At 42.1% G+C, this 576,716-nt stretch overlaps 2 protein-coding genes across 5 annotated transcripts in view; one reads left to right on the top strand and one right to left on the bottom strand.

Annotated features, from left to right (window-relative positions):
• LOC139386623 (adenylate cyclase 8 (brain)) overlaps window positions 1-90,983 on the bottom strand; it is a 265,143-nt gene extending 174,160 nt beyond the window's left edge. The window contains exons 1-2 of one of the 3 annotated variants that reach the window (XM_071132352.1): window positions 90,114-90,983; window positions 7,728-7,877 (exon numbers count right to left, since the gene is read on the bottom strand). In XM_071132352.1, the coding sequence (XP_070988453.1) occupies window positions 7,728-7,877; window positions 90,114-90,983 (1,020 nt within the window). Of the gene's footprint in view, window positions 1-7,727; window positions 7,878-23,525; window positions 23,872-90,113 lie in introns of those variants that run through there. The other 2 variants (XM_071132353.1, XM_071132354.1) reach the window with 2 other exon arrangements.
• Window positions 90,984-272,819: 181,836 nt separating this feature from the next.
• LOC139387615 (EFR3 homolog A (S. cerevisiae)) lies at window positions 272,820-538,000 on the top strand. Of its 2 annotated transcripts, none has more exons than XM_071133989.1 (24): window positions 272,820-272,887; window positions 273,198-273,315; window positions 328,026-328,102; window positions 337,913-338,040; window positions 351,824-351,974; window positions 387,268-387,389; window positions 392,794-392,943; window positions 411,816-411,956; window positions 444,972-445,050; window positions 446,644-446,779; window positions 452,716-452,886; window positions 467,857-467,971; window positions 472,340-472,391; window positions 493,407-493,579; window positions 496,641-496,716; window positions 503,449-503,610; window positions 506,525-506,656; window positions 506,799-506,866; window positions 517,057-517,184; window positions 523,480-523,565; window positions 524,000-524,048; window positions 526,945-527,048; window positions 532,319-532,368; window positions 532,787-538,000. In XM_071133989.1, exons 2-24 carry the CDS (start codon window positions 273,306-273,308, stop codon window positions 532,890-532,892), a joined length of 2,466 nt encoding a protein of 821 aa, XP_070990090.1. In that variant the 5' UTR covers window positions 272,820-272,887; window positions 273,198-273,305; the 3' UTR covers window positions 532,893-538,000. The 2 variants fall into 2 exon arrangements, with proteins under 2 accessions (XP_070990090.1, XP_070990089.1); XM_071133988.1 differs by having other exon boundaries at window positions 273,157-273,315.
• The last annotated feature ends 38,716 nt before the right edge of the window (window positions 538,001-576,716 follow it).

The raw sequence follows: 576,716 nt of genomic DNA, 5'->3' as shown, positions 1-576,716 counted from the left end.
ACACTGACCTCTTTTTGGTTCGAGTTGATCCAGATCCAATACTAATGATGATGCTTGTTCAGTAGAACCTTTCTGAAAACATTGTCCCTGCTACGACTAGCTAGCAGCTGACTACTCTGTTGTTTACATTCAAGCTCTCTCCCTCATGCCCAAGCGCTCTCTCTCGCATCTATGCACTCTCCCACAACCATAGACTGTTTATAAATAAACAACACAAGAAGCGGAGGGAAGCCTGGGGTCATGAACGACTCACTGATTACCACTTTAAATATGTTATTGCGTTTATTTGTCCATGGATAGTTATGTGTTTTATATCCCAGTCGAAAACACTTCTGGAATATCGGTACCCTAACCTAATAATTTCATGCCTTTGTCTTATTTCACATTTCACTGGACACCCCCATGTCTCCTTGAATAGCAAGGCTTGGAGTTAACTGTTGTTTCGAGGGTGACATTTCAACAGCAGAATTATGTCAACGGTAACCAATTTTCGACATAGACAAACCTTGTCTAAAAGTGTTCCTTAAGAAACTTTATCTCCGGAAAAAAACATATGCAAACAAATGAATGTGAAATATGTATTTATTCAAGCACACTCATATATATATAAAGAATACACTCTGACGTTTCCAAATCTGCAAAGATATTGCCTGTGAGTGCCCAGAACTGATGCTACAGGCGAAACCAAGATGAAATTTCAAACAGGAAATGACCCAGATTTTGAATGCGCTTTGTTCCAATGTCTCCTTATATGGCTGTGAATGCGCAAGGAATGAGCCTACACTTTCTGTCGTTTCCCCAAGGTGTTTGCAGCATTGTGACGTATTTGTAGGCATATCATTGGAAGATTGACCATAAGAGACTACATTTACCAGGTGTCCGCTGGGTGTCCTCCGTCGAAACTATTGCGTAATCTCCAGGTGCGTGCATTTTATCATTTGGTTCAGAGGAGAAACCAAACAGCCACGCGTGATTTATCATCGAATAGATATGTGAAAAACACCTTGAGGATTGATTCTAAACAACGTTTGCCATGTTTCTGTCAATATTATGGAGTTAATTTGGAAAAAAGTTTGCAGTTGTAATGACTGAATTTTCGTTTTTTTTTCTCAGCCAAACGTGATGAACAAAACGGAGCGATTTCTCCTACACAAATAATATTTTTGGAAAAACTGAACATTTGCTATCTAACTGAGAGTCTCCTCATTGAAAACATCCGAAGTTCTTCAAAGGTAAATTATTTTATTTGAATGCTTGTCTTGTTTTTGTGAAAATGTTGCCTGCTGAATGCTAGGCTTAATGCTATGCTAGGCTATCAATATGCTCAATGCTATTGAGCCCACACTACTACACTGTCTGAGCCAAGGACTACATGCTTTCAGTTAAGTTTTGATTACAATACTGGTGGGGTGAATATATTTTAATCGGACATTACATGATTTTCTGTTAACTAGTAAATAGTAGCCTACAACAAAGTGTGTTTAAATCATTTCTAACTTGTTAACAATTTCTGCTAGTTCGTTTTTGCTAACTGAGGAGCGTTAACTCACCTGTTTCCATACATGTTTTATTTTTAAAAGTTTCATACAATGAAGTTGATTATTCTAACTGCTTAACTATTTATCTGTACATGGAATTGTATTTGTTTATTTTTTACAGATTTTTTTCTAATCTTTACAGGAAAATGCCATGGGCAGTATCTGATGTGTGGAGACATTTCACTGCAGCTAATGTATAAGGAAAAGCTGTGTACATTTGCAAATACTGTGCCAAATGATATGTGAAGAATGCAACAAAGATGCAGAATCATCTGGCCAAGTGCATAAAGTTCCCTCAGCGCTCACAACAAGCAACCTCTGACAAAAGTCCCTCTACTTCTATTTGAGGTGAAAATGAAGAATCAGACACTTTATTGATAGCAACAGCCCATGGTCCTCCTGGAATCAGACGATTTATGACTCAATGGAGGAACGGATTCAGAGAAATGCTGATGAATGTCATGCTCGATCTGTGTATGAAACTGGTTCACATCTGATGCTCACAGGCAATGTGTGTTGGAAAATATTTCTGAATGTTCTTCGCCCAGCATACAGCCCTCCAACCAGACATGCCTTATCTACACATTTGCTGAGTGCAGAGTTTAACAGAGTTCAAGTGAAGGTCAAGAAAATCATAGAGAAAGCAGACTGTATTGCAATCATCTCTGATGGGTGATCGAATGTTTGTCAGAAAGGAATAATTAACTACATCATCTCCATCCCTCAACCAGTATTCTACAGGAGCACAGACACAAGGGACAACAGACACACCAGTCTCTACATTGCAGATGAGCTGAAGGCAGTCAATGACCTTGGACCACAGAAGGTATTTGCACTGGTGACAATGCTGCGAACATGAAGGCTGCTTGGTCTAAAGTGGAGGAGTCCTACCCTCACATCACACCCATTGGCTGTGCTTCTCTTGCATTTAATCTGCTCCTCAAGGACATCATGGCACTGAAAACAATGCATACACTCTACATGAAAGCCAAGGGTAATCAAGTTATAGCAGCAGTCTACCTTACCAAGCAAAGTGAGAAGAATAAGAGCACCAAATTGAAGCTGTCCATCAACACCCATTGGGGTGGTGTTGTCATCATGTTTGACATTCTCCTGGAGGGGAAGGTGTCTCTGGCCATATCACATTCTGCCGATATGGACAGCCCCATCAAGAGGATCCTCCTGCATGATGTATTTGGTGAGAGATTGGTAAGCAGCCTGAAACCTATAGCAGTAGCCATTGCACGGATTGAGGGAGACAATGCCATCCTGTCTGATGTTCAGACTCTGCTTGCAGATGTAAAATAAGAAATCCGTACTGCCCTGCCCACTTCACTGTTGCTCCAAGCAGATGAAACTGCAGTACTGAAATACATCAAAAAGCATGACGACTTCTGCCTGAAGCCCATATGTTGGACCCCAAGTATGCTGGCAAGAGCATCCTGTCTGTGGCAGAGATCAACAAGGCCTATGGTGTCATCACTATCATGTCTCGCCACCTTAACCTGGATGAGGGCAAGGTTCTTGGCAGTCTGGCGAAAAACACTTCCAAGCAAGGGCTTTGGGATGGAGATGCAATATGGAAGTTGTGCCAACATAGCTCATCAGCCACCTGGTGGAAGGGACTTTGTGGATCTGAGGCTCTTTCCCCTGTTGCCTCCAAATCCCACCAACATCAGCCACCTCAGAGTGCAACTGGTCCTTGTTTGGGAACACACACACCAAAGCACGCAACAGGCTGACCAATACAAGGGTTGAAAAATGGGTAGCCATTCAGGCAAATTTGAGGCTTTTTGAGCCTGACAACAAGCCATCCTCAACAAGGCTGGAAAGTGACATTGAAGATGAGGCTTCAGAGTCTGATGTTCAAGAGGTGGACATTGAGGAGGTCTAGGGAGAAGACATGAAAGGCTGAGAGGAAGACAACCAAAGCTTTAGTATCATTTTACAGATGTATGTTGAAAACATTTTTGGGGGATGCGATGGATCATTGGGGATCATTCATTATCCCTTTCTTTTGTTGTTCAATGAAATCATCACATGTGAAGAGTCAACTCATTTAATTAAACTTCAATTCGTAACTAAAATCTTAATTTTTTTCTATTGGAAGGATTTAATCTTTGAAATGATGTCGACTTATGATAAGGTAAAAGGTTTATGTTTCTTTCTCCATTTGATATATATATCCAATATATTGCATATATTTCCGTTAATTCCCACATAAAGTTTCCACCTCTGAATAGTCCCCAAAATGTGCAATCCTATTGTGATCACTGCTTAAAAGCACATTTCTGCAACATCAGTAAAGATGTGATCAATACATGTTGATTTAATTCCTCCAACTACCCTGGTAGGTTGACTGATAACCTGAAACAGGTTGCAGGCACTGGTTACAGTTTGAATTTTTTTCTTGAGTGAGCAGCTTTATGAAAGCCAGTCAATATTTAAAATCACCCAGAAAATATACTTCTCTGTTGATATCACATACTGTACATTATCAAGCATTTCACAGATACTGACTGTTAGCACTTGGTAGTCTATAGCAGTATCCCACAAGAATGAGCTTGAACCTGTAGCCATATTACTTCAACAGTATTTAACATGAGATCCTCTCTCAGCTTTACAGGAATGTGGTTCTGAATATAGACTGCAACACCGCCCTTGTTGGCATTTATGTCTTTTCGTTAGATGTTATAACCATGTATTGCTACCACTGTATCATCGAAAGTATTATCTGAGTGAGTTTAAGAGATAGTCAGAATATGAATGTCTGCTGCAAGCAAGTTATTGACCTCATGAACCTTATTTCTTAGGCTACATATGGGCTATTTTTAGCACTTTTCTGGGTTGCTTGATTGTTTTTAATGCTTTACTGGGAAGCTTATGTCGTTGTAATTATTCTAATCAAAGGAGAGACTTTGACATTTCTTCAAAACAATGTAACTTTATTCATTCCTGCAGTAATGGAGTGTTAACGGTCACCCAATGGTGTGGAGTTAAAGCCCAAATAAAACAGAACTCTTTATAGTATTCCTGGGTCCTTGTGATGAACAACAGATACGTGAAATTATACAAAGGTACATTGTGTTCTCATGCAACAGACATCAACATTTACATGGCGCCAAATATATGTCTCTAGTTCAATTACTTCTTGTTTATACAAAAATACTAATGCAACATAGGATACTAAGCCCTTCCCTCAGAATGATGGAGTCCAGTATTCATCTGCCATATAGGATAAATAAACTGTAGATTTGGTCTCCCTTGCACTGACAGACAGGCACTAATCATGGAATGGAATGTTGTCTTATCACCAAGCCATCGTAAATCGACTGTCAGCGTTAAATCTCAGTCACATGAGAGTTCTAAGACTCCTATTCTGTTGCCTCTAAGAAAAACAGACAGTGTGTGAATGTACTGATATATGCGTCACTGATACTTCCTGTTTAAGTTTTTGCTTGTAAGCAGGCATCAGGAGGATAGAGTAATGGTCAGATTTGCCAAATGGAGGCGAGCTTTGTATGCATCTCTGTGTGGAGTAAAGGTTATCTAGAGATTTTTTGTCTCTAGTTGCACAAGTGACATGCTGGTAGAAATGAGGTAAAACAGTTTTCCTGCATTAAAGTCACTAGAAGTCTCTGGGTGAGCATTTTCTTGTTTGCTTATGGCCCTATACAGCTCGTTGAGCATGGTTGTAGTGCAAGCATCGGTTTGTGGTGGTAAATAGACAGCTACGAAACTCTCTTGGTAAATAGCGTGTTCTACATCTTATCATGAGGTATTCCAACTCAGGCGATCAGAACCTCAAGATTTCCTTAATATTAGAGATTGTGCACCAGTTGTTGTTAATAAAAAAGACACACCCCCTCCTCTGAACTTCCACGACGCAGCCGTTCTGTCATGCAGATGTATAGAAAAACCAGCTAGATTTATATGTACCATGTCCTTGTTTAGCCACGACTCGGAGAAACATAAGATATAACAGTTCTTCAGATCACATTGATAGAAAAGTCTTGAACGGAGCTCATCCATTTTATTCTCCAGTGATTGCACGTTTGTCAATAGAATGGAGGGTAAAGGCGATTTATCCACTCTCCGACGTAGTCTCATCAGGTATCCCGCAAGCCAGGCTCTATAGTTTCAGTGATTTGGGCCTGGTCCGGGATAATCAATTTGGGCCTGGTCTGGATGCTAGTCTTTTGCCTCCGACTCATTGAAGTTGAAATTCTCATCCAAATGGAAGTCAGTGATAGCTGTTCCGTTGTTCAGAAGCTCTTTTCAGTCATAGGAAACGATGGCGGAAACATTACGTACAAGAAAAGTTAAGATCACCGCCCAAAAATACACAAAATAGCACAAATGATCAGGAGCCCGTAAAATGGACTGCTTTCCTTCTGGCGCCATTATATAAGAACAGGTGCCCTTCTTTCCAAAGCATTGGAAAACCTCCTTGGTCACTGCTCGATGAGGGACCCAATAGATAATTGTATGTGTGGGGTTACAAAGATGAGGTAGTCAGTCATTCAGAAGATGTTAAACACAGTCCATGTGACTTGTTAAGCACATTTTTACCCCTGAACTTATTTAGGCTTGCCATAACAAAAGGGGTTGAATACTTAAGACATTTCAGCTTTTCATTAACATTACAAAAAACATAATTCCACTTTGATATGAGGTATTGTGTGTAGGCCAGTGACAAAAATATTAAATACAACATTTGCAAATTAACCCATTTAAAATTCAGGCTGTTACACAACAAAATGTGAAAAAAGTCAAAGGTATGAATACTTTTTGAAGGCAGTGTAGATGCCAAAGCTACAAAAGAGCAAAATGAGATCATCTGAAAATAACTAGGTAAGATACTCAAGTGAGAGACTGGAGTGGAGCCTTCCTCTCTTTCCTTCCTCAAACAACTCCACAGAACCGTCTTTGTTTTGGCGACGGTTTTAGTTTTGCGACGAGACTGCCGCTGAGAAAACAGGGGAGACAGAAGAACTAACACTAATTGCTAATTGTCTTGCAGAGGTGAAGAGCACACCTCCCAGTACTAATTGCTGATTGCCTAAGAGAGGATAAACCACTCCCCCTCCAATACAGCCACTGATTACGAAGACAACAACAGTCATACATTGAAAAGAAAAGTGTGATAAATAAAAACATATACCAATTTAATTTAAGGACCAAAAAACTGACAGCTGTGCCATATAAATTGCTAAATAGTTGGGAAGAGATTTTCGATGTACCCATTCCATGGCACATGGTTTATGAATTAATACGCAAAACAACGCCGGACGCAAAACTTCACATTTTTCAATTTAAATTACTATACAAAATTCTTGCAACTAATATAATGTTATATACATGGGGGATACAATCTTCCAAGCTCTGCAGATTCTGCTGTGAGGAGGCAGAGTCATTAGATCATTTATTTTGGTATTGTTCATATGTAGCTCGTTTTTGGTCACAGGTCCAGGAATGGCTGAAGAATTGCAACATTTGCCTAGAACTAACGCTGCAGACAGCAATACTGGGTGATTTGAAAAGCTATAGTCAATCAATCAATAATATAATAATTGTTTCAGCAAAAAAAGTATTTTTTATTTACAATCTGTAATAGCTATGAGAATAGAACGATTCAATTTGTTTGTGAAGCATCACAGCACAGTTGAAAGATATATGGCAAATACAAATCCAAAATGGATGATGTTGAGAGATAGATGGGAGAGGTTGAATGGAGCTCAAGGGTGGGACTAATAGCAAGATAAACCATGTAAAACATATGGGGTCTGTAAAATGAATATATGTTCAGAACTTAAATTGCCCTGCCCCTTAATCCTGGTTAATGTGTCAACAATCATCTGCAAATTATGAGCAGTCAGCAGTTCACCCACCAAGTAGGCTACTTGGAAGGCAGGCAGCACGTAAAGTAGATTTCCCTAGCTAGCAGAAAGACAGTACTAGACGACAACAGATAGACAAAAGAAGTATACTTCTCACTCCTGGAGATAGGTTAACCCAAAAGGTTTCTTCAAAAGGTTCTCCTATGGGGACAGCCGAAGAACCTTTTAAGGTTCTAGGTAGCGCCTTTTCTTCTAAGACTGTATGGTTGTATGTCTTACAGTGACTGTTTTCTTTCAGTCATTTGTTACATACATAATCCTTTCGGTGGACCAAGACCAATGGTTTTACCTGTCTCTGGTTCTCTGTCTCCAGACGGAGCCTGGCCTCGATGCACCTCCTGGTCTCCAGGAAGGCCTGGCGCTGGGCACGGTCCGACAAGTAGCTGATAAAGATCCCAGCCGTGTTCATACACATGAACAACACTGCCTGGGCCACCACCTGAGGGAGACATAGAGAAGAACATTGAACATGGCTCAACAGGCTTATTAGTTGTAACACACATCACTTTTCATGGGTTATAAAAATCCATGTAATGATGAAGTACACACTCATTGTTGGTCGACAATACAGGCTTCTGATGTTGATCTACGTGCGATCAAAATGTTTTTAACCAATAAAGGTATTTGTTGGAGCATATGAGCATTTACTTCCAACACTGAAGAAGGCACCATTGCTGCAGCATATGTGCGTACGGGCTCCCGACTGGCGCAGCAGTCTTAGGCATTGCATTTAAATGCTAGAGGCATCACTACAGACCCTGGTTTGATCCTGAGCAGTATCACAACCGGTTGTGATCGGGAGTCATAGGTTAGGGGAAGGTTTGGCTGGGGTAGTAAAATAAGAATTTGTTCTTAACTACCTTGCCTAGTTAAACAAAGGTTAAAATTACACTGGTCACAATAAGAAAAAAAAGTATTTGATTAGGTACTGCAAAAATACTTTACTAATGACTACTAAATTGTTTATTAATGTGGGAGTACCACACCAGTTGGTGTTACCTCTGACCATAGGCCCTTGGACAGGAAGAGCCATCATGGACACCGGGTCATCAATGACAAGCTATGGAAGGAGGTGAGAACGGTCCACAAGACAACATGAAGCCTTGGACAGAAGGTCCATTGTATCTGGCTGATGATGAGGCTAAATGACCACACGGATGGAGTGAAGTTGAGTGCCGCCTGTTTAACCACTCCTATAGGATTCCTTCTGTTATTCTGCCTTCCAAGACCCTTGCTTTTCCTGTCATGTTGGGAATAGATTTAATGTACTTCAGTGGTGTCCAGATTGACAGAGCTCACCCAAAACTGCCTTCCCCATCTCTGATGAGGCCATGTGGAAGGCCCAAAAGGATGATCCAGAAGTACAGGCTCTGTACCAGATCATCCTGGAAGATGTAGAACATGCTGCAACATTTCCATGAAGACCCGTTAGCTGGTCATTCCGGCAAGTTCAAAACCTACAAGTGGTTGCAAACACTACTGTACTGTCCAAATCAGAACCTGGATGTAAAGTCACACACCCGAAACTGTCAGGTTTGTCAAATGTACAAAACAGAAGTCTGCCGGCAAGTTGCAGCAAACAGTGTTTACCCTACCTTTGTAAATGTTAAGGAGTATATTTGATGGGTCCAATTCCTAGAAGCTCGAATCAGAATGTTTACATGCTTGTTTTTGTTTTTGTTGTGGAGCTATTTGTCCTTCGCCGCGCCACAGCGAGGACAATCTCTAACATCCTCACGAAAGAGATCCTGACACACTAGGGAGTGCCTAATTACATCCTGTCTGACCAATTCCTGAAACAGAAGTTGACCACGGACTATCACTCACAGACCAACCTCAAAGAGAGGGTACATCGAACCTTGAAGACGATGGTTGTAGGGACCCAGCACAAACACTGGGACAAGCACCTTCACGAGTTCTGAGTTCTTGCTGTGCAAGAGTCCACTGGAGAGCTCAAACTGAGTCGTCCCCTCCGAGGACCCTTGTACATGATGCTACAGCCCCAAAAAGTTACTCAGGACTTGGCATGATATGACCGGATCCAATAACAATTCATAGGATTACCATTAAAAGCCAAGTCTCCGTTGTTCTCTGCTGTTTTTCTCAACTGGAGTTTTAGTGACAGACTAAACTGACTGACAACTTTTACCATAGGGTATTTCATTTGTTTTCCTTGTGATTTACACTGTATCGTGTGGGGTTTTATCAATTTGATGTTACTGTAGGCCTATTGTGAATCCAAATAATGTACAGTGCCTTGCGAAAGTATTCGCCCCCCTTGAACTATGCGACCTTTTGCCACATTTCAGGCTTCAAACATAAAGATATAAAACTGTATTTTTTTGTGAAGAATCAACAACAAGTGGGACTCAATCATGAAGTGGAACGACATTTATTGGATATTTCAAACTTTTTTAACAAATCTAAAACTGAAAAATTGGGCGTGCAAAATTATTCAGCCCCTTTAGTTTCAGTGCAGCAAACTCTCCCCCAGAAGCTCAGTGAGGATCTCTGAATGATCCAATATTGACCTAAAATGACTAATGATGATAAGTACAATCCACCTGTGTGTAATCAAGTCTCCGTATAAATGCACCTGCACTGTGATAGTCTCAGAGGTCCGTTAAAAGCGCAGAGAGCATCATGAAGAACAAGGAACACACCAGGCAGGTCCGAGATACTGTTGTGAAGAAGTTTAAAGCCGGATTTGGATACAAAAAGATTTCCCAAGCTTTAAACATCCCAAGGAGCACTGTGCAAGCAATAATATTGAAATGGAAGGAGTATCAGACCACTGCAAATCTACCAAGATTTGGCCGTCCCTCTAAACTTTCAGCTCATACAAGGAGAAGACTGATCAGAGATGCAGCCAAGAGGCCCATGATCACTCTGGATGAACTGCAGAGATCTACAGCTGAGGTGGGAGACTCTGTCCATAGGACAACAATCAGTCGTATATTGCACAAATCTGGCCTTTATGGAAGAGTGGCAAGAAGAAAGCCATTTCTTAAAGATATCCATAAAAAGTGTTGTTTAAAGTTTGCCACAAGCCACCTGGGAGACACACCAAACATGTGGAAGAAGGTGCTCTGGTCAGATGAAACCAAAATTGACCTTTTTGGCAACAATGCAAAACGTTATGTTTGGCGTAAAAGCAACACAGCTCATCACCCTGAACACACCATCCCCACTGTCAAACATGGTGGTGGCAGCATCATGGTTTGGGCCTGCTTTTCTTCAGCAGGGACAGGGAAGATGGATGGAGCCAAATACAGGACCATTCTGGAAGAAAACCTGATGGAGTCTGCAAAAGACCTGAGACTGGGACCGAGATTTGTCTTCCAACAAGACAATGATCCAAAACATAAAGCAAAATCTACAATGGAATGGTTCAAAAATAAACATATCCAGGTGTTAGAATGGCCAAGTCAAAGTCCAGACCTGAATCCAATCGAGAATCTGTGGAAAGAACTGAAAACTGCTGTTCACAAATGCTCTCCATCCAACCTCACTGAGCTCGAGCTGTTTTGCAAGGAGGAATGGGAAATGTGCAAAACTGATAGAGACATACCCCAAGCGACTTACAGCTGTAATCGCAGCAAAAGGTGGCGCTACAAAGTATTAACTTAAGGGGGCTGAATAATTTTGCACGCCCAATTTTTCAGTTTTTGATTTGTTAAAAAAGTTTTCAATATCCAATAAATGTCGTTCCACTTCATGATTGTGTCCCACTTGTTGTTGATTCTTCACAAAAAAATACAGTTTTATATCTTTATGTTTGAAGCCTGAAATGTGGCAAAAGGTCGCAAAGTTCAAGGGGGCCGAATACTTTCGCAAGGCACTGTATTGTAGTGTGGCCAGGAGTGTTATGGTGCTGAGTTTGGTATGGTACTTGTTTTACACACTGTTAATTGAGGACAATTGTGTGACTGAGGTCACCTGGGGTACACTCAACCATTTACCAGGCTGGGACATTTACAAGTGAACCTATTCCTCAAATTTGCTAAATGCTAATTATGACAAAAAAATAAATCAAAGTGCTTTAAAATAGGCAAAATTGATAATTAACTGTAATGAAAAAACAGACTGACCAATAAAGACTCAACTTAAAAAAAGACCTGTGGTCTAAAGTGCACGAAGAGAACGTACATAAACCACAAATCAGCTGACAGGAACGGACGTCACAGCGAGACTATAAGGGGAGTGGCCAGTTCAATTCTCTGTTCTAAGAGAATGCCAAACATCAATTTGAAATACAAACAATAATAATATAAAGTTTCGATATACTGATCCGGTTTTTAAATTCAAAGCATTACTTTAGCATTAACAGCACACAACATTATTGTATACCATTTACTTGGCTATTTTAAACTCGGCAAGGGAAAAATATTTTCCCTGGCGGTGAACATTTTAAAACCCCCCTCCAGAACCATATTTTAACATTGGGAATCAGGTCGGACCTCCTTTACTAGAACACAGCGGCATCCATGCTGCAGACATGGTTCGGGAAACTCTCCAGAGTTTAATGAACACGAGGGGAGAGAGAGAGCTGGTTTCAAGCGCAGGGTACAGCAGGTGTTTCTTGGTAAAGGACCACAGGGGGAAGCAGGTAGCTGGGTCCAGGGGAAGGCAGAAGGTCATATACACAGGGGGTCCAGAAAAACAACAGTACAGACAGAGAAAAGGCTAGTAACGTCATCCGGGAGATCAGGCAATAGGTTGATAACAGGAAGTCCAATAGGCTAAAGTACAGGCAGGGAATAGGCTGTTAGTGAGGCAGGCCAAAACAATCATACAAGGGAGGATTACATTTTTTAAAATGTTACCTTTATTTATACAGGTTTTTCTCATTGAGATAATATCTCTTTACCAAGACCGACCTGGTCCAATAGCAGCAGGGGGAACAACGTTTCAGACAAAACAACTTACATACACTAACACAACATTAAACAAAACTATAAACACACATACAGTACAAAAAAAACATTTGACATTAAAAACATTACGGGACAACCACCGCTCCGACTAGAAGTGTGTCACATAACAAACAATACCTCACAGTGATGGGGTGCAAAGAACTGAACTAAATAGTGTGTGATGATGACATATAGGTGTGTGAACAGGTGATCAGAAAACAGGTGATTGGGATCTGGAGAGTGAGCTGCGTTCAGGGGATCTATGTTTTTGAGAGTGTAAGCTGGAAAGTGGGCTGGATAGTGAACTGTGTTCAGGGGATCTACATGTTTGAGTGTGAGTTGGAAGCAGACGTTACACTGAGACACAGAGGTGAATTATACCAGTCACTGTTACTACATATACAACGGGTGGTTCTAATCTTGAATGCTGATTTCATTAAAACCGCATTCCAGCCGGTGTCTATTCCACAAGTTACCACCGGTTAAATCTATGATGATAAAATTCCTATTTACTCTGTTCCATCAGATTGCGCAATCTACTGTCAGCCAGGCAATTTATAAACTTGATCCCCACTATAAAAAGCATCTAAACATTACCTCACATTTCTTTTAAAATAACATTTAGTTTTCAACAGCAGAGATGTGTTGAACCTTGTCAGGCTTTCCAACTTCAGTTTAAAGTGATTGTGCTAGCTGTGTTGTTGGCTAGCTCCTCTGAACAACAGTGTCCTGATGAGAGAACACATTTTCTATGCCAGGTGAAATCGCGCCTCATTAGCTCATTGTTATGTATGTTTCAAATAAATGTCACTGGAAAACAGCTTAAACAAATGCAAATGCAGCTACTGTTGTGTGACGTGACTGTAACTTAGCTGTAGTTGGCTAGCTACTGTGGTTCCTCCTTTAAAATTTGCAAGCTTACACCACGGGACTTAGATGTCATTTGTGGTTTAGTACGGTACCCTACGTCACCATTTCATTGCTCCAGACCAGCGCAAGGGGGAGTTAGAGCACTGATTATGCTTTTGGGTCCTACTGTGTCTCTAACTGACAATGAATGGGCGACATAAACCTACATATAAACTGATAATTGTGCACAACTTCAGTATTACTTACTAAAACTGTTGTTACACTGAGGTTTTTACTATTTTATTTTGATAGGGTTATTTTGCTCTTACTGTAGTAGTGTAGCCCACTCCCGACCGGTCACATTATACAGCGCCTGAGTGGTGCAATGGTCTTAGACACTGCATATCAGTACAAGCTGTATTGCTACAGATGCTAGTTCAATACCTGTGCTGACCTCGACTGGGAGACCCACTGTAGGTTTTTGGTTTCTCTTCCTCTAAAAACAGAAATAAATAATTCTAAAAAACAAACTGGCTTTATTTACAAATTACTAACAATGTCTCACCCCATGTTCAAGAATGGTCTTTTTCTTGCTCATTTTACGTTATTAGTCCACGTGTGACAAAACTAGAGCCTGTAGGTCCTGCCTTGTTGATAGTGTTGTATTCTGAATATAGCCTAATGTTCTATTCTGTACGTAAAACCAAGACACTCCATTTAGTATATTTTACGTTTGGTGTGGTTAGGTAACACAGATTTCTATTTCAATTTATTATGGATCTCCATTAGTTCCTGCCAAGGCAGCAGCTATTCTTCCTGGGATCCAGCTAAATAAAAGCAGTTATACAATTTTAAAAACAATAAAATACATTCACAACACATTAAGTGTGTGCCCCCAGGCCCCTACTCTACTACCACATGTCTACAACACAAAATCCATGTGTGTGTGCATGTGTCTGTGCCAATGTTCGTGTTGCTTCACAGTCCCCGCTGTTCCATAAGGTGTATTATTATGTTTTTATCTCATTTTACTGCTTAAAATAGTTTTAAAAAAATGAAAAAAGGTTGGTTGGCCAGGGTGGTTTGGTGGTCGTTTAACACAAATGTATAGCAACCCAAAGGTCATCAAGGACAACTTTTGCAACTTTTCAACTGCTTACTTTTTTTAGCTACTTTGTAACTACTTAGCATGTTAGCTAACCCTAACCTTAAACCTTTTAGCTAATCCTTCCCCTAACCTTAATGCTTTAACCTAATTCCTAAACTTAACCCCTAACCCTCGCTAACGTTAGCGAGCTAGCTAATGTTAGCCACCTAGCTAGAATTCGTATCATACTCTTTGCAAATTCGTAACATATTGTACATTTAGAAAATCCATTAAATCTGTGTACGTTTTGCAAATTTGTAAAATATTGTATGTTTGCTAATTCCTAACATGTAATTCGTAACATCATATGGAATGGTTGCTGGCCATCCACATATTAATACGAAATGCACTGAGACCAGGTTGTACAGGCAGGTATGATGACTGACATGTTTGGCAAGGTAGTTCCAGCACCACTCAACAAAATGCTGATAAGGATATATGTAACGGCTGTGTAACGGCTGTATATGTAACGGCTGTGAATGACAAAAGAAGATTAAAGTGTACACATTGTTATCCAGGGCCTGTGTGTCAGATGTCTCTACTTCTCTCTGTGGCTGTATCATCAATGCTCCCACCTCTCATGATACTACCTAGCATCTAAAGCTGTGGAAGACCTTCGCCCAAGAACTGCCAGATACCTACGTTTGTTTTGTTAAATCATTTTATGTTTATTTTGTTTTTAAAAGGGACTTTGAGGTCCTACTTGTAATGAAAATGGTGATATAAAAGACATGTATTATTATTTTATTATTAGCACAATGTAAAGAATGGTTTATTCTACATGGAATTGTTACATTTGAAAGTTATCAAAACACTTTGTTCAAATTGCACTAGTATTAGATTACTCTGTAGGCTACTCACCAATGCAAAGCTTCCTCCTGGAGGAAGCTTTGAATTGGTCATACTGCAGTGTGGTATGAGAATAGTGCCATCCTCATGCATCTCACATCTGCCTGTAGTTACACATCTGCCTGCTGGACCCATGGGTTGAGGCAAACTCTGTCATATCCAGGATGGATTGTCATGCACTCCACCCCTCCTGCCACCTGACTTCACGTGTCCATAACCTGTAATACATTACATAGATGGAAGGGACTTCAACAACCACTGGAGACTTGAAGTCAGAACCTCACCCAGAAAGCTGTGAATGTCAGTGTCTGGTTAGACAGCCAAATCCTTAGAAATTTGTAAATAGACAAATAGAATGCCATGCTACACTGAAGAAAAATATAAACATTTTAAAAGATTTTACAGAGTTACAGTTCAAATCAGTCAAATTAAATACATTCATTAGGCACATATACCTTTAAAGCCAGGTAAGGGCATGGTTCAGAAAACCAGTCAGTAACTGATGTGGCCACCATTTGGCTAATGCAGTGCGACACATTCCCTTCACATAGTTGATCAGGCTGTTGATTGTGGCCTGTGGAGCGCTGTCCCACTCTTCAATGGCTGCGCAAAGTTGCTTGATATTGCCGGAAACTGGAACACGCCGTTGTATACATCGATCCAGAGCACTCCAAACATGCTCATTGAGGGACATTTCTGGTGATTATGCAGGCCATGGAAGAACTGGGGCATTTTCAGCTTCCAGGAATTGTGTACAGATCCTTGAGACATGGGGCCGTGCATTATCAAGCTGAAACATGAGGCAATGGCGGCGGATGAATGGCACGTCATTGGGCCTCAGGATCTCGTCACAGTATCTCTGTGCACTCTATTTGCCATTTATAAAATATAATTGTGTTTGTTGCCCGTAGCTTATGCCTGCAGTGGTCTAAGGCACTGCATCTCAGTGCAAGAGGTGTCACTACAGTTCCTGGTTTGATTCCAGGCTGTATCACATCCAGACGTGATTGGGAGTCCCATAAGGCGGCACACAATTGGCACAGCAATGTCCGGGTTTGGCCGGGGTAGGCCGTCATTGTAAATAAGAATTTGTTCTTAACTGACTTGCCTAGTTAAATAAAAGTTAAAATAAAACATACCATAATCCCCCACCACCAACGTCTGCCATCTGCCCGGTACAGTTGAAATCGGGATATATCCATAAAGAGCACACTTCTCCAGTGTGCCAGTGGCCATCAAAGGTGAGCTTTTGTCCACTGAAGTCAGTTACGATGCCAAACTGCAGTTAGGTAAAGACCCTGGTGAGGACGAGCATGCAGATGAGCTTCACTGAGACGGTCTATGCAGAAATTATTAGGTAGTGCAAAACCCACAGTTTCATCAGCTGTCCGGGTGGCTGGTCTCAGATGAGCCCACAGGTGAAGAAGCCAGATGTGGAGGTCGTGGGCTGGTGTGGTCTGTGGTTATGAGGCCGGTTTTAGGTACTGCCAAAAACGACATTGGAGGCGGCTTATGGTACAAAAGAGAACATGAAATTCTCCGGGAAGAGCTCTGGAGGATATTCCTGCAGTCAGCATGCCAATTGCACACTCCCTCAAAACTTGAGACATCTGTGGCATTATGTTCTGTGACAAAACTGCACATTTTAGAGTGGCCTTTTACTGTCTCTAACACAAGTTGCACCTGTGTAATGATCATGCTGTTTAATCAGCTTCTTGATATGCCAAGACTGCCAGGTGGATGGATTAGCTTGACAAGGGAGAAACACTCACTAACAGGAATGTAAACTAATTTGTGCCGAAAATTTGAGAGAAATAAGCTCTTGGGAACATTTCTGGGATCTTTCATCCCCCTTTTTGCAAGGGTCTGAATACTTATGTAAAAAAGATATTGGATTGTTTTACTCTTTTATTTTTTGCTAACATTTCTGAAAAGTTGTTTTTGCTTTGTCATTATGGGATATTGTGTGTAGACTGAGGAAACAAAATCATTTAATGCATTTTTAAATAAGGCTGTAGTGTAACAAAATGTGGAAAAAGTTTATTGGTCTGAATACTTTCCGAATGCACTGTAAGCCAGATAGGCCTACCACATACATGCCCTTCAGACAGACATGGCAGCTCTGCTTCTAGATCTTAAGCAACCTTGAAGAATTGTGTTTTTCTGTCGTATTTCTTATATTATTAGCCCAGAATATTTTGCCGTTGTTACATACAGACAGAAATAACTTTTGGATACAAATTGGCGGTAACTCAACCAGAAATACCAATGTCCTGAATTGGATCCGGAGAACAGGTATTCGGAGTGGACTTCTAGTCCAACTCAGGAGGCGTGCACACCATCCACCGCTTCCGAGTATATTACTCACTAATGTTTGGTTACTGGACAATAAAGTAGACGAGCTCAGGGCGAGGATCGCCTTCCAGAGACATCAGGGACTGTAACATACTCTGCTTCACGGAATCATGGCTCTCTCCGGATATACTGTCCCCATCCACACAGCCAGCTGGGTTCTCATTTAGGGATAAAGAACTACCCGGGAAGAAGAAAGGCAGTGGTGTATGTTTCATGATTAATTACTCATGGTTTGATTGTGATAACTTACAGGAACTCAAGTCCTTTTGTTCACCCAACCTAGAATGCCTCACAATCCAATGCCAACCTTTTTAACTCTCAAGAGAATGCTGGTGAGCAGCAACATATGAAGACGCGTTTTCTCGGTGCTCCGATCCAGGGCGAACAATTTACTATTAATACTTGACCAACACCTCCCCCACCGTGTTCATTTTGTAACATTTCATATGAAATCGAACCCAATTTACTAATCTGACATTTTTGGCCTTTTAATCGTAAAATGTCGAGACGACAACGTCCGCGAGCCACAAAGGAGCAGGCCTCTGCTGAAGCCTTGGGCTCACCTGACACGGACTCTGATCCTCCCCGACCTAGACACGGTAATGGCGGCTATCATTAAATCTGAACAGACTGTGCTGGCTAAGGTGGAGTCACTATCCAACGACCTATCTGCACAAATAGTTATTCTCGCCACCGAGGTCAACATAAAGATTGACTCCATTAACGAAGACTTGGCGAGACATGACACCCGTCTGACTAGCCTGGAAGATGGGGCAAGTATTACTCTGACAAAGTGGTGACACTGGAAGAGCAAGTCACCTGGCTGTCATCAGATGTCGTCAAACTCACTACCAAGGTTGAGGACCTCGAGAACAGAGAGCCGGAACGGTCAAATTTTTGACGTGAGAGAGGGACTCGAGACCGTAGGCGGAATCCGGCCAACCCTGTCCATAGCCAAACTGCCACAGGAAATTCTAGGCCTCGATCATGCCCCCACCCTTGATCGTGCGCAAAGAAGCATACAGTCCACACCGAAGAATGGGGAGCTGCCCAGACCCATAGTGGTTAAATTATACTACCTTCAGGAGAAGGATGTAAGGGCAAATCAATCCCAGAACAACAGCAAAGGACCTTGTGAAGGTGCTGGAGGAAACAGGTACAAATGTATCTATATCCACAGTAAAACAAGTCCTATAGCAACATAACCTGAAAGGCTGTTCAACAAGGAAGAAGCCACTGCTCCAAAACCACCATAAAAAAGCCAGGCTAAGGTTTGCAACTGCACATGGGGAGAAATATCAAACTTTTTGGAGAAATGTCCTCTGGTCTTGTGAAGGTGGTAAATGACCTTTTAATTGCATCAGACCGAGGCTCTGCATCTGTCCTCATGCTCCTAGACCTTATAGTGCTGCTTTTGATACCATTGATCACCACATTCTTTGAGAGATTGGAAACCCAAATTGGTCTACACGGACAAGTTCTGGCCTGGTTTAGATCTTATCTGTCGGAAAGATATCAGTTTGTCTCTGTGAATGGTTTGTCCTCTGATAAATCAACTGTAAATGTTGGTGTTCCTCAAGGTTCCGTTTTAGGACCACTATTGTTTTCACTATATATTTTACTTCTTGGGGATGACATTCGAAAACATAATGTTAACTTTCACTGCTATGCGGATGACACACAGCTGTACATTTCAATGAAACATGGTGAAGCCCCAAAATTGCCATCGCTCGAAGCATGTGTTTCAGACATAAGGAAGTGGATGGCTGCAAAATTTCTACTTTTAAACTCGGACAAAACAGAGATGCTTGTTGTAGGTCCCGAGAAACAAAGAGATCTTCTGTTGAATCTGACAATTAATCTTAATGGTTGTACAGTCGTCTCAATTAAAACTCTGAAGGACCTCGGCGTTACTCTGGACCCTGATCTCTCTTTTGAAGACCATTTCAAGGACAGCTTTTTTTCCATCTACGTAACATTGAAAAATCAGAAACTTTCTGTCCAAAAAATTATGCAGAAAAATGTATCCATGCTTTTGTCACTTCTAGGTTAGACTACTGCAATGCTCTACTTTCCGGCTACCTGGATAAAGCACTAAATAAACTTCAGTTAGTGCTAAATACGGCTGCTAGAATCCTGACTAGAACCAAAAAAATTGATCATATTACTCCAGTGCTAGCCTCCCTACACTGGCTTCCTGTCAAAGCAAGGGCAGATTTCAAGGTGTTACTGCTAACCTACAAAGCATTTCATGGGCTTGCTCCTACCTATCTTTCTGATTTGGTCCTGCCGTACATACCTACACGCCGTACATACCTTGCTCTGGAGCAACAAACCACCCTTGCTGTCTCTGCCTGGCCGGTTCCCATCTTTCCACTGGGATTCTCTGCCTCTAACCCTATTACAGGGGCTGAGTCACTGGCATACTGGGGCTCTTTCATACCGTCCCTAGGAGGGGTGCGTCACTTGAGTGGGTTGAGTCACTGATGTGATCTTCCTGTCTGGGTTGGCACCCCCCCTTGGGCTGTGCCGTGGCGGAGATCTTTGTGGGCTATACTCAGCCTTGTCTCAGGATGGTAAGTTGGTGGTTGAAGATATCCCTCTAGTGGTGTGGGGGCTGTGCTTTGGCAAAGTGGGTGGGGTTATATCCTTCCTGTTTGGCCCTGTCCGGGGGTGTCCTCGGATGGGGCCACAGTGTCTCCTGACCCCTCCTGTCTCAGCCTCCAGTATTTATGCTGCAGTAGTTTGTGTCGGGGGGGGGGTAGGGTCAGTTTGTTATATCTGGAGTACTTCTCCTGTCCTATTCGGTGTCCTGTGTGAATTTAAGTGTGCTCTCTCTCTCTTTCTTTATCTCTCTCGGAGGACCTGAGCCCTAGGACCATGCCTCAGGACTACCTGACATGATGACTCCTTGCTGTCCCCAGTCCACCTGGCCGTGCTGCTGCTCCAGTTTCAACTGTTCTGCCTTATTATTATTTGACCATGCTGGTCATTTATTAACATTTGAACATCTTGGCCATGTTCTGTTATAATCTCCACCCGGCACAGCCAGAAGAGGACTGGCCACCCCACATAGCCTGGTTCCTCTCTAGGTTTCTTCCTAGGTTTTGGCCTTTCTAGGGAGTTTTTCCTAGCCACCGTGCTTCTACACCTGCATTGCTTGCTGTTTGGGGTTTTAGGCTGGGTTTCTGTACAGCACTTTGAGATATCAGCTGATGTACGAAGGGCTATATAAATACATTTGATTTGATTTGGTCTGATGAAACAAAAATATAACTTTTTGGCCATAATGACCATCTTTATGTTTCGTGGAAAAAAGGGGATGCTTGCAAGCCGAAGAACACCATCCTAACCTTCAAGCACGGGGGTGGAAGCATCATGTTGTGGGGGTGCTTTGCTGCAGGGGGGACTGGTGCACTTCACAATATAGATGGCTTCATGAGGAAGGAAAATTAAGTGGATATATTGAAGCAACATCTCAAGACATCAGTTAAAGTTAAAGCTTGGTCGCAAATGGATCTTCAAAATGGACAATGACCCGAAGCATACTTCCAAAGTTGTGGCAAAATGGCCTAAGGACAATAAAGTCAAGGTATTGGAGTGGCCATCACAAAGCCCTGACCTCAATCCCGTAGAACATTTGTGGGCTGAACTGAAAAAGCGTGTAAGAGCAAGGAGGCCTACAAACCTGACTCAGTTACACCAGCTCTGTCAGGAGGAATAGGCCAAAATTCACCCAACTTATTGTGGGAAGCTTGTGGAAGGCTACCCGAAACGTTTGACCCAAGTTAAACAATTGAAAGGCAATGCGACCAAATACTGAGGTTATGTAAACTTCTGACCCACTGGGAATGTGAGGAAAGAAATAAAAGCTGAAATAAATAATTCTGACTATTATTCTGACATTTCACATTCTTAAAATAAAGTGGCGATCCTAACTGACTTAAGACAGGGCATTTCACAAGGATTAAATTCAGGAATTGTGAAAAACTGAATTTAAATGTATTTGGCTAAGGTGTATGTCAACTTCTGACTACAACTGTATATTTTTTCCCCCCAAGTGGATGGGTTTGGTCAGGGGGAGAGGGGGGAACATATAACAATACCTCCTTTTTATACAGTGGGGAGAACAAGTATTTGATACACTGCCGATTTTGCAGGTTTTCCTACTTACAAAGCATGTAGAGGTCTGTAATTTTTTATCATAGATACACTTCAACTGTGAGAGACGGAATCTAAAACAAAAATCCAGAAAATCACATTGTATGATTTTTAAGTAATTAATTTGCATTTTATTGCATGACATAAGTATTTGATCACCTACCAACCAGTAAGAATTCCGGCTCTCACAGACCTGTTAGTTTTTCTTTAAGAAGCACTCCTGTTCTCCACTCATTACCTGTATTAACTGCACCTGTTTGAATTCGTTACCTATATAAAAGACACCTGTCCACATCTTCAATCAAACAGACTCCAACCTTTCCACAATGGACAAGACCAGAAAGCTGTGTAAGGACATCAGGGATGAAATTGTAGACCTGCACAAGGCTGGGATGGCCTACAGGAAAAATAGGCAAGCAGCTTGGTGAGAAGGCAACAACTGTTGGTGCAATTATTAGAAAATGGAAGAAGTTCAAGATAACGGTCAACCACCCTCGGTCTGGGGCTCCATGCAAGATCTCACCTCGTGGGGCAACAATGATCATGAGGAAGGTGAGGGATCAGCCCAGAACTACACGGCAGGACCTAGTCAATGACCTGAAGAGAGCTGGGACCACAGTCTCAAAGAAAACCATTAGTAACACACTACGCCGTCATGGATTAAAATCCTGCAGCGCACGCAAGGTCCCCTGCTCAAGCCAGCGCATGTGCAGGCCCGTCCTAAGTTTGCCAATGACCACCTGGATGATCCAGAGGAGGAATGGGAGAAGGTCATCTGGTCTGATGAGACAAAAATATAGCTTTTTGGTCTAAACTCCAGTCGCCGTGTTTGGAGAAAGAAGAAGGATGAGTACAACCCCAAGAGCACCATCCCAACCATGAAGCATGGAGTTGGAAACATCATTCTTTGGGGATGCTTTTCTTCAAAGGGGACAGGACGACTGCACCGTATTGAGGGGAGGATGGATGGGGCCATGTATCGCGAGATCTTGGCCAACAACCTCATTCCCTCAGTAAGAGCATTGAAGATGGGTCGTGGCTGGGTCTTCCAGCATGACAACGACCCAAAACACACAGCCAGGGCAACTAAGGAGTGGCTCCGTAAGAAGCTTCTCAAGGTCCTGGAGTGGCATAGCTCCAGACCTACTCCAATCTCCGCTGTGAGCTTTGCACCTCCTTCAGGTTTATATTTGGGCTCTTTGATTAATGCCCTCCTTGCCTGATCCGTGGGTTTTGGTGGGCGGCCCTCTCTTGGCAGGTTTGTTGTGGTGCCATATTCTTTCCATTTTCAATAATGGATTTAATGGTGCTCCGTGGGATGTTCAAGGTTTCAGATTTTTTTTTATAACCAAACCCTGATCTGTACTTCTCCACAACCTTGTCCCTAACCTGTTTGGAGAGCTTCATGGTGTCGCTTGCTTGGTGGTCCCCCTTGCTTACTGGTGTGGCAGACTCAGAACAGGTACATATACTGAGATCATGTGACAGATCATGTGACACTTATATTGCACACAGGTGGACTTTATTTAACTTGTTATGGCTGCAATCCCCCTATCTGGATAAGTGTCATTAACAACCGCTGAATAGCATAGCGCTACATTAAATAAATATTCCTACAAGTGCAATATAGGAAAACACAGTTTAACCTTTTGTTAATCCACCTGTCGTGTCAGATTTTGAAATGATGCTTTACGGCGAACGCAATCCAAGCGTTTGTGTAAGTTTATCGATCGTACTGCAAAACATTAAGTACACTTAGCATCAGGAAGCTTGGTCACAAATCAGAAAAGCAATCAAATTAATCGTTTACCTTTGATCTTCAGATGTTTTCACTCACGAGACTCCCAGTTACACAACAAATGTTCCTTTTGTTCCATAAAGATGATTTTTATATCCAAATACCTCCGTTTGTTTCTCGCGTTATGTTCAGAAATCCACAGGAAAGAGCGGTCACGACAACGCAGACGAAGATTTCAAATAGTTTCCATAATGTCCACAGAAACATGTCAAACGTTTTTTAAATAGATAATAGATAATATATCAACCGCAAATGTCTTTAACAGTAGGAGAGGGAAAAGCAATAGCTATCCAAACTCATGTGACCACTTGACGCGATGTTATCGTTCTGGCTCATTTTAAAATAAAAGCCTGAAACTACGTCTGAAGACTGTTGACACTTTGAGGAAGCGATAGGTAAAGAAATCTGGTTCATATCCCTTTAAATCCAGCAAAGGGAGGCTATGGAACATGGAGATTTCAAAATAGAGGCCACTTCCTGTTTTGATTTTACTCAGGGTTTCGCCTGCAATATCAGTTCTGTTATACTCAGACAATATTCGGACAGTTTTGGAAACTTTAGAGTGTTTTCCTACCAATACTAATAATAATATGCATATATTAGCTGGCCGTTTACAATGGGCACCTTTTCATCCAAGCTACTCAATACTGCCCCTGCAGCCATAAAAAGTTAACTAATTATGTGACTTCTGAAGGTAGTTGGTTGCACCTGATCTTATTTAGTGGCTTAATAGTAAAGGGGGTGAATACATATGCACCCACCACTTTTCAGTTGTACATTTATTTAAATTATTTTGGAAACTAGCAATTTTTTTTGATTTCAGTTCACCAATTTTGACTATTTTGTGTATGTCCATTACATGAAATCCAAATTAAATCCATTTAAATTACAGGTTGTAATGCAAGAAAATGGGAAAAACGCAAAGGGGGATGAATACTTTGCAAGGCACTGTATATCTCTTCTACGACTCCTGAACTCTACAAATGGAGACTGCTACATCAATCGGAATTTGACAATCTTTCCACCAAACAAACTGAGCAGCTTCTGTTTAAGTCGAGGCAATTCTATGAACACGAAGAGAAAGCTGGCAAGTTGTTATCTCACCAGCTTCAACAATCCGCTGCTAGCAGCACAATACCTGAAATCTGTGTTGTAGGAGATTTAATAATCCTCTTAAGTCTACCCCTTCCTTTTTCGAACATTCTGTTAAAAATCGCGCAACTTTTCAGCGTCCTGCTACTCATGCCAGGAATATAGTATATGCATATGATTAGTATGTGTGGATAGAAAACACTCTGAAGTTTCTAAAACTGGTTAAATCACGGCTGTGACTATAACAGATTGTGTGTTTCATCGAAAAGCGCAAGAAAAACTGCTCTCTGAAAGCTAAAAATAATTTCCATGCGTCACTTTCATGGGTTGTTAAAAGGGCACAAAATTAATTATGGACCTGCATGCAATTCCTACAGATTCCACACGATGTCGCCATTGTCGTCATTTTCCAGGGACTTTTTTCTTGGTAAATCCAACTAACTGGATTCAATTTCTTCCGGTCTCCACCAGGATGTTTTGAATGTGCACATTGGCAGCCATTGATTTGAAGACGAGGAGCTATTGAATATACATCGCCCTGTAATCATTTTGATAGATTATAAACGTTTACTAATACCTAAAGTTGGATTACAAAAGTATTTCGAAGTGTTTTGTGAAAGTTTATCGTCGACTTTTTTAATTTAAAAAAATGACGCAGCGTTTTAAAACGATGTTTTTTCCTGAATCACACAGCTTCCATAGAAAGCTATTTTGGGTATATATGGACCGATTTAAACGAAAAAAAGACCCAATAGTGATGTTTATGGGGCATATAGGAGTGCCAAGAAAGAAGCTCGTCAAAGGTAATGAATGTTTTATATTTTATTTCTGCGTTTTGTGTAGCGCCGGCTAAGCTAAATCTTTGTTTACGTCGCATTCAGGCATTTTGGGGTGTTGCATGCTATCAGATAATAGCTTCTCATGCTTTCGCCGAAAAGCATTTTAAAAATCTGACTTGTTGGCTAGGTTCACAACGAGTGTAGCTTTAATTCAATACCCTGCATGTGAATTTTAACGAGTACATTTAGCATTTAGCGTAGCGCATTTGCATTTCCAGGTGTCTACTTGAGACATCTGCGTCTCAAGTAGGAGCAAGAAGTCTTCTACCAATCCAAAGAAATCAACAATCAATTTAAGCAATTCTACTCTAGTCTTTACTCATCAGAAGCTCTTCCTGACACATCTCGTATGCATGCATTTCTAGACAAACTGGACATCCCCGGTCTCAATTCAGATGAACAAACCAACATTGATGCCTCAATAAGTGATGATGAAGCTACTCTGGGCCTGATGGCTTCCCTATGGAATTTTATAAAGCATTCTCCTTGACCGGGTTGAGTGGGTATATCTATTTACAGTAATATAGAGATTTGGTTTGGTCTGTCATTCCTTTCCTGGATTAAGATTTTGTACTCTTCCCCAGTGGCTTCTGTTTGCACCAACAATGTTACCTCCAGCTACTTCCCTTGCCACAGGGGGGTCAGGCAGGGTTGCTATTTATCCCCTTTAATATGGCTATTGAACCTCTTGCTATCGCCCTGCGGGTGGAGGAGAGGATTAAGGGGCAACATAACTCACAAGATGTCCTTATATGCAGACAGTCTTCTTTTATACATCTAACCCTGTGGAGTCTATACCCTCTCTCCTGGACATGCTACAAGGTTTTGGGACATTCTCTGGTTATAAGTTAACAAAAGGTGTGCTCCTCCCCATTAATCAGTTAGCAGAAGGAAGGTCTTATTCAGTTTAAGGTTTTGCACCATCCCCATTACTCAAATGACAGCTTGCCAAAAATATACCCAAATGTTGACACCAAGTGTTTGAGATGCCACCAGAGTCCAGAAACTGTGGGACACATGTTTTGGTCATGCCAATCTTTGAGTGGCCTCTGGGACCCCATTTTTGAGGCATTCTCACATTCTGTAAGTGTAATACAACTATTAGCCCCAACCCGGTCACTGGCATTTTTGGGGTACTTCCCCTAGACCAGAAAGCTACCACGCAAGCTACTGCTAGCTCACCACCTTGTCCTCTTTCACTTTAAGTCTGCAAAGCCGCCCTCCTTTATGCAGTGGGTTAAGGAGGTGATGTCATCTCTGGAGAAGGTTAGGTACACTGTGCATAGGTCAGGACAGAAGTTTGACTAAACCTGGTCCCGATTAATACAATAAGTGGAGAACCTGTCTTTTACTTAGTGGAACTTGCATATTTTGGTAAGCAAGTGGCCATTTCAAATCAAATCAAATCAAATCAAATTTTATTTGTCACATACACATGGTTAGCAGATGTTAATGCGAGTGTAGCGAAATGCTTGTGCTTCTAGTTCCGACAATGCAGTAATAACAAGTAATCTAACTAACAATTCCAAAACTACTGTCTTGTACACAGTGTAAGGGGATAAAGAATATGTACATAAGGATATATGAATGAGTGATGGTACAGAGCAGCATAGGCAAGATACAGTAGATGGTATCGAGTACAGTATGTACAAATGAGATGAGTATGTAAACAAAGTGGCATAGTTTAAAGTGGCTAGTGATACATGTATTACATAAGGATACAGTCGATGATATAGAGTACAGTATATACGTATGCATATGAGATGAATAATGTAGGGTAAGTAACATTATATAAGGTAGCATTGTTTAAAGTGGCTAGTGATATATTTACATCATTTCCCATCCATTCCCATTATTAAAGTGGCTGGAGTTGAGTCAGTGTCAGTGTGTTGGCAGCAGCCACTCAGTGTTAGTGGTGGCTGTTTAACAGTCTGATGGCCTTGAGATAGAAGCTGTTTTTCAGTCTCTCGGTCCCAGCTTTGATGCACCTGTACTGACCTCGCCTTCTGGATGATAGCGGGGTGAACAGGCAGTGGCTCGGGTGGTTGATGTCCTTGATGATCTTTATGGCCTTCCTGTGACATCGAGTGGTGTAGATGTCCTGGAGGGCAGGTAGTTTGCCCCCGGTGATGCGTTGTGCAGACCTCACTACCCTCTGGAGAGCCTTACGGTTGAGGGCGGTGCAGTTGCCATACCAGGCGGTGATTCAGCCCGCCAGGATGCTCTCGATTGTGCATCTGTAGAAGTCTTCACGATGCTGTCTGTGTGAGTGGACCAATTCAGTTTGTCTGTGATGTGTATGCCGAGGAACTTAAAACTTGCTACCCTCTCCACTACTGTTCCATCGATGTGGATAGGGGGTGTTCCCTCTGCTGTTTCCTGAAGTCCACAATCATCTCCTTAGTTTTGTTGACGTTGAGTGTGAGGTTATTTTCCTGACACCACACTCAGAGGGCCCTCACCTCCTCCCTGTAGGCCGTCTCGTCGTTGTTGGTAATCAAACCTACCACTGTTGTGTCGTCCGCAAACTTGATGATTGAGTTGGAGGCGTGCGTGGCCACGCAGTCGTGGGTGAACAGGGAGTACAGGAGAGGGCTCAGAACGCACCCTTGTGGGGCCCCAGTGTTGAGGATCAGCGGGAAGGAGATGTTGTTGCCTACCCTCACCACCTGGGGGCGGCCCGTCAGGAAGTCCAGTACCCAGTTGCACAGGGCGGGGTCGAGACCCAGGGTCTCGAGCTTGATGACGAGCTTGGAGGGTACTATGGTGTTGAATGCCGAGCTGTAGTCGATGAACAGCATTCTCACATAGGTATTCCTCTTGTCCAGATGGGTTAGGGCAGTGTGCATTGTGGTTGAGATTGCATCGTCTGTGGACCTATTTGGGCGGTAAGCAAATTGGAGTGGGTCTAGGGTGTCAGGTAGGGTGGAGGTGATATGGTCCTTGACTAGTCTCTCAAAGCACTTCATGATGACGGATGTGAGTGCTACGGGGCGGTAGTCGTTTAGCTCAGTTACCTTAGCTTTCTTGGGAACAGGAACAGTGGTGGCCCTCTTGAAGCATGTGGGAACAGCAGACTGGTATAGGGATTGATTGAATATGTCCGTAAACACACCGGCCAGCTGGTCTGCGCATGCTCTGAGGGCGCGGCTGGGGATGCCGTCTGGGCCTGCAGCCTTGCGAGGGTTAACACGTTTAAATGTCTTACTCACCTCGGCTGCAGTGAAGGAGAGACTGCATGTTTTCGTTGCAGGCCGTGTCAGTGGCACTGTATTGTCCTCAAAGCGGGCAAAAAAGTTATTTAGTCTGCCTGGGAGCAAGACATCCTGGTCCGTGACTGGGCTGGATTTCTTCCTGTAGTCCGTGATTGACTGTAGACCCTGCCACATGCCTCTTGTGTCTGAGCCGTTGAATTGAGATTCTACTTTGTCTCTGTACTGGCGCTTAGCTTGTTTGATAGCCTTGCGGAGGGAATAGCTGCACTGTTTGTATTCGGTCATGTTACCAGACACCTTGCCCTGATTAAAAGCAGTGGTTCGAGCTTTCAGTTTCACACGAATGCTGCCATCAATCCACGGTTTCTGGTTAGGGAATGTTTTAATCGTTGCTATGGGAACGACATCTTCAACGCACGTTCTAATGAACTCGCACACCGAATCAGCGTATTCGTCAATGTTGTTATCTGACGCAATACGAAACATCTCCCAGTCCACGTGATGGAAGCAGTCTTGGAGTGTAGAGTCAGCTTGGTCGGACCAGCGTTGGACAGACCTCAGCGTGGGAGCCTCTTGTTTTAGTTTCTGTCTGTAGGCAGGGATCAACAAAATGGAGTCGTGGTCAGCTTTTCCGAAAGGGGGGCGGGGCAGGGCCTTATATGCGTCGCGGAAGTTAGAGTAACAATGATCCAAGGTTTTTCCACCCCTGGTTGCGCAATCGATATGCTGATAAAATTTAAGGAGTCTTGTTTTCAGATTAGCCTTGTTAAAATCCCCAGCTACAATGAATGCAGCCTCCGGATAAATCGTTTCCAGTTTGCAGAGAGTTAAATAAAGTTTGTTCAGAGCCATCGATGTGTCTGCTTGGGGGGGGATATATACGGCTGTGATTATAATCGAAGAGAATTCTCTTGGTAGATAATGCGGTCTACATTTGATTGTGAGGAATTCTAAATCAGGTGAACAGAAGGATTTGAGTTCCTGTATGTTTCTTTCATCACACCATGTCACGTTGGCCATGAGGCATACGCCCCCGCCCTCTTCTTACCAGAAAGATGTTTGTTTCTGTCAGCGCGATGCGTGGAGAAACCCGTTGGCTGCACCGCTTCGGATAGAGTCTCTCCAGTGAGCCATGTTTCAGTGAAGCAAAGGACGTTACAGTCTCTGATGTCCCTCTGGAATGCTACCCTTGCTCGGATTTCATCAACCTTGTTGTCAAGAGACTGGACATTGGCAAGAAGAATGCTAGGGAGTGGTGCACGGTGTGCCCGTCTCCGGAGTCTGACCAGAAGACCGCCTCGTTTCCCTCTCTTTCGGAGTCGTTTTTTTGGGTCGCTGCATAGGATCCACTCCGTTGTCCTGTTTGTAAGGCAGAACACAGGGTCCGCGTCGCGAAAAACATATTCTTGGTCGTACTGATGGTGAGTTGACGCTGATCTTATATTCAGTAGTTCTTCTCGACTGTATGTAATGAAACCTAAGATGACCTGGGGTACTAATGTAAGAAATAACACGTAAAAAAACAAAAAACTGCATAGTTTCCTAGGAACGCGAAGCGAGGCGGCCATCTCTGTCGGCGCCGGAAGTTACATTTGTGCTGATGAGAATTTTAATTGAATTTCTTTCCATTGCTTTTGTTTCTATTAATGATTGTTACTGTTTCTTTCCTATTTAACTTACTTTTATAGCTGTCTTAGTGGGTGGGTTTGTTTGGAGGGAGAAAGGGAGTGAAGGGTGGAAGGGAGTGGATGGATGGATGGATGGGGTTGTACTGTTTTTGTTGTTATATCTGAAAATCCATAAATAAAGCTTCAAAATAGTTTTAAATGATTTTTTTAAAGAAGAGAGAATTCTGTTTGGGTATAGCCACAGCCGTGTATATACCATGATGGACCTCAAGGAACTACACTGGGCTTTGTGCAAACAGTAAACCACATATCCTGAGGCCGCTTTATTGTAACTGGGGATTTTAACAATGCAAATGTCAGGAAAACGGTTCTATAAACGCATTGTTTGTAGCTCTCAAAAACTCTCTACCATTGTTACTCCCGTCCACCTCCCTCCCTACAGCAAATCATATCACGACTCCATCCTGCTCCTCCCTTCCTATAAAAGGAAGTACCCGTGCTAAAGTCTATTCAAGCTGGTCTGAACATGCTTCAAGCTTGTTTTGATCATGCGGACTGGGATATGTTCCGGGTTGCCACTGAGAATAACATACACGGTGACTGAGTTATTCAGGAAGTGTATAGGGGAGGTTGTTCCCACTGTGACTATTAAAACCTACCCAAAAATCGTTGATAGATGGCAGCATTCGCACAAAACTGAAAGCACGAACCACCACATTTAACCACGGCAAGGTGCCTGGGAATATGGTAGAATACAAACAGTACAGTTATGCCCTCCGTAAGGTAATCAAACAGGCAAAACGTCAGTACAGAGACAAAGTGGAGTTGCAATTCAACGGCTCAGACACCAGACGTATGTAGCAGGGTCTACAGACAATCACGGATTACAAAGAGAAAACCAGCAACCGACATCTTGCTCCCGGACAAGCTAAAAACCTTCTTCGCCCCCACTTTGAGGATAACACACTGCCACCGATGCAGCTCGCTCCCAAGGTCTGTGGGCTTGTTCCCTGTGGCTGACGTGAGTAAGACATTTAAGCGTGTTAACCCTCCCAAAGCTGCCGGCCCAGGCGGCATCCCTAGCCGCGTCCTCAGAGCATGCGCAGCTGGCTGGAGTGTTTACAGACATATTCAATCTCTCCCTATCCCAGTCTGCTGTCCCCTCTTGCTTCAAGATGTTGCTTTAACAGAGGTTACTCCGGTATAGTCGTGCTCAGTCCCAGCGATAACGGAGGGAGCTCAGTTTTGTTCCCCACAGGATACAGCAAGACTCGGAGCCCAGAATACGGTATCCTGGAGAAAATCCCATGTTTCATCAGCTGAAATAATAGATCCCAGAATTTCTCTCAGATTTGATGCACACATTTGTTTACATCCCTGTTATTGAGCATTTCTCCTTTGCCAAGACAATCCATGCACCTGAGAGCTGTGACATATCAAAACGCTGATTATACAATATGATCAGTACTAGGGCCGGGCGATATGGCCAAAACATTTGTATCACAGTATTTTTTTTTTAAATGGACGGTATGACGTTTTTAATGGTATTTTTAGTTTTTTTATAATAAAAGTTCTACATTTCCTTTATGAGTAGTGCGTGACCCTAGGGTGGTAACACATACATTCTAAGTGACTTCAATGAGTCTTTCTCAATTCAATTAAACTTCAACCAAAACAAATTTCAGCACTTTTATCATTTCTGCCCAATTGTCATACTTGAGTAAAAGTGAAGATAGGTTAATAGAAAATGACTCAAGTGAAAGTCTCCCAGTAAAATACTACTTGAGAAAGTCTAAAAGTATTTGGTTTTAAATATGCTTAAGTATAAAAAGTAAATGTATTCGATAAAATGTACTTAAGTATCAAAATTAAAAGCATTTGTGTTTAGCGAGTCCTCCAGATCAGAGGTAGTAGATGACCAGGGATGTTCTCTTGACAAGTGTGTGAACCATTTTCCTGTCCTGCTAAGCATTCAAAATGTAACGAGTGCTTTTACGTGTCAGTGAAAATGTATGGAGTAAAAAGTACAGGTATTTTCTTTAGGGATGTAGTGAAGTAAAAGTTGTAAAAAATTTAACTAGTAAAGTAAAGATACCAACAACAAAAAAATTAAGTAGTACTTGAAATTATTTTTACTTTCAAGTACTTTACACAAGTGCTCAATTGGGAATTTTCACACTGCACGATATGGGCAAATAATCTTGGACTTATTTTTAACCAAATGTTGCAATTGCGATTTAGAGCAAAACTGTTGGAATCATGGAAATATAATAGTGGGCACTTTGAATACAGTGTTGTTTGAGAGGACAACAAATTAAAATGCCAGGGAGGAGTTATTGTGACAGGGTAGGAACTAAAATGTTGATAAGTGTTTCCTAGGGGACCCTATAACCTTTGGCTACAATGCATGTTCTCTCTTAGCTATTTCATGTTGCTAACATATTCTTGCTTTGCATATTCATCTTTGATTTAGCAGATAATGTTGCACAAATAACATGCTGATTTAGGTCTACACCATCACTGGTATTATCAGGCTGTAATAGCTAGCTATGTTTGCTCTTACTCAGTACATTTATTTATTTATTTTTTATTGTTTGCTGATGTAAGAAACACAAACTAATAGAGTCATTATAGAACGCTAGTGAATTTATATTAAGAAGCAAAGTGAAAACAACACTGTTGTCACCACCATTGTTGCATGTGCTGCATTGACCAGGCAGACTGAAAGCAAATGTCTCATGGTTGAGGAACATCAAATGCGCTCCTTGAGTGACAGGGGGCGTGGCTAGGTCAGTGTGGAAAGTGGCACAGAGAGAAAGAGTGGAGAGAGATGATTCAAGTAGCGAAGTAAACTATAAAAATTGACATTACACATGACGTATCACATTTAACAAACCAAACATTCAAATACTGGTATTGAAGGTAAAGTAAAAACCCAAACCAGTCCCTGCATCAATACCGGTATATCATAAAATACTGTATACCATCCAGCCCTAATCAGTACACAGGTGCACCTTGTAATGGGGCCACTAAAATGTGGAGTTTTATCACACAAAACAATGTCACAGATATCTCAAGTTTTGAGGAAGCATGCGATTAGCATGAATTAGAATTTGGCAGTACGTCCAACAGGCCTCACAACCGCAGACTACATGCAACCACGCCAGCCCAGGACCTCCACATCCAGTTTGATCACTTGCGGGATTGTCTGATACCAGCCACCCGGACTGCTGATTCATCTGAGGAGTATTTCTGTCTGTAATAAAGCCCTATTGTTGGGAAAAAATAATTCTGATTGGCTGGGCCTGCCTCCCCAGTGGGTGATTCCCACCCATGACTGCGCCACTGCCCAGTCATGTGAAATCCATAGATTAGGGCCTAATGAATTTATTTAAATTGACTGATTTCATTAACTGAAATTGTTGCATGTGGCGTTTATATATTTGTTCAGTATATATTCAACCGATGTGAAATGGCTAGCTAGTTAGCGGTGGTGCGCGCTAATAGCTTTCGATCGGTGACGTCACTCGATCTGAGACCTTGAAGTCGTTGTTCCCCTTGCTCTGCAAGGGCTGCGGCTTTTGTGGAACGATGGGTAACGATGCTTCGAGGGTGACTGTTGTCTGTGTGCAGAGGGTCCCTGGTTCGAGCCCAGGTAGGGGTGAGGAGAGGCACGGAAGCTATACAGTTACATTGATGCTGTTGACCCGGATCACTGGTTGCTGCGGAAAAGGAGGAGGTCAAAAGGGGGGTGAGTGTAACCGATGTGAAATGGCTATCTAGTTAGCCACTAGCTAGGTGGTGTGCGCTAATAGTGTTTCAATCGGTGACGTCACTCACTATGAGACCTTGAAGTAGTTGTTCCCCTAGCTCTGCAAGGGCCGTGGCTTTTGTGGAGCGATGGGTAACGTTGCTTTGAGTGTGGCTGTTGTTGATGTGTGCAGAGGGTCCCTGGTTTGAGCCCAGGTAGGGGCGAGGAGAGGGACAGAAGCTATACTGTTGCACATATAATATTCTATCCGCATAATGTCTAATGTCCACAGTGTACATACATTTATACTCTGGACTCCGACATTGCTAGTCCTTATATTTCTTCATTACATTATTTTACTTTTAGATGTGTGTATTGTTAGATATTACTGCACTGTTGGGAGCTAGGAACACAAGTATTTTGCTACACCAGCAATAACATGTGTATGGGACCAATAAAATTTGATTTGATTTTCCCTTTACGGTGTATCTACTTTCATAAGGATATTGTCTTGTAATTTCATCTCAAATTAGCATAAAGTCTACAGTAGGTGTTCAATCGACAAAACATTTATTTATTTAATAACAATCGACTAAAATAGACATACACACACACACATACACACACAACCTCAAACTACAACATATCACATTACTTATGATTCAAAAGGAATGAATCAGGTTAAGTGGTGTCAGATTGAAAATTATTGTGACATTGCCTGCCTTTCCACTTCATCCACAAGCAATTATTTGTCATTAAACGAATTAACCATATGTAATTATATACTGCTGTGAAATATCTAAATTTACCACACTGCTTTGTTGAGTCAGGTGTTCATGAATTAAATTAAGCTCTCAACTTCACACCAGGAAATATCCGAGACGCCAGAAATAAATAGAGACTCAAAACGCCCCCATAGAAGAAAACAAAATCCTGATGAAACCTGATGCCATCATTAATAAATTTGAACCATTACTGGTTGTATACAATGTGAGACAAGTGCTTCTCAAGAGATTGGGTATCTATCCCCCAAAGCAGGCATTGACAAGCCTGGACAAGCACCAACACCTGCTACCATCTCTCTCTTTTCCTGTTCAAAGACAAAGAGGAAGGGCCAAAACAACATGACAAGGAAAGTCTTCTTAAGATAGGGCACATGACGTACATGTGAATGGATGCCTGAGTGTGTGCTTGTGTGCGTGTCTGCACACAGTGTACAGACTGTTTCAAGTGTTTATTTGCGTATGCTCACAAACCTTTAGAGTGAGCCAAATGTAAAAGACCACATTTAAGAACGGGAAGCATAGAAATAGCGCACATAGAATAGATCATTCACCATTCAGTTAGTATTGGGCAAGACATGACCCAAAACGCATCCAAAGAATTTGTAGAGTTACAAGCTTCATCTAGCCAAATCATCTAGATACACTCAGTTGACTTATTCAAATGGGGGGTCTAGAAACATAAAATGCTATTATATCTCACTGGTAAAACAGTATTTTCGGAAAGTCTTCAGACCCCTTGACTTTTTCCACATTTTGTTACGGTCTTATTCTAAAATTTATTTAAAAAATGTAGAATTGTCATCAATTTAGACACAATGAAAAACGTTTTGTTTAAACATTTTTTTCTAATGTATTAATAATAATATACAGAAATACCTTATTTATATAACTATTCAGACCCTTTGCTATGAGACTGGAAATTTAGCTCAAGTGCATCCTGTTTCCATTGATCATCATTGAGATGTTTCAACAACTTGATTGGGGTCCACCTGTAGTAGATTAAATTGATTGGACATGATTTAGAAATGCGCACACCTGTATATATTAGGTTCCACAGTGCATGTCAGAGCAAAAACCAAGCCATGAGGTCGAAGGAATTGCTCGTAGAGCTCCGAGACAAGATTGTATCGAGGCACCAAAACATTTCTGCAGCATTGAAGGTCCCCAAGAACACAGTGGCCTCCTCTATCATTCTTAAATGGAAGAAGTTTGGAACCACCAAGACTCTTCCTAGAGCTGACCGCCCAGCCAAACTGATCAATCGGGGGAGAAAGGCCTTGGTCTGGGAGGTGACCAAGAACCCAATGGTCACTCTGACAGAACTCTAGAGTTACTCTGTGGAGATGGGAGAAACTTCCAGAAGGACAACCATCTCTGCAGTACTACACCAATCAGGCCTTTGTGGTAGAGTGGCCAGATGGAATCCACTCCTCAGTAAAAGGCACATGACAGCCTTCTTGGAGTTTGCCAAAAGGCACCTAAAGACTCTTAGACAATGATAGCAGCATAGCTTCAGCGTGTAAATCAGCTAGAAAGATGTGTCGGCATCGAGTAATTGTCTCTGGCCCCCTCCCAGTTAGGGGGAGTGATGAGCTCTACAGCAGAGTCTCACAACTCAATCGCTGGTTGAAAACTGTTTTCTGCCCCTCCCAAAAGATATAATTTGTAGATAATTGGCCCTCTTTCTGGGACTCACCCACAAACAGGACCAAGCCTGACCTGCTGAGGAGTGACGGACTCCATCTTATCTACCAACATAGACAGGGCTCTAACTCCTCTAGCTCCACAATGAAATAGGGTGCAGGCCAGGCAGCAGGCTATTAGCCAGCATAGTGGAGTCTGCTACTAGCACAGTCAGTGTAGTCAGCTCAGCTATCCCCATTGAGACCGTGTCTGTGCCTAAACTAAACGTGGCGGTGTTCGCCTCAGCAATCTCACTAGGATAAAGACCTCCTCCATTCCTGACATTATTGAAAGAGATCGTGATACTTCACATCTCAAAATAGGGCTACTTAATGTTAGAACCCTTACTTCAAAGGCAATTATAGTCAATTAACTAATCACTGATCATAATCTTGATGTGATTGGCCTGTGTTAAATGAGGCCTCACCTCCTGGTTACACTAGTGACCATATTCGCAAAGGCGGAGGTGTTGCTAACATTTACGATAGCAAATTACGTTATCGTCTTTTGAGCTTCTAGTTATGAAATCTATGCAGCCTACTCAATCACTTTTTTATAGCTACTGTTTACAGGCCTCCTGGGCCATATACAGCGTTCCTCATTGAGTTCCCTGAATTCCTATCGGACCTTGTAGTCATAACAGATAATTCTCATTTTTGGTGACTTTAATATTCACATGGAAAAGTCAGACCCACTCCAAAAGGCTTTCAGAGCCATCATCGACTCAGTGGGTTTTGTCCAACATGTCTCTGGACCTACTCACTGTCACAGTCATACTCTGGACCTAGTTTTGTCCCATGGAATAAATGTTGTGGATCTTAATGTTTTTCCTCATTATCCTGGACTATCGGACCACCATTTTATTACGTTTGCAATTGCAACAAATAATCTGCTCAGACCCCAACCAAGGAACATCAAAAGTCGTGCTATAAATTCACAGACAACACAAAGATTCCTTGATGTCCTTCCAGACTCCCTCTGTCTACCCAAGGACGCCAGAGGACAGAAATTAGTTAACCACCTAACTGAGGAACTCAATTTAACCTTGAGCAATACCCTAGATGCAGTTGCACCCCTAAAAACTAAACACATTTCTCATAAGAAACTAGCTCCCTAGTATACAGAACCCAAGCTTCCAGAAAATTGGAACAGAAATGGCGCCACACCAAACTGGAAGTCTTCCGACGAGCTTGGAAAGACAGTACCGTGCAGTATCGAAAAGCCCTTACTGCTGCTCGATCATCCTATTTTTCCAACTTAATTGAGGGAAATTCCTTTTTGATACTGTCGCAAAGCTAACTAAAAAGCAGCATTCCCCAAGAGAGGATGGCTTTCACTTCAGCAGTAATAAATTCATGAACTTCTTTGAGAAAAAGATCATGATTATTAGAAAACAAATTACGGACTCCTCTTTAAATCTGCGTATTCCTTCAAAGCTCATTGAGTATGCACAACTCTGCCAGGACATAGGATCAAGCGAGACAAGTGTTTTAGTACTATATCTCTTGACACAATGATGAAAATAATCATGGCCTCTAAACCTTAAAGCTGCATACTGGACCCTATTCCAACTAAACTACTGAAAGAGCTGCTTCATGTGCTTGGCCCTCCTATGTTGAACATAATAAATGGCTCTCTATCCACCGGATGTGTACCAAACTCACTAAAAGTGGCAGTAATAAAGCCTCTCTTGAAAAAGTCAAACCTTGACCCAGAAAATATAAAAAACTATCGGCCTATATCAAATCTTCCATTCCTCTCAAAATGTTTAGAAAAGGCTGTTGCGCAGCAACTCACTGCCTTCCTGAAGACAAACAATGTATAAGAAATGCTTCAGTCTGGTTTTAGACCGTAGTGCTGCTTTTGATACCATCGATCACCACATTCTTTTGGAAAGATTGGAAACCCAAATTGGTCTACATGGACAAGTTCTGGCCTGGTTTAGATCTTATCTGTCGGAAAGATATCAGTTTGTCTCTGTGAATGGTTTGTCCTCTGACAAATCAACTGTACGTTTCGGTGTTCCTCAAGGTTCCGTTTTAGGACCACTATTGTTTTCACTATATATTTTACCTCTTGGGGATGACATTCGAAAACATAATGTTAACTTTCACTGCTATGCGGATGACACACAGCTGTACATTTCAATGAAACACGGTGAAGCCCCAAAATTGCCATCGCTAGAAGCCTGTGTTTCAGACATAAGGAAGTGGAATGGCTGCAAACTTTATAATTTTAAACTCGGACAAAACAGAGATGCTTATTCTAGGTCCCAAGAAACAAAGAGATCGTCTGTTGAATCTGACAATTAATCTTAATGGTTGTACAATCGTCTCAAATAAAACTGTGAAGGACCTCGGCGTTACTCTGGACCCTGATCTCTCTTTTGACGAACATATCAAGACTGTTTCAGCTGTTTTCCATCTACGTAACATTGCAAAAATCAGAAACTTTCTGTCCAAAAAATATGCAGAAAAATTAATCCATGCTTTTGCTACTTCTAGGTTAGACTACTGCAATGCTCTACTTTCCGGCTACCCGGATAAACCACTAAATAAACTTCAGTTAGTGCTAAATACGGCTGCGAGAATCCTGACTAGAACCAAAAAATGTGATGATATTACTCCAGTGCTAGCCTCCCTACACTGGCTTCAAGTCAAGGCAAGGGCTGATTTCAAGGTTTTACTGCTAACCTACAGAGCATTACATGGGCTTGCTCCTACCTATCTCTCTGATATGGTCCTGCCGTACATACGTACGCTACGATCACAAGACGCAGGCCTCCTAATTGTCCCTAGAATTTCTAAGCAAACAGCTGGAGGCAGGGCTTTCTCCTATAGAGCTCCATTTTTATGGAATGGTCTGCCTACCCATGGTCTGCCTACCCTTGCTGTCTCTGCCTGGCCGGTTCCCCTCTTTCCACTGGGATTCTCTGCCTCTAACCCTATTACAGGGTCTGAGTCACTGGCTTATTGGTGCTCTTTCATGCCGTCCCTAGGAGGGGTGAGTCACTTGAGTGGGTTGAGTCACTGATGTGATCTTCCTGTCTGGGTTGGCGCCCCCCCCTTGGGTTGTGCTGTGGCGGAGATCTTTGTGGGCTATACTCGGCCTTGTCTCAGGATGGTAAGTTGGTGGTTGAAGATATCCCTCTAGTGGTGTGGGGGATGTACTTTGGCAAAGTGGGTGGGGTTATATCCTTCCTGTTTGGCCCTGTCCGGGGGAATCATTGGATGGGGCCACAGTGTCTCCTGACCCCTCCTGTCTCAGCCTCCAGTATTTATGCTGCAGTAGTTTGTGTCGGGGGGCTAGGGTCAGTTTGTTATATCTGGAGTACTTCTCCTGTCCTATCCGGTGTCCTGTGTGAATTTAACTATGCTCTCTCTAATTCTCTCTTTCTTTCTCTCTCTCGGAGGACCTGAGCCCTAGGACCATGCCTCAGGACTACCTGGCATGATGACTCCTTGCTGTCCCCAGTCCACCTGGCCGTGCTGCTGCTCCAGTTTCAACTGTTCTGCCTGTGATTATTATTATTTATTTATCATTTATGAACATTTGAACATCTTGGCCATATTCTGTTATAATCTCCACCCGGCACAGCCAGAAGAGGACTGGCCACCCCACATAGCCCGGTTTCTTCCTAGGTTTTGGCCTTTCTAGGGAGTTTTTCCTAGCCACCGTGCTTCTACACCTGCATTGCTTGCTGTTTGGGGTTTTAGGCTGGGTTTCTGTACAGCACTTTGAGATATCAGCTGATGTACGAAGGGCTATATAAATACATTTGATTTGATTTTGATTTAGTCAGGATTGAGGCAAAGATGAACGGAGCGAAGTACAGAGAGATATAAAAAAAAAAACGTTCCAGAGCGCTCAAGTCTCTGAATGTCCTTGAGTTGCCCAGCCAGAGCCTGGACTACAACCTGAACGAACATCTCTGGAGAGACCTGAAAATAACTGTTCAGCAACGCTCCCCACCCAACCTGAGAGAGCTTGAGATGATCTGCAGAGAACAATGGGAGAAACTTCCCATATACAGGTGTGCCAAGCGTGTAGCGTCATACCCCAAAAGACTCGATGCTGTAATATTTGCTTTGTCATTATGGGGTATTGTGTGTAGATTAATGAGGGGGGAAAAACAATTTTGTCATTTTTTGAATAAGGCTGTAACGTAACAAAATGTGGAAAAAGTCAAGGGGTCTGAATACTTTCCGAAGGCACTATTTAAATTGTCATTCTGGACTGTCGCCTCATAATTTGGAGTAAAGAACCAAAATAAAATGTTTTACTGTTCAAATTAATATGGTGAGGACTGTAGAATATTTGCAAAAAGACACTTATTACGAAAGACAGCTAGCTATTGGTTTGTTTAGGCAGGGTCACCACTGCTGACAATGCAATGCATTCACAAGAGTTTGTCTTTCCCAAGGATGTTCCGCCACCACTTCTGGCCATCTTCAATTCTGTCCTTGTGTACAAAACCGCTCTTAAGAAAACCAGCACCTAGCAAATGCAATCACACACACACACACACACACACACACACACACACACACACACACACACACACACACACACACACACACACACACACACACACACACACACACACAAGGCGGCAGTATGACATAAACAGCACAAAAAAACAGACAGTCTTTTAAGCATGTTGTTGTGAGGCGCCGAGGGAGCCATCATACATTCAATTTGCTACTATAATTCCCTCATGATCACCGTCCCCCTCAGAGGACAAAATTAAAACCGTCCATGCCATGGCAATTACAGCAGCGACCATGTTATTTTGGAAAGAGCAAGCCTTGTCTCTCGCTGCAAAGGCCAACAGCACAGATATCTTCATTAAAGAAGAATGCAAGTGATCTGGATGTCTTGTTAAGCTTTTGTACACATCATACATAATCCTCCATCTGTGAAGGCAAGACCAGGATGTTTCCATCACGCAACATAGTATTAGCAGCTAGCAACAAGGTAACAATTCGTACACCAATGATAAACTGTGAGAAGAATGGTCGTTGTTTTTACAGGTGTGAAACTAGACCAGCTCAGGTGTTACAGCTAGTGTCCAGTGTTATTCTAGCTGCTAGCAGGTTGTTGGCTGGCTACACTAGTGCGCTAATTATGAAGTCGCTACCTTTGAGATGAGTAGGTTAGGCAAACTGCCAGTTCTGTCAGGGAATACAGACGATCCCCCATCACATAAATATTTCAGCGGTGTAGCTTACCATTGCAATCTGCCATAAGAGTGCTCAATGGACCAGACAGAATGACATTTGCATTCTACATGAAATGGTTCCTGGCTTAACTTCCACTTAACGCCTATGCTCAATGACAACTGTCAAGAAAATATTTCTACATTGCAAACCATGTCTCCCAGCCAGGTTGCAGAAATACCCAGTCTGTGCCTCAAATGGCGTCCTATTCAGTGTGTAACACGCGGGATAGGAAGGGGAAATGAACCAATGTCTTAGACCAATAGAATAAGTAGAAATTCCCCCTTGGGCGGAGAGCAGACACTGGTTTTGATGTTCGCAGACGGAACTCTCATCACTTCACCATAAACGACTGCTGTCCGCTACAGAATAGAATAATACAAATTGCCCTAAGACCACGTTGTCTATGCAGATGATATTTACACTGTTGATGCAGATACCATCCTTGTATTGCAGTCAAATCATATAGCGTGGGACTGCCAAACTGTGTCTTGACATTCCCTGTATTCCAGCCTGGCTTTTTACCAGGCCTACCGCGAATTGGATTGACATCTAAGCTGACAATAAATAATCAATAAGGATACAAATGCCTCTTAATCAGTATGTGAATGCCAATACATTTTGTGTACGCAGCGATGGAAATGCATTATTGTGATCAACTGTATGACGAGGTATCCTGAGCAAAATTCAGCACATCATCTGCAGACTATGGAAAGGCCATTTTATACCAGAACAGAACACAACCAAAAGCTAGCAATGGGTAAGGTTTATTTGGGTGGTAAAGTTATGAAAAAATGTATCCATATACAGGGTTTTAGATGTTTTCAGAAGATGGGCAGGGACTCTGCTGTACTAGCTTCTACGAAGTACACTATGATACATTTTTACACAGTACAAATATGGGATTTACAGTGGCTATTGAAGTTGAGAGCCCTGCATTACTCCCTACCTGGGAATTCAAGCTAAGATTTCAACCCTAGTTTATTTTCCCTAGGTCAGTGATCTTACATTTCCTTGAAGCCTATCTAGCAAGGGCTGTAGAATTTACTCTAGTGAGATTAGGTAGAGCTTACTCTCTCCACCCATAAGATATACTAGCTCATTTAGGGAAAGTAGTGCTAATACAGATACATGAGGGACATAGGCCTGTAGAAATGGAGGGTTTCCCATCCCAAGAGAGCCAAGCTAAGCAAGCAGACTGTTGCAGGAGTGCTATATGGTGAAATTGATTGGCTCAGGGGAGCTGTGGTGTATCTGATCTGGCCAGTTACAGCATTGCAAGCTGATTGGCTCACTTATCTCTGGTGTATCTGGGGTGTGTTCAGTGTGGTGAAACATTCAGAGAGCTTCAGGCAGACATTTAATGAACAGAGCTGTTGATTGTTTCTATATCATTGTATTGGTTTAAGAGACTTAGGGGTGCATATGATTGGCTTGGGAAAGACAGATGTTGGATTAAACATGATTCGCGCTGAGATGTCATATTTTCGCTACCATCAATTTAATTGTCTGCATCATTTCCAATCCCCCATATATATTTTGGGGTAAATATATATACACTGCTCAAAAAAATAAAGGGAACACTAAAATAACACATCCTAGATCTGAATGAATGAAATATTCTTATTAAATACTTTTTTCTTTACATAGTTGAATGTGCTGACAACAAAATCACACAAAAATTATCAATGGAAATCAAATGTATCAACCAATGGAGGTCTGGATTTGGAGTCACACTCAAAATTAAAGTTGAAAACCACACTACAGGCTTATCCAACTTTGATGTAATGTCCTTAAAACAAGTCAAAATGAGGCTCAGTAGTGTGTGTGGCCTCCACGTGCCTGGGCATGCTCCTGATGAGGTGGCGGATGGTCTCCTGATGGATCTCCTCCCAGACCTGGACTAAAGCAACAGCCAACTTCTGGACAGTTGGTGGATGGAGCGAGACATGATGTCCCAGATGTGCTCAATTGGACAGTTGGTGGATGGAGCGAGACAAGATGTCCCAGATGTGCTCAATTGGATTCAGGTCTGGGGAACGGGCGGGCCAGTCCATAGCATCAATGCCTTCCTCTTTCAGGAACTGCTGACACACTCCAGCCACATGAGGTCTAGCAATGTCTTGCATTAGGAGGAACCCAGGGCCAACCGCACCAGCATATGGTCTCACAAGGGGTCTGAGGATCTCATCTCGGTACCTAATGGCAGTCAGGCTACCTCTGGCGAGCACATGGAGGGCTGTGCGGCCCCCCAAAGAAATGCCACCACACACCATGACTGACCCACCTCCAAACCGGTCATGCTGGAGGATGTTGCAGGCAGCAGAACATTCTCCACGGCGTCTCCAGACTGTCACGTCTGTCACATGTGCTCAGTGTGAACCTGCTTTCTGCTTGCTAATTGCCTATCATTTCCACCTGTTGTCTATTCCATTTGCACAACAGCACACATTTATTGTCAATCAGTGTTGCTTCCTAAGTGGACAGTTTGATTTCACAGAAGTGTGATTGACTTGGAGTTACATTGTGCTGTTTAAGTGTTCCCTTTATTTTTTTGAGCAGTGTATTTATATATATATACATACATACATACTTACACATACCTATATGCATATTTTTTTATTATTATTGTTAAACTTTTATTTAACCAGGAAGGGCTCATTGAGATTTAAAATCTATTTTTCAAGAGCATTCTGGCCAAGATAGGCAGCACCAAGTCATTACAAAAATTACAGCCAAACAACATGAACAACTACAAGTAATCTAGTAAAAACCAAAAACAGCGACAGGTCAGGGAATTAGTCTCAAGAGCATTCATCAGTGATTTAAAAATACCAATCGGGACAAGTTCTTCCAGTTTAAAAGTATTTTGTAAGGCGTTCCAAGACGATGGCGCAGAGTACATAAAAACCCTTTTACCAAATTCAGTTCGGACATTTGGAACAGTTAGCAGGATAAAGTCCAGCGAACGAAGAGAGTACCCACCACATTTCTGAACAATAAAAATGCCCAAATAAAAAGGATGTAAATCCAAAATGGCTTTGTAAATAAAAGTATACAAAATGCAGTGGTGCGTAAGGATTTTGAAGTTTAAAATAAATCTCAAAGTGCCATGGTAAAGGGTGTCAATTAATCTCAAACACTGAGCGGAAGCATTCATATATAAAATATCCCCATAGTCTAGTAAAGGCATAAATGTAGCTGATACTAGCCTCCTTCTGGCTTCAAAAGAAAAACATGCCTTATTCCTAAAATAAAATCCCAATTTCAGCTTAAATTTTTTTGTAAATTGTTGAATATGAGGTTACAGTCTCAATCTTAATGCCCTGACAGGTAATAATAGGTGAAAAGTTCAGAGGTCTATTTCTTGCTTTAGAAAACACCATTAGTTTAGCTTTGTCAGTATTGAGGATAAGCTTCAATTGACAAAAGGTATGTTGAAGAGTATAAAAAGCATTTTACAAGAGATGAGGCACAACAGTAAATAACAGTATCATCAGCATAAATGAAGTTGTTCATTTTGGACATTTTTGTCTAAATCATTTATATAAATAGTGAATAAGAGAGGACCAAGTACAGAGCCTTGGGGCACACCATTACAGACAGACAATTTAACAGACATGAGCCCATCAAATTGAGTGCACTGAGTTCTATCAGACAGATAGTTAGCAAACCATGCAACTGCACGCTCCGAAAAGACCTACACTCGACAATCTCTGCCTTAGTATAGCATGATCAACTGTATCAAAAGCCTTAGAGAGATCAATAAAAAGTGAGACACAGTGCTGTTTTTTGTCAAGGGCTTCAGTGATATAATTTAAAACCTTCATGGCTGCTGTAATTGTGCTATGCTTCTTCCTGAAGCACGATTGGTACATAGATAAAATAGAGTTAGTAAATAAAAACTATTTTAGATGTTCACTCACAAGGGTTTCAAGTATTTTCACCAGGGGTGACAGCTTTGAGATTGGCCTATAATCATTTAAAAGAGTTGGTTAAAAGTGGTAGGACAAATGCTGATTTCCAGATCTTTGGAATTTCATTACATTCCAGGGATAGATGGAACAGATATGCAAGTGGTTCAGCTATGAAATCAGCTGCCAGATTTAAAAAGCAGGGATTCAAAAGATCAGGACCTGCAGGCTTTCTCTGATCTAAGGATTTCAGGTCTTTATGTACCACCTGCACTGAGAATGGCAAAAAGCTAAAAGTTTGACCAGCTCTCACTGGTTATATACACATACACATTTTTAGAATATACCTTCTTTCCTTATTTGCCGCAAACCCTAACACCCCTCCCCCAATTGGAGTAAACTAATAAACAATAACATTTAGGCTTCTAAGTCCAGCTTATACATACAATACACATTTTACAGGTATAATTTGTTTGTTTTTAGTCCTGGCCCTCCTCTATTTCTGATGTCAATCCAGTTTGATTTTGATTTGCCAGATATTTGTGCTATTTCACAAAAGTTTTGAATCTATATACATTTTACAGACCCCATATGTTTTACATTTGTTATCTTGTTGTTGGAGACTTTTTATCTCCCTCACCAACTTCAAACATCTGCTATCTGAGCAGCTAACCGATCGCTACAGCTGTACATAGTCTATCGGTAAATAGCCCACCCAATTTTACCTACCTCATCCCCATACTGTTTATATTTACTTTTCTGCTCTTTTGCACACCTGTACATGACCATTTGATCATTTATCACTCCAGTGTTAATCTGCAAAATTGTAATTATTCGCCTACCTCCTCATGCCTTTTGCACACAATGTATATAGACTCTCTTTTTTTTCTACTGTGTTATTGACTTGTTAATTGTTTACTCCATGTGTAACCCTGTGTTGTCTGTTCACACTGCTATGCTTTATCTTGGCCAGGTCGCAGTTGCAAATGAGAACTTGTTCTCAACTAGCCTACCTGGTTAAATAAAGGTGAAATAAAATAAATTTAAAAAATTAGTCCCACCCTTCAGCTCCATTCAACCCCTTCCATCAATCTTTTAACACCATTCAACTGTGCTGTGATGCTTCACAAAAGTGCTGAACCTTCCTATTCTCATAGCTTCTACAGATTGTAAATTAAATAAAAAATGTTGCTAAAATAATTGACTAGGACTTTTCAAATTGCTATTTGCAGCGTTAGCTCTAGGCAAATGTTGCAGTTCTTCCGCCATTCCTGGTCCGGTGACCAAAAACGAGCTACACATGGACAGCACCAAAATAAATGATCTAACGACTCTGCCTCCTCGCAACAAAATCTGCAGAGCTGGGAAAATTGTATCCCCCATATATATATTATAACATTCTATTTATTGGTCGCAAGAATTTTCTATAATAATTTAAATTGAACAATTCTAAGCTTTGAATTCGCCAACATCTTGCGTGTCAATTCATAAACGATGTGCCATGGAATCGGTACATCATGGGAAATCTCTTCCCAACTATTTTGTAATATATATGGCACAGCTGTCAATTTTTTTGTCCTTAAATGAAACTGGTATATATTTTTATTTAATCACAATTTTCAACCAATTTTGGTCTTTAATGCAGGGCCGACAGACAAGTTCCTTACTTTTTCCCCTTTCCACTTGTCTCTTCCATTTTTGTTGTAATGCTGCAATTAGTTGGTTGTAATTTTGGGTAGAGCAGATATTTCCATGTGTGACATAACTCCACCAGTCCTACTTATGACATAATTTACACAAATTATACCTATTTTAAAACATTTTATCGAAAAATATCGTTTTTTAATCAATTAGTATATTTGATCTTAACCACAATATTTGTTGTATTACTTGTTCTGTCTTTTCAGGTGGATTAAACTGATGTTGCAACCACTGAAGTTGGCTTGTTTAAAAAATAACAATATTTTGGAGATTATTTTATGTAATCTGAATAAAGGGAAAAAGGCCATTCTTGAGCATGGGCTGAGACATTCTTACTAGACCAATTTCATATTTAAGTATAACTTTTGTATGACTGATGCCTTTAGTGAGAGCTTTAATGCTTAATCATTTCTGCCCTCCGAATTCATATTAATTATATAAATAGGCCCTTTTAATTTTGTCTGGCTTGCCATTTCAAATCAAATTTAATATTTTTTGCTCATATAATTTAAGAAGCTGGTCGCTCGGACTAGAGCTAAATCAGGATGATTTTTCCACAAATAGACAGGTATTTTCCTTTCCATGGTAGCAATATCTTATCTATAAAAATGTTTTGGAGTGAGATCATTTATTTATTTCGTGATTTGTATACCGAGTATGTCCACATCCCCGTCAGACCATTTTATTTGTAAACTACACGGTTACGTTTTAAGTACTTTTTTTGTGGTCCAATACTTAATATAGTACACTTATCATAATTTGGTTTTAATCCAGATAGGTTAGAAAAATTATCTAGATCCTCTATGAGGCTGTGGAGGGATTCTAATTGTGGATTTAAAAGAAAACATGAATCATCAGCATACAATGAAACCTTTGTTTTTAAGCCATGGATTACTAATCCCTTAATATTATTGTTTGATCTCATTTTAACAGCTAGCATTTCGATGGTAATAATAAATAGATATGCCGATAGTGAACCTTGTTTTACTCCTCTTGACAGTTTAAAACTTTCTGAGATGTCATTATTTACTATTTACACCTAGGGTTACTACACATAAATTTAACCTATTTTATAAGAGATTGTCCAGAATTGAAATATTCCAGGCATTTATATATCAAAAGCCTATTCCAGTACTTCAGAGTGCTCTGTACCATGTGTATATAGGACAAAAAAGGTTTGGTGTATATTTTAGCTTTCCTATTGTATTAGATGTGTCAATAGGGGTTCAATTACTGCTAACAACTCTCGTGAAAACTATTGCACAATACTGTTGCTGTAGCTACTGTGAATACTAAATTAATACCCAAGAGAGGGTATTCCATAGGGCCCTGATCAAAAGTAGTGCACTATATAGGGAATAGGGTGCTGTTACATTCCCCATCAATAAATAAATAATGTCGCTCAAACAGAAGGGGAACTAACAAAGAGTCACTGACAACAACAAAACAAAACAGGTGTGGTTTTAGGAGGGTTTCTGAAAAACATGGGGGTAAAACAACTTCCAACTAACGAGATGGACAAGCCAGCACAGGTGTACCACATAGTGACTAACAAGGCGACACAAATCGGTGCGCCCTATGTGCATCTCAGAAACTTAAATTGAAAAACCAAAACCTGTAACAGGTGCCATTTGGGACGCAGGCAAAAGAAGACGTGTGTATTCTTTAAAAAATATAAATTAATCAAGCATTTGATCGGGCCAGGGCGAATATGGATATCGAAAGATAACGATCATTATGGTATGGTAATTAAGGACAACACAATATTAAGACCAGTCAATTAAATACAGTGCCTTGCGAAAGTATTCGGCCCCCTTGAACTTTGCGACCTTTTGCCACATTTCAGGCTTCAAACATAAAGATATAAAACTATATTTTTTTGTGAAGAATCAACAACAAGTGGGACACAATCATGAAGTGGAACGACATTTATTGGATATTTCAAACTTTTTTAACAAATCAAAAAGTTAAGTTAAGTTAATACTTTGTAGCGCCACCTTTTGCTGCGATTACAGCTGTAAGTCGCTTGGGGTATGTCTCTATCAGTTTTGCACATCGAGAGACTGACATTTTTTCACATTCCTCCTTGCAAAACAGCTCGAGCTCAGTGAGGTTGGATGGAGAGCATTTGTGAACAGCAGTTTTCAGTTCTTTCCACAGATTCTCGATTGGATTCAGGTCTGGACTTTGACTTGGCCATTCTAACACCTGGATATGTTTATTTTTTGAACCATTCCATTGTAGATTTTGCTTTATGTTTTGGATCAAATCAAATCAAATCAAATTTTATTTGTCACATTCACATGGTTAGCAGATGTTAATGCGAGTGTAGCGAAATGCTTGTGCTTCTAGTTCCGACAATGCAGTAATAACCAACAAGTAATCTAACTAACAATTCCAAAACTACTGTCTTGTACACAGTGTAAGGGGATAAAGAATATGTACATAAGGATATATGAATGAGTGATGGTACAGAGCAGCATAGGCAAGATACAGTAGATGGTATCGAGTACAGTATATACATATGAGATGAGTATGTAAACAAAGTGGCATAGTTAAAGTGGCTAGTGATACATGTATTACATAAGGATACAGGATGCAAACTTGATGATTGAGTTGGAGGCGTGCGTGGCCACGCAGTCGTGGGTGAACAGGGAGTACAGGAGAGGGATCAGAACGCACCCTTGTGGGGCCCCAGTGTTGAGGATCAGCGGGGAGGAGATGTTGTTGCCTACCCTCACCACCTGGGGGCGGCCCGTCAGGAAGTCCAGTACCCAGTTGCACAGGGCGGGGTCGAGACCCAGGGTCTCGAGCTTGATGACGAGCTTGAAGGGTACTATGGTGTTGAATGCCGAGCTGTAGTCAATGAACAGCATTCTCACATAGGTATTCCTCTTGTCCAGATGGGTTAGGGCGGTGTGCAGTGTGGTTGAGATTGCATCGTCTGTGGACCTATTTGGGCGGTAAGCAAATTGGAGTGGGTCTAGGGTGTCAGGTAGGGTGGAGGTGATATGGTCCTTGACTAGTCTCTCAAAGCACTTCATGATGACGGAAGTGAGTGCTACGGGGCGGTAGTCGTTTAGCTCAGTTACCTTAGCTTTCTTGGGAACAGGAACAGTGGTGGCCCTCTTGAAGCATGTGGGAACAGCAGACTTGTATAGGGATTGATTGAATATGTCCGTAAACACACCGGCCAGCTGGTCTGCGCATGCTCTGAGGGCGCGGCTGGGGATGCCGTCTGGGCCTGCAGCCTTGCGAGGGTTAACACGTTTAAATGTCTTACTCACCTCGGCTGCAGTGAAGGAGAGACCGCATGTTTTCGTTGCAGGCCGTGTCAGTGGCACTGTATTGTCCTCAAAGCGGGCAAAAAAGTTATTTAGTCTGCCTGGGAGCAGGACATCCTGGTCCGTGACTGGGCTGGAATTCTTCCTGTAGTCTGTGATTGACTGTAGACCCTGCCACATGCCTCTTGTGTCTGAGCCGTTGAATTGAGATTCGACTTTGTCTCTGTACTGACGCTTAGCTTGTTTGATAGCCTTGCGGAGGGAATAGCTGCACTGTTTGTATTCGGTCATGTTACCAGACACCTTGCCCTGATTAAAAGCAGTGGTTCGCGCTTTCAGTTTCACGCGAATGCTGCCATCAATCCACGGTTTCTGGTTAGGGAATGTTTTAATCGTTGCTATGGGAACGACATCTTCAACGCACGTTCTAATGAACTCACACACCGAATCAGCGTATTCGTCAATGTTGTTGTCTGACGCAATACGAAACATGTCCCAGTCCACGTGGTGGAAGCAGTCTTGGAGTGTGGAGTCAGCTTGGTCGGACCAGCGTTGGACAGACCTCAGCGTGGGAGCCTCTTGTTTTAGTTTCTGTCTGTAGGCAGGGATCAACAAAATGGAGTCGTGGTCAGCTTTTCCGAAAGGGGGGCGGGGCAGGGCCTTATATGCGTCGCGGAAGTTAGAGTAACAATGATCCAAGGTCTTTCCACCCCTGGTTGCGCAATCGATATGCTGATAAAATTTAGGGAGTCTTGTTTTCAGATTAGCCTTGTTAAAATCCCCAGCTACAATGAATGCAGCCTCCGGATGAAAGGTTTCCAGTTTGCAAAGAGTTAAATAAAGTTCGTTCAGAGCCATCTAGTGTCTGCTTGGGGGGGGATATATACGGCTGTGATTATAATCGAAGAGAATTCTCTTGGTAGATAATGCGGTCTACATTTGATTGTGAGGAATTCTAAATCAGGTGAACAGAAGGATTTGAGTTCCTGTATGTTTCTTTCATCACACCATGTCGCGTTAGTCATAAGGCATACGCCCCCGCCCCTCTTCTTACCAGAAAGATGTTTGTTTCTGTCTGCGCGATGCGTGGAGAAACCCGTTGGCTGCACCGCTTCGGATAGAGTCTCTCCAGTGAGCCAAGTTTCCGTGAAGCAAAGAACGTTACAGTCTCTGATGTCCCTCTGGAATGCTACCCTTGCTCGGATTTCATCAACCTTGTTGTCAAGAGACTGGACATTGGCAAGAAGAATGCTAGGGAGTGGTGCACGGTGTGCCCGTCTCCGGAGTCTGACCAGAAGACCGCCTCGTTTCCCTCTTTTTCGGAGTTGTTTTTTTTTTGGGTCGCTGCATGGAATCCACTCCGTTGTCCTGTTTGTAAGGCAGAACACAGGATCCGCGTCGCGAAAAACATATTCTTGGTAGTACTGATGGTGAGTTGATGCTGATCTTATATTCAGTAGTTCTTCTCGACTGTATGTAATGAAACCTAAGATGACCTGGGGTACTAATGTAAGAAATAACACGTAAAAAAACAAAAAACTGCATAGTTTCCTAGGAACGCGAAGCGAGGCGGCCATCTCTGTCGGCGCCGGAGATGTTGGAAGACAAATCTCCGTCCCAGTCTCAGGTCTTTTGCAGACTCCATCAGGTTTTCTTCCAGAATGGTCCTGTATTTGGCTCCATCCATCTTCCCATCAATTTTAACCATCTTCCCTGTCCCTGCTGAAGAAAAGCAGGCCCAAACCATGATGCTGCCACCACCATGTTTGACAGTGGGGATGGTGTGTTCAGGGTGATGAGCTGTGTTGCTTTTACGCCAAACATAACGTTTTGCATTGTTGCCAAAAAGTTCAATTTTGGTTTCATCTGACCAGAGCACCTTCTTCCACATGTTTGATGTGTCTCCCAGGTGGCTTGTGGCAAACTTTAAACAACACTTTTTATGGATATCTTTAAGAAATGGCTTTCTTCTTGCCACTCTTCCATAAAGGCCAGATTTGTGCAATATACGACTGATTGTTGTCCTATGGACAGAGTCTCCCACCTCAGCTGTAGATCTCTGCAGTTCATCCAGAGTGATCATGGGCCTCTTGGCTGCATCTCTGATCAGTCTTCTCCTTGTATGAGCTGAGTTTAGAGGGACGGCCAGGTCTTGGTAGATTTGCAGTGGTCTGATACTCCTTCCATTTCAATATTATCGCTTGCACAGTGCTCCTTGGGATGTTTAAAGCTTGGGAAATCTTTTTGTATCCAAATCCGGCTTTAAACTTCTTCACAACAGTATCTCGGACCTGCCTGGTGTGTTCCTTGTTCTTCATGATGCTCTCTGCGCTTTTAACGGACCTCTGAGAATATCACAGTGCAGGTGCATTTATACGGAGACTTGATTACACACAGGTGGATTGTATTTAACATCATTAGTCATTTAGGTCAACATTGGATCATTCAGAGATCCTCACTGAACTTCTGGAGAGAGTTTGCTGCACTGAAAGTAAAGGGGCTGAATAATTTTGCACGCCCAATTTTTCAGTTTTTGATTTGTTAAAAAAGTTTGAAATATCCAATAAATGTCGTTCCACTTCATGATTGTGTCCCACTTGTTGTTGATTCTTCACAAAAAAATACAGTTTTATATCTTTATGTTTGAAGCCTGAAATGTGGCAAAAGGTCGCAAAGTTCAAGGGGGCCGAATACTTTGGCAAGGCACTGTACATGCAGTCAACAACTAATACTCAACATGAGCACTTATTATGTACGTAGGCACACAAGGTTTTCGGCCTATTTTGAAATTGGCTCTGAAAATATGTCTTAGTAAACTGGATGTATTGACTGCTTTACTAGATGCTCAATGCATTTATATTGTATGGGGAAGGGACTCATTCACTACCAATGTGTGACACCCACCTGGGTGAAAGCTCACCACACATTAGCTATCACAGTGGAGGGGTTAAGAGTAAACTAGGGCTATTAGCATGTATAAACACATAACAACAATAGTGCTTTAATATTGCTCCTTTTATTTTTTTCAAACATGAGATCTGCCATATCATTCTGAAATGCAATATGTAAAAATACACAGAACAAACAAACACTAAGAGTGATTAAAGAATGTTCTCCTAGCAAAACAAATAGAAAATGAAGTGCATTTTTTACCTAGATCCTTAAAACCTGTTATGGCTGCGATCCCTGTAGGGACCAAAATCAGCGGAAATTTCAGAGCGCCAACTGTAGTACTCGATAAAACTCAAACTTTCATTAAAACACACATGCAGGGTACTCAATTAAAGCTACACTCTTGTGAATCTAGCCAACATGTCAGATTTTTAAAATGCTTTTCAGCGAAAGCATGAGACGCTATTATCTGATAGCATGCACCCCCCGAAATACCTGAACGAGACGCAAACAAAATAATTAGCGTAGCCGGCACTACACAAAACACAGAAATAAAATATAAAACATTCATTACCTTTGACGAGCTTCTTTGTTGGCACTCCTATATGTCCCATAAACATCACAATTGGGTCTTTTTCCCGATTAAATCCGTCAAAGTATACCCAAAATGTCGATTTATGAAGCCTGTCTGATCCAGGACAAAGCGCCTTTCCAAAACGCAACGTCATTGTTTAAAATTACTAAAAGTTGCCTATAAACTTTTACAAATCACTTCAAACTACTTTTGTAAACCAACTTTAGGTATTAATAAACGTTAATAATCAATAAAATTGATCACGGGGCGATCTGTATTCGATAGCAGCAAGTCTTGAAATCATCGTCCATATTTTCCCTTTCATAACTTCCTTCGGTGGACCCCAAGACAGGAAGTGCCTATTCGTCATCACACAAAGGATAAACTACTAATAAAATGCCAGTACTGGCGACATCGTGTGGAAGCTGTAGGCATTGTAAACGGGTCTCTATAATCATGTTTTTGTGTTTTTTGTGAACAGTTTTCCTCTGGAGTTTTACTCCTAAACACGTTCTGTTAAAGCCACATACATGATTTAACCAGTTTTAGAGACTTCAGAGTGTTTTCTATCCACACATACTAATCATATGCATATACTATATTCCTGCCATGAGTAGCAGGACGTTGAAATGTTACGCGATTTTTAACAAAAAACTGTGAAAATTCGCAGCATCTTAAACAGGGCAATACACACATAGTAGGGCCCCTGAAGCAACATCTGCGACTACAAAGCCAGTCACCAATGGAATTCAAATTTTTCTGGTGGAGTGCAACAGAGGTAGGCAAGGGGAAACAATAGGAATAGTACCTTCAGAAACTATTCATACTCCTTGACTTTTCCCACATTTTGTTGTGTTACAGCCTGAATTCAAAATGGAATAAATATATTTTTGTTTACCTCAATCATCTACACACAATACCCCATAATAACAAAGTGAAAACATGTTTTTAGAAATGTCTGCTAATTTATAGAAAATGAAATACAGAAATATACAATTTACATAAGTATTCATACCCCTGAATCAATACTTTGTAGAAGCACCTTTGGCAGTGATTACAGCTGTGAGGCTTTCTGGGTAAATCTCTAAAAATCTCACACCTGGATTGTGCAACATTTGCCCATTATTCTTTTCAAAAATCTTCAAGCTCTTTCAAATTGGTTGTTGACAATCATTTTCAGGTTTTGCCTAGATTTTAAAGTATATTTAAGCCACTCAGGAACATTCACTGTCTTATTGACAAGCAACTCCAGTGTAGATTTGGCCTTGTGTTTTAGATTATTGTCCTGCTGCAAATTGAATTTATCTCCCAGTGTCTGCTGGAAAACAGACTGAACCAGGTTTTCCTCTAAGATTTTGCCTGTACTTAACGATTACAAGATTACCCATAACCGAATGTAGCCACCACTATTCTTGAAAATATGGAGAGTGGTACTCAGTAATGTGTTGTATTGGATTTGCCCCAAACACAACCGTTTGTATTTTCAGAATTACATTAGTTCCTTGTTGCAAACAGGATGTTTTTGTAATAGTTTTAGTCTGTACAGGCTTCCTTCTTTTCACTCTGTCAATTAGGATAGTATTGTGGAGTAACTACAATGTCGTTGATCCATCCTCCGTTTTCTCCTATCACAGTAATTAAACTCTAACTGTTTTAAAGTCACCACTGCCTTCATGGTGAAATCCCTGAATGGTGTCCTTCCTCTCCGGTTACTGAGTTAGGAAGGACACCTGTATCTTTGAAGTGACTGGGTAATACACCATCCAAAGGTAATTCATAACTTCACCATGCTCAATGTCTGATTTTATAGAATAGACTGACGAGCTTCAGAAGAAAGTCCTTTGTTTCTGACCATTTTGAGCCTGTAATCAAACCCACAAATGCTGATGCTCCAGATACTCAACTAGTCTAAAGAAGGCCAGTTGTAATTGCTTCTTTAATCAGAACAACATTTTTCAGCTGTGCTAACATAATTGCATTTCCCCCCCTAATGGCTCTCACAAACCTGTAACTTCTTCTTTTAGAGGCTTCTCTGTCCTCCAATCGTTACCTGTATTAATGGCACCTGTTTGAACTTGTTATCAGTATAAAAGACACCTGTCCACAACCTCAAACAGTCACACTCCAAACCCCACTATGGCCAATACCAAAGAGCTGTCAAAGGACACCAGAAACAAAATGGTAGACCTGCACCAGGCTGGGAAGACTGAATCTGCAATAGGTAAGCAGCTTGGTTTGAAGAAATCAACTGTGGGAGCAATTATTAGGAAATGGAAGACATACAAGACAACTGATAATCTCGATCTGGGGCTCCACGCAAGATCTCACCCCGTGGGGTCAAAATGATCACAAGAACGGTGAGCAAAAATCCCAGAACCACACGGGGGGACCTAGTGAATGACCTGCAGAGAGCTGGGACCAAAGTAACAAAGCCTACCATCAGTAACACACTACGCCGTCAGGGACTCAAATCTTGCAGTGCCAGACGTGTCCCCCTGCTTAAGCCAGTACATGTCCAGGCCCATCTGAAGTTTGCAAGAGAGCATTTGGATGATCCAGAAGAAGATTGGGAGAATGTCATATGGTCAGATGAAACCAAAATATAACTTTTTTGGTAAAAACTCATCTCGTCGTGTTTGGAGGACAAAGAATGCTGAGTTGCATCCAAAGAACACCATACCTACTGTGAAGCATGTGAAGCATCATGCTTTGGGGCTGTTTTTCTGCAAATGGACCAGGACGACTGATCCGTGTAAAGGAAAGAATGAATGGGGCCATGTATCGTGAGATTTTGAGTGAAAACCTCCTTCCATCAGCAAGGGCATTGAAGATGAAACGTGGCTGGGTCTTTCAGCATGACAATGATCCCAAACACACCACCCAGGCAATGAAGGAGTGGCTTCGTAAGAAGCATTTCAAGGTTCTGGAGTGGCCAAGCCAGTCTCCAGATCTCAACCCCATAGAAAATCTTTGGAGGGAGTTGAAAGTCCGTGTTGCCCAGCAACAGTCCCAAAACATCACTGCTCTAGAGGAGATCTGCATGGAGGAATGGGCCAAAATACCAGCAACAGTGTGTGAAAACCTTGTGAAGACTTACAGAAAATGTTTGACCTCTGTCATTGCCAACAAAGGGTAAATAACAAACAACTTTTTTTATTGACCAAAATACTTATTTTCCACCATAATTTGCAAATAAATTCATTAGAAATCCTACAGTGTGATTTTCTGATTTTTTTTGCTCATTTTGTCTGTCATAGTTTAAGTGTACCTATGATGAAAATTACAGGCCTCTCTCATCCTTTTAAGTGGGAGAACTTGCACAATTGGTGGCTGACTAAATACTTTTTTGCCCCACTGTATGTGTGAGGAAGAGAGATGAGGTAGTCATTCAAAAATAATGTTAAACATTGTTTTTACATGAAGAGTGAGTCCATTCAACTTATTAAGTGACTGTTTACTCCTGAAATTATTTAGGCTTGCCATAACAAGGGGGTTGAATACTTACTGACTTAAGACATTTCACCTTTAAATGCGTAATTAATTTGTTAAAATTTGTGCCAGTGATAAAGAATGATGTAAATATAATCAATTTTAAATGTAGGCTGTAACACAACAAAATGTGGAAGAAGTCAAGGCCAAGGGTAGAGAATATTTTCTGAAGGCACTGTATAATATGATATAGGAAAGCTGATCCTTTTTTCTTCATTAAACTAACAACAAATTCCACCTAACCGTCATACTTTCTATATGACGGGTTTGGGAAACAGCTTTTTTACTCTGTTCTTTGGTTAAGGTTTGTTTTCTGAATTGACAAATGCCCTTGCTGTAAGCAGAATCATTAGGGATAATCTGCAAAAGAGACTGTGGTCTCTGCATGACTCCCTGCTTAAATAAAGGTAATAAATATATACATATATACTGTTTAACTAGATGTCCTTTGAGAATCCTTGCCCAAATTCTGCCAAAGAAAGCAGAGAAGCAAACAGACAATGACAACTGACTTAACTGAAAACAAACATAACTGTTGATATTTGTGCTATCATTGTATTCCTGGTGGGGATGGCATGTTGGTCATTTCCTGTTACAGACCCACACCCTCCCCTTCGAAATTGACATACAAATACATGTTGTTGGGTTTCAAACCGTGGCTTCTCAGAGTCATCCTAAAGTCTAAGTATGTCCATTTTCTTTTCAGCTAAAATTGCTGACCCTGCACAGTTTGTAAACTGAGAGGCGTGGGTCTTGATGAACTGCCACCCATCCCCACAGTCTATAAGCAAGTACGGTTGTCCGCTTAAAGAACCACTAAACACGGCGATTGGCACGTGTGTTTTTTTGTTGCCCATTCAAAAACTAGATTTTAGTCTTGGAGGTGTGTTTACTGACCGAGTCTGCGTCTGGTTAATGTTTGTACCCATGAGACACTGTAGAAGCCTATTTCACTTCCTCAAAATCCGCATTACATTTTTACGTTTTGGCTGAGGATGTTTCAGTTGTGCAATTTTACATCTAACTAAGGTGTTTGGTGCAGTATTTTTAAGTAAAATAATGCGCAACATTTTTGTCTTATGTACAGTCAGAGTTGCTGGGCAGATCTGTCTCACTGTCTATGTTATTAGATAGAGAGAAATCACTGCAGCTGTTCACCCCATGTTAGTGGGCAAATGGACATCGTCAAATCAAAACACAACCTTCATTTACCCGGTGTGATGGATGGATGTTCCAAACTCAGTTTTAGATAAGTCTGACCAAAATTATTCTATCTACACTTTGTAGTCAATGTTGACATTAGAATAACTGTTTCTGACTCATATCAATGCCACATAGGCCGATTATTAAAGGCAGTCGCTCTTTAACAGTGAGGCCTAATTCCTAAGATTGTATGTAGGATTTTCCCAAATGCTACTAGAGATTGTTGTTTGAGGGTTCTTTAGAGATTGGATAGTTTACTCTCTGTAGACAAACACCGGATGGAGACGGATTACTCTTTTGCATATTTCATTTAGAACTGACCATCTTCATCAACTCCACGACTTCCTGACTTTTCTCTTCCTACAATGAGCTTATATCTGAACAATCAGAATAGAGAAACGTCATTTCTATGTAGATAATCAATTACCGTTATAATTCCGAACAACTGTTTCACCATCTTTTAGAACTACACAACATTGACTTACAAAATAATAATACAAGATCCACATACAGTTATATTGCAGTTGTGAAAGGGGAGTTAGTCGTTCCACGATTAAGTCCTTGATCATATAGTCCACCCTTGGGCCTTTGTTCCCTTATTCTTCCCTGTGCTCAAAGTGTTGGCAAGGCAATCAAACAAGCTAAGCGTCAATATAGAGACAAAGTAGAATCGCAATTCAACGGCTCAGACACAAGAGGTATGTGGCAGGGTCTACAGTCAATCACGGATTACAAAAAGAAAACCAGCCCAGTCACGGACCAGGATGCCTTGCTCCCAGGCAGACTAAATAACTTTTTTGCCCGCTTTGAGGACAATACAGTGCCACTGACACGACCCGCAACCAAAACATGTGGACTCTCCTTCACTGCAGCCGAGGTGAGTAAAACATTTACACGTGTTAACCCTCGCAAGGCTGCAGGCCTAGACGGCATCCCCAGCCACGCCCTCAGAGCATGCGCAGACCAGCTGGCTGGTGTGTTTACGGACATATTCAATCAATCCCTATCCCAGTCTGCTGTTCCCACATGCTTCAAGAGGGCCACCACTGTTCCTGTTCCCAAGAAAGCTAAGGTAACTGAGCTAAACGACTACCGCCCCGTAGCACTCACTTCCGTCATCATGAAGTGCTTTGAGAGACTAGTCAAGGACCATATCACCTCCACCCTACCTGACACCCTAGACCCACTCCAATTTGCACACTGCCCTAACCCATCTGGACAAGAGGAATACCTATGTGAGAATGCTGTTCATTGACTACAGCTCAGCATTTAACACCATTGTACCCTCCAAACTCATCATCAAGCTCGAGACCCCGCCCTGTGCAACTGGGTAGTGGACTTCCTGACGGGCCGCCCCCAGGTGGTGAGGGTAGGTAACAACATCTCCACCCCGCTGATCCTCAACACTGGCGCCCCACAAGGGTGCGTTCTGAGCCCTCTCCTGTACTCCCTGTTCACCCACGACTGCGTGGCCACGCACGCCTCCAACTCAATCATCAAGTTTGCGGACGACACAACAGTGGTAGGCTTGATTACCAACAACGACGAGACGGCCTACAGGGAGGAGGTGAGGGCCCTCGGAGTGTGGTGTCAGGAAAATAACCTCACACTCAACGTCAACAAAACACTTGTGTGAATAAGGTAGTCGTTTTGGAATTGTTAGTTAAATTACTCGTTGGTTATTACTGCATTGTCGGAACTAGAAGCACAAGCATTTCGCTACACTCACATTAACACCTGCTAACCATGTGTATGTGACAAATAACATTTGATTTGATTTGATTTTAGTGGTAGTAACTGACCTGACCTAGGGTCAGTTTTGTTTTCATTCACTAATCTTCAGGATAAGCTAGCTGAAAGGTTAAAATCTGACGAGAGCAGTGCTTAGGGGCCACCCCTGAGTTGATTCTGCCAGTGGAGATGCACTCTGTGTGGCAGTGAGTAGAGGAACACTGTCCCTCTAAACCCTAAAGTCTCTCTACACCCCAGTAATCTCATTAAACGCTGACCCCGAGGAGCGGGCAGGCTGACGTTTGCGAGCGGCTATGAATAGACCGCTTGGAGGTAATCCAGCCTCAAATCGCCCTCAATGTAAAATAAGCCTGAAATCATTCACTCTAAGCCTAAAACTACACTCAATATGTCCTGAACTGTCTTTTACTACAGTACTGAAATCAAACCTCACTGTGAAATAGGCATGAAAGCACTCACTATGCACCTAGACCATAATCAATGTGTTTTGAGATAAAGAAAATAATCACTTAAAAACTCCCTATAATAGTGAAATATGATATCAGTGTTTAAATCGTGTGCACTGCAAATAAATACATTTATCAGTTCCTGCTGAAAATAAACATTGAAATTACAAAATTACACACTGGAGCTGACTGCATGCACATAGTTTTTTTTAAATCAATGTTGAATTAAAGCAAACACTTCAAAACAGCATGGTTCAGGTGCTCATAATAAACACACTATAACAACGTTGAGCGTGAAAAACCCAGCAACGTTGCAGTTCTTGACACAAACTGGTGTGCCTGGCATCGACTTCTCGGGCCGACTCTCTTTTCTGTATACATCAATGATGTTGCTCTTGCTGCTGGTGATTCTCTGATCCACCTCTACGCAGACGACACCATTCTGTATACTTCTGGCCCCACCTTGGACACTGTGTTAACTAACCTCCAGACGAGCTTCAATGCCATACAACTCTCCTTCCATGGCCTCCAACTGCTCTTAAACGCAAGTAAAACTAAATGCATGCTCTTCAATCGATCACTGCCCGCACCTGCTCGCCCGTCCAGCATCACTACTCTGGACGGCTCCGACTTAGAATACGTGGACAACTACAAATACCTGGGTGTCTGGTTAGACTGTAAACTCTCCTTCCAGACTCACATTAAGCATCTCCAATTCAAAATTAAATCTAGAATCGGCTTCCTATATCGCAACAAAGCATATTTCACTCATGCTGCCAAACATACCCTCGTAAAACGGACCATCCTACCGATCCTCGACTTCGGTGATGTCATCTATAAAACACTCCAACACTCTACTCAACAAACTGGATGCAATCTAACACACCGTTTTGTCACCAAAGCCCCATACACTACCCACCATTGCGACCTGTACAATCTTGTTGGTTGGCCCTCGCTTCATACTTGTCGCCAAACCCACTGGCTACAGGTTATCTACAAGTCTCTGCTAGGTAAAGCCCCGCCTTATCTCAGCTCACTGGTCACCATAGCAGCACCCACTCGTAGCACGCGCTCCAGCAGGTATATCTCACTGGTCACCCCCAAAGCCAATTCCTCCTTTGGTTGTCTTTCCTTCCAGTTCTCTGCTGCCCATGACTGGAACGAATTGCAAAAATCTCTGAAGCTGGAGTCCCTCACTAGCTTTAAGCACAAGCTGTCAGAGCAGCTTACAGATCACTGCACCTGTACATAGCCCATCTGTAAACAACCCATCGATCTACCTACCTCATCCCCATACTGGTATTGATTTATTTATTGTGCTCCTTTCACCCCAGTATCTCTACCTGCACATTCATCTTCTGCCGATCTACCATTCCAGTGTTAATTGCTACATTGTAATTACTTCGCCACCATGGCCTATTTATTTCCTTAACTTACCTCATTTGCACTCACTGTATATAGACTTTTTGTTTTCTTTTGTTCTACTGTATTATTGACTGTATGTTTTGTTTATTCCATGTGTAACTCTGTGTTGTTGTATGTGTCGAATTGCTACACTTTATCTTGGCCAGGTCGCAGTTGCAAATGAGAACTTGTTCTCAACTAGCCTACCTGGATAAATAAAGGTGAAATAAAATAAAATAAAAATACTACCATACCCCATTAAATCTTTTGTCATGCCCATTCACCCTCTGAATGGCACACATACACAATCCATGTCTCAAGGCTTAACAATCCTTCTTTAATCTCTATGGGATCGATGTCCTTAAACCGGGATGGTTGTTGTAGAATGACTTTGGACGTTTTGTGGAAATTAATGTAGGAGAATATAACACATTAGATCTGGTAAAAAACAGAACCCGGTTCCTCCCACCTGGCCCACCTGTAATGGAGCAGGTTGAGAACTTCAAGTTCCTTGGTGTCCACATCAACAACAAACTAGAATGGTCCAAACACACCAAGACAGTCGTGAAGAGGGCACGATAAAGCCTATTCCCCCTCAGGAAACTAAAAAGATTTGGCATGGGTCCTGAGATCCTCAAAAGGTTCTACAGCTGCAACATCAAGAGCATCCTGACTAGTTGCATCACTGGTACGGCAATTGCTCGGCCTCTGACCGCAAGGCATTCACTAATCTTACAGTAGCTACCACTCGGTCATGAGCTACCCCTCGGTCATGAACTACCTCTCAGTCATGAGCTACCTCTCAGTCATGAGCTGCCCTTCAGTCCGGAGCTGTCCCTCAGTCCGGAGGAGTTTCCTCAGTCATAGGCACCCCTTAGTCCAGAGACGGTCCTCAGTCCAGTGGGGCCCTTTGTTAGGGATCCTAGGCCAAGGTCGGCGGCGATGGTCGCCACTCAAAGGACGCTAAGGAGGTGGACAAAGACAATGGTGGAGTGGGGTCCACGTCCAGCGCCGCCACCGCGGACAGATGCCCACCCAGGCCCTCCCATATAGGTTTAGGTTGTGCGGTCAGAGTCCGCACCTTGGGGGGGGTACTGTCACGTTCTGACCATAGTTATTTTGTGTTTTCCTTGTTTTAGTGTTGGTCAGGACGTGAGCTGGGTGGGCATTCTATGTTGTGTGTCTAGTTTCTCCGTTTCTATGTATGGCCTGATATGGTTCTCAATCAGAGGAAGGTGTTAGTCATTGTCTCTGATTGGGAACCATATTTAGGTAGCTTGATTTATGGGTGGTTGTTGTTTTGTAATTGTGTTCATGTTTAGTTTCTCATATTAAAGACCATGAGCTGCATTTTGGTCCTCCTCTCCTTCGACGGAAGAAAACCGTTACAGTATGGCCTCCACGTGCCTGTATGACCTCCCTACATCACCTGGACATGCTCCTGATGAGGTGGCGGATGGTCTCCTGAGGGATCTCCTCCCAGACCTGGACAGTCTGTGGTGCAACGTGGCTTTGGTGGATGGAGCGAGACATGATTTCCCAGATGTGCTCAATTGAATTCAGGTCTGGGGAACGGGCGGGCCAGTCCATAGCATCAATGCCTTCCTCTTGCAGGAACTGCTGACACACTCCAGCCACATGAGGTTTAGCATTGTCTTGCATTAGGAGGAACCCAGGGCCAACCGCACCAGCATATGGTCTCACAAGGGGTCTGAGGATCTCTGGCGAGCACATGGAGGGCTGTGAGGCCCCCCAAAGAAATGCCACCCCACACCATGACTGACCCACCTCCAAACCGGTCATGCTGGAGGATGTTGCAGGCAGCAGAACGTTCTCCACGGCGTCTCCAGACTGTCACGTCTGTCACATGTGCTCAGTGTGAACCTGCTTTCCTCTGTGAAGAGCACAGGGCGCCAGTGGCGAATTTGCCAATCTTGGTGTTCTCTGGCATATGCCAAACGTCCTGCACGGTGTTGGGCTGTAAGCACAACCCCCACCTGTGGACGTCGGGCCCTCATACCACCCTCATGGAGTTTGTTTCTGACCGTTTGAGCAGACACATTGTGCCCTGCTGGAGGTCATTTTGCAGGGCTCTGGCAGTGCTCCTCCTGCTCCTCCTTGCACAAAGGCGGAGGTAGCGGTCCTGCTGCTGGGTTGTTGCCCTCCTACGGCCTCCTCCACGTCTCCTCATGTACTGGCCTGTCTCCTGGTAGCGCCTCCATGCTCTGGACACTACGCTGACAGACACAGCAAACCTTCTTGTCACAGCTCGCATTGATGTGCCATCCTGGATGAGCTGCACTACCTGAGCCACTTGTGTGGGTTGTAGATTCCGTCTCATGCTACCACTAGAGTGAAAGCACCGCCAGCATTCAAAAGTGACCAAAACATCAGCCAGGAAGCATAGGAACTGAGAAGTGGTCTGTGGTCACCATCTGCAGAACCACTCCTTTATTAGGGGGTGTCTTGCTAATTGCCTATAATTTCCACCTGTTGCCTATTCCATCTGCACAACAGCATGTGAAAGTTATTGTCAATCAGTGCTGCTTCCTAAGTGGACAGTTTGATTTCACAGAAGTGTGAATGACTTGGAGTTACATTGTGTTGTTTAAGTGTTCCCTTTATTTTTTTGAGCAGTGTATATTCAGTCACTTTAACCATATCTACATGTACATACAACCTCAATCAGCCTGACTAACCTGTGTCTGTATGTAGCCTCTACTGTATATAGACTGTCTTTTTACTGTTATTTTATTTCTTTACCTACCTATTGTTCACCTAATACCTTTTTTGCACTATTGGTTAGAGCCTGTAAGTAAGCATTTCACTGTAACTCTGCGGTCCAATATCTGTTGTATTCAGCGCACTTGACAAATAAACTTTGAGTTTATTTGACTTGAATAATATGCATATCCTTGCTTCAGGTACTGAGCTACATGCGGTTAGATTTGGGTATGTCATTTTAGGCGGAAATTGAAAAAAAGGATCTGATTCTTAAGAAGAAATCCTTAGTCTCCTCCCCTTCATCTACACTGACTGAAGTGAAGGGATCATAGCTGTCATGGAGCAGGTGTTCTTTCTGTTTTGTATACGCAGTGTATATCCAGAATACAACCAGGTAAAGATGTCTATTTTCTGGTCACTAAAAATATGTCTAAAAATCTGTATATAACCTGACCATGACATCAGCCTGATGTTATTGCAACCACATGACATTGAGTCTAATCCCTTCCCTATACGGAGCATGTCAATGGCCGATATTGACATTGAGTACCAAAGGTTAGAAAGTTAGGCACTTTGAATGCCACCACCATGTTTGAATAGTTGACTACTGATAAGTGCAGTTCGCATAAGTGGAATTCAGTTTTCCAATCACAATTAAATGAGACTATTTTTCATTGCTCACTCCGGTTTAATTCGTAATGGTTAAAGTGTTGGACGGACAGCCGCAGGGTCCTAGGTTTGAGTCCCACTCGGGCTTACCCCCAGAAAACCTTTTGGGGAAAAAACACGTTTAAAATATACTGTATATTTTTAATTGTTTTTAATGTGGGTATTACATTCTGTAATACATGTTGAAATGTATTTAAAATGTGTATATAGAAATGTATGTACCAATCAATGTACACTACCAGTCAAAGTTTGGACATCTACTCATTCAAGGGTTTTTCTTTATTTTGACTGTTTTCTACATTGTAGAATACTATTGAAGACATCAAAAATATGAAATAACACACATGGAATCATGTAGTAAACAAAAGTGTTAAACAAATTATTCAAAGTAACCACCCTTTGCCTTGAGAGCTTTGCACACTCTTGGCATTCTCTCAACCAGCTTCATGAGGAATGCTTTTCCAAAAGTCTTGAAGATCCCACAAATGCTGAGCACTTGTTGGCCGCTTTTCCTTCATTCTGCGGTCCAACTTATCCCAAACCATCTCAATTGGATTGAGGCCGGGTGATTGTGGAAGCCAGGTCATCTGATGCATATATGGTGTTGGCATGCCTAGTGCCTACAATGTAGAAAATAGTAAAAATAAAGAAAAACCTTGGAGAGTTGTGAACTCAGCCTAATAGCTTTTGGCATTATTTTCCTAAAAAACATAAAACATTCAACATTCCTTTGCCATTCACCTGCCCATCAACCTTTCAGTAATCTATTAAATAGTTGTACATTTTTCTTTCAAAAGCAACTTCTGCAGCGGAAATACAGGACCAACAGAGACCGATGGCCAAAGAGGCGGAAGTCAGACAAGAGGATAGAGAGCATGAATATGGGAAAGGTCAAAAGAAATAAGACGAAAACCACAGGAATAACAAACACAATGTAACGTCCGTCGTTCGAATGAGACCAAGGTGCAGTGTGGTAGGCGTACATTTTCTTTTAATCTTAAATGTTCCACCAAAACAATACAATGAACGTAAAGCTAGGAGTACAAAGACATGCAACAACCAAAGACAAGATCCCACAACAGAAGGTGGGAGAAAGGGCTGCCTAAGTATGATCCCCAGTCAGAGACAACGATAGACAGCTGCCTCTGATTGGGAACCATACTTGGCCAAAAACAAAGAAATAGACAACATAGAATGCTCACCCCAAATCACAGCCTGACCTAACCAAATAGAGAAATAAAACGGCTCTCTAAGGTCAGGACGTGACACACAAACTGAAAAAAGAGGTACTAAATTCAACGATAGTGATCATAATTTTTATTAATCTTCAAATTGTGCTGTTTTAAATTATTTGTCCGATACACCTGTCTGATCTTTCAAAAAAGTCTGTTAATATTGTAAAACCAGGGCATTGTCAGTGATATTTAGGTTTTTTATTCAATCATTAATCAAATACGAAACTACAGTAACATGTTTTCACCCTTACCTATACTTCCTTTGATCCATCCTTTCTTTATAAAGCCTCTTCCAAGAAGTTACCCCAAAAAAGGTAAACATAATCTCATAATTTGCAACTAAGCAAATGTTTGAGCCCATCACCCACTGCAATATGTAACGTTTTGGGAGACCTGACACAATTCACATATAAATCTAAGTTATAGATCTGTCATTTGGATTGAAACCAAGTATAAGAAGTGGTAGATCTGTTTTATGTGTGCTATTTCTATACTTCCTTTTCTTAAGTTTAGTTTTTGCGTCTTTTACAACACCAGCTTCAAACAGCTGAAAATACAATATTTTTGGTTAGAGAAAAAACATTTCACAGCGGTTTAGGTGGTAAAATTATTCTATACAGTATGCTTGCTTGTTTTGTCACAAACTGAAATTAGGCAAAACATTCAAATTTTAGCAACCAGTAAATGGCAGAGCGATTTCTGTATAGTGCACCTTTAAATATCATAATTGTCAGGGCATTTCAAAAGCATGAATCAATACATTTTACTGCAGTGATCCCTAATAAATACAAAATACTTAAATATTACAATCAAATGACAATGAAGGGTATTTTACAATGCCATTTTTTAAGACATGGTGCAGGGGCGGATTGGGACTCGAATTTGACCCTGGTATTTTATCCCCACCAGCCAACATCACTGCGCGCATTGTGTGTCTGCTTAAGCCTGGTACTGTAGTGGAGAAGTTAATGACTTAGGCTATATTGCAAATTAGTGCCTGTCATACTGTATGTATGTGGATGACTCAACACTATACACGTCAGCTACTACAGAGACAGAAATTACTGCAACACTTAACAAAGAGATGCAGTCTGTTTCAGAATGGGTGGCAAGAAAGAAGTCCTAAATATTTCAAAAACAAAAAGCATTGTATTTGGGACTAATCATTCACTAAACCCTTAATCCCAACTACATTTTCTAATGAATAATATGGAATTTGAGCAAGTTGAGGTAACTAAACTGTTTGGAGTAAGACTGGATTGTAAACTGTCATGGACAAAGCATGTCAGTGCAACAGTAGCAACCTGTCCATAATAAAGCGTTGTTCTGCCTTCTTAACAACACTATCAACAAGGCAGGTCCTACAGGCCATAGTTTTGTCACACCTGGTCTCCTGTCCAGTCGTGTGGTCAGGTGCCACAGAAAGGGACTGAGTACATTTGGCTCAAAACAGGGCAGCACGGCTGGCCCTTAAATGTACATGGAGAGCTAACATTAATAATATGCATGTCAATCTATCATGGCTCAAAGTGGAGGAGAGATTGACTTCCTCACTACTTGTTTTTGTGTTGACATGCTGAACACACTGAGGTGTCTTTAACCTACTGTCACACAGCTCAGACACCCCATGCATACCCCACAAGACATGCCACCAGAGGTCTCTTCACAGACAGTGGGAGGCACACAGTACTACACAGAGCCATGGCTACATGGAACTCTTTCCACATCAGGTAACTGATGCAAGCAGTAGAATCAGATTAATAAACTGATAAAAAATACACCTTATGGAACAGTGGGGACTGTGAATAGACACACGCACTCTTTTCACATGTACACATGGATTTATGTTGTAGATATGTGGCCTGAGGGCTGACCAGACCGCAATGGTTTCAAGTGATTCCTCTCATCAACATGAATAAAAAATATATAATATTTTAATGTACCATTAGCTAAATGGTGACATTCAACCAAATGTTTCAACTGGAATAATTCGTCCTCAACTTGTGGAAACAGGAGTCTCATAAAATGTGTCCAGTTGCATGGGGTAAGTTTGAATTTAGAAAATGCTCTGTTATTAAAATAAATACTATATTTCCTCCATGAAGTAATCCAACAATGTATACACCACCATTTTGTCTATTTCAAGTCTTCTCTCCTTGATCGAGACAGTTGTCTGTCATCATAGCGGTACTTTAGGGCGGACACTTGAACAATGAGAGAAGACTTGAAATAGGCAAGATGGCGGTGTACACTTTGTTGGATTACTTAAGGAGCAAAACAAATATTTATTTTAATAACATAGGATTTTATAAATTCAAACGGACCCCCTGCAACTGGACACAGTAAATGTATGTATAGATCTGAATGTCAAACATATGTTTGATGCTACAGAGCCCTGTATAGCTTATATAAATGTATGCTATGAATATATAAAGGCAGACAACTTTCTGAAAATAAAAATAAGAATTTTCCATTTTGTGAAGGAAAAAACAATGGAATCCATCACTTCTCAGCCGTTGTTGAAATGGATTCCCCATCAGCTTGAAAACTCCTCTGATAATCTTTGGTCACCATAAGCATCATTCTTGACAGCTGCAAGCCACTGGCAGCATCGGGGTAAATCTCTGGTAGGTAGAACGGTGAAAGCTTGTTTGTAATTGGCACAGCCAGACACATAACAACACACGGGCATGATGAGAAGCATTGCCTAAAGAAGTTCTGAGATTAATGCGTGTTGGACGTTCGAAGTAAATGCCCCATCCACCTAGCGGGGCGAGACCTGAAGTCACTAGGAATGCTGGACTTTGTGGTTCACTATGAGCAGCTGAATACACAGGAAATAAAAAATTCCCGATTCTACCAGTGAAATGAAAATGCCCTCATTATAGTTTGGATTATGTTTATGACAAAAACATAATGTTGTTAATATAGTAATGACTATATGCTGTGGCAGAGCCAGGGTGAAATTAGTAGCATGGGAAGAAATATTGTCTACACCAGGGATGGGCAACTTTGAAGGCGGTGGGGGCCACACAATTTAATCTCATCATGGGGGGCCACAGTGGCTCGTGGGTCTGCGTACCCACATCCATACCCACGTCTTGTGAGCAATACATTGTAGAGGCCTCCTTCTTGACAGTGGAGAGAAACAATTCGTTTTAGAGTTAACTTCCTGCAATACTACCCATTTTGCCATGGGCCAGAGAAAGATTTTGCAATTTTGTAACTCATTTCATGCAATTGTCATGGCTCTCTCTCCTTGGTGAGGCAGCTTGGCAATGGCTGACAGATAGCCAGACCCCCCTCCCCTCCCCTCTCTCCCACAGGAGAGGAGAGGGGAGATGTGCCGGTTTTATGACTTAACAGCCGATCATAAAAAGTTTTCAGAAAATCTCCCTCTGGCTCTCTAGTATGGGAAGACTGAAACCTCTTTGTTCCAGAGACGTTTGCCACAAAAACCTTTTTTCTCCAAGAGAATGAACTTTCAAACAATATTCATGAGATAGGAATGTTAAGACGGGTCCGTGGTGATCTGAAGAATAATCCTTTCAAATGTTTTATTATTTTCTGATGTTATTAAGGATGGTTTAACAAAGTAACTGTACGCATCCCACATCTAAATGTTGCATAAAATATGATTAAATATGAGAATACATTTGTAAAGATAGCAATGGGATTTTAGCCCTCTAAATTAGATAACTGTTTTTCATATAAACTTGTGCCCAGCCAGTAACCACGCCCACGTGAGCACAGACATTGTGTCGGTGTGATGGAATGCCCCCGTTTTACCCGAGGATAAATGTCTTGGTAAAAAAAAATACATTAGACCAGCCAACATACAGCGCGAGCTGAATGTGACAAGTGGTTTAAACTCTACAGACCAGAAAACATGAGACGGCCGTCCATACGTTTGAAATGGTGAAACTCAATCCCTACACAAGAAGAAAAAACTCACTAGACCGTAGCATTTACCAGTCTGCAGCTGGCATGTAAAGTAGTCTAGGACATTTGACCAAAGACACAAGGGGGAAAAACATATCCCTCTCAGACAACCATTGGTACATCTGAAGAAACTGTTCTAAAAACCACTCCACCACCAGAAAAGCTCTACAAATGACATTGTAACCTCTGGTGGAAAAGCAAGAGTCTTAAATCCCTCGACCACTTCACCCTAGGACCCGTCGAGTTCAACAGAGATAAATGGCGAACAAGGACAGCTACGCATAAATATATATTGCATTTCTAATCCGAATGACTGGTGGATATGGTGCTAAGTATTCGTATTTCCGTGAGTGTAGCTTCCAAATGTAACAACGATAGTTGACTCTTTTTGTCTCTCCATTTCCCTCTCTCTAGTTTTCGCTAGTCCACTAGGGACCTATTTTCATTGTATTATGTTAGTAATCAATAAGCTATACAGTGTGTGTGGTCATGTATTCTATGTTATTATTTAGTTTGTAAATAAATTAAGCCAATTTGTGTATTGCTGATTCATCAATAAGGTTAGGGTTCTTGCAGATATCAAGGAGTATATGATGTTCAGAATGCAACTGATGAGGTAATGAATAATAAGTGACTTATTTATGTAAGAGATATCTATATATTTTTAAAGTTTAAGTCGGGAGATAGTAACTCATTAAACAACTTTTCCCATGGTGCCCCTAAATCTTACATGATTCATTTAATTGAGTAACAATTAAACATAGTTAGCTTGATTCGATAAATAACAGTCATCGCATGAACTTCTTATGGTATAGGGGACGCTTGCGTCCCACTTGGCCAAAAGACAGGGAAAATGCAGCACGGCTAATTCAAATCAAATGATATAAAATCAAACTTTCATTAAATCACAAGTAAGATACTAAATTAAAGCTACACTCGTTGTGAATCTAGCCAACATGTCCGATTTTAAAAAGGCTTTTCGGCGAAAGCTATTATCTGATGATAGCACAACAGTAAACAAAGAGAGTAGCATATTTCAACCCTGCAAGCGCTACACAAAACGCAGAAATAAAATATAAAACATGCCTTACCTTTGACGAGCTTCTTTTGTTGGCACTCCAATATGTCCCATAAACATCACAATTGGTCCTTTTGTTCGATTAATTCCGTCCATATATATCCAAAATGTCAATTTATTTGGTGTGTTTGATCCAGAAAAACACTGGTTCCAACTTGACCAACGTCACTACAAAATATCTCAAAAGTTGCCTGTAAACTTTTCCAAAACATTTCAAACTACTTTTGTAATACAACTTTAGGTATTTTTAAACGTTAATAATCGATCAAATTGAAGACGGGTCTATCTGTTTTCAATAGAGGACGAGAGGAAACTAACGCTACTTTTCAAGTCTTGCACAACTCTCAACAGTGTTACCCATTTCCTAGATGGCCGTACTTCTTCATTGCACAAAGGAATAACCTCAACCAAATTCCAAAGACTGGTGACATCCAGTGGAAGCGGTAGGAACTAAAAATAAGTGCCTAAGAAATATCGTTTCCCAATGAGAAATCACTGAACAGACAGAGACCTAAAAAAAACTATTCTGAACAGTTAGTCCTCTGGGTTTTGCCTGCTACATAAGTTCTGTTATACTCACAGACATGATTCAAACAATTTTAGAAACTTCAGAGTGTTTTCTATCCAAATCTACTAATAATATGCATATCTTATATTCTTGGCATGAGTAGCAGGAAGTTGAAATTGGGCAAGCTATTTATGCAAAAGTCAAAATGCTGTCCCCTATACCTTAAGAAGTTAATGAAAGTCACGTCACTTCTATTAATTTGTGACTCGTTTCAGGAAACTAGAAGTATGTCGCGCATCACTACTTCACAGGAGAGCCATTTGAAAGTAATATATATGTGTTTTTTGGCAGAAATGCCTTAAGGAACATGTAAACCTTCATGTGCCATAATAAAAAAATGTGTATGCCATCTGTAAATACAAATAAAATTGTTAAATTATGAGCCTAGTTGGTTTAGCCATGGAAAAAGTGAGCAACCTTCCCGCTAGCCAAGAAATGAGTTCGGATTGGTCTGCCATGCAGCACGTTTATGTCTATTTGAGCTAGTCAGTATGTGTAGGTAATCCTGTCTAACACAGCTTTTATTTATATAACGTAGTAGAACTGCATAAGTGTTGCTCTCCCCTGTCTGGAGGACTGAGTTTTGAAATCAGTAGAATTAGAGTATGATAGCTAAGGAAATGGAGAAAATTCTGGCGTTTGATTGCAAATATGCAGACAGAGTTGAAAAGACAACACATCTTCAAACTAAGGGCAACCATTGCATCCGTGACAGAGAGGGTGAAGAGTGCATTCATGTATATGAGTAAGATAGTCTAGCTTGCTACATTTTCAAATATTACATGTTTCAAATTTTGTCAGAAAGTCATTTTTATTTCAAGTTAAAGTGTACTGTTAGCTAGCTGGCTCGCTAGCTAATGTTACGTTTATGATCTATGTAGTAATATTATTCGTATCGCAGAGCCAATTGCATTGCTAGTAATAGTCTAATGTCAGTCAACATTCACCCTGGTTGGTTAGCTACCTGCAGATACATGCAGGGTGGGATTATGGTATAGCTAGCTAGCTAGATGTAAAAAAAATAAAAAAAAAAAAACGTTGAACACCCGTTGAATATGGCCGGTGTCAGTAAACATTGTCAAAAAAGAGTAATTCAATTGTTGCCAGCAGCACAGTTGCAGTCACCGACTCTCTGGATAACATAAACATAGCCTAACCAGCTCTTCTAGGACGAGTAAAATGATCAGAGTGAGCTGTTCTCTCATTTGTGTCCGGAAGTTGCTTACAAGTTAGCCAAAGTTAGCTTAGGTGCTTGACTGCCGCTGTTAGATCAGAACACTCGAATCAACCCTACTCCTCGGCCAGAGTGTACGGTGTACAAACGGACAATCTGACAACACTCTGAGTTTACGATCGCCCAGAAAATACTTTGGCACTCCAGATTAAATGTAAAAACAAACCAGCCTTTAGTCTTGAAATCTTTGGTTATTTAGTACATGGCCTCACATGTGAATTCTTAAAGAGATGGGTGGGGATAAAGATTAAGAGGGTGTGAACTAGAGGTTGACCGATTATGATTTTTCAACGCCGATAACGATACCGATTATTGGAGGACCAAAACAGCTGATACCGATTAATCGGCCATTTTTTTAAAATGTATTTGTAATAATGACAATTACATCAATACTGAAGGAATACTTATTTTAACTTAATAGATCAATAAAATCAATTTAGCCTCAAGTAAATAATGAAACATGTTCAATTTGGTTTAAATAATGCAAAAACAAAGTGCTGGTGAAGAAAGTAAAAGTGCAATATGTGCTATGTAAGAAAGCTAACGTTTCAATTCCTCAGAACATATGAAAGCTGGTGGTTCCTTTTAAAATGAGTCTTCAATATTCCCCAGTAAAAAGTTTTAGGTTGTAGTTATTATAGGACTATTTCCATCTATATCATTTGTATTTCATTAACCTTTGACTATTAGATGTTGTTATAGGCACTTTAGTATTGCCAGTGTAACAGTATGGCTTCCGTCCCTCTCCTCACTCCTCCCTGGGCTCGAACCAGCAACACAATGATAACAGCCACCATCGAAGCAGGGTTACCCATGCAGAGCAAGGGGAACAACTACTAGAAGGCTCAGAGCGAGTGACGTTTGAAACGCTATTAGCGCGCGCTAACTAGCTAACCATTTCACTTCGGTTACACCAGCCTCATCTCAGGAGTTGATAGACTTGAAGTCATAAACAGCGCAATGCTTGACGCACAACGAAGAGCTGCTGGCAAAACGCACAAAAGTGCTGTTTGAATGAATGTTTACGCGCCTTCTGCCTACCACCGCTCAGTCAGTATGCTCAGTCAGATTATTTGCAACGCAGGATACGCTAGATAATATCTAGAAATATCATCAACCATGTGTAGTTAACTAGTGATTATGATTGATTGTTTTTTCTAAGATAAGTTTAATGCTAGCTAGCAACTTACCTTGACTTACTGCATTCGCGCAACAGGCACTCCTTGTGGAGTGCAACAAGAGAGAGGCAGGTCGTTATTGTGTTGGACTAGTTAACTGTAAGGTTGCAAGATTGGAGCCCCTGAATGGGGCATTTAACCCACCGTTCCTAGGCCGTCATTGAAATTAAGAATGTGTTCTTAACTGACTTGCCTAGTTAAATAAAAGTATATACATATAAAAAATAGGCAAATCTATGTTATGAGAACTTGAAATCGGCCCTAATTAACCTGTTGGTACTAGGGGGCAGCATTTTCATTTTTGGAAAAATAACGTTCCCAAATTAAACGGGATATTTTGTCAGGACAAGATGCTAGAATATGCATAACACTCTAAAGTTTCCAAAACTGTAAAAATATTGTCTGTGAGTATAACAGAACTGATGTTACAGGCGAAAACCTGAGAAAAAAACAATCCGGAAGTGACTCATCTTTTGAAAGCCCTGCGTTCCTATTGAGCTGTGAATGCCCTATCAACCAGATTACGCTTTCTACGTATTCCCCCATGTGTCTACAGCATTGTGACGTAGTTTTAAGCATTTATGTTGAAGAATACCCGTAGGCGACTTCATTGCGCAAGTGGTCACCTGATGCTCCCAGAGAAATTCTCGCGTAAAATACAGAGGTAGCCATTATTCCAATCGCTTCTACTGAGAAACCAATTGACCCGGTTGATATATTATCGAATAGATATTTAAACCTTCCAGAAGGACAACCATCTCTGCAGCACTCCATCAATCAGGACTTTATGGTAGAGTGGCCAGACGGTAGCCACTCCTCAGTAAAAGACACACGACAGCACGCTTGGAGTTTGACAAAAGGCACCTAACGGACTCGGACCATACGAAACTAAGGTTGAACTCTTTGGCCTGAATACCAAGCGTCACATCAAATAAAATAACATTTATTTATATAGCACTTCGTAAATCAGCTGATATATCAAAGTGCTGTACAGAAACCCAGCCTAAAACCCCAAACAGCAAGCAATGCAGGTGTAGAAGCACGGTGGCTAGGAAATACTCCCTAGAAAGGCCACAACCTAGGAAGAAACCTAGAGAGGAACCAGGCTATGTGGGATGGCCAGTCCTCTTCTGGCTGTGCCGTCCCATCTGGAGGAAACATGGCACCATCTCTACGGTGAAGCATGGTGGTGGTAGCATCATGCTGTGGGGATGTTATTCAGTGGAAGGGACTGGGAGACTTGTCAGGATCGGGGGAAAGAAGACTAGAGAAAAAATACAGAGAGATCCTTGATGAAAACTTGCTCCAGAGCGCTCAGGATCTCAGACTGGGGTGAAGGTTCCAACAGGACAACGACCCTAAGCACACAGACAAGACAACGCAGGAGCTGCGTTGGGACAAGTCTCTGAATGTCCTTGAGTGGCCCAGCCAGAGCTCGGACTTAAACCTGATCGAACATCTCAGGAGAGACCTGAAAATAGCTGTGCAGCAACGCTCCCCATACAACCTGACAGAGCTTGAGAGGATATGCAGAGAAGAATGGGAGAAACTCCCCAAATATAGTTTTGCCAAGCTTTGTGACAGGGGGAATGGAAGCTTGTTGTGTGCAACAGGGAGGGGAAATCGAATGCAAGATTTTTTACATTTTTGAAACAATTCTAGCCTATCTAACAATGTTGTTAGGTTGTTTATTTGGATCCCCATTTGCTTTTGCAGAAGCAGCAGCTCGACCCCAGTTATGCTCGACACGCTCAGTTTTTCACCACAAAACACCAGAAAAGATTAGAACCAGCTCACCTGCGTTTACTCTATGATTTGACTATCAGATGTTCAATGTTTCTTTTGAAATAAATATTTATAAAGGAAGTTTCACCAGCTCTCGCAGGGCAGACATTTTTAGAACTGTCTTGTTGGAAAGGTGACATCCTATGACGGTTCTTCAGTAACGCCATTCTACTGCCAATGTTTTTCTAGGGAGATTGCATGGATGTGTGCTCGATTTTATACACGTCAGCAACGGGTGTGGATGAAATAGACAAATCCACAAATTTGAAGGGGTGTCCACATACTTTTGTAAATATAGTGTATGTAGTACAATAGAGAAATCATGCACAAAATTTGACTACACAATCGCAAAGCACGTGAAATAAATTCACATACAGCACATACAGCACACAGCCTAGTTTCAGCGGAATATCATCTGCAGGCAGCAAGAGTGTGCAGCTCTCAACTGGTTTTAGCACGGGGCAGCTCACAGAATAATGACATCAGTACTTTCTACTCATTTTATCTTTACTACTTATTAGCCTTGGTTTCATGCATGTTAACATTAGAAGTCTCCTCCCTAAGTTTGTTTTGTTCACTGATTTAGCACACTCTGACAACCCGGATGTCCTAGCCGTGTCTGAATCCTGGCTTAGGAAGACCACCAAAAACTCTGAAATCTCCATCCCTAACTACAACATTTTCAGACCAGATAGAACGACCAAAGGGGGCAGTGTTACAATCTACTGCAGAGTTCTGTCCTACTATCCAGGTCTGTACCCAAACGACTAAAAACAAGTCTCTCACCGCTGCTATAGACCACCCTATGCCCCCAGCTGTGAACTGATAGTCCCCCCCCCCCCCATCTATCTTCAGAGCTCGTGCTGCTAGGTGACCTAAACTGGGACATGCTTAACACCCCAGCCATGCTACAATCTAAGCTTGATGCCCTCAATCTCACACAAATGATCAATGAACCTACCAGGTACCACCCCAAAGCCGTAAACACGGGCACCCTCATAGATATCATCCTAACCAACTTGCCCTCTAAATACACCTCTGCTGTTTTCAATCAATGGGTCAGCGGTCAAACAACCTCCACTCATCTCTGTCAAACACTCCCTGAAACACTTAAGCAAGCGAGCAGGCCTTTCTAATCGACCTGGCCCGGGTATCCTGGAAGGATATTGACCTCATCCCGTCAGTAGAGGATGCCTGGTTATTTAAAAAAAATGCCTTCCTCACCATCTTAAATAAGCATGCCCCATTCAAGAAATTTAGAACCAGGAACAGATATAGCCCTTGGTTCTCCCCAGACCTGACTGCCCTTAACCAACACAGAAATATCCTATGGCATTCTGCATTAGCATCGAACAGCTCCCGTGATATGCAACTTTTCAGGGAAGTTAGTATCCAATATACACAGGCAGTTAGAAAAGCCAAGGCTAGCTTCTTCAAGCAGAAATTTGCTTCCTGCAACACAAACTCAAAAAAGTTCTGGCACACTGTAAAGTCCATGGAGAATAAGAACACCTACTCCCAGCTGCCCACTGCACTGAGGATAGGAAACTCTGTCACCACCGATAAATCCACTATAATTGAGAATTATGCTCTGTAGTGACGCAGCTAGCATTGCGATGCAGTGCTTTAGACCGCTTCACCACTCGGGGGGCCCAAAAGTACAATTCTTGTCTTTTATAATTTGGTCAACATACTTGGATGTGTAGTGTCAGCGTTTGTTGCTGGCATGTCATACTTAAGTTTGCTTATCTAGCCAATGAAAAAGTAATTCAAGTAGTCGCCAATATCAGTGGGTTTTGTGATGAATGAGCCATCTGATTCAATTGAAAGATGGAGCCGAGTTTGCCTTTTTTCCCAAAAGGTCATTTAAGGTGCTCCAAAGTTTTTTACTATCATTCTTTTATATAATTTTGTTTTTGTTTCATAGTATAGTTTATTTTTATTTAGTCACATGACTTCCTAATTGTTCCTATCAGTTGGGCTGCCAGACTTATTTCCCATACCTTTTGCCTCATCTATCTTAACCATACAATTATTCAATTCCTCATCAATCCAAGGGGATTTAACCATTTTTACAGTCATTTTCTTAAATGGGTGCATGCTTATTAGCAACTGGAATAAGCAATTTCATAAATGTGTAAAGTGCAGCATCTGGTTGCTCACACAGAAAATATTATTTACTTCATCAACATATGAATCACTACAAAACATATTGTATGACCTCTTATACACTATATTAGGCTCAGCCTTTAGAACTTTGGTTTTCCTAGATATGGCTACTGTATTGTGATCACTATGTCCTATGGATTTGGATACTGCTTTAAAGCAAATTGCTGCAGCATTAGTGAAGATGATTCCATTACTGTGCTGTTTGTAAATACCCTGGTAGGTTGACTGACAACCTGAAACAGGTTGCAGGTACTGGTTACAGTTTTACGTTTTTTCTTGAATGGGCAGCTTGATTTAGAGCCAGTCAATATTTAAAATCACGCAGAAAATATAATTCTCTGTTGATATCACATGTATTATCAAGCATTTCACACATATTATCCAGATACTGACAGTTAGCATTTGGTAGTCTATAGCAGCTTCCCACAAGAATGGGCTTGAACCTGTAGCCATATTACTTTAACAGTATTTAACATGAGATCATCTCTAAGCTTTACAGGAATGTGGTTCGGAATATAGACCGCAACACCGCCCCTGTTGGCATTTCTGTTTATGTTATAACCATGTATTGCTACCACTGTATCATCAAAGGTATTATCTACATGAGTTTCAGAGATAGTCAGAATATGAAGACCCATTGAGAACTACAAAAGTTATGCTACTTTTCTCAACATTGATGCCCTGATTTTTGCAGGCACAATTGACAGATCAGTTGGAAAAAGTGAAGGGCTACTTTCTGCACACACCACAGTCAGTGTGAACCGAAGTGACTTGACACAACATTGGCCAAACTAAAAAAAAAAGTTAAATGGTTCCAGTTTGCCGTGAAGTGTTCATTCATGTAAGAGTCTAACTATATTTCCAGAAATTAGACATTTCTAATTTTGTCAGGAAGTCACTTTCAGCGATTTCCGGTTGTGTTTTGGCAGAGATGCGAGTGTAGTTCCGAGTACCATCTCAAAAGTCCAAAATCGTAATAAATTCCTGGCAACTTGCCTCTGAACCTTCAAAATGCTTAATAACATGGACCTACGTGACCGAGGACACTCAACTAAGGCATTGGGAAGCCTAAAAGTGTCTCAAACAAAGAAAGACACCAGACAACTACAGCCCCCCTCCTTCCTTGGAAACCCTATCGCATGAAGCCCCATCTTAACTAGTAAGATGGACACAACTAATGCTAAGATAAGTAGCTAACGTTACCCATGTTTATTTGTTATTGAACTACATAACTTAGTATGAGGGGCCTGGTTGATTTGTTAACTTGCCTGTTGGCATACTGGTTATATGGCTAAGCTGCTGTCACGCTCTGACCAGAGATGTAAGGGTTTTCGTCCTCCTCTTCTGATGAAGAGGAGTAGTATGAAGGATCGGAGGACCAATGTGCAGCGTGGTAAGTGTCCATAATGTTTTTTTAATAAAGACAAGAGAACACTCGAACAAAACAACAAACAATGACGTGAATATACAAAACCGAAAACAGTACCGTGTGGACCAAACACTCACACGGAAAACAAACACCCACAACCCAAAAGTGAAACCCAGGCTACCTAAGTATGATTCTCAATCAGGGACAACAATTGACAGCTGCCTCTGATTGAGAACCATACTAGGCCGAACTCAAAAACCAACATAGAAAAACAAACTGTCACGAGTCCGACCGAGGGTGGCTTCCCTTCCCGGTCGGGTGGCGCTCGGCGGTCGTCGTCACCGGCCTATTAGCTGCCACTGATTGTCTTTCCTCCCCCTCCTTGTATGTTTATTGGTAGCACCTGTTTGTGATGATTAGTTGGGCTTCTTTAGACAGCAGGCCCGCCTGTTTGTTGTGCGGGATTAATTATTGTAACCTTCGGCTCTGTAGTAGAGGAACGTGTTTGTTCCTGGTCGTGAATTTTCAGTTGTACATTTTTCATTCCCCGTGTTTGGGGCCATTATTATTGTGAGCACCCTGTGCCAGACGGAAGCCACTCCTCAGTCAAAGGCAAATGACAGCCCACTTGGAGTTTGCCAAAATGCACCTAAAGACTCAGAACATGAGAAACAAGATTGAACTCTTTGGCCTGAATGCCAAGCGCCACGTCTGGAGGAAACCTGGCACCATCCTTACGGAGAAGCATGGTGGTGGCAGCATCATGCTGTGGGGATGTTATTCAGTGGCAGGGACTGGGAGACTAGTCAGGATCATGGCAAAAATGAACGGAGAAAAGTGCAGAGATGAAAACCTGCTCCAGAACACTCAGGACCTCAGACTGGGGTGAAGGTTCACCTTCCAACAGGACAACGACCCTAAGCACACAGCCAAGACAACGCAGGAGCGGCTTTGGGAGACAGGTCTCTGAATGTCCTTGAGGCACAGCCAGAACCCGGGCTTGAACCCGATCGAACGTCTCTGGAGAGACCTGAAAATAGCTGTCCAGCAACACTCCCCATCTAACCTGATAGAGCTTGAGATGATCTGCAGAGAAAGAATGGGAGAAACTCCCCAAATACAGGTGTGCCAAGCATGAAGCATATACCCAAAAAGACTCAAGGCTGTAATCGCTGCCAAAGGTTCTTTAACAAAGTACTGAGTAAAGGATCTGAATACTTATGTACGGGAACACCCCCCTGAAATGTGCAAAAATGAATGGGAAGTCATTGGCACTGTACAAACCATATACACGGTGTCCAATACCACTCAATTCGGCGTCGTTTCATTCAAAGTTGATTGCAAAATGCCAAGTGCGCTCCACCGTGATTTTTCATATTGCAAATGTAACACAAGTCAAGACCCAAAAGTAACATTTTGAAAGACTGAAATTTTTTTCAAAAACGTATCACCCCCTTAAAAAAGTGCTTTCTGGACCGTTTTTTCAAAATTGTTTAGATTTTTGTGTCAATTACACATGTATAAGAACTGTATCAATATACTTGTCATATTTTATTTTTTACTTGTGCATAAGGCATATGTTTTGTCCATTTGCAATATGATTTCATAGGAAGTCAAAAGTCTTTTTTTTTTTTTTACCAAATGCAATATGGAAGATTTGAAAGTGCCAAATCAGGATGTTATGTCCATTTGCCATGTACCATCATAAATTTGACATGCTCAGAAATACTGCAGAAATGCAAAATTGACTGGCCTGATGAACTCGGGATGGCTGGGCAGTGATAGTGGTTCCTCTCCATCGCTTGTTGTGTTGATTTCATCATGTTCATTTGGTGCTGTTTTTCACTGTTGAATCATATTGCAAATGCACGTGCATTTGCAATATGTTTCAATGGGCATTTACCATCACAAATTTGTAATGCTCAAAAATAATGCAGGAATACGAAATTGACTGGCCCGATGAACTCGGGATGGCCGGGCAGTGATTCTTGTTCCTCTCTATCGCTTGATTTCAGAATGTCACTTTGGTGATGGTACCTCACTTTTTAAACATATTGCAAATGGACAAAAGTCACCAGCAAGTCACCGTCCATCAGTCAATTAGATATCAATTGACACCAAACCCACTTTTTCCAACTCGTTTAGAAGCCAACTATCACATACTTCAGAGCTGGCCCAAAATTCACAGCGCCTTCTGTTCAAACCATAATAAAAACGTAAAACACGTAGTTACGTTCTAGCTGCGGGTCCAGTTCTGACATTATGTGTAGGCCTAGGTAAGGCGACCCCAAATCCCAAGTTTCGGCTCGATAAGTCATTTGGTGCCCGAGCAAGACCTTAATTGGTGCTGAAAATCCACTTTTTTCCATGCCTTACTACGGGGTCCTTGAATGAGCTATCGGACAGAAACGTTGGGGTCCGTCTATATAGGCTGAGGCGGTTGCAATGCACCTAGTCTTGCAACTCTGGGACATTTCTAAATGTCGTCATTTTCGTAATGGTCAAACTGAATTGAAGTCATTGCAAATGTACAGGGCTGTTTTTCGGTCTGAGTACCGTCTAGAGCTACATAACTCACCACACACTATCGACCTGAGCTCTAGAACAGGTTTCTAAAGTTTCAGAACTCTAGGTCTGACGGTTCTTTAATTGTTTGAACAAAGGTAACTATTGCAGGCACTGTCTGTCTCTACGCACCACACTGTGCCCCTCTGTCCAAGCTGTGTGTGAGTTTTTCTTGGAAATTTTATGGGAGAAATTACTGATTTACAGTTCATGAGGGTTGCCTAATCGCACATATGAAGTTTTGGAAAGATGTGACTTTTATAACCCTTCGAAACAGCCCCTATGACACCTATTATGGCACTTCCGGTTGGCACAGGAAGCTAAAAGTAAACACATCCTCATTGGGGTATGCTTTTACAGAATCCTGAGTTTTAAGTCTATACGTTACGAACGGACTAATTTACACAGGGTTGAATTCACTATTTCTATCAAACATCAGTTTGGGTATGGAAAAACACTTCTAGGGTGATTTTAACCACTTCCGGTTGCTTCAGGAAGCTTAGAATCGACACAGGTAGACCTCATGATGGATTGTCATCGAAGACAGGTTCATAAGGCAATATTAACCCACATAGACTAGGTTGAATTTAGGGGAGCAGGCAATGTATTCCTATAAGGAAAGATGTCATTGTAATCTGTGAGATCAAAGAAAATGATTTACTGTTAAGGGTTAATGCCACACGGTCAAGGTTAGGCTTGCAAAGATTGGGAGGACCTCAGGCACGGCCTTGAGAATATGGAAATGCCATTGCAGGCTCTGTGTGTCTTTAAGCACCGCACTTTGTCACTACATCCTTGATGTGTGTGTGTGTGTGTGTGAGAGAGCTTTTCTTTGACATCTGTTGGGAAAAATGACTGATTTACACTTCTTGAGGGTTGCTTAATCACACATATGAAGTTTTAAAAAGATCTGACATTTTTAACCCTTCGAAACAGCACCTATGACACCATTTTAAGGCACGTCCGGTTGGCACAGGAAGCTGACCGTGAATACATATCCTCATTGGGGTAGGCTCTTACATAATCCTGAGTTTTAAGTCTTTATGTTTAGAATTGACTGATCTACACAGATTTGAATGCATTTTCAAAATTGCAGGTTATGTATCTCAAAACACTTTTAGGGTGAATTTAATAACTTCCGGTTGCTTAAGGAAGCTTAGAATCAACACAGGTAGACCTCATAGTGGCCTGATGGATTGTCATCGAAGACAGGTTCATACGGCATTCATAACCCACATAGGCTTCAGGTTGAATTTAGGGTTGCAGGCAATGTATTCCTATGGGGAGAGAAGTCAGTGAAAACTGTTTGATGTAGACACCTTCTTTTATTGTCAAGGTTAGGCTTGCACAGATTGGGAGGACCTCAGGAACGTACCTGAGGTCAAATTGTGCTTCTCACCCTAACGGTTCTCTCACTGTCACCCAAAAGCAAATTACATTTAGGGCCAGGCTTAATTTTGGACCTACTTTTTCTCATGGTCGCTGTGCTTAGACAGAGTGAGCTATGGTCAAGAGGGGCATCTCGTTGAACTCGGCACAGCCTAGAGATTATGGTAATGCCATTGCAGGCTCTGTGTGTCTTTAAGCACCGCACTTTGTCACTCTATCCTTGCTGTGTGTGTGTGTGCGTGTGAGGTTTTTCTTTGACATCTGTTGGGAGAAATTACTGATTTACAGTTCATGAGGGTTACCTAGTCACACATGAAGTTTTGGAAAGATGTGACTTTTTTAACAAATTCGAAACAGGCACTGTGACCCCAATTAAAGTAAAGAATTATAAGAATTACAATTATAAGTAAAGAAATATCTTGCTTGGGGTATGCTCTTACATAATCCTGAGTTTAAAGTCTTTATGTTAAGAATTGACTGATCTACACAGGGTTGAATGCAGTCATATTCACCTTTGCAGGTTATCTACATCAAAACACCTTTTGGGTGAATTTAACAACTTCCGGCTGCTCCAGGAAGCTTAGAATCGACACAGGTAGACCTCATAGTGGCCTGATGGATTGTCATCGAAGACAGGTTCATAAGGCATTATTAACCCACATAGGCTCTAGGTTGAATTTAGGGGAGCAGGCAATGTATTCCTATGGGGAGAGATGTCATTGTAATCTGTGAGATCAAACAACCCTGTTTAACTGTTAATGCCACACGGTCAAGGTTAGGCTTGCACTGATCGGGTGACCTTAGGAACATTCCTATGGTTGAATTGTCCTTCTAAACCTAACGGTTCCGCCGCTGTCCCCCAAAAGCCTCCTGAAATTTAGGGCCAGGCTTCATTTTGAGCCTGCTTTTTTCACGGTTGCTGCACTCAGAGCGCGCTACTGTCAAGCGGGGCGGACTATGGTGATGCCCATTTTTTGTGTTGATCCCTCTCTGTTAAACATATTGCAAATGTACAAAGTCAACTAGCAAGTCAGTGTCCATCAGTCAATTAGATGTAATTCTGACACCAAACTGATACCATCTGACATCAAACCCACTTTTTCCAACTCGTTTAGAAGCCAACTATCACATATTTCAGAGCAGGCCCATAATTCACAGCGCCTTCAGTTTAAAACATCATAAAAACGTAAAACACATAGTTACATTCTAGCTGTGAACATTCTATAGCAATAGAGTGGGAAAGAGGCGGTGCGTTTGGACAATTAAGTCACTTTAGTAAATACAACTGGATCAAAACATGTGGTTAATACCATTCCAACCATTACTATCAGCCGTCCTCCCCTCAGCACCCTCCACCTAATCATCCCTAGCTTCAAATTGGCTCATTCATCCCCCTTCCTCTCCCCTGTAACTATTCCCCAGGTTGTTGCTGTAAATAAGAATGTTTTCAGTCAACTTATCTTAAATAAGGGTAAAATACATTTAAAAGACTGTTGTACACTCAGCGTATATGAGGCTAATCATTACACTCATTTCTGTACATGCCTTGTGCTGACATGAAATTGCTTAGTGCAAATCCAACCCTTGTTATCTAGGTAGTGAAATGTCTGGAAGCAGGGGACGATGGGATCCTTAGCTTCAACATACACATCTACTACCACCAAAAATCAATGCCAGATACTTTTTTCCCCAGAAGAAAATTAAGATGGTTTGCATAAGACGACATAGTACAGTACTATTGGGGTAGCCACTCAGTTGTTGTTGTTGAAAGAATTGATGCGGTGGTCTTTCAACATGGCTGTCAGGAGGCGTTGTACGTCAACTGCAACCCTTCTATTGTTGTTTACATCTCCACAGCAGTTAGCAATTAATGCACTGTAGGCCTACTTCTATTGTGTATCCATATGAGGAAAGTATACATTCTGTTCATTCATTAGTCATTGTGCAATGAGAATACAATAGTGGAGAGATATTGTGTAGTGTGAAACTAACGTACCGGGACACAATATTTAGGTAGTAACCTTACATCCCGGTTGCCATGTCTAGCCGCACTATCTGATAACTTTGAACTATAGACCTCCCATTTTAGTTTGAGCTCAGAGCGATACAAGTGGACCAACCCTTTCCCTGACAGCATTGTCAAATCATCACAGATATTCATATGTATTTAGATGATTCATATGACTAAGGGGAGAGCTAACCCAATGCAAACTTCATTAAGGAGTCAGCAGCCCTTTCCTGCAGTCAAATGACCAAATCACCCTCTAGTGACCTCATGGGTGGAATGTTAATATTTTTCATAAAATCTGGTGTTTCTATGTGAAACAGTTTTGTTATACTTCAGTCTTCTGTGATGTACATAGTGTAATATTGGGATGTAAACTCAAAATGTAATACATTTCTATTCTTCATCTGACATGGCACAATGTCTCCTTTTTTTAAGCCCATAACCATGTGTGTGAGGTGTATACTTTTGTTTCAAAGTAGATTTAAGTATCAAACCCTCTGTGTGACTGATTTAGCCCACTGCAGTAAGTACAAATCATTATGCATTACTAATATTCAGACACACAGCTATTTGGGATAAAAATGCCTTTTTGCAAGTGTAGTGTCTCTTTGGCATTAAGTTTGATGATAATTCAAGTAAAGATGCAACAAAAAAACAGGTTAAAATCCTTTAAATGAGTGACTCATGTATTGCAATGTTTTCAGGATGGGATTTAATTTAAACCGCCATTGACATGAGTTTAGTGTATCTCCTAAATTTGCATAAATATGACCTTTATTGATCTCCAAAACAGCCTGATATTGAAGCACCTGTCCCAGGAAAAAGCATTGCACATTTATTAGGTCATAAACGCCAGTAGGGGGCACTAAACCGTTGGAGAGGATGTCATTTATTAAAAGCAACACTTTCAGCACCTCTGGACTGGAGTGGACAGCGACCGGAGCTGAAGCTATATGAATGGCCAGATTTGGATATGGAAAGCCATTTTAACATATATTCATTGATTTATTTTATATCAATAATTGAATTTGTTCATATAAAAAGTATTTATCGTTATAAAAGCAAGAACATTTATGTAAAAAAAAATCAACTATATATATATATATATATATATATATATATATATATATATATACATACACACATATATACACACATACATATATATATATATATATATATATATATATACACATTTTTTTTTTTCAATAAAACATTCTATGATAATGACCTTCATGGGGGCGGGATTACATGTGCATGCTCCTAAATAGACTGGAATACACAGGTGAGCAACATGGCCGCATGTGGAGAAAATCTTTGCTATGCATCTGTGATCCGCGGCTCGCCACTTCTTTATAAATCACGCAATACTTAATTGACATTCAAGGCACTTGAAGATCATTGCGTTTCAGTCTAAAATAATGCTAAATATATATTATATATTATTTATTGATACAAAAATTCAAATAACATATGTTTAAACGGCTTTAATTAGATTTTACACTAAGAGAATCTGATATTTACAAATTGGTGCTTGAAATAGACCAGAGCTGTGTTCGGGTACCCATAACAACATACTGTATACTACATAATTCACGAGTATATACTACATACTAAACTCAGCAAAAAAGAGAAATATCCCTTTCAAAGATAATTCGTAAAAATCCAAATAACTTCACAGTAAAGGGTTTAAACACTGTTTCCATGCTTGTTCAATGAACCATAAACAATTAATGAACATGCACCAGTGGAACGGTCGTTAAGACATTAACAGCTTACCTACGGTAGGCAACTAAGGTCACAGTTATCAAAACTTAGGACACTAAAGAGGCCTTTCTACTGACTCTGAAAAACACCAAAAGAAAGATGCCCAGGGTCCCTGCTCATCTGCGTGAACGTGCCTTAGGCATGCTTGAAGGAGGCATGAGGACTGCAGATGTGGCCAGGGCAATAAATTGCAATGTCCGTACTGTAAGACGCCTAAGACAGCACTACAGGGAGACAAAACGGACAGCTGATAGTCCTCGCAGTGGCAGACCACATGTAACAACACCTGCACAGGATCGTAACATCCGAACATCACACCTGCGAGACAGGTACAGGATGGCATCAACAACTGCCCGAGTTACGCCAGGAACGCACAATCCCTCCATCGGTGCTCAGACTGTCCGCAATAGGCTGGACTGCGGGCTTGCGGGCAACAACGTTGCCTATGGGCACAAACCCAGCGTCGCTGGACCAGACAGGACTGGTAAAAAGTTATCTTCACTGACACGTCGCGGTTTTGTCCCACCAGGGGTGATGGTCGGATTCGCGTTTATCGTCGGAAGGAATGAGCGTTACACCGAGGCCTGTACTCTGGAGCGGGATTGATTTGGAGGTAGAGGGTCTGTCATGGACCGGGAACTTGCAGGTGCCTTGGTGGAAGAGTGGGGGTAACATCTCACAGCAAGAACGGGCAAATCTCATGAGTCCATGAGGAGGAGATGCAGCTGGTGGCCACATCAGATACTGACTGTTGATTTTGACCCCCCCCCCCCCTTTGTTCAGGGACACATTATTCAATTTCTGTTAGTCACATGTCGGTGGAACTTTTTCAGTTTGTCTCAGTAGGTGAATCTTATGTTCTTACGAATATTTACACATGTTAAATTTGCTGAAAATAAACGCAGTTGACAGTGAGAGGGTGTTTCTTTTTTTGCTTATATACTATTAGTTCATTTTATCGGTATCGTTTCAGTTGAGCGTACTAGAGCTTCGCCTGTCTGCAGGAAGTTGATGCTGTTTTACGATTTCGGGTGTGTTTGAATTTACAATCTGGAGTACCAGAGCGTGCTCTGGCCGTTCGTAAATCCTGGGCGTTGTCAGATTGTCCATTTGTAAATTCAGAGCATTTCGCTCTCGGAAAGTTCAGAGCACACACTAGACACTATGGCCGAGGAGTAGGGTTGATCCGAGCCTACTGACCTCACAACGGCAGTCAAGCACCCAAGCTAACTGGCTAACATTGACTAGCTACTTCCTTAGCAGAGCTGGTTAGGCTGTTTTCATGTTATTCAGAGCATTGGGGATTGTAACTGTGCTGCTGGCAACAATTTAATTACGTTTACTGACACCGGTCATATTCAGCGGGTGTTGAGCGTTTGTAAATTGAAATCGAAGTAGATAGACATCATTAACAATGTCCATTGAAACGCACAACGACTATTCCACTTAGCTAAGAATGTCAATAAACGTTGGGTAGTTAGATAGTTAATATACTGCCTGGCAAGTTTGATGTATTAGTAGCCAACTAACATTCGCTAACTAGCTAACATACCGGTACATACTTCTGTAATGCTATGCGATTCGTAAGGATAGCGTAGCTAACAAATTGTCAGCCAACATAACATGTAACGTTACTTTATTATATTTCTCAACATTGTCTTAACATTTGTCGTAATTAGTTAAAGCAATGAATGTATCCGCTCTCGTCTGCATATTTTCTGCCATTTTATTCAAATCTGAAAATGTTGTGAAGCCACGCCCATTTTCTGAAGAATTGCATTATGGAAATAGTCCAGTTAGTTTGAGTATTCGAACACAGCTCAGGTTTTTGTAATACCACTTACTGTCTAAATAATATTAAACTAGGTCTAGTCTAGAATGCTCAGTCGACTATGATATGTGAAAGACAACTGTTAAAATAGGATGATAATGCCTAATCTACATGCGCGGTGACCACATTGCAATTGACTTATAAAACATACATTTTCATTTCATTAAAATAGTGTAGGGAGGAAACAGGTGGTGTAGACTTATTCCTATGTCACATACCTGATTTGTAGAGAGCTGTGCATTTGGGGAGATGAATAGCTGTACAACAATGTGGAGTGTTGAGGTGGCCAAACCAGCCAGAATAGCCCAAGTGAGAGGCAAGGGAAGCATACTGTAAGTGGCAAAGAGGGTGAAAAGCACGTATCCGACTCCATCGCCCAAGAGTCCGTAGCCCAATCCAGCTGCCAAAATCTGCGTGGCCATGACCACCCACGTCACCACGCCGCTGTATTGCAGATAGCTGTGAGAGGTCGTGTCTTTTCGGACTACCACTAAGGCACAAATGACCACTTCGATGCCAGTGAAAAAGCCCAAGAGCATTCCTTTGATAGGATCCATTGGCGAAGACGCAAGAGTTAAATGTAAAACCAACAGGGTTAGTTTGGTCACCACATCCAAAATGTTCATCACCACCACCGATTTGCGCCTCTGGCCCAAAAAGTAGCGTTGGTACAGACACTCGAGGTCCCGAGATTTGAAAGAATTGCGTAGAGTGGGGAATATTACGCCTCTGTATGTGTAGCCCCAGTTCAAAAAAAAGTCTGAGTTGCTCGGAGCGCAATCGATTTGGAGAAATCCTAGGTCACTGCTTGCACGCTCAGGGAAGACTTTGGTTCCCCCATTGTTGTGTCTGTCGCCTACCGAGGTTCTACCCGCAGACTGTTTCCGTAGGCTTTGGTCGTAGTGCTCATCTGGTGTGATGCCTTTCGCTTCGCTCTGCTCATGGATGAACCTCTGCTCAGTGATGTGTCGAACCGCGTTCTGCCACAACAACCTTTTGGGTCGCGTGCTGCTGTTGCTGGTTGGCGTCCTGTTGATGGTGTAGAGTTCTTCGCTTGCACTGGAACATCGAACTTCAGACAATTCCATTGTTTTCAACGTGGTTGGTGATCTGCTTTCTAGATGTTAGCCAAGCTCAGCGAATCTGGGGACATGTCTTGTGCACATCGAATCGAGCTGGCATGGTTTCCTTGGGGTGTGTCGAGCTGAATTGAAAAAGTGCACTTGTTGGTCATTGTCACGCACCCAGCAGTCACGTAAAAATTCAAGAAGTGGTCTCTTGAATAAAGATCATTTTCATCACTGTCAATGCAGCTCAATCGCACATGCATAATGAATTAGGCAAGGTGTCAGAAACTACAGTGCCTGCCACCATGTGCCAACGGTCCACACCATTATAACATCTGCAAAATGAACAGTATTCACATCCCAAAAAAAAGCTAGTTTAACACACCTGTGCACTCCTGCTCCTGGTTTTTCCATTCGTTTAACAATGAGTGTTTCATGGAATGAAACCGAAATCTTGAAGCATATTTTGTTTTTCCTTACATTAAGGTAATGGTCTCGCGTGCCCAGTCAGCTGAGGAGTGGAATGAATATAGTCCAGGATTTCCGTAATCTTCAACATTACCAGACGCGTCGCCTGAATGATTTGGCATCACATTGAGAGGCTCTGATGAGAATAGATCAACGTCGAGAGCTGGAGACCCTACGCGCAACGCGCCCCTCCCCCATCATCATGTCGGGGTTGGTGGATGAATGCAACACCTGGTGAAAGAAGCGTCGGATGGCGGGAGAGCCAGAAGAAGACGCAACTCTGTCGCGCAGGGTATAGACTGCCTACAGCAACAGCTGCAGTCTGCGTCTTTCCAGTTGAATATAATTCCTCCGTTCAATTTAGATGATAAACACCAACGAAATGGGGCTTTACCCAGCAGAAATCTGACTGTTTCCAAAATAGGATCGGTAGGCTTTGGGAAAAGAAGAATGTCGCCCCGTATTTCCTCGTGTGGTTGATTTGATACTAAGGCTGAGTGTGCAGTGTATGAAATACATTTGCAGAACGCAAAGCTGCTGGTCAGTGGAGGTAGGGCGAAGCAAGTCATATGTGTCTAGCTGACGTCAGACCATCCTCTCTCTCTATTGCGTTCCTTTTGTCTCATCTGACTGCTGCAGCAACAGACATAAGGCACTGACTGCAAAGCAAGTGGAGCGAAGCGGAAAGGATTAGGGCAAGAATTGAGGAGCAGACTGGAAGGGAAAAAACAACGTGTAAAAATAAGTATCAATTCTACTCTTCCCATTTGTCATGGGATTAGGCGAGGCTAGGTGTGATGAGTCCCCTACAAAAATGAAAAGAGGATTTATTGATAACATGTATTCTAATTTATATTATTATATTCTAATATTTTAGATTATATTCAATACGTATGAGGACAGATGTGATTAAATAGATGCGAAATTATATATCACTCACAAACCTAATCCTGGCTGTGATGATGATATCAATAGAGGGAAGAAACAATAGCAGTTGGCCTAACGCTAATACATGCCTACAATTTGCCCTAGAAGCCGACAAGTCACAACTAACGCATGATGTGTGAGAAATAATTTATTATCAGGGTGTCAATATCAGGATATGGGGATGAAAGCGTCTGCGAGTTGAGCAATAAAGTGAGTCATCTCTCCCTCATTGTCCCACCTCCCTTTCTATAGATACATTGGAATATGAACATATTGTGACTTCAGGTCTGTGTAGTGCGTGTGTTCAGGAGAAGCTCCTAGTTAATTAGGGGCTATTTTGGTTCCTCTCTAGGATAGGATGTCACACTTGCTGTGAATACACAGGACGGGTGGCACATCAATTAAATTATGCCAAAAATGGCCAATTAATGGGCTTCCGTTATTGGCTGCCACTTCTGTTTGCTTAGAATGTGTGTGTGTGAGACGTCACATACGTTTTGAAGGAGAGAAAGATTGTGTGTGTTTGGGCATGTGTGTTATGGTGTGTTTTTTTTACGTCAGCTACTCATTTCCTTATAGAAATATGGAGGAGATATTGTATGTAGGGCTGTGGCGAAGTCAGCAGGCAACGATCATGGAAATAACAGCCAGTCTCACGGTAATTTATTAATAATTAACATAAACAGGTTTAGCATCTCTGGGCTTCAATGCATAGCCTACAAGCCACTGATGCAGACCTTTGGAACACCTACATTTTAAAAAGTCTGATAAATTAATGTAATAAATCTATTATTTATTTTAGTCAGGTCCAAAGAAACATTAGGATTTTAAGAAAATGCAGCCTATTTCAGAAGAATGTTAGGCCTTGATCTGGCTATGCCAAATGACTGTGGGATACATTAGTTAATTTAGCAGACAAGATTTTCTTACAATTATTTTATAGTTAGAAGAATACAATTGTACATAGCTGAATAAAATAGAAAGGATATGTTTCCAAAATTATTTTCAGCTACTCTGTGTTGAGCGGTTAACAAAGTGATAATTTGAAACAGGTCTATATGCTTAATTTTGAGTTGTTTGTGCAGCTTTAGTTGTGATACCAACTTTAAGCTATGTGTTTTGATTTCTAAAACATTCTAAGGCTGCATGATGCAAATCTAATGATTATTTGAAAAAAGTTGCATGAAAGCCATGTGTTCTGCTCTGTGTCTTGCACAGGCTGCACACACTTCATCAGTCTCATTCACAATTTGACAAGTACTTGATAATATTCTCACTGTAATCTAGTCTTTACATATAGCCTACTAATGTAGACTGTGTGGAATTATTTTTTATTTAGAATGGCCCACAAAATATATCATGTTATCAGTAGCCTGCACTATAAATAGAGAATGGAGGCTATCTGCAGTTACGTTTTTAAATATGCCAGGTAGGCAAACACCGGTTATAAAGCGGATTAATGTGCTTAATTTAAAGGAAAGTTGAGAAATAAATATAGTGGGCCTAGCTTATAGAAAGTTGATGGGATCTTCCTCTTTTTAAGTGTTTAATATAAGGAAAGTTGAGAAATAAATATAGTAGGCCAAGCCTATAGCTGATGGGATCATCCTTTTTTTAATAGAGGCCCATCAAAACTCTTTTCTCATGCAATTACATAGCAGAGCCTCTAGAAATGTTAACCACGCAAATCTCTCATGGACAAGCTAGCGTTGACACCAAACACACAATTAATTCAAACTTTTAGTAAAATTCACAATGTGAAAAGTGAATGTAGGAAAAACCATTGGAACCATTGACGTGTTTTTATGGGTATTATGACACGTCCACTGTGGCAGACTATACATAACATAAATAGTATCTCATTTACATAAGTATTCACACCCCTGAGTTACAGCTTTGTACATCTGGATTTGAGGACTTCCTACCATTCTTCCTTGTAGATTTTCTCAAGCTCTGTTATTAAGTTAGATGGGGAGCGGCGGTGAACAGCAATCTTCAAGTCTTTCCTCAAATTGTCAATGGGCTTTGACTGGGCCACTCAAGGACTTTCAGATTCTTATACTGATGCCATTCCAGTGTTGCTTTGGCTATATGCTTGGGGTCATTGTCGTGTTGGAACATAAATCTTTGCCCCCACTCCAAGGCCAGTTGTACCCTGAAGCAGGGTCTCATCAACGATTTGCCTGTATTTGGCTCCATTCATTATTCCCTCTATCCTTACCAGTCTCCCAGTCCCTGCCGCTGAAAAGCATCCCCATAGCATGATGCAGCCCCCACCATGCTTCACAGTAGGAATGGTGTTAGACTGATGATGAGTTGTGCCTGGTTTTCTCCAGATATAGCGCTTTATATTCAGGCCAAACAGTTCAATTGTGTCATCAGACCTCAGAGTTTTTTGAAGACCTTTTTGCAAAGTCCAGGTTTGCTGTCATGTGCCTTTTTCTCAGGAGTGGCTTCCATCTGGCCACTCTCCAATAAAGCCCAGATTGGTAAATTGCTGTAGAGACTTTTGTATTTTGTCCTTCTGGCAGGTTCTCCCATCTCAGCCAAGGAACTATAATAATTACATCATAATAACAGCATCTCTGTTTTGTTGCCATCCATTTCTTTACATCTGAAACACAGGCTTCCAGGGTAGGCAGTTTTGGGGTTTCACCCTGTTTCATCGAAATGCACAGATGTGTGTCATCTGCATAGAAGTGAAAGGTGACAATGTGTTTCCGAATGACATTACCAAGAGGTAGCATATATAGTGAAAACAATAGTGGTCCTAGAACTCAACCTTGAGGAACACCGAAACGTACCATTGATTTGTCAGAGGACAACCATCCACAGAGACAAACTGAATCTCTACTGCACTTGCTGCCACTGTTTTGATTACCAAAAGCTATATTTTTAGAACGAGCAGTGCGCAGCTGACGAGTGTTCGATGACACAAGCATAGGGAAAATGCAACAAGCACAAATGCGACAAGTGAAAACAAATGATCTAACTGGAGATAGCTAGCTAGCATAATGTCACAAGCATGAGGAACTCGCCAATAACTTGAGTAAGACTTGACTTGATCAGATGGTGACAGGGGTCCCAGCAGGGTCAGACAGCTAGGGAAGACCAGTCTACGTAGCTCAGGTGCATTTTGCAATATCAGTGAATGATACAAAGTTCCATCTTGAGTTGATGGGTAGACCTACAGCAGCTTAAAGTTAGTCTGGGATCTGGGAATAATGGTCATTACAATTATGGAAACATTGATTCTGGTCTTGGATAATATAATGAGTAAATCTACACCAAGGTAATTCTTTGTCATGCATAATTTTAGGATGATGATCGGGTCTCAGCAGGGTCAGCCAGCCAGGGAAGACCAGTCTGTGATGAAGGTGAGGTGAACACTTTATTCTCTCTGTGCAGCAAACACTGGACAAGTCAGATGCTATTTTAACTGACAAACCTCCGAAATTAATTTCCAAACTGTATCAAGAGTTGATCGAGGCTTTTGTTGATGACACAAAACATGTAAAACAAAAATGTGAGGAATACCTGGAGAAAGCTATTGATGATGATGATGGAATGGATACAGATATGTTTGAATGCCCAGACATACATTACTGCAGTTTAAGGCCATCCATAGAACATACTACAGTTGAAGTCGGAAGTTTACATACACCTTAGCCAAATATATTTCAACTCAGTTTTCACAAATCCTGAAATGTAATCCCACACAAAGTAGATGTCCTAACCAACTTGCCAAAACTATAGTTTGTTGAGTGGTTGAAAACAAGTTTTAATGACTCCAACCTAAGTATATGTAAACTTCCGACTTCAACTGTATATGCCAGTGAAACTGAATTACGTACACTCAGAAATGTCTTTCCTTTGCTGGAGGTGTAAAAACTAAAGGGGGCATATTTGCATATGTTATGGTCTTGTGAAGGCTGGCTGAATTCTGGAAAAGACCATATTCTTTTTTGGGGGTGTGTTGGTTTGAGGCCCTGCAGGGTACCCCTAAGGACAGGACAGGGCGACCCAGCTATATTGTGTGCAAGTAAAAATAGCTCTACAGTACTATTAGTCCTACGAGATTAATTATATGGAGCATTTGTTGTCATGCTGGTTTAAAGGATTTGGAGACAGGCACAGGAATACATCATCTGGGTTTTTAATACACCCAAAACAAACACATATACAAAACACTGGGATGTGCCCAATCAAAAGATTGAGGGGAAACCTTGTAGAAGACACGGGACGGGACGAGACCCGTAATACACTATGCACAAAACACGCTGAGACAACGCCTGTGCTGCGTGTGTACGTTTGTTTATTCCATGTGTATCTCTGAGTTGTTTTTTGTGGCGCACTATTTTGCTTTATCCTGGCCAAGTTGCAGTTGTAAATGAGAACTTGTTCTCAACTGGCCTACCTGATTTTTTTTTATTTCTTTGTAACGGCTGTTGGTGGAAGAAGGTGAGGACCAAAGCGCAGCGTGGTACGTGTTCATATTATTTTATTGACACTGAACACTAAATACAAAAATGACAACCGAAACTGTTCTGTCTGGTACAGACACAAAAACAGAAAACAACTACCCACAAAAACCCAGTGGGAAAAAGCTACCTAAGTATGGTTCTCAATCAGAGACAACGATAGACAGCTGCCTCTGATTGAGAACCACACCGGCAAAACTACAAAGAAATCCAAAACATAGAAAATTAACATAGAATGCCCACCCTAGTCACACCCTGGCCTAACCAAAATAGAGAATAAAAGCCTCTCTATGGCCGTGATATTCTTTAAACACATAGGTCCTTACACGACCAACAGACATGGGAAAAATAATCGACAAGACCATTTTGAAAGAAGGGCACACTTATACAATTACTAATCAAGGAAATGGGGACCAGGTGTGGGTAATGACACAATTCCAGACAGCTGTTTCTGTATGTTACTGTATATTTGAGGTTGGTGTTTATTTAGTGAAGGAGTAGCCTCCTTCACTCATGCCGCCAAACATACCCTCGTAAAACTAACCCTCACTACATATCCGTCGTAAAACCCACTGGCTCCAGGTCATCTATAAGTCTTTGCTAGGTAAAGCCCCGCCTTATCTCAGCTCACTGGTCACCATAGAAACACCCACCCGTAGCACGCTCTCCAGCAGGTATATTGCACTGGTCACCCCCAAAGCCAACACTTCCTTTGGCCACCTTTCCTTCCAGTTCTCTGCTGCCAATGACTGGAACGAATTGCAAACATCTCGGAACCTGGAGTCTTATATCTCCTTCTCTAACTTTAAGCATCAGCTGTCTGAGCAGTTGACCTATTACTGTACCTGTACACAGCCAATCTGTAAATTGCACACCCGACTACCTCATCCCCTTATTATTACTTACCCTTTTGTTCTTTTGCACTCCAGTATCTCTACTTGCACATCATCATCTGCACATTTATCACTCCAGTATTCATGCTAAATTGTAATTCTTTTTGCCTCTAGGGCCTATTTATTGCCTACCTCCCTACTATTCTACATTTGCACACACTGTACATAGATTTTTCTATGTTATTGACTGTACGTTTGTTTGTGTCCCACTGCTTTGCTTTATCTTGGTCAGGTCGCAATTGTAAATGAGAACTTGTTCTCAACTGGCCTACCTGGTTAAAAAAAGTTGAAATAAAAAACATCTGACCTTTCCCTTGGGAATAAAAAAAAACTAAAAGGTGTGAAACTGGAAGGAAATTGTGATGGGAGAGAGTTGAGTGATTGACTAGACTGGTGTGGGTCGGACGTGCAGGTGGCTCGGGCTGGTCAGCCTGGCTGATATTTAATATAGAGAATCTAAAGTCTGTATTTTTTCAAGAGTTTTTCATTTGTTAGGCTAGTGGGGATGCATCACAATATTTATTATTGAATCACCTTTGATCTAGTTCAGTCTTATTGATCTCTTACCGAGCTTGATGACTGTGGCCATTTTTGCCTACCTTTTGTTCTAAATGGAGACGGCATATTGGTTTGTGTAAAATTGCATTAAATTAGCTTTAGATACCCAAAACAATTCTGGGTGAGGACCACCAGACCCCCCCCCCCCCCCCGTCAGGTTATGTCCCCCCCTTCTAAAATCGAAGTGAGACTCTCACGAACACACGTACATTGTTTTGCTCTAGGACACCTACAGGCTTCACAAGACTACTCTGAAGGTCCTCCAGAACCAATCTAAAAAGTGTATGGAAGTATATATGGAGACTGTTTAGTGACAAAGATAAGGGAACGAAAAATTAAACACAAAATCCTGATCATTCTTATACAGTGCCATCAGAAAGTATTCAGACCCTTGACTTTTTTCACATTTTGTTAGGTTATAGCCTTATTCTAAAACGTATTAAATAGTTTTTTCCCCCTCATAAATCTACACACAATACCCCAAAATGACAAAGCTAAAACAGCTTTTTAGAAATGTTTGCTAATTTATTACAAATAAAAATATCACATTTACAAGTATTCAGACCCTTTGGCAGTGAGTACAGCCTCGGGTCGTCTTGGGTATGACGCTACAAGCTTGGGCTGTCATCTGTCTTTTACTGAGGAGTGGCTTCTGTCTGGCCACTCTACCATAAAGGCCTGATTGGTGGAGTGCTGCAGAGATTGTTGTCCTTCTGGAAGTTTCTCCCATCTCCACAGAGGAACTCTGGAGCTCTTTCAGAGTGACCATCGGGTTCTTGGCCGATCTCCCCCGATTGCTCAGTTTGGCCGGGCAGCCAGCTCTGGGAAGAGTCTTGGTAGTTACAAAATTCTTCTATTTAAGAATAATGGAGGCCACCGTGTTCTTGGGACCTGCAATGCTGCCGAAATGTTTTGGTACCCTTCCCCAGATCTGTGCCTCAACATAATCGTGTCTTGGAGCTCTACGGACATTTCCTTCGACCTCATGGCGTGGTTTTTGCTCTGACATTATATATATATACCTTATATAGACAGGTGTGTGCCTTTACGAATCATGTCCAATCAATTGAATTTACCTCAAGTAGACTCCAATCAAGTTGTAGGAACATCTCAAGGATTATCAATGGAAACAGGATGCACCTGAACCTAACTTCGAGTCTCAAAGCAAAAAAATGCTTAAGTCAATTTCACTGACCGGATAGATTTGGTTTTATGTAGCAACATTTTATATTGGATAAAAATAGGGACTCTGAGCTAGAAAACGGTATATCATACACTACAGTTGAGAAACAATGGGAAAGTAATTCTGCTTTGAAAGTTGATAAACTTGTAACCTCACTTTTGAGAAAATGACCTTGAAATGTTTGGGTACCTACTGGAGAGCTCTTCTTTGTCTAAACCCATTCAGCAACATTCACACCACCCATCTCTTTATGAGATGATCCGGGCATTCTGTACTAACAACAGCAGTCTAGCTAACGTTGGCTAGCTACTTCCAGACACAAATGAGAGAACAGCTCACTCACCATTTTACTTGCCCTAGCAGAGCTGATTTAGGCAGTTTTTATGTTATCCAGAGCGTGGTAACTGCAACTCTGCTGCTGGCAACAATTTACGCTTTTTCCCAACATTTACTGGCACTGGCCATATTCACCGGGTGTTGAGCATTCGTAATGTGTCAGTTATTCTGTGCTCTGGCACACTCAGACGAGAGTGCTCTGAAATCAAAGTAGATAGCGAGAGCGAATTTACCAGCTATGTCTATCAACAGTTGTCGCAGTGATATTATATTTAAATTGTTACTTGAATAGTAACCATTGTCTCTAGTAACCATTTCCCTTTGTGCTTTTGTCTGTACCCAATAATGTTTGAACCCTGTTTTGGGCTGCTGCCATGTTGTGGTCATGATGTGTTGCTGCCATGCTATGCTGTTGTCTTAGGTCTCTCTTTATGTAGTGGTGTCTCTTGTCCTATATTTGTATTTGATATCCCAACCCCCGTATCTGCAGGAGGCCTTTTGCCTTTTGGTAGGTCATCATTGTAAATAAGAATTTGTTCTTAACTGACTTGCCTAGTGAAATAAAGGTTAAATAAAAATACATACAATTAGTAGAGTATTTTGTTAAGACATATTGCAAGCTAGCTAGGTTTTTTTTTTTTTACCATAATCCCAACTCATGACATTACTACGCTGCATGAATCTGCAGGTAGCTAACCAACCATGTAGCTAGCTAGACTATCTTACCCATATACATCATGGACGCTTCTCCCTGTCACGGATTTCATGGTTTCCTTTAGTTTAAACATGTAATCAGGTGACATCTCCTTAGCTATCATACTCTAATTCCACTGATTTCAAAACGTGGTCCTCCAGAAAATAGAGAGCAACACTTATGCAGTTCTACTACAAGATATATATTTTTTGGAAAGCTGCATTAGACAGGATTACCTACACGGAAGCTTGCTATCTCTCGGAATGTCCAGCCCAATCATTATTCATTGATAGTGGGAAGGTTGCTGACTTTTTCTATGGTTAAACCATCTAGGCTAGTAACTTAACCATTTTATTTGTATTTATATATGGCTTACAAGTTTGTTATTAAGGCACATGTTCCATTTAGGGCATTTTGCCCCCAAAAAAGTTTACGTTCAAATGGCTCTCCTGTGAAGTAGTGACATACACCAAGCTTCTGAAATTATTAACAAATAAGTGTCAGTTTTTTTTATTTTAATACATTTGCCAGAAATTCTAAACTTGTTCTTGTGTGTGGATTGCTGAGGATTAAAAAAAATCTATTTTAGAATATGTCTAACAAAATGTGATAAAAGTTAAAGGTTCTGAATACTTTCTGAAGGCACTGCATCTCTCAGATATAGGATAGACTCTTCAGAACAACATTTGTTGGGGGGGAGGGCAACTCTGTTCTTCAATGTGTTTGCTTGGACTAAAATAAAATGTTCATGAACTAGTGCCAATATTAATTAGTCACAGATCACAATCCTGCAATAAAGAGGGAAGGGGTTGTGTCTCTAATGTGTCTGTTATTCTGTGTTTTATTCTCAAATTAACATTTACTTTATGTTTTGTAGTAAGATCTCCAATATGATTAGTATGGATATTTACAATTGCACCTCGTCACCTGAAGCATTAAATAGCTAAACTCATACATTGTTTACATGTTGCTATATGTTCTCAATTTAAAATTATACTAGTAGACAATGTACAGTATATGAGGCAAACCACATAGCAGATTTGCTGACATATGAAATAGTTTAGTGCAAATCCAACCCTACAGTATGAACAGAATAAAAGTAAGAATATTACAATTAGGCTACAGGAGATTAACATTACAGGTAACATATTATGAGCTTAATTTTAGCAATGTTGCTTGCAGTTTTTCCCATGGTTGTTCTATGTATCACTGACCCTGGATAAGCTAGAGACTGGGCTAAAACAGCTAACCTTTTACATCAATAATATGCTGTTTTTATCAGCATTTTGTTGGCTTTACAATCGTGAGAGAAACTGAACTAGCTAGTAGCTTTATACCTAGGTACCTTACAAGGTTAGATGCCTTTTCTCAAATCGAACCTCATTGTGGCTAGCTACTTTCATGTCCCTCGTGCTAGTCTGAACACAACCAAATATCGTTCCAGAAACGTCAAAATTAAAAATATTGTTATGGCCAGCATTTTAGACCATTTCTTCCCTCTTGCTGCACCTTTAGCTCATCTCGAAATAACAGAGAAACACTGTCCTGCGTCTCTACTACTTTGTGTCCTTTTTTCGGTTGTTTTATCTTGAGCTCCATATAAACTGCCTGACTGACATCTCACCCCTTCTTCATCGTCGTCCTCCTCATTCGCTGCACTCAATTGCCTGTTTCCACCATGCAACATTTTAGAATGCTATAGACGGGTTGGCTGACAACGTCACTAAAAATGATACGAGCGCAAAATCACTTAGCTAGCAACAATGACAAGAAGCTGCCTTGTGGGGAATCATAAGTGGCTAGCTGTATGTTGTTATTGATACCATATCTACTTTTGAGGTGTTTTGACAGATATGCTAATATGGCTCAATTTAGCTAGCTAGCTACACATCAACTGGAATGATGTATTTGAGACACAACAAGTGCTCATTGTGCAAATGTATTTATGTTTTCAATAAACATTTGGATACTAAATATAGTTTACATATTGTTAACAGTCTAAGCCAACCCCGTCTGTTTTGCTCCACACGTTGGTTTCATTGCTAAACAACCAACCTTTCTATTTACCCATTGAAATGTGCTGCAGCACGCTGGTTTTCACAGCATTTTTCTGTTATTTCGAGATGCAGCAAGAGGGGAGAAATGGGTCGGTGTCCCTTCCACGGGACGGTTGAGCTAACAAGGACATATCTAATATTGGCAGAAGGCTTAAATTCTTGTTAATCTAACTGCACTGTCCAATTTACAGTAGCTATTACAGTGAAATAATACCATGCTATTGTTTGAGGAAAGTGCATCATTTTGAACAAAGTTATTAACTTCTTTGATATAGGGGGCGCACTTTTAATTTTGGGATAAAAAAAACGTTCCCGTTTTAAGCGCGATATTTTGTCACGAAAAGATGCTTGACTATGCATATAATTGACAGCTTTGGAAAGAAAACACTCTGACGTTTCCAAATATACAAAGATATTATCTGTGAGTGCCACAGAACTGATGCTACAGGCGAAACCAAAATGAAATTTCAAACCGGACATTCCCCAGATTTTGAAGCCGCTGTTTTCCACTGTCTCCTTATATGGCTGTGAATGCGCCAGGAATGAGCTTACACTTTCTGTCGTTTCCCCAAGGTCTCTGCAGCATTGTGACGTATTTGTAGGCATATAATTGGATATATATATTTATTTCATTTCATTTGCGATTTTCATGAATAGTTAACGTTGTGTTATGGTAATGAGCTTGAGGCTATGATTACGCTCCCAGATACGGGATTGCTCAACGCTAGAGGTTAATAAACAAATTAGACACATTTGGGCAGTCTTGATACTAAATTTTGAACATATAGGATTGTGGAGAATGTGGGTACCCTGATAACGTGGTCAGACCAGGGTCAAGGTTTACGCAGCATCAGCATGGACGAGTTGATAGCTCAGTTCGTCAGGGAACGAACGCTGAAGGAACAGCGGCTACAAAATGTTTGCCTCGTTGAGGAAATCAGGAAGCTATAAGGAGGAGTGCCTACTGAATCACATCCAAACCAGTTTTTAATCAAGCTAACGGAAGATGACGACATCGAAACATACGTCTGTATGTTTGGATGGCCAAGGCCAAAGTGGGCAAGTCTGCTGGCCCCGCTCCTCTCCAGGGAATGCCTAAAAGGCGTATTGGGACCTTAACGACAAACAGACGATACTCAGCCGCTACGTGTACAGCCTGGCCCATCGTGCCCAACTGTTCCACAACTGGAGGTTCATGATTGACGCATCCCCCGAGCCGCGACCTATTGTGTGTCAACAGGGCATGGCTCCTAACCGACGTATCCACCCTGTCTATTCTAGACAAAGTGGTCCTAGATTGCTTCTTATGGCTGCTAGCCCACAACATGAAGAGGGCAGCGACATGTGAGGTCCTCCTGGAGGCAGTGGAGACGCATCAGCACACTGAGGCCCTAATGAGTGGGAGCCGGGCCGAGTTGGGGGCACGTCCGAGTGGACAGAACGACAGCCCCACCGCCGTGTACCCTAAACCGACAGTCGGCAGGGCCGTACACCCGTTGAGAGACGGCTGGGGTAGAGCCAACCTGCCACCGACGACCCCAGGTACATGGGGACCAAATGAGGTGTTTTAAGTGTGGAATTGCCCGGCTCGAGGGTAGTTGATGCCATCAGCAAGCCCCGGAGGCGAGGTGGGCCCCGCAGTGAACTACGTCACCTCATGTTGGAAGCACGACGAATCAACGGCACTCATGGTCCCGGTTTAGGTCGAAGGACAAGACACGAAAGCTCTATTAGACTCCGGAAGTATGGTTACGCTCATAACCACGAGCCTGCTGAACCAGGATACCGAACGTGGTATTAAGATGTCCATTTCCTGTGTCCACGGTGACACAAAACGGTATCCAACCGGATGGTCCAATATCGTGACGCCACAAGGGAGCTGCCAGATGATGGTGGGTGCCGTATCGGAGTTGCCGGTACCCCTCCTTGTGGGACAAGTTTATCCTCTGTTCGCTGCACTGTGGTCACACGAGCTGAGGAAAAATGTACGAGCCGGCCGAAGATGAGAGCAAGGACGACCCGTCGCCTGCGCAGCCCGGAAGTATGCGGTTGAAAAACCTATATCTACGGGTCCGGAGTCAGAGGTGGCGCCGGAACCCAACCCCCCTGGTGAACCACTGGAGGGGCCCATCCTCCCTCTTCTCGATTTCGCGGGACCAGTCGAGACTGCCCAGTGGGAGGATTCGAACTTGAAAGCTGCCGCCGCAGCCCAAGTGATAGCCGTGGATGTACAGCTACTTCCGGGGTTAGTGACTGGCGATACCCCCATTTCCAAATCAAGAATAACCTTTTGTATCAGGTGTCGTGCCAACAGGAGGAACTTCGAGAGGTACTGTTGCTGCCACGACGGTACGTGGGAACCGTTTTTCAGCTAGCCCACACCCACCTGTTGGGGTGCACCTGGGAATGGAGAAGACCCGGGAATGGATCTCTGCCTGGGATGAGGAAGGCCGTGGAAGACTATTGTTGCAGCTGCACAGAGTGTCAAATCACTGCCCCAAAAGCACACTTCCGAAACCCACTAGTCCCCCTACCTATCATCGGGATGCCATTTGAACGCATCGCCATGGACACAGTGGGACCCCTGGTAAAAACATTACGAGGACACCGGTACATCATGGTAATAGTAGATTATGCCACTCGGTATTCCGAGGCCATTCTCCTATGGGCGGTGGTATCCAAGGGAATCACCCGGGAGCTGTTCCATCTCTTTAGCCGGGTGGGCATCCCAAACGAGATCCTGATAGCCCAAGCTGAGTTTATGTCCCACCTAATGAAATATTTGTGTGCTCTCCTGCAGATCAAGCAGATCCAGACCCCGTCTTCACCCGCAGACGGATGGGCTCATCGAGCGGTTCAATAAATTCCTCAAAGAAATGCTGTGGAAGGCCATTGAGCAGGACGGGAAGAACTGGGACCAGCTACTACCCCACCTAACGTTCTCGATTCAAGAAGTACCCCAGTCTTCCACTGGTTTTTCCCCTTTCTAACTCCTCCACGGATGAACCTCGCCAAGGAGGTGTGGGAAGCCCAACAGACCCCTTTACGCAGTGTGGTAGAGCACTCGGAGACGATGAGGGAGCGGATTACAGCCATATGGCCAGTGAACATATGGAGAAGGCCCAACGCACTCAAGCCCAGGTCTGCAATCTGGGAACCTAGCCCTGAGAATTCCAGGTGGGAGACAAGGTGTTGGTCTTCATCCCCATGGCCGAAAGTAAGTTCCTGGCAACATGGCACAGGCCATACGAGAGGATAGAGAAGCTGGGACCCGTCAATTACCGCTTACAGCAGCCGTGGAGACGGAAACCCCAACAGATGTACCACGTGAACCTGTTGAAGAAGTGGCACAAGAGGACAGCCTTAACCGTGTTATGGTCAGGACCCAGGATGCCAACGGTACCAGTGGTGGTTCAGAGCAATGAGGATCTCGACCCGGCACAAAAACAAGCGCTCAGGGAGCTCGTCGATCGGAACACGGTAGTGTCCTCCTAGAAGCAGGGACGCACTGCCTCCCTATAACAGTGAAATGGACGGGCGAGACCGAAGCGGCTTTCAGGTGCCTGAATTAAGCGCTGTGCACCCATCTGATTCTCGTAACGCCCGATTTCCAGGTGCCGATGTTGTACCACACGGATGCATGTGACTAGGGGTCGTCCTTTCCCAGGTACACTATTGAGAGGATCACCCCACCATGAGTAATCAAGGGGCTGATTGTTATTTAAATAAACATCCTTGAAACCGAGCTAATCCAACTCTCTGTCTGTGTCTGATCATTGTAAACGTCTGGACCAAACCCCCTGGTCTGCCACAACAGTAGGCCTGATCATGTGTAATCTTCATATGTACAAGGGGATTGTTTGAAAGAGACAGTGGATTGTGTTATTGGAATTGAAGTAATCAAAACTGTTGTTTTGATGGTGAAATTTCAACCACAGGATTACCTTTTAAACACCATCAGATCTTCAATGTTATATCCACTTTCAGAAAAAAAACTATAGGCTGGGCAGCAACTCCTACTGGAGAATTGATCCATCTACAGTTACAGTACCTTTTGGTCTCCCATCCAGGGTTGTAACCAAGCCCAACCATTGTTAGCTGTGATATTTGTCACTGACTTACAAATGTGCTATCATGAGAATGATTGTTGAGAAATCTCTAATTAAAAACTTTATATATTTACTGTTGCTATCGAAGTATTTCCAAAGGGTTGGTTTAACGGAGCATATTAAATCGGACTATACTTTATCACTCAAATATCATATCATCAATGATGCTATTTAGACCTATATAGCATATGCAAAGTCATCAACAACTATTGTTTCAATTCAATTGAAGGAATGATTGATTGCGCTAAATACAGGAAAATTCTTGAAGGATACCGGTTTCAGTTTCCAGAGATTTGAGACTGGGATGGAGGTTCACCTTCCAGCAGGACAATGACCCTAAGCATACTCCTAAAGCAACACAAGTGGTTTAAGGGGAAACATTTAAATGTCTTGGAATGGCCTAGTCAAAGCCCAGACCTCAATCCAATTGAGGATCTGTGGTATGACATGAAGATTGCTGTACACCAGCGGAACCCATCCAACTTGAAGAAGCTGGTGCAGTTTTGCCTTGAATGGGCAAAAATCCCAGTGGCTAGATATGCCAAGTCTCTTGGGGTACATTTTTTAGTTTTATTTCTTGTTTGTTTCACGATAAAAAATATGTTGCATCTTCAAAGTGGTAGTAGGGCTGTTGTGTAAATCAAATGATACAAACTCACAAAAAATCTATTTTAATTCCAGGTTGTAAGGCAACATGACACGACTCCCGCCGAAGTTGGCTCCTTTGCCTGTTCGGGCGGTGCTCGGCGGTTGTCGCCACCGATCCCTTTTTCCTTTTGTGTTAGTTTAGTCTTATTAGTTGCACCTGTCCCTATTTGTGTTTTCTTTATTTTCTAGCCTATTTAAGCTTGTTAGGCCCGCTCTAGTTTGTGCAGGTGTCACGACTCCTACCGAAGATGGCTTCCCTTCCTGTTCGGGTGGCGCTCAGCGGTCGTCGTCACCGGCCTGCTAGCTGCCACTGATCCCTTTTTCCCCCTTTTCTGTTTATTGGTTTCACCTGTGATTGGTTGGGCTTGTTTTACCAGCCAGCCCGCCTGCTGGTTGTGCGGGATTATTTCGATGTACATGTGTACACGGCTGTCCGTGTGTTTGGGTGTTTTGCTGGACTGTTTAACCTCTCTAGGGTAGGGGGCAGCATTCGGAATTTTGGATGAAAAGCATGCCCAAATTCAACGGCCTGCTACTCAGGCCCAGAAGATAGGATATGCATATAACTGGTAGATTTGGATAGAAAACACTCTAAAGTTTGCAGAACTGATTAAGCAGGCGAAGACCTGAGAAAAATTCAGGAAGTATTTGTTTTTTTGGTTTTGTAGTTTTCTATTCAATGCCATTACAGTATCCATTGACTTAGGACTCAATTTGCAGTTCCTATGCCTTCCACTAGATGTCAGCAGTCTTTAGAAATCGTTTCAGGCTTGTATTCTTACAAATTAGGGAGTAAGACCAGTCTGAACGAGTGGACCCTAACGTGTCGCAGAGCATTTGCATTTCTTGTTTACCTTTTATATTGACGACGTTATTGTCCTGTTGAAATATTATAGATCATTTAGGCTAAAAAACAACCTGAGGGTTGAATATAAACATTGTTTGACATGTTTCTATGAACTTTATGGATACAATTTGGATTTTTTTTGTCTGACTGTTTTGACTGAGTTTGAGCCTGTGGATTACTGAAGAAAATGCGCTAACAAAGCGGAGGTTTTTGGATATAAAGAGACATTTATTGAGTAAATTAATGTCTTCTGATTGCCACCATATGAATATCATCAAAGATAAGGGATTCATTTTCTCTATTTCTTAGTTTTGTAACGCTTCTGCTTGGCTGGTCACTGTTTATAATAATTTGTCAACTGGGCTATGTTCTGGGCTAGGTATGCTTTCGCCGAAAAGCATTTTATAAATATGACACTGTGGTTTGTTTTAACAAGAATTTAATCGTTAAACTTATTATGCTAGCGTCCCACGTACCCTAGAGAGGTTATTAAGTTGGCGTCTGTTCACCGTTGTGGTGCATTAAAAGTAAGCGCTACCCTGAACTCTCTGCTTCCTGCGTCTGACTTTGTTCCCCACTACACCCGGGCGTTACAGAATCCCGCACCTTAAATATGGAGTCAGCAGGAGCAGCCTCCAACCCCCTCCCATCGATGGAGGAACGTGTCCTCCACCATACCACCGGCGATGGACCAGATGATGGAGAGAATGGACCGATGGGAGAGGAGTGGTCTCCTCTCTGCACTTTTGGTTCCTCCAGAGCTGGATCCACCTTCGCCTCTCGCTCTGTCCATCTTGCGCTCCCGAGGGATTATGATGGAGCGGCGGCGGGGTGTCAGGGGTTCTTGCTCCAACTTGAACTGTACCTGGCGACCGTGAGTGTCCTCGTCTCCTGACTGACGGGTCGTGCTCTGGAGTGGGCAAACACGGTCTGGAATGGCCCAGACTCGGCGAAGGAGCACTACCCAGAATTCACCCGCCACTTTTGTGCCGCGTTTGATCACCCTCCAGAGGGCTGAGCGGCGGGTTAGCGACTGTTCCACCTTAGGCAGGAGAAGAGGAGTGCGCGTTGGAGGTCCGGACCTTGGCCGCTGGGGCTGGGTGGAACAACAGGGCCCTGATAGTCCGCTACCGGTGTAGTCTCAGAGAGGACGTCCGCAGGGAGCTAGCGTGTCGGGACACCGCTCTCTCCCTTGATGAACTCATAGACATATCTATCCGGCTGGACAATTTGCTGGCTGCACGCGGGTGTTCGGAGAGGGTCCTGTTCATTCCACCACCTAGCACTCCCGCTCCCATTCCTATGGAGATAGGGGGGGCCGTGCCGAGGGGTACCGGAGGAGGAGGCTCCCCCTGCACCAGCTGTTGGCTATGGAGACATATGTCACGGAATCTCTGGGGCAGGGGTACATTCGGCCCTCCATCTCACCCGTCTCCTCGAGTTTCTTTTTTGTGAAGAAAAAGGAGGGAGGTCTGCGTCCGTGCATTTATCATAGAGTTCTAAATGCCATCACAGTGTGGTTTAGTTACCCACTACCTCTCATCAATATGGCGGTGGAATCATTTCACGGAGCACAGTTTTTCACAAAACTGGACCTCAGGTATAGTCTGGTGCGTATTCGGGATGGAGACGAGTGGAAAACCGCGTTTAGTACCACATCGGGCCACTATGAGTACCTCGTCATGCCATATGGGTGGAAGAGTGCTCCAGCCGTTTTCCAATCTTTCGTAGATGAGATTCTTCGAGACCTGCACGGCAGGGAGAGGTAGTGTACATCGACGGTGTACTGATCTATTCTGCCACACGCGCCGTGCACGTGTCTCTGGTGCGGAAGGTACTTGGGCGACTGCTGGAGCATGACCTGTATGTCAAGGCTGAGAAATGTGTGTTCTCCAAACAAGCCGTTTCCTTCCTGGTTTATTGCACTTCCACCTCTGGGGTGGTGATGGAGTGTGACCACGTTACAGCCGCGCGTAATTGTCCGACTCCGACCACAGTAAACGAGGTACAGCGGTTTTTAGGGTTTGCCAAATACTACCGGAGGTTTATCCAGGGTTTTGGTCAGGTGGCTGCTCCCATTACTCGGCGGCGGAGCGAAACTATGACATGGGGGACCGGGAGTTGTTAGCTGTAGTCAAGGATCTGATGGAGTGGAGACATTGGTTTGAGGGGGCTAAGCACGCTTTCCTCATCTGGACTGACCATCGTAATCTCGAGTATATCCGGGCAGCGAGGAGACTGAATCCGCCTCAGGCTTGATGGGTCGTGTTCTTTACCCGGTTCAGTTTCACCACCTCATACCGGCCAGGCTCCCAAAACACGAAGGCCGACGCGCTGTCCCGCCTATATGATACCGAGGAGCGGTCCATCGAGCCGACCCCCATCCTTCCACCTTCATGTCTCATGGCACCGGTGGTATGTGAGGTGGACTCGGAGATCGAGAGGGCATCACGGTTGGAGCCTGCACCCCCTCAGTGTCCAGCAGGGGCTCAGTACGTGCCCCGGGGTGTCCATGATAGGTTAATTTACTGGGCCCATACTCTACCCTCCTCGGGTCATCCTGGCATCGAGAGGACAGTGCAGAGTCTTAGGGGGAGGTACTGGTGGCCCACGTTGGCGAAGGACGTGAGGTCTTATGTCTCATCCTGCTCGGTGTGCGCTCAGAGCAAGGCTTCCCGACACCTGCTTAGAGGGAAGTTAGAGCCCCTCCCCGTTCCGCAACGGCCGTGGTCACACTTGTCGGTGGACTTCCTCACCAACCTTCCCCATCCCAGGGAAGTAATACGATCCTGGTCGTTGTGGATCGGTTTTCTAAGTCCTGCCGTCTCATCCCGTTGCCCGGTCTCCCTACGGCCCTGGAGACTGTGGAGGCTCTGTTTACCCACGTCTTTCGGCACTACGGGGTGCCTGAGGACATCGTTTCTGATCGGGGGTCCCCAGTTCACGTCCAGAGTTTGGAGGGCGTTTATGGAGAGGCTGGGGGTCTCGGTCATTCTGACCTCGGGTTTCCACCTCGAAAGTAATGGGCAGGTGGAGCGAGTAAACCAGGATGTGGGTAGGTTTCTGCGGTTGTATTGCCGGGACCGGTCTGGCGAGTGGGCGAGGTATGTTCCATGGGCAGAGCTCGCTCAGAACTCCCTTCGCCACTCCTCGACGAACATGTCTCCCTTCCAGTGTGTGTTGGGCTACCAGCCGGTCCTGTCCCCATAGCATTAGAGCCAGACCGAAGCTCCTGCGGTGGAGGAATGGGTGCAAATCAAATCAAATCAAATGTATTTATATAGCCCTTCGTACATCAGCTGATATCTCAAAGTGCTGTACAGAAACCCAGCCTAAAACCCCAAACAGCAAGCAATGCAGGTGTAGAAGCACGGTGGCTAGGAAAAACTCCCTAGAAAGGCCAAAACCTAGGAAGAAACCTAGAGAGGAACCAGGCTATGTGGGGTGGCAAGTCCTCTTCTGGCTGTGCCGGGTGGAGATTATAACAGAACATGGTCAAGATGTTCAAATGTTCATAAATGCCCAGCATGGTCGAATAATAATAAGGCAGAACAGTTAAAACTGGAGCAGCAGCACAGTCAGGTGGACTGGGGACAGCAAGGAGTCATCATGTCAGGTATTCCTGGGGCATGGTCCTAGGGCTCAGGTCCTCCGAGAGAGAGAAAGAGAGAAGGAGAGAATTAGAGAACGCACACTTAGATTCACACAGGACACAGAATAGGACAGGAGAAGTACTCCAGATATAACAAACTGACCCTAGCCCCCCGACACATAAACTACTGCAGCATAAATACTGGAGGCTGAGACAGGAGGGGTCAGGAGACACTGTGGCCCCATCCGAGGACACCCACGGACAGGGCCAAACAGGAAGGATATAACCCCACCCACTTTGCCAAAGCACAGCCCCCACACCACTAGAGGGATATCTTCAACCACCAACCTACCATCCTGAGACAAGGCTGAGTATAGCCCACAAAGACCTCCGCCACGGCACAACCCAAGGGGGGGGGGGCGCCAACCCAGACAGGATGACCACATCAGTGAATCAACCCACTCAGGTGACGCACCCCCTCCAGGGACGGCATGAGAGAGCCCCAGTAAGCCAGTGACTCAGCCCCTGTAATAGGGTTAGAGGCAGAGAATCCCAGTGGAAAGAGGGGAACCGGCCAGGCAGAGACAGCAAGGGCGGTTCGTTGCTCCAGAGCCTTTCCGTTCACCCTCCCACTCCTGGGCCAGACTACACTCAATCATATGACCCACTGAAGAGATGAGTCTTCAGTAGAGACTTAAAGGTTGAGACCGAGTTTGCGTCTCTGACATGGGTAGGCAGACCGTTCCATAAAAATGGAGCTCTATAGGAGAAAGCCCTGCCTCCAGCTGTTTGCTTAGAAATTCTAGGGACAATTAGGAGGCCTGCGTCTTGTGACCGTAGCGTACGTGTAGGTATGTACGGCAGGACCAAATCAGAGAGATAGGTAGGAGCAAGCCCATGTAATGCTTTGTAGGTTAGCAGTAAAACCTTGAAATCAGCCCTTGCTTTGACAGGAAGCCAGTGTAGAGAGGCTAGCACTGGAGTAATTATGATCAAATTTTTTGGTTCTAGTCAGGATTCTAGCAGCCGTATTTAGCACTAACTGAAGTTTATTTAGTGCTTTATCCGGGTAGCCGGAAAGTAGAGCATTGCAGTAGTCTAACCTAGAAGTGACAAAAGCATGGATTAATTTTTTTGCATCATTTTTGGACAGAAAGTTTCTGATTTTTGCAATGTTACGTAGATGGAAAAAAGCTGTCATTGAAATGGTCTTGATATGTTCTTCAAAAGAGAGATCAGGGACCAGAGTAACGCCGAGGTCCTTCACAGTTTTATTTGAGACGACTGTACAACCATTAAGATTAATTGTCAGATTCAAAAGAAGATCTCTTTGTTTCTTGGGACCTAGAACAAGCATCTCTGTTTTGTCCGAGTTTAAAAGTAGAAAGTTTGCAGCCATCCACTTCCTTATGTCTGAAACACATTCTTCTAGCAAGGGCAATTTTGGGGATTCACCATGTTTCATTGAAATGTACAGCTGTGTGTCATCCGCATAGCAGTGAAAGTTAACATTATGTTTTCGAATAACATCCCCAAGAGGTAAAATATATAGTGAAAACAATAGTGGTCCTAAAACGGAACCTTGAGGAACACCGAAATTTACAGTTGATTTGTCAGAGGACAAACCATTCACAGAGACAAACTGATATCTTTCCGACAGATAGGATCTAAACCAGGCCAGAACTTGTCCGTGTAGACCAATTTGGGTTTCCAATCTCTCCAAAAGAATGTGGTGATCGATGGTATCAAAAGCAGCACTAAGGTCTAGGAGCACGAGGACAGATGCAGAGCCTCGGTCCGATGCCATTAAAATGTCATTTACCACCTTCACAAGTGCCGTCTCAGTGCTATGATGGGGTCTAAAACCAGACTGAAGCATTTCGTATACATTGTTTGTCTTCAGGAAGGCAGTGAGTTGTTGCGCAACAGCCTTTTCTAAAATTTTTGAGAGGAATGGAAGATTCGATATAGGCCGATAGTTTTTTTATATTTTCTGGGTCAAGGTTTGGCTTTTTCAAGAGAGGCTTTATTACTGCCACTTTTAATGAGTTTGGTACACATCCGGTGGATAGAGAGCCGTTTATTATGTTCAACATAGGAGGGCCAAGCACAGGAAGCAGCTCTTTCAGTAGTTTAGTTGGAATAGGGTCCAGTATGCAGCTTGAAGGTTTAGAGGCCATGATTATTTTCATCATTGTGTCAAGAGATATAGTACTAAAACACTTGAGCGTCTCTCTTGATCCTAGGTCCTGGCAGAGTTGTGCAGACTCAGGACAGCTGAGCTTTGAAGGAATACGCAGATTTAAGGAGGAGTCCGTAATTTGCTTTCTAATAATCATAATCTTTTCCTCAAAGAAGTTCATGAATTTATCACTGCTAAAGTGAAAGTAATCCTCTCTTGGGGAATGCTGCTTTTTAGTTAGCTTTGCGACAGTATCAAAAAGGAATTTTGGATTGTTCTTATTTTCCTCAATTAAGTTAGAAAAATAGGATGATCGAGCAGCAGTAAGGGCTCTTCGGTACTGCACAGTACTGTCTTTCCAAGCTAGTCGGAAGACTTCCAGTTTGGTGTGGTGCCATTTCCATTCCAATTTTCTGGAAGCTTGCTTCAGAGCTCGGGTATTTTCTGTGTACCAGGGAGCTAGTTTGTTATGAGAAATGTTTTTAGTTTTTAGGGGTGCAACTGCATCTAGGGTATTGCGCAAGGTTAAATTGAGTTCCTCAGTTAGGTGGTTAACTGATTTTTGTCCTCTGGCGTCCTTGGGTAGACAGAGGGAATCTGGAAGGACATCAAGGAATCTTTGTGTTGTCTGTGAATTTATAGCACGACTTTTGATGATCCTTGGTTGGGGTCTGAGCAGATTATTTGTTGCAATTGCAAACGTAATAAAATGGTGGTCCGATAGTCCAGGATTATGAGGAAAGTGCAGCACTCAAGGGACATCTGGAGGGCCAACCAGGAATCGTTGAGACTGGGGGACGACAGAAGAAGAGCGCTGACCAGCACCGCAGTGAGGCCCCCCATGTTCGCACCGGGGGACAGGGTCTGTCTCTCGACCCGAAACCTGCCCCTCCACCTGCCCTGCCGGAAGCTGGGGCCGCAGTGTGTGGGTCTAAGGAGGATAAACGAGGTGTGTTATAGGTTACAACTTCCTACTTATTATCATATTAACCCCTCGTTTCATGTGTCTCTCCTCAGGCCGGTGGTGGTGCCTGAGGTCCCTCCGCCCCCTCTGGACATCGAGGGGTCCCCGGCGTACAAAGTACGTGCCATTCTGGACTCGAGACGCCGGGTGAGGGGCCTACAGTACCTCGTGGACTGGGAGTGGTACGGTCCGGAGGAGAGGTGCTGGGTAACGGTGGGGGACATTTTGAACCCTTCACTTCTGAGGGACTTCCACCGCCTCGTGGCCAGTGGCGGCGCGGAGCCGCGCGTCGGGGGTGTACTGTCATGACTCCAGCTGAAGTTGGCTCCCCTGCCTGTTCGGGCAGTGCTCGGCGGTCACCGGCCTACTAGCCGCAACCGATCCCTTTTTACTTTTCTGTTAGATTAGTCTTGTTAGTTGCACCTGTCCCTATTTGTGTTTTCTTGATTTTCTAGCCTATTTAAGCTTGTTAGGCCCGCTCTAATTTGTGCGGGATTATTTTGTGTTCACGTTTAGTGTTGGCTGTGGTTTTGTGTTGGTCAGTGTTTTCCGCCCTGTGCTTGAGCATGTCCGTTTGTGCTGGAATAAAGTGCCTATTTTCTCGAACCCTCTGCTCTCTGCACCTGACTCCTACCTTCCACTCCTATTCATCCGTGACACAACAAAATAGGAAAAATGCCTAGGGAGGTGAATACTTTCGCAAGCCACTGTATGACTGGGCAATAATCAAGATAAAATCAGATTAGACACTGCATTACTTGCTTTGTGGAGTGTGGTGTCAAAAATACCTCTCTCCATCTTCACAACCATTGAATCAATATGTTTACAATCCAAGGTAACACCAAGTAATTTAATCTCCTCAACTTGCTCAACAGCCACATTATTCATTACCAAATTCAGCTGAGGACTAGAATTTAGGGAATGATACGTGCCAAATGCAATGCTCTTAGTTTTAGAGATGTTCAGGACTAGATTATTACTAGCCACCCATTCTAAAACTGTCTGTTTAGGGTTGCGGTGATTTCACTAGCTGTGCTGTTGCTGACTTGTGTAGGGTTTAATCATCAGCATACATAGACACACAGGCTTTGTTTAATGCCAGTGGCAGGTCATTGATAAAAAATATTTCCCACATAGTACATTACTTTTGAACAGAGCCCTGTAGGTCCTGGTCAAAAGTAGGGCACTATATAGGGAATTGGGTGACACTTGGGAAGCATCCATGACAAAAAACTTGCAATTAAATGGATAAACGTTGAGTGGAGGGGAAAGAAAATGTTACGGCCAGTTGACCTTTCTGAAGTGTGAGACAGCAAAGATACAGCTGAAAGGAGGCCTAGGATAGTGGCACCCAAACACAGAGACACGTTTGTTTCACCCAGCCTTAGATAGTGAGATCAAAGGAAAAATAGTTTGCAAGGGATGGGTGTAGAGACGTTTCATTTTGGCAAGTGTGTACAGACACAAATCCATCCACACAAACTTAGAAGCAAGCAAAGGAACCCTTGTACATACTTGAGTGCACAGATGCACAAAGGTTGGTACAGTGCACTCAGATGCACAGCGATACATCCACACTTGCACACTACACACCATATAAACACTCCCTCGCAAACACTACATTGACACTCCCACACACATTCACAATCACTACACAAACACACTCACTGATGTGCTCTCAACCGGCCTATGCGTCGTGGATGTTTGGTGATGATCCGTCTGCTATCCCCAGCCTGCTAGCTCCCTGAACGCCTTGTCTCCCGCTCGCTCAATGTAGTAATCGACTACCGAAAGGTTCCCTGTTTAATCTATTGCTGCTCATTGGACCCTATGATATCTCGGCTACACAGCCGATGCCTGCTGGAGCCCCTAGTCCTTCTCAACATGCCTCAGATAGCTCCTTTGTCCCACCCCTCACACATGCGGAGACCACACCCAGCTTAACTGGCGCCTCCTGAGATGCAACCTCTCTCATCGTCACTCAATGCCTAGGTTCGCACCCTACCATACCCTTGTCTGTATACTATGCCCTGAATCTATCTTACCACGCCCAGAAATCTGCTCCTTTTATTCTCTGTTCCCAACGCACAAGACGACCAGTTCTTATAGCCTTTAGCCGTACCCTAATCCTGCTCCTCCTCTGTTCCTCTGGTGATGTAGAGGTTAACCCAGGCCCTGTGTGTCCCCAGGCACTCTCATTTGACTTCTGCAACCGCAAAAGCCTTGGGTTCATGAATTTTAACATCAGAAGCCTCCTCCCTAAGTTCTTAATTCACTGCTTTAGCACACTCCGCCAACCCTGATGTGCTAGCCGTGTCTGAATCCTGGCTTAGGAAGGCCACCAAAAACTCTGATATTTCCATCCCCAATTACAACATTTCCGCCAAGGCAGAACTGCTAAAGGGGGCAACATTGCAATCCACTGTAGAGATAGCCTGCAGAGTTGTGTCATACTATCCAGATCTATGCCCAAACATTTTGAGCTTCTATTTTTGAAGATCCATCTCTCCAGAAATAAATCCCTCACTGTTGCTGCTTGTTATAGACCCCCTCAGCTCCTAGCTGTGCCCTGGACACCATATGTGAATTGATTGCCCCCCATCTATTGTTAGAGTTTGTGCTGCTAGGTGACCTAAATTGGGATATGCATAACACCCCGGCCGTCCTACAATCTAAGCTAGATGCCCTTAATCTCACATAAATGATCAAGGAACCTACCAGGTACAACGCCAAATCCGTAAACATGGGCACCCTCATAGATATCATCCTAAATACATCTCTGCCTGTTTTCAACCAGAATCTCAGCGATCATTGCCTGCGTCCGTAATGTGTCAAAGGACCACCCCGCATCACTGTCATATACTCTCTAAAACACTTCTGCAAGCAGGCCTTTCTAATCAACCTGGCCCAGGTATCCTGGAAGGATATTGACCTCATCCCGTCAGTAGAGGATGCCTGGTTGTTCTTTAAAAGTGCTTTCCTTACCATCTTAAATAAGCATGCCCCTTTCAAAAAATGTAGAACTAAGAACAGATCCAGACCTGAATGCCCTTGACCAGCACAAAAACACCCTGTGGCGTACTGCACTAGCTTCGAATAGTCCCCGCGATATGCAACTTTTCAGGGAAGTCAGGAACCAATACGCAAAGGCTAGCTTTTTCAGATATTTGCATCACGCAGGACTAATTCCAAAAGGTTCTGGGACGCAGTAAAGTCCATGGAGAATAAGAGCACCTCCTCCCAGCTGCCCACTGCACTGAGACTAGGAAACACTGTCACCACTGATAAATCCACAATAATTGAGAATTTCAATAAGCATTTCTCTACGGCTGGCCATGCTTTCCACCTGGCTACCCCTACCCCGGTCAGCAGCCCTGCACCCCCCACAGGAACTTTCCCAAGCCTCCCCCATTTCTCCTTCAACTAAATCCAGATAGCTGATGTTCTGAAAGAGTTGCAAAATCTGGACACCTACAAATCAGCTGGGATAGACAATCTGGACCCTCTCTTCCTAAAAATTATCTGCCGAAATTGTTGCAACTCCTATTACTAGCCTGTTCAACCGCTCTTTCGTATCGTCTGAGATCCCCAAAGATTGGAAAGCTGCCGCAGTCATCCCCTCTTCAAAGGGGGAGACAGTCTAGACCCGCCTTTCTAAAGTCAAGTGAACAAACAGTTCACTGACCATTTTGAATCCCACCGTACCGTTTCCGAGCTGGTCATGGGTGCACTTCAGACACGCTCAAGGTCATAAACGATATCATAACCGCCAACGTTAAAGACAGCACTGTGCAGCCGTCTTCATCGACCTGGCCAAGGCTTTCGACTCTGTTAATCACCGCAATCTTATCGGCAGACTCAACAGCCTTGGTTTCTCTAATGACTGCCTCGCCTGGTTCACCAACTACTTCTCAGATAGAGTTAAGTGTGTCAAATCAGAGGGCCTGTTGTCCTGACCTCTGGCAGTCTCTATGGGGGTGCCACAGGGTAAATTCTCGACCCAATTATTTTCTCTGTATATCAATGATGTCACTCTTGCTGTGGATGATTATTTGATCTACCTCTGCACAGATGACACCATTCTATATACATCTGGCCCTTTTTTGGACACTGTGTTAACAAACCTCCAAGCGAGCTCAACACCATACAACACTCCTTCCGTGGCCTCCAGTTGCTCTTAAATGCTAGTAAAAAGGAATACATGCTCTTCAACCGATCGCTGCCCGCACCTGCCCACCCGGCTAGCATCACTACTCTGGACGGTTCCGACTTAGAATATGTGGACAACTATAAAGGCCTAGACTGTAAACTCTCCTTCCAGACTCACATTAAGCATCTCCAATCCAATCTAGAATCGGCTTCCTATTTTGCAACAAAGCCTACTTCACTCATGCTGCCAAACATACCCTCGTAAAACTGCATATCCTTCGACGTCATTTACATAATAGCCTCTGTTAATGTGTTTTCATTAATTGAATCCACTTAGTCTATTTTATGAGAATTTGTAAGATTCTTATTTGCATAAAATATACAGAGACCAGTCTTATCAAAATTATAGTATTTATTCTCGGAGCGCGCTGCCATGTAACCACGAACAACAGTTTATATACAAAATATGACGTCATAGGTTATAAAACGTCCTTTCTCCCAACAGTTCAAAAGTTTATTACCACCCCTTCTCTCTCTCACTCCAGACACAGTTAAATCGAGATTAAACTTCTGAAGACTTCACCTTCATCCATCACTATTTAGAAGACAGTTTCAGATAATGGAAAACACTCTGCCTTATCTAAACATCCCAGAGCTAAGTTGAGTCGGTTCAACCATAGGTTAACAACCCTTTTTGCTTACTTAAAAACCCACAATTCCAGTCTTCTCCAATCTGGCTTGAATGGTATTTATTTTATTTAATTACCCCCTGGTTCATGCTCCACAATCCCATATGAATTTATATTATTAATCAGATATAATAAAAAACAGAGTATAAGTTTCATTAATTATAGTTCTATTTAAAATGTAGATATTGTTTAGTCATTATTCAAAAAATTCCCAACACCTCCAACACAGTGCCATCCGTTTGTTCTTGAAGCCCCATACACTACCCACCACTGCAATCTGTATGCTCTTATTGGCTGGTCCTCGCTACATATTTGTCGTCATATCTACTGGCTCCAGGTCATCTATAAGTCTTTGCTAGGTAAAGCTCTGCCGTATCTCAGCTCACTGGTCACCATAGCAACACCCACCTGTAGCATGCGCTCCAGCAGGTATATTTCACCTGTCATCCCCAAAGCCAACACCTCATTTGGCCGCCTTTCCTTCCAGTTCTCTGCTGCCAATAACTGGAACGAATTTCAAAAATCACTGAAGTTGGAGTCTTATATCTCCCTCAATAATGTTAAGTGTCAGCTGTCGTTGCAGCTGTACACAGCCCATCTGTAAATAGCCCATCCAACCATCATCCCCATATTTTTGTTTTTATTTTTTCTGCTCTTTTGCACACCAGTATCTCTATTTGCACATCCTCATCTGCACATATCACTCCCAGTGTACATTGCTAAATTGTAATTACTTTGCCGCTATTGGCCTATTTATTGCCTTTCGTTCTTACGTTTGCACACACTGTATACAGATTTTTCTATTGTTTATTGACTGTACAATTGTTTATCCCATGTGTAAGTCTGTGTTGTTTTTGTTGCACTGCTATGCTTTATCTTGGCCAGGTTGCAGTTGTAATTGAGAACTTTTCTCAACTGGCCTACCTGGTTAAATAAAGGTAAAGTTTAAAAAAAATGTTTTGCTGCTGCCACTCTGTCCTTTATTTTACTCTTATTATTATCTATCCTGAAGGGTAGTCACTTTACCCTGCCTTCATGTACATATCTACCTTAAATACTACTTCTACACATTGATATGGTACAAATACTCTGTATATACTGTAGCTCCATTCGTGCAATTTTATTTTTTCCTCTTGTCACTATTTTATTTTTAAACTCTGCAGCGTTGGGAATGGCTCGTAAGCAAGCATTTCACGTTAAAGTCTTCACCAGTTGTATTCGGCGCATTTGATTTGACATACACACAACCAGAGCTATGACACACAAAAACATGCCCTCAACCCCACACACACACTTCGCTCTCTCTTCATTATTGAACTTAGAGAGCTGGGGCAGTGAGAGACTCAGTCTGGTGTCAGTTGTCTTCAATGTTGTCAGTGAGCCATATGTGGTGTCACTAAACACATAATCCTACATCAGTTCCATTGTCACCTTGCTCCAGTCAAGCCCTAACCAAGCTATATATTGCCCTCATACTTATCCCAGATTGGCAGCATTGCCACTCTGTCCAGCAGGTTACTCATCCTACAGTAATAACAGTGTAGAATACAACTGTCTTTCTTGCACATTCATTTTGTCTTTTGCTTCATGGGTACCAACCCCCTAGTGAACCCCACATGACCCATTGTTTTGGTAGGAGAACACTAGCAATCACAGTGCATCGCTTCTGGAGATATATAGGGGGTTAAGTGCCTTGCTCAAGGGCACAATGACAGCGGCTGGAAGCTATGATTTGTACAGCATTCTAAACGTGTATGGCAGGACAAATCAATTCTCAAACGCTTGCTTGTGACCTCACAACTCATTTGATGAGCATCGATCCACTCGAATTGAGATCACCATTAACCTATGTTTACATTAACTCCCCCACAATGACAGCCACTCGTTATCTTCACATTTTACATTGTGTTTCTGGATGCAAAACCCGCTGGGAAAGCACTAATGGCAATATCTGCTGATTAATGGACATATTTAGTGGTGGTTTGTGTTGTATCGAAGCGAAGGGAGAAGGTAGTGAGGGGAGGGCAGAGTGGTGGGATGACACTGCACCCTGAGGCTCCCTCTCAAATGTCACTCCCTAATTAGGGCCCCCAAACAATGTGGACTGAGGAGCAGCGTCTAATTACGACAGCTGTTCCAAATGACCTGCTATGTTGCACGTCGCTCTCCTCCATTTTGTTTGCCACCGGCTCCCTTGTCGTTCTCTTGTCTTCTGTTTGGGCCTTGTCATACCAAGCATCCGCCTCCTGACAGGGAAATTGAATGCCCAAACAATTACGATTAGGCAGAGATTTGCGGAAAGGACAACAACTTCTTGAAAACAGTTTGTCCTACTTTTATTTACAGGAGTTTGAGAACTGCTGATAGAATGACAAGGAGTATAATTGACGATTATAGGCGGCAAGGTTGAGGCGTCTGTGTTTTGGATAGGGATTATTACAAAGCTTTAGGCAAAATAACTACATCTTGCTGTACAATGTGGGAGCATGACATTGACATAAGTTCACGTTCATGATGATGTTGACCTAATGTATGTTTTATAGGTTGAGGCATTTTATAAACATAGAATCTTGCATAATAGTTTGGAAACTGCATTGTGGTAAAGGCAAATTGTTGCAGTATGCCAACCAAAAGGTTAGGACTTCACAGTTCCAAAACAGGAAAACAACTGTACATTGAAAAGGTGTCCCAGCGTGCAAAAGTGGTTGCAATGACGTAATTCTGATGTTTTTTATGATGTCATGGTCAAGTTGTATACTGGTTGCATAAGGACATCTTGTTAATGTTTTTCTATCAACCAGATAAAGAGGTCTTCATTTGGTTTTAACCTTGTTAACTGAAAAGACCAGAATATGACATCTTTCCTAAATTTCGTCTTCTTTCATCTTCTCATGAAAAATACTTCTTTACCTGGTTGTAACAGAGACCGATTCAAATTAAATGAAATTGTATTTGTCATTTCTTCGCAAATAATAAGTGTAGACTTAGTGAAATGCTTCCTTACAGGCCCTTCCCAACAATGCAAACAGAACAATATAAAGGAATAAATACACAATGATTAACAATAATTTGGCTATATACACAGTACCAGCATCGAGCAGATGTACAGGGGTACGAGGTAATTGAGGTAGATACAGTGCCATCAGAAAGTATTCACACAGCTTGACTTTTTCCACATTTTGTGTTAAAATGTATTAAATTGAGATTTTGTGTCACTTGCCTACACACGATACCACATTATGTCAAGGCTTGTGTGCGTCCTAGAGCAAAACAACCGACATGTATGCTCGCGAATCTCATCTTTCCATTGTAGGCCAAACCGTTTGGACGCTATAGACGTTTTCGTGAGAAGACCCATTAATGGGACGTCTCATGGTCTGACAAACACCGCAGATGCAGCAGGGCGACATGGGCGGATGCGGTGTATAGAGTCCATGCAAAAAAAAAATGATATTGCTAGCTTAAACTGACAGATTTTGATGGGGTTTTCTGTATTATGCTAATTGACATCGACTCTAGGGGTTTAACAAGTCACATAATAAATTACATGGAGTCACTCTGTGTGCAATAATAGTGTATAACATGATTTTGGAACGACTAATTCCTCTCTATACTCCGCACATACTGGACAATTATCTGTAAGATCCTTCAGTAGAGCAGTTAATTTCAAACACAGGTCCAACCACAAAGGCCAGGGAGGATTTCCAGTGTGTCGGGAAGAAGGGCAGCTATTGGTAGATGGTTGAAAAAATACAAATCTGACATTGAATATCCCTTTGAGCATGGTGAAGTTATTAATTACACTTTGGATAATGTATGAATACAGGCGTCCTTCCTAACTCAGTTGCCGGATAAGAACTAAACCACTCAGGGCATTCATCATGTGGACAATTAAAAACGTTCCCGATTTTAATGGGTGTGATAGGAGAAAACTAAGGGTGGATCAACAACATTGTAGTTACTTCACAAAACTAACCTAAATGACAGAGTGAAAAGAAGGAAGCCTGCACAAAATAGAAATATTCCAAAACATAGAGGCACTAAAGTAAAATTGCAAAAAAAAACGTGTTATGTTGGGGCCAATCCAACACAACACATCACTGAGTACCACTCTTCATATTTTCAAGCATGGTGGTGGCTACATCATGTAATGGGTATGCTTGTCATCGGCAAGGACTATGGAGTTTTTAAAAATAAAAATAAATGGAATAGAGCTAAGCACAGGCAAAATCCTTTGTCTCCTTTCCACCAGACACTGGGAGACAAATTCACTGTTCACTGGAGTTACTTACCAAGACTACATTTAATGTTCCTGAGTGGCCTAGTTACAGTTTTGACTTGAAAATGGCTGTCTAGAAAGGATCAACCTTACTGCTAGTTTTGACACCATCGATCACCACATTCATTTGGAGAGATTGGAAACCCTTAATTGTTGTCATGACTCCTGGCTGAGGATTAAATCAAGTCTATTTACCTCAGATCAGCTTGGTAAATAGACCATCTTACCCACAGAAGAGGGGAAGGGGGGGTTTTGAATCCTTAACACTCGGTCGTAAATTAGGCAAGAGGGGAATCTCTCCATTTGCTACAGAACGTTTTGCCACCCAAAAACTAACATCCAAAAGAGAAAACTGGGACAATACATTTCAACATCCAAATGTTGGGAATGATAAGAGACGGAATATGGGAAATTAATGCCTATTTTGTGTTGTCAGTAACTTGAAGAGCTTTCACACTGTGTTTATCAGGTTTACATCCTTTACGTTGTGTAGGAAATATCAAGGATGAAGATAATATTTTTTGTTAACCTGTAGTGACGCCCAGCCCAGCTCATCTGACACTAATTAGCATAACGCAACGGACATAAATCTTCCTAGAAAACATTCCTATTCATGAAAATCACAAGTGAAATATATTGGAACACAGCTTAGCCTTTTGTTAATCACCCTGTCATCTCAGATTTTCAAAATATGCTTTACAGCCAATGCTAGACAAGCATTTGTGTAAGTTTATCATAGCATAGCATTATGCCTTGCTAGCAGCAGTTAAACTTGTCACGGAAATCAGAAAAGCAATCAAATTAAATCGTTTACCTTTGATGAACTTCGGATGTTTTCACTAACGAGACTCCCAGGTAGACAGCCAAAGTTCATTTTTTCCCAAAATATTATTTTTGTAGGCGAAATAGCTCCGTTTGTTCTTCACGTTTGGCTGAGAAATCGCCCGGAAATTGCGGTCACCACAACGCCGAAAAATATTCAAAATTAGCTCCATAATATCGACAGAAACATGGCAAACGTTGTTTAGAATCCATCCTCAAGGTGTTTTTCTAATATCTATTCGATAATATATCAATCGATATATATTCGTTTTTCACTCTGACCGATTGGAGTAATGGCTACCTCTGTATTTTACGTGAGAATTTCTCTCGGAGCCACCATGTGACCACTTACGCAATGTGGCTGCCTACGGCTATTCTTCAACAGAAATGCGTAAAACTATGTCACAATGCTGTAGACACCTTGGGGAATACGTAGAAAGTGTAAGCTTGTTGATGGTACATTCACAGCTGAATAGGGAGTCATTGGAACCCAGCGCTTTCAAAACCTGGGGCACTTCCAGATTGGATTTTTCTCAGGCTTTTGCCTGCAACATCAGTTCTGTTATACCCACAGACAATATCTTTACACTTTTGGAAACGTTAGAGTGTTTTCTATCCAAAGCTGTCAATTATATGCATATTCTAGCATCTTTTCCTGACAAAATATCCCGTTTAAAACGGGAACGTTTTTTTCCAAAAATGAAAATACTGCCCCCTAACACCATGAGGTTAAGATAGGAATTTGATTTTAGTTTCCTAACAAGATCAAAGTAATGATGATACTTTGCCTCATAAATAGCCACGCCCCAGGGAGCTCAGAGAGTGTGTGCGCATGACGAAAACGGCCCTTTTTACCTGAGGGTATAAAAGATTGAGTTAAGAATTAACATACTAGGACCACCAGCTGCAGCTAGGTTGAAGAAGACAAAGGAACCCCTAAAAATCAATGTTACGGCTGAGTAGCTGTTCTAAGTACTGTATCTAAGAAAGTTAATTTAAGCAGGACCATCTGGTCATTCTCTTCAAACCATCGTCGACTACACTGCTCTCATCACAACTCTAGGGACCATCGACATGGCTGATTAGCTGTCCTCAGAAGACCACTCTTCCAGAACGAGTGAAAGTAAACACAGACAACTAAGGAGAAAGACATTGTGACCTCTTGGGGACAATCAGAGACTTACACTTAGCAATCCGAAGGAGAAGGTCCACTTGAACCTTCAACATGTAAATACATGCATTACTTCTTACCCAAAGTGCTGCAGTTCGGGGCAAGGGTTACTGTGAGGGTAGTTCCCAAATGTATCCAAGTGTTGCTTCTCTTGAACTCGTCATATTGAGTTAATCCGCTATGGACATATTTTCATCGTATTAAGTTTCTAATCAATAACCTATACTGTGTGTATCCTGTGTTATATTTTAGTTTGCTAGTAAATAAATATTCAAATCAATTTGTGTGATATGGAATGATATGTAAGACTCGTGTTTGTGCAGGTTCAAGAAGTCTGCAATGTTCAGAATGAGACTGATATAAGGCAATGATTAAGGCTAGGGCTGATTTCAAGGTTTTACTGCTAACCCACAAAGTATTACATGGGTTTGGTTCTACCGTACATACCTACGCTATGGTCACAAGTCACAGGCCTCCTTATTGTCCCTAGAATTTCGAAGCAAACGGCTGGAGGCAGGGATTTCTCCTATAGAGCTACATTTTTTTATGGAATGGTCTGCCTATCCATGTGAGAGACCCAGACTTGGTCTCAACCTTTAAGTCTTTATTGAAGACTCATCTCGTCAGTGGGTCCTATGATTGGGTGTAGTCTGGCGCAGAGGTTTGAAGGTGAACGAAAAGGCACTGGAGCGACAAACCACCCTTGCTGACCCGGACAGACAGAAGAAGACTGGCCACCCCTCAGAGCCTGGTTCTTCTCTAGGTTCCTGCCTTTCTAGGGAGTTTTTCCTAACCACCGTGCTTCTACATCTGCATTGCTTTCTGTTAGGGGTTTTAGGCTGGGTTTCTGTATAGCACTTTGTGACATCGGCTAATGTAAAAAGGGCTTTAGAAATACATTTGAATGATTGATCAACAACCAACTTGACAGAACTCGAAGAATTAAAAAAACAATGTGCAAATATTGTATAATCCAGCTGTGCAAAGCTCTTAGAGACTTACCCACAAAGACTCAGAGCTGTAATCGCTGCCAAATGAGATGTTTTTATAAATTCTCTAAATATGACGTGTGTAGATGAGTGACAAAATAGATCTATTTAATCCATCAAAATGTGGAATAAGTTCATGGGTATGAATACTCTCTGAAACTGTATGTACATATGTGATAACATTTTAAATTGGATAAAAGTACAGACTGAGAGCTACAAATAGGTCTATCAGACACTGCAGAAGAGGAACAGTTGATAAATTTGTAACCCCACTCTGGGATGCTGGCCTTCTAGAGTTTCTCTGTCCAGTGTCTGTGTTATTTTTCCCATCTTTTATTTTTATTGGCCAGTCTGAGATATGGCTTTTTCTCTGCCTAGAAGGCCGTCATCCCGGAGTCGTCTCTTCACTGTTGACGTTGAGACTGGTGTTTTGCAGGTACTATTTAATGAAGCTGCCAGTTGAGGACTTGGGAGGAGTCTGTTTCTCAAACTAGACACTCTAATGTACTTGACCTCTTGCTCAGTTGTACACCAGGGCCTCCCACTCTTTCTCTTCTGGTTAGGAAGGGAATAGTACACAGCGTTGTAAGAGATCTTCAGTTTCTTGACAATTTCTCACATGGAATAGCCTGACGAGTTTCAGAAGAAATTAATTTGTTTCTGGTCATTTTGAGCCTGTAATCAAACCCACAAATGCTGATGCTCCAGATACACAACTAGTCTAAAGAAGGCCAGTTTTATTGCTTCTTTAATCAGGGAAACGGTTTTCTAATGATCAATTAGTCTTAGCTAACCTAAGAGTGATGGTTGCTGATAATGGGCCTCTGTATGCCTATGTAGATGTTCCATAAACAAATCCGCTTTTTCCAGCTACAATAGTTATTTACAACATTAACAATGTCTACTACACTGTATTTATGAACAATTTGATGTCATTTTAATGGACAAAACATTTGCTTTCCTTTAAAAAAACAATGACACCAAACTTTTGAACGGTAGTTCAGGTAGGGCTAAAGTGACTAGGCAACAGAATATATGATAAAGAGTAGCAGCAGTATATGGGATGTGTCAATGCAGATAGTCCGGATAGCTATTTGGTTCACTATTTAGTAGTCTTATGGCTTAGGGGTAGAAACTGTTCAGGGTCCTGTTGGTTTTAGACTTGGTGCATCAGTATCACTTGCCGTGCTGTGACTTGCGTGGCTCGAGTCTGACAATTTCTAGAGCCTTTCTCTGACACTTTCTGGTATAGAGGTCCTGGATGGCAGCAACTCAGTCATGGTGGCCCCTCAGGTATGCGTACTTAGTTCCTTCCTGTACTCCCTTTTCACCCACGACTGTGTGCATGACTCCAACACCATCATTAAGTTGACATTAAGCTGACTACACAACGGTGGTAGGCCTGATCACCGACAATGATGACACTGCCTATAAAAAGGAGGTAATTTTGATTTATTTTTTATTATCCTCTTTGCATCATATACGTACATACATTTTATATACAGCAATCACATAACAATAATACATTACCGAACATAAGCTCTTTAATCCCACCCCTCAGCCACTCTCAGCTCATCCCACCTGTCACCATAGACCACCCTCTTTTTGTGATGTTTTACATACATTTTGAACCTTTCTAATCATATAGTATCCACAGATTGTGAGCTAAAGAAGGTAACCTTTCCTATGAGTATTATTACATTATTTATTGACTATGGCTTTCCAAATCGTCCTACAAGGTTACTTTGCAAGGTTAATTTTAAGTGAATGTTGTGATTTTTTAACCATTCCTGACGAGCTACATAGGGGCAATACCAGAATAAATGATCGAGTGATTGTCTCTTCACAGCAAAATCTACAGAGCTGAGATTGTTGTAAGCCCCATACAGTGCTTTTGGAAAGTATTAAGACCCCTTGACTTTCCACATTTTGTTATGTATTCTAAAATAGAGATTTTTTTCCCTCATCAATCTACACGCAAAAACAGGTTTTTAGACATTTTTGCAAATTGATAGCAGGAAATTTCACATTAATTAACATAAATATTCAGACAGTTTTTTTGCTCCAATCATCTTTCCCTCGATCCTGACTAGTCTCCCAGTCCCTGCTGCTGAAAAACATCCCCACAACATGATGCTGCCAGGTTTCCTCCAGATGTGGCACTTGGCATTCAGGCCAAAGAGTTCAATCTTGGTTTCATTAGACCAGAGAATCTTGTTTCTCATGGTCTGAGGTGCCTTTTGTCCAACTCCACGCAGGCTGTCATGTGCCTTTTACTGAGGAGTGGCTTCCCTCTGGCGAAGTGCTGCAGAGATTGTTGTCCTTCTGGATAGTTCTCCCATCTCCACAGAGGAACTCTGCAGCCTTGTCAGAGTGAACATGGGGTTCTTTCTACCCCGATTGCTCAATTTGGCTGTAGGAAGAGTCTTGGTGGTTCTAAACTTCTTCCATTGAAGAATGATTGAGGCCACTGTGTTCTTTGGGACCTTTAATGCTACAGAATTATTTTGGTACCCTTCCCCAGATCTGTGCCTCGACAGAGCTCTACGGACAATTCCTTCAACCTCATGGCTTGGTTTTTGCTCTGACATGCATTCCAAATCAATTGAATTTACCACAGGTGGACTCCAATCAAGTTGTAGAAACGGGATGCACCTGAGCTCAATGTTGAGTCTCATAGCAAAGGGACTGAATAGTTATACATTTGCAAAACACCTGGTTTTGTTTTGTCATTATGAGGTATTGTGTATAGATTGACGAGGGAAAATGTATTTAATAGATTTTAGAACAAGGCTGTAACGTAACAAAATGTGGAAAAAGGGAAGGGGTCTGAATACTTTCCGAAAGCATTCTGCATTCTGTTGGTGGCAAGAATTTTCTATGATAATTTAAATATTTAAATTTGAGGTTCTGAATCAAGTTGTTTTTTGTATCAGTTCATAAACCATGTGCCATGGAATCGGTTCCTCGAAAATCTCTTCCCTTTTATTTTTCAACCTAGCAGCTGTCAACTTTTTGGCCCTCCAATGAAACTGGTATATTTTTATACTTAAGCCAAATCTTTAATATATGGCAGAGAAAAAAGTTACCTACCTTCTCCCTCTTCCACTTGCATCCTCCAATTTTGTGGTAATAATGCAATCATTTGGTTCAAGTTTCGATTGAGCAGACATTGCCATATATTTTCGAGAGCTGCATATGTGAAATAACTCCACCATTTCTAAACATATTTACCATAGTTTTTTATTCATCAGTATATTTGTTCTATCATTTATGGAGGATAAAACTGAAATTGTAACCAGCTTTGTATTGCTTGTTTAATTAAGAGTGATACATGAAACAAAATGTTATATTCAATTAGTCATAAATTAGAAGTTGTAATCTGTGTTAAAGCAAAAAGGCACATTTTGAACGAAGGATGAGCCTTTCTTAATAATCTACTAGAGAACCATTTCGGATTTAAGTATTCAGTGGGGCAAAAAAGTATTTAGTCAGCCACCAATTGTGCATGTTCTCCCACTTAAAAAGATGAGGCCTGTAATTTTCATCATAGGTACACTTCAACTATGACAGACAAAATGAGGGGGAAAAAATCCAGAGAATCACATTGTAGGATTTTTAATGAATTTATTTGCAAATTATGGTGGAAAATAAGTATTTGGTCACCTACAAACAAGCAAGATTTCTGGCTCTCACAGACCTGTAACTTCTTCTTTAAGAGGCTCCTCTGTCCTCCACTCGTTACCTGTATTAATGGCCCCGGTTTGAACTTATTATCAGTATAAAAGACACCTGTCCACAACCTCAAACAGTCACACTCCAAACTCCACTATGACCAAGACCAAAGAGCTGTCAAAGGACACAAGAAACAAAATTGTAGACCTGCACCAGGCTGGGAAGACTGAATCTGCAATAGGTAAGCAGCTTGGTTTGAAGAAATCAACTGTGGGAGCAATTATTAGGAAATGGAAAACATACAAGACCACTTATAATCTCCCTCGATCTGGGGCTCCACGCAAGATCTCACCCCGTGGGGTCAAAATTATCACAAGAACGGTGAGCAAAAATCACAGAACCACACGAGGGGACCTAGTGAATGACCTGCAGAGAGCTGGGACCAAAGTAACAAAGCCTACCATCAGTAACACACTACGCCGCCAGGGACTCAAAACCTGCAGTGCCAGACGTGTCCCCCTGCTTAAGCCAGTACATGTCCAGGCCCGTCTGAAGTTTGCTAGAGAGCATTTGGATGATCCAGAAGAAGATTGGGAGAATGTCATATGGTCAGATGAAACCAAAATATAACGTTTTTGGTAAAAACTCAACTCGTCGTGTTTGGAGGAGAAAGAATGCTGAGTTAGATCCAAAGAACACCATACCTACTGTGAAGCACGGGGGTGGAAACATCATGCTTTGGGGCTGTTTTTCTGCAAAGGGACCAGGACGACTGAATGGGGCCATCAGCAAGGGCATTGAAGATGAAACGTGGCTGGGTCTTTCAGCATGACAATGATCCCAAACACACCGGCCGGGCAACGAAGGAGTGGCTTCGTAAGAAGCATTTCAGGGTCCTGGAGTGGCCTAGCCAGTCTCCAGATCTCAACCCCATAGAAAATCTTTGGAGGGAGTTGAAAGTCTGTGTTGCCCAGCAACAGCCCCAAAACATCACTGCTCTGGAGAGATCTGCATGGAGGAATGGGCCAAAATACCAGCAACAGTGTGTGAAAACCTTGTGAAGACTTACAGAAAACGCACAATTGGTGGCTGACTAAATACTTTTTTGCCCCACTGTATATGTGCTTTCTTGAGCAGGGGGACCTTGCAGGCGCTGCAGGATTTCAGTCCTTCACGGCGTAGTGTGTTACCAATTGTTTTCTTGGTGACTATGGTCCCAGCTGCCTTGAGATCATTGAAAAGATCCTCCCGTGTAGTTCTGTGCTGATTCCTCACCGTTCTCATTATCATTGATAGTTCTTTTGTGTTTCTTCCATTTGCGAATAATCGCACCAACTGTTGTCATCTTCTCACCAAGCTGCTTGGCGATGGTCTTGTAACCCATTCCAGCCTTGTGTAGGTCTACAATCTTGTCCCGAACATCCTTGGAGAGCTCTTTGGTCTTGGCCATGGTGGAGAGTTTGGAATCTGATTGATTGATTGCTTCTGTGGACAGGTGTCTTTTATACATGTAACAAACTGAGATTAGGAACACTCCCTTTAAGAGTGTGCTCCTAATCTCAGCCTGTTACTTGTATAAAAGACACCTGGGAGCCAGAAATCTTTCTGATTGAGAGAGGGTTGAATACTTATTTCCCTCATTAAAATGCAAATCAAATTGCTGACAATCCAGAGCGAGTAAACCTGTAACACCAACCCTCGCTCCACCCACACACATTTTGTTTTTATTCCAGGGTTGTTGCTCTATCACCTCGGCTGTTTTACATCTAGGCCTGTATCATTAGGATCAAGAATATAAAAGGTAGCATAAATAGCTCAAATAGAAATATATAATATACTTATTGCTTAGTGCTTCCATAATCCATTTGTTGTGTTGGTTCTACCGTTAACACAGTGTTAACCAGCCCGCCACACACTAATAAAGACAACAACCCTGTTGACAATACCCAATCCATTTGCCGGTTTGTATCGGAACAATAATATGTCCTTTACATTTTTAACATTGAGATGGATTTTTGTAATGTAAATGGATAATGACAAATTATTTTAGGGTCGTATAGGCCTACTCCAATAGATTTAATTATAGAATCCTTTATCCTAGCTCGACATTAGATCCACAAACAAGGGCCACGGTTCAATACTGCATGATTAAAAAAATAATTAAACAAGAGTCCATCATGCAAATTATTTTTGGGAAAACGAATGAATACATAATTGTACTGTGTAATGCGGTATATTGGAGATTAATTTAGCAGGAGGTACCTATCACTCACAGCCACGTTGTAATCTTTGAGTCCTTGAACATTTGGTTGTTTACATTCAATTTATTGACCGCTAGACAAACATTCTGCTTCTCTGCTCGGGGCTTTTTGAAAGTGGGAACAGGTTACGTTGCCTCTCCACTATTTCATGGGGAAATTGTTCATTAATAGAGAATGGTTTGTTCTTCAGTTCCCTACCCAGTTGTAAGAAGGCAATCTTGATTTTGTAGTGAGTTAGCATAGCTGCGATCGAGTGGGGCCTTCCCTTCCCTCTGCCACCGAAACAGTGAGCCCTGTATCTGATTATTTTTTGAGCATATCAAAATGCTGATCAATAAATAGTTCAAGGTTCTCTATATTATCCAGAATGTTTGTTTCACAGTTATCAGCTACTCCTCAATTTTATGATTCATTTATTGGACAAGCTGTGCCTACCACGCTGTCAATGTCAATAATACGACATCGTTATAGACCTCTTGGAAAGATACATGAACAGCATTCTCAGAGATGACACACGAGGGAACAAGTTCTATACAGGGGTGCCAAGCCCAGCGTGTAAACCCATGGTAACTATGAAGTATTAAGGGCAAATCCCACAGACACTTTTTATTTGAGCCACAGATAATGGGCTTACTCTTTGATCATTCCCACTACCACTTTTAATGAAGAAGAGACTGCATTGGTCGTGTGTATCCCCTGGATACAAGCGCTACTAAATCAGAGAGACTGTCACCAGAGGGGCGCTTTCAAACACTGACATTTTCCTCTGAGACGTGAGGAATTACTCACGGCTGAAAATGCGCCAAAGTTCAGAAGAGGCCGCCCCAAATGGTAGAGGTAAAGACAGTTTTTAGTTTAAGGAATGTTTGGTTCACATGGTTCGCCAAATTGTTGAGGAATTGCAATCTTTCTCGTTTCTCATATGGGCAGACTAGACTTGTATATGGTTGAAGGGCAAGGGAACATAACTGACATTTTACCAATTTTGCAGGAGAACAAAATAAAGCAACTCTTAGTAAAACATGTTACAGTAGAAGCAGGGCTTCCATTGTTGTTTTAGGACTCTCATTTGATGTATTTAAATATGTCAGACGGGCCCTTTGGCAGCTTAATCTGGAGCTGTCATTTGACCCAATTTAACCATTGTTTGCCCAGAATACCCCTTACATCATTCTGCTTCTCATCCCCTGAAGTGCCAGGTAGTGCCACATTAGTGAGTTCCAGGGGAGTGCCAAATACCTATTAATGACAAGGACATTGAGGTCACTGACCATGCACCACCATGCACTGCCTATCAGTCAATTTGATCTGGAAGCCAAATACTTCATCCCAAATGGCACCCTATTCCCTACATAGTGCATTAATTTTGCCAAGGGCCAATAGGCGCTATATACGTGCTTAGGGTTCAATAGGGTTCAATTTGGAACACAATCAAAGAGATTCCGTAGGACTATATACTGTATATGTGCTAACAGTATTATGAAATTATATCTAATGCTAATATCTGAAAATATATCTGCTAACTGTACTATGTAATCATTATCTGCTGCTATCTGCGTCTAAAATCTTTGAAGACATTTGTACTAACTGTGCCTTTAAATTGTATCTGCTGCTATTTTCTTTTCTTTACGTTTTGTTTGTCTTTAACAAAATATTTTAAACACACAAAATTCATAGGAAAAGAGACAATTTTGAGTCTTTAGTAAGACTATCCATTATAAAGTATGGTGGGTGTTGGAATGAGCCCCTACATCTATAATATACATGTACAGTGCATTCAGAAAGTATTCAGACCCCTTCCCTTTTTCCACATTTTGTTACGTTACAGCCTTATTCTAAAATTCATTATATTAAACATTATCCTCATCAATATACACACAATATCCCATAATGACAAAGTGAAACCAGGTTTTTAGAAATGTTTGCGAATGTATTCAAAATAAAAAACAAATACCTTATTTACATAAGTATTCAGACCCCTTCCCCTTTTCCACATTTTGTTACGTTACAGCCTTATTCTAAACTTAATTATATAAAACATTATCCTCATCAATATACATACATTACCCCATAATGACAAAGTGAAACCAGGTTTTAAGAAAAGTTTGCAAACGTATCAAAATAAAAAACAAACATTTATTTACATAAGTAGTCAGACCCTTTGCTTTGAGACTCGAAATTGAGCTCAGGTGCATCCTGTTTCCACAACTTGATTGGAGTACACAACTGTCTATATAAAGGTCACACAATAGACAGTGCAAAAACTGGAATTGCCCGTAAAGCTCCGAGACAGGATTTGGTCAAGGTACAGATCTAGGGAAGGGTACCAACATATTTCTGGAGCATTAAAGGTCCCCAAGAACACAGTGGCCTCCATCATTCTTAAATGGAAGAAGTTTGGAACCACCAAGACTCTTCCGAGAACTGGCCACCCGGCCAAACTGAGCAATTTGGGGATAAGGGCCTTGGTCAGGGAGATGACCAAGAACCCGATGGTCACTCTGACAAAGCTCCAGAGTTCCTCTGTGGAAATGGGAGAACATTCCAGAAGGACATCCATCTCTGCAGGACTTCACCATTCAAGTGTTTATGGTAGAGTGGCAAGGCGGATGCCACTCCTCAGTAAAAGGCACATGACAGCCTGCTTAGAGTTTGCCAAAAGGCCCCTAAAGACTATCAGACCATGACAAACAAGATTCTCTGTTCTGATTAAACCAAGATTGAACGCTTTGGCCAAAATACCAAGCGTCACGTCTGGAGGAAACATGGCACCATCCCTACGGTGAAGCATGGGTGGCAGCATCATGCTGTGGGGATGTTTTTCAGTGGTAGGGACTGGGAGACTAGTCAGGGTCAATGGAAAGATGAATGGAGCAAAGTACAGAAAGATCCTTGATGAAAACCTGCTCCAGAGCGCTCGTGACAAGTCTTTGCATGTCCTTGAGTGGCCCCGCCAGAGCCCAGACTTTAACACGGTCATACATTTCTGTAGAGACCTGAAAATAGCTGTCCGGCAATGTTCCCCATCCAACCTGATAGAGCTGGAGAGGATCTGAAGAATAGGAAAAACTCATAGTAATGGTTACGGAGGGGATGGCTGCTGTTGTACGGGTTCCTAACCAACTGCGCTTTTTCACATTATTTGTAACTTAACTTGTACATAATGTTGCTGCTACAGTCTCTTATGACCGAAAATAGCTTCTGGATATCAGAACAACGATTACTTGAGAAAATGGCCTTTGAATGCTTTGGTTCCCCTTTTGGAGAGCTCTTCATTGTCTACACCCATTCAGCATCGTTCACACCCTCTTAAGCTTCAGCCCCACCCATCTCTTTAAAGGTTGATCTGAGCGTTCTGTCCTAACAACAGCAATCAAGCTAACTGAATAATGTTGGCTAGCTTGCTAGCACACTCAGACGAGAGCTAAACAATAATCCAAAATCACTACACTGCATGGATCTGCATGTTGCCAACCAGGTTCAATGTTTGCTAGCTAAAATTAGGCTGTAAATAGCAAAGCAAATGGCTCTGAGATACATATATATAATATTACTACAAAGATCATACATGTAACTTTAGATAGCTGACCTAACAACAGCAGTCAAGCACCCAAGCTAACTGGCTAACATTGAATAGCTACTTCCAGACACAAATGAGAGAACAGACCATTTTACTTGCCCTAGCAGAGCTGGTTACACTGTTTTTATGTTATCCAGAGCGTTGGTGACTGCAACTGTGCTGCTGGCAAGAATTTACTAACACGGGTCCGAATTCTGCACTCTGGCACACTAACGTGAGAGCTCTGAAATCGAAGTAGATAGCCAAAGCGAATGAATTGATTTAATTTATATATATTTGTATCACCTATCCACACACAATACCACATAATGACATAGTGAAAACATCAACCTGTTTTAGATTTTTTTTGCAAATGTATTGAAAATGAAACACAGAAATCTAATTTACATACAGTACTAGTCAAAAGTTTGGACACCTATTGATTCAAGGGTTTTTCTTTATGTTTACTATTTTCTACATTGTAGAAAAATAGTGAAGCCTTCAAAACTATGAAATAACACATATGGAATCATGTAGTAACCAAAATATTGTAAAACAAATCAAAATATATTTTATGAGATTCTTCAAAGTTGGAAAGCTTTGCATTCTCTCAACCAGCTTCACCTGGAATGCTTTTCCAAAAGTCTTGAAGGAGTTCCTTCACAATGCAGTCCAACTCATCCCAATCCATTTCAATTGGGTTGAGGTGGAGGGATTTTGAAGGTCAGGTCATCTGATGCAACACTCCATCACTCTACTTCTTGGTCCTTAAACAGCCTGGAGGTGTGTCCAGTTATTGTCCTGTTGAAAAATAAATGATAGTAAATGATAATAAAAGCAAACCAGATGGGATGGCGTATAGCTGCAGAACGCTGTGGCATCCATGCTGGTTAAGTGTGCATTGAATTCTAAATAAATCATAGACAGTGTCACCAGCATAGAAACCCCACACCATCACACTTCCTCCTTTATGCTTCACGGTGGGAACCACACATACGGAGATCATCCATTCACCTACTCTGCGCCTAACAAAGACACGGCGGTCGGAACCAAAAATCCCAAATTTAGACTCATCAGACCCAGGGATGTGTTTGCTCTGGGTACCATGCAGATGTTAATGCGAGCGTAGCTAAATGCTTGTGCTTCTAGTTCCGACCATGCAGTAATATCTAAAGTAATCTAAAAATTTCACAACAACTACCTTATACACACAAGTGTAAGGGAATTAATAAGAACGGCATAGTCAAGATGCAGTAGATGGTATAGAGTACAGTATATACATATGAGATGAGTAATGTAAGGTATGTAAACATTATATAAAGTGGCATTGTTTAAAGTGGCTAGTGATACATTTATTACACCCAATTATTTAAGTGGCTAGAGATGAGTCAGTATGTTGGTAGCAGCCACTTAATGTTAGTGGTGGCTATTTAACAGTCTGATGGCCTTGAGATATAAGCTGTTTTTCAGTCCCTGCTTTGATGCACCTGTACTAACCTCGCCTTCTGGATGATAGCGGGGTGAACAGGCAGTGGCTCGGGTGGTTGTTGTCCTTGCTGGTCTTATTGGCCTTCCTGTGACATCGAGTGGTGTAGGTGTCCTGGAGGGCAGGTAGTTTGCCCCTGGTGATGCATTGTGCAGACCTCACTAACCTCTGGAGAGCCTTAAGAGAGCCTGGAGAGTTTGTGAGTGTTTTTGGTGACAAGCCAAATGTCTTCAGCTTCCTGAGGTTGAAGAGGCGCTGCTGCACCTTCTTCGCCACGCTGTCTGTGTGGGTGGACCATTTCAGTTGGTCCGTGATGTGTACGCCGAGGACCTTAAAACTTTCCACCTTCTCCACTGCTGTCCCGTCGATGTGGATAGGGGGGTGCTCCCTCTGCTGTTCATCTCCTTTGTTTTGTTGACATTGAGTGTGAGGTTATTTTCCTGACACCACACTCCGAGGGCCCTCACCTCCTCCCTGTAGGCCATCTCGTCGTTGTTGGTAATCAAGCCTACCACTGTAGTGTCATCTGCAAACTTGATGATTGAGTTGGATGCGTGCCAGGCACGCAGTCATGGGTGAACAGAGAGTACAGGAGAGAGCTGAGAACGCACCCTTGTGGGGCCCCAGTGTTGAGGATCAGCGGGGTGGAGATGTTGTTTCCTACCCTCACCACCTGGGGGCGGCACGTCAGGAAGTCCAGGACCCAGTGGACATGCTCTGAGGACGCGGCTAGGGATGCAGCCTTGCGTGGGTTAACATGCTTAAATGTTTTACTCACATTGGCTGCAGTGAAGGAGAGCCCACAGGTTTTGGTAGCAGGCCGTGTCGGTGGCACTATATTGTCCTCAAAGCGAGCAAAGAAGTTGTTTAGTTTGTCTAGGAGCAAGACATTGTGGTCCGCGACGGGGCTGGTTTTCTTTTTGTAGTCCATGATTGACTGTAGACCCTGCCACATACCTGTTGTGTCTGAGCCGTTGATTTGCAACTCTACTTTGTCTCTATACTGACGCTTAGCTGGTTTGATTAGCTAGGGAATAGCTAACAGAATGTGACTGGCAGAACAGGTGTTTTATGTGGAGGATGAGTGCTGCAGTAGATATCTCAGATAGGGGGGAGTGAGGCCTAACAGGGTTTTTTAAATAAGCATCAACCAGTGGGTCTTGCGACGGGAATTCAGAGATTACCAGTTTACAGAGGAATATAGAGTGCAGTGATGTGTCCTATAAGGAGCATTGGTGGCAAATCTGATGGCTGAATGGTAAAGAACATCTAGCCGCTCGAGAGCACTCTTACCTGCCGATCAATACATTTTGTCTCCGTAATCTGGCATGGTTGGTCATGCCAGATGGTGAATTGAATTAGGGTTAGTTTGGCAACCGGGGTGAAAGAGGAGCGATTACAATATAGGAAAACAAGTCTAGAATTAACTTTAGTGCAGCTTTGATATGTGCTGAGAGAAGGACAGTGTACCGTCTAGCCATACTCCCAAGTACTTGTATGAGGTGACTACCTCAAGCTTTAAACCCTCAGAGGTAGTAATCACACCTGTGGGGAGAGGGGCATTCTTCTTACCAAACCACATGGCCTTTGTTTTGGAGGTGTTCAGAACAAGGTTAAGGGTAGAGAAAGCTTGTTGTAGAGAATTTAACACAAAATCCGGGGAGGGGCCCGCTGAGTATAAGACTGTGTCATCTGCATACAAATGGATGAGAGAGCTTACTACTGCATAAGCTATGTTGTTGATGTAAATTGAGAAGACCGTGGGGCCTAGGATTGAGCCTTGGTGTACTACCTTGGTGACAGGCAGTGGCTGAGACATCAGATTTTCTGACTTTATACACTGCACTCAGAGAGGTAGATAGGAAAGCAGGCTAAAGACCCCTCAGAGACACCAATATTCCTTAGGCGGCCCACAAGAATGGAATGGTCTACCGTATCAGAATCTTTGGTCAAGTCAATACAAATAGCAGCACAACATTGCTTAGAATCAAGGGAAATGGTGACATCATTGAGGACCTTTAAGGTTCAGTGACACATCCATAACCTTAGCAGAAATCAGATTACATACCAGAGAGAATACTATAGTCAGCTGATTGACAAGTTTTTCCAACAGTTTTCATAAACAGGGCAAAATAGAAAAGGGCCTATAAGTTAGGATCAGCTTGATCTCCCCCTTTAAATAATGGATGAACCGTGGCTGCCTTCCAAGAAAGGAGAGACAGGTTAAAAATGGTTGGAGATAGACTTAGTGATGATAGGGGCAGCAACCTTAAAGAAGAAAGGGTCTAAACCATCTGACACAGATATTTTTTGCAGTCAAGTTTCAGGAGCTCCTTTAGCACCTCAGACTCAGTGGCTGCCTGCAGGGAGAAAGTTTGTAGCGGGGCAGGGGAAAAAAAGGGAGAAGCAACGGGGACAGTCGCATTAGAAGGGGTAGAAAATGAGGAAATGTTGGACGGGCAGGGAGGTATTGCTGAGTCAAATAGTAAGCCGGACTTAATTAAGTGGTGATTAAAGAGCTCAGCCATGTGCTTCTTGTCAGTAACAACCACATCAACTTTAAGGGACAGTGGCAGCTGTGAGGAGGGTTTATTCTCCAGGTTTTTTTCTACCCCCTTTATCTCCCCAATTTCGTGGTATCCAATTGTTAGTAGTTACTGTCTTGTCTCATCATTGCAACTCCCGTAGGGGCTCAGGAGAGACGAAGGTCGAGAGCCATGCGTCCTCCGAAACACAACTCAACCAAGCCACACTGCTTCTTAAAACAGTGCGCATCCAACTCGCAAGCCAGCCGCACAAATGTGTCGTAGGAAACACTGTACACCTACCGACCTGGTCAACATACACTGCAACCGGCCCGCCACAGGAGTCGCTAGTGCAGGATGAGACAAGGATATCCCTACCGGCAAACCGGACGACGCTAGGCCAATTGTGCGTCGCCCCATGGACCTCCCAGTCGCGGCCGGTTGCGACAGAGCCTGGGCTAAAACCCAGAGTCTCTGGGTGCACAGCTAGCACTGCGATGCAGTGCCCTATTTTCCAGGTCTTTAACCTCTCTGATCTCCCAAACCCGGATCCGGTATCGTGACTACAGCCTCAAGCTCATTACCATAACGCAACGTTAACTATTCATGAAAATCGCAAATGAAATGAAATAAATATGCCATCTCGCAAGCTTAGCCTTTTGTAAACAACACTGTCATCTCAGATTTTCAAAATATGCTTCTCAACCATAGGAAAACAATAATTTGTGTAAAAGTAGCTAGCTAGCGTAGCATTTAGCGTTAGCATTAGCGTCCAGCACGCAACATTTCAACAAAAACATAAAAGCCTTCAAATAAAATAATTTACCTTTGAAGAACTTCTGATGTTTTCAATGAGGATACTCTCAGTTAGATGGCAGATGCTCAGTTTTTCCAAAAAGATTCTTTGTGTATTAGAAATAGCTCCGTTTTATACATCACATTTGGCTACCAAAAAAAACCCGAAAATTCAGTCCTCAAAACGCAAACTTTTTTCCAAATTAACTCCATAATATCGACTGAAAACATGGCAAACGTTGTTTAGAATCAATCATCAAGGTGTTTTTCACATATCTCTTCATTGATATATCGTTCTTGGACACATGGTTTCTCCCCTATATCAAATGGAAAAGTACAAGCAGCTGGCAATTGCGCACCGAATTCCACGCAGGACACCAGGCGGACACTTGGAAAATGTAGTCTCTTATGGTCAATCTTCCAATGATATGCCTACAAATACGTCACAATGCTGCTAAGACCTTGGGCGAACGACAGAAAGTGTAGGCTCATTCCTTGCGCAATCACAGCCATATAAGGAGACAATGGAAAACAGAGCTTCAGAAATTCTGCTAATTTCCTGGTTGATGCATCATCTTGGTTTCGCCTGTAGAATGAGTTCTGGGGCACTTACAGACAAAATCTTTGCAGATTCTGAAACTTCAGAGTGTTTTCTTTCCAAAACTGTCAAGAATATGCATAGTCGAGCATCTTTTCGTGACAAAATATCGCGCTTAAAACGGGAACGTTTTTTATCCAAAAATGAAATAGCGCCCCTAGAGATCTAACAGGTTAACCAGTTGAATTTAGGGGGCGCTATTTAAATTTTTGGATGAAAAACGTTCCCATTTTAAACAAGATATTTTGTCACGAAAAGATGCTCGACTATGCATATAATTGACAGCTTTGGAAAGAAGACACTCTGACGTTTCCAAAACTGCAGAGATATTGTCTGTGAGTGCCACAGAACTGATGTTACAGGCGTAACCCAGATAAAAAAACAACCAGGAAGTGCCACATTTTTTGAAACCGCCTCATGCCAATGACTCCTTATATGGCTGTGAATGAGCTACGACTGAGCTTACATTTTCCACATTTTCCCCAAGGTGTCCTCAGCATTGTGACGTCTTTTTAGGCATTTCCCTTTAAGAATGGCTGTAAGGGACCATATATGGCATGTGGTCACATGGTGTCTCCCGCAGAAAACCTTGCGTAAAATACTGAGGTAGCCATTTTTCCAATCGCTTCTTATGAGAAACCAACTGCCTCGACGGATATATTATCGAATATATTTGTTAAAAGAACACCTTGAGGATGGATCCTAAACAACGTTTGCCGTGTTTCTGTCGATATTATGTAGCTAATTTTTTTTTAAAGTTTGCCGTTATAGTTGTAGCATTTTTTGGTCGATTTCTCAGCCAATCATGGTGAAGAAACGGGAGCTTTTTCTCCTACAAAAATAATATTTTTGCAAAAAAGGAACATTTGCTATCTAACTGGGAGTCTCCTGAGTGAAAGCATCCGAAGTTCTTGAAGGTAAATGATTTCATTTGGTTGCTTTTCTTATTTTTGTGAAAATGTTGCCTGCTGCCAGCAGAGCCTAGCATAGCGTTATGCCATGATAAACTTACACAAATGCTTGTCTAGCGTTGGCTGTAACGCATATTTTGAAAATCTGAGATGACAGTGTTGTTAACAAAAGGCTAAGCTTGTGTTTGAATATATTTATTTCATATGCGATTTTCATGAATAGGAAAAGTTTCTAGGGGTATTTATGTCCGTTGCGTTATGCTAATGCATTTGAGGCTATGATTACGCTCCCGGATAAGGGTTTGCTCGTCGCAAGAAGTTAATAATTTTCCAGAATTTCTTGGGGTTAGACCCATAGAGATAGAACTGCTCCTTAAAGTAACTAACTTTGGCCTTCCGGATAGCCTGAGTGCACTTATTTCTCATATGCCTGAACAAGAGCCAGTCAGCCTGAGTATACGTGTGCCAAGCCTTTCTACAAATGCAATACTTGAGGTGGAGTAACTCTGCAAGATCACGGTCGAACCAGGGGCCGAACCTGTGTTTAATTCTCATTTTCTTTATGGGGGCGTGTTTGTTATTAACAATACCACTGAAAATGCCAAAAAAGAAGGTCCAAGCGTCTTCGACAGAGGGGATGAAGCTGATTCTATAACATTTTACAGAGGCCAGATCATGAAGGAAGGCTTGCTCATTAAAGTTTTTTAACAAGTGTCTACGACAAATCAGGACAGGTTGTTTCCCTGAGCAGCCATTACCAACACAGGCTGTAATACAGTGATAACTAAGGTCATTACAGAAAACACAGACTGATACCTATCAGGATAACATCAAGAAGAGTAGCCTTTTCTGGGTGTTTGACGTCATACCTTGTGGGATTGGCAATAATTTGAGAAAGATTTAGGGAGTCCCATTGCTTTAGGGCTTGCTCAGGTGGGTTAAGCATGTCCCAATTTAGGTCACCTAGCAGGACAAATTCAGACTTGGTGTAAGGGTCCAGGAGAGCGCTTAGAGCAGGTAGGGTACAGGCCGGTGCTGATGGATGACGATGACGACCCAGCAGCAGCCAACAAAGAGCTATTTAAAAGTGTAATACTTAAAACCAGCAAATCAAATTGTTTGGGGTCAAACCTGGTGGAGACAACCGAGCACTGAAGGTGATCCACTCCCCCACGTTTGGAAAATCTGTCTTGCCGAAAAAGGTTATAACCAGAAAACCTCAGTATTCAAAACACTCTTCCTTAGCCACGTCTCAGTAATGACTAACACATCTGGATTGGAGCTTTAAACCCAAACATTCAATTGATCAATTTTAGGTAATCAGCTTCTAGTGTTAATGTGCAGAAATCCCAGGCTTTTACGGGAACATAAATCAGTATAGCAGATATCAGATCACAAGTCAGAATTGGAGCTAGCAACAGTAGATGGGCCAGGGTGTACATCCACATTTCCAGATATCATGAACAGTAATACAATCAAGGCACGGCATAGGACAGGGAGAGCTCTACAATGCTGATTTATGACATCTGAATGTGCGTTAGATGGCAACAAGATCATATTGTACAGCAATTTCATCAGGTAACATGAATACAAAGCCGGCAAGAGGTGGTTAGAATGGAATGGAAGGTCAAAAGTCTGTGTAACCAATAGAGAGTCAGAGTCCAGAGTGTTGGAACAAAGTCTGTCCCACGGTTGGATAAAGAAAGTTCAGTGTCGTGGAAATTTCCTGTATTTACCAAATCATGAGAGCAAACCACACACAAGCCAGAGTCATCACAAAGTCCATCTTTAATTATATGAGCTCCATCACAACCCTGTGACTCTCAGATCAATTCAGTGTCTATAAATGAATTCTCTGAGAGTCCCTTACACATTGCAACTGAGATCCTTTATAGCAAAGACACACATAGCCAGACAGCATTGGCCATAATTTATCGTTCAGCTTTGTCTCCTAAACTATGTTATTTTCTCAAACTCAGAACCATAAAACAAATCCTCATATCAACAGGCATATATCAAATCCACCCTATCTTGACAAGATCACAGAGACACATTGACTGGCACACAGACATTGTGGAGCCAAGAGATACACGCTTGACCTCTCCCCTCTCTCCGGCCCAAGTAACTTAGTCCTGACAGAGAACAGATAACTGCAAACCCGGCCACAGTATTATACAAAAATAACCATTCTGATGAGAAGTAACATACAAACATATGATGAATATAAAACATCTTACCTATGTTACCAACTAATTTTGATTATTCCCCAACAATAGTCAACAAAGCATGCAGGAGTCATAAGGCAAATAGCAAAATAGCAAAATGCAACGACTTGTGGCTAACCATTGTAAGTTCAGAGTAATTTGCCTGTGTGTTGGAGGCAAGTGAAAGCTCGGGAGGGAGGGGGAGGGGTGGAGGTACCTGTACCAGACATGGGGAGACAACCAGGGCAGACGGTGAACAGATCGCCAGGCGGAGTCCAAGCAGCAGGCAACGAGAGTAGATGTCACACCCATTTGGGAGAAGCTTTTATTTCTGGAGGCAGATTTCATGTAGAAAATGTCAGTGGATGGACTGAACAGCAAGAGTGGGCTTCAAGGCCTCTGGATCTGGGTGGGGTAGCCTGCCATTTGTGGGTTCAAAGGCTTTGACACCCCTCGCTTCACACGTCAGTGCTAATTGAAGTCTTTATATCAAGCTTGGTAGCCTGAGCAGTCAGTCCTTATAAATTAAAATATGTCATTGTAATGTATTTTTCTTCTAAGCTTTTGAAAGTAAGTAGTGCTTTCAGGTCTCTGCTTGTTTGCCAGAGCATTTGCTGTATAGTTTGGGAATAATAATCCTTGGGTGTGGGAAGCATTCCAGGTTAATTCCAGGTATTTCCGTCCAACCTCAGGTTGTAGGTTTGGAGTTTTGATTTAGAGTGAAGGTTATGTTGTTTAGGGTAGCATCCTGTATTTGTCCCTGTCAAAAAAATCTAAGTTTGTTTAACTCTAAATCTACTCTAAAACATGCTGGCAAATGTGGGAACTCATCTGGACATGACCTCTCTCATCAGTGTAGTGCTTTCTTTGCAGAAATCGACCATGAATGCCTGATTCACGCAGTTTATGTTGAGATGTGTCTGTTACTTGAACTCTGAAGCATTTATTAGGGGTGCAATTTCTGAGGCTGGTAACTCTAATGAATTTATCCTCTGCAGCAGAGGTAACTCTGCGTCTTCCTTTCCAGTGGTGGTCCTCATGAGAGCCAGCTTCATCATAGCGCTTGATGGTTTATGTGACTGCACTTGAAAAAACTTTCAAAGTTCTTGAAATGTTCCATATTGACTGACCTTCATGTCTTAAAGTAATGATGGACTGTCATTTCTATTTGCCCCTATAGTAAGTAAACATTTCCCACAGTCATCTGTCCTCAGAAAATACCATAGATTAACCATTTGGTTTAAAAAAAATGACATGCAGTTTCCAAAGGAAAAATAACTTTAGCTTCTATGAAAATCCATGTATACCTCCAAATATCATAATGTTGAACCTAAGAATATAAGGTGATTTACCGTTGCAGTAACATTGTCAACTGAACATGGCAACAAATAAAACATTGGTGTTTTTCTGTTACATTCAAGGAATCATGCAAAATGTATATTATTACATATTGTAATAATTTGTGATAACTGCTATCATTCAGGAAGACATTTATTGTATTTGTATTTGTTATGGATCCCCTTTAGACAAGGCAGCAGCTACTCATCCAGTGGTCTAGCAAAATTAAGGCAGTTATACAATTTTAAAAACATTACAATAAGTTCACAACAGATTTCACAGCACATTAGGTGTGTGCCCTCAGGTCTTTACTGATTGTGGTCAATATCTGCTCTCAGAGCACTTTTCACCATCTGTTGACCTGATAATAATCCTCTACAGAGCACAAGACTGCCTGAATAACTTGTGATTGGTGTCGATGTGAACAATGGACAAGGGAGCTGGCACAGAATATGTTGTGCGAGCTACCGTACCCAGCTGCAATAACCTAGTCAAAACTCCAGCCCCATCCACCCGGCTCATGGAGGACACGATTCTTCGCCATTGCACACTGTGCCAGATAGCGTGCAGATTACCCTTCATCAGTCTGTCACCAGCATGTGGAATCCTGGACTTAATGGTCCTCCCATGCTGATTCATCAGAAATAGCAGAATACCTAGCTCTAACATAGAGGTTCTGTTCATTCATTTGATGTTGCAGGGTACTCCTGGAGACTCCATGGAGCTCAACTAACCATAGGACAGGCATGAATGTTTCCAGACAACGTGACAGTGTGTTGGGGTCTATTTCTAGTCTAGGCCGCTCCTGACAACAAAGCGTCTGATGGTGGATGTTCTGCAGTTGATTCTCGGATGTGTGTAGAGAAAACATCCCCTAAATGTTGAAGAACATCGACTTCTGTAGGGAAGTCTAAATGTTCAGCTGCAGACCTTGACAGTTCTTGAGTACACACATGGCTGGCTGTTGACTAGAGTGGTCAGCCTCGGTCTGAGCCTCTCCAGGAAATGTGTGTTTTATAGTATATGATTTTTTTTTTTTAATTATTAATTAAAACCTCTTAAGTCTACCCCCTCCTTTTTCGAACATTCTGTTAAAAATCGTGCAACTTTTCAGCGTCCTGCTACTCATGCCAGGAATATAGTATATGCATATGATTAGTATGTGTGGATAGAAAACATTCTGAAGTTTCTAAAACTGGTTAAATCACGGCTTTGACTATAACAGATTGTTTGTTTCATCAAAAAACGCAAGAAAAACTGCTCTCTGAAAGCTAAAAATAATTTCCATGCGTCACTTTCATGGGTTGTTAAAAGCTCACAAAATTAATTATGGATCTGCATGCAATTCCTACAGATTCCACACGATGTCGCCATTGTCGTCATTTTCAAGGGACTTTTTTCTTGGTAAATCCAACTAACTGGATTCCATTTCTTCCGGTCTCCACCAGGATGTTTTGAATGTGCACATTGGCAGCCATTGATTTGAAAACGAGGAGCTATTGAATATACATCGCCCTGTAATCATTTTGATAGATTATAAACGTTTACTAATACCTAAAGTTGGATTACAAAAGTATTTCGAAGTGTTTTGTGAAAGTTTATCGTCGACTTTTTTAATTTTAAAAAATGACGCAGCGTTTAAAAACAATGTTTTTTTCTGAATGACACAGCTTCCATAGAAAGCTATTTTGGGTATATATTGACCGATTTAAACGAAAAAAAAGACCCAATAGTGATGTTTATGGGGCATATAGGAGTGCCAAGAAAGAAGCTCGTCAAAGGTAATGAATGTTTTATATTTTATTTCTGCGTTTTATGTAGCGCCGGCTAAGCTAAATCTTTGTTTACATCGCATTCAGGCATTTTGGGGTGTTGCATGCTATCAGATAATAGCTTCTCATGCTTTCGCCGAAAAGCATTTTAAAAATCTGACTTGTTGGCTAGGTTCACAACGAGTGTAGCTTTAATTCAATACCCTGCATGTGAATTTTGATGAAGGTTTGAGTTTTAACGAGTACATTTAGCATTTAGCGTAGCGCATTTGCATTTCCAGGTGTCTACTTGAGACATCTGCGTCTCAAGTAGGAGCAAGAAGTTTTAAATGGAGCATGCTTTAAATGCCAGGATGTCATACTCATTTAGGCTTTTCATATAGTAGAATTTGCTGCACACTATTGAGGAAGATAATTGTCTTTCGAAACCCACGTGTTAGACAACAGCTGAATGAATGGTGCACGTTATGCAGTTTAAGCAATTAGTTGGCAAGACAGATTTCGGACACTGCCAGAGAGATTGCAGGACTTGACATGATAGAAAGCTGAGCTCAGACATTAAGATGAATGCAGCTATAGTACAGCAAACCCGATTGTGCATGGTCTGCTGAGCCAAACCCCTGCTATAATTCCTCAAATCCCAGCGTTTTGTCTGGGACTCAAACATCTCCCGAAATGAAACTGCCAGAATGATGGATTAATGGAATGTTGCGGCCTGCATAAGCTTGAAGAAAACAAACATTTTTGTTTGGTGTGTAGGATGTTGTCCTGTGGCAGATGACAACATATTGAGTGTTTAAAGATCAAGATTGTATTACATTAACATACCATAGCATATGAAACGTCTGACATTCATTTGTTCACCTTTGACCTATCATCATTCCTTTTTCATCATCAATGACCTTGGCTATGTAGCTAGTGTGACAACGGACACTTGATAACTACTGATAGGTTGCATTGGAGTCCGCTTCGCCTGGAATACCTAACAAATGTTTCCAGGGCTGTAGAAGCTGTGTTTATTACGCTCTTGTCCGGGACAACATTGACAATTCAGAGTTCCAATGCTGCAATTGTTTGCTAGTGGAGAATTATAGGAATGAGGTGGCTATACTTAGCAAGCAAATCTCAATTCTGCGCAATTTATGGGGAAAACACTCATTAGAACTTTCTCATTCTCAACTCCTGTGGCTGGATGCTCCTCGGGTCTGATGGATGTGTCTCTGCCTTGTCATCTGTTCCTATCTGAATGGCCTGTCCTACCTGGAACTTGCCTCCCAAGGAAGTCATCTGCTTCTCCTCCTCCATCTTGTAGTGAAGTAGATGGAGAACAACAAGATTAGAACAATCAGCGCTGGTCCCATGTCACAAGTCGTGGCAACGAAAGGCAGCGGCATGCTGCTAAGCAGATGGGAGTGACAATAAAAGATTTGGAGCAGATTCACATAAGGAATACCTCCGCTGCACTGGTGCCTGATCTACCTGTGCCTTTATCCCTGGGATTGCCTGTGTCTGCGACGGCGGTGCTGACTCCAACTACGTTGACTCCAGCAATGACTTTGTCGCCGTGTTCATCTCCTTTCACTCTTTCTGGATCAGACAGGGCACTGCCTGCTGTGGGAAATCTGAACCTATTGCCGGGAGCAGCGGGCGTATGCTATCCTGCTTCTCTTGGGCCCATGAAAGGTTCAACGAATTGCGTGAGGGGATGCAGAAGTCCGTCCATTCCTACACCTCATGGGAATGGACGGACTTCTGCATCCCCTTCTCCAGCCATTGTAATGGGCAGTTCAGTGATGAGAAATGTCTCAGTCCCCGGAGCAAGAACTTTGTGCAACCAGGAGCACAGGACATTAATAAGCTGCTCACAAATATTTTAAACAAGCATCAGGAAATTGAGTCTATTATAGCTCATGTGGGTTTCAATGACGTTATGAACTAAGAAGATTTATGAAGGGCAGCTCAAAACAGACTGGGTCTCTGCTTGACACCAACAAACACCGCAAAATTTCTGGCCCTGTGTGCTCCCAAAATCGTGGCATTGAACGTTTCAGCAGACCTTTTACCCTCCATAACTGTCTACAAGATTATTGCAGCTCTGTGGGTGTAACATTTAATGACAATTTTGATACCTTCTGGAAACAAAGCTTGTATTATAAGGAGGATGGGATCCACCCAAATCATTTGGGTTCCTGGATCCTTTCACAGCATTATAAGGCTGCGTTGAGACAATGACTTATCAATGACCCAAGCCCAGCTCAGTTAATCCCTAACAATGTGTCGCTGAGTTGTCATAATGCTTCAGCAAATGTACATTATCCCAGGGGCGCTGGAAGATGCAATGTAAGTAACCTAATGTATGTACCTCTAACTACCCTGAAGGCTTCTGCTGATCCTACAGCTATTGTATGCAGTAATCAGGTGCCTATGAATTGTTAGCACTGAGGCGGTGTGCCCTAGTAGGAAGTCCACTTTGTGCAACTCACCCTGCACTAATTAAAAAAACATGAGCATTGTGGCAGACCAGGGGGTTGGGTCAAAATGTTTACACAGATCAGACAGAGTAGGATTAGGTCAGTTTCAACGGTGTTTATTAAAATAATAGGTCTCCCCCAAGAGAACCTCTCTGGGATACCATCTTCTGGGCTTCGGGTCTTGCTGTATCCTGTGGGGATCAAAACTGAACTCCCTCCTGTTAACACTGGTACCGTCCCCAACTATACGGGAGTCCTTTCCTCCTCCAGTCTCCTTTCTGTGTGCTGCCCTTCTGGCAGCTTTATGGGACTCGTACAGCTGGTGAGCAATCAGCCCTTGATTACACACCATTCCCCAATCAGCCCCAATTAGTCCTGACCGGAGAGGCCGTTGATACCTGGCATGTCCAGCAGATGGAGCCATCGCCTCTTGATGTATACTCCGTCTCTCACCAGGCCTCGATCTCCCCCTGGTGGCTGACCTGCTGTACGCCACAGCATATACACTTATGTTAATCTTCACAGTAAAGCAATGAAAACAATCAAGCATCCCAGAAAAAAGTGTTAAAAATAGCCCACGTTTACATATGTAACTTACAAAACAAATTCATGAAATCAATAATTTGCTAGTAACAGATTACACTCATATTCTGACAATCTCTGAAACACACTTAGATTTCACCTTTTATGATACAGTGGTAGCAATACATGATTATAACATCTACAGAAAATACAAAAATGCAAAAGGTGGAGCTGTTTCCGTTTATATTTAGAACCCAATTCCATTAAAGCTTAACACATATGGAATCATGTAGTAACCAAAAAAGTGTTAAAGATAAACTTCTCCTGAATGCAAACACTGTGTCAGATTTCAAAAGAGCTTTACTGCGAAAGCACACCATGCGATAATCTGAGTACAGCGCTCAGCTACCAAAACAAGCCATACAGATACCCGCCAAGTTATGGAGTCAACATAAGTGAGAAATAGCATTATAAATATTCACTTACCTTTGATGATCTTCATCGGAATGCACTCCCAGGAATCCCAGTTCCACAATAAATGTTTGTTCGAAAAGTCTATCTTTATGTCCAAATACCTCTTTTTTGTTAGCGCGTTTATTTCACTAATCCAAATGTATAAAGCGCGGGCACTAAGTCCAGACAAAAAGTCTAAAAAGTTCCATTAAAGTTCGTAGAAACATGCCAAACGATGTATATAATCAATCTTTAGGATGTTTTTATCATAAATGTTCAATAATATTCCAACCAGACAAATCCATTGTCATTAGAAAGGAAAGGGAACGACCGTTGCGCGTGGATAAACTAAAGGCTTTCAGCCTGACCACTTGTTGAAACAGCTTTATTCGCTCCCCTTTCACAATACAAGCCTGCAACAACTTTCTAAAGACTGCTGACATCTACTGGAAGCCTTGGGAAGTGCAATTTGACCCCATTTACACTGGATATTGGATAGGCAATCACTTGAAAAACTACAAACCACAGATTTCTCACTTCTTGGTTGGATTTTCTCAGGTTTTTGCCTGCCATATGAGTTCTGTTGTACTCACATACATTATTTTAACAGTTTTGGAAACTTTAGAGTGTTTTCTATCCAAATCTATCTTCTATTATATGCATATTATAGCTTCTGGGCCTGAGTAACAGGCAGTTTACTCCTGTCACCTTATTCATCCAAGCTACTCAATACTGCCCCCCATTCACAAAGAAGTTAAACAAATCAAAATAGCTTATATTTGAGATTCTTCAGAGTAGCCACCCTTTGTCTTGATGACAGATTTTCACACTATTGGCATTCTCTCAACCAGCTTCATGAGGTAGTCAGTCAACTGGAATGCATTTAATTTACAGGTGTGCCTTGTTAAACGTTTTCTTTCCTTCTTAACAAATTGATCAATGGTGTATATACAGTGGGGCAAAAAATATTTAGTCAGCCACCAATTGTGCAAGTTCTCCCACTTAAAAATATGAGAGAGGCCTGTAATTTTCATCATAGGTACACTTAAACTATGACAGACAAAATGAGCAAAAAAAATCCAGAAAATCACATTGTAGGATTTTTAATGAATTTATTTGCAAATTATGGTGGAAATTAAGTATTTTGGTCAATAAAAAAAGATTCTCACTACTTTGTTATTTACCCTTTGTTGGCAATGACAGAGGTCAAATGTTTTCTGTAAGTCTTCACAAGGTTTTCACACTCCGTTGCTGGTATTTTGTCCAATTCCTCCATGCAGATCTCCTCTAGAGCAGTGATGTTTTGGGGCTGTTGCTGGGCAACACGGACTTTCAACTCCCTCCAAAGATTTTCTATGGGGTTGAGGTCTGGAGACTGGCTAGGCCACTCAAGGACCTTGAAATGCTTCTTACGAAGCCACTCCTTTATTGCCCGGGCGGTGTGTTTGGGATCATTGCCATGCTGAAAGACACAGCCACGTTTCATCTTCAATGCCCTTGCTGATGGAAGGAGGTTTTCACTCAAAATCTCACGATACATGGCCCCATTCATTCTTTCCTTTACACGGATCAGTCGTCCTGGTCCCTTTGCAGAAAAACAGCCCCAAAGCATGATGTTTCCATCTCCATGCTTCACAGTAGGTATGGTGTTCTTTGGATGCAACTCAGCATTCTGTGTCCTCCAAACACGACGAGTTGAGTTTTTACCAAAAAGTTATATTTTGGTTTCATCTGTTTTAGATTAACTAACTTCTTAGTAATGACTCGGGACGTCGGTTTTGATACGAAAGCTTATTTTAGTAATAATACTTGTTTACGTTACATTTAACAACAAGTGTTTTGGTACAGAGCAATGCAGGTAAGATGCTATTGGAAAGTCAGCCACAATCACTAGCACCTGCACATAATTGGCGCGTTATCACTCATTCCTCTCGCAAGGCATTCTGGGACTTGCAGTCAAAAAGCGTAATTCAACACAACCCAATACAATTACATATGCAAATAAATCAAAAGAAATATCTTTAGATACAGCTCAAAGAATAAACTTAAACATTAACTCTGTAACACATTAAAGTTACAACATCCTCCCCCCCGATGAACAATTGTGTTCATCTAGATCTCTAGGCAGTATATCAACTGAATAGGTCTCCTCAACAAAGTCCCTGAAGCAGTGCGAACTGAACATGATCTAACTAAGCCATCTCGGCCTGGAAACAGTTCCTCAATCTTTCCTAGTTTCCAGGTTTGTCTGGGTAGATTATCTTCTCCAATGAGTACAACGTCACCCACTTTCAGTGGGGTGGGCTGTGGTGTGTCACAGCGGTGTGCTGACTTTAAATCCAGCAAGTAGTCTCTTCGCCAACTGTTCCAGAAACTGGTCACAAGTCTCTGCCTGTACTTCCAACTGCGTCTCATTTCACGCTTGTTTAACGTTGGGTTCTGAGTGTCACTTGCTCCAGAATGCATCACCTTCTCATGGTGGTACTGTATGTATGCATTTCTGAGTATCTGTACTTATTGGGCAGAACCCATGGGTGCTGCTCTCTGAATGTGAAGTTGGACTGTTGCAGTCTTCCTCCTACACTGAGCAGTTCGTGTTCGTCCAGGAAAGGTTTCAGTTCTCTGATTTTACAGTCATTGTTTAGGCTTTTTCCTGCCTTCAGTAGTTTGATCTCCTGTCCGAAACTCTGTTGTTGTGTTACCTTAATCCAGTACTTTTCTGCATCGAACAGTTCGTCAGCAGTCAGTTCACCTTGCATCTTTATGGTTGTACGAGCATTGGCTATGAAACTCTTTATCCAGGCGTTGACTCTGAACCCTCTTTTCAGTTTGCTGTACCTTTCAAGCTCCAACACAGGTTCAGTGCTGTCTGTGCTGTTTGCTGCAAGTTGTACAGTAACCTGGCAACTGGACTTGATTTCTATATTCACCTCTTCCGTAACCTTGTTATCATCAGTCTCTTCGGACTGATTGGGTGATGTCAGAATTCTGGGTCCATTCCACCATAGCTCGCTCTGTGTCAAGTTTCGAACAGTTTGTCCTCTTGTAGGGAGGTCAGCTGGATTAGTTTTCCCTTCAATATGTGACCATGACTCTGGATTGGTCAAGGACTGGATCTCCGTCACTCTGTTCGCAACAAACTGTTTCCATTTCTGAGCTGAGCTGCAAATCCAATGCAGCACGATCATCGAGTCTGTCCACATTTTGATCTGGTTTTCTTCCATTTTCAGTGTGGTCATCAAGTTGTTTGCTAGTCTCGCTCCAATCACAGCTCCCATGAGCTCCAGGCGTGGCAGCGTCATTTTCTTAAGTGGGGCTACCCTGGACTTGGATGCGACTAGACTTGTTGTTTCCCTGTCTTGTGACTCACCTTGCAAGTAAGCTACTGCACTGTAAGCCCTTTTACTTGCATCACAGAACACGTGTAGTTTCAGGGTGTGGTTATTCTGTGGCCGCATGTCTGTTCTGTACCACCTTGGTATGGTGAGCTGGTGTAACTGGGGTAGTTCTGAACACCACTGTTGCCATTCTCGTGTCAGATCAGGTGGTAATTCTTCGTCCCAGCTGAGTCCCCTCTCCCACATTTCCTGGAACATGCACTTGATCCTGATGGTGAAGGGAGTTAAGAAACCAAGAGGGTCGAAGATACGTGCAGACGACTGCAGAACACTTCTCTTTGTGTTTTCCTTTTGCTTTAGAATGCTCAGTAGCGGCCTGAGGTCAAACAAAGTCATCCGTTTCCGGCCTCCATACTAAACCTAAAACCTTCAGCACTACTCCTTGTGTTTGTAACGTCAACGGGTGGTCAGTTGTCGTACTCTCCTCCCATTTTGTTTTCAATTCAGGAGAATTGGTCATCCACTTGCAGAGGTCCATGCCTGCATTCGACAGCATTCGCTTTGCAGTTGTTGTCACAAGGTAAGCCTCTTCAACATTGCGTGAACTTGCAATGAAGTCATCTACGTAGAGTGACTCTCTCAGTATCTCTACAACTTCTGGTTGTTCTGTTTCATATGGTTTCAGGTGCTTCCTGATTGTAGCTGCCAGCAAAAATGGACTTGGGGAAGCTCCAAATACCACTCTTTTCATCCTCAGCACACGCAGCTCCTCTTCATTTTCTCCCCTTGGTGGGCCAGTGAGCCATAGAAATCTCACGACGTCTCTGTCTCTCTCTGCTAGGGATATCTGCAGGAAAGCTTTCTTGATGTCTGCCATGAATGCGATCTCATGTAGTCTGAACTTTAACAGAACGCTGAGCAGATCCGGATTCAGGTTCGGTCCTGTGAGTAGACAGTCATTGAGAGATGGACAGCCATCTTCATGTTTTGTTGTCACCTTATCTTCTCGGAGTACTGCATGGTGAGGTAAGTAGTATTTTACGTTGTCTGCACTTGATGCGTTGTCCTTGGGCACGTCCTCTGCCATATCTTGTTGTAAGTAGTCTTCTACTACTTCATTGTATCTGCTGTACAGCGTCACATCCTTCTTCAGTCTTTTCTTCCGACATTCAAACCGTTTTTTGGCGATTCTATAGTTGTCTTGGAGTTCTAGCATTTCTCGTTTCCATGGCAACTCCACATGGTATCGCCCATCTTTGAAGGTGGTTGTTTCCTCAAACCTTTGTAGAGCCTCGTTTTCCTCTGGGTTCTGTGTTTTCTTGCTTAGAATACCCAGAGACTCAAGCTCCCAGAATGCATTCAGTTGCTTGGAGACTAGTGTGTCATCATCAAGTGGGATGAACATGCAAGTTGCCTCGGCGACACTTGACATGGACACGGGTCCCTGCACCGACCATCCAAAGGTGCTCTCTAAAGCAACTAGCGTCTCCGTCAGTCGCTCCACTCTGCCTGATACTATCTGCCAGTAGTAGTCTGCTCCTATCAGGACAGAGAGTTCAGGATCATTGTCATCTCCTGGAAAGTCTGCGAGCTGCAGTCCCCTTTTACTGAGCTCATACTGAATCCGTTCACCAGGAACCTTCATCACAGCTGTGCACACTTGTGGGGTTTCAATTGCCTCCATCTCTATTCTCTGCTGTTTGTCCCAGACATTCTCCAAGATGACTTTCACTGTGTGGCGTTGGGACGTTGCTGGGGCAGAGGAACCAAACGTGTGAAGAGTGAGTGCCTCTTGTCTGATTACTGGTAGCTTCAAGCCCTTCACAAGGTTTTCATGTATGAAGCTTCTCTGACTGCCTCCATCTAGTAAGCAACAAGCTATCTTCCTGCCCGATGGGTCTTCTACCCATGCCTTTGCTGTTTGTAGCAACACAGTGTTCTGTCCATCTGGTTTCATCTTCACTGAATGGGGAATAACTGAGGAAACAACAGCATCTACAGAAACAGTAGGGGGTTGCACCTCACTCCTCTTACTGGTACAAACCGCAATGTGATGTCTGCTTCCACATGTTGCACATGACACATCTTTGACTTTACAGAATTTTGCTATGTGTCTCTGTCCTAAACATACAAAGCATCTTCCCATGTTCTTTAGTTTCTCTTTGCGTGTAGCAATATTGTAGTCAGGGCAGTTTTCTGATTTGTGGTCTGCACTGTCACAAAATAGACATGTTTGCTGTTCTTCTGGCTGGCTGTATGCAGTGCTGCAACAGAGGGCATGTTGGGTCTTTTTGGTTTCATTTCATTGGAGAAGCATGACTTGTTCCATGGTTTGCTCTCTTTCTGTTGGTTGTATGATCTTGTCATTTGTAGCGCTCTCTCCCTGCTCTGAACCTCTTTCTGTAGGAAACTGATAATCTCAGACACTTTCCATTCATCATCTACTCCCCTCTGACGACTATAGTCAAGAGCTATGTCCTCTGGAATCATCTGCAGTAAGATTGGGAATAGTAGGCTTCCATAGGATTCTGACACTACACCCAGTGATTCCAGGCTCCTAATCTGAATTTCACATTCATCATATAGCTGCCTCAATGCATTTAGATCAGAGGATTTCTTCACAGGTGTGAGATTCAGCAGCTTTGACATATGAGCACTAATCACAAGATCTTTCCTTCCAAATCTGCTCTTGAGTAGAGTGATTGCATTATCATAGTTACTGTCTGTTAACATCAGTCCTGCTACTGCCTTTGCAGCTGGTCCAGTGAGATATGTTTTCAGATAGGTAAACTTCTCTTTTTTACACAGTGAATCATTGTTGTGAATAGCAGTCTCATATTGGCTCCAAAACTCCTGCCACATACTGACATCTCCATAGAATTTCTCAATAATCAACTTCGGTAGCCTTACTGATTGTCTCTGTGATATGTTTGAGTTAGCGTCACTCACCCGGGCTGGTAGTGTCCTGTTTCTTCGTTATCACTCTTTGTGCACGGCTCTTCAGCATGATAATGCGTTCTTTGTAATCCTCCGTGCATGCAATCTCTGCCTCCAATCCGTCCAATGGCGTTAACTGTTCAATTCCACGATCGAGTTCAAACAAACTGTCCTCCTTAGCTGATAGCAATTCCAACAATGTACTCAAGTGATCGGTATCCGGATTTGACTGGGATATTTCCACGTCAATCTGATTCAAAATCCGCGTTGTTGCGCCTCGAATGGCACCCCGCTTTCGTCTCATTATTTCTGCTTCATGCCGACGTTCCTCCTCAGCCATTTCAGCCACTTCTTCGTCGCAGCTCATATCCTGGGTTTCGGCACCAAATTTTAGATTAACTAACTTCTTAGTAATGACTCGGGACGTCGGTTTTGATACGAAAGCTTATTTTAGTAATAATACTTGTTTACGTTACATTTAACAACAATTGTTTTGGTACAGAGCAATGCAGGTAAGATGCTATCGGAAAGTCAGCCACAATCACTAGCACCTGCACATAATTGCCGCGTTATCACTCATTCCTCTCGCAAGGCATTCTGGGACTTGCAGTCAAAAAGCGTAATTCAACACAACCCAATACAATTACATATGCAAATAAATCTAAAGAAATATCTTTAGATACAGCTCAAAGAATAAACTTAAACATTAACTCTGTAACACATTAAAGTTACAACAATCTGACCATATGACATTCTCCCAATCTTCTTCTGGATCATCCAAATGTTCTCTAGCAAACTTCAGACGGGCCTGGACATGTACTGGCTTAAGCAGGGGGACACGTCTGGCACTGCAGGATTTGAGTCCCTGGCGGCATAGTGTGTTACTGATGGTAGGCTTTGTTACTTTGGTCCGAGCTCTCTGCAGGTCATTCACTAGGTCCCCCCGTGTGGTTCTGGGATTTTTGCTCACCGTTCTTGTGATCATTTTGACCCCACGGGGTGAGATCTTGCGTGGAGCCCCAAATCGAGGGAGATTATCAGTGGTCTTGTATGTCTTCCATTTCCTAATAATTGCTCCCACAGTTGATTTCTTCAAACCAAGCTGCTAACCTATTGCAGATTCAGTCTCCCCAGCCTGGTGCAGGTCTACAATTTTGTTTCTGGTGTCCTTTGACAGCTCTTTGGTCTTGGCCATAGTGGAGTTTGGAGTGTGACTGTTTGAGGTTGTGGACAGGTGTCTTTTATACTGATAACAAGTGCAAACAGGTGCATTAATACAGGTAACGAGTGGAGGACAGAGGAGCCTCTTAAAGAAGAAGTTACAGGTCTGTGAGAAGCCAGAAATCTTGCTTGTTTGTAGGTGACCAAATACTTATTTTCTACCATCATTTGCAAATAAATTCATAAAAAATCCTACAATGTGATTTTCTGGATTTTTTTTTCTGGATCCCATTTTGTCTGCCATAGTTGAAGTGTACCTATGCTGAAAATTACAGGCCTCTCTCATATTTTTAAGTGGGAGAACTTGCACAATTGGTGGCTGACTAAATACTTTTTTGCCCCACTGTACTTGCCTCATTATGGGGAAAAAATGCCATCATTGATGCATTTAATAACCATTTTATTTAATCTGTCTATCTCTTAAATATTACTTCTAAGCCTATTCACAATGATGTTGGTCTGGATGTTGATAGGGAAAACTTGCTAAATGATCAGAGAAATGGTAGTCAAAGCTTTTCTTTTAGACTATTTATAGAAAAATAAGTCCTGGATGCTCTTCTAGAAGTAGACAACAAGAAATCCACAGGGGCTGACCAATTGGATGCCGGTCTGCTTAAGTGTGCAGCGCCCATCATTGTTGGCTCAATAACCCACATTTTTTATTTAATCAGGAAATATTCCATAAGTATGGAATAAGTATGTATAAATAGTGAAGAGAACATGTCCCAAAATCTACCTCTTGTGGTACACCTTTATGTACTTCAAGAAATTCAGACTTAACCCTATTTATCACGATAGCCTGAGTTCAGCCACTCAGATAATCATGAAAACAAGAACAGGCATAGGAGCTCAGGCCTATCGACGACAACTTATTCAATAAAATAGCGTGATCAACAGTATCAAAAGCTTTTGACAGATCCACAAACAAAGCAGCACATTTCATTAAGTGTCTAAAATATTGACAAGATCATTAACAACTAAAGTGGTTGCTGTAATAATGCTATGGCCACGCCTAAACCCTGATTGGTTTACTTTCAAAATACATTCCTCAGATAAAAAAAATTTGGCACAGTCGTAACACAAATATGACACAAATATTCATTTTCACAAAGTCTGCTTCTTCAGTTTGTATGATGGCAATTTGCATATGCTCCAGAATGGTATGAAGAGTGATCAGATGAATTGCAATTAATTGCAAGTCCCTCTTTGCCATGCAAATGGACTGAATCCCCCAAAAACATTTCCACTGGATTTCAGCCCTGCCACAAAAGGACCAGCTGACATCATGTCAGTGATTCTCTCGTTAACTGTCGTCATTCTCTCGTGCGTGTTGACGAGGACAAGGCTGGAGATCATTCTGTCATGCTGATTAAGTTCAAATAACAGACTGGAAGCTTCAAAAGGAGGGTGGTGCTTGGAATCATTGTTCTTCCTCTGTCAACCACAGTTACCTGCAAGGAAACACGTGCCGTCATCATTGCTTTGCACAAAAAGACCTTCACAGGCAAGGATATTGCTGCCAGTAAGATTGCACCTAAATCAGCCATTTATCGGATTATCAAGAACTTCAAGGAGAGCGGTTCAATTGTTGTGAAGAAGGCTTCAGGGCGCCCAAGAAAGTCAAGCAAGTGCCAGGAAGGTATCCTGGTTGATTCAGCTGCGGAATTGAGGCACCACCAGTACAGAGCTTGCTCAGGAATGGCAGCAGGCAGGTGTGAGTGCATCTGCACGCACAGTGAGGCAAAGATTTTTGGAGGATGGCCTGGTGTCAAGAAGGGCAGCAAAGAAGCCACTTCTCTCCAGGAAAAACATCAGGGACAGACTGATATTCTGCAAAAGGTATCGGGATTGGACTGCTGAGGACTGGGGTAAAGTCATTTTCTCTGATGAATCCCCTTTGCGATTGTTTGGGGCATCTGGAAAAATTGATATTTTGGGTCCATGGCCAGGAAACTCCCCAGACCTTAATCCCATTGAGAACTTGTGGTCAATCCTCAAGAGGCGGGTGGACAAACAAAAACTCACAAATTCTGATGAACTCCAAGCATTGATTATGCAAGAATGGGATGCCATCAGTCAGGATGTGGCCCAGAAGTTAATTAACAGCATGCCAGGGCAGATTCCAGAGGTCTGGAAAAAGAAGGGTCAACGCTGCAAATATTGACTCTTTGCATCAACTTCATGTAATTGTCAATAAAAGCCTTTGACACGTATGAAATGCTTGTAATTATACTTCAGTATTCTATAGTAACATCTAACAAAAATATCTAAAGACACTGAAGCAGCAAACTTTGTGGAAAATAATATTTGCGTAATTCTCAAAACTTTTGGCCATAACTGTGCATTTACTAAGGATTCGAGAATCTTAGCTAGATACGGATGCCTTGAAATGGGGTGATAAATATTAACATCACTACAATCCCCACCCTTATGGAGTGGCAGCACAAGAGCTGATTTCCATACTTATGGAATATTTCCTGATAACAATGTTAAATAAAAAATGTGGGTTATTGAGCCAACAATGATGGGCACTGCACACTTAAGCAGACTGGCATCCAATTGGTTAGCCCCTGTGGATTTCTTGTTGTCTACTTCTAGAAGAGCATCCAGGACTTATTTTTCTATAAATAGTCTAAAAGAAAAGCTTTGACTACCATTTCTCTGATCATTTAGCAAGTTTTCCCTATCAGCATCCAGATCAACATCATTGAGAATAGGCTTAGAAGTAATATTTAACCTCTTAAGCGCACCCGACACGCAGACGTCTCATCTAGCCACCTGGAAATGCACATGCGCTACGCTAAATGCTAATAGCACTCGTTAAAACTCAAACGTTCATTAAAACACACATGCAGGGTATTGAATTAAAGCTACACTCGTTGTGAATCTAGCCAACAAGTCAGATTTTTAAAATGCTTTTCGGCGAAAGCATGAGAAGCTATTATCTGATAGCATGCAACACCCCAAAATGCCTGAAGGCGACGTAAACAAAATAATTAGCGTAGCCGGCGCTACACAAATAGCAGAAATAAAATATAAAACATTCATTACCTTTGACAAGCTTCTTTCTTGGCACTCCTATATGCCCCATATACATCACTATTGGGTCTTTTTTTTCGATTAAATCGGTCCATATATACCCAAAATAGCCATCTATGGAAACTGTGTAATTCAGAAAAAAACATTGTTTCAAAACGCAGCGTCATTTTTTTAAATTAAAAAAGTAGACGATAAACTTTCACAAAACACTTCGAAATACTTTTGTAATCCAACTTTAGGTATTAGTAAACGTTAATAATCGATCAAATTGATCACGGGGCGATGTGTATTCAATAGCTCCACGTCTTGAAATCATGGTCGGAAATTTCTCCTCAAAAACATCCTGTCGGAGACCGGAAAGAATGGGCTCCCTCTCACTCGTTTGACCAAGAAACAAAGCCGAGGCAATTGACAAGACTGGCGACATCGTGTCGAAGCTGTAGGACTTGCAATCTCAGCACCATTTAATTTGGTGTCCCTTAAACAATACATGCAAGTGGCGCATTGATATTTTTTCCAGTTTTCAGTGATCAGTTTTTCTTGCGCTTTTCGATGAAACACACGCTCTGTTATAGTCACAGCCGTGATTTAACCAGTTTTAGAAACGTGAGAGTGTTTTCTATCCACACATACTAATCATATGCATATACTATATTCCTGGCATGAGTAGCAGGACGCTGAAATGTTGCGCGATTTTTAACAGAATGTTCGAAAAAGTAGGGGGTAAGCTTAAGAGGTTTGAGATAGCCAGATGAAATAAAACATAAATCAGATTTAGCCTTTCTGATTTGTTTTACAGAACGATTCCTCAGTTGCTCAAATGGTTGCCAGTCCAGGCCTAAGCCTGTGTTCCTGGCCTTGACCCAAGCATCATCTGACTTCTGATATTTCCAGAGTGTACCAGGCAAAAAGCCTTTCCTACAGGTTTCCTCGTGGTTCCAGTTACATCCATGTTCTCAGAATGTTCAGAAAACATCTCTGGGAATCTCTGGGAATTTCAGTAGTTCAGCATAACGTTTCTTACAGGTTTCCTCATGGTTCCGCTGCCCACACTGCCCGTATGCGCCTGCAATGGGCCATCAGGCGGCAGAAGGCGAGTGCCGACCGCCACCGCAGTGAGACCCCGGTGTTTGCAGTGAGACCCCGGTCTGGCTCTCGACCCAAACCTACCCCTTCGCCTGCCCTGCTGGATGCTGGGTCCGCGGTTTGTGGGGCCATGTAAAGTCCTGAGGAGACTGAACGAGGTTTGTTATAGGTTACAGCTCCCTCCTGATTACCGTATTAACCCCTCGTTCCATGTGTCTCTCCTCTGGCCGGTGGTGGCTGGTCCGCTCCAGCAGTCTGAGGTGCGGGAGGTTCCTCCACCCCCTCTGGACATCGAGGGGGCCCCAGCGTATACTGTGCAAGCCATTTTGGACTCAAGGCGTCGGGCGAGGGGCCTTCAGTACCTCGTGGAGTGGGAGGGGTACGGCCCGGAGGAGAGATGCTGGGTGCCGTTGGAGGACATCCTGGACCCTTCCTTACTGCAGGAATTTCACAGTCTGCACCCGGATCGTCCTGCGCCTCGTCCTCCGGGTCATCCCCGAGGCAGGTGTCGGCGTGCTGCTGGAGCTGCGTGTCAAGGGGGGGGGGGGTACTGTCACGACCTCCGCCGAAGTTGGTGGCTCTCCTTGTTCGGGCGGTGTTCGGCGGTCGACGTCACCGGTTTTCTAGCGTCCACCGATCTACATTTATTTTTCCATTTGTTTTGTCTATTGTACACACCTGGTTCCCATTAAGTTTGAATTATTTTAGTATTTAACCCTCTGGAGCCATCATGGTTTTGTACATGTTTATTGTTGTCAGTTGTCTCGTTTATGTGATTCTGGATTTTCTTTCTCCTTGTTGGAAGATTATTTTGAGTAAAGTTACTATTATTACTCATCTCTTTGTCCTGCGCCTGACTCCGCCTTACCCACATCACCTAGACTGACAAATACTAATTTGTTATACGGTATTCAATTATGTTTCTATATGATAACAATAGTGTAATGTATTTAATATGCCATGAACTATTGTTTTTTTTTAACAGTTTCACTCATTAATTTTAAACTTAATCAATATGACACATTCCTCACCATTGTCATCGGTTAAACTAATTGCACTGTTTGTCTACATAACCTGGTTCAAGTATTCATGACATTACCCTGAGGAAGGCACAGTGATGCCGAAACGTTGGTAAATACCCATTAAATTGCCGGGAGTTTATATATGGATTGTGCGACTTTCTTTGTTTTTGATAGTTTATAATTTATTCGCCATTACTCAGCACCCCCACACAAACAATTTTTTCTGGGTGTGAGCAAGCTCAAGTTTTTTTATCTACTATTGAAAGTCTTATTGAAACACGTTTTCAGAACATGATTTAATTACCTCTCAGAACGTTAATAAAACCTCCCAGGAAACATTCAGGGAACCATAGTAAAACATTTGCCGAACCTTCCTGCAACCTGAAAATAAACGTTCCCAGAACAGGTGAAATTTTCACTTCCATTCTCAGAACGTTTAAAAAATGTTCACTTTGGCCTCCCGGGTGGCGCAGTGGTTAAGGGCGCTGTACTGCAGCGCCAGCTGTGCCATCAGAGTCCCTGGGTTCGTGCCCAGGCTCTGTCGTAACCGACCGGGAGGTCCGTAGGGCGACGCACAATAGGCCTAGTGTCGTCCGGGTTAGGGAGGGATTGGTCGGTAGGGATCTCCTTGTCTCATCGTGCACCAGCGACTCCTGTGGCGGGCCGGGCGCAGTGCGCGCTATCCAAGGTTGCCAGGGGCACGGTGTAGCCTCCGACACATTGGTGCGGCTGGCTTCCGGGTTGGATGCGCGTTGTGTTAAGAAGCTGGTTGGGTTGTGTATCGGAGGATGCATGACATTCCGCCTTCGTCTCTCCCGAGCCCGTATGGGAGTTGTAGCAATGAGACAAGATAGTAGCTACTACTGGATACCACGAAAAAGGGGTACATTTAAAAAAATAAAAAATAAATAAAAAAATGTTCACTTTTACCGGCAACATGTTTAGTTGATGACTCAAAACAAAGCCAATGAAACAGCTGCTTTCAATGAGGAGGATTCTGCTGCCTGCAGTGTGCCTTCTATCACCTAGCCCACAGCTAGGTTGTATTCATTACTGCACATCGTAGCAAAACATTTTACAACTAAAACGAGAGTTTCTTTTTGGACAAATTTAGTTAGGCCACGCCAGTGTTGTCCCATTTGCTTCCAATGGTTCAGAGTGAACACACCACTGATGTCTTAAAGGCACACAAAGAGCGGAAAAACCCTCTGCGGCATCCTCTTAAGTGATGATCTAAGCTTAAATCTGCATCTCAATGGCGGAGTTTGATCACAGGCTCACGGCTCAGCATTTACACACAAGAATATCAGCTCATCGCGCCTTCCTTTTAGATATGAAAATGGACCAATTCAAGAGGGGAAAAGGGAGGGGGATGATGATTCAATCACTCATCATTTGGAAAGGATGGCTTGTGTGTTTGTTATTATCAGAGCTAGCCTAGTTAATGTTACAGCTTCCTGTGATGCATCGAAACTGAAGGTCAAGAATTGAATGTAATGCTTAGTCATAATTTAGCATTTTAATAACACTGTTAACACCTTGTATAGTTTATTTTTTATGGTGGCACAGTGTCTGAGATTTTAACCTTCTCTTCTCTATCCATGGAATTAGTTCACTGTGCCACCAGGATGGAGCATATCAGATTTGCCCACTCACACTGATATCGCCTCTGAAGTAGCACACAGATGCAATGCTCATTTCCTGTCACTGTTTCTTTAAATTGTGGGGTCGTTGTCATGGTAACGGCAGGTAATGTGCACAAAAAAACATATCAAAGCAAAAATATCTTATCTGAGCATCCAGACAGATCCACATATGGAGGTGGTATAAATCAGAAGTTGTTGCTGTTTACACATTAGGAAAATATATTTTGGCATTTCTGATACAGTTCTGATCTTTTCCCTGATGTGTAAACAGCAAAAAGGCACATGAAATCAGATTTCCGATATATACGACATTCTTATGTGGTTTTCAATCATATACGACCTCTGCTTGGATCCTCAGATCTGATATATTTTGCTCTGGGGTGTGGTTTATGCATGTGAAAATGCTATCATATGAAATTACTATTGCGTCTGTGTGCTATTTCAGAGGCTACATCAGTGTGATGGCACAAATCTGATGAGTCACATGTTAAACTGAGTGTGGAGAGTCAGACAAAAAGATCAGATATGGAAAGAAAATCAGAATTGGGTTCTTAGCATGACTGTGTGTAAACACAGCCAAAGAGTAATAACAGGCATTCAATCAGGGGTGAATGGGAAATCCTTTATTGAAATGTAAAACAAGGGGAGGCGCATGCACGTACCGATAGGATGCATAGAGAGTGAGTTGCTCATGGTTATTTGTAGAAACCAGACAACTAATTTTAAATTAAGCCTCTAAAATCAAAAAATCAACATATCCCCAACCAACTGAGAGAGTGTGAGTGATTAGTTATGTACAACAGCGAACCATTCCGTTGGTAAAGCGGGGTGGTGACACGAATCCAGCAGGTCATGACTTCCTCCAAGGAAAAGACAAGGACCAAGTTAGAAACACAAACAAGAGCAATGAACAGTTAAAGACTATCCAGAAAAACATAGTTAAAATGCTCTCAATGCACACCAAAACAAACTGTTATTACAAAAGTAGATTCGCTCTGAAAAAAAAGCAGATGTACGCATGAACAAACAAGATAACAAAATGTGCCTTTTTCTAAAGAAAGTTGCAAACCTTAGAAGATGAATTGGACAAGCAAGAAAACAGAATGAGCAGAAACAACATGAGGATATTGTCCTTACTGGCGGACGAGGAGGGAGGAGACCTTTTCAGTTGCGTGGTCAAACTGATATCAGAGGAATTTGACATGGTTGTATCTTCAGGGGATCTGGAGCGATGCCATAGGAAAGGCGTGAAGCAGAAGAGCGCTAGATGCCGATACATGATGGTCTTCAAGCTGTGGAATTATCAGAGCAAGATGCGCATTCTGGGGACAGGGGGGAAGGAAGGTCAAGGTCCACCACCGGTCCATTCGAGGTCGCTGGGGGAGGGGGGGATTGGATCACAGCTCCGCGTTCCGGCAGTGCTGTGGGTATGGAAGGGAACGCAAAGAATGTAATTCACAGTCACCTTAATAAAGCTACAAGAAACCTTCCCAGAAACCTTCTGAGTTGAAAGAGGAGAGCCCCCTGCTCTGAGAAGTGGTCGAAGTATGAAAAAACTATGAGCGCAAAATGTACAGGGATCAACATCAGCGGAAATTTCAGAGTGACAACTAATAGTACTCGATACAACTCAAACTTTCATTAAAACACACATGCAGGGTACTCAATTAAAGCTACACTCGTTGTGAATCTAGCCAACATATCAGATTTTTAAAATGCTTTCCGGCGAAAGCATGAGAAGCTATTATCTGATAGCATGCAACCCCCCGAAATACCCAAAGGGGACGTAAACAAAATAATTAGCGTAGCCGGCGCTACACAAAACGCAGAAATAAAATATAAAACATTCATTACCTTTGACGAGCTTAACAAAAAGCTGCAAAAATTCGCAGCCTCTTTAAGAGGTTTTTAAGACCAGCTTGTTGTACATTGAGACAATATCCTTCCCCCTTCCCCCAATGCAATCTATACTCTACTTTCCCCATAATAACTGTTCTTCCCTATGAAGTAACAATTAGTAAACCGAATTGGGCTATTTCAGAGGCTACATCAGTGTGAAGGCACAAATCTGATATGAGTCTGATATGTGGAGGGTCAAACAAAAAGATCAGACATGGGAAGAAAATCAGAATTGTGTTCTCAGCATGGCTGTCTGTAAACAATAGGCTACATTGACACTGAAAAGACAATTCAAAGGGGGAAATATATGAACGACCGCCTCGATTCGGTCTTATGTAGCAAAATTTGAAATAGTGTTTTTTACATTGGATAAAAGTAGAAAGTCAGTGCAAGGAAATGCCACATCATACACTGCAGTTGAGAAACAATGGGAAAGTAATTCTGCTTTGGAAGTTGATAAACTTGTAACCCCACTTTTGAGAAAATGGCCCTTCAATGTTATGGTACACCTACTGGAGAGCTCTTGTTTGTCTACACCCATTCGTATTCCCAAGATGGCATAGCAGTTCAGTCGTATTTTTGTCCTCGTCCTGTCGTGTATATAAATATATAGATATATTTACAACTTTTTTTTCACATACATTTTTAATTTTCCAAAAACTCATCTTCAGAACACTCTCCTGCAATCCACTTCACCAATTTATATTTATATAAAAAAGTATTATTTACCTCAGATCTGTAATCCTCCGAGAGGCTAGCCAGAAATTAGCCAGAAGCTAGCCGGGAGCTAGCCAGAAGCTGGTCCAGAAGCTACTCTGAAGCTGGTTCAGAAGCTAGTTAGCTTATTTACTGGCTAATCGTTAGTACTCAGCTAACCACGGTTTGTGGTCATCGGCTGTCCTTTGGCTCGAGAATCTATCGGCAGTTTTGTACGGCGCGGTGCAGCGCAGCGCGGCTCGGAACGGAACATACCGGATTTCAGCCGCTGGCTCTGGACATCCATACCTGGATCTCACAGCTAGCTAGCTGCTATCCGTGTGACTATCGGCTTTCGTCGATTCCGGAGCTAACATCAATTGTTCCGGAGCTAGCCAGCTGAAGAGTTCCATCAATCACTCCTGGGCTGCAGTCACCTATCCGGACCCGTTTTGCTGCCTACGCGGAGCCCCACCGGGCCTTCACAGTTGGACTGCCGACGTTGTCTACCCGAGGGAATTGTCCGGCTGGCTCCTCCGGCGCAACGTTGCCTGGGCGCCCATCTGCGGCCTGCTAGCCGTTGGCTATCTTATCGGCTGCTATCTGAATAGACAATCGGACAATTTTTATTTTATTTTATTTTTATTTATTTATTTATTTTTCTTCTTGGGCCTCTATAACTATATCTATTGTTTTTATTTTTGTTGTTGTTGTGTGATTTGGATTAATAACCTCTCTGATCTACCCATCCCGGATCCGGTATCGTGAATACAGACTCAAGCTCATTACCATTACGCAACGTTAACTATTCATGAAAATCGCAAATGAAATGAAATAAATATGCTAGCTCTCAAGCTTAGCCTTTTGTTAACAACACTGTCATCTCAGATTTTCAAAATATGCTTCTCAACCATAGGAAAACAATCATTTGTGTAACAGTAGCTAGCTAGCGTAGCATTTAGCGTTAGCATTATCGTTAGCATTTAGCAGGCAACACTTTCACAAAAACCAGAAAAGCATTCAAATAATCATTTACCTTTGAAGAACTTCAGATGTTTTCAATGAGGAGACTCTGTTAGAGAGCAAATGTTCAGTTTTTCCTGATTATTTGTTTAGGAGAAATCGCTCCGTTTGGTGCGTCACGTTTGGCTACCAAAAAAAAACGAAAATCCAGTCATCAATTACGCCGAACTTTTTTCCAAATTGACTCCATAATATCGACTGAAACATGGCAAACGTTGTTTAGAACCAATCCTCAAGGTGTTTTTCACATATCTCTTCGATGATATATCCTTCGTGGAAGTGTGCGTTCCTTCTGAATCCCAGGACAAAATGACCGCAACTGGAGCTTACGCACGAATTTAGATAAAGGCCAATGATATGCCTACAAATACGTCACAATGCTGCAGACATCTTGAAGAAACCACAGAAAGCACATGGTCGTTCCTGCTGCATTCACAGCCATATAAGGAGACATTTGAAAACAGAGCTTCAGAGATTCTGCTAATTTCCTGTTTGACGTTTCATCTTGGTTTCGCCTGTAGAATGAGTTCTGTGGCACTCACAGATAAAATCTTTGCAGTTTTGGAAACGTTAGACTGTGTTCTTTCCAAAGCTGTCAATTATATGCATGGTCGAGTTTTCGTGACAAAATATTGCGCTTAAAACGGGCACGTTTTTTTATCCAATAATAAAATAGCGCCCCTATAGGCTTAACAGGTTAATCCCCTCTACCACACGGAAACCCACTAATCTACTGACGGAACGCAAGAGTTGGCTAATAACAGACCTCCATTATATGCTAGCTTGCTCCTATGCTAGCTTTCTACCGATTTAGCTGTCTAAATCGCCGTGACCCCCAACCAACCTCTCCACTCACTGGACCCTTTTGATCACTCGACTGAGCATGCCTCTCCTTAATGTCAATATGCCTTGTCCATTGCTGTTCTGGTTAGTGTTTATTGGCTTAGTTCACTGTAGAGCCTCTAGACCTGCTCATTATACCTTATCCAACCTATTAGTTCCACCACCCACACATGCAATGACATCTCCTGGTTTCAATGATGTTTCTAGAGACAATATCTCTCTCTTCATCACTCAATACCTAGGTTTACCTCCACTGTATTCACATCCTACCTTACCTTTGTCTGTACATTATACCTTGATGCTATTTTATCGCCCCCAGAAACCTCCTTTTACTCTCTGTTCCAGACGTTCTAAACGACCAATTCTTATTGAGTTCTGTCCTGAGTTCTGTCCTACTATCCAGGTCTGTACCCAAACAATTTGAACTTCTACTTTTAAAAATCCACCTCTCTAAAAACAAGTCTCTCACCGTTGCCGCCTGCTATAGACCACCCTCTGCCCCCAGCTGTGCTCTGGACACCATATGTGAACTGATTGCCCCCCATCTATCTTCAGAGCTTGTGCTGCTAGGCGACCTAAACTGGAACATGCTTAACACCCCAGCCATCCTACAATCTTGATGCCCTCAACCTCACACAAATTATCAATGAACCTACCAGGTACCTCCCCAAAGCCTTAAACACGGGCACCCTCATAGATATCATCCTAACCAACTTGCCCTCTAAATACACCTCTGCTGTTTTCAACCAAGATCTCAGCGATCACTGCCTCATTGCCTGCATCCGTAATGGGTCAGCGGTCAAACGACCTCCACTCATCACTGTAAAACGCTCCCTGAAACACTTCAGCGAGCAGGCCTTTCTAATCGACCTGGCCGGGGTATCCTGGAAGGATATTGATCTCATCCCGTCAGTAGAGGATGCCTGGATATTTTTTTAAATGCCTTCCTAACCATCTTAAATAAACATGCCCCATTCAAGAAATTTAGAACCAGGAACAGATATAGCCCTTGGTTCTCCCCAGACCTGACTGCCCTTAACCAACACAAAAACATCCTATGGCGTTCTGCATTAGCATCGAACAGCCCCGTGATATGCAGCTGTTCAGGGAAGCTAGAAACCATTATACACAGGCAGTTAGAAAAGCCAAGGCTAGCTTTTTCAAGCAGAAATTTGCTTCCTGCAACACTAACTCAAAAAAGTTCTGGGACACTGTAAAGTCCATGGAGAATAAGAACACCTCCTCCCAGCTGCCCACTGCACTGAAAATAGGAAACACTGTCACCACTGATAAATCCACCATAATTGAGAATTTCAATAAGCATTTTTCTACGGCTGGCCATGCTTTCCACCTGGCTACTCCTACCCCGGTCAACAGCACTGCACCCCCCACAACAACTCGCCCAAGCCTTCCCCATTTCTCCTTCTCCCAAATCTGCTCAGCTGATGTTCTGAATGAGCTGCAAAATCTGGACCCCTACAAATCAGCCGGGCTAGACAATCTGGACCCTTTCTTTCTAAAATTATCTGCCAAAATTGTTGCCACCCCTATTACTAGCCTGTTCAACCTCTCTTTCGTGTCATCTGAGATTCCCAAAGATTGGAAAGCAGCTGCAGTCATCCCCCTCTTCAAAGGGGGTGACACTCTTGACCCAAACTGCTACAGACCTATATCTATCCTACCATGCCTTTCTAAGGTCTTCGAAAGCCAAGTCAACAAACAGATTACCGACCATTTCGAATCTCACCATACCTTCTCTGCTATGCAATCTGGTTTCAGAGCTGGTCATGGGTGCACCTCAGCCACGCTCAAGGTCCTAAATTATATCTTAACCGCCATCGATAAGAAACATTACTGTGCAGCCGTATTCATTGATCTGGCCAAGGCTTTCGACTCTGTCAATCACCACATCCTCATCGGCAGACTCAACAGCCTTGGTTTCTCAAATGATTGCCTCGCCTGGTTCACCAACTACTTATCTGATAGAGTTCAGTGTGTCAAATCGGAGGGTCTGCTGTCCGGACCTCTGGCAGTCTCTATGGGGGTGCCACAGGGTTCAATTCTTGGACCGACTCTCTTCTCTGTATACATCAATGAGGTCGCTCTTGTTGCTGGTGAGTCTCTGATCCACCTCTACGCAGACGACACCATTCTGTATACTTCTGGCCCTTCTTTGGACACTGTGTTAACAACCCTCCAGGCAAGCTTCAATGCCATACAACTCTCCTTCCGTGGCCTCCAATTGCTCTTAAATACAAGTAAATCTAAATGCATGCTCTTCAACCGATCGCTACCTGTACCTACCCGCCTGTCCAACATTACTACTCTGGACGGCTCTGACTTAGAATACGTGGACAACTACAAATACTTAGGTGTCTGGTTAGACTGTAAACTCTCCTTCCAGACCCATATCAAACATCTCCAATCCAAAGTTAAATCTAGAATTGGCTTCCTATTTCGCAACAAAGCATCCTTCACTCATGCTGCCAAACATACCCTTGTAAAACTGACCATCCTACCAATCCTCGACTTTGGCGATGTCATTTACAAAATAGCCTCCAATACCCTACTCAACAAATTGGATGCAGTCTATCACAGTGCAATCTGTTTTGTCACCAAAGCCCCATATACTACCCACCATTGCGACCTGTACGCTCTCGTTGGCTGGCCCTCGCTTCATACTCGTCGCCAAACCCACTGGCTCCATGTCATCTACAAGACCCTGCTAGGTAAAGTCCCCCCTTATCTCAGCTCGCTGGTCACCATTGCATCTCCCACCTGTAGCACACGCTCCAGCAGGTATATCTCTCTAGTCACCCCCAAAACCAATTCTTTCTTTGGCCGCCTCTCCTTCCAGTTCTCTGCTGCCAATGACTGGAACGAACTACAAAAATCTCTGAAACTGGAAACACTTATCTCCCTCACTAGCTTTAAGCACCAACTGTCAGAGCAGCTCACAGATTACTGCACCTGTACATAGCCCACCTATAATTTAGCCCAAACAACTACCTCTTTCCCTACTGTATTTTATTTATTTATTTATTTTGCTCCTTTGCACACCATTATTTTTAATTCTACTTTGCACATTCTCCCATTGCAAATCTACCATTCCAGTGTTTTACTTGCTATATTGTATTTACTTTGCCACCATGGCCTTTTTGCCTTTACCTCCCTTATCTCACCTCATTTGCTCACATCGTATATAGACTTGTTTATACTGTATTATTGACTGTATGTTTGTTTTACTCCATGTGTAACTCTGTGTCGTTGTATGTGTCGAACTGCTTTGCTTGATCTTGGCCAGGTCGCAATTGTAAATGAGAACTTGTTCTCAACTTGCTTACCTGGTTAAATAAAGGTGAAATAAAAATAAATACAAAAAATTCAGCATCGTTCACACTCTCTTAAACCTTAGTCCCACCCATCTCTTTAAGGATTCACATGTGAGGTCATGTGGTAAGCACACACAAAATAAAATAAAAAGTTTGTTTGTCATATGCACAGGATACAGAATTTGTAAACGGTACAGTGATAGTACTTGCATACCTGTAATATCAGAAACAGAAAGTGTCCAGATAAAAATAGTTTATAAAAAGTTTATCATTATTAGATGATGCTTACCTGACACACTTGTCTAAATTGATGGGACATGTGAAGGAAGTGCTATAACCATCCCTCACTCACATCTGCAGTTGAAGTCGGAAGTTTACATACACCATAACCAAATACAATTTAACTCAGTTTTTCACAATTTATGACACTTAGTCCTAGTAATAATTCCCTGTCTTAGGTCAGTTAGGATCACCACTTTATCTTATGAATGTGAAATGTCAGAATAATAGTAGAGAGAATGATTTAGAGCTGGTAAAACCGAGTCAGGTTTGTAGGCCTCCTTGCTAGCACACACTTTTTCAGTTCTGCCCACAAATTGTCTATAGGTTTGAGGTCAGGGCTTTGTGATGGCCATTCCAATACCTTGACTTTGTTGTCCTTAAGCCATTTTGCCCCAACTTTGGAAGTATGCTTGTGGTCAATGTTCATTTGGAAGACCCATCGGTGACCAAGCTTTAACTGTCACGTCCTGACCTTAGTTCTTTTTTACGTCTCTATTTTAGGTTGGTCAGGGCGTGAGTTGGGGTGGGCATTCTATGTTTTGTTCTATGTTTGTATTTCTATGTGTTTGGCCTGGTATGGTTCCCAATCAGAGACAGCTGTCAATTGTTGTCTCTGATTGAGAACCATACTTAGGCAACCTGGTTTCACCCTAAAGTTGTGGGTAGTTGTTTTCTGTCTCTGGAGGCTGTCTCTGGAGGCAGCTAAAGCCGAGCGTCTGCGATATGAGAAGTTAGCACGGCAGCGCAACAGGCACGAGAGGCAGACCCAAAAATGTATTGGGGGAGGAACACGGGAGTGTGGCTAAGTCAGGTAGGAGACCTGAGCCAACTCCCCGTACTTACCGTGGTCAGAAGTTGACCGGGCAGGCACCGTGTTATGCCGTGAGGTGCACGGTGTCCCCAGTGCGCAGGCATAGCCCGGTGCACTACATCGCAGCTCCTCATTTCGGCCGGGCTAGAGTCGGCATCGAGCCAGGAGTAATGAAGCCGGCTCAGCGCATCTGGTCTCCAGTGCGTCTCCTTGGCCCGGGTTATATGGCACCAGCCCTACGCACGGTGTCCCCGGTTCGCCAGCACAGCCCAGTGTGGTCTGTTCCACCCCGCCGCACTTGCCGGGCTCGGTGCTCGAGACCTCCAGTGCGCCTCCACGGTCCGGTCCATCAGGCTCCTCCTCCACGCACCAGGCCTCCTGTGGCAGCCCCACGCACCAGGCTGTCTCTCCGTCTCCTCCCTTCAGGTTCTTCCGCCTGTCCAGCGCTTTCAGAGTCTCCCTCCTGTCCAGCGCTTCCAGAGCCTCCCTCCTGTCCGGAGCTGCCAGAGCCGCCCGTCAGTCAAGAGCTGCCAGAGCCGTCCGTCAGTCAGGAGCTGCTAGAGGCACCCTTCACTCCTGCGCTGCCAGAGTCGCCCTTCACTCCTGCGCTGCCAGAGTCGCCCTTCACTCCTGCGCTGAATGAGTCGCCCTTCACTCCTGCGCTGCCAGAGTCGCCCTTCACTCCTGCGCTGCCAGAGTCGCCCTTCACTCCTGCGCTGCCAGAGTCGCCCTTCACTCCTGCGCTGCCAGAGTCGCCCTTCACTCCTGCGCTGCCAGAGTCGCCCTTCACTCCTGCGCTGCCAGAGTCGCCCTTCACTCCGGCCATGCCAGAGTCTCCCGTCAATTTGGGCCTGCTGAAAGGGTCTCCAGTCCGGGGTCGGTGGCGATGGTCGCCGCTCCAAAGGCGCCACCTAATTTGGCCCAGACTAAGGTGGAGTGGGGTCCACGTCCCGCGCCAGAGCCGCCACCGCGGACAGATGCCCACCCAGACCCTCCCCTATGGGTTTAGGTTTTGCGGCCGGAGTCCGCACCTTTGGGGGGGTACTGTCACGTCCTGACCTTAGTTCCTTTTTTATGTCTCTATTTTAGTTGGTCAGGGCGTGAGTTGGGGTGGGCATTCTTTGTTTTGTTCTATGTTTGTATTTCTATGTGCATGGCCTGGTATGGTTCCGAATCAAAGGCAGCTCTCAATCTTTGTCTCTGATTGAGAACCATACTTAGGCAGCCTGGTTTCGCCCTTGAGTTGTGGGTAGTTGTTTTCTGTCTCTGTCTCTGTACCAGACAGACTGTTTCGTTTGTTCCGTTTTGTTATTTTTGTTCTAGTGTTCAGTGTAATTAAAAGATCATGAACACGTACCACGTTGCACCTTGGTCCTCTCCTTCACCTATCGTTACATTAACTTCCTGACTGATGTCTTGAGATGTTGCTTCATTATATCCACATACTTTTCCTGCCTCATGATGCCATCTATTTTGTGAAGTGCACCAGTCCCTCCTGCAGCAAAGCACCCCCACAACATGATGCTGCACCCCCGTTCTTCACGGTTGGGATGGTGTTCTTCGGCTTGCAAGCTTCCCCCCTTTTCCTCCAAACATAACGATGGTCATTATGGCCAAACAGTTCTATTTTTGTTTCATCAGACCAGAGGACATTTCTCCAAAAAGTACAATCTTTGTCCCTATGTGCAGTTGCAAACTGAGTTTTTTATGGCGGTTTTGGAGCAGTGGCTTCTTCCTTGCTTAGCGGCCTTTCAGGTTATGTTGATATAGGACTCGTTTTACTGTGGATATAGATACTTTTATACCTGTTTCCTCCAGCATCTTCACAAGGTCCTTTGCTGTTGTTCTGTGAATGATTGGCACTTTTCGCACCAAAGTACGTTCATCTCTATGAGACAGAATGTGTCTCCTTCCTGAGCGGTATGACGGCTGCGTGGTCCCATGGCGTTTATACTTGCGTACCATTGTTTGTAAAGGTGAACGTGGTACCTTCAGGCGTTTGGAAATTGCTCCCAAGGATGAACCAGACTTGTGGAGGTCAAAAACATTCTGAGGCCTTGGCTGATTCCTTTTGATTTTCCCATAATGTCAGGCAAAGAGGCATAGAGATTGAAGGTATTCCTTGAAATACATGCACCTCCAATTGACTCAAATGATGTCAATTAGCCTATCAGAAGCTTCTAAAGCCATGACATCATTTTGTGGAATTTTCCAAGCTGTTTAAAGGCACAGACAACTTAGTGTATGTAAACTTCTGACCCAGTGGAATTGTGATCCATTGAATTATAAGTAAAATAATCTGTCTGTAAACAATTGTTGGAAAAATGACTTGTGTCATGCACTTTCCAAAACTATTGTTTTTTGTGGAGTGGTTGGAAAACTAGTTTTAAATTACTTCCGACTTAAACTCAATTCAGTGCTTCCTAGTTCAATGTATCAAACAGTTATTTCAATTATATTAAAACCAGGAAAATCTGGAGTCCCATGCTGATTACAGACTCATCAATGTAATAAATGACAATAAAAAAATAACAAAGCTCATAAGCCATAGAATGGCAAAAGTCTTACCAGAATTGATACATATCAATCAAACAGGGTTTATTAAAAATAGACACTTACAAACAAATACAATAACATATTCTATTTAATCAGCAAAAAAAATAGATATATCAATAGTCGCCCGTCTTGAATGGCCTTTTTTATTAAAAACTTTGGAAGCTTTCAACTTTCCAGCTGAAATAATGCATTTAATAAAAATATAATATTAATCCTAAAGCAAAAATATATACAAATAATACATTATCTGATGAAATTGGTTTAGAAAGGGGCATAAAACATTGATGTCCTCTTTCCTCCTCCTGTTTGCACTGGCAATTGAGCTACTTGCAGAAAGAATTAGACAGGACCCAAACATAAAAGTATCAGTATTGGTAAACATGAATATAAACTACATTTATTTGCAGATGATCTCCTGATATACCTGACCAGTATTGACAACTCAGTAGATGAGTTAAAAATAGTTTCAGAATACAAAAATCTCAGAATACTAAGGTAACCTGCCTAAATGACTTCCGACCCGTAGCACTCAAGTCTGTAGCCATGAAGTGCTTTGAAAGGCTGGTGGTCATGGCTCACATCAACCCCATTATCCCAGAAACACTAGACCTACTCCAATTTGCATACCGCCCCAACAGATCCACAGATGCTGCAATCTCTATTGCACTCCACACTGCCCTTTCCTACCTGGACAAAAGGAACACCTATGCGAGAATGCTATTCATTGACTACAGCTCAACGTTCAACACCATAGTGCCCTCAAAGCTCATCAGTAAACTAAGGACCCTGGGACTAAACACCTCCCTCTGCGACTGGATCCTGGACTTCCTGACGGGCCGCCCCCAGGTCGTAAGGGTAGGCAACAGCACATCCTCAACACGGGCCCCTCAGGGGTTCGTGCTCAGTCCCCTACTGTACTCCCTGTGTATTGTTTTGCACGCTTTGTACAAAATAATAAAATACAGTACTACAGGATATTTCTTAACGTAGATCTTTATTAGCTAGCTACAACTTGCATGTTCACGTATCTCCAACCATGATCAACTGACCATGACTTAACCATCTGGGTGGTCTTAACCAATCATATAACAGTATGATATGGTGGTAAAATGCATCCAATTATAATTCAGCATGTTTATACAAATGAATATTACACCCTGTTCACTCATGACTGCATGGCCAGGCACGACTCCAACACCATTATTAAGTTTTCTGATGACACAACAGTTGTAGGCATGATCACTGACAACGACGAGACAGCCTATAGGGAGGAGGTCAGAGACCTGGCCGTGTGGTGGCAGGACAACAACCTCTCCCTCAACGTGATCAAGACCAAGGAGATGATTGTGGACTACAGGAAAAAGAGGACCGAGCATGCCCTCATTCTCATCGACAGGGCTGTAGTGGAGCAGGTTGAGAGTTGTAGGATTTTTTATGAATTTATTTGCAAATTATGGTGGAAAATAAGTATTAGGGCAATAACAAAAGTTTATCTCAATACTTTGTTATATACCCTTTGTTGGCAATGACAGAGGTCGAACGTTTTCTGTAAGTCTTCACAAGGTTTTCACACACTGTTGCTGGTATTTTGGCCCATTCCTCCATGCAGATCTCCTCTAGAGCAGTGATGTTTTGGGGCTGTTGCTGGGCAACACGGACTTTCAACTCCCTCCAAAGATGTTCTATGGGGTTGAGATCTGGAGACTGGCTAGGCAACTCCAGGACCTTGAAATGCTTCTTACGAAGCCACTCCTTCGTTGCCCGGGCGGTGTGTTTGGGATCATTGTCATGCTGAAAGACCCAGCCACGTTTCATCTTCAATGCCCTTGCTGATGGAAGGAGGTTTTCACTCAAAATCTCACGATACATGGCCCCATTAATTCTTTCCTTTACACGGATCAGTCGTCCTGGTCCCTTTGCAGAAAGGTTTACACCCCCATGCTTCACAGTAGGTATGGTGTTCTTTGGAAGCAACTCAAGCATTCTTTGTCCTCCAAACACGACGAGTTGAGTTTTTACCAAAAAGTTATATTTTTGTTTCATCTGACCATATGACATTCTCCCAATCTTCTTCTGGATCATCCAAATGCTCTCTAGCAAACTTCAGACGGGCCTGGACATGTACTGGCTTAAGCAGGGGGACATGTCTGGCACTGCAGATTTGAGTCCCTGGCGGCGTAGTGTGTTACTGATGGTAGGCTTTGTTACTTTGGTCCCAGCTCTCTGCAGGTCATTCACTAGGTGGTTCTGGGATTTTTGCTCACCGTTCTTGTGATCATTTTGACCCCTCAGGGTGAGATCTTGCATAGACCCCAGATCGAGGGAGATTATCAGTAGTCTTGTATGTCTTCCATTTCCTAATAATTGCTCCCACAGTTGATTTCTTCAAACCAAGCAGCTAACCTATTGCAGATTCAGTCTTCCCAGCCTGGTGCAGGTCTACAATTTTGTTTCTGGTGTCCTTTGACAGCTCTTTGGTCTTGGCCATAGTGGAGTTTGGAGTGTGACTGTTTGAGGTTGTGGACAGGTGTCTTTTATACTGATAAAAAGTTCAAACAGGTATTAATACATAAAACATTAATACAGGTAACGAGTGGAGGACAGAGGAGCCTCTAAAAGAAGAAGTTACAGGTCTGTGAGAGCCAGAAATCTTGCTTGTTTGTAGGTGACCAAATACTTATTTTCCACCATAATTTGCAAATAAATTCATTAAAAATCATACAATGTGATTTTTCTCATTTTGTCTGTCATAGTTGAAGTGTACTTATGATGAAAATTACAGGCCTCTCTCATCTTTTTAAGTGGGAGAACTTGCACAATTGGTGGCTGACTAAATACTTTTTTGCCCCACTGTATACCTACAGACATAAATGGGAGCAGTTCAGTCATCTGCACCCAATACTGCTAGCCTTCAACATATGTTTTACCTGTTTGTGGATTGATATCCATTGAATTTTCTGTTTTATAAAGATTTGCACAAATATGAAAAGATAGATGGTATCATCATAAAACAATATAAATGTAGATCATGCATTACATTTTGCCTGCAGCTGCTGTCCTTTCAATTCAAATCCAACATTTTTCAGTTGGGCAGTTAGGTTCCTGCAGGAACCCCCAACAACTAAGGAGGCTCCTCGATGAACCCCACCACCTAGATCCCTAAGGATATTCGAAGAACTTTGAAGATCTTAGAAGAACCCTTGTTGACCCCCTAATTGTTTGAGTGTATACTCCTATAATGAATGTAATGCACCCAGAAATGTCACATCTCTGTTGGAGATGCAAAAACCACAAAGGAACCCTATTACATACGCTGTAGTCCTGTGACAAACAGACACCATTGCGGGATAATGTACAGTATGTGCTATCATTTCATTGTGTCTAGGAATTTATATCCATTCATCTCCGGGATTATGTCTGTTGAGAAATATATGTAAATATAGTTGATCAGTAACCCACCAAGATCGAACATGGTGGTCTTTTTGTGTCTGTTAAATTAATTATGCGAGAAATGATGGTGGAAAAGCCTTTTTGCGCATATATATTACATTATTATATTATTATTACATTATTATTATATTGCATATATATATTACACCCATCATATTGAAGTAAATCAGTCACGGGATGATATGGTGTGTGTTCCTTCCACTATGACTTGGGAAACCATGCAGTTTATTAGGCTACAGAATAAATAAGTTACGATGAACTTCACAGGGTGGTGAAAGTGCACAGTAATCTTGATGCTCCTGTCCAATAAACATTGAGGGTCTTATTCTGGTGACATGATGATGCTTGACGGCCGTTTGACAAATACAATATTATCACTCTTATCTATAATAATGTCATCATGTAGACTAGCCTACCCGCACTGTATCTGCAAGCTTCTGGCTAAAGCACATTTACCAAGACCAGATTGGGCACATTTACAGTTTTTGTGACAAAACTATCAGTAGAGTTGAAAATGCGATGGAAATGCATTGAACATGACAATTTAAGCAACAAAAGTAAATGTTGTGTGCACTGTCATCACACACTGATTTTTCAGTTTGGTGGAAACACACAACTGGTGGAGAAATTAGCATATATTCTTGATGTATATTTCAGAATATTCACATGGAAATCTGTTGCCAATTGGATGAAAACCTAGTATCAGACTATGTTTTGTAATGTAGATCTAATTGCTGCAAAAAAATGTATAGCCATCAATTGGAGAGCCTCATTCACCCTTAAGAACAATTGGAAACCATATTTTGATCACCTTGGGGAATGTGTTGTGTAGTGGCCATTTTGTTGTTGTGTTGTGGAAAAACTTTTTTTTTTAAAGTTGCCTGTACAATCTGTTTCCCGCTATTTAGTTATATACGTTATGAGTTAAGTTCAAGGTTTCATTTTACATTTTTCTTGTCACAGCTTTGATAGTCTTTTATGACCCTTTGGGAGCGAGTGCGCAATTTTGAAGAGGTTGTTAACAGCAGAGCCATCTTAATCGCAGAATGCGAAAATGCAACAGGAGTCTTTCATATGCTTCACCAACACGAGCAGTGGGTAGATGAGTCGTGCATTACCTTTTAACAGGCAGCACATTAATCTCCTGGTCGCTGGCCACGGTGACACTGATGGGAGCAGATGGCGTTTGGGGCTGCGGTGCCGGAGTGAAGGGTGCAGCCGTTGAGAGAACTCAGATGAGGCTGACGCAACTGCGAATGACCGCTGATGACCACCAGCCCATGATCCCCTGTCTTTGGGCTTGAACCAGTGCCAGCAGGACCAGCTGTGCTCCAGGTGCCGGGAGCTAGCGGAGTGTTCGCCACCGCATCAACTGAGCAGAAAGAGAGGATAATTTATCCAGGTGTCAACACCCATCCGCTCGGCGACCCAGGTGTCAAAGCCGTTAATGGAGGGGTTGTTTGTTTACGGCTGGATTAGTGACAACTCACAGGTGGATGAGATGCTGGTACACAGCGAGGCTGTTGGATGAAATAGAGCCAAAAACTAAGTATCAACATTCTCTCAATTGGTGAGAAATTGATCCTCTCCTCGTCTCCTCCTCTTCATCTGCACTGATTGGAAAATACTTGATGGAAGCTCATCATTAGGCTGCATGGCTTTTCTTTCAGATCTGTAATGAAGGAGATGAGTTGAGGAAAGGACAGGTTTTTTAGATGAGAAAGAGGTTTTGAGAGATTCCTGTCAACCAGGGCTAGCTAACCCCCTTCCTGTAGAACTAGAGGGTATGCAGGCTTTTGCGCCAACCCTGTTGTAACACACCTGGTTCAGATACTTAAGATAATACCCGATTCAGTCAATCAACACCTAATTCAGGTAATTAAGGTTAGACATCCCATATTTATAAAGCATCTCAAGATAGGAGCGCTAATCTAGGATTTCCATGTAAAAGGATCCATGAACCTCATATTCGCATGTCAGATTGGGTGTCTAATCTAAGATGAGAATATATTGTATTTTTTAATTAAGGCCTATATACATTGATCAACCATTTTCCGTCCTAAAAATTAGGAGGCTTTGATTTCTGGTCAAACAGATGAAAAACATATTCCAGAAAAACTCTTAAAAGGTATTAGAAATACATCAAAACAAAATAATGTTGAAATAAAGTCCCCTGCTAACTAATATCAACACTTATAATTACTTTTGGATACATTTTGCCTTTTGTAAGTTTAAGAACATTTGCCCTGTGCCTTGAAATACGGTTACCAAAAACACATACATCTTTAAGGTATTTTCGAATTTCTCTCCCTCATGAGGAGGGGGGATAATAAAAGTTCAGATCAAATCAAATAGTATTGGTCACATAAACTTGATGATTGAGTTGGAGGTGTGCATGGCCACACAGTCGTGGGTGAACAGGGAGTACAGGAGAGGGCTCAGAACGCACCCTTGTGGGGCCCCAGTGTTGAGGATCAACGAAGTAAAGTTGTTTCCAGTGGTGTAAAATACTTTAGTAAAAAATACTTTAAAGGTAGGTATCCGTACTTAACTTCACAATTTATACTTTTGACTACTTTTACTTTTACTTCACTACATTCCTTATTAAGAAAATATTATACTTTTTACTCCATACATTTTCCTTGACACCCAAAAGTACTCATTACATTTTGAATGCTAAGCATGACAGGAAAATGGTCCAATTCACACGCTTATCAACAGAACATCGCTGGTCATCCCTACTGCCTCTGATCTGGCGGACTCACTAAACACACCTTCTTTGATTGTAAATTATGTCTGAATGTTGGAGTGTGCCTCTGGCTATCTGTAAATTTCTAAAATAAAAATTGGTGCCATCTGGTTTGCTAAGATAAGGAATTTGAAATGATTTATACTTGTACTTTTGATACTTAAGTATATTTTAAACCAAATACTTTTAGACATTTACTCAATTAGAATTTTACTGGGTGACTTTTACTTGAGTCAGCTTCTATTAAGGTATCTTTAGTTTTACTCAAGTATGGCAAGTGAGTACCTTTTCCACCACTGGTTGTTTCCTACCTTCACCACCTGTGGGCGGCCTGTCAGGAAGTCCAGGGCCCATTTGCACAGGGCGCGGTTGAGACGCAGGGCCCCGAGCTTAATGATGAGCTTGGAGGTTACTATGGTGTTGAATGCTTAGCTATAGTCAATTAACAGCATTCTTACATAGGTATTCCTCTTCTCCAGATGGGATAGGGCAATGTGCAGTGTGATGGTGATTGCATCGTCTCTGGATCTATTGGGGCAGTAAGCAAATTGAAGTGGGTCTAGGGTGTAAGGTAAGGTAACAGTGATTTATTCCTTAAATATCCTCTCAAAGCACTTCTTGATGACTGAAGTGAGTGCTACGGGGTGATAGTCATTTAGTTCAGTTACCTTTGCTTTCTTGGGTACAGGAACAAAGATGGACATCTTGAAGCAAGTGGGGACAGCAGACTGGGATAGGGAAAGATTGAATATGTCCGTAAACACTCCAGCCAGCTGGTTTGCGCATGCTCTGCAGACGAGGCTAGGGATGTCATCTGGCCCGGCAGCCTTGTGAGGGTTAACACGCTTAAGTGTCTTCCTTGGTAGCGGGCCACGTCGGTGGCACTGTGTTATCCTCAAAGTGGGCGAAGAAGGTGTTTAGCTTGTCCGGAAGCAAGACACCAGTGTCCGCGACGTGGCTGGTTTTCCCTTTGTAGTCTGTGATTGTCTGTAGACCCTGCCATACATTTCAGCACGAATAATGTCATCTATACACGGTTTCTGGTTTGGGTAGGTTTTAATAGTCACAGTGGGTACAACATCTCCTATACACTTCCTAATGAACTCAGTCACCATATCCGTGTATTGGTCGATGTTATTCTCAGAGGCTACCCGGAACAGATGTTTACCTTGTCAGCTCGGGGATTCGATCTTGCAACCTTTCGGTTACTAGTCCAATAAATGTGGCCACAGGATATGTGGTTTCCAGTTTGCATAATGTCCAGTGTAGTTATTTGAGGGCCGTCCTGGTATAAGCTTGAGGGGGATATACACGGCTGTGACTATAACTGAAGAGAATTCTCTTTGGAGGTAATAAGGGGCTTGAGTTTTTGTATGTTATCACACCAGTATTTATTTAATCATGAAACATACACCCCCGCCTTTCTTCTTCCCAGAGAGTTCTTTATTCCTGTCTGTGTGATGTACTGAGAACCCAGCTGGCTCTATAGATGAGGACAGTATATCCCAAGAGAGCCATGTTTCCGTGAAACAGAGTATGTTACAATCCTTGATGTCACTCTGGAAGGAGATCCTCGCCCTGAGCTTGTCTACTTTATTATCCAGAGAGTAATATACTCAGAAGCGGTGGATTGTGTGCACGTCTCCTGAGTTGGAATAGTAGTCCAGTTTTCCCTTCCACTGGCATGCTGTTATGTTCAGCTCATAATTGCTTTCTTTCTGTTATCTGGTGGTCAAAGCAAGTGTGAAAACAGTCTAGACAACTCCTTGCTCTCTGTCTTATCTCTCTCTCCAGTTAATGTCACCTCCTCCAGCTCTTACTGACACCTGCACATGAGCCCCCTCTCTTTCCATTAACTGTAACTAGCATCCTTACCAACAAACACCGGACGTTAAAAAAAATCGCCATGAAGAGTAATAATCATATCATATAATTCCGTTACCGCAATTCTGTTACCGGTGTAAATCCACTTCACTTACTATAGTTCAATAAGCAAAAGAGATTTTTTCAAAGTGAAGTCATGTCGTAGCTGACATTCTTTTCCGCAGACATCTTTGCATCTTAATTCGGAGCAGATATTTTACAGAGTTGTTGGGAAACGTGGCCACATAAACTGAGGGAGATTTTACCAAAATTCTGTTACCAAACGTTGCATCTGCACAGTTCTTCCAGTACATTTGTTTTTGTAAAATGTTCAGTGTAAATGGTTTAAATTTATTGAAAATGCAATACAAATATCTTATTTACAAAAGTATTCACACCCCTTTGCTATGAAAAATTTAACTTTTCCCTGATTGCCAAGTCTAGGACCAAAAGGCTCCTCAACAGCTTCTACCCCCAAGCCATAAAACTGCTGAACAATTAATAAAATCGCCAGCGGACAAATTACATTGACCCCCCCTCCCTTTTGTACACTGCTGCTACTCGCTGTTTATTATCTATGCATAGTCACTTCATCCCCACCTATATGTACAAATTACCTCAACTAACATGTAGCCCTGCACACTGACTCGGTACAGGTGCCCCCGGTATATAAACTCATTATTGATATTCTTATTGTTTTACTTTTTATTATTACAATGATTTTAGTCTACTTGATAAATATTTTCTTAACTCTTCTTGAACTGCACTGTTGGTTAAGGGCTTGTGTTAAGGGTTGGTTAAGGGCATGTGAAAAATAAAGTTTGATTTGATTTGACTCTCTAAATTGAGCTCAGTTGCATCCATATTTCCTTTTATCGTCCTTGAGATGTCATTACAACTTGACGGCAGTCCACCTGTGGCCAATTAAAATGTTTGGACATGATTTGGAAAGAAACACACCCGTCTACATAAGGTTGACGTACATATCAAAGCAGAAACTATATCAAGGAACAAGTCCGTAGGTCTCCAAGATAGAATTGTGATGAGGCATATATCTGGGGAAGGGTATAAAATAATTTTTAGAATGTTGAATGGTTCCAAGAGCACAGTGGTCTCCATCGTTGGGAAATGGAAAAAATACGGAATTACCTAGACTGCCTAGAACTGAGCAACTGGGCAAGAAGGACCTTGGTCAGAGAGGTGACCAATGAACACTCTAACATAACTACAGAGTTCCTTGGCTGAGATTGAACCTGTCAGAAGGACAACAGTCTCTACAGCACTTCACCAATCTGGGTTTTATGGGAGAGTGGCCAAACGGTGTGACGCACTTAGGCGTAGTGGGTGCGGAGTCAGGCGCAGGAGGCAAAAGATACAGAACAATGCTTTAATCTCCGGCACAGAGAAAATAGTACACGCCAATACAGGGCGCACATAAACGACCGGCCCAAAACCAGGACCAAACCAGCCCGGAGAAAAACCAAAAGTGAAACACACTACCACACACAGAAAAGGGAAAAGGGATCGGTGGCAGCTAGTAGACCGTTGACGATGACCGCCTAGCGCCGCCCGAACAGGAAGAGGAGCCACCTTCGGGTCACCCCCGACCTTGAGGGTGACCCGGAGGGCGAGGTGCAGGGCGTTCCGGATGGAAGCGATGGAAATCCCTCAACAGTGACCGGTACCCAGCACCTCTCCTCCGGAACATACCCCTCCCAGTCCACGAGGTACTGCGGGCCCCTCACCCGGCGTCTAGAGTCCAGAACAGCACGTACTGTGTATGCCGGGGACCCCTCGATGTCCAGAGGGGGCGGAGGGACCTCCGGCACCTCACCTTCCTGCAGGGGACCAACTACTACCGGCCTGAGGAGAGACACATGAAACGAGGGGTTAATGCGATAATAGGAAGGGAGTTGTAATCTATAACACACCTCGTTTATCCCCCCCAGCTTCCGGCAGGGCAAGCGGAGGGGCAGGTTTCGGGTCGAGAGCCAGACCCTGTCCGCCGGTGTGAACACGGGGGCCTCACTGCGGTGGCGGTCAGCGCTCCTCTTCTGCCGTCCACCGGCTTGCTTGAGGGATTCCTAGACGGCCCCCCAGATCTCCTTAGAGGGCTGCACCCATTCCTCCACCGCAGGAGCCTCGGTCTGACTCTGATGCCACGGTGCCAGGACCGGCTGGTAGCCCAACACGCATTGAAATGGTGACATGTTCGTGGAGGAGTGGCGGAGTGAGATCTGGGCCAACTCCGCCCATGGGACGTACCTCGCCCATTCTCCTTGCCGGTCCTGGCAATACGACCGCAGAAACCTACCCACCTCCCTGTTCAATCTCTCCACCTGCCCATTACTCTTGGGGTGATAACCAGAGGTCAAGCTAACTGAGACCCCCAATCGCTCCATAAACGCCCTCCACACTCGGGACGTAAACTGGGGACCCCGATCTGAGACGATGTCCTCCGGCACCCCGTAGTGCTGGAAGACGTGGGTAAATAGGGCCTCCGCAGTCTGTAGGGCCGTATGGAGACCGGGCAACGGGAGGAGACAGCAGGACTTAGAAAACCGATCCACAACAACCAGGATCGTAGTGTTCCCCTGAGACGGGGGAAGATCGGTAAGGAAGTCCACTGACAGGTGAGACCATGGCCGTTGTGGAACGGGGAGGGGCTGTAACTTCCCTCTAGGCAGGTGCCTAGGAGCCTTACTCTGAGCGCACACCAAACAGGAAGAGATATAGAACCTCATGTCCCTAACTAAGGTGGGCCACCAGTACTGCCCCCTAAGACCCCGCGCTGTCCTCGCCCCACCAGGATAACCCGAAGAGGGTAGCGTGTGAGCCCACGAATCAATTGATTACAAACACCAAGCGGCACGTACTTATGACCTGTAGGACACTGTGGAGGCGCAGGTTCCAACCGTAATACCCGCTCTACCCGAGCGCTGTGATAGCATGGCTCCCCAGCTTCAGACGCATCCACCTCCACTATGAAAGCTAAAGAGGGGTCCGGGTGTGCCAACACGGGAGCATCAGTGAACAGCGCCTTCAACCGACTGATGGCTCTGTCCGCATCTGTCGACCACCGTAAACACGCAGGCCCCCCCTTCAGCAGTGAGGTAATGGGAGCCGCCACCTGGCCAAAACCCTGGATAAACCTCCGCTGGCAAACCCTAAAAACCGCTGCACCTCCATTACCGTGGTTGGAGTTGGCCAATTACGCACGGCCTTAACGCGGTCACACTCCATCACCACCCCCGAGGTGGAGACGGCTCGATTGGAGAACACACACTTCTCAGCCTTAACATATAGGTCATGCTCCAGCAGTCGACCAAGCACCTTGCACACCAGAGACACATGCGCGGCGTGTGTGGCGGAATAGATCAGGATATCATCGATATATACCACCACGCCCTGCCCGTGCAGGTCCCTGAGAATCTCGTCTACAAAGGATTGAAAGACGGCTGGAGCATTCTTTAACCCATACCATAGATAGATGGGCTGTTTACAGATTGGCTATGTACAGATGCAGTGATTTGCTCTTACAGCTGGTGCTTAAAGTTAGTGAGGGAGATTTGAGTCTCCAGCTTCAGTGATTTTTGCAATTCATTTCAGTCATGGGCAGCAGAGAACTGGAAGGAAAGACGACGAAAGGAGTAATTGGCTTTGGAGGTGACCAGTGAGATATACCTACTGGAGCGCGTGCTACGAGTGGGTGCTGCTATGGTGACCAGTGAGCTGAGATAAGGCGGTGCTTTACCTCGCAGAGACTTTTAGATAACCTGTAGCTAGTGGGTTTGGCGATGAGTATGAAGCGAGGGCCAACCAACGAGAGCGTATAGGTCGCAATGGTGGGTAGTGTATGGGGCTTTGGTGACAAAATGGATGGCACTGTGATAGACTGCATCCAGTTTGTTGAGTAGAGTGTTGGAGGCTATTTTATAGACGACATCACCGAAGTCGAGGATCGGTAGGATAGGCAGTTTTACGAGGGTATGTTTGGCAGCATGAGTGAAGGATGCTTTGTTGCGATATAGGAAGCCAATTCTAGATTTAATTTTGGAGATGGAGATGCTTAACGTGAGTCTGGAAGGAGAGTTTACAGTCTAACCAGACACCCAGGTATTTGTAGTTGTCCACATATTCTAAGTCAGAGCCGTCCAGAGTAGTGATGCTGGACGGGCAAGTAGGTGCGGGCAGTGATCGATTGAATAGCATGCATTTAGTTTTACTTGCGCTTAAGAGCAGTTGGAGGCCACGGAAGGAGAGTTGTATGGCATTGAAGCTCGTCTGGAGGTTAGTTAACACAGTGTCCAAAGAGGGGCCAGAAGTATACAGAATGGTGTCGTCTGCATAGAGGTGGATCAGAGAATCACCAGCAGCAAGAGCAACATCATTGATGTATACAGAAAAGAGAGTCTGCCCGAGAATTGAACCCTGTGGCACACCCATAGAGACTGTCAGAGGTCCGGACAACAGGCCCTCCGATTTGACACACTGAACTCTATCAGAGAAGTAGTTGGTAAACCAGGCGAGGCAATCATTTGAGAAACCAAGGCTGTCGAGTCTGCCAATAAGAATGCTGTGATTGACAGTCAAAAGCCTTGGCCAGGTCGATGAATACGGCACAGTAATGTCTCTTATCGATGGCAGTTATGATGTCGTTTAGAACCTTGAGCGTGGCTGAGGTGCACCCATGACGAGCTCTGAAACCAGATTGCATAGCGGAGAAGGCATGGTGGGATTCAAAATGGTCAGTCATCTGTTTGTTAACTTGGCTTTCGAAGACCTTAGAAAGACAAGGTAGGATAGATATAGGTCTGTAGCAGTTTGGGTCTAGAGTGTCACCCCCTTTGAAGAAGGGGATGACCGTGGCAGCTTTCCAATCTTTGGGAATCTCAGAAAGAGGTTGAAGAGGCTAGAAATAGGGGTTGCAACAATTTCGGCAGATCATTTTAGAAAGATAGGGTCCAGATTGTCTAGCCCGGCTGATTTGTAGGGGTCCAGATTTTGCAGCTCTTTCAGAACATCAGCTATCTGGATTTGGGTAAAGGAGAAATGGTGGAGGCTTTGGCGGGTTGCTGTGGAAGGTGCCGGGCTGTTGACCGGGGTAGGGGTAGCCATGTGGAAAGCATGGCCAGCCGTAGAGAAATGCTTATTGAAATTCTCAATTATAGTGGATTTATCGGTGGTGACAATGTTTCGTAGTCTCAGAGCAGTGGGCTGCTGGGAGGAGGTGATCTTAATCTCCATGGACTTTACAGTGTCCCAGAACTTTTTGGAGTTAGTACTACAGGATGCAAATTTCTGTTTGAAAAAGCTTGCCTTAGCTTTTCTAACTGCCTGTGTATATTTGTTCCTACCTTTCCTGAAAAGTTGCATATCACGGGCTATTTGATGCTAATGCAGAATGCCACAGGATGTTTTTGTGCTGGTCAAGGGCAGACAGGTCTGGAGTGAACCAAGGACTATATCTATTCCTAGTTCTACATTTTTTTGAGAGGGGCATGCTTATTTAAGATGGCGAGGAAGGCACTTTTAAAGAATAACCAGGCATCATCTACTGATAGGATTAGGTCAATGTCATTCCAGGATACCCCGGCCAGGTCGATTAGAAAGGCCTTCTCTCAGAAGTGTTTCAGGGAGCGTTTGACAGTGATGAGGGGTGGTCGCAGACCCATTACGGATGCAGGCAATGAGGCAGTGATCGCTGAGATCTTGATTGAAAACAGCAGAGGTGTATTTGGAGGGCGACCAACAAAATGAGTCATACATTTCTGCATACTTCCAACCATTTAGGATAATTGAATGAACCAAGGTTCAGGACAGGCAGCCCAATTCTGAACCATTGGCATAAACAATAATTGGGCAAAAGACCAATTAGTAGGAGAATAATCAGAAATGAGCTGCCTGTGTAAACTCAGCACTATGTGGTTTCCTCAATCCTCCCGAAGAAGGTTCCTGAAATGTTCTTTCCATTAAATTAGGCGTGTCAAATTCATTCCATGAATGGCAGAGTGTCTGCGGATTTTCACTCCTCCCTTGTTTTTGGTTGATGAATTAAGGTCACTAATTAGTAAACAACTCCCCTCACCTGGTTGTCTAGGTTTTAATTGAAAGGGAAAAACAAAACACCTGCAGACACTAGGCCACGGGTTAGACCGAAAACATGCACACTCAGCCTTCTGTGGAATGAGTTTGATACATGTGCATTAAATGATTAGTGAATACAGTGTGTGTCTGACCTTATCATTATATAAGTAAACAAAGCCGTAGGCTACTTTGAGCTAGGAATAAGTGCTAACAAAGTAACAAGAAGCAGACCACTAAACAGTGAGAAGAAAATAAGAAATATAAGCTTTCTTTTAAGAAAAAAAAAGTTATGAAATCCTATGTGCAACTATAACACATTGATGAGATTTACTTGACATGATGAGCGAGACATACCATAAGAACGGTGTTCTGCTGTTACAATATGATGGTGGCATTACATACGTACAAAATAAAAAACTAAGTTTAATAAGGATTTGCATCTTTCCCTTTCAAAATGATTTGATACATGGGTTGCAGAATCCTGCAGAATCCACACTGTGACCTCTAAGATAAGAATGCACATGGTGATAGTGCATTGACTGCAACATACACATTTATAACACACAAAAACATCCAATACCACATTTCATTATCTCACAGAACATAACTTCTACAATAAAGTAGAAGTGGGTGTCTGCGTCAAAGTCCTTGCCCAGAATCATCAAGAAAATCATAATTTCTTCAGACAAGAAAATTACCTCAATGTCTTCATCAGTAAGGGCATCAATGACGAGGTGGCGGTGGAGAGCAAGTGTTCTGGATAATATGAATAAATTATTAATCAACGTTGGATTCCAATTGCAAAATGATGCATCAACTATGAGGTGGACTCTAATTACATACCTGTCATATGTCATCTTCGTCGCCACATAATCTGCCAGAGACGCGGCATGGTATCAACGATGAGTCAACCACAAGGCTGACTCATCGAAGTTCCTGTGTCTCCACAACAAGGCCGTGAATCTCGAGTTCTGCCATCTGTAATACATCAGTAACAATTTGATTGAACATCTTAATTTAGACTCTTGGTTCAGAACCTGGAACACACACTTACGGAGAAGAAAAAAATACTCCAGTTGTCAGAATCCGTGTGAGCCTGGCGCCATTTTGATGGGTACACGACAGTTCATTCACTCAGATCCCAGATGTTCCTGAAGGCATTGCTGCAATAAAATACAGGATTTTGTTATGTAACCCTTTGTGCTTGTACCCGGCAACTTTTGCGAGCGTTTTGTTGTCTGAGTGAGGCAAACGCTGTAAATTTAAGAGGACTATGCATTTTGAAAGATGAGATGTTGATTATAATAAGGATTATAATAAATACCACGTTGACATCATACAAGCAAGCAAAACACCCGTGAGTCCAAATGTGCACATTTCCATATCATAAAACTCTTGTCATACAGTGTCAATGTTTATGATCACTATGTTTGATGTACAGTTACAAGATGACATGGTGCCATACCCTGGGTGTAACAGAATGAACCTGATATGAAGAAAATTCACCGTAGCACACACCTGAATGCACTCAGCCATGCTCAAGGTTCCGAAACAATATTATAACCGCCATCGCTAAAAGATCGTACTGTGCAGCCGTCTTCATCGACCTAGCCAAGGCTTTCGACTCACCGCATTCTGTCTATCACCGCATTCTTATCTGCAGACTCAATAGCCTTGTCTTCTCAAATGACTGCCTCGCCTTGTTCACCAACTACTTCTCAGATAGAGTTCAGTGTGTCAAATCAGAGGGCCTGTTGTCCTGTTTCTCTGTATATATCAATGATGTCGCTCTTCCTGCTGGTGATTCTCTGAGCTACCTCTACGCAGACAACATCATTCTGTTTACATATTGCCCTTCTTTGGACACTGTGCTAACAAACAAGCCTCCAAACAAGCTTCAACGCAATACAACACTCCTTCTGTGGCCTCCAACTGCTTTTAAAATGCTAGTAAAACTAAGTGCATGCTCTTCAACAGATTGCTTCCCACCCGACTAGCATCACTACTCTGGACGGTTCTGACCTAGAATATGTGGACAACTACAAATACCTGTGTCTGGTTAGACTGTAAACTCTCCAGACTCACATTAAGCATCTCCAATCCAAACTTAAATCTAGAATCAGCTTCCTATTTCGCAACAAAGCCTCCGCCAAACATACCCTCGTAAAACTGACTATCCTACCCATCCTTGACGTTGGCGATGTCATTTACAAAATAGCCCCCAACACTCTACTCAGCAAATTGGATGTAGTCTATCCCAGTGCAATCCGTTTTATCACCAAAGCCCCATATACTACCCACCACTGCGGCCTGTATGCTCTCGTTGGATGGCCCTCACTACATATCCATCACCAAACCCACTGGCTCCAGGTCATAAGTCTTTGGTAGGTAAAGCCCTGCCTTATCTCAGCTCACTGGTCACCATAGCAACACCATAGCACCCCCCCCCCCCCCCCCCCCCCCCCCCCCGTAGCACTCGCTCCAGTAGGTATGTTGCACTGGTCATCCCTAAAGCCAACACTTCCTTTGGACACCTTTCCTTCCAGTTCTCTGCTGCCAATGACTGGAAAGAATTGCAAAAATCTCTGATGCTCGAGTCTTATATCTCCCTCTCTAACTTTAGGCATCAGCTGTCTGAGCAGCTTACCGATCACTGTACCTGTACACAACCAATCTGTAAATAGCACACCCGACTAAATACCTCATCCCCATATTATTACTTACCCTTTTGCTATTTTGTATACCAGTATCTCTTCTTGTACATCATCATCTGCACTTCTATCACTCCAGGATTAATGCTAAATTGTAATTATTTTAGCCTCTAGGGCCTATTTATTGCCTACATCCCTACTCTTCTACATTTGCACACACTGTACATAAATAGAAAAATCTTTATTTTGTGTTAATGACTCTGTTTGTTTATGTGTAACTGTGTTGTTGTTTTTGTCGCACTGCTTTGCTTGATCTTGGCCAGGTCGCAGTTGTAACTGAACTTGTTCTCAACTGGCCTACCTGGTTAAATAAAGGTGAAATAAAATACAAAATAATGAATGCACTCATAAAGAAAGATATATATATGTTAAAAACAAATTACTACTAATCTAGTCTACTGATTTTCTTTAGGAATCTACAGTTTTGTATAGCGCCATAGCGGAATGGAACTCATTTCCAATCCATATTTCTCAGGCAAAAAGTAAATCCACCTTCAAGAAAAAAATAAAAGAACATCTAATGCGATAGACCATATTACTGGACAGAAAATAGAGAGTATCAACTGAATGTTAAATGTGTTTCCTGTCAGGTATTTTAATTATCTCTATTGTCTACTTGTTGAATGTTTGATGTCTTGATTGTGGTTGTTTGTAATGTCTTGTTAGTTGCTGTTGGACCCCGGGAAGATTAGCTAGCGTTACGGCGTTAGCTAATGGGGATCCTAATAAAAATAACAAATTAATTAAAAAAATTCTAATAATGGCTCCTTGCTGTATGCACTGTGGCGTACAGCAGGTAAGCCACCAGGGGGAGACTCGTCGAGGCCTGGTAACAGATGGAGTATACATCACGAGGCGATGGCTCCATCTGCTGGATGTGCCAGGTCTCGACGGGCTCTCCAGGCAGGACTAATTGGGGCTGATTGGGAGCTGGTGAGTAATCAAGGGCGGATTGCACCAGCTGTGCAAGGCCCATAAAGCTGCCAGAAGGGCAGCACACAGGGGGAATGGGGGGAAGAAAGGACTCCTGTGGTATTCTTGACGGTTGCAGAGAGAGTTCAGTTTTGTGCCAGACCCGGAATACCAGAAGACGGCTTCCCGGAGAGGGTCTCATAGGGGAGACCTATCATTTTCTTTTTGATTTATTATTTAAATAAACACCCTTGAAACTGAGCTAATCCTTCTGTGTCTGATATGGGTAAACTTCTTGCCCAACCCCCCCTGTCTACCACAGAACCTAATTATGATCTGTTTCCCTGAATTAATATCATATTTTATAACTTCGCTAGTCATGTTGGCAATAGAAAAAGCTTTAAAATGATGCCCACCTGACCCAGATTGTGGTTTATAATGGACTGTTTCTCGATTGCGTAAACAATAACAGTAATTGTGCGATGGCGAGGATATCCCAAACAAAACTACAAGTGCGCTTGCTCTATTTCCTCAACGGCACAGCAAGGAAAGCAAAAAACAACTTATAGTTGAAGACTTTTTGAGTCATAAAAGTGCATTGAAATTACTTCGGAACTGTGGACACTTTGTAGAGGTGTGGCCACTTGGAGACGCCAGTTAGTCCTCAAACACTTGTATTTTTTATTATGTTGCACCTACTTGAAATATTCAAAGAACATTCTTAATGCTTTACTGATTGTATTCAGAGTGTTTTCAGATTTCGTTAATATTTCTGCTTCTGCTATTGTGTCCTTTTGATTTAATACTTTCCCCAAATCTCAACTTTTCCCATGGTTATGCATATGCTTTTCATATTTCTTCTGTAAGAAACATTTCAGTTTAGCCCTATCCATATAGGCCGATTTCCACGAGTGTAAAGGGTTAATATACCACAACCTCCTATGTGTTTTGGAATTGACTCATTGAGAGGGTTGAAGTACCTCAGCAAGTCCAGACCCTCTGACCCGATTCCTTGGCAGGGGCCCACTCTGATCTGCTTGGAAGTGCCATTGAATACCTGTCGAATATGTTAAATACGTGTATCTCACGAGACCTCATGCGCCAGCCATTTTGAATGACATGGAAATTAGTCTTAAGTCTTCAATGTATCCATACATCATTATGTGGAATGTAATGGTCCCCTTTCTCAGGATCAGCTCCCACACACTGAGGAACAAGGACCTATTTCTCTGAACATCCTGTTTGGTTTAGAGTTTATCAGGATTTAAATACCTTTGCAAATAAATGACAATATGAATCAGGAGAGTGCAGTCATTTCAAAAAGGTGGTAAAGTCAGTCAATCTGCATTTCATACTTTCAGGTAACAAGACAGGACATGTTCATGGATATGCTGTTAGTCTGGCTGTGCAGCCAGGATATGAATACACATACAGCAAGCAATGCAGATGTAGAAGCATTGTGGCTAGGAAAAACTCCCTAGAAAGGCACCTAGACAGGAACCAGGCTCTGAGGGGTGGCCAGTCCTCTTCTAACTGGGCTGGGTGGGTTCACCTATTGAGAGAAATTGTTACACTGTTAATAGACTGTGTACGAGGGGAGAAGTTTGCGTTAGACATTACATGAATTACTACACTTTAATGCATTCGTATACTCACATCCTTGATCTCCATTTCTGCTACTCACAGTTTCTGCTGGGTAAACCTTGTCTATATGGATTTGTTGAGCTGGGAAAGAAAAAGTGTCAGACATAGCACTTGCATGGCTATGATTCTTAAGTGTTAGAATTTTCACGACCAACGTTTGTCATCAGTGACAGTCAGTGACTACGTACATCGTTCGCAAACTCCCTTACCCGGTCAGTGACGATGTTGTCCGCAAGTCCAAAATCAATACGTTTGTTGGTGATTATTGAAGCGATCTCTGTTCCCGATTTGCCCTCCAATGGTTCAGCAATTACCCATTTGCTGAAGAGGTCAGTCATGGTTAGGGCATACTGGTTACCAACCACGGTTCTCAAAAGAGCCTATGAGAGATGCCCAGGGTAGACCATGCCTGTCTAATTACAAAAAGATGCATCACAGGGGCTTGCGTTTTCATGCTATAGTAGAGTTGACACTGCACTCCTCAACCTTATAGAATGTGAAGACAGTACATTAGACATAACAAAGGCAAACACTCATCTTAATTTATACTAACGGCAATAGCACAGTTATAAAACTGTTTTTTTGGATCCTGGAGGCTGACTATGGGTAATGCCATAGTCATAGTTTTATAATTTGACTGGCTGGGCTGTGGGACAGTGGATGATGGATAAATCTAACTAAATGAGTTAACAGGCATCACAAAACGCTGGTTGACTTGAACAAACAAGACAAACTGGTAACAGACAAACAGAGATCCTAAGTCTAAATACACAGGGGATAATGGGGAAGATGGGTGACACCTGGAGGGAGGTGGAGACAATCACAAAGACGGGTGAAACAGATCAGGGTGTGACAGAGATGTCTGTTACTAGAACTCTTAAGCGTTTATTTGGGCTGCAGTTTCCGAGGCTGGTAATCAACCAATCAATCAAATGTATTTATAAAGCCCTTTTTAAATCAGCCAATGTCACAAAGTGCTGTACAGAAACCCAGCCTAAAATCACAAACAGCAAGCAATGCAGATGTAGAAGCATTGTGGCTAGGAAAAACTCCCTAGAAAGGCACCTAGACAGGAACCAGGCTCTGAGGGGTGGCCAGTCCTCTTCTAACTGGGCTGGGTGGAGATTATAACAGAACATGGCCAATATGTTAAAACGTTCATAGATGACCAGCAGGGTCAGATAACAACAGTAATCACAGTGGTTGTAGAGGGTGCAAAAGGTCAGCACCTCAGGAGTAAATGTCATTTGGCTTTTCATAACCGATCATTTAGAGTTGGAGACAGTAGAGACTGCGGAAGAGAATCCAAAACAGCAGGTCCGAGACAAGGTAGCACGTCCAGTGAACAGGTCAGGGTTCCATAGCCGCAGGCAGAACAGTTGAAACTGGAGCAGCAGCATGACCAGGTGGACTGGGAACAGCAGGAAGTCATCAGGCCAGGTACTCCTGAGGCATGGTGCTAAGGCTCAGGTCCTTTGGGAGAAGAGAGAGAGGGAGAAAGAGAACTCTACAGAACTTATCCTCTGCAGCAGAGGTAACTTTGGGTCTTCCTTTCTTGTGGCGGTCCTCATGAGAGACAGTTTATTCATAGCGCTTTGTTGTGGAAATTCTTACACAGGGACACTCGAAGTCAATGTTAAATGAATCCTTCTTTATTGGTCAGCACGCTGGAGAGGTTCCAACCAACTCAATGCAACATAGTACACATGTCAATCAGGAGCTTTTCTTGGGCAGTCCCAGCAGTTGTCTTATACACGGCTATACACAAACAAGTTACTTTTTCGCTTTCTCCACTGCGGCCCTGTGGATGGGTACATTCTCCCTCTGCTGTCTCCTGAACTCTACGATCAGCTCCTTTGTTTTGTTGACGTTCATAGAGAGGTTATTTTCCTTGTGAAATGGGGCTATCTTCTGTATACAGTGCCTTGCGAAAGTATTCGGCCCCCTTGAACTTTGCGACCTTTTGCCACATTTCAGGCTTCCAACATAAAGATATAAAACTATTTTTTTGTGAAGAATCAACAAGTGGGACACAATCATGAAGTGGAACGACATTTATTGGATATTTCAAACTTTTTTAACAAATCAAAAACTGAAAAATATTAAGCCCCCTTAAGTTAATATTTTGTAGCGCCACCTTTTGCTGCGATTACAGCTGTAAGTCGCTTGGGGTATGTCTCTATCAGTTTTGCACATCGAGAGACTGACATTTTTTCCCATTCCTCCTTGCAAAACAGCTCGAGCTCAGTGAGGTTGGATGGAGAGCATTTGTGAACAGCCGTTTTCAGTTCTTTCCACAGATTCTCGATTGGATTCAGGTCTGGACTTTGACTTGGCCATTCTAACACCTGTATATGTTTATTTTTGAACCATTCCATTGTAGATTTTGCTTTATGTTTTGGATCATTGTCTTGTTGGAAGACAAATCTCCGTCCCAGTCTCAGGTCTTTTGCAGACTCCATCAGGTTTTCTTCCAGAATGGTCCTGTATTTGGCTCCATCCATCTTCCCATCAATTTTAACCATCTTCCCTGTCCCTGCTGAAGAAAAGCAGGCCCAAACCATGATGCTGCCACCACCATGTTTGACAGTGGGGATGGTGTGTTCAGGGTGATGAGCTGTGTTGCTTTTACGCCAAACATAACGTTTTGCATTGTTGCCAAAAAGTTGAATTTTGGTTTCATCTGACCAGAGCACCTTCTTCCACATGTTTGGTGTGACTCCCAGGTGGCTTGTGGTAAACTTTAAACAACACTTTTTATGGATATCTTTAAGAAATGGCTTTCTTCTTGCCACTCTTCCATAAAGGCCAGATTTGTGCAATATACGACTGAGTGTTGTCCTATGGACAGCGTCTCACACCTCAGCTGTAGATCTCTGCAGTTCATCCAGAGTGATCATGGGCCTCTTGGCTGCATCTCTGATCAGTCTTCTCCTTGTATGAGCTGAAAGTTTAGAGGGACGGCCAGGTCTTGGTAGATTTGCAGTGGTCTGATACTCCTTCCATTTCAATATTATCGCTTGCACAGTGCTCCTTGGGATGTTTAAAGCTTGGGAAATCTTTTTGTATCCAAATCCGGCTTTAAACTTCTTCACAACAGTATCTCGGACCTGCCTGGTGTGTTCCTTGTTCTTCATGATGCTCTCTGCGCTTTTAACGGACCTCTGAGACTATCACAGTGCAGGTGCATTTATACGGAGACTTGATTACACACAGGTGGATTGTATTTATCATCATTAGTCATTTAGGTCAACATTGGATCATTCAGAGATCCTCACTGAACTTCTGGAGAGAGTTTGCTGCACTGAAAGTAAAGGGGCTGAATAATTTTGCACGCCCAATTTTTCAGTTTTTGATTTATTAAAAAAGTTTGAAATATCCAATAAATGTCGTTCCACTTCATGATTGTGTCCCACTTGTTGTTGATTCTTCACAAAAAAATACAGTTTTATATATTTATGTTTGAAGCCTGAAATGTGGCAAAAGGTCGCAAAGTTCAAGGGGGCCGAATACTTTCGCAAGGCACTGTACACCCAAGCAGTATCCAACCAACCCCTCCCCCCCGGCAAGCACCTTTACTCTCCACCCTGTCCCCCTACTTTCCCCAACATTTACCCCCCCCCCATCAACCCACATTTAACAGGCATACACAAATAGGAGGGGGGGGAAATAAAAATAATAAACACATTGTCTGGCCGATGCCAAAAAAGCACGGCACTTAAGCATCATCTTGGGTCAATCCCTGAGATAAGCAAGATATAGCATTACAAGATTATATTGCTAAGCAATGCCGGTCTAAACATAAACCATCAGCAATCAACATAGACAGCAGTACATTTACATATTGTGGGTTAGGAGATCGGAACAAGGATTTTGCTAAATTAAACGTACCCCCCAATCAAAAAAAAGAAAGATATACACACACATACAATATATATATATATATATATATACAGACACACACATACACATACATTCAGAAACATTCATACCCCCAGAATAATAATCTACACTAATTTTAAAATATACACATACATAATAGTACTAAAATGCTAAGAGATAAAATAATAATAAAGTACAAATAATAGTTATATGTACGCACACCTACACAGACACAAGCACCACAGAGGGCTGGTGGGAATCTAATCGGGAGAGCGGCCCACGGCTATGACAAAGGCAGAACGGCAACTTGCTATCCAGGTATCTGCGTCTGCCCCTTCCAACCATCACCCCAGTCCCCTGCAAGCAACAAATAAATGGCATGGTAATAAGAATAATGTAAGAATTTAAAAGTAAATAACGAAACAAAACAAAATTGGGGGAATATAAGTATATCCATCAAAGTGTCAATGATCAAACCTGGAAGGTCACCCAAACAGGCATCACTCTGGACCCAGCCGGAATAAAAGTGAAATTAAAGTTAAATCAGAGCTCTGACCACCCTCCATTGGTCAGCTCAGCATCTTACATGTTCGGTAGCCCATGCTGAGACCGTTTAATACGGTTTCACTGCGTCCAAAACCAAGGAGAGCCAAATCTTCTCACAGGAAGGGGTAATTCTGAGTCTTACAGGGAAGAGCAAGGCTGGGCGAAGATAGAGTTTGTAGAGTTTGGTCATGACATCTCTGTAGCCGGCGCTATGCTTTGCCACATCGGGCGCATAATCCCGGAAGGGGTGCACTTTATGTAACAGGTTACCCCTCATTCGAGCCACGTGCAGGATAAGATCCTTGGTCTTGAAACTGTGACAACAGATGATTACTGGGCGAGGACGTTGGCCCGGTCCAGGCACTGGGACAAGGGCGCGATGTGCACGGTCCAGCTGGGCATCCAAAGCCAAAACTTCCGATCCCATTGCATCCCTCAATAGCTTGGCGAAGAAGTTGGTGGGGCTAGAGCCAGCCTCCACCCCCTCTGCCAGACCAACAACGCGAAGCTTATGACGTCTGAATCGGCCCTCCAGGTCGACCACTTTCACAGAAAGCCTCTGCACACTATCCTGCAATGACGTGCATAGCTTCTCTAACTCGGCGATCCTACCAGTGTTGAATTCAGATGCTTTCTCAATACTCTGGCCCTGCGAAGGGACTGTTCAAATGCTGCTCTCGATTTTGGTGTCCAGTTCAGCAATAGTAGCCTTAAGATCCTCAGCTATGGCAACGCGTAGTTCTCCCAAAGCCCTGGTAAGTTCTGTAAGTGTCACGTGTGCCTTCCGCCATGTCTGTCTCATTGTTTGGTGGGGAGTAGACCCAAGATGTTGATTTATTGTCCTTTGGTCGCTTATTTCTCTGCATTTTCACATAGAAAGTTACTGTATTGTATTAGAAAGAGATGTTTGTAGTAAAATGTGCCATAAAGTAGGTTAAATTAGATTATTTCGCAAAAAAGTTGCAGGAGCCTCTCACAAACAGGCGTTTATTCCAACATGCTAGCTCCGCCTCATGAGGACTTGCTAACACCCAGAGGTGCTCACAAAGGCAAACCCGTGAAGGAAAAACAGACACAAAGTCAGTGACAGTTTTTTTTCTTTGTATTATCTTTTACTGGATCTATTGTGTTCTACTACCTTCCGTTCATATTTCCATAAACTTCAGTGTTTCCTTACAAATGGTACCAAATGGTACCAAGAATATGCATATCTGGCCTCCCGGGTGGCGCAATGGTCTAAGGCACTGTGTCATCAGAGATTCTGGGTTCGAGTCCAGGCTCTGTCGCAGCCGGCCGTGACTGGAAGGCCCATTGGGTGGCGCACAATTAATTAAGTAAAATTCTGTCAAATTAGTTCGCAATGAGCCAGGCAGCCCAAACTGTTGCATATACACTGTCTCTGCATGCAATGAACACAAGAGAAGTGACACAATTTCATCGGGTTAATATTGCCTGCTAACCTGGATTTCTATTAGCTAAACATACAGGTCTACAAATATATACTTCTGTGTATTGATTTTAAGAAAGATATTGGTGTTTATGGTTAGGTACACGTTGGAGCAACGACAGTCCTTTTTCGCGAATGTGCACTGCATCGATTTTTATGCAACGCAGGACAAGAAAAATAAACTAGTAATATCATCAACCATGTGTAGTTATAACTAGTGATTATGATTGATTAAGTTTAATGCTAGCTAGCAACTTACCTTGGCTTCTTACTGCATTCGCGTAACAGGCGGGCTCCTCGTGAGCCAGGTGGTTAGAGCGTTGGACTAGTTAACAGTAAGGTTGCAAGATTAAATCCCTGAGCTGACAAGGTAAAAATCTGTTCTGCCCCTGAACAAGGCAGTTAACCCACCGTTCCTAGGCCGTCATTGAAAATAAGAATGTGTTCTTAATAACTGACAAGCATGATTCTAAATAAAGGAGTAAAAAAACAGATTAAACGGCGTCCAAAATTACCGATTTCCGATTGTTATGGAAACTTGTAATCGGCCCTAATTAATCGGCCATTCCGATTTAATCGGTCGACCTCTAGTAGATTATTTTAAATAAGTTTTTGGACAATAAACATATGTCTTATTAACCTATACGGTCCAAATAATGATGATACAAACTTCTTTGAAAATATACAAAAGAATGTATCAACTCTACAAGCAACACTAGACTCTATTGTGGGAGATTTTAATATGGTCTTAACCTCTTGAAACTAGGGGGCACTATTTTTAATTTTGGAAAAATAACGTTCCCAAAGTAAACCGCCTATTTCTCAGGACCAGAGGCTAGACTATGCATAAAATTGACAGCTTAGGATAGACAACACTCGAAAGTTTCCAAAACTGTAAAAATATTGTCTGAGTATAACAATATCACCTGATATTGCAGGTGAAATCCTGAGAAAAATCCAATCAGGAAGTGACTTATTTTGAAACCCTTGTCTTTCTATGCATCCCTATTGCCCATTGAAAGGGATATCAACCAGATTCCTTTTTCTGTGGCTTCCCTAAGGTGTCTACAGCCTTTAGACGTAGTTTCAGGCCTTTATTTTGAAGAATGAGCATAAACGACTACATTGCGTCAGTGGCCAGCTGAGGGCTCTCAGAGTGATTCTTGCGTAAAAGACAGAGGTAGTCATTTTTCCTCTCGCTCCTACTGAAAAGCCAATTGTCCCGGTTGATATATTATCGAATAGATATTTGAAAAACACCTTGGATTGATTTATAAAAAACGTTTGCCATGTTTCTGTCGATATTATGGACATAATTTGGATTTTTTTTCGGCTATTTCCGGTGGATTTCTCAACACAACGTGACCAACAAAAGGAGGTATTTTGGGTATAAAAAATAATCTTTATGGAACAAAAGGAACATTTGCTGTCTAACTGGGAGTCTCGTCAGTGAACATATCCGAAGATCATCAAAGATAAACGGTTCATTTGATTGCTTTTCTGATTTTCGTGACCAAGCTTCCTGCTTTCAGCTTCCTGCTGGACATAATGCTATGTTAGGCAATCGATAAACTTACACAAACGCTTGTCTTGCTTTGGCTGTAAAGCATAATTTCAAAATCTGAGATGACAGGGTGATTAACAAAAGGCTAAACTGTGTTTCACTATATTTCACTTGTGATTTCATGAATATTTTCTAGTAATATTTTTTGCACTATGCTAATTAGTGTAGTTGATGACAATTCTCCCGGATCTGGGATGGGTAGTGCAGCCTTTGGTGTCTCCAGTTAGATAAATCAGCCTTTAATTTCATTGCACCGTACGTGTCAAATTATTTACAATACACTTTAAATTTGGAGGAATTGGTGCCTCAGGCATTTCAGATGGTTGTTAGGGGACCCTTTTGCTGAAGAATGTATTTTTATTATTGTGTTTTGCTTTCCGTGTATTGTTGTTTATAATGAGATGTATTTTGTTGTGTATATGAATGTGTAGTTTAATGTCTTTATTGTGTATTGATGTGTATGGTGTTATACTGTGTGCAACAATAGTGTTTTACATGATTTTTCAATTACTTAATCTCTGTACACCACCCATACAATTATCTGTAAGGTCCCTCAGTCGAGCAGGGAATTTCAAACACAGATTCACAGACCAGGGATGTTTTCCAATGCTTCACAAAGAGGGGCACCTATTGGTAGGTGGGTGAAAATAAATCCCTTTGAGCATGGTGAAGTTATTAATTACAATTTGGATGAGGCCAATGGTGATTTTAAATCAGTTACAGAGGTTAATGGCTGTGTTAGGATTTTTTAGGGGGATGGATCAACAACATCGTAGTTATTCCACAATACTAACCTTAATGACAGAGTGAAAAGAAAGAAGCCTATACAGAATAAAAATATTCCAAAACATGCATTTTGTTTGCAATAAGGCACTAAAGTAAAACTGCAGAAAATATGGCAAAGAAATCACATGTATTTCCTGAATACAAAGCATTATGTTTGGGGCAAATCCAACACATCACTGAGTACCACTGTACACATTTTCAAGCATGGTGGTGGCTGCATTATGTTATGGGTATGCTTGTCATTGGCAAGGACTAGGGAGTTTTTTAGGATAAAAATAAATGGAAGAGAGCTAAACACAGGCATAATCCAATAGGAAAACCTGGTTCCGTCTGCATTCCAACAGACACTGGGAAACTAAATGAGAGCTTGAAGAATTTAATCATTTGAAAACATTGTGCTAAATTCTTAGACTTACCCAGGAAGTCTCACAGCTGTAATCACTACCAAAGGTGATTAACAAGTATTGACTCAGGGGTGTGAATACTAATGTAAATTAGATATTTCTGTACTTCATTTTCAATACATTTGCAATGTATTTTTTTTACTTTGTCATGTTGGGGTAATGTGTGTGGATTGGTGAGAAAAAAGGCAAGAGGTATGAATACTTTCTGAAGGCACTATATATCTCGTAAGTGTTCAGATTTTAAACACTAGTGTTTACTTTCCCATCCTGTTTAGAGTGCATTTAGTCATTAGAAATGTATGCAACTTTCCATAGCTTTTATTCAGATCAGTGTTAGGAATGTGTGTCACCTCACCTACATTTCAGCATAACTGAACAGGACATTTGATTAAAAATCTTTTCAATCCCATGGAGTTGTTTTTACTCGACCGTGTTGAGTAAATATGTGGGAGAGGCCTCATCATATTTGCAAGCTTTGTTCCAAGTAGATTTTTTTTATTATAGTTTGTTTTAAAATCTGTTTCCTCGTGCCGTTTATTGATTCATTAATCTTTATACTACACAAAGATAAATAAGAAAAACATTTCTAAACCCCAAAATGTCCGTTTTTTTTCACCTTTTACTGAGATTGTTGTTCCAGTTTAGATGGTTTAGGTAGTCATATTTTTTTAGGTCTTCCACCATAGCAGGTTGTAGGTGATAAAATAATATAATTGTTGGATATCCTCTCTGGTTGGATTCGGATAAGAATTACCAGGGCTGGCTCTAGCCTTTTAGGAGTGAAAAAAAACATTTTGGTTTGAATGCGGAAAGAAAAACATTTTCTGCAGTTCTACACATTTTGCCATCGCGGGAGAGAGAATTTTTGAATTTTATAACATTCATGCAATTCTGCTAATTTTGCCATGGAGCTGTCGTGTGTTTGGCTATGCCGGATTAAGTGATATGACATGCTATTCTATAAAATAATTTATCCGTAAATAATATTACCTGATTGAGATAATCATGTAAATGTAATTAACTAGAGCCGGGGCACCATGAAATAATATTTATAGAGCTGTTATCTTCCGAATGAACTCTTAAAGACCAAGTAATATTTTACATCAATAGCAGTCAATATTAATCGTCATCTTAATTCAGTCTCATCTGAAAGTTGTAAATTCTTGGTTAACTGCACAAACCCTGGCTAACAAGTTGAATCAGCGATACAAAATTGGGTTTAATTATTTATTTACTAAATACCTAACTAATTAGACAATTACACATACACATAATTAAATCATAACTTGATTACAAATTACGTCATAAAGGAAAACGTCCCTTGCGGGCGGAACAGATATGACAGCTTGTTACACAAAAGAAAAGGGGCTGGGTTTGAGTGACAGAGCAGGAACTGAGGAACAAAGGGTGAAGCTGTGCTATCATAAATACAGTATCTTATGCATTCTAAATTACCCCCCATTTGGAAAAGGAAAATGCAAAAAATATTTACTCTGAGCTGCGCTTCGGTAGGTTGGTGGGAGATGGAAGGCCATGTTGCCCAACCGAGTCCTTTGTCCTTTGAAGAATGTATCTGCTGGTAAATTGGATATGTTGTAGTAACGTCGTTGTGTGGTAATGGAATTCTCTGTCTGTTCCTTCCTAACCTGTGTTTGCAGCTGCTGTTGCTAACTCAACAGATGGGAGGTATCACTTCTGTAGTGAATAAGAGTTCAAAATTCATACCATTCGCAACCAAAGCTCACGCTGATGTTGGGTTCATTCTGTAGTTATTATCTGAACCATTCTGACATCGGACGGTCGTCCTCACATCCTCGGAAGAGGAGGTTATATTGTCGTCAAGGCTTTATATAGGAAGGGAGAGGAGGGCATGTTTATAGCCCATGTCCCTTCACAGGGGCGGGCCACTGATTGAGCAGAGCCCTAACCTTATAAAAACCCAATTCTCACATTTTAGAAGCTAAAATCACATTTCATCCCTTCACAAATAATTTCATATTCAAACATTTAAATTGAACAAATATTTCATGTGAATCCGATAACTCTGATGTGTAGACTTTCCACTGTAGAGTTTGTCATCTTATCATTGATGAGAATGTCTCAGATGACAACCGAACTGACATCATAGTCATAAAGTACCAACACATATGTTCAATTGGTCGGATTACCAGAATATAGTTCATTTCCCCCCACCTTCTGATGGTCCCAGAATCTCTGTTAACCAAGGGTTTTGCAAATGTAACATCAGTAGGGTAGAGAGAGGAAAGGGGGGGAAGAGGTATTTATGACTGTCATAAACCTACCCCCAGGCCAACGACATGACAGAGCAGAGAAATTCTAGCAGTTTTACAGCATGTTTTCTGCAGTTCTACACATCTCAGTGAGGGTGACTAACAAAAGCAATGGGGGACCCCTGGAGTTCAGGGCCCCTTGGTATTTGGCCATGATTACCACAAGTTTAGATAAATGGCTAGACTAACTTACCAATCTAAAAATTATCAGCTGACATGGTTAATTGAGTGAGTGACAAAACAAGAGAGAAACTGCTGATACACAACTTGTTGTGTTCGAACTTTCACCTTGTGTATTCTACTATTCTTAATTTCAACAGTAAGTTGAGAACCCTAATGGCCGGGGGCCCAAAGCGACTGCAAGATGGTGCCAACAGAGGGTTGCCTCGCTTCTAGTCCTGAGGAAACTAAGCAGTATTTAGTTTATGTATTATTTCTTATATTGTTAGCCCAGAAAATCTTATGTTTTATTACATACAGCCGAGAAGAACTATTGGATATCAGAGCGACGTCAACTTACCAGCACTATGACCAGGAATACGACTTTCCCGAAGGGGATCCTTTCTTCGAACCACCCAAGGCATTCAAACTGTTTCCAGAGGCTGACCCAAACAACGTCGCCGCAGGAGAGGTAGACTGAGCGTCCTTCTGGTCAGACTTCGGAGGCGCGCACACCACCCACCACTTCCAAGAATTTTACTTGCTAATGTCCAGTCTCTAGAGAACAAGGAAGACGAAATCAGGGCAAGGGCTGCTTTGCAGCGAGACATTCGGGATAGCAACATACTGTGTTTCACGGAAACATGGCTCTCGGAGTTGGTACAGCCACCGGGATTCTTTGTGCTTCGTGCCGACAGGAATAAATATCTCTCAGGGAAGAAGAAAGGCGGGGGTGTATGTTTCATGATTAACAACTCAGATCAGTGGATACCCCCCTCAAGCCAACAACACGATGGCCCTCAAAGAACTCCACTGAACTCTATGCAAACTAGAAACCATATATCCAGAGGCTGCATTTATTGTAGCTGGGGATTTTAACAAAGGAAATATGAGAACAAGGCTACATAAATTCTATCAGCATATCGATTGTAGTGCCCGGGCTGGCGCAACTCTGGATCACTGCTACACTAACTTCCGCAATGCATGCAAGGCCCTCCAACGCCCTCCGGTCGGCAAATCTGACCACAATTCCATTTTGCTTCTACCCTCCTATAGGCAGAAACTCAAACAGGATGTACCCGTGACTAGGACCATTCAATGATGGTCTGACCAATCGGAATCCACGCTTCAAGATTGTTTTGATCACACTGACTGGGACACGTTCCAGGTAGCCTCAGAAAATATTATATATTCATACGCTGATCCATTGAGTGAGTTTATAAGGAGGTGCATAGGAGATGTTGTTCCCACTGTGACTATTAAACTTACCCTAACTAAAAAAAAGTGGATAGATGGCGGCATTCGTGCAAAACTGAAAGTGTGAACCACCGCATTTAACCATGGAAAGATGTCCGGACATATGGCCAAATACAGTGTAGTTATTCCCTCCAAGGCAATCAAATAAGCAAAACGTCAGTATAGGGACGAAGAGTTGCAATATAACAGCTCAGACATGAGATGAATATGGGAGAGTTTACAGACAATCATGGACTACAAACAGAAAACCAGCCATGTCACGGACACCGACGTCTTGCATCCAGACAAACTAAACACATTCCTTGCCAGCTTTGAAGATAATACAGTGCCACCGACGCGGCCCGTACCAAGGACTGCGGTCCCCCCTTCTCCGTGGCCCACGTTTGTAAGACATTTAAACGTGTTAACCCTCGCAAGGCTGCCAGCTCAGACGGCATCCCTAGCCGCATCCTTAGAGCATACGCTGACCAGCTGGCTGGTATGTTTACGGATATATTCAATCTCTCCTGTCCCCACATGCTTCAAGATGGCCACCATTGTTCCTGAACCCAAGAAGGCAAAGGTAACTGAACTAACTTGCCCCGTAGCACTCACTTCTGTCATCATGAAGTGCTTTGAGAGAGTAGTCAAGGATCATATCACCTCCACCTTACCTGTCATCCTAGACCCACTGCAATTTGCATACCACCCCAATAGGTCCACAGGCAATGCAATTGCCATCACACTGCATCTGGACAAGAGGAATACCTAAACTCGGCAAAAAAAGAAACGTCTTCTCACTGTCAACTGCGTGTATTTTCAGACAACTTAATTAACATGTGTAACTATTTATATGAACATAACAAGATTCACCAACAGACATAAACTGAACAAGTTCCACAGACATGTGACTAACAGAAATTGAATAATGTGTCGCAGAACAAAGGGGGGGGGGTCAAAATCAAAAGTAACAGTCAGTATCTGGTGTGGCCACCAGCTGCATTAAGTACTGCAGTGCATCTCCTCATGGGCTGCACCAGATTTGTGAGATGTTACCCCACTCTTCCACCAAGGCACCTGCAAGTTTCAGAACATTTCTGGGGGGGGGATGGCCCTAGCCCTCACCCTCTGATCCAACAGGTCCCAGATGTGCTCAATGGGATTGAGATCTGGGCTCTTTAATGGCCTTGGCAGAACACTGACATTTCTGTCTTGTAGGAAATCACGCACAGAACGAGCAGTATGGCTGGTGGCATTGTTGTGCTGGAGGAAGCCTGCAGGAAGGGTACCACATGAGGAAGGAGGATGTCTTCCCTGTAACACACAGCGTTGAGATTGCCTGCAGTGACAACAAGCTCAGCCCGATGATGCTGTGACACACCGCCCAAGACCATGACAGACCCTCCATCTCCAAATCGATCCCGCTCCAGAGTACAGGCCTCGGTGTAACGCTCATTCCTTTGACAACAATCAACCTTGGTGAGACAAAACTGCGACACGTCAGTGAAGAACACTTTTTGCTAGTCGTGTCTGGTCCAGCGACGGTGGGTTTGTGACCATAGGCGACGTTGTTGCCGGTGATGTCTGGTGAGGACCTGCCTTACAACAGGCCTACAAGCCCTCAGTCCAGCCTCTCTCAGCCTATTGCGGACAGTCTGAGCACTGATGGAGGGATTGTACATTCCTGGTGTAACTCAGGCAGTTGTTGTTGCCATCCTGTACCTGTCCTGCAGGTGTTATGTTCGGCTGTACAAATCCTGTGCAGGTGTTACACGTGGTCTGCCACTGCGGGGATGATCGGCTGTCCGTCCTGTCTCCCTATACCGCTGTGTAAGGCGTCTCACAGTACGGACATTGCAATTTATTGCACTGGCCACATCTGCAGTCCTCATGCCTCCTTGCAGCATGCCTAAGGCACATTCACACAGATGAGCAGGGAACCTGGGCATCTTTATTTTTGTGTTTTTCAGAGCCAGTAGAAAGGCCTCTTTAGTGTCATAACTGTGACCTTAATTGCCTACCGTCTGTAAGCGGTTAAATTAATTAATGTCTAAATAACCATTCCACAGGTGCATGTTCATTAATTGTTTATGGTTCATTGAACAAGCATGGTGTTTAAACATCAGTGTTTAAACATCTGGATGAGAAGCCTGCCCAAAGTAAACTCCCTGTTACTCAGGCCCAGAAGCTAGGATATGCATATAATTGGTAGATTTGGATAGGAAACACTAACATCTCAAACTGTTAACATAATGTCTGTGAGTATAACAGAACTGATACGTCAGGTGAAAACCTGAGGAAAATCCATCCAGGAAGTGGGATTTTGTTTTGTATTTTCTATTGAATGCCTGTAGAGTATCTAATGGGTTAGGACCCAGATTGCAGTTCCTATGGCTTCCACTAGATGTCAACAGTCTTTATTCATTGTTTCATGTTTGTTTTATGAAAAATTAAGAAGAATGAGACCTTTCTGTCAGTGGACTGTAGAATCATGCAGTGCTGGTTTGCGTGCATGACCGAGTGCACGCCCTTCGTTGTTTTTCCTTTCTATTGAATACGCTGTTGTCCTATTTAAATATTAGTGATTATTTAGACAATTGACAACCTGAGGATTAATTCTAAACATCGTTTGACATGTTTCAACTAACTTTACCGGTACTATTGGGATGTATATGTCTGCATGTTTTGACCGCATTTGAACCATTGGATTACTGAACAAAATGCGCCAACAAAACTGAGTTTTTGGGATATAAAGAGGGACTTTGTCAAACAAAACAAACATTGATTGTGTAGCTGGGAGTGATTCATTTTATCGCTATTTCTGACTTTCATGACTCCTCTACTTGGTTGGAAAATATTTGTATGCTTTTGTAAGCGGGGCACTGTCCTCAGATAATCGCATGGTATGCTTTCGCCTTTTTGAAATCTGCGGCTGGATTAACAAGAAGTTTATCTTTAAGCCAATGTATAACACTTGTATTTTTATGAATGTTTATTATGACCATTTCTGTATTTTGAATTTGACGCACTGCAATTTCACCGGATGTTGTCATTGGGTCGCTAACGGAACACCTGCGCCAGAAAGGTTAAACCCTTTACAACGAAGTAATTTGGATTTTTAGGAATTATCTTTGAAAGACAGGGTCCTGAAAAAGGGTTTAAGAGTTTCTTTTTTGCTGAGTTTATGTAAGAATGCTGTTCATTGACTACAGCTCAACATTCAACACCATAGTACCCTCCAAGCTCATCATTAAGCTAGAGGCCCTGGGTCTCAACCCCGCCCTGTGCGATTGGGTCCTGGACTTCCTGATGGGCCGCCCCCAGGGGGTGAAGGTAGGAAACAACATCTCCACTTTGCTGATCCTCAACACAGGGGCCCCACAGGGGTGCGTGCTCAGCCCCCTCCTGTACTCCCTGTTCACCCATGACTGGGTGGCCATGCATGCCTCCAACTCGATCATTAAGTTTTCAGACGACACAACAGTAGTAGGCTTGATCACCAACAACGACGAAACAGCCTATACGGAGGAGGTGAGGGCACTCAACGTCAACAACACAAAGGAGATGATCATGGACTTCAGGAAACAGCAGAGGGAGCACCCACCTATCCACATCGACGGGACAGCAGTGGAAAGTTTCAAGATCCTCGGCATACACATTATGGACAAACTGAAAAGGTCCCCCCCACACACACATACAGTGTGGTGAAGAAGGCGCAACAGCACCTCTTCAACTTCAAGAGGCTGAAGAAATTTGGCTTGTCATCTAAAATCCTCACAAACTTTTACAGATGCACAATTGAGAGCATCCTGCCGGGCTATTTCACCTGCCTGGTACGGCAACTGCACCGCCCACAACCGCAGGGCTCTCCAGAAGGTATGCACAACGCGTCACCGGGGACAAACTACCTGCCCTCCAGGACACCTACACCACCCGATGTCACAGGAAGGCCAAAAAGATTATCAAGGATTACAACCACCCGAGCCACTGCCTGTTCACCCTGCTACCATCGAGAAGGCGAGGTCAGTACAGGGGCATCAAAGCTGGGACTGAGAGGCTGAAAAACAGCTTCTATCTCAAGGCCATCAGACTGTTAATTAAACAGCCATCACTAACACAGAGAGGCTGCTGCCTACAGACAGACTTGAAATCATTGGCCACTCTAACGAATGGATCATTAGTCACTTTTTTAATGCCACTTTAATTATGATGTTTACATATCTTGCACTACTCATCCCAGATGTATATACTGTATTTTATACCCTCTATTGCATTTTGTCTATGCGGGTCGGTCATGGCCCATCCATATGTTTATATGTACATATTCTTATTCCAACCATTTACTTAGATTCGTATGTATTAGGTGGTTGTTGTGGAATTATTAGATATTGCTGCACTATCAGAACTAGAAGCACAAGCATTTCGCTACACTTGCAAAAATATCTGCTAACCATGTGTATGTGACCAATAACATTTTATTTGATGTCGCTTATACCTAAATCTGGCCCTGGGAATTACTAATCACTTCACAAACCAGTGTGACTTGCAGGTCTTATGTGGCCCATGAGCCAGGGTTTTTAGACCACAATGTCAAGGATAATTAGGCCATAACTAAAGGCCTTATGAACTGTATAATATGTGGTCATAAAGGGTTTAATTTTAATTGAAACATTCACTTTGGCTGTCACTTGTTGAAAGTTTCAGGAATAAATGTTATTGAACGCAACAATGATGTATCTGTCACTAACAAACACAATCAGGGGTGGGTATTGCTCAAATTCACTCGAAAGGCATTGTGGGACATATGTGCACATATTATTCATGTTAGCTCCCCATGTACATTTAAGGACCAGCCATGCTACCCTGTTCTGGGACAATTGTAATTTCCTAAGTCCCTCTGTGTCACCTGACCACAGTAGTCCAGGTGAGACAAAACAAGGGCCTGTAGGCCCTGCCTTGTTTAGAAGGCAGAGCAGTGCTTTATTATGGACAGAAGAGTAGTGAAACAGACAGTGGTGAGGAGACAAGGAAGCAAGCAGTTGGACAGTAAAGCAACACCTACACTTTAAAAGAGAATCAGTGCAATCAAAAATTACTTTTAAAAATGTTATGTTTTGGTTTATATCGGTGGTTGTTCGTTTTATATCGGTGGTTGTTCGTTTTATCTTAATCGTCAACTGGATTTGATAGTTTCCCCACCTTTTTTTACCACTACAAGGGTTCCGAAAGGGTTCTTCAGCTGTCCCCATTTGTTTCCAGGTAGAATCATTTTTGGTTACAGGTAGAACACTCTGTGGAAAGGGAACTGAAAAGGGTTCTACGTACCTAGAATTAAAAGGATTCTACCTGGAACAAAAAAAAGTTATTCAAAGGGTTCTCCTACAGGGACAGCCGAAGAACCCTTTTAGGTTCTAGATAGCACCTTTTCTTCCAAGAGTGTACATCACTGATGGTTATTAGAGGTCTACCGATTATAGGAGGACCAAAAAAGCCGATACCGATTAATCGACCGATTTTTTTAAAAATATATATTTATTTGTAAGAATGACAATTACAACAATACTGAATGAAAACTTTTTTTTATTTACTACATCAATAAAATCAATTTAGCCTCAAATAAATAATTAAACATGTTCAATTTGGTTAAAATAATGCAAAAACAAAGTGTTGGAGAAGAAAGTAAAAGTGCAATATGTGCCATGTAAGAAAGCTAACATTTAAGTTCCTTGCTCAGAATATGAGAACATATGAAAGTTGGTGGTTCCTTTTAACATGAGTCTTCAATATTCCCAGGTAAGAAGTTTTAGGTTGTATATTAGCATGCACCCCGCTAACTAGCCATATTACATTGGTTACACCAGCCTAATCTCGGGAGTTGATAGGCTTGAAGTCAGAAACAGCGCAATGCTTGAAGCATTGAGAAGAGCTGCTGGCAAAATTCACGAAAGTGCTGTTTGAATGAATGCTTATGAGCCTGCTGGTGCCTACCATCGCTCAGTCAGACTGCTCTATCAAATCATAGACTTAATTATAACATAACACACGGGAATACGAGCCTTAGTTTTGGGATTCGACCATATTAATAACCTATCATGTCGAAAACAAAATGTTTATTTTTTCAGTGAAATACGGAACCGTTCCGTATTTTATCTAACGGATGGCATCCCTAAGTCTAAATATTGCTGTTACATTGCACAACCTTCAATGTTATGTCATAATTACGTAAAATTCTGGCAAATTAGTTCATAAATGAGCCAGGCGGCCCAAACTGTTCCATATACCCTGACTCTGCGTGCAATGAACGCAAGAGAAGTGACACAATTTTACCTGGTTAATATTGCCTGCTAACCTTTCTTTTAGCTAAATATGCAGGTTTAAAAATATTTTAAAAATATATACAGTTAGGTACACGTTGGAGCAACGAAAGTCCTTTTTCGCGAATGCGCACCGCATCGATTATATGCAACGCAGGACACGCTAGATAAACTAGTAATATCATCAAAACTTGAAATGGGCCCGAATTAATCGGTCGACCTCTAATGGTTATATCAATTATTTGTGAATAAATGCATTCTCGTCGCAAAATCTTTTTCACTGACAAAAAAATATCCACCCTTGTCTATCATATTTTGTTTTGTTGACATTGGAAGATTTTACAGACAAATCAGCTTTTTCCATCAGGCCTGTCATAAGTTTTTTTTTTTTATGTTTCAAGGAAATTCATCGTCATGAAATTGTTGCATAGAAACGTCATTCGTGATAGGAAATCTGACCAAAAGCCATTTGAGATCTAAGATGCACCATGATGCATTTCAGCTCTTGCTCTGACACTGATAAGGCATTTACTATAACATTATGGAAATCCAAATGCACCCTTCCAACATATTTATTTATATTCTAGGGAATTGCAGACTACAAAGACCAACACAAAAGTCCACACAGCCCAGCTCTAAATCACAACATTTACCCTTTATTTGAAACCCTATGACTGCTGTAATGCCTTCCATGGCTAACAAGTTGTCAATCTGGTGTAATGAGGTACATTGAAAATGAAAAGCAGGGGTGCTGTTGTAAAAACAAACACTATCACTTCATATATTCTGCATAGGATATCTTCAGAATGCAACAGACATGGGATTGAATCGTGTAACCACACTGAAAAAAAGATCTAAATACATAATGAACTCCCTATCAATGAAGAGTTTAGAGACACATGCAGTTTCAAGTGTTTGGAGTAATACGGTCTCTCTTTTTGCTACCTATCAAAATGACACCCACAGTCTCTTTCAGCAGTTATTTGTCTTAAGGTGGCTGGCGTTCCACTACTTTAAGGTATCACATCCATGCTCTTGGAATAGCATGAGATAGCTCACTGTCTGATAGGCTAACTCCACATGACAATGTGTGTGTTTCTAAAGTAACACCTCCCCAAGTGTTAATTTACCCCCTCTGATGCTCTCACTTCCTTTCTACACAACTCTGACTACACTACATAACAGTGTCGATTTACTAACAGGGGAGTGCATAGCAGTATGATATACAACACGTTTTCAGGGTGCACTTGCGTGAAATCCACGATTCATGTAAAACTTAATTTTAAGGGGACCATATTACAGTGTAATTACATTAACTGTAATAGTTACACAGTAATAACAACATGAAACTAGTGGTAATTGCAGTCTGTAATTGCAGAGGTGTACTAATGAATGCTTGTTACCATGCTTGTTACAAATGTGAAGTTTCTAATGGCATCCAAATGTAACATATTCAGCTTGCACAAACCACATGATAAGTGTTAGCCAATTGAAAACCGACCCAACTCATTGAAACAACTCTGCAATAAAGGGCTCTGGAGTCTGATGCCCAGGCCTAATGGTAAAAACGATTTAAAAAACAGTTCACATAAAAATTAAAAAATGTAATTGTTAAATCAACTAACAGTGCATTTGACAATGGGAAAATTAGTTGAATCATCAATACAAACATTTTAGACATGAATGAATAGTTATAGTTAAAATTGTGAGATTCATTCAGAGTCATTTGTGCTTGCCAAAATGTAAGCCTATTAAAGTTGATTGGATTATGGTTTATAAATGCACTTAAAATAGTCATAAGACAAACTCTTATTCCATCATGTAACCTGTTTTGGAACATTCACACTTTTGGAAGGGATGCATTAGTACAATTATTTATTTATTCCAGGAATTAAGGCATCATGTCAAGATCTGCCCAACTGCGCAACACGCTCTAAATAATGACGTCCTTGAACGTTCCCATGTGTTGACCAATGATTTGTATATACACTAGATGACCGTTACGGGGCACTGTGTTTAAGCCACTGTGCCTCCATCTTGGCACTCACTCACCGTTGTAAAAAAAAATTGGAAGCTATAGAAATGCATTTATTAATGTCTACATACATTTTTGCAACATTTATTATATTACAGACACCTCAATGCATACTTTTAAATTATATTATATTATGTGAGCTAAACATACAAAATATATAAAAACATCATTTTTGGAGTTAATTGTCCCCACTACAATAAAATACTTAACATTTAATTGAAATAGTGGTATTCCATTAACTCCCATGGAGTACTGCTCCTACTGAGGAGTGGAAATGTGGTGTGGTGGCTTCAAAGCCTCTCAATGGCCAATACATAGCATCAGCAATCCAGGATTTATATACAGTACCTGTCAAAAGTTCGGACCCACCTAATCTTTCAAGAGTGTTTCTTTTAGTTTTAATGTTTTCTACATTGTAGAGTAATAGTGAAGATATCAAAACTATGAAATAACACATGGAATCATGTTGTAAACAAAGTGTCAAACAAATCAACATATATTTTAGAGTTTAGATTCCACCCTTTGCCTTGATGAACGCTTTGCACACTCTTGGCATTCCCTCAACCAGCTTCATAAGGAATGCTTTTCCAACAGACTTGAAAGAGTTCCCACATATGCTGAGCACTTGTTGGCTGTGTTTCCTTCACGCTGCGGTCCAACTCATTCCAATCCATCTCAATTGGGTTGAGGTCAGGTGATTATGGAGGCCAGGTCATCTGATGCAGCACTCCATCACTTTCCTTGGTCAAATAGCCCTTACATTGCCTGGAGGTGTGTTGGTCATTGCTCTGTTGAAAAACAAATGATAGTCCCACTAAGTGCAAATGAGATGGGATGGCATATATCGCTGCAGAATGCTCTGGTAGCCATGCTGGTTAAGTGTGCATTGAATTCTAAATAAATCACAATGTCACCAGCAAAGCACCCCCTCACCATCACACCTCCTCCTCCATGCTTCACGGTGGGAACCACACATCCGGAGATCATCAGTTCACCTACTCTGCGTCTCACAAAGACATGGCGGTTGGAACCAAAAATCTGCCATTTGGACTCATCAGATCAAAGGACAGATTTCCACCAGTCTAATGTCCATTGCTCATGGTTCTTCGCCCAAGTAAGTATCTCATTATTATTGGTGTTCTTTAGTAGTGGTTTCTATGCAGCAATTTGACCATGAAGGCCTGATTCACAGTCTCCTCTGAACAGTTGATGTTGATGTGTCTGTTACTTGACCTCAGTGAAGACTTTAATTGGGCTGCAATTTCTGAGGCTGGTAACTCTCTAATGAACTTATCCACAGCAGTAGAGGTAACTCTGGGTCTTCCTTTCCTCGTGACAGCCAGTTTCATCAGAGCGCTTGATGGTTTTGTGACTGCACTTGAAGAAACTTTCAATGTTCTTGAAATTTTCCAGATTGACTGACCTTCATGTCTTAAGGTAATGATGGGCTGTCATTTATCTTTGCTAATTTGAGCAGTTCTTGCCATAATATGGACTTGGTCTTTTACCAAATAGGGATATCTTCTGTATACCACCTTGTCACAACACAACTGATTGACTCAAACGCATTAAGAAAAGGAAAGGAAAGAAATTCCACAAATTAACTTTTAACAGAGCACACCTGTTAATTGAAATGCATTCCAAGTGACTACCTCATGATGCTGGTTGAGAGAATGCCAAGAGTGTGCAAAGCTGTCATCAAGGCAAGGGTGGCTACTTTGAAGAATCTCAAATATAAAATACATTTTGATTTGTTTAACACTTTTTTGGTTACTACATGATTCCATATGTATTATTTCATAGTATTGACGCCTTCACTATTATTCTACAATGTAGAAAATATAAAGAAAAACCCTGGAATGAGAAGGTGTGTCAACTTTTGACTGGTACTGTACATCATTGGTATTGACATCATGAGACAATGTGCAAAGTAGGGGGTCGAAAAGGTTATTGTGCAAAATCCAGGCATGAGAGATTGCTAGGACGGAAACAAAGGGTTGTAAGTCACAAATGTCAACGTATGAGAGAAAAGGTAAGTTTCCATGCAATTTGTTTTGCTTTGTATTCTGTTGGACTATTTAGCATAGATAGTTAGCTAGCCTATTGTGTTGGCTGTCTAGCAAACGTTAGCCGGCATTTTTGTTGGGCCTATCAACTAGGCTAGCTAGCTAGTTACCATCTACAGAATAGACTTTCCATGCAATCTGTTTTTTTAAATTAGCTAGTCAGCTAGCTAGTTTTGTAACCTTGACTAGCTATCTGCTACCTAAAGCTGGCAAATATGCTATGGTCGCTACTCGCTAGTTATTTAGCTGGGTAAGATTAGCGGAGTTCAATGGTCTTATCTTCCATGAACCTTGTGCTCAGGGTATCTGTACCCTAAGGGTATTACGTGAGAGGCATCCAGCAAATTACTGTTAGCTAGCTTGCTACTTGAGGCAAAACAGTATGAGTAATGTAAGTTCGTTTTCAATTTAGCAAACACTATTATTTTTAAGCTGGTGAACACAACACCTTAAGAGTTAGCTAGGCCTAACTATGCCTAAACAATATAAATCCTGGTGATGATAACCAGTATAGGGTAATAGTGTCTATGCTAAATTGTGATACACTCTTCTTCTCTAGCAGAGATTTCTGCAAGGTCTCAGACTCCAGGATGGGAAAATGCTTATAACAAAGAATCAGATGAAGACAGAGAGTTGTCGATTTCTATTACTCGTAATGTTAAAAAGGGAAGAGAAAGACTATCCTGTTTTTATGAGCTCTCTAGGATACTCACCATACTGTAGGCTACAGATTTGAGTCATTATTGGAATAGTTATTAAGTTATTGAGTAGGCCTAGATCTTTGTTTAATTTAAGGTCAGGCACCACAGGCAAAAACAGATTTTTTTCTTTTGATTTTGGGAAATTTTGCAACTAACTTTCATAAAATGTACAAATAAATCGGTAAACATGTGTATAAATATTTATTTGCATTTGTATAATTTTATCACAACTCCGTCAACTACACCTACTGTAAATGTAGTTCTTGGTAGCATGTCTCACATAGAACTTCAACCGCTATTTCTAAAACTCTCCATGTTAAACCACATATCATTCAAAAGCTTGTTTTCCGGAGCATATCGTTAGCTAGTCCATACATGGCTATATCATTTGTAGACGTAGCGCGCCTTGCTGAAAGATTAGTAATTTCCTGACATCCGATTAGTTACTGGCATATAAAGGCCCTTTCCGGCAATCTGATTGATTAACATCCCTCACGTGCCACGCAGCACTTCCTTGAAAATATCTCCCGCGAAGAATCAACGTAAAGGGAGACAAAATAAGAATTTCGAAGAATATACCTACAGTATCTGAATAAAAATAGGTGATCTCAGTTAGCCAATGCGAGAAAAGCAGTGAATGAAATAAACAATTTGCCAGATCCGCCAATTGAGGCAGTGGCTGTACGGGTAGAGGAGGAAAATGAGGTAGCCCGCAGCAACGCGTTGGGACGCAAATTAGTTAAGATGAAGATGACAACTAGCAGCGACCATCCAGACAGCAGCCAGCCAACAGTAGCTTTAATTCCACATGGCTCAAATAAACGTGTACATGATTTGATTTGCTCTAAGTGTCTAAACACTGGACTGAAATCACCATAGACCCCACCAACCAGTGATTGTGTAATTCTGTCATGATAGAATGTGCAGACTGTGAAGGTGATCGTGATGAATTTAGGAGGAGTGTTTACACTTCCTCTAGGCTGCAGGAGTGCTCCAAGGGAGATGTGGCATTTGATATAAATGTGAGGATGGTTCTTCTAGCCCACAAACTTGGACTTGGTTATGCAGCTCTAAAGAAAATAAGAAAAGTCCTAGGGATTCCTTCCTTGGGTCTAAGCTCACATTAGAGACATGAGGTAAATAAAAAGGGAGAGTGGCCATATGCAGATATAGACCCAGACATAGCAGAGTTGATGAAGGAGGATGAGGATATAGACATAGCAGAGTTACTGAAGGAGGATAAGGATATAGACCCAGACATAACATAATTACTGAAGGAGGATGAGGATACAGATATAGACCCAGACATAACAGAGTTACTGAAGGAGAATACAGATATAGACCCAGACATAGCAGAGTTACTGAAGGAGGATGAGGATACAGACATAGGAGAGTTACTGAAGGAGGATGAGGATACAGACATAGTAGAGTTACTGAAGGAGGATGAGGATACAGACATAGCAGAGTTACTGAAGGAGGATGAGGATATAGACCCAGACATAGAAGTGTAGCTGAAGGAAGACGAGGATACAGATATAGACCCAGACATAGCAGAGTTGCTGAAGGAGGATGAGGATACAGAAAAAATACCCAGACATAGCAGAGTTACCTCAGACTCCTGGAGCGGGCCAACCACCACCGGCCTGAGGAGAGACACATTGAACGGTAATCAGGTAATCAGGGGGAAGCTGTAACCTATAACAAACCTTGTTTAATCTCCTCAGGACTTTAAATGACCCCACAAACCACGGGCCCAGCTTCCGGCAGGGCAGGCGGAGGGTTAGGTTCCGGGTCGAGAGCCAGGCCTCACTGTGGTGACGGTCTGTGCTGGCTTTCTGGCACAGCATGGCCCGCTGGAGGTGAACATGGGTGGCGTTCCATGCCACCTCCGCGCCCCTGAACCAGTCGTTCACCGGAGGAGTCTCGGTCTGACTCTGATGCCAAGGCGCCAGAACCGGCTGGTACCCCAGTACGCACGGGAAGGGGGAGAGGTTAGTGGAGGAGTGGCGGAGAGAGTTCTGAGCCATCTCGGCCCAGGGCACGAACGCTGCCCACTCCCCCGGCCGATCCTGGCAATACGACCGCAGAAACCTGCCCACATCCTGGTTCACTCTCTCCACCTGCCCATTACTCTCGGGATGACACCCCGAGGTAAGGCTTATCGAGACGCCTCATGAACGCCTTCCAGACCCTCGAAGTGAACTGGAGACCTCTATCAGACACTATAACCTCAGGCACCCCGTAGTGCTGAAAGACGTGCGTAAACAAGGTCTCCGCAGTCTGTAGGGCCGTAGGGAGACCAGGCAGAGGGAGGAGACGGCAGGACTTAGAGAACCAATCCACAACGACCAGGATCATGGTGTTTCCCTGTGAGGGGGGAGATCGGTAAGAAAATACACAGAGAGGTGCGACCAAGGTCGCTGTGGAACAGGTAAGGGGTGTAGCTTCCCTCTGGGAAGGTGCCTAGGAGCCTTACACTGAGCGCACACAGAGCAGGAAGAAACGTAAACCCTCACGTCCTTGACCAAGGTAGGCCACCAGTACTTCTCAACCAAACAGTCCGACCGATCCCAGGATGACCAGAGGAGGGGAGCATGTTCTGCATGTAATGCCTGCTCAATGTCCACGTCCAGCTCCCACACTACCGGAGCCACCAGGCAGGAGGCCGGGAGTATGGAAGTGGGATCCATGGGCCGGTCCTCTGTGACATACAGTCGGGACAGTGCGTCTGCCTTCACGTTTTGGGAACCTGGTCTGCAGGAAAGGGGAAACACATGGCCCACCTTGCCTGGCGAGGGTTCAGTCTCCTTGCTGCCCAGATGTACTCCAGATTGCGGTGGTCAGTCCAGATGAGAAAAGGGTGTTTAGCCCCCTCAAGCCAATCTCTCCACACATTCAGAGCCTTGATGACAGCCAACATCTCCCTGTCCCCCACCTCATAGTTTCGCTCCGCCGGGCTGAGCTTCTTTGAGAAGAAGGCACCGGGGCGGAGCTTCGGTGGTGTACCCGAGCGCTGAGAGAGCACGGCTCCTATCCCAGCCTCGGACGCGTCCACCTCCACTATGACCGCCAAAGAGGGATCCGGATGGGCCAGCACGGGAGCCGAGGTAAACGAAGCCCTCAGGTGACCAAAAACCCTGTCCGCCTCAGCCGACCACTGCAAACGTACCGGGCACCCCTTCAGCAGTGAGGTAATGGGAGCTGCTACCTGACCAAAACCTGGATAAACCTCCTGTAGTAATTGGCAAACCCTAGGACCTGCAGCACTTCCTTTACCATGGTGGTAGTCGGCCAATTACACAAGGCTGAAATGAGGTCACTCTCCACCCCCGAGGTGGAAATGCAGTACCCTAGGAAGGAGACGGACTGCTGGACGAACAGGCATTTCTCAGCCTTGACGTACAGGTCATGCTACAACAGTCGACCAAGCACCCTACGCACCAGGGACACATGCTCGGCGCGTGCTGCGGAGTATATCAGAATGTCATCAATTTACACCACTACACCCTGCCCGTGCAGGTCCCTGAAAAAGACTTGGAAGACTTATGGAGCATTCATCAACCCGTACGGCATGACGAGGTACTCATCATGCCCTGAGGACGTACTGAACGCCATCTTCCACTCGTATCCCTCCCAGATACACACCAGGTTGTAAGCACTCCTGAGATCTAGTGTAGTGAAGAAGCGCGCCCCATGCATTGACTCAATCGTCATGGCGATAAGAGGTAACTGTACCTCGCCGTGATCTGATTTAGGCCTCGGTAGTCAATTCACGGGCGCAGACCTCCCTCATTCTTCGCAAAAAAATAAATTTGAGGAGGCAGGTGAAGTGGAGGACCGAATGTTTCCATAGCTGCCATCTCCACCTGTGAGAGGGGATACACGTGACTCCTGGGAAGTGCAGCGTCTAGCAGGAGATTTATCGCACAATCGCCCCGTCGATGGGGTGGTAATAATTGAGTCGCCTTTTTAGAGAAGACGAGGGCTAAATCGGCATATTCAGGGGGAATGCGCACGGTGGAGACCTGGTCTGGACTTTCCACCATAGTAGCACCAACGGAAACCCCTAAACACCTCCCCAAGCACTCTCGCGACCACCCCATGAGAGCCCTCCGTTGCTAAGAAACAGTGTGATCATGACAAGCTAACCAGGGTAGGCCTAGCACCACGGGAAACGCAGGAGAGTCAATGAGGAAGAGACTGATTCTCTCCTTGTGACACCCCTGTGTCACCATACCCAGAGGAGCGGTGGCCTCCCTAATCAACCCTGACCGTCGACTGTCTAAGGCGTGAACAGGGAAGGGCCCAACCACGAGAACAATGGGGATCCCTAAACTAAGGGCAAACAATCTGTCTATAAAATTCCTAGCCACGCCTGAATCGAAGAGCCTCTTGTTCTGGGAATGCGGGGAAAACTCAGGAAAAGTAACATACAAAAACATTTGTGCAACAGAGGGCTCTGGGTGAGAATGGTGCCGGCTCACCTGGGAGGACGCCAGAGTGCCCTGCCTGTTGCCTCGATCCCCAGAGGAACTAACCCGGCACCAACCGGCAGTGTGACATCTGTGGCCACAGATGGTGCACGAGCCGGAACCTCCTCCAGTCTCCCTACGCACAGCACCTCCCAGCTCCATGGACACCGGAGTGGCAGTGCTGGGGAATGAAACTGACAGAACCTGATCTGGACATCCGCGGGTAGCCAGCAGGTTATCCAGCCGAATGGGCAGGTCCACCAGCTGGTCGAATGTGAGGGTGGTGTCCCTGCAAGTGGTGTCCCTTCCTCACGCAAACTGCAATGATAGTGGTCGATCAGGGCCCTATTGTTCCATCCCGCGCCGTCGGCCAGGGTCCGAAAATCCATGGCGAACTCCTGGGCGATCCTTGTCCCCTGCCTCAGATGGTAGAGACGGACCAGCGCTGGAAATGGTCCGACGGCGCCGCATCTCCTTCTCCCCACACGGCGTTGGCCCACTCCAAGGCTTTCCCAGAGAGGCACGAGACGAGGGCTGATACCTTCTCACGACCTGAAGGAGCCGGCTGGACGGTTGCCAGGTAGAGGTCGAGCTGCAATAGGAAACCCTAGCAGCGTGCAGCCGTCCCATCATACTCCCGGGGAAGGGCGAGACGAATCCCACTGGGACCGGGTGAAGGGGGTCGAGTAGTAGAGACCCTGGTTGTGCTGATGGTGGCGCTGGAGGAACTCCCTGTCTCTCCCAGTGGTCCATAGTTTGGACAACGTGGTCCATGGCGGCGCCGAGATGGTGGAGCATCGCCGCGTGCTCCCGAACATGCTTCTCCACCCCTATTCCAGGGGCACCTGCTCCTGCTGACTCCATATGTTGTAGTGTGGGATTCTGTAGCGGGGTGCGTAATTGGCGGCAGAGAAGTCAAGCACAGGAGAGCAGAACTGGGTAATAACCAGAGATTTATTAAGCAAAACCAACGGCATCCAGAACAACAAGATAAATAGGCACAAAAATAACCCGTAGTGCACTCACAGGGAACGTACACAAGCACTACAATAAACAATCCCACACAAAAACATGGGGGGTAACAGAGGGTTAAAACGCAAGTAAATGAAGGGATTGAAACCAGGTGTGTGGAAAAACAAGACAAAACAAATGGAAAATGAAAAGTGGATCGACGACGATGGCTAGAAGACCGGCGACGCCGACCGCCGATCGCCGCCCGAACAAGGAGAGGACCCGACTTCGGCAGAAGTCGTGACAACAGGTGCATGATAATGGTCCATTCTAAATCAAAACATATTTCACATGTGTAAAGACACGATTAAATCAAGAATAGTCAGATGGGTGACAATATTTGCCTATCACTTTTTAATGATGCCCAGCGTAAGGCAAGAAACAGAGTATGCCTTTTTTGCGACTTTTTCAAATCATAGTCACACACCTCATGTAGCCTAGCCCATAGGCCTATATGTTTTGATAAGATTCGTATTCCAACTAAAGTGGCCAAGTAAATTCTCAAAATTAAGCACATTAATCCGCTTCACAACAGGTGTAGAAGCGCATTAGTTTAAATTTTAGGGAAGTTCATTTTCACCATTAAAAATGCACCATTATCATAAATGCATTACATGCATAATCACATTTGTGTTCACTTTTGAGAATGGTGTTTTCATGCTAATGGAACATCTGCGCTTATAGCCAGCCTACTGCCGTGTGCGCATTGCTGAGCTTATAATGTGAAGTAACAGCCTAATAGTTTATCAAGATTTCAAGCTAAACGTTCTGATCTCATTTCTTTTAATGTTTTTTTATATATGCTCGTGGTTGTATTAATTTGGGATCTATCGCATCCCACAACTGTCCCAGACTATGTTTGGAATATTTTTTTCCGACACAGAATAGAATAGGTCAACAGCAGGCGTAGGCTAGTCCTTTTGCTGTTCCTTAGGCCTACTCATCTTGTTGGCTGTTGAAAGTAAATGTGGAAAGTTCTTCCAATATATTCAATATGCACTAAGAATGGATAAGGATGCTGGCTGTTGCTTCCTCACTGTGTCTGTCTTCACGTGTAGCCTGTGAGAAAGGCATCAATTGACTGAGAGCCATGTGTGTGAGAGGTCATCCCAAGGGCACAACGGCCACCGGCTGCAAAAGGCATGGATTTCTTTAGGGGGCATTATAGCCACACAAAGGGGATGCAGCCTGGACATTCAAGGCTTTATCAAGTGCTTGTCCAATTATGAATGAGAGACTGAAGTGTGTACAGCCTGCGCAAAAAAAACAGCACAATAATTGGTTGGGAGTTCATGAAATGGGTTTCCATGGCTGAGCAGCCTAAGATCACCATGTGCAATGCCATGTGTCGGCTGTAGTGGGGTAAAACCATTTTATTACCACGTATAGCTACTACTGCATCATTAAAGGAATGATCTAAGTGTCTTTCAGAGATGGACAGAATATTAATGTTTTCTGACGTTAATACGTTTTCAATTTCATGAACCTTGTCTCTCAGGCTACATATGTTAATATGGGCAATTTTTTTGTCCTTTTCTGGGTTTGTTTTTAGTGCTGTTCTGAGAGGCTGATCAATTATTTGTGCATCTGACTATTGTGGACAAAACCATTGCAGCTATCTGTTAAAGGGACATAGATTAGTTTATTTAAATGTACTGCACTTCCATTTCTTTGGGATATAACACGATTTCCATGTCCTCTGTTGCATGTTATGACAGGGAGGACAAGAGCGCTACCAGACCCAGACGATCTCTTAACAGTTCGCTATGTTGATGGAGATAATCCTGGAACCCCTGTGGTTAGGGTGAATCACATCTCTTTTAAATAGTGCTGGTCACTCCCACCGTAAGTCAAAATTGTCACAAAAGGAGACATTCCTGTCTTTGCAGACATTCTTTAGGAACTTGTTTAGGGCAGCGAGGTGGCTGTAACGTTCCGAACCCCTTCTGTAGCATGGGGCCAGAGATTATTGTTCTCTTCCCTGTGCAAACAAGGTTGTTCAAGAGAATGTTGTAGTCCATCTTCAGTTCCTCAGGTTGCCGAAAGCAAATATTTTTAAATCCAACTTGAGTGACAATGGTGTCAATATTAGAGTTGTTGGCTAGAACTGTGGGTAGGAGGGAGTTGATGTCTTGGATACGGGCACCTGGGTGACAAACCTTGTTCGGCCCGCAGGACAAAATCTCTCACCATCGAGCTACACATGACGATAGTGGTCATGTTGGAATCAGATGGGGAAAATAACGAGTCTGCCTTGGGCAGGGGAGAGGAAGTGTGCTTCGACTCGTGCCAGCCTGACTCACCGCAAAAGTAGCAGCGGATGGCGTCGGAATCCTAGGAGGGCCCAAGACCTTGTTTCCTGGATCTGATCTTATAGGATATATCGAGGTCAACCAGACTGCCTCCCACCCGACCTGCATCGCCTTCTCCTGGCCGCGGAGTTGAGCTTACTATCGGTCTAGTGGATTGGAGCAGGTCAGTACCACCTGACTCATTGAGCCCGTGGTTGTACGAGGCATTCAAAATTGAAATTCTGTGTATCTGTGCTGCATCAAAGTAAACTGCCTTTGGAAATTATTCAGACACCTTGACTTTTTCCACATTTTGTTATGTTACAGCCTTAATCTAAAATGTCTTAAATCATTGTTTTCCCTCATCAACCTACACTATAATGACAAAGTGAAAACAGGTTTGGACATTGTCAAATGTATTAAAAATATAAAACAGAAAAACTGATATAAACATAAGTATCCAGGGCCTTTACTAATAGACTCAAAATTGAGCAAAGGTGAATCCTGTTTCCATTGATCAACCTTGATGTTTTTACAACTTGAATGGAGTCCACCTGTGGTAAATTCAATTGATTGGACATGATTTGGAAAGGCACACACCTGTCTATATAAGGTCCCACAGTTGACAATGCATGTCAGAACAAAAAAAAAGCCATGAGGTCGAAGGAATTGTCCGCAGAGCTCCGAGACAGGATTGTGTCGAGGCACAGATCTGGGGAAGGGTCCCAAAAATGTTCTGCAGCATTGAAGGTCCCCAAGAACACAGTGGCCTCCATCCTTCTTAAATGGAAGAACCAAGACTCTTCCTAGTGCTGGCCGCCCGACCAATGTGAGCAATCGGGGGAGAAGGTCTTTGGTCAGGGAGGTGACCAAGAACCCAATGGTCACTCTGACAGAGCTCCAGAATTCCTCTGTGGAGATGGGAGAACCTTTCAGTAGGACAACCGTCTCTGCAACAGTCCACTAATCAGGTCTTTATGATAGTGTTTTTCAGCGGCAGGGACAGGGAGACTGGTCAGTATCGAGGCAAGGATGAACAGAGCAAAGTAAAGAGATCCTTGATGAAAACCTGCTCCAGAGCGCTCAGGACCTCACACTGGGGCAAAGGTCCACCTTCCAACAGGACAACAACACTAAGCACACAGCCAAGAACACTCAGGAGTGGTTTTGGGACAAGTCTCTGAATGTCCGAGAGGCCCAGCCAGAGCCCGGACTTGAACCCGATCGAACATCTCTGGAGAGATCTGAAAATAGCTGTTCAGCAACGTAGCAACTCTCCCCATCCAACCTGACAGAGCTTGAGAGGATCTGCAGACAAAAATTGAAGAAACGCCCCAAATACAGGTGTGCCAAGCTTGAAGCATCATACCCAAGATGACTCGAGGCTACATAAATGATGAGCCTAGTTGGTTTAGGCACAGGAAAAGTCAGAACCTTACCGCTAGCCATGATTGGCTTAGATAATGAGTGGGGTGAATATGCCGAGAGATGAGTTTGGAATGGTCTGCGGTGTAGCATCTTGTGTCCATAAAATTAGCTGCTCGTAATGTGTAGATAATCCTTTCTACTGCAGTTTTTTTGAAAGATATAATGTTAGCCATGGAGAACTGCAAATGTGTTGCTACTGCTCTTAACAACATTGCTGCCCAGAATTTAGCACTATTGACAAAGATCAGTGGGAAAAGTTCTGATGGACGACTTTCTGGAGGACGATCATGCCATGCTGGCTTACTTACGTTACTCTATGGATAAAGAGTGATTTGACACAACGGGCCAAACAATCTGTGCAAACTAAACGAAAACGACACAGGACGTCTTATTTAATAAAAGGGGTTGCAATCTGCCGATGAAGCTTTCATCCATGTATACGGAAAATAATCTAACATTGAACCTATTTGGTTAACTTTAGCTAGCTATGACAATCAGTTTGTATTGCTAGTTAAGCTTGCTGTTAGCTAGCCTGCTGGACGTCAACGGCTGGCTTGCTAACGTTACTCTATGGATTTTAGTTCATTTTTTAGCTAGCTAACATTAACATTACATGTCTAAACAAAATACACCAAGGAAAAGCTCGCTGTTAGCTAGCTAACGTTAGCGGAGGTTCGTTGGCTGGTTTGCTAGCTGACATTAACTTACATGTACGAAGTGTGTGTAATGTTAATATCTGGAATTTGTCTTTCAGCATCAGTAGAACACGCCTGACCAGTCATACAAGGAGAATGGTATAATGCCTCCCATCAAAAAGATAGCTGGCCCAAGCAAGCACAGGTTATACCTGAAGCATGAGGACTTGCAGCGAGTGGTGAACTTCACCAATAACTACGAAAAGGATAATACAATAGTATTACCAGGACGCCACCCAGGACATAAACATTTTGGTGGAAAGCTGCTGCCATCCCATGTGACAAATGCAGCAGTGTGGCGTCTCTACAAGGAATCGATGACAACATTTGATATGTAAAGTATTTACACATTTGATGATTTAATTGAGTTGACATTTTTTTCTGTATTTTCCAGAGGTACGTGTAGTCGAGCTATCTTCCTTCAGGAATATGTGGAGAAAATTGCTGCCCCACATCTCAAGGGCTAAGCCGAGGACAGACCTGTGCTGGAAGTGCCAGAGGAGCAACTATCAGGTCTTCAGATATGCCAGAAGCTGTTGAGTCAGCCAAGCTGAAGAAGCAAGAGCAGAATCTCCTGCATGTTAAGAGTGAGCTGTCTGCCAAGACGTGTAGTTGTCTCTGGGGGCCTCTACTGAACCAGCAAGCAAAGACGTCAAGATGCATTACAGCTTGGATTTTGCTCAACAACTAAGCAACATTTCCTCCAATATACTAATTTAAGGACATAGACGATAGATACACTGTATATACAGTGGGGCAAAAAATGATTTAGTCAGCCACCAATTGTGCAAGTTCTCCCACTTAAAAAGATGAGAGAGGCCTGTAATTTATCATAGGTACACTTCAACTATGACAGCCAAAATGAGAAAAAAAATCCAGAAAATTGTAGGATTTTTAATGAATTTATTTGCAAATTATGGTGGAAAATAAGTATTTGGTCAATAACAAAAGTTTATCTCAATACTTTGTTATATACCCTTTGTTGGCAAACGTTTTCTGTAAGTCTTCACAAGGTTTTCACACACTGTTGCTGGTATTTTGGCCCATTCCTCCATGCAGACCTCCTCTAGAGCAGTGATGTTTTGGGGCTGTTGCTGGGCAACACGGACTTTCAACTCCCTCCAAAGATTTTCTATGGGGTTGAGATCTGGAGACTGGCTAGGCCACTCCAGGACCTTGAAATGCTTCTTACGAAGACACTCCTTCTTTGCCTGGGCGGTGTGTTTGGGATCATTGTCATGCTGAAAGACCCAGCCACGTTTCATCTTCAATGCCCTTGCTGATGGAAGGAGAATTTCACGATACATAGCCCCATTCATTCTTTCCTTTACATGGATCAGTCGTCCTGGTCCCTTTGCAGAAAAACAGCCCCAAAGCATGTTTCCACCCCCATGCTTCACAGTAGGTATGGTGTTCTTTGGCTGCAACTCAAAATTCTTTGTCCTCCAAACACGACGAGTTGAGTTTTTACCAAAAAGTTATATTTTGGTTTAATCTGACCATATGACATTCTCCCAATCTTCTTCTGGATCATCCAAATGCTCTCTAGCAAACTTCAGACGGGCCTGGACATGTACTGGCTTAAGCAGGGGGACATGTCTGCACTGCAGGATTTGAGTCCCTGGCGGCGTGCTTTGTTACTTTGGTCCCAGCTCTCTGCAGGTCGTTCACTAGGTCCCCCCGTGTGTTTCTGGGATTTTTGCTCACCGTTCTTGTGATCATTTTGACCCCACGGGGTGAGATCTTGCATGGAGCCCCAGATCGAGGGAGATTATCAGTGGTCTTGTATGGCTTCCATTTCCTAATAATTGCTCCCACAGTTGATTTCTTCAAACCAAGCTGCTTACCTACTGCAGATTCAGTCTTCCCAGCCTGGTGCAGGTCTACAATTTTGTTTCTGGTGTCCTTTGACAGCTCTTTGGTCTTGGCCATAGTGGAGTTTGGAGTGTGACTGTTTGAGGTTGTGGACAGGTGTCTTTTATACTGATAACAAGTTCAAACAGGTGCCATTAATACAGGTAATGAGTGGAGGACAGAGGAGCCTCTTAAAGAAGAAGTTACAGGTCTGAGAGCAGAAATCTTGCTTGTTTGTAGGTGACCAAATATTATATTTTCCACCATAATTTGCAAATTCATAAAAAATCCTACAATGTGATTTTCTGGATTTTCTCTCATTTTGTCTGTCATAGTTGAAGTGTACCTATGATAAATTACAGGCCTCTCATATTTTTAAGTGGGAGAACTTGCACAATTGGTGGCTGACCAAATACTTTTTTGCCCCACTGTATATATATACAGTTGAAGTCGGAAGTTTACATACGCTTAGGTTGGAGTCATTGAAACTCGTTTTCAACCACTCTACAAATGTCTTGTTTACAAACTATAGTTTTGACAAACTTAGGAATCTACTTTGTGCATGACACAAGTCATTTTTCCAACAATTGTTTACAGACAGATTATTTCACTGTATCACAATTCCAGTGGGTCAGACGTTTACATACACTAAGTTGACTGTGCCTTTAAACAGCTTCAAAAATTCCAGAAAATGATGTCATGGCTTTTGAAGCTTCTGATAGGCTAATGGACATAATTTGAGTCAATTGGAGGTGTACCTGTGGATGTATTTCAAAGCCTACCTTCAAACTCAGTGCCTCTTTGCTTGACATCATGGGAAAATCAAAAGAAATCAGCCAAGACCTCAGAAAAAAATGTGTAGACCTCCACAAATCTGGTTCATCCTTGGGAGCAATTTCCAAACGCCTGAAGGTACAATGCTCATCTTTACAGACAATAGTATGCAAGTATAAACACCATGGGACCACGCATCCGTCATACAGCTCAGGAAGGAGACGCATTCTGTCTCCTAGAGATGAACGTACTTTGGTGCGAAAAGTGCAAATCATTCCCAGAACAACAGCAAAGGACCTTGTGAAGATGCTGGAGGAAACAGGTACAAAAGTATCTATATCCACAGTAAAACGAGTCCTATATCGACATAACCTGAAAGGCCACTCAGCAAGGAAGAAGCCACTGTTCCAAATACGACCTAAAAAAGCCAGACTACGGTTTGCAACTGCACATGGGGACAAAGATCGTACTTTTTGGAGAAATATCCTCTGGTCTGATCAAATGAAAATGTAACTGTTTGGCCATAATGACCATCTTTATATTTGGAGGAAAAAGAGGGAGGCTTGCAAGCCGAAGAACACCATCCCAACCGTGAAGCATGGGGGTGGCAGCTTCTTGTTGTGGGGTTGCTTTGCTGCAGGAGGGACTGGTGCACTTCACAAAATAGATGGCATCACGAGCGAGGAAAGTTATGTGGTTATATTGAAGCAACAATACATCAGTCAGGAAGTTAAAGCTTGGTCACAAATGGGTCTTCCAAAAGGACAATGACCCCAAGCATACTTCCAAAGTTGTGGCAAAATGGCTTAAAGGCAAAGCTACCAAATACTAATTGAGTGTATGTAAACTTCTGACCCACCTGAGAATGTTATGAAATAAATAAAAATGTTATGAGTATGAAATGTCTGGAAGAACTGAGTTTAAATGTATTTGGCTCAGGTGTATGTAAACTTCCGACCCTGGGACTAGGCAACAACACATCTGCCACGCTGATTCTCAGCACCGGGGCTCCTCAGGGGTGCATGTTTAGTCCCCTCCTGTACTTCATGTTTACCCATGACTGCATGGCCAAGCACGACTCCAACACCATCATTAGGTTGTCGACACAACTGTGGTAGGCCTGATCACCGACAATGATGAGACAGCCTACAGGGAGGTTGTCAGAGACCTGGCAGTGTGATGACAGGACAACAAGACAAAGGAGATGATAGTGGACTACAGGAAACATTGACAGGGCTGTAGTTCAGCGGGTTGAGAGTGTTAAGTTCACATCACCAACAAACTATCATGGTCCAAAAACACCAAGACAGTCTTGAAGAGGGCACAACACCTTTTCCCCCTCAGGAGACTGAAAAGATTTGGCATGGGTCCCCAGATCCTCAAAAATGTCTACAGCTGCACCATCGAGAGCATCCTGACCAATTGCATCACCGCCCGACCGTAAGGCGCTACAGAGGGTAGTGCGTATGGCCCAATACATCACTGGGGCCAAGCTTCCTGCCATCCAGGACCTATGTACTAGGACAGACACGGAAGACTTTACTTACCATTGATGTAGAGGCTAGTGCGCTGGCTGGAATCCATGCAACACTGGAAAAATATTATGAGGGGGAGTTTGGAGTTTCGCCAGAGTGAAATTATCATGCTCCAAGGAGAGAACAAGGCACTCACAGCCAAGGTAAAAAGCCACGATTCTAAAATGGATTGTCGACTCAGGGAATACCGGGTGATGAAGGAGTCGCTTCTAGACATACAAAGTCGTAGCATGCGTGAAAATCTAATATTTGGGGGATTCCTGAGGACATATCCAAAAATCCAGAGGGCGCGATGAGAGAATTCGTGCAATCCGCCTTGAAACTTCCTCTAGAGACTGTAAACAAGGTGGCTTTCCACCGTCTACACAGACTTGGAGCTCGGAGCGACAAGACCAAGGGTCCCCGACCGATCATCGCAAAATTTGAACACAACCAACAAAAGGAATTGATCGAAAGCAGGGGAAGGAACGCTGCGAATTTTCGTAGCTTTTTGTTAAAAATCGCGCAACATTTCAAAGTCCTGCTACTCATGCCAGGAATATAGTATATGCATATGATAAGTATATGTGTATAGAAAACACCCTGAAGTCTCTAAAACTGGTTAAATCGGGTCTGTGGCTATAACAGAACGTGTTTAGGAGTAAAAATACCTCGTAAAACTGTTTACCAAAAACACAAAAAAAATATTCATCCGCCATTCAATGTATTGTCTAAGGCGACAGAAAATATATGCGAATCCCATGTAAACGCCTACAGCTTCCACACGATGTCGCCATTGCTGTCAATTTCTGCCTCATTTATCCTTGGTTACGTCACGAATAGGCCCTTCCTGTCTTGAGGCGCACCACAGGATGTTGTGAAATTGAAAACATGGACGATGATTTCCAGACTTGCTGCTATCGAATACAGATCGCCCGGTGATCAATTTTATAGATTAGTAACGTTTATTAATACCTAAAGTTGGTTTAGAAAAGTAGTTTGAAGTGATTTGTAAAGGTTTATAGGCAACTTTTGTAATTTTAAAAAGTGACAGCTTTTGTAAAGGGGCATTTTCCAGGATCTGACTGGCCTTCAGCAAATGACATTTTGGGTATACAATGACGGATTTAATCGGGAAAAAGACCCAATTGTGATGTTTATGGGACATATAGGAGTGCCAACAAAGAAGCTCGTCCAAGGTAATGAATGTTTTATATTTTATTTCTGCGTTTTGGGTAGCGCCGGCTACCGCAAAATCTGTTGTTTAGGTGACGGTCTGCTATTCTGGGGGGTGCATGCTATCAGATAATAGCTTCTCATGCTTTCGCCGAAAAGCATTTTACAAATCTGACTTGGTGGCTAGATTCACAACGGCTGTAGCTTTAATTCAGTACCTCGCATGTGTGTTTTAATGAAAGTTTGAGTTTTATCAAAAACTATAGGTGGCACTCTAAATTTCCGCTGCTCTAATCCCGCCACAGGAACACTCCTCCATAAAATGTTAAAGGGACCAAATTCAGGCTTAGTGACCAATTTCCCCGGGAGATAAATGAACATCGCAAGAGACTGTATCCTGTTCATCGGCAACAGATGGAGAGGGGTAAGCGTGCCTTTCTAATTGTGGACAAACTCTTTATAGATGACAGCTATTCTGAGACAGCTCCATAAAACCATGGCTGCTCTAAATTCTACAGGGACTTCAGGTTATGAAAAAAAGAAAGTATGGGAACTGTGAACTGGATATGAATACACACGTACTCAATTACATGTTCACTTAATCATACACATTTGATCTCGCTCTCTTCTCTCCCTCTCTCTATTGTCGAACTGTTCTATAATTTTATTTTATTATTTCTTGTTTGTCTACCTTTTTTATTTATTTGTCTTCATATTCCCCTCGCTTGTTGTAAACAAATATAAACATATCAGAATAGGGACATTGGGGAATAATGTCATTTTCACGGGATACATTTGTACTGTAGTGAGGCCGTCTCTATAGTAATGCGAGGTCTCTTTCATGATCATGTGAAACGTCAATTTCTATGGAAATGCTGGGATGTGTTTTTCAATGATGCTAAAGGTAATTATGATGCAACTATGATGGTGATACGATATGGATTACAATTATCATCATGAATATTAAGGCTATACACACTACAAGCCGAAGCTTCCCACCATTAGCTCTGACAAATTGAAATTAGACTTAAAACGAATCATCCAGCAATCATACACTGTTTACCAGGGGGCAGGGCTACCGACGTTAAGGCTACTCTGAAGATGGTGCTGGCTAAAGCTAAAACTGGCGAGTGTAGAGAGTATAGAAATATTGTTATCCACGTTGGCACCAACGATGTTAGGATGAAACAGTCAGAGATCACCAAGCGCAACATAGCTTCTGCGTGTAAATCAGCTAGAAAGATGTGTCGGCATCGAGTAATTGTCTCTGGCCCCCTCCCAGTTAGGGGGAGTGATGAGCTCTAAAGCAGAGTCTCACAACTCAATCGCTGGTTGAAAACTGTTTTCTGCCCCTCCCAAAAGATAGAATTTGTAGATAATTGGCCCTCTTTCTGGGACTCACCCACCAACAGGACCAAGCCTGACCTGCTGACGAGTGACGGAGTCCATCTTATCTACCAACATAGACAGGGCTCTAACTCCTCTAGCTCCACAATGAAATAGGGTTCAGGCCAGGCAGCAGGCTGTTAGCCAGCCTGCCAGCATAGTGGAGTCTGCCAATAGCACAGTCAGTGTAGTCAGCTCAGCTATCACCATTGAGACCGTGTCTGTGCCTCGACCTAGGTTGGGCAAAACTAAACATGGCGGTGTTCGCCTTAGCAATCTCACTAGGATAAAGACCTCCTCCATTCCTGTCATTATTGAAAGAGATCATGATACCTCACATCTCAAAATAGGGCTACTTAATGTTAGATCACTTACTTCAAAGGCAATTATAGTCAATGAACTAATCACTGATCATAATCTTGATGTGATTGGCCTGACTGAAACATGGCTTAAGCCTGATGAATTTACTGTGTTAAATGAGGCCTCACCTCCTGGCTACACTAGTGACCATATCCCCCGTGCATCCCGCAAAGGCGGAGGTGTTGCTAACATTTACGATAGCAAATTTCCATTTACAAAAAAAAAAAAGACGTTTTTGTCTTTTGAGCTTCTAGTCATGAAATCTATGCAGCCTACTCAATCACTTTTTATAGCTACTGTTTACAGGCCTCTTGGGCCATATACAGCGTTCCTCATTGAGTTCCCTGAATTCCTATCGGACCTTGTAGTCATAGCAGATAATATTCGAATCTTTGGTGACTTTAATATTCACGTGAAAAAGTCCACAGACCCACTCCAAAAGGCTTTTGGAGCCATCATCGACTCAGTGGGTTTTGTCCAACATGTCTCTGGAACCACTCACGGTCACAGTCATACTCTGGACCTAGTTTTGTCCCATGGAATAAATGTTGTGGATCTTAATGTTTTTCCTCACAATCCTGGACTATCGGACCACCATTTTATTACGTTTGCAATTGCAACAAATAATCTGCTAAAACCCCAACCAAGGATAATCAAAAGTCGTGCTATAAATCCACAGACAACACAAAGATTCCTTGATGTCCTTCCAGATTCCCTCTGTCTACCCAAGGACGCCAGAGGACAAAAATCAGTTAACCACCTAACTGAGGAACTCAATTTAACCTTGCGCAATACCCTAGATGCAGTTGCACCCCTAAAAACTAAAAACATTTCTCACAAGAAACCAGCTCCCAGGTACACAGAAAATACCCGAGCTCTGAAGCAAGCTTCCAGAAAATTGGAACGGAAATGGCGCTACACCAAGCTGGAACTCTTCTGACTAGCTTGGAAAGACCGTACCGTGCAGTACCGAAGAGCCCTTACTGCTGCTCGATCATCCTATTTTTCTAACTTAATTGAGGAAAATAAGAACAATCCGAAATTTCTTTTTGATACTGTCGCAAAGCTAACTAAAAAGCAGCATTCCCCAAGAGAGGATGGCTTTCACTTTAGCAGTGATAAATTCATGAACTTCTTTGAGGAAAAGATCATGATTATTAGAAAGCAAATTACGGACTCCTCTTATTCCTTCAAAGCACAGTTGTCCTGAGTCTGCACAACTATGCCAGGACCTAGGATCAAGAGAGACACTCAAGTGTTTTAGTACTATATCTCTTGACACAATGATGAAAATAATCATGGCCTCTAAACCTTCAAGCTGCATACTGGACCCTATTCCAACTAAACTACTGAAAGAGCTGCTTCCTGTGCTTGGCCCTCCTATGTTGAACATAATAAACGGCTCTCTATCCACCGGATGTGTACCAAACTCATTAAACGTGGCAGTAATAAAGCCTCTCTTGAAAAAGCCAAACCTTGACCCAGAAAATATAAAAAACTATTGGCCTATATCGAATCTTGTTGGGCAGCAACTCACTGCCTTCCTGAAGACAAACAATGTATACGAAATGCTTCAGTCTGGTTTTAAACCCCATCATAGCACTGAGACTGCACTTGTGAAGGTGGTAAATTACCTTTTAATGGCATCAGACCGAGGCTCTGCATCTGTCCTCGTGCTCCTAGACCTTAGTGCTGCTTTTGATACCATCGATCACCACATTCTTTTGGAGAGATTGGAAACCAAAATTGGTCTACACGGACAAGTTCTGGCCTGGTTTAGATCTTATCTGTCGGAAAGATATCAGTTTGTCTCTGTGAATGGTTTGTCCTCTGACAAATCAACTGTAAATTTCGGTGTTCCTCAAGGTTCCGTTTTAGGACCACTATTGTTTTCACTAGATATTTTACCTCTTGGGGATGTCAATCGAAAACATAATGTTAACTTTCACTGCTATGCGGATGACACACAGCTGTACATTTCAATGAAACATGGTGAAGCCCGAAAATTGCCCTCGCTAGAAGCATGTGTTTCAGACATAAGGAAGTGGATGGCTGCAAACTTTCTACTTTTAAACTCGGACAAAACAGAGATGCTTGTTCTAGGTCCCAAGAAACATAGAGATCTTCTGTTGAATCTGACAATTAATCTTAATGGTTGTACAGTCGTCTCAAATAAAACTGTGAAGGACCTCGCCGTTACTCTGAACCCTGATGTCTCTTTTGAAGACCATTTCAAGGACAGCTTTTTTCCGTATACGTAACATTGCAAAAATCAGAAACTTTCTGTCCAAAAATGATGCAGAAAAATGAATCCATGCTTTTGTCACTTCTAGGTTAGACTACTGCAATGCTCTACTTTCCGGCTACCAGGATAAAGCACCAAATAAATTTCAGTTTGTGCTAAATACGGCTGCTAGAATCCTGACTAGAACCAAAAAATTTGATCATAATTACTCCAGTGCTAGCCTCCCTACACTGGCTTCCTGTCAAAGCAAGGGCTGATTTCAAGGTTTTACTGCTAACCTACAAAGCATTACATGGGCTTGCACCTACCTATCTCTCTGATTTGGTCCTGCCGTACATACCTACACGTACGCTACGGTCACAAGACGCAGGCCTCCTAATTGTCCCTAGAATTTCTAAGCAAGCAGCTGGAGGCAGGGCTTTCTCCTATAGAGCTCCATTTTTATGGAACGGTCTGCCTACCCATGTCAGAGACGCAAACTCGGCCTCAACCTTTAAGTCTTTACTGAAGACTGATCTCTTCAGTGGATCATATGATTGAGTGTAGTCTGGCCTAGGAGTGGGAAGGTGAACGGAAAGGCTCTGGAGCAACGAACCGCCCTTGCTGTCTCTGCCTGGCCGGTTCCTCTCTTTCCACTGGGATTCTCTGCCTCTAACCCTATTACAGGGGCTGAGTCACTGGCTTACTGGGGCTCTCTCATACCGTCCCTGGGAGGGTTGCGTCACCTGAGTGGGTTGAGTCACTGATGTGGTCATCCTGTCTGGGTTGGCGCCCCCCCCTTTGGTTGTGCCGTGGCGGAGATCTTTGTGGGCTATACTCAGCCTAGTCTCAGGATGGTAAGTTAGTAGTTGAAGATATCCCTCTAGTGGTGTAGGGGCTGTGCTTTGGCAAAGTTGGTGGGGTTATATCCTTCCTGTTTGGCCCTGAATTCTTTCCAAATAATAAAAAAAATTGAAAATGAACAAATATACAGAAAGATCAGTGCAAAGGCCAAATTAGAGAGGAATAACTTTGAGGCTATTCATCCTTTCATTCTGGAAAACCCCCAGGGCTTGATGGCATACCAGTAGAGGTATATCAAGCCTTTTTTATATACTTAAAGCTCCATTGTTAGATTGTATTAACTACTCCTATAGAAATGGTAGTCTGTCAGGTACTCAGCAGGAAGGTCATATTTCACTATTATTAATAATAATTTAATAATTTTGCACGCCCAATTTTTCAGTTTTTGATTTGTTCAAAAAGTTTGAAATATCCAATAAATGTCGATCCACTTCATGATTGTGTCCCACTTGTTGTTGATTCTTCACAAAAAAATACAGTTTTATATCTTTATGTTTGAAGCCTGAAATGTGGCAAAAGATTGCAAAGTTCAAGGGGGCCGAATACTTTCGCAAGGCACTGTATTATTATAGACCTGCTAGGTCTACTGTCTTTATTATATTACAACAGACCCGCTGTATCTACTGTCTCCATTTCACTTTGGCCATTATTTAGGGCCTGCCCTCCCCTCAACAGCCTCAAATAGGCTATTTCATGTGGGTTGGGGTGGGGCGGCAGAACCACGCATCTCACATTTAATTTACATTACATTTTTATATATTGCTTCTAAAATGTAAAAAAAATCACAAATAATATTTTAGATTATTAATTTCAAACAAGGGCATTAGCATGAGAAGAACTTACCAGTTCAAAACATGTCCTCTCCGTTCAAAAAATATTCCTCCACTTGGGAATCGCTAAATGAATCGTCCTACAACAATCTCTGTCTCACTTTTCCGATCAATTTCTTCTAAAATTGTGTGTACACCTGTATATGTAGACTTCGATTTAGCTTTCCCTGACTTAGTCGCCATAATGATTGATATGTAAACAGATGACTCTGCGCGTTTACCCAACAATGCAGTGCGTAATATGCGTAGCTCCTTCCGGTATAAAACTTCTGACTCACTTTACGCTGGAGTTTACGACATGGGTTGGTCTTCCAACACATAACCATTTCATATTGCCGTTTACCTCAGCTCATTGGCTATCTACACAACTAGATTTCAAGACGATCAGTGGTCATTGGGTTAAAATACAGTCAATCAACGAAACAGTGGTCATATCATTGGTGCACAGCGATGTCATTACTTGTTGTCTTCAAATCGGCTTCTTTCAGTCAATACGTCCCGCGAAATGGCCCATCAGGTTTGGTTGTGTTACAAACAAACCAGTTGATTGCAATGAAACCAAACATGACTGGAAAATTCACGTTTTGTGTGGGTATTTACCCTCGAATAGGCTATAAAAACTGATTTTATCAAACAAAAGATCATTCTTTGTGTAACAATGAGCATTGGGATTGCAAACAGATGAGGATTGTCAAAGGTAAACAATTTATTTTAATGCAGTTTGATTTTGTTATCCTGTGCTGGTTGAAATCGTTTATTTTATGGGGCTCTATCCTCAGATAATTGCATCGTATTCTTTCGCAGTAAATCCTTTTTTAAATCTGACAACGCAGTTGGATTAGCAAGATTCTAGGCTTTCGATACATGTGAGACACTTGTATTTTCATGAATGTTTAATATGACTATTTATGTAGCGATCAGAATTTCAGCCCGCTACCGGGTTCCGTGCTCAGAGAGGTTAAAACAAGACCCCGATGGCAAATATTATGATCAAGTCTATCTAAAAAACTGGAGGTTCCTTAAACGTCAATGCAAAAATACTAGCGAAGTGCATAGCACTCAGAATTAAAAGGGTTTTACCAGGTATTGTTCATCCTGCAGTTTTTTTACATGGACGATACATTGGCGATAATATATGACAACTACTAGAAATAATAGAACATCATGAAACATCTATGAAGCCAGGCCTGGTATTTATAGCGGATTTTGAAAAGGCATTTGATAAAGACTGGATTTTATTTATAAAATACAAAATATATTACCCTGCAGTTTACCTATAAAACGGGCTGATGGTGAGGTTGACATACTTGGTATTCATATCCCAAAATATATAAATAAGCTCTCCACAATGAATTTCAATAGAAAACTTGTAAAAATAGACAAGATCCTGCAACCATGGAAAAATTGCCCTGATTAACTCCTGAGTCATCTGTTTACTCACTTACTTATGGCGCTGCCTACTCCTGATGATTCATTTTTCAAATCATATGAGCAAAAAATACTTTTCTTTATCTGGGATGCTAAACCAGACAAAATAAAGCGTGCCTATCTATATAATGAATATGAACTGGGTGGGTTGAGATTATTAAATATAAAAGCACTAAACCTCTCTCTAAAAGCTTCACTTATTCAAAAGTTTTACTTGAACCCTAAGTGGTTCTCAAGTAGATTACTAAGAAAAGCTCATCCATTGTTTAAAAACTGCCTTTTTGCAGATTGCCATGTCTCATTTTCGATTAATTGAGCAAGAATTATTATATACAATTCTTGCCACCTGCAAAATGTTGAATATTTGGGGCATAAAATCATCGAAGCTCTGCAGATTTTGTTGTGAGGATACAGAATCATTAGACCATTTATTTTGATATTACCCTCCAGGTAATGTTTCTGGTCTCAGGTTCATTAATGGCTGAAAACGCATAACATTGATCTAAAATTTATCCTAGAAATAGTACTGTTAGGAGATCTGGAGAGAACGGGTCAGTCAATTACTACTACTCTTAGTAAAAGTATTTATCTTCTATTCGATTAGATGGATAGAAATTGTACTTTAGGCATTGTTGAAAGATATATTTTGTGAAGAAATCCGAAGAGGGTGGCCGGTGGGGATGGGCTGAGGGTTGGGATGTGGAGTTGCTGGGCAGGAGATAGAAGGATGGTCAAAGATAAAATATAAAAAGTAAGTTTGAATGACACTGAGGGGCAGTGTTTTTACAGCAAATGCTGGTTTGCCTGAGGCTGATGCTGTGCAGGTGTTTGTACACATGCATATACACACATACTGTCACGTTCGTTATATGGAGGACACCAAGGCGCAGCGTAAGATGAATACATACTTCTTTAATGAAGACAAAGAAACACTAAACAAACTTACAAAGCAATAAACCGAACGTGACGCTATATAATATAAGTGCAGACACAAGCAACTAATACATAGACAATAACCCACCAATTATCCAAAGAATATGGCTGCCTAAATATGGTTCCCAATAAGAGACAATGATAAACAGCTGCCTCTGATTGGTTCTCAATCTAGGCAACCGTAAACAACCCCATAAACATACAAAACCCCTAGACAGTACAAAAACACATACATCACCCATGTCACACCCTGACCTAACCAAAATAACAAAGAATACTAAGGTCGGGGCGTGACACATACACGGACACACAACACACATGTAAATAGTGCCAGACATGTACTCAAACATATATAGTTGTCCTTGATGTCTTTTTTTTCCACTGTTGTTTTCTTTTGTCTTCTTTTTTATCATGTGTTCATTTTCTTGGTTGTTGGTGCATATGGGTGGGGAATGGAATTAATTTTATTTTTATTTTTATTGGGGGGGGACTGTGGGAGGGGTCTTGGATGGTTGAGGGACAGCTATTGGAAACTGTGGGGGATCTTGGAAGGTTTGCGTCCCCGTATTGTGTGAGATCTGTCGACATGCCCTTGAGCAGGTCATTGACCCTGGATGCTTCTGTGTGTCACTCTGAATGCGAGTCTGTTGGATGCCTGGTGTGGTGTAGTTGTGGTGTAGTTGTTGAGCGGCTTCACTGCAAGTATGTTGTATGTTTTGGATATTCAATAACAAAATTTTAAAAAATATTTAAAAAATGTGGCTTTTGATTGTAAATGCGGAGGGAGTCGAAAAGAGAACACAGAAGGCTGTTGCATAAAACACGTCTCCGGATTACATCTTCAAACTAAGGGCATCCGTGACAGAAAGATGTGATGATTCTTATGGCATTGCACACGGTCAGTGTGAACCAGAGTGACTTGACACAACAGGCCAAGCAAGTTGTGCAAACAAAACGGAAACAACACAGGACGTCTTATCTAGTGAAAGGGGTTGCAGTCTGCCGTGAAGCTTTCATCCATGTATACGGACATTGAATCAGATGGCTCATTTATCACACAAGCCACTGATATTGCAAGCTATTTTAATGACTTTTTCATTGGCAAGATAAGCAAACGTAGGTACAGTGTTTGCCCCGCTAAAGGTTTTGATTTTATGCTTCAGGACTTAGATGTAATTTGTGGTTTAGTACGGTACCCTGCTTCACCACTTCATTGCTCCAAACCAGCGCAAGGGGGATTATGCTTTTGGGTCCTAATGTGTCTCTGACTGACAATGAAAGGGCAGCATAAACCTAAATAGAAACTGATAATTGTGCACGACATCAGTATTACTTACTAAAACTGTTGTTACACTAAGGTTTTTGTTTTATTTTGTTAGGATTTTGCTCTTACTATAGTACTGTAGGCCACTCCCGATGGATCATGTTGTACAGTGCCTGAGTGGCGCAATGGTCTAAGACACTGCAGAGCAGTGTAAAACTGTGTGGCTACATATGCTAGTTCAATGCCTGTGCTGGCCTTGACTGGGAAACCTGTGGGATGACTATAGGTTTTTTGGTTTCTCTCCCTCTAAAAACAGAAATAAATCATTCTAAATAACAAACTGGCTTTATTTACAAAACCGGGGTCTGACAATCTGGATGGAAAATTACTGAGGATAATAGCGAATGATATTGCCACTCCTATTTGCCACATCTTCAATTTAAGCCTACTTATCACGTTTAGGGAAGATGCAGACAGTGTCAAAGTAACAAAAGTGTATTACTAGAGCAGGGGGCCACGAAAACGACAGGTCAAGGGCAGGCAGAGGTCGGTAATCCAGATCAGAGTCCAAAAGGTACAGAACGGAAGGCTGTCTCAGGGTCAGGGCAGGTAGAGGTCACGTCACACTGGATTATTAACAAGGCACAAAACGGCAGGCAGGCTCAGGGTCAGAGAAGGCGGAATGGTCAAAACTGGGAAAACTAGAAACAGACAGGAGCTAGGGGAAAAACGCTGGTTGGCTTGACGAACAAAACTAACTGGCAGAGAACACAGGTATATGGGCGACACCTGGAAGGGGATTGAGACGAGCACAAAGACAGGTGAAACAGATCGGGGTGTGACTACTAGAAAGTGTGTGCCCTAGGCCTGGAGGGAAGCTAAAGTAATTCCGCTACCCAAGAATAGTAAAGCTCGATTTACTGGCTCAAATAGCTGACCAATCAGCCTGTTACCAACCCTTAGTAAACTTCGGGAAAATAATTGTGACAAAATACAATGCTATTTCACAGTAAACAAATTGACAACAGACTTTCAGCACTCTTATAGGAAAAGACATTCTACAAGCACAGCACTTACACAAATGACTGAGAGAAATTGATAATAAAATGATTGTGGGGGCTCTCTTGTTAGACTTCAGTGTAGCTTGAGACATTATCGATCATAGTCTGCTGCTGGAAAAACCTATGCGTAATGGCTTTACACCCGCGCTATAATGTGGATAAAGAGTTACTTGTCTAACAGAATTAATTTAATGAAGCCTCTCCAACATAATCCAGGTAGAATCAGGAATTCCTCAGGATAGCTGTTTAGGGCCCTGACTTTGGGTAAGGCCAGTGTGTCTATGTATGCAGATGACTCAACACAATACACGTCAGCTACCACAGCAACTAAAATTACTGCAGCACTTAACAAAGAGCTGCAGTCAGTTTCGGAATGGGTAGCAAGGAATAAGTTAGTCCTAAATATTTCCAAAACTCAAAGTATTGTATTTGTGACAAATCATTCACTAAACCCTAAACCTCAACTACATCTTGTAATGAATTATGTGGAAATTGAGCAGACTAAACTGGTTGGAGTAACCCTGGATTGTAACCTGTCATGGTCAAAACATATTGATACAGCAGTAGCTAAGAACATCTTAACAACACTATCAACAAGGCTGGTCCTACAGGCCCTAGTTTTGTCGCACCAAGACTATATTTCAGTAGTGTGGTAAGCTGCCACAAAGAGGGACTTGCAATTGGCTCAGAACAGGGCAGCACATCTGGCCCTTAAATGTACAAGGAGAGCTAACATTAATGACATGCATGTCAATCATCTCTCATGGATCAAAGTGGAAGAGAGATTGACTTCATCACTACTTGTTTTTGTAAGAGGTGTTGACAAGCTAAATGTACCGAGCTAGTCTGTTTTAAAATACTTGCACACAGACACCCATGCATACCCCACAAGACATGCCACCAGAGGTCTCTTCACATTCCCCATGTCCAGGACAGACTGTGGGAGGTGCACAGTACTATATAGAGCCATGATTACACATCATGTAACTGATGCAAGCAGTTGAATCAGATTTATTTTAAACAGGTAAAAATACACCTTATGGGACAACAGGGAATGTGAAGAGACACACGCAAAGGTACAGACACATGCGATACCCATGTGATATTGTTGTATGGTGGTATTGAACATTTTGTATTGTAGATATGTAGTGTTAAAGCAATGTTATATGATGTACTGTTTTTGTTTTATATGTAATATAAGTGGTTAAATATGTTTGGACCCCAGGAAGAGTAGCTGCTGCCATTTCGTCTCCACCTGTCCACTAAAAGATGAGGCTCACCGGTAGGAGCGAGTACTCTGGTATATATGGTATATATATATGGTACATATGGATAACTTTTCCTCTCCCCTTTTCATGCCATTTTGCTTTGGGGAAGCCAGTCAAAATCTCTCTGGGTACTCATCGACTCTGGGGCCAATGAGAGCTTTATGGACACTACCCTAGCGTCTGAGCTAGGCATCCCCACTCAGCCCCTCTCCATTTACGTTAGAGTGCTGGACGGGTGCTCTATAGGTCGGGTCACCCACAATACCACACCCATCAACCTATGGGTGTCAGGGAACCACAGCAAGACGATCCAATTCCTGCTCATTTAGTCTCCTCAGGTTCCCATGGTATCGGGATTGTCTTAACTACAGCGACACAATCCCCGTATTGACTGGTCTGCTGGTGCCACCATATGGGTTTGGACCCCGTTCTGCCAACCAGCTTGCCCCGGGACATCTTCCTGGGGGCTCGGAAGTTGCCTCGGACCTCTCCCCCATTCTCGCAGAGTAGTAGGACCTCCGGGAGGTGTTCAAGTAAAGTCCGGGCCACTTCACTTCAGCCGCACCGACCCTATGACTGTGGGATTGACCTTCCACCAGGCACCACTCCCCTGCTGTAGTCTAGGCTCATGTTGATAATGTTCTCGTGACATGTTGAAACGGTTCATCCTCATCTTCTCCCGCTCCGCCCAAGAACACGTGCTCCACGTCCGACAGGTTCTTCAATACCTCCTGGTAAACCAGCTTTTTTGTGAAAGTCGAAGTTAGAATTCCATCGCTCCACCATCCCCTTCCTGGGTTAAATCATCACTGCAGGGAGTGTACAGATGTATCCCGAGAAGGTGAGAGCGGTGGGGGATTGGCCCCAACCTACATCCAGGGTGCAGCTGCAACGTTTCCTGGGATTTGCCAATGTTTTTCTGGAGTTACAGCACCCTGGCTTCCCCCTGTCTGCACTCACCTCTGCAGATTTTGTTGTGAGGATACAGAATCATTAGACCATTTATTTTGATATTACCCTCCAGGTAATGTTTCTGGTCTCAGGTTCATTAATGGCTGAAAACGCATAACATTGATCTAAAATTTATCCTAGAAATAGTACTGTTAGGAGATCTGGAGAGAACGGGTCAGTCAATTACTACTACTCTTAGTAAAAGTATTTATCTTCTATTCGATTAGATGGATAGAAATTGTACTTTAGGCATTGTTGAAAGATATATTTTGTGAAGAAATCCGAAGAGGGTGGCCGGTGGGGATGGGCTGAGGGTTGGGATGTGGAGTTGCTGGGCAGGAGATAGAAGGATGGTCAAAGATAAAATATAAAAAGTAAGTTTGAATGACACTGAGGGGCAGTGTTTTTACAGCAAATGCTGGTTTGCCTGAGGCTGATGCTGTGCAGGTGTTTGTACACATGCATATACACACATACTGTCACGTTCGTTATATGGAGGACACCAAGGCGCAGCGTAAGATGAATACATACTTCTTTAATGAAGACAAAGAAACACTAAACAAACTTACAAAGCAATAAACCGAACGTGACGCTATATAATATAAGTGCAGACACAAGCAACTAATACATAGACAATAACCCACTAATTATCCAAAGAATATGGCTGCCTAAATATGGTTCCCAATAAGAGACAATGATAAACAGCTGCCTCTGATTGGTTCTCAATCTAGGCAACCGTAAACAACCCCATAAACATACAAAACCCCTAGACAGTACAAAAACACATACATCACCCATGTCACACCCTGACCTAACCAAAATAACAAAGAATACTAAGGTCGGGGCGTGACACATACACGGACACACAACACACATGTAAATAGTGCCAGACATGTACTCAAACATATATAGTTGTCCTTGATGTCTTTTTTTTCCACTGTTGTTTTCTTTTGTCTTCTTTTTTATCATGTGTTCATTTTCTTGGTTGTTGGTGCATATGGGTGGGGAATGGAATTAATTTTATTTTTATTTTTATTGGGGGGGGACTGTGGGAGGGGTCTTGGATGGTTGAGGGACAGCTATTGGAAACTGTGGGGGATCTTGGAAGGTTTGCGTCCCCGTATTGTGTGAGATCTGTCGACATGCCCTTGAGCAGGTCATTGACCCTGGATGCTTCTGTGTGTCACTCTGAATGCGAGTCTGTTGGATGCCTGGTGTGGTGTAGTTGTGGTGTAGTTGTTGAGCGGCTTCACTGCAAGTATGTTGTATGTTTTGGATATTCAATAACAAAATTTTAAAAAATATTAAAAAAATGTGGCTTTTGATTGTAAATGCGGAGGGAGTCGAAAAGAGAACACAGAAGGCTGTTGCATAAAACACGTCTCCGGATTACATCTTCAAACTAAGGGCATCCGTGACAGAAAGATGTGATGATTCTTATGGCATTGCACACGGTCAGTGTGAACCAGAGTGACTTGACACAACAGGCCAAGCAAGTTGTGCAAACAAAACGGAAACAACACAGGACGTCTTATCTAGTGAAAGGGGTTGCAGTCTGCCGTGAAGCTTTCATCCATGTATACGGACATTGAATCAGATGGCTCATTTATCACACAAGCCACTGATATTGCAAGCTATTTTAATGACTTTTTCATTGGCAAGATAAGCAAACGTAGGTACAGTGTTTTCCCCGCTAAAGGTTTTGATTTTATGCTTCAGGACTTAGATGTAATTTGTGGTTTAGTACGGTACCCTGCTTCACCACTTCATTGCTCCAAACCAGCGCAAGGGGGATTATGCTTTTGGGTCCTAATGTGTCTCTGACTGACAATGAAAGGGCAGCATAAACCTAAATAGAAACTGATAATTGTGCACGACATCAGTATTACTTACTAAAACTGTTGTTACACTAAGGTTTTTGTTTTATTTTGTTAGGATTTTGCTCTTACTATAGTACTGTAGGCCACTCCCGATGGATCATGTTGTACAGTGCCTGAGTGGCGCAATGGTCTAAGACACTGCAGAGCAGTGTAAAACTGTGTGGCTACATATGCTAGTTCAATGCCTGTGCTGGCCTTGACTGGGAAACCTGTGGGATGACTATAGGTTTTTTGGTTTCTCTCCCTCTAAAAACAGAAATAAATCATTCTAAATAACAAACTGGCTTTATTTACAAAACCGGGGTCTGACAATCTGGATGGAAAATTACTGAGGATAATAGCGAATGATATTGCCACTCCTATTTGCCACATCTTCAATTTAAGCCTACTTATCACGTTTAGGGAAGATGCAGACAGTGTCAAAGTAACAAAAGTGTATTACTAGAGCAGGGGGCCACGAAAACGACAGGTCAAGGGCAGGCAGAGGTCGGTAATCCAGATCAGAGTCCAAAAGGTACAGAACGGAAGGCTGTCTCAGGGTCAGGGCAGGTAGAGGTCACGTCACACTGGATTATTAACAAGGCACAAAACGGCAGGCAGGCTCAGGGTCAGAGAAGGCGGAATGGTCAAAACTGGGAAAACTAGAAACAGACAGGAGCTAGGGGAAAAACGCTGGTTGGCTTGACGAACAAAACTAACTGGCAGAGAACACAGGTATATGGGCGACACCTGGAAGGGGATTGAGACGAGCACAAAGACAGGTGAAACAGATCGGGGTGTGACTACTAGAAAGTGTGTGCCCTAGGCCTGGAGGGAAGCTAAAGTAATTCCGCTACCCAAGAATAGTAAAGCTCGATTTACTGGCTCAAATAGCTGACCAATCAGCCTGTTACCAACCCTTAGTAAACTTCGGGAAAATAATTGTGACAAAATACAATGCTATTTCACAGTAAACAAATTGACAACAGACTTTCAGCACTCTTATAGGAAAAGACATTCTACAAGCACAGCACTTACACAAATGACTGAGAGAAATTGATAATAAAATGATTGTGGGGGCTCTCTTGTTAGACTTCAGTGTAGCTTGAGACATTATCGATCATAGTCTGCTGCTGGAAAAACCTATGCGTAATGGCTTTACACCCGCGCTATAATGTGGATAAAGAGTTACTTGTCTAACAGAATTAATTTAATGAAGCCTCTCCAACATAATCCAGGTAGAATCAGGAATTCCTCAGGATAGCTGTTTAGGGCCCTGACTTTGGGTAAGGCCAGTGTGTCTATGTATGCAGATGACTCAACACAATACACGTCAGCTACCACAGCAACTAAAATTACTGCAGCACTTAACAAAGAGCTGCAGTCAGTTTCGGAATGGGTAGCAAGGAATAAGTTAGTCCTAAATATTTCCAAAACTCAAAGTATTGTATTTGTGACAAATCATTCACTAAACCCTAAACCTCAACTACATCTTGTAATGAATTATGTGGAAATTGAGCAGACTAAACTGGTTGGAGTAACCCTGGATTGTAACCTGTCATGGTCAAAACATATTGATACAGCAGTAGCTAAGAACATCTTAACAACACTATCAACAAGGCTGGTCCTACAGTCCCTAGTTTTGTCGCACCAAGACTATATTTCAGTAGTGTGGTAAGCTGCCACAAAGAGGGACTTGCAATTGGCTCAGAACAGGGCAGCACATCTGGCCCTTAAATGTACAAGGAGAGCTAACATTAATGACATGCATGTCAATCATCTCTCATGGATCAAAGTGGAAGAGAGATTGACTTCATCACTACTTGTTTTTGTAAGAGGTGTTGACAAGCTAAATGTACCGAGCTAGTCTGTTTTAAAATACTTGCACACAGACACCCATGCATACCCCACAAGACATGCCACCAGAGGTCTCTTCACATTCCCCATGTCCAGGACAGACTGTGGGAGGTGCACAGTACTATATAGAGCCATGATTACACATCATGTAACTGATGCAAGCAGTTGAATCAGATTTATTTTAAACAGGTAAAAATACACCTTATGGGACAACAGGGAATGTGAAGAGACACACGCAAAGGTACAGACACATGCGATACCCATGTGATATTGTTGTATGGTGGTATTGAACATTTTGTATTGTAGATATGTAGTGTTAAAGCAATGTTATATGATGTACTGTTTTTGTTTTATATGTAATATAAGTGGTTAAATATGTTTGGACCCCAGGAAGAGTAGCTGCTGCCATTTCGTCTCCACCTGTCCACTAAAAGATGAGGCTCACCGGTAGGAGCGAGTACTCTGGTATATATGGTATATATATATGGTACATATGGATAACTTTTCCTCTCCCCTTTTCATGCCATTTTGCTTTGGGGAAGCCAGTCAAAATCTCTCTGGGTACTCATCGACTCTGGGGCCAATGAGAGCTTTATGGACACTACCCTAGCGTCTGAGCTAGGCATCCCCACTCAGCCCCTCTCCATTTACGTTAGAGTGCTGGACGGGTGCTCTATAGGTCGGGTCACCCACAATACCACACCCATCAACCTATGGGTGTCAGGGAACCACAGCAAGACGATCCAATTCCTGCTCATTTAGTCTCCTCAGGTTCCCATGGTATCGGGATTGTCTTAACTACAGCGACACAATCCCCGTATTGACTGGTCTGCTGGTGCCACCATATGGGTTTGGACCCCGTTCTGCCAACCAGCTTGCCCCGGGACATCTTCCTGGGGGCTCGGAAGTTGCCTCGGACCTCTCCCCCATTCTCGCAGAGTAGTAGGACCTCCGGGAGGTGTTCAAGTAAAGTCCGGGCCACTTCACTTCAGCCGCACCGACCCTATGACTGTGGGATTGACCTTCCACCAGGCACCACTCCCCTGCTGTAGTCTAGGCTCATGTTGATAATGTTCTCGTGACATGTTGAAACGGTTCATCCTCATCTTCTCCCGCTCCGCCCAAGAACACGTGCTCCACGTCCGACAGGTTCTTCAATACCTCCTGGTAAACCAGCTTTTTTGTGAAAGTCGAAGTTAGAATTCCATCGCTCCACCATCCCCTTCCTGGGTTAAATCATCACTGCAGGGAGTGTACAGATGTATCCCGAGAAGGTGAGAGCGGTGGGGGATTGGCCCCAACCTACATCCAGGGTGCAGCTGCAACGTTTCCTGGGATTTGCCAATGTTTTTCTGGAGTTACAGCACCCTGGCTTCCCCCTGTCTGCACTCACCTATCCCAAGGTTTTGTTCAAGTAGTCCCCATCTGCTGACCCGACGTTCCGGGATCTCAAACACAGTTTCGCCACTGCTCCAATCTTGGTTCATCCTGACCCGTCCTGCCAGTTTGTGGTGGAGGCCAATGCTTCGGATGTCGGAGTGGGGGCTGTCCTATCCCAGCTTTTGCCCAGGACCTCAAGTTACATCCCGGCGCCGCCTTCTCCCATTGCCTCAATGCCACGGAGAGGAACTACGATGTGGGGAATCGTGAGCTTCTTGCGGTGAAGACTGATTTGGAGGAATGGAGGCACTGGCTGGAGGGGGAGGAACATCCGTTCATTATGTGGACCGACCACAATAATCTGGAATTTCTCTGCACTGTCAAGCATCTCAATTCCAGGCAAGCTAGATGGGCCCTGCTTTTCACCCGGTTCAACTTCTCCCTCTCATACTCTCGTACCAACCGGGATCCAAGAATGTCCAGCCGGATGCGCTGTCGCACCGCTGTAGCCCCACGGCTACAACAGCGGAACCCGATACCTTCCTTCCCACCTCGTGCCTGGCGACGGCACTCAGCTGGGGGATAGGGAAACAGGTTTGTGAGGCCCAGCGTTCCCAGCTGAACCTTGGGGAGGGGTGGGGCAGATAATTGGATGCTTGTTCCTGACACGGTCCGCTCCTCGGTTCTGGAGTGGGCCCACTCCAAGTTTGCCTGCCACCCTTGCCCCCGTCGTACCCTGGCCTTTGTGCGACAACGCTTTCTAGTCCACTTATATATGTCACACCCTAATCTGTTTCACCTGTCTTTGTGCTTGTCTCCACCCCCCTCCAGGTGTCGCCCATCTTGCCCATTATCCCCAGTGTATTTGTTACATGGCTGTACTGGAGGCGAAGTCAGGTGCAGGAGAGCAGATTGTACTAAGAAGCACACTTTAATAACGTTCCACATACAATGTGCTCATAAACAGGAACATAAAGCTCGTAACTAAACCACATAACATAAACAATTACACACAAAGACATGATGTGAAACAGACGGTTAATACAAGTAGATTGATTGGGGAAATGAAAACCAGGTGTGTATGGAACAAGACAAATGGACATATGAAAAATGGAGCGGCGATGGCTAGAAAGCCGGTGACGTCGATCGCCGAACGCCGCCTGAACAAGGAGAGGAGCCGACTTCGGCGGAAGACGGTAAAACTCCCGCAGCAGTTCAGGATCCAAAACATCTGCAACCGGAACCTAGCACCTCTCCTCCGGACCCTATCCCTGCCACTTCACGAGGTACTGAAGGCCCCTCGACCGACGCCTCGAATCCAGGAAGGAATGAACGATGTACGCCGGGGCCCCCTCGATGTCCAAAGGGGGCGGAGGGACCTCCCGCACCTCAGATTCCTGGAGTGGACCAGCCACCACTGGCCTGAGGACAGACAAATGGAACGAGGGGCTGTAATCTGTAACATACTTCGTTCACCCTCCTCAGGACTTTAAATGGCCCCACAAACCACGGACCCAGATTCCGGAAGTGTATGTGGAGGGGTAGGTTACGGGTCAAGAGCCAGACTAATGGTCGACTATCCAGAGCGTTTCCCGGGAAAGGTCTAACCACAGGAACAATGGGGATCCCTAAACTAATGGCTAACACTCTGTCAATAAAATTCACAGCTGCGCCTGAATCAACGAGCACCTTATGCTGGGAATGTGGAGAAAACTCAGGGAAACAAACAGGCACAAACAGTTGATCAACAGAGGACTCTGGATGAGTGTGGTGCGAACTCACCTGGGGTGATGCCAGAGTGCCCTGCCTGTTGCCTCGACTCCCAGAGGAACCAACACAGCACCAACCGGCAGTGTGTCCTCTGCGGTCACAGATGGTGCACGTGATGGCCCCACCTCCAGTCTCCCTATGAGCAGCCCCTCCTAACTACATGGGCACCAGAGCGGGGCTACTGGAAGATGGCACCGACAGAGCCCCGTATGGACGTCCGCTGGTGACCAGCAGGTTATCCAACCGGATGGACAAATCCACCAGTTGGTCAAAGGGGATGGTGGCATCCCTGCAGGCCAGCTCACGTCGGACGTCCTCTCGTAGGCTGCATCGATAGTGGTCGATGAGGGCCCTGTCGTTCCAGCCTGCTCCGGCGGCCAAGGCCCGAAATTCCAGGGCGAATTCCTGGGCGCTCCTCGTTCCCTGCCTCAAGTGGAAGAGCCTTTCCCCCGCCACTCTACCTTTGGGTGGATGGTCGAAGACGGCCCGGAAGCGACGGGTGAACTCCTCGAAGTGGTCCAATGCCGTGTTTCCTTCTCTACACACGGCGTTTGCCCACTCCAGCACTATTCCCGTGAGGCAGGAGACGAGTGCAGCCACTCTCTCCCTTCCCAAGGGAGCTGGGTGCACAGTGGCCAGGTAGAGGTCCAGTTGTAACGAATCCCTGGCACTGTGATGCCGTCCCATCATACTCCCAGGGAAGGGAGGGACGCATCCAAGTAGAATTCTCTCCGGACGGGACGGGTGGAGGCAACCCAAGAGACTTCCTGTCTCTCCCAGCGGTCCATGGTCTGGACAACGCAATCCATCATGGCACCAAGATGATGTAACATGGCCGAATGTTCCTGGAAGCGCTCCTCGACTCCTCTAACCGGGGTACCTGCTCCTGCTGACTCCATTTAAGGTGTGTAATTCTGTTACGTGGCTGTACTGGAGGCGAAGTCAGGTGCAGAAGAGCAGAGTATAGTAACAAGCACACTTTAATGACGTTCCACATACAGTATAAAGAACAAAAAACATACAATGTGCTCATAAACAGGAACTTAGAAAATAAAGCACGTAACTAAACCACATAACATCCAAACAATTACACACAAAGACATTATGTGAAACAGAGGGCTAAATACATGTAGATGATTGGGGGGAAAGAAAACCAGGTGTGTATGGAACAAAACAAGACAAATGGAGCGGCGATTGCTAGAAAGACGGTGACGTCGATCGCCGAACGTCGCACCGAACAAGGAGAGGAGCCTTCTTCGGCGGAAGTCTTGTTTGTCTGTTTCCAGTTAGTTTTGTCCGTCAATCCTACCAGCGTTTTGTCCCTTGCTCCTGTCTTTTTCTATAGTTCCTGTATTCTAATTTTCCTGGTTTTGACCGTTCTGCCTGCCCTGACTCTGCCTGCCATTCTGTACGTTGTCACACCGCCCTGGATTACTGACTTCTGCCTGCCCTTGACCTGTCATTTGCCTGCCCCTGTTCTAGTAATAACCTTTTGTTACTTTGACATTGTCTGTATCTGGGTCTTCCCTAAACGTGATAGTTATGGCTCATTAAGGATGAAATCATCAACCTTGTAATGGTCAACCCAGCTACTTGTCAACTTTTATAGTCATTTTTCTTAATTTAACCTCTAGAGATGGGAAAACATATTTGTTATGAAGTTGAACATGTGCTCTTAATGGCATTTGTTTACAGTCATGTTTGTACTTTTATTATTTTGAGTAATATGTAAGGATAATTTACGTGGCATTGTCTCCGGACTCCTCTTGACAACAATAACACTACATGGAAGGTAACTAAGCTAAATGACTATCGCCCCGTAGCACTCACTTCGGTCATCATGAAGTGCTTTGAGAGACTAGTCAAGGACCATATCACCTCCACCCTACCTGACTCCCTAGACCCACTCCAATTTGCTTACCGCCCCAATAGGTCCACAGACGACGCAATCGCAATCACACTGCACACTGCCCTAACCCAACTGGACAAGAGGAATACCTACAGTGGGGAGAACAAGTATTTGATACACTGCCGATTTTGCAGGTTTCCCTACTTACAAAGCATGTAGAGGTCTGTAATTGGTAAGTAGGAAAACCTGCAAAATCGGCAGTGTATCAAATACTTGTTCTCCCCACTGTATGTAAGAATGCTGTTCATTGACTACAGCTCAGCATTTAACACCATAGTACCCTCCTCGTCATTAAGCTCGAGCCCCAGGGTCTCGACCCCGCCCTGTGCAACTGGGTCCTGGACTTCATGACGGGCCGCCCCCTGGTGGTGAGGGTAGGTAACAGCATCTCTACCCCGCTGATCCTCAACACTGGGGTCCCACAAGGGTGCGTTCTCGGCCATCTCCTGTACTCCCTGTTCACCCATGACTGCATGGCCATGCACGCCTCCAACTCAATCACCAAGTTTGCAGACGACACTACAGTGGTGGGCTTGATTACCAACAACAACTAGACAGCCTACAGGGAGGAGGTGAGGGCCCTCAGAGTGTGGTGTCAGGAAAATAACCTCACAATCAATGTCAACAAAACAAAGGAGATGATCGTGGACTTCAGGAAGCAGCAGAGGGAGCAGCCCCCTATCCACATCGACGGGACAGTAGTGGAGAAGGTGGAAAGTTAAGTTCCTCAGCGTACACATCACGGACAAACTAAAATGGCTCACCCACACAGACAGCGTGGTGAAGAAGGCGCAGTAGCGCCTCTTCAACCTCAGGAGGCTGAAGATATTCGGCTTGTCACCAAAACCACTCACAAACTTTTACAGATCGAGAGCATCCTGTCGGGCTGTGTCAACCCCTGGTACGGCAACTGCGCCGCCCACAACCGTAAGGTTCTCCAGAGGGTAGTGAGGTCTGCACATCTCATCACCGGGGGGCAAACTACCTGCCCTCCAGGACACCTACACCACCCGATGTCACAGGAAGGCCAAAAAGATTTTCAATGACAACAACCACCCGAGCCACTGCCTGTTCACCCCACAATCATCCAGAAGGCGAGGTCAGTACAGGTGCATTGAAGTTAGGACCGAGAGACTGAAAGAAGCTGTTTATCTCAAGGCCATCAGACTGTTAAACAGCCATCACTAACATTGAGTGGCTGCTGCCAACATACTGACTCATCTCTAGCCAATTTAATAATGAAGAAATTGATGTAATAAATGTATAACTAGCCACTTTAAACAATGCCACTTTATATAATGTTTACATACCCTACATTACTCATCTCATATGTATATACTGTACTCTATACCATCTACTGCATCTTGCCTATGCCGTTCGGCCATTGCTCTTTCATATATTTTTATGTACATATTCTTATTCATTCCTTTACACTTGTGTGTATAAGGTAGTTGTTGTGGAATTGTTTGGAAAGATTACTTGTTAGATTTTACTGCATGGTCGGAACTAGAAGCACTATCATTTCGCTACACTCACATTAACGTCTGCTAACCATGTATGTCTATGTGACAAATAACATTTGATTTGATTTGGTGTTAGAAGTCAAAAGTGCAGAACCCTAATTATAAGACATTATAGAGTCATAATTGCTTATAACAAAAAAATAAAGTAGTATACCTGTTAGCAATTAGTAACGTATTAGACTCCCATGTCTGAGGAGAGAAAGGAGTTTTTAATCTAGCTGGTAGTACATTCTGGATATACTCTACTCTCTGGATTTTTGAAACTGTATTTATTGAAATTAGACTAAATGTCCTATCAAGCAGCTTCTTACAATGCCTGGCATAGGGAGTTGTCCAACTCTATACACAACCCTTGCAGCGGAGGCCATGTCCAAATGTCAAGTGTTTGAAATAAATGTCAACCACTACCGGGATGAAAAATCTATGCAAATATAAAGCGTCTGTCACGCCCTGACCTTAGACAGCCTGTTTATTTCTCTATTTGGTAAGGTCAGGGTGTGATTTGGGTGGGCATTCTAGGTTTCTATTTCTTTGTTGGCCGGGTATGGTTCCCAATCAGAGGCAGCTGTCTATCGTAATAATACTTAGGCAGCCTGTTTTCCACCAGCACTGTGCGTCCTGTGCCTCCTTCCCGCACTCGCCCTGAGGTGCCTGTCTACCCCTGTCTACCCAAGGACGCCAGAGGACAAAAATCAGTTAACCACCTAACTGAGGAACTCAATTTAACCTTGTGCAATACCCTAGATGCAGTTGCACCCCTAAAAACTAACAACATTTCTCATAAGAAACTAGCTCCCAGGTACACAGAAAATACCCGAGCTCTGAAGCAAGCTTCCAGAAAATTGGAACGGAAATGGCGCCACACCAAACTGGAACACTTCTGACTAGCTTGGAAAGACAGTACCGTGCAGTACCGAAGAGCCCTTACTGCTGCTCGATCATCCTATTTTTCTAAATTAATTGAGGAAAATAAGAACAATCCGAAATTCCTTTTTTATACTGTCGCAAAGCTAACTAAAAAGCAGCATTCCCCAAGAGAGGATGGCTTTCACTTTAGCAGTGATAAATTCATGAACTTCTTTGAGGAAAAGATCATGATAATTAGAAAGCAAATTCCGGACTCCTCTTTAAATCTGTGTATTCCTTCAAAGCTCAGTTGTCCTGAGTCTGCACAACTCTGCCAGGACCTAGGATCAAGAGAGACACTCAAGTGTTTTAGTACTATATCTCTTGACACAATGATGAAAATAATAATGGCCTCTAAACCTTCAAGCTGCATACTGGACCCTATTCCAACTAAACTACTGAAAGAGCTGCTTCCTGTGCTTGGCCCTCCTATGTTGAACATAATAAACGGCTCTCTATCCACCGGATGTGTACCAAACTCATTAAAAGTGGCAGTAATAAAGCCTCTCTTGAAAAAGCCAAACCTTGACACAGAAAATATAAAAAAACTATTGGCCTATATCGAATCTTCCATTCCTCTCAAACATTTTTGAAAAGGCTGTTGCGCAGCAACTCACTGCCTTCCTGAAGACAAACAATGTATACGAAATGCTTCAGTCTGGTTTTAGACCCCATCATAGCACTGAGACTGCACTTGTGAAGGTGGTAAATGACCTTTTAATGGCATCAGACCGAGGCTCTGCATCTGTCCTCGTGCTCCTAGACCTTAGTGCTGCTTTTGATACCATCGATCACCACATTCTTTTGGAGAGATTGGAAAACGCGGACAAGTTCTGGCCTGGTTTAGAGCTTATCTGTCGGAAAGATATCAGTTTGCCTCTGAATGGTTTGTCCTCTGACAAATCAACTGTAAATTTCGCTGTTCCTCAAGGTTCCGTTTTAGGACCACTATTGTTTTCACTATATATTTTACCTCTTGGGGATGTCATTCGAAAACATAATGTTAACTTTCACTGCTATGCGGATGACACACAGCTGTACATTTCAATGAAACATGGTGAAGCCCCAAAATTGCCCTCGCTAGACGCATGTGTTTCAACATAAGGAAGTGGATGACTGCAAACTTTCTACTTTTAAACTCGGACAAAACAGAGATGCTTGTTCTAGGTCCCAAGAAACAAAGAGATCTTTGAGACAATTAATCTTAATGGTTGTACAGTCGTCTCAAATAAAACTGTGAAGGACCTCTGCGTTACTCTGGACCCTGATCTCTCTTTTGAAGAACATATCAAGACCATTTCAAGGACAGCTTTTTTCCGTATACGTAACATTGCAAAAATCAGAAACTTTCTGTCCGAAAATGATGCAGAAAACTTAATCCATGCTTTTGTCACTTCTAGGTTAGACTACTGCAATGCTCTACTTTCCGGCTACCCGGATAAAGCACTAAATAAACTTCAGTTTGTGCTAAATACGGCTGCTAGAATCCTGACTATTACCAAAAAAATTTATCATAATTACTCCAGTGCTAGCCTCCCTACACTGGCTTCCTGTCAAAGCAAGGGCTGATTTCAAGGTTTTACTGCTAACCTACAAAGCATTACATGGGCTTGCTCCTACCTATCTCTCTGATTTGGTCCTGCCGTACATACCTACACGTACGCTACGGTCACAAGACGCAGGCCTCCTAATTGTCCCAAGAATTTCTAAGCAAACAGCTGGAGGCAGGGCTTTCTCCTATAGAGCTCCATTTTTATGGAACGGTCTGTCTACCCATGTCAGAGACGCAAACTCGGTCTCAACCTTTAAGTCTTTACTGAAGACTCATCTCTTCAGTGGGTCATATGATTGAGTGTAGTCTGGCACAGGAGTGGGAAACTGAACGGAAAGGCTCTGGAGCAACGAACCGCCCTTGCCGTCTCTGCCTGGCTGGTTCCCCTCTTTCCACTGGGATTCTCTGCCTCTAACCCTATTACAGGGGCTCTCTCATACCGTCCCTGGGAGGGGTGCGTCACCTGAGTGGGTTGAGTCACTGATGTGATCATCCTGTCTGGGTTGGCGTCCCCCTTTGGGTTGTGCCGTGGCGGAGATCTTTGTGGGCTATACTCTGTCTCAGGATGGTAAGTTGGTGGTTGAAGATATCTCTCTAGTGGTGTGGGGGCTGTGCTTTGGCAAAGTGGGTGGGGTTATATCCTTCCTGTTTGGCCCTGTCCGGGGGTGTCCTCGGATGGGGCCACAGTGTCTCCTGACCCCTCCTGTCTCAGCCTCCAGTATTTATGCTGCAGTAGTTTATGTGTCGGGGGCTAGGGTCAGTTTGTTATATCTGGAGTACTTGTCCTTTGTGAATTTAAGTATGCCCTCTCTAATTCTCTCTTTCTCTCTCTCGGAGGACCTGAGCCCTAGGACCATACCTCAGGACTACCTGACATGATGACTCCTTGCTGTCCCCAGCCCACCTGGCTGTGCTGCTGCTCCAGTTTCAACTGTTCTGCCTTATTATTATTGGACCATGCTGTTCATTTATGAACATTTGAACATCTTGGCCATGTTCTGTTATAATCTCCACCCGGCACAGCCAGAAGAGGACTGGCCACCCCACATAGCCTGGTTCCTCTCTAGGTTTCTTCCTAGGTTTTGGCCTTTCTAGGGAGTTTTTCCTAGCCACCGTGCTTCTACACCTGCATTGCTTGCTGTTTGGGGTTTTAGGCTGGGTTTCTGTACAGCACGTTGAGATATCAGCTGATGTACGAAGGGCTATATAAATAGATTTGATTTGGGATCAAACGCCAGGATGTAGTGATGCCGCAACACTGCGATGCAATGCCTTAGACTGCTGAGCCACTCGGGAGGCCGGAAATGGGCAGTTTTAATCTGTATAACAGCAAAGAGCTCCCTATTAAAACATTAGATCTGCCTGTCTTAGTAGCCTACTGAAAAACCAGTTTAGATTTAAATATATCGTTTCGGCATAATAGAATCTTTAAGAGAGAAATGTAATGCCTTGATATCTAATAGTTTTAGCCCTCCAAACTCTTATTCATTACATAAATATACCCATTGCACTTTATCTGGTTTTCCATTCCAAATAAAATGAAATATATTTTGCTCACATAACTTGAAAAAACATTCTCCTGGAGTTGGTAGAGCCATGAATAGAAATGTAAATTGTGATATCACTAGAGATTTAATAAATGTAATTTCCCCATAGATGGACAGGGGTTTACCTTTTCATGCTTTCAAGATCCTATCTATTTTGATAAGGTTTCTCTCAAAATGTATATTTGCAAGATCATTCAAATCTTCAGGAATGTGTACACCAAGCACATTAACTGCACCATATGCCCATTTAATCGGGAGACCACATAGCAATTTAAAGTTTGTCTTTTAGAAACCCAATCCGTTATATAGTGCATTTATCATAGTTGAGTTTTAAAACCAATAAACTGCAGAAATCATCCAGGTCCTCAATAAGACCGTTCGGGACCTTATTGAGAACCTGAAGAAGGGCGGGGGTGTATGCCTTATGATTAACGAGTCGTGGTGTGATCATAACAACATACAAGAACTCAAGTCCTTTCGTTCACCTGACCTAGAATTCCTTACAATCAAATGCCGACCGCATTATCTACTAAGAGAATTATCTTCGATTATAATCACAGCCGTGTATACCTCCCCCCAAGCAAACACTTATATCCAAACCATATATCCTGAGGCTGCATTTATTGTAGCTGGGGATTTTAACAAGGCTAATCTGAAAACAAGGCTCCCTAAATTTTATCAGCATATCGAATGCGCGACCCGGGCTGGCAACACTCTGGATCATTGCTACTCTAATTTCCTCAATGCATACAAAGCCCTCCCGTGCCCTCCTTTCGGCAAATCTGACCACGACTCCATTTTGTTGCTCCCAGCCTATAGACAGGAACTAGGTCTGGTCAACGCTGGTCCGACCAATCTGATTCCACACTTCAAGATTGTTTCGATCACGTGGACTGGGATATGCTCCGGATAGCATCAGACAATAACATTGATCTATACGCTGATTCGGTGAGCGAGTTTATTAGCAGGTGCATCGGTGATGTGGTACCCACGTTGACTATTATATCCTTCCCCAACCAGAAACTGTGGGTTGATGGCAGCATTTGTGCAAACCACTGCATTTGATCATGGCAAGGTGACCAGAGACATGAATACAAACCGTGTAGCTATTCCCTCCGCAAGGCAATCAAACAAGCTAAGCGTCAGTATAGAAACAAAGTAGAGTCACGGGTCTACAGTCAATCACAGACTACAAAAAGAAAACCAGCCCAGTCGCGGACACCGACGTCTTGCTCCCAGACAAACTAAACAACTTCTTTGCTCACTTTGAGGACAATACAGTGCCACTGACACGGCCCGCTACCAAAACCTGTGGGATCTCCTTCACCACGGCCAACGTGAGTAAAACATTTAAACGTGTTAACCCTCGCAAGAGTGCCGGCCCAGACGGCATCCCTAGCCACGTCCTCAGAGCATGTGCAGGCCAGCTGGCTGGTGTGTTCACGGACATATTCAATCAATCGCTATCCCAGTCTGCTGTTCCCACATGCTTCAAGAGGGCTACCATTGTTCCTGTTCCCAAGAAAGCTAAGGTAACTGAGCTAACTTCTTACGGAGGCGGAAATTTCAGAGCGCCACCTATAGTACTCGATAAATCTCAAACTTTCATAAAAATACACATGCAAGGTACTGAATTAAAGCTACGCTCGTTGTGAATCTAGCCACCAAGTCAGATTTGTAAAATTCTTTCCAGCGAAAGCATAAGAAGCTATTATCTGATAGCATGCACCCCCCCCCCCCCCCAAAATACCAGCACGACACGTAAACAACAGAATTTGCGGTAGCCGGCGCTACCCTAAACGCAGAAATAAAATATAAAACATTCATTACCTTGGACGAGCTTCTTTGTTGGCACTCCTATATGTCCCATAAACATCACAATTGGGTATTTTTCCCGATTAAATCCGTCATTGTATACCCAAAATGTAATTTGCTGAAGGCCAGTCTGATGCTGCAAAAAGCCCATTTACAAGACGCAACGTCACTATTTAAAATTACAAAAGTCGCCTATAAACTTTTACAAATCACTTCAAACGACTTTTCTAAACCAACTTTACGTATTGATAAACGTTAATGATGTATCAAATTGATCACGGGGCGATCTGTATTCGATAGCAGCAAGTCTGGAAATCATCGTCCATTTTTTCAGTTTCACAACATACTGTGGTGTGCCTCAAGAAAGGAGGGGCCTATTCGTGTTGTAACCAAGGATAAATGAGTCAGAAATTGACAGCAATGGCGACATCGTGTGGAAGCTGTAGGCGTTTACAAGGGATCATTTATTTTAGGTCGCCTTAAACAATACATTGAATGGCGGACAAATATTTTTTTTGTGTTTTTGGTAAACAGTTTTACCAGGGATTTTTACTCCTAAACACGTTCTGTTATAGCCAGATAGACCCGATTTAACCAGTTTTAGAGACTTCAGAGTGTTTTCTATACACACATACTTATCATATGCATATACTATATTCCTGGCATGAGTAGCAGGACTTTGAAATGTTGCGCGATTTTTAACAAAAAGCTGCGAAAATTCACATCATCCATAACAGGCTAAATGACTATCACCCCGTAGCACTCACTTCCATCATCATGAAGTGCTTTGAGAGACTAGTCAAGGATAATTTCACCTCCACCCTACCTGACACCCTAGACCCACTCCAATTTGCTTACCGCCCCAATAGGTCCACAGACGACGCAATCGCAACCACACTGCCCTAACCCATCTGGACAAGAGGAATACCTATGTAAGAATGCTGTTCATCGACTACAGCTCAGCATTTAACACCATAGTACCCTCCAAACTCGTCATTAAGCTCGAGACCCTGGGTCTCGACCCGGCCCTGTGGAACTGGGTCCTGGACTTTCTGACGGGCCACCCCCCAGGTGGTGAGGATAGGAAAGAACATCTCCACCCCTTCGATCCTCAACACTGGGGCCCCACAAGGGTGTGTTGTCAGCCCTCTTCTGTACTCCCTGGCCATGCACACGTCTAACTCAATAACCTCACAATCAATGTTAACAAAACAATGGAGATGATCGTGGACTTCAGGAAACAGCAGAGGGATCACCCCCCTATTCACATCGATGGGACAGTAGTGGAGAAGGTGGAAAGTTCCTCAGCGTACACATCACGGACAAACTGAAATGGTCCACCCACACAGACAGCGTGTGGTGAGGTCTACACAATGCATCACCGAGGGCAAACTACCTGCCCGATGTCACAGGAAGGCCAAAAATATCATCAAGGACAACAACCACCCAAGGCACTGCCTGTTCACCCCGCTATCATCCAGAAAGCGAGGTCAGTACAGGTGCATCAAAGTTAGGACCGAGAGACTGAAAAACAGCTTTTATCTCAAGGCCATCAGACTGTTAAACAGCCATCACTAACATTGAGTGACTTCTGCCAACATACAGACTCAATCTCTCAATGTTTACAGACCCTACATTACTCATCTCATATGTACACAGTGGGGCAAAAAAGTATTTAGTCAGCCACCAATTGTGCAAGTTCTCCCACTTGAAGATGAGGCCTGTTATTTTCATCATAGGTACACTTCAACTATGACAGACAAAATGAGAGAGAAAAAATCCAGAAAATCACATTGTAGGATTTTTAATGAATTTATTTGCAAATTATGGTGGAAAATAAGTATTTGATCACCTACAAACAAGCAAGATTTCTGGCTCTCAGAGACCTGTAACTTCTTCTTTTAGAGGATCCTCTGTCCTCCACTCGTTACCTGTATTAATGGCACCTGTTTGAACTTGTTATCAGTATAAAAGACACCTGTCCACAACCTCAAACAGTCACACTCCAAACTCCACTATGGGCAAGACCAAAGAGCTGTCAAAGGACACCAGAAAATTGTAGACCTGCACCAGGCTGGGAAGACTGAATCTGCAATAGGTAAGCATTTTGGTTTGAAGAAATCAACTGTGGGAGCAATTATTAGGAAATGGAAGACATACAAGACCACTGATAATCTCCCTCGATCTGGGGCTCCACGCAAGATCTCAGCCCGTGGGGTCAAAATGATCACAAGAACGGTGAGTAAAAATCCCAGAACCACACGGGGGGACCTAGTGAATGACCTGCAGAGAGCTGGGACCAAAGTAACAAAGCACGCCGCCAGGGACTCAAATCCTGCAGTGCCAGACGTGTCCCCCTGCTTAAGCCAGTACATGTCCAGGCCCGTCTGAAGTTTGCTAGAGAGCATTTGGATGATCCAGAAGAAGATTGGGAGACTGTCAGATGAAACCAAAATGTAACTTTTTTGGTAAAAACTCAACTCTTCATGTTTGGAGGACACAGAATGCTGAGTTCCATCCAAAGAACGCCATACCTACTGTGAAGCATGGGGGTGGAAACATCATGCTTTGGGGCTGTTTTTCTTACAAAGGGACCATGACGACTGATCCTTGGAAAGGAAAGAATGAATGGGGCCATGTATCGTGAGATTTTGAGTGAAAACCTTCTTCCATCAGCAAGGGCATTGAAGATGAAACGTGGCTGGGTCTTTCAGCATGACAATGATCCCAAACACACCGCCCGGGCAACGAAGGAGTGGCTTCGTAATAAGCATTTCAAGGTCCTGGAGTGGCCTAGCCAGTCTCCAGATCTCAACCCCATAGAAAATCTTTGGAGGGAGTTGAAAATCCGTGTTGCCCAGCAACAGCCCCAAAACATCACTGCTCTAGAGGAGATCTGCATGGAGGAATGGGCCAAAATACCAGCAACAGTGTGTGAAAACCTTGTGAAGACTTACAGAAAACGTTTGACCTCTGTCATTGCCAACAACGGGTATATAACAAAGTATTGAGATAAACTTTTGATATTTTCCACCATAATTTGCAAATAAATTCATTAAAAATCCTACAATGTGATTTTCTGGATTTTTTTTCTCATTTGGTCTATCATAGTTGAAGTCTACCTATGATGAAAATTACAGGCCTCTCTCATCTTTTTAAGTGCGAGAACTTGCACAATTGGTGGTTCCAAGCATGTTAACATTAGAAGCTTCCTCCCTAAGTTGGCTTTATTCACTGCCCTAGCACACTCTGCCAACCCAGATGTCCTAGCCGTGTCTGAATCCTGTCTCAGGAAGACCACCAAAAACCCTGAAATTTCCATCCCTAACTATGACATTTTCTGACAAGATAGAACTGCCAAAGGAGGCTGTGTTGCAATCTACTGCAGATATAGACTCTCTTACAATCCAGGTCTGTACCCAAACAATTCGAGCTTCTACTTTTAAAAATCCACCTTTCCAGAATCAAGTCTCTCACCGTTGCCGCTTGCTATAGACCACCCTGTCACGATCAAGGAGTGGACCAAGATGCAGCGTGGTATGTTTCCAAATTTAAAGAACAAAACAACACCACGAACAAACAAAACGTGATGCTAATATAATGCTCACAGGCAACTATACATAGACAAGGTCCCACAAAGCACAATGGGAAAATGGCTACCTAAATATGATCCCCAATCAGAGACAACAATAAACAGCTGCCTCTGATTGGGAACCATACTAGGCCAACAGAAATATAATTAACCTACATAACCAACTGTTAAATCACACCCCAACCTAACCAACATAGAGAATAAAAGCTCTCTATGGTCAGGGCGTGACACACCCTCTGCCCTCAGCACCATATGTGAACTGATTTCCCCCCTCTATCTTCAGAGCTCGTGCTGCTAGGTGACCTAAACTGGGACGTGCTTAACATCCCGGCCATCCTACAATCTAAGCTTGATGCCCTCAATCTCTCACAAATTATCAATGAACCCACCAGGTACAACCCCAAATCCGTAAACACGGGCACACTCATAGATATCATCCTAACCAACTTGCCGTCCATATATACCTCTGCTCTTTTCAACCAAGATCTCAGCAATCACTGCCTCATTGCCTGCATCCTCAACGGGTCTGCGGTCAAACGACCACCCCTCATCACTATCAAACACTCCCAAAAACACTTCAGCGAGCAGGCCTTTCTAATCGACCTGGCCCGGGTAACCTGGAAGGATATTGACCTCATCCCATCAGTAGAGGATGCCTGGTTATTCTTTAAAAGTGCCTTCCTCACCATCTTAAATAAGCATGCCCCTTAAAAAAAAATTTAACCAGGGACTGATACAGCCCTTTGTTCTCTCCAGATCTGACTGCCCTTGACCAGAAGAAAAAACATCCTGTGGCGTTCTAAATTAGCATCGAATAGCCCCCGTGATATGCAACTTTTCAGGGAAGTTAGGAACAAATATAAGGCTAGCTTTTTCAAGCAGAAATTTGCAGCACAAACTCAAAAAAGTTCTGGGAGAATAAGAACACCTCCTCCCAGCTGCCCACTGCACTGAGGCTAGGAAACACTGTCACCACAGATAAATCCACTATAATTGAGAATTTCAATAAGCATTTCTCTACGGCTGGCCATGCTTTCCACCTGGCTACCCCTACCCCGGTTAACAGTCCAAGCCTCCCCATTTCTCCTTCACCCAAATCCAGATTGCTGATGTTCTTAAAGAGCTGCAATATCTGGACCACTACAAATCAGCCGGGCTAGACAATCTCTTTTTAAAATGATCTGCCGAAATTGTTGCAACCCCTATTACTAGCCTGTTCAAACTCTCTCTCGTATCGTCTGAGATTCCCAAAGATTGGAAGCTGCCGCTGTCATCTCCCTCTTAATAGGGGGAGACACTCTAGCCCCAAACTGCTACAGACCTATATACTGTATATCCTACCCTGCCTTTCTAAGGTCTTCGAAATCCAAGTAAACAAACAGATTACCGACCATTTTGAATCCCACCGTATCCCACCGTACCACCGTATGTAATCTGGTTTCAGAGCTGTTCATGGGTGCACCTCAGCCACGCTCAAGGTCCTAAATGATATCATAACCGCCATCGATAAGAGACATTACTGTGCAGCCGTATTCATCGACATGGCCAAGGCTTTCGACACTGTCAATCACCACATTCTTATTGGCAGACTTGACAGCCTTGGTTTCTCAAATTATTACCTCACCTGGTTCACCAACTATTTCTCTGATAGAGTTCAGTGTGTCAAATCGGAGGGCCTGTTGTCCGGACCTCTGGCAATCTCTATGGGGGTGCCACAGGGTTAAATTCTCGGGCCGACTCTCTTCTCTGTATATATCAATGATGTCGCTCTTGCTGCTGGTGATTCTCTGATCCACCTCTATGCAGACGACACCATTCTGTATACTTCTGGCCCCTCTTTGGACACCGTGTTAACTAATCTCCAGACGAGCTTCAATGCCATACAACTCTCTTTCTGTGGCCTCCAGCTGCTCTTAAATGCAAGTAAAACTAAATGCATGCTCTTCAACCGATCACTGCCCTCACCTGCCCGCCCGTCCAGCATCACTACTCTGGACGGTTCTGACTTAGAATATGTGGACAACTACAAATACCTAGGTGTCTGGCTAGACTGTAAACTCTCCTTCCAGACTCACATTAAGCATCTCCAATCCAAAATGAAATCTAGAATCGGCTTCCTATTTCGCAACAAAGCATCATTCACTCATGCTGCCAAACATACCCTCGTAAAACTAACCATCCTACCGATCCTCGACTTCGGCGATGTCATTTACAAAATAGCCTCCAACACTCTACCCAGCAAATTAGATGTAGTCTATCACAGTGCCATCCGTTTTTTCACCAAAGCCCCATATAATACCCACTACTGCGACCTGTACTCTCTCGTTGGCTGGCCATCGCTTCATACCCGTCGCCAAACCCACTGACTCCAGGTCATCTACAAGTCTCTGCTAGGTAAAGCCCCAACTTATCTCAGCTCACTGGTCACCATAGCAGCACCCACCCGTAGCACACGCATCTCACTGGTCACCCGCAAAGCCAATTCCTCCTTTGGTCGCCTTTCCTTCCAGTTCTCTGCTGCCAATGACTGGAACAAACTGCAAAAATCACTGAAGCTGGAGACTCATATCTCCCTCACTAGCTTTAAGCACCAGCTGTCAGAGCAGCTCACAGATCACTGCACCTGTACATAGCCCATCTGTAAACAGCCCATCCAACTACCTCATCCCCATACTGTATTTATTTATCTTGCTCCTTTGTACCCCAGTATCTCTACTTGCACATTCATCTTCTGCACATCTACCATCCCAGTGTTTAACTGTTATATTGTAATTTATTGCCTTACCACACGTATCTTAACTTATTTGCACTCACTGTATATATACACTTCTTTTTTTCTACTGTATTTTTGACTATATGTTTGTTTATTCCATGTGTAACTCTGTGTTGTATGTGTCGAACTGCTGTGCTTTATCTTGGCCAGGTCGCAGCTGTAAATGAGAACTTGTTCTCAACTGGCCTACCTGGTTAAATACAGGTGAAATAAAAAATAGAAATATATTTTTTAAAGTCTCTGAATGTCCTTGAGTGGCCCATCCAGAGCCTGGTCTTGAACCCAATCAAACAGACCTGAAAATAGTTGTGCAGCAATGCTCTCCATCCAAGCTGACAGAGCTTGAGAGGATCTGCAGAGAAGTATCGGAAAAACTCCCCAAATACAGATGTGCCAATCTTGTCGCATCATACCCAAGAAGACTCGATGCTGTAATCGCTCCCAAAGGTGCTTCAACAAAGTACTGAGTAAAGGGTCTGAATACTCATGTAAATGTGATATTTTCGTTTATTTTTAATAAAGTAGCAAGAATGTCTCAAAACCTCTGTTTTGCTTTGTCATTAAGGGGTATTGTGTGTAGATAAAAAATTTAAATAAACATTTAATACATTTTAGAGTAAGCCTGCAACATAACAAGGCATGGAAAAAGTCAAGGGGTCTGAATTCTTCGCCTTGTTACTGTTATATTATTGTTACTTTTTTCCAAATATTTTCTTACTTACTTTAAAACAAACTCTGCATTGTTGGTTAATGGCTTGTAAGTAAGCATTTCATGTCAGGTCTGTATTTGATTTGATTTAACCTGCTCTTTCCATGATATAGACTGACCAGGTGAAAGCTATGATCCCTTATTGATGTCACGTGTTAAATCCTGTCACGTCCCCTTCTCTGGCGCTCGAGGTCGCCAGGCTGCTCATCATTACACACACCGGTCACCATTGTTCAGCGTACTAGCGCTTCATCGGACTCACCTGGACTCCATCACGTCATTGATTGCCTCCCCTATATCTGTCACTTCCTCAGTTTCATTCCCATGTCTGCATTGATGTTGTTTTGTTTTTCTTGATGCTGTTCTTGTTTAGTTTCATGTCTATTTATTATTAATTCCTCACTCTGTACTTGATTCCCATCTCCCAGTGTCTGTGGTTACAGAACCGTTACAAAATCCACTTCAATCAGTGTAGAGGAAGGGGAAGAGACAGGTTAAATGATCATTTTAAAGCCTTGAGACAGTTGAGACATGTATTGTGTATATGTGCCATTCAGAGGGTGAATGGGAAAGACAAAATATTTCAGTGCCCTTGAACAGGGTATGGTAGTAGGGTCCAGGTTTGTGTCAAGAACTGCAACACTGCTGGGTTTTTCATGCTCAACAGTTTCCTGTGTGTATAAAAAATGGTCCACCACCCAAAGGACATCCAGCCAATTTGACACAAATGGGGGAAGCATTGGAATCAACACAGGCCAGCATCCCGGTGGAACGATTTCGACACCTTGTAGAGTCCATGCCCCGACGAATTGAGGCTATGAGGGCAAAAGGAGGGGGGATGCAACTGAATATTAGGAAGGTGTATGACAAGTAGTATGGCGCTGTGGCTCAGAGTATTGTTTCTGCATCCTATTTAAAGTATTCTCCATTGAATTTGGTGGGGGTTTTTCATATGTTCAGAGAAATTTGTATTTGAAGTTGTTAGGTTTATGTCCCATCCTACATCCTGATATCACCAGGTTCTGATCACTCGATACTATTTTTATTTTGTTTAATTTGTACATTTACAGTAACGTGTATGTGGATTGTTCTAAAATGTGGTAGATTCATGAAGAAATAGGATCATTTTGTCTGCTAGGATCGTATTGAGGCATGTCAGTTAGTCTGCTTTAACAGATGCTAGGGATGCCATCTGTGGGATAAAAGCTTTTAATCACAGATAAATCCATTGGATTGTGCAGCAAAGGCATTTAAGAGATTAAAAAGCAGTCCCTCTCGGAGACTTTCACACGCTTTACCATGCTGATTTACGACTTCACCACTTCATCGATAGGCTATCGTTTTTGTATAAGTAATTGATAGGCCCTACAAAAATTCACTTGGAGTAATACCAAAGAGCAGTGACCATTGCTTGTCTTTGGCAGGCTAAAATGACTGTCATGCATAAACATGGCTCCTGTATGAAAGTTTTGGTACTAGTGGGAGGGACTACTTTAGGTCACACTTCCTTATTGATTGGTTGGCATAAGCAAACGTGACAGTCCCCTTCAAATAATTGTCTGGTAAGAATAACTAACTTGCCAAATACCTATATTTCCCCCATTAAACAGAGAAATATGTAATAAATTATATTGTTTAGGAGCGAAGAGGTGACATATCGCTTCAAGAGCGACTCCTACTTCCGTGTTGTCCCTCAATGTAAAGCAGTCCTATTACAGGAAGCTGTAGCCTAATCTGTGGGGGTTAATCCGCGTAGTTTACAGGTATTTAACCATTAAAACCTTCGAATGTTACATTGTATCGTTGAGCAACATACGTTAGAATCTATATCAATGTTCGTGACATTCGAATCCACCGAGTAATTATTATTATTTTTAAATACATACATACATAGGTAGGTTGCGTTATAGTCTTATCACAGTGCCATTTATGTAGGTGATGTTAAAACAGACTTTTGAATAAACCTTTAATTTAGCTTACACAACGTTTTAACGAATTCACGACTGAACTCGTTCATGATTTAATGTTACAGTGTGCCCTTGATCGACCCTCTTTCAATGTAATTTGATGAAGTGAAGGAGCAGCGATTTCGGAGAATACGGACGATATAAACTACATGTAGCAAAACAGAAGATTCAATCGCTGCCCACGTCAGAGGAACTGCGGTACATTAGCGGAAGAATGCCAGCGGGTAAGAGAAGTGATTTGTTTTTGAAGGATGTTTTAAATTGAAAGGTTGTGGTACTTGTTATCAACAGCGGTACATTGACGAAGGGGGTCGCTTGTTCAATCCATAGCGTGTTTCACAATGAGTCATTTGTCCATCCAAAGGTGTTCAAAGCATGGCTTTGATGGAATTATCAGGGCCATCAATACTTGTTTAAAATCGAGCAGACATTTCTTGGGTGCACAAGGAAATCGCTCTGTTGCGTCGTTTTGTGTGTCGCAACATTGTATGTTCACTCAACTCATATGAGAGATTCTATAGGCATTGGTGGAATTAGCCTTGTAGAAATGCAATTGTGGTGTTTGAATTAGTTGTCAGTACCTTGATTTGAAGACTACGTTTAGGACTGTGGGCAATATGACATAAAATAAAAAAGGTAAACACAAGGCGCAAAATTAGGCCTGGTTTCTGATTGACAGTGGATGTGTTTGCACGTTCTAGGTCAAAGATTAAGTGCTGGGTTCAATCTGTATCGCTGACTGGAAACGCACTTTTCACGCCATTTCGATAACGGTGACTTTTTCGTAGCAGGGTAGGAGCCTGCGGTTAGGGTTGGAGAAAATGCTCTCCTAACCTGCGACGAAAATCACTTTCTCGAAGTGGCTTGAAAAGAATGTGGCCCTATAACTGAATTATGTTCACATTTTAAAGGTAATTTCTGCAACCAGCGGGAACTTTGCCTTTTAATTGTCAATTGCGCTATACAGCGGATCGTCAGGCTACGGATTGAATAGAGCCCTAATTTGTCTGTAAACCACCCTAAATTCTTCTCATATGCTTCACGATGACGCTATCTAAACAAATGCATATATTTTGAGCCAGGGCGTCTTTGAGTCTTAATCCGGAGCAGATATTTAAACGTTTTTGGAAAATGTGGTCACATAAATTGAGGGAGATATGAACGTAATTATGTTACCAAATTTAGCATCTGCACCGTTCTTCCAGTAAATGTGTTTTTGTGACATTCTGTGTACATTTTCGAAGTAGTCCTTGTGCATAAAAAGTGTATGATTTGTTGAATTTGAAATCAATGTTGTTTTTTTTTGCGTAGATTTTGAGTCTCCGGGTCATTCTGTTACTGTGGAATTGCCCAGCTGTAACATGATACCCTCATACATTGATATTGCTTAGGCCAATCTATCAGTGGAATATGACCTGTTTGTGTAAATGCTCAAAGTGTGTGTGTGTTAGAGCAGGGGTTTTCAACCTTTTCAACCCTGGCAAAGCGGCGACCCAGGGATGTTTGCAACCCCCCCCCCCCCCCCCCAAAAAAAAAATTATTCCAAACATTTTTTTAATGAAAATATTTGTAGACCGTTTCATTATGTTGACCTCACCACAGTTTATTGGAAGTGTAAACTCGATCATACCTTTCTAGCTTTCTTGGCAGCATAGGAAAAATGTTGCTGTTGTAAAGCAAATTTCTGCAATTCAACATTTTTCTATTGAGCTAAAGGACAATTGTTAAGTTTTATGGCTAATGTCCTGCAGTTCTATGCATTTTGCTATGGCTAATCTTGTGTTCCTCTGCTCAAACATAAAAACAAAATCAATGGGCATTTCTCCGGAATTTCAGATTCACCCTGACTGTCAAGCTTTTATTTGATTGTTAGTGCTCAAAGATGGTATAATACAAAAAGTGTGTGTGTGTGTATGATATATCCCCTGTCCAAAGTTTGGATACACCTACTCATTCAAGGGTTTTTCTTTAGTTTTACTATTTTCTACATTGTCCAATAATAGTGAAGATAACCAGAAAAGTGTTAAACAAATCAAAATATATTTGAGATTCTAAAAGTAGCCACCCTTTGCCTTGATGACAGCTTTGCACACTCTTGGCATTCTCTCAACCAGCATCACCTGGAATACTTTTCCAACAGTCTTGAAGGAGTTCCCACATATGCTGAGCACTTGTTGGCTGCTTTTCCTTCACTTTGCGGTCCAACTCACCTCAAGCCATCTCAATTGGGTTGAGGTCAGTTGATTTGTGGAGGCCAGGTCATCTGATGCAGCACTCCATCACTCTCCTTGGTCAAAAAGCCCTTACACAGCCTGTATGAGTGTTTTGGGTCAATTGTCCCGTTGAAAAACAAATGATAGTCCCACTAAGCGCAAACCAGATGTGATTGTGTTTCACTGCAGAATGCTGTGGTAGCCATGCTGGTTAAGTGTGCCTTGAACCCTAAATATATTAGACAGTGTCACCAGCAAAGCACCATCAAACCGCCACCTCCATGCTTCACGGTGGGAACCACACATGCGGAGATCATCCGTTTACCAACTCTGCGTTTCACAAAGACACAGCGGTTGGAACCAACAATTGCAAATTTGGACTCATCGGTCCAAAAGAGATTTCCACTGGTCTAATGTCTATTGCATGTGTTTCTTTGCCTAAGCAAGTCTCTTCTTATTATTGGTGTCCTTTAGTAGTGGTTTCTTTGCAGCAATTCGACCATGAAGGCCTGATTCACAGTCTCCTCTGAACAGTTGATGTTGAGATGTGTCTGTTACTTGAACTCTGTGAAGCATTTATTTGGGCTGCAATTTTTGACTCTGGCAACTCTAATGAACGTATCCTCTTAAGCAGAGGTAACTCTGGGTCTTCCTTTCCTGTGGCGGTCCTCATGAGAGCCAGTTTCATCATAGCGCTTGATGGTTTTTGCGACTGCACTTGAAGAAACTTTCAAAGTTCTTCTTCTTCTTTTTCCCAAATTGATTGACCTTCATGTCTTAAAGTAATGATGGACTGTAATTTCTCTGCTTATTTGAGCTGTTCTTGCCATAATATGGACTTGGTATTTTACCAAAACAGGGCTATCTTCTGTATACCACCCATACCTTGTCACAACACAACTGATTGCCTCAAAGGCATTAAGACATAAATAAATTAACTTTTAACAAGGCACATCTGTTAATTGAAATGCATTCCAGGTGAATGTCATATGAAGCTGGTTGAGAGAATGCCAAGAGTGTTCAAAGCTGTCAAGGCAAAGGGTGGCTACTTTGAAGAATCTCAAATATAAAATATTTAGACTTATGACTGGGGCCGTATATGTTGTGTATATGAGTTAGAACACAATCAGAAGATATATTTATCTGGTTTGGGTCATTTAAGTTGACACTGAAACTGAAAATTACCACTTAGACGCCCCGCCTAAGAAAAAAACCCTGTAATTAGCTCCAGTGCCTGTAATTTCCTCCATATTAAAGGGATGGTTTGAGATTTTGTCAATGAAGCCATTTATCTACTCATTAACACCTAAAGTGTTAAGCACCTCAATTAAGTAATTAGCTAAGACAAAACCGTTGCTATTATGTCCGCCAAGGCTTGACTGAAGCTGGGGGAGTTATTAAAGAAAAAAAAGAAAAGAAAAAAGGCTCAGCAGCACCGCAGTCTCAGCTGATTAGTGTAGTGCTGTACTTTTGTTTTGTGTCTTCCCATTGTTTCCCTGCACACCATTGTTCAGCTGAGAACTCCACATGTTCCCTGTTTTGAAATGTAGGCCTAATTGTTCTCCACAGACGAAGGCCTTGTTTACACTGAAGACTGATGGAGATGACAAGTTGGATTGCTTTCTAACATTCCCTTGGGTGAAGTTGCCCTAGAGGGCCTGGACACTGTTCTTGAGTCGGTGTAGCATTTTCCCAACTGGTTAAATATGATCGACAAATGAGGCCCATTGAGTGCCCCCATTGTTGAAGGGAAGACCATGATCTGTTTACACACAATATTAATAATTGAGGTCGTGCAGTGTCTACTGGGTTTATCTTCTCACTGGTAGTCAATGATTCCATGAATTACAGGTCTTTCAATCATTGAATTTAAGGTCCTTAATTTGCCATCAAGTCCACACACATATCTGGGTTGTGACTGGTAGGGAAGAAACATTTTGAAATGGCGAGGTACTACCTGAACTTGTTAGATAAGTGACATTTTTATTTTACTTTAGCGTGCCTTACTGAACAGGATCCTGGTTTCCCAAGTATAGGCCTAAATCCGTTTCAGACGTTTAGACAAATTCCAGACATACGCATGCGTCACCAGACTCAATTACCGGGATGGCTAACTCTGGAAATTCGTTCGGTCACCACTGAGTAATAAGGTAGATCTGCATTTTCATTTAAAGGTTCGAAAGGTGCGTGTTTTGGTGCCGCTAGGGCAGTTCAGACGGCTGGGTGATTACTTATCTTAAATTGCTCGTAAATATTGTATGTTTTTATTGCATTGGAATTGTAAATATTGTGTGCTTGGCTCCCTTGCAAAGGAGGCTTTGGTCTCAATGGGATTTCCCTGTTTCATTCCAAGTGCATTTATTTTTTATTTTTAACCTTTATTTAAACATAAGCAAACCAGTCTAAATGGGGAGGGACCTACCTAAATTTGTCAATTGTAATAAACTAATTTGTTTTCTGGTACAAAATGTTTTTCAACGTTGTACATTAAATGAATACACCCCATAGTAGTGTTGCACCTCTGGAAGACTGGCCACATTCAGTAGCACACAATGTGAGGGCACCAAAACCTCTCCAATCAGAGCAGTTTCTCCTATGTGTGCCTGCTGAATGCAACCCTGGTCAAGTTTTACAACTTTGAAATTAGTCAACTGATGTCGAAGCTTATTACACATGGAATTCAGCTATGTCTAGATGCATCCCAAAATGTAATGGCGGTTGCGTAAAATTGCAAAGTCAGTCGCCTTTTCTCCATTGTTATTTTTGTCTTTGTGTATATAAAACTTAACACAGGCTTCTTTGCTAATTCATTGGAGTCGAGGGATGATGGGCCTTGCCAGATAATGGATTTGATATACATACACCCTGCTGTCTGTCTTTGAGATGCTAATTGTGAAACTCAAATGCATTAAAAAGGCAACTCTTACATATGGCTGCATTGTTTTGATCTTCTATTAAGGAATTGGATGTTTGGTGGTACAGGCATATTAAGGATCGTTCCCCCTTTTTCGCAAACTGTAATTTGTATGCATCGCCAAAGACTCGTTCGGTAAAGAAGGATTTGGCTTAAATATATATAAATATAATGCTTTTCCATCGCCTATGTCACGTATCTTTTTGGGAATGGAATTGTATGCTTGTGTGGGATAAGATTCCTTTTCCCTTTGTGAAATTTCCTGTTTTGGGGATTTTCACTTTTTAAAGTAGACCTATTTTTGTGTATGTGTGCGCACAGGTGTGTTTCATATTTCACTGGGTCTTTGTCATTATTTTTGCAGAGCGGATTGTTGAAGTAAACACTAACATTATAACCCACTGCAAAGAGTTGTCCCTGGTCTGCCTCCTGCATTGTACTACACAGAGCACCAAGGATGCCAGGTGAAGCCAAACATATAAGCGCATTGTTAGTATGACCAGCTTGCAAAATCAGCAGTGAAATGTAAGCGAACACTTTAGTTATTAAGCTAACACAAGTAGCTTGTGTGTTTGACATATTTAGCCTATTGGTGATGTTGGCATGGATAGCCCCAGGAAAGTAGGTTACACAGGCATGTACTTATTGCGTAAAGTATACATTTCCATAGTTTATCAGGGGATGAGAGCTCCCAAATACTTTGATACTAATGGTATAGGCTACTGCTAGCTGTCTGGGTGGGTAGGTGGCTAGCTAGCTGTCTGGTTGGGTAGGTGGCTAGCTAGCTGTCTGGTTGGGTAGGTGGCTAGCTAGCTGTCTGGGTGGGTAGGTGGCTAGCTAGCTGTCTGGTTGGTTGGTTGGGTAGGTGGCTCAATCTTCCAGAGATTTGAGACTGGGACGGAGGTTCACCTTCCAGCAGGACAATGACCCTAAGCAGACTGCTAAAGCAACACTTGAGTCGTTTAAGGGGGAAACATTTAAATGTCTTGGAATGGCCTAGTCAAAGCCCAGACCTCAATCCAATTGAGCATCCGTGGTATGACTTAAAGATTGCTGTACACCAGCGGAACCCATCCAACTTGATGGAGCTGGAGCAGTTTTGCCTTGAATAATGGGCAATATTCCCAGTGGCTAGATGTGTCAAGCGTATAGAGACATACCCCAAGAGACTTGTATCTGTAATTGCTGCAAAAGGTGGCTCGATAAAGTATTGTCTTTGGTTATAGTTATGCACGCTCAAGTTTCTTTTTCTTATTTCTTGTTTGTTTCACAATAAAAAATGTTGCATCTTCAAAATCAAATGATACAACCCCCCCCCCCCCCCCCACATGTTCTGTGGTAAAATGTAGGACTGGTGAACTAGCTATTGTTAGCTAGCTTCAACTGATGTTGTCTGGCTCTAGCTAGCTAGCTAATGTCTGAAGTTATTAGTGTAACAAACTAGACATCTTTCTCTGCCTGTTCTTTAGCTAGCTAATTTCCAGCTGACTGGTGTTAGTAACTAGCTACAGAGGCTAGCTGCTGGACTTTGTACAATCAAGCTAACATTAGCTAGCTACCTTGCTCAGTGTTTCTTAATCCTGGTCCTGGGGACCCAAATGACTGCACATTTTTTGCTTTTGCCCTAGAACTACACAGCTGATTTGAATCAGCTGTGCAGTTCTAAGGCAAAAACTCTAATCCTTGTCCTATCTAATCAAAATGTTTTGTATTTATTGATTATCCCGAGTGGATCCCGGGTGACGCAGCGGTCTAAGGCACTGCTTCTCAGTGGTAAAGGCATCACTACAGACCCTGGTTCGATTCCAGGCTGTATCACAACCGGCCGTGATTGGTAGTCCCATAGGGCGGTGCAAGAAATACTCTTAAATCAATTGCTAACGACCCTGTTAAAGAAATCTGGTATGTGATTCTTGGTAACGGTCAGACGGCTCATTACAAGAGGCAGGGAGTATATTGTGTACCGCCAATCAAGTTGTTTCGCAAATCTTCATCGAGATTGGCTAAAATATGATGGTAGGGAGACTTGAATTAACACCGTGCTTCAACTAATGCCTATCATTGCTTCTATAATAAATCCCCTGATGTCATATTATCAGTCTTCTAAATATTTTCTGGCAAACCAGCTTCACCACATGCACAGAGCATTGTTCAATACTAACTGTATGCCTTGGGTGTGTGCATTATAAAGGCATGCTACGCTCTCCTTTGCACTATAGGCTGAACAAGCTGCGATGTGCTGATCAAGTCCATACAGCTGTGACTCATTGGCTAATTAAGGGTATAATTGACCGCACAATTACATCAATGTGTTGCATAACCTGCATGTGTTGTACTGACTTTTATGTTACAACAAATAATGTAATCACACCAGATAGTGTATTAAAGGGATAGTTCCCAATTTTACATTGCATCGGGTTTTTGGTCCAACATTTATTTTATATCTGCATTGAACTATCCCTTTTAACTTTACAAGTTAGGATTCCTTGGGCTCTTTGCAATCACTGTTTTTCTCATTGTAAAATGCCCTTTCCTCAGTTATCTTCAATGTACATCTCTGGAAGAGAAACATCGAAGGGCTCTGGTAAAGGACTCTCTAACAATGCCACCAAGGACTCAAATCAGTGTCAGGCTGGGCTATTGTGCTGAATAGATGAGCATGGAAGTGCAACTACTGCCTTTAGCCACCTGGGTCTGTTGTTAATTAATACTACTTCAAAACCGGACCGATCCCACGCAAGAGTAAATACTCTTCAATGGATGATTTCAAAACCTGCAGATCACCTAATTTGGCCAAATACCGGGTCCAAAACTAGCCAGTGAATATTGTCATTTCTAACCGCCTGCATAGTAATGGGACAGCCCTGCATCTTGTGTTTGTTTGAGCACTGCACAGATAGCTGCAGTGCTGCTATCTGCACCGTTCAGCACTTCTGCTGTTAGCAAGGAGAACCGAAGCGCTGCAAGGTCAGAGCTGAGGCTCACAGGGAGAGAGGGGGGAAAAAGTCAGAGGTGTAGGTACCTGCCAGGTCTTATGCAAACCACCCCAGCTGATGAGATGGATTCGGAGAACGACTCTGGTAGGGTGTGTTAATTATTATGATTATTATTTTTAATATATATATTTTTTTGTGCCTGGGGGTGGGGTGTATGATCAAGTTGGGAGCAAGAGACCGGCTCTTGTTTGTGTACTTTTTGAAAGTGAAAATGCAGTAGCTGCAAATGCCCCTATCGATACGCCCGCTTTTGTAATCTGTTAGTAGTCCACTTCGTCATGAGTCCCAAATGGCAGCTTATTTCCTATGCAGTGCACTACTTTTAACCAGGACCCAAGGGATCTCCAGCTCTGGTCCTGGGAGAGCTATACTGGGTCTGTACTGGCTTTGGTTCCAGCCTAGTACTAAACCACTTGAGACAAGGTCCAAGACATTAATTATTTGAAATTGGTTATTTAAAGCTGTGGTTTAACACAAACCAGCACTTCTAGTAGCTCCCCAGGACCATATCCACCCTTCCGCTGTTCCAGTCTCGAACTTACCTCTTTCGGTTTTACATTATGTAAGCTTTTTCCATCATTGAACAACATTCTGTCATGGCGACTATTTTAGATGACGAATAAGATGTTTGGGACACAGCTTTCTAAACCTCTCCCCTTTTCACTATATGCATTCCCCATTCTACCCCTCCCGACTGACCAGTAAATCCAACTTCTTCTTTTCCTAGTCCCTTTGCTGATACACAGCAGGGACCATCCCCACGTTTAGCCACCTGATGTTTTGAAATAAAATATTAAATGATAGTGAACCACCAGGAAATTGAAATCAGTGTTTCTTATTGAACAATGTCATTATAAGCGCCTAGGTAGTCCCTTCCTGTGTCTGTCCATTTTCCTCAATTTGATGCCTTATGAACACAAACCAGCTATTTGAAGAAAAGAGAACACCTCTGTTTTTGTTTGACACCACATTGAATTACCCAGGTGTCCTTCTCCCTTGTGACTGGAGACGTGCAATTGGTTGCTGTGCAGCTGCGTTAAAACTGCTCTAAACCCGGAGGTCATCTGTTGTCTTTCATACTCAATTGCCCCCTAGACACACGCACCCTCACCAGCCAGACCGCTGCCAGACACACAAGCCCAATCCCTCAGTTATCTTGGTGAAGCCTATATTCTCGCTTCCTACCCCTCATGGTGCTCTCTGTCAACGGACTGTCCCCGGCCTGGGGCCACAGCTTTTAAACCTGCTGCAACTCTACCAACGTCCTATACAGTGTATTCAGACCCCATGACTTTTCCCACATTTTGTTACAACCTTTATTCTAAAATTGATGAGGAACATTTTTAAAACTATCTACACACAATAATAATGACAAAGCGATAAATAACGGGTTTTTAGAAATGTTTGGAAATTAAAATAAATAGATACCTTATTTACATAATTATTCAGACCCTTTGTTATAAGACTGGAAATTGAGCTATTTTGCATCCTGTTTCCATTGATAGTCCTTGATGTTTCTACAACTTGATTGGAGTCCACCTGTGGTAATTTCAATTGATTGGACGTGATTTGGAAAGGCACACATCTGTTTATATAAGGTCCCACAGTTGACAGTGCAAAGACCAAGCCATGAGGTCGATGGAATTTTCCATAGAGCTTCGAGACAGGATTGTTTTGAGGCACAGATCTGGGGAAGGGTAACACAAAATGTCCCCAAGAACACAGTGGCCTCCATCATTCTTAAATGGAAGATGTTTGGAACCAACAAGACTCTTCCTAGAGCTGGCTGACTGGCCAAACTGAGTAATCGGGGGAGACGGGCCTTGGTCAGGGAGGTGACTAAGAACCCGATGGTCATTCTGACAGAGCTCCAGAGTTCCTCTGTGGAGATGGGAGAACCTTCCAGAAGGACAACCTTCTCTGCAGCACTCCACCAATCAGGCCTTTCTAGTATTGTGGCCTGATGGTAGCCACTCCACAGTAAAAGGCACATGACTGCCCTCTTGGAGTTTGCCAAAAGGCAACTAAAGACCATGAGAAATTAGATTTTCTGGTCTGATTGCCAAGTGTCACGTCTGGAGGAAACCTGGCACCATCCCTACAGTGAAGCATGGTGGTGGCAGCATCATGCTGTGGGGATATTTTTCAGCAGCAGGGACTGGAAGACTCGTCAGGATCGAGGAAAAGATGAACGGAGCAAAGTACAGAGATCCTTGATGAAAACCTGCTCAGGACCTCAGACTGGGGTGAAGGTTCACCTTCCAACAGGACCATGACCCTAAGCACACAGCCAAGACAATGCAGGACTGGCTTCAGGAAAAGTCTATGAATGTCCTTGAGTGGCCCATACAGAGCCTGGACTTGAACCCAATCAAACACCTGAAAATAGCTTTGCAGAGACGTTCCCCATCTAATCTGACAGAGTTTGAGAGAGACTGTAAAGAAAAAAAAATTACATTATAATGAATATAAGTGTAGATATGACAGCAAAAATAGTCAATTGTCAGCTTGTGCTTGTGTGCATAGTCACGCAATTGCATGAGTTGGATTAAATGTAGTTGTTATCCCTTGTCCTTAACAGTTGACACTAACTTAACCTTGCTTGACACACTTCTATATACCTTTTGTTTGCTTGTAGTCCATAATAATCTCTGTTTTTCCTCTGTGTCACATTGTCTTGTCATTCTTCAGAACCTTTGCACCACAATGCAGGTGCCTTATTGGAGGATAGAATTCCTGCATCTTTTTGTTCATGGAGCCTGCCAGAATTGTTTTCTTTGCAATCAACTTGTTTGCCAATGACCGCGAAGTGAAGAAATTGTACATGGTGACATTTCTCCCCTTCCCAATGTAAGGTTCCACAAGTCTCATCACCACATTCTCAAGTCTCATTCAACACTTGTTTGCTCACCTGCTGTCCGATGTGGATATTCTTCCAGATATTGACAGTTGTGCAGCATGTACAATTATGCACGCTCTGTGTAGCCTACTCCAAGTGGGTCAGAGTAGACTGATAAGACTGCTTTGATTTGGTGAACTGATATAGGTAACATACCATTTTAAGATTAAGCATATAATTACAATGGATACAATAGAATGGCCCACCCTGTTCTTCATTCACAATTGGTGATTACATTAGGCATCGTTCGCTTCCCCTTGTTCTTCAACTCAACCATTCTCCCCATACTTTTCTGAATTGATTTAATCTGTTATTTCCTTATAATTTATGTTCACATGCCACATATGTCGAGGTGATTATCAGCTGGGCACTGCACTGTCAGAAGGAGCGGACCGTGCTGTTGGGGGACGGCAACGGAGGAAAACCCAAAAATGACATGTCTTCCTAAAATTCCAGTTCTGTTTGTGATATTAAGATTCTGACAATGGCTGTGTGTTTTATATAAACTTATTTAGGAAAAGTGAAGGACGGAGAGGGAGGGAGGGGGGGGGGGGGTCTAGTGTTAATTATGTATATTTTGAAATTGTAGTTTGGGGGGGTAGATGGCCGCCAGTAGTGGATCAATTAGGCCTTGTGTGTGTCTGTAAAATGTCACCCTATTCCCTACATAGTGCACTACTTTTGACCAGTGCCCTAGGCCTTGGTCAAGGGTAGTGTACCATATAAGGAATAGTGGTCGAGGCAGCACACCACTTTGTTATGAAGGCTTTAGGTTCATGGCTATGTGGAATCCACTGAGTGTAATTCACAGCGTGCATGATTATGGAGCCTGTCTGGATGATGATGATACGTTTGCATATATCACATTTACATATACCCCCCCCCCCCCCCCCCCCCCCGTTCTTAACCGTAACAGGCTAAGCCATGTCACACATACCTTCTGACTTTTGGGAGGGGGTGGGTCAATTGAGTATATTGCTAATCTAGATTGTATTGCATTTCCTACAGCAATGGAATATAATTATTTTAGCTGTAACCTTTCTGCAATGCCACACCAACACCCTCAACAATAGTTGGGTCTTTGCAGGATCCATTTTGATATGGACCTTGATATAATAAAGTTGCGCATAAATCATCTCTAAGGATGCATTGGCAGATTTTTGGATTGTGCAGTTTAATTTCAACTGACAAAAAATGCGGACTTTTAAGCTGAAGTTGCCTATATTGAGTAAAAGAAACCTTTTGTGATTCTTGTATTCTGCCGTTCTTGGAAATGGATCAAGAAAGGAGACGAGTAGTGCATTTGTCCCAGGAAAAATATGAAGGTCAGTAGTCCATGGAAAATGATCTGTACAATAGGATTGATTGGCTAGACCTAATAATTTGATTAATGCAGTTGCTGGCACATCAAGTAGATTAATAATACAGATTCATTTCACTTCAGAGGCAGTAATTGTTTTCTATCAGGCTTGGTAAAAGAATGACAGTAATTTACTGTTTATATGGATGTATACTCAATTGTGAAAGTTATATACCATCACTTCTCTGATAATACAAGCGTTTACTGCTGTTTCCTTTTGTTTTCTTGTTTGGTTCCTAGTGAGCACACCCCTGGTGTGAAGATTGAACATGGTGCACCATGGGATAGGTTCTTCAGATGATAGCAGAACTCACAATGATTCTGGGATCTGAACTATACTGAACAAAAATATTAGTGAAAAAAAAGCTTATATATATATTCAATTGAAATATATTCATTAGGCCCTAATCTATGGATTTCACATGACTGGGCAGGGGTGGAGTCACGCCCAGCCAATCGTGTGGCTGGTCTCTGATGATCCTGCCGGTGAAGCCAGTTGTGGAGGTCCTGGGCTGGTGTGGTTACACGTGGTCTGTAGTTATGAGGCACGTTGGACGTACTGCCAAATTCTCTAAAACAACGTTGGAGGCGGCATATGGTAAATTATCTGGCAACAGCTCTGGTGGACATTCCTGCAGCCAGCATGCCAATTGCATGCTTCCTCAACTTGAGACATCTGTGGCATTGTATTTTATTGCCCCATCACAAGGTGCACCTGTGTAATGGTCATGCTGTTTAATCAGTTTATTGATATGCCACACATGTCAGGTTGTTGAATTATCTTGGCAAAGGAGAAATGCTCACTAACAGGGATGTAAAGACATTTGTGCACAACATTTGAGAGGAGTAAGCTTTTTATGCATCTGGAACATTTAAGGGATCTTTTATTTCAGCTCATGAAACATGGGACCATATTTTTGTTAACTATAGTTTCTGTACTTCCCTCCAACCCCCTCCTGAAACACTCAACCAAGCAAACTGACTTTGATTTTTTAAGTCATATAGCGTTGGTTTCCTGTTTTTTTGCTTGGCACAACCTATGGCTCTCCAAAACTAGGCTTTCTTAACCCCAACAGCTGGGGTTAACCCCCCCCCCCCGGTTGCTCTAGTTCAACAGGTTGCGGCCTATTCCCAGAGAAAATCTCTAATCTGCCTTATCTCACCAATTGAGATTTCCTTGCTGATCCATCAAGGAATTTCTCAACCATAATCTTTAAGTTGCGGTCTGATTTATAGTGGAGAGCATTAGATGAGAAGGGGGTGGTTAACTGAAAGTTGGTTTAAGTCCATGGCACATTCACTGATTTAACCGCCTGGGGTTTTTGGGTAATGGGACTTTATGGCCTTTGCAACTGGTTGAGGGTTGATTTTGTTGTTATGTCCTGTAACCAGGCAAATTTGGACAGGGGAAAGGGAGAGCTGAGCTGAAATTGCCTGGTTTTGATAGACATCATGATGAACTTCTCCCTTGGTGGTTGGAACAGATGTATTTTCAGCACAACACGTGTTTCATAAAGTAAACGTATGCCTGAATACCATGTCTGCTAGTGGGCAGACTACTAGTGCTATAGGATGATCTAGGTCTGTGTTCATTAGGGCAAGCAACGGAAAATGAAAAATGTTTCTTATTGGTAGTACCTTCCTGTTTCAGTCAGTTTTTATTCAGTTTGTTGTCTAATGAACACAACCAAAAAAGCAACTACCAAATAATTAGACAGCACACAATGTTACACATTTTCTTGCGGTCTTTTCATTTTTAGAATATGTGGCTGGCTGAGAAAAGGCAAACAGGTTTTTGAAGCTCACAGTATGGTGCCAAACACTCATTTTATTTCTGTCTCAACCCTCCCCCTTCATGATCAGACAAGAAGTTGAAGGGCTGTGTGTGACACCAAATGGAGGCCATCATTGCTGGTGTATTGGTCCCATAAATGCAGCGATGACGTTGAAAGATTGTAGAAAGAGGTCACTGCCAGATTACCGAGCTTTTAAAGATATGGTAGTTGTAACTTACAGCCTCGTGTCTTCTTGGGTATGACGCAACAAGCTTGGCACACCTGTATTTGGGGAGCTTCTTCCATTCTTCTTTGCAGATCCTCTCAAGCTCTGTCAGGTTGGAAAGGAGCATCGCTAACTATTTTCAGGTCTCTCCAGAGATGTTTCTTATTGGTAGTACCGTCCTGTTTCAGTCAGTTTTTCTTCCGTATGTTGTGGCTGTGCCGCTCAAGGACATTCCGAGATTTGTCCGGAAGTCACACCTGCATTGTCTTGGCTGTGTGCTTAGGGTCGTTGTCCTGTTGGAAGGTGAACCTTCGCCCCAGGTCCTGAGCGCTCTGGAGTAGGTTTTCATCAAGGATCTCTCTGTACCTTGCTCCGTTCACCTTTCCCTCGATCCTGACTAGTCTCCCAGTCCTTGCCGCTGAAAAACATCCCTGTAACATGATGCTGCCACAACCATGCTTCACTGTAGGGATGGTACAAGGTTTCCTCCTAGATGTGACACTTGGCATTCAGGATGAAAAATTCACTTGGTTTTATTAGACCAGAGAATCTTGTGTAGGTTATTTTATTTTTTTGTTAAACGCCAAGCTTGTTGTCATGTGGTTCCATCTGGCCACTCTACCAGAAAGTCTTTATTGGTGGAGTACTGCAGAGATGGTTGTCCTTCTGGAAGGTTCTCCCATCTCCACAGAGGAACTCTTGGTCACTCTGACAGAGCTCCATCGGGTTCTTCGTCAGCTGCCTGACCAAGGCCCTTCTCCCCCGATTGCTCAGTTTGGTCGGGTGGCCAGCTCTAGGAAGAATCTCGGTGGTTCCAAACATCTTCCAATTAAGAATGGTGGAGGCCACTGTGTTCTTGGGGACCCGCAATGCTGCAGACAATTTTTTGGTACCCTTCTCCAGACCTGTGCTTCGACACAATCCTGTCTTGGAACTCTACGGATATTTCCTTCGACCTCATGGCTTGGTTTTTGCTCTGACATGCACTGTCAAATGAGGGACCTTTAATATAGACAGGTGAATTTACCACTGCTGGACTCCAAGTTGTAGAAACATCTCAAGGATGATGAATGGAAATAGGCTGCACCTGATCTCAATTTTGAGTCTCATAGCAAAGGGTCTGAATAACAAAGGTTTCTAAAAACCTGTTTTCACTTTGTAATTATGGGGTATTCTGTGTAGATTGAGGAAAACTATAAATGCAATCTATTTTAGAATAAGGCTGTATGTAAACGTAACAAAATTGGAAAAGGGGAAGGGGTCTGAATACTTTAGAAAATTACCTTTGCTTTGAAATATTTGCATTCATCGTGCCAAATCAGAGGGATCCAGCACTCATCTGACATTCTAGCGTGATCTCAAGCGTGCCACAACAACTATCTCGCTGGAAACTTATTCCCAGAGGAAATGGGATCGTCGCCATGCTGGAAATGTCATAGAAAGCAATTACATTGTCAGTCTCATAGACCCGCTTCAGTGACGCTAATAGCACACCCGATACACGTGTGTGCATCCATCTGTGTTACATGTTTCGTTTTTTCCATTTATAGGTAGCACGTAGGGAGCACCAATTGGTGTTAGTATATGTTACACTTGTGCTGGCTTGTCCACCTCCTTAATTGGAAGGTTTCACTTGTGCTAGCCCAGCTGGTTTATGCCCTGCTGGCCTGGGCTTCAGTTGGTTCTTCTGAGATGTTGAGAGAGTAACACCTTTTTGTTAGCTCTCACTATTTAAGTACTGAAACAAAGCCTTTTATGTGTGTTTTCCCAGTTTTTTGTTTTGATCCACATTCAATTTACTCTCCAATTTATTTCCTAAATTGATGTGGTGTTTTCATTTTCCCTTCCCTTGACAAATTTAGTGGACATCCATGTTGCAACATTTCCTAGTTGCTTAACAACCTTCAGTGGAGAACCACATGGGTGCCTTTCAGAACTCCTTTTTGAACCCTCTCTGTTTTTGTTCTCAAAGTGATTTTCCTTTGAGTGACATTTTGAGTTTGTCTTGTGGGACGTAATCTCTTCACTCAAGTGAGAGTGCAGCTGTGTTATTTTATGATAACAAGCAGGTACACTTTTATTCTGTCGCACCAACAAAATGTCTCAAATTTGGTCTCTGTAGCTAGGTTTCCATCCAATTGGCAACAGATTTTCTTGTGAATATTACAAATCTGTATTAAAACAATATGCACATTTTCACACCAGAGATGTTTCCATCAAACTAACTTGATAAAAGGCTCTGCGTGATGAGGTAGTGCACATACAAATAACTTGTGGTTCAATTCCCAAGTACTGAATAGTTAAATGGGTTTCTATTGCATTTTCAAATCTACTGATGGTTTTCTGTAAGAATGTTTTGTTCTATATAGCAAATGTTCCCACTCTGGTCTTGGCACTTGCACTCTTGCCAACAGCTTGTAGATAGTGTTGATATAGCCTACAGTACATACAGTACATTTATTATGGATAAAAGAGCAAGATTATTTCTCCAACGGCAGTCAAGCATCGATCATAATGTTATTGGAAAGGAGCATCAAGCTCATCACCATGCACTTTCACCACCCTGGGTTCTTCAACTTCACAAAGAAAAAGGGTTTTGACATCCACCAGTTTTAGGTGGTAAACATTTTAAACCAAAAATGATGGACCTTTGTCTGCCATGGTTGTGCACTTTATCAGAGATGACATGCTGCTGTACCAAAAGCAATTAACTACAGCAACTTCAGAAAGTATTCACACCTCTTTTCTACATTGTTGTTATAAAATGGTTTTAATTGTCAGACCAAAGGACACATTTCCACCGGGTTAATGTTCATTGCTCGTGTTTCTTGGCCCAAGCAATTCTCTTCTTCTTATTGGTGTCCTTTAGTAGTGGTTTCTTTGCAGCAAGTCGACCATGAAGGCCTGATTCACTCACTCTCCTCTGAACAGTTGATGTTGAGATGTGTCTGTTACTTGATTTCTGTGAAACATTTATTTGGGCGGCAATTTCTGAGGCTGATAACTTCAATGAACTGCAGCAGAGGTAACTCTGGGTCTTCCTTTCCTGTGGCAGTCCTCATGAGCGGCAGTTTCATTATAGCACTTGATGGTTTTTGCGACTGCACTTGAAGAAACTTTCAAAGTTCTTGAAATGTTCCGTATTGACTGACCTTCATGTCTGAAAGTAATTTCTCTTTGCTTATTTGAGCTGTTCTTGCCATAATATGCACTTAGCCCTATTTGGTAAAAGACGGTCTTCTGTATACCAACTCTTCCTTGTCACAACATAACTGATTGGCTCAAACGCATTAAGAAGGAAATAAATTCCACAATTTTGACTTTTAACGAGGCACACCTGTTAATTGAAATACATTCCAGGTGACTCATGAAGCTGGTTGAGAGAATGCTAAGTGTGTGCAAAGCTGTCATCAAGGCAGCTTGACTGTGGCTATTTGAAGAATCTCATAAAATATATTTTTATTTGTTTGACACTTTTTGGTTACTACATGATTCCATATGTGTTATTTCATGATTTCTTCACTATTCTACAATGTAGAATAATATGTAATAAAAAAAAAATGAATGATTAGGTGTGTCTGAACTTTTGACAATTACTGTATTTCACAAACAAACTTTACACCCCTGTCTTAAGTATTTTGTTCTGTCGACCATATAGGAAGGTTTTCAGACAATTATACTTTTTCTGTCATGATGATGATTATTTATTTAAAAATAATAATCTTGACAGGTACTTGGATGGATGGAAACCTGGTTTAATATTGATAATTTCTAGACCTTAAAGCTGTCGTTATGTTCTTTAAGTGCACAAAGCTCACGTCTTCTGAAGTCCATTTTAGTGCTGTGTAATATGCTTGACCACACGCTTCAATAAGCAGTTTCTGTAGTGGTGTATTGTCAGATCCTATCCACATTGCAGCCTGGTTCCAGGTAGCCTAGCGTTAGGCCAGTAAGCAAAAGTTTCCGGGTTTGAATCCCCAAGCTGGCAAGGTGGAAAAATCTATCGTTCAGCCCTTGAACAAGGCAATTAACCCCCCAACAACATCTGCTCCCCGGGCGCCGACGATGTGGACTTCGATTTAAGGCAGACCCCTGCACCTCTGATTCAGAGGGGTTGGGTTAAATGCCGAAGACGCATTTAGTTTGAATGCATTGTGGTGCAACTGGCTAGGTATCCCCTTTCCCTTTCTATGTGCTCTTGCCAACTCCATTGTCGAGTCAAACCTATGGCATGTCAATGAGTGACATGATTGGCACTCCAGCTAATCACTGTGCTGTAGAGAGGAAAGTAAGTATTGTTCATGAAGAAATCACACCATATAACCTCTGCAATGTAAAATAGTTTAGAACTTTTGAGACCGCTATATCTGCCAAATTAAAATGTACCAGCCCTTTGAAGTTAATGCTGCCAGACCAGGTTGTTGCGAGACACTCCTCTGGGACACTGTTGTTTAAACCTGCCTTTGGCCCGAGAGTGTGCTTGCCTGTATAGGCGGGTGATTGATGCCCTTTTTGGGCTCTTTAGAGATTCATAGTCTGTAGGTGGAATGTGGGAGAGGGCCTTTTTTATATTGGGCTCATTTGTCACTTGGCAGCAACCCACCCCCCCCTCCACCCTCGTTCTTTTCTTCCCTCCTCTCACTGGCGTTGTTCTCTCCCTTGCAGTGCCTGTAATTCCGCCCGAGATGGATGGGACAGGGTCGCAATCATTCCCAGTGCCTTGATGGATCCTGGCCTTGTTGTTTTCCACTTTCGTCATTTTGTTTTGCGCATGGCTTTTCTGCCCCTCGGTACTCAAAGTGATATGAAATGGTAGAGAAAAGGACTGGGCTGCTTCTCTTAATGCGTCTGAATTCTTGAGGAATCCATTTAGGTCATTTTGTTTGTAGTTCACTGAACATATTTTCAATATACTGTTGTTTTTGGTTGCACTTTTTGTAAGCCACCTGGCTTTCAATTCACTATAGGTATTTATGCATTTAAATAGTCTCTGTATAAATGAGCCATTATCAATGCTTATACAGCATGTTAAATGCATATGACCACCTTTGTCCTATCAAAATGAAGAGTGAGCTGTTATGAATGCTTATAGCACGTCTGGTGCGCTATGCAAATTATAACAGGTACTTTAAGTGCATTTGTAATGCATTGTAAACAGGTGGACCATCAAGTGTTACCAAAAATATCGTAGTTCTACACAGGTTTATTCCCTGAACTATAATTTGTTGTTTTTAATTAGCAAAACAGACATTTAGCTGAGATTCTGTTTGCTTTCATATTATGTCATAGCTTGATATTTGATAAACACCTACGCAATTCCATAGGTGGCACCACAGGTTCAGAAGTGGTGAGGCAAAATGTGTATGTCTTTTCTGGGACCTGGAGTTTTTACTGATCTCAAAACCTGGTCAGGTAAAATGATTCGTAAGCTATGACAAAATATTATTATTGTTGTTATTATAGGTAGCTTCCCTTTTCATCTGTGGGATGACTTTAGGGCTGGAGGTTTTGTTGTCGGATCATGTGAATTTGGAAACACTCCTGGTGGCTCAAACTAGGGCTAGGCGATATATAAAATTCATTTGATTCCTTTTAATGTATGCATATTCCAAATGACTGTATCACAAGAGTCAATATTTTTGTTATTTGTTATTTTAATGCATTTATGTCCGCTTGTTCTCATATTGTATTTTTGGTCTCGTCTCCTTCGCTCCTCTGTGTTGTGTGCACCTTCCCATTTACACCAGAGATCTGTATATAATGAGGAGATGCACGTACTCCCCTTACAATGGGAGTCGTTATCCCAAAGTCGGGAAGGCAGGTGGACAAACTTCGGTCCAAAATAAGGCTATATAAATGCATTGGGTTTATTTTTGACAGATTTTTAGCAAGAGTGAAACCTCTCGCTTCGCCTCTTCCTCTAATGGTTTACACACACACACACACACACACAGCCCCTGCCTCTCACGCCAACAAAGTTGAGATATCATATCTGCGGTTTGGTCCAGCAGAATCGGTCATATGGACACCAAAACACATTGAGACATTATTTTATTGTAATACAGTAGTTAACTTTTTTTTAACGATACCCTTTTTATTTCTCGACTACTGAAATTGAGCGCAAAGCAGACACTACTAAAACGAGACTATTGATTCTGGAAATTGAATGCTCAGTTTGTCACACGTGGCATTGGGGTACCCGCTAGCAGCATTTTAGCCTAAGACTGTTATGCGAGCTGTCTAGTCTGTGTTTTTATAAATGTGCAATAAGCATAAAACACAATTATATGAGGAATTGAGAACGAGTTGCCAGTCTGAGAAATAAGTTAGGCCACTTGATTTTAACATCTTAAGAAATTGGACAGGCTAACATCCTTTTCAAACAGTTGGAGACAAACAGAAGGGTGTGTTCATAACAATTCAACTGTTCAATCTTGTTAGCTAGCAAATAATCCAGGCTGGCTAAACCTGAAATATAAAGATTAGCTGGCTAATAATTAGGACGTGGGTTTGAGAGATTGAGCCCTGTGTTTATTTTCTGTAGCCTAATGCCTGCTACAAGAAGTTAGTCTTTATTAGTGAATGTGCATTATGCATGGTTGTAGTTACATTTGACGAGACAACCTCAATCTCTGTCTGGTTGAATGGGGAGCATTGCTGCACAGCTATTTTCAGGTCTCTCTAGAGATGTTAGATCAGATTCAAGTCCGGGCTCAGGCTGGTCCACTCAAGGACATTGAAACTTGTCCCGAAGTCACTCCTGCATTTTCTTGGCTGTCTGCTTAGGGTCGTTGTCCTGTTGGAAGGTGAACCTTCGCCCCAGTCTGAGGTCCTGAGCGCTCTGGAGCAGGTTTTCATCAAGGACCTCTCTATACTTTAGTCAGGATCGAGGCAAAGATGAATGTAGTCTCCCAGCCCCTGCCTCTGAAAAACATCCCCACAGAATGATGCTGCCACCACCATGCTTCACCGTAGGGATGGTGCCAGGTTTCCTCCAGATGTGACTCTTGGCATTCAGTCCAAAGAGTTCAATCTTTGTTTCATCAGACCAGTGAATCTTGTTTCTTATGGTCTGAGAGTCTTTAGGTGCCTTTTGGCAAACTCTGGATGTCATGTCTTTTACTGAGGAGTGGCTTCCGTCTGGCCACTCTACCTAAAAGGCCTGATTGGTTGAGTGCTGCAAAGATGGGATAACATTCCAGAATGACAACCATCTCTGACAAAGCTCCAGAGTTCCTCTGCAGAGTGACCATTGGGTTCTTGGTCACCATCTTGACCAAGGCCTTTCACCCCTGGTTGCTCAGTTTGGCCTTGTGGCCAGCTCTAGGAAGAGTCTTGGTTGTTCCAAACTTCCATTTAAGAATGATGGAGGCCACTGTGCTCTTGGGTAGCTTCAATGCTGCAGACATTATTTTGGTACCCTTTCCCAGATCTGTGCCTCGACACAATCCTGTCTCAGAGCTCTATGGACAATTCATTAGATCTCATGGCTTGGTTTTCGCTCTGAAACTGCACTGTCAACTGTGGGACCTTAAATAGACAGATGTGTGCCTTTCCAAATCATGTCCAATCAATTTAATTTATCACAGGTGGACTCCCAAGTTGTAGAAACATTTTCAAGGATGATCAATGGAAACAGGATGCACCTGAGCTCATTTGAGGCTCATAGGAAAGGGTCTAAATAATTTTGTAAATAAGGTATTTCAGTGTTTTATTTGTAACAAATTTGCAGAAATTTCTAAACCTGTTTTCGCTTTGTCATTATAGGGTATTTCATGTAGATTGCTGCGGAAAAAATATTTATTACATTTTAGAATAAGGTTGTAAAGTAACAATGTGGAAAAAGTCAAGAGGTCTGAATACTTTCCGAAGGCACTGTATATAATGGCGTGCCCCACAGTTTGGGTAACACTGGACTGCTGAAGTTACACAAAATTCAAACGGCACTAAGGCACATTTCCGCATATGACCAATTTCAAGGTTTTTGCTTTCCGTTTCATACACATCTATGTGCTTTTAAAAATAAAAACATGTCGGTTATAAGGATTATGTCTATATTCGTAGTTGCATGCATCTTAATAAGAAATAAATGAAAATGGTTGGCATGTTAATTAGTTGTATTTTTCCCCCCAGCTGCTATGACAGATTGGTGCACTAAGGCAGTTGGCTATTAGTTCAGTGGTTGTGAGTTCTAATCCCACATTGGGCACATCTTTTATTTTTTTGAATCCTTTATTTACAATATTCATCTAATTCTAAAAAGTGAAAGCATTCCTGTAAGAGGGGTCACCTTGGTAGTAGTTGTAGGTTTTTAAACAGTACCCCAAACCAATCAGAGTTAATTTGACCATTGGAAAAAGAGCTACTGCGTAGACACTGCAATGCAGGTTGGATTGAATTGAGCCCCTAATCTTTATTTTCAACGTGATGATTGCACTTTTCTTCCCGAAACAATACCACAGCAATTGTGAGTCCACGTTTCAAAGATTAACACCCCATGGGGGATAAAAATTTACACCGCAAGTGGCAGTAGATGTCAGGAACTCCACACCTTACCACTGTGAGCTAACTGCCCAGAGCCGAAGTAGCTGGTGATGCCTATCATTTTACATTACGTACAACTACGTTTACCCACCCCCAAAATATATATTTATGAGCAATTCCCCCCCTGAAGTCTCACCTGAATGCATTTTTTATTTGAAGAGGTAGGACAGAGGCTGAAATTGGGGTTGAGAGTTTTCTTTAAAAATAAAATAATACCCAGAGGATATAAATGTGCGTGAAAAGTAATTATTAGCTCACAAGAATTCTCATCAATGAAATTCTCCAATAATGAGTCAATTTAAAAAAGAAAATGGATATGTATCATCTTGTACCAAAGAGAAACATTAGTACTATACCGTAGGTCTGTAGATGTATATTATATCACTGGCTAGTGGATTGAGTAGTGAATGTGTTGAGATAGTAAAGATTGGTCATATGCCCCCCAAGTCCACCACACACACAGTGAACCAATCAAGAGGGGACAGGCATTGGGCCTAGGCTGTAAGACCAGGATTAGACTATCTGATAGAATGGGACTATTCAAGAAGATTGCGGATCCATATTCAAGCGGGACTTTGAGGTTTCTCTTTTCCAATAATTATTTTTGGAGATTAACCCTCCGGCCAAGAACTGAATTTGCCTATGATTGTGCCGGATTAAACATTCATGATGCGGCTCCCCAAATTGTACTCTGTTCCCTATAATAGTGTACTACTTTTGAATAGGGTGCCATTTGAGACACAATATGGGCCATCTCTTAAATGTAGATGTCCTGTCTGGCTAGGATTGTGATAGATAAAAAATGTATGGGGTGGTGCCCCAAATTGCACCCTGTTTCCTATATAGTGCACTACTTTTGAGGTCTAATGGCCCTGGTCAAAAGTAGTGCACTACATAGGGAATAAGGTGCCATTTGGGATACAACTTAGGTCATTGTCTATTTGTGTGTGTGGCCTTCAAGGTTCTGGGGCAGGCTGTAAAGCGGTCATCTCGGAAATAGATAAGAATTGTAATGTTTTATGTAATCGGACTGTCCCGGCTCGCCCCAATGATACACCTGTTGGAGTTTTGCCCTGGTGGCCTGCATTATCTTCTACATAGGCTTGTGAAAGTATTCACCCCCTTGGCATTTTTCCTATTTGTTGCTTTACACCCTGGAATCAAAATAGATTTTTGTGGGTTTGTATCATTTGATTAAAACAACATGCCTACCACTTTGAATATGCTAAATATTTTTTATTGTGAAACGAACAAGAAATAAGACAAAAAAAATCAGAACTTGAGCGTGCACAACTATTCACCCCCTCAAAGTCAATACTTGTAGAGCCACCTTTTGCAGCAATTACAGCTGCAAGTCTCTTGGGGTATGTCTCTATACGCTTGACACATCTAGCCGCTGGGATTTTTGCCCATTCTTCGAGGCAAAACTGCTCCAGCTCCTTCAAGTTGGATGGGTTCCACTGGTGTACAGCAATTTTAAGTCATACCACAGATTCTCAATTGGATTGAGGTCTGGGCTTTGACAAGGCCATTCCAAGACATTTAAATGTTTCCCCTTAAACCACTTGAGTGTTGCTTTAGCAATATGCTTAGGGTCATTGTCCTGCTGGAAGGTGAACCTCCGTCCCAGTCTCAAATCTCTGGAAGACGGAAACAGGTTTCCCTCAAGAATTTCCCTGTATTTAGCGCCATCCATACTTAAATTCTGACCAGTTTGAAAAACAACCTCAATCTCCTTGCCCTGACAGGTAGTAATTGGTGAAAGGTTCAGAGGTCAATTTCTTGCTTTAGAAAACACCATTAGTTTTGTCAGTATTGAGGATAAGCTTCAATTGACACAAGGTATGTTAAACAGTATAAAAAGCAGTTTGCAAGTTCTGGAAAGCTTTTGTAAGAGATGAGGCACAACAGTATAAAAATGAAGTTGCGCATTTTGGAAATTTGTCAAAATTATTTATATAAATCGTGAATGAGAGGACCAAGTACAGAGCCTTGGGGCACACCATTACAGACAGACAATTTAACAGACATGAGCCCATCAAATTGAGTGCACTGAGTTTTATCAGACAGATAGTTAGCAAGCCATGCAACTGCATGAAAGACCTACACTCGACAGAGATCAATAACAAGTGAGACGCAGTGCTGTTTTTTGTCAAGGGCTTCAGTGATATAATTTAAAACCTTCATGGCTGCTGTAATTGTGCTATTCTTCTTCCCGAAGCCCGATTGGTACATTGATCAAATAGAGTTAGTAAATAAACTCTTTTAGCTGTTCACTCACAAGGGTTTCAAGTATTTTCACCATGGGTGACAGCTTTGAGATTGGCCTATAATTATTTAAAAGGTTTGGATCTCCCCCTTTTTTAAAAGTGGTAGGACAAAATGCTGATTTCCAGATCTTTGGAATTTCATTACATTCCAGGGTTAGATTGAACAGATAAGTGGTTCAGCTATAAAATCAGCTGCCAGATTTAAAAAGCAGGGATCCAAAAGATCAGGACCTGCAGGCTTTCTCTGATCTAAGGATTTCAGGTCTTTATGTACCACCTGCACTGAGAATGTCAAAAAGCTAAAGGTTTGACCAGCTCTCACTGGTTCATCCACACAGGGTTGTACAGAGACGGAGGACACTGAATCAAACAGCCTACCAGATGATTCAAAGTGCTCATTGAAACAATTCAGCATTTCAGTTTTGTCAAATAGAGCAAGAGTCCTTCAAAACACATGACGGTCATTCATAAAATGTACTGTTACCAGTCATAAACTTTAATAGCCTTCCAATACTTTCTAGGGTCATTCAGGTTCAGTGGTAACAGACATAAAATATTCAGACTTGGCCTTCCTGAGAAGAAAGTACACTTGTTTCGTAACTGCCTAAAAATAAGCCAGTCGGCATCAGAACATGATTTCCTTGCTTTAGCCCAGGCTAGATTAAGGTTGTGAATAATACAAGACAGCTCAGAAGAAAACCATAGATTATCCCGCCCTTTAACCCTGAACCTGCGGAATGGGGCATGTTTGTTTACTATTTGGGAAAAAACATCATGAAAGAATTTCCAGGCAGCTTCCACATCAGGGATAAGCTCAATCTTGCTCCACTCAAAATAAAACAAATCATGACAGAAAGCCTGCTCATTAAAACACTTCAAATTTCTCTTATGAATAAAATGTGGGTTTGTCTAGGAACCTTAGTATTTCTATCAGCAACAACAGTACAATGGTAACTTAAATCATTACAAAAAACACCAACCGCAGAATATTTATGTGGAACATTTAGTCTATCAAATCAATCAGGGTAGATTTATCTGGGCATTTAAGATTTGGGGGAGTGGGTGAGTTAATCAACTGGGTAAGATTCATAGAATTACAAAACATTTTTAAATCGTCAGACACCGGCTTTAACCAACACCAGTTGAGATCACCAATCAAGATAATTTCACTGTAAAGAAGTTTAGACATAAGGTGCGTCAAAGAAGAAAATGCATCACTGAGAGCAGAGGGGGGTCTATAACAGCCAATCACAGTTATAGAGACCCTTTGAAACCTCAATATTCAATGCAAGAAATTCCAACTGTTTACAAATAGCTTCAGACTTTGCCACACTTACAGGAAATGTAGTTTTTACATATATAGCCACACCCCCACCTTAACTCGATCAGTGCAATAAACATTGTAACCACTTTTACAAATATCCTTATCAAAAACAGACTTGCTGAGCCAGGTTTCAGAAAAATCAACTGATGTAATTGTGTTATCCCAAATCCTATCCCCATCAATTTTTGACAAATGAAAATGACCAAAACCAGATCTTGATTTAAAATCAGAGGAGGTTTGGAGACATTGCATATCAAGGCCAGGGTTAGGTTGCACGTTACCTGATATCAACAAAAGAAGAATAACTAGGCACAACTGTTTAATAACCTTGCATGGCTTCTCTTTTTTTAGGAGACCTACTGCAAGCGAATTCTACAAGTGAGTTTCCAGACAATACAAAACAGTAATTTAAAACCATTAGACTTTGGTAGTGACACCTCATGCTACAAATACATCAGCACTTGGACGAGTGGACCGAGTGCAAAAGAGCGAGTTCCTGCAGACAAAATGTATAATGGACGGGAGAGCACATTGTCAGATGTACTCACCCAGCGACAATGTTCGTTTTCTCCAAAGTTAAGTAAAGTCGGTGCACAAAGCAATACCACGAAAATGATCATTTTCTCTGACAAATGTAAAAAATAGAGGCCAACGAAGGTAAAGGGAGAGAGGGGCAGCGTGTATGTATGAGTCTGAATGTGAGTAAATTGGGTGTTGAGGTCGATTGAGTTGGGGATTTTTGAACTGCCACAGAGCTAGGAATGAGCAAAAAGGAGCAGCTTGGACGAGACACTCCATGGACGAAGAAGGTACTCAGGCCAGCCAGAGAGAGGGTTACTTTGGTATACTTCAAGAAATTAAGTGACGAGTTGAGGGAGACCCGTCATCTTTACACCAGCAAAAACAAAATAGTTTGCACTACACAACAAGGAAGCACTCAACCATAAATAAATAGGTTATTCGTAGGTTAAAATGTACTAGTCACAGACACCTGATCATGGGCATGAATATGGAGTTGGTGCCCCTCTTTGCTGCTATAGCAGCCTCCACTATTCTGGGAAGGCTTTCCACCTGATGTTGGAAAATTGCTGTGTTGACCTGCTTCCATTCAGCCACGAGCATTAGTGAGCATGCCCAGAATCATCTAGAATGTCATTGTATGCTGTAATGTTAAGATTTCCCTTCACTGGAACTAAGGGGCCGAGCCTGAACCATGAAAACCTAGCCCCAAACCATTATTCCTCCTCCACCAAACTTTACAGTTGGCACAATGCATTGGGTCAGGTAGTGTTCTCCTGGCATCCGCCAAACCCAGATTAGTCCGTCAGACTGCCAGATGGTGAAGTGTGATTCATCAGACCATCTTGAAGCAAGTCGGGACAGCAGACTGGGATAGGGAGAGATTGAATATGTCCGTAAACACTCCAGCCAGCTGTTCTGCGCATCCTCGGAGGATGTGGCTAGGGATGCCATTTGGGCCGGCAGCCTTGCGAGGGGTAACATGCTTAAATGTCTTACTCTTGTCAGCCACAGAGAATGAGAGTGTTATCCTCAAAGCGAGTGAAGGTGTTTAGCTTGTTCGGGAGCGAGACATCAGTCGGTGTCCGTGACGTGGCTGCTTTTCCCTTTGTAATCCGTGATTGTCTGTAGACCCTGCCACATATATCTCATGTCTGAGCAGTTGAATTGTGACTCCACTTTGACTCTGTACTGACATTTTACCTATTTGATTGCCTTATGGAGGGAATAACTACACTGTTTGTATTCGACCATATTCCCAGTCACTTTGCTGTGGTTAATTGCGGTGGTTCGCGCTTTGCGCGAATGCTGCCATCTATTCACAGTTTTTGTTTTGGGTAGGTTGTAATTGTCAGTGAGAATAACATCCCCTATACACTTCCTGATGAACTCAGTCACTGTGTCCGTGTATACATCAATGTTATTCTCTGAGGCAACCTGGAACATATCCCAGTCCGATTGAGCAAAACAAGCTTGAAGCATGGATTCTGATTTGTCAGACCAGCTTTGAATAGATCTTAGCACGGGTACTTCCTGTTTGAGTTTCTGCCTATAGGACGGGAGAATCAGGATGGAGTCGTGATCTGATTTGCCGAAGGAGGGTCTTGTAGCCATCCTGGAAGGGGGAGGAACAATGGTCGACAGTTTTTGATGCGTGATTATTACAGGCAATGTGTTGATAGAACTTCAGTAGCATTTTCCTCAAATTTGCTTTGAATTCCCCAGCTACAATAAATGCGGCCTCAGGATATGTGGCTTCCAGTTTTCACAAATTCCAGTGTAGTTCCTTGAGGTCCGCCGTGGTATCGGCTTCAAGTGGATTATACACGGCTCTGACTATAACCGAAGAGAGTCTCTTGGGAGGTAATACATTTGATTGTGAGGTATTCTAGGTTGGATGAACAAAAGGCCTTGAGTTCCTGTACGTCTTCACAATCACAACATGAGTAGTTAATAATGAAACAAACACCACCGCCTTTTCTTCACCGCCTTTCTTATTCCTGTCTGTGCCGTGTACTGAGAACCCAGGTGGCTGTATGGATCTGGACAGTATATCCGGAGAGAGCCATGATTCCGTGAAACAGAATATGGTACAGTTCCTAAAGTCTCTAATTTATTGTCCAGGCAAAAACAATAGCAAGTAATATCATCTGAAGCGGTGGATGGTGTGCACTCCTCCTGAGTCAGACTAGAAGTCCACTCCAACTACCTCTTCCAAAACAACGCATTTTTATAAAAAAATAAGTTTACGTTCAAATGGCTCTCCTGTAAAGTAGTGACGCGACATACGCCTAGTTTCCTGAAACGAGTCACATGTATTGGTAGCCTAGTGGCATGTAGCCTGGTGGGCGGCAGGTAGCCTGGTGGTTAAAAGCATTGGGCCAGTAACCGGAAGGTCGCTAGTTCAAATTCCCGAGCTTACTCAGTGAAAAATCTTTCTGTGCCCTTGAGCAAAAGTACTTCATCCTAATTGCTCCCATCTGCTAAATAACTAAAATGTAGTACAGCTTTGAGTACAGACTACAACTCAGTTGGATTGCTTTGTAACTCACGAATCATCTCTTGCGTTTAAGAAAGACTCATTTAATTTTCAAAGCTTTGGAGGACGCTGGAAACTATCCATTTCCTTTTCCCAGAAGAAAATTGACCCCAAAGGATGTTTATTGATGTTATGGATTTTCTTTATAAGAAAAGGTATTGGATTTAACAATGTATTTTTTTAACATGTCTGTAAAATTCCAACCAAACACATTTGTTGAGTTGAAAGTGTGAGTAGAGACATTTTATTATTTGGTTTATTACTATAAATATCTGATGCTGGCCAAATTGTACAAATATACTAGGTCTAGCTTTAAACCCTCTATAGTTGCTCAATGGGAATGAATTGTACATACAGACTTTAATGCTGGATCATGAGTCTGACGCTGTCATCCTTGCAATTCCTCATCCTAGTCAGGTCAAATTTATTTAAAGTGTGTTTTGCATACACACTCTGCACACTTTACATACCTTCACTTTACTTTCTAGGTCTTTCTCTTCTTCTGGGTTGTATGACCTTATCCTCTCTATTACCGTCCAATGAGGAAAAGTAACCTGACCCGGGGCAGACAGACACAGATAACAGCCCAATGGCGTCTCTCCTTTTCTCCGTCAGACTGGCTGATAATTGCAGGTGTTGACTGACAGAAGAGTAGGTTGAGAGTGGCTTGCGTTGGAGTCTGGTGAAAAGTAGCACGTTAATTTCTCTTAGGTTTTTAGATAAGTGGGAAAGCAATTTGTTGAATCTAGTGATCCGAATCTAGAATTCTTGCTTGGACTACTGAGTTATGTAGCTCTGCTGAGGTGGAACGGTTACATCATAAGGTTCTGTGGACACTGAAGTTTCTACTATGATCGGATCAACGGAATCCAACCTCCAATAGCCCAGCCATGTTGGGCTCTATTGTAGTCCAATAAGGTAGAGCAAGCTATACCTTGTTGAGTTCATGGGAATTCTTGGATCATCTGAATTAGCTTCTTGGATTATCTGAGTGGACCAGTAGCTTGTGAGGACCAGTGGCCCCTGTGGATCCTCTAGGGGTGACCATGAGGAGAATCAGGAGATACATGCAGGTACCACATACAGAAGCCAATGGAGCTTCCAACTACAGCAGAACTTGGAACGGAAGATCCCTCCTGAGTTTTGGTAGGTTTTGTTTTGGTTGGTTTGTATTCTGTGCTTCAGGCCACGGTCTCTGCAGACCATGGGTTATGAATTATGGGAATCAACATAGTATTCTGTCTGTATAGGGTAGCAGGTAGCCTAGTGGTTAGAGCGTTGGACTAGTAACCGAAAGGTTGCAAGGTCGAATCCCCGAGCTGGCAAGGTAAAAATCTGTCGCTCTGCCCCTGAACAAGGCAGTTAACCCACTAGGCCGTCATTGAAAATAAGAATTTGTTCTTAACTGACCTGCTTAGTTAAATAAAGGTAATATCACAGGAGGTTGGTGGCACCTTAACTTGGGAGGACAGGCTGGTACGAGAGCGGAATAAGTGGAATGGTATCCATTTGCTCCGTTACGGACATTACGAGCCTCAGCAGCCTCCACTATACTAAACTCCTCCGTAGGCCATGAATTGTTTGTTAAACATTTTCTCTGTTATGAAACCAATGTTTTTTTTCTCTATGCATTCTCAAACTAAAGAAATATTGTTATTTTAAAGTCCCAATGCAGTCAAAATTATTTTGTGTGTGTTTTGTATCATATTGCACAACAGCTGAAACTAACACTGTAAACGTGTGATTTAAAAAAAAATTTTTTTTTAACCAATGTCCAATCCTGATAGTCTCTGGTTGAAAATACAATCTACACAGGACCTTCTAATCAGCAGGTTTGCATGGGTGGCTTTCCATGGTGACATGGACCAATAACAAAAATAGTTCCAAACCTCTCTGCCAATGTCCGCTAGTTTTCCATTTTCCCCTTCCCACTCAGACCACTCCCAGACAGTCCTAATCAAGATTCTTGCTTGAGAATTTTTTGGTTGTTGCTAAAAAGCTATTTTGGCCCATTTTTATTTTTTTTTATTTTTAAATGGAAATCTATTATAGTAAGGTACTTAATTGTTAACCAGAAATGATTTGATATTGATATAAAAATGGCTGCATTGGGCCTTTAATGAAGCATGTTCTGCCTTGCATTGTCAAGTGAATGAAATCAGAATTATGTAACCTTATTAGATTCCTTGTTTGTCTGTGGCAAATACGTAATGAATGAGATTGTATTAAGTCATGACCTCTTGGATTACATTGATGGAAATTGATTGACTCAACACCACAGCTTTTCATAATGGGCCATCATAGACATTCATAGCTTGTTGTGCGCTGTACACGTGCACTTTTTCAATCAATGAGACTTTAGTGTAAGAGTGTTGGGTGCTGTTATTGTGAAATCTAAGGAAGTCATGACATATGAAAGGGAACTTTTATACTTTGTGTGTGTGTTTTATCTTTGTCATTAAATCTTTTGAATGAAAATAAACCTATTTCCTGTCATTTCTATGTTGAGTTAATGCCACAGTCAAGACCTTTGCGGATGCAGTACACGGTCTTTATTGTAGAAGAGACAATCTGGAACATTCCCACAGTGTACTGCATCTGCAAAGGCCTTGAATGTCAGTTCTTCTGGTAAGTTATTCCTTGAGAACTACCGATATAGCATATACATCACTTGCATGTGAAAATGGAATGCAAAAATGATGTAGTCTTTGAGGACAGTGGAAGTTGCTTCCACAATAAATGCTTCCTCATTGTTCTGACCAACGGGGTATTTAGAAGCATTTATGTCAACCTCCACAGTCCAGAAGGGTATCCTATGAAGCAAGCTAGATCTACTCAGGGTTTTCTAACGCTAGCCAGCTTCAATTTCACATTCCAGCCTAGGCTTCATCCGTACTACGATGGTGGATACTGCCGCTAAATCTAGCAGGCTTTCAAGTATGCATGCATGTCACAAGTGGCTAGTCGAACACTGAACTGTTCATTGAGACAATACTGAAACATCAATCCATTGGTGTTTCAGTACCACATTTTAATTTGTGCCGAAATCAAAATGAAAGGAAAGTTATCCTGCATTTCAACAGGCTATGGTGTTAAATGAAGCAGCATCAAAAAAGTAACACACAACCTTTGATTGAATAAAATATTTTCAGTCTTCCTCAAATGAAGGAGATGATGACGCAATCTTTGCGAGGGGGAGGGAATCTGATTTCATTGGTCCTCAACTTGTGGCTCAGACACTTTATTCAGTATAAATGAAGTTAGCCCGCCACGGAGAAGGTTCATTCTGAATTATTTGTTTAACCTGACTAAAAGGTGAGCCACATTCGTATGACTTTATTCGTAGGATGCCCCTCTGGAGTTGCTGAATTTAATCTTGACTTCAGTTTGAGCTTTATTTATGCACCTTGGTTGGAGAGCGATGTAGCATCAGTGTGCCTTTGCCAAAATATCACGTGATGCCATTTAGTTCATTATTTAGATATTTGTTGGTGGCCCACTCTGTGAGGGTACAGTATATGAAATGTATTTATTCGACTGTTAGAATATTGATGGGTCATTAGCTGGAAGTGTCAAAAATTGGCTTTAGGTCTATATTTTTCACTAGGACTTTGTAGAATCAAGAATATGTTTTGTAGAATTCTATCTAAACAAATAGCTATTGTTATATTTTTACATGGATATATTTCTAAATGCAATTCATGCTTTAAAATTGTTTATGTACTATTTATCAAGCGTTGGTGCTTATGTTTGCTGCTCCTTGCGGGTTGATATGTATCTGACGCATAAGGGGACACCCAGCAACAATCTCTAGCGGGTTCTTATAGGATGAAAGGCCTGGCGGTTCTGAGAGTTATGCAACAGGATTTTGCCATTTTGCAATGTGGTGAATGGGAGCTCCGGGGTGAAGTTTCTTCTTGGTGCAGATCTAGGATCAGCTTCCGCTCCCCCAATCCTATTCTTAACCATTAGGGGAAAAGTGAAACTGACCCAAGATCAATGTCTAGAGGTAACCCTACACCTGAATGGGATGTATGTATCTTGATGATGTAGCATGGCACCTCTTACCTATTTACAGCCTCTTCATCCTCTGCGTTTGCTGTGTTTTACTGATCCGAGGAGAGAGATTTTAGGGCTATGACCTTTTGGCAAGGCGAAGAAATTACTTCTGAGTAAAATTCAGCATAATACTGAAAAAACCCCAACTATTGTCGTCTGTTTGTTGCAGTTCAGATGTCAGTTACTGTAAGGCTTCATCAGCTGATAACTTGTCAAGAGAAACATTTTCTCAATGAATGTCCACACATGTATCTGCGTTGGTGTGCAGATCACTGCCATGTTTTGTGTAAAGTTACACCATGTTGTGGAATGGATGGGTAGAGTTGCATTTTCACCGCTCATATTTCAGTCATTTCCTGTGTTTGGGCTATCAGCTCATTAACTATGCTGACCTAGTTAATTATGCTGACCTGTTCCCAGCCTAGTCCTTCACTGTGTTGGCCCTCTCCCTCCCTAAGACTTTCCATTTGGCCAACTGAAATGTCAATGAGCGCTCATCTGCATATTTCTGTCTCCAAGATATATTGAATTGAATGTCAGAATTTTCGGGTTGTCCGAAACAAAAGTCCTCCAAGATTAGATGAGGCTCTTTCAAAAGTCCTCCAAGATTTGAAAAATGTGCTGGGAAGTCCTATTGGGTGGGGTTAGTGTTCAGAGTAGTATGGTAAATTGCTCGTTGGTTTGGACATTATAGCTCAATAACAATAAGCACACACAGATTAGAGAGAGACATTCGGTGAAAAGCAGCATGGGCTGAAGTCCACAAACAATGCCTGTGCCTTCAATTAAATGAGGCAATCTGGGATTGGTGCATCCATTTTTTTTACTTTTAACTTGAATATGTGTAGCCATTGATTTTATTTTTATTTAATTTAACCAGGTAAGCTAATTGATAACAAGTTCTCATTTACAACTGCAACCTAGCCAAGATAAACCAAAGCAGTGCGACACAAACAACAACGGAGTTACACATGAACAAACTTACAGTCAATAACACAATAGAAAAAAGTATGTACAGTGTGTGCAAATGAGGTTAGGCAATAAATAAGCCATAGTGGCAAAATAATTACAATTTAGTCATTTAAAAGCTGGAGTGATAGATGTGCAGAAGATGAATGTACAAGTAGAGATACTGGGGTACAAAGGAGAAAAAAATAATAACAGTATGGGGTGAGTTAGTTGGATGGGCTATTTACAGATGGGCTATGTACAGGTGCAGTGATCTGTGAGCTGCTCTTACAGCTGGTGCTTAAAGTTAGTGAGGGAGATTTGAGTCTCCAGCTTCAGTGATTTTTGCAATTCGTTCCAGTCATTGGCAGGAGAGAACTGGAAGGAAAGGCGGCCAAACAAGGAATTAGCTTTGGGGGTGACCAGTGAAATATACCTGCTGGAGCGTGTGCTATGGGTGGGTGCTGCTACGGTGACCAATGAGCTGAGATAAGGCGGGGCTCTACCTAGCAAAGACTTATAGATGACCTGGAGCTAGTGGGTTTGGCGACGAATATGAAGCGAGGGCCAGCCAACGAGAGCATACAGGGTGGGTAGTATATGGTGCTTTGGTGACAAAACGGATGGCACTGTGATTGTATCCAATTTGCTGAGTAGAGTGTTGGAGGCTATTTTGTAAATTACATTGCCGAAGTCAAGGATCGGCAGGATGGTCAGTTTTACGAGGGTATGTTTGGCAGCATGAGGGAAGGATGCTTTATTGTGAAAAAGGAAGCCGATTCTAGATTTAATTTTGGATTGGAGATTCTTAATGTGAGTCTGGAGAATTTACGGTCTAGCCAGACACCTAGGTATTTGTAGTTATCCACATATTCTAAGTCAGAACCGTCCGCTGGACGGGCGGGCATGTGCTGGCAGCGATCGGTTGAAGAGCATGCATTTAGTTTTACTTGCATTTAAGAGAAGTTGGAGGCAGTTGGAGACTCTTGGAGAATATAACTTATGAATGTGTCATCAGTTTAGTTCAACTGACTTACCCCATCAGAAACCAAAACATAAGCTTGTTAGTAAACAATGTAATTGAAAACAAACTCTAAAGCATTGTAATAACTCTGTTTATATATTTGAGTACTTACGTTTCCCCATCCTTTAGCTTTTTACCAAATAACTGGCAGAGGTAAATGCTTTGTGGTTTGAATCCCAGGTTGGCCCTTTAATGTAATTTCAGTTCACTATGAAGTTTTCCAAAAGTTTCCCTTTATCCGTGATGTAGTTCCAGTGCGCCTTGGGATATATTAAACTGTTTCCCGCTAATCCCACGGGACAGGATCGTTTGGGAATAGCACGGAAATTAGTTTTGCAGATCAGAGCCCCCATAATCCATTTTAATTTACACACACACTGTTTTGACGGGACCGAACGTTTCTTCTGTCGCCAGATCGCGCTAGTGCCCCAGCAGCCCCGGGCCCAGAGTGTGGCGTGTGTGTGTGTAATCTAAACAGGCATGATGAAGCCTGACCCCCATCTAATGATTTCACCCGAGCCTGGCAATTGCTGGCAAAATCCCCTCTCCAATGCTTTTCGTTTTGGACTTTCCGCACATGGTCAGAACGTGTACGCCATCTAGTCAGTAGTCAAAAGCTACAACATAGATGTGATGTTTTGGATAGGAATGTGTGACCTTCTTGGAAAGTCTTGAAGCGTTCGGAGTTTTCTCATGCTTGTTTTAATCTTGACACCAAAATACAATGCTCAGCAGTCAAATGTCATACCACTGATGGTATGTGTCATTTTCTTGGCTGTTATTGTAGGGATTCATGTATATTTTTTTACATGACACCAAATGACTACAAGACATGCTGTGCACTGGTGTTTCAGTGCCCACAACCCTAGTGCTATGACTCACTGGGTATAAGTATTCATTATGCAAGTGGAATTTTGTATTTTATGTATATTTATTACGAGGGCTCTTTGATGAAGGGGAGATTTAAGATATGAGAACGACTCATCATATCTATAATTAACCGTTTGACGGGGAGCATGCTGATGCTTTGAAATATGATCTGGAGCCTTTTGGTGGATAAGGAGGGAAAACGTGGTGGAATTTATTCTTTGTTACTTGTAAATATTGCCTTGAGAGCAAAATGGTAATGATCTTGAAGTGGATTAATAAATGACTGAATGGAGAGCGAAGTGAAACAACCCTTAATGATTGCGCTCAAGACTCTTCATATTCACAATGCACAAATTTGATATCAAGGCAAATAGCAACCCTTATAAGGAATCCCAAGCTATCTTTGAAAGCTTCACAGCAGGATCCTTCAAAAATGAAAAGTACATCCACACTCTTGGCATTCTTTCAACCAGCTTCATGAGGTAGTCACCTGGAATGCTTTTCCAACAGTCTTGAAGGAGTTCACACTAGAGGTCGACCGACTAATCGGAATGGCCAATTAATTTGGGCCGATTTCAAGTTTTCATAACAATCGGAAATTGGTATTTTTGGGCGCCAATTTGCAGATTTTTTATTTTTATATACCTTTATTTAACTAGGCAAGTCAGTTAAGAACACATTCTTATTTTGAATGACGGCTTAGGAATGGTGTGTTATCTTCCTCGTTCAGGGGCAGAAAGACAGATTTTCACCTTGTCAGCTCGGGGGATCCAATCTTGCAAACATACAGTTAACCTCTTAGAGACATCTACTTTGTGCAATTTCCGCCTGAAGACATACCCAAATCTAACAGCCTGTAGCTCAGGCACAGAACCAAGGATATGCATATTCTTGGTACCATTTGAAAGAAAACACTCTGAAGTGTGTGTACATTTGAATTGAATGTAGGAGAATATAAAACACAATAGATCTGGTTTAGATAAAACAATGAAAAAAAACATAAATTTTTTATTTTTATATCATCTTTAAAATGAACTAGATAAAACAAACATTCAGATATGAGGATGGGGACAATTTCAGTGAAAAATATAAGAGGGCAACAGTACTTGTGCAAAGTTTCAGAATGACAACTTCCAAAATGAGTGTGCTACATGACATTTGTCATGAAGTCACCCAGGTGTCCCACACAAGTAGCCCAAATGTACCCAAGTGGCCAAATTTGTGAAGGTATACATTTTGAAACAAATGACTATACAAAATACCAAAATGGTATTCTAACACCTCGACCCCCCCCCAAAAAAAAATAAATAAAAGAAATTGAGAAAAATAAATGGAAAAAAAAATTGGGGAAAAAAATTATTATTGATAAAAAATATATGAAAGATATATACATTTACAAAATAACATGGGTAACTATTTACACACTTTCAATATTTGGAAGACCCTCATTCCTCTATCAAATCTATTTATATAGCCCCAGGCTAAAACCCCAAACAGCAAGCAATGCAGGTGTAGAAGGAAAAACTCCCTAGAAAGGCAAAAACCTAGGAAGAAACCTAGAGAGGAACCAGGCTATGAGGGGTGTCCAGTCCTCTTCTGGCTGTTCCGGGTGGAGATCAGTGGTTGTAGAGCAGGGGTGTCAAAGTCAAATGGACGGAGGGCCAAATAAAAAAATCAGCTACAAGACGAGGGCCGGACTGTTCGAATGTTCATTGAAAAATTTTTAAATGACGCATATAGTCTAGTGAACCTAATTGAACCTACTGAAAACCTAACAAATATATTACAATATGATCAGATAAATAAAGCAATATTTTCTTATGGCTCTGTCAGTAATCTTTAATTTTCAACAGACACAAAAGACAAATTTCCTTTATATAAATATCCCCATAACATGAACATTAAATGAAAGAAACCGGTATTCAAGGCACCATCAGTAGACTATATTTTCTATTTTAGCAAAAGTGGGCTAAATTTACTTCAAAGAAAAAACAATAATAGCAATTTTCTATCATCCACTCAACTGAAATATTTTTAAAATATAATTGGATTGAAATACAAAAAAATAAAGTGCAAAAATCTATTAATCAAAAACAACACTTTGTTTAAGGAGAAGTAACATGCAGTGAAAACAAATATTAAATTTTAACTTTTAAACTTGAACTGAGTAAAAACTCTAAATATGTGATTGCACAGTAATGTTCACTTGTTTGAGGTTGAGGGTGATACTTGGTGGTGTCCCATCTTTTCCACAAGTTCATCAATGTTCGGGGTAAGGCTCTGAGCTGAAGAAATCCTCAGAATTGAGTGGAGGTGTTCAGCAGTAAGTCGACTTCTGTGTGATGTTTTGTTCAGGTTCATCAAAGAAAACAGTTGTTCACACAGGTATGTGCTGCCAAACATAGACAACGTTTGAGCAGCCTGGATGCGCAGCTGGGGCATTGTGCCGGGGAGGAAACGGGCGAACTCCGCAGCACCCACTGCCGCATATTTTGCCCTCAGTGCATCATTGCATTGGAGGTCAATCAACTCCATTTGGAGGTTTGGTGGTGAGCTTTCCACGTCAACAGCAAATGGGTTACCGAGCAGTTCCAACCTGCTTTTTTGTGCTTCAAAGTCAGCAAATCGGCGTCGAAAGTCAGCGGCAAGCATACCTATTTTATCAGCCAACTGTGTGCTCGGGAACGCACTGGTAGAGAGCTTCTCTTTCATGGTCTGGCAGCTGGGAAAGTGGCTCAAATTTTCTTTCCGCATCTGCGTCTCCCACAGAGTCAGTTTGGTTTTAAATGCCTTCACTGTACTGTACATATCAGAGATGACACGATCCCGACCCTGCAGCTGCAAGTTTATTGCATTCAGATGACTCGTAATGTCACACAGAAAAGCCATTTCACACAGAAACATTTCGTCTCGGAGTTGTGTTGTGTCTTTCCCTTTGCTGTCCAAGAACAGACAAATCTCCTCACGAAGCTCGAAACATCTTTGAAGCACCTTTCCCTGGCTTAGCCATCGCACCTCTGTGTGATAAGGCAAATCACCATGCTCCGTTTCTAACTCCGTCAGAAATGCCTTGAACTGGCGGTGATTCAAACCTTTGGCTCTGATAAAGTTAACTGTGCGCGTGATGATGCTCATTACATGCTCCATTTTCAAGGCTTTACCGCACAACGCTTCCTGGTGTATGATACAATGATAAGCTGTCAGCTCACCTGTCGCGTTTTCCTCTTGCATCTTTTCCCGTATCTTCGCCACCAGTCCGCTCCTGTGTCCACACATCGCAGGTGCTCCGTCGGTTGTCAAACCCACGAGTTTTTCCCAAGGCAGCTCCATCTCATTTACACATCTTGACACCTCTTCATACAAATCATGCCCCGTAGTTGTGCCATGCATAGGACGTAAAGCCAAAAACTCCTCTGTCACGCTTAGGTTGGAGTCCACTCCGCGGATGAAAATTGACAACTGGGCAATGTCAGAAATGTCGGTGCTCTCATCCACAGCCAAGGAATATGCAATAAAATCTTTTCCCTTTTTCACAAGCTGCTCTTTTAGATTGATGGACAACTGGTCTACTCTCTCGGCAATGGTGTTTCTGCTCAGACTCACATTTAAAAAGAGTTGCCTTTTTTCTGGGCAAACTTCGTCACAAACTTTAATCATGCAGTTTTTGATGAAATCCCCCTCCGTAAATGGCCGGGCTGATTTAGCGATCTCTTCTGCCAAAATAAAACTGGCCTTGACAGCAGCCTGGCCTTGTGATTTGGCTTTTTTGAACAGAGCCTGTCGAGATTTGAGGCCTCGTTTTAATTCCTCTGCCTTTTGTAGCCTTTGTTCCATGTCCATATTCTTGTTTTTGTCCGCGTGTTTCGTTTCATAATGTCGTCTCAGATTATACTCTTTCAGTACCGCCACACTTTCTCCACACAGAAGACACACAGGTTTTCCAGCTACCTTCGTGAACATATACTCCGACTCCCACCTTGTTTGAAACCCCCGGTTCTCAGTATCCACCTTCCGTTTTGCCATTTTTGATGGGTATCTGAAAGTTAATTTTACTGTGATGCTGACGACTGCTGTGCCAATAAATATTGAAATGAAGCAGCCTACTGCTCGGTGCGTCACCTTTGCATTGTGGGAAATGTAGTATTGGTGCGTGTAAAAGATCTGCGGGCTGCCGGCTTGCTGCGGGCCGGTTCTAATAATAAATCAAGATCATCCCAGGGGCCGTAAAAAACCTTCTTGCGGGCCGGATGTGGCCCGCGGGCCTTGACTCTGACATATGTGTTGTAGAGGGTGCAACAGGACAGCACCTCAAGAGTAAAAATTAACAGTTTAGGGTTCCATAGCCGCAGGCAGAACAGTTGAAACTGGAACAGCAGCAAGGCCGGGTGGACTGGGGACAGCAAGGAGTCATCATGGCAGGTAGTCCTGAAGCATGGTCCAAGGGCTCAGGTCCTCCGAGAGAAAGAAGGAGAGAAAGAGAGCGCAGACTTAAATTCACACAAGACACCGGATAAGACAGGAAAAGTACTCCAGATATAACATACTGACCATAGCCCCCACCCACTTTGCCATATAACCCCACCAACTTTGCCAAAACTCTAGAAAATATTCTGCTGCTGATGCCAGATGCCATAGCAGTCTCTTTCTGATGTAAAGCAGAGGGTCACTGAGCATGTGGTGCATGTGATGGGAGACTTCATCTTGCAAACACAGCAACGCCTCCATGCTGTGCCCTTTTGGCCCTTAGGCACATCCATGCCTGCACAAATATATTTGGGCAGATGAACACTTGTGGCAGGAGCAGAAGGGACAGGGCTTGGTGCAGTGGTGCTGTAGCCAGCAAGCTCCTTGATGCTCCCTCCAATGTAGACTGATTGGAGGAAGCATGCTGGCTGTGTTGAGATGTATGGGTTTTGCATTCTACACAATACCATTTTTTTTTTATATCCAACACTTTGTTTTTGCATTATTTAAACCAAATTGAACATGTTTCATTATCTAATTGAGGCTAAATTGATTTTATTTATGTATTATATTAAGTTAAAATAAGTGTTCATTCAGTATTGTTGTAATTGTCATTATTACAAATACATTTAATTTTTTTTAATCTGCCGATTTTAATCGGTATCGGCTTGTTTGGTCCTCCAATAATCGGTATCGGCGTTGAAAAAAATCAGAATCGGTCTACCTCTACTTCACACATGCTGAGCACTTGTTGGCTGCTTTTCCTTCACTCTGCGGTCCAACTCTTCCAAAACCACCCAATTGGGTTGAGGTTGGGTGATTGTGGAGGCCAGGTCATCTGATGCAACACGCCATCACTCTCCTTCTTGATCAAAAAGCCCTTACACAACCTGGAGGTGTGTTGGGTCATTGTCCTGTTGAAAAACAAATGATAGACCCACTAACCGCAAACCAGATGGGATGGCGTATCGTTACAGAATGCTGTGGTAGCCATGCTGGTTGAGTGTGCCTTGAATCCTAAATAAATCACAGATCGTGTCACTAGCAAAGCACCATCACACCATCACCTCAATGCTTCACGATGGGAACCACACATGCGGAGATCATCCATTCACCTACTCTGCGTCTCACATAGACGAGGTGGTTGGAACCAAAAAACGCACATTTGGACTCATCAGGCCAAAGGACAGATTTCCACCGGTCTAATGTCCATTGATCATGTTTCTTGGCCCAAGCAAGTCTCTTCTTCTTGGTGTCTGTTAGTAGTTTCTTTTCAGCAATTTGACCATGAAGGCCTGATTCTCACACACTCCTTGATGTGTCTGTTACTTGAACTCTGAAGCATTTATTTGGGCTGCATTCTGAGATGTATTTAACTTTCTAATTTATCCTCTGCAGCATAGGTAACTCTGGGTCTTCCTTTCCTGTGGCAGTCATCATGAGAGCCAGTTTCATCATAGCTCTTGATGGTTTTTGCAACTGCACTTGAACCTTTTAAAGTTCTTGAAATTTCTCTTGAAGTTTCTCTGGTTATTTGAGTTGTTCTTGCCATAAGGGCGGCAGGTATTCTAGTGGTTAGAGCAGTAACCAAAAGATTGCTGGATCGAATCCCTGAGCAGACAAGGAAAAAATCTGTTCTGCCCCTGAACAAGGCAGTTAATCCACTGTTCCCCGGTAGGTCGTTATTGTAAATAAGAATTTGTTCTTAACTTCTTATGGGCAGGTGGTACGGTAGCGTCCCACCTGGCCAACATCCGGTGAAATTGCAGAGCGCGTAATTCAAAAATACCAAATTCAAATATTTAACATTCTTGAAAATATATGTTATACATCAAAATAAAGCTTAACTTCTTGTTAATCCATCCGCCGTGTCAGATTTCAAAAAGGCTTTACGGCAAAAGCAAACAATGCGATTATCTGAGGACAGCGCCCCGCATACAAACACATGACAATCATATTTCAACCAGGCAGGTGCGCCACAAAAGTCAGAAATTGCGATATAATTCATGCCTTACCTTTTGAAGATCTTCTTCTGTTGGCACTCCAAATTGTCCCAGAAACATTTCAAATGGTCCTTTTGTTCGATAATGTCCTTTGGACATAACGCCCCAAAAGTGTCCATTTATTTGGCGCGTTTGATTCAGAAATACACCGCCTACAAAGTATCTAATAAGTTACCTGTAAACTTGGTCCAAACATATCAAACAACGTTCCTAATCCAAAACTGTTTCCAATACCGGATAAAAACAACGTGAAGCGCGCTCCAGTTCACACGCATCAAAACAGTAGAGTCCACCTGGAGTGACACAATGAATAGCACTACTTCTTAATTTCTCAAAAGAAAAACATTGAACAATTTCTAAAGACATATAGTGGAAGCCATGGGAACTGTAACAAAGGTTTCTAATAATAAGGGTATCCCATAGAAAACAAATGGAAAATCCTGTGATCTCAATTTTATTTTTTCCCTGGATGGTTTGTCCTCAGTGTTTTTGCCTGCCATATCAGTTCTGTTATACTCACATACATTATTGTAACAGTTTTATAAACGTTAGTGTTTTCTATCCAAATCTACCAATTATATGCATATCCTAGCTTTTGGCCCTGAGTAACAGGCAGTTTACTTTGGGCACTGCCCTCTACCCAAGAGAGGTTAAATGACTTGCCTAGTTAAATTAAGGTTAAAAAAAATAAAATAATTGACTTTAACAAAATAGGGCTATCTTCTGTGTATACCACCCCTACCTTGTCACAACACAACTGATTGGCTCAGATGCATTAAGAAGGAAAGAAATTCCACAAATTAACTTTTAGCAAGGCACACCTGTTAATTGAAATGCATTCCAGGTGACTGCCTCGTTAAGCTGGTTGAGAGAATGCCAAGAGTGTGCAAAGCTGTCATCAAGGCAAAGGGTGGCTACTTTGTACAATAATAGTGAAGACCTCAACACCATGAAATAACACAAATGTAATCATGTAGCAACCAAAAAATATGTATTTTATATTTGAGATTCTTCAATGTAGAAAACAGTAAAAATAAAGAAAAACCCTTGAATGAGTAGGTATCCAAACTTTGGACTAGTATTGTATATGGAAAAACTCAAGCCCCTTAACCAAACCAACACAATAACACTCAATTATCATTAACAAACATATCATCCACAGCATGAAAAAATGTACTTTACTTGAAGCCTGCAGGTATAATGCATTATGATGAAGTAAGTTTTAATACATTGTAAGACTTCTCATGAGCATGTTATAGCTGTCATTGATATGTTGTATACTGTATGTATCAGTCATAACATCTCTTGTCTTTACTATTCATAACATCTGTCAAATCATTATTATAATGTTGCCATGAACGTCTTGCGAAGGAGGGTTACCTTATGTTCCTACCAACTGTTCCCTGACCTGGTTGTTATTGAAAGAGCCATTCTAAAGAAAAACAAGAATTGCCTCTTGGAATGCCTTCTGGATAAACAAAGGTTATTTTAATCCCCCAGTCCTTCGCAGTTTCACTCAAAGCTGGCACTGTGAGGCTTAAGGCTTCCCACATGGCACCCTATTCCTTGTGTCCCTACCATAGGTCCCTGGTCAAAAGTAGTGCACTTCATAAGGATTAGGGTGCCATTTGGGACGTAACCTATGGGCTGAGTCGTCAATTAAGCTAACTAACACACATTCACTGGCTCCCTGCTTTCCTCTGTGCTTTAATGTGGCAGGTAATTGCCAGCTCCATAATGACCATCTTACAGGCTGGGCCTGGAAAGGTTGCCTGCTGACTGGCTTTTGATACACTGCATTAATGAAGTTTATGACTCTTGAGCCCTGGGGATCTGTCAAGCTCCCTTGTGCCAGGAAGATAACTTTGCTTAGGTGTTAAAGTGACCTCGCTTTACCTGTATGATGAGAATGTATTGTATACCAGAAAGCGCCTCTGCGTTAGAAGTGTCAGGGAAGGGGCAGCTGGGAAATGCTTTTGCAGAAGTTTGTTTGAGCTTTGAAGAGCGGTTTTGTCAAAGACCTGTTAGCAGTAATGATTGATTTTTGTTCCTTCTCCGCTGCGTTTTCTGTCTCTTTACTTTACTGGTGCGTAGTCTGTCTCATCCGCCATCTTTTTAGAGTACCCACTTTAGTACTCAGATAATTAAAACGTTTGTCATTACAGAGCGACTGCCCCTATAAATCAACTAATCCCTTTTGAAAATGGCCTATGTAGCATCAATATGAGTCCGAAACATTTATTCTAGTTTTAGAATTGACTACAAAGTGTAAATAGGATAATTTGAGTAATAAAGTCAGTCTTGTCTAAAACTGAGTTTGGAACCTTAGTGTGTCACATCGAGTAAATTAAGGTTGGGTTTGGATTACAATGTTAACAAATCATGCCCCCTTTTGCCAAACTCCACATGCAAATCGCCCCTCAGCCAGCTTCGTTCTGTTCATTAAGTGGGGCTCTGTTGTTTCATCGCCCCCAATACTTTCAAAGGATCGCTGCCATTTTAAACTGAATATCCCTGTACGGATTGACCATGCAATGCATGCATCCAGCAGGATGCACAGCCAACTGGTTTGCATGCCCTGCCGATGGAACCTATCATGTGGAAGTTGGTTGGAGTTCGTTGGTCCCCAGTGGTGGTGAGTATACAGGTAGCTAGATCACGAATTGCTGGTTGTGTCTGTAGACTTTGATAATCATTGTCAGCTATGCAAGTGATAGTGACGAGTGATGTTAGCTAGCTAGCTACCCTAACGGTCTAGATAGTTACCTAGCTGACCAACGTTAGCCTACCTCGGTACAATGCCGATTTTGCTTGGAAACACAAAAAATGACAAAAAATGACAAGAAAATTATTAGTTGGAAAACCTTTTTTTAGGATTGTGATGTCGCCAGATTGACTTTAGATGCAGTATAACTTTAGCCAGCTAACTAAGTTTGAGGGGACCACCGTATATGACCTATTTTAGCATTGCTAGCTATTTTTTTTACAAATTTGCTAGTAACAGTAATGGCAACATTGCCATCTCTATAATGAATTTGACTACATCATAATATGGCAGATTCCTATTAATTATATGTTATCCTATTTCCATGCCACTAAGGGCTCTATTCAATCCGTATCTTGGAAGTTCAGCTTTACAGCGTGATTTAAATAAGAAAGCAAAGTTTCCGCTCTAGCTGAGACTGCGTTCACGGTAAACGCTTCTCAATTCAGAAATGACCTTTTACATTTCTATCGTGGAAAATGTAATGCTTCATCTTTACAGATTGAATAGAGCCCTACATTTTTGTTTATTAATACGAAACAGTCACATTAGCCTCGAGGTGCAACCCCATTTCCAGGGAACAAATATATATTGGATGCAGCTATGGTGGTACTAGCTAACTCGTGTCTGACTACAACAATGTACTAACTAGCAGCAACAAACTCCAGCCATCCCAGGGCCATAGCAAAACTTGTCATAGCTGGTTTCATAGTCTAATGGCGTCCCCGGCCTGAATCTAATTCAATCTCGAGCCAGTCAGCCTACATTTGTTAAGCATAGATTTAACATCCAAACAAGGTTACGTTTTTTCTCAAACTATGTCTATAATTGAGCGTTGATGACAGTCGTTGACCCTGTTTTTCTGTTAGACAAAGTGCATAGTTGGGTGCCAGACTGATCCCCTGGTCATGAACGGATGCCGGGACCTACCAGGTGGGTATCATAACATATCCAGCAATGTCATTGCAATGGTTTAGTGACCTCCAACAATTATTTAATTCACTGTTCACTTGCCATTTCACAGCTTGTCAGGCAAGACCTCCGACTAAGTGTCATGCGACACAATTACCCTTGTGACACCACTTCCGTTGTTGCCAGACTCTCCCTCGACTCCTATGAAAAGGACACGCCATCATGAGGCCTTTGATAGTGACCCGAGTTACTGCCATGATGACAAACGGCTTTGACTACGACAGGTAGTGTATGTTATGTGAAAAGTCCTATTCTAAATTAGTAGGCTAATTCCCCAGCAAAGCAGATGCAGCTAGTAGAGTCCTTTTGGTTGTGAAGCGCATCATAAAAAAGCTTCTCATTTCTTTAGAACAAAATGGCATTTACCACTTGGCTATCTATATATCACCCTGTCACAGGTCCTCACAGTCAACACCACCTCATAAGATTGCCTGCTGCAGTTGTTCGAGAGATGTCCAGTTTACAGCAAAACATGCACCATAGAGAAGACCAGAAAGGGGAACCTCTTCAGCATCATCCAAACATGCCCTCACTGCATTCTATTTCACTTCACATTTTATCATATCTGAAGTGAAATAGGAAGGTGAATGCAACGGCCAGGTTGGTTCCACCAGGCTAATCATAACCACCATTGATAATGTAATCAGTGGTGTGTGTCTGACTGACCAGTATCTTCGATGAGCCAGGAGCAGATCTACGCTACTTTGCCATTCAATTCGGCCTCTGTCAAAGACCTCACCTCCAGCTTCACCTCTTGCCTGCTCACCTCCAGGTTGTCGATAGGGAGAACAGAATTAGGTAGGTTTAGTCGGACCTGTTCAAAATTCAACATAGTATGCAGTGCCTTCGGAAAGTATTCGGACACCTTGACTCTTATTCTGAAATGTATTATATAAAAAATAATGCCTCAGCAATCTACACACAATACCCCATAATGACAACATAAAAACAGGTTCATACAAATGTATTAAAAAAAACATAAGTATTCAGACCTTTTGCTATGAGACTTGAACACACCTGTCTATATAAGGTCCCACAGTTGAGCAAGAATGTCTGACCAAAAACCAAGCCGTGAGGTCGACGGAATTGTCCGTAGAGCTTCAAGATGGGATTGTGTCGAGGCACAGATCTGGGGAAGGGTACTAAAAAATTTCTGCAGCATTGAAGGTCTCCAAGAATACAGTGGCCTCCTTCCATTTTAAGAATGATGAAGTTTGGAACCACCAAGACTCTTCCTAGAGCAGTTGGGAGACAAGGTTCTTGGTCAGAGTGGTGACCAAGAACCCGATGGTCACTCTGACAGAGCTCTGGAGTTCTTCCTTCCAGATGGACAACGATCCAACAATCAGGCCTTTATGGTAGAGTGGCCAGACGGAAGCCACTCCTCAGTAAAAGGCACGTGACAGCCTGCTTGGAGTTTGCCAAAAGGCACCTAAAGACTCTCAGACCATGACAAACAGGATTCTCTGGTCAGAAACCAAGATTGAACTATTTGGCCTGAATGCCAAGTGTCACGTCTGGAGGGAACCTGGCACCATCCCTACGGTGAAGCATGGTGGTGGCAGCAGCATCATGCTGTGGGGATGTTTTTCAGCGGCAGGGACTGGGAGACTCGTCAGGATGAAGGCAAAAATGAACGGAGCAAAGTACAGAGATCCTTGATGAAAACCTGCTCCTGGGTGCTCAGGACCTCCGACTGGGGCAAAGGTTCATGTTCCAACAGGACAACGACCCTAAGCACACAGCCAACACAACGCAGGAGCGGCTTTGGGACAACTCTCTGAATGTCCTTGAGTGGCCCAGCCAGAGCGCGGACTTGAACCCGATCAAACATCTCTGGAGGTACCTAAAAATAGCTGTGCAGCAACGCTCCCTATCCAACCTGACAGAGCTTGAGAGGATCTGCAGAGAAGAATGGGAGAAACTCCCCAAATACAGGTGAGACAAGCTTATAGCGACATGCCCAAGAAGACTCAATGCTGTAATCACTGCTAAAGGTGCTTCAACAAAGTACTGAGTAAAGGGTCTGAATTCTTATGTAAATGTGAAGTATCAGTTTTTTTATTTTATAAATTAGCAAACATTTCTATTGCTTTGTCATTATGTGATATTGTGTGTAGATTGATGAGGAAAAAACTACAATTGAATCAGTTTTGAAATAAGAACTTAACAAAATGTGAAAAAAGTCAAAGGGTCTGAATACTTTCCGAAGGCACTGTATGTTTGTGTCAGATATCACCTAGCCATAACTGCCATTGGTAATAGAACCGTGACTGTGTGCATGTGTTCAGAGATGCAGAGAGACATGGCACTCAACACATCCACAAGGACGTGATTACTAATAATACTGTACAGCACAAATGTCCAGTAATAGCAACACCATTTTCATTCCACGTGTCACTGACGAACTCTGCTTATTATTTCTACAGATGGACTGGAGATGCTTTTGCCATATTTCAGCCTCATTCATGTGATAGGGAGACCATAGTTGGGAAGGTTGTATCTGACCTGTTCAAACTTCAACATAGTACCCGTTCGTGTTTCAGATATTACCTATCCTAACTGCCATTGGTAATAGAACAGTGACTGTGTGTATGTGTTTATGGAAACATTTATAGAGCCAGCACACAGATTTGCAAGATGATGTGATGAAGTCCTGACTGACAGACAGACAGGCTTGATATTGAAGTCTCTAAATGGAGAGAGACCTGGCACTCGGCATTAAACTTTTACTGGACACAACTTTTACTTGTGTTGTCTTTTTTTATTATTGAATTGAATGGTATTAGTAAATATGGGGAGGGAGAAACCATATGTATTTTGCACCAGGATCAGGGTACTCCTGTTGTGTACGGGACACCACACATGCAGATATGACCACCATTTTTGCCAAGGTAGCCCTATTACCACCAGACAAAATGCAGATAGGCACAGTATGTGTAATAGCTGGGAATGACAATGAAAGGCGCACATTATTATATTGGTAGAAGACTGCCTCTATGGTATTATGTAAATTGTTGTTCATTCTACATGGACCTGTTGCTACATTTGAAAGTTATCAAAACAATTTAGTTTAGGATATCTATATACAGTTGAAGTCTAATTGTTTTTGGCTAAGGTGTATGTAAACTTCAAACTCACTTTCTCACAATTCCTGATATTTATTCCTAGTAACAATTCCCTGTCTTATGTCAGTTAGGATCACCACTGTATTTTAACAATGTGAAATGTCAATAATAGTAGAGAGAACGATTTATTTCAGCTTTTATTTCTTTCATCACATTCCCAGTGGGTCAGAAGTTTACATACACTCAATTAGTATTTGGTAGCATTGCCTTTAAATTGTTTAACTTGGGTCAAAGTTTCGGGTAGCCTTCCACAAGCTTCCCACAATAAGTTGGGTGAATTTTGGTCAATTCCTCCTGACAGAGCTGGTGTAACTGAGTCAGGTTTATAGGCCTCCTTGCTCGCACACACTTTTTCAATTCTTCCCACAAATTTTCTATAGGATTGAGTGATTGGCTTTGTGATTGCCACTCCAATACCTTGACTTTATTGTCCTTAAGCCATTTTTCCACAACTTTGGAAGTTTGCTTGGGTGTATTGTCCAATTGGAAGACCCATCCTGACTGATGTCTTGAGATGCTGCTTCAATATATCCACATAATTTTCCTTCTCATGATGACATCTATTTTGTGAAGTGCATCAGTCCCTCCTGCAGCAAAGCATCCCCACAACATGGTGCTGCCACCCCCGTGCTTCATGGTTGGGATGGTGTTCTTCGGCTTGCAAGCGTTCCCCTTTTTCCTCCAAACATAACGATGGTCGTTATGGCCAAACAGTTCTATTTTTGTTTCATCAGACCAGAGGACATTTCTCCAAAAAGTACAATCTTTGTCCCCATGTGCAGTTGCAAACCGTAGTCTGGCTTTTTTATGGCAGTTTTGGAGCAGTGGCTTCTTTCTTGCTGAGCGGCCTTTCAGGTTATGTCGATGTAGGACTAATTTTACTGTGGATATAGATACTTTTGTACCCGTTTCCTCCAGCATCGTCACAAGGTCCTTCGCTATTGTTCTGGGATTGATTTGCACTTTTCACACCAAAGTACGCTCATCTCTGAGACCGAAGGCGTCTCCTTCCTGAGCGGTATGATGGCTGCGTGGTCCCATGGTGTTTATACTTGCGTACTATTGTTTGTACAGATGAACGTGGTACCTTCAGGTGTTTGGTTCAACCTTGGGAGTAAGTTCCAGACTTTTGGAGGTCTACAATTATTTTCTGAGGTATTGGCTGATTTCTTTAGATTTTCCCATGATGTCAAGTGAAGAGGCACTGAATTTGAAGATAGGCCTTAAAATCCATCCACAGGTACACCCCCCATTGACTGAAATGTTAATTAGCCTATCAGAAGCTTCTAAAGCCATGACATCATTTGTTGGAATTTTCCAAGCTGTTTAAAGGCAGTCTACTTAGTGTATGTAACCTTCTGTCCCACCGGAGTTGTGATAGTGAATTAATATGTCTGTAAACAATTGTTGGGAAAATTACTTGTCATGCACACTGTAGCACACCTAATCATGCACACTGATGCACACCTAACCGACTTGCAAAAACGGCAGTTTGTTTAACAAGAACTTCGTGGAGTGGTTGAAAAATGACTCCAACCTAAGTGTATGTAAACTTCCGACTTCAACTGTAAATTCAACAATTGCATTCTTCTCCAGTTAATCTCTAGGCTACGGTCTTATTCATAGCTTCATTGCTTAGATGTTACTTTCTTGCAAACAAATGTCATCACCTATCCTTTTTTAAACCCCAATACAATAGGCTGATATTAGTTCATTAATGGGTTGTGGACTAGTCTTTGTGGAACAGAATGCTTATACTGTATCTCTCAAGCATGGGCTTCAGCCAGGAGAGCCTGTGGTATTCCATGGGTTTTGATCAGTTTTTTCCTTGGCATATTTGAGGGTTGGGTTTTGAGTTCTAGTAATGTCCATTAACATGTGGCATTTAGTTTGTAAATTATCTCTCTCTGAACACACACTGACTGGGGTAAAGTTAGTTTATTCTTGGATATCTCTATGGGTCTAGTTTTGTAATGGGACAATATTTTTGCATTTCAGCCAGTTCCTTATTTGTTTTCAAACCTTATTTGTTTTCACTGATTACACATTTTGTTTTTCTGCTGCTCATAAAAACAAATAAAATGGAGTCTTGGGGGTTTGGTTCGATGTGGATGTGTTACTGCAGACCATATCGAGTTAGCAGCTGCCGACTGTGATCAGGATGGATTTCTTAGAACATGTCTACAATTTAATCTTCAGCAAGCTGTTACACAGTGTGTAGCTTGTGCTTTATTTGTGCCCAAAATCACTAGATACTTCCATCTCTGTTTGTCAATGAAGGTAGTTCGTAGTAGCTAGCGGGCACATTGAGAAGCCAGGCCACGTTAGCGAAGTCACAGACGAGTAGCAGAGCGTGTCCTTCTGTACCATTTTATTATTATTATTTTTTTTGCTTTACAACTTTTTCACTATCTACTACCTGAGTGTCGGTCTGTCTATCAGTGTTTCATAGCGAGTCAAGTTACAAAACAGGTTGCAGCAGGACACAGGATGCTCGCTAATGGGTTTTGAATTTTGGAGTATTGACAGCTGGCAGTTGGGATGTAAGTGCGCATCGTCTCAATGCAAATGTTTCCCAAAACATTGGCAGACTTGCATGATCACAATCAAGCAAATCAGGAAGTGGTCACTCCATGAAGGGATTAGGGGTCAAGTGTTCGTTCAACATGTCATGGTGACGTGTTGTCTTATGTAAACAAGACACCACATCATAATGGGAAGGTCTGTCCCGCTGTCTGGAGATTCTGCTGCCACGATTGGATAGAGTGCAATCAGTTCATCATTACAATCCTGTGTTGGTGGGCAAATCAGCATGATTGTAATCCAAAACTTAACCACTCTAAACAGTTAGTTTAATGGTTGTGATAAGAGAGAACTGAGGATGGATCAACAACACTGTAGGTACTCCAAAATACTGTACAGAATAAAAATATTCCAAAACATGCATCCTGTTTGCTACAAGGCACTAAAGCAATACAGCAGAAAATGTGTCAAAGCAATGAACTTTTTGTCCTGAATACAGTTATGTTTGGGGCAAATAAAACACATTACTGAGTACCACTCTACATATTTTCAAGCATAGTGGTGGCTGCATCATGTTTTGGGTATGTTTGTCATCGGCAAGGACTAGGTTTTTTGTGGGGGATAAAAAGAAACAATAGAGCTAATCACAGGCAAAATCCTAGTGGTTGTCTGAATTCCAGCAGACACTGAGAGAGGAGTTCACCTTTCAGCAGGACAATTACCTTAAACACAAGGCCAAATCTACATTGCAGTTGCTTACCTTGAAGACAGTGAATGTTCCTGAGTGGCCAAGTTGCAGTTTTGACTTAAACCTACTTGAAAATCTATGGCAAGACTTGAAAATGGTTGTCTAGCAATGATCAACAACCAATTTGACAGAGCTTGAAGAATTTTGAAAATTATAATGGGCAAATGTTGCACAATCCAGGTGTGGAAAGTTCTTAGACTTACAGCTAATTGCTGCCGAAGGTGCTTCCACTCTGGGGTGTAAATATTTATGTAAATTAGATATTTCTGTATAGCATTTCCAATAAATTTGCTAAAGTTTCTTAAAACATGTTTTCATTTATGGTTTATTGTGTGTGTGTGTGTGTGTGTGTGTGTGTGTGTGTGTGTGTGTCTAGATGGGTGAGAACCCCCCCCCCCCCCCTCCCCCAATTTAATCAGTTTTGAATTCAGGCTGTAACACAACAATGTGGAATAAGTCTAGGGGTATGAATACTTTCTGTAGGCACTGTGACGACATTAGTTACAAAACTCCGTTTTGGAATCTACTCCCTGACTATCACCAAAATAATGCTACTTATACTTTTTTGTAAATTTTGGCACTGGAATGAATGTTTCTAATATCGACGATACATAGGACATTTTCAACCAAATAAGTAGTTTTTTTGCGTTGTTGCCCTTTATTACAGAAAGTGTTACTGTTCATTTTTTTGTGTGTAAAGTACAATTCTATGTTTGAACTTTTTATTTAATTATTTTTTGTTACTTTTTACCCCATTTTTTTGTCCCCAATGATTATGTAATTGGTAGTTTAGTCTTGTCCCATCGCTGCAACTCCTGTACGGACTCAGGAAAGGCGAAGGTCGAGAGCTAGGCGTCCTCCGAAACACGACCCCGCTGAGCAGCAATGCTTCTTGACACACTGCTTGCTTAACGCAGAAGCCAGTTACACCAATGTGTCGGCAGAAACACCGTACAGCTGGTGACCGAAGTCAGCGTGCATGCGCCTGGCTGCCACAAGGAGTCGCTAGAACGCGATGGAACAAGGACATTCCAGCCGGCCAAACCCTCCCCTAACCCGGATGATGCTGGGCCAATTGTGCTCCGCCTCAGGGGTCTCCCAGTCGTGGCTGGCTGCGACACAGCCTGAGATGGAACCCGGGTCTGTAGTGACACCTCTAGCTCTGCGATGCTGTGCCTTAGACCGCTGCGCTGTGTTTCTTATTGTTTCTTTCCTGAAGCCGTTATATAAAATGTGGCCATAGTGTTGGGTTCTGTTCTTAATGCGAAACACCTCTCCACATTGATCTATTGTCACAGGACTGACTTGTTATTTTACCTTTGCTTTGGTCTACTGCATCCTGAGATCTGTAAAACACCCTAGCTCTGACGTTTCTCTGAAGATGGACAATGGCCTCGTACTGGCCATGAATGTGAATTGAACACACACACACACACTTGGGCGTGAGCAAACATGCATACATGTGCACAAATGCATTCAATCTCTTTTTTTCTTTCTTGCACACGCTCACGCACACACTTTGTCGCCTGTCACTGAGTTATTGGTTAATGCTGATTATTCAACTGAGTGATGTTAATACTAATTTGCCTTTATTAAAGTTGTTACCCTATTCCATTCTATTTTGTAGCTTTCTTGCTTTTAAGGTCAAGATTCAGCGTGTAGGGACAGTCGCTGTACATAAACAGTCAAGGCAAAATTTAATTACCCATATTAATGATGCGTGGTAATTTATAGAGTAGTGATATGGTATTTATTGATGCAATGTTGGGATCAGATGATAATCATAATTTATGTTTTATTGTTGTGTTATCACCTGTTGTGTGTTTTAAAATTAGTATGTTTTGTGTTCCAGGAGTTTGTGGCTGCTGTGGACCCCTGAGGCCCAGGTACAAACGCCTGGTTGATAACATCTTCCCAGAGGACCCCAAAGTGAGTATTTTACCTCTGTTACAAGATGCATTTGACAAGACATTTTAATGACATTACTTCGATAACACATCTTTGGTTATAGACATTTGTTTAAAATGTCAATCCTTTCCTGTAGTTTTTACCTAGACTGATTGGAAATGCTCTCAAAGTAGCATACACGACTGCCAAACAAACATTTCGGGAAGCGTAGGTTATAATTTCGTAGTCATGGAATTTTGTAGTCATGGAGTGTGTGACCTGAAAGCTCATTTGACTTATTCAAATGATTTCCTTTTAGTTTCCAACCATCTTTCAAAATCTAAATTTGCGTATGATGCATAAATGGCAAACACCATCTCATTATCATAATTAAACTCATGATTTAAAAAAATTGCCTACAGCCCTAAACTGTCATGATGAACAATGGTCATCATCAGCTGACAGACCAATATTAACACATCTAGTCCTAACCATTGCACTCTAACAGTTTATCATAGCGATAACAAGCCATTTACTAAATAGCTGTCACTACAACCAACTTGATAACACAAATAGGATTGTGTGGTAGTGCATGCATCCAAGCCCATTGTTACCCCAGTGCTTAGCTTGCTTTGGAGACCCTGTGTCGCTGTTATGATGAGAAATTTGCCTCAAGTTCAAACACCATTTTTGGTCAAAAGTAGTGCACTATGTAGGGAATAGGGTGCTATTTCAGACATTACCCATAATTGGCCTGCCGTAACGCGGCACGTAACCGTTTTGGTTTGACAAATCTATTTGTGTGACATTGCTTTTGATAACCTTGACACGACAACTTATTAACAGCTGTTTGAATCCTTAACCCTGTTTTTAATGAAAAAAGCTAATTGTGTGTGTGTGTGTGTGTGTGTGTGTGTGGTATGCAGAATCACATACACAAGGGAGTCTCTTTTCGTTCTCTCTCACACTGTGTCTGTCTCAATCTCAAGGGCCTTTAGTGTACGCAAACAGGTGCAGGGGGAGTCGGAATGCACAAATGGTTGCGACATTGTCAAGTGAATTATCACTCAGAGCAGGTGCTGGAAAAATACTCTGGCGACATTACTCTGGGTACAGTCATTTTTTTTCTTCCCTCCCACTTGTGTAAAATGTGTAGGACATACAACGGAGTCTCTCTGTTGTAGATGTATCAGATACACTTTCTATGTGCAATTATAAAACACTATAGTAGGTATTTGTAGTCTTTTAAGTAGAGCCTGATCATCTTCTTGCCTGATGACTCACCCGGAATTTAGTTTCTCTGCTCTATCAGTTGCTACATACAGTCGGTCTGAAACTGCCATCCTAGAAGTCATTTTTTGTGACTTCAAAAGGAGGTGTGTTATACAAAACAAATGCATCAGTAATTGGATAGTCTCTTACAAATCTAACCAATCAGAGTATCAAAGTTGATAACGTCATCATGTAGGCCGGCTCTGGCCCAACCTATTGCTTTCTGGGACCAATCAGAATGGTCAGAATGTGTTCTAGAAATCATCGGAGAGGGAGGCAAATCCAGACTCATTGTGGAAAAGAAAGGTCAGTTTGCCGGAACGATGTGGATGAGTAGCCAGGCAAATAATTTTCCACAATAGAAAGAAAGAAATGCATGAGAGTTAGCTGACCTGGTAACATTGTATTTGGCGGTGTCAATGTATGATATGGGCATTTAAGCGAAGCTGTGCATGCAACTCATAAATTATGTTATACATATGTACTTCATAGAAAGTGTTACCAAAATGGTTTCACTTTATTGTGCTCTTCCTCTCTCTTTTCAATTCACTATAGTAATAGTTCAATATTCCAACCAAGTTCTGAACATACAGCGTAAAAGCTCAAACGGACGACAAAAAAAAGCTCAAACCAAGTTTATTCACCCACTGGGTCAAACAGCTGCAAAGACGAAGCATGATGACACAAGAACATATATTTATTACCTCCAACTAGGCGGGGTCAACACCTTGCACATCTAGACAGCCAATGCATCTCTGTTGCTAGGCAGGAACTTAATTGGTTCCTCTCACTGGTGTAGTCATGACCCTGCCTGATGCTAGAACCTTTGTGGGTGTGGAAGTGAATGTTTTTGAGATAGAACTGTAGTAGGAGGTTTGTTGCCTTGGGCCCCTCTGGCCCCCTTCCCAGGGGTATCTTTTCACTTCATCTGTTGACTTGACCTCGAGCCGAATTCCTCGCTCCTCCCTGGTTCCGCAGCTGGCCTGCCTTATCAGAGACTAACTGCAGTATCTTGAAAAGACTAACATGTAATTGGAGGACACATGATGTAATCTTTACCTGTCGTTTATTAGGAACTGATTTACACCACTATCATGGAGACCAATAACCAACTAACTTTCTCTATTGCTCATAGAACAGTTACCAACCTAGGACCAGTGATTGTGACGCCTATTGCTTAGATGAGCCAGCATCATTTATCACTCTATAACACTAACTATTGCCTTTCACCTCCCTCCTTGGAAACATGGGACATAATATGAACTTTCTGCACTTCCCCTTGTCTCACTCAGTAACTTTCCATACACCAAGTTCCTATTCACCCTTCATTGACCCCAACATAATCATTCCTTATACACGTAAAGTAATAAATACATTCTAGTGTGGTACTATTAATAAGTATATTTCAGGCTAGAATCTAACACAGGGTCGGGGTCAATTCCACATGAGCTCAGTCATTTCATGAAGGGAATTCCCAGTCAATTAGTTGAATATCAATTCATTTCAGGAATTGACCCAGTTAAAATGTAATGGACCATATTCCATTACTATATAGTGAAGTATGTGCATAGTTAGGGTTGCAAAGAGCATGTTACTGGTAAATGTCAAAATTGACTAGTAAACTACCATATTGTTGGGAACTTTAAAGGATTTTAGGTAACATTCATAACATGTAAAATATATGAAAAATAACAAGATGTTTTAATATGAAAAAAAGAATGCCAAAGCTGTAATACAAATAACCAAAAAACTAAGTGAATACCACTGGTGTTTTTTAATTTGAGGTTTTCGGTGTGGAATATCCTTGTTTTACACACTTTGATTTAATTTATTATATCTATGTCTCTATGTTTTGGGGCCAAACTGGTGACAGTTCTTAAAGGCAATAGTTGGAAGGGTTGCAGAGTTGATAGCAAATTATATCATTGTTGATTAGATGCTTTTAAAAATGAATTAGGCTATTTTCTCTTGAACCGTATGGTCTATCAGATAGAAAGTCATGTAAATATGGACACGGATATACAGATTGAGGAAACAATTAATATTTTATGTAAATGTTTTAAATCAAGTATAAATTACCAAAGTTTCCATAGATTGCCATACTTTTATTACAAAAAGGACATTTACAGTAACTTTGGTAAATTATCTGTAGTTTTGCAACCCTATGCATAGTGTACATTAGTGTCCATGGTCCGATATTGTATGTGTAGTATAATGTAATACTTTATTTATTATGCATTTTCATTTAATATTGCGCGTTATCATTGTAATGGGCTTGGAGGACATCATGTCATGCAAACACACACACACACACCCACACAGTATGTGTGGGATGGAGAAAACATACTGATAAGGAGAAAGCAAGGACACAGTGAATGTGATTTGCCATAAAGCATGCATCCCAAATGGTACTCTATTCCCTTTATAGTGCACTACTTTTGAGCAGAGCCCTCTGTGACCCTTGCCAAAAGAAGTGCACTATATTGGGAATAGGGTGTTCTTTGGGATGCATCCAGAGCGTTGAGTTTAATGAACACCCTCCCTCTACATCAGACAGACATCCATCTGAACATGCATGTTCCAGCGCTTGACAGCGTTTAACGATGTCTTAACCTCTGTGATTTACCTCTGGAACCTTGATTAATACCTCAACTCTCAAACACTCTTTCTCTCCCGTCCCCCATCTGACCCTAACGTTAACGGCTATATGATTTAAATTCAAGGACAACACTCCATAACTTCCACCGCCCACACATCAGGTTGACATACAGTACCAGCTAAAAGTTTGGACACACCTACTCATTCCAGGGTTTTTCTTTATTTTTATTATTTTCTACATTGTATAATAATTGTGAAGACATCAAAACTATGAAATAACACATGGAATCATGGAGTAACCAAAAAAGTGTTAATTTAAACACATTTTATTTTTGAGATTCTTCAAAGTAGCCACCCTTTGCCTTGAGGACAGCTATGCACTCTTGGCATTCTCTCAACCAGCTTCATGAGGTTTGTGTTACTGGAATTAAATTCCTACATGTTTTAATACCCAATTAAATTAAACACTCTGCCCACTTCTAAGAATTTGTAAGTCTTATTTGCATAAAATGGACAGAGACCGGTCTCAAAATCAATCGTTAGCGTATATTCTCGAGAGTACTGAACATGAAACATTTTACCACAGGTTATAAACTGAAAATGACGTCATTAGTTTTCTAACTGTCCCGTCTCTTCTTCACCCTGGTACAAAGGCAGTATCTCAAGCCTTCCCACATCGTCCCACACCAATTTAATATAATTTATGAGCCAAGGTCTTCCTGTGTAGATAAGCATACTAGCCAGTCTGACGATAAGTTCATTCATTTCTACCAAGGAACAGACAGTCATTGTTCTAATTCTTGATTATATTTACACACATTATATTCAGTACTAGGATAAAAAGAAAATTAATATATCTATACAGTAACATAATAGTATTCTGATTAGTCAGTCCTGATTGAAATGTATACATAATTAGTCATTATTGATAAAAAAATCCCTTAACAGTTTGTCACCTGAAATGCATTTCAATTATCAAGTGTGCCTTGTTTAAAGTTAATTGGTGGAATTTATTTTCTTGATGCGTTTCAGCCAATCAGTTGTGTTGGTATACAGAAGATAGCCTTGTTTCGGTAAAAGACCAAGTCAATTTTATGGCAAGAACAGCTCAAATAATCAAAGATAAATGTTTCTTCAAGTGCAGTCGCAAAAACCATCAAGCACTATGATGAAACTGGCTCTCATGAGGACCGCCACAGGAAAGGAAGATCCATGTTCAGCCCAAATAAATGCTTCACAAATTTCAAGTAACAGACACATCTCAACATCAACTGTTCAGAAAAGACTGCATGAATCAGGCCTTCATGGTCAAATTGCTGCAAAGAAACCACTACTAAAGGACACCAATAATAAGAAGAGACTTGCTTGGTCCAAGAAACACGAGCAATGGACATTAGACCAGTGGAAATGTGTCCTTTGGGCTGATAAACCCAAATTGGACATTTTTGGTTCCAACTACCTCTTTGTGAGAGGTGTGATTGTGTGTGGATGCTTTACTGGTGACACTGTCTGTGATAAATTTAGTATTCAAGGCAAACTTAACCAGCATGGCTACCACAGCATTCTGCAGCGATACGCCATCCAATCTGGTTTGCACTTAGTCCCACTATCATTTGTTTTTCAACAGGACAATGACCCAACACACCTCCAGGCTGCTTAAGGGCTATTTGACCAATAAGGAGAGTGATGGAGTGCTGCATCAGATGACCTGGCCCCCACAATCACCCAACCTCAACCCAATTGAGATGATTTGGGATGAGTTGGACCACAGAGTGAAGGAATAGCAGCCAACAAGTGCTTAGCATATGTGGGAACTCATTCAAAACTGTTGGAAAAGCATTCCAGGTGAAGCTGGTTGAGAGAATGCCAAGAGTGTGCAAAGCTGTCAAGGCAAAGGGTGGCAACTTTGAAGAATCTACATTAAAAAAAAAAAGTTTAACACTTTTTTGCTTACTGCATGACTCCATGTATTTCATAGTTTTGATATCTTCACTATTATTCCTCAATGTAGTAAATAGTACAACTAAAGAGAAACCCTTGAATGAGTAGGTGTGTCAACATTTGACTGGTACTGTATGTGAATTACAATTTGAATTTGAATTCATGGGCATTTTCAGTGTTGTTGAATTGGACATTTCAAATCAAATCAAATTTTATTTGTCACATACACATGGTTAGCAGATGTTAATGCGAGTGTAGCGAAATGCTTGTGCTTCTAGTTCCGACAATGCAGTAATAACCAACAAGTAATCGAGCTAACAATTCCAAAACTACTACCTTACTACAAGTGTAAGGGGATAAAGAATATGTACATAAAGATATATGAATGAGTGATGGTACAGAGCGGCATAGGCAAGATACAGTAGATGGTATTGAGTGCAGTATATACATATGAGATGAGTATGTAAACAAAGTGGCTAGTGATACATGTATTACATAAAGATGCAGTAGATGATATAGAGTACAGTATATACATATACATATGAGATGAATAATGTAGGGTATGTAAACATTATATTAGGTAGCATTGTTTAAAGTGGCTAGTGATATATTTTACATCATTTTCCATCAATTCCCATTATTAAAGTGGCTGGAGTTGAGTCAGTGTCAGTGTGTTGGCAGCAGCCACTCAATGTTAGTGGTGGCTGTTTAACAGTGATGGCCTTGAGATAGAAGCTGTTTTTCAGTCTCTCTGTCCCAGCTTTGATGCACCTGTACTGACCTCACCTTCTGGATGATAGCGGGGTGAACAGGCAGTGGCTCGGGTGGATGTTGTCCTTGATGATCTTTATGGCCTTCCTGTGACATCGGGTGGTGTAGGTGTCCTGGAGGGCAGGTAGTTTGCCCCCGGTGATGCGTTGTGCAGACCTCACTAACCTCTGGAGAGCCTTACGGTTGTGGGCGGAGCAGTTGCCGTACCAGGCGGTGATACAGCCCGACAGGATGCTCTCGATTGTGCATCTGTAGAAGTTTGTGAGTGCTTTTGGTGACAAGCCAAATTTCTTCAGCCTCCTGAGGTTGAAGAGGCACTGCTGCGCCTTCTTCACGATGCTGTCTGTGTGGGTGGACCAATTCAGTTTGTCTGTGTTGTGTACGCCGAGGAACTTAAAACTTACTACCCTCTCCACTACTGTTCCATCGATGTGGATAGGGGAGTGTTCCCTCTGCTGTTTCCTGAAGTCCACAATCATCTCCTTAGTTTTGTTGACGTTGAGTGTGAGGTTATTTTCCTAACACCACACTCCGAGGGCCCTCACCTCCTCCCTGTAGGCCGTCTCATCGTTGTTGGTAATCAAGCCTACCACTGTTGTGTCGTCCGCAAACTTGATGATTGAGTTGGAGGCGTGCGTGGCCATGCAGTCGTGGGTGAACAGGCAGTACAGGAGAGGGCTCAGAACGCACCCTTGTGGGGCCCCAGTGTTGAGGATCAGCGGGGTGGAAATGTTGTTGCCTACCCTCACCACCTGGGGGCGGCCCGTCAGGAAGTCCAGTACCCAGTTACACAGGGCGGGGTCGAGACCCAGGGTCTCGAGCTTGATGACGAGCTTGGAGGACACTATGGTGTTAAATGCCGAGCTGTAGTCGATGAACAGCATTCTCACATAGGTATTCCTCTTGTCCAGTTGGGTAAGGGCAGTGTGCAGTGTGGTTGAGATTGCATCGTCTGTGGACCTATTTGGGCGTTAAGCAAATTGGAGTGGGTCTAGGGTGTCAGGTAGGGTGGAGGTGATATGGTCCTTGACTAGTCTCTCAAAGCACTTCATGATGACGGAAGTGAGTGCTCAGTCGTTTAGCTCAGTTACCTTAGCTTTCTTGGGAACAGGAACAATGGTGGCCCTCTTGAAGCATGTGGGAACAACAGACTGGGATAGGGATTGATTAAATATGTCCGTAAACACACCAGCCAGCTGGTCTGCGCATGCTCTGAGGGCGCGGCTTGGGATGTAGTCTGGGCCTGCAGCCTTGCGAGGTTTGACACGTTTAAATGTTTTCCTCACGTCGGCTGCAGTGAAGGAGAGTCCGCATGTTTTAGTTGCGGGCCGTGTCAGTGGCACTGTATTGTCCTCAAAGCGGGCAAAAAAGTTATTTAGTCTGCCTGGGAGCAAGACATCCTGGTCCATGACAGGGCTGGTTTTCTTTTTGTAATCCGTGATTGACTGTAGACCCTGCCACATACCTCTTGTGTCTGAGCCGTTGAATTGAGATTCTACTTTGTCTCTTTACTGACGCTTAGCTTGTTTGATTGCCTTGCGGAGGGAATAGTTACACTGTTTGTATTCTGTCATGTTTCCGGTCACCTTGCCCTGATTAAAAGCAGTGGTTCGGGCTTTCAGTTTCACGCGAATGCTGCCATCAATCCACGGTTTCTGGTTTGGGAATGTTTTAATCGTTGCTATGGGAACGACATCTTCAACGCACGCTCTAATGAACTTGTCACCGAATCAGCGTATTCGTCAATGTTGTTGTCTGACGCAATACGAAACATATCCCAGTCCACGTGATGGAAGCAGTCTTGGAGTGTGGAATCAGATTGGTCGGACCAGCGTTGAACAGACCTCAGCTCAGTTTTAGTTTCTGTCTGTAGGCAAGGATCAACAAAATGGAGTCGTGGTTAGCTTTTCCGAAAGGAGGGTGGGGCAGGGCCTTATATGCGTTGCGGAAGTTAGAATAGCAATGATCCAAGGTTTTTCCAGCAATCGATATGCTGATAAAATTTAGGGAGTCTTGTTTTCAGATTAGCCTTGTTAAAATCCCCAGCTACAATGAATGCAGCCTCCGGATAAATGGATTCCAGTTTGCAAAGAGTCAAATAAAGTTCGTTCAGAGCCATCTATGTATCTGCTTGGGGGGGAATATATACGGCTGTGATTATAATCAAAGAGAATTCCCTTGGTAGATAATGCGGTCGACATTTGATTGTGAGGAATTCTAAATCAGGTGAACAGAAGGACTTGAGTACCTGTATGTTGTTATGATCACACCACGTCACGTTAACCATGAAGCATACGCCCCCGCCCCTCTTCTTACCAGAAAGATGTTTGTTTCTGTCTGCGCGATGCGTGGAGAAACCATTTGGCTGCACCGACTCTGATAGCGTCTCTCCAGTGAGCCATGTTTCCGTGAAGCAAAGAACGTTACAGTCTCTGATGTCCCTCTGGAATGCTATCCTTGCTCGGATTTCATCAATCTTGTTGTCAAGAGACTGGACATTGGCGAGAAGAATGCTAGGGAGTGGTGCACGATGTGCCCGACTCCGGAGTCTGACCAGAAGACCGCTCCGTTTCCCCCTTTTATGAAGTCGTTTTTTTGGGTCGCCGGCTGGGATCTATTCCGTTGTCCTGGGTGAAAGGCAGAACACAGGATCCGCTTCGCGAAAGTCATATTCTTGGTCGTACTGATGGTGAGTTGACGCTGCTCTAATGTTCAGTAGTTCTTCTCGACTGTATGTAATGAAACCTAAGATGACCTGGGGTACTAATGTAAGAAATAACACGTAAAAAAACAAAACACTGCATAGTTTCCTAGGAACGCGAAGCGAGGCGGCCATCTCTGTCGGCGCCGGAAGTATGAATGAATTGAAAGGTCATTTTCAATTCCCTGTCCAGTTCAAGTGCTGATTGGGCTAGAATTATTAAAAAAATGGCAGCATCTGCTTTTCGAACTGCCTTTCCTGAAAATGACTTGCCACCACCCACCCATATCGTATTACTACAGCGCTGAATTCCGAATCTCCACTCTTCTTCCTGATTTTTTTTCACTCCGCTCATGGATTTCAATTGCTGTAAGCTTAAGCTAGAGGGATTTTCCACCCTATATCTTACACTTTTCCATTCCTTTGAAATCCATGAGGGGGACTGAACAAGTGCATCATGTTCATTATGCCCGTATAACAAAAACAACAATACTTCTTCTTTTACCTCAGTTTCTGACAATGTTCTTACGTTTGGTGCTTCTGTAACCCCTTGTGCACTACTCTTTCAGGATGGCCTGTCCAAGTCAGACATGGAGAAGCTCACCTTCTACGCGGTTTCAGCCCCGGAGAAGTTGGACAGGATTGGGGCCTACCTGGCGGAGCGACTGAGCCGAGATGTGGTCCGCCACCGCTACGGGTAAGTGACCCTCGAGTGACCATTGACCTTGAAACAACCCCTACCCCAATAAACTAATCAACTGTCTTCTTGTGGCCTCTTCTTCAAATAATAATTATTTTCATTTACACTAAGTTTTTTGTGTATTTCCAAAATTGTACATCAACAAATAACCTTCAATTCATTACGATTTCATATCTTATCAAAATTAAGACAACCAATATATACATTCACTCAATAAAAATACATTTTCCAAATGGTCTTTCTAAAAACAATGGTATATTGTCCTTTTAATGCAGGGAAAAGGACACCAATAATTAATGCAGGGAAACTTAAATCCGTTTTACCTAATTTCTACCAGCATGTTAAATGTGCAACCAGAGGAAAAGAGAACTCTAGACCACCTTTACTCCACACACAGAGATCTGTACAAAGCTCTCCCTCACCCTCCATTTGGCAAATCTGACCATAATTATATCCTCCTGCTTACAAGCAAACACTAAAGCAGGACACACCAGTGACTCGCTCAATACGGTAGTGGTCAGATGACTCCGATGCTAAGCTACAGGACTGTTTTGCTAGCACAGACTGGAACATGTTCCAGCATTCTTCCGATGGCATTGAGGAGTGCACCACATCAGTCACTGGCTTCATCAATAAGTGCATCGATGACATCGTCCCCACAGTGACCATACTTACTTACCCCAACCAGAAGCCATGGATTACAGGCAACATCCGCAATGTGCTAAGGGTAGAGCTGCAGCTTTCAAGTAACTGGACTCTATCCCGGACGGTTGTAAGAAATCCTGCTATGCCCTGCGACGAACAATCAAACAGGCAAAGCATCAATACAGGACTAAGATTGGATCGTACTATTGTGGCAGGGCTTGCAAACTATTTCAGACTACAAAGGGAAGCACAGCCGCGAGCTGCCGAGTGACACGAGCCTACCAGTCAAGTTAAATGATTTTATGGTCACTTCGAGGCAAGGAACACTGAAGCATGCATCAGAGCATCAGCTGTACGACTGTGTGATCATCCTCTCCATAGCCGATGTGAGTAAGACCTTTAAACAGGTCAACATTCACAAGGCAGCAGGGCCAGATGCATTACCAGGACATGTACTCCGTTCATGCGCTGACCAACTGGCAAGTGCCTTCACTGACCTGTAGCACTAATGTCTGTAGCCTTGAAGTGCATTGAAAGGCTGGTCATGGCTCACATCAAAACCATTATCCCAGAGACCCTAGACCCACTCCAATTTGTATACCACCCCAACAGATCCACAGACGATGCAATCTCTATTGCACTCCACACTTCCCTTTCCCACCTGGACAAAAGGAACATCTATGTGAGAGTGCTATTCATTTACTACTGCTCAGTGTTCAGCACCATAGCTTAGTGATGCGCTTTGAGGGCACTAAGGACCCTGACTTCCTGATGGGCCGCCCCCAGGTGGTAAGGGTAGGTAACAACACATCTGCCACATTGATCCTCAACATGGTGGCCCCTCAGGGGTACGTGCTCAGTCCCCTCCTGTTCTCCCTGTTTACCCAGGAATGACTAACACCATCATTAAGTTTGCCGACGACACAACGGTGGTAGGCCTGATCACCGACAGCGATGAGACAGCCTAGACCTGGCCATGTGATACCAGGAGAGCAACCTGTCCCTCAATGTGATGATGACAAAGGAGATGATTGTGGACTACAGGAAAAGGAGGACCGAGCACACCCCCATTCTCATTGACGGGGCTGTAGTGGAGCAGGTTGAGAGCTTCAAGTTCCTTGGTGTACATATCACCAACATACTATCATGGTCCCCCCCCCAAAAAAAAGAAGCCTATTCCCCCTTAGAAGACTGAAAAATATTTGGCTTGGGTCCTTCGATCCTCAAAAGGTTCTACAGCTGCATCATCGAGACCATCCTGACGGGTTGCATCACTGCCTGGTATGTCAACTGCTCTGCCTCTGACCGCAAGGCACTACAGATGGTTGTGCGTACGGCCCAGTACTGGGGCCAAGCTTCCTGCCATCCAGGACCTCTTTACCAGACGATGTCAGTGGAAGGCCCTAAAAATTGTCAAAGACTCCAGCCACCCTAGTCATAGACTGTTCTCTCTGCTACTGCACAGCAGCAAGTGGTACCGGAGCGCCAAGTCTAAGTCCAAAAGGCTTCTTAACAGCTTCTACCCCCAAGCCATAAGACTTCTGAACAGCTAATCAAATGGCTACCCAGACTGTTTGTGTTGTCCCCCCCCCCACCCACTCTTTTACGCTGCTGCTACTCTATTTTTTATTCATGCATAGTCACTTTACCTCTACCTACAGTACATGTACATATTACCTCAATTACCTCGACTAACCGGTGCCCCTGCACATTGATTCTGTACCTGTACCCCATGTATATAGTCATGCTAATGTTATTTTACTGCTGCTCTTTAATTATTATTTTTACTTAACACGTATTTTTCTTAACCTCTTTGGGCTGAGATCTTCCTAACGGGATCGATATGACAACAGCCAGTGAAAGTGCAGGGCGCCAAATTCAAAACAACAGAAATCCCATAATTAAAATTCCTCAAACATACAAGTATTTTACACCATCTTAAAGATACACTTCTTGTTAATCCCACCACAGTGTCCGATTTCAAAAAGGCTTTACAGCGAAAGCAAACCAAACGATTATGTTAGGTCAGAGAGAAATTGTTAAGTCACAGAAAAACACAGCCATTTTTCCAGCCGAAGAGAGGAGTCACAAAGAGCAGAAATTGAGAAATTAATCACTAACCTTTGATCTTCATCAGATGACACTCATAGGACTTCATGTTACACAATACATGTATGTTTTGTTCGATAAAGTTCATATTTATATCCAAAAATCTCAGTTTACAAACATCCGATGATTTTGCAGAGAGCCACATCAATTTACAGAAATACTCATAATAAACATTGATAAAATATACAACTATTATGCACAGAATTATAGATACACTTCTCCTTAATGTAACCTCTGTGTCAGATTTCGAAAAAACTTTATGGAAAATGCACGCCATGCTATAATCTGAGTACGGCTTCTCAGAGACCAAAAAACCCCAGACATCTGCCATGTTGTGTAGTCAACAGAAGTCAGAAATAGCATTATAAATATTCACTTACCTTTGATGATCTTCATCAGAATGCACTCCCAGGAATCCCAGTTCCACAATAAATGTTTGTTTTGTTCGATAATGTCCATTTATGTCCAAATACCTCCTTTTTGTTCGTGCATTTAGTACACTATTTCAAATTCATGACGCGCGATCACTAGGAGCAGACAAAAAGTTAAAAAGTTCCGTTACAGTCCGTAGAAACATGTCAAACAATGTATAGCATCAATCTTTAGGATGTTTTTAACATACATCTTCAATAATGTTCCAACCGGAAAATTCCTTTGTCTGTAGAAATGCAATGGAACTCAAACTAACTATCACGTGAATGCGGATGATAAGGTCGTGGCACTCTGCCAGACCACTGACTCAAAGAGCCCTCATTCCCCCCTCCTTCACAGTAGAAGCATCAAACAAGGTTCTAAAGACTTTTTACATCTAGTGAAAGCCTTAGGAAGTGCAATATCACCAATATCCCACAATCTTCGATAGGCAATGAGTTGAAAACCTACAAACCTCAGCTTTCCCACTTCCTGGTTGGATTTTTTCTCAGGTTTTTGCCTGCCATTTGAGTACTGTTATCTTCTTGGATATAGGGGGCGCTATTTTAATTTTTGGATGAAAAACGTTCCCGTTTAAACAAGATATGTTCTCACGAAAAGATGCTCGACTATGCATATAATTGACAGCTTTGGAAAGAAAACACACTGACGTTTCCAAAACTGCAAAGATATTGTCTGTGAGTGCCACAGAACTGACGTTACAGAAAAAACCCAGATAAAAATCCAATCAGGAAGTGACGCATTTTTTAAAACCGCCTCATGGCAATGACTCCTTATATGGCTGTGAAGAAGCTAGGAGTCAGCTTACGTTTTCCACGTTTTCTCCAAGGTGTCTGCAGCAATGTGACGTATTTGTAGGCATATCATTGGAAGATTGACCATAAGAGACTACATCTACCAGGTGGTCGCTTGGTGTCCTCCGTCGCAATTATTGCGTAATCTCCAGCTGCAGTATTTTTCCGTTTTCTTCTGATGAGAAGGCAACTGCCACCACTGATAGATTATCGAATAGATATGTGAAAAACACCTTGAGGATTGATTCTAAACAACGTTTGCCATGTTTCTGTCGACATTGTGGAGCTAATTTGGAAAAAAGTTTGGCGTTGTAAGTGACTGCATTTTCCTGTGTTTTTCTTAGCTCCGTTTTGTTCATCACATTTGGCTATTTCTTCTACACAAATAATATTTTTGGAAAAAATAAACATTCGCTATCTAACTAAGAGTCTCGTCATTGAAAACATCCGAAGTTCTTCAAAGGTAAATTATTTTATTTGAATGCTTTTCTTGTTTTTGTGAAAATGTTGCCTGCTGAATGCTAGGCTTAATGCTATGCTAGGCTATCAATACTCTTACACATGCTTGTGTAGCTTTGGTTGAAAAGCATATTTTGAAAATCTGAGATGACAGTGTTGTTAACAAAAGGCTAAGCTTGTGTTTGAATATATTTATTTCATTTCATTTGCGATTTTCATGAATAGGAAATGTTGCGTTATGGTAATGAGCTTGAGGCTATGATTACGCTCCCGGATACGGGATTGCTCGACGCTAGAGGTTAAACTCAGACATCATTCAAACCATTTTAGAAACTTCAGAGTGTTTTCTATCCAAATATACTAATCCCATGCATATCTTAGCTCCTGGGCCTGAGTAGCAGGCAGTTTACTCTGGGCACCTTATTCATCCAAGCTACTCAATACTGCCCCCCAGCCATAAGAAGTTAACTGCATTGTTGGTTAAGCGCTTGTAAGTAGGCATTTCACTGTAAGGTCTTTACCGTTTGTATTCGGTGCATGTGACAAATAAAAATGGATTTGATACAACAATCTGTACTCTTAATTTTTTTACTTAAAAAAAAAAAGATCTGGCAACCCCACTGCAATTCGACCCAGACCCCACTGTGTTGTGTAATCATTTAGAAAATCCCTCTTAAAAACATACTTGTATTTCGAAAAGTCGCTTTGTAAGGCTCTGGTTTTATAGTCATTCTAAGTGATTTCTCTCCTGTGATTTAATGTGTTGCGAAATGCTTTGTGGAAAGTAATAAACATTCATTAAGGACTAAAACTGGGGTCTGTCTGATGAAATTTGCAAAAATAGAGTGGCAGCGCTGAATCAATACAGCGATTATATTGACAGAAATTACATTTCATTGGGTGTGATTTACCCCTAAAGCTGAAAACCAAAGAGAGAGACACACGTAGACCAAGAAAGTGTTAGTTTCAAATGGCACCTTATTATTGGCGTTGTAGTATGTGTGACTAACTGCTTGTCATTGCCCAATATTGCCCATCTGTGTTCACTGTCCAAGGGTTGCCAACCCCATTCGCTGGGCAAGTTCTCTGATTTTGCTGTAGCACCCACAGACTATTTGAATGCTAATGAATGGAATGGAAATGTGAAACTAGAGTAGTGCTACATTGTTAAATCGTGTACATTACAGTGGCTTAGTTGCTAGTTGTTCTTATTTTTTTTGGCACAATATCTTGAATTGTTGGCACAATATTCATTCATTTTATGTACATTCACTCGTGAAAGTTTTCACATTTTGCTGCCTTAAAAGGTAATCTAAAACATTTTTTTTTTCTACCTGATCCACTTCTTCAAAGTTAACAAATTAATACAATTTCATACATATACAGTGCCTTTGGAAAGTATTCAGACCCCTTGCATATTTCCACATTTTGTAGGCTTACAGCCTTATTTTAAAATGTATTAAATAGTTTTTCCCCCCTCATCGATCTGCACACACTAATGATGAAGCAAAAACTGGTTTGAAGAAATTGACTAATTTATAAAAAATTGAAAATTGAATTCAGACCCTTTACTCAGTACTTTGTTGACGCATCTTAGGCAGTGATTACAGCCTCGAGTCTTCTTGGGTACTACGCTACAGGCTTGGCACACCTGTATTTGGGGAGATTCTTCCATTTTGTTCTCTGCAGATCCTCTTAAGCACTGTCAGGTTGGATGGGGAGCACTGCTGTACAGCTATTTTTAGGTCTCTCCAGAGATGTTAGATCAGGTTCAAGTCTGGGCTCTGGCTGGGCCACTCAAGGACATTGAGACTTGTCCCGAAGTCACTCCTGCGTTGTCTTGGCTGTGTGGTTAGGATTATTGTCCTGTTGTAAGGTGAAACTTTGCCCCAGTCGGAGGTCCTGAGCACTTTGGAGCAGGTTTTCATCAAGGATCTCTCTGTACTTTGCTCTGTTCATCTTTGCCACCACCATGCTTCACCATAGCGATGGTGCCTCCAGACATGACGCTTGGAATTCAGGCCAAATAGTTCAATCTTTGTTTCATCAGTGCATCTCCTCCTCAAAGACTGCACCAGATTAGCCAGTTCTTGCTGTAAAATGTTACCCCACTCTTCTACCAAGGCACCATCGATAAGAAACATTACTGTGCAGCCGTATTCATTGATCTGGCCAAGGCTTTCGACTCTGTCAATAGCCACATCCTCATCGGCAGACTCTACAGCCTTTCTCAAATGATTGCCTCGCCTGGTTCACCAACTACTTATCTGATAGAGTTCAGTGTGTCAAATCGGAGGGTCTGCTGTCCGGACCTCTGGCAGTCTCTATGGGGGTGCCACAGGGTTCAATTCTTGGACCGACTCTCTTCTCTGTATACATCAATGAGGTCGCTCTTGTTGCTGGTGAGTCTCTGATCCACCTCTACGCAGACGACACCATTCTGTATACTTCTGGCCCTTCTTTGGACACTGTTAACCTGTTGCGACGACCAAACCCGGATCCGGGATTCTATTTATAGACCTAAGCTCATTACCATAACGCAACGTTAACTATTCATGAAAATCGCAAATGAAATTAAATAAATATGCTAGCTCTCAAGCTTAGCCTTTTGTTAACAACACTGTCATCTCAGATTTTCAAAATATGCTTTTCAACCATAGGAAAACAATCATTTGTGTAACAGTAGCTAGCTAGCGTAGCATTTAGCATTAGCATTAGCGTTAGCATTAGCGTTAGCATTTAGCAGGCAACTATCACAAAAACAAGTAAAGCCTTCAAATAAAATAACTTACCTTTGAAGAACTTCTGATGTTTTCAATGAGGAGACTCTCAGTTAGATAGCAGATGCTCCGTTTTTCCAAAAAGATTCTTTGTGTATAAGAAATAGCTCCGTTTTGTACATCACATTTGGCTACCAAAAAAAAAAAAAAAAAAACGAAAATTCAGCCCTCAAAACGCGAACTTTTTTCCAAATTAACTCCATAATATCGACTGAAACATGGCAAACGTGGTTTAGAATCAATCCTCAAGGTGTTTTTCTACATATCTCTTCAATGATATATCCTTCGTGGAAGCCTGGTTTCTCCTTGCTCTCAAATGGAAAAATAATTGCACCTGGCTTTACGCTCCAATTTCGACGCAGGGACACCAGGCGGACACTTGGAAAATGTAGTCTCTTATGATCAATCTTCCAATGATATGCCTACAAATACGTCACAATGCTGCTAACACTTTGGGGGAACGACAGAAAGTGTAGGCTCATTCCTTGCGCATTCACAGCCATATAAGGAGACAATGGAAAACAGAGCTTCAGAAATTCTGCTCATTTCCTGGTTGACGCATCATCTTGGTTTCGCCTGTAGAATGAGTTCTGGGGCACTTACAGACAATATCTTTGCAGATTCTGAAACTTCAGAGTGTTTTCTTTCAAAAACTGTCAAGAATATGCATAGTCGAGCATCTTTTCGTGACAAAATATCGCGCTTAAAACGGGAACGTTTTTTATCCAAAAATGAAATAGCGCCCCTAGAGATCAAAGAGGTTAACAACCCTCCAGGCAAGCTTCAATGCCATACAACTCTCCTTCCGTGGCCTCCAATTGCTCTTAAATACAAGTAAAACTAAATGCATGCTCTTCAACCGATCGCTACCTGCACCTACCCGCCTGTCCAACATCACTACTCTGGACAGCTCTGACTTAGAATACGTGGACAACTACAAATACTTAGGTGTCTGGTTAGACTGTAAACTCTCCTTCCAGACCCATATCAAACATCTCCAATCCAAAGTTAAATCTAGAATTGGCTTCCTATTTTGCAACAAAGCATCCTTCACTCATGCTGCCTAACATACCCTTGTAAAACTCACCATCCTACCAATCCTCGACTTTGGCAATGTCATTTACAAAATAGCCTCCAATACCCTAAATTGGATGCAGTCTATCACAGTGCAATCCGTTTTGTCACCAAAGCCCCATATACTACCCACCATTGCGACCTGTACGCTCTCGTTGGCTGGCCCTCGCTTCATACTCGTCGCCAAACCCACTGGTTCCATGTCATCTACAAGACCCTGCTAGATAAAGTCCCCCCTTATCTCAGCTCGCTGGTCACCATAGCATCTCCCACCTGTAGCACACGCTCCAGCAGGTATATCTCTCTAGTCACCCCCAAAACCAATTCTTTCTTTGGCCGCCTCTCCTTCCAGTTCTCTGCTGCCAATGACTGGAACGAACTACAAAAATCTCTGAAACTGGAAACACTTATCTCCCTCACTAGCTTTAAGCACCAACTGTCAGAGCAGCTCACAGATTACTGCACCTGTACATAGCCCACCTATAATTTAGCCCAAACAACTACCTCTTTCCCTACTGTATTTAATTATTAATTTATTTTGCTCCTTTGCACCCCATTATTTTTATTTCTACTTTGCACATTCTTCCACTGCAAATCTACCATTCCAGTGTTTTACTTGCTATATTGTATTTACTTTGCCACCATGGCCTTTTTTGCCTTTACCTCCCTTATCTCACCTCATTTGCTCACATCGTATATAGACTTGTTTATACTGTATTATTGACTGTATGTTTGTTTTACTCCATGTGTAACTCTGTGTCGTTGTATGTGTCGAACTGCTTTGCTTTATCTTGGCCAGGTCGCAATTGTAAATGAGAACTTGTTCTCAACTTGCCTACCTGGTTAACCTCTAGCGTCGAGCAATCCCGTATCCGGGAGCGTAAATAGCCCGTATTACCATAACGCAACGGAAAATCGCAAATGAAATAAATATATTGAAATCATAGCCTCAAGCTCATTACCATAACGCAACGTTTCCTATTCATGAAAATCGCAAATGAAATAAATATATTGAAATACAAGCTTAGCCTTTTGTTAACAACACTGTCATCAATAATTCATGTAGTCTCTTATGGTCAAAATATGCTTTAACCAAATCTACACCCCATGAGGCAGTTTAAAAAAACCTTCCTGATTGTATTTTTATCCAACAGGTCCCAGACGTGCTCAATGGGATTGAGTTCTGGGCTCTTTGCTGGCCATGGCAGAACAATGACGTTCCTGTCTTGCAGGAAATCACGCACAGAACGAGCAGTATGGCTGGTGACATTGCCATGCTGGAGGGTCATGTCAGGATGAGCCTGCAGGAAGGGTACCACTTAAGGGAGGAGGATGTCTTCCCTGTAACACACAGCGTTGAGATTGCCTGCAATGACAACAAGCTCAGACCGATGATGCTGTAACACACTGCCACAGACCATGACGGACCCTCCACCTCCAAATCAACCCTGCTCCAGAATACAGGCCTCGGTGTAACGCTCATTCCTGAGACGATAAACACAAATCCCGACCCATCACCCCTGGTGAGACAACACCGCGACTCATCAGTGAAGAGCACTTTTTGCCAGTCCTGTCTGCACTGATGGAGGGATTATGCGTTTTTGGTGTAACTTGGGCAGTTGTTGTTGCTATCCTGTACCTGTGCTGCATGTGTGAAGTTCGGATGTTCCGATCCTGTGCAGGTGTTGTTACACGATCATCTGTCCGTCCTGTCTCCCTGTAGCGCTGTCTTAGGCGTCTCAGTAACGGCTTTGCAATTTTTTGCCCTGGCCACATCTGCAGTCCTCATGCCTCCTTGCAGCATGCCTAAGGCACGTTCATGCAGATGAGCAGAGACCCTGGGCATATTTCTTTTTGTGGTTTTCAGAGTCAGCAGAAAGGCCTCTTTAGTGTCCTAAGTTTTCATAACTCTGAACTTAATACCTACCCTGTGTAAGCTGTTAGTGTCTTAACGACCGTTCCACAGGTGCATGTTCATTAACTGTTTATGGTTGATTGAACAAGCATGGGGAAACGGTGTTTAGACCCTTTACAATGAAGATCTTTGAAGTTATTTGGATTTTTATGAATTATCTTTGAAAGACAGGGTCCTGAAAAAGGGATGTCTCTGCTGAGTTTAGGTATACTTTCTTACTTACTACCGGTCAAATGTTTTAGAACACCTTCTCATTCAAGGGGTTTTCTTTATTTTTACTATTTTCTACATTGTAGAATAATATTGAAGACATCAAAACTATGAAATAACACATGGAATCGTGTAGTAACCAGAAAATTGTTAAACAAATCAAAATATATATATTTTTTGAGATTCTTCAAATGGCCACCCTTTGCCTTGATAACAGCTTTGCACACTCTTGGCATTCTCTCAACCAGTTGCATGACTGCATTTCAATTAACAGGTGTGCCGCCTTAAAAGTTAATATGTGGATTTTCTTTTCTTAATGCGTTTGAGCCAATCCATTGTCTTATGACAAGTTGGAGGTGGTATACAGACGATAGCCCTATTTGATAAAAGACAAAGTCCATCTTATTAAGCAAAGCGATATGATCGTCAATAATTTATTTTAGACATGAAGGTCAGTCAATCTGGAAAATTTCAAGAACTTTGAAAGTCGCAAAAACCATCAAGCGATATGACACTGGCTCTCATTAGTACCGCCACAGAAATGGAAGACCCAGAGTTACCTCTGCTGCAGAGGATAAGTTCATTAGTTACCAGCCTCAGAAACTGCAGGCCAATTAAATGCTTTACAGATTTCAAGTATCAGACCCATCTCAACATCAGCTGTTCAGAGGAGACTGAGTGAATCAGGCCTTCATGGTTGAATTGCTGCAAAGAAACCACTACTAAAGGACACCAATAATAAGAAGAGACTTGCTTGGGCCAAGAATCATGAGCAATGGGCTTTAAACAAGTGGAAATTTGTCCTTTGGACTGGAGTTCAAATTTGGTTCCAACAGCCGTGTCTTTGTAAAATTATGATCAACTTGTGTTTTTCCCACCGTAACGCATGGAGGAGGAGGTGTGATGGTGTTGGGGGGGCTTTGCTGATGACACTGTTTGATTTATTCAGAATTCAAGGCACACTTCACCAGAATGGCTACCACAGCATTCTGTAGCGATACACCGTTCCATCTGGTTTGCACTTTGTCCTATAATTATTTTTCAACAGAACAATGACCCCTCCAGGCTGTGTAAGGGCTATTTTTTTCAAGGAGTGATGGAGTGCTGCATCAGATGACCTGGCCTCCACATTCACTGAGCTCAACCCAATTGAGATGGTTTGGGGATGAGTCGGACTGCAGAGTGAAGGAATAGCAGCCAACAAGTGCTCAACAAATGTGGGAACCTCTTGAAGACTGTTGGAAAAGCATTCCAGAAGCTGGCTGAGAGAATGCAACAGTGTGCAAAGCTATCAAGGCAAATAGTACCAGCAAAACACTAGTCTCAACTTAAACAGTGAAGAGGCTGGCCTTCTAGGCAGAGTTCCTCTGTCCAGTGTCTGTTCTTTTGCCCATCTTAATTGTTTGTTTTTATTGGCTAGTTTGAGATATGGCTTTTTCTTTGCAACTGCCTAGAAGGCCAGCATCCCGGATTCGCCTCTTCACTGTTGACGTTGAGGCGGGTGTTTTGCGGGTACTATTTAATGAAGCTGCCAGTTGAGGACTAGACACTCTAATGTACTTGTCCTCTTGCTCAGTTGTGCACCGGGGCCACCCACACCTCTTTCTATTCTGGGTAGAGCCAATTTGTGCTGTTCTGTGAAGGGAGTAAAATAAAAGTGATTTTCTTTAAAAAAACAAGGACATTTCTAAGTGATGCTAAACTTTTGAATGTGTGTGTGTGTCATATATATATATATATATATATATATATATATATATATATATATATATATATATATATATATATATATATATATCCTAGATTCTAATTAATTCAAAATGAAGATGTATGTCTTTACACCCCAGACGTATTCCTTGGTGGAAGTACCTTTGGCAGCCAGTGAAAACATAATGACAGTGAAAACATTTTTTTTTTAGAAACTTGTGCAAATCTATTAAAGATTAAATATTTCATTTACATAAGTATACACTCCCCTGTTTCAATACTTTGTAGAAGCACCTTTGGCAGTGATTATAGCTGTGAGACTTTAAGTCTCAAAGACTTTTCCACACCTGGATTGTGTAACATTTATTATTTTCAATATTTATCAATGTCAAATTGGATGTTTATCAGTGCTGGACAACCATTTTCAGGTCTTACCATAGTCTAGAAAATCTAACTCGGCCACTCAAACATTCACTATCTTCTTGGTAAGTAACTCCAGTGTAGATTTGTCCTTGTGTTTTAGAATATTGTCCTGCTGAAAGGTTATCTCCCAGTGTCTGGTGGAAAGCAGACTGAACCAGGTTTTCCTCTAGGATTTTGCCTGTGCTTAGCTCAACTACATTTTTTTCATCATGAAAACTCCCCAGTCCTTATCGATAACTAGCATACCCATAACATGATGCAGCCACCACTATGCTTGGAAATATGGAGGGTTGTACTCCGTAATGTGTTTATTGGATTTTCCCCAGACACAGCACTTTTTAGTCAGGACAAAAATGTATTGCTTTCCCACATTTTTGGCAGAATTACTTTATTGCCTTGTTGTAAACGGAATGCATGTTTTGGAATATTTTTATTCTGTACTGGCTTCTATTTTTTAACTCTTTTAAATTAGGTTAGTATTGTGGAGTAACTACAATGTTGTTGATCCATCCTCAGTTTCCTCCTATCACAACCATTAAACTCTAACCATTTTATTCACCGTTGGCCTCATGGTGAAATCCCAAGAAATGTGGAGTAGGTTGTCTAGATCTGCACTAAAAAAACTGTGCCACGGGTGTTTAGACTAGGCACTGTATGTTATGGTCTGCCTGTAATGGCTGTGACATGAAAACTAACCCCGGTGCCTGCTTGTCATTGCCCTGCACCCTCAACACATAATACATCCAATGCCAGTCTTCGAGAATGGCTGCCTGGCTACCCAAACTCCTTGCTCCGGCCAAACGAAACGCCATGCCCACGGATGTTAGTTTCTTCTCCGCAATGAGTCTGAATTTGAGTACTTCCCCAACTATTTCTAGAACACACACATTTTGACCATTCTGATTGGTCCCTGAAATACTGATGGGTTGGGCCAGAAATGGAACACATTTGGGTCATGCGGCATTTAGAAAATGTGTCATTGGCTTTGATTCTCTGATTGGTTCGAGATTTTCCAATCGCCGATAACTTAATTTTGTACAACACCTCTCATTTTGACGTCACCACAGACCACTTCAACGATGGCAGTCTCAGACTGAATTATGTAGCAACAAACAGCAGTGGAAGAATTCAGTTTGAGTCGTTAGGCAACCAGAATGGCTACTCTGCTACCTGAACCATTTTATATTTTATAAATATACTGAAAATAATTAACATTCTCTTGACCCATGCAGGTACGTAGTCATCGCCATGGAGGCTCTGGACCAGCTCCTGATGGCCTGTCACTCCCAGAGCATCAAGCCCTTTGTGGAGAGCTTCCTCCACATGGTGGCCAAGCTGCTGGAGTCCCGGGAGCCAGACCTGCAGGTCCTGGGGACCAACTCGGTAAGTAACACCCCATGGTCCTGTGTGGCTCAGCTGCTCGACCATGGCACTTGCCACGTAAGGATTGTGGGTTCGATTACTGCTGTTGACCACCCATACGGAAATGTATGCACACATGACTGGAAGTCGATTATAAAAATACAGTGCCTTCAGAAAGTATTCACATCTTTTGACTTTTTCCACGTGTTGTTACATTACAACCTTATTCTAAAATGGATAAAAAAAATCCTCATCAATCTACACACAATACCCCATAATAACAAAGCAAACGCAGTTTTTTGAAATATCACATTTACTTAAAATATTTAGACCCTTTACTCAGGTACTTTGTTGAAACACCTTTGGCAGCGATTACAGCCTCACGTCTTCTTGGGTATGACGCTACAAGCTTGGTACACCTGTATTTGGGGAGTTTCTCCCATTCTTCTCTGCAGAGCCTCTCAAGCTCTGTCAGGTTGGATAGGGGGCGTCGCTGCACTGCTATTTTCAGGTCTCTCCAGATGTTCAATCGGGTTCTAGTCCGGCTCTGGATGAGCCACTCAAGAACATTCAGAGACTTGTCCCGAAGCCACTCCTGCGTTGTCTTGGCTGTGTGCTTAGGGTCGTTGTCTTGTTGGAAGGTGAAGGAACCATCTTGGTGGATTCCAAACTTATTTTTAAGAATAATGGAGGCCTCTGTGTTCTTGGGGACCTTCAATGATGCAGACATTTTTTTCCCCAGATCTGTGCCTCGACACAATCCTGTCTCTGAGCTCTACGGACATTTCCTCATGGCTTGGTTTTTGCTCTGACATGCACTGTCAACTCTGGGACTTTTATATAGACAGGTGTAAGTCTTTCCAAATCATGTCCAATAAATAGATTTTTACCACAGGTGGACTCCAGTGAAGTTGTAGAAGCATCTCAAGGATGATCAATGGCAACAGGATGCACCTGAGCTCAATTTCGAGTTGATGGGAGGCCCTCAAAGTGGATTTAACGAGTGGCGCAGTGGTCTAAGGCACTTGCATCGCTGTGCTAGCTGTGCCACTAGAGATTCTTGTTTCGAGTACAGGCTGTCTCGCAGGCCCATGGGGCGGCACACATTTGGCCCAGCATCATCCGGGTTAGGGGAGGGTTTGGCCTGCAGGAATGTCCTTCTTCTAACGCGCATTAGCGACTCCTGTGGCGGGCCGGGCGCAGTACACACTGACAAAGTACACGTTGACACCAATGTGTGGCTGGCTTCCGAGTTGAGTGTGTATTGTGTCAAGAAGCAGTGCCGCTTGGTCGGATTGTGTTTCGGAGTACGCACAGCTCTCAACCTTCGCCCCTCCCTTGTCCGTACGGGAGTTGCAGCGATGAGACAAGACTGTAACTACCAATTGGATACCACGAAAATGGGAGAAAAAGGGGGTAAAGAAGCTGTGAGTCTTTCTGGGTAAGTCTCTAAGAGCTTTGCACACCTGGATTTTACAATATTTGCACATTATTCTCTAGGCAGCCGTTTTCAGGTCTTGCCATATATTTTCCATAACAAAGTGGTTTAATACTTATTTGACATGTCAGCTTTTCATTTTTTATTAATTTGTAAAAATTCCTAAAACATAATTCCACTTTTTGGGTGATTGGGTTTATTTTTTATTTTATTTCACCTTTATTTAACCATGTAGGCCAGTTGAGAACAAGTTCTCATTTACAACTGCGACCTGGCCAAAATAAAGCAAAACAGTGCAACATAAACAACACCACAGAGTTACACATGGGATAAACAAATGTACAGTCAATAACACAATATAAAATATGTATACAGTGTGTGCAAATGACGTAAGGAGGTAAAGCAATAAATATGCCATAGTGGCGAAGTAATTACAATTTAGCAATTAACACTGGAGTGACAGATGTGCAGATGAGGATGTGGAAGTAGAAATACTGGTGTGCAAAAGAGCAGAAAATGTTTTAATATGGGGATGAGGTAGGTAGGTAAATTTGGTTGGATGTGCTTTTTACATATGGGCTGTGTACAGCTGCAGCGATTGGTAAGCTGCTCTGACAGCCGCTGCTTGAAGTTACTGAGGGAGATATGTCTCCTACTTCAGTGATTTTTGCAATTCGTTCCACTCATTGGCAGCAGAGAACTGGAAGGAAAGGCGGCCAAGGGAGGTGTTGACTTTGGGGACAACCAGTGAAATATTCCTGCTGGAGTGCATGCTACGGGTTGGTGTTGCTATGGTGACCAGTGAGCTGAGATAAGGCGGAGCTTTACCTAGCAAAGACTTATAGATGACCTAGAGCCCGTGGGTTTGGCGACGAATTTGTAGCGAGGACCAGCCAATGAGAGCTTACTGGTTGCAGTGGTGGGTAGTTGGTGACAAAACGGATGGCACTGTGATAGACTGCATCTTATTTGCTGAGTAGAGTGTTGGAGGTTATTTTGTAAATTACATCGCCAAAGTCTAGGATTGGCAGGATAGTCAGATTTACGAGGGTATGTTTGGCAGCATAGGTGAAGGAGGCTTTGTTGCGAAATAGGAAGCCTATTCTAGATTTAACTTTGGATTGGAGATGCTTAACCTGTTGCGACGACCAAACCCGGATCCGGGATTCTATTTATAGACCTAAGATCATTACCATAACGCAACGTTAACTATTCATGAAAATCGCAAATGAAATGAAATAAATATGCTATCTCTCAAGCTTAGCCTTTTGTTAACAACACTGTCATCTCAGATTTTCAAAATATGCTTTTCAACCATAGGAAAACAATCATTTGTGTAACAGTAGCTAGCTAGCGTAGCATTTAGCGTTAGCATTAGCGTTAGCATTTAGCAGGCAACTATCACAAAAACAAGTAAAGCCTTCAAATAAAATAACTTACCTTTGAAGAACTTCTGATGTTTTCAATGAGGAGACTCTCAGTTAGATAGCAGATGCTCAGTTTTTCCAAAAATATTATTTGTGTATTAGAAATAGCTCCGTTTTGTACATCACATTTGGCTACCAAAAAAAAAAAAAAAAAAAAAAAAAAAAAAACGAAAATTCAGCCCTCAAAACGCAAACTTTTTTCCAAATTAACTCCATAATATCGACTGAAACATGGCAAACGTGGTTTAGAATCAATCCTCAAGGTGTTTTTCCACATATCTCTTCAATGATATATCCTTCGTGGAAGCCTGGTTTCTCCTTGCTCTCAAATGGAAAAATAATTGCACCTGGCTTTACGCTCCAATTTCGACGCAGGGACACCAGGCGGACACATGGAAAATGTAGTCTCTTATGGTCAATCTTCCAATGATATGCCTACAAATACGTCACAATGCTGCTAACACCTTGGGGGAACGACAGAAAGTGTAGGCTCATTCCTTGCGCAATCACAGCCATATAAGGAGACAATGGAAAACAGAGCTTCAGAAATTCTGCTCATTTCCTGGTTGACGCATCATCTTGGTTTCGCCTGTAGAATGAGTTCTGGGGCACTTACAGACAATATCTTTGCAGATTCTGAAACTTCAGAGTGTTTTCTTTCAAAAACTGTCAAGAATATGCATAGTCGAGCATCTTTTCGTGACAAAATATCGCGCTTAAAACGGGAACGTTTTTTATCCAAAAATGAAATAGCGCCCCTAGAGATCAAAGAGGTTAATGTGAGTCTGGGAGGAGAGTTTACAGTCTAGTCAGACACCTAGGTATTTATAGTTGCCCACATATATAGGCCAGTGACACAATCTTAATATAATCAATTTTAAATTCAGGCTGTAAAACATGTGGAAAAAGTCCAAAGGTGTGAGTACTTTCTGAAGCCACTGTTAGAAGGAATGCAAAATAAACTGCCATATGGATTGAATTTGAAAGATTTGTCATTTCATTGGGATTCAATGTAAGTGTTTAGGACCGTGGTTGAAAGACTGTGTTCGAATGAAATGTACCTCACTCATGCAATTCATCCCCCCCTCATTTATGGTCATTTAAATGTATTATTTCATTACTGTTTTAAACAATGTGAAGTTCGGATATCCTGAATGTTTGAAAGTTGGTCTTGTATCTTAAATGGCATAGAATAGATAGATGGAATGATTGGACTGGTTGATTGATTAATTGATTGATGGGATATCCTGAACATGTGAACATGTGGTTTGGTGTCTCCATCTTGAATGGTGAGTCATTTTATGGAAACATTTATATAGTTATAGTTTTAGAAAGATTTTAAAGAATTTGAAGTTCTTAAAAACTTTAGTACATCACTGAGGCTGAGCTCCCTGCCATCCAGGACCTCTTTATCAGGCGGTGTGAAAGGAAGTCCGGAAAAGTCATTAAAGACTCGAGCCACCCATAAGCCTGTTCCCTCTGCTTCTGCACGGCAAGCGATACCGGTGCAACAAGCAGACCTGCCAACGTGCACGCTGTCGTGTCTTTACTATCATTAAATTGAAGACTTAGTTTTTATCAAAGATTCTCTGTAATTAGTATTACGTGATCAAACTGATTAATCATGTAACTGTAATTAACTAGGAAGTCGGAGCACCAAGGAAAATATTCAGATTACAAAGTTATAATTTCCCAATATAACCTTTCAAATATTTTATATCTGATCAATTAGTCTTCGTATTAATGAATGATTTACTTTACCTCACGTTAGTCTCATTCCAGTCGTAAATTGTTGGTTATCTGCACGAACCCAGTCCTTATTATGAGTCATCCATACATCAATTGTCTTAAATCATTTATTTATTACTAACTAAGTAATTCACAGAAATGCATAAACAAACAAAGTGGTTGCAAGAAATGATAGGAGAATGTGCCCTAGTGGGCTAAACCGGAATGGCGGCTTGTTAGACAAGAGGGAAGTGGGGGTCGACTAAGAAGTCACTACAGAGTTAATAATTATAACAATTGAAATGCTAATCCTTTACACATGAACACTCACTCATTTGGGAACAATTGCAATCAATATATATATATTTACGCTCATTGTGTCGTTTTGATCTTTGTTGAAAAGTTAGTTTCTGTTGGAGAGTTTTCATCCTCTCTATCTCGTGGTTAGAATGGATTGTTCAGAGCGACATTCATTCCTTTTGTTGTAGAATGGATGTTTCGGCGGTTGTTCTTCGCTTTCAATGATTCCTAGCAGCAGACTAGTAATTAATATCAAAGACTTGTTCTTATTCTGTCGGTATCGATAGTCTAAGAGTTTAACCACGTGGTATGGTTAAAAGATTCAGCAATGGTCTGCAACCTTTGTCCTCCCGTGATTGAGAAAAACATGCTTTACTGAGAATTTCTCAAAGTTGGGTTTTATTCGGAATTGCAGAAAAGGGTCCTCATGGGCGGTCCTCTGATTTTGTTCAACTCAAAAGGGAATTGGAGTTGCCTTCATTAAACAGTCCAAAATCACATGACACAATTTTACAAACAGTATCATACTCACTCATTCATCTTATACAACAATTAGATGTAAACCTCATATCTGAGGCTATTATATAAACAGCGTTATGGTAATGTGGCCGCACCGTCTCCCATGAGCTTCCCCAAGTTCTAACAAACGGACCAGTTCGTAGCTGGATTCTTCACCGATCTTTTATACCTTCTCCGGAACGTAAACGTTGTTCGGGACCTCAAGTTCTGTGAGGTGGAAGAAATTCCTTTGTTCTCTATGAAAATTCACTCTGTCTCTATACTGTGTGGCCATGAGGAGATCCTCAGGAATTTACGACCTCCTTCTGACCACAGCAGCCTAGTTGAAGGAGGAAAGGGGGAGTCAGGGAGAGGGGGATGGGTCTTGCTGTTCCCAAAGAGGGCAACGTCATGACAACAAATTTTGTGTGACAACTACGCAATTCTCTGTCCATGTACGCTGGTACGAGATTGGAGTTAATGGTACGCAGAAATGAATAGGTCCTGATAATTATTGTTATTGTTTCTTTTTTTTTTACATTTGAATAAAAAATTAATCCACTGAGTAAATCTAACATCCTGATTCTCGAACTGCCACACAGATGTGTACAGAGTTTGTGTCAACGGACATGAAGAATGATGTATCATTATTCGACGTAGCTACCTCGTGTCTGCCCCTCTTCCTGTTTGTTGTAATGCTGAGATTCCCGACTGTCAGCTGTACATAAACACATGGACAAATCCCTTTGACTCTGTGTGTTGTGGAAAGGTAAACACTAATTGTTTCAAGCTAACTTTAGAGAACATAAGATGGACATTCAGTGGGCTCTGAAGTGCCAGCTGTTCACTCACATTTGCTAGTGAAAGAAATTAAATGCAAATACAAAAAATAACTGTTCGCATTTGTGCGAGTGTGATATGCATTTAATTCCCAGTAGTTGTATTTTCCACGTAACATTACAAGGATCACGCAACCTGATAGACTGTAACTGTAATTTTAATCCACGTCACAAAAAGCATTACAAAAGTATAATCAAATATAAACATCTTGTCGTTAAACAACCTCTTGGAACTACCCATCTCGGATCCGGGAGAATTGTCATCAACTACACTAATTAGCATAGCGCAACGGTCAAAATATATTACTAGAAAATATTCATATTCATGAAATCACAAGTGAAATATAGTGAAACACAGCTTAACCTTTTGTTAATCACCCTGTCATCTCAAATTTTGAAATTATTCTTTACAGCCAAAGACAAGCGTTTGTGTAAGTTTATCGATAGCCTAGCATAGCATTATGTCCAGCTAGCAGCAGGAAGCTTGGTCACGAAAATCAGAAAAGCAATCAAATTAATAGTTTACCTTTGAGCTTCGGATGTTTTCACTCACGAGACTCCCAGTTAGACAGCAAATGTTCCTTTTGTTCCATAAAGATTATTTTTATACCCAAAATACCTCAGTTTGTTGGCCACGTTATGTTGAGAAATCCACCGGAAATAGCAGTCACGACAACGCTGACCAAAATTCCAAATTACATCCATAATATCGACAGAAACATGGCAAACGTTTTTTATAATCAATCCTCAAGGTGTTTTTCAAATATCTATTTGATAATATATCAACTTTACGCTCATTCTTCAACAAAGGCGTGAAACTACGTCAAAATGCTGTAGACACCTTAGGGAATACGTAGAAAAAGGAATCTGGTTGATATCCCTTTCAATGGCCAATAGGAACACAACTGTTTCAAAACATGAGTCACTTCCTGATTGGATTTTTCTTAGGCTTTTGCCTGCAATATCAGTTCTGTTATACTCACAGACAATATTTTTACATTTTTGGAAACTTTAGAGTGTTGTCTATCCTAAGCTGTCAATTATATGCATATTCTAGCATCTGGTCCTGAGAAATAGGCAGTTTACTTTGGGCACGTTATTTTTCCAAAAATGAAAATAGTGCCCCCTAGCTTCAAGAAAATGAAGTCGGGAGTTTAGAAGACTGTGCGATGAAGAATGAATGAGTGTCTGGTATCAGCTATAGAGGCAATGCTTCTAAAATGCCTTTGGACTAGATTTGAGATTTTATTAATTTCGAAAATCAGAATTTTTTTATGCACTGCAAAGAAATACAGTAGGGCAGAGTCTGGTCAACATGCGCACAGATCAGGCCTGGAGAGAAATCGGCACAATGAAAGGGGGGGGGGGGGGCAGCCTGGTCTACTCCCACCTTTCGACTGTGATGTTGGGGATATTGGTCATATTCCACAGTAATTAAGACTGCGAACCAATATTTAGTCTCGTTGCCAAGAACAAAACCCAGTACAGAGCCTCCCTCAGTACAGACATGCTGAGTGACCTCGTTACCAGGAAGGTTTCAATGATTGCCAGAGGAACTGTTTGCCCTGCTGCGTAAGGCTAAATCTGCTAGCTACCAGGCAAATCTGTCTAGGAAATTATTTCCTGAACGTTTGAAGGTCTCCAGAAGATTTGTGCTCACCCACTGTTTCCTATCGTAGCTTTTTAGTTTTTATTATGGATAATATGTTGATTTGATACTGATGCTCTGCTTCAAACATTTGTTCTTCTCATATCAGAGTTTAAAAAAATAAGACATTTGTACCTAAAAAAAACTAGTATAAAGGCCCTTTATGTGTTCTTTCTAATTACATCTTGTTAATGACATTTACCATATGTGTAAATGGAATGCTATTGTTTTGGCAAGTCTGTTGTGTCATGCACAAAGTAGATGTCCTAAGTGATTTTTTCCAACAATTGTTTACAGACATATTATTTCACTTGTAATTCACTTGTAATATCACCAGTGGGTCAGAAGTTTACATACACTAAGTTGACTGTGCCTTTAAACAGCTTGGAAAATTCCAGAAAATAATGTCATGGCTTTAGAAGCTTCTTATAGGCTAATCGACATAATTTGAGGTGTACCTGTGGATGTACTTCAAGGCCTACCTTCAAACTCAGTGCCTCTTTGCTTGACATCATGGGGAAATCAAAAGAAATCAGCCAATTTCCAAATGCCTGAAGGTACCACATTCATCTGTACAAACAATTAGTACCCAAGTATAAACACCATGGGACCACGCAGCCGTCATACTGCTCAGGAAGGAGATGCATCCTGTCTCCTAGAGATGAACGTGCAAAAAGTGCAACTCAATCCCAGAACAGCAAAGGACCTTGTGAAGATGCTGGAGGAAACGGGTACAAAAGTATCTATATCCCCAGTAAAACGAGTCCTATATCGATATAACCTGAAAGGCCGCTTAGCAAGGAAGAAGCCACTGCTCCAAAACCGCCATAAAAAAGCCAGACTATGGTTTGCAACTGCACATGTGGACAAAGATCATACTTTTTGAAGAATTGTCCTCTGGTCTGATGAAACAAAAATGAACTGTTTGGTCATTATGACCATCGTTATGTTTGGAGGAAAAAGGGGGAGACTTACAAGCCGAAGAACACCATCCCAACCGTGAAGCACGGGGGTGGCAGCATCATGTTGTGGGGGTGATTTACTGCAGGAGGTGTACTTCACAAAATAGAAGGCGTCATGAGAAAGGACATTTATGTGGATATATTGAAGCAGCTTCTCAAGAAATAAGTCAGGAAGTTAGATTGGTCGCAAATGGGTCTTCCAAATGGACAATGTCCCCAAGCATACTTCCAAAGTTGTGGCAAAATGGCTTAAGGACCACAAAGTCAAGGTATTTTAGTGGCCACCACAAATCCCTGATGCCCTGCTGCGTAAGGCTAAATCTGCTAGCTACCAGGCAAATCTGACATCAATCCTATAGAAAATGTGTGGGCAGACCTGAAAAATCGTGTGCGAGCAAGGAGGCCTATAAACCTGACTCAGTTACACCAACTCAGTCAGGAGGAATGGGCCAAAATTCACCCAACTTATTGTGGGAAGCTTTTTTTGGTCCTCCAATAATCGGTGTCTGCATTAAAAAATCATAATCTGTTGACCTCTAGTGTGTGTGTGTGTGAGAGAGAACATGTGCACAGATGGAGAAAGTAACAGTCAATTGGTGATGAATGAGCTGTCTTACCGTAGAAGGCTTGGCTGGCTGTGTGTTGTAAATTGGGTCATAAATGTTTGGCTGGATAGAACCTGAATAATGATTTTATTATTTAAATTATCATCCTCTCTTTTCTTCTGTAGTTTGTCTCTCAAAATAAGAAATACAGCTGTGATTTAGAATGTGTCTCCTTGAGAATAGACTAAGTTCAGTTCTGTCTTTTTGAAAGGAGACAATTTAGGACATGAAACACCAGTGTAGAGTTTTTTTTTCTCAGTATCAAGTCATCACCGTATTGTCCTCACAGGAGTCCTCAGAATTGAACAATTACAGCTTAAAATTATTATTTTTTTTAAATGAGGGCTGAAATGAAGGAATGCATCACAGAAAGAGGGAAGAAGATAAGACTTGAGAGGAAAGCGTGAAGAAGCGATATAGCTCAAAGCATAAATACTTTTTCTGCAAGGTCACTCTGTTCCCAAACAAGGACATCTCAAAACGGGGGACTGTTGCACGTACCGTCCACAAACTGACACAATATACTGTTTTGGTGGAGAGGAGAGGTCACATTTATTTATGTTTTACACGGATGCACTGTATACAGTTTTACAAACAATTGTTTGCTCAAATTCCCCCACGCTAGAGACAATATTTTTGTCCAATTTTACATTTATTTTGTCATTTTTGGTCAGGGTTGCAATAAATGTGTATTTGCTAATCAGCGTGGACCGAAGGTTGTGGCTATGTTTTACTCTTAAGCATTCTAAAGATGACTGAGAAGTTGCTGTGTTTTTTTTTCTTGGCACTGCCGCCTGTTCATTTGAGCCAGGAAACAGAGCCGGTTGTTTAGATGTGAAAGCCGATGAATTACTTATGTGTGGTATAGAGGCTGACTGAGGAGAGGGAGGAAGGAGGGTGTGGGTGGTAGGCTAGAGACTGCCTTTATGTGTGAGCCATGTTCATGGAATGTTCCCTTATGGCACAGGCTAAAACACCGAACTGGTCTCTTTTTAATTTGGTTGTGTACTTCTCATGGTTTCCCCCCCCCCCCCCCATTTTAGCCAGTTAGAAAATTAGCTAAGCATCCATGTTTGTTTTGTTCGCTCAGACTTGGTTTTGTGACCAAATTATATAACCTATCACCAGATTTAAATGAAAATCCTGGGAGGAGTATCCTAAACAGAAAATTTGACAGATTATAACATCAAACGGCTTATGTTTCATTCGAAAAAATATAGGCGCCTCAGAGATGACGAAATGTGAAAGTTGTGTATATATATGTAGGTGTTTGTATTGTATGGTAGAATACATACATATGTGATATATCTGAATGTTTGGTGTATGTTCGGTATATTTGTATTATGTTATTTAACGACACAGCACATGAAACTGTTGATGAAGCTAATGTGAAAACTCACTACAATTTTGCAAAAAGTGACAGTTGAAAAGGATCTATATCCTCCCTGTTCGTTTCGATATATGAGCCACAGTCGACTTGGTACACAGACACATGTAGTCATTGAGTCAGTCACACAAGCGATCTTGTACATGCTATATTCATAACCACAGGGCAGTCATCCGTGTCTTATGGATACAACAAAGTTACGATGGAGTGACCCGGGTTACCTGTGTTTGCCCTCGTTCACACTTTCCTCCCATCTTTGGCTGATTAGGCTGCTACTAATAGCCCTTCTTCTATTTTCAGTGTCTTTCACTTCCTGGCCCAAGTTTCCAAACTGAGGAATGGAGATATCAAATTTTATTAGTCACATACACATGGTTAGCAGATGTTAATGTGAGTGTATTGAAATGCTTGTGCTTCTAGTTCGGACTATGCAGTAATATCTAACAAGTAATCTAACAATTTCACAACAACTACCTTATACACACAAGTGTAAAGGAATTAATAAAAATATGTACTTATATGGATGAGCGATGACCGTGCGGCGTAGGCAAGATGCAGCAGATGGTATAGACTACAGTATATACATATGAGATGAGTGATGTAGGGTGTGTAACCATTAAATAAAGTGGCAATGTTTAAAGTGATCCAATTTTTTATTATTAAAGTGGCTAGAGATGAGTCAGTATGTTGGCAGCAGCCACTCAATGTTAGTGATCGTTGTTTAACAGTTTGATGGCCTTGAGATAGAAGCTGTTTTTCATTCTCTCGCTCCCAGCTTTGATGCACCTGTACTGACCTCGCCTTCTGGATGATAGTGGGGTGAACAGGAAGTGGCTCAGGTGGTTGTTGTCCTTGATGATCTTTTTGGCCTTCCTGTGACATCGGGTGGTTTAGGTGTCCTGGAGGGCAGGTAGTTTGCCCCCGGTGATGCATTGTGCAGACCGCACTACCCTCTGGAGAGCCTTGCGGTTGTGGATGGAGCAGTTGTCATACCAGGCGGTGATACGGCCCGACAGGATGCTCTCGATTGTGCATCTGTAAAAGTTTCAGTGTTTTCGGTGACGAGCCACATTTCTTCAGCCTCCTGAGGTTGTGGAGGCGCTGTTGTGCCTTCTTCACCATGCTGTCTGTGTGGGTGGACAGTTTCAGTTTGTCCGTGATGTGTACACCGAGGAACATAAAACTTTCCACCTTTTCCACTATTATCCCCTCTGTGGATAGGGGGCTGCTCCCTCTGCTGTTTCCTGAAGTCCAAGATCATCTCCTTAGTTTTGTTGACTTTGAGTGTGAGGTTATTTTCCTGACACCACACTATGAGGGCTCTCACCTCCTCCCTGTAGGCCGTCTCGTTGTTGTTGGTGATCAAGCCTACCACTGTATTGTCGTCTGCGAACTTGATGATTGAGTTGGAGGCATGCATGGCCACGCAGTCATGGGTGAACAGGGGGTACAGGAGAGGTTTGAGAATGCACCCTTGTGGGGCCCCAGTGTTGAGGATCAGTAGGGTGGAGATGTTGTTGTTTCCTACCCTCACCAACTCGGGGCAGGCCCGTCAGAAAGTCCAGGACCCAGTTCCACAGGGCCGGGTCAAGACCCAGGGTCTCGAGCTTAATGACGAGTTTGGAGGGTACTATGGTGTTAAATGCTGAGCTGTAGTCGATGAACAGCATTCTTACATAGGTATTCCTCTTGTCCAGATGGGTTAGGGCAGTGTGATTGTGTCATCTGTGGACCTATTGGGGCGGGAAGCAAATTGGAGTGAGCCTAGGGTGCCAGGTAGGGTGGAGGTAATATGATCCTTGACTAGTCTCTGAAAGCACTTCATGGTGACGGAAGTGATTTCTACAGGGCGATAGTTGTTAAGCTCAGTTACCTTAGCTTTCTTGGGAACAGGAACAGTGGTGGCCCTCCTGGAGCATGTGGGAACAGCAGACTGAATAGGGATTGATTGAATATGTCCGTAAACACACCAGCCAGCTGGTCTTCGCATGCTCTGAGAACACGGCTAGGGATGCTCTCTGGGCCATCAGCCTTGCAAGGGTTAACACGTTTAAATGTTTTACTCACGTTGGCCGCGGTGAAGGAGAGCCCGCAGGTTTTGGTAGCAGGCTGTGTCAGTTTGCACTGTATTGTCCTCAAAGTGAGCAAAGAAGTTGTTTAATTTGTCTGGGAGCAAGACGTCGGTTTCTAAGACGGGGCTGGTTTTTATATTCCGTGATTGACTGTAGACCCTGCCACATACGTCTCGTGTCTGAGACGTTGAATTGCGACTACTTTGTCTCTATACTGACGCTTAGCTTGTTTGATTACCTTGCGGAGGGAATAGCTACACTGTATGTATTCGGTCATGTTTGCAGTCGCCTTGCTGTGATTAAATGTAGTGGTTCACGCTTTCAGTTTTGCGTGAATGCTGCCATCAATCCACGGATTCTGGTGGGGAAGGTTTTAATAGTCACCGTGGGTACATCACCACCAATGCACTTGCTAATAAAATCACTCACAATCAGCCTATACGTGAATGTTGTTGTCTGAGGCTATCTGGAACATATCCCAGTCCACGTCATCAAAGTAATCTTGAACTGTGGAATCCGATTGGTCGGACTAGCGTTGAACAAACCTGAGCACGGGCGTTTCCTGTTTAAGTTTCTGTGTATAGGCTAGGAGCAACAAAATGGTGTTATGGTCAGATTTGCTGAAAAGAGGGCGAGGGAGGGCTTTGTATGCGTCGCGGAAGTTAGAGTAACAATGATCCAGAATGCTGCCAGCCCGTTTGATATTGTGATAAAATTTAGGGAGCCTTGTTTTCAGATTAGCTTTGTTAAAATTCCCAGCTACAATAAATGCAGCCTCAGGATCTATGGTTTACATAGTCCAATGAAGTCCTTTCAGGGCCGTCGGGGTGTCTGCTTGGGGGGGATATACAAGGCTGTGATTGTAATCGAAGATAATTCTCTTGGTAGATAATGCGGTCGGCATTTGATTGTAAGAAATTCTAGGTCAGGTGAACAAAAGGACTTGAGTTCTTGTATGTTATGATCACACCATGACTCGTTAATCATAAGGCAAACATCCCCGCCCTTCTTACCAGAGAGATGTTTGTTTCTGTCGGCTCGTTGCGTGAAGAAACCGGGTGGCTGTACTGACTGATAACGTATCCCGAGTGAGCAATGTTTCCGTGAAACAGAGAATGTTACAATCTCTGCTGTCTCTCTGGAAGTCAACCTTTGCTCGAATTTCATCTACCTTGTTGTCAAGAGACTGGACATTGGCTCGTAGTATACTCGGGATCGGTGAGCGATGTGCCCATCTACGGAGCCTGACCAGAAGACCACTCCGTCTACCCCTTCTGCGGCGCCGTTGTTTTGGGTCGCCTATGGAGACTTGGTTTCCATACTGAGGAATGGAGACTTGGTTTCCATACTGAGGAATGGAGACTTGGTTTCCATACTGAGGAATGGAGACTTGGTTTCCATACTGAGGAATGGAGACTTGGTTTCCATACTGAGGAATGGAGACTTGGTTTCCATACTGAGGAATGGAGACTTGGTTTCCATACTGAGGAATGGAGACTTGGTTTCCATACTGAGGAATGGAGACTTGGTTTCCATACTGAGGAATGGAGACTTGGTTTCCATACTGAGGAATGGAGACTTGGTTTCCATACTGAGGAATGGAGACTTGGTTTCCATACTGAGGAATGGAAGACTTGGTTTCCATACTGAGGAATGGAGACTTGGTTTCCATACTGAGGAATGGAGACTTGGTTTCCATACTGAGGAATGGAGACTTGGTTTCCATACTGAGGAATGGAGACTTGGTTTCCATACTGAGGAATGGAGACTTGGTTTCCATACTGAGGAATGGAGACTTGGTTTCCATACTGAGGAATGGAGACTTGGTTTCCATACTGGAGACTTGGTTTCCATACTGAGGAATGGAGACTTGGTTTCCATACTGAGGAATGGAGACTTGGTTTCCATACTGAGGAATGGAGACTTGGTTTCCATACTGAGGAATGGAGACTTGGTTTCCATGGAGACTTGGTTTCCATACTGAGGAATGGAGACTTGGTTTCCATACTGAGGAATGGAGACTTGGTTTCCATATGAGGAATGGAGACTTGGTTTCCATACTGAGGAATGGAGACTTGGTTTCCATACTGAGGAATGGAGACTTGGTTTCCATACTGAGGAATGGAGACTTGGTTTCCATACTGAGGAATGGAGACTTGGTTTCCATACTGAGGAATGGAGACTTGGTTTCCATACTGAGGAATGGAGACTTGGTTTCCATACTGAGGAATGGAGACTTGGTTTCCATACTGAGGAATGGAGACTTGGTTTCCATACTGAGGAATGGAGACTTGGTTTATTTGAAGTGCATCTTACAAAGGCTTCATATATCCTTCATATAGGCTTCATAAGCACTACATAGATGCTTCGCAAATCATCTATAACTGTATATCATGCTCTAGAGAGATTCATGTGGCATAACTGTGTGACATAACCATACATTTATTTGGTCACATTTGTTAATCCTTTTTTTATTTTTATTTTTTACCTTTATAAATAGTTTTTTTCTCATTTAGATCTCTTTTCCAAGAGAGACCTTGTCCAATAGCAGCAGAGGGAACAACGTTTCAGACAAAACGACTTACATACACTAACTCAACATTAAACAAAACTATAAACAGTACAAAAAAAACATTTTAAATTAAAACACAAACGTCTTGACTAAAAATAGCTGGCCTAAAAACAATTACACTCTTCTATGATATATACATCGATCAAGTGTTTAAACTCCACCAACGAAACTAGATCATCAAATTTGATAATGTTCAGGAGAGAATTCCAGGACCACGGGGCTAAGTAACTACCATGACCTGTTCTAATTTTTGGTACTGTTAGAAGCAAATCAGAATGGGACCGTAATTGATATTTATTTACTGACCTGACTAAAAAAGAACAGAGAGAAAATGGCATTTTACCCAATATGGCCTTATAAATCAGTGTATACCAGTGTTTAAGCCTACGCAAGGTCAATGACGACCAGCCAACAGCGCTGTAGAGATCACAATGATGTGTTAGAAGTTTCTGATTTGTAATGAACCTGAGGGCTGCATGATACACTGAATCAAGTGCTCTCATGGTAATGGCTGAGGCCTGCATATATATATATATATACAGTGGGGCAAAAAAGTATTTAGTCAGCCACCAATTGTGCAAGTTCTCCCACTTAAAAAGATGAGAGAGGCCTATAATTTTCATCATAGGTACACTTCAACTATGACTGACAAAATGAGGGAAAAAAATCCAGAAAATCACATTGTAGGATTTTTTATGAATTTATTTGCAAATTATGGTCTCTTCAGGTCATTGACCAGGTCCTGCCGTGTAGTTCTGGGCTGATCCCTCACCTTCCTCATGATCATTGATGCCCCATGAGGTGAGATCTTGCATGGAGCCCCAGACCGAGGGTGATTGACCGTCATCTTGAACTTCTTCCATTTTCTAATAATTGCGCCAACAGTTGTTGCCTTCCCACCAAGCTGCTTGCCTATTGTCCTGTAGGCCATCCCAGCCTCGTGCAGGTCTACAATTTTATCCCTGATGTCCTTACACAGCTCTCTGGTCTTGGCCATTGTGGAGAGGTTGGAGTCTGTTTGATTGAGTGTGTGGACAAGTGTCTTTTATACAGGTAACGAGTTCAAACAGGTGCAGTTAATACAGGTAATGAGTGGAGAACAGGAGGACTTCTTAAAGAAAAACTAACAGGTCTGTGAGATCTGGAATTCTTAATTTTTTTTAGTTCACCTTTATCTAACCAGGTAGGCAAGTTGAGAACAAGTTCTCATTTACAATTGCGACCTGGCCAAGATAAAGCAAAGCAGTTCGACACATACAACGACACAGTTACACATGGAGTAAAACAAACATACAGTCAATAATACAGTATAAACAAGTCTATATACGATGTGAGCAAATGAGGTGAGATAAGGGAGGTAAAGGCAAAAAAAGGCCATGGTGGCAAAGTAAATACAATATAGCAAGTAAAACACTGGAATGGTAGATTTGCAGTGGAAGAATGTGCAAAGTAGAAATACAAATAATGGGGTGCAAAGGAGCAAAATAAATAAATAAATAAAATAAATACAGTAGGGAAAGAGGTAGTTGTTTGGGCTAAATTATATGTTGGCTATGTACAGGTGCAGTAATCTGTGAGCTGCTCTGACAGTTGGTGCTTAAAGCTAGTGAGGGAGATGAGTGTTTCCAGTTTCAGAGATTTTTGTAGTTTGTTCCAGTCATTGGCGGCAGAGAACTGGAAGGAGAGGCGGCCAAAGAAATAATTGGTTTTGGGGGTGACTAGAGAGATATACCTGCTGGAGCGTGTGCTACAGGTGGGAGATGCTATGGTGACCAGCGAGCTGAGATAAGGGGGGACTTTATCTAGCAGGGTCTTGTAGATGACATGGAGCCAGTGGGTTTGGCGACGAGTATGCAGCTGCTTTCCAATCTTTGGGAATCTCAGACGACACGAAAGAGAGGTTGAACAGGCTAATAATAGGGGTGGCAACAATTTCGGCAGATCATTTTAGAAAGAAAGGGTCCAAATTGTCTAGCCCAGCTGATTTGTAGGGGTTCAGATTTTGCAGCTCTTTCAGAACATCAGCTGACTGGATTTGGGAGAAGGAGAAATGGGGAAGGCTTGGGCGAGTTGCTGTGGGGGGTGCAGTGCTGTTGACCGGGGTAGGAGTAGCCAGGTGGAAAGTATGGCCAGCCGTAGAAAAATGCTTATTGAAATTCTCAATTATGGTGCATTTATCAGTGGTGACAGTGTTTCCTATCTTCAGTGCAGTGGGCAGCTGGGAGGAGGTGATCTTATTCTCCATGGACTTTACAGTGTCCCAGAACTTTTTTGAGTTAGTGTTGCAGGAAGCAAATTTCTGCTTGAAAAAGCTAGCCTTGGCTTTTCTAACTGCCTGTGTATAATGGTTTCTAGCTTCCCTTCTAGCTTCTTACTGGTTGGTAGGTGATCAAATACTTATGTCATGCAATAAAATGCAAATTAATTACTTAAAAATCATACAATGTGACTTTCTGGATTTTTGTTTTTGATGCCGTCTCTCACAGTTGAAGTGTACCTATGATAAACAATTACAGACCTCTACATGCTTTGTAAGTAGGAAAACCCGCAAAATCAGCTGTGTATCAAATACTTGTTCTCCCCACTGTATAAACTGACAGTAATGTACATCATACCAGCTCCTTCCTGGCCTCAAAAGACAAACCAGCCTTATGCCAGTAATAAAATCATATTCTCAGTTTGAGCTTCCTTATCAAGTTCTCTACATGCACAGTGAAGCTCAGCTTCTCATCAACACACACACCCAAATATTTGTACACTTAAACTTGCTCTATAGTATGTCCAGCCAATGTAGCAATGACATGATTTGTAACATGTCTGGCATTTGAAAATACCATGCATTTTGTTTTACCTGAATTTAGAATCGTCCTTAAATCATACAGATTCTGTTATGATGTTTAATGCTCTTTGGGCATTTTCAAAAGCTAAAGATAAACTACTTCTACTTGAATAAAGAACAGTATCATCTGCATAAAAATGAACATCCTCTGTTTCAAAAAGATCCCCAATGTTGTTGATATACAAAATGAACAACAGTGGGCCCAAAATAGAACCTTGCGGAACACTTGAGCACACCTCTATCCGCCATTACACATGGTGCACGATTTGATAGGTAATTTATTAACCAATCTAGAGCATGACCAGTAATTCCACAACATTTCAACCTTTGCACTAACACAACATGGTCCACGGTGTCAAAAGCCTTCGACAAATCAATAAAAACAGACACACAGTGTAACTTCTTATTACGAGCACAGTGGATGTAATTTAAACCCTTCAATGTTTATAGAGCATGAGAGCAGTTATTTTTGCTGAGGTGTTTTCGTGCATGCATTTTCATGCTCCATAAATTTTCTCTTGCCCAAAAAATAGCACAAAATACCCAAAATACTACATTTTAAATGAATTTGAGGAGAAGTTCACAAAGCGTGTATGGCAATCTCTTTAGTCCTTGTTTGCTTATGTAGTTCCACATGGTTGTTCCACTTCCAGGGCAAGTCATTGAAGGACCATGCTTGTTCTCTGACCGAGCATGGTCAACAGAGTCCCACTTCATAAGAGGAACAGGAGAGTCTTTGTTCTAGGGAGAGGGCCGAGAAAACCACATTAGAACGCAATGAAGTGGATGCTTCTGACTCAATAAAGGAAAATAAATGTACGTCCTTATCCTAGCTTAAAGCACTAGATGACTGCCATGTCGAGTGGAAAGTGGACACTGCCTAACCAGGCTACAGTCAGGCTCAGATTGAGATTGAGATTCTCCAACATTCTCCTAAATTGTGCACTTGCACTCATTCTGTCATATATTTAACTTGCACTCATTCTGTCATATATTTAAAAGCATTGCATTGTTGAAATCATTGGCTAGAGGGAGTTTCCACCAATGTTGAATCCATTATGACACTTTGGGAAAATGGTCGAAATCAGGATGCAGCCTTAGTGGGTGCGGCAGGTAGCCTAGTGGTAAAAAAATTGGGTTTCCTATGAACGTGATAATTTGGATAGCCACGTTAGCTTCGCCCTTATGTGGGTGCTAGCAAGCAGGCTAGGTAGTGCTTGGTATCAACAGCCAATCCAGAGGGGTGGAAGCTATAGTTAGCTTCAACTGTTCAATATCACTGAGTATTTGCATAAAGTTCAGCTTTCCCCGACTTTGGTCCCATCCTGTTCACGCTTCCTCGCCCATGCTCGCATTGCACAACAGTCCCTGCCAACCTTGCTTTTCTCCATTGAAAATGAATGGCTTTCGAGGTTTCATTGACCCCTGTCTTCTTCTATGGAAACCCACTGTTAGATTTATCTTGAATAATTGTGACAGGAAGAGTGGGAGCTGTGACCTTAGTTCACCACTCCACTGTCCACCGCCTACTTCAGAAATCACACCTACACTTCCACAAGTCTGAAAAGTAACTTCCTTTCCTTACACTTGGCAAAGTCCCATATCAAATTTAATTTACTTTTCTGTTCATGTAGAAAAAGCTTGTATTTGTTTTAATTGTTCAGATCTTCTTTTGAATGGAAAATCCTTCATTGCAGACGTCATAGAAGTGTTTCCTCTAGTTTATTTCCCTGGCCGGGCACAAAGACGATATGCATGGTGTGACTGCATGAAGACTACCTAGAAAAAAATATAAAATTTTAGGTTGCAACTACAGATTAAAATCACTTTATTCATCAATGTAAAAAATGTCCAACCGAACTTTGACTTAGTTTTTACCCCAACCCCTCCGAAAGACACACATAAACAGGTTGGACCAGGTCTGCCTCACTGGGCGCCCGTGGACAATTGTTGTTGTGGAGGTTAAGTGCTTTGCTAAAGGGCACAACGGTAGGCAATGGCATTTTTAAGATTTGATACCAGCAACCCTCCTGTTATCAGCTCACTTCCCGACAGATTATTTCTGTCAGACCCGGGATTCAAACGATTAAAGGCAGGCCCCCCTGGTTTAATCACTGTCTCCAACTGAAAAAAAATGAATATAGTGTAGATGAGTTGAACTCCACTCTCCTTTAAAACAGAAAAGAAGAAAAGCGACAACCTGGAACGTGTCCAGTGAAATCACAGCAGCGAAAGCTGTTGACCTCTGACTCGATGCCTCTCAACTGTGACTGCCTGGTGTTCTAAATAAGATAAGATCACTTTATTGGTCCAACCAAAGTATGACTTCCACTTTTAACCCAACCCCTCCGAAAGAAACACATACATGTATAAAGGTTTTGGAGAGATGCTACACTGGATGCCCTGGGAGCTGTTGTTGTGGGGAGGTTAAGTGCCTTGCTCAAGGGCACAACTGCAGGAAATGGCATCTAGGATTTGATACCAACTTTCCCACAGATTTTTGCCGTCTGACCCGGGATTCGAACTGGCAACCCTCTGGTTGCTGACTCACCTCTCTAACCGCTAAACCTCCCTGGATAAATGGATTATCTACACTAGTTATGTAATAATCTTACTGGGTGTATGAGTAAATCAAGGCTGTTTTAAAACGGGAGTTATTTTTAATGGTTATGTTTTCTTCAAATGTTTTTTTCTTCTTCATTAGAATTTTGCCAAACAGACTCTAGCCAAAGAAATTGATCTGTGCCATTTTGTAAATGCAACCGAACGGCTCAAATCGGTCTTATGTTGCAAATATATATATTTTTTTTACATTGGATAAAAGTAGACTACAAAATGGTATATCATACACTGCATTTGAGGAACAATGGGAAAGTAATTCTGCTTTGAAAGTTTACAAACTTGTAAACTCACTTTTGAGAAAATGGCCTTTGAATATTTTGGTACCTACTTCATAGCTCTGCTTTTTCTACACCCATTCAGCATTGTTCACACCCTCTTAAGCCAGCCCCACCCAGCTCTTTAAGGATTCACATGTGAGGTCATGTACTAAACAGTGAGTAGTGTAGTAAAGATTAAGACTAAAAGTGGTAGTAGCCTACAATAAAGAAACATTCCAGGTAAACAGAAACTGTACAAACAAAAACACGTTATAAATATTAGATGATGCTTACCCAGACACACTAAATAGATGGGTGATGTGAAGGAAATGCTATAACCCCAGCCACGTCTTGCTAAGTGGATGGGTCTCTACAGAGGGTGTAAACGGTGCAATCAAATGGGTACTTGCCCATTAGCAATATAATACAATAATACAATAATATAATACAAGAATATCAATGATATATATGCTATCAATCAGGGGTAAAGTGGCTGAGCAGCAGGATAACATGTTTTTATTGTAGCAGCAATGTATGGCGTGTGAGTTAGGAGAGTCATTTGAATAAAGGTACTGTAGATAGTGCTGATGACTGGTCCGCCCGAACCACGCATGACCAAGGGAATCTATATTCGGAGAGCCTGTTTCTGTCCTGCCCTTGACTTTGGGGCAGGGCATGTGATGTCCTGATCTTCTCAAAAACATACGTTTGTCTAGCTGTGTCCAGTCCAGGTCTTGCTTGTACAGGCAGGCCATCTATGGGAGGAAGGATGTCAGCGTCCCGACTGAGTCTGAACGCTCCTTGGCGACAACACCAGGCTCCAGAGCATCGAAGCTGTGAAACAGGAAATAACAAACAAATGTAGAAGACATTACAGCCTTGCACAACATCAATTCACCTCCCAAGTTCATATAAGAATAATAACCTCATACAATGCAATGAAAATGATATTCACCTGAAGTGCTGGTACTGTTTGAACTGTGGCAGCGGCCTGAAGTTCGGAGTCAGGTGTTGTTGCCAGCCATAGCTTTCCACCAGCACTGTACCATCCTCAAGTCTAACCAGCTGTGGGATGTTGACCCCTGTCTCAGTGCTGTCCTACACAACACCAGCAATCTCAGACAAAGCGTTCACTCTGGTCATTCTGAAACGCTGCTTGATGAGGCCGAAGCACCAGTCTGGGGCAAACTTGATGTGGCCTGTGATCAGAAAGTGAAGGTCCAGACTGTGGTGGTGCTTTGTGCATGGTCTGCCAGGCACAATACCAGAACACAAACCTGTTATTGTTTTGGCCACTGCAGTTATCACAATTCAGGTCCACACGTGTTTCCCCAACTCCGTAGTTGGTGAAGAAATGGTGCATTTAGTTGATGACTGCGCTGCTGCCTTTGCTGGATGACATGCCTTCATCAATCAAGTAGTTGACTTGTTGTGGGTTTCCTTCACAGCAGACACCAAACAAGCCACACTTGTGAGGAGTTAAAAAGTAAATGGGGCCTGGCTGCATAGGGTCAGAAGGATAGTACACCTGCAAACAACACAAGAACATTAAGATAAGTTAATGAAAAGAAAATGTAACGTAAAACATATAATTTAAGTTTTACTTACCTTACCAGAGCAGCAGCACTGCATACAGAAACATCATCTTGTAAACTAGAAGAACACAGTCCGACAACACGTACCTCTGGAAAATACAGAAATAATGTGAGATCAATAAAAGTGGTGCCAATCGTGTTGGGGGTCAATTAAATAATCAAAATGTGTTTTGTGCTTTACATACCAAGTGTTGTCATCGATTCCTTGTAAGGACGCCACACTGCTGCTTTTATCACATGAGATGGCAGCAGCTTTCCACCAAAATGTTTGTGTCCAGGGTGGTGTCCTGGTAACACTATTGCATTATCTTCTGCGCAGTTATTGATGAAGTTCACCACAGTCCTCATGCTTCAGGTGTAACCTGTGCTTGGGCCAGCTCTCTTTCTGATGGGAGGCATTAGACCATTCTCCTTGTACTGGTGAAGATATACAGGTGTGTTCTGCTGGTCTTTTTGATGGGAGGCATTAGACCTTTCTCCTTGTACTACTGGTGGTGGAGAGTCAGGCTTGTTCTACTGATGCTGAAAGACAAATTCCAGATACAAACATTTTGGCATTATTATACAATGATAAATGTAATCATCGTCAGACACCTGGCTAACTTGAATAGTCACGTAATCATCTGACAATGGAATATTTTGTTTAGACATGTTAGCTAATCAATTAATCATAATCCATAGAGTACTAGCAATACAAACCTAATGTTAGATAAAGTTAACCTGTTGGATCTCAAGGGGCGCTATTTCATTTTTGGATAAAAAACGTTCCCGTTTTAAGCGCGATATTTTGTCACGAAAAGATGCTCGACTATGCATATTCTTGACAGTTTCTGAAAGAAAACACTGAAGTTTCAGAATCTGCAAAGATATTGTCTGTAAGTGCCCCAGAACTCATTCTACAGGCGAAACCAAGATGATGCGTCAAGCAGGAAATGAGCAGAATCTCTGAAGCTCTGTTTTCCATTGTCTCCTTATATGGCTGTGATTGCGCAAGGAATGAGCCTACACGTTCTGTCGTTTCCCCAAGGTGTTTACAGCATTGTGACGTATTTGTAGGCATATCATTGGAAGATTGACCATAAGAGACTACATTTTCCAAGTGTCCGCCTGGTGTCCTGCGTGGAATTCGGTGCGCAAACGCCAGCTGCTTGTACTTTTCCATTTGATTGAGGGGAGAAACCATGCTTCCACGAACGATATATCATTGAAGAGATATGTGAAAAACACCTTGAGGATTGATTCTAAACAACGTTTGCCATGTTTTCAGTCGATATTATGGAGTTAATTTGGAAAAAAGTTCGCGTTTTGAGGACTGAATTTTCGTTTTTTCTTTTGGTAGCCAAATGTGATGTACAAAACGGAGCTATTTCTAATACACAAAGAATCTTTTTTGGAAAAACTGAGCATCTGCTATCTAACTGAGAGTCTCCTCATTGAAAACATCCAAAGTTCTTCAAAGGTAAATGATTTTATTTGAAGGCTTTTATGTTTTTGTTGAAATCTTGCGTGCTGGATGCTAACGCTAATGCTAAATGCTACGCTAGCTAGCCACTTTTACACAAATGATTGTTTTCCTATGTTTGAGAAGCATATTTTGAAAATCTGAGATGACAGTGTTGTTTACAAAAGGCTAAGCTTGAGAGATGGCATATTTATTTCATTTCATTTGCGATTTTCATGAATAGTTAACGTTGCGTTATGGTAATGAGCTTAGGTCTGTAAATAGAATCCCGGATCCGGGTTTGGTCGACGCAACAGGTTAACCAAATAGGTTCAATGTTAGCTAGCTAACATTAGGCTATAACTAGCAATGCGAAATGGAATTATGAGAACATTCCTACACACTGATCATAAACATAATGTTAGATAGCGAGCCAGCCATCTAATGTCAGCTAGCTAGCGAACAGTATGCTTTAACTTGCAATGAAAACATCTTTCTGACAAAATTAGAAATGTATAATATCTGGAAATGAAGCTAAACTCTTACCTGTATACATGGATGAATGCTTCACGGCAGACTGCAACCCCTTTCATTAATTAAGAGGTCCTGTGTCATTTTCGTTGCTGGGCACGCTGTTGTGTCAAGTCACTGGTTCACACTGACTGTGTACAATGTCATAAGAATCATCTTAAGCTTTAGCCCCCACCAAAACTCTGACCATTTCACTCGCCCTAGCAGAGCTGGTTAGGCTGTTTTCACGTTATCTAGAGTGTTGGTGACTGTAACTGTGCTCCTGACAACAATTTAATTATGCTTTTTTTGCCTAAGTTTACCTACACCAGCCATATTCAACCCGTGTTGAGCATTTGTAAATTCATCAGTTATTCTGCGCTCTGGTACACTGACGAGAGTGCTCTGAAACAGTTGTTGCAGTAATGTTCTATTGAAATGGATAGTTGAGTCTATTCTTTAAGTTTTAATGTAAAAAAAGCCACGTTAGACAGGTTTACCTACTGAGCACCTCAAATTGTCAGAAGCATGCTATATGGCAGACCAATCCAAACTCATATCTATGCATGTCCAGCCCACTCATTATCTCAACCAATCATGGTTAGTGGGAAGGTTGCTGACTTTTTCTGTGGCTTAACCAACAAGGCTCGTTATTTAGCAATTTGAATCACATTTACAGATGTCATACAACTTTGTTATTAAGACAGAAGACATTTCTGCCCCCCAACAAAATGTTGATAAAAAAAATTAAGTTTATGTTTCAAACGGCTCTCCTGTGAAGTAGTGACTTGCGGCATATGCCTAGTTTCCTGAAACGGGTCACATATATCGTTTGTAAAGGTCTCGCCGCAAGGCATTCCATCCAACCCATTATTGAGGCCCATTGCTTTCTCTCTGGCTCATTTGCATGTTTATACACTACCAAATTACAAAGGTTTGGACACACCTACTCATTCCAGGGTTTGTCTTTATTGTTACTATTTTCTACATTGTAGAATAATAGTGAAGACATCAAAACTATGAAATAACACATCATGTAGTAACCCATTTATTTCTAAACAAATAAAAAAATATTGCATTTGAGATTCTTCAAAGTAGCCACCCTTTGCCTTGATGACAGCTTTGCACACTCTTGGCATTCTCTCATCCAGCTTCATGAGGTAGTCACCTGGAATGCATTTCAATTACAGGTGGGCCTATTTTGTGGAATTTCTTTCCTTAATGTGTTTGAGCCAATCAGTTGTGTTATGACAAGGTAGGGTTGGTATACAGAAGACAGCCATATTTGGTAAAATACCAAGTCTATATTATGGCAAGGACAGCTCAAATATGCGAAGAGAAACGATAGTCGATTACTTTAGGACATGAAGGTCAGTCAATACGGAACATTTCAAGAACTTTGAAAGTTTCTTCAAGTGTAGTCACAAAAACAATCAAGCGCTATGATGAAACTGGCTCTCATGAGGACCGCCACATGAATGGAAGTCCCACAGTTACCTCTGCTGCAGAGGATAAGTTCATTAGAGTTCCCAGCCTCAGAAATTGCCGCACAAAAGTAAGACACATCTCAACATCAACTGTTTAGAGGAGACTGTGTGAATCAGGCCTTCATGGTTGAATTGCTGCAAAGAAACCACTACTAAAGGAAACCAATAAGAAGAAGAGTCTTGCTTAGTTCAAGAAACACGAGCAATGGACATTAGACCGGTGGAAATTTGTCCTTTGGTATGGATCCAAATTGGACATTTTTGGTTCAAATCGCTGTGTATTTGTGAGACGCAGTGTGGGTGGAGGTGATGTTATGGTGTGGGGGTTCTTTGCTGGTGGCACTGTCTATTATTCATTTAGAATTCAAGGCATACTTAACCAGCATGGCTACCACATTATTCTGCAGCGATACACCATCTCATCTGGGTTAGGCTTAGTGGGACTATCATTTGTTTTTCAACAGGACAATGACCCAACACACCTCCAGGCTGTGTAGGGCTATTTTACCAAGATGGAGAGTGGCCCCAATTGAGATTTTTTTGGGATGAGTCGGACTGCAGAGTGAAGGAAAAGCAGCCATCAAGTGCTCAGCATATGTGGGAACTCCAAGACTGAAAAGCAAGACTGAAAAGCATTCCAGGTTAAGCTGGAACGACATATTTTTACCTTGTCAGCTCAGGGATTTGATCCAGCAACCTTTTGGTTACTGGCCCAGTGCTTTAACCACTAGGCTACCTGCTGCCCCATTAAGTGTATGTGTCAGCCAAATAGGAGGCCTATACCTGACATTCAGCTATGTTTTACTCTTAGTAGTCGTCTTGATATCAGTAACCAATCCCTTGTCGATGTAACAATAACCAAATTTGATATTCTCCTATTTTATAGTCTAAGGGCCAGTTTTGCTAACATAAATTAAGACTAGTCCTGGACTAAGAAGACATTTCATTGGAGAATCTCCATTAAAATACTTTTTGGATCCAGGACTAGGCTTAATCTGACTCCGGGAGACTGTTACTGAGAGTATTTTGCCGGAGACTGGTCTAGTGGTAGTGGCCATCAACACTGTCCACTCTGTACCACATTTCCCCCCTGGCGACTCCAGAGCCCTTCCTCTCGGTCTGTCCCTCGTCATGTATTGCATGCATCTTTTCCAATGATACTGTCCTAAATTATGATAAACACATTACTTCCCCTAAAGGAATAAACACACCATGCCGACAAACAATTAAAACCAGCGGGTGGTTGTCCTATAACCAAAACATCAACTGCCATTTCATGTTAATTTCCTGACTTTCCTATGTTGAATTGCAACCATTCGTCGACACACAGCGTGTGATGGCTAACACACCACGGCCTCTCGCTGCTTTTACCCGTTCATCAGCATGTGTTTTGTCCTTAAAAGAAACAACTGTTGTCGCAGTTCCTTTCAAATCCTCTAGTCAACCAAACGTGCTTCAGAACGGCCCTCGAATTCGGCACCTATCTAGGCATGTTCAGCACACTGTTGTCAGTCCCCCCGATTAGGCCAATTAGGCCGATGATGGATGCGTATCCACGCTCTTTTTCTTCCCACTAAGGGGTTTTCGGACAATAAGATACCAGGTCACTGTACTTCGTGCTGACTGGCTCGCCTCCACGCTTGTCCTTCACTCTCACTCCCCATTCCCAGCCATTATGACATAAGTGGGGTTGGATGGTAAATGGGTTTAAATTATCAGGTACAGCATGGAAACCGCCTTTTTTGGGGGGCCCTCGCCTGAATAACCATCAGAGGAGGTTTGCGATGCGGCCAGGTGATGTGATGATAGGGTTGTCGGGTTGCAAAGGCCAGGTTAAGTGTTGAAGGCGAGTAGGGATCAGCTAGTGGCCAGGTTGGCGAGAGCGGCTGATTTAGCCTGGTACTTGACGGTGGTCTGCTACTCAAAGCCGCGAGAGGCTGGGATCAGCTCAAGCGCCTTGCTCTTTTAAAAAGGAATGGTTTAGTGATTGTTGTCATTACTGGAGTGTGTGACGCTTGAGGTCAACGCGGTAGAGAGATCAATGGGGAGGCAGTTGGTTCTGGCCGGAAGTGTACAGTGTGGTGTAATACCTTTGTATGGACACACCTGAAGTGGACATTTCCCAAACCCACATTTTGTTACTCATAATGTATTCTATGCTAGTTATATGTGAAAATTAGCATGTTTGTTCAGGTCATATTAAAACTAAAGCTTGCAGATATACAGTTCTGTTCTTTTAAATCTCCAATCTTCTGTAGATGAAGAGTCTCCGGTCTTGGATAGACTCACTTAACACTCATCTCTACTAAATTCCACATGAATTTTCCTTTGACTTAGTTGAGTTTGCATTTGACAATTCTTGACATTGCGAAAACATTTTCCAATAAGTTAAGTTCCAATAACGCAATGAAATTTGTTTTATATAGAAAAATTACCTGTCTCAAAGACAAAGGAATGGAACAAAATAGAAATATATATATATATATATATATATATAGTACCAGTGAAAAGTTTGGACACCTACTCATTCAAGGGTTTTTCTTTATTTAAAAAACAACAACGATTTTCTACATTGTAGAATAATAGTGAAGACATCAAAACTATTAAATACATAGCCCACTCGAGACCGATCCCATTGTGCAGCTTCTGAGTGCCTCAATGGTCTAAGACACTGCAAGCTGTGTTGCTACAGATTCTGGTTCAATGCCCGTGCTGGCCTTGACTGAGAGACCTATGAGATGATTGTTGGTTTTTGGTTTCTCTCCCTCTAAAAACAGAAATAAATATTCTAAATTCTAAAACAAACTGGCTTTATTTACAAATTATTAACAATATCTCACCCCATGTTTAAGAACTTTTCTCGCTCATTTTACGTTATTTGAAAACGAAATCTCCAATATTGTTAGTTTTTAAACAAAGCGATTATTATTCATTTAGAATTATATAAAAGCCCATTGGATATTCTCACAGATATATTTTTAACCCTGTTATTAGCAGGATATATATTAATATATCATATATAATATATATATTAGTCATATTGGTCATGGCAGTTCTCCAGCTATATTCACTGAAAGCGTGCAAGATGTCAAGGCACAAGGAAAGGGGGCACGGGATGGGCGGCTGAGCCGCACACAGAATACCTAGCCCATTGGGAAGGGTGGCGGTGGACACACTGGGTAGCACAGAGCAACACCTTTAAGGGGCATTGCACTAATAATGGTGCCGACTAGGGAAATGTTCCCTCTGTTCTTAGTGCCAGTCTGCATGTTCAAACTAAAACAATGTAACTAATAATGGCATCTTCATGCTTTCGGTTATAAAATAATGATAAAAATACTCTTATTTAGTTATGGATCCATAACGAATTACTATGGGAATAAATATCACTGACTTACAGAAATATTGGAACAAAGTTGTCTAATGAAGGTTAACAAATTGTTGCTTACTGGAAAATACTCTTTCAAAAAAACACATGGTCACGTTGTACAGCACCATTATGGCTATTAGCTGGACAATAGACTTGCCTAGGAGGGTAGAGGGAGAATTCTATTGTTAAATGTATTTCTGAATTAGGTCGGCTGTATCACCACTGGCCGTGGTTGCAATTTCAGTTTAATCCACCAGAAAAGACTAAACAAATAATACCACAAAAAGTATTATTATATATCACATCTGACATGATTGGGAGTCCCATAGGGCATTGCACAATTGTCCCAGCGTTTCTCTCCCTCTAAAAACAGAAATACATGTTTTGGCCTATACAAATATTATTTTGGCCTTTATTCAGATTACAATCGCTCACTTTTGTTTTTTTGAAACGGAAATAACCTCCAAAATATCGTTATATATTATCAAGTTGATGACACATTATAATAGCCCATTATGGGCTATTAGCAGGACAATATACCTTTACCAACACCTCTCCGTACTTTAATACTTTGCGTTGCTACAGATACCTGTGCTGGCCGCCACCGGGAGACCCATGAGGTGGCTTTTGGTTTTAATTTAGAATCATCCAATCCTCTATGTAGTTATTGGCGGAGAGTCACATAATATTTTCCCATATACTGTAGGCCTACTGTAGGTGACATGAGTCTCACTAGTGTTGAGTAATGTGCTGTTAAAAGTGGTGTAGATCTTATTTATTTAAAGAGCGTATTGAAGTTAGACGCAATAGGATTTGAAGCAATAGTCCACAACTATTTTATCACTGCTTCCAGCTGCTCTGAGACAAGCATGGGGACTGTCCTTGATAAATCAATGAGATTTTGATTTTGACTTAATCTCCATTTGGGTATTGGTTAGACCTCAATTATGGTGTAGAAATGTTATGCCCTTAGTGTAACCTTTATTTAACTAGACAAGTCAGTTAATAACAAATTCTTATTTACAAGGACAGCCTACTCTTTCCTATCCATCGGGGAAGTGAACCCAGGTCTCCTGTGTGCCCCGCACAACACTGATTCTTTGGGTACATAGCCCAATACTGTAGCCTACTCCCGACCGTTACGTTGTACAGCGCCATATTTTTTGTTCCATCCTAACAGAAACCCAGAGGGTTTTTCTTGGAATAGAAACACCATAATATTAATCAACTTAATCCCAAACTCTAAAAGTAATTGGAAAGGTTATTACACATTATTTGTGACATTGTGGTTACAATAAAGAATGTAAACAAGATACTGTTTTTATTTACAGTAGCGATGGACAGCTGGTCGCATTTTGAAACAGGTTGTCCAACACTTGTAGCCCGATTAGCAGGACAATATACCTTTACCAACACCTCTCTGTATTTTAATACTTTGTGGAGGTGGGCTCCCGCAGTGCAAAATGTGATGCTACAGATGCAGGTTCGATACCCGTGCCGGCCACCAACGGGAGACCCATGAGGTGGCTTTTGGTTTGAATTTAGAATCCTCCAATCCTCTATGTAATTATTGGTGGAGAGTGACGTCATATTTTTCGATATGCTGTAGGTCTACCGTAGGTGACATGAGTCTCTAGTGTTGAGTAATGTGCTGCTAAATGTGGTGTAGGTTTTATTAAAAGAGCATATTGAAGTAAGATTAGGCAATAGGATTTGAAGCAATAGGCTACAGTTATTTTAGCTGCATTTCGCACTGCCCTGAGACAAGCATGGGGCCTGGTCTTGATAAGTCAATGAGATTTTTATTTTGACTGAATCTCTGTTTGGGTATTGGTTAGACTACAATTAGGAATATTATGCTCTTAACGAAACCTTTATTTAAATAGACAACACAGTTAAGAACAAATTCTTATTTACAAGGACAGCCTACTCCTTCCTCTTTGTCGGGGAATTGAACCCCGGTCTCCCGTGTGCCCACATGACACAGGGATTCTTTAGCTAAATAGCTAAGTACTTTAGCCTACTCCCATCCATCATGTTGTACAGCGCCATATTTTCCATTCCATCCTAACGGAAACCAGAGGGTTTTTCAATTTTCTTGGAATAGAAACACCATAATATTAATCAAATTAGTTGGGCAAAATTTCTTACAATTATTCCCATATACTATGCAATTACAAAAAAACGTTTAAAATTCCCTAGTACAGTCACTATTGAAGGCTATCGAAGGCTTCTCAGGTGGTCAAACTAGCACTAACTAGCATTAGTGTTAGCAGTGGTTGGCACTTAAATAATGTGCCATAGAATTCTGTGGCACCATGCAAGCTGTGCTGCAGTACACTGCAACTTTTAACCTGTTGCGACGAGCAAACCCGTATCCGGGAGCGTAATTATAGCCTCAAGCTCATTACCATTACGCAACGGTTAACTATTCATGAAAATCGCAAATGAAATTAAATAAATATATTGGCTCACAAGCTTAGCCTTTTGTTAACAACACTGTCATCTCAGATTTAAAAAAAAAATGCTTTTCAACCATAGCTACACAAGCATTTGTGTAAGAGTATTGATAGCTAGCATAGCATTAAGCCTAGCATTCAGCAGGCAACATTTTCACAAAAACAAGAAAAGCATTAAAATAAAATAATTTACCTTTGAAGAACTTCGGATGTTTTCAATGAGGAGACTCTCAGTTAGATAGCAAATGTTCATTTTTCCCAAAAGATTATTTGTGTAGGAGAAATTGCTCCGTTTTGTTCATCACGTTTGGCTGAGGAAAAAAAACGAAAATTCAGTCATTACAACGGCAAACTTTTTTCCAAATTAACTCCATAATATCGACAGAAACATGGCAAACGTTGTTTAGAATCAATCCTCAAGGTGTTTTTCACATATCTATTCGATGATAAATCACGCGTGGCCGTTTGGTTTCTCCTCTGAACCAAATGATAAAATGCACGCACCTGGAGATTACGCAATAGTTTCGACGGAGGACACCCAGCGGACACCTGGTAAATGTAGTCTCTTATGGTCAATTTTCCAATGATATGCCTACGAATACGTCACAATGCTGCAAACACCTTGGGGAAACGACAGAAAGTGTAGGCTCATTCCTTGCGCATTCACAGCCATATAAGGAGACATTGGAACACAGCGCCTCCAAAATCTGGGGCATTTCCTGTTTGAAATGTCATCTTGGTTTCGTCTGTAGCATCAGTTCTGTGGCACTCACAGATAATATCTTTGCAGTTTTGGAAACGTCAGAGTGTTTTCTTTCCAAAGTTGTCAATTATATGCATAGTCGAGCATCTTTTCGTGACATGATATCTTGTTTAAAACGGGAACGTTTTTCATCCAAAAATGAAATACTGCCCCCAGAGTTTCAAGAGGTTAAAGGATAAACCACTGTACGGAATGTAGTAACCATACTACCCATCCCGGATCCGGGAGCGTAATCATCGACTGACACTAATTAGCATAACGCAACGGACATAAATATTACTAGAAAATATTCATTTTCATGAAAATCACAAGTGAAATATATTGAAACACAGCTTAGCCTTTTGTTAATCACCTTGTCATCTCAGCTTTTCAAAATATGCTTTACAGCCAAAGCAAGACAAGCATTTGTGTAAGTTTATCGATAGCCTAGCATAGCATTATGTCCAGCTAGCAGCAGGTAACTTGGTCACGAATATCAGAAAAACAATCAAATTAAATCGTTTACCTTTGATGAGCTTCGGATGTTTTCACTCACGAGACTCCCAGTTAGATAGCAAATGTTCCTTATTTCCAAAAATATTATTTTTGTAGGCGAAATAGCTCCGTTTGTTCTTCACGTTTGGCTTGGTAATCGACCGGAACAATTTTGTTTTTCAGTAGGAGCGAAAGGAAAAATGGCTACCTCTGAGAGCCATCAGGTGACCACTTACACAACGTCACAATGCTGTAGACACCTTGGGGAATACGTATAAATAGTAATCTGGTTGATAGCCCATTCACTGCTCAATAGGGACGCATCGGAACACAGAGCTTTCAAAACATGAGTCACTTCCGGATTGGATTTTTCTCAGTCTTTCGCCTGCAATATCAGTTCTGGTATACTCACAGACAATATTTTTACAGTTTTGGAAACTTTAGAGTGTTTTCTATCCTAAGCTAATTATATGCATATTCTAGCATCTTGTCCTGACAAAATAGCCCGTTTACTTTGGGAACGTTATTTTTCCAAAAATGAAAATACTGCCCCCTAGTTACAAGAAGCTTTAACAAATCAAAAAATATTTTAGATTCTTCAAAGTAGCACCCTTTGCCTTGATGACAGCTTTGCACACTCTTGGCATTCTCTCAACCAGCTTCACCAAGAATGCTTTTCCAACAGTCTTGGAATTCCCACATATGCTGAGCACTTGATGGCTGATTTTCCTTCATGCTACGGTCCAACTCATCCCAAACCATCTCAATTGGGTTGAGGTCGGGTGATTGCGGAGGCCAGGTCATCTGATGCAGCACTCCATCACTTTCCTTCTTGGTAAAATAGCCCTTACCCAGCCTGGATGTGTGTTGGGTCATTGTCCTATTGAAAAACACATGATAGTCCCACTAAGTGCAAACCAGATGGGATTGTGTTTCGCTGCATAATTCTGTGGTAGTGGTGCTGGTTAAGTGTGCCTTTAATTCTAAATATATCACAGACAGTATCACCAGCAAAGCCCCCCCTCACCATCACTCCTCCCTGCTTCTCGGTGGGAACCACACATGCAGAGATCATCCGTTCACCTACTCTGCTTATCACAAAGACACGGCGGTTGGATCCAAAGATTTAAAATTTGGACTCAGACCAAAGGACAGATTTCCACCAGTCTAATGTCCTTAGCTCGTGTTTCTTGGCCCAAGCAAGTCTCATTTTCTTATTGATGTCTTTTAGTAGTGATTTCTTAGCAGCAATTTGACCACGAAAGCTTGATTCACTCAGTCTCCTCTGAACAGTTGATATTGAGATGTGGATGTTACTTGAACTCTGAAGCATTTATTTGGGCTGCAATTTCTGAGGCTGGTAACTCTAATGAACGTATCCTCAACAGCAGAGGTAACTCTGGGTCTTCCTTTCCTGTGGCGGTGACAGCCAGTTTCATGACAGCCAGTTTCATCATAGCACTTGATGGTTTTTGCAACTACATTTAAAGAAACGTTCAAAGTTCTTGACATTTTCCAGACTGACCTTCATGTCTAAAAGTAATGATGGACTGTCATTTCTCTTTGCATATTTGAGCTGTTCTTGCCATAATATGGACTTGGTCTTTTACCAAATAGGGTGATCTTCTGTTTTCCCCCCTGCCTTGTCACAACACAACTGATTGGCTCAAATGCATTAAGAATTAAAGAAATTCCACAAATTAACATCTGTTAATTGCAATGCATTCCAAGTGACTTCCTCATAAAGCTGGTTTACAGAATGCCAAGAGTGTGCAAAGCTGTCAAGTGATGGCTATTTTGAAGAATCTCAAATATAATTTAATTTGTTTAACACCTTTTTTTGGTTACTACATGATTCCATGTGTTATTTCATAGTTTTGATGTCTTCACAATGTAGAAAATAGTAAAAATAAAGAAAAACCCTTGAATGCGTAGGTGTCAACTTTTGACTGGTACTGTATTTTCCAATAAGTTAATTGGGTCATTAGATTTCCATTTACTCTAGTCTCTGCCTCCAACAGTTTGTCAAGTTTGCCAACATCGAGGAGGACACACCGTCCTACCACCGGCGCTATGACTTCTTTGTCTCCCAGTTCAGCGCCATGTGCCACTCAACCCATGAAGACCCTGATACCAGAACCAGGTGAGGAAATAACAGGCTTGAAAATAAACCTTGAACAAAAAAATTATTAAAGGAATTGTTCACTTGAATTAAATTATGCTCACTGGGAAGAAATTGCCATTTTCTCCTTGTCCATAGACAAGTAAGGAAGCAAATATGTAAAGTTGTAATTTTGGTTAACCAGTGTATCCCTTTAAAGCTACACACAGATTTTCATGCCATAAAAGAATGGGCCACCAACAAAAATTTGTTAATGGAGAATGTAAATCTAAGTAGTAGGCTAGTTAATTACATACGGTAGCCAGGCTTACGGATTGTTATAATAATCCTAAAATGTTAAAAGGAGAATGTAAATCTAAGTAGTAGGCTAGTTAATTACATACAGTAGCCAGGCTTACTGATTGTTATAATAATCCTATTCATCTACAAATCACCGTTCCATAGCTTGCTGCTTTCATGAGATGATAGAAAGAAAGCAACAGTAAACAACCAAAGAATACCCATAACAGTGGAAAGAAAGGCAGCGCAACGTTTATTAGATAACACACTGAACAGACCAAACACTAGCAAACCAACCAGTGAAAGAATCTCTAGAACAGTGGTGGTGCATACATCGCTTTATACGCAGGCGCTTTATAGGGACGCCTACTCCACTAGAGATGCCTGCTCTTCCTTAATCTAATAAAGACACCAGGAATATATTCAGATGACTATGATTCACTCTCTGCAGAGAGACCTCATCCCACCACCAATATTGCTGTAATTATTTGTTTAAAAAAGTGTTGTTACCTAACCTTACCACCTGGGGGCGGCCCGTCAGGAAGTCCAGGATCTAGTTTTAGAGGGAGGTGTTTAGTCTCAGAGTCCTTAGCTAACTGGTGAGCTTTGAGGGCACTATGGTGTTGAATGCTGAGCTGTAGTCAATGAATAGCAATCTCACAAAGGTGTTCCTTTTGTCCAGGTGGGAAAGGGCAGTGTGGAGTGCAATAGAGACTTTATAATCTGTGGATCTGTTAGGGCGGTATGCAAATTGGAGTGGGTCTAGGGTTTCTGGGATAATGGTGTTGATGTGAGCCATGACCAGCCTTTCAAAGCACTTAATGGCTACAGATGTAAGTGCTACGGGTCGGCAGATGGTGTTCTATGGTGGTCTTCTTAAAACAGGTTGGTATTACAGTCTCGGACAGGTAGAGGTTGAAAATGTCAGTGAAGACACTTGCTAGTTGGTCAGCGCATCCTCGCAGTACACGGCCTGGTAGTCCGTCTGGCCCTGCGGCCTTGTGAATGTGGACCTGTCTAAAGGTCTTACTCACATCGCCTGCGGAGAGCGTGATCAGTCTTCCGGCACAGCTGATGCTCTCATGCATTCTCAGTGTTACTTGCCTCGAAGCGAGCATAGAAGTAGTTTAGCTCGTCCGGTAGGCTCGTGTCACTGGGCAGCTCTCAGCTGTGTTTCCCTTTGTAGTCTGTAATGGTTTGCAGGCCCTGCCACATCTGACGACCGTCAGAGCCGGTGTAGTACGACTTGATCTTAGTCCTGTATTGATGCTTTGCCTGTTTGATAGTTCGTTGGAGGGCATAGCGGGATTTGTTATAAGCTTCCAGGTTAGAGTCCCACTCATTGAAAGCAGCAGCTCTAGCCTTTAGCTCAGTGCGGATGTTACCTGTAATCCATGGCTTCTGGTTAGGGTAGATACGTACAGTCACTGTGGGGATGACGTCATCGATGCACTTATTGATGACGCCAATGACAGATGTGGTGTACTCCTCAATGCCATTTAGATTTCTGGCTAAGGTTAATTCAATTTCTGGCTAAGTTTATTCAAGATGTATTGCATTAGTGGATACTTGCACTGTTCTCAGGGCAGGTCTGCCGGTTTTGACTAGCAGATGTGACTTTTCACAGCAGGTTAGGAGAATGTAAACTGCAGGTTAGGAGAATTAGCGTGTCAGGTTAGGAGAAGGACATTAATGTTAGGAAAATGCTAAAATTGACCCATACACGACTCAGAAATATCTAGCTACAACCAAGCCTGCCATTAGAACAGTCTTGGTTTGATATTTTTTTAACACATTAACCTGTTGCGTCGACCAAACCCGGATCCGGGATTCTATTTACAGACCTAAGCTCATTACCATAACGCAACGTTAACTATTCATGAAAATCGCAAATGAAATGAAATAAATATGCCATCTCTCAAGCTTAGCCTTTTGTAAACAACACTGTCATCTCAGATTTTCAAAATATGCTTCTCAACCATAGGAAAACAATCATTTGTGTAAAAGTGGCTAGCTAGCGTAGCATTTAGCGTTAGCATTAGCGTTAGCATCCAGCACGCAAGATTTCAACAAAAACATAAAAGCCTTCAAATAAAATAATTTACCTTTGAAGAACTTCGGATGTTTTCAATGAGGAGACTCTCAGTTAGATAGCAGATGCTCAGTTTTTCCAAAAAAGATTCTTTGTGTATTAGAAATAGCTCCGTTTTGTACATCACATTTGGCTACCAAAAAAAAAACGAAAATTCAGTCCTCAAACCGCAAACTTTTTTCCAAATTAACTCCATAATATCGACTGAAAACATGGCATGGTGTTTTTCACATATCTCTTCAATGATATATCGTTCGTGGAAGCATGGTTTCTCCCCTCAATCAAATGGAAAAGTACAAGCAGCTGGCGTTTGCGCACCGAATTCCACGCAGGACACCAGGCAGACACTTGGAAAATGTAGTCTCTTATGGTCAATCTTCCAATGATATGCCTACAAATACGTCACAATGCTGTAAACACCTTGGGGAAACGACAGAACGTGTAGGCTCATTCCTTGCGCAATCACAGCCATATAAGGAGACAATGGAAAACAGAGCTTCAGAGATTCTGCTCATTTCCTGCTTGACGCATCATCTTGGTTTCGCCTGTAGAATGAGTTCTGGGGCACTTACAGACAATATCTTTGCAGATTCTGAAACTTCAGTGTTTTCTTTCAGAAACTGTCAAGAATATGCATAGTCGAGCATCTTTTCGTGACAAAATATCGCGCTTAAAACGGGAACGTTTTTTATCCAAAAATGAAATAGCGCCCCTAGAGATCCAACAGGTTAAGAAAATGTTTTTAAACAATACAAAACATAATCAAATGACAGCATACAGACACACACACACAAACATCGTCATCACACCTGCCCAGATCCACCTTCTCACACCCCAGTGCCCACATCACACTCCGCCACATGGCTGCACAAACTGCACCATTTTGTTTGTCTCTGTCGCCTACGCACTTTCAACATTTCGATATGTAGAAAAATTTGAAATGTTTTTTACATTGGATAAAAGTCAAGACTCAAAGCTAGATAATGGTATATCATACACTACAGTTGGGGAACATTGGGAAAGTAATTCTGCTTTGGAAGTTGATAAACTTGGGGCCTCACTTTTGAGAAAATGGCCCTTGAATGTTTTGGTAAACCTACTGGAGAGCTCTTTGTCTACACCCATTCAGCATCGTTCACACCCTCTTAAGCCTTAGCCCCACCCATTTCTTTAAGGATTCACATGTGATGTCATGTACTAAACAACCCAAAATTTCAAGACTGAAGACTGGTTTATACCACATCTATCGATAGTTGTCGCAGTTGCATCATGAACATTCTATTGTCGCCCAACATCATCAAACTTGTCGTTTTCGTTATAAAACAGTATAAATACAAAAACTACAGGCTGCCTGTTTGTCCAAAATAGCATAACTAATGTATTTTAACACCCATTAATTAACCCACCTGTTTAAATATGTATTCAGTATATGTCAATCTAGCAACTTTCTAAACAATGTTTTGGTTTGTTTCTAGCTTCTTAGCTATCTAGCTAATGTTACGCTAGCTGGCTAGTCAGTTCAAATAATGACCATATCATATAGCTGACAACTTCTTCACTTTAGCTAATTTGTCTTCATTATGACAGGAAAATAAACTCACAACAAGATCATTATTTACTAGTTAATGGCGAGCCAATTACAGAAAATATCTTGCGGTTGTGAGTTTGTTGAAAGAAAATGAGGGCATTCTACCAGAGTTTTTTTATTTGGACTATGTCTTGTTGGCCTAACATTATATCCTAATTTGACTTTGGTCCAGGTCATGTTCTTCACATTACCGTCTGGTAGACACATAGAAAATCAAATAAAATCAAAGTTGATTTATCACATGCACAGGTTACAGAAGGTGTAGTGAAATTGATACTTGCATAGTGGAGTCTTTTGTTTAGACATGTAGCTAGCTTGCTAAACAATGAACCATAATCCTGATTTATACTACCCTGTATGAATCTGCAGGTAGCTAACCAACCCGGTTCAATGTTAGCTAGCTATCTAACATTAGGCTATAACTAGCAATTCAAATGATACAAGTAATATTACTACAAAGATCATACATGTAACGTTAGCTAGCTAGCGAGCAAGCCAGCTAACATTAGCTAGCTAGCTATCAGTACGCTTTAACTTGCAATGAAAATTACTTTCTGATAAATTAGAAACGTATTATATCTGAAAATGTAGCTAGCTGGATTATCTTACCCATATGGATGGACTCTTCTCCCTCTCTGTCACGGATACCATGGTTGCCCTTAGTTTGAAGATGTAATCTGGAGACCGGTTTGTTATACAACAGCCTTCTGTGTGTTGTCTATTCAACTCCCTCTATATATTTTCATTCAAACAGCCAAATTTTCTCCAGTTCCTTAGCTATCACACTCTGCTTCCACTGGGCATTCCACTGATTTCACATCTCGGCCCTCCAGAAAGTGGAGAGCCACACTTTTTTGCTGTTCTACTATGTGATATCTTCAAACAAAGATGTGTTAGAAAGGATTGCCTACACATACTGATGAGCTCATGTTATAATCCCCAGTTTACAATTGGCTCATTCATCCCCCTCCTCTCCCCTGTAACTATTCCCCAGGTCGTTGCTGTAAATGAGAATGTGTTCTCAGTCAACTTACCTGGTAAAATAATGGATAAATAAATAGAAGCGTGCTGCATGGCAGGCCAATCCAAACTCATCTTTCGACATGTCCAGCCCATCTATCTCAGCCAATCATGGCTAGCGGGAAGGTTCCAGTCTTTTCCGTGGCTAAATAAACTTGTCTCGTAATTTTACATTTATTCTCATTTACAGATGGCCATTCATGTTTGTTATGAAGGCACATGACAGTTCACATGTTCCAGAAGGCATTTCTGCCAAAAAACAAATGTTGAAAAGAAATGCCTCTCCTGTGAAGTAGTGACTTGCGACATACGCATAGTTTCCTGAAACGTGTCAGAAATGTGGAAAAAGGGAAGGTGTCTGAATGCTTTCCCAATAAACTGTGACCTTTGAAATGTTTAAGTCCTTCAAATATAGTATTTAAAGTGTGTGTGTGTATCCTGTTTAGGATCCGTGTGGCCGGTATCAAAGGGCTGCAGGGTGTGGTGAGGAAGACGGTGAACGATGAGCTTCAGGCCATCATCTGGGAGCCCCAGCACATGGACAAACTCATCCCCTCCATGCTGTTCAACATGCAGGATGCTGAGGACCTAGACAGGTACTTAAAACATGTATATACCCACATGGCAGTCATAGACATTGAAATATATATTTATGCACTAACATCAATAAATCAACAATTAGTCCTGGGAGGTGGCTCTGACTGTCACAACTTGTCTACTTAAAGTAGTCATCTGCAGTTAAAATCACAACAAACAGGCCACAGATATGGCAAACAGCTGAGGGATGGGGCTGGAAAAATGCAACCACTCTCAAATTCATAGACAGACCTATGGATGCAAGGACTGACTGTCCATGAGATCAAAATGATAGTTTTAAGCATTTTTTATTTATCTTTTTATTTGACCTTTTACTTTAGTTTATTTAGTGAATATTTTCTTAACCAACAATGCAGTTCAAGAAATAGAATTAAGGGCTTGTAAGTAAGCATTTCACGGTAAGGTCTACACTTGTATTTGGCGCATGTGAGAAATAAAATTTGATTTGTTTAGTGTTTATTTACGAACAAAGCAGTAAAACATCATTATATTCGACCATGCTGGTCATTTATGAACATTTGAACATCTTGGCCATGTTCTGTTATAATCTCCATCCATCCGGGACAACAAATAATATTTGAAACCAGTTCTTAAGGTGAACCTGTTTATCCATAAGAATATAAGGCTTAGATCAAGGGCCCTAAATTCCAGTCTGAGGACGATGGGAAAATCTGGAAAACACTGGCCATTGCTAACTTTTCATGAATCTTCACTCTTTTTACACTATATAGACACTAGTAAAATTCCCACAGGGATCACATGCACATATTGAAAGTGTATGCACACACTTTGGTTAAAAGCTTCTGTTAAGTGACATTTTTATATTATAATTAAAGACTGTTTGAATTGACATATTTCTTCTCAATAGACATCAGCTAGCTCTAAGAAAATGTGTCCCTTCTCCCTTTCCCCTCTCTCTCACACCCCCTTCATCCATTTCTCTATTCTTCCTTTGTCTCTCTTTCCAAGTGGTAATCCACCACCGCTCTTCTTTCTTAATTGTAAAAGAACCCCCCTGAATCTACGTCTGCACCTTTCTATGATCTGTCCGCTGTGTACAGTGCATTCGGAAAGTATTCAGACCCCTTGACTTTTTTAACATTTTGTTACATTACAGCCTTATTCTAAAATGTATTAAAGTGTTTTATTTCCTCATCAATCTACACACAATACACCATAATGACAAAGCGAAAACAGGTTTTTAGAAGTATTTGCAAATGTATTAAAAATAAAAAACTATTCAGACCCTTTTCTATGAGACTCAAAATTTAGCTCAGGTGCAACCATCTCTGCAGCACTCCACCTATCAGGCCTTTATAGTTGTGGCCAGACTGAAGCCACTCCTCAGTTAAAGGCACATGACAGTCCACTTGGAGTTTGCCAAAGGGCCCCTTAAGGACTCAAACCGTAAGAAACAAGATTCTCTGGTCTGATGAAACCAAGAACTCTTTGGCCTGAATGCCATGTGTCACGTCTGGAGGAAACCTGGCACCATCCCTACGGTGAAGCATGGTGGTGGCAGCATCATTCTGTGGGGATGTTTTTTAACGGCAGGGACTGGGAAACTAGTCACGATCGAGGGAAAGATGAACGGAGCAAAGTGCAGAGATCCTTGATGAAAACCTGCTCCAGAGCGCTCAGGACCTCATTTTGGGGGTGAAGGTTCAACTTCCAGCAGGACAATGACCCTAAGCACATAGCCAAGCCAGAGCAGGAAAGGCTTCGGGACAAGTCTCTGAATGTTCTTGACTGGCCCAGCCAGAGCCTGTAGCATGGGTAATATTGTGTACTACAAACTCCCCAGACGCCTCGCGCAGTCTCAGATTGAGTCCCAAATGGCAACCTATCCCATATATTGTGCATTGCTTTTGACCAGGGCCCTATGGGGGCTTTCCTATGTGCCCTGGGCAAATGAAGTACACTATATAGGGAATAGTTTGCCCTTTGGGACCCAGGCCCTCTCCTGAGATTTTCCATTAGCCCGAGGAGGATGAGTGACGATGGGGAATTGACATAGTTCTTCTGGAGAAGGGAGAATAGCTTGATATTTCATACAGCGAAACCGTTAGGAGAGGAGCCGGAGGTAGCCGTTGAGCCAGGCTCTTGCCCATGCTGGAGATTAAGATTTAGACACCTTGACACGCGGCGGCTCGGCTTGATGAGACAGGACAGGTTTGTGGAGATAAAGCTTTACCCTCCTCTCCTCTACTCTCCTCCTATCCCCCGGTGCAAAATACAGACCTCTCTCTTGCTCCCTTTCTCTCTCTCCTCTGTCTCTAGTCTCTCCTTCTCCCCTCTCTTTCTAGCCTCCTCTCTCTTTCTGTTCTTCTTCCCTTCAGGTCGTTTCCATGTGAACAAAGCTATTTTTGGTGCAACTTTTTTTTCTGTCCTTATACATGGAGCTCTCTTAGAACAGCAGACGAGCACTGCCGCATGCTGAGGAATTCCAGTTTTGATACACCTACCACAACAGTGTTTGTCTCTTAATCATATTGTTTCGCCACATGTTTACCGCCTTATGAAGGTAATGACACTTCTGGCTAGGTGGGGAGGGATAAACAACACATTCTACAGCACCTTTTTTAGCTCGTCGCCTGTCAATCACATGGTATTCACAAAGTACATGGCTTTTCTGTGACCACAGTATAACCAAGGAAATTGGTTGCTCCCCTTTCTCTTGAATTTGTTGCATTGCACAATGTGGTCAAGATAAAAGTGAGCAGTCATGATACACCCATCTTTGTATGTGCACAGGTTATTCATGCTAGCATACTTTTTGAATCGTGTAGTTTACCTGCAGAGAAGATCAGAAGTAAAGAGATTCATTAAAATACTATTTTTTATGGAACACAATGGGATTCGCGGTAGGCGGATCACTACTAGGAAGAACCAATCACACAACATCTGTCAGAAACAGACCGGTTGACTGGTGAATGAGGTGAGCCCCTCCCGTTTTATTAAGGTGCCACTCACACGCCCACTGGTTATTCTCGCTCCCTTCCTTGCGAAGTTTACTATGCTCCGGAATCTCCCCTCAGCACGACTTGATCCTGCTTAAATGTTCTCAAGCAAATCGCAAGGTTAACGTAGGACCTCTGCTCTTGTCTCTTTGTGTTGAAGTACAAATTCATTTTCTACTTTTCTGCATTTTCTACTCTTTATACTATATTTGTGACCAACTGCCTCGATTCGGTCTTATGTAGCAAAATTTGAAATTGTGTTTTTTACATTGTATAAGAGTATATCATACACTGTATATCATACACTGCAGTTGAGGAACATTGGGAAAGTAATTCTGCTTGGAAAGCTGATTAACTTGTGACCCCACTTTTGAGGAAATGTCTCTTGAATGTTTTGGTACACCTACTGGAGAGCTCTTCTTTGTCTACACCCATTCAGCATTGTTCCCAACCTCTTAAGCCTTAGCCCCACCCATCTCTTTAAGGATTCACATGTGAGGCTATGTGCTAGACAGAGTGAGTAGTTTAGTAAACTACCAAAGATTTCAAGACTAAAAGTGGTAAAAGTAGTAGCCTACAATAAGGAAAAACTCCAGGTAAAAATACACTATCTAGTCCTTGGCCTATATCCTAATCTGACTTTGGTGCAGGTCATGTTGTTCTTCACCTATAAACACACTATATAAAAAATGTCTAAGTTTATTTGTCACACACACAGGCTACAGAAGGTGTAAATGGTACAGTGAAACGGTTACTTGCATAGGAGCTATATCAAAAACAAAGTGTCCAGATAAAAATAACAAGATAAAAGATATTGTATAATTATTAGATGACGCTTGCCCGACACACTTGTCTAAATTGATGAGTCATGTGAAGGAAATGCTATAACCACCCCCCAGCCACATCTAGCTAAGTGGATGGGACACTATTGTCTAGAAATGTTCAATAGATTGCCGTAATCACCCCCAGACACATCTGGCTAACTGGAAGTGTCATGTAATCATCTGGCGAAGTGGTGTTTAGACATGTACTTTAGCTAGCTAGCATATTCTCAACTCGTACTACTACAAATGTAAACATTGTCTTATCTGTAGTATGAATCTGAAGGTAGCTAAAGAGCTAACCAACAATGTTCAAAGTTAGCTAGCTAATATTTAGCAATAACTAGTAATGCAAATGGATTTCTGATACAAATAATATTACTACACAGATCATACACATAATGTTAGCTAGCGAGCTAGCAAGCTAACATTCACTAGCTAACAGTACGCGTTAACTTGCAATGAAAACATATAATATGTGAAAATGTAGTTAGACTCTTACCCATATACACGGATGAACGCTTCATGGCAGACTGGAACCAAAACTCAGTTTTGTTTGTAGCTGCATCTTGTTTGGCCAGCGTTGTCAAGTCACTCCGGTTCACACTGACCGTGGCATGTGCAGAAAGTAGTCCATGACTTTTTCCAACTGATCTGTCGATAGCACCTGCTAAATTCAGGGCATCAATATTGTTGAGAAAAGTAACAGCATTTTTGTAGTTTGTGGCTAACGTTAGTATTTTCTACCGCGCTGTTTTTTGAAAGATATATCAACACATAGTTAGCTAGCTAACCACCGTCTAGCAATTGCTAGTTTAGCTCTCGTATATAGTTCACCTCAGATTAAATGTAGACTTAGCTAACCTAAGCTAGGCAAAATGCTCAGACGGCCTACCTCAGCTAGCACACCAGTTCAGCTTGTATAGTTGTTTTTGTGCTTACTTACTTGACCAGCCCGACCTACTAGGTTCTCTGGCCAATAGACTCAAAAACAGATTCAGCTCTACTGGGTGGCGCAGTGGTCTAGGGCACTGCATCACCAGAGCCACCAGAGACTCTGGGTTCGCGCCCAGGCTCTGTCGCGACCGGGAGGTCCGTGGGGCGACGCACAATTGGCCTAGCGTCGTCCGGGTTCCAGTAGGAATATCCTTGTCTCATCGCGCACCAGCGACTCCTGTGGCGGGCCGGGCGCGGTGCGGCTGGCTTCCGGGTTGGATGCGCGCTGTGTTAAGAAGCAGTGAGGCTTGGTTGGGTTGTGTTTCGGAGGACGCATGGCTTTCGACCTTCGTCTCTCCCGAGCCCGTACGGGAGTTGTAGCGATGAGACAATTAGATACCACGAAATTGGGGAGAAAAGGGGGGTAAAATAAAAAAAAACAGAATTAGCTACTGCTTCAAGGCTAGCCTGTGCACCTCTTGCCTCGCAGACCCGGGTACGTGGCAACCCGGTCTCCCCTCTACAAGCCAAGGCTCTGCATTAGGGAGAGGGCAGTTTGCTAACGCCAGGCTGCAAACCCACAGTCCAAGACAAAGGCAGACAGTGGGGGAAATGGTCATTTGCTGCGGCCGCTTCAAGGTCCCGTCCTGCATCCCCAGCGGCAGAAAGGGGCAGCAACAGTTCACGCCATGTCCCTCTCGGGTGCAGCACAGACTTTCCCTCCATCAGAATGAGGTAGAGGCATATCTGTGCTCCTAAAACCCTACCCCTCATGCAGCGGCTCATTCCTATGGGTCCGCTCACAGGGAAGATGGAAGGGGCTCACTAAAACATCCATGCCACAACTCTCCCCTCTGCTCTTTTTGAAGTAGCCGTCGAAGACCGACAATTTGGATGTACCCCATTCTGGGCATATGGGTCCCTCGACAGCTATGTTGAAAAGGTCCATGTGCTTACTTACTTGACCAGCCCGAATCTATGGTCAACGTGCTGTCTCGCTCTTTTCGTCAAGGCGACTGGTTCACTTCAATCGACCTACAGGGCTCTTATTTTTACGTAATACCAGCACACAGGAGGTTTCAAAATTTTTCCATTCAGGGAACAGTCTATGAATACCTCGGTGTCCCCTTCGGCCTAGCACTAGCTCCCCGCATGTTCAACAAGTGTGTGGAGGAGGCTGTAGCGCCCCGGAGAATCAGGGGATTAAGAACTCCCGAGTGGCGCAGCGGTCTAAGTCACTCAGTGCTAGAGTGCTTCTCAGTGCTAGAGCAGTCACTACAGAACCTTGTTCGATCCTGGGCTGTATCACAACCAGCTGTGATTGGGAATCCCATAGGGAGGCACACAATTGACCCAGCATCGTACGGATTAGGGTTTGGCCTGGGTAGGCCGTCCATTGTAAATAAGAATGTGTTCTCAACTGACTTGTCTAGTTAAATAAAATCAAATTTAGTGTCTCCACCAAAGCAGTACGAGACACGGCTTCCCTCTTAACCCACTTCACCGAGTTAGGGTTCAAGATCAACAGGAAAAAGAGCTGTTTGGTGCCCACATAGAGAATAGAATACCTAAGCGTCAAGCTGGATCTATTTTATCGGGCTACACTATCGACAGTTCCGCAGGGGGTGCTCCTGTTATGCTCAGAACGTATCTTTGAGTCTTGGGGTTGATGGCATCCTCCATCTCAGTACCACTGTGTCTACTGGGAATGAGAGACTTCCAGCGTTGGGTATCTACCCAACGTCTGTGTACACAACATCACCTCAATCAAAAAGTTAACGGTAACCTTCTCTCGGCTGTCTGTCACTGGAAGAGCCCCTCGATCTTTGTTTCTGGTCCCGACAGCTCTGCCACTCATGTAAACTACCTCAAACTTCTGACAGTGTTCCTTTCATTGAAATATTTTCAGCCCTTCAGGAATTATCACATCCTGATCAGGACAGACAATACGACTGGTGGCATACATCAACCCCCAGGGTGGCACTTGCTGTCAAGATTATTCTGTGGAGCAGAACACACCCACTCTCACTATGCGCGACTCATGTCCTGGGCGTACTGAATATAGGAGCGGACTTGCCCAGAGGGAATCCCCTATACGGGGATTGGAGACTCCCATCCCCAAGTGGTGAACCAGATCTTGGAGAGATATGGTTGAACACCATTGATCTCTATGCATCGCACAAAGAGAGAAACTGCCCGCTGTTCTTTGCGCTAGCAGTACTACTGGAGGTAGACTTACTGGCACACCCTTTGGCCAAGGGTGCTGCTCTACGCTTTTTTCCCTCTGCCTGAGGCTTATCCCTCATCTTAGTAGTCCCAGGATGGCCAGGAAAGCTCTGGTTAGCGAAGATCAGTCTCTTACTTTGACAAGCCCTGGCAGCTACTGTTACGCAGGGAACTTCTGACCCAAATTAACAAAGAGATTTCTCACCCAGAAACCAAGCCTGTGAGAGGATGAATCTGAATGCGACAGGCTTACCACTCACTGAGACTGTTCAGAGTGCCAAAGCCCCTTTTTCACTGTTTGGAAACAAGTGGCATGTTTTTGAGAAGTGGCTTTGACAAAAACACAGTCGGGATCGCGTCGCTTACGTCCAGTCTCCAAGCCTTTAGCCCCGTCTTGGGACCTATTTTGCTTGAGGCTATTTCACAGCAGCCTTTTAAGCTGCTGGAAGGTGTGGAGATGAAATATCTCTCCATCAAAACCCCTTTGCTGATTGCCCTTATGCCTGCAGAGTGAGTGAGCTTCACGCACTGCCAGTCTACCATTTGTGCCTACAGTTTGCACTGAGGTCATCCAAGTTAACTTAAACCTTCCTTTATGCCTATGGTCAGCGATAATTATAATTGTCTTCCCTTGGAGCTTGTGGCTTTCCACCCGCCGCCATTCACTAACATGGAATAAGAGCCTCTCCACCGTTTGTCCAGTACTCACGTTGCACATTTACTTGGACAGAATGAGAGCCTTACGCAAGAGCTCCTCTCTCGTCAACGACTATCCCATTGGATAGTGGAGGCTATTATATTGGCTTGTAATAGCAACTGTTTACAGCCCCCGAAGGGCCTGAGGACTCTTGGGCACTGTTCAAATGCTTCTCTTTACAAGGGATATGCAATGTGGCATGTTGGGCTACATTTGAGGTTTTACCGAAAGGATGTCACTGCACCTTCATTGACGCCTACTGTCCCCTGTGTCGGAGCCTCTGAGGGATGCTTTTTTTGGAACTACCCTGGCTTCGGAGAACATGTCTGCGATATTGGAGTTGGCCATATCCCATTGCGATACTTCAAAACATGTATTTGAAAGAACTCTAATCAAATGTAATCGTCACATGCTTCGTAAACGACAGGTGTGGACTAACAGTGAAATGCTTACTGATGGGCCCTTCCTAACAATGCAGAGAGAAAGAAAATGGAGAAATAATAGAAAAGTAAAACATGTAGTAATAGATACACAATGAGTAACAATAACTTGACTATATACAACAGGTAGATATGTACATATAATTATGAATAAAGTGACAGAGTAAACAACAGCAGCATATGTGTAAAATTAAATAGTGCGAAAAGGGTCGTTGCTATTTAGTTAACTATTCAACTAAATATTTAGCGGTCTTTTGTCTTTGGGGTAGAAGCTGTTAACGGTCCTTGGTTCCAGACTTGGTGCATTGGTACTGCTTGCTGTGCGGTAGCAGAGATAACTATCTATAACTTGGGTGGCTTGAGTCTTGGTCAATTTTTAGGGCCTTCCGCTGACACCGCCTGGTATAGAGGTCCTGGATTGTGGGGTGCTCAGCCCTAAGGATGTACTGAGCCATATGTACTACCCTCTGTAGCGTTTTGCGATTGAATGCTAAGCAGTTACCATACCAAGCGGTAAGGAAGCCAGTCAAGATGCTCTCAATGGTTCAGCTATAGATATTTTTGAGAATCTGAGGGCCCATGCCAAATATTTTCATCCACCTGAATGGAAATTGGCGTTGTCGGGCCCTCTTCACGACTGTATTGGGGTGTTTGGACAATGATAGATCCTTAGTGATGTGGACACTGAGGAACTTTAAGCTTTTGTTTAGTGAGAGGTGGTTGTCCTGGCACCACACTGCCAGGTCTCTGACCTCCTCCCTATAGGCTGTCTCATCGCCATTGGTGATCAGACCTACCACTGTCGCGTCGTATCAAACTTAATGATGGTGTTGGAGTCGTGCGCAGCCACACAGTCGTGGTTGAACAGAGAGTACAGAAGGAGACTTAAGAATGCATGTGTTGTTGCCCACCTTCATCACCTGGGGGAATCCGGTCAGGATCCAGTTGCAGATGAAGGTGTTCAGTCCCAGTGTCCATAGCTTAGGGATGAGCTTGGAGGGCACTATGGTGTTGAACTCTGAGCTCTTGTCAACAAACAGCATTCTCACGTAGGTTTTCTTGGGCACAGGGGACTATGCTGGTCTGCTTGAAACATGTAGGTATTACATACTCTGTAAGGGAGAGGTAGTAAATGTAATTGAAGACATCTCACTCATATTGGGGAGTCAGTAGGATCAGGTGCCCCCTGTCATGTAATTTTATTCACTGTGATCTCAAAGGCAAAACGGATCTGAAAACGGAAATCAAATTAGTATAATAAAAAAATCCCCATTAAAAATTTCAGTTTAAGCTATAGATATCTGTTTTTGCCTTTGATGCATCTCAATCCACCTGCCGATGTAGAACTTCCGCATCTGCGGTGAAATGTGACAGAGCTAGAGCGGTGTTTGTCAGACCATGAGACATCTCGAAAACCGTCTGTAGGGTCCGAACGGTTTGGCCTTTCAAACTATTATGGAAAGATGAGACTCTCACAAACACAATGGTGTTCTCGGTTTTGGGCTCGTCTGAAGTCGGTACAGCCGATCTGCCAACTTCTGATTTTCCAACAGTCTTGAAGGAGTTCCCACATATGCTGAGCACTTGTTGGCTGCGTTCCTTCACTCTGCGGTCCAACTCATCCCAAACCATCTCAACTGAGTTGAGGTCGGATGATTGTGGAGGCCAGGTCCATCTGATGCTGCATCACACTCCTTCTTGGTCAAATAGCCCGTACACCAGCTGGAGTTGTGTTTTGGGTCATTTCCCTGTTGAAAAACGAATGATAGTCCCACTAAGTGCAAACCAAATGGGATGGAGTATCGCTGCAGAATGCTATGGTAGCCATGCTGGTTAAGTGTGCCTTGAATTCTAAATAAATCACAGACAGTGTCTCCAGCAATGGACCATCACACCACCACCTCCTTGCTTCACGGTGGGAACCACACATGCAGAGATAATCTGTTCATCTACTCTGCGTCACACAAAGACACAGCGGTTGGAACCAAAAATCTCAAATTTGGAATCACCGGTCTATTGTCCATTGCTCGTGTTTCTAAGCCCAATCAAGTCTTCTTCTTATTGGTGTCCTTTAGTAGTGGTTTCTCTGCAGCAATTCGACCATGAAGGCCTGATTCACACAGTCTCCTCTGAACAGTGGATGTTGAGATGTGTCTGTTACTTGAACTCTGTGAATCATTTATTTGGACTGCAATCTGAGGTGCAGTTAACTCTAATGAACTTTTCTTCTGCAGCAGAGGTAACTCTGGGTGTTCCTTTCCTGTGGCGATCCTCATGAGAGCCAGTTTCATCATAGCGCTTGATGGTTTTAAAGTTCTTCAAATGTTCCGTATTGACTGACACTCATGTCTTAAAGTAATGATGGGCTATCGTTTCTCTTTGCTTATTTGAACTGTTCTCGACATAATATGGACTTGGTATTTTACCAAATAAGGCTATCTTCTGTATACCACCCCTACCTTGTCACAACACAACTGATTGGCTCAAATGCATTAAGGAAAGAAATTTCACAAAATAACTTTCAACAAGGGACACCTGTTAATTGAAATGCATTCTTCTATTGAAGCTGGTTAAGAGAATTGAAAGAGTGTGCAGAACTGTCGTTAAGGCAAAGGGTGGCTACTTTGATTGTTTATCCCTTTTTTGGTTACTTCATGATTTAATATGTGTTATTTCAAAGTGTTGATGTCTTCAATAGAATAAGAAAAACCCTGGAATGAGTACGTGTGTCCAAACTTTTGACTGGTGCTGTATATGGAGACTGTTTAGCGTAAAAAATAAATACAAAAATAGTCAAATACATGTCCAGAAAAATCTGTTTCATGATCTTTCTAATATACACAATGTATACAAAAGTATGTAGAGTCCCGTTCAAGTTAGTGTATTCGGCTATTTCAGCCACACCCGTTGTTGAAAGGTGTATAAAATCAAGCACACACCCATGCAGTCTCCATATACAACCATTGGCAGTAGAATGGCCTTAAGAGCTCAGTGACTTTCAATGTGGCACCGTCATAGGATGCCACCTTTCCAACAAGTTCGTAAAATGTCTGCCCTGCTAGAGCTGCCCTGGTAAACTGTAAGTGCTGTTATTGTGATGTGGGAACATCTAGAAGCAACAACTCAGCCACAAAGTGGTAGGCCACATAATTTCACAGAACGGGACCGCCGAGGGCCGAAGTGCTTGTCCTCGGTTCCAACACTCCCTACCTAGTTCCAAACTACCTCTTGATGCAATGTCAGCACAATAACTGTTCATCGGGAGCTTCATAAAATGGATTTCCATGGCCGAGCAGCCGCACACAAGCCTAAGATCACCATGCTCAATCCAATGAGGTGTAACTCGCACCGCCAATGGACTCTGGAACAGTGGAAACACGTTCTCTGGAGTGATGAATTACGCCTCACCATCTGGCAGTTCGACAAACTAATCTTGTTTTGGTGGATACCAGGAAAACACTACCTGTCCCAATGCATTTGGCCAACTGTAAAGTTTGGTGGGTGAGCTGTTTTTCATGGTTTGGGCAGGCCCCTTTGTTCCGGTGAAGGGAAATCTTAATGCTGCAGCATACAATGATATTCTTTATGATTCTGTGCTTCCAACAGTTTGAGGAAGGTCCTTTCCCGTTTCAGCATGACAATGTCATCGTGCACAAAGTGATGTCGAGACAAATGGTTTGTCGAGATTGGTGTGGAATAACTTGACTGGCCTGCAGAGAGCCCTGACCACAACCCCATCGAACACCTTTGGGATGAATTAGAACGCCGAATGCAAGCCAGGCCAAATTTCCCAACATCAGTGCCCAGCCTCACTAATGCTCTTGTGGCTGAATGTAAGCAAATCCCAACATCTAGTGGAAACCCTTCCCAGAAGAGTGGAGGCTGTTATAGCAGCAAAGGGGGGACCAATTCCATATTAATGCCCATGATTTTGGAATGAGATGTTTGACGAGCAGGTGTCCACATACTTTTGGTCATGTAGTTTATCTCCGATATATTGGACTTCTCAGAACAATCTCCCTGTAGATGTTCCCTGTAGACCTGTTGTTCCATGTAGTGAATCTGTTATTCAATGCTTTTGTTTGGGCTAATATACCAAATAATTTGAGTATATATTTTTTACCATTACAATTCTAAATCAAATAGCGAAATGATCCTTGGTAGGGTCTTTCTAAAATAATTCCACATAGCTTAGGGGAAGCAACTCCAGTGTAGATTTGGCCTCGTGTTTTAGGTTATTGTCCTGCTGAAAGGTGAATTTGTCCAGTGTCGGTTGGAATGCAGACTGAAGTAGGTTTTCCTATAGAATTTTGCCTGTGCTTAGCTCTATTCAGTTTCTTTTTATCCCCCCCAAAATTCCTTAGTCCTTGACGATGACAATCATTCCCAAGGGGTTGAATACTTATTGGCTGAAGCCATTTCAGCTTCATTTTTAATCCATTTGTAAAAAATGATAGAAAAAGGATTCCACTTTGACATTGAGGTATTGTGTGCAGGCCAGTGACACACATCTCAATTTAATACATTTTTAATTCAGGCTGTAACACAACAACATATGGAAAAAGTAAAGGGGTGTGAATGCTTTCTGAAGGGACTATATATATGTAAGTTTGTACTTAAGAAGAAAGGAGGGAAGGAACATATGTACAGAGGAAGGAAGGAGGAAAGGAAATGTACCCATTGCTTTAGGCAACTCTGTAAAATAATTCAACAACAAAGGAACGTAAGGATGCATTTCTCAAGCCACCGTGGGCCGTAATAATTCCCCATACTCCCTGGTGACTTTCTTCCCTCCCTGGCCCCTCATAAGGCGGAGATATTAAACTGTCAAGTCTGCTCTTAGGAAGATAACTGTCCTCCAGATCAGGGGAGAAATATGTAGCCCCCCACTCCCGGTTCAGTCGAAGGTGGGAGATGTATGTACCTCATGGGGTCAGCTCAGGGTTGGTCTGGGGGGGGGGGGGGGGTAATTTGAAAGAGGCGAAGCACATCAAAGCTATTGTGTATGCTGAAATTGGACGCTGGGTCTGGCATCGCTTTTAATGTCACATCCACTGACATTTATGCAATACTCTCGAAAACCGCCGCTTGCCCAATGTCTGGTTGACTATCTTTCGGTCGGTCTGTGGTAAAAAAAAATTGGAAAGAAGGCCCGGCCTACCAAAACCCTGCCAGCATAGGGTGAAGGATATCTGATACATTTAATGGTCTTTGTGGTGCCAGAGTGTGACCTGAATGCAAAGCTGATAGTGTCATATAGACTCTGAGCTACGGCGGTGTGCGATATGAAGCCCATGAAGAAATTAGCTCCACAAGGAGACATTGATACGATCTCAGCTGAGCTACTGTGCCCCAGCTGTCAACTTATCACTGCCATTGACTCGACCAAGGCTGCATGTGCTTGGGTTGGGTTAGCTTATACTGGATCATCAACATCATTCACCAAGGGGTCTTGGAGACCTTTTTCTTGAAAAAGGATATTGACAATGCAATCAGAATGACTTCACCCTCATCACCAACAAGGTTAACCTTTTTGTCCCATTGCTACATGAACCAAGGTGTAGGAATAGGATGATGTGGATGGTGATGATAATGAGGATTCTGAATATAGGGTGTCAATAGTTAGGGATCATTACAATGATGAGCAGTAGAGGCCACAGAAGAGTGGGGTTGCTCAATCTTTGCCATGTGCACCTAGGGAGGTATCCAATCCTCCTGGAGAGCTTTTTGGTGTTGGTCCAGCCCTGCTCTTGCAGCTGATTAGTAAACTCAGGATTGCTAGCTAGAACAGGGTTGAGAGAAAAAGCCTGGACTCCCCTTTGTATGAATGCTAATGCCTATTGCTAATGCAAATTGTTGTGTCGTCCTTTAGAAAGGATGCTCAGGGCCCTGACCCTCTGTGGGCACAAAAACATCCCATGACTCATGTGTACACAGGAAATATATGTAGTTGTGTAAAGAAAGACTGATTAAACAATGTTAGTTGGATCAAATCTGGCCTGAACAGATGGAGACAGGCGCACGCACACACTCAAAATGCTTCTTATTCCATTACGTTGCAATCCATGCTGTGCCTTTTTAATTTAACAGCATCGCTTGTTCTTTTTGGGATCTAACTAAGCATACCTGGTAGAAAGCGTTTGGTCAAGGACATTTGATTCTGTTAATTGTTTTACTCAGGGAAAAACTTTGACTTGACCAGAATGGGGAAAGAAGCTCCGCTTTAATCCTTAAGTCTATTGACGCACCATAGAATCAATCTTAGTAACATAATACAAATCTCAGTTTGGGCTACAGATATCAGTTTTTTTTACATGGGCTGCGTCTCAGTCCATAACATCTGCCTAATAAGTCTGGCTGCACAACCAATTGGCAAACGTACTGCAAATTGAAAAATCACGTAACTAAACTAAATAAAAAGAAGACGACACTACACTATGAAACAAAGATAAATGACATAAATAGTGAAAGTAAAAAGCTTTGGAGCACCTTAAATGACATTCATTGAATAAGGTAGCTCATGCATCACATTAATCATCCAATATTGCAAATAAATTCATTTAAAGTCCTACAATGTGATTTTCTGGAATTTTCTTTTTTAAGTGGGAGAACTTGCACAATTGGTGGCTGACTAAATACTTTTTTGCCCCACTGTATACCCATTGAATCTTGAAAAATATAACTGTAATTTATACATTTCTCATGAGCTTAGTTCAACTGTCATACCCCATAAGAACCCAAAATATAAGCTTGTTTTACTCCATTGTTGGTCTTTGTCTTTGCTCAGTCTATGTATTTGATTTCTCCAGCCCCATCCCACAGCTGTTTAACAGAACAGTAGCTGCTTTGTTGTTGTTCGAACTGCAGATTACCGTTTAATGGTCGGCTGCGAGGGAATGGCTCTTTGTCTCAAATTAATTTCTGCTGTTGCGCCGGTCGCTTCCTCTTTGTAAATGGTGTCACACCACGGATCAAGTAAGCGACCTTGTGGACCACCTTGACTGCCGCATGGCTGCAAGACAGATAGTATTTTCTCAGTGGTTCAAAGTGCATTATCTCTCTCTCTCTTTCTGCCCCTATCCCCCCTCCCTTTGTCTCTCTCTTTCTGCCCCCCCCCTGTCTCGCTCTTTCTGCCCCTACCCCCCTCCCTTTGTCTTGCTCTTTCTGCCCCTACCCCCCCTCCCTTTGTCTCGCTCTTTCTGCCCCTACCCCCCCACCCTTGGTCTCTCTCTTTCTGCCCCTACCCCCCCACCCTTGGTCTCTCTCTTTCTGCCCCTACCCCCCTCCCTTTGTCTCTCTCTTTCTGCCCCTATGCCCCCCTCGCTTTGTCTCTCTCTTTCTGCCCCTATGCCCCCCTCCCTTGGTCTCTCTCTTTCTGCCCCTCCCTTTGTCTCTCTTTCTGCCCCTCCCTTTGTCGCTCTCTTTCTGCCCCTCCCTTTGTCGCTCTCTTTCTGCCCCTCCCTTTGTCTCTCTCTTTCTGCCCCTCCCTTTGTCTCTCTATTTCTGCCCCTCCCTTTGTCTCTCTCTTTCTGCCCCTCCCTTGGTCTCTCTCTTTCTGCCCCTCCCTTTGTCTCTCTTTCTGCCCCTCCCTTTGTCGCTCTCTTTCTGCCCCTCCCTTTGTCTCTCTCTTTCTGCCCCTCCCTTTGTCTCTCTCTTTCTGCCCCTCCCTTTGTCTCTCTCTTTCTGCCCCTCCCTTTGTCTCTCTTTCTGCCCCTACCCCCTCTCCCTTTGTCTCTCTCTTTCTGCCCCTACCCCCTCTCCCTTTGTCTCTCTCTTTCTGCCCCTATGCCCCCCTCGCTTTGTCTCTCTCTTTCTGCCCCTATGCCCCCCTCCCTTGGTCTCTCTCTTTCTGCCCCTCCCTTTGTCTCTCTTTCTGCCCCTCCCTTTGTCGCTCTCTTTCTGCCCCTCCCTTTGTCGCTCTCTTTCTGCCCCTCCCTTTGTCTCTCTCTTTCTGCCCCTCCCTTTGTCTCTCTATTTCTGCCCCTCCCTTTGTCTCTCTCTTTCTGCCCCTCCCTTGGTCTCTCTCTTTCTGCCCCTCCCTTTGTCTCTCTTTCTGCCCCTCCCTTTGTCGCTCTCTTTCTGCCCCTCCCTTTGTCTCTCTCTTTCTGCCCCTCCCTTTGTCTCTCTCTTTCTGCCCCTCCCTTTGTCTCTCTCTTTCTGCCCCTCCCTTTGTCTCTCTTTCTGCCCCTACCCCCTCTCCCTTTGTCTCTCTCTTTCTGCCCCTACCCCCTCTCCCTTTGTCTCTCTCTTTCTGCCCCTATGCCCCCCTCGCTTTGTCTCTCTCTTTCTGCCCCTACCCCCCAACCCTTTGTCTCTCTCTTTCTGCCCCTATGCCCCCCTCGCTTTGTCTCTCTCTTTCTGCCCCTATGCCCCCCTCGCTTTGTCTCTCTCTTTCTGCCCCTATCCCCCCCTCGCTTTGTCTCTCTCTTTCTGTCCCTATCCCCCCTCGCTTTGTCTCTCTCTTTCTGCCCCTATGCCCCCCTTGCTTGGTCTCTCTCTTTCTGCCCCTACCCCCCCCCCCCTCGCTTTGTCTCTCTCTCTCTGCCCCTACGCCCCCCTCGCTTTGTCTCTCTCTTTCTGCCCCTATGCCCCCCTCGCTTTGTCTCTCTCTTTCTGCCCCTATCCCCCCCCCGCTTTGTGTCTCTCTTTCTGCCCCTACCCCCCCACCCTTGTCTCTCTCTGAGCAATCACCCTAAAGCCTATTTGAGACATTTAGCGGCTTTTTTTTTTTCTCAATTATTTTCCCTAATTTTGAGGCTTGGTTGGAAAACAATCAATAAGCGTAACATTTTCCATTGAACTGTGTGTGGGCTGCAAATAATTGTTTTTCTCTCCCGAGAAACAGATGCCCACAGCCCATCTGTGGCCGGGCTTATTGCGGGGAAATTATTAGCATTTCATTAATTTGCCAATATCAGACATACCAAACACACTGTTTATTCAGTACAGCCAAACTCATTAGGCTTCACATAGAAATCTGACAATTTTTTTCCACTTCCAACTCCCCCTCTATAGGGAAACTCATAGGGAGAATCTCAATTGCATACTCCTCGCGTCCTCTCTCCTCACCTCTTTCTCAAACCCCATTGGAGGAGAAGGTTGGCTTTCTCACCCAATTGGTTTTGAGAAGGATGCAAGAACAGAGGATGTGTTTATAATTGAGATTATCCCACAGAGTCCCAAATTGCACCCTATTTCTTATATAGTGCACCCATAGGGCTCTGTTCAAAGGTAGTACATTATACAGGGAATATGGTGCCATGTTGGACACAGTCATACACTACATGACCAAAGTATGTGGACAACCTGCTTATCGAACATCTCATTCCAAAATCATGAACATTAATATTGGGTTGGTCTCCCTTTGCTGCCATAACAGCCTCCACTCTTCTGGGAAGGCTTTCCATTAGATGTTGGAACATTGCTGCGGGGACCTACATCCATTCAGCCACGAGCATTAGTGAGGTCGGGCACTGTTGTTGGGCGATTAGGCCTGGCTCACAGTCTGCGTTCTAATTTATCCCAAAGGTGTCCGATGGAGTTTAGATCAGGACTCTGTGCAGGCCAGTCAAGTTCTTCCACACCGATCTTAACAAACCATTTCTGTATGGACCTCGCTTTGTGCACGGGGGCATTGTCGTGCTGAAACAGGAAAGGGCCTTCCCCAAATTGTTGCCACAAAGTTGGAAGCACGGAATTGTCTACAATATCATTGCTGCTCCAGAGTCCAATAGCAGTGAGTTTTTCACCACTCTAGCCGATGCTTGGCATTGCCCATGGTGGTCTTAGCTTTGTGTGCGCCTGCTCGGCCATGGAAACCCATTTCATGAAGCTCCCGATGAACAGTACTTGTGCCGAGGTTGCTTCCAGAAGCAGTTTGGAATTCGGTAGGGAGTGTTGCAACCGATCATCACTCGGCGGTCCTGTTCTGTAAGCGTGTGTGGCCTATCACTTTGCGGCTGGGCCGTTGTTGCTCCTAGATGTTTCCACTTCACAATAACAGCCCTTACAGTTGTCCGTGGCAGCTTTAGCAGGGCAAACATTTGCCCAACTGACTTATTGGAATGGTGGCATCATATGACGGTGCCATATTGAAAGTCACTGAGCTCTTCAGTAAGTCCATTCTACTGCCAATGTTTTCTATGGAGATTGCATGGCTGTGTGCTCGATTTTATACACCTGTCGGCAATGTGTGTGACTGAAATAGCCGAATCCACAAATTTGAAGGGGTGTCCACATACATTTACGTTTATATAGTGTAGTCGTGTAAATCGTCATGAAGACGCGGATTAACTTGTCTGTCTCTCTCTCTCTCTCTCTCGCTCGTGGGCGCACACACACGTTCTTTCACACACTCTCTTAAGTTGATTGAATACTATTAGCGCGCACCTGCTAACTAGCTAGCCATTTCACATCAGACACACACACACGAACATCTTTTCTCTGGTAGACTGATTATTTACAGATTTATTGCTGATGAGACTTACTCTAGACCTGCACTCTCTCTCTCTCTCTCGTTGATTTCTTCTGTTTTCTCTGATGGACTGATTTGTCTCCAGTCCCCCCCCCCCTCGCTGTCTCTAGCTTGCTGCAACGTCATAACAGCTGGACCATAACTGCTGAGAAGTTTACATTTTCTTATTCAATATCTTTTGAGATACTGGTATTAATGTTACTGGTACTTATGCATTTTTATTTCAAGCCAATACATATATTCTGTATGAGTACACCGCCTTGCATCTGTGGTAAGGAAACAGTGATTTTGATCAATTCTCTCTCTCCTTCTCTCAGGGTGGGCCCACCCGGCACGCCTTTGGAGACAGGGCAGGATGGTGAGGAAAACCCAGCGTCTCTGGCCGAGAGCTGTTTCAGAGAGCTGCTGGGAAGAGCCGCCTACGGCAACATGAACAACGCCGTCCGCCCTGTACTAGTGTAAGTACTACTTTTACCAGGCTGTACAGACTTCACATCAGAGGAGGCTGGTGGGTGGCTATATAGGAGGATGGTCTCGTCCACCAGCGATCACTGCCACACGCACAGACACACATTGACTCTGACTGGGGTGGTCTCATTATGTCTAGACACGTAGTGTAGGCGGCGGCAAGGGACAAGGTCATTTTAAGATTGATGTCGAATATGGCAAACAACATGCAAGGTGCATTCCAAATAGCAACCGCATCTTCCTTTTTCACTATTGGGTTGAAAACAGGAATCATAGCTGGTCTCTCTTGAAAAATATATCTTTAATATCAATTAGATTTGATTGATTCCTATCTATTGATCCAATACCTACTGAGGTGAAGTTCTACCAACCAAGACTAATAGTCTGACTGCATCCAAGTAACACGGTCACCCACTCTCACAGACCTCTGTGACTGAATCTAATTCACACTTTCTCATTGGCTGCGGTTCCCTCCACTGAGCAGAAGCTCAAACATTACCCAGTTAATGTCTGAATGGCGTGGGGGGAATGAGATGGCGGTCATTTTAGCCGAGGAGTCATTATCAGTCTCAAATCCACAGCCTCACAGGGTCCTGTCTGGGGGAGCTGGAATGATATTTCTTCTCTCTGTAACACACGCACAAACACACTTCTCTCTTCTCTCCCTATCACTCTTTCTCTCGCTTTCTCTTAAATCACTCACCCACACCTTGCAGTGGAGTGTGCAGAGCTTTCTGCTGGGCTCGGGAAGTTGTTCTTAACCCCTTGTGCTTTGCTAATTCAAATCCAGTTGGTTTTGCAGGAGGTGGTGGCAGATTGAAAAAAGTGTCGCCAAGTGTTGCTTCATTACACTCGTTGTTGTTGTTATTATTATCATCATCAAGGTGCTGTTATTATTGCAAGTTAGTTGAAGAAGCAGTGCCATTATGGTGTTGTTGTTGGTCCTGTTGAAAACTGGTATGTATTCACAAGGAACCAAACAGAAGCAAACAGGCCAAAATGAGGAACATACCTGAATTTGTCCAATGAGAAACACTTGCTTACATGTTTCCATGTAAATTGTTTTAATACCGTGTGCATTATTGAATACAGCCCTGGGGATGGCCTGTTTTACCTAGTGTTTTGGTTTCCACCCATTCAGATTCAGTTCATTGACAGTTATTGTTGGCATCTGGAACAATGTCCGTGCAGGAGGAGCGTCTAGGTCGAGGAGCGTCTAGGTACCACTTGAATACAGCATCATGTTCATTTGTTTGAGTTTCAAAGCATTGCCGTAATGAACATGACCCAGTGCTATAGATGGCATACAATTGCGGAAAGATAGAATAACATTGTTGCAAATTGTTGTATTTTCGTAACTATTTCTTGTTCTGAATTGTTGATTAAGGGCTTGTAAGCATTTCACGCATGTGACAAATACAATTTGATTTGATGTACACTCTCCCTAATCCTCTAGTGTTAGAAAACACCTCTGTTGCATTCAAGTTCAAGATTACCCAGGGTATTACTTAGGTGTCCTGACGTTTTTTTTGCAGATAATTGCTTCTCTGCAGTCTTTTTACTTTACGCTTCCGAGGTCATCAGGTGAGGAGCAGATGTTTGCTTGAAAATATTCCGTTCATGATGCATAGTTCCCCATGTCATTAGTTCCAGGCAAGCACAACCAAAAAATATGTAGGAACAGTGACGATTTATATCATGTAAATCTTGGTGGGGCAAAAAAAAAATAATTTAGATGCATGCCAGCAATGCCACTACACAACACAACACTAAACAATACATTAATTGCACTATGACGGTGCCAAACACTAAACAGTACATTCATTGCACTATGACGGTGCCAAACAGTGCCGACAAACTGTTAGTCCCAACAGCAGTCCCAACACCTCACCACTGCTACACCTGGCTGTCAGCGGCGCCTTGTCTGCCAGCAACACAGTTCATTCAGACTAATTTACTGCCTTTGAAAAAACATAGCTGATATGGCTGACTTGCATAAACAAATGTGGTTTCTACTGACAATTGATATGTGCAAACGATGGCATAAGGGGACGTTGAGCGGATTAATATAATTCAATTTTTATTTTATTTAACCTTTATTTAATTAGGCAAGTCAGTTAAGAACAAATTCTTATTTACAATGACGGCCAAATCCGGACGATGCTGGACCAATTGTGCGCCGCCCTATGGTACTCCCAATCAAGGCCGGATGTGATACAGCCTGGATTTGAACCAGGGACTGTAGTGATGTCTCTTGCACTGAGATGCAGTGCCTTAGACTGCTGCGCCACTCAGGAGCCAAAGACAATGAGTGAACTAGGATGGACGTAGTCAATTTAACTGTTTGTTCAGCACTTTTGAAATGTACAGCAACAGAATTCAGAACATGGGCCGTTCTTACAGTATTCGTCAGAATTGTAGGATAAAGGGGGCATATTAGCAGCCAATGACAATATTCAATGTTGACAGTTCTCTAAAACAGGCTATAGGTTAAATGTGCACCACCAAGTTAGAACAGTAGGCTAAGTTATGAGGGGAAAAGGGAGCAAATTATTAGGGTGAGGCACATGGGCTAGTAACAGCTTACTACACAACACACACTTAGTATTACTTTATTAGCTACAGTAATTTATGCAGCAGCATACAATACCTTTTTGGACTCACCTTGTTGTGCTGTGCAGAGATTGTTGGTGTTGATGGTGGGTAAAGAGATATTTGCACAGCGTTTGCTTGTGCTGCTAGCTAGCTATGAACAGACAGTGCATTCGGAAAGTATTGAGACCCCTTCCTTTTTTCCACATTTTGTTATGTTACAGCCTTATTTGAAATATTGATACAATTATATTTTTCCTCATGAATCTACACACTAAACTCCATAATGGCAAAGAAAAAAACGTTTAAAAAAAAAAAAAAAAAACAGAAATACCATATTTACATAAGTATTCAGACACTTTGCTATGAGACTCGAAATTGAGCTCAGGTGCATCCTGTTTATATTGATGTTTATATATACAGTATCAGTCAAACGTTTGTACACACCTACTCATTCCAGGGTTTTTCTTTATTTTTACTATTTTCTGAATTGTAGAATAATAGTGAAGACATCAAAACTATGAAATAACATGTATGGAATCATGTAATAACCAAAAAAGTGAGACTCAAATAAAAATGTATTTAATAAATTACATTCTTTAAAGTAGCCACTCTTTGCCTTGATGACAGCTTTGCAAACTCTTGACATTCTCTCAACCAGCTTCATGAGGATGCTTTTCAATTAACAGGTGTCCCTTGTTAAAAGTTAATTTGTGGAGTTTCTTTCCTTCCTAATGTGTTTGTTGGATCTCTAGGGGCGCTATTTCATTTTTGGATAAAAAACGTTCCCGTTTTAAGCGCAATATTTTGTCACGAAAAGATGCTCGACTATGCATATTCTTGACCGTTTTGGAAAGAAAACACTCTGAAGTTTCAGAATCTGCAAAGATATTGTCTGTAAGTGCCCCAGAACTCATTCTACAGGCGAAACCAAGATGAAACGTCAAACAGGAAATGAGCAACAGGAAATGAGCAATTTCTGAAGCTCTGTTTTCTAGTGTCTCCTTATATGGCTGTGAATGCGACAGGAATAAGCTTAGACCTTCTACCGTTTCCCCAAGATGTCGGCAGCATTGTGACGTATTTGTAGGCATATCATTGGAAGATTGACCATAAGAGACTACATTTTCCAAGTGTCCGCCTGGTGTCCTACGTCGAAATCGGTGCGCAAAGCCAGGTGCAAGTATTTTTCCATTTGATTGAGAGGAGAAACCATGCTTCCACGAACAATATATCATCGAAGAGATATGTGAAAAACACCTTGAGGATTGATTCTAAACAACGTTTGCCATGTTTTCAGTCGATATTATGGAGTTAATTTGGAAAAAAGTTCGCGTTTTGAGGACTGAATTTTTGGTTTTTTTTGGTAGCCAAATGTGATGTACAAAACGGAGCTATTTCTAATACACAAAGAATCTTTTTGGAAAAACTGAGCATTTGCTATCTAACTGAGAGTCTCCTCATTGAAAACATCCGAAGTTCTTCAAAGGTAAATGATTTTATTTGAAGGCTTTTATGTTTTTGTTGAAATGCTGGATGCTAACGCTAATGCTAACGCTAAATGCTACGCTAGCTAGCTACTTTTACACAAATGATTGTTTTCCTATGGTTGAGAAGCATATTTTGAAAATCTGAGATGACAGTGTTGTTTACAAAAGGCTAAGCTTGAGAGATGGCATATTTATTTCATTTCATTTGCGATTTTCATGAATAGTTAACGTTGCGTTATGGTAATGAGCTTGAGTCTGTATTCACGATCCCGGATCCGGGATGGGGAGATCAGAGAGGTTTTAAGCCAATCAGATGTGTTTCGACTAAGTAAGGGGTATACAAAAGAGACATATTTGTTAAAAGACCAAATCCATATTATGACTAGATAAGCTCAAATAACCAAAGAGAAATGACAGTCCATCATTACTTTAAGACTGGTCAGTCAATCCAAACATTAAAGTTTCTTCAAATGCAGTCGCAAAATCCATCACGTGCTATGATGAAACTAGCTCTCATGAGGACCGCCACAGGAAAGGAAGACCCAGAGTTACCTCTGCTACAGAGGATAAGTACATTAGAGTTAACTGCACCTCAGATTGCAACCCAAATAAATGCTTCATAGAGTTCAAGTAACAGACACATCTCAACATCAACTGTTCAGAGGAGACTGCGTGAATCAGGCCTTCATGGTCGAATTGCTGCAAAGAAATCACTACTAAAGGACACCGATAAGAAGAGTTTTGCCTGGGCCAAGAAACACAAGCAATGGACATTAGACCGTTGGAAATCTGTCCTTTGGTCTGAGTCCAAATTTGAGATTTTTGATTCCAACCGCTGTGTCTTTGTGAGGCGCGGAGTAGGTGAACGGACGATCACCCGCATTTGTGGTTCTCACCATGAAGCAAGGAAGAAGAGGTGTGGTGGTGGTGGGGGGGGGGGGGGGGGGGGGTGCTTTGTTGGTGACATTTGTCTGTGATTTATTTAGAATTCAAGGCACACTTAACCAGCATGGCTACCACAGCATTCTGCGGTTAGTGGGACTGTCATTTGTTTTTCAACAGGACAATGGCTCAACACACCTCCAGGCTGTGTAAGGGCTGTTTGACCAAGAAGGAGAGTGATGGAGTGCTGCATCAGATTACCTGGCCTCCACAATTATCCGACCTCAACCCAATTAAGATGGTTTGGGATGAGTTGGACCTCAGAGTGAAGGAAAGCAGCCAACAAGTTTTCAGCATATGTGAGAACTCCTTCAAGACTTTTGGAAAAGCATTCCTCATGAAGCTGTCATCAAGAGTGGCTACTTTGAAGAATCTAAAATATATTTTGAATTGTTTAACACTTTTTTTTGGTTACTACATGATTCCATTTGTGTCGTTTCATAGTTTGGATGTCTCCACTATTATTATACAATGTAGAAAATAGTCAAGCGTACAGAAAAACCCTTGAATGAGTAAGTGTGTCCAAACATTTGACTGGCACTGTATATAGATGTATCTAGTTTTAGAAAAAGATCACACCACCTCCATTCCCTCATCACAAGTCAAGATTCAGCTGCTCTTCTTCCCCGCCTCCACTTTTACAAAGAGGAGAGACATGCACACACATTTGTGTGATATTTTAATGAATCGCCTGTCAATGTAATTGACTTGTTAGATGCTTTTTATGTGTGGATTTGTATCTGTATACCAGACCAGGGAGTTTGAGTTGGTACATTCAGCTACAGTGACTATAGGAGTCGATTGGAATTCAGGACCTTTTTTTACACTTGAAGCACAGGGCTAGAGGTTATGGGTTTATTTCTGGACATGACAAGAGCCTTTGACTATTCACCCCCAGGGCCTTTCGGCTACTCTACTCAAATCGTTTCTACGTTGGCTCCCGTGGTGTCGGACCTGATTCCAGGTCAAAGGCTTACCATGGGCCGTCCGCCAGCAAGGGTCAACTAGAGCCATATCGTCACCGCACACACACACACTCACACACACACACACAAGGGTTTCCTTTTGCAGGTAAATTGCGTCCTTTGGCCCAGATTTATTTATTTTTTGCAGATAAATACAGTTGTTACTGGCCAAATTGTCTGGGAGAAATACCAGTCGATGTGCTCCAAGTTCAAAGGAAAATATACATAATAATCTAGTAAATCCTCAAGCTGCTTGGAAATTAGTGTGTGTGTGTTTCTAATTTTACTCACACAAAAGACGCAAGATCTTCGTAAGGGACTTCAGCGAAGTGTATACCAACTGAACAAAATTTACGAAGATTGTGTTGATTATCCCTGTTCCCAGTGTGCCTGCCGAGAGGGAATTCTTTCTACAGAACAGTAAAGACGGCCTCAAGATCACGCCTTCTTGAGGACAACGTAACGAGGCTGATGCTCATTGCAAGCTGTTACAAGGAGCTGGACAATTTTGATCTCCCAACAACAGCAGCTCAATTTGAGCAGGCCAAGGTCCATCGCAAACGCAAGTAAATTAGAGGCAAATGATTGTTCTTCAGGCCCAGTCCTAGCAGTTTTGCTGCGTCCTAACCAGGATCAACATATGCCGCCCCTTTGACATGTATTGTATAAAGATTTGGAATGGATTGATAGACGTGTAGAGTAATGATGTGTATCATGCGCAATTGGTGCTTTTCAGTAGCACTTGGAAAGGAAACATCGTTGCCAACTATTCACATTGGAGAGTTACCATTTTGCAATTACTAGGTAGGTAACTGCCTATCGTAGGAAAAATAGTTTTTAACAATAAGCCACGTATATCACATATGCCAAGAGTCACGACCCCACAATAGTTGAAATTACAATAAACATAACATTTATTAACATCATCCAGTAGAACTGTGCTTTCATAAATGCCTCGGGACTCATTTCACAGAAGCATTGTAAATAAGCTTTCTTTCAATGAACCAGCCTTAACGAATTTTGTTTATTTACATATAGAGTTTGATTGTCCAACATCAGTTTTATAATTTCTTCATTTTGTGGCCACCTTGTCGTCTTTCCACTGCTGTGCTGCTGAATGGGTAGTGGGGTGGGACGGGCCGGTCGTGGATAGAAGGGATCCAGCTTTTGTCAAATTAACATCAAAAGTAGATACAGTGCCTTGCGAAAGTATTCGGCCCCCTTGAACTTTGCGACCTTTTGCCACATTTCAGGCTTCAAACATAAATATATAAAACTGTATTTTTTTGTGAAGAATCAACAACAAGTGGGACACAATCATGAAGTGGAACGACATTTATTGGATATTTCAAACTTTTTTAACAAATCAAAAACTGAAAAATTGGGCGTGCAAAATTATTCAGCCCCCTTAAGTTAATACTTTGTAGCGCCACCTTTTGCTGCGATTACAGCTGTAAGTCGCTTGGGGTATGTCTCTATCAGTTTTGTACATCGAGAGACTGAATTTTTTTCCCATTCCTCCTTGCAAAACAGCTCGAGCTCAGTGAGGTTGGATGGAGAGCATTTGTGAACAGCAGTTTTCAGTTCTTTCCACAGATTCTCGATTGGATTCAGGTCTGGACTTTGACTTGGCCATTCTAACACCTGGATATGTTTATTTTTGAACCATTCCATTGTAGATTTTGCTTTATGTTTTGGATCATTGTCTTGTTGGAAGACAAATCTCCGTCCCAGTCTCAGGTCTTTTGCAGACTCCATCAGGTTTTCTTCCAGAATGGTCCTGTATTTGGCTCCATCCATCTTCCCATCAATTTTAACCATCTTCCCTGTCCCTGCTGAAGAAAAGCAGGCCCAAACCATGATGCTGCCACCACCATGTTTGACAGTGGGCATGGTGTGTTCAGGGTGATGAGCTGTGTTGCTTTTACGCCAAACATAACGTTTTGCATTGTTGCCAAAAAGTTACATTTTGGTTTCATCTGACCAGAGCACCTTCTTCCACATGTTTGGTGTGTCTCCCAGGTGGCTTGTGGCAAACTTTAACCGACACTTTTTATGGATATCTTTAAGAAATGGCTTTCTTCTTGCCACTCTTCCATAAAGGCCAGATTTGTGCAATATACGACTGATTGTTGTCCTATGGACAGAGTCTCCCACCTCAGCTGTAGATCTCTGCAGTTCATCCAGAGTGATCATGGGCCTCTTGGCTGCATCTCTGATCAGTCTTCTCCTTGTATGAGCTGAAAGTTTAGAGGGATGGCCAGGTCTTGGTAGATTTGCAGTGGTCTGATACTCCTTCCATTTCAATATTATCGCTTGCACAGTGCTCCTTGGGATGTTTAAAGCTTGGGAAATCTTTTTGTATCCAAATCCGGCTTTAAACTTCTTCACAACAGTATCTCGGACCTGCCTGGTGTGTTCCTTGTTCTTCATGATGCTCTCTGCGCTTTTAACGGACCTCTGAGACTATCACAGTGCAGGTGCATTTATACGGAGACTTGATTACACACAGGTGGATTGTATTTATCATCATTAGTCATTTAGGTCAACATTGGATCATTCAGAGATCCTCACTGAACTTCTGGAGAGAGTTTGCTGCACTGAAAGTAAAGGGGCTGAATAATTTTGCACGCCCAATTTTTCAGTTTTTGATTTGTTAAAAAAGTTTGAAATATCCAATAAATGTCGTTCCACTTCATGATTGTGTCCCACTTGTTGTTGATTCTTCACAAAAAAATACAGTTTTATATCTTTATGTTTGAAGCCTGAAATGTGGCAAAAGGTCGCAAAGTTCAAGGGGGCCGAATACTTTCGCAAGGCACTGTATTTTTTATCCTCACCTGCTGCTTAAGTTTTCCTAACCTGCTGTGACTGGTGTAGATTGCCTCTGCGATGTGTGTTGATCGGCTTACATATGATCAAAGGATCCGGGTTTGTGTTAATCTTTTATTCTGATAAAGAAACAAACATCCATAAATGAAATGTTGTGCTGCCCTTGTTCACCAACTCTTCTCTTCAACATGGATACAGTAAACAGGGTTAAGAATAACAATTGTCTCGTTAGACTTTATATCACTATGGGTCTGGGCTAGCCAACTTCAACAGACCATAATATTACGTCAGTGGAAATGTACACTACATTTCAGTGTTTTAACATAACGGGTTGATTAGTATATTAAATGTGACAATTATTCAGTAACCTAACTCTTCCACATGGATACAGTAGACGGGGAACAGTAATAAAACATCACTTCTAAATATAATATTTGTATAATATAATTTGTGAACAACCTGTATGAAAATGGTTATTAATAAATAACCAAACAGAGCTGTTTTCAAATACAATCTAGGAATCTCATTTAATATAGCCTAGGCATGAACATTTTAATTAGGCCTAATAAATAACAAAACATGGCTGTCTACGAACACCAAGGCTGGCTGGTCATGGCTAGAAGAGATCCAGCTTTTGTCAAATCAACGTCAGATTTTACTTTCATGTTGTCTAATTACACAAAATCTGAATAGGTCCCATGCCTGATATGACTGTACATTACTTTTTGTTGTTACAAGTGCCCTTTTTAATGTTGCACACTTCCTTCTCCTTCTGCATCCATCCTCAAACATCATGCCCCCCTTTACTGTGTAGGCAAACTGTTCTTCTAGGCTAAATTAGGATTTCAATTTTGTTATGATTTTAATTTATGATTTATATACTGAACCAAAATATAAACGCAACATGCATCAATTTCAAAGATTTTACTGAGTTACAGTTCAGTCAATTGAAATAATTAAATGATGCCCTAATCTATGGATTTCACAATGGGAATACAGCTCCCGAGTGGTGCAGTGGTCTAAGGCACTGCATCTCAGTGCTAGAGGCGTCACTACAGACCCTGGTTCGATCCCCGGCTGTATCACAACCGGCCATGATCAGGAGTCCCCTAAGGCGGTGCACAATTGGCCCAGCATCGTCCGGGTTAGGGTAGAGTTTGCCCCGGGGTAAAATAAGAATTTGTTCTTAACTGACTTCCCTTGATAATTAAAGGTAAAATAAAAAGTATAATAAAAATATGCATGTGGAATGTCGTCCTACTCCTCATCAGAGGCTGTGCGAAGTTGCTGGATATTGGCGGGAACCGGAATACGCTGTCATACACAACGATCCGGAACATCATTGTAAAATAAGAATTTGTTCTTAACTGACTTCCCTTGATAATTAAAGGTAAAATAAAAAGTATAATAAAAATATGCATGTGGAATGTCGTCCTACTCCTCATCAGAGGCTGTGCGAAGTTGCTGGATATTGGCGGGAACCGGAATACGCTGTCATACACAACGATCCGGAACATCCCAACTATGCTCAGAGTGACATCTGGTAAGTATGCAGGCAATGGAAGAACTGGGAAAATGTCATCTTCGCGGAATTGTGTACAGGTCCTTGAGTCATACGCTATCATGCTGAAACATGAGGTGATGGCGGCGGATAAATGGCACGACAATGGGCCTCAGGAGCTCGTCACGGTAAATTTGCTATTGATAAAATGAAATTGTGTCCATAGCTTATGCCTGCCCATACATAACCCCACCCCCACCATGGGGCACATAGTTCACGACATTGATATCAGCAAACCACCTGCCCACACGACGCCATACACATGGTCTGCGGTTGTGAGGCCAGGTGCACGTACTGCCAAATGTTATCAAACAACGTTGAAGGTGGCTTATAATAGAGAAATTCACATTCAAATCTCTGGCAACAGCTCTGGTGGACATTCCTGCAGTCAGCATGCCAATTGCACGCTCCCTCAAAAATTGAGACATCTGGCGGCGTTGTGTGTCAAAACTGCACATTTTAATGGCCTTTTGTCCCCAGCACAAGATAAACCTGTGTATTGATAATGCTGATCAGCTTCTTAATATGCCAGACCTGTCAGGTGGATGGATTATCTTAGTAAAGGAGAAATGCTTAATAACAGGGATGGAAACTAATTTGTGCGCAATATCTGAGAGAAATAAGTTCCTCTGTCCAGTGTCTGTGTTCTTTTGCCCATCTTAATCTTTTATTTTTATTGGCCAGTCTGAGATATGGCATTTTCTTTGCAACTCTGCCTAGAAGGCCAGCATCTCGATGTCGCCTCTTCACTGTTGACATTGAGACTGGTGTTTTGCTGGTACTATTTAATGAAGCTGCCAGTTGAGGACTTGTAAGGCGTCTGTTTCTCAAACTAGACACTCTAATGTACTTGTCCTCTTGCTCAGTTGTGCACCGGGGCCTCCCGCTCCTCTTTCTATTCTGGTTAGCGGCAGTTTGCGCTGTTCTGTGAAGGAAGTAGTACACAGTGTTGTACAATATCATCAGTGTCTTGGCAATTTCTCACATGGAATGGCCTTAATTTCTCAGAACAAGAATAGACTGACGAGTTTCAGAAGAAAGTTATTTGTTGCTGGCTGCCCAACCCTCTTCCTGGAGATCTACCGTCCTGTGGGTTTTCAGTCCAACCTTAATTTAACACACACAACAGTTTTCAGATGTGGTAACTTAATTGCAAAAGGGTTTTCTAATGATCAATTGGCTTTTTAAAGTGATAAACTTGGATTAGCTAACACAACATACCATTGGATCACAGGAATGGTGGTTGCTAATAATGGGCCTCTGTACACCTTTGTAGCTATTCCATTAAAAATCAGCCATTTCCAGCTACAATAGTCATTTACAACATCAACAATGTCTACACTGTATTTCTGATCAATTTTATGTTATTTTAATGGCTTTTATTTCACAAAACAAGGACATTTCTAAGTGACCTCAAACTTTTGAACGGTAGTGTAGGTATGTCTGTTTATTTCACAAAATATCTCGCATGTGAATATTTCGTTTTTTTTTTAAAAGTCAGACACCATTTTAATCAGGATGATCTCCTCTTTCTAAATATGTAAGGGTGGGAAGCGTACTCTGCTGTAATCAATCACTCGACCAGAAATAGTCAGATTTTGCAATTTTTTTCCTACTTCCTCGTTATGTTATGCAGACGAGCACACCATCGAGTTTTTATTTTTCAGCTTTGTCCTAAAAACAGATTGTAGTGGAAAAATAAAAAGGTGTACATTTTTTTGGTGTCATTTAGGGAAAATGGAATTCTAAGGATCATTCCAGTCAGAAGAGGCTCGAAGGGTCGTTTAAATGAATTTGCTATGACTAGTGTTCCAGCTCAACCAATGTTCTTTGGCCATTTTTCAACCTTGGATGAACTTTGACTCATTATGTTGTCCAGCCTAACAAGCATGCATTGGCAGGAAAGCTGCAGATGGGTGAGCAGGCTACTATTCCCCATCGTTTATCAGTGCAATTTTGACAGCAACTACAGTATGTGCTGAAAAAAATTGAGAGGGTTTATCTACTCTTACCTCATTAGATTTTACCTTCCCTTGCTCTGGTTAACATTAGTTGTTGATCTTAGGGAGGAGAGATAGCCTACTTGTTCATGGTTGTTTGATACATTTGACTGTAATGTTCCCAAATATAAGGACTCCTGTGATATTTACATATTTGCAGAAATACATTCCGATGTACAGTACTTTATGGCTTTTGGTGAATGCTTTCTAATGCTCTAAAGTCGCGTTGTTGCTACTGCCTGTAAACGCACATTCAGTTCAAAGATGGCAGACCTGTGTGGCCAATGGCTTATTTGCATATTGGCCTACTGTAGCTCTGATCTGCTATGGTGCACTGGTCTGTGTAGACTCCGGTCCTGGACAAGACTAACATGGTTTTATTTGCTGCAGTGTCTATTAATTGTCAAAACTCGTGGCTGGGTAGGGGGTAAAAAAGACAGTAGGTTTTATCCAATAAAATAACTGTTAAAGACCTAGTCAATAACAAATGGAAGCAAAGCAAACTGACAGATTTATATTTTTTATTACCTTGGCATCTGTAGCTATTGAGATGTAAGGACAGGTATGATTTAGCTGCAATATCCATTGCCCGTGTCTGTGAGAGAAACAGCTTTCGGGGCGTCGGCTCTAATTTTATTTATTTTACCTTTATTTAACCAGGTAGGCAAGTTGAGAACAAGTTCTCATTTACAATTGCGACCTGGCCAAGATAAAGCAAAGCAGTTCGACAGATACAACAACACAGAGTTACACATGGAGTAAAACAAACATACAGTCAATAATAAAGTATAAACAAGTCTATATACAATGTGAGCAAATGAGGTGAGAAGGGAGGTAAAGGCAAAAAAGGCCTTGGTGGCAAGGTAAATACAATATAGCAAGTAAAACACTGGAATGGTAGTTTTGCAATGGAAGAATGTGCAAAGTAGAAATGAAAATAATGGGGTGCAAAGGAGCAAAATAAATAAATTAAATACAGTTGGGAAAGAGGTAGTTTATAGGGCTAAATTATAGGTGGGCTATGTACAGGTGCAGTAATCTGTGAGCTGCTCTGACAGTTGGTGCTTAAAGCTAGTGAGGGAGATAAATGTTTCCAGTTTCAGAGATTTTTGTAGTTCGTTCCAGTCATTGGCAGCAGAGAACTGGAAAGAGAGGCGGCCAAAGAAAGAATTGGTTTTGGGGGTGACTAGAGAGATATACCTGCTGGAGCGTGTGCTACAGGTGGGAGATGCTATGGTGACCAGCGAGCTGAGATAAGGGGGGACTTTACCTAGCAGGGTCTTGTAGATGACATGGAGCCAGTGGGTTTGGCGACGAGTATGAAGCGAGGGCCAGCCAACGAGAGCGTACAGGTCGCAATGGTGGGTAGTATATGGGGCTTTGGTGACAAAACGGATTGCACTGTGATAGACTGCATCCAATTTGTTGAGTAGGGTATTGGAGGCTATTTTGTAAATGACATCGCCAAAGTCGAGGATTGGTAGGATGGTCAGTTTTACAAGGGTATGTTTGGCAGCATGAGTGAAGGATGCTTTGTTGCGAAATAGGAAGCCAATTCTAGATTTAACTTTGGATTGGAGATGTTTGATATGGGTCTGGAAGGAGAGTTTACAGTCTAACCAGACACCTAAGTATTTGTAGTTGTCCACGTATTCTAAGTCAGAGCCGTCCAGAGTAGTGATGTTGGACAGGCGGGTAGGTGCAGGAAGCGATCGGTTGAAGAGCATGCATTTAGTTTTACTTGTATTTAAGAGCAATTGGAGGCCACGGAAGGAGAGTTGTATGGCATTGAAGCTTGCCTGGAGGGTTGTTAACACAGTGTCCAAAGAAGGGCCGGAAGTATACAGAATGGTGTCGTCTGCGTAGAGGTGGATCAGAGACTCACCAGCAGCAAGAGCGACCTCATTGATGTATACAGAGAAGAGAGTCGGTCCAAGAATTGAACCCTGTGGCACCCCCATAGAGACTGCCAGAGGTCCGGACAACAGACCCTCCGATTTGACACACTGAACTCTATCAGAGAAGTAGTTGGTGAACCAGGCGAGGCAATCATTTGAGAAACCAAGGCTGTTGAGTCTGCCGATGAGGATGTGGTGATTGACAGAGTCGAAAGCCTTGGCCAGATCAATGAATACGGCTGCACAGTAATGTTTCTTATCAATGGCGGTTAAGATATCATTTAGGACCTTGAGCGTGGCTGAGGTGCACCCATGACCAGCTCTGAAACCAGATTGCATAGCAGAGAAGGTATGGTGAGATTCAAAATGGTCGGTAATCTGTTTGTTGACTTGGCTTTCGAAGACCTTGAAAGGCATGGTAGGATAGATATAGGTCTGTAGCAGTTTGGGTCAAGAGTGTCCCCCCCTTTGAAGAGGGGGATGACCGCAGCTGCTTTCCAATCTTTGGGAATCTCAGACGACACGAAAAAGAGGTTGAACAGGCTAGTAATAGGGGTGGCAACAATTTCGGCAGATAATTTTAGAAAGAAAGGGTCCAGATTGTCAAGCCCGGCTGATTTGTAGGGGTCCAGATTTTGCAGCTCTTTCAGAACATCAGCTGAATGGATTTGGGAGAAGGAGAAATGGGGAAGGCTTGGGCGAGTTGCTGTTGGGGGTGCAGTGCTGTTGACAGGGGTAGGAGTAGCCAGGTGGAAAGCATGGCCAGCAGTAGAAAAATGCTTATTGAAATGTTCAATTATGGTGGATTTATCAGTGGTGACAGTGTTTCCTATCTTCAGTGCAGTGGGCAGCTGGGAGGAGGTGTTCTTATTCTCCATGGACTTTACAGTGTCCCAGAACTTTTTTGAGTTAGTGTTGCAAGAAGCAAATTTCTGCTTGAAAAAGCTAGCCTTGGCTTTTCTAACTGCCTGTGTATAATGGTTTCTAGCTTCCCTGAACAGCTGCATATCACGGGGGCTGTTCGATGCTAATGCAGAACGCCATAGGATGTTTTTGTGTTGGTTAAGGGCAGTCAGGTCTGGGGAGAACCAAGGGCTATATCTGTTCCTGGTTCTAAATTTCTTGAATGGGGCATGTTTATTTAAGATGGTTAGGAAGGCATTTTTAAAAAATATCCAGGCATCCTCTACTGACGGGATGAGGTCAATATCCTTCCAGGATACCCCGGCCAGGTCGATTAGAAAGGCCTGCTCGCTGAAGTGTTTCAGGGAGCGTTTTACAGTGATGAGAGGAGGTCGTTTGACCGCTGACCCATTACAGATGCAGGCAATGAGGCAGTGATCGCTGAGATCTTGGTTGAAGACAGCAGAGGTGTATTTAGAGGGGAAGTTGGTTAGGATGATATCTATGAGGGTGCCCGTGTTTAAGGCTTTGGGGAGGTACCTGGTAGGTTCATTGATAATTTGTGTGAGATTGAGGGCATCAAGTTTAGATTGTAGGATGGCTGGGGTGTTAAGCATGTTCCAGTTTAGGTCGCCTAGCAGCACGAGCTCTGAAGATAGATGGGGGGCAATCAGTTCACATATGGTGTCCAGAGCACAGCTGGGGGCAGAGGGTGGTCTATAGCAGGCGGCAACGGTGAGAGACTTGTTTTTAGAGAGGTGGATTTTTAAAAGTAGAAGTTCAAATTGTTTGGGTACAGACCTGGATAGTAGGACAGAACTCTGCAGGCTATCTTTGCAGTAGATTGCAACACCGCCCCCTTTGGCAGTTTCTACTTGTCTGAAAATGTTGTAGTTTGGAATTAAAATGTCTGAATTTTTGGTGGTCTTCCTAAGCCAGGATTCAGACACAGCTAGAACATCCGGGTTGGCCGAGTGTGCTAAAGCAGTGAATAGAACAAACTTAGGGAGGAGGCTTCTAATGTTAACATGCATGAAACCAAGGCTATTACGGTTACAGAAGTCGTCAAAAGAGAGCGCCTGGGGAATAGGAGTGGAGCTAGGCACTGCAGGGCCTGGATTCACCTCTACATCGCCAGAGGAACATAGGAGGAGTAGAATAAGGGTGCGGCTAAAAGCAATAAGAATTGGTCGTCTAGAACGTCTGGAACAGAGAGTAAAAGGAGGTTTCTGGGGGCGATAAAATAGCATCAAGGTATAATGTACAGACAAAGGTAAGGTAGGATGTGAATACAGTGGAGGTAAACCTAGGTATTGAGTGATGAAGAGAGAGATATTGTCTCTAGAAACATCATTGAAACCAGGAGATGTCATTGCATGTGTGGGTGGTGGAACTAATAGGTTGGATAAGGTATAGTGAGCAGGACTAGAGGCTCTACAGTGAAATAAGCCAATAAACACTAACCAGAACAGCAATGGACAAGACATATTGACATTAAGGAGAGGCATGCTTAGTCGAGTGATCAAAAGGGTCCAGTGAGTGGAGAGGTTGGTTGAGGGTCACGGCGATTTAGACAGCTAGCCAGGCCAACCGGTAGCAAGCTAGCATAGGAGTCTGTTGTTAACCACCTCTTGCGTTCGGTCAGTAGATTAGTGGGGTTCCGTGTGGTAGAGGGGATTAATCCAAATCACACAACAACAACAAAAATAAGAACAATAGATATAGTTATAGAGGCCCGAGAAGAAAACATAATAATAATAAAAATAAATAAATTGTCCGATTGTCTATTCAGATAGCAGCCGGTAAGACAGCTAACGGTTAGCGGGCCGCAGATGGGCGTTCAGGTAACGTCGCGACAGAGGAGCCAGCCGGATCTCATTCAGGTAGATAACGTCGGCAGTCCAGTTGTGAAGGCCCGGTGGGGCTCCGCGTAGGCAGTGAAACGGGTCCGGATAGGTGACTGCAGCCCAGGAGTGAATGATGGAACTCAGGAGTGATTGACGGAGCTGGCTAGCACCGGAACAATCAATGTTTGCTCCGGAATCGACGAAAGCCGACTGTCACACGGATAGCAGCTAGCTAGCTGTGAGATCCGGGTATGAATGTCCAGAGAGCAGTTGAAATCCAGGGACATGGAGAGAAAAATTGGTCCGGTATGTTCCGTTCCGAGCCGCGCTGCGCCGTACAAAACTGGCGATAGATTTTCGATAGATTTTCGAGCTAAAGGATAGCTGATGACCACAAACCGTGGTTAGCTGAATACTAACGATTTGCCAGTAAAGAAGCTAACTAGCTTCTGATTAGCTTCTGGATTAGCTCCTGGCTAGCTTCTGGCTAGTTTCTGGCTAGCTTCTTTGAGTTTCTGGCTAGCTTCTTGGAGGATTACAGATCTGAGGTAAATAATACTTTTTTATAAATATAAATTGGTGAGGCTGGTTGCAGGAGAGTGTTTAGAAGATGAGTTGATGGAAAATAAAAATAAAATGTATGTGAAAAAAGTTGTAAATATATATATATACAGGACACGACAAGACGAGGACAAAAGACGTCTGAACTGCTATGCGATCTTGGAGAAAGATAATGCAGTTAACACTTCTGATTCAGCGAAAATGTTCTGAGCGAAATCGTAACACTTATTGCTATTTGTTTTGGATTGGACTAGTGGATGAGACAAAAGGCTATACGGTTTAAATTGCGCTTGCAATGCGATGTCCCATCTATATAGTTAAACAGAACAATTTCAGTATGTACACTGTGTACAAAACACAGACTGACCAGGTGAAAGCGAAGATGGGTGTGTGTCAAGAATGGTCCACCACGCAAAGGACATCCAGCCGACTTGGCACGACTGTGAGAAGCATTGGAGTCATCATGGGCCAGCATCCCTGTGGAACGCTTTCGACACATTGTAGGGTCCATGCCCTGGCGAATTGAGTCTGTTCTGAGGGCAAAAGGAAGGTGTTCTTAATGTTTTGTACACTGTGTATATCTATGTATTATATATCTATTTGGTCCCATCAGCCTATGTAGAAAGAGGCAACCTAAGATTGGTTCAGTACATTTCAATTCAACTGAAATTCAGTCTATATGTGTACCAGTCAATTCACTCTTTAACTGAGTTCAACTGCGCACAAATGACTTGTCATGGAATATATTGCAAGTGACACGGCTGAGTTAAACTAGGGTGGTGTTCAGTAGGGCCCACCATAACATACATAATGTTTTTAAATGGAAAGTGAAAAGGAGCCTTTCGTATTGTACAAGTCCAGGTAGTCCCTATCTGTCTCGTTTTCTTCTATTTGGTGCCTAATGAACATGACCCAGGCAACCCTTTTGTCTTGTGTTGCTACAGAAACTGACACCATTACTCAAGACTTCCCAACTCTACAACAGACCCAGGAGAGAAAAATGAGAGAAATGCATCTTGAAGTCAGGTCTAAAAATAGCAGGGGTTAGGAGGGGGGGGGGGGGGGTTGAAGAGGAAGAGGGGTTGGCTAGGGTTGGATTGACGTCACCGTGACGACGGTAGGCCCATTATGACACAGTGAGCCTCCTCTCTCTCTGCTCCAGCTCACCAGATGGCTGGTTTTCCCCCATGCCTCTGAGTAGGGAGAGATGGAGGGCAGCGGGAGAGATGGAGGGCAGCGGGAGAGATGGAGGGCAGCGGGAGAGATGGAGGGCAGCGGGAGAGATGGAGGGCAGCGGGAGTGATGGAGGGCAGCGGGAGAGCGAGGCAGGCAGCGGGAGAGCGAGGCAGGCAGAGGGAGGTGGAGGGCGGAAATGGATAGCGAGGGTAAGGCTGAGGGAGACGGCCAGAGAGCAAGGCGGGGAGAGAAGGCCAGAGAGGAAGGGGGAGCCGGTGAGGGGGAGAGCCGGCCAGTGAAGGGGAGATACGGCCAGTGAGGCGGAGCCAGTGAGAGGCAGAGATGGCCAGATAGCAAGGGGGGGAGAGCCGGCCAGTGAGAGGGGGAGCCGGCCAGTGAGAGGGGGAGCCGCCCCAGTGAGAGGGGGAGCCGCCCCAGTGAGAGGGGGAGCCGCCCCAGTGAGAGGGGGAGCCGCCCCAGTGCCCAGTGAGAGGGGGAGCCGCCCCAGTGAGACTGAAAAAGAGAGCCACCAACTGGTGGTAGACTCAGAAAGAGGTGCCGTTTTTTATATATATGTACAATCGGCCTGCATCCTTGTGTTAAAAGGGTGAATGACCAGTAGGAGAAGATTACAGTCCACACAGGTTTATTACCACAAACAGGCACACACACACGATAATAGGATGTAGACTGATGGAATAGTTTTCTTTAACCTCTCTGATCTCCCAAACCCGGATCCGGTATCGTGACTACAGCCTCAAGCTCATTACCATAACGCAACGTTAACTATTCATGAAAATCGCAAATTAAATGAAATAAATATGCCATCTCGCAAGCTTAGCCTTTTGTAAACAAAACTGTCATCTCAGATTTTCAAAATATGCTTCTCAACCATAGGAAAACAATAATTTGTGTAACAGTAGCTAGCAAACAAAGGATTTAGCGTTAGCATTAGCGTTAGCATCCAGCACGCAACATTTCAACAAAAACATAAAAGCCTTCAAATAAAATAATTTACCTTTGAAGAACTTCTGATGTTTTCAATGAGGATACTCTCAGTTGGATAGCAGATGCTCAGTTTTTCCAAAAAGATTCTTTGTGTATTAGAAATAGCTCCGTTTTATACATCACATTTGGCTACCAAAAAAAATCTGAAAATTCAGTCCTCAAAACGCAAACTTTTTTCCAAATTAACTCCATAATATCGACTGAAAACATGGCAAACGTTGTTTAGAATCAATCATCAAGGTGTTTTTCACATATCTCTTCATTGATACATCGTTCTTGGACACATGCTTTCTCCCCTGAATCAAATGGTAAAGTAGAAGCAGCTGGCAATTGCGCACCGAATTCGACGCAGGACACCAGGCGGACACTTGGAAAATGTAGTCTCTTATGGTCAATCTTCCAATGATATGCCTACAAATACGTCACAATGCTGCTAAGACCTTGGGCGAACGACAGAAAGTGTAGGCTCATTCGTTGCGCAATCACAGCCATATAAGGAGAGAATGGAAAACAGAGCTTCAGAAATTCTGCTAATTCCTGGGTGATGCATCATCTTGGTTTCGCCTGTAGAATGAGTTCTGGGGCACTTACAGACAAAATCTTTGCAGATTCTGAAACTTCAGAGTGTTTTCTTTCCAAAACTGTCAAGAATATGCATAGTCGAGCATCTTTTCGTGACAAAATATCGCGCTTAAAACGGGAACGTTTTTTATCCAAAAATGAAATAGCGCCCCTAGAGATCTAAGAGGTTAATTAATGGACAGACGAAATGGAATATACACTATATCTACAATGATATGTGGACAGCCTTTCAAATTAGTGGATTCGGCTTTTTCAGCCAAACATGGCTGACAGGAATATATAATCGAGCACACAGCCATGCGATCTCCATAGACAAACACTGGCAGTAGAATGGTCTTAATTTAGAGCTCATTGACTATTTTTCCTTTTTCCTTTTTTTGTTTGTACTTTTACCCCTTTTTCTCCCCAATTGGTAGTCAATTCAAATTTTATTTGTCACATACAGTGTAGACATTGTTAATGTTGTAAATGACTATTGTAGCTGGAAACAGCAGATGTTTTTAAAAATTGAATATCTACATAGGTGCAACCATCCCTCCTCAAATCAAATCAAATTTTATTTGTCACATACACATGGTTAGCAGATGTTAATGCGAGTGTAGCGAAATGCTTGTGCGTCTAGTTCCGACAATGCAGTAATAACCAACGAGTAATCTAACCTAACAATTTCACAACAGCTACCTTATACACACAAGTGTAAAGGGATGAAGAATATGTACATAAAGATATATGAATGAGTGATGGTACAGAATGGCATAGGCAAGATGCAGTAGATGGTATCGAGTACAGTATATACATATGAGATGAGTAATGTAGGGTATGTAGACATTATATTAAGTGGCATTGTTTAAAGTGGCTAGTGATACATGTTTTACATGTATGGCAGCAGCCACTCAATGACAGTTTTGTCCCAGTGCTGGACTTGGGAGAGGCAAAGGTCGAGCACCATGCGTCCCCCTGAAAAACGACCCTGCCAAGCCGCACTGCTTCTTGACATACATTTAAAATCCAAGATGTCGGCGCAGTAGGACGTGTATATCTGTCTTTGTCATATCCCGTGTCTTAACCCTTGTAAATAGCCAGTCTTTTTTCGTATATATACAGTATATCTTAATCTCACTTCTTAATCTCACTGCTTCTCTCCACCATATCACCGGATTCCTGCCTCTCTGGATCATTACACTAGATCAATACTCCTAGCTAGCTGCCAGCTAGCCTCCTTTTCCAATTGGCCTGGACCCTTTTATTGTCGACACGGAGCCCCTGCCGGTCCATCACGACTGGACTGCCGATGTGATCGCCCGATGTCGTCTCAACAGGCTATTCTGTAACCATCTACTAGCCCCGGCCCGTTAAGCTTTTTCTGAATGCTTTGTCCCCTCCTCGCCCAGTGTAGTAGTGAATACCGTACAGCACCCTGTCTCACCTATTGCTACTCTTTTGACACTATGACCACTCGGCTACACAGCTGATGCCCCATGGACTGTTTCAATAACACAGTACCTCATTTTGTTTACCTGTCGGCCCCAGCCTCAAACTCAGGTCCTGTATGTACCTAACTGACCCGCTCTGCCCTTTCTTCGCCATTTACCCATTGTCTTAGCTCTCCTGATCAACACCTGTGATTGCTTTATGCCTCTCTCTAATGTCAATATGCCTTGTCTACTGCTGTCTTGGCTAGTGTTTATTGTTTTATTTAACTGTAGAGCCCTCAGTCCCGCTAAAATTGCCTTAGATAGCTCTTTCGTCCTGCCCCACAAACATGCGGAGACCTCACCTATGTGAATTGATGCTTCCAGAGGCGAAACCTCTCATCATCACGCAACGCATAGGTTTACCTCCGCTGTACTCACATCCTACCGTACCATTGTCTGTACATTATGCCTTGAACCCAGAAATCTGCTCCTTTTATTCTCTGTCCCCAACACACTAGACGACCAGTTCTTATAGCCTTTAGCCGTACCCTTATCCTACTCTTCCTCTGTTCCTCTGGTGATGTAGAGGTTAACCCAGGCCCTGTAGCCCCCATTTCCTCTCCTATTCCCCAGGCGCTATCATTTGTTGACTTCTTTAACCGTAAAAGCCTTGGTTTCATGCATGTTAACATCAGAAGCCTCCTCCCTAAGTTTTTTTTTCTTCACTGCTTTAGTACACTCCGCCAGCCCAGATGTCCTAGCCGTGTCTGAATCTTGGCATAGGAAGGCCACCAAAAATTCTGAAATTTCCATCCCCAACTATAACATTTTCCGCCAAGATAGAACTGCCAAATGGGGTGGTTGCAATCTACTTCAGAGACAGCCTGCAGAGTTCTGTCATGCTATCCAGGTCTGTGCCCAAACAGTTTGAGCTTCTACTTTTAAAAATCCACCTTTCCAGAAATATGTCTCTCACTGTTGCCGCTTGTTAGACTCCCCTCAGCCCCCAGCTGCACACTGGACACCATATGTGAATTAATATCCCCCCATTTATCTTCAGAGTTTGTACTGTTAGGTGACATAAACTGGGATATGCTTAACATCCTGGCTGTTTTACAATCTAAGCTAGATGCCCTCAATCTCACCCAAATTATCATGGAACCTACCAGGTACAACCCCAAATCCGTAAACTCGAGCACCCTCATAGATATCATCCTGACCAACCTGCTCTCTAAATACACCTCTGCTGTCTTCAACCAGGATCTCAGCAATCACTGCCTCATTGCCTGCATCTGTAATGAGTCCGCGGTCAAATGACCACCCCTCATCACAGTCAAATGCTCTCTAAAAAAGATTCAGCGAGCAGGCTTTTCTAATCGACCTGGCCCGGGTTTCCTGGAAAGATATTGACCTCATTCCGTCAGTAGAGGATAACTGATTATTCTTTGAAAGTGCTTTCCTCACCATCTTAAATTAGCATGCCCCATTCAAAAAATGTAGAACCAGGAACAGATATAGCCCTTGGTTCACTCCAGACCTGACTTCCCTTGACCAGCACAAAAACATCCTGTGGCGTACTGCATTAGCATTGAATAGCCCCCACGATATGCAACTTTTCAGGGAAGTTCTGAATCAATATACACAGGCAGTTTGAAAAAGCTAGCCTTTGCTTTCCTGACAGAAATTTGCATCCTGTAGCACAAACTCAAAAACGTTCTGGGACACTGTAACGTCCATGGAGAATAAGAGTACCTTCTACCAGCTGCCCACTGCACTGAGGCTAGGAAACACTGTCACCACCAATAAATCTATGATAATCAAGAATTTCAATAAGCAGTTTTCTACGGCTGGCCATGCTTTCCACCTGGCTACCCCTACCCCGGTCAACAGCTCTGCACCCCCAACTTGCACAAGCCTCCCCATTCCTCCTTCACCCAAATCCAGATAGCTGATGTTCTGAAAGAGCTGCAAAATCTGGACCCCTACAAATCAGCTGGGCCAGACAATCTGGACCCTCTCTTTCTAAAATTATTCACCGCAATTGTTGCAACCACTATTACTAGCCTGTTCAACCTGTCTTTCATATCGTCTGAGATCCCCAAAGATTGGAATGCTGCCGTGGTCATCCCCCTCTTCAAAGGGGGAGACACTCTAGACCCAAACTGTTATAGACATATCTATCCTACCCTGCCTTTGTAAGGTCTTCGAAAGCCAAGTTAACAAACAGATCACCGACCATTTTGAATCCCACTGTACCTTCTCCACTATGCAATCTGGTTTCCGAGCTACTTCTCAGAGTTCAGTGTGTTAAATCGGAGGGCCTGTTGCCGAACTTCTGGCAGTCTCTATGGGGGTGCCACAGTGTTCAATTCTAGGGCCTACTCTTTTCTCTGTATACATCAATGATGTTGCTCTGGCGGCTGGATATTCTCTGAACCACCTCTACGCAGATGACACCATTCTGTATACTTCTGACGCTTCTTTGGACACTGTGTTAACTAACCTCCAGACGAGCTTCAATGCCATACCTTCCGTGGTCTCCAACTGCTCTTAAATGCAAGTAAAACTACATGCATGCTCTTTAACCAATCACTGCCCGCCCCTGCCCGCCGGCCTAGCATCACTACTCTGGACGGTTCTGACTTAGAATATGTGGACAACTACAAATACCTAGGTGTCTGTTTAGACTGTAAACTCTACTTCCAGACTCATATTGAGCATCTCCAATCCAAAATTAAATCTATAATTGCCTTCCTATTTCTCAACAAAGCATCCCTTCACTCATGCTGCCAAACAAACCCTCGTAAAAATGACTATCCTACCGATCCTTGACTTTGGCGATGTCATTTACAAAATAGCCTCCAACACTCTACTCAGCAAATTGGATGCAGTCTATCACAGTGCCACCCGTTTCGTCACCAAAGCCACATATACGTTACCCACACATGCAACCTGTATGCTGTCGTTGGCTGGCCTTTGCTTCATAGTCGTCTCCAAACCCACTGGCTCGAGGTCATCTACAGTTGATGTCGGAAGTTCACATGCATCTAATCCAATTCTTGACATTCTTGACACAATTCTTGACATTTAAAAATTCCCTGTCTTAGGTCAGTTAGGATCACCATTTTATTTTAAGAATGTGAAATGTCAGAATAATAGTAAAGAGAGAGATTTATTTAATATTTTCTTTCTTTCATCACATTCCCAGTGGGTCAGAAGTTTACATACACTCAATTAGTTTTTGGTAGCATTGCCTTTAAATTGTTTTAAGTGTGTCAAACATTTCAGGTAGCCTTCCACAAGCTTCCCACAATAACTTGGGTGAATTTAGGCCAATTCCTCCTGACAGAGCTGGTATAACTGAGTCAGGTTTGTAAGGCCTCCTTGCCTGCACATGCTTTTTCAGTTGTGTCCACAAAGTTTCTATAGAATTGAGGTCAGGGATTTGTGATGGCCACTCCAATAACTTGACTTTGTTGTCCTTAAGCCATTTTGCCACAACTTTGGAAGTATGCTTGGGGTCATTGTCCATTTGGAAGACCTATTTGCGACCAATCTTTAACTTCCTGATGGGCTATTTACAGATGGGATATGTACAGGTGCAATGATCTGTAAGCTGCTCTGATAGCTGATTCTTAGTTATTGAGTCATTAAAACTCGTTATTCAATCACTCCACAAATGTCTTGTTAACGAACTATAGTTTTGGCAAGTCGGTTAGGACATCTACTTTGTGCATGACACAAGTAATTGTTCCAACAATTGTTTACAGACAGATTATTTAACGTGTAACTCACTGTATGACAATTCCAGTGGGTCAGAAGTTTACATAAACTAAGTTGACTACTGTGCCTTTAAACAGCTTGGAAAATTCCAGGACATCATGTAATGGCTTTAGACATTTCTGATAGGCTAATTGACATCATTTGAGTCAATGATCTGTCGATCATGCCTGCTAAATTCAGTTCATCAATGTTGTTGAGAATTTAGCATATCTTTTGTAGTTCTCGATGGCTAACATTCAAAAACGGCGCGGTAGGAAGGACTGTCAACACATACTGAACAGCTCACGTTATAGACAGAAGCATGATACAATACAAGTAATTTATTATCATAAAACCTGAGCAGATTTAGCTTGTGTTCACATACTAAAATATGTCTAGGATGTCAAACAATCAACAATATGGTTCTGTCCCAATTTGCTTAATTTCATTGGCGTGTATTTTTTTGTTTATCTTAGAGCAATAAGACGATGGACATCACATTGTCTGAGCTGGAGGGGTTGAAGAGGACTAAGTAGTTTGTTGACAGTGCTGAGCTAGTGGTTGAAACCCTCATCATTGACCAAAATAGGCAGATCATTAAATGGATCCAGGAGAACATGCCAGATACAAAGTATCGCTTCATATTTGGCTAAATGTAAGAAATACATTTTTTTTATGGTCATGATGTAACTGGGTAGGATTATTCTACTCATCTATGTGTACATTTGTATTATATGTTCATATTCTTCTGTGATTAGTTCTACGCAAGACAAGCACTGTGGTAGAACTCCATTATCAACTATCTCTACTGGTCATGTGCAATGTCTCCTGAAGAAAGCAGGGAAATGATTGTGCCAAAATGGAATGTTGGACTGTACCACATACAGAACCAACACACCAACCTACCGATGCCACTCATGCCTTTGTGTCCTCATGCACCACTGCAAGCAGAGGAACGGACAAAGGACTGGCTGAAACCAAGTAAGTGTCCATATCCTACATGTAGTACATTTGTTTTTGCAGAACAGCCCATTTTAAAATATAATGGTTATTTCTCTTTTTATATGTAGTGGGGTAGGAGAAGATTCTACATGGGGCCTTGATCCTGAAGGACATCTTCCAAATATCCACACTGACGACCAGCCATCAGGGTTAGAGGCATACCACTCTCTGATGCTGCACTTCGTGCCAAAGCACACCGCCTTCTCCTACAATGGAATGCATGCAGAGCTTAAAAATAAGAATTGTTCTAACTGCTGAAATTGTCATTATTGTAGTCAAGTGTATCACAGCCATTTCTATTGGTTGTCTCTCAAATGTCGCCAACCCGTCAAATGTATCCTGTGTTTTTTTTTATCTGGGGGGGGTTAGATCATACCTTGCAGCCTTGCATTACAATGAGAACAGTGGATGGATGCAGGCAGTGAGAAAAGACAACCTGCTCAAGTACTCCCCCTCTGTCCCAAATGCCAAGAAGGGCCAGCGTCACCCGGGTTAGGGTTTGGCCGTCATTGTAAATAAAAATTTGTTCTTAACTGACTTGCCCTGTTACGTAAATGTTAAATACAAAAATAAAGGGTTGACAATTCGGCCAGAGAAGACCAAACCCACCAACAGTAAGAGTTCTTTATATTCTTTCTAGTGAAATGATATAAAAAAATATATATTGTTAGTCTGCCAATATTCTTGAAATGCCTGTTTATTATTTGTCTTTACAGACTACGCTACCAAAATAGTGAAAGCTGTGGTTTATCCCAGGATCCTGGAATCACCTCCACAACTCTCTAGCCAGTTTCAGCGTCCCACGAAGGACCAGTGATGGAGTACACTACCGTTCAAAAGTTTGGGGCCACTTAGAAATCTCCTTGTTTTTGAAAGAAAAGCAAAAAAAACAATGTCCTTTAAAAGAACATAAAATTGATCAGAAATACAGTGTAGACATTAATGTTGTAAATGACTATTGTAGCTGGAAACAGCAGATGTTTTTAAAAATTGAATATCTACATAGGTGCAACCATCCCTCCTCAAATCAAATCAAATTTTATTTGTCACATACACATGGTTAGCAGATGTTAATGCGAGTGTAGCGAAATGCTTGTGCTTCTAGTTCCGACAATGCAGTAATAACCAACAAGTAATCTAACTAACAATTCCAAAACTACTGTCTTAAACACAGTGTAAGGGGATAAAGAATATGTACATAAGGATATATGAATGAGTGATGGTACAGCATAGGCAAGATACAGTAGATGGTATCGAGTATAGTATATACATATGAGATGAGTATGTAAACAAAGTGGCATAGTTAAAGTGGCTAGTGATACATGTATTACATAAGGATGCAGTCGATGATATAGAGTACAGTATATACGTATGCATATGAGATGAATAATGTAGGGTAAGTAACATTATATAAGGTAGCGTTGTTTAAAGTGGCTAGTGATATATTTACATCATTTCCTATCAATTCCCATTATTAAAGTGGCTGGAGTTGAGTCAGTGTCAGTGTGTTGGCAGCAGCCACTCAATGTTAGTGGTGGCTGTTTAACAGTCTGATGGCCTTGAGATAGAAGCTGTTTTTCAGTCTCTCGGTCCCAGCTTTGATGCACCTGTACTAACCTCGCCTTCTGGATGATAGCGGGGTGAACAGGCAGTGGCTCGGGTGGTTGATGTCCTTGATGATCTTTATGGCCTTCCTGTAACATCGGGTGGTGTAGGTGTCCTGGAGGGCAGGTAGTTTTCCCCCGGTGATGTGTTGTGCAGACCTCACTACCCTCTGGAGAGCCTTACGGTTGAGGGAGGAGCAGTTGCCGTACCAGGCGGTGATACAGCCCGACAGGATGCTCTCGATTGTGCATCTGTAGAAGTTTGTGAGTGCTTTTGGTGACAAGCCGAATTTCTTCAGCCTCCTGAGGTTGAAGAGGCGCTGCTGCGCCTTCTTCACGATGCTGTCTGTGTGAGTGGACCAATTCAGTTTGTCTGTGATGTGTATGCCGAGGAACTTAAAACTTGCTACCCTCTCCACTACTGTTCCATCGATGTGGATCGGGGGGTGTTCCCTCTGCTGTTTCCTGAAGTCCACAATCATCTCCTTAGTTTTGTTGACGTTGAGTGTGAGGTTATTTTCCTGACACCACACTCCGAGGGCCCTCACCTCCTCCCTGTAGGCCGTCTCGTCGTTGTTGGTAATCAAGCCTACCACTGTTGTGTCGTCCGCAAACTTGATGATTGAGTTGGAGGCGTGCGTGGCCACGCAGTCGTGGGTGAACAGGGAGTACAGGAGAGGGCTCAGAACGCACCCTTGTGGGGCCCCAGTGTTGAGGATCAGCGGGGAGGAGATGTTGTTGCCTACCCTCACCACCTGGGGGCGGCCCGTCAGGAAGTCCAGTACCCAGTTGCACAGGGCGGGGTCGAGACCCAGGGTCTCGAGCTTGATGACGAGCTTGGAGGGTACTATGGTGTTGAATGCCGAGCTGTAGTCGATGAACAGCATTCTCACATAGGTATTCCTCTTGTCCAGATGGGTTAGGGCAGTGTGCAGTGTGGTTGAGATTGCATCGTCTGTGGACCTATTTGGGCGGTAAGCAAATTGGAGTGGGTCTAGGGTGTCAGGTAGGGTGGAGGTGATATGGTCCTTGACTAGTCTCTCAAAACTACTTCATGATGACGGATGTGAGTGCTACGGGGCGGTAGTCGTTTAGCTCAGTTACCTTAGCTTTCTTGGGAACAGGAACAATGGTGGCCCTCTTGAAGCATGTGGGAACAGCAGACTGGTATAGGGATTGATTGAATATGTCCGTAAACACACCGGCCAGCTGGTCTGCGCATGCTCTGAGGGCGCGGCTGGGGATGCCGTCTGGGCCTGCAGCCTTGCGAGGGTTAACACGTTTAAATGTTTTACTCACCTCGGCTGCAGTGAAGGAGAGACCGCATGTTTTCGTTTCAGGCCGTGTCAGTGGCACTGTATTGTCCTCAAAGCGGGCAAAAAAGTTATTTAGTCTGCCTGGGAGCAAGACATCCTGGTCCGTGACTGGGCTGGATTTCTTCCTGTAGTCCGTGATTGACTGTAGACCCTGCCACATGCCTCTTGTGTCTGAGCCGTTGAATTGAGATTCTACTTTGTCTCTGTACTGACGCTTAGCTTGTTTGATAGCCTTGCGGAGGGAATAGCTGCACAGCCTGTATTCGGTCATGTTACCAGTCACCTTGCCCTGATTAAAAGCAGTGGTTCGCGCTTTCAGTTTCACGCGAATGCTGCCATCAATCCACGGTTTCTGGTTAGGGAATGTTTTAATCGTTGCTATGGGAACGGCATCTTCAACGCACGTTCTAATGAACTCGCACACCGAATCAGCGTATTCGTCAATATTGTTATCTGACGCAATACGAAACATGTCCCAGTCCACGTGATGGAAGCAGTCTTGGAGTGTGGAGTCAGCTTGGTCGGACCAGCGTTGGACAGACCTCAGCGTGGGAGCCTCTTGTTTTAGTTTCTGTCTGTAGGCAGGGATCAACAAAATGGAGTCGTGGTCAGCTTTTCCGAAAGGGGGGCGGGGCAGGGCCTTATATGCGTCGCGGAAGTTAGAGTAACAATGATCCAAGGTCTTTCCACCCCTGGTTGCGCAATCGATATGCTGATAAAATTTAGGGAGTCTTGTTTTCAGATTAGCCTTGTTAAAATCCCCAGCTACAATGAATGCAGCCTCCGGATAAATCGTTTCCAGTTTGCAGAGAGTTAAATAAAGTTCGTTCAGAGCCGTCTGCTTGGGGGGGGGGATATATACGGCTGTGATTATAATCGAAGAGAATTCTCTTGGTAGATAATGCGTTCTACATTTGATTGTGAGGAATTCTAAATCAGGTGAACAGAAGGATTTGAGTTCCTGTATGTTTCTTTCATCACACCATGTCACGTTAGCCATAAGGCATACGCCCCCGCCCCTCTTCTTACCAGAAAGATGTTTGTTTCTGTCTGCGCGATGCGTGGAGAAACCCGTTGGCTGCACCGCCTCGGATAGCGTCTCTCCATTGAGCCACGTTTCCGTGAAGCAAAGAACGTTACAGTCTCTGATGTCCCTCTGGAATGCTACCCTTGCTCGGATTTCATCAACCTTGTTGTCAAGAGACTGGACATTGGCAAGAACTATGCTAGGGAGTGGTGCACGGTGTGCCCGTCTCCGGAGTCGTTTCCCTCTTTTTCGTAGTCGTTTTTTTGGGTCGCTGCATGGAATCCACTCCGTTGTCCTGTTTGTAAGGCAGAACACAGGATCCGCGTCGCGAAAAACATATTCTTGGTCATACTGATGGTGAGTTGACGCTGATCTTATATTCAGTAGTTCTTCTCGACTGTATGTAATGAAACCTAAGATGACCTGGGGTACTAATGTAAGAAATAACACGTAAAAAAAACAAAAAACTGCATAGTTTCCTAGGAACGCGAGGCGGCCATCTCTGTCGGCGCCGGAAGTAACGCTGTGTTCCAATGGCACGTTGTGTTAGCCTTTCACAATGATAAACTTGGATTAGCTAACTGATCATTAGAAAACCCTTTTGAAATGATGTTAGCACAGCTGAAAACTGTTGTTCTGATTAAAGAAGCAATACAACTGGCCTTTAGACTAGTTGAGTATCTGGAGCATCAGCATTTGTCGGTTCGATTACAGGTTCAAAATGGCCAGAAACAAATAACTTTCTTCTGAAACTCGTCAGTCTATTCTTGTTCTTAGAAATGAAGGCTATTCCATGTGAGAAATTGCCAAGAAACTGAAGATGTTGTACAACGCTGTGTACTACTCCCTTCACAGAACAGCGCATAATGGCTCTAAGTCCTCAATAGGCAGCTTCATTAAATAGTACCCGCAAAACACCAGTCTCAACGTCAACAGTGAAGAGTTGACTCCGGGATGCTGGCCTTCAAGACAGAGTTGCAAAGAAAAAGCCGTATCTCAGGCTGGCCAATAAAAATAAAATATTAAGATGAGCAAAATAACACAGACACTGGACAGAGGAACTCTGCCTAGAAGGCCAGCCTCCCGGAGTCGCCTCTTCACTGTTGACATTGATACTGGTGTTTTGTGATCGACATTTTTTCATGGGGCAGAGAGAAAATTTAGCATTCTTAAAGCTAATATCATGCAATTCTACACATTTTGCAATGTCTGGTGTGTGATACCAGGGGGGGGGGGGGGGGCAATTTTGTGGGGTTGGGACCTGCAGCATGTATTGACTCTGTTCTTAGTCCGGATCCGGCCCGTGGTCCACCTGTTCAGTATGGGACAAATAGGCCATACAATTGGTACAGTTCATTGAGCATTAGTCTTCCGAGCTTTGTGAGTAGCCATCTTGATAGGGGCCAGGAAGTGACCAGGACGTGTTGACGTCACTGGTCGGCCATATTAGGTGAGGCCCATAGAAAGTATTGGGAGCGATTTTATGGCATGAATAGCTAAGACACTTAACCTACACCAAAGGGCCATGTTTTTCTCTGTATAACATGACAATCCTCTATGATTATCAGTGTAATTGTAGCGTGACACTGAGTGTAAAGGAGACTGAAGCCCCAGCAGCAGTGTAGTATACAGTAGAACCTCAAAGATGTAAACCTAAGTTACAGACTGACCAATCGACCGAATAGATGCAGTTGAACTGGGTCTTTAGATAACACGGAATTTCAAACAACCTCCATTCCTGACGTGTTCATATCTCTGAGATTCCAGTATTTATGTGCCTGTGTCTTTATCCTCATGTCCACCCTATACGTCTACGGATTCAGCTGTCTCTGATGTGAATTTGCTATTTTATTTATTCCCTTCACACCCCTTTCATCTCTCTCTCTTCTCTCCTCTCTTTGTCCTCTCCTCACCTCTCTCATCCCTTTAATTTCTCATTTTTACACTTATGTCTCACTGAGGAAAACAAAAACAAAGCAGAAAAGCAAACCCAGTCTATGCAGTCTGTTTGATGGCCAAACACTAGCAAACTCTCCCTCGCTCCCTTTTCCTCCGGATGCCCACTCTCTCTCTCTCTCTCGCTCCCCCCCAAACTAGCATACTATTTAGAATGAAGCAACGTATTGGGGCGACGTATTCGAAGTGGTACAATAGTACGTACACTGGAATGTAGCTCATAGGGCTCTGTTCAGGAGGGTGAAACATTACACATATAAGCATGACATAACATAGAACATTAGGAAAGTATCCCAAGCCCTGCAATAGACCCCCTGTCCAGGGGATGTACTTGGACAGCAAGCTGCCTCACACTACAGAAACAGAAGATTGGGCAGGAACCTATGAGCCATTTTGACTCAAATAAGGCCATAATAAAAGTTGTAGTGCCTGAAATATATGAATGCATTTTTCATGTAATGTATCGTGTTAATCTATTCTCAACAACTTAGTTTGTTGTCCCATTTGTTATGTGCAGTACTATAATGTCATTGAAATGTGTTTCCTTTGTGTTCTTCCCTCTCCAGTCATCTGGACAACCACCGGCTGTGGGAGCCCAACGAGTTTGCTGTTTCCTGTTTCCGGATCATCATGTACTCCATACAGGTGGGTTCTCCAGTCATAGCATTTTAGTGTATTGTGAAACACTTAACCTATTGGGAGACACTTAAATGGTATCTTAATTGGTTAGTTAAATTTGTTGACGTTTTACCTCATTGTCTACTTAGTGTGGTGTCGAATTTGGATTGTGGCTCTCTTGCTTTACTTTACAGTTGTTAGTTAAAACTCCCTTCATTGTCCCCCTCAATGGAATCAGAATCTGTCTCTGTCTGTTCGTACGTTAGTCTCACGTGATCTTAGACACCACTCCCCAGTGGGATCGGTGAGAGCACTCAAGCAAATTGGAGGTGTGTCTGTATTCAGGTAGTTCTGCATGAGAGCGAACTTCCTGAAGGAGAAGGGAAGTGTTGGGTTTGGTTCACTCTTCTGCATGTTATCGCTTTTTGAATTGTGAGAACAAGCTATTCCCACAAACTCTGACTAGATTACACACACACACATGGATATGTTAGCCTACTGCAGTATTAAAGCTTCAATAACTACATTTCACAACAGCAACACTCATATTAACCCCATATTCAACACACCAACTTAACTCAATCTTCCTAGTGCACATACAGTATATCATATACCCACACCTCTTGGTTCATATACATCCCTCACTCACTTATTCACTTACAGACAGAGACACTATCCTCGTCTAACCCAAGGGACACCCCTAGATCTCTCACTCCCCCCTCAGATGTGTCTGGCTCTCCTCTTCCTTTTCCGTTGTTCTTTTAATTGGCCCGCCGGCCCGGAGTCCCCAGGTGGCCCTAGGTGGCTTTGCCAGATAAGAGACGATCGATGAGGCTCGGGGCGAGGTGTGTCGTGTTTTTAAGAGCTTTGTTTGAGCAGTGCTCAGGGTCAGCCCTAATCCTAGTCTGGGTTTTAGTGTCTTGGCTAGATGAGACTGTGTCTGGTCTGTCTGAGAGAGAAATTGTTTATCTATCGGCAAGATAAACTCTGTACATCTGTCATAATATAATACCATATATATATGCCTTTTATCCAAGGTCAGTAAGTCATGTCTGCATATATTTTACGTGAGGGTGGTCCCGGAAATCGAACCCACAATTCTGGCGTTTCAAGCGCCATGCTCTACCCAGCTGAGCTACAGAGGATCTGTCTATTTGCCTGTCCGCCTGTCTTTGTTTTTGTCTGTGTTGGTCTGTCTTTGTGAATCTGTTCACTCAATAGCAGAGAACATCCCAACACCTTTGTCTCTGAGTGAAACAGTATGTCTGTTCGTCCATCCACCTGTCCGTTTTCGGATGTAGTGGGGACATTGATTGTTGCTGATTGTTTTAGTGTTTAGAAACAAGGAAATAAAAAAGGACAAATTAAGTACACATGTTCATAAAGGTAAATGTACGTTGTGTTGAACTCGACAGATTAGACCGACTGTTTCCCCAAACCTCCCAAATCCCACCCCTGCCATTGTGCCCTTGAGCAAGACATTAACCTCTAAATTTGCTCCAGGGGTGCTGCAGTAGCTAACACTAGTTTCCAAACTGTGTGTGTGTGTGTGCATCGACCTTAAAGTATTTTTATCTTCACTTCCCTCCCCCTTTCATTCTCTCCCACTGTCTTTCCCAGGCCCAACACTCTCACCACGTCATCCAGCAGGTCCTGGGCCACCTGGACACACACAACAAGAACACCCCTCGCATGAGGGCCGGCATCGTGCAGGTCCTTCTCGAGACGGTCGCCATAGCAGCCAAAGGCTCCGTCGGTGAGTTGGCTTGGGAAGTGCCTCTAGTGACTCAACAGGCTGCGTCCCAAATGGCACCCTATTCCATTTGCAGTGCATTATTTTTGACAGGGCCCATAGATTCCTGGTCAACATTTGTGCACTATATAGGGAACAGGGTGTCAATTGGAACACACACATGATGTGGTCTGTCAGATGAGTCACAGCTATATAAGCTCTATGGATGGAAAGGTAAATTGGTTTAGAGATGGATAGGGTATAACTGATTATAAACACCTGAGGATCTGTTGACATGACAGATTGATGGCTCAGGGTGAAATTTTCATCTAGATCAGCCTTTCTCAAACCCAGTTCTGCGGAGGAATGCCTTCAGGTCCGCGGCATATTCCTCATGACAAAGTCCTACTGATTGCGCATGATTTGTCTCAGTCCACTGAATACGCCTCTTATTTCATAGAACCCCGGTTATGTGAGTAACCTTCGATCTCCGCTTACCGGTCGTGACAAACCGAGCAGTTTCTGACTCCTTCCTACAGATTTGGCTCTAACTTTATTATGACCCCATTCCTGAAAGCTACAACTCCCATGAACATGTCTTCTGTTCCCCTCCAAGCCGTTCAAGGCACGTTAGAAGGGACTTTGAGAATATCATTTGAATGCAATGCAGGATCTTTTCTACACACACACACACAATTAGTACCTGTTGAACTTTACCTGAACTTCCCGATACCTTTCTAATGCATTTCAGCTACGACAAAACAGGCTCCTTCAAATTGAAATTTGGCCTACCAGATTTGAAGTATCTTTGTCTGTTATTTATATGTATTGAAATAATGACAGCAAGGGCAAATTCTAAAGTTTCATTATGATATATATTTTTTTACATATTTGTTTCTGATTAAGATCACTGTATTGGTCAATTGCACACAATGTCCAACTGAAATTAGACTACCGCTTTTAACCCAAAAGACATGTACAGGTTTTAGAGAGGTTTGGGGGTTTGCCACACTGGGTGCCCGGCGAGCTGTTGTTGTGGGGGTTAAGTGCTCAAGGGCACAAAAGCAGGCAATGGCATCTAGAATTTGATACCAGCAACCTTCCAGTTGCCAGCTGACTTCCCGACAAATGTTTTCCCGTCAGACCCTGGGATTTGAACTGGCAACCCTCCCGTTGCTGGCTCGCCTCTCTAATGTCTCGGCTGCCTGCCACCCCCAGCTGATCCTAGAATAAAATAACTTGATGGTCCATATTGTTACGATCTTAAACAATTCTATGTGTTAGGAGATATCATAAGGAAAACACCTACAAAAATGGGTGTTTTTAATACAAAAGCAATTGTCAATCATTTTTGGCCAAGAGCCCTCAGAAGAAGAATGGATACCCATTCATTTAAGGTGCTCCAAAGCTATTTACTTTCATTCTTTATATAATTTATCTTTGTTTCATAGTTTATTTTAGTTCACTTTATTCAAATTATTTTTCAATGCAGCTAGCCATTCCTTTTGGCTCCTTTCTCAACCATACCATTTTTGAATTCCTTATCAGTCCACTGGGATTTAACTGTTTTTAGTAATTTTCTTAATCAGTGCTTGCTTATTAGTAACGGGAATGCCTTGGCACAAAAACATTTGAGAAACGCTAATCTAGATGTAGGCAATGGATGGGTCTATGGGTAGATGGATGCATAGGAAATTATTTGACAATGATTATTTTGTTGCTGGTGACAACTGCTTGGTTACGCTGTCAACTCGCAACTTTTCTGTTTTTGACAGTATGTATCTTTATTGTCAGTATGATAGCTACAAGCTAGCCATTTAACTTTTTGGGGTAATGCTACTGTAATGATGGGAGACAAAATACTGTCAATAAATCCTTGATTTAATAGTAGATGTTCAGTTTGGAGAGGAAGACTAGAAGGAGGAAGATACTTTGATCGCATGTTTATTTAAACCCAATGATTTGGCCCTCTTTTTCCCTCCCAATAAACCGCTCTCTCGACAGGACTGACCCGTTCCAACAAACATGCATATGACAGTGCATACACTGTTAACCCAAACTCCCAAACCTCATCCCCACCAAATCTCTGGTTAGGTATGTTCAGGCTGCAGGGGGCTCCATAGCTGGAGGTAGAAGGGGGCCCCTAACCACAGATCTATGATCATCCTAACCTTGACCATCATTTTGACCATCATTTTTATTTTTATCTGGCCCTGGCCCTGGACCAGTGGTTATGGGCACCATAACCATATCCTAACCAAACTTCAACCCATCCAAGCTATATTTTGGACAAACACTTTTTAAATTCCATAGATACAGTATAACATACGGTGTGTGCTCTGGTTTGGTTTGGTCTTAAAGCCACACTTTGTACCTTTCAAGTTTGGTCACTGCTGTTCTTTGTAAATGGGGTGGATCTTGGTAGATCTAACTGCGCGCGCCTCTTAGTTATTTGAACTATGTGGCAACCTCACCTACCTCCCACATCATCTGTTTACTGGTGCAGAATATTTGACTGGAATTGAATGTGACCCATTTTGTCTTTACCTGCATTGGTGGAAGTTTGGATTTGGTGTCTCTTGTTGTGGTACTGTGTAAATGGTGTAAATTACTATGCCAACTCCCTCCACCCCTGTGCATCAATTATATGGTATTTTGTAGTTTTTCCTGTTGTGATTCTTTTTGTGATATATTGTGGGGTACAGTGACATTAGTAGTGTCAAAAATGTAATGTATTAACTGCTTGTAGTCCTTTCTATACAATTTTGTTTTTATAATATGAGAAAATAATTTTGCTTAATCCACTAAAACAAACTGAGCATGGTTTACTTGTATCATTACCCAGTCCTGCGCACAAGCAATGCCAAGGTTGTGGGTTTAGTTCCTGCAGGGATCACATAGACTGACTATACCAAACAGTAGGAACATCTTCCAAATATTAAGTTGCATCCCCCTACCCCGCCCTGTTGCCCTCAGAACAGGGATGCTGGCCCATGTTGACTACAATGCTTCCCACAGTTGTGTCAAGTTGGCTGGATGTCCTTCGGTTAGTAGACCATTCTTGATACACATGGAAAACTGTTGAATGTGAAAAACCCAGAAGCATGGCATTTCTTGACACAAATCGGTGCACCTGGAACCTACTACCATACCCTGTTCAAAGTCACTTCAATAGTTTGTCTTACCCATTCCCCCTCTGAATGGCACACATACACAATCTATGTCTCAATTGTCTCAAAGCTTAAAAATCCTACTATAACCGGGCTCCTCCTCTTCATCTAGACTGATTTGAAGTGGATTTTAACAGGTGACCTCAATAAGGGATCATAGCTTTCACCTGGTCGGTCAGCCATGGAAAGAGCAGGTGTTCTTAATGTTTTGTATACTAAGTGTATGTGTGCACTCACTGTACTGTAAGTCACTTTGTAAAAAAGTGTGCTAAATGGCATATAATAATATAGACATATCCCCATTTAAAATGAGTTTACCATCTAAAGAGACACGAGGGAGTCTTTTTGCTTTTGAGACCAAATTAGAGGTATAACACCCATACCCTAATGAATCAGGGGAGGCGTACCAGTCCAAGGATGCAACTAGTTGCTTGCTCTGACTTAGGGTCATAACTCAGCCAAGTAGGTTTGGTTTTCTATGGAAAATGCTAAATCCGACATGCCCAAATTCTGTCAGTAAGACTTAGTTGCTGTTGCCAAGGGTTAATCTGACTTGAATGAAAAAGACAGCCAGCACTTGCAAATAAAGTGTATATTTGAGTTATTGACGTAAGCAATCAGTCTGACGGCTGAGTATGATACTTTTTTTTTTAAATACTTAATTTGCAAGTGCTGGTCATTTTTCAGTCAAGTTGTCTGTCTATGGATCATTAGGATTAGGACCATTGTGCTTCTTGACTCAAAAAATATCTGTCTAAAATCAAATACTTTGTCAGATATTTCCAGAGCCCAAAAATGGTGAAATGTCTAGACTGGTCCACGTCCCACATCATCTTGTGATATGCCTCAACCCTAAATAAATGGGAAATAGCACAGTCTAATTTCCTATTTCATGGGGTCTTTTTATACACTGGTGATGTTTGTAATGTATGTACAGTATAGGATATGTTAGCCTGGTGGAACCAGCTTGATACTGCGTTCAGCATTCTAATTTACTTGGTAAATGGTGAACGTAGCCATCAGGCTGGTGACAGTACCAGTCAAAGGGTTGAACACATCTACTCATTCAAGGATTTTTCTTTATTTACACTATTTTCTACATTGTAGAATAATAGTGAAGGCATCAACACTATGAAATAACACATATGGAAACATGTATTAACCAAATAAAGTGTTAAACAAATCAAAATGTATTTTATATTTGAGATTGTTAAAAGTAGCCACCCTTTGCTTTGATGACAGCTTTGCACACTCTTGGCATTCTCTCAACCAGCTTCACCTTGGAAGGTTTTTCCAACAGTCTAGATGGAGTTCCCACAAGTACAGAGCACTTGTGGGCTGCTTTTCCTTCACTCTGCAGTCCAACTCATCCCAAACCATCTCAATTGGGTTGAGGTCGGGTGATTGTGGAGGCCAGGTCATCTGATGCAACACTCCATCACTCTCCTTCTTGGTCAAATAGCCCTTACACAGCCTGGAGGTGTGTTTTGGGGTCCTAGTCCTGTTGAAAAGTATAGTCCCACTAAGCGCAAATCAGATGGGATGGCATATCGCAGCAGAATTCTGTCGTAGCCATGCTGGTTAAGTGTGCCTTGAATTCTAAATAAATCACCAACAGTGTCACCAGCAAAGCACCCCCACACCATCACACCACCACCTCCATGCTTCACGGTGGGAACCACACATGCGGAGATCATCCGTTCATCTACTCTGTGTGTCAAAGACACGGCGGTTGGAACCAACAGTCTCCAATATGTGGTTTCTTAGCAACAATTCGACCATGAAGGCCTGATTTCACACAGTCTCCTCTGAACAGTTGATGTTGAGATGTGTCTGTTACTTGAACTCTGTGAAGCATTCTTTTGGGATGCAATCTGAGGTGCAGTTAACTCTAATGAACGTATCCTCTGCTGTAGAAGTAACTCTGGGTCTCTCTCGGTCCTCATGAGAGCCAGTTACATCATGTCTCTTGATTGTTTTTGCGATTGCACTTGAAGAAACTTTCAACGTTTTAGAAATTTTCCGGATTGACTGACCTTCATGTCTTAAAGTAATGATGGACTGTCCTTTCTCTTTGCTTATTTGAGCTGTTCTTGCCATAATATGGACTTGGTAACAGACCATCTTCTCTATACCCCTACCTTGTCACAACACAAATTATTGTCTCAAATGCATTAAGTAGGAAAGAAATTCCACCAATTAACTTTTAACAAGGCACACCTGTTTATTGAAATCCATTCCAGGTGACTACCTCATGAAGCTGGTTGAGAGAATGCTAAGAGTGTGCAAAGCTGTCAAGGCAAAGGGTGGCTACTTTGAAAAATATGAAATATATTTTGATTTGTTTAACATCTTTTTGGTTACTACTTGATTCTATGTGTGCCATTTCAAAGTTTTGATGTCTTCACTATTATTCTACGACGTAGAAAATAGTCAAAATAAAGAAAAACCCTTGAATGAGTAGGTGTGTCCAAACTTTTGACTGGTACTGTATATATATATTACTGTACTATGGTGGAGTATATACCCTGGTGATGTTTTATTGTATTGTGCTAGAACATGGAGTGTAGTATTCCTTGGTGATTGTATAGTTTTAAAAGCTTTTATATGTGATAATAGAATCCAATAGTCTTTGGTGACCAGATGGTGTGTTGATCGTAGTCCCTAACTGTGTGTGTGTGCCTCTGTGTGTGCTTGCTTGTGTGTCTGCGTGTTTGTGTGTCTGCGAGTCTTTGTGTGTGTGCTTGCCTGTGTGTGTCTGTGTGCTTGTGTGTGTATGTGTATCATCAGGCCCTACGGTACTGGAGGTGTTCAACACACTGCTCAAGCACCTGCGGATGAGTGTGGACTTTGAGCTGGGTGAGAACTCCAGACGGAACTCTGGCGCCAGTGTGTCCTCGTCCGGACGGGTCAAGGAGAGCGAGGAGCGCATTGTCCAGAACGCCATCATCCAGACAATCGGTTAGTTGCCCTAACATGCCTGTTGCATTTGTTTTTTTGGTTCCCCATTAGCTGTTAGTCATGACAGCTACTCTTCCTAGGGTCCACACAAAACATTCATATGCCCATTAAATTTTTTTATTTAACTTTTATTTCACATTTATTTTTGTATTTATTTTATATAACTAGGCAAGTCAGTTAAGAACACATTTTTATTTAAAATGACGGCCAAACCCTAATGACGCTGGGCCAATTGTGCGCTGCCCTATAAGACTCCCAATCAGGGCCGGTTGTGATAAAGCCTGGAATCAAACCAGGGTCTGTAGTGACACCTCTTGCACTGAGATGCCACTCAGGAGCAGCGGTATAAGGTCTTTCATGGCATGCCAAATTTCATGTATCTGATTTAACACGTTTCCTGTTGCGTCATGCTGGTGGCAGAGTCAGGATTTTGCTGAAGCAGTATGAGCCCATGGCCCCATTCTGACTGGTGTTAATGGTACAGGCTGGTGGCTGTGGTGTAATGATGTGACATTTTTTCACTTGAGAAATACTGCACCAAACAAATTAGAATTTGCGTGACTAACATCTCCTCTGCAAAAACATCTAAATGAATGACAGAGTTATCTTAGATTATTTCTGACTATTCCGGATAAGATGTCTCAAGATGGACAAACAGTACTATTGCCATTTTTCAAGCAAAGGTCTTTTAAGGGTGTATGCGAGCACACTCGTTCGGTTTGGCAAGGCGAACCGAAGCATGCTGGTGCCTTCATTCTCAAAGAGCTTTCCACAACTGGATTGTGCAAAATTTGCCCATTTATTATTTAAATTATTCAAGCTCTGTCAAATTGTTTGTTGATCTTTGCTAGACAACTATCTTCAGGTCATAGATTTTCAAGTAGATTTAAGTCAAAACTGTAACTCGGCCACTCAGGAACATTCACTGCTTTCTTGGTAAGCAACTCCAGTGTAGATTTGGCCTTGTGTTTTAGGTTATTGTCCTGCTGAAAGGTGAACTAATCTCCCAGTGTCTGGTGGAAAGCAGACTAAACCAGGTTTTCCTCTAGGATTTTGCCTGTGCTTAGCTCTATTCTGACTTTTTTTATCCTGAAAAACTCCCCAGTCCTTAATGATTAACATAACATGATGCAGCAACCACCATGCTTGACAATATGGAGAGTGGTACTCAGTAATGTATTGGATTGGATTTGCCCCAAACATAACATTTTGTATTCAGGACAAAAAGTGAATTGCTTTGCCACATTTCTGGCAGTATTACTTTAGTGCCTTGCTGCAATCAAGGATGCTTTGGAATATTTTCATTCTGTAAAGGCTTTTTTTCACTCTGTCAATTAGGTTAGTATTGTGGAGTAACTACAATGGTGTTTATCCATCTTCAGTTATTTCCCATCACAGCCATTGAACTTTGTAACTGTTTTAAAGTCACCATTGGCCTCACGTTGAAATCCCTGAGTGCTTTCCTTCCTCTCCGGCTATTGAGTTAGGAAAGACGCCTGTATCTTTATAGTGACTGGGTGTATTCAACATGTAATTTGACTTCAGCATAATCAAAGAGATTCAATGTCTGATTTTTTTAGTAGGCGCTCTTTGCATTGGAAAACCTCTTTTTTTGTGGCTGAATCTGTGTTTGAAATTCACTGCTCAACTGAGGGACCTTACAGATAATTTTGTGTGTCGGGTACAGAGATGAGGTAGTCATTAAAAATAACATGTTAAACAGAGTTAATGCAACTTATTATATGACTTGTTAAGCACATTTTTACTCCTGAACTAATTTAGGCTGGGTGGCAGGGTAGCCTAGTGGTTAGAGTGTTGGACTAGTAACCGAAAGGTTGCAAGTTCAAATCCCAGAGCTGACAGGGTACAAATCTGTCGTTCTGCCCCAAAGAATTTGTTCTTAACTGACTTGCCTAGTTAAATAAAAGGCACCGTATGTGTTGGAACACTGTAACAGCTTCTTCTTACAACGACAAAATAAAAATACCCCAACCACCAAGACACACGGTCAGCAACACATGATGAAAACATCAGTAGCTTAAACATCACTATAAGCACCAAGTGTGCTTTATAAATAGTGAAAATTGGCGCAAAAGCAATTATGGCATTATAATGAATTTATGACAGTTTATGACAGCAGTCAAAAATGGTCAATTATTGTCAGCTTGTGCTTACATGTTTTTTTTCCGCTTAGGTCTCGGAGGTGTAGGTTCAGGCTGATGCTCAGAATCAGAAGAATAATCATCAGAGATGTCATGATTTATTTATTCCGTCGGAGTCGTTTTCATTCAGATTTTGTAGCAACGCTAAAGCAGCATGTGCGTTCATTCGTCTTGGTCTTCTTGCCATTGTAAATAATGCACTCTCTCACTGTGTACTCCAAGTAGGCCTGAGTAGACTGATAAGACTCCTTGGATTCGGTGGACTGATATAGGGTACATACCGTTTTGAGATTAGAATTAGAATAGACAATACAATAGAATGGCCCGCCTTGTTCTCGGGTGATTATCAACTGGGCATGGCACCTTCAACTATTGGGAGAAGGAGGGGTAACGGGGAAAATCATTAAAAAAAGGACATGCCCTCCTAAAACTGGATATAACTTCAGTTCTGTTTGTGATATTAAGATTCTAACAACGACAGTGTGTGCTATAAACGTATTTAGGAAAAGTCAAGGACAGCGGGGGGAATGACTATGGCAGAGTAATACATTTTTTTTTATTCATGAGCAGTCCAAATTACTGATTTATGCACTTCTAGTGTTAAAGCCACAGTCTGCAATATTTCCAGTTTTTCTATGTTCAATTGGTAATATCTATATTATAATATGCTAAGCCTTGTAAACTGAGGGAGGATCGCCACCTAAAAAATTGCACAGCTTTTCTTCATTTTAGGCTCAAAAGAAGCTCGTTGTCCTTTTACAGTATATCTGTCTTTATCCCGCTCTGTTTTGTATTATACAGGGCTGTCAAACTGTATATATTTTTTTAATCAAGTTAATCGCTGGATTTGCTGTGATAAATTGTGATTAAATCGCACATTCAGATGTAATTAAACTAATTTAAAGGGCAATTCCATGATTTTTTTCAACCTCATTATCATAATCTCCCGCACAATACCAGTGTTTACATTTTGTAGAAAAAAATATAGTTAAGTTCTACCAAAGACATTAATAAAGAGTGATTATCAAACATTATGAGATTCACAGTGACGTGGGAAGCATTAAAATACCCTGCCTCTGGCTAGAAACTCGTTGCAGGTTTTGAAAGTTAATCCTACCCTGTAATGCCACAGAGAATTCATTTTTAACCACAGATTATTAAAACGCACCATTTTCACTTATGTAGGCCCTGGTATGGTGCTGGAGATAATGAATATGAGGTTGAAAAGTGGAAGAATTACCCTTTTTTAAGTTTGTTTTTTTTCATACAAAAAACATTACAAGAATATTGGCGTCCTGATTTTGTCCAAAGTAATGGTTAGCAAAACAAGACATTTGATCAAACACTCTTTAGCTGTATATATATATGATGTATTTTAGATATTTTCAGTGCATTTTAACCTCTTGAGTGTAGGGGGCAGTATTTTGATGTTTGGATGAAAAACGTACCCAAATGAAACTGCCTATTTCTCAGGCCCAGAATCTAGAATATGCATATAATAGTCAGATTAGGATAGAAAACACTCTAAAGTTTCCAAAACTGTGAGAATATTGTCTGTGACTGTAACAGAACTGATATTGCAGGCGAAAACTTGAGGAAAATCCAACCCGGAATTGCTGTTTTTCCTGAAACCTCTCTATTCCATTGCATGCCTTCCCTCCATTTAAAGGGATATCAACCAGATTCCTTTTCCTATGGCTTCTCACAGTCTTTAGACGTAGTTTCAGGCTTTTATTCTGAAGAATGAGCGAGAAAGATCACATCGCATCATTGGATGGCTGGTTGCCAGCAGAGTTTTGCATGCATGAGCAGACATTTTCTCTCTCACTCCTATTGAAAACTCTACGGTCCGGTTGAAATAATATCCATTATTTATTGTAAAAACAACCTGGAGGATTGATTATAAAAAAAAACGTTTGACATCTTTCTACGACCTTTACGGATACTATTTGGAATTTTCGTCTACCCCATTGTGACCGCTCGAGCCTGTGGATTTCTGAACATAACGCGCCAACCAAATTAAAGTTTTTGGATTTAAAAATAATCTTTATGAAACAACTGGAACATTTATTGTGTAAGTGGGAGTCTCGTGAGTGCAATCTAGAAGAAAAAGAAACGCACACCTATTTAGGCGAGGTGCTGGCTAGCGGAGTAGAAAACTTGAAAATAAAAGAGCACACTCTAGGAGCTCAGATGCAAAAATGTTATTACCAACGTTTCGATAGCCAAGCTGTCTTCATCAGGGTATAATCACAAACACTGCGGGATGACTCGTTTATGCAGTGTCAAAAGACACAGGTGTCTGTAATCATGGCCAAGAGTGGCCTAATATCATTGGTTAATTCTCAAATATTAAAATGGCATACAAAGAACAGCATACAAACAACAAATGGATAGCATACGATCATAAATTCCTTTTAGACTACACAAGCTTACAAACAATTACAATGGCAAAGTCACAATCACAAGAATGGCTTCAGATCAAAGTCTACGTTGAGAACGAAGGGAACAAGGGTCTTTAAGTTAAAGATCCAGGCAGCCTCTCGTTCTAATAATATATTATCAAGGTCACCCCCTCTCCTAGGGAGGGTGACATGTTCGATGCCAATATAACGCAGAGACAAAAATCGAGTGGCCTGCCTCCAAGAAGTGGGCCGCAACTGGGTAAATAAAGTTTTTACACTTAATGGTGCTACGATGCTCTGAGATACGTGCTTTTAATTCGCGCTTTGTTTTACTCACATAATTTTTACCACAAGGACAAGTTATAAGATAAATAACTGCCTTTGTGGATCATGTAATAACACCTTTGATTGGGATCTATTTCCCTGTTTGTGGGTGTTTGAAGGATCTACATTTATAAGTGCCATTGCATTGAGTACAGCCATTACATTTGTAATTTCCATCCAGTAGGGGCGCAAATAGACATTGTTCAGGAATATCTTGGGGTGGTAAATCAGTGTACCAATTGGTCTCTGAAATTTCTGCCCCGCGAGAATACGACCAAGGGAAGGTCCGAAAACACATTACCGAGACTATCATTGGATTTTAGAATGTGCCAATGTTTGAACAATTCCCTTCATTTGTTCAGAACGCTTTGAATAGCGGGTAGTTAGAACACAAGAATGCCTCTTTTTGCGGGACTGACCTTGACAAAGGTCATGTCTCGTTTTGTTTTGAATTTTCTCAATGGCGATATTAATCTGATCATTTTTTAACATTCTTTGCGTCTCAGCCAGATTTCTGTCAAAATCTGATTGTTTTTGCAAATTCTTTTGATTCGACAGAATTGGCTGTTCGGTAAACTATTTTTCAAGGGAAGTGGGTGACAACTATCAGCCCTCAACAAACTGTTACGATCAGTAGGCTTCATGTAAAGATCAGTGTATAAAACATTATCTTCACACAAGATCAGAAGATCAAGAAAACTGATTTGACTTGTATCAGATTGCATAGTAAATCTCAGATGCTCAGAACAGGAGTTAAGAAAAGCATGGAACGCCTGGAGCTGTTTTGCATCACCCCTCCATAGAACAAAAATATCATCAATATACCGTTTCCAAATAATGGTGAGGCAAGAAAACATTTTTGAGAGGATTGAAAATAGACTGTTTCTCCATGTAACCCACATAGAAATTAGCATAGTTAGGAGCCATGGGGGATCCCATAGCAGTAACCTTCGTATGAATAAAGAAATAATTTAGAAACATGAAATAGTTGTGTGAGTACTATTTCAGCCAACGTTATAATGCATGCACTGGAAGGTAGTTCATTAGGGTCAAGTTGCAGAAGAAAATGTTCCATAGCTTCAATACCGCCCTCGTGTGGAATATTTGTGCATAACTACTCAACATCAAAAGTAACTAACAAGGTATTCTCAGGGAGAGGATCAAGAGATTCAATGATATAGATCATACTGCTGGTGTCCTTTACAAAAGGGGGGAGCTGTTCTGTGAGTGGTCTAATAAAAAAGTAAACAAAAGTAGATAGAGGGTCTGTTACTGCATTAATGCCCGCTACAATAGGGCGCCTTGGAGGTTTTGTAACATTCTTGAGTAATTTCGGCAAAGTATAGAAAGTGGCAATTTTAGGGTGTTGAATAGCCAAAAAGTAATGTTCTTTTTTGGTTTTCTGACCAGATCTAAAACACCCATCTAGGACAGTAAAGATAGTATTCTGATATTGGGAAGTAGGGTCACTTCTGAGTTTCTTGTAAAAGGTGTTGTCAAGCAGCTGTCTATGACACTCATGTACATAAACTGTCCTATCCATGAGTACAACCGACCCATCCTTATCAGCAGGACGAATAAGGATTGACGTATCGGATTGTAAATCAAGCAAAGCTTGTTTTTCATCCTTACGTAAATTATGGAAAGATTTGGACTCCTGTTTATTCTTAAGGAGATGTCCAACATCTTTTTCCACAAGTCTGCAATATGTCTCGATAGAGTGATTGCGATTGGCTGGAGGTATAAAATAACTTGTGCTTGCTAAAAGGAGTTGTAGTATGTGCAAGTGAGCAACCTACTGGTTCAATAGAAGTGTCAGAATTAGGGGAGCTAAAGTTTTCCCTTAAATGGATGTTTCTAAAACGTCTACCTTAACATTAAATCGTTGCACTGGGTTGTACACAAAATATAACCCTTTATTAAGCAAGGAGACATGGGCAGGGCTCAGTATCTTGCTTGATAAATTAAAGACACTCAGTCCCATGGGGTCTGGGACCGTGTGAATGGTCCCCTCTGCCTCTGATAGTCATTTCTTCTTACCCCGTCGGGTGCGGCATCTTGTCGATGCGCGTGCCTGCGGCCACCTCCGCCCTTCCGTCCGTCCAGTCTCTCGTTGAATAAAAAACTACCACTGGAAGCCGATGAGGCGCTGGTTGTAGAGCGTTGATCAGACGGGGATGGATCGAAGTAAGCGGCATCCCTCCTGCGTCTGTCATGAAGAGGGGGAGCAGGACCTCCCTTGTCAGGGTTTCTCCAGAAGTTTACTTTATCCTCGGCCTTGTCTTTTTTGTCTTGGTTGAATTTCTTGATTTTAAGTTCCTTTATTTCTGTAGATAACTTGTCCTGGAGCGCTTGGTTAGTTTTCATCAGTTCATTGAATATGCCATCATCATTAACAGCTATTTGTAGAGCTGTGTGTTTGTCTTTAATCGTGTTATCCATTTCAATAAAATCCTTCTTCAACTGGTCAACAATTAATGTCATTAAATCAATAGAGCATTTGTTCAGGTTGGCACACCAGCGTTCACCGAAATCATCTGTGCGCTGTCCCAATCATGGTTGTTTTTGCCACCTGAGTCCCCGTGGAATAATGTCTTGACGCACATAATCACTAAGAGTGACTATATGTAGATGCGTTCTCGTCTGGCTCTTAGATAAATGTAACAGTTCTTTCGAGAGGTCAGAATTACGTCCCGGCATGTCAAAAAGGGACTCCGAAACAATGATCTTATCACGCTCCCTTTGGCTATATTCAAAGTAATCTTGTATGGGTCTATGACCAGTGTCAGGAAAATAATTATCATTCGGCATCGTTTAAGAGCTTTTTTGACGGTAGGGTTTATTGTTTACTGGGTAACAGAACAATCTAGAAGAAAAAGAAACGCACACCTATTTAGGTGTCTGTAATCATGGCCAAGAGTGGCCTAATATCATATCAATAATTGTTTGTAAACTTGTATAGTCTAAAAGGAGTTTATGATCGTATGCTATCCATTTGTTGTTTGTATGCTGTTCTTTGTATTCCATTTTAATATTTGATAATTAACCAATGATATTAGGCCACTCTTGGCCAAGATTACAGACACCTGTGTCTTTTGACACTACATAAACGAGTCATCCCGCAGTGTTTGTGATTATACCCTGATGAAGACAGCTTGGCTATCGAAACTTTGGTAATACATTTTTGCAGCTGAGCTCTTAGCGGCTCTCTTTTATTTTCAAGTCTCGTGAGTGCAAACATCCAAAGATCATCAAAGGTAATCTACCAATCTACTTTGCTGCTAGCTGTTCGTAATGTTTTGTGTGCTGAGAGAGTTGTCCTAACATAAACGCTTGGATAGCTTTCGCCGAAAAGCTTCTTTTTTTTATCTGACATGCCAGGTGGATTAACAACAAGCTAAACTGTGCTTTGCTATATTGCACTTGTGATTTCATGAAAATAAAATATTTTTAGTAACTTGAATTTGGCGCTCTGCATTCAGCAGATGTTGTTGAATGATCCCGCTAACGGGATGGGTGCGTCAAGAGGTTTTAAATGCTTTCAGATGATGAGATTAATCGCAGTAAATCCCTGCAACCGATAAATGTATATTTTGGTTTATGGCCCCATCTATAACCACAAGCTAAACTTTTTTGGGATAGTGATATTTAGAGAACATAATGACACGAGTTGATTTCGCACATATATAACCACCCCTCCCTTTTTTTCGGTCTGTCACACCTAAAGATGTTGTAATCAGTAATGTCAATTTCCTTATCCGGGATCGAGCCGTTTAGTCAAGTCTCTGTGAGAACCAAAATATCCAGGCTCGTGTCATGCACACAGATATCTTGATATGTAATAGCCCAAGCCCTCTACGCGATCTGTAGCAGTATGACGATAACACTGTGAAACAGTGGGAATGGGAACAATTACATGAGCAGGGGTTGGGCTGTTGTTGAGTCAATGTTTCATAAGAGCCTCCTCGATGTTGGCCAAGATAACTTTTGTTACTTTCCTATTTGGATTCAAGCCATCCATCTTGTAAAAATTGTCAATGAACTTCAAATCCATGGAGGAACAGTAGGATTTAATCCAGTAGTGTAGCCAAAGGAGAGGAGTAAAGCATCCCATTTCATGACATATTGTTGGTAGAGGCCTAGAAATTACAACCTGCCTGTCTGTCTCTTTTAACCTGTATATGATCCCTCTGATCTTTTAATTGCTCTGATTTGTGAAGATTGTTGTAGTTTGTACCAACATGAATGACTGCTGTGCGCATTCAGAAGCTGCTTCATTACAGTAGGGACCTAGTGATCTATGTCATGAACATGGGCTCCAAGAAAGCAGTGGGTCCTTGCTTCTGCGATCACTACATCCCTAACTATGGACCTCCCAATAACAACCACCACTGGAAGACGACGAGAAGGTCGCTGCGAGCCTGTGGGACGTGCTATGGGGGCTGATCCAGGGGATGGCCGACTCAGTAACCCAGGACTATATTCAGAGGAGCTTGCGCTAGGTGCTAAGGTGGAAAGACATTGGGAGCGGCAGAGGACCTCGTCGGAGGGCCCCAATGAAGTCTTGGCTCAGAGCTGTAAAATGGTTAGAGAGCTGCAGGTCTGGATGAGAGGGCAGAGGGAGGAAATGTTGTAATAGTCCTCCTCTCCTACTTCTAACTCGATTCCACTGTGCCTCCGATGATGTAGAGCAAGACGCTGTAGTTCGGAAAGTGGTCCAAGGTAGTATCCTCTGGGCTTCTCTACAGTAGCTACTGTCTCATAGAACACCCTGGATAATCCCCTTTGTCAGCATGCAGTCTTGAAGACTATCTTTTAGGACCCTGTTCTCCTCTAGTAGCTCAATGATCCGGTCTCTGAGGCAACGAGTTGCTTACACTTTTCACAAGTGTACAAGTCAGTAAATTCTTTCACTATGATGAACAGATCACAGTTCTCACAGTTTATGGCTTTCCTGTGCATCTCCAAATCAGAGGACTCTGACATGCTTATACTCGGGTCAGAAACAGCGGTTCCAAGTGTCAACAGCGATGTGAGACAAACTTTGCCGGTGACCTAGCTAGCCAGGTCTAGTCTGATAATTTTAGCTCCAAGTTACGGTAAAATCCAGCCAAACATGGTGTGTTACGAACAGCATTAAGACTGTGGTCCCGAAAGTAAAACGGAATGCTTTTGAAGTGTAAGCACATACCTGATTTGCAGTTGAATGCGCTCACAGGCTCCTGGACACTCTACGAGCACTTATGTCATCCCAATAATTTTCAAACATGTTGAATATATTCTGCCTCAAATTAGCCATTACCTCCATGTGTGAGCAGTGCTCAGAGCAGATGCGAGGCATATCCAACATAGCCAATCAGCTACTCAGAACTATAAAGGTTTTTTACCCCTTTTTTCTCCCCAATTTCGTGGTATCCAATTGTTTTAGTAGCTACTATCTTGTCTCATCGCTACAACTCCCGTATGGGCTCGAGAGAGACAAAGGTTGAAAGTCATGCGTCCTCCAATACACAACCCAACCAAGCCGCACTGCTTCTTGACACACCGCGCATCCAACCCGGAGCCAGCTGCACCAATGTGTCGGAGGAAACACCGTGCACCTGGCAACCTTAGTTAGCGCGCACTGCGCCTGGCCCGCCACAGGAGTCGCTGGTGCGTGATGAAACAAGGACATCCCTACCGGCCAAGCCCTCTCTAACCCGGACGACGCTAGGCCAATTGTGCGTCGCCCCACGGACCTCCCAGTTGCGGCCGGTTACGACAGAGACTGGGCGCGAACCCAGAGTCTGCAGTACAGCGCCCTTAACCACTGCGCCACCCGGGAGGCCCTATAAACGTTATCTTCAACTACCTTACAAGTTAATAACAACTGGCACCAACAAGACACGCTGGTCTTGTTCCATCTGTACAACTGCCAACTCATGCCAAACTAAAATATTGACATCATCGTTGTCATCATCAGCATCATTACAATTTTCTAATTATAAAATAGGCCTAAATGTCCTCATCTCTTTGATAGGGTTGATTTCGATAACCAGAGTTAAGCGGAGTTGGTATTTTCCATTATCCAATGCTGTTGTCTTCAGGCATAACAATGCACATACAAGGATCTTAGCATCTTCCTTCGTTGCCATGAAGATTTCCTTACTACACCAGCCCAGCCGGTGCCGCCAGGTGTATGTACTATACCGATTACTAGATCACTACGATTTGGCTTGATGGTTAGAGCCTGTAGACTGGGCAAAAAAATGTGTAGTGTAGAGTATTTCAGCCATAAGCAGCACTGTGTTGGCATGTGCGTAAAATCTTCAACTACATCAATCTCATGACCCGCTGCCCTGTTTTCCCAACTCTTAAACTAACCCTTTAAATTCTTTCAAATAATCAAATACAGTAGCATACTTAATGAGTCAAATAAGCACTTGGAAGTTTGGGGTGTGCATGCAACAGACATGCAGGACAAGCCCTTGCCTACATAACCACAACCTTTAGTTGCATTTTGTGACCCTTTGCTGTGACTTTTGGAGTACAGCTAAGGACGAGATTTACCGTTGAACTACTTCACTGTTAGTTTTTCCCAAAATAATTGTACATTTTTAGTTTGTAAAATGTACAATTCTGTATTTTTGATGACAATAATGATGGTGGTGTGCTGTTGCTTGTATGCATTGTATGTGTGTGCTTACTGTGACTGTCCCCCGGATATTGGCTACAACACTAGGCTAACGTCCCACAACGTTGCAGCCCAGACAGCAGTGCATGGCAAGCTGGAGCAAAGGACACTGTGTCCCAGTGTTTTTGCTGTTCATGCTTGTATCAAGATGACATCTAGATGGTTATCAATATTAGTTATTTCTTGTGTTGGCTATTATCCTACTTTCAATAAAATCATGGGAGGGAAAAATTGGCCAGGTTAGCTACTGCCTGCGACACTGTGATACAGCTGCCCAGTGCAAGCACCTCACGTTGGCAAGCACCTTGATTAAACACTAGTAATTCGCTCCAGCTTGTCTTCATGCTCCCCGAGGGCAGTAACTTTAGCTAATTGTCATGTCACTGTAACTTCCATATGAACACTAGTTATCTGTCATCACAGATGAATGGGTCAACAAATTTACAGTGGTTAAAAGTATATTTTTTGTCATAGTTGAGGGACACTAGCTATCTAACTTACCTAACTGTCGATAGCTATCGCCATAACAACGAAAAGCATCAAGTCGTGGTCTGGCTTCAAAAGATTAAGTCAAAGTCTTGCTGTTGTTCAATGGTAAATCTCATCCGTAGCAGTACTCCATCTAGTCACAACCAGCTTTCTGTAGGTAAGACATTTTTTCCCCAACTCTCCATATTGACCATTTTAGTACCGATTTAACCCTGAAGTATCTATGGAGTACGGGAAGCCCATATTGCCATTTGAGGGGATTGTATAAGCCTTTATAGAGGCAACATCCTATGCTGCAATGTATTTTAAGACATTAGGCCTACATTTACTGTTCGATTATTCTGTTACACGGCTAACAAGCAGGAAATTATATTTAAAGAGAAACTTCGGGATTTTCACATTGAGGCCCTTTATCTACTTCCCCAGAGTCAGATGAACTCATGGATACCATGCATGCTAGAATATATCTATATACTTCCAGTCATTGTGCTAACTCTAGTTAGCATTTTCTCTCAAAACTACTTACTTCTAACTTCCTTCATACTGGACACACAGACATAAAAAAGGTATCCACAAGTTCATCTGACTCTGGGTAGTAGATAAAATGGCCCTCATTGCCAAAATCTCAAAGTATCCCTTTAATTATCTGGCTAAAGGGTTTTGAGTTTCCACTTCCTCAGAGTCAGATGGTAAATTAGCCCCAAATTAAATGTAATTTAAAAAATATATATATTACTGTCTATTGAGCAAAATAATCTAATAACCATATTTAGACAGTAAAGTTATAGCAACAATAGCGTAATTGTCAACCCATAATGAATGCCAATCACTGGTTAGGTGTTGCACATCAAAATATCATTATCATCTTTCCTGGTTGGACATGTTAGATTTAAATGTAGGCCTATCTCAAACATGTCTTGAATCATACCATCTCAATAGCACTTTGAAGGACTTTAAAACATGTTTAGGGCTGCCAAATGTGGCTCACCACCTGGTATGTAGCAACATTTGAAATGGCTTTTTTTGCATGGGATAAAAGTAGACTCAGAGCAACAAAATGGTATATCATACACTGTATTTTTGGGGAACAATGGGAAAGTAATTCTGCTTTGAAAGTTGATCAACTTGTAAACTCACTTTTGAGAAAATGGCCTTTGAATGTTTTGGTATCTAGTGAAGAGCTCTTCTTTGTCCACCCATCTCGTTTCGCTCTCGGAACGTTCAGAGTGAACACTTGACGCTCTGGACGTTGATTTGTTTACCTCTGGATAACATGAAAACAGCCTAACCAGCTCTGCTGGCAACAACTTCATTGCGCTTTTTTTGCAGATGTTTACTGACACCGGCCATATTCAACGGGTGTTGCACACTTTAGCTTAAGATCCGTAGCTAGCTTGCTAGGTACACAATGAACCTAGCTAGGTAAACAATGTGTAAGATGAGACAAGTCACGTAACGTTAGCAAACGAGCCAGCCAGCTAACGTTAGGTAGTTAAACAACAATGAACATAGTGCCAAATCATGTCGTTACTACCCTGCATGAATATGCTGGGAGCTAACCAGAGGTTCCATGTTATCTAGCTAACATTAGGCTCTAACCTGAAAAGCAAACGGCTCTGGGATGGGAATAATGTCAGGTAGGGAGCCAGCCAGCTCACATTAGCCAGCCAGCTAACATTAGCCAGCCAGCTAACATTAGCTAGCTAGCTAATGGTACAATTTAGCTCTAAATTAAACCTCTTTCTGTGAAATGTGTAATATCTGAACATGTAAAATGTGTAATATCAGAAAATGTAGCTAGCTAACACTAGACTATCTTACCTGTATACATCATCATGCATGATGGACGCGTCTCCTTGTCAGGAATGCCATACCACGGTTGTCCTTAGTTTGAAAATGTAATCTGGAGACAGGTGTTTTCTTCATGTCTTTAGCTATCATACTCTAATTGCACTGATTTCAAAACTCTGTCCTCCAGAAAGTGGAGAGCAACACTTATGCAGCTCCACTACACAATACAAAAAAATGTTAAAGCCGCATTCGACAGGATTACCAACAGACTGACCAGTTTAAATAGACAGACCAATCCGAACTCCTCTCACGGCATGTCCAGCCCACTCAATATCTTAGCCAATCATGGGAAGGTTGCTGACTTTTTTTGTGGCTTAATTTAACACTTTTATTCGTATTTACAGATGGCATACAAGTGTGTTATTAAGGCACATGAAAGTTCACATGTTCGAGAAGGCATTTCTGCCAAAAAACATTTAGACGCTTTGATTTTTTAAATTATGGTAAAACTGCTCTCCAGTGTAGTCGTGACTTGAGACATACACCTAGTTTCCTGAATCATGTCACAAATGATAACATTTATTTGGCTGGGATTAATCGCATATTTGGAATTTGCTGAAATTGAGCTGTAATTTAAGATGTTTATACAAAAAGCATTACAGGAATATTGACGTCTTGTTTTTGTCCAAAGTAATATTAAACAAAATCAGGTAAATTGATAAAGCACAATTTCTTTCATCTCAATACCAACTTGTTTTGATGTCAGATTGTTTTTGCTGTGTAGATCATGTATTTTGTATGTTTTCAGACAATACAATTAATCACAATTTTTTTTTAATTGTAAGGACCAAATTATTGATTGGGGAAAATGTTGGTGCCAACACAGGGAACAGTTATTCTGGAGCCCTCCTATACTGTTTTTTAGATAGATATCTATCTATAAATACATTTCCAGGCTGCTGAAATTGCAGAGGGGGGCTTTAATGTTGACCCCGTAGTTACATGCATTTGAATTTGTATGCTCTACACACAGTATGATTGGAGTGCCAAAGAAAAATAATTACATGATTTGACAATTTAACAGACAAAGTTTTGTAACGCATTAATTTACCCCATGGTCACACAGGGTTCTTTGGTGGCAACCTGCCAGACTACCAGCGCGCGGAGGTGATGATGTTCATCATGGGCAAGGTGCCCGTGTATGGCACCCCCTGCCACACCCTGGACACTGTGAAGATTGGGTGAGTCACACTCATTACCTCCACGCTACAGGGTTTCCCATGGACATTAGGTTCATCTCGGGGGTTCTCCTTTCTGAGATAGGGGTGGCTGGTTTGGTACTAGGGTTTAATATTTTCCTGGTATTTTACAAATGCTTCATCCCGAGAACAAATAACTTTTCTCCCAGGTAACCTGGTATTTCCCACCAAAATCAGAAGCATTATCAAATCTAATTTATTTATATAGCCCTTCAGACATCAGCTGATATCTCAAAGTGCTGTACAGAAACCCAGCCTAAAACCCCAAACAGCAAGCAATGCAGGTGTTGAAGCACTTTGGCTAGGAAAAACTCCCTAGAAAGAACAAAACCTAGGAAGAAACCTAGAGAATAACCAGGCTATGAGGGGTGGCCAGTCCTCTTCTGGCTGTGCCAGGTGGAGATTATAACAGAACATGGCCAAGATGTTCAAATGTTCATAAATGACCAGCATGGTCAAATAATAGGTCTGGGACAGGTAGCACGTCCGGTGAACAGGTCAGGATTCCATAGCCGCAGGCAGAACAGGTGAGACTGGAGCAGCAGCACGGCCAGGTGGACTGAGGACAGCAAGGAGTCATCATGCCAGGTAGTCCTGAGGCATGGTCCTAGGGCTCAGGTCCTCCGAGAGAGAAAGAAAGAGAGAATTAGAGAGAGCATACTTAAATTCACACAGGACACCGGATAAGACAGGAGAAGCACTCCAGATATAACTAACTGACCCTAGTCCCCCGTCACACAAACTCCTGCAGCATAAATACTGGAGGCTGAGACAGGAGGGGTCAGGAGAAACTGTGGCCCCATCCGATGATACCCCCGGACAGGGCCAAACAGGAAGGATATAACCCCACCCACTTTGCCAAAGCACAGCCCCCACACCACGAGAGGGATATCGTCAACCACCAACTTACCATCCTGAGACAAGGGCCGAGTATAGCCCACAAAGATCTCCGCCACGGCACAACCCATGGGGGGGGGGCGCCAACCCAGACAGGAAGATCACATCAGTGACTCAACTCACTCATCTTCTCTCCTCCTTATCCCTTTGTTTTTTCTTAATTGCTGGAGGAGATTAGATTCCTCTGTTTGTCTGCTGCCCCTGATGCCAAGGAGAGGACTAGCTAATAGAGGAAGCACTTTCAAGTAGAGGTCTGCACGGGACTGATATCTTCATCCAGCTCCTGCTGCTTTTCATGCCGCACCCGCCTGATGCCAGGGTCTTCTTAACTGAGTCGCCCCAGCAAGAATTAGTCCCGTACCTGACCGCAGTCCCGATATATTATTTTAGATGTATCTGACACAGCTCACTTTGCAACCCTGGTCCCAACAATTTTGCCACCCTAGTCAAGATCAAAATACCAGCGATTCTGACTGTGCCCATTATATTCGGCTATCAGTATTAGGCTAGATGTAGTTTGAAAGATTAAATACAGGAGAGTGGATACTTACTTGACTAGATTAAAGAATAACTTTTAGGAACGGGACGATATGCAAGCACAATAAAATACATGTGTTGTCATGTGTTATTCCAGTCAATGTCAGAGTTTAAACTATAGCCTATCATATTTTTTATTTGATTGCACATGCCCAGTAAAAGGGAAGAAAGGTAGTCTACAGAATCAAAATCATCAAGTATAACGAATAATCTACAAACAGAAAGACAACCATTTTGAAATAATACCAACTTTAATAGGAGCTGGACAATTTGCAGGCAGACAGAAAAATGTATTATCAATATTTATTTCCTGTCAATGTCAGAGCCTAAACTATAGCATGTCATATTTAGGAAGTTAATTTCCTTGGAAAGACAACTGCGTATGCTTTTCCATCCTACAGGCTATTTATTTGGGACCACATATTTGATCTCGCACGCCCAACACAAGTGAGGTGAGGTAGGCTACAGAACGTGAAGCAGAATTAGCCTATGAGAGTTTCTGAATAGTATGGCAGAGGTTATTTTAATACAATAGATAACGCATCCAAAACAGAAAGACAACCGTTAGAAATAATCCCAAAGTTGTTTGTCTGAATGCCCACTCCCACCCTCAGCATAAAAAATGCAGACCACGCTGCAATGCTATCTGTCGGGGCCAGTGGGAATGCAGCTCTCTACTTTAGTTACGCTTGCTAGCATAACTCACTTTCATGGGCAACGATGAGCCAGCTAGTTAACATTAGCCTACCTCGTCTAGCTACATATTGAACTTCCATCCTCTCAGGCAAGGGGCACAGTGTATAAATTTATGGCTGGATCATAATCACTGTCATAATCATTGGCCAGTAGGGAGAATTAAGGAAAACCACTAGTCCAAATCACTATCTCCATCTATGGCTAAGTTGGGAAAGGGACAACAATTCAACGAGATGCAACAATTCAAGTTTATTTTCTAATTACGTTTAGCTTTTGATGTGATGTGATTGGTGTGAAGCCAAATCCAAACTGCCTTCACTTTACACTTTTTTTAGGTGCTCCAGGACCATCAACAGTTGAGCTCTCTTTTAGCTCAACGCTGATTGACTATTATTTTATATTTTTTTATAGGGAGGCCAAATGCTCGCTGGCATCCCATGCATTCAATGGTAGGGGCGGCAACAATGTCATACTCTTTTTGACCAGACAGCATCAGATAGATGGGTTACACATACAGAGACAGAGGGGCGCTGTTTCACGCGATCAGCTGCTTTCTCCGGTGACATACATTCAGCCTCTTGCAAATTGAAGGACAATTATGAAGCAAAGAGAGACAAAAATATAAATGATTTAGTTTTTTCTTTGTCAAATTTATACGGAAGCCTGGCTTCCCTTAGCACTGATGAATACACACCACTGGATGACACACTTTTATGAGTTAGTGCTGCAGAGGCACAGGTACTGTGCTTATGAAGGTGCTTATAAACATCTGGGTCAATTCACAACACACTTCCAGGATGCCATTGGAATTAAAATGTCTATTTTTCTATTATAGCTCTATTTCTAGTAATAATATAAGGATGTAGATACGTTTTATTTTCATACTTGACTTTCCACACAGATGTACTATAGAGAATATACCTAGTTAGTAGAGCTATATGTTATACTACATATACAATTCCTTCAGAAAGTATTCAAACCCCTTGACTTATTCCACATTTTGATGTTTTACAGTCTGAATTGAAAATGGATTAAACATAATAATAATCTCAACCATTTACACAATACCCCATAATGACAGTGTTTTGAAATGTATTAAATAGAGAAATATCTCATTTACATAATTCACACCCCTGAGTAAATACTTTGTAGAAGCTAATTTTACAGCTGTGAGACTTTCTGGGTAAGCGTCTAAGAGCTTTCCACACCTGAATTGTGCCCATTATTCTTTTAAAAATGCATCAATCTCTGTCGAATTGGTTGTTGTTCATTGTTAGACAACCATTTAAGGTCTTGCCATAGAATTTCAAGTAGATTTAAGTCAAATTGTAACTTGGCCACTTTGTAAGCAACTTCAGTGAAGATTTGGCTTTGTGTTTTAGGCATTTGTCCTGGTGAAAGGTGAATTAATCTCCCAGTATCTGGTGGAAAGCAGACTAAACCAGGTTTTCCTCTAGGATTTTGCCTGTGCTTAGCTCCAATCCGCACATGTTTTATCCTGAAACTCACAGTTCTTAACGATTACACATATACCCATAATATGATGCAGCCACCGCTATGATTGAAAATATGGAGAGTGGTGCTTAGTAATGTGTTGTATTGGATTTTCCCCATTTTTGTATTTAGGACAAAAAGTGAATTTCTTTGCCACATTTTTACAATATAACTTTAGTGCCTTGTTGCAAACAGGATGCATGTTTTGGAATATTTGTTTTCTGTACAGGCTTCCTTCTTTTCAATGTGTCAATTAGGTTGGTATTGTGGAGTATCTACAATTGTTGTTGATACATCCTCAGTTTTCTCTTATCACAGCCATTAAACTCTGTAACTGTTTTAATGTCACCATTGGCCTCATGGTTAAATCCTTCCTTTCTGGCAACTGAGTTAAGAAGGATGCCTGTATCTTTGTAGTGACTGGGTATATTGATACACCATCCAAAGTGTAATTAATAACTTTACCATGGTCAAAGGGATATTCAATATCTGCTTACATTTTTTTTACCCACCTACCAATGGGTGCCCTTCTTTGCGAGGCATTGGAAAACCTCACTGGTCTTTGTGGTTCAATCTGTGTTTGAAATTCACTTACAGATAATTGTATGTGTGGGATAGAGAAATGAGGTAGTCATTAAAAAAAAAACACGTTAAACATTTTTTATTGCACAAAGAGTGAGTCCCCCCCACCATTTGCTAACAAACTGTTGTTGATATTCCATTCAGGCACCAGGGCACCAAGCGTATCCAGGCCATGCTGCTGAGCTCGCTCATCATGGTGAGTACTTCTATAGCCATATCATTTATTCAATAGTACTGTCTAACGAAAGCCGCATCCGCCTATCGTGATCACAACAGACTGATCAAGAATAGTGTCAATCGAGAAGAATGGCAACAGATTAATCCATTAATTGAGTCTATTCTATTTCTGCCTAAAGGGACCTCAATGTTCTCTGTTGGTATATCAGAGTGGCGCCGAAGGAGATGACTGCCGTTTTACGATCCCGTAATCAATTGTGCATGTTTTTTCGCGTTATTTTGTACTTAATGTTTCTGCCACCATGTCTTATGACCGAAAAGAGCTTCTAGATATCATGACAGTGATTATTCACCCCATACTGGAGAATTACTTTTTCTTCAACAAGTCGTACGGGAAGTATTCACTTCAGACGCCCTACAAGGCCCTCATCCCTGTCATATGCAGGAGAAAGGGGTGATTGTAAGGGGTGATGGTCTATGTATATTTGTAAACAACCGCAGGTACACGAAATCTAAGGAAGTCTTGAGGTTTTGCTCGCCTGAGGTAGAGTATCTCATGATAAGCTGTAGACCACACTATTTACCAAGAAAGTTTTCATCTGTATTTTTTGTAGCTGTCTACACATACCACCACAAACCGATGCTGGCAATAAGACCGCACTCAATTAGCTGTATATGGTCATAAGTAAACAGGAAACACAAATCCTCTTGACCTAATTTACCTAATTTATACCAGCATGTTAAATGTGAAACCAGAGGGGAAAAAAACTCTAGAACACCTTTACTCCAGACGCGTGTAAATTTGACCATAATTCCATCCTCCTGATTCCTGCTTACATACATAAACCAAAGCAGGAAGCACCTGTGACTCGGTCAATAAGAAAGTGGTCAGATGAGGCAGATGCTAAGCTATAGGACTGTTTTGCTAGCACAGACTGGAATATGTTCCGGGATTCTTCCGATGGCGTTGAGGAGTACACCACATCAGTCACTGGCTTTATCAATGGGCGCATTGATGATGTCATCCCCACAGTGACCGTACGTACATATCCCAACCAGAAACCTTGGTTTACATGGCAACATCCACACTGAGCTAAAGGGTAGAGCTGCCTCTTTCAAGGAGCGGGACTCTAACCCGGAAAGCTTATAAGAAATCCAGCTATGCCCTCCGACAAACCATCAAACAGGCACAGCGTCAATACAGGACTAAGATTGAATCATACTACACCGGCTCCGACGCTCGTCGGATGTGGCAGGACTTGCAAACTATTCCAGACTACAAAGGGAAGCACAGCCGCGACCTGCCCTGTGACACAAGCTTACCAGATGACCTAAATTACTTCTATGTTCACTTCGAGGCAAGTAACACTGAAGCATGCATGAGAGCATCAGCTGTTCCGGACGACTGTGTGATCATGCTCGCCGTGGCCAATGTGAGTAAGGAGCCGTCCCATTTTTTACATTTTTGCCCAAAACGACATACCCAAATCTAACTGCCTTTAGCTCAGGCCCTGAAGCAAGGGTATGCATATTATTGGTACCATTTGAAAGGAAACACGTTGAAGTTTGTGGAAATGTGAAAGGAATGTAGGAGAATATAACACAATAGATATGGTGAAAGGCAATATAAAGAAAAAAAACAACAATTTTGTATATTTTTGTAACGTCTTTGAAATGCAAGAGAGAGGCCATAATGTATTATTGCAGCTCAAGTGCAATTGAGATTTTGGTCACTAGATGGCAGCAGTGTTGGTGCAAAGATTAGGTCTAATCCAATGAATCGTTGTATTTCTGTTCAAAATTTTGTATCAATTGGTTTATTATTAACTTTTCAAGTTCCAAACTGTGCACTCTCCTCAAACAATAGCATGGTATTCTTTCACTGTAATAGCTACTGTAAATTGGACAGCACAGTTAGATTAACAAGAATTTAAGCTTTTTGCCAATATCAGACATGTCTATGTCCTGGGAAATTGTCTTGCTACTTACAACCTCAGGTTTATGCGATTAGCATATGTCAGCTTAACCGTCCCGTAGACGGGACACCGATCCCGAAGAAGTTTTAAACAGGTCAACATTCACAAGGCTGCAGTGCCAGACAGATTACCAGGACGTGTACTGACCAACTGGCAAGTGTCTTCACTAACATTTTCAACCGGTCTGAGTCTGTAATACCAACATGTTTCAAACATACCACCATAGTCCCTGTGCCCCAGAACACTAAGCTAACCTGCCTAAATGAATACCGACCAGTAGCACTCACGTATGTAGCCATGAAGTGCTTTGAAAGGCTGGTCATGGCTCACATCAACATCATTATCCCAGAAACCCTAGACTCACTCCAATTTGCATACCGCCCCAACAGATCCACAGTTGATGCAATCTCTGTTGCACTCAACACTGCCCTTTCCCACCTGGACTAAAGGAACACCTATATGAGAATGCTATTCATTGACTACAGCTCAGTGTTCAACACCATAGTGCTTTCAAAGATCAAATCAAATAATCAAATGTTCTTTGTCACACACACACGGTTAGCAGATGTTAATGCAAGTGTAGCGAAATGCTTGTATTTCTAGTTCTGACAGTGCAGTAATCTAACAAGTAATCTAACAATTCCCCCACAACTACCTAATACACAAATCTAAAGGAGTGAATGAGAATATGTACATGTAAGTATATGGATGAGCAATGGCCGAGTGGCATAGGCAAGGTGCAATAGATGGTATAAAATACCGTATATACATGTGATATGTAAACATTATTAATTTGGCATTAGTTAGAGTGCATTGTATAAAGTACTAGTGATCCATTTATTAGAGTGGCCAGTGATTGGGTCTCAATGTTGGCAGCAGACTCTCTGAGTTAGACTGCTAAACAGCAATCACTGATGGTTGCAATCTGATGACATTGGGATAGAAGCTGTTTTTCACTCTCTCGGTCCCAGCTTTGATGCACCTGTACCCGGCAGTGGCTTGGGTGGTTGATGCCCTTGATAATCTTTTTGGCCTTCCTGTGACATTGGGTGCTGCAGGTGTCCTGGAGGGCAGGTAGTTTGCCCCCCAGTGATGCGTTGTGCAGACCGCACCACCCTCTGGAGAGCCTTAAAGTTGAGGGTGGTGCAGTTGCCGTACCAGGCTATGATACAGCCCGACAGGATGCTCTAAATTGTGCATCTGTAAAAGTTTGTCAGGGTTTTGGGTGACAAGACAAATTTCTTCAGCCTCTTGAGGTTGAAGAGGCGCTGTTGAGCCTTCTTCACCACACTGTCAGGGTGGGTGGACCATTTCAGTTGGTCTGTGATGTGTATGCCGAGTAACTTAAAACTTTTCAGCTTCTCCACTGCTGTCCCTTCGGCGTTGATAGGGGGGGTGCTCCCTCTGTTGTTTCCTGAAGTCCACGATCATCTCCTTTGTTTTGTTGACGTTGAGTGAGAGGTTGTTTTCCTGACGCCACACTCCGAGTGCCCTCACCTCCTCCCTGTAGGCTGTCTCGTCATTGTTGGTAATCAAGGCCCCTAATGTTGTGTCATCTTGATGATTGAGCAAACTTGATGATTGAATTGGAGGCGTTCTTTGACACGCAGTTATGGGTGAACAGAGAGTACAGGAGGGGGCTGAGCAATGCACCCCTTTGTGTGGCCCTAATGTTGAGGGCCAGCGAAGTGGAGATGATGTTTCCAGACCTCTTTCCATCGTTAAATATGGTGGATCGCGCTTTCAGTTTTGCATGTATGCCGCCATCCATCCACGGTTTCTGGTTAGGGTAGGTTTTAATAGTCACAGTGGGTACAACATCTCCAATGTACTTCTTTATAAACGCACTCACCGAGTCAGCGTATAGGTCGATGTTGTTCTCTGAGGCTGATCGGAACATTTTCCAGTCTACGTGATCAAAGCGTGGCTTCCGATTGGTCGGACCAGCGTTGAATGGTTCTCGTCACTGGTACGTCCTGTTTGAGAAAGATGGCGTTGTGATCGGATTTGCCGAAGGGAGGGCGGAGGAGTGCTTTGTTGGAATCGCGGAAGTTAGAGTAGCAGTGATCAAGGGTATTGCGCATACGTGTAGCGCAATCAATAGGCTGGAAGAATTTAGGTGGACTTGTTCTCAAATTTGCTTTGTTAAAATCCCCAGCTACAATTAATGCAGCCTCAAGATGTATGGTTTCCAGTTCGCATATAGTCCATTGAAGTTCCTTGATGGCCATCTTGGTGTCTGCTTGAGGGGGAATGTACACAGCTGTGACTATAACTGACGAGTATGAATTATCTTGGTAGGTAAAATGGCCGGCACATGATTGTAAGGAATTCTAGATCAGGTGAGAAAAAGGTCTTGAGTCTTGAGTATGTTGTTATGATTACACCATGAGTCGTTAATCATAAAGCATACACCCCCACCCTTCCTTTTCCCAGAGAGGTGTTTATCTCTGTTGGCGCGATGCAAGGAGAAGCCCGGTGGCTGAACCGATTCCGACAGTATATTCCAAGAGAGCCATGTTTCAGTGAAACAGAGAATGTTACAATCTCTGATGTCTCTCTGGAAAGCAAACCCTTGCTCAAATTTCGTCTACCTTGTTGTCAAGAGACTGGACATTGGCTCGGGAGCAGTGTGCGATGTGCACGTCTACAGAGCCTGGCCAGATGGCCACTTCATCTGCCCCTTCTGCGGCATCGTTGTTTTGGATCGCCTACTGGTATTAGTTCCATTGTCCTGGGTGGTGGTCCGAACAGAGGATCCGCTTCGGGAAAGTCGTATTCCTGGTCGTAATGTTGGTAAGTTGACGTGCTCTTATATCCAATAGTTCTTCTTATGTAATAAGACTTCAGATTTCCTGGGGTAACAATGTAAGAAATAATACATATAAAAAAACGAAATGCTGCATAGTTTCCTAAGAACTCGAAGCGAGGCGACCATCTCTGTCAGCGCCATGCTTAGCTCATCACTAAGCTAAGGACCCTGGGACTAAACACCTCCCTCTGCAACTGGATCCTGGACTTCCTGACAGGTCTCCCCCAGGTGGTAAGGGTAGGTAACAACACATCCGCCCACGCTGATCCTCAACACTGGGGCCCCTCAGGGGTGCGTGCTCAGTCCCCTCGAGTACTCCCGGTTAACTCTTGACTGCATGGCCAGGCATGACTCCAACACCATCATCAAGTTTGCCTATGACACAACAGTGGTAGGCCTGATCCCCAACAACGAGACAGCCTATAGGGAGGAGGTCAGAGACCTGGCCGTGTGGAGCCAGCCAGGAAAACAACCTCTCCCTCAACGTGATCAAGACTAAGGACATGATTGTGGACTACAGGAAAAGGAGGACCGAGCACGCCCCCATTCTCATCGACGAGCTGCAGTGGAGCAGGTTGAGAACTTCAAGTTCTTTGGTGTCCATATCACCAACAAACTATCATGGTTCAAACACACTAAGACAGTCGTGAAGAGGGCACAACAAAGCCTATTCCCCCTCAGGAGACTGAAAAGATTTTGCATGGGTCCTCAGATTCTCAAAAGGTTCACAGAGCATCTTGACGGGTTGCATCACTGCCTTGTATGTCAACTGCACAGCCTCTGACCTCAATGCACTACAGAGGGTAGTGCGTACGACCCAGTACATCCCTGGGGCCAAGCTTCCTGCCATCCAGGCCCTAAAAATTGTCATACTCCAGCCACAATAGTCATAGACTGTTCTTTCTGCTACTGCACGGCAAGTGGTATCGGAGCGCCAAGTATAGGTCCAAAAGGCTTCTTAACAGCTTCTACCCCCAAGCCATAAGCCTCCTAAACAGCTAATCAAAGGGCTACCCAGAACCCTCTTTTACGCTGCTGCTACTCTGTTTATTATCTAATTATCAAATTATTGTTGTAACTATATTTTAAAGCTGACAGGTATAATACACTGTAATGCTTATGACAAATCATAAGATTTGTCATAAGCATGTATACACAGTGCATTCAGAAAGTATTCAGACCCCTTAACTTTTTCCACATTTTGTTATGTTACAGCCTTGTTCTCGGGCTCCCGAGTGGCGCAGCGGTCTAATGCACTGCCTATCAGTGTGAGAGGTGTCACTAAAGTCACTGGTTTGATTCCAGACTGTATCACATCCAGCCGTGATTGGCCCAGCGTCATCTAGATTTGGCCGAGGTAGGCCGTCATTGTAAATAAGAATTTGTTCTTATTGACTGAAGGTATTATAAGCCTTACTAAAATACATTATTCTACATCATACGAATATGCATAAACATTCCATATCAAGGGTTGATAATTCATGGAAGAATCGGTCCTTGTTAATTATAGTCCTATGGCTTAGTTGGTACGAGCGTGGCACTAGCAACGCCAAGGTCGTGGGTTCAATCCCAGTAGGGATCAAATACACATACCAATGTATGCACATTGTTGTTTTGGGTAAAGCATCTGCTAAGTGGCATTTATATTATACAGTATATCTATAATTATTTTAGACAGATTGAAGTGTTATTCTCTAGAGATGGGCTCGATTATTTGAATATCCAAACAGATATTATTTGATCATTTGTATTAATACAAAAAAATATTGTAAAAAAATATATTCCAAGTGTAAATAAAAAAAAGTGAGCAAATTATTTATTTTTTTTAGATATAATTGCGAAATTCAAGGAGTTCGCAATTCATTGAGTTTATTTGATGGGGGCGCTCAGTCATCGGGCCTCCCCCTTGCTTGCGGGACAAATAGAGGACAAAAAAGCAAATGCCTCCATCACGCAGCAAGTGCTCAGGTTAAAAACATACATTAAACACACGTATTTCTACTATCCAGATATCCGAAATCATTTTATGATATTGTAACCCAATAGTACCTTGTAATAAGAATTAAGGATACTTCACCATGTACAAGTTTTATTATTCTCATTAAAATTTTAAAATAAGTCAAAAATAAATATATATTCTTTGAGCTGTAGCGTATAGTAATACTGTGACTGTAAGTCCGTCTGTATTGACTTATGTTATCAGTAAAACAACGACAACATTCGTACATCAAACCAACACAGTTATGCAAATGCAATAACACTCTATTTTTGGTGTACACCATAAAGCTCCTATGGTTGTGCACAAGCTAAAATGAATATAAACAACCTTGTATATTAATAAAAATGTTTCCTTTTCAAGTAGATGAGATGAGTAACAGTCCCACGTAGTACCTCACAAACAGTGATTTCACTGGTGATTACAACAAACTGCTTCCTCCAGCTTCCGTGACATTCTTGGAAGGAAGACAAATGTTCAATATGTGCCTGTCATCGGAAAATGATATTTCAGGCACGTGCAATGTTCAACAGCATAAATGCGATGTATTAGCTAAATATGCTTAAAACTTCTTCGGGATAGGGGGCAGCATTTTCACTTTTGGATAAATAGCATGCCCAAATTCAACTTCCTGCTACTCATCCCCAGAATATAAGATATGCATATTATTAGTAGATTTGGATAGAAAACACTCTGAAGTTTCTAAAACTGTTTGAATCATGTCTGTGAGTATAACAGAACTTATGTAGCAGGCAAAACCCAGAGGACAAACCACTGATTTTTCTTTTTTTTTGAGGTCACTGTCTGTTCAATGTCTTTTCATTGGGAAACCAGATTTCTAAGGGATTTGTTTGCAGTTCCTACCGCGTCCACTGGATGTCACCAGTCTTTAGAAATTGGTTGAGGTTATTCCTTTGTGTAATGAAGAAGTACGGCCATCTTGAACAAGTGTCACATCATGTGTACTGTTTGAATAGTTGCGCAAGACCAGAAAGCATGCTTGAGTTTGTTGTCTTCCTGTATTGAACACAGATCATCCCGTCTTCAATTTGATTGATTATTTACGTTTAAAAATACCTACAGTTGTATTACAAAAGTAGTTTGAAATGTTTTGGCAAAGTTTACTGGTAACTTTTGAGATATTTTGTAGTGATATTTTGTAGTGGAACCAGTGTTTTTCTGGATCAAATGCGCCAAATAAATGGACATTTTGGATATATATGGACGGAATTAATCAAACAAAAGGACCCTTTGCGATGTTTATGGGACATATTGGAGTTCCAACAAAAGAAGTTCGTCAAAGGTAAGGCATGATTTATATTTTATTTCTGCGTTTTGTGTCGCGCCTGCAGAGTTGAAATATGCTACTCTCTCATGTTGTGCTATTATCAGATAATAGCATCTTATGCTTCCGCCGAAAAGCCTTTTTGAAATCTGACTGTTGGCTGGATTCACAACGAGTGTAGCTTTAATTTGGTATCTTACATGTGTGATTTAATGAAAGTTTGATTTTTATAGTATTTTATTTGAATTTGGCGCTCTGCATTTTCCCTGGCTATTGGCCAGGTGGGACGCTAGCCTCCCGCCTATCCCAAAGAGGGTATTAATGCTGAGTTAAGCTGAATATGAGGAGCTGCAAGGTGCATTTGTCTAATTGCATAGAGTAATTACAACATGGGTAACAGCTAATGCATTCCAATGTAATTCTAAGACCATAGCTGTAAATCGTACCACTGCTGAAAAATGACCAAAATTATATACTTGATGCCTGAAGCTGTCTTAAAGTGATACACCCCCTGTTATTGTATTCTAATGATAAACTAAGTAAATCTGCATGTGGGTTACAATATTATTTGAATAGGGAAATGATTTAAAATGCTCATCCCTATTATGCTCCCTATTAAGGAATGCTAAAGGATGGAAAGCCATCATTCACTCTCATTCCCTGTAATGTAAATTAACTCCCTGTGTGTCTCCAGTGTGTGTGTGTGTGTGTGGCTCCCGCATTGTCAGGTTAGCTCAGTCTATATTCCCCGCTGTTCTGTTAAGCCTCTCTCTTGTTCAACTGACTGCTGTACGAGATGGCTATACACAGGTGGAAAAAAGCCCCTAGGGCAGAGGAAACGTTCACACAGAGAAGACTTTACACACACACATACTGTACGTGCGCTCAGACATGTTACATATGCACATTCCCCTATATTTTTCCCATGACGCATATGTCACACACTCCTCCTTTTCCCATGGGGCATCTGCATGATCGACCGGGAGCTAGGAGGGGTGGCTTATTGCAAAGTCTATCTCCTCTCCCGCTTTTCTGCTGCTTTCCCGTGCAGCTGAAAGATAGGGAAATGTTTTAACATATTTCTATCTTCCAGCTGCATGGTGTTAGAAATATGTTAAAACACTCCCTAACACCATGCAGCTGGAAGATAGGGAAATGTTTAACATATTTCTAACACCATGCAGCTGCAGATGGGTCCTTGGCATCTGGGATCAGCACATGTAACACTGTGTTACAAACTCGACTGTCTGATTATGAGTCTGAGGTGGGGGGTGGGGGTCAGGGGTGTTAGGGTGGCGGACTCATTATGTTTTCTTTCTCACTTCCTCACTTCAACATGTACTGTACACACAAGGAATACAGATGCTCCTACTGGAGCATGTGCACAGTGCACACACACCTTTTCTCTATACACATGATGCTGGGACACTAGTTACCACACACACACACACACACACACACACACACACACACACACACGCACACAGGGAGGTTAAAAAAAAACAGCCCTGGATTTTGATGCAGACAGGCCCACCAAAACCGGCACGCGGATACTCCACCGCCCCCACCCCGCCGACGCACGCACCTACACACCAGCACCTAATACCACCACCTAGCTGCATAAAAGCTAATGTACAAAAATCAGTACTATTTTCATAGTGCTAAAAAAGCATACACACAAACTCTTTACACTGTTATAAGAGTTCTACAGAACACATACTGAATTGTCATGATTGAACAACATTCCATCTGAAGCCTAAAACAAAACAGAGAAGGTTTAATAGCTAGAATGCTCACTGAGACGGAACACTGTCTGGCTGCTTCTCAGGGAGGGCTGGCTGGCTTTAAAGAGGCAGTGCGGTTAAAAACATGTTTTCCAGTTTTTCGGACGATGTTTCCACACTATGAGGTTGAAATAACACTCTGAAATCGTGAAAATTATGATAGTCATTTTTGTGTAAGAACACGTGGAATTTCAGCCTGTTCGGGTGGGATGTAATTTTGGCCCACCCGCATAACGTCACCCGGCGATCTGATAATAATACATTTTAATAAAATTCATTGTTTATTTACATATTCCCTTCTAGTTTTAGTGCTGGTCCCGCCCAAAAGCAAGAGAGATTGTGCAGCATGGCTGCCTTTGCACTGTGTTCCCTCCAAACAATCACTTCGTCTGATTTGGCTTTGATTTATTTTTCATAATCTAACTGTCAGAGAAGTTGAGTCAAACCTCCTGCACAGCACACTTTGGCATCAGACTACATTGCAAATCAGACTAGGTACACGTGGATTTCCCAGCAGTTCCATCAAGCATCGCATTGATTTTCAAATCGGCAGCAGCATCAACCATTCATGAAGTAAGTGTCTAGATATTTCTTTTTTTTATCTCATAAGTAAATGACATGCTATTCATGGGTGGCATCATTCATCACAATATTGTTTTGAATGTTGTCTTGAGGACTGATGCCCAAATTAACGTTCTAGTAGCTACTCAATGGCATTCTGAGCCACCATGTGCTGATGAAGATTTTGTCTAAAGTGCATTATAGTGACTTGAAAAAATATGACATTTCTAAAAGTCCCAAATCATTAGTAGGAAAACCTCTTTTCATCAATGTGATGGAGTATAAATTTAGCTTGTCACAAGATACTCACCCTACCGTTACACTTGTTTACACTGAGCTGCACTGGAGTCGGAACGCAATTATGGTTACGTTAAGACACCGTGGAGCCGGTGTGAAAATGGGTCGTAAAACGTTCCTTTGCAGCGATGGGAAATGCCACTGTACTCCGAATTGTACCTTTATCCATACTGCTCCATCCATACTGCTGTGGCTACTGCTAGCTAACATGGGGACGAAATGGGCAGTTTTCTATGAAAACAAGCTGTATTTCAATCTTCTCGATGGAGCAGTGTCGATAAAGGTCGAAGTTGGAGTACAGTTGCCTATCCCATGCCTGCATTGAGGTATGCTTTCCAACCCATATCTCGCACCGACTCCACGGTGTCTTTATGTAACCATGATTGCGTTCTAACCCCAGTGCAGCTCGGTGTAAACCAGCGTAACGGTAGGCTCGGTATTTTCTGCCAAAACTTTAGCTAGCTGCTTAGGATTTAAGGACAGGACTGGATTTTAGCTAGCAAACATTGGCATTGCTAGCTAGCTATTTTTTATGAACTTTTCTAGCTATGGCAATTGCCGTCTCTCTAAAGTAAATTTGGTTACATGATAATGATGGCAAAGTTATTTCCTACTAATTACTTACCTACATTAGCTATGTCATCATATTTCCAGGCCACTATAGTGTCACTTCAGATAATGTTAGCTAGATTGATAGCTACCAGTCTGTGAGCTAACTAATGGTAGCTAGCCTGTTGACTGTTGTTCAAGCTGCAGTCAGTCAGTCACCCAACGGACCAAGGTAGCCTACTTGATCTAGATAGTCTTGTCATTTTTTTATGTTTGTGTTTTCTTTGACAGTATGTCATTAGGTATTGGAGCTAAAACTAACTTGCTTGCAATTGGATTTGTAGCTACTAGCCTGCCAGCCAGAAGAGAGAGGGAAGCTATTATGATTATTAGCGAGCACAATCTCTCATTAGGGTGTATGTTTATCTGTGATATGATTCCTAAAAAATAGTTGAATGAATATATAACCCCTATGATAGATCATAGGGCTTATGGAACCTCGGGCTGTAGGTATAGCTGGTCAGACTTTGCTACAGGCATACAGTACCAGTCAAAAGATTGGACACCTACTCATTCAAAGGTTTTTCTTTATTTTTACTATTTTCAAACTTTTGACTGGTACTGTACATGAGTATATTATTTCAGTTATGGACTATCAGATATTAAATGGTTAAGTTTTCGCACATTTTGTACATTTTGTACAAACCTTCAGGATTGTACAATTTGACTTTTGTCACCTTGCCAACAGGTTGATAACTACACAATTCCCTTCCATTCATCCCTGAGGAAGGCCTGCAGGATGAGGACGGCCATGAGATCATGGACATCTTGAATGAAAATGCCTTTGATGGGGAGCTACTTGGTGAAGACTAGAGAGCTCCAGAGTTCCTCTGTGGAGATGGGAGAACCTTCCAGAAGGACAACCATGTCTGGTTGTCTCCCATCTCCACAGAGGAACTCTAGATTTCTGTCAGTGACCATCGGGTTCTTGGTCACCTACCTGACTAATGCCCTTCTCCCCAGATTGCTCAGTTTGGCCGGGTGGACAGCTCTAGGAAGAGGTGGTTCCAAACTTCTTCCATTTAAGAATGATGGAAGCCACTGTGTTCTTGGGGACCTTCAATGCAACAGACCTTTTTTGGTACCCTTCCGCAAATCTGTACCTCGACACAATCCTGTCTCGGAGCTCTACGGACAATTCCTTTTTGCTCTGACATGTACTGTCAACTGTGGGACCTTACAGGTGTGTGATTTTCCAAATCATGTACAATCAATTGAATTGATCACAGGTGGATTCCAATCAAGTTGTAGAAACATCTCAAGGATGATCAATGGAAACAGGATGCACCTGAGCTCAATTTTGAGTCTCAGAGCAAAGGGTCTGAATACTTATGTAAATAAGATATTTCTGTTAATACATTTGCAAAAATGTCTACAAACCTGTTTTTTCTTTGTCATTATAGGGTATTGTGTGTAAATTGCTGTAACAAAATGTGGAAAAAGTCAAAGGGTCTGAATACTTTCCAAAGGAACTGTGGAGCACTTTGGTAGTTTACAATAAAGAAAACTGAATTGCAGTATATCTGTTTATTATGTTATGTAAATAACAGTAGATAATTCATAAAGAAGGACAACAACCTGACATTGCTGTCTGGTTTCTTTATTTACTTTAAACAAAATTCAAGTGTTTACTCATTAGAATATTAGAATTATAATCTCCAGTATCATCACAGTCTATTTCACAAAATGATGAAATAGACTTTTGGATTATACTGAAGAGTATACCATGGGCCATTGTGTCTGAGGCCTTACACAGCAAGTAATACCATGTATACTTAGTATTGCTTACTGTGTTTGGCCTCAGATGCAGAGGCCTATAGTCTGCCCTGTATATAATCATGGTATTCTGCAATGAAGAGACAGCAGATAGGGTATAGGCCAGGATGGTCCACCATGCAAACAGGCTGTTCTGGTTGTGCATCTGCTGGTAACCTATTGAAAACAGTACAACAATGATATAACAAATTAAGATGCATTGTGTATGCCTTTTGTTTTGATGACAAGACAAAGTAGCCTACACCTACTTGGCTCCCGAGTGGTGCAGAGGTCTAAGGCACTGCATATCAGTGCTAGAGATGTCATTTACAGACACTGATTCGATTCCAGGCTGTATCATAACCGGCCGTGATTGGCCCAGCGTCGTCAGGGTTTGGCCAAGGTAGGCCTTTATTGTAAATAAGAATTTGTTCTTAACTGAGTTGCCTGGTTAAATAAATAAATAAAACCTGTGGAAGTTCATCACTTTAAGGTCCAACTCCAGCTTCAACTGACAGGTAGAATACCATGTGCCTTTGTTGTTGTGTTTTGAAGGCATAAGGGAGCGGCTGGAAAAACACCTCTGTGGCCTAGAATAATAAAATGAATAATAAAGGCCCAATATTGTTAAAATACAAACAACACAGAAGCAGCCCTGTCATTTGATCAAATTAATGAATTATATTAATAAAAAATAATAATAGGAGACGGTACAGGTGCATCGAACCTGGGACCAAGAAACTGAAAAACAACTCCAGGCCATCAGACAGTTAAATAGTCACCTCTAGCTCACTAGCTCCTGCTCTTAACTTTAGACACTGTTACTAGCAGGCTACAACAAGGTACTCAAACCTGCACCTTAGAGACTGCTGCCCAATGTACATAGTCATTGAACACTGGTCAATTGAATAATGTTTACATACTGTTTAACCCACTTCATAAACTCAGAAAAAAAAGAAGCGTCCTTTCACTATCAACAGCGTTTATTTTCAGCAAACTTAACGTGTAAATACTTGTATGAACATAAGATTCAACAACTGTGATAAACTAAACAAGTTCCACAGACATTTGACTAACAGAGATGGAGTAATATGTCCCTGAACAAAGGGGGGGTAAAAATACAAAAGTAACAGTATCTGGTGTGGCCACCAGCTGCATTAAGTACTGCAGTGCCTCTTCCTCATGGACTGCACCAGATTTGCCAGTTCTTGCTGTGAGATGTTACACCACTCTTCCACCAAGGCACCTGCAAATTCCCAGACATTTCTGGGGGGAATGGCCCTAGCCCTCACCCTCCCGATCCAACAGGTCCCAAACGTGCTCAATGGGATTGAGATCCGTGCTTTTCACTGGCCATGGCAGAACACTGACATTCCTGTCTTGCAGGAAATCACACACAGAACGACCCGTATGGCTGGTGGCATTGTCATGCTGAAGGGTCATGTCAGGATGAGGCTGCAGGAAGGGTACCACATGAGGGAGGAGGATGTCTTCCTTATAGCGCACAGTGTTGAGATTGCCTGCAATGACAAGCTCAGTCCGATGATACTGTGACACACCGCCCCAGACCATGATGGACCCTCCACCTCCAAATCGATCCCGCTCCAGTGTACAGGCCTCGGTGTAACGCTCATTCATTTGACAATAAATGCGAATCCGACCATCACACCTGGTGAGACAAAACAGCGACTCGTCAATGAAGAGCACTTTTTGCCAGTCCTGTCTGGTCCAGCGACAGTGGGTTTGTGCCTATAGGCGATGTTGTTGCCGGTGGCCTACAAGCCCTCAGTCCAGCCTTTCTCAGCCTATTGCGGACAGTCTGAGCACTGATGAAGGGATGGTGTGTTCCTGGTGTAACTTGGGCAGTTATTGTTGCCATCCTGTACCTGTCCACAGGTGTGATGTTCGAATGTACCGCTCCTGTGCAGGTGTTGTTACACATGGTTTGCCACTGCGAGGACGATCAGCTGTCCGTCCTGTCTCCGGAATCTCACAGTACGGACATTGCCATTTATTGCCCTGGCCACATCTGCAGTCCTCATGCCTCCTTGCAGCATGCCTAAGGCACGTTCACGCAGATGAGCAGGGACCCTGGGCATCTTTCTTTTGGTGTTTTTCAGTCAGTAGAAAGGCCTCTTTAGTGTCCTAAGTTTTCATAACTGTGACCTTAATTGCCTACCTTGCCTAAGCTGTTAGTGTCTTAACGACCGTTCCACAGGTGCATGTTCATTAATTGTTTATGGTTGATTGAACAAGCATGGGAAACAGTGTTTAAACCCTTTACAAATCTGTGAAGTTATTTGGATTTTTACGAATTATCTTTGAAAGACAGGGTTCTGAAAAGGAGACGTTTCTTTTTTTAAGTTTATCTATATACTTTATTCTAGTCAAGGCTCATCCTATATAATTACTGCTGAACACACCTTTTCTATTCATATATTGTCCATAATGTCTATACACACCATATTCTGCCCTTGAGTTGCTTTCCCATGCAAAACTAGACAGATAGCTAACAACTAAGTCTTCAATAAAACTCCCAATGCGTAACTTTTCTTGAATGAATATATTGAAAACGTTTGTTGTGAAAATACAGAAAATAATATACTTTAGTATTTAATTCACACCAACATACTGTAGCTGTACATTATTGTTAGTGTAATTTAATTATGCCAATGTGCTTTCATCAATTGAAAACCCTTAATCTATTTTATGAGAATTTCTAAGATTCTTGTTTGCATAAAATAGACGCAGACCAGTCTTTCAATAATAGGTAACAGAATTTATTCTCGGAGCGCGCTGACACTTAACCACGAACAACAGTTTATATACAGATCATAACGTAATTTCATTGCTTTAACAGAATCCCCTCCTCTCGACCGGGACAAAGTGAGGTGAAAAGTTCATTCTAACTTACTAACACACTCCCAGATAACTTTTGACCCCTCAACATTATCAATCACCACTGAGCTGACAGTTCTAATTAACAGAAAACTTAGGAATGCACTCACTGTCTTATCTAAAAACCCCAGAGCTAAGTTTCTGTAGGGCCAACCATAGGCTAACGACCTTATTTGTTTACACAGTCCCCAACCCATTAGTTTCTTCCTAGTTGGAATGGTGTTCATTAACTTTAATTACTCCTTGTCCGTGTCACACAATCCCTTCTTATGTACTCATATTGTTAATCAGATATAATAAAACAGAGTATAAGTTTACTGAGTTACAATTATATTTAAAATGGGTATATTGTTTACTCATTTATTCATAATAATCCCAACAATTATACATTTGAAGTTGCATAAATACAAAGCTTTAAACATCCCAAGGAGCACTGTGCAAGCGATAATATTGAAATGGAAGGAATATCAGACCACTGCAAATCTACCAAGACCTGGCCGTCCCTCTAAACTTTCAGCTCATACAAGGAGAAGACTGATCAGAGATGCAGCTAAGAGGCCCATGATCACTCTGGATGAACTGCAGAGATCTACAGCTGAGGTGGGAGACTCTGTCCATAGGACAACAATCAGTCGTATATTGCACAAATCTGGCCTTTATTGAAGAGTGGCAAGAAGAAAGCCATTTCTTAAAGATATCCATAAAAAGTGTCGTTTAAAGTTTGCCACAAGCCACCTGGGAGACACACCAAACATGTGGAAGAAGGTGCTCTGGTCAGATGAAACCAAAATTGAACTTTTTGGCAACAATGCAAAACGTTATGTTTGGCGTAAAAGCAACAGAGCTGAACACACCATCCCCACTGTCAAACATGGTGGTGGCAGCATCATGGTTTGGGCCTGCTTTTCTTCAGCAGGGACAGGGAAGATGGTTAAAATTGATGGGAAGATGGATGGAGCCAAATACAGGACCATTCTGGAAGAAAACCTGATGGAGTCTGCAAAAGACCTGAGACTGGGACGGAGATTTGTCTTCCAACAAGACAATGATCCAAAACATAAAGCAAAATCTACAATGGAATGGTTCAAAAATAAACATATCCAGGTGTTAGAATGGCCAAGTCAAAGTCCAGACCTGAATCCAATCGAGAATCTGTGGAAAGAACTGAAAACTGCTGTTCACAAATGCTCTCCATCGAACCTCACTGAGCTCGAGCTGTTTTGCAAGGAGGAATGGGAAAAAATTCCAGTCTCTCGATGTGCAAAACTGATAGAGACAAACCCCAAGCGACTTGAAGCTGTAATCGCAGCAAAAGGTAGCGCTACAAAGTATTAACTTAAGGGGGCTGAATAATTTTGCACGCCCAATTTTTCAGTTTTTGATTTGTTAAAAAAGTTTGAGATATCCAATAAATGTCGTTCCACTTCATGATTGTGTCCCACTTGTTGTTGATTCTTCACAAAAAAATACAGTTTTATATCTTTATGTTTGAAGCCTGAAATGTGGCAAAAGGTCACAAAGTTCAAGGGGGCCGAATACCTTCGCAAGGCACTGTACATACATGAAAGGCATTGCAATTTGTGTGAGTAAATGCAACCAACCAACATTGATATGTAAGCAACTCTATCAATAACAAAATGATCATCATTAGCTAAATGCTTGAATCGAACTTACAAACAAATATTTTCCAAGGCTGAAGCGTGACAGGAAATAACTATTCCTGTTAGAACAATTCTCTACTTCCTGTTTGCGTACAGTCTAAGTACCAGAAAGCTCCACTAGGGGGCAAATAACACCATTGAACACAATGAAAATGCATCTTAACCATTGTAATAAAATAATCTGTTACCTTCTAACAGGATGGCAGCACACACCATCATATACACTGAGTGTACAAAACATTTGCCCTTTCCATGACATAGCTTTTACCTGGTCAGTCTATGACCCCTTATTTATGTCACCTGTTAAATCCACTTCAATCTGTGTAGATGAAGGGGAAGAGAAGTTAAAGAAGGCTTTTAAGTCTTGAGACATTTGAGACATAGATTGTGTGTGTGCCATTGAGGGTGAATGGGCAAGACTATAGATTTAAGTGCCTTTAAACAGGGTATGGTAATATGTGCCAGGCGCACCGCTTTGAGTGTGTCAAGAACTAGAATGCTGCTGGGTTTTTCATGCTCAACAGTTTCCCCTGTATATCAAGAACGGTTCACCATTCCAAGGACATCCAGCCAACTTGACACAACTGTGGGAAGTATTGGAGTCAACATGGGCCAGCATCCCTGTGGAACACTTTCTATATCTTGTAGAGTCTATGCCCCGACGAATTGAGGCTGTTCTGAGGGCAAAAGGGGGTGCAACTCAAGTTGTTTCCCGAATGCATATATTTATATTCCGTTCTCTGACATTTGTCATTCTAATATTTCTATATTTATTTTTATTTGGGATGTATGTATTGTTCTGTATTGCTGTACTGTTGGAGCTAGGAACATAAGCATTTCGCTACACCCGCAATAGTCTGCAAAATATGTGTATGTGACCAATATAATTTGATTTTGAGGACACAAGCTCAAGTGCATAGTAAAAATATGATGAAAATATTTATCATATGATGTAGATCCCATTGAACAAAAGTTGAGGAATAGAGCTTAAAATGACTGATAAATGGGTTAGCTGACAATGTCACGGAAACAATGTGTACACTTCAATGGGGCAAAAGGCAGTGTGTTGTTGTTATTCTGGATGGCCAGATGGCTGCTTCTTGTCATAGTTGCTATGTGGCGAATCGTAGGTGGCTCATTTCAGTTAGTTGTATCTTGTTCTTGATGTCTTGTTTTCAAATCACATTCACATGCTTAGCAGATGTTAATTTAAATGCTTGTGCTTCTAGTTCTGACTATGCAGTAATATCTAACAAGTAATCTAACAAATTCACAACTACCTTACACACACAAATGTAAAGGGATGAATAGAATATGTACATAAAAATATATGGATGATCGATGGCGATGGCAAGATGCAGTAGATGGTATAGAATACAGTATATACATATGAGATGAGTAATGTAGGATATGTAAACATTATTAAATTGTAGTTATTTAAAGTGACTAGAGATACCTTTATTAAGTCCATTTATTTAAGGGACCAGAGATTTGAGTCTGTATGTTGGCAGCAGCCTCTGAATGTTAGTGATGGCTGCTGCACCGTCTGATGACCTTGAGATAGAAGCTGTTTTTCAGTCTCTCAGTCCCAGCTTTGATGCACCTGTACTGACCTCGCCTTCTGGATGATAGCGGGGTGAACAGGCAGTGGCTCAGGTGGTTGTTGTCCTTGATGATCTTTATGGCCTTCCTGTGACATTGGGTGGTGTAGGTAGGTGTCCTGGAGGGCAGGTAGTTTGCCCCCGGTGATGCGTTGTGCAGACCGCACTACCCTCTGGAGAGCCTTGCTGTTGTGGGCAATGCAATTTCTGTACCAGGCGGTGATACGGCCCAATAGGATGCTCTCGATTGTGCATCTGTAAAACTTTATGAGTGTTTTAGATGACAAGTCAAATTTCTTCATCCTCCTGAGGTTGAAGAGGCTCTGTTGTGCCTTCTTCACCACGCTGTCTGTGTGGGTGGACCATTTCAGTTTGTCCGTGATGTGTACACCAAGGAACTTTTAACCTTTTCCACTATTATCCCGTTGATGGGGGGGGGGGGGGTACACCCTCTGCTGTTTCCTGAAGTCCATGATCATCTCCTTTGTTTTGTTGAAATTGAGTGCAAGGTTATTTTCCTGACACCACACTCCGTGGACCCTCACATCCTCCCTGTAGGCCGCCTCATCGTTGTTGATAATCAGGCCTACCACTGTAGTGTCGTCTGCAAACTTGATGATTGAGTTGGAAGCGTGCATGGTCATGGGTAAACAGGGAGTACTTCTAAGGACCTGAAGCGAGGTGACCATCTCTGTCGGCGCCATGTTTTGACTGATGGCACATTTATGCTAATATGGTTAGCTAGCTAATTACCAACAACTGTAACGTTGGCTCCCCATTGCCTACCGCTTTGGCTGCACAGACTTTGCTTGTGCTCACAATTCCAGCTGCGGCATCCCCCTCTGCATGGGCTATCTGCACATTGACGTTAGCATTGGCACTGGCACTAGTAGCATCACTACATAATTAGTCGGTTAATTTCCTACATTTGGCTGCATCTGACCCAAGGGACTTTACTTTTTTGTCCCTTAACTTTTCAGCCCCACCTTTACGTGTTTTGCTGTGTTGCTTATCGATGTTGATTTGGGATTTTGCGTAAGTTGACTTCTATTGATAGCTACATCAACGTCTCGTGGCTATGTCACTTTCAGTGTGTATGTGAGGGAAGGGGGCTGGGCTAGTACTGCAGCAGCTGCACAGAGGGAGGAATGGACCAATGGGCCAGGTCCGGTGGAAGAGATGAACCAGTGGGCCGGCCCGTGTCGCTCAACTTCTCAGCCCCCACTATAATTGGACCATTGGGCCCGCCCAGATGCACATTTTCCTGGTGCTCCATATTGCCATTCCGCTACTGCACACACACACACACACACACACACACACACACACACACACACACACACACACACACCAGTGACCACCTTTCGTCACCTCATCATGTAGACCAGACAGAAGGGTCACAGTGCAGTGACATTTTGCTCAATCTGAAATCTGCTCGGATCAGGCCACTCGCATGCTCTGTTATTGAAAGAGAAAGGTGAGCTCAAAGTTTAAGTCGGTTTATTGTGAATGATGGCAAACTCGCCAGTCTGTCGGTGGTGGCGATGCAATAAACACCTGCCACCTGTCAATTACGTTTGATTGATGGAGTGTGGAAATATGCTGGAGTGTACTCTCGAACACCCTTCAACCATGAAATATACATATACCAAGACATTTATCCAGAAATGTATATCATGAAATAGATGTATGGAATGTATACTTTATCATAAATTGTACATGGTATGATATTAACACATGATATATATAGACTGTGATCAAGACTGACCTTTCCCCCTGACATCTTTGATGTACCTCAGGTGACCTCTGGTTTCAAGTCCAAGACCATGGTGGCAGCGCTGCCCGCACCCTTCCTGGACCCACTTTTCTCCATTTCACTCATGGAGGACTGCGAGCTTCGCCAGTTGGTCCTTGAGATCCTGCTCAACATCATCGATCGCCACGACAACCGTGCCAAGCTGCGGGGCATCAGGTAACAGCTGTTGTCAAAATTCCCACTGCCGTTGTCGGGTGTTCCGCAAGGGTGCATACACCCCCCGATTGCTTTTAGTTGTTTGGTTTGAGGTTGTACGTTATCTTAAGTTTTGTGAGCTATTTGATTGTAGGCTGCTCTGGGTAAGAGCATCTGCTAAATTACCAAAATGTAATACTGTTGAAATTCTACACAACCCTTGCACAGTCTTCACATTATGCTGCCTTAAAATTTTATCTAAATATATCGTTTTTTTTCCTCCAGATCTACACAACCTACTCTTTCAAAGTAAAAAAAAAATATGTATACAATGAAGATGTATTGATTGCGTATGTCTTAAGACCCCAGAGTTAAAACTTGGTGGAAACACCTTTGGCAGCCATTACAGCTGTGAATAATTTTGAATAAGATTCTACCAACCAGGGCCTCCCGGGTGGCGCAGTGGTTAAGGGCGCTGTAGGGCGCTGTAGCGCCAGCTGTGCCATCAGAGTCCCTGGGTTCGCGCCCAGGCTCTGTCGTAACCGGCCGCGACCGGGAGGTCCGTGGGGCGACGCACAATTGGCCTAGCGTCGCCCGGGTTAGGGAGGGCTTGGTCGGTACGGGTGTCCTTGTCTCATCGCACACCAGCGACTCCTGTGGCGGGCTGGGCGCAGTGTGCGCTAACCAAGGTGGCCAGGTGCACGGTGTTTCCTCCGGCGCATTGGTGTGACTGTTGGTTGGATGCGCGCTGTGTTAAGAAGCAGTGTGGCTTGGTTGGGTTGTGTATCGGAGGACGCATGACTTTAAACCTTCGTCTCTCCCGAGCCCGTACGGGAGTTGTAGCGATGAGACAAGATAGTACAACAATTGGATATCTTTTTTTGACACGCAAAGCCCCAAACGGCATTCCATATGTATTCCATATGTCCATATGTATGTCTTGAAGCTAATAGCAGTGACACTATTACTGTTTAACTCCGGTTGGGCAACATCTGAAAAATAGCACACTTGGTAGTGTGTACCGGTGCTCGACCAGGCTGCGAAAGCCAACATCACCCACTACTTTTACTGAGCTTGAGCAATTTTGACCAAAAACAATTTTAGAATTGTATAATTTTTTGCTTTATGATTTGTGCAAGGTTGGTAGAATCTTTATTTTATATATATATTTTTTTTTAATTTTACCCCTTGGTAAAATTCAAAAAAAATATATATATAAAATAAAGATTCTACCAACCTTGCACAAACTTAACTACTTAACTACTTTTACTTAACCCTGTTGGCTTTCGCAGCCTGGTCGAGCACCGGTACACACGCGCTATTGCGTGCGCTATTTTTCAGATGTTGCCCAACCGGAGTTAAACAGTAATAGTGTCACTGCTATTAGCTTCAAGACATACATACTATGGAATGCCGTTTGGGTCTTTGCGTGTCAAAAAATATACAGTAAGTAAGTACAAATACGGGCCACAAACGATGTGTTTACAGTACCATTTTGGTAATAAAGCATCATTTGTTCGACCGCAACTTCTGAGGTACCTAGCTAGCACCAATATAATCAGCCTGAAAACAATGACCAGTATAAACTGCAGTCATTTTCATTATTATTAGCAATGATTTAGAAATCCTTGTGAGTAAATATTAGCTAGGTTGCCACTTGTTGTTCACCTATTGAAATTGAATTTCAGTTCATGAAAATAAATAGCTAGCCAGCTACTTAACCCTGTTGCCCAAAGCTAACGTTATAAGCAGCCAGTAGCGTCATCTGGCTAGTGAGACTCGACCGGACCGGGTTATGTGTTGTGAAGCGAGCCACAATAAGGATTAGGCACAATAGTGGAATTTGTGGTTTGCCTTCAAAGAAAGTATGTAATTGACAGTGATGCAAATTAATACAAATAGTAGAATTATGCAATACTTTTATTTTGAAGGCTAACCGCAAAGTCCACTATTGTGACTGATCCTTATTGTGGCTAGCTTCACATAGATGGGTCCGTCCACCATTAATCAAATAAAAACTGTCTTATAAATCAGGGTTATTTTAGATGATGACACCTAGCTATATAGGTAGCTAGCTAACTATAGCTACTGAATCAGACTGTCGTCTTGATATGTTTTGGGGGAAGAAAACACATCCATTTGCATCCATGAGCTAGCTAGCATTTATGACCAGCACTGTAGGTGCGCGAGACAACTTTACCAGCATCGTACGTAGCATATGTATCGATGAATCGTTGTGACATGAAATACAAGTGATAGTGTAATCCATGTGTAATAACTATGTTAAAAAAAAAGTATGAACGCATGAAATTATTATGTGACGTGCAGTCATATTCAGGTCCTGATTGGTCAACAAGCTTATTTGACAGGTCAAATAGTGCCATCTACTGGTCATTGTTTTAATTTTGACACGCAAAGACCCAAACTGCGTTCCATAGCAAAGACCCAAGCGGCGTTCCATAGAAATCCTGGTTGAGAATGAAACGACATGAACAACTAAACAGCACAGCAAGTAAGTGACAGAAATAGGTTTTGATTATGTTTTACTGGTAATGGGGAGATACGTAAATGCCAACAAAATAACTTGTGTGTGTGTAACATTTATTTAACTAGGCAAGTCAGTTAAGAACAAATAATTTTTTACAATGATGGCCTACCCTGGCCAAACCCGGACGACGCTGGGCCAATTGTGCTATGGGACTCCCAATCATAGCCGGATGTGATAGAGCCTAGATTCGAACCAGTAGTGATGCCCTCTTGCACTGAGATGCCGAGCCTTAGACCGCTGCATCCATGTGTGTGTGTTAACTATTTAGCTGTACTAGAATGCTTAAAAGGCTACTAAAATTAAAAATATTGGTTATCGGTATCGTTTTTTTTTGACAAGAAAATATCGGATATCGGTATTGGCCAAAAATGTCATATCAGTGCATCACTAATTATTTTCTTTCACCTTGAAAGTGTGGATTTGGTTGTGAAAATCGGTAGGGGAAAAATCCAGTCCTTTTTAATACTGTGCAAGGGGTGTGACTTTCACGACTATATATATCTTTCATGTTTGAATCTTTCTCTAATTTGTTAGGATCATTCCTAATGTGGCGGCCTTGAAGATAAAGAGGGAGAAGATATCGAAACAAGACGTTGGGTTCATGAAAAAGGTGAATTAAAAAGTTGTACTTAAAAAATTATACACTTCCAGTATTGCACATTATACTACCTGTTTGTGATGCATTATGATTGCGTAGTGAAGTTCTGCATTTATAATGCTTAGTAGAATGAGTCGTTAGCTTGGGTGATAAAAATCCCTATCTTTTCATTCATAGACAGTGGTAAAAGGTAAAGCAGCATATAAGTAGCTCTGATGCAATAATTGATTTTCACAGACAGTGTTACCATCCGTTTGTCTTCGAATAAATAACAAGCTGGGGCCATTTGCAACGCACCATTACAGCTCCCCATAGAAAACCACTATGGATCACAAATGGTCTTTACTGCAACAAGCTCAGTTAAGAGTTAAGTTTAGGCACTCATTCCAAATGGTTAAGGTAAGGGTTAAGGTTTGTGATAGGGTTAGAACATTACGTTTAGCCACTCATTCCAAATGGTTATGGTAAGGGTTAAGGTTTGTGATTGGGTTAGAACATTACGTTTAGACACTCATTCCAAATGGTCAAGGTTAAGGGTTAAGGTTTGTGATAGGGTTAGAACATTACGTTTAGCCACTCATTCCAAATGGTTAAGGTAAGGGTTAAGGTTTGTGATAGGGTTAGAACATTAAGTTTAGACACTCATTCCAAATGGTTATGGTAAGGGTTAAGTTTAGACACTCATTCCAAATGGTTAAGGTAAGGGTTAAGGTTTGTGATAGGGTTAGAACATTAAGTTTAGACACTCATTCCAAATGGTTATGGTAAGGGTTAAGTTTAGACACTCATTCCAAATGGTTAAGGTAAAGGTTAAGGTTTGTGATAGGGTTAGAACATTACGTTTAGCCACTCATTCCAAATGGTTAAGGTAAGGGTTAAGTTTTGTGATAGGGTTAGAACATTAAGTTTAGACACTCATTCCAAATGGTTAAGGTAAGGGTTAAGGTTTGTGATAGGGTTAGAACATTAAGTGTAGACACTCATTCCAAATGGTTATGGTAAGGGTTAAGTTTAGACACTCATTCCAAATGGTTAAGGTAAAGGTTAAGGTTTGTGATAGGGTTAGAAACTTACGTTTAGCAACTCATTCCAAATGGTTAAGGTAAAGGTTAAGGTTTGTGATAGGGTTAGAACATTACGTTTAGACACTCATTCCAAATGGTTAAGGTAAGGGTTAATTAAGTTAAGACACTCATTCCAAATGGTTAAGGTAAGGGTTAAGTTTAGACACTCATTCCAAATGGTTAAGGTAAGGGTTAAGGTTTGTGATAGTGTTAGAACATTAAGTTTAGACACTCATTCCAAATGGTTATGGTAAGGGTTAAGTTAAGGTAAGGGTTAAGTTTAGACACTCATTCCAAATGGTTATGGTAAGGGTTAAGTTTAGACACTCATTCCAAATGGTTATGGTAAGGGTTAAGTTTAGACACTCATTCCAAATGGTTAAGGTAAGGGTTAAGTTTAGACACTCATTCCAAATGGTTAAGGTAAGGGTTAAGGTTTGTGATAGGGTTAGAACATTAAGTTTAGACACTCATTCCAAATGGTTATGGTAAGGGTTAAGTTTAGACACTCATTCCAAATGGTTAAGGTAAAGGTTAAGGTTTGTGATAGGGTTAGAACATTAAGTTTAGACACTCATTCCAAATGGTTAAGGTAAGGTTTGTGATAGGGTTAGAACATTAAGTTTAGACACTCATTCCAATTGGTTATGGTAAGGGTTAAGGTTTGTGATAGGGTTAGAACATTAAGTTTAGACACTCATTCCAAATGGTTAAGGTAAGGGTTAAGTTTAGACACTCTTTCCAAATGGTTAAGGTAAGGTTTGTGATAGGGTCAGAACATTAAGTTTAGACACTCATTCCAAATGGTTATGGTAAGGGTTAAGTTTAGACACTCATTCCAAATGGTTAAGGTAAGGGTTAATGTTTGTGATAGGGTTAGAACATTAAGTTTAGACACTCATTCCAAATGGTTAAGGTTAAGGTTTGTGATAGGGTTAGAACATTAAGTTTAGGCAGTCATTCAAATGGTTAAGGTAAGGGTTAAGTTTAGACACTCATTCCAAATGGTTAAGGTAAGGGTTAAGGTTTGTGATAGGGTTAGAACATTAAGTTTAGGCACTCATTCAAAAGGTTACGGTAAGGGTTAATGTTTGTGATAGGGTTAGAACATTAAGTTTAGACACTCATTCCAAATGGTTAAGGTTAAGGTTTGTGATAGGGTTAGAACATTAAGTTTAGGCACTCATTCAAATGGTTACGGTAAGGGTTAAGGTTTGTGATAGGGTTTGAACAGTAAATGTAGACACTCATTCCAAATGGTTAAGGTAAGGGTTAAGTTTAGACACTCATTCCAAATGGTTAAGGTAAGGGTTAAGTTTAGACACTCATTCCAAATGGTTAAGGTAAGGGTTAAGGTTTGTGATAGGGTTAGAACATTAAGTTTAGGCACTCATTCAAATGGTTACGGTAAGGGTTAAGGTTTGTGATAGGGTTTGAACAGTAAATTTAGACACTCATTCCAAATGGTTAAGGTAAGGGTTAAGTTTAGACACTCATTCCAAATGGTTAAGGTAAGGGTTAAGGTTTGTGATAGGGTTAGAACATTAGGTTTAGACACTTATTCCAAATGGTTAATGTAAGGGATCAGTTTAGACACTCATTCCAAATGGTTAAGGTAAGGGTTAAGGTTTGTGATAGGGTTAAAATAAAAAATAAAAAACAAATGTCCATGACTGGAATCGAACACGCAATCCAGAGTCATTGGATTACAAAACCTATGCCTACTTGATGGTAATAACTGTTGCCCCTAGTGGCTGTTTTTATAAGGCATTTCCAGACGTCCTCAGGACAATTTTGACATCAGTCTTGAACGACCTGGCTGCTCTGTCCTCTTTGTTGGTAGTTGTGCCTTATTGCAGTGTAATAAACAGACACTATTCTACTTTACTTTGTTAGGTTTATTTGATGGGGACGTTGCACATTAATCAACATTTCTGTCAATGTGCCAGATTTTGCAAACGGGCTAATTTTCAATACTCCACACCTCCCTGCCAATACCACATAAGCAATCAGATAAGCAGATAAGCAATCCGAACATCATAGAGCGATGCAGGCTTTTGTTCCAGCCCAGCACTTACATGCCTGATTCAGTTTATTGAGGTCCCAATGTCTAGCTGATTTTAAGAGATGTGTGTTCGAAGAGTTTAGGTTTGGCATCAGGGATGTAGTGGATGGTAAGCGTACTGTAACGGTTTTGACTGGAGGTTGTTGTTTGTAGGGGTGACAGGTAGGTTGTGCCTACCAGAGAATATCCAGTTTAGTCCGTCAAGTCTACACCAATACAAAGGACACCTGTAAAAGGCAATGTGGAAATAAATGTTTCATAAACCCTTAATAAACCCTTAAACATTGTGAATAACTTCAAAACAACTGTTCTTTTGCGTTGGTTGTATTATCAAAATAAATCGTTTTTTATAATGTTTTTTGCTAATCTTTAACAATGAATCCAATAATTTTAGACCCCACTGTATATGAGGAAGGTAAGCTGAACATAGTCTAGAGACAATGTCATCCACACAGAGCCCATAGTACAGGCTCCCCTAGCTGCGATATGCTCCACAACATTTAACATTTACCCTCGACTCTTCCAAGTCCCCCATAAAGAAACTATTGCCACCGAATACATTGCAGCATTTAGCGTTCATGCTATCGCTGCCACTGTCAAGGCTAATTAATGGAGCTCAATCTGCCTTTGTCAGAGGAAGATAATAAGTAGAGCTATGTCTCCAGCTGGGTCGTGTTGATTAGGGTGCTAGGTAACAACATGCAGCTAAATGTTTTTAAACAGAAAGTGAGTGTTTCTTATTGGATATGTTAAAATGTATATAGTTCTGTCCTTAAGCTGTTCTTGTCTATTAATGTTCTGTATTGTGTCATGTTTTGTGTGGACACCAGGAAGTGTAACTGCAGCTTTCGCAACAGCTAATGCGGATCCTAATAAAATACCAAATAGTACCTCACTTCTTCACCCAGTTTCGGACCGTTTTCTAACATTTCTTGCCTACAGAACACGACCCTGCTTAAGGCTATTAAGTGTCAGAGGCAGTCTTGTAGGTTGGTTATTTTTAGGTCATGGCTTCAAGTTATTTTCATGAGCCATCGAGTGTGTATTTGAATATCTGACTAAATTAATAAGGAACTACCCCACCACCTCCTCTTTCGTTAAAGATGGTGACACTGCTCGCTGACTCAGAAACAAGTTTTTTTTATTTTCGATGCAATCATCTTTGGTTGGCTATTTTAGGTATTTGCTCCAGTGATGTTGTCCACTTTACTAAAGCTTGTGATGTGTTGAGTGATTGTGCAAATGTGGGTTCTTCGTTCACAGTGCTGCATCTCCCTCATTGCTCCACAGTCACATTTACCCGTCTCTGGCCTTATTGAAAGTCTGGCGCTATATTTAGCTCTGTCTGTTCTAGGAATGTACAGGTACAGTGGGCCCACGGTTCTGTATGTATCACCGTTTGTGGTCCACTGTAACGTTACGGTTTCGGTATCTTTATATTTAAGAAAAAAATTTAAACACATCACCCTTTAATAAACAATTAACTCTTTATTTTGCCTATAGACAAATCAAACGTTCCTTTCAGAAAAATGGCAGCCTGACTGACTAGGCCTGGTTTCTGTCTCTACTGTATGAAATCGAAGGGAGAAAACATTACAATTAAAAGTGCTTCTTAGTTTTGACAACCTGTAGCTCTTCATCTCCCAATCCAGTACATAGTGAACCGTCACAGTGAGGTAGCTTGGAGTTGCTCTGGAGGTCCAACTATCAGTGGAGAAAGCTAGATAGGGTGTCTGTGTCAATTCCTTTTCATTTTCTCTCCGTGATGTTTCAGAGTTTGGGAATTACTTTGCTGCTGAAATATGTGCGGGAGGGGACATTGTAACGCGGTAAAAATAAAACAATCATTAGGTGACGAAATCCCGAGTCAGTAACCACTGAATAGGGCTGCAGATCTTTGGCTATGAATACTCCCACTGCTTTCATTATTTCTTTATGTTTCTGAATTTGTTGCAAATTGTGTTTGGAAGGTGCCTCTTCGCTAGCGCTCGCCATTGGCGCTCAGAGAATAATTGTTTTTAGTTTCCCCACTCTTCATGAGGCCCCTCTGAGGGAGGTTTCCTACTGAGATGTCATTGCAAATCATCCATTCGTTGTTGAAAGGGGATGGGGTTGCGGTCACTACATTGAGACATTGCTGTGGAGTAAAGTTTGTCAGCCCTCAGGAGCCCCGTAACGGCCACAAGCTGCGCGTCTGGTTCTGTGGATCTGAATGTACAACATGCTTGTAGTCTTCAGCGCAATCAACACGTTTTGGAAATTATAGGAATATGATAGGCATACCGTAATTCCGCGATTCACGTGTGCGTATTGAACCGTGGGGGGGGTGTACCGAACGGTTCGATAACATACTGTGTACCTTTGCATCCTTAGTCTGTTCCATGGACATTGATTTTTCTTTCTTTCCCTCAGTCTCTCTGTCTCTCGTTCACTCTCTCACTCGTTCTCACTCTCTCTCTATCAGTTATTTAAACACCTACTCTCTTTCATTGGTTTGACAGATTTTTTTCATCTTTCTCTCTTGCCGTCTCCTCAATGGTTCGAAATACTCAAATTCGTAGCAATTGTAATGACTTTTTCTTTCTTTCAGTAACTTAATTTCAATAAATACCTTGAACCCACCTGTCCCTGACTTTTCCTAAATACTGTATGTGTATGTTCCACTCCAGCAGTAATTTGGAGATATCATAAATTACTAAAACTTTCAGAGCATTTCTACCTCAAGCATCGTGACGGTCAAAATGTCCATATGCATATTTAAAGGATTGTTCACTATTTTACAACTAAATATAAATGTATGTAAATTACATGTTATAGAAGGGTCCAGACACTTTTTTTGGGGGGGGGGGGGATTTCGCTTGGAAACCTACCACATCCACAATAAACTACCTCATTGCTTGTTCTACAGTAGGGGGGCTACAGAAAAACATGTACAATGGCTCCAAAAACACCCAAATACATCCTTTTAAAAACAGAAAATGATTTCGATTTTGTATACATGAAACTCTGTATTTCTGAACTTTATACACAACGTTATATTCCATTTTATGCGACTCGAGCGGTTTCCCCTACCAGTTGTGCTGTGCGTGCTGCACGGAGAAGCAGCACAGCTGGTAGGGGAAAATGCTTTTTGGTAAGCTCCATTCCCTTTGTCAATGCTGGTCATTTAATTCTCAATTTGACAATTGATAATTTTGTCACCCGTCAGACTATTGTCAATATATATCTATTATTATATGTGTGAAATTAGTTTCAATGTAGTTTAGGGTTGGGCGGGCCATTAGCTGGCCAGGCAACTGTTGTCTTACACATAGAAATGTTGTCAAATGCACATATTAGAATGACCGTCATGACCATTCTAGTTATGAAATTCCGGCTCTTCGATTGTTCAATTCTGTGAAATGCATTTGTGTACCGTATGTTGCCAAAGACAAATGACTAAATCTGAAGATATTGAGGGACTGGTAAATGACATGCCCAAATTACAAGAATATGAAGTTATTATTTGTTTATTTAAAATAATTAGTCTCTCTCTCGCCATCCATCTACCCAATCATTCTTCTTTCCTTCTATCCATCTACACATTCATCCATCCCTCCCTTCCTCTCCTCTCAGCATGGGCAGCAGTTGTATCGTCACATCTACCTGGGCTGTAAGGAGGAGGACAACGGTCACAAGAACTTTGAGCTGCTCTTCACTACCCTGGCCGTGCTCACCATTGAGCTGGCCAATGAGGAGGTGGTGGTGGACCTCATCAGGCTGGCTCTTGCCCTGCAGGTAGGACGGAAGACACTGATAGCGTGGTGTAACTTCAGAGGTTTTTGGTGATTTGGGGCTGAATCCTAACTTGAGATTTGTACGTGTGCAATTTCATATCCGTGAGTGAGTTTTGGTTTGCAATTGTTGCCATGCAATGTGTATGTAGGTAATAGGTGTCCTGTGGCATCAGTCATTGTTTCACAGGACACATTTTAGTAAAGTCAATGTAATTTATTCATAATGATGGGAGGGAAAAAAACTGTCAACAAAACATTGCCTTAGCAACGATACCAGCTTTTAGTTGTTTTTGTAGGAATTCATATTTACAACAAGAAAGATAACGCTATAACGAGAAGATGTTGATATTATGAGAAATAGCCTTTAGTATGTTGAAATGTTAGCACAGACTACTTGACAGAATTTGCTTCCTCTCATGCACTGGTTGACATTATGGCATTATGGATCAACTTTAATTTTCTCCTCGGTTTGAAGTATTGGGAGATAGTAGTGTCATTGAGCCATATACAGTTGAAGTCGGAGGTTTACATACACTTCTGTTGGAGTCAATAAAACTCGTTTTCAACCACTCTACAAATTTCTTGTTAACAACTATAGTTTTGGCAAGTTGGTTTGGACATCTGCTTTGTGCATGACACAAGTCATTTTTCCAACAATTGTTTACAGGCAGATTATTTCACTGTATCACAATTCCAGTATGTCAGAAGTTTACATACACTAAATTGACTGTACCTTTAAACAGCTTGGAAAATTCCAGAAAAGGAAGTCATGGTTTTATAAGCTTCTGATAGGCTAATTGACATAATTTGAGTCAATTGGAGGTGTATCTGTGGATGTATTTCAAGGCCTACCTTCAAACTTAGTGCCTCTTTGCTTGACATCATGGGAAAATCAAAAGAAATCAGAAAAAAATGTAGACCACAGTTCTTTGTTTCTGGGCATTCAAACCCACAAATGCTGATGCTCCAGATACTCAACTGGTCTAAAGAAGGCCAGTTGTATTAATACTTTAATCAGCACAACAGTTTTCAGCTGTGCTAACTATTACAAAAGGGGTTTCTAAGGATCAATTAGCCTTTTAAGCTGATACATTTGGATTAGCTAACACAATGTGCCATTGGAACACAGGAGTGATGGTTTCTGATAATGGGCCTCTCTATGCCTATGTAGATATTCCATTTAAAAAATCTGCCGTTTCCAGCTACAATAGTCATTTACAACATTAACAATGTCTACACTGTATTTCTGATACATATTGTTATTTAATAGACAAAAAATATGCTTTTCTTTCAAAAACAAGGACTTTTCTAAGTGACCCCAAACTTTTAAACGGTAGTGTATATATGCATAATTTGGCATAAGTCCATTTTTATAACCAACAGCTCACACATTTTGGTGACAAAGATGCTACGAGTGCATGATGCTGTAAGAGAAGATCTTACATAAATAGCAACCCCTCGTCCTTTCTCTTGTCCGCAATAGCAACGTCCTTATCCATAATCAAATTATTCAGCCAAGTCTCTGAGATAACCAGAACGTCTGGGCTTGTGTCATACTCTCAGACATCCAGAAAGTCCAGTTTACACATTTATATGTATCAGTCCAAGCCCTCTGCGAGGTTTGAAAACAGCAGGAGTATCCATGGTGACACTGGTCAATAGAACTGTATGAGCTTGCCACAATAGGCTTCCTGGTTGGATTCAAAATGTACAGAGCTAATAGTAGAATTCAGGATAGTGTGCACAAGATGTCTATTGACAATACTCCTATGCTTATGATCATATGTAGCAAAATGATAGCTTGGTACAAAGCTATTAATAGCATAGGTTGCGCTAACGACAGTGGGTTTCTTAAGGGTGCTAACAGAGCTATCAATTGAAATTAAATTAACAGGCACAGAATTACTACTTACAATAGCCCTATCAACATGTGAAGCTGTGGCGAAATGATATCAGCTGTGATTGAATGGGAGTAAATACTTTTGAGGAGCTTGATTTGATCAGTCAATGCCTCAGATACAAATGCCAGTGATGTCCTCTCAGAATTGTTGCAGTGCAACAAGTTTGTGTTCAGTAGACACAAAATTGAAGAAAATACTCCAAAACAGACTGAAGGGGGAAGATACTATCTGGGTTGGGGAGTAACTGATTACATGTAATCTGATTAGAAAAACAGTAACTGTAATTGGTTACACAAACCAGCAAAAATGTTCCAATCAGATTAGAGATACTTTGTAAAAACTAGATTACATCTTAGATGACTTTTAAATTCAGAAAGGATGTTTATAAAAAATGCATTGACACCTTTCTGTTTTCTCAGTGACATTCAATTCAGCATTGAAAAAACGTGTACGTTTGTTTGTTCCACCTGAGTCTGACCACAAGTCAAGGACCACTATGATGACACGCTAAATGTGTTTGATGGATTCTTTTTGTCTTCTTCTAATGCCTCTTAAGGGGAAAGTACTCCAAAAGTAACAGAAAGTAATCAGATTGTTACTGAGTTTAGGTAACCCAAAAGTTAAGTTATGGATAAAAATGTGGCAGGTAACTAGTAACAGATTACATTTAAAATGTAACCTATCCAATCCTGCTGATACTATCCAATAAGAAACGTTCATTTTCATTTTCACTGATGTGCTGTAATGAACATGACCCTGAGTCAGGTGGTTGCAAACTCCCTTCATTGTGGATTGAATGTAAATATTAGTTGAATGCCTGACTGAATTAATTGCAACTAGCATAGAATTCTATAAGATAGCTAGCTAGCCATAGAGCTGTTGTAATGTGCTCTATGCCACACTAAAGCCAAAGGCACATTTTCTCTTCTCTGGACAATCCATTTTTTCCCCTTTCTATCTGTTGCAAAACAAGCCCTTGTGTAGCATATTTCTAAAGCTTTTCATTGGTTGCAGGATATGTCCTTGGCTAATGAGGAGAACATGCCCATGGTCATCCGCTGTGGCATCATGGCACTGGTGGCGGCCTACCTGAACTTTCTTAGTCAGATGATCGCCAACCCAGCCTTCTGTCAACACGTCAGCAAGGTAAAAAAAAAAAAAATTATGAGTTGTCTGTAGGCCAGTAGTAACAGCATCCACAATAATCTGTTTACATTTACTTCTCTCTCTCTCCCCCTCCCCCTCCCTCAATCTCTTACTGTCTCTCCATCCCACTCTACTCTTCTAGGTGATTGAGATGAGGAACCTGGGGGCCCCTTACCTCCTCCCTGAGCACATCTTCAGAGAGAAGTGTCCGTAAGTGTCGTCTGGTCGCCTACTGACTCCAGATCTTTTGGCAGCTACCCTTCATGCACTGACCTCCTCTTCACCTTGCATTCAAATATTCATTGATCAGATTTGTTGAAATATTCTCTCATGCGATGGATGAGAAGTACAAATTTAAAGAATTTAAAATGCCCCATCCCTAGTCAGTAGTAGTCAGTAGTACTGTGTGGTTGTGGTCAGTAGTTGTATGTTTGTGGCCAAAAGTTAGGTCAGTAGTAGTGGTAGGTTTTTGTGGTTATGTTCAGTAGTTGTGATTCAGTAGTTGTATGGTTGTGTTCAGTAGTTTTGTGTTTGGTCAGTAGATGTGTGGTTGGTCATTTAGTTGTGGTTCAGTAGTTGTTTCCAGTAGTTGTGTGGTTTTACTCAGTGATTTTGGTCAGTACTTTTGGCTGGTAGTGGAGGTCAGTAGTTGTGAGGTTCTGTAGTGGTGGTCAGTAGTTGTGTGATTGTGGTCAGTAATTGTTGGCACGAGTTGTGGTCAGTAGTTGTGTGGGTTTGCTCAGTGATTGTGGTCAGTATTTTTGGTCTATACTCTTGGACGGTAGTTTTGGTCAATAGGTTTGTGGTTGTGGTCAGTAGGTGTGTGGTTGTGGTAAGTAGTTGTGTGGTTGTGGTAAGTAGTTGTGTGGTTGTTGTCAGTACTTGTGGCCATTCGATTTGGTCAGTAGTTTTGTGGTCAGGAGTTGTTTGGTCAGTTGTTGTGGTCTGGAGTTGTGTGGTTGTGGCGGTCACAACACTTTGTCAGACAGTGATTGTCTAGCAAATAACTGTCTGTTTCACGGTAATTGATCGTTAATTAACAAAAACACATTAAGCATCTCCTGGCTTCCACACACAGCCTACAAAGCCACTGATGCAGACCTTTGGAAGATGTAAAAAGTCTAATAAATCCATGTAATATAGCCTATATTTTATTATTTTAGACAGATCTAAATAAGCATGATATGAAGAAACTTTAGTCTATTTCAGAGGAACAGAATAGCATAGTCTGAGTTATCCCTATTGTCATGTCTACCCCTCTCTGGCGCTCATTGTCGCCAGTTTACTTATTATGCACACCTGCCACCATCGTTACGTGCATCTGCGGCTCATGAGACTCCCCTATATCCCTGTCACTCCCTTTGGTTCTTGCCCCAGGCAGTATTAGTTATGTTTCTCATGTCCAGACGCTACTCTTGTTTTGTATTAAATTCACCCCCTGTACTTGCTTCCAGACCTCCAGCGTCTGTGTTACACGTATGTTACGTCCTGATCTGGCTATGCCAAATGGCTTTGTGCTACAACCCCAGGATGGAACACGAGAGTCTCACAGCGGTGGCGGTCTGCCTGCTCCTTCTGACAGTGGACGGCACACGGAGTCTAACATGTCTTCCACATGTCTTCTGTGCTTCTGAACCACTCATCCACTGCAGGAGCTTCAGTCTGTCCCGGGCTCCACTGGGCCAGGGCTGGCTAAAAATTGAGAACACACTAGAAGGGAGTCAGCCTGGTAAGGAGGAGTAACGTAACAAATTGTGTGCGTACTCCACCCATGGAAGCGTACTCCGCCCATGGAAGGAATGAGGCTTATACCCGGAAGTCCAACGCTGTAGAAACAGTACATAAGGGACAGTTGACTACGTGCAATTGACAAAAAAAGGGGTTGGCAGAAAGTGATGAAGAGGGGATAGATACTCACACCTGCCCCAGGAAGTGGAAAATCACGTGACCATCCCTCGGCTCTTGTGGATCCCGAGCTGGGACGTACCGGACACTGCTGTAGCTGGAGCCCTCCTTGACCACAATAGAGAGAGAGCCTCAGCTGTCTCCGACTGTGTCGCTTTGCCGCAGGGAAGCGGGTTCAGGCTCTCTCATGGGTTCAGGCTCTGATCCAGAGTGGTCACTGAGGGATGGAGTGAAGCGATGAGAGTGCCGACGCTCCTAAAGTAGGTTATCCAGACAGATGGCCATCACGGTGAGTGTGTCCAAGGAGAGGTTGTCGTCTCGACGGGCCAGTTCCGTCTGGACTTCCTCGCGCAGTCCTCTACTGAATAGCTTACGAAGCGCCGGCTTATTCCATCCGCTGGATGCTGCTACTGTCCGGAAGGGGAGTGCGTGCTCTGCAGCAGTCTTGTCCTCCTGCCCTCCGGTGGATGATCAAAGATACCTCTGAACAGAGCCATGAACCACTTGTATGAATCCAGCTCCTCCTCTCCTGTCTCCCAGACAGCCGTGGCCCATTCCAACACTCGCCCAGTCAGCAGAGAAATAACCGTGGCAACATTGGACCTGTCGTGGTGGGGGCTCCAGGAGGGACAAGCGGGCATCGCTGACCAGGGCGGGTTGCTGAATGGGCTGGTGTGCAGGGTCGAATGGTGGTAGAGTATCCTCCGCTAGTTGAATGCAACGCCTCTCGGGTATGTTCAAGATGTTGAACACTGCGAAGAACCTCTTCCATAGCCGTCCCCAGTTGCGCCAGCTGGTCGTGGTGTTGACGAAGTAGGTATCCCTGTTCATCAACTGTCTGGGAGAGGTTCTGATTTCTTATTGCTTCCATTTTGTGAGGCAGTGTTCTGTATTGTAGACGCTGGGAGTCGAGAAGCAGGTGGTAAGTTTAATATAACAAAGGACATGAAAATATACAACATAGGAGTAGTGTCTTGACATAGAAACAATACTGCCTGGGGAAAGAACCTAAAGGTGTGCCAGATAAAGGGGAGGTAATGAGTGAGGTAATGGAGTCCAGGTGTGCCTCATGATGAAGTGCAGGTACACGTAATGATTGATGCCAGGTGCGTGTAATGATAGTTGCCAGGACCGGTGGTTAGTAAACCAGCGACGTCAAGGGGAGGAGCAGGAGTGGACGTGACACAACACTAGTTAATTTAGCAGACAGGATTTGCTTAGAATTCCGTGGCATTATTTTATATTATTTAATGGAATGAAGACTACAATTGAACAAAGCTGAATAACATAGAAAGGATATTTTCTCCAAGCGATTTGAGGGAGTGCGCACATGCGGCTATTCTGTGTTGAGCGGTTTAACAAAGAAATAGGTACTCCTATATGCTTCATTTGCCGCATGATGCAACTCTAATGATGATTTGAAAAAAGTTGCTTGAAAGGCATGAGCTCTGCTTTGTTTTTTTTGAGCAGGCTGTACACACTCAGTCTCTCATTCACAATTTGACAAGCACTTGATAATGGCTCAAATTTTACGGTGGCATCCCCTTTGTGTGGTCGTAATGCAGCCTAAAAAAATCCATTCCTTTTGCGGTCAGTGGCTGTTGTGCACATTATACAGTTTGATTGGCGTTTCTAGCTGAAACCGTGTAAGAGGAGTAGCGTGAAGAAGAAGAAGAAAGATTTAAAGTCGGGACTTTTGCTTCACAATAATGTGAGTGAGTATGTAAGAAATCTGGAGTTGTGCATTGCTTTGCATGCAGACCTACACTGAACAAAAATATAAACGCAACATGCAACAATTTCAAAGATGCTACTGAGTTACGGTTCATATAAGGACGTCAGTCAATTTAAATAAATAAATTAGGCCCTAACACTTTTCAGCATTCTTGTGCTCTACTGTACTCTACTATACTTTACTGTGTACTGTACTCTGCTCTGCTGTACTGCACTGTGCTGCATTGTGCTGTCCAAACTTGTGAAACATAGATGTCTATGATTGGTTCAGATTTGGACCGGACCAAATCTGACCGTCTATGTTTGGGCCAAATACAGGCATGAGTGCCCTTCTTTGGTCCTGGCTCGTGCACGCTAGCCAAGAAAAATGATGTGAACCCTTTGGAATTACCTGGATTTCTGCATCAATTGGTCATCAAATTTGACAAACATAGTGTGCTTAAACTAATAACAGACAAATTATTGTATTTTTCTTGTCTATATTGAATACATCATTTAAACATTTACAGTGTAGGTTGGAAAAAGTATGTGAACCCCTAGGTTAACCTTTCTAGGGCATCCTTCCGCCAGCGGAACTCCTCGACAACATTCCGCTGAAAAGGCAATGCGCGAAATTCAAAAATATTTTTTAGAAATATGTAACTTTCACACATGAACAAGTCCAATACAGCAAATGAAAGATACACTTCTTGTTAATCCACCCATCGTGTCCGATCTCAAAAATGCTTTACAGCGAAAGCACAACATGTGATTATGTTAGGTCATAGCCAAGTAAAAAAAAACACAGCCATTTTTCCAGCCAAAGATAGTAGTCAGAAAAAGCAGAAATATAGATAAAATGAATCAATAACCTTTGATCTTCATCAGATGACACTCATAGGACATCATGTTACACAAATCATGTATGTTTGGTTCGATAATGTGCATATTTATATCCAAAAATCTCAGTTTACATTGGCGCGTTACGTGCAGTAATGTTTTGATTCCAAAACATCTGGTGATTTTGCAGAAATACTCATAATAAACATTGATAAAAGATAGACTTTTCCTTAATGAGAATGGCGCTTAGAACCCAAAACAGCCAGAGGAATATCTGCCATTTTGGAGTCAACAGAAGCTGGAAATAACACCATAAATATTCACTTACCTTTCATGATCTTCATCAGAAGGCACTCCCAGGAATCCCAGTTCGACAATAAATGACTGATTTGTTCCATAAAGTCCCATCATTTATGTCCAAATAGCCACTTGTTGTTAGCGTGTTCAGCCCAGTATTGCATCTTCATGAGGCGCAAGCACTTCGTCCAGACAAAAACTCAAAAAGTTCCATTACAGTCCTTTAGAAACATGTCAAACGATGTATGGAATCAATCGTTAGGATGTGTTTAACATAAAACATCAATAATGTTCCAACCGGAGAATTCCTTTGTCTGAAGAAAAGCACTGAAACGAGAGGTAACTCTGTCGGGAGCGCGCGTCATGAGACTGAGACACTGCCAGACCACTGACTCAAAGAGGTCTCATGAGCCCCTCCTTTATAGTAGAATCCTCATTCAAGTTTCTAAAGACGGTTGACATATAGTGGAAGCCGTAGGAAGTGCAACTTTATCCATATCTCAATGTGTATTTGGTAGGCCAAGCTTTGAAAAACTACAAACCTCAGATGTCCCACTTCCTGGTTGGATTTGTCTCAGGTTTTTTGCCTGCCATATGAGTTCTGTTATACTCAGACATCATTCAAACAGTTTTAGAAACTTCAGAGTGTTTTCTATCCAATACTAATAATAATATGCATATATTAGCATCTGGGACAGAGTAGGAGGCAGTTCACTCTGGGCACGCTATTCATCCAAAAGTGAAAATGCTGCCCCCTATCCCAAAAGAGTTAATGACCTCTCTAAAATCTAATTGGAGTCAGGAGTGAGCTAACCTGGAGTCCAATCAATGAGACGAGATTGGAGATGTTGGTTAGAGCTGCCTTGCCCTATAAAAAACACTCACAAAATTTGAGTTTGCTATTCACAAGAAGCATTGCCTGATGTGAACCATGCCTCGAACAAAGAGATGTCACAAGACCAAAGATTAAGAAATATTGACTTGCATAAAGCTGGAAAGGGTTACAAAAGTATTTCTAAAAGCCTTGATGTTCATCAGTCCATGGTAAGACAAATTGTCTATAAATGGAGAAAGTTCAGCACTATTGCTACTCTACCTAGGAGTGGCTGTCCTGCAAAGATAACTACAAAACACAGCACAGAATGCTCAATGAGGTTAAGAAGAATCCTAGAGTGACAGCTAAAGACTTACAGAAATCCCTGGAACATGCTAGCATCTCTATTGACGAGTCTACAATACATAAAACACTAAACAAGAGTGGGGTTGATGCTTTCACGAGTTGTAGTGGGAGGACGACACAACATATCGCGTGACTCCAAGTTTACTTCAATATTATGTTTTTTTTACATCATTTCCACCAGCACCATTTCTCACAAAAAAAAATTACTCAAAAAGATCCCACCGTGTCTAACTTATTTTTTGTCATTAATATTTGGAACGTTTACTGACAAATTTGCTGTTTCCATCAGGCCTGTCATTACATGTTTTATCCGACATGTACTGTACTTTACTCGAATAAAAAGGTTGGATGGAAACCTGGTTTATAATATATGACCCAACACACCTCCAGGCTGTGTATTGGCTATCCAAGGAGAGTGATGGAGTGCTGCATTAGATGACCTGACCTCCACAATCACCCGACCTCAAACAAATTGAGATGATTTGGGATGAGTTGGTCAGCAGAGTGAAGAAGAAAGAAAAAAAAGAAGCCAACAAGTGCTCAGCATATGTGGGAACTTCTTCTTGACTGTTGGAAAAGCATTCCTCATGAAGCTGGTTGAGAGAATGCCAAGAGTGTGCAAAGCTGTCATCAAAGCAAAGGGTGGCTACTTTGAAGAATCTAAAATATATTTTGATTTGTTTAACACTTTTTTTTGGTTACTGCATGATTCCATATGTGTTATTTCATAGTTTTGATGTCTTCACTAATATTCCACAATGTAGAAAATAGTTTTTTTTAAATCCCCTGTATGAGTAGGTGTGTCCCAACTTTTGAATGTTAGTGTAAATATAGTATCCACAAGTTCATTTGACTCTGGGGAAGTAAATAAATTGCTTTATTGCCAAAGTCCTGTAGCATACCTTTAAAATATGGTGGTAATTGCCGAAGGATGAGGACACACAAAGAAACCCGAGTCAAAAAATCCTATAGGATTCCAATAGAAAATCCAATCAGATTTTGGAACCTATCCTATAGGATTTTATCCAATAAGACTGGTTCCAAAATCTGATAAGATTTTTCAATTGATCATACTGCAAATGAACTTGCAGCCTTTAATCTTTCCTATATTGTGATGGTGTGCTGAAGAGGTTGAGAACCTCAGGGAATTGCCACTGGTGTGAGTAGGCAGAGATCTGGAAACACGGGAAAGAGGCTGTTTCTGTGCCATATTTAGCTGTGAGATTGTCCATACAATATGGTCTAAAATAGCAATGAATAGAATAATATCAACACTATGCCTTGACCGGTTATAATAAGTAGGCAGGGTGAATGAACGGGCTGCTGCACAGTCATTATGGGAGCTCTTTCTAGTGCGCCCGGTTAAATTGTGCTTAAGAGCTCTTTTTAACTTTAGAAATGGTTAAACTAGTGAGAAATGGGTTCACTATCAGCCTAAATTGAAATATACATGTGTACACTATCAGCATATATTGAAATGTATAATATTATATATTGCGCTAATTTCCTGTACGTGGACAGTATGCATTACTACATTACACAAGCCCACGGTTTGACCACATCCAATTAGCTAGCTAGTCAGTTGACAGGCAATATGTGGCTAACAGTGGTTTCTTAGTTAGCATAAAATGAGTGCATAAAATGTTGTCCAATGACAAATATGACTAAAACATTGACCACTTCGTCAGGAAACATAAGGAAACAAATTCTGTACTCACAGTTGTTGCATTCATGCACAGTGAAGGTTAAAACAGTTAGAACAACAATGTTAGAAAACCGGAGATTCTCTGCACAGCCACAGGTGGCGAGTTCGCACTAGCTCGCAGCGTTACTTAGCCTATCAGTGAAGTCATCAGTCACTTTTGAAGACAAAGGTTTTCTTACAGGTGAATGAAACAGAAATTAATATACAACTGTTGTTTTCCGATCAACGAAAATGTTGTATTATATTGGAACTAATGACAACAAACTATAATTTAATGGGTTCAATTAAGAAAAAAAAAGTTCTAATGATATTCTGATTGGGGAGACAAAATCCTACCATTCTTATCAAAAACCTATAGGATCCAACAGGATAACTTTTGATTTCCATTAGGAAAAAAGGTAGTCCAATATGATTCCAATACGATTCTGATAGAGTGGATACAAAATCCTATAGGATTCTATATGATTAAAAAATATATTTAAAAAAAAATGATTTTTAAACAGTTACAGAGTATGATGATTGTAATAGGAGAAAACTGAGAATGGATCAACAACATTGTAGTTACTCCACAATACTAACCTAAATGACAGATTGAAAAGAAGGAAGCCTGTACAGAATAAAAAACATGCATCCTGTTTGCAACAATGCACTAAAGTAATTCTGCCAGAGATGTGGCAAAGAAATTAACTTTAGGTTTTGGCAAATCCCACACAATACATCACTTCATATTTTCAAGCATGGTGGTGGCTGCATCATGTTATGGGTATGCTTGTCATTGCAAGGACTATGGAGGTTGTTTTTTTTTAAATAAAAATTAACTGAATAGAGCTAAGCACAGGACAATTCCGAGAGGAAAACACGGTTGTCTGCTTTCCAACATACACTGGGAGACTATTCACCTTTCAGCAGGACAATAACCTAAAACACAAGGCCAAATCTACCCCGGAGTTGCTTACCAAGAAGACATTGACTGTTCCTAAATGGCCCAGTTATAGTGTTGACTTATATCGGCTTGACGATCTATGGCAAGACATGAAAATGGCTGTCTAACAATGATCAACAATCAACTTGACAGAGCTTGAAGAAATTTTAAAGAATAATGGGCAAATATTGTATAATCCAGGTGTGCAAAGCTCTTAGAAATGTACCCCAAAACACTTACAGCTGTAATCGCCACCAAAGGTGCTTCTACAAAGTATTGACTCAGGGGTGTGAATACTTACACTACCTTTCAAAAGTTTGGGGTCACTTAGAAATGTCCTTGTTTTGAAAGAAAAGCACATTTGTTTTGTCCATTTTTAAAACAACATCAGAAATACAGTGTAGACATTGTTAATATTGTAAATGACTGCAAATGACTGGAAACTGCAGATTTTTTTTAATGGAATATCTAGATAGGTGTACAGAGTCCCATTATCAGCAACCATCACTACTGTCTTCCAATGGCACATTGTTTATGATTTTTCACTGCTAATTGATCATTAGAAAACCCTTTTGCAATTATGTTAACACAGCTGAAAACTGTTGTGCTGATTAAAGAAGGAATACAACTGGCCTTCTTTAGACTAGTTAAGTATCTGGAGCATCAGCATTTGTGGGTTCCATTACAGGCTCAAAATGTCTAGAAACAAATAACTTTCTTCTGAAACTCGTCACTCTATTCTTGTTCTGAGAAATTAAGGCTATTCCATGCGAGAAATTGCCAAGAAACTGAAGATCTCGTACAACGCTGTGTACTACTCCCTTCACAGAACAGCGCATACTGGCTCTAACCAGAACAGAAAGAGGAGTGGGAGGCCCCGGTGCACAACTGAGCAAGAGGACAAGTACACTAGAGTGTCTAGTCCTCAACTGGCAGCTTCATTAAATAGTACCCGCAAAACACCAGTCAACGTCAACAGTGAAGAGGCGACTCTGTGATGCTGGCCTTCTAGGCAGAGTTGCAAAGAAAAAGCCATATCTCAGACTGGCCAATAAAAACTAAAGATTAAGATGGGCAAAAGAAAACAGACACTGGACAGTGGAGCTCTGCCTAGAAGGCCAGCATCCCAGAGTCGCCCCTTCAATGTTGACGTTGAGACTGGTGTGTTGCAGGTACTAGGGTTTTCTAATGAGCAATTAGCCTTTTAAAATGATAAACTTGGATTAGCTAACACCATTGGAACACAGGAGTGATGGTTGCTGATAATGGGACTCCATACGCCTATGTAGCTATTCCATAAAAAATCTGACATTTCCAGCTACAATAGTCATTTACAACATTACCGATGTCTACACTGTATTTCTGATCAATTTGAGATTTATTTTAATGAACAAAAAATGTGCTTTTCTTTCTAAAACAAGGACATTTCTAAATGACCCCAAACTTTTGAGCGGCAGTGGATGTAAATTTGATTGTTCTGTATTTCATTTTCAATTAATTTGCAAAAATTTCTAAAAACATGTTTTCACATGTCATTATGGGATATTGTGTGTAGATGGGTGACAAAACCGATTTAGAATTCAGGCTGTAACACAACAAAGTGTGGATTAAGTCAAGGGGTATGAATACTTTCTGAAGGCACTGTTTGCAAAGAGTGTGTGGTTGTCTTTAATATAGCCTACCATTCATTGTGTCACTCATTAACCATTCTCCATGCCTCAAGTTACCACACTACCACATAAATGTATGGCTCTGTTTTTGTCATAGCAAATAAGATAGCTTTACCTGGAATTAGCATTAAATTTAGCTCTCTCACTATGGTTTTCCTTCCTCTTCAGGCTTCCAAATTGTCTTGAGAAGGAAGACCGGAGCCTATATTTCCAGACGGTTGACCTGGCGGAGTGCCTGGTCGCGCCAGGATACAACGCTGAGCGTCTTTCAATCCCCTACGTCCCTCAAGTGACAGGTAAGCACAGTTTTGTAGATAGGAGAAAACACAGATGGGGTGGTTTAGGTTCAGTTTTGCCTTTTATATCACAATGAATAAGATTTACATGGACAGGAGGGACCTCATCCCAGATCACCATTCCTATTCACCATTCCTATTCCGAGAAGCTTGATCCATCCAGCCCCTGAAAACACATTAGAAAAGAAAGGAATGTAGCGGCTTGCTGCCGAAACATTGGATATCAGATCAATCAGTTGCATTGGAACTATAAAGTGTAAGGTGTAAGCACATTTATCACAATATAGTTTTCACATTTGTTCATGTAGGACAGGGCTCTCCAACCCCAGTTATAACTAACCTGATTCAGGTTATCAATAAGCTAATTATTAGAATCAGGTATGCTAGATTAGGGTTGGAGCGAAAACCTACAGGACAGTAGCTCTCCAGGAACGAGGTACAGAAATATGATGTACAGAAATATGTTTTCATTTATTGCAGTTGTTCATGTAGGTAGGGTGTCGTTATTTCTATACTCTTGATAAACATTGACTATAAATCATTTAATTTCTTACTTGTACAGTAAGAGTGTGGTAAGTCTTAAATTGACTCAGAAAGCAACATGGTAATTAGCTGTTTGTTTTGTTTCCTTCCCACTCCTATTGTTTGACTCAGTCCTATACACGGTAGGGAAGATCCTCCACAGGTGCAGGCAGACGTCGCAAGGTAACCCGACCAAGTAGAGGAGCTTAGTTTGACGCCCAATCCTCTGTAGTCATAGTACCTGTGTCACTGCTCTCCCAACATGGTGCAGCAGTCTCTGTTGGTGTCCATTTTGGCACAACACTAATTGAATGCAGTGAATATTTGGGTTTCTCTTTAGTGTCAAGTGAGCCAGATTCTGACCTTTTCAACACAAGTATGTTTATAAGTGAAGCTAAATTAGTGTATTATTTAAAGCGAACTGACCCATTGCACATCGATAGCACCAAGGTTGGAGGTCGTTGACCTATAGATTACCCTTTCACCTCAACTCCGGACCAGAGCCCCAATTCTCACATGTTCACCTTTGACCTCTAAAAAAGGGCGTTCCCTACTGCCCATTCCCCAAATACACTGTTGCTTTGAAACCAAGCAGAAGCCTTGTAGATTCCAGAGCAGCGTTGAGTGATTTGTCAATTAGATATGTCTTTCAATTCATACTTCAAGTGTACTGTATGATATTAATGTTTGTAACTATGGCACTTGCATTTGGATTTATGTTATGGTGAGTACAATTTATAGGTGTATAGCAGTAAAGGGTTTTGTGAGTAATGTTGATACTAGTCATCTCTGCAGAATTTGCTGTGTAGCATAGATATGTCAAATGTGTTAGATATTTTAGAAAGCTGCTTGTCTTTGTCAGTAGTTAGTACAGTAGTTGCATTGAACTTGTACTGTTTATCATGTTTTATTGTATGCTGTCACATGTACAGTGCTTTCAGAAGTTATTCACACCCCTTCACTTTTTCCACGTTTGTGACCGACCAGCTCAAATCGGCCTTATGTAACAAAACTTGAAATGGTGTTTTTTTTATTGGATAGTAGAGTAGAGACTCAAGTAGAGACTCAAAACTACAAAATAGTATATCATACACCTCATTTTTGAGGAACAATGGGAAAGTAATTCTGCTTTGAAAGTTTACAAACTTGTAAACTCCCTTTTGAGAAAATGGCCTTTGAATGTTGTGGTACCTAGTGGAAAGCTCTCCTTTGTCTACACCCATTCAGCATTGTTCACGCCCTCATAAGCCAGCCCCACCCAGCTCTTTAAGGATTCACATGTGAGGTCATGTACGAAACAGTGAGTAGTGTGGGTCTCTACAGAAGGTGTAAACGGTACAGCCAAATGGTTACTGGCATAGTAGCAATATCAGAAATAGATACTGTCAATATGAAATAATATACAGTATGTACAAGAACAATATCAGTGATAGATGAGGTAGTTAGTTATATGCTTACAATCAGGGGTAAAGTGAATGAGCAGCAGGATAACATGTTTTTATTGTAGCAGCAACGTATGGTGTGTGTGTTAGGAGAGAGTCATTTGAATAGAGGCACTGCAGATAGTGCTGATGACTAGTCCGTCCGAACCACACACGAACAAGGGAATCTATATTCGGAGAGCCTGTTTCTGTCCTGCCCTTGACTTTGGTGCAGGGCATGTGATGTCCTCTTCGTTGCAAAACTCCCTGATCTTCTCAAAAACATAAGTTTGTCTAGCTGTGTCCAGTCCAGGTGGTGCTTGTACAGGCAAACCATCTATGGGAGGAAGGATGTCAGTGTTGCACAGCAGCTTGGTTTGGCCTGTGATCAGGAAGTGAAGTTCCAGACTGTGGTGGAGCTTGTGCATGGTCAGCCAGGCACAATAACAGAGCACAAATTTGTTCTTGTTTTAGCCACTGCAGTTATCACAATTCAGGTCCACACGTGTTTCCCCAACTCCGTAGTTGGTCAAGAAACGGTGCATTTAGTTGAGGACTGCGCTGCTGACTTGACATTGATGACATGCCTTCATCAATAAAGTAGTTGACTTGTTGTGGTTTTCCATCACAGCAGACACCAAACAAGGCACACTTGAGAGGAGTTAGAAAGTAGATGGGGCCTGGCAGCATAGGGTCAGAAGGATAGTGCACCTGCAAACAACAAAATAATATTAAGATGTAAAGAAAATGTAACATGAAACGTAATATCATTTTTTTATGCGTCATTATCAGGTAAGTTTCACTTACCTACAAGTGTGCAGAGCAGCAGCACTGCATACAGAAACATCATCTTGTAAACTAGAGGAACACACAACTACACGTACCTCTGGAAAATACAGAAATAATGTGAGATCAATAAAAGTGGTGCCAATCATGTTGGAGGTCCATTAAATAGTCAAAACGTGTTTGTGCTTTACGTGTTTAAGTGTTAAGAAATGCCATACTGCTCCTTTTGTCACATGGGATGGCAGCAGCTTTCCACCAAAATGTTTGTGTCCTGGGTGGTGTCCTGGTAACACTATTGCATTATCCTCTGCGTAGTTGTTGATGAAGTTCACCACTCGCTGCAAGTCCTCATGCTTCAGGTGTAACCTGTGCTTTGGCCAGCTCTCTTTTTGGCGGAAGGCATTAGACCATTCTCCTTGTACTACTGGTGGAGGAGAGTCAGGCTTGTTCTACTGATGCTGAAAGACAAATTCCAGATACAAGTATGTTGTCATTATTATACAATGATAACCGTAATCACCGTCAGACACACCTGGCTAAATTGATGGGTCACGTAATCATCTGGTGAAGTGGAGTCTTTTGTTTAGACATGCTAGCTAAACAATGAACCAACATAATCCCAATCCATAGAGTACTAGCAATACAAACCGATTTTCATAGCTAGCTAAAGTTAACCAAAAAGGTTCAATGATAGCTAGTTAGCTAGCTAACATTTGGCTATAACTAGCCATGCGAAATGGTATTCTGAGATAATATTACTATACACAGATCATAAACGTAATTTTAGCTAGCGAGCCAGCCATCTAATGTCAGCTAGCTAGCTAACAGTAAGCTTTAACTTGGGGTATTTTGTTTAGACATGTAGCTAGCTGGCTAAACAATGAACCAACATAATCCCAATCCATAGAGTACTAGCAATACAAACCAATTGTCATAGCTAACTAAAGTGAACCAAATAAGGTCGGCAAAAAAAGAAACGTCCTCTCATTGTCAACTGCGTTTATTTTCAGCAAACTTAACTTGTAAATATTTGTATGATCATAACAACCGTCACGCCCTGACCATAGAGAGCCCTTGTTTCTCTATGGTGTAGTAGGTCAGGGCGTGACGAGGGGGTGTTCTAGTTTAAACTTTCTATGTTGGTGTTTTGGTTTGGTTCCCAATTAGAGGAAGCTGGTAATTGTTGACTCTAATTGGGGATCATATTTAAGTAGCTGTTTTTCCCACCTGTGTTTGTGGGATATTATTTTGTGTTTGTGCATGTGCACCACGTAGTCACGTTTCGTTGGTCCTTTATTTGTTTTTGTTCGAAGTTTCACTTGATAATAAAGATGTGGAACTCTACGTACGCTGCGCCTTGGTCCGTCTCACCATCGTGACAATAACTGACAAAAACTTGAACAAAAGGTGGGTCAAAATCAAAAGTAACAGTCAGTATCAAGTGTGGTCACCAGCTGCATTAAGTACTGCATTGCATCATCTCCTCATGGACTGCACCAGATTTGCCAGTTCTTGCTGTGAGATGTTACCCCACTCTTCCACCAAGGCACCTGCAAGTTCCCGGACATTTCTGTGGGGAATGGCCCTAGCTCTCACCCTCCGATCCAACAGGTCCCAGACGTGCTAAATGGGATTGAGATCCGGGCTCTTCGCTGGCCATGGCAGAACACTGACATTCCTGTCTTGCAGGAAATCACGCAAAGAACGAGCAGTATGGCTGGTGGCATTGTCATGCTGGAGGGTCCTGTCTGGTCCAGCGACGGTGTGTTTGTGCCCATAGGCGACGTTGTTGCCCAGTGATGTCTGGTGAGGACCTGCCTTACAACAGGCCTACAAGCCTTCAGTCCAGCCTCTCTCAGCCTATTGCGGACAGTCTGAGCACTGATGGAGGGATTGTGCAATCCTGGTGTAACTCAGGCAATTTTTGTTGTCATTCTGTACCTGTCCCGCAGGTATGATGTTCGGATGTACCGATCCTGTGCAGGTGTTGTTGCACGTGGTCTGCCACTGCGAGGATGATCAGCTGTCTGTCCTGTCCCCCTGTAGCGCTGTCTTAGGCATCTCACAATACGGACATTGCAATTTTTTGCCCTGGCCACATCTGCAGTCCTCATGCATTCCTTGCAGCGTGCCTTAGGCACGTTCACGCAGTGTGTTTTGGTGTTTTTCAGAGTCAGTAGAAAGGCAAAATAGTGATTGCTTTGCAACGCTTGCCTAGCTTGCTTGATACGATTTTGAAAGTAGGATGTTGACATGATCAGTCCAATCAAAGCTATGGTAGATATAACGTGATTTGAGGTCATTTTATCAGTGGGCAATGATTTTGAGCCTTCTTGGATAGGCACTTCTAATGTAAATCTATGGCAGCACCCAAGGGGCTTGAACTTTCTAGCTCTCCGTGTAGATTTTGCGGTGAGGTAGTGTCCCCATGAGTAACAGAACACTGAGCCAATCCCGGCGCAACTAGAGAAGATTACCAACCCCTATGCCCTGTATTTTCAGCTGGCTGCCCCTCCACCACAGAAAGCACTGAGATAGGCTGAAACACCTGCATGTTGGGGTCGCCACTGACTATTCGACACCATCATGTAGATCCATGGTAGTCGCCATGTTAGTGTTTAGGTACCAAACTGCTTTAGTCGAGAGTATTCAGTGTGAATATGGCAATGCCAATATCCACAACACACACACACACACACACACACACTGGACATTAACACACTGGACACACACACTGAGCTCTCATTAGCACCTTTCCACAAGTGGCTAGCTCATTAGTCATACCTGTTTAGTGTGTTTCAAGCTGTATGGGTCACTTTGGTTTACACAGGTTTTTACCTACAATAATGAACACTTTTTTTCCCTTTTTTTTCTCTTTTCTTTTTAAGACTTTTTAAAATGTATTTTATTTCACCTTTATTTAACCAGGTAGGCCAGTTGAGAACAAGTTCTTATTTACAACTGCGACCTGGCCAAGATTAAGCAAAGCAGTGCGACAAAAATAACAACACAGAGTTACACATAGACAAACGGTCTGGCTCGGACAGTGCTTGCTTGCTTACTTACTTACTACCTCAGACGGGCACCACAACAAGTATATGATTCAGTTTAATTGAAGAATTTGACACACCGTCTCCCAATACTATACTTAATGGTATATTACAAAGATATAACAAATGTACTGCATTCAATCTTGATTTAGAAACCCATTCATCTGACATATTTGTTTTTTCTTTATTTTCTTCCTTTTGTATTATTTTTATTGAGACATGCAGGTGGGTGGAAACAGATTTGGGTTGGAGTGGGGATTTAAACCCCTGTCTCCGGTGGTGAGAGGAGTGCATATGTGTGAAGCTGGGAGTTTTTCTGCTCCACTACAGGCTCTGCACATCAGAGATATTTAATGGCGCTGAAATGCATTTTGTATCGTATGTATGACGCGGTTACAAAAAAGACAGTAAACTAGATAGCACGTGTGTTACAGTACTATTCTTGACTAACACTATACTGTATACTTCAAACTGCACTATGCCAACCTCCACTGAAGTAGTTGTTTTATGATGCAGATGAAGACCGCCTCACCAGAAGAAAGAGTTTGGTTGACACCATTTCTCTTCAAGTGGATTTCCCTTCCGATAGCCTACCAGATAAGGTACGTCTGGACATATGTATGCTGTCCTGATACAGTGAAAATAATTTAACAAATAAAATAAAGGAAAAGGAGGCAAGCTCTGAGTGCGGCTCTCTTATGTTTTTGCATGTCTGAACATAAACAAATTAAACGTTCAACACTCCAACTACATTGAACACCCAAGCAGTGCTCCTACCTTCGCTTTCTATTACACCGAAATGTACATGTCATGTCTTTTGATTGTGATTTCTGAGATCGTTGTGGGGATAATGGGGGTATCCGGTTTCACTTGGTATCAGGAAAAGTTGGTTTCTCTAATATATGGGATAAAGCCATATATTGTTGGTATTCTAATGATTATAAAACCATATGCACCTGATATAGTGTAAGTACAAGGAAGATTTCTCAATGCCCAGGGTTCTGTTGAGTAAAGTACTCCACTTTTTTCTTTGCAGTCTCTGCTGGCTGAGGAGATCACCTTCGAGACTCTGAAAAAGGCCATTGGTAAGGCATTGGAAACCCTGTAGTTATGAGCAGAACCCCTTCAACCGTATTAGTCTTTGTAAAGTATATCATAGCACACAGCATTTTAGCAAGGATAGTTAATAATCGACCAGGCAGGCCAAAATGACAGAACAGGCTGAAATTTTAGGCGGTCTTTTCAAAATGAAGTTTTTGACTGCACTGGGCCTTTAAGCTCAGTTGCTCAAAATGGAACATAGTGGTTAATGTGTCAATGAAATCAAATAACATTTTGATTGTTCACATACACATGGTTAGCAGATGTTATTGCGCGTGTAGCGAAATGCTTGTGCTTTTAGTTCCGACATTGCAACAATATCTAACATGTAATCTAACAATTCCACAACAACTAACCCTTTCTTGATAAAGTGATGATTGTATAACACAAAACTGATGATTTCGGATTCATGTTTACATATCTTGCATTACTCATCTCATCTCATATGTACAGTGCCTTGCGAAAGTATTCGGCCCCCTTGAACTTTGCGACCTTTTGCCACATTTCAGGCTTCAAACATAAAGATATAAAACTGTATTTTTTTGTGAAGAATCAACAACAAGTGGGACACAATCATGAAGTGGAACGACATTTATTGGATATTTCAAACTTTTTTAATAAATCAAAAACTGAAATATTGGGCGTGCAAAATTATTCAGCCCTCTTTAAGTTAATACTTTGTAGCGCCACCTTTTGCTGCGATTACACCTGTAAGTCGCTTGGGGTATGTCTCTATCAGTTTTGCACATCGAGAGACTGAATTTTTTTTCCATTCCTCCTTGCAAAACAGCTCGAGCTCAGTGAGGTTGGATGGAGAGCATTTGTGAACAGCAGTTTTCAGTTCTTTCCACAGATTCTCGATTGGATTCAGGTCTGGACTTTGACTTGGCCATTCTAACACCTGGATATGTTTATTTTTGAACCATTCCATTGTAGATTTTGCTTTATGTTTTGGATCATTGTCTTGTTGGAAGACAAATCTCCGTCCCAGTCTCAGGTCTTTTGCAGACTCCATCAGGTTTTCTTCCAGAATGGTCCTGTATTTGGCTCCATCCATCTTCGCAGCAATTTTAACCATCTTCCCTGTCCCTGCTGAAGAAAAGCAGGCCCAAACCATGATGCTGCTACCACCATGTTTGACAGTGGGGATGGTGTGTTCAGCTGTGTTGCTTTTACGCCAAACATAACGTTTTGCATTGTTGCCAAAAAGTTCCATTTTGGTTTCATCTGACCAGAGCACCTTCTTCCACATGTTTGGTGTGTCTCCCAGGTGGCTTGTGGCAAACTTTAAACGACACTTTTTATGGATGTCTTTAAGAAATGGCTTTCTTCTTGCCACTCTTCCATAAAGGCCAGATTTGTGCAATATACGACTGATTGTTGTCCTATGGACAGAGTCTCCCACCTCAGCTGTAGATCTCTGCAGTTCATCCAGAGTGATCATGGGCCTCTTGGCTGCATCTCTGATCAGTCTTCTCCTTGTATGAGCTGAAAGTTTAGAGGGACGGCCAGGTCTTGGTAGATTTGCAGTGGTCTGATACTCCTTCCATTTCAATATTATCGCTTGCACAGTGCTCCTTGGGATGTTTAAAGCTTGGGAAATCTTTTTGTATCCAAATCCGGCTTTAAACTTCTTCACAACAGTATCTCGGACCTGCCTGGTGTGTTCCTTGTTCTTCATGATGCTCTCTGCGCTTTTAACGGACCTCTGAGACTATCACATTGCAGGTGCATTTATACGGAGACTTGATTACACACAGGTGGATTGTATTTATCATCATTAGTCATTTAGGTCAACATTGGATCATTCAGAGATCCTCACTGAACTTCTGGAGAGAGTTTGCTGCACTGAAAGTAAAGGGGCTGAATAATTTTGCACGCCCAATTTTTCAGTTTTTGATTTGTTAAAAAAGTTTGAAATATCCAATAAATGTCGTTCCACTTCATGATTGTGTCCCACTTGTTGTTGATTCTTCACAAAAAAATACAGTTTTATATCTTTGTTTGAAGCCTGAAATGTGGCAAAAGGTCGCATAGTTCAAGGGGGCCGAATACTTTCGCAAGGCACTGTATATATTGTATTTTATACCATCTATTGCATCTTGCCTTTGCCAAACTGTCCTTGCGCATTCATATATTTATATGTATATATACTTATATTCTTATTTTGGGCGACAGGGTAGCCTAGTGGTTAGAGCGTTGGACTAGTAACCGGAAGGTTGCAAGTTCAATCCCCCGAGCTGACAAGGTACAAATCTGTCGTTCTGCCCCTGAACAGGCAGTTAACCCACTGTTCCTAGACCGTCATTGAAAATAAGAATTTGTTCTTAACTGACTTGCCTAGTTAAATAAAGGTCAAATAAATCAAATTCCACACCTTTACTTAGATGTGTGTGTATTAGTTAGTTGTTGTGGAATTGTTAGATATTGTTGCAATGTCGGAACTAAAAGCACAAGCATTTCGCTACACTCGCAATAACATCTGCTAACCATGTGTATGTGAACAATCAAAATGTTATTTGATTTCATTGACACATGTCAATGTGTGTGTGTGTATGTTCCATTTTGAGCAACTGAGCTTGCAGTAAAAAACTTCATTTTGAAAAGGCCGCCTGAAATTTCAGCCTGTTTTGTCATTTGGCCTGCCTGGTGACATCACCAGATTTGTAGTATTTTTATTGAAAATAATCACAGTAAGGTACTTTAATTATTGAAATATTAACCAGAAAATATTTGATATTGAAATAAAAACGTCTGCATTGGACCTTTAATGCGTCAAACTACAAAGACGTTACCAGATCTTTTTTTTGTAAATACCAGGTTAAAACCAGCTGAAATAGGACACAAAATGGCATTTGTAAGCGACCCTCTTCTCTCCAGACACCACAGGGTTGGAGGAGCAGGAGAAGGAGAAGAGACGCCAGGTCATGGAGAAGTTCCAGAAGGCTCCATTTGAGGAGATTGCCGCCCACTGCGAGTCCAAGGTAAACCAAAGATTACGTTGACCACAGTGCTGCCACACACACACACACACTGCTTACTCTCTGTTTCACATATATACACCCACACCCACACACCCGTAGATCTTTACATTACTCCCTTTTTGTTTACAAGGCCTTACTTCATAAGCTTCCATCTTATCTAACTTTGTTGTTGAAGTATAGACACATGAGTTGCCTAACCCGTTCATTCTTGAGGTTCGTAAGGTCTCCACCGAGCTAGGTAAATCTGCGTTTAGTTTTAATGCACCGAATTGCTGGAAAAAAATTTAATACATTTGATCTTGATGTTCTGGTGCCGTTCGGGCAATTTTAAAGTTTTGATTGGGGACTTATTTGTGGAGGAATGTCATCACTCATTGTCTTGGTGATTTGTGATGTTTTATTGGTGCTTCCCATGACTGTATTTTGTATTTTAATGTGTATACGTTTGGGTATAATGTAATGTATATTTATGTTGCACAGTGCATTCTGAAAGTTTTCAGTCCCCTAGACATTTCCCACATTTTTTTACTTTACAGCCTTATTCTAAAATAGTTTTTTTTTAATTCCTCATCAATCTACACACAATACCCAATCATGACAAAGCAAAACAGGTTTTTAGACATTTTTGCTAATTTATTAAAAATAAAAAACAGAAATACCTTATTTAGCTAAGTATTCAGACCCTTTGCTATGAGATTCGAAATATTGAGCTCAGGTGTTTCCTTTGATCATCCTTGAGATATTTCTATAACTTGATTGTAGAGCAGCTGTTGTACATTCAATTGATTGGACATGATTTGGAAAGGCACACGCCTGTCTATATAAGGTCCCACAGTTTACAGTGCATGTCAGAGCAAAAACTAAACAATGAGGTTGAAGGGATTGTCTGTAGAGCGCCGAGACAGCATTGTGTCGAGACACAGATCTGGGAAGGGTACCAAAATATTTCTGCAGCATTGAAGGTCCCCGAGAACACAGTAGCCTCCATCATTCTTAAATGGAAGAAGCTTGGAACCGCCAAGACTCTTCCTAGACTTGACCGCCCAGCAAATCTGAGCAATTGGGGGTGAAGGTCCTTGGTCAGGGAAGTGACCAAGAACCCGATGGTCACTCTGACAGAGCTCTAAAGTTCCTCTGTGAAGATAGGAGAACCTTCCAGAAGGACAACCATCTCTGCAGCACTCCACCAATCAGGCCTTTATGGTTGAGTGGCCAGAAGGAAGGCACATGACAGCCTGCTTGGAGTTTGCTAAAAGGCCTCTAAAGGACTCTGACCATGCGAAACATGATTGAACTATTTTGCCTGAATGCCAAGCGTCACATCTGGAGGAAACCTGGCACCATCCCTACGGTGAAGCATGGTGGTAGCAGCATCATGCTGAGGGGATGTTTTTTAGCGGCAGGGACTGGGAGACTAGTCAGTCAGGATCGAGGGAAAGATGAATGGAGCAAGGTACAGAGAGATTCTGCTCTAGAGTGCTCAGGACCTCAGACTGGGGTGAAGGTTCACCTTCCAACCGGACAACGACCCTAAGCAACGATCCTAAGCCAAGAAAATGCAGGAGTGGCTTCAGGACAAGTTTCTGTATGTCCTTGAGTGGCCCAGCCAGATCTCAGACTTGAACCGGATCGAACATCTCTGTAGAGACCTGAAAATAGCTGTCCATCCAACCTGACAGAGCTTGAGAGGATTGTATATACAGGGCACTTTTCCCTGTTAAAATAAGGTTAAATGAAAAATTATAATAAGTGCAAACAGAGTTTTTTTTTTTTTTTTAAGCTAATTTCCTGCGATTCTATCATGGAGCTGAGAGAATAATTAGCAGTTTTAATACATATTTCTTGAGATTCTATGCGTTTTGCCATGGTTAATGCTGTTATTTTACTCAACTATAATAACATTACTGCCCAATACCTCTAAATTAATTGCTTTTTGGATTTTAAATTCTCACTGACTGTCTAGCTTTTATTATTGGGACAATTAAGAATGTTTTTCTTCTTTTGGCTCTATAATCAAAAGGATAAAGTGTAGACTGTCAGCTTTAATTTGAGGGTATTTTCATCCATATCGGGTGAACTGTTTAGAAATTACAGCAATTTTGGTACATAGTCCCCCCATTTTAGGGGAGCTAAAGTATTGGGACAAATTCACTTACAGTTGAAGTCGGAAGATTACATACACCTAAGCCAAACACATTTAAACTCAGTTTTTTACAATTCCTGACATTTAATCCTAGTAAACATTCCCTGTCTTAGGTCAGTTAGGATCACCACTTTATTTTAAGAATGTGAAATGTCAGAATAATAGCAGAGAGAGTGATTTATTTCAGCTTTTACTTCTTTAATCACATTCCCAATGGGTCAGAAGTTTACATACACTCAATTAGTATTTGGTAGCATTGCCTTTAAATTGTTTAACTTGGGTCAAATGTTTTGGGTAACCTTCCACAAGCTTCCCACAATAAGTTGGGTGAATTTTGGCGCATTCCTCCTGACAGAGCTGGTGTAACTGAGTCAGGTTTGTAGGCCTCCTTGCTCGCACATGCTTTTTCAGTTCTGCCCACACATTTTCTATAGGATCGAGGTCCGGGAGTTGTGATTGCCACTCCAGTACCTTGACTTTGTTATCCTTTAGCCATTTTGCCACAACTTTGGAAGTATGCTTGGGGACATTGTTCATTTGGAAGACCCATTTGCGACCAATCTTTAACATCCTGACTGATGTCTTGAGATGCTTCAATATATCCATATAATTTTCTTTCCTCATGATGCCATCTGTTTTGTGAAGTGCAGCAGTCCCTCCTGCAGCAAAGCACCCCCACAACATGATGCTGCCACACCCGTGCTTCACGGTTGGGATGGTGTGCTTCGGCTTGCAAGCCTCCCCCTTTTTCCTCCAAACGTAACGATGGTCGTTATGGCCAAACAGTTCTATTTTTGTTTCATCAGACCAGAGGACATTTCTCCAAAAACTACGAACTTTGTCCCCATGTGCAGTTGCAAACCGTAGTCTGGCTTATTTATTGGCAGTTTTGGAGCAGTGGCTTCTGCCTTTCAGGTTATGTCGATATAGGACTCATTTTACTGTGGATATAGATACTTTTGTACCTGTTTCTTCCAACATCTTCACAAAGTCCTTTGCTGTTGTTCTGGGATTGATTTTCACTTTTCACACCAAAGTACGTTCATCTCTAGGGGACAGAACGCGTCTCCTTCCTGAGCGGTATGACGGCTGCGTGGTCCCATGGTGTTTATACTTGCGTACTCTTGTTAGTGTTACGTTCAGGCATTTGTAAATTGCTCCCATGGATGAACCAGACTTGTGGAGGTCTACAATTGTTTTTCTGAGGTGTTTGGCTGATTTCTTTTGATTTTCCCATGTCAAGCAAAGAGGCACTGAGTTTGAAGGTAGGCCTTGAAATATATCCACAGGTACACCTCCAATTGACTCAAATTATGTCAATTAGCCTATCAGAAGCTTCTAAAGCCATGACATCATTTACTGGAATTTTCCAAGCTGTTTAAAGGCACAGTCAATTTAGTGTATGTAAACTTGGAATTGTGGAATTGTGATACAGTGAATTATAAGTTCAATAATCTGTCTGTAAACAGACGTTGGAAAAATGACTTGTGTCATGCACAAAGTAGATGTCTTAACTGACTTGCCAAAACTATAGTTTGTTAGCCGAAATTTGTGGAGTGGTTGAAAAACGAGTTTTAATGACTCCAACCTAAGTGTATGTAAACTTCCGACTTCAACTGTATGTGTATTAAAGTTGTATAAAGTTAAGAATTTGTTCCCATATTCATTGCACGAAATGACTACATCAAGCCTGTTTACTCTACAAATTTGTTGGATGCATTTGCTTTTTGTTTTGGTTGTGTTTCAGATTATTTTGTGCCAATAGAAATGAGTGGTAAATAATGTATTGTGTCATTTTGGAGTCACTTTTGTTGTAAATAAGAATATAATATGTTTCTAAATACTTCTACATTAATATACCATGATTACGGATAATCCTGAATTAATCGTGAATAATGACGAGTGTGAAACTTACAGACGCAAAAATATCATACATGCTAACCTCTCACCATTACAATAACGGGAGGTTAGCATTTTTGGGGAGGTATGATACTGTATTTGTGCAGTATTTTGTGCGTCAAACTTTCTCTCTCATCATTATTCACAATTCATTCAGGATTATCCGTAACGAAAGTACCAAAGAAAAGGAATATAAACTATACAATTTGCAGGAAACTCACTCTACATACTTAAATGAAGTTATGTAGAAAAAGGAATGGGGTGATGAAATAATTTTCTTAATGCGTTTGAGCCAATCAGTTGTGTTGTGACAAGGTAGGGGTGGTATACAGAAGATACGTCCTGCTGTAGCTCCGTGTCCACGGCCTGTGTTCCTGGTCTCCTCTTCGACCGCTTGCCTCCTACATCGTTTCTTTTCTTTCATGGATACTTGTTGTGCTGCTTTTGTGCACAAAAAAAACTGTATGTGTGCAATGGTAGCTGGAGTCGCTGTCTGTAGGGCATTCGCTCATTGGATGCCTCTGTCTGCGTTTTCCCTCGACTCCAACCCCATTTGATGCATGGAACAGATGTGGATGGGGCTGTCCACGTAAGGGTGCTAATTAAAAATGCTCTGATGAAGGCCTTGAGGTCGATACGTAAAGCTTATTAAAGAACAGTGATACTATCAAGAGCAGTGTGCAGGTTTCTTATTTTTTTCTGATGTTTTAATATTCACAACAACAACAAATGTTTTGCATGAGGACGAGTCTTCTCTCGTTGAATGACAACAGGCACTTAATTGAATAATCTCTACTGTTGACCAGTCGCCGATGAGGGGGCATAGACTTAGGCTACCGACTTTGGCTTCGAGAAACAATTTTGTGTGTGTTCGAACAGCTGACAAAAACCTAACAAAAACTTAAATGTCGTCATAATATATGCAGATGCCTTTAGGCAGCCCAAAAAACACGGCCCGCCCAAGGATTTATATGGCAGAAAAATCCATGAAACACGTACACAAGCGCGCGAGCACACACCACACACACACACACACACACACACGAACCTACAGTGTATAGTGACTTTGTGAGCTACACAGGTCCAGTTAAGTTTATTACAGACTGAAAGCGTAGCTAATTGAAACACTGAAATCACATCTGATCGAATTGTATAGAGACTCCTTTTTGATGAATATATGTTAAGAATATTGAACTCCATCTTCACTGTGGTCACTCTTTGTCAACAGGCCAATATGTTACATGACAGACTGGCACAAATCTTCGAGCTCACTATCCGGTAAGTGACCATTGAGGTCAAGAGAAGTCCCTTTAACGTCAGAGTAATCTTTTAAAAGGGAGACCTTGTATTGAATTATTAAATGTATAATTGTGTTGTCCAATCATTTCTGAGACTGTCCTGAAGGTTTACCTAACTGTTTTCTGTCCATCTGGTCTGTTCTTCTCAGACTATAGAAAATGTGGTGTTGAATTGTGTTTGTAAGAACTATAACCTTCCCTCCTTTCTGCTCCCTTTTTTTCTTATTCCTCCATTTTGTCTCTCTCCATTCGCTCTTTCTCTTTTATCTTCCCTCCTAATTCTGTATCTCCCTTCCCTCTTTTTCCCTTTGCTATTCCATCCTGTATTTTCTCCCGTTTCTCTCTCCCTTCCCTCTCTCTCTTTTCTACCCCCTGGTTTTCTCTCACTCTTTCCCCAGGCCCCCTCCCAGCCCCTCTGGGGTGGTGTCTATCTCTGCAGGCCACGCTCAACACCAGTCTGTCCCTGTCTACGAGATGAAGTTCCCCGACCTGTGTGTCTATTAGATCAAAGACCAGCCACTAACGCCTTGTATCCTCAACCCTAACCCTGACCACTAACCATACCCAGACCTGTGTGTCTACTGGCTGGAGCAAAGACGACCACATAGCCATTACCCTAACCACTAACACATTGTAGCCTCAACCCTAACCCATTTCCTAACCCCTTCAGATCTGCATGTCTCTTAAAGCAAAAACAGTGGCAGGATAGAACCACTAAAACCCTATACCCTCAACCCTACCCCCTAAGTCTGCTCCTTAGCCCTATACAAGATATGTCAGCTACAGCAGAGACTAACTGTGGTACTGTACCACTAAGCCCGAATACTGTGTTCCCTATTTCTTAACACTGCACATTGTTCCTGCCCCTCCTCAGACTAATGTGTCTATTACCAGATGAGATGGCTGTATGACTGTAGTTTCCAGTCACACGCACACAGTCTACACACACGCGAACGTGCGCGCACACGCACATTCGTATTTATAGTCTAATCAATTAGCTGTGGTGTGTTGGCTTATACACTTGGAAAGTGGAGATGTCATAGAACATCGAAAAGTGAATATTACTGGAGGCACATTGTCGTTTCAAAGATACCATCGCGCTTGCTAGCGAAGAGATTTGTAGTGGCTAATTAACAGTAAATAAGTTAATTGTTTTGCCTCACAGTTAGCCAAGAGGCATACCTAGCCAGCTAAAATTGTTTACAGCTAGTTAGCAATCGTTTCAAAACTATTTTGCTAGCAACATAGTGCTGCCGTGTTAATTATAACCGGTCTCACAAAATGTGTCTCCAGTTGTTTACCTTTTACATATGCATATCCATGCATTTCTGTGCATATTAGAGAAAAGTAATTTTAGCGGCCAGTCTGAAAAATTGCTTATTTTATTGGCTTTTTCAGACAGATAAGCCACAGTGCTGCAGAAAGCTAATACTTTTTTTTTGTATGTCCCAATTTAATGAAAACCAATTCATATATGTTAATCTGTGTGGACAAGGTGAATTTCAGGTAGAACATTGAGAGTCTTGGAAATGTGGAAATTCAATTCTGGAATAGACATCTTGGTGGATTGAGTCTTTATTGCAGGTCCATTATGGCAGTGTTTCAAAAATGTTGGGTATGAGACCAGGCTAGTAACCCCCCCTGTTATGTTATGGTCTTGGATTTTTTTACTGGAGTCATGCCCTTCAGGACCTGTACTGAGGAATGGTATTGTGGACCAGCTAACGCTAATAGAAAAGCAATCAGTTGATTACTAAAGGCACCATGTCATTTAGTTGATATATTGATAGTTTAGGATGATATGGCAGCCAAGTGCATTCACCTGTTTTGGTATTAATTGAAGTGTTCGGGCAGCTGTACACTCCCTTCACCTCACCATCTTTTTCATAGCACTTTCACAATATGGTACAAAAACATGTAGTTATTTTTATTACACCCTCTTGACAAGATTCATGTGAAGGCTATTAAGTCGTCTTTATCTTCTCAATCCGCTCACCAACGCTGAGCACAATACAAATATTCTAACGCAATGGACTTTGGATAGTTGCATCTATTTTCTTGTAAGGCATTTTACATGAACATTTAGAGATTTTTCATTATTGATTATCACATTTCAAATTTCTGTCATTTCTCTTTCCAGTAATTTGATGAACCTGCATTTTGACATGACGTATTGGTTTGATATCACAATGCATCAAATAAATATAGATACAGTATATACAATGTTATGCTTATTGCTATAGGCCAGATGTTTGTGTGCAGTATAATTGGTATTGTTCACATGGGTTTCATAGCTTGCAGCTTCCTGTGGATATGTGTCATGATGATTTGTCTTGAGTTAGTATTGATTGTTATTTAGAGTATGTGGGAAAATATAATTGAGAGGGTTCACCAATATCGTTTTCCAACTTACCTGGCAGATCTGTCATAACTGTTGGCCATCTAGAATACCAAAATGCTTTCATCTTTACCAAAGAATCCATTTGCCACGGCCCCCATCCGTCCCCTCCCTCTAACGTCTTAATAACGATGTCACTCAACATTTTGGTTCTGAGGGAACCAAATATCTGTCTGTGTGCTGTTTGGGGCTCGCCACTGGGCTGTTTAATAACCCAGGTTGTTATCTTACTATTGTTACATCCTGGCTTGGTGTGGGTGTCTCTCCTGTTTCTAGTGCTAGGTATGATGCAAACATGCTGTGTAAAACGCTGCATTAGTCAAGGAAAAAAGGTCCTCGATTTAGGGTTATCGGATTATAACGGAATATTTTGAAAGGACCCATCTAAGCAAAGGACCATTCGGCGAAGGGGTGGGCATAGTTCAGTCCTACAGAGGTTAGTGTCAGGGATGGGACTACAGTCCTCCCAAACAAGACACTCTAATAATGATTATGAGGCCATTTGAAAAGAGGCTTCAGCGATATGGGTGATGTTGAGATGGTTAATAGCGTGGGCTCAAATTGAAGAATAGAGAGGCTAAAGTGAGGTTGTTATCAAAAGGTTCTCTGTGATGGCATCCTGTTGTACCTTCTGTAACAGGATACTGCAGAACGTTGCTGTGGGTGGTTTTGTATGTTCAAGGTGGTTTCATGTTAAGGGTTAAGTCTCGCTCAGCCAGGCTTTCAGTCTCAGGTAACCTGAGCCACTGAGAGACTTGAGTCCAGCTTGCGAGACTAGTGGATCAAAATTGGTTAGTATAGTGAGGAAAGACGGCGGGCGGTACGGTGTATGATTGTAAATGGGAATCACTAAGGTGATTAGTGGACACTAGCTTCATCCATTTTAATTGGCTGGTGGTGGAAAATGACCTTTTGGATTATATAAAATATATATATATATATTACGTGGTAGCTAACGTGGTACTTTATGACTCAGACCTAAGCCACTTGTGAAACAGATAAAATAACACATTTGGCACAGATGATTGGCCCTCAAACATAGATTTTTCCAATTGTTTTTCAATCGCGACCAGGTTGTTGAGATTGCTGCCTTAGCTAAGAAACTTTCGGGAACCTCACCCAAGAGCAGCATAAGACAATAATGTTCATCCATATCCATTGTCGAATGGAACATTTTTATTTTTGCCTGAGACCTTTTGCTCATTTTGACCTAATATGTAGAAATGCCCCTATTGATGCATATAATCTGAAGTCATATCAGAAATGTGTAATCTCATTCATGGCGAAGTGCAATATGTTCTCCTCTGTATGGTTATAGGATTGTTTTTCTTTTGCAACACGTGATGTCTTATCTTGAACTGTGGTGTCACTTCAGATAGCATATATTACTACGAGTTTATCGAGAGATTCATTATGGAATATCAAGTGTGTATGTATAACCTATGGGAGTTAAGACATGAGGAATGTAGACCATACAGCATCATTGACTGAGATCGAGTGCCAGTCTGTTTTTTGCTATCATTCCAAATTCCCTGTCACTCATTGGCTTGACAATGACTGCAATGGAGTAGACAAGAGCACAAACAGGTCTGGGACTAGGCTACCATTTACTTTCTTTATGCTGAATTTGTCAATAGTCTAATATGGTATGTTTTTTTTATTATAGATATTCATCATATGAGTGGCATGTTGCCTGATAGAAAATGGGTTGGGAGTTCTTCTGTTCATTGTTCAAAATCAGCACTCCTCTTAACTTGAAACGGTGCAATGGGAGACCACTGTTTTGGCTAAACCAGCCTTTTTGAAGTCTGATGTATTCTTGCTGTTTTGAGACGCCCCCATGTGTGCTGGTTTTCCTTCCAACATATCTACGAAATCTTTCCTGAAGGACAAAATCCTGACAAAAGTTGGGTTAATGCCAGATACAATTCAATATTCAATAAGCAGCTCGATTTAAGTCTTGTGTGGATAAGGAGATGAGTTTGCATGAAAGACAGCAACCACAGGGGGGTCTGAAGACCTGGTTTGACTAAAGGCTTCACTGTGGTGAAGAGGCTGCAGGGATATTGAGTCAATTTTCTCTAGTTATTACAATGACGAGATAGAGAATAGTGATTATAGACTGAAATGAACAGTATAACAATTATCAATCATTTGAGCGACTGGTCTGCAATGGCTACAATTAAGCATAATTCTTAAAGCCCCATGCTGTGTTTTTAATTTAACATCACTTTGTGTAATAAATAAGTGTTTTTGTTGTTGTTGTTGTATATATATTGTTTATTTCTCTAAGACTCCTTGGGCCACTGAAATGCTCAGTCAGATTGTGTGGGCGTTAGGAAACAAAATGATTACAACCTATGTTGTGATAATTGCGTTGTTTGCTCTGTAACCCATTTGTTCATATGCCACATGATATACAATAAAGCCGACACAACAGATACATTCAACCACACATACGTTTGTTTAATCACAAAACCGGAGGCAAACATCTGTCTGGTGAAGTCCACAAAGCAAATAGTACATGTTAAAAACACTTACATGACCTACAGCATGGTCCAGCAAGTTAATGTTTCTCACAGTTTACTAAACAATTACTGATTTAGAACCACAGAGAGTTACCGTGTGTGTGTGCGCGATCACAAGTTTTAAAAAACATGTCGACTAACCCTAGTTGTAGACTAGATGAACGCCAATTCCATCCTGCTCTTTCATGTTAGAAAAACGGTCTATGACTCTGTCATACAGTAGTGCACAATGTTAGTTTTTGTTGTCGTAGGCTACCTAGCTAAAGTGCTTGCTTGCCTAACTTCCTGGCATGGGCAACAATGAACCAGCTAAGTTAGCTAGCTAGTTAACGTGAGCCTACTAGACTACATCTAGCCTACATATTAAACTTCAATCGTCTCAGGCAAGTAGCACAGTATATTAATTTATGGTTGGATCAGAATCGCCGGTATAATCAATGGCCAGTACGGAGAATTAAGTCAGAACCACAAGTCCAAATCCCCATCTCCATCACTGCTTAGGAAAGGGCCAATTTAGCTAACTAGCCTACTGCAGGACAACAACACAAGCAATTATGTTTTGCTTTTGATGTGATTTGATTGGTGTGAAGCCAAATCCAAACTGGCCTCCATTGGGTTGATGTGCAGGACTACCCACAGTTGAGCTCAACTCAACACTAATTGGCAATAAAAAATAAAAAAATAAACGTTTTTGTCAAGGGAGACCAAATGCTTGCTGGCACAACTTCCTAATATTGAGTTGCACCCCCTTTTGCCCTCAGAACAGCCTCAATTCATTGGGGCATGGACTCTACAATATGTCGAAAGCGTTCCACAGGGATACTGGCCCATGTTGACTCCCAATGCTTCCCACAGTTGTGTCAAGTTGGATGACATTTAGGTGCTGGACCATTCTTGATACACAAGGTAAAACTGTTGAGCGTGAAAAACCCAGCAGCGGTGCAGTTCTTGACACTCAAACCGGTGCTCCTGACACCTACTACCATACCCCATTCAAAGGCACTTCAATATTTTGTCTTGCCCATTGTGTGTGTGTGTCGTCCTAGTCTTCACCAAGTAGCTCCTCATCAAAAGCATCTTCCTCCAAAAAGTACATGATCTCATGGTCCTCCTCATCCTGCAGGCCTTCCTCAGCGATGACTCTTTAGCACATAAGAACAGCGATCATGAATGGAAAGGAATTGTGTAGCTACCGGTTTTCATCCTGTTGGCAAGGTGACAACGTTCCGTTTTATAATCCTAAAGTTTTCACTCGCATAACAGATATAATATGATCATATACAGTACCAGTCAAAAGTTTGGACTCTTACTCATTCCAGGGTTTTTCTTTATTTGTACTATGTTCTTCATTGTCGAATAATAGTGAAGACATCAACACTATGAAATAACACATATGGAATCAACCAGCTTCACCAGGAATGCCTTTCCAACAGTCTTGAAGGAGTTCCCACATATGCTGAGCACTTGTTGGCTGCTTTTCCTTCACTTTGCACTCCAACTCATCCCAAATCATCTCAATGAATGTTTGCTGCTGTTGCCGATTTCAAGATCCATGTGATGCTTAATGGAGCTGCTGTGAAATCCTAGCCTGATTTGCAATGTTGTCCGATGCAAAGTGTGCTGTGCAGGAGGTTCAACTGAACTTCCCTGACAGTTGACATGATTGTTTGGATGGAATACAGCCATACTGCTATACTCTCTTGCTTCTGGGTGGGGCCAGCCCTAAAACTAGTAGGGAATATGTAAATATTTGCAAATATATCAGATCGCCAGATGGCGGTATGCGGCGGGCCAAAATGACATCCCACCCGAGCAGGCTGAAATTACAGGCTTTTTATTTCAAACCGTTCTTACACAAAAAGGGCAATTATCATAATTTTCACAATTCTGTGTTATTTTGACCTCGTGGAAATATGATCAGAAATGTTTTAACTGCGCTGCTTCTTTAACATATGAATATTGACATTGTTTGTACTTTTATAATTATATACCTGGTACTATGGTTGATATAGTTATTGCTGGATTTATGCTATTTGTCATTATTATTGCAACAATGCATGATGGGTAATTTTCCTAGTTTCACATTTCTTGGCTACTTGTGGCGGGTTCTATTTTCTTGCAGATCAGAACAACTCCATGCATCGTTATAAATTGATTTGTGAAACAGATAAAGTGACCACATTGATACGGAATTAAGGCCATAGATTCTCTTATGGTTGTGATGCAAAACGAAGTATTTTGTGCCTGTTTTAGAGATACAATGGCCTGATGTCAATGCTAAAGGGGCACTGTAGTCAAAAATGAGATTTCCCTGTTTTATTTCGTGATATTTCTACACTATGAGGTCAAAATAACGAATTGTGAAAATTATGATAATACCCTTTTAGTGTAAGAGCTTTTTGGAGAGAGAGAGAAACACCTGGATTTTCAGCCTGTTCAGGTGGGATGGAGTTTTCGGCAGACAGCATGACATCACAATCTGATCTGATTATTCTGACCAATGACCAGTCATCTTTTATTTGCATATGTATCCTCCTACTTTGAAGGGGTAAGCGGCGTAGGCTCTAGACTAGAGTCTGGACGATCCTATCTGGCAGTCAGGGCTAAGTAAATATATGAACATGCTCAGCCTGATCGTGTGGGCATTTCAATGGCAAAAGGAGGCTCAGTGAAATAAATGATAAGTTATTGTGTTTGTTTTTTCAAAAATAAACACAGTGATTTATTAGACATACAGTGATGATTTAAAAAATAAATCAAAGTAAAAAATACTTTGATAAAATTAGAAAGACTTGCATGGAGGCTGGTAAGCTATCACAATTAAAGCATGTTAGTTTAAATTCATGACCGTTGCAATGTCATTAAAAACCACTGAACTGCAAATAATAAAGCTTGGCTCATTTCAAACTACACATTGTTAATTTAACCACTATGACGACAGAGCTTCTATTCAATAGTGAATTATTGTGCATAGAGATTATTAGAAGATAAATATACAAGATCAAAATAAAATGTTTATATAAAATCTATGAAAATTTTGTGTTTTGTTTCTGTCTTTCAACACTTTAAAGACATGCTCCAGAACTTGGGCTACTACTAAGTACTCTTTAACCTCCTGCTTTGGGGGGTCAATGTCAATGTGTAGTTCATACATGCATAATCTATGAACAGAATTACTGCTTTACCTCCCTAGTTTAAAAGCTAATGTTTTTCTAAAAGCTGTGCTGTGCCATTTTCCCTTCATTTTCCCCCACTGGGACCAGCATCTAGCAATTCAAGTTATCCAATGAGCTTCAGCCCCTCGCCATTTGAGTGACAGCTAGCAAGATGCACACACAGCAGGGTGCGAGAGCAATGACATGGTGCCCATATCTGCACATACAGTGGGGCAAAAAAGTATTTAGTCAGCCACCAATTGTGCAAGTTCTCCCACTTAAAAAGATGAGAGAGGCCTGTAATTTTCATCATAGGTACACTTCAACTATGACAGGCAAAATGAGAAGAAAAAAACCCAGAAAATCACATTGTAGGATTTTTAATGAATTTATTTGCAAATTGTGGTGGAAAATAAGCATTTGGTCAATAACAAAAGTTTATCTCAATACTTTGTTATATATATACTTCGTTGGCAATGACAGAGGTCAAACGTTTTCTGTAAGTCTTCACAAGATTTTCACACACTGTTGCTGGTATTTTGGCCCATTCCTCCATGCAGATCTCCTCTAGAGCAGTGATGTTTTGGGGCTGTTGCTGGACAACACGGACTTTCAACTCCCTCCAAAGATTTTCTATGGGGTTGAGATCTGGAGACTGGCTAGGCCACTCCAGGACCTTGAAATGCTTCTTACGAAGCCACTCCGTTGCCCGGGCGGTGTGTTTGGTATCATTGTCATGCTGAAAGACCCAGCCACGTTTTATCTTCAATGCCCTTGCTGATGGAAGGAGGTTTTTACTCAAAATCTCACGATACATGGCCCCATTCATTCTTTCCTTTACACGGATCAGTCGTCCTGGTCCCTTTGCAGAAAAACAGCCCCAAAGCATGATGTTTCCACCCCAATGCTTCACAGTAGGTATGGTGTTCTTTGGATGCAACTCAGCATTCTTTGTCCTCCAAACAGGACGAGTTGAGTTTTTACCAAAAAGTTATATTTTGGTTTCATCTGACCATATGACATTCTCCCAATCTTCTTCTGGATCATCCAAATGCTCTCTAGCAAACTTCAGACGGGCCTGGACATGTACTGGCTTAAGCAGGGGGACACGTCTGGCACTGCAGGATTTGAGTCCCTGGCTGCGTAGTGTGTTACTGATGGTAGGCTTTGTTACTTTGGTTCCAGCTCTCTGTAGGTCATTCACTAGGTCCCCCCGTGTGGTTCTGGGATTTTTGCTCACCATTCTTGTGATCATTTTGACCCCACGGGGTGAGATCTTGCGTGGAGCCCCGGATCGAGGGAGATTATCAGTGGTCTTTTATGTCTTCCATTTCCTAATAATTGCTCCCACAGTTGATTTCTTCAGACCAAGCTGCTTACCTATTGCAGATTCAGTCTTCCCAGCCTGGTGCAGGTCTACAATTTCGTTTCTGGTGTCCTTTGACAGCTCTTTGGTCTTGGCCATAGTGGAGTTTGGAGTGTGACTGTTTGAGGTTGTGGACAGGTGTCTTTTATACTGATAACAAGTTCAAACAGTTGCCATTAATACAGGTAACGAGTGGAGGACAGAGGAGCCTCTTGAAGAAGTTACAGGTCTGTTTAGGTGACCAAATACTTATTTTCCACCATAATTTGCAAATAACTTCGTAAAGAATCCTACAATGTGATTTTCTGGAGAATTTTTTTTCTCATTTTGTCTGTCATAGTTGAAGTGTACCTATGATGACAGGCCTCTCTCATCTTTTTAAGTGGGAGAACTTGCACAATTGGTGGCTGACTAAATACTTTTTTGCCCCACTGTAGGTGATGTAGTACACGCCCGTGAGCGCTACTTTCAGAACTACTGGGTAAAAAGTATACCACATTACCAGAGAAACTCTTTAATACCAGAGTACGATTACAACACAACTTGGACTACTTGAGTTTTGATAGGTGTTATAATGTATTATAAAGTGTCATAAGGCATTATAAATGCACTTAAGGGTTTATATGTGTGTTACCAAATATTTGTTTCAATACTATGCCTTATGGAAGGAATAGGATTGTCTCTCGCTCACAATTAAAACGTTAAAGCTTTATCTAAAGTTAAAAACATGGGGGGAAAAATCACATCCAAATTATGCCACCCCATTCCCCATTTAGTGCACTACTTTTGACCACAGTCCATATGTGGGCAATTGCACCCAAAACATTGTGTGTGTGTATTATGGTACAGGTTAATTGGGACCTGCATATACCATATATGTGCTCAGGCTTGCTCTCGTTAGACAAAACGGATTAATGTCAATAGGTGACAAAAAGTTCAAGGTAAAGGTCTATCTATGTATGTTGTCATGTTTCTCAGGTCAGGAATTTGCCCTTTGCACAAACATGCAGAATATTTATTTTTATTATACAGGTAGGTAAAAAGCCATTTTTATACACTAAGGCCTCATTTCGATTCACTAACCTCAACATGACCTCATGAGTAATTAAAGAATGAACGGAAATAAAACATATCACTTTCTTGAATTACCAGTCTTGACAATGGTCTAACTTTTAACTACCACGCTTTTCTCAAATTGCCAAATCCTAACATGTCGGTTTATTTTTATTTAGTCATTTATTGAATACCGGAAAGACAATAGTCTTACTTTTAACTTCTTCACGTGAATTGCTTCATCGTTAGTTCTCACTTTACTACAATCTCACTTTTATTATACCATCTTTCCTCACACAAATCACCTTGCCATTTGGAGAACATGCTCACACTTACAGTAGACCTAAAATACTATAATATATTCTATACATTGACTCTTGGGGATGCCAGAGGTGGATAAATAAATGAATAAAAATACATCGATCTTTGTATTTTAAGTGAAATAGGGTCCTGATTTGTTATGTGAGTGCCTTAGCCCCCCCGTTATTCAAACCATGCCTACATTAATATCTCAATTTCATGTGATGTGGGCATTAAGCTTTCTCTCTCGCCTGCAACCCATTGTTAGGTTCTGAACAAAACGAGTATGAACTCAAACGGACGACTAGAAAAGGCTCAGAGCAATTTTATTCAACCTACTGGATGCTTCAGCTGCAAACACAACATTCAAGTCACACAAGCATGTATTTATACCTTCCGACTAGGCAGAGTCCCCTCCTTGTATGTCTAAGATAAACAATCTGTCTCTGTTGCTAGGCACAAACTGAGTCTGTTCCTCTTACTGGTATTGTTATGGCCCAGCTTAAGTCTAGAACCTTCATGGGTGTGGGAGTGACTGTCGTTAAAGGGTCGTCAGGGTGGACCCCTGAGTTTTCTTCTCTCTTCAACTGTTGACTTTATCTCGAGTTGAGTTCCATGTCCCTCCGGGTCCTAGTGTCACAGCCACTGGCCTGTCTTATCAGGAACTAAGACTAGACTGTTGCTCTTTACCTCCTTGCTTAGAAATATTCATATTCAAAATGAACATGTTTGAACAGAAAAACTTTTTTTACTTCCAAATACAAAGTTCCTATTGATGTGTTCTGACTCCTAAACTTAATAGTGTTAATCATCAGGTATCCTATGGAAATGAGGAGTGCCATAGTCAGGTTTCTACATCAGAAGTTAATGGGTATCTGTAGGAGGAATGTATGGTTGAGGCAATTAAGTTTGGAATGTGCTGAGTAAAGGTAAGCAATCACATGTTTGCAGTCACTTATAAGGGTGGAGAGCTGTGGATTAGTGAGTAATGGGGCCCAGGTCACATTAAGGGAGAAGGAACAGTTTATTACCCGGTTTATTAACTTCCTGCCTAGCAACAGAGATGGAATGTTTAGAGGAAAGGAGGAGACTTCACCCAAATTGGAGTATAAATACTGGTGCTGGTGGAAACATGTTTTTGTCTGTTCAGCTGTCAGACCCTTTGGGTGAATAAACTTGGTTTGAGCTTTACTAGTCGTCCGTGAGTTTCGACTTGATTCATTTAGATCCTAACACTATTCACCCTTCACTGACCCCTAGCATATACATTTATTATACATTTAACATAATCAGTAGGTTCTAATATAGGAAGAGGTATATTTCAAGTTAGCACCCAACATCATGGTCCTGATCTGTTTCACACAGCACCGGTGGAAGAAACAACACCTGAGAGAAAAAGAGACACATAGAGACAGATGAAAAGAGAGGGAGGGGGAGTGAGAGAGAAATAGAGAGGACGAAAGGGGGGGGGGGGGGAGAGTGAGGGAGGGTCAAAGAAAGTGATGGAAGAGATGGGAAGAATACCTAATATTTTCCATAAAATATTAGGTATTCTTCCCATCTCTTCCATCACTTTTTATGGATGCGTCAATCTGATTTTAACCTCCGCTTTCAGTTACAAAACCAGTTTTGACTGAATGGTTGCTATTTGACTTATGACCTCATGTCTCATGACTGACCTGTCGAGCTGGTTCAGTGGTTGCCCTTTGCCTTCCTGGCCTCAGTAGCAGCCGTACGTCTCGTACTCATGTGGACAGCAGTCAGTCAGACAGTGCAGCATCTGGCCCTGAGCAGGCACCTCCCGGCTGGCTCACCTGTCACTGCCTTACTGAAGGAGTGACTATTCTACAGAGAGGGAGACAGAGACCAAGAGAGAGAGAGCAAAAGACGAGGAGAGAGATGGAGGCAGAGCGGAGGATGGGGAGAGACTGGGTGACAGACGGGGAGAAAATGGAGAAAACCCATTAAAATCACTGAGCATTCTTTTGTTGCCATCCTACATTGATGCACTACTCATAAAACATATTTAGAACACTACATGACCAAAAGTATGTGGACACCTGCTCGTCTCACATCTCATTCCAAAATCATGGGCATTAATATTGAGTTGGTCCCCCCTTTGCTGCTGTAACAGCCTACACTCTTCTGGGATGTTGGAACATTGCTGTGGGGACTTCCAATTCATCCCGAAGCTGTTCGATGGGGTTGAGGTCAGGGCTCTGTGCAGGCCAGTCAAGTTCTTCCACACCGATCTCGACAAACCATTTCTGTATGGACCTTGCTTCGTGCACGGGGGCATTGTCATGCTGAAACAGGAAAGGGCCTTCCCCAAATAATGTTGGAAGCACGGAATCGTCTAGAATGTCATTGTGTTCTGTAGCATTAAGATTTCCCTTCACTGGAATTAAGGGGCCTACTGGTAACCATGAAAAACAGCCCCAGTCCATTATTCCTCCTCCACCAAACTTTACATAGTTGGCACTATGCATTTGGGCAGGTAGCATTCTCTTGGCATCCACCAAACCCAGATTTGTCCGTCAGACTGCCAGATTGTGAAGAGGGATTCATCACTCCAGAGAACGCGTTTCCACTGCTCCAGAGTCCAATGGTGGCAAGCTTTACAACACTCCATCCAACTCTTTTCATTGCGCATGGTGATCTTAGGCTTGTGTGCGGCTGCTCGGCCATGGAAACCCATTTTATGAAGCTCCTGACTAACAATTATTGTGCTGACAGAAGCAGTTTGGAACTCGGTAGTGAGTGTTACAACCAAGGACAAACAAGTTTTAGGCGCTACGCGTTTCAGCACTCTGCGGTCCGATTCTTTGAGTTTGTGTGGTCTACCATTTCCCGGCTGAGCCATTGTTGCTCCTAAATATTTCCACTTCACAATAACAGCACTTACAATTGACCGGGGCAGCTCTGGCAGGGCAGAAATTTGACAAACTGACTTGTGGCATCCTATGACAGTGCCACATTGCAAGTCACTGAGCTCTTTAGTAAGGCCACTCTACTGACAATGTTTATCTATGGAGATTGCATGACTGTGTTCTCAATATATACACCTGTCAGCAACGGGTGTGGCTGAAATAGCAGAATCCACTAATTTGAAGGGGTGTCCACATACTTGTGTGTGTGTGTATATATAGAGTATATTATTCAGAGACATAAAATATAGTCAAATACTGCTAAACCATTTTTAAAAATGAAAATGTTGTGATATGATATTCATGCAGCCTAAGGGAGACTGATAAGCAAAATACAAGCGATGGTAATTCCATATTATTCAAATACAACTCTCATGTGGCAAACTTGAAGGAAAGGCCTTCTGATAGAGCAGCATCTGGTTTGAAAATAAATATGGACCTCCCACTTTGACTATCAGACTACAGCTGGAGAACCATGAGCCCACAGACTCCAGGAGACCAGGCAAAGAACGACACCACCCTGCGCTGCCCCACACCATGGGATAGGACATAACAGGGAAACAATGCAAAGGAAGGCTAGGGATTCTATCATTACAGATAGTGTTTTTCCCCTCAGTGCACTTTCAAAAGTGAATCAGACTACCTGTTTTGCCATTTCTAAATTGAGTGTAATGTCCATCCATCCAGGACACGATGCGTCACAAATCAAACACACTCCTGAAAGTGCAGTGCGGGAAAAAAAATATTTGACTGTGCCATTAAACAGCTTGGACAATTCCAGAAAATGATATCATGGCTTTAGAAGCTTCTGATAGGCTAATTGACATCATTTGAGTCAATTGGAGGTGTACCTGTGGATGTATTTCAAGGCAAACCTTCAAACTCAGTGCCTCTTTGCTTGACATCATGGGAAAATCAAAGGAAATCAGCCAAGACCTCAGAAAAAAAATGTGTAGACCTCCACAAGTCTGGTTCATCCTTGGGAGCAATTTCAAAACACCTGAAGGTACCACGTTAATCTGTACTAACAATACCACGCAAGTATAAACACCATGGGCGCACGCAGCCGTCATACCTTTCAGGAAGGAGACGCGTTATGTCTCCTAGAGATGAACGTACTTAGGTGTGAAAAGTGAAAATCCCAGAAAAACAGCAAAGGATCTTGTGAAGATGCTGGAGGAAATGGGTACAAAAGTATCTATATCCACAGTAAAAACGAGTCCTATATCGACATAACTTGAATGGCCGCTCAGCAAGGAAGAGGCCACTGCTGCGAAACCGCCATAAAAAAGTCAGACAACGGTTTGCAACTGCACATGGGGACAAAGATGGTACTTTTTGGAGAAATGTCCTCTGGTCTGATTGAAACCAAAATAGAACTGTTTGGCCTTAATGAGGAAAAAAGGGGAGGCTTGCAAGCTGAAGAACACCATTCCAACTGTGGGGGTGGCAGCACAGGAGTGGCAGCATCATGTTGTGGGGGTGCTTTGCTGCAGGATGGACTGGTGCACTTCACAAAATAGATTCCAAATGGACAATGACCCCAAGCAAACTTCCAAAGTTGTGGCAAAATGGCTTAAGGACAACAAAGTCAAGGTACTGGAGTGGCCATCACAAAGCCCTGACCTCAATCCTATAGAACATTTGTGGGCAGAACTGAAAAAGTGTGTGCGAGCAAGGAGGCCTACAAACCTGACTCAGTTACACCAGCTTTGTCAGAAGGAATGGGCCAAAATTCACCCAACTTATTGTGGAAAGCTTGTGGAAGGTTACCTGAAACGTTTGACCCAAGTTAAACAGTTTAAAGGCAATGCTACCAAATACTAATTGAGTGTATGTACATTTCTGACCCACTGGGAATGTGATGAAATAAATTAAAGCTGAAATAAATCATTCTCTCTGCTATTATTCTGACTTTTCACATTCTTAAAATAATGTGGTGATCCTAACTGACCTAAAACAGGGAACATTTACTAGAATTAAATGTCAGGAATTGTGAAAAACAGAGTTTAAATGTATTTGGCTGAGGTGTATGTAAACTTCCGACTTCAACTGTATATCCCGAGAGAGCCATGCTTCCGTGAAACAGAGTATGTTACCTGATGTCTCTCTGAAAATAAATGCTTGCCCTGATCTCGTCAACTTTGTTATCCAGGGACTGAACGTTAACGAGTAATATACTCGGAAGCGGTGGTTGGTGTGCGCGCCTCCTATGTCTGACTAGAAGACCGTTCCGAATTCCTCTTCTTCGCAGGTGTTGTTTTGTGTCGGCTTCTGTAATCAGTTTAATTTCCCTGGGTGGTGCAAACAAAGCTTCCGCTTCGGGACAGTTGTATTCCTGGTCGTAGTGCCGGTAGTGCTGGTGAGTTACCGCCGCTCTGTCATCCAATAGTTCTTCACGGCTGTATGTAATAGCACATAACATTTTCTGGGCTTACAATGAAATAAATAATACTGAAAAAAATTGATATTGCAAAGTTTCATAAAAACTGGAAGCGAGGCAGCCCTCTCTGTCGGCGCCATCTTCATATAGACCGCATGAGAGAGGAATGTACACAACACAATGACTAGTGGGACAGAGACAGTTAATGGTTTGAAGAACAATTAAAATGATTTCGTCAGACAGCTCTGCAGCATACTTAGGCAGGCTAGCTAAATAGGATGATTAAAGACAATTTAGTATGGGGAGCACATAGCGTTTGATGGCCTGGCTGGTTGACTGCTGCTGCCTGAGCAGAGATGAGGTGATTTCCTTAAGGAATTAAAAATTATTAAGTAATCAAATAAAAACAAATATACACAACTGAAATATTACATTTTGTCATAGTAATAACACCACAGACAAACTTAAATGGTCCAACAACACAGACAGTGTGGTAAAGAAGGCACAACAGCGTTTCTTGGTCCTCAGAGCTTTTATTATTATTTTTTTTAATCCAAGCATTGTAATAGAAAGTGGGTGGCGCTCAGGCGCTGCGTGGTGCTGTGGGTGTTTTTCAGTGAGAAGTCAGAAGGACTTCAAGAGTTAGGTCTTAGCCACTGCAATGAAAAGCAATTTTTTGTCTGGCTACAACATAACACAATTTGAAGTCATATGATGCACAGTCTCACAAGACTTAGAAACAGCATTGGGTGAGGATACGGTGGGAACATGTGGATCATTGCATTACAACCTGTAATTTAAATAGATTTTAATTTAGATTTCATGTAATGGACATACACAAAATAGTCCAAATTGGTGAAGTGAAATGAAAAAAAACCTACTTGTTTCAAAATCTACAAATACAAATGGAAAAGTGGTGCGTGCATGTGTATTCACCCACTTTGATTACCTTCAAAAGTCACGTAAAGCTTAAAGAAAAAAATAAGCAAACACTTTGGTGTTCGCCAAAAGGTATGTGGGAGACTCCCCAAACATATAGAATAAGGTACTCTGGTCAGATGAGACAAACATTTTGCTTTTTGGCCATCAAGGAAAACACTATCTCTGGCGCAAACCCAACACCCCGAGAACACCATCCCCACAGTGAAGCATGGTGGTGGCAGCATCATGCTGTAGGGATGTTTGTCATCAGCAGGGACTGGGAAACTAGTCAGATTTGAAAGAACGATGGATGGTGCTAAATGCAGGGAAATTATTGAGGGAAACCTGTTTGTTCTAGAGATTTGAGACTGGGACAGAGGTTCACCTTCCAGCAGGACAATGGCCCTAAGCATACTGCTAAAGCAACACTTGAGTGGTTTAACCTGTTAAGTCTATAGGGGCGCTATTTCATTATTGGATAAAAAAACGTGCCCGTTTTAAGCCCAATATTTTGTCACAAAAGGATGCTCGGCTATGCATATAATTGACAGCTTTGGAAAGAAAACAGTCTAACGATATTCTCTGTGAGTGCCACAGAACTCATTCTACAGGTGAAACCAAGATGAAACTTCAAACAGGAAATGAGCAGAATCTCTGAAGCTCTGTTTTCAAATGTCTCCTTATAAGGCTGTGAATGCAGCAGGAACGAGCCTGCGCTTTCTGTCGTTTCTTCAAGATGTCTGCAGCATTGTGACGTATTTGTAGGCATATCATTGGAAGATTGGCCATAAGAGACTACATTTTCCAGGGGTCCGCCCGGTGTCCTTTGTCTAAATTGGTGCGTAATTTTCAGTTGCGGTCATTTTCTCCTGGGATTCAGAACAGAAAGCACACTTCCACGAAGGATATATCATCGAAGAGATATGTGAAAAACACCTTGAGGATTGGTTCTAAACAACGTTTGCCATGTTTCAGTCGATATTATGGAGTTAATTTGGAAAAAAGTTTGGCGTATTGATGACTGGATTTTCGTTTTTTTTTTGGTAGCCAAACGTAACGCACCAAACGGAGCGATTTCTCCTAAACAAATAATCTTTCAGGAAAAGCTGAACATTTGCTATCTAACAGAGTCTCCTCATTGAAAACATCTGAAGTTCTTCAAAGGTAAATTATTTTATTTTAATGCTTTTCTGGTTTTTGTGAAAATGTTGCCTGCTAAATGCTAATGCTAATGCTAAATGCTACGCTAGCTAGATACTGTTACACAAATGATTGTTTTCCTATGGTTGAGAAGCATATTTTGAAAATCTGAGATGACAGTGTTGTTAACAAAAGGCTAAGCTTGAGAGCTAGCATATTTATTTCATTTAATTTGCGATTTTCATGAATAGTTAACGTTGCGTTATGGTAATGAGCTTGAGTCTGTATTCACGATCCCGGATCCGGGATGGGTAGATCAGAGAGGTTTTAAGGGGAAACATGTACATGTCTTGGAATGGCCTAGTCAAAGCCCAGACCTCAATCAAATTGAGAATATGTGGTATGACTTAAAATTGCTGTACATCAGTGAAACCCATCCAACTTGAAGGAGCTGGAGCAGTTTTGACTTGAAGAATGGGGAAACATCTCAGTGGCTAGATGTGCCAAGCTTATAGAGACATACCCCAAGAGACTTGGAGCTGTAAGTGCTGCAAAAGGTGGCTCTACAAAGTATGGACTTTTCAGATTTTTTTGTCTTATTTCTTGTTCGTTTCACAATAAAAAAATATTTTGCATCTTCAAAGTGTTGTGTAAATCAAATGATACAAACCCCCCCAAATTAATTCCAGGTTGTAAGGCAAAAAAAAAAGAAAAATGACAAGGGGGGTGCATACTTTCGCAAGCCACTCTATGTAAATGTTAAGTTGTCTATTGTTTTTGTTAATATATTTATTTTCAATCTTTACTAATGACATGGCAATGGCTTTGTGTAAAGCCAGTGTGTCTATGTATGCGGATGACTCTGACATTATACAGTCAGCTACCACAGCAAGTGAAATCACTGCAACACTTGACAAAGAGCTGCAGTTAGTTTCAGAATGGGTGGCAAAGGCATAAGTTCACCCTAAATATTTCAAAAACTAAAATAATTGTATTTGGGACAAATCATTCACTAAACTATGAACCTCAACTAAATCTTGTAATAAATAATGTGGAAATTGAGCAAGTTGATGTGACTGAACTGCTTGGAGTAACCCTGGATTGTAAGCTGTCATGGTCAAAACATTTTGATACAACAGTTGCTAGGATGTGGAGAACTCTGTCCATAAGACACACATACACATGATAAGACACACTAAACAAACGTGCACATGTATGTTGTATTGTAAATACAGTGCATTCGGAATACAGTGCATTCCATATTTTGTTACGTTACAGCCATATTCTAAAATGTATTAAATAAAAAAAATATACACACAATATCCCATAATAACAAAGCGAAAACAACATTTTTAGGACTTTTTGGAAATGTAATAAAATTCCCTTTCTATGAGACTCGAAATTGAGATCAGGTGCATCCTGTTTCCATTCATCATCCTTGAGATGTTTCTACAACTTGAATGGAGTCCACCTGTGGTAAATTCAATTGATTGGACATGATTTGGAGAGAAACATACCTGTCTATATAAGGTTCCACAGTTGACAGTGCATGTCAGAGCAAAAATTAAGTTATGAAGTCGAAGGAATTGTCCGTAGAGCTCCGAGACAGGATTGTGTTGAGGCACATATCTGGGGGAAAGGTACTAAAAATGTCTGCAGAATTGAATGTCCCCAAGAACACAGTGGCCTCCATCATTCTTAAATGGAAGAATTTTGGAACCACCAAGACTCTTCCTAGAGCTGGCTGACTGACCAAACTGAGCAATCGGGGGAGAAGGGCCTTGGTCAGGGAGGTGACCAAGAACCCGATGGTCACTCTGACAGAGCTCCAGAGTTCCTCTGTGGAGATGGGAGAAACTTCCAGAAGGACAATCACCGCTGTAGCACTCCACCAATCAGGCCTTTATGGTAGAGTGGCCAGAAGGAAGCCCCTCTTCAGTAAAAGGCACATGACAGCTTGCTTGGAGTTTGTCAAAAGGCACCTAAAGTACTCTCAGACCATGAGAAACAAGATTCTCTGGTCTGATGAACTCTTTGGCCTGAATGCCAAGCATCACGTCTGGAGGAAACCATCCCTACAGGGAAGCACGGTGGTGGCAGCATCATGCTGTGGGAATATTTATCAGCGGCAGGGACTGGGAGACTAGTCAGGATCGAGGGAAAGATGAACAGAGCAAAGTACAGAGAGATCCTTGATGAAAACCTGCTCCAGAGAACTCAGGACTCAGGCAATGGTTCACCTTCCAACAGGACAATTACCCTCAGCACACAGCCAAGAGAACGCAGAAGTGGCTTCGGGACAAGTCTCTGAATGTCATTGAGTGGCCCAGCCAGAGCCTGTACTTGAACCCGATCGAACATCTCTGGAGAGACCTGAAAATATCTGACAGAGCTTGAGAGGATCTTCAGAGAAGAATGAGAGAAACTCCCCAAATACAGATGTGCCAAACTTGTAGCGTCATACCCAAGAAAACTCGAGGCTGTAATCGCTGCCAAAGTTGCTTCAACAAAGTAAGTCGTCTGAATACTTAAGTAAATATATACAGTATATTTTTTTTTCTAAAAAATAGTGTTTGCTTTGTCATTATGGGGTATTTTGTGTAAATCGATGATGTTATTTTAGAATAAGGCTGTAACATAACAACATAACAATCTGATGTTTGGACTGTTTGGTTCATGAAATAATATAAATAAATTCTAAAAATAAATCCCATTTTATGAAACCTTATCTTGTGAATACTACATATTTAGACAATAGGGATTTGTTTCAATGTGCTATTTAAAAAATAATATAATTATTGTACATTCTCTGACGTGATTTATGTTTTGAAATGCAGGCAATATAAATGAGTTATTGGAAATTCAACACTGTGTCTTGATTGTGTGTTTATGAAAGGGTTGGGATGGTAGAGAAGGCAAAAATATGCAAGCAAAATTGAAATTAGGATGATACTGAAAATAACCCAAGGATTACCTTTAAAATTACCCAGCTGCTGTGTCAATACCCCTACCCAATGTGCTGGGTTTATGTCACAACCCAACAAACTGGGCACAATACCAGAGCACACACTTGTTTATTTTTTAAAGTAGATGGGACCTTGCTGCATTACAGAAATAAAAATGAATGGTCACATCCCTATCAGTCTTGTTTTACACAGGTCAGTGAAAGACGCATGCCTGCTTCCCATTTACAAAAACATATATATATATATATATATATATATATATATATATATATATATCATAACCTTAACCTCTGGACCTAGGGAGCACCACTATTTTAATTTTTTGACAAATAACGTTCCCAAAGTAAACAGCCTATTTCTCAATACCAGATGCTAGAATATGCATATAATTGACAGCTTATGATAGAAAACACTCTAAAGTTTCCAAAACTGTAAAAATATTGTCTGTGAGTATAACAGAACTGATATTGTAGGCGAAAGCCTGAGAAAAATCCAATCAGGAAGTGACTCTTATTTTGAAACCATTGTGTTCCTATGCATCCCTATTGTCCATTGAAAGGGATATCAACCAGATTCCTTTTTCTATGGCTTCCCTAAGGTGTCTACAGCCTTTATAGACGTAGGTTCAGGCCTTTGTTTTGAAGAATGAGCGTGAATGACCACATTGCGTAAGTGGATAGGTGGGGGCTCTCAGAGTGATTCTTGCGCAAAAGAGAGAGGCAGCCATTGTTCCTCCCGGTTCTAGTGAAAAGCCAACTGTCCCGGTTGAAAAACACCTTGAGGATTGATTATAAAAAACGTTTGCCATGTTTCTGTCGACATTATGGATATAATTTGGAATTTTTATCTGTGTTGTCGTGACCGCTATTTCCGGTGGATTCCTGGGTATAACGCACCAAACTAACGGAGGTATTTGGATATAAAAAATATCTTTATGGAACAAAAGGAACATTTGCTGTCTAACTGGGAGTCTCGTGAGTGAAAACATCCGAAGATCATCAAAGGTAAACGGTTAATTTGATTGCTTTCCTGATTTTCGTGACCAAGCTTCCTAATGCTAAGTGTATGCTAGGCTATCGATAAACTTACACAAACGCTTGTATTGCTTTCGCTGTAAAGCATAATTTCAAAATCTGAGACGACAGGGTGATTAACAAAAGGCTAAGCTGTGTTTCGCTATATTTCACTTGTGATTTCATGAATATTAATATTTTCTAGTAATATTTTTTGACTGTTGCACTATGCTATTCAGCGTTGCTGATGACAAATATACTGGATCTGGGATGGGTAGTTCTAAGATTAATTTTATCAGAGAGTCATACTGAGACCAAGGTCTCTTTTGCAGTTAAGCCCTGATTTACATAAATTACAGAAAATACACACATCAGTACAAAATGCAAGCAGAAAAAATAACAAAAGCATTCATCAGTAATAAGGTCCTCAATCAGTATAAAGGAGGAAATGTTGTTTACCTTTTGAGCAGATCAAAGTTGTAATGCGTCCTTGACACCAGCTCAGCGTTCAATACCATAGTGCACTAAAAGCTCATCATTAAGCTAAGGACCTTGGGTTTAAACACCTCCCTCTGCAACTGGATCATGGACATCTTGATGGGCCGCCCCCAGGGTAGGTAACAATACATCCGTCACGATGATCCTCAACACAGGGCCCCTCAGGGGTGCGTGCTCAGTCCCCTCCTGTACTCCCTGTTCACTCATGACTGCACGGCCAGGCAAGACTCCAACACCATCATTAAGTTTGCTGATGACACAACACTGGTAGGCCTGATCACCAACAACGATGAATCAGCCTATAGGGAGGAGTTCAGAGACCTGACCATGTGGTGCACGGACAACAACCCCTCCCTCAACATGATCAAGACAAAGGAGATGATCGTGGACTACAGGAAAAGGCCGGCCGAACAGACCCCTATTAACATCGACGGGGCTGTAGTGGAGTGGGTCAACAGTTTCAAGTTCCACAGTGTCCACATCACCAATAGTGTACCAAGCACACCAAAACATTTGTGAACAATTAATCAAATAGCCACCCGACACACAACCAGGGCAAATAACTGTAAAAGGTATGTATTTTTTCACCTGACCTCAAAAAAAAACACTGAACATGTCACAAACCCCATTATAAAATGGTTTGTTTAGATCCTGCATGCCGATTGGTTGATAGCAGGGAGTCATTCACAACAATCCCCAGGTTATTCCTGTAAACAGTTCTATTTGAATTATCAATATGCATCCACTGTCCCACAGGCCAGCCAGGCTATTCATAAACCCATATCTCCCCTGCAAAAATTGTCTAGACAATATTTCCCCATGCTTCTAGCCTAACATTTTGTTTGGAACAGTTCGGGTTTGTCTAAACCAGGGGTATTCAACTCTTACCCTATGAGGTCCAGAGCCTGCTGGTTTTCTTTTCTACCTGATACTTAATTGCACACACCTGGTGTCTCAGGTCTAAACCAGTCCCTTATTAGAGGGGAACAATGAAAACATGCTAGCATCAAGTTTCAGAGTTGGTTGAGGGTTCTTGCTGCCAGCCTCTTCAACATGGGGTGGCAGGGTAGCCTAGTGGTTAGAGCGTTGGACTAGTAAGCAAAAGGTTGCAAGTTCAAACCCCCGAGCTGACAAGGTACAAATCTGTGAGTTAACCCACTAGGCCGTCACTGACTTGCCTAGTTAAATAAACGTTAAATAAAATAAAAATGTGCAGGTGTGTGCGGTCTCTGCCATGCTATAGAGATTGAACATGTCTGGATGAGACTGACCACTTCTCTGAGCCAGGCAAATTTCATTTATCAGGATCCGTATAATGGAGGAAATAGGATTTGCAATTATCAAAATTGTTATAAACATTGTAAAAGAGAAAAGCAAGCTTATGTTTTGGGTTCTCAAGGAGTGTGACAGTTTAACTAAGCCCATGAGGCTTTTATATTTTTGGGGCGGCAGGTGGTTAGCTGAGGTGTGGACTCGAGTCACATGACTTGGACTCGAGTCACAAATATGATGACTTGCAACTCGTCTTGGACTTGAGCCTATGACTCGACCTGACTTGATAACCTCCCCAAGCCCAAATATGAAAAATGATGCTATTTAAAAAAGTGTGTAGCGCATCAACTCTTCATTTAACGGATTACAGTTTGAATCGGACAGCAGCCAATCAAATTGTGCCAGCTGAGAAAAAGTTGTGCGTGGCAGTGCAGAGGAACATGGACGGGTGAATTCAGATGGAGCCCTTGGAAAGATGATACCCCAAATATTTATTTTCAGATATAAAGATGACGCTGTATCAATAAAAACGGATTGCAACTTGCAAAACATGCGGGAAGAAAATTACAGACGGAGGCGCAACAATTTCCAACTTTGTTCGACATTTGAAGCTGCACAAAGAACGGTAAGTCGTGGCTAATATAGCCGACAGCTATCCATCACACGAGGTTGTGTATTTATGAGTGTGTGTAACTTGTTTGTTTCATGGGTTTCTTCTTGATGGCTTGTGATGTCTGGAGCCTGTATTGTTATGTGCTCACTGCTTGTGATGTCTGTAGCCTGTATTGTTATGTGCGCTCCTCACTGCTTGCCTAGATTAGGTTTGTAGATTGACTCGCCACCACGCTGTTTGGAGCTGGAAAATATCAAATGAGCACATTTGTGGCAGAGTGCCTCCTAGAATGGTTCTGTACTCTTCCTAACCTGCTGATTACGGCGAGTGCTTGAACCTCTGATTGTGTTTATGCTTCACACAAATCCCACCATCCCCCTCTCGGCTGTCCTCCACAGTTTTAAGCTTTCTCCGTTGATAATGAATGAAGAAAGGCGGCTTATTTCATCTGAGGCGCCGCATTTAGATACAGTTTTCCAGATAGAAATGCAATATATAGATCTGTACTCGGTTCTCTATTCTACACGGTAAAGGCTGTTGTAGGTGATGTATTTCTATGTGAATTGCCATGTTGGATGGCCAGCAGATACTCTGCTGCTTAATTCATCTCCCGGAGAGCAACCACCCCACACGACCCGACCCAGCCTACCACGCCTCTCCCGCTGGGGTTCTTTCTCATGGCTACCCATGTATTTCCATGGAAATATAACGTTTATTTGGAAAGTAATAAATACATAGATATTTTTAAACGCATTCACGATTTGCGTAAATGTAATATACTAACTATTACTCTTGTTAAAAATATGAAATGGTATTACATTTGGTGAAGAGCACGTTATAACTTGTTTAGGACTTGAGACTGTAAAACAATGACTTGGTCCCACCTCTGGTGGTTAGAGCGTTGGGCCAGTAACCGAAAGGTTGCTGGATCTAATCCCCGAGCTGACTAGGTAAAAATCTGTCCCTGAACCACATCACACTGCTTCAGGTCTACAAGTCTCTGGAAGTTCCAGCGTGCCACTCCAGGCATTGAACAGCTTGGTGGAAACACCTGTCACCCACCGAGCCTGGTTGGCAGATCTGAAAGATAGGCACAATATAATTTTGAATGAATTCTGGCTGTCCCCAGTCCACCTGGTCGTGCTGCTGCTCCAGTTTCAATGGTTCTGCCTGCGGTTGGGGAACCCTGACATGTTCACCGGACGTGCTACCTTGACCCGGACCTGCTGTTTTCGACTCTCTCTCTACCCGCTGTCTCGACCTCTGAATTGTCGGCTATGAAAAGCCATCTGACATTTACTTCTGCGGTGCTGACCTGTTGCACCTACTGATTATTATTTGACCCCGCTGGTATTCTATGAACAATCTGGCCTTAAATGGCCATGTATTCTTATAATCCTCACCTGGCACACCCAGAAGAGGACTGGCCACCCCTCAGAGCCTGGTTCCTCTCTAGGTTTCTGCCTTTCTAAGGAGCTTTTCCTAGCCACCATGCTTCTACATCTGCATTGCTTGCTGTTTGGGGTTTTAGGCTGATGTAAAAGGGCTTTATAAATACATTTGATTGATTGGACTCACTGTCTTTATTTTAACTAGGCAAGTCAGTTAAGAACCCGTGCCAATTTTGCACCGCCCTATGGGACTCCCAAACAACAGCTGGATGTGATACAGCCTGGATTCGAACCAGGAACTGTAGTGACACCTCTTGCACTGAGATGCAGTGCCTTAGACCGCTACACCACTCAGGAACCCAATCTTACCTTGTCTTTAATGAAGACTGACGTCACTCTACTTGTTTTTCTATAAGCATATTGACGAAGAGACTGGTGGACCTAGCTAGCTGTTAATTTCATGAGAAGGGAATTGACGGCACTCTGTTGTAACATTGAAGACCTCACTGACCATCAATTCGTTATGCAGCAACACTGGACAACAAAGTCAGACATGAGAAAAGAGTCCAGAATGAGTTCTACCTTCTCCGCATAAACTTAACAGGCAACTTAAGAATTTATTTGGCGACTGAGATGAGTAAAGGAAGCATCATTCAGTGGATGTACATAGTGTACAAGACACCCTTTTAAACTTAGAACAGCCTCAATTTGTCAGGCATGGACTGTACAAGGTGTTGAAAGCATTCCACAGGGATGCTAGCCCATGTTGGCTCCAATGCTTCCCACAGTTGTGTCAAGTTGGCTGGACTTCCTTTGGGTGGTGGACCATTCTTGATACACACAGGAAACTGTTGAGCATATGGAAAAACCCTGCAGCGTTGCAGTTCTTGATAAACTCAAACCAGTGTGCCAGTCACCTACCATACCCGTTCAAAGGCACTTAAATATTTTGTCTTCACCATTCACCCTCTGAATAGCACACATACACAATCAATGTGTCCATGCAGGCTTAAAAATCCTGTTGAAAAAGGGAAGCACTACTAAAGTACACAATAGTAGGTTTTGGTAGACAGCAGGTGCTCTTTGGTAGAGGTTAATTGGGCATCAAAAAGAAAGGAGGCTCCGTCTTTAACTTGTCTCGTCCCCTTCATCTACACTGATTAAGTGGATTTCACAGGTGATGACAATACAGGACCATAGCTTTCACCTGGTCAGTCCATGTCATGAAAGCACAGGTGTTCCTAATGTTTTGTACATTGTTTATAATTGTCTTACTTCTGTCACAACCTGGCTCTTAGATGGTGACAAGCAAGGGAGTCCACACGTTGGCAGTTAAGGAGTAACAAAAATACTTAAACCTCCAACAAAGTACAAAACCACAGAGGAAAACTAACCTGTGAAGTGTGACAGTAGGCATGTAATGGAGATGCATGATGAAGGTAAACCGTGTGTAAGTGTTGAAGGGTGCACCTAATCAAAAAACCAATCAACCATATCTAAACAGTGCTTGTGGTGAGAAAGCCGGGACTGGGCACCAGGAACTTTTATCTCCTAGTTGATCCCAAACCCAGGTGCAACTTGTCACCTTAACGACCCAAACAGCTCCACCTGTCCCCAATCTGCAACTAAAAGCACAAAATCAAGTTTAAAGGGAAATTCCACCACTTTTCAACTTCATATTAATTATCTCCGGCACCATATGAGTGTTTACATACGGTATGTGAAAACAGCACGTTTTCACATTCATGTTCAAGGAACTACAATACAAAGCAGGCACACCTGGAATGATTAGATTAGCCATTAGCATAACTCAGGAGCTGTTAAAAAAACAGGAAGCAGGAAGTACCTGTTTGTTCTTCTATTGAACAGTATTGTCCAGCAAGGCTTGTCATGGCAGAGTTGTAGGGGCTTTTGAACCATGCACTCAATGGCAGCCCGGTCACATTCACAAAACTGCTGCTGGCATAAGAGGAATCTGTGCGAATCAAAGAACATTAGTTTGATGGATTACTTCTGATATTGTCATGACTGTCTCGTGAGGATCCAGATAGGTCAGATCAAGTTCGCAATGAATGACTTCAACCAGACCCTCAGAAGGAGAGAACTGGTGGGGTTTAGCAACTTACCCTGTGTTGTAAATCAAGGACAGAACATTCAACATCTCCCTCTCTAGTGTTCACCAGAGGACTGTGCCTTTGTTTCACAAGACTTTTCCTGCTGAAACATGTTCTAAAGTGAAAACTAGAACAATATTTCTGACAGAGAAAGTGGGGAATGGTCAGAGGCGATCTAAAGAACACTAATGTAGTTTTGGTTGTTATTTTGTGATGACATTAAAAATGGTATAAAGGAAATACTGAACTTGGAAAGTAAACCCACTACATGTACGAAGTTTCATTCCTATGTGTTGTGCATGAAATATGAAAAATGATGAAAGTGTTTTTATTAAGAGAGGGACATGATTTTAGGAGCCATAAGAGATAATTTTACATGTCAGCTTGACGGAACCGGCCCTCTCGAACAAACTGCATGAATGATGGGTAACGAAATTAACAAACTCACCTCCCGGACAATCACTGGTACAGCTGATTAACTTTTTTTTACCACAGTTGGTGGTGTTTCCCTTAGAGTAGGTGAAGTTCTTTGAGATGCTCACGCGTTCCTATCTGCAGCTCTTAGCAGTCACGGTCTGATAGTGTTATACACACAGAAGATGATGCTATCTGGAGAGTGGGAAGACATGTGTTCAACCCAATAATAGAGTTGATTTGGCCAACGATAATGTTTGTTCACTTTGTTGCTATGGTCACCGGCGGCCATTGCCTTCCATGTGAAGGGACCAGCCGCTTTGACTAGAGCAGGCGTTTTCAGAGAGCATCAAGACAACCTCTGTTGAGTGCCTAAGTCAAAACCTGTACAATCAAGGATTGCTGATCAAACCCAGTGAGCAAAGTTGTTTGAAAATGTATTTTCAACGTCTTTTGCTCATAAGGAAAGTATGCCCGCATGTTCCAAGATGGTTCAGGGAGGACTAATGCTAGTGAGTGACCTCCATATAACCTATTATTTGTTTAATTAAATCTCCACCTAGCCGAACTCTATGCCTTGAGAATGAGCTTAATCTTTTGACTACCTAACGGCACTTAAGGTTTGTGTCCTCTTGGACTCTATCCTGCATGGGGTGGAGAATGCTCTACTGGGAGCACATGTGTGAGTGCATACAGGGACAACACTGCAGCACAGCCTAAATCAGCATCTGCGGGGAAAGTGGGGACCTGCTGATGATAATACAAACGGGAACAAACAAAGTAGCTCAAGGCGATTCTCCTGCCGACATCATCAGGAGTATACAGGAACTGATTGCCGGAGTTATGGAATTATATCGACAAGTAAGGTTTGCTGTTTGCTCCATTCTACCCTGGCCAGTAGGGTAAGATTGTAGAATACCTGATTGGGTCGAGTAGAGCAAAGCAGTCCTGGAAGTCAATATATCCACTTTGATATAGGCTAGATCTAGGCCTCATACAATTTCAAGGCACATTCATTTCTATCATTCCAATTATAAATTCCATAAATAGAGGTCTAGATTTGATTGACCATCTCAGACAGACCCTAAAAAGCAGTTACTTGGAGAGCCATGATTTTGGCACCAGTTGTCTGGTGTACTACTGTAGGAGCGTTACACTTTGAAATCAAAGTTTGGTTTCATGTTAACATTACTCTACTTTTGAGGTCTGATTGCATCTGAATAACTTTCATTTCTGAGTGAAAGAGTGGAGTGGGTTAATTTCGCTTGTGGCCATCGATAAGTGAAGAGATTTAATCTTAGATAGGAAACCTTGGAATGCAAGGGGAGAAATGTGGAGCAGAAAAGTATTTAGTTCACAGCTCGCTGGGGAGCCGACATGCACTCAACTCAGATTATGTCTTGTATTATGACACCAAATGTGATAACCAGTTGACCTCGAATGTCAGCAAGTACAGGAGTAAGCTTAATAGCTTTGAGATTGCTATTTTTTTTATTTTACTAGGCAAGTCAGTTAAGAACAAATTCTTATTGACAATGACGGCCGAGAAACAGTGGGTTAACTGCCTTGTTCAAGGGGAAGAACGACAGATGTTTACCTTGTCAGCTCAGGGATTCAATCTAGCAAACGTACGGTTACTAACCCAACGCTCTAACCACTAGGCCACCTGCCGCCCCAAACAATGGCGGAGATGCCAGGGATTGAACCCAGGGCCTCATACAAGCAAAGCATTAAGCTTAGTAGCTTTGAGATTGCTATTATGAAAAGCGCTATCAAAGTTACATTTATTATTATTTATCAGTGTCTGTGAAACCGTCCCTAAATGGAGAATCTCCACTGAGTATGCTTTTAAGTACAGCACTAGGTTTAATCTGTGTCCCTCTGTGAAGACTGGACTGTACTGTATGTCTCTGGGACATAGATTACAATCTTACCTATAAGGAGATCATCTGTGTTTAGGTCCATCGTCTCTGGGATATGGAGAATATGGAGTTGTCGGAAATGACTGAGGAAAACATGCAGAAAGACAGTTATGGCTGGCTTGTTCAGGTAATGTTTCATCTAGAAATTCATTTTTTACAGAATGTTAAAATGCTAGAATGTCTTTAGTCAGAAAAGAACCGGTTACACATGCAGCCAATTTTCTACAACTTTTATTGCATTTAGTTATCTAACTCACAATTTTGTCACCACAAAACAGGAGGCCTGGCCTCTATCATTTCTATTGTTGAAATGATTGGATGTACTTTACTCACTGTTTTGAGATGTAGATCGGTTAACAATCCATGTCAGAAACATGATTTATGCCTAGAATAATAAAAAAAAAACATTTGTAAATTTGACAATTTTGCTTTAATTATTTGACTAGTGTTGGTCAATTTCTTCAACAGATGAGCAGGTCTATATAATTATCAAACTTATATATTGGTAGTAGAAAGGAAACGGACTCTTTGTTTAAGTATTATGATTCTCCTTTAGTAATACAATTGCATGGCAGAAGTTGGTACAGAGTACAGTAGATGACAGTTCTCTCCAAGTTCTGCAAAGTGTCTAAGACATCCTGCCTCCCCATTGACATTTCAAAATCGATAAGTCTAAGCATCCTCTGCCAGGTGGCGGTTTCCATCAGGCCTGCGGTGGCCTTGTGTTCTCAGAAAACCAGTCGTACTCTCAGAACCTCAGACAGTCACGGTAGGACCCAGACAGGAGGAGTGTGAGCGTAGGCAGTTTCCGCCTTCTGATAGTGTCTGCAGGGCATATCACTCAAAGCAGGTTTTAACACACACAGAAAGGTATCCTGAGAGGAGACCTTACAGTTTATCATAGCACAATTTATGAACCCTTTAAAAGGTATGAGGCCTTGGTTTAATCCCTTCACTAGATAGGATGTGGGTTATATTCACTTAACCTTTCTAGCGCAACATTCCGCTGAAAAGGCAGAGCGCGAAATTCAAAAATATTTTGGGGAAATATGTAACTTTCACACATTAACAAGTCCAATACAGCAAATGAAAGATAAACATCTTGTTAATCTACCCATCATGTCCTATTTCAAACACATGATTATGTTAGATCACCGCCATGTTAAAAAACACAGCCATTTTTCCAGCTAAGGATTGGAGTCACAAAAAGCAGAAATAGCAGAAATATATAAGTTAATCGCTAACCTTTGATGATCTTCATCAGATGACACTCATAGGACATCATGTTACACAATACATGTATGTTTTGTTCGATAATGTGCATATAAATATCCAAAAATCTCAGTTTACATTGGCGCCTTACGTGCAGTAATGTTTTGATACCAAAATATCTGGGGATTTTGCAGAAATACTCCTAATAAACATTGATAAAAGATACTAGTGTTATTCTCAGAATTAAAGATAGACTTCTCCTTAATGCAACCGCTGTGTCAGATTTCAAAAAAACTTTACGGAAAAAGCATAATCTGAGAACAGCGCTCAGAACCCAAAACAGCCAGAGGAATAGCCGCCATTTTGGAATCAACAAAGTTAGAAACAACACCATAAATATTCACTTACCTTTGATGATCTTCATCAGAAGGCACTCCCAGGAATTCTAGTTCGACAATAAATGACTGATTTGTTCCATAAAGTTAAATCATTTATGTCCAAATAGCCACTTGTTGTTAGCGTGTTCAGCCCAGTAATCCATCTACATGAGGCGCAGGCACTTCATCCAGACAAAAACTTGAAAAGTTCCGTTACAGTCCTTTAGAAACATGTCAAACGATGTATGGAATCAATCGTTCGGATGTTTTTAACATAAAACATCAATAATGTTCCAACCAGAGAATTCCTTTTGTCTTCAGAGATGCACTGGAACGCGACATAACTCTGTCGGGAGCGCGCGTCATGAGACCAAGGCTCTCTGCCAGACCACTGACTCAAAGAGGTCTCATGAGCTCCTCCTTTATAGTAGAATCCTCATTCAAGTTTCAAAAGATGGTTGACATCTAGTGGAAGCCGTAGGAAGTGCAATTTTATCCATATCTCAATGTGTATTCAGTAGGCCAAGCTTTGAAAAACTACCAACCTCAGATGTCCCACTTCCTGGTTGGATTTTTCTCATGTTTTCGCCTGCCATATCAGTTCTGTTATACTCACAGACATCATTCAAACAGTTTTAGAAACTTCAGAGTGTTTTCTATCCAATAGTAATAATAATATGCATATATTAGCATCTGGGACAGAGTAGGAGGCAGTTCACTCTGGGCACGCTATTCATCCAAAAGTGAAAGTGCTGCCCCCTATCCCAAAAAGGGTGAATCTCAATTGTATTTCCTTGGTTCCTTCCGTCCTATCTCCTCGCCTCATGATTCTGTAAAAAAAATAGATTCACCCATGATTTATGGCATTCCTGCAACGTGTTCATTTTCCAGGACAGGACTCCCACTGGGCACAGACGTCAGTTCAACACCTGGTTTTGATTTACATTTGGTTGAGTTGTGAACTACTGCGAATTCAATTTGAAATCAACCAAAACATTCACCCCGTCATTGGATTTAGGCAAAAAGTTTGGTGAGAAAAAGATTAAATCCCCTCACGTTGATAACTTTGTGCAAGACACAACACAGTAAACACAGAGGAGAAACATACAATAGACAATAGTAGTACTATAAAGAACAACAAGCAATAATTATATACATGTTACACACTCACTTTGTGGACGCACACCATTCCACAAGTCCAGAGTGTGTCCAGTTGTTGATGGGCAGAGACAGAGATGTTGCTCTCTGCCACTGCTTGAGGGAGACTGCAAGTATTGTGTGGCCTGCAGATGTCCGTCCCCCTAGTAACCTCCTTAGCAACCTATCAGGGCCCAGTTCACACAGGTCAGAGAGTATTTGAGAGGCAGGTTTATGGTACCCCCTAGACTTTAGGATCTGGTCGTGGGGAGTGGAGTGTGCAGCTCAGGGTTGTGAGGTGCTGATAACAGTCACCTGCAGGGAATTCATAACAATTCTGCTCTAAAACTCTTTGGCCAGCGGCTCTCTTCTCTCTCTCCCCCTCTCTCTCTAGGACTTCAAACAGATCAGCTCACCTGTCACTCTAACTTGGCATGGTGCGGAACAGAGAATATGAAATGCTTCATTAATGTTATTCATGCCCCAAGCGCATTTGTCCCCTGGAAAAGACAGCACTTGTGATTCTACAACAATGCATGGGAGATCATAGCGTCTAGTCTGATATGACTCATTTCTGGCACCACACTGCTAATTTTGGTGTGAAGTGAGCTTCTGTTTTGGGGGATGAGACAACGGCATGTACTTCTCCAATTTGCCCATGTCCATTTTCAGAGTGGCAGCAAGTGTCTTATACAAATAAATAACTATTCCTACTCAGACATTAGACTTCAGGGTGATTGTCTGTTGAATCCACTCATGATGTACAATCTAACTGGTATAAGTTGCTGTCCTAACAAATTGTTTTTTTCAGAAGGTGGGTGAGATCAGCATCATGCATATGTCGTTAATTCGTTTGACTATGCCAAAAAATTTACAAATCTGAAAGCATACATTTTCACAATGCATTCATCCTACAGTGAAACAATCTTACCTTGAAATGGTCAGAGCTAGAGTCCAAGCATCTGATGGATAAACTCAAATGAGCTTCATTGGGCAGGAAGCATCTATATGATAATCCTTGTAGGTCATGTGACAGCATCTTAAACGCAATATCATTGAGGCCAACATGTACAAAGACCTAATACATGACCGAAAGGACCATAAACCAAGGACTGGAATGTTCTCCCATACATACAGACCTATCATTGTCTCAGAGGCTCCTTGCTAAGGGTCTTCTCAGAGTTTTTAAGTGCATGGTATTGTTGGAAACAGGGTATTGGGTATCAACATGTACAAGGCCTAATCAATGGACCCATGTACATTGAAAGTAGTCAGTCACCACGTGTTTATGATGGAAGAGCTCAGATAGTGGAGCGTTGTGTGGAACAGGTGCCAAACATGGAGCGATAGGAGAGATGGGGGAGAGATGCTGGAGCGTTACCATCTAATTGGAGATTAAAAACCCATTTGTCAAACTATAATTTAGTCCATTAGGGCTTATGCATACCTACCACAAAAAAATAGCTTTACTTCTGGTGTTTTTTGAGGACCGATAAAGGGTAAATAGTTTGTGATTTAGTTTTTTTAAACAATGTATCCAGTCAATGAAGCTAGAAATTGGCTTTTTAAAAAGTCAACTGGTAAATCTGTTGAGACAATACAAGGAATTGAGTAATGTCGAGACAATGATTATGAATAAACCCAAGTGAAAACGTTATGACCAGTTTGTATGAAGATTTTTCATTTCTCATGCTTTAGAAAAGAGAGAGAAACTTTGACTGGGCTCTTATACTGTCTTAATTAGCAATAAATCCTTGAGCTACAGATAAGATCCCTTTTGCTAACTTTCCCTGATAACAAATTATGAAGCAATACCACACAGTTACCGATAGACTGACATGACTGAATGACTTGACTTGGGATGATAGCTTCCCATCATGTCCATTATCTACCAAGTTTTCTTTGTCTTCAAACTGAATTACTTGATCGTATAATTCTGGAGTAATTGAAAGCTTGCCATGATTTTTGACAATGGCCCAAATGGGTCACACCTATTGAAACTGAGTTGGGGTCGTGCCCCTACAATTGCATAAATATTTAGGATAAAACTGTAGAAGACACAATTAATGCCAAGATATTGCATTTGGCAATTAGTGCCCTCTCAAATAATTGGTGCATGATATAATACATGTATAATAGTATTTAAGGTACTTTTAAGCACTCTCATATAGATCGGAAAGAGTAGAACATCAAGAAATGCCTGCTGTGTCTGTGGCGTTGTTATTGGTTAAGGCATTTTGCCCACTGGGTATTTTGTTCGATATCCAACTGATTGCCAGACAAATTCATTGACCCCCAGACAGAGGTGGTTGGAAAGGACAATTTATTGGATTCTGAACAAAACATTGTGCTCTTAAAAAAGATCTTCCTGTGTGATCTCCTCCACTCACTCTCTTTGTGTGTCGTCTCCTCTCTGTCTTCAGTATATCCCCCTGTCTCTGTCTCTTTCCTACTGAAATCTGTGGATGAGGACAATAAAGAAAAAGAGGTAGAGAAATGTAAAAAGTGAGAACAAAGCAACATGTTCATATCGTGTTTAGCTAACAAATGTCAAATGTTGCTCTAAAATATGAACACCTGTAGTGTAAATCAGTTCTGGCAACTTTTTCATTTCTCTTCAAGCACCACGGAATGTGGCAGAATTAAAGGCTTGGAAATAAATTCCATTCCAGTATTGGGTCAGTATTTCAGTCCCATTGATGCTAGTGGCTTTTTTTGTATTGAACTGGTCTTAAATGTTATAATTGTTCATGAAGGATGGGTTAAGTGACAGTGTGGTGTCAACGATTCAACTAATGATTATTTTATGTAAAGACTTGCGGAGATCATTGCGGACCATAAGAATAAATAAGTCAGTCTTTGGAGAGCCCAATTCAAAAGACTCCTTCCAGCAGGAGTACTCTCAAAAGAGTAAATACAGTACTGAACTGGAAGACAAAATTACTGAAAAGCCTGAAATTAGGGAGGAATCAACATGGTAGGGATAAACACAGTAGACAGAGGACATAGAAGGCACAGTATGTGGGTATGTGTGGGTGTATTGTGATGGAAGGTGGGGTTGTGTGTTTTCGTGTTTGGAAAAGTTACGAAAATGGTTGCAATTAGAGAGAGCTTTCAATTTTGTGCAGATATGGGATATACACTTTAAAATAAATGATAAATAGAGTATATTTATTTATTGTCCTTTCATGATGGAACGGCCCCCAACCCTATACACCAACCTGAGCGACCCACACACTAAGGAGAAGTACTCTGTTTTATAGGCCTATTGCAAGTAGCCTATACACAGCCAAGATAGAAAGACAAATGCAGTCCAAGACCCCCTAAAGCAGCACCGGCCCCTCAGGAGTCTGAGCCTGCCTGGCAGGGTTGGTCCAACAAAGCCAAAGCTCCCAGATGGGTGAGCATGATACACAAGGAATTTCTCAAAGCTGCTAATGAGAAACTTGACAACCTTGTACCTAGCCTGTGGGAATTCCAGTGGCAGTGCTGACTACACTAGCTGCAGTAACCCATGGGGCGGGGGTCACACTCGGACATTCAGAGAGGGGGTATATTATTGTGGCCCTAGTGGCACAAAACAATCAAATGGTCTGACTGCACAGAGATGCTTGGGAAAATGGTCACAACTGGGGACTAGCGTGTGTGTGTTTCAGGGGAAAGGGGTGTATCAGCTAGGACTTGACATTGGTTAATCAAATCTCCTCATTCTTGATAAATGTTCCATGCCATCTCAAACAGTTACAACTGTATATGCATTTTTGTAATGTCAATCTCGGTTATAGGAAAACAATCCTTCATATGAACTGTCTACTTTATTATGCATATTATTCGTTAATTGTGGAAATAAATTAAGATGTTTTAATATGCATACAGTACCAGTCCAAAGTTTTTTTTTTTAATGTGTACTGTTTTCTACATTGTAAAACTATGAAATAACACATATGGAATCATGTAGTAATCAAAAGATGGTTACAAATCAAAATATATTTTATATTTGAGAATGTTCAAAGTAGCCACCCTTTGCCTTGATGACAGCTTTGCACACTCTTGACATTCTCTCAACCAGTCACCTGGAATGCATCTAAATTAACAGGTGTGCCTTGTTAAAAGTTAATTTGTGGAATTTCTTTCCTTCTTAAAGTGTTTGAGCCAATCAGTTGTGTTGTGACAAGGTAGGGGTGGTATACAGAAGATGGCCATTTACCAAATAGGGCTAAGTCCATATTATGGCAAGAACAGCTCAAATAAGCAAAGAGAAACAATAGCCCATCATTACTTTAAGACATGAAGGTCAGTCAATCTGGAACATTTTAAGAACTTTGGTGCAGTCGCAAAAACAAGCAAGTGCTATGATGAAACTGGCTCCCATGAGGACTGTCACAGAAAAGGAAGACCCAGAGTTACCTCTTCTGCAGAGGATAAGTTCATTACAGTTACCAGCCCCAGAAATTGCAAATAAATCACAGAGTTCAAGTAACAGACACATCTCAGCATCAACTGTTCAGAGGAGACTGCGTGAATCAGGCCTTCATGGTTGAATTGCTACAACAAAACCACTACTAAAGGACACCAATAAGAAGAAGTGACTTGCTTGGACCAAGTAATACAAGCAATGGACATTAGACCATTGGACATCTGTCCTTTTGGTCTGATGAGTCCAAATTTGAGATTTTTGGTTCCAACTGCCGTGTCTTTGTGAAACGCAGAGTAGGTGAACGGATGATCTCCGCATTTGTGGTTCCCACCGTGAAACATGGAGGAGGTATGATGATATGGGCATGCTTTGCTGGAGAAACTGTCAGTGAATTATTTAGAATTCAAAGCACACTTAACCAGCATGGCTACCACAGCATTCAGCAGTGATACGCCATCCCATCTGGTTTGCGCTTAGTGGGACTATCATTTGCTTTTCAACAGGACAATGACTCAAAACTCACATCTAGGCTATGTAAGGGCTATTTGACCAAGAAGGAGATGGATGGAGTGCTGCATCAGATGACCTAGCCTCCGCATTCACCTGACCTTAACCCAATTGAGATGTTTTGGGATGAGTTGGACAACAGAGGGAAGTAAAAGCAGCCAACAAGTGCTCAGCATATGTGGGAACTCCTTCAAGACTGTTGGAAAGCATTCCTCATGAAGCTGGTTGAGAGAATGCCAAGAGTGTGCAAAACTGTCATCAAGGCAAAGAGTGGCTACTTTTGAAGAATCTAAAATGTATTTTGATTTGTTTAACACTTTTTTGGTTAATACATGATTCCACATGTGTTATTTCATAGTTTTGATGTCTTCACTATTATTCTACAATGTAGAACATACTAAAAATAAAGATAAACCGTTGAATGAGTAACTGTGTCCAAACTTTTGACTGGTACTGTATATATTATAACTGTATACGAGGTGAGGGCGTTGGAAATGCCTTTGGCAGTTAATCTGTTTCTGTTCTATGGGTGGCACTGTGTGCTCTTTTTAGGATGGGTCCCAATCTCTCAAATACCCTAGGATGCAGGTGGACAGGGGTGGTCTGCCAGTCACTAGGACGACAACCCAACTTATAATGGGGGGAGGTTTTAGTCGGTGGAATAGTGGAGAACAATTGGATGTTTACTCAGTAGCATGCAAATATCATGGTACAGCTAAATGGACACTCAATCATTTTTGTACTTTTAAATGGTAAGTTTACAAACATATATAATGATAAATAGAATTGAAATTTGTATCTCATTTAAAAAAAAAAGTGAAATAAGTATAGCTTAGCAGATAGTAAGAAAAGACGATCAGTATTACTTGGCTAAAAGAGAAGGAATATAATATCTATTGTTTACAGGAAACTCATCAACAATTTTACATGAAGTTGTGTGGAAAAAGGACTGGGGGGGCGCGAAAATACTTCTCCCATGGTTAAAGAAACTCAAAATGGGTGATGATATTAATTAACAATCATTTTGATCCGAATGTGCAATTTGTCTAAATAGATCCGCAAGGTTGATTCATTCTTTAAAATATGTTATTGGATCATAAACAGACTTGGCTGATTAATCTATACAGTCCAAATAATGATGATTCACGCTTTTATTATTTATATAATAATTTATCAAGCCTACAAGCTATACAAGACTCTATAATTATAGAGGGAGATTATAATACGGTTTTAAATACCTCTATGGACCGTAAAGGAAATCACAATACAAACTATCACCCTCATGCTCTTAAGGAAATCAGAAATATCATGGATATATTGGAACTAGTGGATATATGGAAGCTTAAATATCCTGACCAAGTGAGATATACAATCAAGTTGGGCTTCTTGACTACTTTCTTATGTCATTCTCGCTGGCACAAAACGTTTAAAAAGTGTTGATAGGGGACATAATGCAGTCAGACCATCAAATAATTGGCATATACATTACTCTTACAGAATTTCCACATGGGCGAGGATCATGGAAATTTTATCAAAGCCTATTGGAAACAACTTGTTTTTAACCAGGACAGAAGAATTGATCACAGATTTTTTTCCAACATACAATCTGCTGTATCTACTGTATTTTATGGGGACACTTTTAAATTAAAGGCCATGCAATGCAATACTCATCTTTGAAACAAAAGCAATTTAGGTCAAAATAGTTCATATTAACAAAGGAAATAGAGGGACTAACAATACAGATATATAGCAATACAAACTGTATCTATATCAAACAGGCACAGAATAAGTTACAGGAAAAACGAAATGAAATGGAGGAACTTATTCCGGTAAGATCAAGTGTAATATATTGTTAAAAACCAAACTGAACTGGATGGAATATGGGGGAACAGAAATGCTGGAGGCCCCTTACACTTCTCCTAATCCGACAGGTTTCTTACATGGACGTTACATTGGAGATAATATAAGACAAGCACTGGAAACAATAGAAAATTATGAAAAATCTGGGAAACCAGGCCTGGTATTTATTGCTGACTTTGAAAAGGCATTTGATAAAGTACGACTGGAATTTATATATACAGTTGAAGTCGGAAGTTTACATCCACTTAGGTTGGAGTCATTAAAACTCGTTTTTCAACCGCTCCACACAGTTCTTGCTAACAAACTATAGTTTTGGCAAGTCAGTTGGGACATCTACTTTGCATGACCCAAGTAATTTTTCCAACAATTGTTTACAGACAGATTATTTCTGTGTCACAATTCCAGTGGGTCAGAAGTTTACATACACTAAGTTGACTGTGCCTTTAAACAGCTTGGAAAATTCCAGAAAATTATGTCATGGCTTTAGAAGCTTCTGATAGGCTAATTGACATCATTTGAGTCAATTGGAGGTGTACCTGTGGATGTATTTCAAGGCCTACCTTCGAACTCAGTGCCTCTTTGCTTGACATCATGGGAAAACCAAAAGAAATCAGACAAGACTTCAGAAAAAACAAATTTGACCTCCACAAGTGTGGTTCATCCTTGGGAGCAATTTACAAATGCCTGAAGGTAACACGTTCATCTGTACAAACAATAGTATGCAAGTATAAACACCATGGGACAACGCAGCCATCATAACGCACAGGAAGGAGAAGTGTTCTGTCTTCTAGTGGTGTATATACTTTGGTGTGAAAAGTGCAAATCAATCTCAGAACAACAGCAAATGACCTTGTGAAGATGCTGGAGGAAACAGGTACAAAAGTATCTATATCCACAGTAAAATGAGTCCTATATCGACAAAAAGCCAGGCTACGGTTTGCGACAGCACATGTAGACAAAGATCATACTTTTTGGAGAAATGTCCTCTGGTCTGATGAAAGAAAAATAGAACTGTTTGGCCATAATGACGATCGTTATGTTTGGAGGAAAAAGGGGGAGGCTTGCAAGCCGAAGAACACCATCCCAACCGTGAAGCACGGGGGTGGCAGCAACCTATTGTGGAGGTGCTTTGCTGCAGTAGGGACTGGTGCACTTCACAAAATAGATGGCATCATGAGGGAAGAAAATTATGTGGACATATTGAAGCAACATCTCAAGACATCAGTCAGGAAGTTAAAGCTTGGTCGCAAATGGGTCTTCCAAATGGACAATGACCCCAAGCATACTTCCAAAGTTGTGGCAAAATGGCTTTAAAGACAACAAAGTCAAGGTATTGGAGTGGCCATCACAAAGCCCTGACCTCGATCCTATAGAAAATGTGTGGGCAGAACTGAAAAAGCATGTGCGAGCAAGGAGGCCTACAAACCTGACTCAGTTTTGCCAGCTCTGTCAGGAGGAATGGGCCAATATTCACCCAATTTATTGTGGGAAGCTTGTAGAAGGCTATCCGAAACGTTTGACCCAAGTTAAACAATTTAAAGGCAATGCTACCAAATACTAATTGAGTGTATGTACATTTCTGACCCACTGGGATTGTGATGAAAGAAATAAAACCTGAAGTAAATCATTATCTCTACTATTATTCTGACATTTCACATTCTTAAAATAAAGTGGTGATCCTAACTGACCTAAGACAGGGAATTTTTACTGAAATTATTGTGAAAAACTGCATTTAACTGTATTTGGCTGAGGTGTATGTAAACCTCAGACTTCAACTGTATTGGAGAATCTCGACTCTCAGACCGTGAGAAACAAGATTCTCTGTTCTGATGAACTCTTTGGCCTGAATGCCTAGCGTCACGTCTGGAGGAAGCCTGGCACCATCCCTGTTGGTGGCAGCATCATGCTGTGGTGATGTATTTCACGGCAGGGACAGGGAGACTAGTCAGTATCATGGGTAAGATGAACGGAGCAAAGTACAGAGAGATCCTTGATGAAAACCTGCTCCAGAGTGCTCAGGACCAGAGTGCTCAGATTGAGGTGAAGGTTTACCTTCCAACAGGACAACAATCCAAAGTCCACAGCCAGGACAACACAGGGGTGGCTTCGCAACAACCCTCTGAATATCCTTGAGTGGCCCAGCCAGAGCCTGAACTTTAACCCAATCAAAAATCTCTGGAGAGACCTGAAAACAGCTGTGCAGCGACGCTTCCCATCCATCCTGACAGAACTTGAGAGGATCTGTAGAGAAGATTGGGAGAAACTCCCCAAATACCAGTATGCGACGCTTGTAGCATTATACCCTAGAAGACTCGAGGCTGTAATCACTGCCAAAGGTACTTCAACAAAGTTACTGAATAAAGGTTCTAAAAACCTGTTTTTGATTTGTCCTTCTGGGGTATTGTGTGTAGATTGATGAGGGGCGAAATTATTTCATCAATTTTAGAATAAGGATGTAATGCAACAAAATGTGGAAAAAGTCAAGGGGTCTGAATACTTTCCAAATGCACTGTAAATATATGAATTAATTTATTGTGGATTGGCACCTAGGTAGACAATTACATTGATGGAAGCCACAATATATCTGCAATATTAAAACAACATTATCCAGCTTCTATAAAGCACTGTTCACCTCTGATTGTAAATCCACACCAAGCCAGACTAATTAAAGAACTCCTCTTCTCTTGAAAGAAGAAGCCACCTCACTTGGAGCCCAAATCTATCTCAGTGAATTATTGGATAGCATGAATAAATGTAAATTTAGGAGATATATGAATACAGCACTAATGTCAATTTTTGTTTTTAATATGCCACCCAGTGTTCTCACTATCGTTCCCTATCTTTGATAAACACAGATATTACATTTTTTCCAAAATGTTGTCCTCCTGTCTTCAGAGATACTTACTTACTCAAATTGGTCTACACGTACCAAGGCGGGTTTGTTAAAAAACATTTATCCTCGGCTAACCTCCGTCGACAATTACATACATTATCTCTGGTGTGTCTTGGAACATTTGGAAATTGGCTCCAATTTCATTAATATGATTAAAATTATATGTGCCAATCGCACAACCAATGTTATAACAGGAAATATCAGCTCTGCTCTGTTCAGAATCACTAGAAGAAGCAGAGAAGGTGATCCAATTTCGCCTTTGCTATTTTTATTATCCATGGAACCCTGGCCTAGGCAATTCGTCAATCGAAGGAAATAACACCAATTTCCTTCAAATCTACTGATAACTTAATATCAATATATGTAGATGATATTTTACTATATGTATCTCTCAATGTATCTCAATTGCTCCCAAATTCACTGGAAATCATAGATCAATTCAGCTTCATCTCAAGTTATAAAATTACAGTTTGTTCACAGACTGTATTAACACAAAGGAAATATTTTACAATGAAATTAACCCCAACTCCCAACTGTTCACTGTGTCCCCTAAATCAGGTAGACACATTCCTTCATATGTGGGAGTGCATGATTGTAAATATTCAGTGCTTTCCATATATTATGTTACTTAACAATGATAGCTTATTGAATCTCTCAATCAATCAAAGATGATTACTACTTGCAGGCAGCACTGCGCAGGTGTTGCCTATAGATGGCATTCACCTCACTCTTTCCCAATTTCCCACTGCTTACAGTTACTATTAGAAGTTATAACATAAAATGATTGACAGCGAGAATGAATGGTGCTGGTAAAATATACTGGGCTCTGTAAAGAATCATTTCTGCTAAAGCTCAACACATACATTTTATGGGCTCACGAGTGGCGCAGCGGTCTAAGGCACTGCATCTCAGTGCTAGAGGCTGTATCACAACCGGTCGTGATTGGGAGTCCCACAGGGTGGTGCGCAATTGGCCCAGCGTCTTCCGGGTTAGGTTTGGCCGGGATAGGCAGTCATTGTAAATAAGAATTTGTTCTTAACTGACTTGCCTAGATAAATAAAGGTTGAATAAACACACACAAACAAAATATATATACCTATTTTAATATTTCTACTTTCTTTGCTCTCAGGTCCAAGGGGAAGGGGTGGTATGGTTTTCTCTGATCGCAGGGAGGGGCGGGGGGGGGGGGGGGGGGGTGGCTGGCTGGCTGGTTGGTTGGGGTTGGCTCGGGGAAATAAGATGGGAGGCTGTGGGTGGAGACCACCTTCTTTTCCTGTTTATACTGAATTTATTATTACTTAAACTCTATGTATATGTTACTGTTTTTTATTTTGAGTGGCAGCCTACAGTGCAACATTTAAATGGATAATGTACCTGTAACCCCCCCCCCAACAAACCCCTACCCCCAAAAAAACTTTTATGTACAGTGGTTGTATGAATTTTGGATCTAGTGTCCCCGAACTGTCCCAGAGTCTGCTTTGAACTGTCCCAGACATATTGTTGTATTATCCCCGGGACCATGGGACGCCCTTAATTTCGAATGTCCTCAGC

Source organism: Oncorhynchus clarkii, chromosome 28 (genome assembly GCF_045791955.1).
Source record: "Oncorhynchus clarkii lewisi isolate Uvic-CL-2024 chromosome 28, UVic_Ocla_1.0, whole genome shotgun sequence".
In the NCBI taxonomy this organism is placed as follows: Eukaryota; Metazoa; Chordata; class Actinopteri; order Salmoniformes; family Salmonidae; genus Oncorhynchus; species Oncorhynchus clarkii.
The sequence above is the reverse complement of the archived record's forward strand: the minus strand, read 5'-3'. Positions and strand labels throughout refer to the sequence as shown.

Excerpts from the sequence above, each read along its gene's own strand:
- LOC139387615 (XM_071133989.1), top strand. Across the intron at positions 411,957-444,971 it reads GCCGTCCGCCCTGTACTAGT|TCATCTGGACAACCACCGGC; the intron begins GTAAGTACTACT and ends TTCCCTCTCCAG. Across the intron at positions 496,717-503,448 it reads ACGTTGGGTTCATGAAAAAG|CATGGGCAGCAGTTGTATCG; the intron begins GTGAATTAAAAA and ends CTCTCCTCTCAG.